The sequence below is a fragment of the Corvus moneduloides genome, chromosome 13, assembly GCF_009650955.1.
Source record: "Corvus moneduloides isolate bCorMon1 chromosome 13, bCorMon1.pri, whole genome shotgun sequence".
Lineage (NCBI taxonomy): Eukaryota > Metazoa > Chordata > Aves > Passeriformes > Corvidae > Corvus > Corvus moneduloides.
In genome coordinates this window covers 1,263,121-1,799,323 of record NC_045488.1, presented here as the reverse complement: position 1 = coordinate 1,799,323, position 536,203 = coordinate 1,263,121, and the positions used below count along the sequence as shown (strand labels likewise).

Genomic DNA, 536,203 nt, shown 5'->3' with positions numbered 1-536,203 from the left:
TTTGGGAGCCTGTTCTACACTCACACTTCCCTCAGGCAGCTGGGTGAGGGTTGCACTGGCTTCCAGCTGCCCTTCCAGCACCTCCGTGGCTCTCCTGCTCCAGTCGGAGGAGAGGCAGGAGCTGCCCTGCCGCTGCAGCCCACTTTCAGATGAGAGCACTTCAGAAACTTCTGCAAATATCAATGAGCATTTTGGGAAAGGCTAACAAGTGCTCAATGAAGCTGACAGTGGATCTTCCTCCATTTTACGAGTGAAAGAAATAAAGTCCATCTAACATTGCTTAAAGTTATACAAAATCGCATCTTTGCTATCCAATACTTGCTCTGCACCCTCGCATCCACAAAAAGGTTATTTCTTAAATGAAAATATCATATTTGTCCACCAAAAAGGAAAAATGCAACAAGAATGGTACTTTTTAGAAGAGCCTGCATCCTAAAATCTTACTGTGTCCTCAAAGAAAAAGAAAAAAGAAATTAAGTAACAGGAGTTAATGAGCAGCTGTTTTTTTCTTTCAGCAAAGGTCAGCAATCCCACAGCAGGAAATTAATCCCAATTAGTAATGATATTTTGTCTTGATATATCATGACACTTTTGATTTACTGTGTTTCCAGGATGCAGGCAGCAAATGTTAATGATTCAGTTTGCTGGGAATTTATACTCCTGCTCATTTCCCATTTGCTGATCTGTTGCAGCTCGTCAAGACTTGGCTGCTTCAACTAACGAACTGACGGCCTCGCAGGAATAATGGTGTGTTCTGCAAGCTTCATTTTTTTTTCATGCCATCTGCAAAAATGCAGGTTCCTCTCTGAAAAAAATAATCCTGGCAGCCAGAAAGGAGTCATTATGATCATATAAATGTCACTTGTAATTTGTGTTTCACTTGTTTAATAGTGTTACTACTAAATGACGGTTTCTGTAGAGAACAAAACTAATTATAGTAAATTCAGCATTTTTAGGGGAAATTCATGAAGGGAAGCATACCTAGTTTTGTTCGTTTCTACGAAATATTCTAATAGAAATGATGTATTTTTACATCATGATTTATCTGCCCAGCTGGTGTAGTTTGAATTAGAGCTATACAGAATGTTTCTCTGGAGGCTTGTGCAGGCAGTAAACATCGCTTTTCTTACAAACAGTAAATGCAAACCCCATTCAGACCTATTACAAATGTTGTACCAAATGTGTGGGGAAATCTTCAAAACTTACAGGAATAAGAGTTTTATGACATATTATTCTGTGAAATGGTTTGTTACCTAATTGCTGTTTACTGACAAAGTTTGATAAACACCTTGCTGAACCTATTAAAAGAAAGGTCATTGCAATTTTCACGTACACTCCACACCACATTATGCTTGCATTTAAGCATTGTTTAAATCAGCAAAAGCAATGAAATTTAGGCACCTACCATCCCTGAAAAACTATTTTAAGTGAAACAGAAAACCTCCAAGTACGTGATGTTACAAAAAGACCAGATTTTTTACTACCACAGAAGAACTCAGTTCTTAGAGGTCACGCCAGAACAAAATCTGCTCTGAGCTCCAGAAGTAGCTTTCAGTCTTTCTTGAAATCTAAATGGTTTATTTGGGTATTATACAGATTTCACCTCAAAGCATAGTAAGGAGGCAGTTTCCCAAATGTATTCATGACATTTCGATTTCATAAATTAAGAAGCCTTTAAACAGCTAAAACTAATTTTTTCACGTGCTGACAAATATGATGGAAACCTTGTATGGAGAGTAAGTTTAAAGTAGTATCTTTTCAAAGCTTATCTAAGGGGAGGAAGTTAAAAAAACAGCTGAAGAGCCTTTTTTTCTCCCTTCTCAAAAAAGAAAACTGTTTCCCTGAATTCAGCCAAAACAGCCAATACAGTGTTGCTGTAAACAATTAATTACAGAGCACTAATCTGCAGAGTCCGTGTCCTGAAGCTGATCAGAGCCCAAACACCAGTTTGTCTGCATTAGGCAAAGCAACTGCTGGTTAATGGAGCCCAGAGCTCCTGTGGCCCTGCTCTCAGGTTCAAGCAGAGGCAGGGAGAGGAGAGGCTCCTTACCTCCCTACCTTACCTTGCTAGCGAAGGCAGGAACTGTCAGAAACACAGCACCTGCTCCAAAGCCAACTTTAAACCTCTGTAGCACGTGTGGCACTGACACCAAGACAGTAGCAAAGGTACAAACAATAACTATAAGTAATTCAAGCCATGAAGCAGCTTGAGCTGCTGGGATCCCCCAAGCAGATGGGCCGACATGTTCAAAACGAGCATCATCCAGAGAAGAGGAAAAGCTTCAGAAAAAGGGTACCTGCAATTATAATTTTGCTGTGTAATGACTGCCTTGACCACTTGACTGAAGACTCATGTGCTGTGCAGAACAAGTCTGAAACAGATGCACGTGGTATGCCTCGGGATGATGTTTTCCAACCTCCATACAATGGCACACCTGACAAAGCCCTGCATAGCATGCGAGCCCTCCAACCAGCTGTACTCACATTAACCCGTGGAGAAGGCCGGGCTGCTGCAAATCCTGAACCAAGGTCTGCATGGAGCGAGCTTCCTCCCTTCCCACATCAGAATTTCAGGCAATGGCAGACTCCTGCAACCAGTACAGCTTCTGCTAAGGCAGCCCCTATGGATTGTTCCAAACAATGCGTTCAGCCTCAGCACAGGGCTGCAAAAAGTACTGCTGGGTGCACGTGTGTGACAAGAGTTTTAAACCATGCAGGAGAGAATGGGGGCTGATTTCTCAGTCCCACACAGAACGAGGGCAGAGGTTTGCCATTAAAAGAGAAGGAATCCAAGACACTAAGCAACATGCACACCACGCCATTCAGGAAATAGCTCCCTTGAAATTATTACTGCAAGGCCAGTCCTTCCATCAGTACAAACAGGAAGCTCAGGAAAGAGTGTACTATGGATCAAGACACACTGTATGGAATATGCTATATTGCTTATGCAGGCATTGTTAATATCTCTGCAAAGGGACCATGGGATGGCAGTAGTTAACACATTTTGAAAACATCCCCTCCTTTTTTTCCACATGCTGAAAACCAGTCTGGAGCAAGTCAAAACCAAGACCAATCACAGAACATGGTTCCCTTTCAGGACACTGCTCCCTCTACCTCTTCCCCCTTTAAAAAAAAAAAAAAAGAAAAAAAAAAAGAAAAGGGAAGCAAAGAACTATTTCTGCATGCAAGTATTCCAGGTTTCCATGTTTAGAAGCTAAACAACAACAAAAATATATAACTTTAGAAACTCCAGTTCTAAATATAAAAAACTACAAATAAAGGGACTATATAGACTTAGGTAGATACTGGATCTAAAGAGGTCATTCGTGAGAGGAAAAAAAAGCCAACACCACCCCACCACCAAAAAAAACCAAACAGGTCTTTGATGAATTTTTTTTCTTTGGAATACTAATTCAAGGAAAGAAAAAATGTCAGAACATAGAATATATTCCTTTAAACCATGTACATTATTTACCATTTAGACATCCCACAAATGTTTTTTTTAACTTGCAAAGAACTGTAAAATAAAGTGTGGGTTGTGTAATTTCTATATTGGGAAATAACAAGCTACTAATATTCCTTTTACTCTGCCTTTGAAGAGAAAATTCAATTCAATTTTCGGTGTAAAATGTTTAAAATAACCTAATGGAAATAACAACTTAGGAGTGTGAAATACCCTTTAAAACTATTTAAATTAAATATCACTGTCTTTCCTTCAAGGCATTACCTTTAATTGATTTAATCTTAAGTTGTTTCTTCCTAGCCCAGTAATTGCCATTGATTCCAATTAATATTCAGCTGGCCTTTCTCTATAAATAATTTTTGGCCAATTTATTTCTTCCAGATCAGACCTTCTAGCTGTGACCACCATTTGTGGTTCTGAGGGCTCTGTAAGTGCAGGAACAGCTGCATCCCAAAGCTGGGTAAGACTTTGGCCAAGGCAACACCTCCGAGCTTTATGGGCCCACACCGTGGTGGGACAGGAAGGTCTGAGCTGGGTGATGAGGGCAGCCCCTCTGTGCAGAGAATCCAGAGCAGAATTCCAGAGGCCCCACCCGAGCCGAGCACAGCTTCAGAGCAGACAGTGAGCTCTGAAGGGAGGAGTTGGTCTAAATCCTTCCCTCTCCGCACAAAGAGCTACAGGCCTTGGCGAGGTACTGGTGTCAAACTGGCATTCCGAGCCCTGAATCCTCTTGCCCCTCCAGCACATAAACCAGCCTGCTGAAACAGACTGAGCAGGAGTCAGGGGAGGATTTCCCTCTCCATTCAGTGGCACTGTGGTTACAGCCCTTGCCAGGACGTGGTTTCTACCTGAAGGGACTCCAGACCATGTCTATCCAAGTGGATAGGCCACGCTCTAGCTTTTGCATCTCAGTAGTCTCAGGGACCCTTCTCAGCTCTTCACACTCCATCCTGGCCAAATGTCATAAAATCTGAATAATCAGTGGATTGTGTTCTCCTTGTGTGTAAAATTACTTCCTGTGTACATCAGTCCTTTTGCCAGTCATGTACAGGAAGACACTCCAAAACCCTTCCTGCAGCATTACAAGATGCCAAGCTCATCTGGCCTGTTGGTCAGGGGAAATGGTGCTCTGCTTGCTTGGATCTTCACTATGAATATGTGTGCAAGGTTGATAAAGTATATAGAATTACAGAAATTATTACACATTTGGAACTTGAGCAGTTGGAACACGCAGGATTGAGCTGCTTCCAACACACTCTGCATTTCTACTCCGGCCCATAAAAGCTGTTTTATTGCTAACATTTCAGTGTTTTTCTCCCTTACTCTCTTCTTACTCATCCTCTGACCCCAAATTTCTTATGTATCCTGGCAGGCAGCTCTCATGTTCTAGCTATTAATTCAGTACTTTTGCCATTACCATTAAGTTTTCAACATTTTATCCAGTTCCTGCATTTCAGTAAAATTGAGTCAACTCTCTTGGTTTAGGTCATTCTGTTGTTTTTGAAACCCTCAATACAACACATTAAAGAAAACCACAAAAAATCCAAACAAAAACAACACACTTGTTTGCCCTATGAAACATTATTTTTGGACACAATATTATTTTTAAAAAAAATCTTAAAATGTGCTGCACTGATTAGTTGTGCTGTAATGTGAATACACTGGCTTTCAAGTAAGGTTACCCAGCAAAGCTCTTCTGAGTGTCTGTTCAAATTGAAGGCATAAGCATTCCCTTGTTAGTGCAAGTTATTTGCTGTGCTTACTGATGTTTATTTCATTTTTCCTAAGAAGGACTAGATCAGCATCTTTTAAAAGAGGTTATGAGTTAAAAAACCAAACCAAACCAAACCAAACCAACCTGGATAAAGTGACTTCAGCCCTACTGCTACCAACCAGTGGAATACTTGGAGCTGTTTTCTGAAATCCTGGTGCTACCAAATGATCTGAGCTTTGTCATAAAGAGCAGCAGGATTCCTTTTCCCTTGTTCCATGCAATCAAATAGACTCTGAATACACAAAGATTTAATATAATAAATGAAAAATGCCTCTTTTTCTTGTGCTCTTGCTGACTCCAGAATATTAAAATACCTCATATATCTTCTGGCAATATGTATAATAAACAGAACAGTTATAATGGCTATAGATAACTTCCTTGGTTTGAATACTGCAAGACAAAGTTCTGCTGTTGGCTGGGTTTTCATGGTGCCTGGAATGTAATGTGCCATAGTCCAGGTGCAAGGATGGTACACAGTCAGACTCTGATGTGCTGGGTGGGGTCTACATTCATAAACAGTCACGTTTCTTTACCTGAACTCAGTTCAGCTGAAGTCCTCATTAATTTTCACTCTAGGCAATCATTCTCATTCCCTCCTCAGACCGACACAGGATTCTCTTTTCTGCTTCTGGTCTGCTGTGTGGCCTTTATCACTCTTTGCCAAGCCCGTCGACATGCATGTTCTGATCCCCTTAACTGCCAGGGCCCCGCTTTCTGTCAGGTTTGCAAAGGGCAAGTGCTTTGCATGGAATTTTATGGGATATGGCATCATGGAATTGTGAGTTCCACAAATGAAGGAGGGAATACTACTTTTGAGCCCTCTAGAATTTCTGCAACAAGAAACACTTAAATGCAAGCTATCAGCAGCACTTACATCTACAGAAACTGAGCAGTCCCAACCATATTTCATAACTACAACATATCTATTATTTCAGCTCAGAATTCAGGTTGAAAGGCCATATCCAACACAAGAAATTCTAGTCTGATGACAGGTCCATCTAGCTAGAAAATGCACCTTCAAATTGACAGGTCACTTGTCACCCAAAGAAAGATAATCAGGTCAGAAAAAAAGATTCACTGCCTATAGTGATGAACTGGAGAACACATGCCCAAGGATACCTCAATTTTTAGTCATAAGGGAGAAGAGAGAAAGTCCTTTCCCAATCATGCTTTCTCATGTTATTTTCCATCTGATGTATGTAAACTCATTAAATTTTCCCAGGATTATGTTTGTGGCACGAAGGAAGGGGAGAACAGAGATCACTGTCTGAGGCAGAAGGAACAACCAGCTTCTATTTCAGTCTCGTAGCCCCTAAAACACTGATGTTGGGTTTTCTTTCAGTGTACCTTAATGAAACTGACCTACTTTTGAGATTACAGCCATAGTATGGGACAGAACCACAACTCAGAAAATAACTGGAATCGAGAGAGAGAGCAGAAGTTGAACATAGTAGAGTTGGCCCTGTGAAGAAAAAGTATCACACATGCATTTACATGTGCTTCAGCTTTCCCTCTGGAAGCTGTGACTTAGGAAGAGACAGCTGTGACATGAACTGGACACTTCTGTGCCCATGCCCACTGCAGATTATGAAGTGTTTTTCATGGTTCTGTACACTGCTTTTCCCTGAAAAATAGGAAGAATGTACATCAAATTACTAATGATTTGGGAAATTCTAAGTCTTTCATAGAGTACAACCAGCTGGGCTCAGCAAAATCCTTTTACTATATTTCTTTTCTGAACAAGATTCTAATGAAAACAAGCAACCAAAGTATCTGCAGATTGTGTACCAGAAATCCTCCATTTCCCAGCCAATTGCTCCAGCACCTGCTGAGCCTGTGGGTGGACAACCTGTTGTAATACCTGCAATTATTTGTCTGAACATTCACATCTTCATAATTTTTGATTCTCAGGAGTGCTAATTCTTAACAAAAGGCGTAAAGTGAGCTATAATGATACTTCTTGATAGCAAAAAAAATAAAACAGATGGAATTCTGGGAAACCTGAGATATCCAAGCACAATGAAAACCGATTTCAATATAGAAGGGTAGAAAGGCAACAGTGCCAGGGTCAGAACATTGCTTGCTATGAAATACATTCAAATTATTTTTATAAAACAATTTCATCCCCTCCTCTCCTACCCCCAAAATAACTGATGCAAGCAAACATGAATATGAAATAAAATGATGTGATTCTTTGGAGTCATTTCAGGAAATTGCAAATGTTTCTGAAATGAAAAATCCTTGCAAAGTCAATCAGCCGTTGCTGGGAGGTCAGCAGGGAGCTGTGCTGTGTCAGCCTATTTGCTCACTGGTGCCAGGAGATGCAGTAATGCACTGATAGACGAGGTTTAATCACAAGGATCTTTATTACAAAAAAAAGGCAAAAAAAATTAAACTCCACAAAACCCAAAACAACAATGAAAAACCAAAACATAAAAATTCCCTAAACAACAACAAAAATCATAATTATTTCAGACTTATGGCAGCTTTTTTGAGATATTTTCTCATTAGAAAATTAGGCTAAGCAATGAATTCATATCAGTCCTGTCCTCTGTTTTGTATTCCATCTTATTGCATTAAAATTCTTGCTCGTGCTCCTCTAGATCAATGGTAAATCTACCCCTGAATTCAAGGAAGCAAGAGGAGGCACCAAATCTGCCTTTTTTTCATTGTATAGAGTATAGAGTGTATTCAAACTAAACTTATTGGTTTCTAAACTTCAGAAGTTTTCAAACATTGCACACATTCATATAAATTGTGTTTGGATCTGAGTAAGAAGAGATTCATAATCTGTTTTCTTTCAGGTACACAAAAAGCTAAATAATAATTTTGGGAGGAAAAAACCCAAAAAAACTTTTCAGAAAGCAAAAGAGAACAGCAATTAAAACAACATGGATGTAGAGACAAGTATAGAAAAACAAGAGAGAAGGAAAAAAAGAAAAAAACATTACTGAAAAACAAATATATCTGAAAACAGTTAAGATCTGTTGGAAAAGTATGTCTGACTCACCACAAAAGGTAACGTGTGGAAATCTGACCACAGACTGCCTTGAGTTTAGATACAGAGTCCTTTGAAGCAACAGAGAAGCAAAGAACAGAGGGAACCTTGTCATCCAGCTTAGTCACACTTCTACAAATTCCCATTAAAAGCACTTCTGCTAGTACCTTAGACAGTGATTGAGTGACCTAAATCACTCACTCATGACAATCAGCAAACACGACTTGGACCTCATTCCATCATGCTCTGGGATGGAATAACGTGGGAACTGGGGAGAGGAAAATCAAGAAAAATATAATTTTTTTTTTAGAAGACATAAGCAAAAAGGGCATAAGAACATCTGAAAACTTGATGAAAATCTAATGGAAGAAGAAAGCTCTTCCCTCCAGTATGTGCACAGCTCTAAGTGAAACCGCAGCGTTGGAACATCCAGCTAGCACACCAAGTTCTTTCAGATATCTCCTGACAGCATTACTAAAGAGGAAAGAGTTAATTCCAAGAAAATGATCATCTAATCATTGCTTTTGGAGAAGTTACCCTAATTTCAGAGGAATATAGTTTCATGGATCTTGTAATTTATTTCCATACAACCAGGAATAATCTCTCATATGAAAAATTATTAAACAGATAAACTGACTGACTGTTCTTTTCTTTACTTGAGTTGAATAACTTTGCTTGCTTAAAAAATTTACCATAACAGGCACTTTAGGAACAGAGGTCCTTGGAAGCAAATTGAATTTTCAATCATGTTGGAAATTTGAAGAGCCAAAGTCATTCAATTCAGGCAAAAGAACACACAAATGACTAAAGCAGTTATCAAATGCACATCATTTAAGAAAATAGGTAAAAATGTGAAAATAAAAATAAAATGCAGATTAGTTTGGAAAAATAAAACCAATCAAAACTTAGAATGATATATGTATTAAAAACACAGGATAAAAATAATAGAGCTCTCTAACTCCTTTTACTGACTCCTTACTGTAAAAGCTAGGAAACAGGCATTTCTCACCACAGTTTAAGGGCTCCTTTATCAACTAAAATGAGATCAAGAATGGCCTCAACTGACTGATACAAATGTTTTACCTCTTCGGAAAAAATTTTTCTCAGATAGTTTCTACATGTAGATTCCTTTCGCTACAGCATATACAAAGCTAACAAATAAATAATTTATTTTCTTGCAGCAACGGGCAAGTTCAACAAGTACCAAGAGAGCAGACAGGTGAGAATAAACAAAACCCCGGCATTTTCCAAGTACACAAGACTAGAGCACATATTTAAGATTCAATCATAATGCTGCTGAAAGGCCTGTGAGTATCACCCATGTGTGAAAGGAAGGGAACCAGGAACTCAGCCCTGAGAGCAGTAACAGGGGTTTCTTGCCCTGTGTGACACATTTCAATCCATGGACCACCCCTCAATTAGCAAAGTCCCTTCATGCATTTGAGATGAGACTGACTTACTCTCCATGTCCTGCTCCAATTCTGAGATCTTTTCTTAATATCCTACAAAGAAATGTCATCTGTGCTCTGATTTGGAACTGGTAAATAAAGATGACTGTCACCTGTTCAAAGTTGAACTCTTAGTTGCCTCACATGGTTGCAGAGGCAGCTCTGATAGGTCCGAAACAGAAGGCAGCAGGAAAGACAGAACACACAATGCCAAGCTTGACAGAGGGCAGGAAGAGATTCCCAAGCTGTCCAAATCCTGGAAGAATTAATTCTACCTTCTTGTTCTCTGCTGAACTTTGGAAATATCACTGAGTACTAAAAATCTAGCAAAGACAAGAGACCTCACACTATTTTTCTACAGTCTAAACAGAAGAACAATATGTCATTTATTGAAAAATTACTTGAAATGTTACACCTGTGGTGGTGGGAAGAGCATGTGGGAAACAGAAAGAAAAAGGTTAGAGCCTACAATTGGACTTTCTCCTTTGCTAGAATCTTCAAAGCCCATATTCACACACCTAAGCAGCTCAATCCTCTGTTCATGTAGGTGAGGACCAGCTGCAAAATTCACCTCTGATAAGGAGATGGTGTTGTTCCCTCACTTTTACAGACAATGGTGACAAAATTAGAGCCTGAGCAAACTCCTACCCAGGAGGAGCTAAGGGGAAGGATGCCAGTGCTGCCTCCTTGCCAGAGTACCAGACCTTTCTGACAGGAGTGGCTGGGTCGCGGGGCACACTCGAAGGGAGAGCCAAGCTACGGTGAGTCTGTACACCCGGTGATTCCAAAGTCACAGGGAAGCAGCACAGGATCCCAGCATTTCACCTGGGCAAATCCAGCACTGGGTACTGGAGGGGGCTGCCTGATGCTGCCTCTTAGTCTGAGTGCTCACACTACATCTATTGAAGGCATGATTTAATCTAACTTTATTATTATTACTAAAATGATGACTTTTCAGCTTTTTACCTCTAAAGAGAATTTTCTCCTAATTTAACTCAAAAGAAGATTAAAAAAAGAAAAAGTTAGCAGTCCTGTAGAGTGCTTAGTACAGTAGTGAGGTTTCCTTGGCTTTTTTAATATCACACCCTGAGAAATCCACATGCAATTTGAAACTACAGACCCAGAGGACACTTTTGGACATGCAGAAAAAAAAAAAAAAGGAGAAAAAAATACCCTGAAATTTCTCGTGATAAAAGTCTTCCATTCCTAACAATATTAATCCATTTTAAACCTGCTGATGTAATAGGCTGCAAAGCTAATTCCTAGCAGGGCTGGTGTCAGGGTTAGGAGACTTAGGGTGCGCGGAAGGGACCTGGAAAAAAACAGACGTAAAGTGTGAAAACAGATTAGCAATGAGCATTTAGGATGAAAATTGCTGATAGATAGCATAGAAAGATGGTAAGGAAGAGTGAAGGGAACTTTCAAATTAAGAAAAAGATTTTACAGCTTGAATCTTCTCCTGCAAATATCTCCCATCCTCTCCCTTGAGAGGGCATCATTTTTAATTTCTTCAGCCAAATCCCATTACTCAGCAGTTACCATGTTTGGAGCTCTCCCCAGGAGATGGGGGAACAGGCATTTCACACTGTTGGTGCAATCCGTTTCTGGGCAGACCTGCCAGCCACTGTAGTTTCTGGGATTTGTGCCAGCAGGGATAAGTCTGCTTGTCAGTATAAATCCCATGTATACATAGGCCATAAACTCATGCCAGCTTTTTTTTTTTTTTTTGGTTTTGCCTTCCATCCCTAAGTTCAACAAAACTCCCACATTAGCTAGTTTTCTTTTCCTTTTATATTGAATTGTCCTTGGAAACCATAAGGGTTTATAAGTTCAGGGAAAGAGGGAGAAAAATACAGCATAGATTGGAACTGGTTTTGCAGACCCTGTGAGATTTGCTAATGGTTCAGGAGGTTTGAAAACGCCCAGAGTCCTGCTCAGGAGGCAAAACTGACAGAGCTGCATTTTATTGGGTGCTACCCTCACCTGGTGCAATTTTTCTTCCTCAGCGTTTTCCAGAGGACTAAGGCAGTGGTTTTTGCTGCCAGAAGCTGGGTTTTGTACTTGCTGCCCACACAGAAGAATGTGTTTGCGTATGGTATTTATGCCGTGTTGTGTGACATATGTTTGGATGTCTCACTCCCAGAATGGGAAGTCTCAGGCAGTGGGTAGGAGGAGGAACAGCAGGCCAGAGCCTTCTGCTTTTGAGGGGAAGAGTTACGAAGCTCCAAATGGTTTCATTTTTGTGTTTCTGAAGAAAAAGATAAACAAGGGCAAAGTATAGAGGGAACAGGCAGCGGTGAGTAGGAGGACTTTACGTATGTGTGCGTGTGCATACATATGCATATATATATATATATATATATATGGATACACACTCCCATCTATGAACAAGAGGCCAGTCTCAGGAACACAAGATTTCCCCACCTCCTAAATGCTACAGAGGTATGAATAAAGGAAAGATAGAAAACCCAAAAAAGCAAAAGCAATTGCACTGGAGATGGTTCAAAGCCAGAATCACTGCTGATTGCAGTAAACTCACAGAAGCAGCCCTTTGCTTTCTCAGAGCCATTTTAGTTGCACCAACTTTTATTGTTTGTATTGCAATCCAGTGGATTGTAGGGGGAAAAGAAAAAGTCTCCACAGAAAAACAAACAGCAATTTTTTTCCATGAAAACAGTTAAACAACTATTTTTGAGTTGTTTCAAATAAATGCATCTTTGGTCCTTTTATTACAGTTGTTAAAGGAAAATTTAAGTGTTACTGAAGGTGGTTTACACAATGCACAGCCCTCCTGGACCACTTCTGGCACCGGGCCCAGTGGCACAAACACATACATACACATTTAATGGTATTACTCTGAATCACTCTTCCAGCACAACTATTTATATCTGTAAGGGTTCACAGGGTGACTGGAAGATCACTTTATTCCCCACACCAACAAAATCTAAAGCAAACTCACCTGATTTACAGACCTCTCCCTTGATCTTTTTGTGCCTTACATTGCCACTTATGCTATAAATACTATGGAGTTTTGAAGATATATCAAAGATTCAAGTTTCACCAAACCTGCAGTAACAACAGCGTTTAAAGCCCTTTCATAATTGGAATTGCCCTCTGTAGGAGTTCTCCTCATATGCTAATCAAATTTTGTACAAAAAGATTTTCTCAAAATATCCATTAAGACAACAGATTATTATATTTTTAGTAAATTACATATTTTGATGTTCTTTTCACAGAAATGGAGGGGTTCATTTAAATTCACCCAAAATCACCATCAAAAGACTGAAGAATGTGAAATTGCAGCACAGGCTTTGTGGTAATATTCTTCCCACTCTTGCTATTTAACTACCAAGCAGTTGCAAAGACATGCAGGAAAGAAGAGGTGGGTAAATTACAGGTTTGAGAAGGATTACCAGAGAGAACCCAGGACTCTGTGAAACTCCTAGTAAATGGCAATTACACTCCTGTAAGGAAGGCAGGGGAAAGGGGCATTGTCATGGGTACAAGGCACAAGAACAAGCAGGGAGCAAGAGCATATAATGGAAGTTTTCAGTGGCAGGGAACACCACTGCTGAAGCTGGGAAAAACAGCTGCATTCGGTCTCTTGAGGTCAGCACTGAGACACCTGTAAGAGCAGAAAGGCTTGTGCTGCAAATCAGGCACTGGAAAAGCTTCCTGCCATTCCATCGCACACGATGAGCAAGGCAGGAGGGCAGCAGAGGAGGAGGAGAAATGATTGAGTTCTTGGTCATGATAGCTTTATTCACTGAACTTCTACCTACCATTGTCCCCACAGCTCTTTCACATAATGACCTTCTCCGTGTGAGGGGGAAAGTGGGGACTTTCAGAGCAAGGTCAGAGCACACATCTATGCATGCCTGGCATTCACAGAACTCAGAAAGATGAGGACAGCAATACCGAAGGAAAAAAGGAAGAAAAAAAAGAATGATGTTGGGAGCCATGAGACTAAACTTCAAAAGGGAGGAAGATGGAAGAGCTACACCTGGTTCCTGACACAGATGGCAAACTATGGCATCCTGGTGGAAAACCTGTTTACTAAATAAGCTTGCTCCATCACCTCTTCCCTCTATCCACCACTCTGCTTCTTAATCTCTGCAAATCCCTCTATCCTGGGATTCTCCCTCTTCCATTTAATCTCTACAATATGCTTAAAATCCTCTCTCTGTATTTCTTATCCTCTTCCTCACCTTAACCTGGACCACTTTCTACTATAGCTTCTTCACTGCAATCACAGAAAAGCAGGGGAAGATGTTATTGTTTCAAGTGTTTTGTTCATCAAAGCATCTTCCAGCCAACTGCGGTTCCCTGGACTGGCTAGTGAAGTCTGTGCACCTTGATGCAATATTTAAATATTGCATTAAATATTCTATTACTAATTATTTTTGCAAAATATTGCAAAAAATATTCTACTACTCTACAGATCATGGATAGAAGAACATCTCAGATGCTTTTTCACCATGTTTTACATCAATATATTTTCTGCTTAAAAATCTACTCAATGATTTTTACTTTTTTTCCCTTCTATCCAGCTGTAGCAAGACTGGGATTGTGCCATTATCATTCTCAGATCTGCATGCTCTCCATTTGCAAATGAGCATTTCAAATGAGTGGGAGGTATGTTAGGTAGGGTGAGGACAATATCTTCCCTTCTATTCAAGAGCTTGCCAACAGAAGCATATGTAGGCTGGGCTGATTCCAAAAGTCTCTCGAGCATATGGAACACCCGTTTACACTGCATTCAGACCTCCCGCTCGATTTGGTGTGCTGGCAGAGCTCCCACCACAGGTACCTCATTTCACAGTGAAAATCCATTCTGCCATTATGGCTATTAGTCAAAGCAGCCATAACTCACATGTGATACCAGGAGCATATTTTTGTTCTATGATGAGTGATGCAGGGAGTTATAGATATCAACGTTTAAATTACAAACTATAAGGAAGGAGTGTTGTCATTACTTTTCATTTTCTGATGATGCTGGCAACATTAAATTCAACTTTGCTGACATAAATGAAGCCAAGAGGCAAGTACGGACATGAAGATCACTCCAGGCAGGTGCTGAAAGTGAAATGCAAAGCGACCTATTTCAAAGCCTTTAATAAATGAAACTAAACTCTTCTCCTTGATACCAACCTTGGAAAAGGACAAGGCACAGTTGGCAGATTGGAGAATGTACCAATCTGCCTGAAACTGTCATCCAGCATTTTTTTCTGGAGTCTTTATGCACTGAAGCAGCCTTGAAGTCAGTATTTTCCTTAGAGTAATGGACAGGAGTGAGCCAATGCCAGTGTGTGAGGTGAGGACATTCATACCTGAAAACCACTTTTTTAATTGCCTTTTCACTCCATGATTGTTCACTCTCTTTTGATGGCTCCCAAAATGTGAAGTGTTGAAAAATATTACTCCAGGGCTGAATTTGATCCCACAACTTAATCTCAGCACAGTGAAGTTCCTATCTGCAGTTATTGCAAATGAGCATTCCAGCATGAAATCAGACTGTACTGATGTACTCCAAATGAGAATCTGCAGCAGCCTGCTTCACATGGTTCCATACACTGAAGAGTAGCCCATTAGGTTTAAAGAAATAATGTCTCTAAAAAAAATCAAGGTACCACCAATAGCACTTACGATTTTTTCCTGAAAAATTCTTAATCTTGTAGCCTGCCATGGCTCAGGAAGGGCATCAGCTCACTATACCCTGGCCTGCTGGAGTTTCTTTTTATGTTACAGAAAGCATCCTGAAGTTTGGGGGTTTTTAACAGACAGAAACTGTTTTCAAAGTGCAAGTTATAGCAAAGTATGTACAAGTAGGAAATGCTGATGAGGAACATTTCCCAAGACTTAGGACTACGTCCTCTCCATCTTCCAAAGATGTTGGATATGTTTACTATTGGTTCCTGTTTTCCTATAACCTCTGGTTTTGCAGGCTTTTCCCATGATCTTTATTTTGCCCTCTTCTGGTCCTCTAAAATCAGCAGTCCTGAGTTCCAATACATTTTCCTTTCAATAATTCCAGTGCAGAAGGTGCTAATGGCAAAGGTTATGTTTTCAGGATTGAAGGAAACTACCTGACTGCTTTGGCCTTCGCTCTCATAGCCCTAAAATCTGGTAAGGGAAAAAGATTTAAGATGAAAATCCTTCAGATAGAAATAACCTGGATTTGTGTAAGGGCAGTACTGTGGCATGCTTACCATTTTTGCTCAGCCTGGTTTCACTGTTACCCTGTAACATGAATGACTCCATGTTCCCAATATCTCTTTTCTTTCCCTAATTACATTGAAATCTTGAGATTGCAAATGTCCAACTTTGTCTTCTATTACCTTCTCTGTCTCGTTTGTGTTTTCTTTTTTTAATAAATTCAAAGTACAAAAGGTTTTAGAAGTTCATGAATAAAATAGCATTTTGTACTCTCAAAGCTCTGCTCCTAAGAGGTTTATAAGATCTTTCAGAAACACTAATGAATTAAGACTTATTATAATACTGTGAGTGGAAAAGTGTGATCCAGTCCTTCAGTTAGGAGATAAGAGCTTGGAGAAATAGCTCGCTGTATTTTCCAGTGTCTCTTTGGCAAATCATTTAGTAGCAGGCCCATAAAGATACAGAAGCAATTAATTTCCCATTGGAACATATGGTAAGTTAGACACCAAAACAGGAGCTCAGTGTGAAGTGAGGCTGCAGATCTCAGACCACTCATGCGTAAAAGGCAAAAGTCCAAAAGCTGTGGGTAATGGCAACAAATACATTAATAAGTAAGAGACACTAGGGCACACATAGGTTCCCACCACATAAAGCAAAGAAAGAAATCACCCATTCATAGAGGGCAGAAGCAATGCCAAGAGAATCAAGTGACTTGTCATTACAGTAAAGGTTTGGAGAGACTTGTTTTGGAAAAACACAGTAGTCTCCTGCTTCTTTATCAGGTGCTGATGTGTGTGATGTCTCCATAAGTAATGATCTCTTCTCTAACATTTCTTGTATAACAACCAACTGCATATATTTGCCATTTAGAAGTGACAAGAAAAAGAAGTTGAACTAGTCCTGGCAAATGGAGTACCACTACTCAAAGGCATTCCAGCCGTTCCCTATGGAATGCTAACTGTTTCTCCAGCAGGAAGTCTTCGTAGGTGAGTAAACCACAAGATAAGCATTATGTAGCCATATATGCCACCAACTCCATAATGTTTGAGTGGCTGCAGAAAGAAAGGGGAGGGGTAGAGGACCAGTAAAAGGAGAAACAATTCTAACTCAGGTGTGATTGAATAATTTGCAGAAGCTGGGGCAACTGGATAATTTTTACTACTTTTCCCTTTTTCGATATAAATGCCATTTCTGAAAATGGGCTGTACTTGCTGCTCTCCAAGCTCCTATCACAGTGAGACATCTATGAACTACGCAAAACAGGCAACACATCTGACACAAACAAAAGAAAATTAACAGAAAATTGAAATGCCAAAGCTGTGTGGGCTGCCTGTTTTGGTTGATGGTAAGATGGTTTCTTTGAAATGCTTTCTTTTGCTATGTTACAACAAGATTTGTTCCATATGTGTCCAATTGCAACTTTAACACCCCCCACCCACCATCTGCAGAAGAAAATTGGGTTATTTCTCTCGTTTTATCTCTGCTTTATTTTATGTTAAGGATGTTGCATGTGAGCACAATCGATACAGCTTGTGCCGAGGCAGTAAAAGGCATATTTAAAAGCTGTGCTTATTATTGGATTGTGTGCAGTACAGACAAGGAGAACACAGGTGACACGAGAGTGCTGCACTAGTTTGGTGCTTGTGCCAGGTTTCTCTAGATGTCTTACAGGTAAAGCACAAGGCCCCTCTGAGTCTGCAGTTGTCTTGTTTTATATCAGTCTTGCATTTTGCTCTATTAGCGACCTAGACTTTTTACTTAACACCATACAGTATGTTTTCAGAACACTGAAGTTAAAGCTTGAAGTTGTGTGAAACTCCCTAGCTCCTGCTCCTGTTCACACCTACCAGCACACAGAGCCCTGGTTGCTAGAGCAGGCGTGTTTCACCACAAGGAGAACGTGGGAATTGCCTTTTCTGTCGGCTCTACGTCCAGCTCCTGGGACACTGCAGAAATGTACAGAAATGTTAACTCCTCTGGCCTGCTGCCCCAACCAAGAGCAGCTCCTCTGTCTGAAAACATGGTTTCTTTGAGGTCACAGTGAAGCAAAATCTGGTTTTGTATTGCCAAGGTAGTATTAAAAAAACCCCTTTAGAATAAACACTGTTGTTTAAACTCCTCTGTTCTCTAGAACTAAGAAATATGAACACAAACTCACTTCATAACAGTGTGTGATAATAAGCTACAGCAATATTTGTACAGTGATTTCCAAGGTATTAAGACAAACACTTTGATTTTCCAAGTGCTAGTTACTGTGCTGTAGCTTCACGGTCTAAAGGCTTTCTGGGCCTTTTCTTGTCCCATGGCCTATAGTTTTGTTTCCATATTTCTATAGTTCTTAGCACAATGGGATCTAGTTGAGTAACAAGGGCTTGCAGGTGCTATCGCAGTACAAATAACAAGTAATGATGAAGTGTGCACACAGATTAGATTCCTTGAACCTGTAAACATAACCTGTTCTGTACCAGAGCTAACTTGGGAGTCAATATCCAAAGAACAGTCCCACTGGAGCTTCTGTATTTTATCTATTAGAGCATTTTATCCTTCAGCTGTGATCAGACCTTCATGGGAGTAAACTCCTAAATAAGTTCCAACTTCTTTTGATTTTTTTTTAAGCTCTCACATTATAATTGCCATAATGTTCCCTAGTGCCTGCCATTTTGTGCTCTAATGATACTTCTCAAGTGATCAAAGGCACAAAGCTAAGTACACCCTCTGGGGAAAGAATGTGTTTCCCAGCTTCCTGCACTGCACCTTTTAGTCCCCTGTTGTCTTTATTATTGAAATCAGCCATCAGAACTCCGTGCTGCTCTGAACATCATGTCACATGGTGGAATGGGAATTTTTTTTTATTAAGCTGTTCAAAAAAGTGAGAAAGTAATAATTTACTTATGAAAAGGCTGCAACTCCCACCTGCCTGGCAGATGTTTGTGCGGATGCATGGATTTCCACCTACCTTTAAACCACAACTGAGCCATTTTCCTACAGCTTCACGAAGCAGGCGCACGCCGCACGTGCACACGAGTGCGTGGGGGTGCGCCACGTGCGGGCGCCCATAGAAAAACAAGGAACGCAAAGCAAAACCACGCAGATGCAAAGTGTTACACTTCCCATGGTCAGTGCTGTAGGAATGGCCACTGAACCAAGGACTGCCGTCACCCCAGGACTCGGCCAAGCGACGGCTCACGGTGCCCAGATGAACCCTTGCTCTCTGCAGCTGATTCACACAGAGAAGGCAGCTCGACTCATGGAGGCTCCCAAGCCAAAGCACAGGCCCAGCTCTCAGTCTGCACAGATTTCATTCATTTTAAGTGAGACGAAGAAGTTCACTCCAGAGAAATACAAGCTGGACACTTCTCTCCTAGAATTTAACCAATAAGCCCCAGCTGAATTGGCTTATGCACTAATTTTACAGTTTAGCCTCAGCTTGATATTTCATTCTGGGAGAAACTCACACAAGAATCTCATGGAAATCCCCTACGCAGCTGCAAACATACTGGGACAGAGGTAACAGGGGAACTGTATCAAAGGGGGAGAAAAACCCATCTACACCCAAACCAAGAAAGTGCTAAAAACCACATCTGCACTTGAAAAAACAAAGAGCCTCACATCAGCATCATTCTTCACAGGTTATAAAGTACTCACTGTAGATGCTATTTTGTTCTGACTAATCCTTTGAAATATCTCAGCTGTGAAAGTAAGGCAAATATACTTTTCATAGTCCATTAAAAAAGAGCCTAAAGAGGTTAGTCTTAAAACACTAATTATCTTCTGCTGTGGAAACTGGGGAATAGCTGAATAACAGGCTATTATACAACACCCTACACTAGCAAAGGTTCACGATGAGCCTGAAAAAATTATTATTTCTTGTATGGTTTCAGTATGTCTTCATTTGTCAAACTGATCACAAAAGTCAATAAATCAGAAAAGCTGTAGAATCCCTGTAAATATAAACTAAAAGCCATAGCTCCTTTGACCCCAGGCACTTTGCATTACCAGAATTCCTGACAATAAATACAGGGCATGACAGCATCAGTGAGCTTTGTAGCTTCCCTATGGACACCAGCAGAGCAATATGCAGCATGAAGACATTATTCAGCACCTGTGAGGAGAATTATTAGCTCAAAGGAAGGAATAGAAAAAATTAGACCAAAAATGCACTTAAAGAGGATTAGGTAGGAGAGAGAACCCAGGGCACTTTGCAATCATAGGCTGGTAACCTTCATTAATCACAAGGGCAGAAATGCACAGCAGAAGATAAATTGTTAATGAAACCAAAACTTGGCCAAAATGTTAAATAATATATAACTATAGCACACTCAATACCAAACCAGCACAAGATGCATATGATTCTATAGGCCATTTGTGAGGAGATAAAAGAAAATGATGTCCCACTGGAGACTTCTGAAAATTAACGAGACTGTTGAGTATTCCCGTAGCTGAGAGGGGTTTTTTCTTTTTTTTTTTTTTTTTTATTTTACAAGATGGATTGCAAATGTGCCTGAGCAAAATGCACAGTCATTTTTATACTCTGCAATTCATTGGTGTGAGATGCTAGGAGATAAGCCAGGTTATAGCCATGAACCTCCAATCAAAATGGGACAATGTATTTGAGCACTTGTGCATTTCTACAGCATTATAAATCTCCACAGTATTTCACTGCAGGTCTTTGCTGTTGTTTTCTCTCTTGTATTTCTGTGTAATTCATTATAAAACCAATAAACCAGCCAAACAAAAAAGAAAAAATAAAAGCAATTTTCTTTAGCTTGTATTGCTGCAGCTGCTTACAACTACCATTATTTTTTTTTACCCATTTTGTCCTTTTCCTCTCAGTAACTATGCTGCATCCCCATTTTTCAGTAATACTTCCAATTAAACTGAAATCAGCTGGGCTTCTTGTTCTTCTGGTTGCTTCCTTATTTACATATCACCATTGATAACACTTCTAAAACAACTCTGGAAGGAGAGTTCCTTCGGTTTGTAAATACCTTATGTTAATGCAGTTTTTTTGAGTGATGCTTTGAGTGACTTTAGGCATAGAAACAACACATAAAATATAAGCAACAACAATGCAGCTCCCCTCTCCACCCCCATTTACCAATATTCCTCACACCTGACCCAGGAGGGTGATTCTCCACGGTACATTGAACACTTCACTAGCAGGGCCAACAGGGGTGCCAAGTGCTACATGGAAAGCAGCCCACAGGAAGATTGACTGATCCTCCAAAACCTCATTTCACTTAAACCACCCAGTAACAATCAACTGATAACAACGTTTAGTCATTACTATTCTTGTCCCAGAGTTGAATAAGCAGCTGCTTCAAATCAGACACTAAATCCACTTTCTAGTCTACAGATCAATTTGAGGTTCCCTACTGAAAGTGCACAGGATTAAAACACAGCAGACATAGTTAGCATTTGTTAGACGATATGCAAGATAATTCTGGAGAACACTGCTTTACAAGATGAAACTTTAAAACCACAATGACAAAATATTGCTATTTATGACCTGTAAAAAGTAGTTTCTACCTGGTATACCAGATCTTTATAGGAATTCTGCATAAGAAGGAATCAACTCGGCCTGAACATAGAACATTTCACAGCAACAGGCAAAATTCTTACCAAAAAGGAGCGATGGCACCAAAACCAGCATTGTTCAGAGCCTTGGGGCATGCCAGCTGCCCGACTGCCCCATTCAAAGGCACAGCCCACACAGGGCCACTCTGGGTAAATTGTAGCCATGCTGTTAATGATTCCAATTACATCAAGGATGGGCCCTATAGCAAGGAATTCTCCTTTCATATCGTTTTTTAAAGCAAGCATTCATTTTTAAAATTTTTTTTGGAACTAGGGTTTTAAACAAATTGCTTTATTATTAGGAACTTTTGAAATTCTGTTCCCATCCCAAGAGTGAAGCTACAAATTAGCCACTGCTAAAACTCCAGACTTGCCTCTGGCTACCTCCTGATGAATGTAAATTTATTACAAGACCCAGTAAATCACAGCCTCTTTGGGTATCAGTAAACAAGATCTTATTTAGTGGCCTAATTGCTCAATAAGGAGTGGAGGAAAGGGATTAACCTGTTTGCTCCTCCTCTGTGCTGGGCAGATGGAGATTGCCAAGCATCCTGCCCTGTGTGTAGACTGTGCCCCTGTACAGAATGCAAAGTGAAAATGCAGTGGGATGGCTGCAGAGCACGTGGGCTTTGAAGTCAGGGGCACAAATGATTGTAAGCACCTGTAAAAATCACAGGACTCTTACAGACAGTTGAGGGGATATTGCACCAAAACCTGCAGAACCATAAGACTTAATATTCAAGGACAAGAAACCCCTCCAACCAATAGCGTTATTTAAATGTCCTAGGGTATTCAAAACATCTGGATGTAGCTAGCAGATATGGCACAAGACCCAGAGGAAATCCACACATTGCTGGGATTAAGCTGGAGGCCAAGCACCTCCCCCTGGGCTCAGAAAACACCACTGCAAACCTATTTTTAGGCAACTGAATCTCATACAAGGAGCCTTGGAGAGACACTGTGGCTCTCCATGTAGAGACATGAGGTTTGTTTTTGTCTGCAAGCTCTGTTGTGATCTGAAGGAAGCTCTTTGTTGGACTGCACATGGAGCACAGGTGTCTGAGCTAGGAAGTCAAAGGCAGCAGCATTCCTTGTTTGCTATGGGCAGCGAAACCAGAAGCTCCTCTGTTTGCCATGGGCACATGTGTGTTTTACATGTACTGGTGGTGACCTTTTTTACCCCTTCAGTGGTCATAGAGTCAAATCTAAAGAGAAAAAGTTTGGAAGTTGGAACTGAATGATTGAATTAGAGTGGATGGGGAGGAACTGAGGAGTAAAAGTGACCTTCTTACTGACAATCCAAGAAATTGCCATATTTACTCAGCTCAGCAGAGCAAATGATGGCAAAAAGCAGAGCAGGTCCTCTGCCAGAGCATAGCAGCATCACTCCACTGACTTCAATATACTTTAACATAATGGTTGTGTAGCTGGGCTCTAATGAGTTGCAGCCACATTACACCTCTAAGGATCTTTACCTGGAGAAAAAGACTATAACACCAACCAATTTAACAGTCTTAGTTTCATTTTATCCTGATTTCGCTCCAGTGTAAAGGTCTTCAAACATCCAAAACCACTGATGAGAAGTGCAGTATCTTTTGCAGCACAGTATTAATAAACTTACACAATCTATCAGACATTGAGGGGTGAGTCTCCCCCAGCCACACCCCTGGCAAACAGGAATGACAAGCACTGCGGACTCTTCTGGATTGCTGGGAGGTATGGCACCTTCCCCCCACAGAATGGTGTCCAGTCCAGCTGATCCCATATTTTGGGGACGGGGGTGGGTGGAAGAATTGTTTGCAGTCCTTATGAAGTGTTCCATTAACCCTAATATTTTGCAGTGATTAAAGGCTTTGTTTAAACTTTGAGTTGCACTCATTTTTCAACTAAACCCCAACTTTTAAATGCCCAAATACTTCTTTTAAAACATTTCGGCTTTTCCATATGCTAATCCGTTTCTGACTTAAACTATTCTCTGAATTCAATCCAAAACTGGTAAGAGTTTGATCTCCTCAATATTCAACTATCTGTAAATTTACTATTCATCAAGAAAAATGATTACTTGGATTTTATTACCAAGAAACCTGCAGGGGAGGCATGACAGTCACAGGAATTGCATGGTGTAGGATTAAAAAGAGATTTATAAAGAAATTACTAACAAACATGGCACACGCTAGTCCCCATGGCATCAAGAAATAAAAGAGGGGAGACAAAATCCAGTATAGAGTAGGTGCAAGGTCTTATTCATTGCAGATTACAGCAAGAAAAAATACTTCACACTAAATACCAGAAGGACTTGCTAGGAAAATCAAAAGGTATGTAACACAAAGAAGAGATTCTAGATAATAGCACCGTTCTGAGAATTACTTGGTCATTTAATTTGCATGAAATCCTGAAAGATCCCAGCCTGGACTCACTGGGAGAGATGGGTCAGCAATTGCCAAGGGTATAGATGCAAAAAAATGAAATAATTGTAATTCACACTTCTTCATTCTGAGAAACATAACCAGTAGATTAATAACTTGAATTTTACCTTTGCAGACTCTGGGTTTTCCTGTTCTGCTTCAGTAGACAGTGCCAATAGTAGCAGAAGCTCATTTCTAGAAGCCAAATACTTTGTGTAAGCACCATAATATTTAGAGGTATTTGGAGCTTATGAAATGCTGAGGATGCTCAGCGTGCAGGTAGAAAGGCTGTAAACACATCCTATTCCAAAGTATTTTGTCAATGATGGCAAGCAAAATGATGACCAGAAGCAACAAAGAATTGTTTTGCTGAAGGTTTGGGTGGTTCTTGTTTCACCAAAACTCCACACCCGAAATCAAGCGCTTTAACACTGTGTCCTTGGCCCAAATCCTCCTTCCCAGTGACCCACTGCTATGGCAGGCAGGTTTAATTCATCCCTTCCCACCTGATCGGGGGGTCACCACTTTCCTGACACTGTGGGGGTCACCACATTACCCTGGTGCAGCCAAGGGCCTCTGAGAGCCTTCCAAAAGAGCGGGAGAAAAGGCTGCTGCCAGGAGCCAACTGGGGCTGTGGGCAGTGCCCTTCCCGCCTCCAGTGCAGTGTGGCGGGCAAAGCCTGCCCTTCAAACCGGGCAAAGCCTGTCCTTCACACCAGGCAAAACCTGCCCTTCAAACAGGGCAAAGCCTGCCCTTCAAACCGGGCAAAGCCTGTCCTTCACACCGGGCAAAGCCTGCCCTTCAAACCGGGCAAAGCCTGTCCTTCAAACCGGGCAAAGCCTGCCCTTCAAACCGGGCAAAGCCTGTCCTTCACACCGGGCAAAGCCTGTCCTTCAAACCGGGCAAAGCCTGTCCTTCAAACAGGGCAAAGCCTGTCCTTCACACCGGGCAAAGCCTGTCCTTCAAACCGGGCAAAGCCTGTCCTTCAAACAGGGCAAAGCCTGTCCTTCAAACCGGGCAAAGCCTGTCCTTCACACCGGGCAAAGCCTGTCCTTCAAACAGGGCAAAGCCTGTCCTTCATACCGGGCAAAGCCTGACCTTCACACCGGGCAAAGCCTGTCCTTCAAACAGGGCAAAGCCTGTCCTTCACACCAGGCAAAGCCTGTCCTTCAAACAGGGCAAAGCCTGTCCTTCACACCGGGCAAAGCCTGTCCTTCACACCGGGCAAAGCCTGACCTTCACACCGGGCAAAGCCTGTCCTTCAAACCGGGCAAAGCCTGTCCTTCACACCAGGCAAAGCCTGTCCTTCACACCAGGCAAAGCCTGTCCTTCAAACAGGGCAAAGCCTGTCCTTCATACCGGGCAAAGCCTGCCCTTCAAACTGGGCAAAGCCTGTCCTTCAAACAGGGCAAAGCCTGTCCTTCACACCAGGCAAAGCCTGTCCTTCAAACAGGGCAAAGCCTGTCCTTCACACCAGGCAAAGCCTGCCCTTCACACCAGGCAAAGCCTGCCCTTCAAACAGGGCAAAGCCTGTCCTTCAAACCGGGCAAAGCCTGTCCTTCATACCGGGCAAAGCCTGCCCTTCAAACCGGGCAAAGCCTGTCCTTCAAACCAGGCAAAGCCTGCCCTTCAAACAGGGCAAAGCCTGTCCTTCAAACCGGGCAAAGCCTGTCCTTCATACCAGGCAAAGCCTGTCCTTCATACCGGGCAAAGCCTGTCCTTCAAACTGGGCAAAGCCTGTCCTTCAAACAGGGCAAAGCCTGACCTTCACACCGGGCAAAGCCTGTCCTTCATACTGGGCAAAGCCTGTCCTTCAAACAGGGCAAAGCCTGTCCTTCACACCGGGCAAAGCCTGTCCTTCATACCGGGCAAAGCCCATCCTTCATACTGGGCAAAGCCTGCCCTTCAAACAGGGCAAAGCCTGTCCTTCATACTGGGCAAAGCCTGCCCTTCAAACAGGGCAAAGCCTGTCCTTCACACCGGGCAAAGCCTGTCCTTCACACCGGGCAAAGCCCATCCTTCATACTGGGCAAAGCCTGCCCTTCAAACCGGGCAAAGCCTGTCCTTCAAACCGGGCAAAGCCTGTCCTTCAAACAGGGCAAAGCCTGTCCTTCACACCGGGCAAAGCCTGTCCTTCAAACAGGGCAAAGCCTGTCCTTCACACCGGGCAAAGCCTGTCCTTCACACCGGGCAAAGCCTGTCCTTCATACTGGGCAAAGCCTGTCCTTCACACCGGGCAAAGCCTGTCCTTCACACCGGGCAAAGCCTGTCCTTCAAACAGGGCAAAGCCTGTCCTTCAAACAGGGCAAAGCCTGTCCTTCATACTGGGCAAAGCCCATCCTTCATACCGGGCAAAGCCTGTCCTTCACACCCAGAGTCGGGAGGCACTGACCAAACTCCACATCATGCTCGGGTAAAGGGGAGCTCTGCGGGTTGTTCGAGTCTGTCACAGAGCCTGTGTCACCTGCCAGGGCCATTCCACCTCCTGAGAATTCATCTTGCAGCTTTTTCCCCCTGCTCTTTCCAAGACCAGCTGCGGGTCTGGAGCCCTGTCCGGTGGCAGCTCTGCCTCGCAAGGCCAGCGGAGCCCGACGGGGCCGCGTGGGAGCTGCGCGGCCGCCTCCTGACCCAGCGGGCCGGAGCGAGTTACGGCTTCTCTGCTCTCTGCCCAGCAACTGCTCGAATCGGAACAGAAGCACTTCTCAGACCGTGCCTCGCGTGCCCCGATGCCCACGGGCTCGCTGAGCGGGGCAGGCAGGGAGGGGTGGCAGGGATGCGCTGCCGGGTGAGGGAAGGAGCAGCTGCCGTGCGGCTCCTGCCGTGCGCTGCCCGCCCCGATGGCGTGAGGGAGAGCAGATGCTCTGTGGCTCCGTGCGCTCCCGGGCAGGGTCACCTCTCCGATGTGCCTCTGGTCCTGGGGAGCAAAGGTGACCCCGACTGGGGCCTGTTTTACTGCTGGCAGCGTACCAGCGACTGTTTTCTGGGTCTGCTCTGTTGACTCGAGTTTCAAGCTCAGCAGCACTAATTTGCCTTGTCTCCTGAGGGTCAGTGTCATTAGTACACTGCTGCTCTTCTCTTAACTTCTGTGAGGTGTGTTTACAACACAAGGGCCCAAATCCCTTCGTGCCCCTTTTGTGTACATGTAAATACACATCTGTCCAACTAGACAGATGTTGATTTAGCATAGCTGGGAATGAAGAAGAAGAAAAGGAACTGGACTCTCAATGCAAGCTGAGTGCTTGTCTTTCTTGGGCCAGAACTCACAGAAAAGAACCAACAAAAGTCTCTGAGAGAGATCTAATCCTGTCCCTAGGCCAAATCTAAAGACCACGCCTTCTGCCGTGCCTAAGAGCCATTTGTCCATCATGATCTTGAAAGCCTCTGTTGGTTCACTCCCTGCAGCATCCCCGGGGTAACCAGCTGTAGTGCTTAAGTGTCTGTATTTTGGAAGATGTTCTCTATGTCTAAATTCACTTGCCAGAATGACACATTAGACCTTGTGCAACTCACAGGAACTGTGGAGAGGAGTTTAGTTGCTTTACTTTTACAGCTCACAGTAAAATACTTGCTGGGTCTGTGTCTGTGCTGTGTCTGTCAGAGTGCCTTGGGGGCCCAGACCCGTGGCCACAGGTACAGGCTGGCTGTGTCCTGGCTGGGTGGCTGCCCCTGGTTTCTCCACCATGGACAAGCGTGCTCAAATCCCTCTCAGTGGCAGCTCCTGCTGCTGCCACAGTACAACAGCTACAAGTACGGAACAAGCATTACCTGAGAGCCCCAGCAGCATATGACTTGCTCCAAAGGTGTCATGCAAAATGGCAAAATTTGAATCCATGGAAGTCAGTCTGTGCTATGTACTACCCAAAAATCTATGGATTAATTTCATCCTCTCAGTCTATATACAAAAGTGCATCTGTAAATATTGCCTAGCACTCTATATCCATAGTAGTAGAGATTCAGTGATTTAGTAAGACTTTCTTTAATTTTATTAATATTGAGTATAGCCCCTTTACAAAACTTATGTATGTGTACTGTGGTACTGCAAATTCCAATGATTTATGACCCCTCATTGTGCAATCATTTTAAAAATAGTTTTTAAATTGAATACAAACACTTTATCTGTATGATGGGGGTACATAAATTATGGCTACAGTCCTTTTTGCTGAAAGCTTATGGCTCAGAAAAGTCACAGGAAGGTTTAGTAACTGAAAACATGTTTAATAAAGGTAAGGTATTGCTATTAAAGCAAACAATTATTCATGCTATATTTTAATTTAAGTACTTTTTATAGGAGCACTATGAAGTAATTTATATAGATACAGCTGTTGAATGTCTGGTTTTGTTACTAATAACAAAAAATGCCCTTACATAAAAAGGCTGTTACCTGCACGAAGAGATTTCTATTAACCTACACAGAAAGCAGAGGGTCTAAGGCCACACTCCTGTGAAAGATCTTCAGCTTCAGTACAGTGTTCCTTGTCTGCTTTCATGCCATCATGTGGGAAAAGAAAGGCAGTTCCTGATGCACTCAAAGGGTGTGTTGACCTGGTATGTATTGATGAGCAGGACTTTGGAGGACTGTGTGAAAGTATCCCAATAAAAGTACATTGTTTAATGGAAAGTTACTTTAAGAACACATGTGGGAACCTTCAGATCCCATATGCCAAGGAATAATCTGCTCTCATTAAAAAAAAAAAGGTGTGTTTATTGCATGGAAATTTATGAACCATTAAAAAGTAAAGTTGACCAACCATTTTTAATTTTCCTTCTTAATTTGGCTTCCTCTAAACCCAAGAACCCCTAACCTTTCCTTAAATACTGCAACTCATCAGCCTGTGAAATATCCAGGCTGAATTTTCTGTGAATGTCAAATGCATATTTTCTCTTGAACCTCAGCAGTGACTAAGTACACATATTCATAAACATTTCTGTGCTGTGGCTTGTGGTAGCTTTTAGCATGGTCTGAGAAAAACTCTTAAAATACATGCTTAAGTACACTGCTGAAATAGCTTCAAGAAATTTTTTGAAATTACTTTTCACTTCTGTTTTGATGAAGCTCAGGTAAAACTTAAGACCCATGTGCAGCCCTTTGTTCTGTTTTGGTGCAAGCAAGACCATGCAAAGGCTGTTTTCCAGGACTGAGCAGCCCAGCAGTCCTAATGGCTGACGTAAACCCTCTAAAAATGGCTTGAAATGGGTTAGAATAGCAGATCTGTCTCTTTCTGGCTGCTGGTGAAATAGTATGATTCACTGAAAATCAAATTTAACTTTACAATTTTGAATAATTGTAAATATTACCAGCAGAAAGCCCATTCTAAGCCCACAGATTTATTTGCACGTTTCCTCTTCCCCATTTGCCCATGGGTGCATTTGACTCAAAAAAGGAATTGCAAGGAACTACAAATATCGGCCTCAGGAGCCCAGATTTAAGACCTGAACTCAACCAAACAAAGAGCACCACTATCATTTGACAGATAGTGTTGCAGACTAAATTTTGTGAATATTCTGCCAATACGCTGCCAAGAATGCTTGGTAGAAATTGCTTGTGTGTGAGTAACACTGAATGTGACATATGGGGAAATTGTACATCTTTTGCTGGGAAGCAAGATCATATTAGGCAGTTAATCACTTTCCTCTAATCACTATTGCCATGGTTTGTACCATTTCTGAGACTCTTTCAGGGCTGTAACACTCAGAAGTGCTGGACTGGAGCATGACTATTCCATGCACGGGAAACTGGTGCACAGAAAAACACAGATGTGCACACACATACACAAACCATTTCCCATTAAAATCAATATTGGATCCCCTGTTATTAAATCTGAGTACCAAAATATACCCAAGGCACATTTCTTTAATTCCAAGCAGCAAAATGGTTCACAGGGTGCAGTGGAAGCACTAGGAACATCACTAGTATTGATTAATGGAATATGACTGAGGGCAGAAATTAAGCTGGGGATAGGGGTCTCCATTAAAAATGTTTATTGCTAAGTGCTCATGTATCACTTCAGTTCCTCTGCAGATTGGATAAAAAACCACATTACAACCTTCTTCAGGGAAAAAGAAAGACATTTAGCTGACATATTCGTCAAAGAAATTTCCCTTCCTTTCTTTACTCCAATCTTATTTAGGGTGCTAAGAGTGCTAATAAAACCTGAGAAGTACCAGTTTGGGAAGAGAGTTAAGTACATCCTTAACACAAAGCAACACTTGAAGCAAAATATATGCTTTTCTATTCAGCTCTGTTCTGCATTCAGTGGCCTGAATCTCAGACTAGGAAAATCAGATCTGTTTTCATATCTGAAGATGGATACATAAAAACTGTGCCTCCCCCTGCCCCATGAAATTCATTAACTTACCCAGCAGCTCCACCAGGTTGTAATCAAGAAAACACCCTGTAATGAAGAAGAGAAAAAGTATTGATACCATCCACTCAATCTGTCACTCTCCAAGCCTGACAGCAACGTCAGAGTCCAACTGTCTAGCAAAGAGTCTTCAGGATGAGCCACTTTGGTCTGTGTTACTCTCTGGGTACCTACAGCTGCTCCAGAGTTCTTTGTTTTCACATCCAGCTCTTTTGCTTGCTGTTCCAGGCTCATCAAAATGGAAAACTCAGATCTGAGCCTAAAATTTCACAACACTTAAGCATTAGTAGAACTTAAAGAGACTCCCCTTTATAAAAACCAAAATACAATTCCTAGGGTATTGGTTTTATTTGTTTTATTTTTATGAGACCCATTGAGTTGTATCAGCTTGCTTTTTAATAAAACCTGCTATGTTTGCTTTTGCTGCAACGCAGAGTCAGAGGGATGGACAAGAACTGAGAACACCTCTGGTGAACATTTCCTGGAACCCCAGTGGACTTGGGGTTCTTACTTGTTCCTTACTCCTATGAGGTCTTTGACTCTAAACCCAGGGATTAACTTCTCTGTAGTGATTTTTACTTTCTTTTCATCTTAGTTTGGTCTAAATGTTGTTCTAAATTCCATGGAATGAAGTGATGGACCTGGGAAGAAGAGAATGGCATGTAGCTGAATCTTTAAAATCAGTCGATTTGTGGCATTGAAGGGAAACTTGCAGATAATTATCAGATAATAGAGACAGTAGGATGCTCTTGGCACAATACATATGTAAAGGACTTCCAGGAGAAGCTGCCTATGCCCTTGCCCTGATTAGCAATTACTGGTGCAGAGGCACAGTCCCTACTCCTGTCTCACCGATGGAAATCTTCCACTGTTCTGCCTCCAAGGGAAAACGGTTTCCAATTCTGTGTGGATTCCTGTCTCCATCTCTGGCAGGGCATGCCACAGTCTGCACCACCACAACAGGGACTCATAGAGAGCCCAAGAAAATAAGAGATCAGTTAAACAGGAAAGCTCAGAAACTCAGTAGTCTGCACAGTGCTGCTTACCTATCCTAATCCATGCCAGCTGAAGAGCTGCCATCTGGTAAGGGGCTCGGCTTACACACAGCAAAGGCACTTCTCCAGTCCAAAGCCAGTGACTGTTCCAGTTCACCACTGTTCCAGTTTTCCAGTTCCAACACACACATGCACACCGACACCCCCCCAAAATGGTGAATTTTATTTTTTTTAGTTCGTTTTCACATCCCTGAAACCAAAATAATCTCTTAATATGGTTTTATTTGTTGAAGTGTTAACAGAGGAAGCACGTAGGTACAAGGACACAATGAGTCTGTAGGCACCTCCTGATGCTAATGCATGAACCCCCCGTGCTTGCTGCAAGTACAGCAGAGGGAGGAACAGCTCAAGAGCTGGAAAAACAGCAAAGGAAGGAAAGCATGTGTGAGTGAGTGAGAGTGGGAGAAAAATCCACAGTCAGGCCAGAATTCTGCTTGCCAAAAAAAAAGCTAAGAGATCTCTTTCCAAAAGAAATTAGTCAAACCAGGGAAACAAAAATAATAATGCTGTGTGCAACTTAAAGCAGCAGCTGCTATCTGAGAGAAAACATGAGATGAGTTAGAAGACACAGAAGATTAGTCTTTTTTTGCTTTTCAAATTATTATGTTTGTCAAGCTTTTGGCTCAAAAATGTTTGACCTAATCACATCTGTTTTACCAACTTAAATGAGAGGCCTGGCAGCTGTAGCTGGCAAAAGAATCTCCAAATCTGCAGACAACCTTCCAATATTTGGGCTCTTGTCTGAGCAATGTAGGGATAACAAAGTCTATACCCTGAAAGTGCCTGTGCTGTGCACAACCACTTACAGACGGATGCTGCTGTAGCCACCCTGCAAACAAGCCTGCTTCTAAATTCAGCTGTTCCTTGGCTTAGCCTCTGGAAATGGAAACCCATTACTCTGATGAATGTAAATTTATTTCATATTCTTGCAAACAATCAACTGAAGCCTCTTTGTCTGCGCCCAGATACAAAGGCAAACAATGGCTGCTGAAGAGAAGGGAGGGCTGACAAGTTGGAACACAACGTAGAAGGTCTTGCAAGTAAGATGAAGCCAATCTGTCTTGAGTGAACAGAGAAAAGGTGTTTTGCAGAAATTAAATCATACACATTTCTTTTTACTACACAAATATGTGTATAGCAAGTGAAAAAAAGAGAAAAACACTATTAATATGGTTGCACAAAGATGAACTGGCTAGATGATCTAAAATAACTTTTTTTTTGAGCCCCTGTAACCTGCTGGGTTTTATGTAGTGAGAATTTCCTGTCTGTCTAATTTTCATTGGCACATCAATTTTCTTGCAGTGCCTGATTCTCTTTCAACATCTGTTGCTCAGTTTGACAGTATTAATTTTGGATTTTTCCCCAGATCCGATTAGTTGAAGATTGTAGTGAATGCTGGCAAGAGATCTAAGTTTTCTGTCTCTCTTCTTCATAATGAAAAAATGTTTTCTTGAGATTCATAATAATTACTATCACTGTGTTTGATACTGAAAATCATAAAGGTGTTTAGAAAACTCTTACACATACTAATAGAAATAGGTTTTCTTCTCTTTCCAAATATTTTCTCCACCTGTCCATACACACACACTCCCCTTATTATTTATGACTACTGTACCCATGAATTGTAAGCCCATTCTTCTAAGCATGTATGTTGAAAATGATCAATTTTTCCTGTGTGTAACTGCTGAAGTGTTATTCTAAAAACACTGGTGAAGGTCACAGAACACCAAATAGGAACATATATACAAGCACATTGTATTATTTTGGTTATAGTCAGTAGACACAAGTGGGTGCTCTATGCCATTAATCATGTCTCAGACACAGCCCTTGCCCCAGGGGGCACACAATCTGTGTTTAAGGGAAGAGCCAAGGTGCTCTCAGGCAGAGCAGAGAAGCTCAGAAGTAACATTTGTCAGTTTGATCAGTGGCAGCACCACACATGAACAACATCTATTTTTGTTCAGATGATGGCGATTTAGGTATCCAAGCAGAACGAGGAAGCAGCTCTGTGAAATCCCTCTGACAGTGTTGCTCGTGCATAACAAGAACATAGAAAAGCACATTGGTTGCTCCTTTAGGAGTACAAGGGCTCAACCACCACAGGCCAGCCTGTAGAAAGCAGAAAGAGGTGCAGGAGGAGAATCCAAACTGTCCCGGGTGGTTTAGGAGAAGGAAACAAGTCAAGTAGAGCCAAATAAAATCAAATCCTTTATTTGGTGTAAATGAGATGTAAGGGAATTCTGTGTTCCCCAAATTAAACTCCACTGTCTGCAGTTGACCTGCAAGGATATGGTTAAAACAACAAGCTACTAAAATAGTCTTGGAGTAATGTTCTAGATGGATGTGGACAGAGAAAAATGCATTTGCAATGCCAGTGAAAAGGATGTTGCAGTAATCAAGATGGGAGATGAATGGTTTCTGGATGAGCATTTCAGCTGTCTGGCAGGATTGGAGAGGCTATATCTAAGATTTAAAAAAAAAAGACCCAAACCAACCTTGCAGGATTCAGGTATAATGTGACTGTGAGGACCCAGAAAACATTACAGGACAAGTCTGATGCTCCAGTTACTGGCCTAAGTAGCAAGTGGGATTGCAGTGTTGAAGGACATGACAGGGAGGTGGCTTGGAGAGAAAGATTAAAAGCTCTGTTTTAGTCCTGTTCAGTTCAAGCTGATGGTCAGACAACAACAAGACTTGGAAGACAGACCAATTTTATTTTGAGCAGAATGAGACAGGTCTGAAATACAGAGATAAAGCTGTGAGTTCTCTACAGAATGGCAGCAAATTTAAATTAGGTTCAGGAGGGTTAAATAGTTGACATACAAATAGGTTCTAAATATCTGCAAGTGAATAAGGAGAGGCTCTTTACAGGTAAGTGTACCACGTATAAATGCAGGCACAATGAATGTACATCCCCTTCCTAGAATCTGTATAATTGTATATGCATTTTACTTCATTAATGAGATGCCCTTGTTCAAAGCAGTGTTGATTTTGCCACTTATTATACAGAGAAACAAAATCTAGCTACAGCTTGGTGTAGGTATCTGGTATCCTGATGTGAGGATCTTAAATAAAATAAATCAAGCTGATCTGAAAAATGACCTCATTCCAGACTAGGAAATCCTGATTAGCACAGAGGCTGATCTTTGCTCTCACTTGTGATCAAACAAATAATAGATATCCATCAAGCTGTTCTTCCTACAGTTCTGCAAAAGAATCATTTTGACTTTTAAATACATGGGAGGTGTTGAGATATTATTAAAGAAATCTGAGAACTATCATCTGATTGTGGGTAATTTATTGGCTGCCTTTGGGTATTAGCAAGATCTGTCATTTAGCTTTGTAGAAACCCAGATGCTTTCATGAGGCACTTGACTTTTCCAGTCTTTCCGTTTAAAAATCAGCTGCCCTCACTATTTCAGTTCTAGATCTTTTGATCCTTGTGCTTTTATGTACTGGACTGTTCAAAGTTAACAGGGAGCTGCCAACTGTACAAATGATGTTTTAGCTTAATTAGCTCTGGCTTACTCTCCTTAGCATGAACTCCACATAAATGCATGCAAGTATTATTGATTCAGAGTGGCTGATCTATAATATTGCTCTGGAGGTGAATTACCACAGACAAAAAGGCAGGAGAACAAAGTGCTCTAAGCTGCACTGTTAACAGCAAGATTTTGGAAGGCTGACTTTTTAAACTGTGGCCTCCCCAGACTGGAGGGATTAACTTCCCCATCTGCATAGGCACAGACAGGCACTCAAGCTCCCTTTTTATTTATGTGCCATTGCATGAAACATGCATTTTTTTTCTTCATGGTTGGTATTTTACACACCTGTACATACTACTGACAATGTTTAGAACATCTTCAGTCGGACCACAGTCACAGAAAACAATTTTGTATTTTGATGGCACTGCACAAGCACTCACAGCACAGGCTACATCTGCCTGTATCTTCTTAAAGGTGTAACAACTGCTTCTGTTCTACAGGCACTTTCCCAGCCACAACTCATTTGAAAACATGCATCCTTATCTCATCAAGTGCTCTGGGAATTAGCGGGTAGATGTCTTCATGTGTATGTGAGTTGTCAGTTTGATTCAGAGTTACCCTTAGACATTGGTCCTCTGCACTCTTTAACCCTGCTGCTCTTCTATTACCCCTGCTGGCCTACCCTGGAACGGGCAAAACTGGAATGGGCTAGAGCTGAGGTCCCTTTAAATAGATTTCAAAGGCAGAATTTTAACCCAGGTGGGAATGGTAGTGCCTTCTGTGCGCTGGTGTTTCACATCTTAACAGCACATTTTCAAATACCATTTTACGCTGCCAAACTTTAATCATTTGGTCTGAAATTTTATTTGCCACTTGATCTGCATCACAGAAAAGCCCATAGAAGAATTCTTACTTTTACCTCCAGAGTGGGGTCTGAAGACATTGTCAGCCACAAGGACAGAACAAAGCCCTGAACATCTAATTACATTCACTGCACTGAGAGTGGCTGGGGTCCAGTGGTAAAAATATTACAGTAAATCAAAATGCGTATTCCTGGGCAGGAAGGATACAGATTTAAAGCTGGACAGCAACACAGGCTCTGGAAAGTCTGACCACTGGAGTTTCTGTGTCTGCAATCTGATCTTGGTAACAGTATACCTGTATGTAATTAAGCATAGGAAATAATCATCTATGCTTTCTTTGCTAATAGTTGCAGCGTCATTTAGAAAGTCCCTTTTCCTGGCTGAAGCAAACATTACTGCAGGAGATGTATAACGCAGCAATATGTGGCAGGATGAACGTGAAGGGCTTGCAGCACACCATGCCACGGGAAACTCTGCCATCTGGAACATTAACCATGGCCATGGCACAGGATTTTCCTAGCAGGTACCTCGGACACAAAGGAACACGTTTCCCTGGATCTGGCCATAGCTGACTCCACATTTCTCAGTAAACGGAGTGGCCTTTGCTTGCGGCTGTGTCTGTGCCGTCATGCAAGGAACAGATTGACTCTGGCTGGCAATGCTGGATTACTCCCTGGAGTTGACAAGCGCTTCATCTTAGCCACATGTGCTTTGTTCAGTCTTTCAAAAGCCCTTTAAACTTCCACTGATTAGAGGTGGCTGAACTGAAAACAGAGCTCTGCCCTGGTTTTGATCAGCAAATAGAAGCTCAAGTGCTTCTTTGGCTTAAAGGTACGTGTATAAATCTAGCCTGGGAAATTTGCAGGACACACTTCTGTCAGGAGGCATTAAGTGCATGCTGCTTTATTTTAGGACACAATGTGATGAGTCATTTTTTGTAAATGTTCTGGCACTTCATCTTTGGGATCTGGCTTGAACCTTTCTCTGAAAAGTAAAAATAGTAACAAGACTGACTGTCTTAGCATTGTTTTCCAAGCTATTCTTTCATTTTAATATCATTAAGCTGTTAATATTTTTAAGTTACTAACATTAAAACCATGCAGGGACACATGAATGTCAATACAGGAGAAAATTAAATTTGGGAACTTTTTTCTCTGTTTGAAGCTGAGCTTCAGATTGAGGAGACTGTTCTAGCTAGCAATCTGTTAACTGAATTTCAGATCACTTTTAGTAATCTTCCGTAGTCTGAGATGCTCATGAAGAGGAACAAGAAGTTAGTTAGCAGGACTCGTCCTCATGATGGGAGATAGGAGAACAGAGGAGCATACCATGTGCTCATGCTTCTCTCTGCTGCTGCAATCCAGGACCTGTTTTGTGAGAGAGCAGACATTTCAAAGATATCCCTCCGCCAGGGTCAGACCCAGTAATTCCTCTGCAAGTGGAGTACATTTTGAGTGTGGTCATTGTTATATTTGTTGATTCACTGGTGCACATGTTTTGAAAAACGTTTCTTTAAACACTGCAGTATATATATGAAGTTGGAATGTAAATACTGAATATCTCTTGGTAAAATGACAGATTGCCAAAACACTTGTATTGACCAGCGAAGGACCTACTGGGAGGTAGGCAGACCAGGAAACACCCTACAGCTGAGAATTTCAGGGCTGAAGCCCCTTCAGGAATAGGCATTTTTGCCATTTGATTTGGGCAATGTTTTGCATTTATTCTGAAAGGAGCTAGGTTGTCACAGTATGAAGTGCTTTGCTATAATAACAAAGTTTCATACCACTTCTCTTTTTGTTGCAAAATATTTGTAAAGTGGAAGCAGAAAGGTCACTTAATTTTTAACTGTGAAAAGCTCTAAAAATCTCTGGGGTAAAGAATTCCCTCAATCTGAGTAGAATTACACCTATTTACACCTGGCTGGAATTTGGTCCCTGAATCCTTTTCATGTCATACTTAAGCAAGCAAGCAAGCGTGAACATGCACTCCCAGCAGGGATCAATCAGCTGTGTCAAAAGCAAGAACAGAATTACCTCATTTTTAGAGGTAATTTTTACCTCATTAGACACGAGCCAAAAATGTTAAGGATTTTTAAGGTTACTTCTTTTTTAGGAGTTGTTCAGTGTTCTCATGTTCTGATTTGTCTGCAGACAGCAAAAGATGAAATATGAAAGACGCACGAGTGTGTCTCGTATCTTCTGAACGACTGAAATGACAAAGTCCCAGAAATCCTTTGTTTTTGTGAGATTTTCATCATCAAGAAGTCTGGATGGATCAGATAAGCTTCCTGACTTTGGGTACTTAGCTAGACTGATGGAACAGGATTGCAGGTAGCCCTGCTTTCAGATTACAGGCATTTTAGTATTTCTCTGCCTGCTCGTGCATTGATTTTTGCACTTTGTGAGTATATAAAATGTGAGCTTTTAGTACAGGCTTGTGCTAAATTGCCACAGTTTCATACCAGAATAACAAAAGTGAAAGATTTGGCAGTAAGCCTCACAGAAAACTGTTCCCACAGCTCAAGCAATATCATGAGTTGTGAGGACTATTTTGAAGTCATTAATGCAGAATTCAGTGTGCTGTCTAATATACTGTGGTCTGCATGTGATGGAGATGTCTGACTCAAAGGATGTACAGTGTAATATAAGGATATATTGTTGAAATTTTTTCAAGACCATCACTAAGGGAGCTATGAATATTTGCAGTTGTGTCTTTTTCAAATTTCATTGTTTTTTAAAATATACTTTTATTAAGTGCCTGAGACTATTTCAGTTTGCAATAACAGCTATCTATAAAACAAAGGACTGAGTATGCTTTGCACAAATCTTTCCTAAAAGCAGCTACACTAATTGTGCAATGATACACATGCAGGAGAAAAACCTGGAAATTGCCAGCTTAGAGGAGTGACCTCTAGTCTGCAGCCTCCACAGAGGAGCAGGCTCATAAAGACCTGAACAACTCTCACTCTGTTTCCAATATTCCCCTTTTCCTGAATTAGTAAAGCTGGATACCTCCTGGAGAAATTGCATGTTCTAGACAGTGAGTGGGATGACTAAGCCTTTGCTTAACCTGATAGAGTGAAATTTAGAATCAATGAGACCATTAAAACCATTACTATCCGTAATCTCGACAAAATTCTAGCACATGTAAGAACAGAATACGGGCCCACTTTATCATCTGTCATAGAAAAGCTGTCCTGGGATTGCAGGGAAAAGCTGCAATAGTTTTACTGTTCACCTCCCCTTGGCTCTGTTCCCCTTACTGGCACATCTCTGGGGAACAGTGGAACACTATCACAGCTGCACAGACAGAACCCCACCTCTGTGTCATGGCCTCTAGCACATGAGCACAAAACTAGTGGGGAAAACAACAGATGCTTTGACATCTTCAGATGTCTCCTGAATGCTTTTACTACCTCAGGATGCCATAGTGTTCATGTTGCTGGTTCAGCTTGTTCAGCATTCAAGCAGTACTGAAATGGGAGGATACATTTTGCTCAAGACTTTAAAACACGGCTGAGTATTAGCTGTGCTATTTTTGGCAAACAAACATGTACAGACATCTTCTTTGATTGCTACTTTCTCAAAATCACTATAATTTTCAGCAGTTGCCAAGAAATTAATCCTGCTAGCAAGTCCCAACCCTCATTTCCATAGATAATTAGTGGATGGGGGGCAGCTAGTCCCTACTATCATAGCTGGAGAAATCCATTGTTCTCAATCTGCAGTTGATACCACCAAATGTTCCGTGCTAAATTTATCGCTGTAGATTACTTGCACGAATGCTCGGGGTGGCCTTTTGGGGATTTTTCTGGACTTGTGCTGGTGTGTTACTTGACAGCCTCACCACACTTAAACAAAGCTATGATTATACCACTAGTAAACAACTCCCCTTCAAAAAGGAAAAGAAAATAGGGAGACAAGGTACAGAGAAAATGCAGAAAATCCTGCAAGCCTGTTCCCAGACTCCAGACAATGCTAGAGGCAGATCCAGCTTCTTTGCCCTATTGTAATTTCGACCCAGAGTAAATGGCTCTACTCCCACACTGACACTTTTCCATCTATTTTTCACTACTGGATAAGATTCTCTGTAATTCTGGTATCCAGCACTTATCCTTCCACTACCTTCAAAATGGGGAGTACTGAAAAGGAGGGAAGGAGTTTCAAAGGTTTCCACTAAATTCTGATGTCCAAGGCCTGGTTACTGGATTTCAGTAAAAATAAGTTCCTAAATGTCCCAGTCTTCCTTAATTCTCATAGTCAGTTTTTCTTTTTCTATATTTAGTGGGCTTTCTTCTCCATATGTCGTGCATCTTAACAACTTGTCATTAAGAGAGGGAAATAAGGCAAATCAGTGGTCTCACAAGATAATCCCAAGTTCAAACTACTGTTAATGTTCACCTACTAAAGGGTTTAGCAAAACAAAACAACCTTAAAGACATCCCCTAGCTCCCATCACCCATCCTGTTGTTCCAACAGTATGTCACAGGAGAAAAGCCATATACTACCCACAACTAGATCTTGTTGCATTGATTTTCAAACTCCAAAAAACAACTTTAAGGACACTTTCAGTTCTGCCAATCAATACTGTAGAGTGAGAATCACTTTAATATTTTGATAGATGATGACTCATTCTCACATCTGAAAAATAAATGACATTACCTGTGGGATTAAGTCATTGACAAGACAGAGGTAATCATATATATGTAGCATTATGCTGGTTTTATTACCCTGAATCTTTTAAGCCTGCACGTATTCAACAAAGAAGTAACGTAAAATGGAAAATCCAATTAGCCCACGCATATGCTTCTTGAATACCACTACCACTACCAGCTCTGCATGTAGATGAACTGAACAATGCATTCATAGCTTATAAAAGAATTTTTATATACAGCTCTGTAGCCTTGCATTTAGATTTTGAAAAAAAAGATGAATTTACTTCATTTACAGATGATGAAAACATGATGTGTTACTTGGGTTAAAAAAATATCTCTTATGGAAAACTTCAGCAAATCCATCTCATTTATAAATAGGTTTTAACAGTGATAAAGTTTAGGAGTGCTAAAGCAAAAATGAGAATACTAGTTCTGAAGCAAGCAGAATCAGGAAAAAATCCTAGGAAAAAAGCTGCATAATGAAAATCAAAATATATCTGTTTAATCTATATACATTGACAGTTTATATATTTAGATTTAAACTTTGTGAGGCATACGGAAGACAGTTCTTAATTCAAGAACACACTAATATCTCTGTGAAATATTTGGCAGTGTACATGCATCTTAGAGACTTTTTTTTTTCCAATCTGTAATGAGCAAACTGCAAAATTAAGAGTTCCATAAACCAAATCTGGTCTGTAGGCTCACAGCATCTCAATGCAAAGATGTGTATACTGAATTTCATGAGAAGCCTGAGGTTCAACCCTCATGGCTGTCAGGGAGAGCAGTCTAAGCCCTTTCAGCTTTTGTTTTGCCAGTGCAAAGAAGCTTTCAGCTTGCTTTCATAAATCAGGCTTCCAAATCCCTGCAGCCATTCTTTATTCCAGGCCCCATTTTCCTGGGAAGGTTAGCAGAGAACTGAACACAGTATTTAAGGTCCAGTGGCATCAACACTTCCTCATGTGTGTGAGAATACCTCGAGCAATACTACTAAAATATAAATTTAAACTTGCCAAAATGATAATCTCAAGTCCCACAGCTGGTCAATGGTGCAGACCCCATCTTCCTCACAATGAAAACACACAAAAAACTACTCTGAGCAGATTAAGTCCAGATGTTCCAAAACACAACCACCAACAGCCCAGCCAGCCAGCACTGGACGAAATCAGATCATTAGGGGTCAGTGAACAGAGATTGCTCCTTCCTCTCCAAAGGTGAGTCCCAAGGAAGTGCCCGGCTTTCTTGCCAACTCTCCATGCATTAACACTCCCTGCAGAGGAATGGGAAATACTCCCTGGATTCTTTTACCACTCATGTGAAACATGTAGGTGTACACCCTCACACCAACAAGCAAAAATACGCAAGATTTGTGACTGGACATTGACAGAACACAAGAAAATAAATACAAGAATTGACCCATTTCTATTTGGTTGACTGGCCACTGTCAGCACAAATGTGTGCTACCTATAACTTTAACAATAACTGATTATACTGCTTCCTCTTAAATTCAGGCATATAGAATATCTTCTTTATGATTCTATCATTGATATAGAAAAGATTATGCTTTTGAAAAATCCAAAAGTTTCCATTATGGATTTTTTTATAAGTTTCTTTATTTGATTTTAGAACTTTTAAAGTGCATTAAGTGTGTGAAATTCAAATGTAGCATAACTGGGATTAGAGACTAATTTCAGAAAATGGAATCTCATTCTTTATAAGCCCTTCTTTATTTTCTTTCTATGAGTTAAAATGACAGCTACAGATATGCCCAATTTTCTCCTGCTTTGCAATTTTTACACACCTTTAGGATCCAGTATAACAAAGTACATGGACTCTGACTCGAGAGTCTGTTCCCACAGTTCCTAACATCTGTTTAAATTTAAGCCAGAGTTTGAGTGGCCTACAGGAACTAAACAACCTGGCTCATAGTATTGTCACTCAGCTGGTGAGGAACTCCTGATACTCTGTGAAATACCTGTATAGCTCAGCACATAAGGGCACATAATTAAGAAGTTTCCATGGGAAAGCTGATGGCTGAGTTTAAAGGGCACTGCCATAGATCTCAGCAAGTGTTCTTAGACACAGGATAGACAAAGAGCTCTCCTCTCATTACCCACATCAAAGATAACCAGGCCTGGGTCTCTCCAGAGCTGTCTCACCTTTTAGCTCATTTTTTTTCTTTGACTGTTGTGGCTGTGGGGTATCAGAGAACACATTCAGCAAGTTCTCAGGAAACAAGGTCAGCTTTCTGTGCAGGTACACAAACCTAAGTCTAACATACCCAAAAGCCTGTGTTGCACCCAGTGTGCACGCATCATCTGGCCTGATCTGTGATGTGATCAGTGTGCACACTGATCTCAGAGAAAACCACTGGGTTTGCTGGAAAAAGTCAATTTGTCTGCATATCATCTACTGAATGTTCTTGAATGTATTTGTTTAATAGGTAGCATGGTATTTATAGTCAGCACGTTTCAGATAATTAGGAAAATTGACACTGCTACTTTCAAACGTGCTTTTAATTTAGTCTCAAAACAAGAGAAAACCAGCCAGGAGCCAAAAGAGATGTCTAAATCCACAGCCCTGGCTGAGCTTGGCTTCAGCAGAGCACTGTTTTCACAGGAACTAAGATGGGGAATGAAAGAGCACCACAGGACAGAGACATTTTCATTCAGATTCATTCTTGCTGAAATGAAAGTGAAGTGCAATTAAAGCTTGGAGATTTTCCAAGGAGCTCTAAATAACAATACATCTTCCTTTTATTCAGATGTTTAAATAGCTTTCAAAGTAAACTTGATGAACATTTTAAATGTTATTTTTTGCTTTAAAGCCCAAGAGAAATGGCCATGGTCGTCTTTAACTTAAATCCTAAAAACCCCATGAAAATACATTCTCTTAATTTAGTCAAGATTTTGTTTATCCTAAATTAGAATGATCTAACTTTAGGCACTAAATGTTAAAGAAGTGTTTTCACCTTATTCTTCCTCTGTAGGCAGTGACGAAGGGGACTTGCATCCAGCCTGAGATTACCCTTTATTTTGGAAGGATCTGGCTCCCACCACCAAATACAGAGGAAGTACTCCCGATCCATGGTAAAATCTGACTTTAGAACTAAGCTGAACTCCTTTCACACCTCTTCTGTTCACCTGACTGCTCCTGCACTTGCCTGGACCCACTGTGGGCTGGCTTAGGTAGATAAATCTGTAGAAAATGGATCTTCCCCTCCAAAAATGAACTGCTCCCTGTCTTTAGCTCCCTGAACCAGCTCATACCACTTCAAGAATGAGCATGTCAAGCTCAGCCCAAGGCTGACAGTAAGCCTAGGAACACAGATGCAGGCAGAGGAGAGGAAAAAGGGAGTAACAGCCCCATTTAGCAGCTCAATTATGATATGAACTGGCATATCCTAAAGTGGTTTAATCCAATGATTCAAAATGACCACAGAATGAGGGACCCTACTTATATGCGTGTGTTTCTTCCATCTGTGTGTGTTTATATTTATCTCTTAGGTATCTATAAAGACAGATATTTATCTTTATGTGAATATGTTTTTAACCAGGCTTTTCAAGTTTATGGTGTGTATAACAGAAATCCTTTCTTTCAGTTTTTATGTCCTCCAAGAACCAGTGGCTCTTCCTTCTCCTTAAAGAGATGCTTTCACCTCTTCTGCTTCTCAAATTAAGTGATCACCTGCTCTCAATTGATTCTTTAATAATTCCATGAGACATTTGCTAATAGGTACACTGTGGGATCTAGCACACACAGCTGGCTGAAACAGCCTCGTGGCATATATCGTTAAAATTAATAATTGAAGATAATATTAATAAAACTTTGCACTTTTCCAAGTCCTTCCTTCAAGGATCTCAAGGCACATAGAAAATGTTAAATGATTAAGACTCCTGAGATCATTAAAGATGCAAATAAACATGCTTGTCTGCTAAGACAATGTCTGCTAATTAATTTATTTATTGTGTTTGGGGAGAACTTGTATAACTGATTTATAACCCTCCAAAAATAAAGGTTTGTAATTGACATCTTCTTATTTACAGTGCAGCCAGCAATTAATTTTGTAATTTATTTGTACAAAACATTAAAAAGCAAGAATCTTTGCCTCTTATGTATTATGTTATAGAACAAAATAGCTGAATCTAAACAACAGCAAAAAAAATCAATACCTTCATATCAATTAATTGTTCCTCAATTAGTGTATAATGAATGAATCCTAATGCATGCAGTAGAACTAGGTTCAGGTCAAACAACTCTTTGGAATTAATGATTTAATAATTGTCTGAAAGATATTATATACAGTAAATTTAAATCTCTGAAATGCCCAATTTTCTTTTTGGAATCACATATTTTAACATTCTCCTAAAACTGTCTTTCTACTTCATGGCAATCTGGAACAGAAATGTAAAGTTATGTGAATGTTTTCAGGCTGCAGCTGCCTGGGTAAAATTTCCTGAGTGGCAGAGAGTGTACCTGCATTCTCAATCTGTTTTCTGTTCACCCAACTCACTTCTCAGAGCAAGCCTATGCTACTCTTCATGAAAGCATATTTATTTCAGATGTGAGAGTCACTCCCGTAAACACTTTAAATAGATTTTTTTATTCTCATTGTCACTGGAAAAAACTAAACAGTGCCACAGTTGCAACAGGGAAGACAGACATAGCTGAATGGAGAGAGAACACTAAGATGTTTTTCGATCAAGCCCTGTGTTTTGTTTAGCTTGTAGTCTTTGCTGTGGCCCATTTAGCTTTGAAAGAGCTCTGCTTCTGATCTCTGCACCATTCCCACTATACACTCTTATCCTGCATCAACTCCTACAAGGACCTTTTATCTTACTAACAGAATCTGGGATGAAAGGAGACACAGATATGTAAAGTACCAAAGGCAGCTTCCATGTGCTCACACTCTGCTAAATGTGGCTCAGACACAGCTCTTCAGCATAAAGATATGCCAAAATAAATCAAACAAGAGTCACCTCGAAAGCTGCTAAAAGAAGGGGCAGGCAGCCCTTGGGAGCACAGGGCTCTTCAAACTCTCTTTGTACTTCTCTCTGTCTTTTCTCTTTTTCAAGACAATGAAGACAGTGCCCATGCTCTGAGTTCACTTGAACAGAGGCTCTTCATCTGTCCTTCATCTAAAAACAAAACCAAAAGAAAAAAATCTACCCCAATTTTCCCATTTTCCCATTCAGATTTGTTGGTGAAAAACAAGCAGCACACATAAACCTTGAAGTGCCTCCTCTGAGACCCTCTCTGACTAACATGAGACTTAAAGCAAGTATTCCCATGCTAGAAAGAAATCCAGCACAGTCACAGTTCCCACCCTACAGCTCTGGTAGGAAGGCTGCAAATGGACTAAGAGGAGGTGATTGAATTTCGGGTTATGTCCTCATGTAGGAGTGTGTGCTGCCTGATGGCTTTAAGCAGAAGATGAAATGCTTCTGGCTGTATGCCCTCATGCAAGGAGAGCAGTGTCTGTCCCCACGCCGCAGTCATGCTGCAGACACCCCACTTGCAGGGAATGCAGGGCACCCCCTTCTAGGGCTTGGAGTGCAAGGTCTTTGCACTGGTTTTGCTTGGACTTCTGAGAGCCCCCCAGCTCCACACGTAGCTTTGGCAACCTGCTCTCCGTAGTGATGTGCTAACATGGGAGGCTCTCAGCCGGATTTTAAGGCACCCTGCAAATCAGGAAATTTTTTAATAAAACATTCGTAAGTAATTTGATTCTTTTAAAGTACAATATCCAGATTGTCAAGTTTCCAGATCTGTCCTGAAAACCATATCAGTGTGTCAGTAAGAGATATTAGTCTAATGACATATTAATGTGGCATCAGTGGGAGACACCCAATTACAATGTTTCATACAGCTTGCTTCATCTCTTGCTGTGTATGGCTAATGAACAAAGACAAGAACTTTTGGAGAAAGGGAGGAGAAGATGATAATTTTTTGAATCTGGCCCTCAGCAATTGTGGTCATCTGTGAAATTACTTTTTCTGTAAGCAAAAAATTCTCCCTCTGGATATTTAACGGAAGAGCAATGGAAAATGGAAAATGCTTCCGTAGTGAATCAGGATAGAGGTACTTAAAATGAAATTAATAAAGGATCAATGATATATAAAGGCCCAACTTCATTCGAGAAAGCATGAATACTTTATTGACTGTTAGATTTTTAAAAGAATCCTGGTTGTACTTTGCACATCATTCACAAAACCTTTTGCTCTGTAATTTGGATGAATGCTATACAGAAGCTGGAGAATAAATCTGAATTGATTAAGAGTGTATAACGCAGGCAGATACTTTCTCCTCCAAGGTACATGCTCGTAACTACTCAGGTTAGCTGTCAATCCACTGTCAGCCCACCTCCAGTCTCAGCAGATAAAAGTCTGCAGCAGAACAAAACTGCTTTGGTGAGAACCCTCTCCAGTCTCCTGTTTGCCCTACTAAAAGAAGGCTGAGAGCTGCAAGGAGCTGTCACTGCCACTGCGACAGGCAACAGAAGTTACTACTTTCTGATTTTTTTCCTGATTCACAGAGGGGGAAAAAAAAATATTCTCCAATATTTCTTTTTTATATTAAGCATACCAGCAAACCCTGGAACGATGCAGAAAGTCTACCCATCCTGTCACTTGCAAGTACGTTCATAGTGTGCAATCAGTACTTAATATGACACTTTTTCAGACATTGGAGGAAGAGGGATTTGATTTTATGCTAGCAACTTCAGCATCTGATGGACTTCTTTGCTAGTGGGATATTTGCTAACAGAGGAAAAAGCGTCAGCCTCCAAAAAGAAATCAGCTGGTGAAGAGCCATGCATGAATTAACAGAACACATATTGATCTTCACCCTGTTCCAGGAGCAGGAGTAAAGGCAGAATGCACAGCAGTCATGTGGCTGGCCAGCCTCAGTGAGTCAGGCTCCCTTCTCGCCATAACCACTTTCACCATTTTCAATTCCTCTTGGCTACAGTGGAAGCCAGTGGAGGCTGGGACTGAAGCAGCATTTTGTTGGCATGTGGGCAGTAATCCAGCAAAATAAGAGCTTTTCTCCACTGCCATATGTGTCTGTTTTCTCTGCTAAACAGACCATCCATCCCATTAGTCCAACGGTGTAAACAATTTTCTTGAAAACAAAAAATGTATCACACATCAATCAAAAAGAAAGTCTAATGTGCCAACTACTACCTCAGTTGAATTTGCCTTTTACTTAACTTTATTTCAGCTGGTGTAACTCTGGCAAAAGTATGTAAATATCCACACAACCTGACTGATGGACAGACCTGTGCTATTGCAGTTACAGGTCCAGCAAGTTTCATCTGGACAGGAATAATTCCACACAAGCAGGAGGGATGCTCCTCTGGAAATGCAGAGCTGCTCTGCAGTCAGACACTCATCATGGCACAGCTATTCTACAGAAGCCATTTTTAGAAGTCTACAAATTAAACTTGAAGAAAGCTTACAGTGTAATTACTGAAGAGAATGACGACACAAAGGGAGGGAGGAAGGAATCTTTCTAAATGCCTGTAAACTCCTTAGGGGGCTAATCTTCAGCAAAGGGAGGCATCAGAAATCAAATTTGATGAATAATTTTTTCAGTCCAGACAGCACTGAAATATCATCCGACACAGATATCCAGTTTATATCCAGCCCCCACGTCCATTTAATGGTTAGATAATCATGGATCATAAGTTTAGTTTTACAACAGCCACAGCAGACACTTTATTAGCAGATTTTGCAGGCTACAGGGTTGTCATTTGTCATTATATCAATTATCTGGTTTAAATACTGCATCAATTTGTTTCTCCTTTTTTTTTTTTTTTTCTGAATTAATGAAGTTAGATCAATCTCTCTTCATTCTGATTCTCTAGTACTATGAGTAGCTACTTTGCCTATTTGAGAGTTTTCTGGCCTGAGAAAATCTAACACATACAGCTACTAACTCACAGGGCATCTAAGAAAAAGCAGGAGGAGTCTCTTCTTCGGAGCAACTGAAGAATTTCTCAGATTTATTCAATCTTAGGCCTTCTGTAAATCAAAACAAGTTCTCTGTCCTGATTGATAAGTAGAGTGTGTGTTGAAGAAAATCACTACCCAGAAACTGCCCAGTGTTAGTGCACACACTGCACACTAGCTCTGGAAATAAAGAGGAGACACTGCCCCAGAATGACACTGACACATGGACACCTTCCAGAGTGAGCATCAGGTGCAAGACACTCGGTGCACTTGCCCTTCCTTGCACCCCCCATGGTTCGACTGTCCTGGCCGAGTTCCATGAGACAGAGAGCCTTTCTTGACCCTACACATCAGAGCCAGGAGTGCTGCAGTGTGGATGTGCTGGCACACCCCACACAGCACAGAATTTTGCTTAAACCAAAATTGTGCGGTTTGACCAAAAGTCGTCATGGCCAGTAAGGGCACAGCAGTGAGGAGGTCAGTGATATTTAAGATATGAAATGAGGCTTTAGATAAAGTTTCACCTGGTCTAGTGGAAGGTGTCCCTGCCCATGGCAGGGAGACTGGAACTAGACAATCTTTAAGGTCCCTTCCAACCCAAACCATTCCAGGATTCCGTGATAAGGCACTGAGCTGCTCTGCAGCTCTGTTTTCTGCACAGCAGTGTGTTACTGTTTGTAAAGCACTGCAAGTGACTGATGGGTATGTTTATTACCATTGAGCCAGCACCTGCGAGGCATTATTTTAGTGGGAAAATTAGAAAGCTACTATAAATACTTAAAAAATAATTACCTCTTTTCTTTTGAAATTTCTCCTCAAACTCAGGGTCAGTTCTGCACTGTACTGTTATGTTTCTCCATCTGAAGCAGTCTGAAAGCACAGGCAACTGGTTAAATTTAACTAGCATTTTAAACAGATTAACATTCATGTGTTTTCCAGCTGTTTGTTCCCATTAGAAGAAAAGCACTGTGGGTGGATGCTGTATCAGGAAGGGAGTGAAGTAGTCACGAAACCAAGAAAAACTGCATCCTCTGAATATTTGAAAAGAAATAATCTTCATTTAAAATGCATTTTTGCAAACTATTCAGGAGCTTCAGTTCAGAATTTGCTTGTGGTTGCATTTGTGCAAGTGAAAACTACACATCTGAACATTACAAGCTAACTTGGAAGTGTCAAAAACCATTGAACATTACATACAGGCAACATCTTTAATGCTTTACAATTCTAATGTAGCTGTAGATTAGGGTCTTGTTGGTATTACAACCTTTAGCACTTTTGCCGGCAACATACCTTATTCTCAACCCCCAGAAAAGACATGAATGTTTGGTTTTGTTCTCTGTCTGGCCATAGAAAAGCCAATAGCACTGAGTTAATTGCTCCCACTAGTCCTCCTGTTGCTTTACCCTAAGTTTACAGACACTGAAACTGCTGTAGTACAAAGGCACGAAAATGAAGCCAACTAACTGAAAAGTTATCTGTTCCACAGTTCTTGCTCAAATTAAATGGAAATTATGTTCATGCACAGATAATATGTGCTGATCTGGGCCCTGAGGCAGAGATTGAAAACAATCCCTTAACTGCACATATGTATATGTGTTTTACACTAATCTCTTACTTTGGGCAAAAAAGCATAACTTGAGTAATTTGTTTGCTCAGAAAATAACATAGATGTGTTCACGCTGGCTGATTTGAATCCTGTTTTCGGTGCCTGTAGCATCCTCACCACTGGAGAACAGCACAGCCACAGGATGGTTTCTCTCTACCACCCAAAGTTCCAGACAGGCAGTGGGGAGGGGAAATAAAGCCCTGGCAGGTGGTTACTGATCCCTCTGATCCTGCCAGGCCATCAAGCTGGCAACGGGGGCACAGAGCCCTCAGTTCTGTCGGGGAGCAGAGTCGGACAGCTCAGGCACTGGCTGCCAGTGCAGCTTCAGAGCTGCACCTTTCTCCTTGAGGCAGCTACTTTTGAAAAAAGATAAACTATTTTTTGATAGAAAGAAACTTTTATTATGAAAGCTTGAAAACTCTCACCAGGTTAGGAATCCAGATGAGGAGACTTCTTATACCCTTACCCAGACATTTTAGAACAAAACAGGATAACAAATTTGTCTCGTAAAGTTCCTGTCTTCAGAAGCCTTCCAAAAAGAGGCTTCACTTTTAGATTATCCCTCTTGGAAGAAGGTGTCTGTAATTGCTTCTTCACATTTTATATGTACACATTGGAAGCGCCAGGTGCCTTTTCCAAACCAATTTTTCAGGATTAAAATGACAGTAGCTGCAAATTTATTCAATAAACAAACTACCTTTTTTTTTTTTTTTTGAGCAGTTAGAATAAAACCATCAGTATACTTGCTTAAATGTAGCTCATTTCTAACACACACAGGAGTCAAGAGCAACAGCAACTACATTAATCATTTGATTTCTTGGAAGATCTCCTGCTTTGGAATGCACTTCCTTTGGCATTCTCGGAGTGCACTGTACTTTTCTGTGTCTCTAAAGTGGGTAGTGCAGAGATGACAAAACACAGTTTTAATTTCTATAGAGAAAAACCTTTATAATGATTTCCACTCCCATATAGCACTTCCTGCAAGAGTAATTCAGAATGATTTTGGAATCTTTCCCCTTCACACTGGATGAAAATATCGGCTCTGTAGTAATGCTGATGGCCAAATGGCAGACCTACAAAGACATGATGAAGGTGTGTACAAATTAACGAGTTTGATAGCAAATCTCCAATCCATAAATAGGAGAACCCTCTGTCCTGTCCTGCTGAGGGACATGTATCTGGTTTATCTATTTATCTACATTCTGTCCCTCAGAACTGTTCAGCAATTGGGGATGTAGCTCTTGGCGCCTCCCTACCTCAGTAGCTGTGATGTCTACAGCATGAGGAGACTGAGGTGATTATCATGGGTGCACTGAACATAATTTGAAATTAAAAAAGCTTTTTTCGAAACTAGACAGAATTTGTACATGACTCAGGTGCACAAAGCTCAGGGACCAAAATCACTTCTGATTTAACTTCACTGAAGTTAGAAGGGGCAAAACCAGTGATGTATTGGCCATATTCTTATCCTTAGGGTCTCCTCAAGGTCAATGCAGGCATCTCTCCAGTGCATTACTTCATTATAGTAATTTTAGCTGCTTTCCTATTTTAGTACAGTTAGTACCAGTTACAAGGACAGTAACAGTGATCCGAGCACTTGGCAGCTGCTCTGCTCAAGCCAGCCCTGGAGTCTGACCACCAATTTAAAACACATCTTTATTATAACATAAGATGCTGATACTTGTTTAGTAACTTATTATCCCAGCAGTTAGTAAACAAGATGTCACATGAATAATTAATGGTTCCCAAAAATCTCATAATTATAATCTACTGGTACTTCTCAGTGCACTCCTCTGACTGCTGATCCAAGCATCTGCAGGTCAAATAGTTGTCAGAAATTAGTTAATTATATTCTTTCCCATGAGGGTGAAAATCTTTAAATTTAATTAAAAGACCTTAACTCCAGTCCTGTACATTAAGGTCTATTTCCCACTGGATTTTCTTGTGTGTGACTTACAGAGATAGGCTTAACACTCATATTAGCAGTGACTCTCATCTGTGGGTCAGCTTCTTGCCCAGCATTGGTTGAAAGATAATTTGATCAAATGAGTCTCTTTGTCATCAACTCATCTTGCTAGTTCATTTTCACAACAAAAAATAAAATAAAATAACATTAAATTAAACCACTAATAAACCATTTGAATGTTAAAGCTCGTTTTGTGCCAGTATGTCTCATACTCCAGGTAGCAAGCAAAAGATTCACTCACAACGTTTGGTTTGATGTATTAATCAACATAGTTGCAAAGGTCCCAAAAAATTATGAAAGGAGTGAAAATGTTAAGCAAGAGGCACAAGTAGAGTTGATTTGGCCATGTAGAGTAGGCTGAGCTAAATAGATTAGGAAACCAAAATACTCCTCCTACGTCTTCAGGAAGGTTTTCAGAGGAAGGAATAAATGAATTACCTCACCATTTCCACCAAGGTAGGGAATCCTATAAATCTATATATTCTTTGCTTTGGTATAAGCATGCATTAATTATTAAAAGTATGTTTAGCACTATTGATTCTTTGCTGAGAAGACAGATTTATTACAAAAATCTGGATATTAGCAGAAAAGACTTTAAGATGGCTCTGTTATATCCACATTTACTATAATACCTGGATTAGGAAATCTAAGAAGGAATAATTTTCCTGCAGTTCACTGTAATGACTCTGAATTGGTTATACTATTCTTACTGAGCAGAGATTCACCCAGGATTCTCAACTATCAAATTTCTCTTTTTTAGGGCTGTTAGACTGCCATAAGTTCTTTTACATTGTTCAGAACTGACAGCCAGCATTATATAATTGACAAAAATAACACAAATGCAATTTAGCCCTATCAGCTGCTTTGCTCTTCAGTCCTATACCAAGTCAGATTAAAGCAGACACTTTTGATGCAGAGGTAATAGAATGTTTCTCTTCAAACCTCTCTGTGGACAAGGAGACCTTCATAACAACTCTCTTTTATAAGGAATTTGCAATTTAAAAACAAAAACAAACCCTAAAAAATTGCTTTAAGAAACAAGATTTTTTAAAAAAATCTCAGAAAAAAAAAAGTAAAGAAAAGAAAGAAAATAGTCCTTGAAAATGTTCAAAGGAAATACTGCTTGCTAACCAAGTGCACTTAAAAGGAATCAGTGGAAATACAAATCAAGTCAGCAGAGTCTACAGCCAGGATGATCCATTCTGAATTAAAAAAACCCCTGAATCTTGCATGCCACTATCTGAAGCACTCATTGCTCACCTGAGCCTGTGTGTAGCAAGATTTCTGCAAGGTGCTGAGTCACAGAAAGGGCTCAACACAGAGAGCTAAACCCCTGCAATCCTGGCTGCTCCAAAGCAACCTGCTCTCAGGCAGGTTAGGAGGTCATTTTTCTGCTGTCTTCTGCTCTTGAAGATCAGTGAAGAACTTTTTTGATATAACAAAAGGGGACAAAGATTCCTGTCAAACAAGCCCCGCAGGACTGGGTCTACTGGCACTCTTTCAGGTGACAGGTAGGAAGAATTCAACTGTGTGTAGTCCAGCAGTGCTCCTCAAACTTCTGCTGCTGAGCTGCTTTGTAGAGAAAGCTGAGGGATATCAATTTTTTACCACAGGGCCTTCACCTTAAAGACAAAATGACACGGCATAGTGGAAAAGTTCAGAAGCACAGTGGAAAGAATGCTGAAAGAGTAAGAGCAACCACAGTAAAAAGAGATTTTCTCCAGGTAGAGGCAATACAGTGGGATTAATAATGGAAGGGGAGAAGGAGGCTCCCCACGTTCTCTAACTCACAGGATGGACACTTTGATCTGAGTCACTCCTGGTGTAATGCTGAACACTGGGGAGAAAGTCAGACCATAAATCTTAATATCCTGGCCTGTTACAATGATGACTAATTTATTCTAGATTGAAGACAAGGGGTTATAAAAACAAATTTATGGCCACTGTATTTATTATAATTAATTTTCCCCACAGTGAAAGCATAGTGATTTGGGAAAAAATTACCTTTCTAGAAGTACCTTTTTTAACAGCCCATTGCTGCATTAAGGTGCCCGCCTGCATCCAACATTTACAGAGTAAAGAGAGCAGAGTTCTTGCACTCAGGAAAGGAGTGATTTCATCAGTCACAGCAAATCCGGATGACTCAACATCCCAGAAGGTCTTTTCTTTCTTTTAAATATCCTTTTTGCCCACACACAGATAAGATTGGATATTTCTGATGTAAAAGCAAGACTGACATCCAAAACTGCTTGCTTATGTTTAAATGGATAAAATAATATTTGTTTCTTCAGCAAGTGCATGCCTGCACCAAACCAGCCTGGCACAGGAATACTCATTTCCCTGCTAAGCCCCTCTGCTCTCAGCTCCTGAATAATGCCTATATTCAAATAAATGGTGATTACTGCTGAGTCTTACTGCCATCAGTACTGGCTCTGCCTCTGATAAGGGAGAAAAGCGAGTATCTCACAGTGCTCGGGGGAGCTGAGGAGGATAAAGTTACAGAATTTTTGTGCATTGTTTTAGTTTCCAATAACCTTGATTCTGTTTCTCCCTTCTGCCCAAAAGCAGACTCCTCAAGATATGGGTGCTTTCTAATAAAGAAGACATGGACTAAAAAAAGCTGAAAAAATTTTTTAAAATATTCTTCAGACTGGCATCTCCTTCCTTCCAACAGGCAGGATTGTGCTGTAGCTCATATCTGTGTTGGAATATATTGAGATACTGATATACTGAGAAAATACACTGATATTACTTATAACTTTGTACATAAATTACTATATCTAAAAAACCCCCAAAAACAACACAGATAGAGTTAACATGTGGATTGGTGTGTAGCATTTTCTCCCCATAATCTGTAGCTTTTTTTTTCTTTTAAAATGGTAACAATTTCTGGGATGTAAATGTCATTTTAATCTAGTCCTTGCAGACACTGTCAAAGAGGTAGCTCCCTGTAATTACTTCCTCAATCACTCCCCATGAATGAAGCACTCCAGGCAATGCTAAAAGTCCTTCTGATCACTGGAAATACTATAAATTTTAAAAGAAGATTGTATTAGGCTGCCAGATTTATAACTAATTTCCCAATAATTCCATTTCCTACTAATTTTCAAATTGTGCTTACATGAAGAAACGCAAACGTATTGGCGTTTTATAAGAAGCAGAAAAGTAATGCTGCACTTCAGGAATTTTATTAAAACTTCTTCTACATTAAAGTATGTCAGTCTCCCAGCTCTACATTTTTGCAGTGGAGAGAACAGGGTTAAGGGACTTCAACAGATGTGACAGGAAGCAACCAAAACAGCAGGATCCAGACGAGTCTGAAAAATGCCCAAACCAGCAAAGACAAAACAATTTAGATCTGGTGATCACTGGCTGAAAGTAACACCTCAACTCAGAGCCCTGATCTTTCTACCACCAGCAGTCCCCCAGTGCCTGGGTCATCACAATCCAAACGATACAAACCAACCCTATGGAAGTCATACTCCAAATAGATGCCAAGCCTCAGATTTCTAGGACTCTGAAGTGTTGGTTAGAAAATAAATTCCCAGGTGTCCCAAGAAAATAAATTGAGCCAATTAATTCCATGATAAATGGAAATAATTCGGCCTCAGTAAACAATAAAGATCAGTCCTGACTGCCTTTAGCTAAATAATCAACAGTTAGCATCACAGTTTTTGGTTTGAATTTCATCTCGTAGATATGACTTCCACTCTAAACATTGTACCACAGCATTCCCAGCTTCTTTCCTTGCCCTGAACCTATGCTAACAAGTGTTCAGGAAGGAAATAAACACCAAACAGAACTTCGAGAAATTAAAAAGAACAAATAGATCCCAGCCAGTTTTCCTCTTATTACTGTAATATACTTTTTAATCAAATATAGAAAAGACTATTGGCTATGCTTAAAGGTTACTAAATACCAAAATGTTAGTTAAAAGTTCATAAGAATTTAAAAATAGGAAAAATCCACACTGCAGGTGGAAATCTGATTCTAATCTAGGTAAGAGAGAAATATTTGCTGTGCATACAGATTTGTGAGTCAGGAACTGGACTGCAAGACAGTTCTATTCTCCACCTAGTTTGATGCCAATTAATTTCCAGCTCCATTTTGCTGTTAATTAGTGCTGTTCAGAGTCCAAGTTTTCCAAGGCACAGATTGCCAGTAACCAAGTGATCATGTAAATGAGGCTCTGTTATTAATGCTGCTAGTTAGGTTGGAACAAAAATAACAGCAGTTTGCAACTTTATGTTTTTAATAAAACCTTAGTGGAAGAAAAAGTGAAATCATCTGGTCTCTAAATGGCAGGACACTGCCAGTTTTCCTACCTATAGTAACTGAGAATCTGCTTTCCCTAAAGACAAGCTTATCAGAAACCGTATTTTTTGCAGTGAGTCAATGATGCAAACAATTAATTCATCTCTTCCAAAGGTAGGTCTTTCTATAAAGAGAAAATCAGAAGTTTCATGTTCCTTACCAAGCTACTTTGTGAATGAAAAAAACCCAGAGAACTGCAATTCCAAATAAATATCTTTCTATTTGGAAACCAAACCAACCAGCAATGCACTATCCTCCAAAATACTGCATTATAATAAATAAATAAACTTTTTTTTCTGTCAAAGAACAGTGCGTTTACCTACAGACCTTTGTATTAGGAGACAGCCCTGGCTATTCTGTGCTATCTCAGGGTAAGCACTGGCCATTAACCATGAGTGCCAATTCTCTCTGAGCACAAATAAAGTTTGACTGCTATACTGTGAGAGAGAAGTATGAGGTTTGGTGCCTTTCAGAAACATGAATCCTTCAAGTGTGTCAATTTGTATCTGGATTTTTTTCCCTGTCTTTCCTGAATAAAATGCCTCAGGGTAAGACACAAGCAAGTTGTGACCAACAATCCCCTCTTTATTAATTTGATCTCAGGAGAGTCTTTTGCTGTTGGGCTTCCTTACAGTCTCCTTTGAATTCAGAGGGGGAAGGGTGAATGCTGATCATATGGACTGCAGAGGAGGCTGCACCGAATATTCAAAGTATTTGATTTATTTACCTCATCTGCTCTTTATTTAATTGTTAGCCAAGATGACACAGCTTTTAAAGTCAATACATTAAAGAGCAGTTTCAGGTACTGCTCCTCTCCCATTATGCCCTGACATTTTAAAAAGCTTTTTCTCTTCGCTGTTGCCGTGTTAAAAAGCTAACTGAATGAATTCCAATGAGGGGCACTTGTTCAAACAAATGGGAGAGAATTCAAATGTTAGATATTGTAGAACGTCTCTGAGGAGGGTCAAAGGCACTAAAAAAGTTGCAAAACTTGACAAATATTTTTCCACTGGATGATGCTCAGTTGAGACATCTTCCACAATGGTGTCTGTAACAAGCATAACATTGAAGTCAACATTTCCTTTCTTTGTGTGTATTCATTAAAAGCGTTCATGGCTTTAAAACATTTTTGTTGTTTGACCTCTAGACAAGAGGATTCAGGGGAAGATCCCTTGTCTACTCTAAGGCAATAGCTTCGTTTTTCTAGTTAGAAAGTGAAAAGAAAAACTACTGTGAACTTATGTGTCAAAAGTCACCATTTTGTCACCAAAAGGAAAATAAAAGAGAGGAAAATACATGACCAGCACCTGAAAATGTATAAACCCCATCTTCCCACCAAGGAGAGAATGGGACTTGTAAATACTCATTTTCCAAGGGCAGTATAAAATCCTGATTAACACAAGTCCAACCCAAGACACCGAGTGAGGATTTTAAAATTCTCTTTAGCAAAGCTATTGCAGGAGACCATGACAAAGCAAACTGATTCATAAGGAGATCAAATATCAGCCCTGTTTTTATGGACCCTCAAAGTTCATGTAAGATGGGAACAAATCAGCTGAATTTCAATGCAAGGGCTTTTTGTGCATTTCCCCGTATCCAGCCTCTCATAAGCCCATGGGACTGATTCTCTCTGAGCCATTCATCTACTTTTGCTTTACATCTGTCTTAATGGAAGAAAGCATCTAACGCCAAGACTTTTATAAATAGCAGCACTTAAATCCAAGATAAGCACAATTCACAGCACTGTACTCAATGGGAATATTCCTCTAAAGCTTTGTAACCTGTGTGTAAAACTGCATTTCAGGCTGAAACCTGGCATGTGTGGATTTCACGAAAATGGAAATCCGTGGTTCTTTAAGAGGACAATTAGATGAAACAAGTAGTGGGTGTCTGCTTACCCAGACAGAAACACCAGCTCTGCAAGTTGACATTTTTTTGCTAGTGATTACTGTCTAGCATGTACAATATCCATTAATAGAAATTGAGTTCATATTCTTGTGGGAGGCAATAGCTCCAGGCACACTGTTAATGAACAGAAGAACAGGGGGCTCGAGACTGGGACTAAGTAGCACTTCCACCCATGAAACAGTAGAATTACTGAAATAAAAATGTTTCAAGAGGAAATTGTCAATATCCGAATGTGGCTTGCTAAAATGAAACCACGAGGTAAACTAGAGAAGGGGCACAGTTGATCAAAATTACTGCTGATTAAAACCCCAGCATGCCATTCAGATGCTGGGAACAACTACGTATTTACTGTGCCGAAGACTATAAAGGTCTAGGGAATAAGAAAACAAAGCAGGTGTTTCTCTGAAGTTACTTTCTCTTTGGTGCAGCTGGAATAGTGCAAAGGGGTGTAACAGATCACAGCACCCAGTCCACCACCTGTCTGCAGAAGTTTTTGCCCTATTGAATGGAATAGTTCTTCTGTAACCTTATTGTATCAACATGGAAACACATGACCTTAATTCCCATCACGAGGTATACTGACCTTTTCATATTATTTTATGGTTTTATTTCTTTATGTCTTAGAAGAGGTAATAGACTAACAAGCACAGTAGATGCATCTGAGAGATGTTAAACTTCCTACTAACTGTCACAAAAGCAGAAAACTTGCATGTTAATACTAAAACCCCGAGCTATAGGCAGAATTACGCATGTAAATAACACTTTAGCAGAGAAGTGAAAGCATCATTCTCAATTTCATATCCCTTTTTTTTTATTGCACAGACAATACTGAAGAAAGGGAGATTTGTAAGTCTTTATTTTATTTCTAAGATTCTCCCCAAACCTCTTTTTTCCTGCATGCCATTTTGGATGACACTGGAATAACAAGGTACCAACAATTATAATCTCTTCATTCTGCACCTCTGGCATGCCTGGAGTCCAGTCCTTCAACTTCCAAAGAGTCCCACTGAAGGGAATACAGCTATTTAAGACTACAAGTACTATTAAGTTGCATCAACCAAAGATAGGATTGAATGTTTAGGCCTTAATTTAATTATTTAATTTCTGTTCAGGGGAGTTTTAAGAACAGAACTCCTTTGGCAAGTGCTCTCCACAGCGTGAGACATCATGCAGTGTTGATATTAGCACCTAAATGAAGAATACCTTCTTCTCCAGTGTCCATCATTTAAAAAAATGCACCATGAAACTTTATTGTCTCTTCCCAGAAAGGAAAACAGAGCGTACCTGGAGCCTGTCAGATCTGCTTCCCATGGTCTGTCACCACTACAGTTGGAGTGTTGAGTGGAAGGAGTGGGGAATGGTACCTGGAGCCTCTCAGGAAACCTCCTGTTTGCTCCCCTGAGCCACAGAACCCCTGCGTGAGCCTCGCTCCACGGCCCCGCCAGCGCAGAGCCGATCCCAGCACATCCCACACACAACTGACCACAGCCTAAAGCACCCGACCCAGCTCCCAGGAGTGTGAGCGGGGTGTCCCATCCCCCCAGCCCAAACCCCAGAGCACAGCCCCGAGGCAAAGCCTGCCGGCTGCTCTGTGTGACTGCCCTGCTCTGCACCAAACCTGCCTCTGTGTCAGGGCTCTGCCCCGGCTGCTCTTGAATCGGGATGAGACAGGATCAGAAACTGCCTGCTGAGCTCTGACACAACACTCCTCTCCTCTTGGCATCCTCCATTTCTGAAGGTTAATAAGAGAAATCCACTTGTTATTTGGTCATAATTAGTCCTTAAAAGTGCTTTGCAAACACAGCTAATTGATAAGTAGCCTGTGCGCAGAGTAAAAGGAGCCTTTTCCATCAGCTAGGCATACAAAAGAGGAGAGGAAAAGAAAAAAAAAAATACAGATTATTTCTCAGTGACCATTCTACGCTAATTATGTAGCCTTTTCCACCATCCTGTACAATTTCATACTAAAAGACCTCTCTTTTTCCCCCTAAAGTAATTTATATTAACAAAACAACGCTCTCAGTTCCAAATCTTAGTCCCACAACTCTACTACTTGTATTTCACAGAGATTCAAAATCTCTAAAAGCTGCACCTGCAGGTGCCACCTGCCCTACCCAGGGCTCTGGCATCACCGGGCATCTGCAGAAGGATCCCACGCTGGCAGGCATTTAAATCATTCTGGTTTCCAGCTTAGGCCATCCCTTTCTCTGTGTGCATCTAATCAAACCCAACAGTCTTTCCTGTTTCAGCCTCTCAAATGCCTGTGTTTGGGATTTCACAGTGGTGGTATTTCACACCCAAGGGGGTGGAGATTTTACTGTGATCTTGTTACGTGTAAGCCTGTTACATGTTTAAAGTTCTGGGCATGAAAGAAGATTTGTTAATTGTTCATCAGTGTGACTCTATCACAAAGCACAGCAGTGACCCCCTGACTCATGCTCAGGAGCTTAGAGCTTATCACCAGCAGGGCTCAGACGCCCTGTCTCAGTATCCCAGCACTGGGGAGGAGAAGAGAGAAAGACTGAGCTGCATTTGCATTTTCCAGTTGCACTCTACATGCCAGAGCAGAACGTTTTGACTTTTCAGTCCAGCTGTATGCAATTGGTATTCAAATATGGGTTTGTCTCCATGCTGTAAAAGCAAAGTACAGAGGTTGCTAGTAACAGAGTCGAGCATCTTCCAGTAGAGACATGGAAGGGATAGAAAGGATAAACAGCACAAGGATGACCTTAGGCTGACCCTGACTTCCCTGATCCACACAGGCTGTGCATTTGCCTGTCCATCTGGTATAAATTAGAGCAACCTCGAGGCTCTGGTACTGACTGAGACCCCTCTGCCCTCTCTACCTGTTCTAGTTGTACCTGGTGCTGGTAAGTCCAGCAGGGTGCACTGAATGTGGCCTGGGCAGACACAGTGAAACTCATAAAATCCACTGGATGTCAGGAAGAGTTTGCCCATTAAAATCTGCCTTGGGTACTGAGACTGCCCCACAACATGCAAATTACAATGGAGACAGACACACAAGCTGGCACCTGCTGATGAAAATTTAAACATTGGTACCATTGATTTATTTTTATATTACAGTCTAGAGAGAACACATAAAAAAATAAATACAATTTTCTATTTTCACTGTTTGCACCAGTATTTGAAAGAACATTACTGTCATTAATGCAGCACAATTCTTTTTGAAGGCAATAGTGTTCTTTCCACTTTTTCTCATGGGCAAAAGCTAAAATACTAACCTACATTGTATACCTCTCTGGAATGAAATCTTGCACACATTCCTCTGGAGATTTAAAGTGTATACATGAAGAGTTACAAATGGTAAAAGAGAAAATGTGCCTATATTTTCCTATACATGTTCAAATCTTTCCTTTAGAGACATTTAAATCCTCATAAATTGCCCCTTGCATATGAAGCTTTCTTTTTAAATCTTAAGCAAATTCCGCTGCTTTTCTACTGCATAATGGAATAGCCAATCATGCTGAGGAGGTGATGTTAAGCTTGCCTGAGCTTGCAGCAATGGTTGAGAACATTTCATAATTCAGAAATGCCATAGAATCCTTCATCACAAAAATTCAATTCTTTTATAATCTCCAGAAGTCTCTAGGATGTATCTAACGTTAAACCCCCCAAAAAAGAAACCAAGACCAGATATGTTCACCTCCCATTCTAGACTCCACCCTCATGTAGCTCTATAAAGCAAATATACTTGGTGTTTTTTTCACTGATTTTGTTTGAAATCTATCCCAGTATAAAACATACACACACACCATCTATGAAACTTACCCCTTTCTCTTCTGCAAATGAGCATTTAGTCCCAGTTTTGTCTAGGAAATAATTAATAGAAGATCAAGCTTTGTTTTCTAGTTTCTTTAGCGAAGAGCCTTTCAAGAGACAGCATGCTATTTTTTGAAACACAAGAAATAAGACTAGGTAATTCTATGTGCAGTATTCACTATGAACAGCCAACAATGAGGTTCCTCAGTTGTGGCAGTTTACTTTGGATGTGTTTACTTCGACTGGTGCACAGCAGTGCTTCCCATCACACAGCGCTCTGTTCTGACAAGTGCTGCAGACACTTGGTGCAATTCTGCTGCTTTGAGAGCCCTTGCTCAGCTCCTGGGAACATGAGGTCCTTACAGGAGCTGTAGATGTGGCACCTGGGGACATTATTTACCAGTGGGCTGGGCACCTTAATGGTTGGGCTCAACGACTTTGGAGGTATTTTCCAATCTAAACAATTCTATGATTCTATGTCCTGGTCTATACAATCATAGAGAACATGAAGGGAAGTAATGCCAACAAAGGACAGCATCAACTCCAAAGACCTGAACACAGCAAAATATTTGATTCTAAACACACATAATTTTTTTCCTGTGTCCACAGAGACTAAAATTATTTTATAAACCAAAACTGAATACAGTACTCTATTTATAGCAGTATAAAGTAATTACTGATATTTACACTGTATCTCTCAGCAAAGAGATTGTGCTCAACAATCATGGAATGTTATTTCTTAGACATTTCTCAGAGTTCAAAAATTTAGTATTTGTTGTTTTTATGTTCTTCTGCGGAGCTCATCTTGTTAAAGAACCCTCCCCCCCCAAAAAAAGAAAAATGTTTTTGCATTCTGAATACCTTCCACTCTGAGATAATATGAGCCAATAGTCCCTTGTCCAGCTCCTCTCCAATTCAGTGTGCTGTGAGTTCAAGTGAAAACCGGCTGAACGCTTGTGATCAGCTAAAGAAAGTTCAGCTGGAACCTAGACTCCCAGAGATCAATATTGTCTAACAACTTCATTAGCGACCTGCAGAGCAGACCCTCAGCAAGTTTGCCCCATATCCCGGCCGCCTTTGGAAAAGCATGGAGGGAAGCCAAGGGAGGGGATCCTTTCTCTCTGCTTGGCACTGGTGAGGCCTCGTTTGAAGGACTGCACCCAGTACTGGGCTCTTCAGCGTGATTCTGCACAATATTGCCTCTCAGTGATACCAGTCAACATTATTAGTTAACTTGGAGGGACTTTAGTCTATCTCCAAAACCCTCCAAACATTACAGCAACATAACAGGTCTATAGGAGATCCTCAAGAAAAGCCCTAACTATGTTCAAAGCGTGGCTGAACCCCAGTTCTTTCCAACACCTCTGTCAGACAGATCAAAGTAATATTTTGGTTCACTGGTTCTGCTATTGTTAAGCTCCTACTTTTTCCTGCCTTGCTTTCTTTGTCTTAATTCTCCCCATATAACTCTCTCTGCCATTCCCAAATTGTGAGTCAAACTCTAGCTCCAGCAAAACATCTCCTTGCCCACTACCATCACAGAACTTGCCTAGAACTGAAGTGTTCCTTGCCCATAAAATGGGCCTTTGCCATCCCAGGGCCACCTGAACAAGGACAAAGGGCACCAGGGATGAGCCAGAAGCAGAACCATTCCTGTTCTTGCCCTGTGCATTTACATTTTGTCAGCCGCCCTTCGCCCGTGTGTCACTGTCAGTGGTGACAGCACAGCAGCACCAGCAAAAAGATGACTGGCAAGAGGTGGCATGAGCCAGCTGCTAAGCCTGAATCCTGAGTATCAGATGTCAGCCATAGAGAGGCCATGAATAAACGATGTGCAGTCATCACTCTCTCTCTTGGGAATCACCCAGTATTTTCAAATACTTAACATAAGCACAGTGCCAAGGACGGGATCGTGGATTTTACGTTCACAGGAACCTTCTCAACTGCTCAACACTTCCTTTCTGAAAAAAGATGAATCCTCTGCCTGGAAAAGGAGAAGAAATGAAATGTGCTGTCTGAAAGGGGCATATCCTAGCAACTCGCCCTCATGGTGCTGGCCTACCTGGCTGAGTACAATAGCTCACTATAGCTTTCATCAGTGCTGGTGTAATGGTTAAGCAAAACTGACTTGGTATTTCTGGGGTTCAGTAATTGGATTTGGAGCCTTTAACCTCCAGGTCACAGGGTCAGATCCAACTCCAGTTCATAGATCCTGAAAACCATTAGTATCACAGACCTGTTCGTGGCATATATGAAATGAATGTGTGGCTTCAGCCCAGTTGCTAGTGAGAATGAGTCCCTTGTCGACCCTTCCAGCAGAAAAGCAGGGGATTAAAGGAGTCAAGAACACAACTTAGTTTTTTCTCTGGAAGGGTGGTCTCTCTGGTCAGAGTTGAGACAATTTATCTGGTGAGTTTTTACTGCCGCCTGCTCTGCAGTAGTCTTTGTGAGTATAAAATTTCAAGCGAGGTCTACATATTTCAGAATTTTTAGGGCTCCTACATTTATTTTGGATAGAATAAAAAAAAAAAAATCCACATCTGACCTTCCTTTAAAAATTTGTTCAGCTCAGCTGCATTTGATTCTAGTTTTTGAGAAATCTCAGCAGGCCAGAAGTGGCAGCAGCACTGTAGACTGGACCCATTGAGGTGCCTATATCCATGTGCCTTGCATTAAATTGTACTACTGAAAATGTCAGAGCAAAATGCACAGCCTCCTGTGAGATCTTTGGCTTATGGGAAGCAGAACATGGAAAGGGAAAAGGGAAAAGGGAAAGGGGAAAAGGGAAAAGGGAAAAGGGGTGAGTCTATAAACATTTATCTAACAGTTACAAACTCTTCCAGTCGAGCAGGATGTAACAGCCTCGTACTCAAGCAGTTCCCAACCTGTGCTGGATTCTCCAGCTCTGACTGCAGCACACACAGACAGCACTTGCCAGGAGCGAAGGTGAGTGAGGGCAGAGATGAACCTGGTTCTCTCTTGTCAGTCACAGTTGCTTTAACCGCAAAAATGTTTACAATAAACACTAAGCCCACAGAACTTGCTTTTTTTAGCAGATTTTAAAGCCAGCCCCAGTTCCCAAAAAGTCATGGGTGTATAAGCTTTTCAGAACGCATGACAAAGTCAAACCTTACTCCTCAGCACTAATGAAAACAAAATCCTCCCCCCCCCCCCCCCCCCCCCAGATTAAATTCTTAAACTTTACCACGCTTTTGTGGACATTTTGGTCTTTTGAAAACCAAAGTTTAAACAACATGGAGAAAAAGCCAGTGCAATTAAAATAAAATTAAAAACATATACAGAACTGCAAAGGAGAGGCTTCAAAAGACTTAGAAAGCACGAGAAATTATTTGCCTCTTGCTTTACAAACCATTCACTGAATCCCAGTTGTAGACAAGACATTCACAGAATCCCAAATGTAGTTCACATGCGTTTTAATACTTGTTTAGTGTGATTTTTTTTATAATCAGTTTTGAGTTTATTTGTATTGGGTTTGTTTCTCATAAAGCATCTGTTCTTCTGTTTCTTTTTACATGACTGGCACTCTCCTAGTGTAAATGACTGGACTGACATTTATTGGATTGGGCTTCACATGGAGCACCTGTGAGCAATATGTGCTGTGTGTGACTTTCTTATGCAGCCCTAGTAATTTTAATTGTTTTTGGCATGTTTTTCCTGCCATATACTGTAACTTGACCTTTGCAAATATTCATTTCATTTCGATGCTTATGAAATGAAGTAGGCTAATATTCCAGAAGAACAAAGTCCTCTGTTCAGCCACAGAAAGAGATATAGAAAATGTAGTGGCAGCACAATTTTTATTTTTCAACAAGAGGTTCCTAGAACCCTTGGGAAAGAACGTGGTCTACCTATAGAGTAATGTAAATATCTGTAGAGCATAAATGGCATGGGGGAAGAAGGTGGTCCAAAAGAAAAATGTAGGAATATAAAAAAAACTGAAAAAGAAATCCCTTTCTCAGTTATTAGGAAACACAAGGTCTGATTATATTTTTGTCCTACCTAAGCTTATAGCACTGTTGCAGATACTACTGAAGAACCTTTTGTACTTCTGTTTTCTGGCAATTTTTTTTTTAATGAGCACAGTAATTTTCGCAAAGCCTCTTGAATTCAGCTAGTTAGTTATTACTTTTTCTGAGGTAAAACTGAGGTAACTGAGTTTTTCTCAGGACACAAAATGGGCTAGGAAGACACGAGGGATTTGGAGCCGAGGGTTCTTGAGTTCTGTTCTAAGGGAAAACAACTAGACAACACTGCCTTAAAACTGGAGAAAGGTATGCAACAGAGCACTACTCCAGAATTAATGGAGAGGGTTTCTTTAAGGAACTTCATGCACCACACCAGGTTTATTAACCCTATTAACACACCTTTCAGATTGTTCGCTACAGTGTGTAGCTCTAACAAGGAGACTAGAGAAATACTTGAAAACCCGAGAGTAGGGTATTCTCAGTCAAAAACATTCCAGTTACCGGTTTTGATGATTTTACTTACCTATGACTTCAAATTATCTAAGATGGACAGATTTTTAGTTGCATGAAAATAATGATAACCTGAAGATATTGCAGTATTTTTAATTCTTGTATTTTATAAATGGCAATCAAGCTCTGGACTCCCTTTTAATTAGGAGAAGAGCAATGGAAGACACTAATTAAAAGCTGTAAGCATCTCCTCAACTAGCAGTTTAACCAATAATGTATTATTTATTAAACACCCTCGCTAGCTGGCACAGCGCTCAAAGGGGTGCGGATCTCGTGGCAACAGTGACAACCTGATGACACAGTTCCTGCTGACAGGCAGCGCTAATGAGCCTTGGCAGGGATCACTCTGCTCCGAGCCTCAGAGGCACCAGCCACAGGCCCAAGCTGAGATTTCATCACTCAGACTTCCCAAAAAGGAGACAATAGAAAGGAAAATGGGCTCGGGCTGCAAAGTGCTTATGGCGAATGAAAGCGCAGTGAGAAATGACGCGGCGCCGCTCCTCAGAGGGCACGGGCTGTGTGATGCCCGCAGTGAGGCTGCTCTATAACGCCACGGATCTAAAGGCGCCTCGCACTACATGAGGAGCTGACCCACGATGTTTAGCTCGTGAACATTCAAAGGCAGGTACTTGTTACTACTCGCTCAGCAAAGGTTCTGGGTCAGAATGCAGCGTGTGTCAGACAGCTGAGTACCCATAATAGCTAACGGCCCATCGGCACGAAATAATCAGCAGCAGGACAGAAATATTGTGAGCTGGACCCACACCTGGTGCAAACCGACAGACCAGAGGACAGCAGAAGGCAGCTGAGTCACACTGGCTAATAAGCTCATGGAATGTGATCCAAACAAATCTCTTGTAGTTTGCCGCAATTATTACATTTATATGTTTGACCCCATTTTAAATTCATAAAATAAATTGAAAAATACTAACATCAGCTTTAAATCAGTAACAGTATTAGGCCCAGGATTATGACCTTTTCTTCCAATACAGCTACATTCTGTAAAATGAGATCTATTGGTTTCATTTCCCCAGCACAGCATCCAGAAAAGCCTTCAAGTAGAATTATTACTTCTATTAAAACATGTACCATCTTCTAACTCTTCCCATTTTCTCAGTTTAATATGAAACAATTGAGAGTTATATCAATACATTAAAAAAGAATTATCTTTTTCAGCATCCTCAGAAGTCGTGATTAATGCAACAATCTCTTTCCTCTAACTGAAGATGCCACAGGAGGTACTAGTCCTTCTTGAGCAATTATGTAATTTAAGCTTTGTAGAGTACACATTTTTGCAGAGTGGTCAATAACTCCTAGTTAAGTAAAAGCATTCCTTTCAATTAATACAAGTTTCTAAGTAAACTTACACATACAACAAAAACCACAACAGACTTGGATTTTAAAGGCACCTGCTTACAACAGTATATTATGAAAATCTGATTTACTACACTAACATACTCTATTAAACCTGTACTGGTGAATACTGTGGGACCAATTCCCCCCTTCGCTAAACCAGAAGCAGGATATCCTCTATACACATGCACCCTCAGAGATGCTGCTCCTGCACCACAGCAACAGCTTCATCACTTTGAAAAGATGAGGAATTCAGGGCCAGAATAACATGAACAACAAAGCAGGTCTCCAGAGATGCTGCCTGCAGCCTATTAAGTAGCCCACATAGAAGTTTCTCACCTGAAGGGCACAGTGTGAGAGACCATTGATGCAGGATTGCCCTCACTCCTTGCATCCCAGAAGTCCTGTTCACATAATGCTGGGCTCCTAAGGGCACATTATTCCACATGACAGCTTTCACAGACTGAGAGGAAACCTTGCAGCCTTCTAACAACATCCAAAGAAGTTTAGAGCCTACTGACATCCATGCACATCAAGAGAAAAAGTTTGTAGGTAGACCTGGTGAGGCTCATTTTCAGTTTTGAAAACTGAGCCAAAATTGAGAAAATTCTTTAGTTTTTGCACTGAGCCTCTGTGAATTATACTAGTGATGTACTGTCTACATAGATACGTGTACAGAAAGAATGAGTGCACTCATATGTGTGGGAATGGCAGAGTTAAAAAGAAAATAAATAACCCTGCCCAACTGAACTTTCTTTGTATTTAGCAAGGGACGTTTTCCTCTGATATGTGCGTGAGAGGTTGGATGAAAAGTCAGTGTTATTAGATTTTATGCTTTTCTAGAGACACTGTCATCGGAGCCTAATAACTTTGTTTCTTTTCTACTCTCTTCAGGGGAATAAATGGATATTTAAAGTTTGGTTGAATTAGTGTGCTGGGGGACTTGGTTATTTGCTATAAATGCGATCCACTTCCACCCTCCCCCCTTCCCTCCTGACTCTTTTCTGTTCTGTAGGTTTTCCAATTAGGAACCCCAGTGACTGAAATCAAGCGCCAAATTACCAGCCTGAGGCTAAACTATAGCAGCAGCAAAATTCCAATTTTAAAAATCTGATTGAAGAATGTTGGGCTTTATCTATATGCCAATGTATGTGCAACAGGAAGGTTTTCTTCTTTCCTCCCTTGGCCCTGTGAGCAGAGAATCCACTAAAAATACCAACATGAGATCATATAAGCTGATAGGAAAACTCACAAAAGAAGAAACTATGAGTCTCTATAACTGCAGCAGTATCTCTGAGTCACATTTCCTGTGATGAGCCAAAAAAGGTCCCAATTCCAGAGTTCTTTCTTGTGTACAAGCAGTGGCAATGCGTCTGTGCTACTGGGAGTGCACACAATGTCTGTGTGCAAGGACTGAGGGAACGCTGCACCTGAGGCCCTTCACATTGTGCTCCTTTCACATTAGAGGCCTCTACCCGGGTTTTTCAGCAGCCTCCTGTAGTTAAAGAGTCACTGGCTCCCATTTTCCCTTATGCAATCCCAGGTGGTGTGTCCCCTTAATTTGATCTCTCTCTGGATGAAGCTGTTGTGCCTCACTTTGTTACACCGTGTTAACAGAGGAAAGTCAACTGCCTGGGACTAGAAACTGATTCAGAAATTCAAAAAACCCTTTGAAACAGGCATATCATTGTGCAAAGAAACACAGGATCTGGGAACAAGTACTTGCAATGTCCTTCTGAGTGGTCTGGCCCTGGCCCCTCCTGCCCAAACTGAGGGAAGAGCATCTCTGTCACACACACCCTGCAGAAGCCGCTGCCTCGGCTCCCCAGCCCTGCTGAGCACTCCAGCTCTCCAAGTGCTCCAGCCCTGGCTGACGCTGCATCCCCGGGGCGTGGTGGGGACTGTGAGACACCCATCCCATGCCCTGCAGCACGGCCTGCAGCAGCACATTCACCTTGGCAAGGCAGTTCCGTGCCGTGGTGCTCTTTTGAACTCAGTCTGCGGCTCCACATGAACACATCTGTCCCACAGATCGGTGACTGTCATTTCTTGGGGCGAACTCACCAAGATTGCCTGGAGACAGGCAACCGCTGAGACTTGTGCTGAGAAAGCAAAGCTTCTTGAAGAACTAGTCTGTTGTGTGATCTGAGGAGGATACTAGCAGCAAATATTCAGTTCTTATTCTCTAAACGAGCTTCTGTGCTTTGCGTTAGAGTATGTAGTGAATATTGTATCTCTTTTCATCAAGCATAACATCCAACACTATCATCTCACCTACAGTTTATCCCAAGGACACTGGTATCACCCTCAGAGTTACTTCTTTCTTTTTCATTATTCATGAGTTGTCAGCTCCCCTTTCCTAACACCACTCCTGTATTTACCTCTGTGCTGTCAGCCAAGGGAGCAGATATACCTGGGAAAATACACGGTGCCAGCAATGCAGTAGAGGCACCTCCTCTGTGCCTCACACACTAGAGACACATGCAATTCTGAGCACAGAAATGCCTCCTTTCCTCCTCTTCTGCCAACGTGCTTATAAGCTTTTTACAACTATGGATGGATTCACTGACAGGCTAAGAACCATTCTTTTACACTGTTTACTGCAGCAGACAGTGCCTCCAGCGTCTCCCTATCCTGAGTGTTGCTGAATCCTGTCCTGATTACGCGGCTGGTTTCATAAAACTTTAGAACTTTATTTTAGTCCTTATCACCAGGCTGAATAGTGCATGAAGCTTACGTGCCAGTACAAAATATTTCTTGTTAGGGATGTGTGAGCTCATTTAGGCTAAAGCTGAAAGCCTCTGTGAGTCTGTGAATTTGAAGATTTGATTTCTAAGTAAATATCCTTGGTCTGAGCTCCATTTGGAAGAGAATGCTGGGAAAGAATCAGAGAAAGGGTAAATAACACAAGGAAAACAGGTTTTTAAACCGAGTTAGAGAGAAAAGACTTGAGAAAAAACCACTACACAGCTGTTTTCACACCATACGAAAAGACTTTCTGAAAATTTTTATGGGGAACTCAACTTGCTGAGCACCATTGTGGTCTTTTAAATAGGAAATGCAGAGTCAAAAGCAGGGTTTGGGGTTTGTTATTTTGTTGGTTTTTTCCTCCAAACTGAAACACTTTGAAAAGATAGAAAGTTCCAGAAAGTGATAGAAATAGGGGAATGTCCTTAAACATTTGTGACCAAGTGCTGAGAGAATGGCCCTTTGCCCAATTGTCTTTTCAGATCTTTCTTGCTATCAGAGTGCTATTTATCAGAAGCTTTAACTGATCTTGAGACTTAAATACTTTTCTCAGAAACAATTTGGAAACTTACACCACTTACGTAAGCTAACGCAAGCCAGCGCTTACTGAATACCTTTGCAATTAGATGTAATTGTAGCCTAAAAAAAATCTGCATAGGGCGAGTCTGTTATGAATGACATTTGCATTAGAGGAAGCCATAGCTACTTAGCTGGATGCACAGAAGTACACTGTGGCATACATATAATTGATATTCAGATCATCAGTCAAGGAGCGATCAGTGATAGGAACATGACCTTCACCCCACCTGGTGAAGAACTTTGAAAAGGGAATGACTGTCACCTGCAGTCCTGAGTCTGACAAAGTATTTCTTACACATAAATTGTAACTTCACTCCCAGTATCAGCCTTACAATGACCTTCTCCCATGGCTCCTGCCTAGGGAGATTAGCTGAGGCTCCTTTTCCATGGCCATTGCCAATACACACTCCAGTGCTTGCTTTAGCACAAGCCACTCACACCCCTGGTGCAGAAGACTGCAATTTCACATTTCACTACAGGGGAGAGGGACAATGGCAGCCTGGACAGGGACCCTACAAGATCATAATGACAACCAAAGATGAGCTAGACAAGGAGCAACAGTGGAAGCCACATTACTATTCACAAGAGCCTTTTGCCTGCATTAATTTAGACATGTACAGAATCAGAAGGCTCCAGCATGACAAGGGCAGAATCAATGGAAACTACTTTTTCATTTAAAATTAAACTATTGTTGCTTTAAAAGGCCGATCTATTTTTAATCTTGTCCACTCAGTTCTATTAACAGACAACAGGATACAGAGCAGTTCCATATGGCTCAAAATGTTCAATATCAGATGGCAGATTGCAGATTCATGGATTGAGTTATTGGGGAGGGCAGGGGGTTATTTCTCTTAGTCATAATGTAAATGTAGAGAAGACAATCCAGTAGCATTTGGGGAGGGAAAGAAAAGGAGAAAAAACAAGAAGGAGTAATTGGGGTCACATCCACTGAGCACAGAGGCATTTCCAGAACAGCATCCAAGTGAGTCACAGGCAGCATGAGTGAAAAGAGGGGGGCAAGTGATAAAGTAGAACTCATGTGGCCTTTTTAAGCTTTTCTGGCAGAACAAGAAAAGTAATTACACACTGTCTCAGCAAACATCCGTGGCACCACCTGGTGTATTCTCAGAGAAATCCCAAGAAGGGATTTTTCATCTTAACCTTGATAAGTGCTGTGCTGGCACCAACTCTTTGCATTATACGCAATTTTGAGAAGGAATCAGCCTGGGAGGCCTGAGTGAAACACAGGCCCTCTGAGATGTGCAAGTGCTGGAACTCAGCTGGAGAGTGCCTGGGTAACAAGAGCTCCAAACGAGAGGGAAAGGAAAAAGACTGCTAAAACTGATTCTGACACCATGAAGTCATAAACATATAAAATCTCCTGGAGCCTGGAAAAGAGAGGGTGATGACGAATGTCTCTGGTGTCTCAGGCAGTGCCATCGTTCCTAAGGCAACGCTGGGCCTTGTTTCTGGCTCTGTGTGGCACAGCTTCCTCCTTGCTTTGCTTACCACCTTCCCCAAAACTGGCATGCCTTTTCCCACAGGGGTTCAACAACCTCCTAAGCAGGGTCCAAAAGACATTAATTGCTTTAACAAGTAACTATGGTTCCTGAATTCCTGCACCGCTGCACTACCAAAAGTAACTTACCCCTAAATAAATTCCCTGAGCTCTTTGTGCTGGGTCTTAGCCGATGAAAAAAAACTTTTGCTATCATAATTACCCTGACTGGGGCAGCCTTAGTCTAAAGACACTCCGGCTTGCTCACATCACCAAACAAGTCAGGAGCTGCTCTGTAAAGGCTGATGCCTGTGTAATTACCTTGCAGTGGTGTTTCTTTGGACTGAATGGGTGTGATGGTACCTAGAGAGTCGAAATTAGCACACAGTCCATTCCTTATATCAGAGATATCCCGATTTAAGCCTCAAGAAACTGACTGGCTTCTGTATTTGACACATGCACGTGTGCACATGCAGACATAAATACATGTGTATATAGATAAAAGTATTTCTTTAAACAAGTGTATTTGTGAACAGATGAATTTGTGAATCAGGTCACTTGGATGTTTGCCAGCTTGAATAGTTTTGGCAGGATTCTTAGGCTTGAAAACAAACAGTAGTGCCTTATTAGAACTCCAGCAGACACGGTACTGCAAACACTTGAATGAGTTTTTGCACAGACATAAGATTGAAATATCATGTTGTGTAACAAAATGCCAAATTACCAAGGAGCTATTTGAAACGAACTTACCAATTTCTGAAGTACAGCACCCATTTTTCATCCTCAAAATTTTTTTTCAGGCCCCATGCTAAAGAAAAAAATAAAAATACTGCAAGTTAGACATCGGGAAGAGATGTTACAGAAAGAATAAAAAGAGAATTTTCCTGAGGGATTCCTTAATCATGTACAAGTCACTGGTGAACAATAAAATACATTGAAGATTGCTGTAGAAATTAGGTCTTGGCCTGAGTTGTTGAAAAATAGTTCAAAGCAAATTGAAAACATAAATGGATTTGTGGGGGGGGGGTTTCCAACAATATTTCAGAATAATGAAGACAAAGTCTACGTCATACCAAAGGCTAACATTAAAATTAATGTTACCACCTCTATAAAAATAGATAAATTGTTTCACATCTAGAATGTTGTATCTAATGCATTATATAATGCCACTAGAGACTAACATACACAAAATTCCCCTCTTTTCAGCCTAAACGATGTCCAGGTCATTATGACACCTGGCAGCCAAATCAGAGAAATTCAGAGGTAAAAATTGGCTTCCTGTGCCTTATCTTTTGAGCTTGGAACCTTAAGAGTACATAGAGAAACTATGGGATGAGCTTACCTAAATGCTGCAGTACATGCTGAACATGATTTAAATCACTTTGATACTTATTTTATAGTTCTACAGATGTACCTGGCCAAAATCTCCCCTCACACTAGCATATACCTGTAATTGCTCTCCTTAGATTGCTGAATATCTCCAGTTTGAGTGGACTGAGGCCAGAATTTGATTCATAGAAGTTATCTGGATTATACTTCATTTGAAACTAAAGCATAAACAGAATTATCCACAGTCTCTGTGCTTTTAACTTGTCAGAAAACAAATCAGTATTTGTGCTTGATGAACATTGCTACTATCTCAACCAATCAGTTGGATGAATTGATAGAGGCTTTTTTGGGTGGGCTCTTTTTCTTTTTTGTTTTTTCTTCAAAAGCAGTTACTTCTAAATGAAACTAGCACTCATGGAAGGTGATAGGTTCATAGTTATGGGGTCAAAACAGCATTCAGATTTAGCTCTATGCTACAGGTAAAGAGAAGGCAGCAGCACTACCCTCCCCACAGACTCTGCTCCAAATTACATTTCAATGTGTGTTAATTTCCTGTATTTTTACACCCACATTAATGTTCATAGTGGATGAAGAATAGAAACACATTTTTAATGAGAATTATTGCAATAAATGGTATCCTGTCCATGGTCTGCAAAGGTTGAGTGCTACTGTAATACATCACTTTACATGGCAACATCATTTATGGTCCCTGGGCATGTACCAGACTCAGGCTGGCATCTAAGTCCTCAATCCACCCATCACTTACAGGTGCTACAGCCCCCAGCATCTCTTTATTTCAGTCATGAAAACACTCGTCTACAGAGCAATTGCTCATCCTTAGACTGACATTGCTGCATCAAGCAATTTATATAAGCCAATGCTGTAATGACATTTCTCAGACTTGTATTTTATGGGTATTTCTTTTTTGGAATTTGTGAGGGATAGAGAGGACTAAGCTGGGTGGTTAAATTATTAAACTGTCCTCTGAATACTCATCTTTCCAAAATGCCTTAAACAACATTTTAATCAATACAAAAGTAAGCTGGTTTCAACTGCAAGAAAACTCCCAAGGGCAGCAGCTATCCCCATGCAGAGCTTATTTTCAAAGCTGAATATGCTGGTTGCTAACAGAATAACACTCCAGAAAACATGCAATCCACCTTTGTTTATCATTCTGGTACATTTCCCTTTTTGGTACATTATCTACTTTAATAGCAAGAGATACAAAATAAAGCACCTTGGACATGTGTCCCAGATACCACATTGTGCAGCAGAGCCTAAGGGACCAAGATGTGGCCCAGTTTGCATTGGGAAGCAGAGCTGCCTGCCCTGGGTCAGTCACGGAGTGTCTCAGCACACTGTTCTATGCAGGGAATTTGGCCTTTTGCTACTCCTTTCAAAAGCCAACACCAGCCTTCCCTTAAAAACAGATTCAGGAGCCTGAACATATCACCCAGATATGGCTGGTGGCTGTCACTCTTACACCACACAGGGAGGTCACTTGGGTTTAGGCAAAGCCACTCTCACTCTTTGCCCCTTATTCCTCTTTCACACTCATTTTGTTTCATCTGCATCTTCCCTGATTTACATCGACAAATAGAAGTTGAATTAGGTTCCTTCAGTGCTACTGATGAACTGATTACTCCAGTAAAAAAATTCTGCTTGTCTCATACCCAAATGAAAAGCAAGATCATTCTCTCTTTTGAAAAAATCAGAACTGGAATAGGAAAGAAGGACTGGGCTCATAATAAAGCTTTTCAAATATGAGCTGCCTTTAAGTCCTATTGAACTGTAATTCTAAATGCCAGGGCCTTACTGCATGAAAGCAGTCTGCACCCAAAGCACAGGCAGTCAAGTAGAAAACAGGTCTTTTGTAGGCCTTTCCCTGCTGCCTCCTTGTTCTCTTACACATTTCTCTATTACTGGACATATTTCCTTCCTCTCCTCATGATTTTTTCTGTTTTATTCTTGTACTATCCTCTTCTCTTTTCATTTCTTCTACAATGCAAAGCTGTTCCTGTCCCACTAGAGACTCTGGCCCTTGTGTCCGTGAATTTCTTCCCTCTTCTAGTACAAAGAGCTGTAAATTTTAACAGGCACAACATAACCAGACTCTTTATTCCCTCTGTTTCTCTCTGCTTTTACTGAACTAGAGGCAGCAGGAAACAAAACAGAGGGCTGCATCCTTTGCATCATTCGGCCAGCCAATCCTACAAGATCCTACAAGGAGAGTCTGAAATCCCAGTTACAGACACTCTGCTCTAATTATTGAAGACAGAGCTGCTGCTGCAATACAGACTGGTCATCAAGTGGGACCCTTTTTTTTTTTGTCTGGTACATTCTATTGAACTGGGTGGACCCACAGGGACCTACCTGAGCCTTTTTTTTACATATTTCAGGCAAAGTCTAACACAACTTTTTGGGATGAATGCTTTTAAAAATGTGGATGTCTTGAGCCTTTACTCAGGCTTCCCAAAGCTCACAATACTGAATTGAAAACCACAGTGATTGCTGTGAGCATTATTTCATTGTAGCCAAGGATCAAACCTGCCCTCTATTAATAATTAACCCACTCCTGTGATCCTCAAGGTGAGGATCCAGTGGCAGGCAAGTGAGCATCGGATGGACAGAGGTATTTGTACCACTATAGTGACAGAAAGAAATCCTTCTTTGAAATACTAACTTGACATGGCTCACAGTGCAACAGATCCATACCGACTCAACCCATAGTTAACAGATTTATCCCAGCAGTAACATGTGCCAGAAGAAAAGGGAAAACATCAACCAAGTGATTTTAAAAATAAATAAGGCTTTGATTTTTAATAGTGCTAAAAGGCTTTAAATCCACACATTGCTGCCCTCCCCACCCTCAGTACTGCTGAGTTCATAGAACTACCTCAGACAAACTTTAAGCATACAATAAATATTTAAAAAAAAACTCTACAGGGAATAATGTTTGTTCTGTCAGCGCTTCACGGACTGTTTTGTGGCATCTACAAATAATGAATGATTAGAGCACAAACAAGAAAAATAATTGACTTTAAGGCATAAACAGCTGCACTTAATTCTGGAGGAGTGCCCAGAATTGCTGCTTTGAAATCCCTCTGCTTTTTCCATGATAAATATGTTACAGAATCATGAAACAAAGTCTGCAAACAAATTATTCCTACTTATCTCCTATGTGTCATTCTCTTCTGCGTGTTTATTCTGCCCTGTTAGTTTGGCGTTGTCGCCTAGGTGCAGTACTGTATCACTGTACTATGAAGTAATTACAGCTGGAAACAAGTTTTTTAAACCTGATTTACATCCTTCCAAAAACCCCATAAATTCATAACAGCCTAAGCACTTCTGATTTAGCTCTATGGCCACAGAAGGCATTTTCTATCACACTGGATTTGGACAGAAAGCCTCTAATCTGATAACCCAGATATACCAAGTTATATATTCTGTGACAATAACCCAAGTAGCCCTCAGATTCCTTGCCTCATTTGTTTAGATCCTTGAAGCTTTCATTCAGGCTGCTGTGTTGGAAGAATAACTGGTTCTGTTTTTCTTAGGCTTTTTTAAAAGCTGAAAAAGGAGAAAACTTAATATCTAATATATTGCTACAGTCTCGACTGTAAACTTTTACTAAAATTAAATTAGATGATACAAGGAAAGGTCAAAATTGAAATGGAGTCAATAAAACTCATTAGATTAACAGTGATCCTGAACTGAATCACCATCTAGCTGATTCACCAAATTAATACAGCCAGTCACCAAACAAAATGATTGTACAGCACCGTCAGTCCTTACAAACCTGCAAACACTCTCCTACAGAATTTAGGGAGGCACTGCCCATTTAAAACCTGTCCCAATGATGTCACTCTGCTTACAGCAATCAGTCCAATCAGTTGAATCTGTTTGAATTTAAAAAGAGCCCATTTTCTGCCTCAAAGGGTGCATAAAGTCCTGGTGTTCCCACATGGTTAGCAGCTAGCTAATTAGTAGTTATCTGGAAAACTGAATTTTGATACAATACCTGTCATAATCGTCTTTATTTTAATGACACTTTCTCTGCCCTCAGGAAGACCACATTATTTCTTTGAGGCTTAGGTATAAAAAAAAAGAAAAATTATCATGGCAAGTTTGAGGCAATGAGAGGAAAATGCACACTGGGCACACCCACCACACACCAAATCCCTCTCACTGAGAGAGGTGCTCACTCTGCCTTCACCTGCCATCACAAAAAGACTTGGACAAATACAGGAAAGTGTATTCATGCATCTCTCTGTAAGAGCTTTAATTGATTAGTCACCCTAACAGAGTAGTATCTTTTCAAATTGTCCCATTTCACAAGTCAATAGTCAATCTAAGCATTGTTTAGACAAAATCTACCAAGTCTCTTTATTAACAGCACACTTTGACTTCATGATTAGAGTATTTCTGTGACCAGAGCAAAGGTCAGCGTGGTGACACCAGGATAGAAATCATTGCACTTACATGAGCACTGATAATAAAACCAACAGCCTATGGTATATGCCTTCAAAAAACCTTATCAAAGATCTTGCAAACAGGGAAAATGGCAGAATGAAATAGATAAAATTGGGTAAAACATCTGCCTTGTTTCAAAGTCCAACACTATCAGTGCATTTTCTCTCTTTCTTGAAGGTCTTGGGTTTAACTCCAAGTGCCTCCATGTCTTGGACCATATGAACAACACTGAGAATTTAACTGAATTCCTCACGTGCTTAAAATTACTAAAATCCTTACACATCTTGCTGGATTGGGGTTTGATGCTCGTAGAAGCTCACACGCATCCTAACCAGTGAGCATGCAGTGGGCATCTGAAATACAGAGATCTGATCTGAAACCAGAATGAGTCAAAACCAAAACCAAACCAAACCAAACCAAACTAATATTTAACCAGTATAATCCACTGAATGCAAAATGGTTTGAACATCAGCCCAGAAGTTTTCAGTCTCATCCAGGCTTTAAACTGGATCTACCCAAATCTCACAGATGCAAAAGAACACCAACCAATTATTTCTCAAAGCACTTCACAGCACATACTGTAAATATATTTGGAGCCACAAGTCCATTGCATTGCAGATAGAGGTAGATAAAATTCTAGAAAGAAAGATCTTCCACAAAAGAGTAAATTTAAAAGTTTTGGAATTGTAGAAGGTTTTGTCATGAATCATATTGGCAGATCACTGAAACTTTTCGTTACAAGAAGTTCAGTCGTCTGATATTCAAAGAATATTAAAATATTTTGTGGGTTATGATTACTAATACAGGGTTGAAGCACTATGATTACAACTTCTTGCAACTGAATGCAGTTTAAGAAGTTGAATCAGACAGTATTGTTTGACTTTGTTTAGACTTTTTGATATGACTGAATGAAAGTATCATTTCAATTTATCCCCAAACAAAATTTCAGTTTTTGCACTACACTGTTTTTCTTTCACTTTCCTGTTCAGAACAAGAATTCTGCTTTTTGACTACCTTTATTACCCAATGGCAGGAGAGCCATTGGAAATAATGATAAATCCTCTGAAACCAGGGAAATATGGTATTAGAGGATGATTTTCACCTAAATATTCCAATTACTGCAGGTATTATGGCAAAAATTATTTTCTTTCCTGTTTTCTAGTGTGCTGTTACACTCCATTCCTTTTTTTTTTCCCATTAGGAGCTTCCAAGCTAGGATGCTGCGGGAAGGAAGGCAATGTAAAGTACAAGGGAGCAGCTGCCAAGGCAATCTTGATGAATAAATTATACCCCTTGTCCCTACAGACCTTGTCTTATGCAGGTAAAGCCCCACAGCACTCCTGCTGGAGGGGAAGGGCAGGGCTGGCACACCCAGATAAAACAGAGAGACTTCAGCCATCTCTGCTGACAGCCCTGGCACCCTGCTGGATGGGCACTCCTGTCTCGGGCAGTTTGGATCTGAGACAGGATCTGGAGCTCCTCTCCACCCAGCAGCTGTGGCCTCTCTACTCCTGTTCCCCTAAAAACACCTCCACCAGTGTCACCTCCAAGAGATGTCACCAGCAACGAGCAGTTTCAGGTGCTAAATGAGGTGCTCCCCCTTTCAGATGAAGGAGCTCTCAGCTTCCTACAAAACTAATTCCACTTTGCTTACACCATGGATGTACTTCCAGCATCTATGTGCACCAAGAGGAAAAGTTTACTTTAAAGATGTATATGCACCTAATTTTTTTAATATATAATGACTTTATAATAATGACAGTCCAGTTATGAGTTTAGTAACACTGCTTACTAAGCCATGTCTTGGAATCTGCTCTTAGCAATGGAAACACGCAGTAGCTTCTGCTTTAGCCCAAGTCATGGTTCTCAGGGAGAGTCAAAAGACCCTAAGCCACAGCTCTGTGTCAGTGGAGATGAGCACACTTTGCCTCTGGCCAGCTCTCAGCTGAGAAGCCCTGGACACTGCTGGAATCCTGCTGCATGCTCTCTTTGGCTGTGGTTCACAATCAGTCATTGAAACTTGAAGAACAGTCTGAACAAAAATGCATTTGGAAACAATGCCACCTGCAGCTATGACCCCTCTCTGTTGATTGTGGACAGGGGTTTGGTTCATGACACAACACAATATGACATAAAACCTTATGACATAAAAATCCTGTGGTTGGGGCCAACTGGAGAATCATGAGGCACCCCCAACTAAGGTATTTCTGAATGGATACTTAAATTCTATTTAAGTTCTGAAGACTCTCACAGATAGGGAAAATAGGCTGGTTATTAGCCATAGAAAAAAATCTGGGTAGGAATCTATGTAGCACATAGCTTTTCCACTGAGGGAGAATAAATTAGGTTAGTTTGCACTTTGTCTGCCTTCCAGACAATATGTTCTACAAGAAAACTGAGGATAATTCATCTAGAATATATTATTCATATACAATTACAATGTATTAAAATGATAATGTTGTTAGAGTCTAAGGATCTAAACAAAGTATGTAGGGAGATTGAATATCTTTTTATTAGACTGACATATTTAGAAGAAAACAAACAAGATTTCAGGAGCTCCATACCATCTCCAATGATCTGAGGAATTGTATGCCAAAAAAAGTCTGTCTGATCTTCCCTAACTATATCAGTTAGGCAAATAAAAGATATTAACCTGCCTCATAAACCTTGCTTCACTTAAAATACTGAAAAATTGGGCTCACATGGGTTTATGCTAAGATATGGAAATGGCAAAAACAGAGAGAAGAAATAAGGTTAAGAGCAGGGATATTTTTCAAACAATTTATGCTAATATTCCCCTAAATTCCAACATGAGCTTCCAGCAAAGCTGTATTATTTTCAGTGAAACAAAATTACTCATGTGGAGACTAAGCAAATTCAGTGACTTGGTTATTTCAAACAGGCTTTGTATTTTATGCCTATAAAAGATTTCAATTGTCTGGTAAGTAAAACCAGCTGATTTAAGGGCACAGTGTATCACCCAGCCAGCCCTGCCTATAATACTTAGGTAATTATTCAAAACTGCTACTTATTCCTGTGAAGCAATGGGGATGTACATAAATTCCTCTGGAGGAAGAAAGCAGCACAGCACTTGCCTGCTCTGCCAAGTGCAGATTCTGCTCTCCCAAGAATCACCAACATGTATCACCCCAAAGTATCTGAGTTACTGAGAAGGACAACAACTTGGATGTTAACAACACTAAATATTGGATCCCTCAGAGCACTCCTCACAATGTCTGTGCTACAAATGGAGATGAATGTATAGCAAAATATTTTTACATCAGCCTCAAATACAGAACAGTGGTGAAGCTAAAGCATCAACACGCTTCTGGAAGCAAAAAGAACTCTACAACCTAGTCAGATTTGGCATTTACAATATATACCACGTAAGCACCTTTAACAGGAACCATGAAGAAGTTGCTGTATGCTACTACTAAGTTCATTTTGTGCTTGATTTTAAAATATTAAGGGTTGGCTGACTATGGGCCAAAGTGCCACACTGCTTGGCTCTAGCAGATATTTGTTGAAGACAGAATCTATGATGCACAAAGAAATGTCATACTGTTTTTTCTGCAGTGCCTATGCATCTGGCTTAATTTGACTGATGCTTAAAAAAAATCCTGCTTTTCCTTCTTTAAATAGAGAGAATGTATCAGACCAGCAGTTTGAAGTATTTACATTAATTGAACAATTTTAAAAAGAGCTTTACTATAAATAGCATTGCCGAAATAAGCTCAGTTGTCACCCACATAATAAGGATGTTCTTATTTATATTTTTTCCAGACATTTAAATTGCTGCCAATTCTGAAAGTAATACTGGTGAAAAGAGGAAAAGGAAAGGATTGTGTTAGATGTACGTCAACGACAACATCGCTATATCCTATTAGAAAGTGATTAATTTGGAAGATTTGCAAGATTTGCAAAAGTAGGGTAGAACACAGGGGAATTCTCATTCTCCTACAGTCAAATCTTGAGGTTCACCAAGCTTGTTAAGGATTCAAATCAAGGCCACCTGACTTGGCTGCTCCTGAGCTCCTCCAGAAAGCTCCAGTCTGGTCAGTTCAGAAATCTTCCATTTAATGCCCACCTTTAGCATCTCCCTGACCAGTGGCACTTGTCTGTACAACCCTCATTATCTGGAACAGGAAGTCATTGTTTAAAGACCCTCCCCCAATTCAGCTTTAATAAAGCGCAAATTTTCAATCAGGCTTCTTAACAAGCCCCTGAAATGCTGCCAGGCCTTCTAATCCAGCAGCAAGTCTTATCAAAACATGGTGACTTTGGACCAAAAAACCCCCATCGCGCACCGGAATGGGCTCATTTGGCTGGCGAGGACGACCGAGTACTCCTAATTGACATGAACTGGGAGGCAGAGAAATCCCACAAACACAAATTACTGAAACCCACACAAGTGAAAAAATGCAAGCTGATGTGGGAGCAGGCAGCAAATGGAGCTACTGAGATGAAAGAATGGCCCCGAATGAGCTCGCGCTGGATCTGCTCGGACGCAGGAGGGCTGAGCAGGGCGTGTTCGAGCCATGCCCCGGCTGGGTGTGCGTGTCAGTGCAGGAGACCGAGAGAGCAAAGGCCACAAACCAAGCATTAAATACTGAAAAACCCTTCTTTTCTTCCTCCATCTTTCACAAATATCTGAAAATACCTGGAAATAAACCAAAAACAGGGAAAAAAAAAAAAAGCTGGGGGAAAAGGCAGAGGGATGTTGGAATTAGGCAGAAAAGCCCTGAGATGCATGCACAGACTCCACATGGCACCATGAAATTCTGGGTTTAGCTGCACAGATTATTTCTGACAGGCATAGAAATAGTCTGTACTGCAAATTGTATGGGATGGAAGGGTTTAAAGGCCCTGTCTGGGTCAGGGGACACACGCTCATGAACACTGCAGAAGCTCAGAAGGACCCTGCAGCTCCAGCAGTACAACAGCCTCCCTCAGGCTTATAAAAAAGCTCCTGTTGCTAAGTGCAGGTTTGCTGGCAGCCATCTATATGCACAATTTGCCAAAAGGTGCCTTTTCCTCTTTTGACTTATTCAAACTTCTATAAATTAACAGCTGAAAATGCCCTGCTTTTCACAGGTTTTAATTAACATTGCTTTCTCCCTGCAGGAAGAGAAATACTGAAAATAGCCTGAAAAATGGGTCCCCTTGTTGCCAGGTGAGTTTCTCCAACACACCCAGCCTTGCTAATGAAGTGAAACTCCTATCTTCACTTCAGGTGGTAGCTAATTAGTATATTTTCTTAATTAAAATGCTCTTCCTATGGAGGTATTCTTCAAAAAGGCCAAGGAGGGCATTTTGTTGCTATGACCACTTAAAATCAAAATGTCTTATTAGAGGAAGGGGACATCTGCTCTGGGTTTCAAAATCTCCTAGAAACTTGCTGGGAACACTGTGTGCAAGTCTACAACACCGACTGAATTGATTCAAACACCAAGTAAGAGCTTCAAGACCAAAAGGTTTAAACTACAGAGGGCTAAAACCTCAGCTCACAGACAGCCCACAGGAGAGGTACCACTTGAACTAAGTTGTGTGGTGTGTAACTAAGCAGTGTCTATGATTCTTTGATCCTATTGTCACATACACATCAGTTCAGGGCCATTTACTTTAATTTCTGCTTAAAAATAGATTTATGCCCTCAAAAGTTTCTGACTTCCCTTTCAAACTGATCAAACTTTCACTGATTTTAACACCTACAGATCCCTAAGTAATAACTGGTTCCAATGTGTTTTCATGGCTCTGTAATAAATGTTGTTAGCATTGCCACAGGTCTTTAAAAATCCACATGGCGTGTTTTGGCAGCTGGGCTGTTTGCTTGACCAGCCTGTTTGGCATCTCTGTTCTACTGATCATAGTTCTTGGTTAGGACTTTCAGCAGAATGCATTTAAAGGTTGGGAGAGGTGGGAAGGGATTGCATTGGAGGGCCTCTGAAATAAAGGCTGAAAGAGGATGATGTATTTGCTGTATTTTTACTTCATACATCTTCTGGATCTTCGGTGCCTATTCCCCTCCCTCCATTTCTCTCTGGAAAAACTGTGTACAGAGCTATTCTCAAACTTTCAGCTGAGCACAAAAAATAAAAATATGTGAACTCCAGCATTTTGAGTCATTTGTAGGAAGAAATGTATCAGCTTTTCCTTTTTTTTTCATTTTCCTGTCAATGGTGTTCAGATAACATAGAAACTCGAGCCTTTCAAATACTGCAAGTTGAAAGCATCTCATTCTGCTTTTACCAAGTTTGAATCTCTCTCTGATTCCTGCAGAATGGGAAGTAGGAGAATGACACTCTGCTTCCATCTGTCTCATTGTATCCGAGAGTGCAGAAAGGAGCTGTCACACCAGCAGCTCTCCATCACAGCACTGAGCTGGGGTCACAGCCGTCTTTCACCTATTAAAGATAATTCCAGGCTTTCTCTGCAGTGTGGAGTGTTTCCTTCCCCTTTCTTTTTAGGTGTAATGTATAACCTTGTCAAAGAGCTAAATATACTGCAAGTTCTCACAAGAAACAGAGACGTGTCAGGGACTGAATCTTTTCACACTGACTTTATAATAAGTTTCCGTTTTTGGGGGGGTTTTTTATAACAATTTCATGACTTGCAGAAGCAGTTAATTTTCCCCTCTTGTACAGTAGCTCAGGGTTGTGAATCAATTTGTTCTTGCACAGACATAGGTGAAATTATAGCCCTACTGAAAAATCCTACTCCACTGAGAGTTGCGACTGACATCTTGGGAGGGCAGAAGATGTGACTTCCGTTGAACATTAAAATATGAGAGGATTTGTTTAAATTCCCAATGTGTGAAAAACCTTGCTGTTCATGAAAGGTTTACTGACCCGACCCATGATGGGAAAGGACTGTTGAAAAACGGGTATCTTCAAAATAGAAATGCCAAATTTCTAGGGAGAAATTCAGTTATGTCAGAGATCAAGAAGAATTATCTATCAGAAATATTTTGGTTTTAAAAAAAGGAAATTTATTAATTTCAACAAAACAGAAATAAAGTTGTAATCAGGATCCTGAGCACCTGCCTATCTTTCACCCTCAGTCCTGGCAGAATGCTGGTGAATTTTTGCAAGAGGAATTGAGAGATAGTTAAACAGAGCCTCCCAGGCTCCCATGCCTGCACAGTTGGAAGTCTGGGAAATAACAAGAGGCCTGAGGGTCTGTCGGTCCTTCAGGCTCCCTGCAGCAGAGGTGGGAAGCTCTGTATTCCATGACAGAGATGTAGCTTGCAACCACGATGCCCAGGTCCACCATGATGATGCACCAAATTGATGGTTTTTTTCTTTAGATTACAGATTAGAAATTTGCATTTGAAGCATACAGTCAGGTGAGTCTCCTGACTCAGCAAGGAATGAGATGCTGGAAAGAGACAACATTGGAGGATATGAGGGGTCTATAAAACCTGGCTCTGCGCAGTAAAGGTGGGGGGGAAACTGCCTGTTCCAAGTATGTGTTCCAGCACCTGAGCTGGTGCACTGAGAGAAGTGAACCCTCTCAGACCCATGTTCAAAACAAAGGAAAACAGGGGTAGCAGAGAGAGTTTTTAAGGTTTCTATTTTAAGGCTTCCTATTATGAAGTCACATTTCACATTTACTATAGATGCCCTCTATTTCCTACATTCATTCCTTGCTCCTCCTCCCTTCTTCATTATCTTCTCACATAATTCTGCAATACAATCCTGCCACAGTGTTCCAAAGAATTTGCATTTGAACTATGCAGCCATACAGAAGGCACTCTGCATGATACATCTGTGCTGTATAGCAACAGGCCTCCCTAGGACCGGGTTTCAGAACTATGCTAACAGTAGCAAGGAGCTGGCTCCTCGCTGAATCCATAGGAACCGTGCAGCAGCTGAGTGAGAGCACTCGAGGATACGGCGCTGGATGAGGAGCATGTGCCTGCCTGGCACCACCTGTCGTGTCACAGCAAATGTGTCTCCTCAAGCTCTGAGCTGCTCCAAGCCCTGAGCACAGTAGGGGTGTTTCTGTTCAAGGGCAGACACCTCCTGCTCTGCATCAGTTCTGTGATCCCGCAGACACTGCTGAACGCCTTAGTGCTGTGATTGCTGTGACATCTCAGTCACTCAGCCACGGAGAAGCAGGTGGGTAGAGCCCAGGACATCCAGTCTATGGAACCAAAACTGTGCACAGAGATGCAAATCATACCGTGATCAGCTGGCTCTGTGCATTCCAGAGCCCTCTCTTGTCAGCAGGCCCCTTGGGCAAGAGGCCACGCAAACAGATACAGGCTCCCACCATGACTGGGACAGGGCCCCTGGTACTCATCTTATATTAATACATCAGTTATTGCTTACTAGGAGAGAGGTCCTTATTAATGAAAGTTGCAGAAAGCTCTCAATCTAGACCCTTTCTAGAAATTCAGGATCTGCTAGAAACAGGGAGCTGCTGCCTCTGGGACGGCCATCACACGACACTACAGCTTGTGTTCATACTGACACGACCTTGAAAGACTTCAGTGCCACATCTGCGGCATCCCTGCTGCTGCCCTGCTAGACAGGAATTACCTGGAAAAATTGTTCTGCTCTCTTTTGTTGAACACACAGAAGAAGCAAGTGTAGGCCCAGGCCTGGTCCCGCACCAGCCGTGTCCCTGAGTGACCCATGTTCCTGCAGGTCCCTGCTGGTGCCAAGGGCTACCGTGGTGAACAGACTGCTCAGAAGCTGCTCCTCACCGCCTGCAAGGCCACCAGCTCCTCTGCATTTGGCCAGCAGTCGTCTTCTTGGCTCCTGCACACAACACTGCTTAAAACATTACTCTAATACCACTTCCCATCTGCTCAGGGGAGTCTCCAACCAGTTCCGTGTCCCTCCGTAATCTCATCTCGGTTTGGGTAAATTATGGATCTTGTTTAAAACTGTGCTGATCAGAACATTTACATGCTCATTTTACATCATTCAAATATGTGTCAGGCCTTAAATTTCTGTCTGTAAGGAGAGGTTCTTCCCAAGGTGATTAAAGGGCGCTATGTAAAGCTCATTCACTAAGTGCTTTAGGACTATTTGAAACATTCTCTATCTACAGTTAGAAGTGAGAAATAGTTTTAAAAACTCCAGTGGAAGTCAGGTGCAGCAGACCCCCACCCACAAAGCCTGTACACTTAAATGTAGTTGATGCCTTTCTAAATCACTTAACAGAAATAAAAGTATCATGGAAAAACACACAAAACCCTCAAATATTTCAGGACCTTATAGTTCACATTTGTACAAAAATTGCAGGCTATTCCCTGGCATTTCTCAAATGCAGATTGAAGACTACACCGCACAACAAATACACAAAAAAAAAAGAAAAAGAGTATCATAATCTAAACTTTCCCTGTTGGAGTGTGTAATTTTAAAATTCACTACTGAAAGATTTTTCCTAGAGAAACTCCATGGAGTACACTGGTATGCTTTGACAATATCATAATCAATGTTTGTAATGAAAAACACATTATTCTGTTTTCTTCTTGAAGGAAGAGAATCATATTTGAAAGTGTGTCTTTTATCTTCATATTTGAAATTAATAAAATCAGCATTTATCAGGAATCCTAAAGGCACTTCTCTCACACAAAATCTGAAGTCACAATTTACAGATGATACATCTGTTAATTGGAAGTTCTATCTTTGACAGATGTTCGATATGTATTAATGATCTGGTGCTTTGACTAATCCAGCCAAATCAACAGCTTTAGATGGAATTCAAAGGCTATTTCAGGGATCTCTGCCAACATTTATGCCACTGGATTTAAAAAAAAAGAAAACCAAAAACACAGCAGAAGCCTGTCTCCCATCCCCATAAATTTAAGTGTACAGAAAGTAAAATACAAATTGTCACAGTCTTTGCAGTATCAAGCTGACCAGAGCTACACTGAATAAATAAATAAATGGACAAAATACAGCTAATGTTATTGCCCATGGGTTCAATATTTACCAGTTTATGTACCATCTGAGCTGTTTCCTGTAATCAGCCAGGCACATGGCACTTTCATTCTCAAGAGACATTATCACCATGACAACTTTATCAGAATAAATTATGAAACACAACACTTGGGGCACGCAGAATGTGGGCACAGGTTTGGAATATTATTTTGTTAGTTATTCTTTTAACAACACTCCAAGTGCCCACTGGAGAAGAGGAAATTAAAAAAACCCTACAAACCATGCCTATCAAAATAACAATAAAAATGTAAAAACTTTCCAAAAAGAAAAGGAATAAAGTCATTAGGCTGAAAAATGGGCAATCAAAGGAGCTATTGCGCTCGGCAGATGGAAAAGCAGCAGGTGCCATAGTGCGATGGGACCTTGCTTCCCATCATGCACACTCTACAATGATGCAGCCTGACAGGGAAGGGAATTAATGTGTCGGAGCAGGTACTTTCTGTCCATTAGCTGATTCTCAATACATCCACACAGACTGCTGCCTCTACCTGCTCTTTGAGAAAATGACTAACAAGCCATTGTTCCCAAAGTTGCATGCGAAAGGACGGCACTGTGTGACCTGCCTGTCACTGTCCCAGATTAACGCAGGAAAAGCGACCAAGTAAACATTTCTGCACCTCAGACTGGGATTAGAGATTTCAGCCTATGAATAAATTATTTGAATGCAGATGTTTGGAATACATTAAGGTAAAGCATATTGGACAGGCTCCACTGGGGGGAAATGCTGATGAATAGAATTTCCAAGCCCGTATTAACTCTGGCAAACAACAAAAGCAGTGTGCAGAGCCCGATAACACACCCACACCTATTCTTTATCTGGGAAAATCCCTTGTTACACAAAGGACAATTTATGTACTGTAAACTCCATTACTCTGGTGGCCCACGATACATCCCTGTATTCTGGCTGGTTTGCGTTCGTCATTTCCATCACAAACGACAGAAAATACGACCATAAAAATAAAAACCACATCAACACAGAGAGTCTTGAGAGGTTTCAATTTGTTCAAGTCAGTCAGCCCCCTCCATTGGCCATCTGTCCTTTTTGCTGCTGAGTTCAAGGATGTCTAGAATGATAAGTACAAGAATTACTTCTGGCAGCAACACAGTGACACACTTTGAAGTCCTTGCTTCTGACACAGCATTTCCAGAGAGGCAAAGAAGTAGCAAGCTTGCCCCAGCTGAAACAAACTGCAAATTTATTTCCACAAATAAATGGAATCTCTAGGAGGGCTCCATTAGAATTTTTCAGTGACTACAAGAATAAAAATTGAAGTATGTACTCTGTGGTATTTACTATGAATTTGGCACAATCATACACCAGGTTTCAGTTAGATACCAAGGCAGAAAATTTCCAGGATCAAAATATTTCCTTTTGTAATTTACAACAGTCTGAGTACGCTCTTCTTTGAAAATGTTTTGTTTCTCAGTATCATAAGCAAATAAAACATTAATGATGTCAGAACCCTGCTGATATTTCCAACTGGATAGATTACATTTTCCTTTGTAATGATCACAATTAAAACAAAGAAAACCCAAACCAGATAGATAGATAAAGCAAGTCACTAGTCAACAATAGAAAAGGTAGAAAATTTGTGCAGGTTAGATAATACATCTTTTGCTCTCAATCTGCTATTGTGTGAAGCATCAACAGCAGCTGCATGGAGCGTCAATTTTATTTTAATTCCTTGGATTTTTACAATGTAATTTATAAAAAAAAATTAGCTTTTTTTTCCACCCAATTTTGGTGTTGATGTTATACCATTACACCCTAGAGCTAAGAATTATCTTCTTTTAATTATTTCAGCTTCTCAAAAACTAAGAACCATTATTTTCTGAAAGCATCCTTCAGAATCCCCTTAGTTTGTTACATTCGTAATTAGAGAAAATAATGACATATCGTTCACAGATATCTTTAGAACTGAACCACCAGAAGACCCATTAGGCATGCTAAGGCCTTTCAAATAATCCACCAGACACAGGCAAAAGCCACTTTTTGAAGTCCTTGCTTAAAACTGTAACATAACCCCTTTTTAATTTAAAATTTGGTTTATCAAAATGCTACCAGAAATGGTCCATTGGTTTTGCACTGATAACACAGGATGTGACTTTAGGGAACTTTTAAATGAATAAAGCGTATGCAGCACTAGCCAAAGGCTTATTTTAGAAATTTGGGGTATAGCCAGGGCAACCTTCACACCTGGCTTATTTCAGTGGCATTTGAGATCCAATAGAATAAGAATCACCACTGAAACCGAACATATTCAGAAGGGTCATAGCAGTTCCAGGAACAAGCACACACATAATTAGAGACTGTTTCTGCCTCAAGTAAATCTATGCATCTAAAAGGAAGGCATGAAAAGGAGATGAGGCCAGAGAGAGAAGTAAATACCACAGAAATGTGAAAAACTCTTATCTGAAAGCTTAGGCACAAAGTTAAATCTCAATATGCTTCTGCAGCAGTTGTTAAAGCAAAAGATCCCTGGCTGTCCAGATCTTGGAAGCACCACCAAACGAACACTGCATCAAATTTAACCCTCGGGTGCCTCTGCTTAAGCCGATAATGTATTTTCAACTGTGCAATACGCTGCTGTACTAACATTTATGGAGTTAAACTAAAGAGCCCATGTTCTCCCAGAGCGCTAAGGGACGCACCTGAAAGCCTAAACACGATATTTCTACACAGTCTGTTTCTAGAAGCTGCCATTTAAATGGAAATTGCTGGATAAATTTCCAATCATGACCTATAAGAAATATTTCTAGTAGCATTTGGCATGATTGATTTGAGTTCTGTAGCAGTGCCTTCTCACAGGGATTATCCATTTTGCAGCCTGCTTTGCTCCACAGGAAGATGGAATGATAGAGACCAAGAGGGAAGGATGAATACAAAATGCCTGCTAACCAGCAAGGCTAATGGCACTATTTATTCCTAACCCTGTATCAGAACTCATTTTGTAGTTACATACAACAGCAGACCAAAAAGAAATTGTAAAGATCTTCTTAACTTGTGGGCTAAGAGGTTTTTGCAATTGCTTTTTTTGACCATTAAAAAGCCAGGTAAGGTGTACTCTGCGTGCAGATGCTGCATGTTAGCAAACACAGTGTCGTGTCTCTGCCAGCAGTTTGGAATGCATTTGCACTGACACATTTGTACATAGCACGGCCTCTTCTCTCTATGCTCATTTACAATCTGATCGCATGTCCACTTAAAAAATGAATAAAAAAGATCCTTCTGTGAAATGGATAAAATACTACTACTAAATGATATGCGTAATCATTCAGTACCATTACTACTGAAAGGTGATATTGCAGTGACATTGAGAAAATTGGATCTATTCTTCATACAATTATATAGCTACACTCTCACTCTAATGCCATTCTAATTGGAAAGGAGCACTGAAATGTGAAACTGGGCGCATTTCAATATCTAATTATCACTCGGTAACTCATTCTCAAAATAGTTTTCTGGAAAAGACAGTTGCCAAGAATGCTATTTTAATTCTGAAGTCTTCACTAACATTTTTACAGAGAAAATGTTTTATTCACTATTTGTCTGTATTTCAGCTACACCACTGAAAAAAAGATGGACAATAGATATATACAAATGTAAGTTGGTCTGACTCCAATGGAAAAATATTTGCATTTACCACTCTGCCAGTCAAATGACTGTGAGCAAGATATGCTTCCTGGGGCAGGAGCTCTTAAGGGTTAAGAGATAAAACCAATTAAATTAAAAAAGCAATATAAAGGCAACATTTTTTACATAAAACATTTGCTAGATAGAACAATAAAAGAAGTAATTTGAGTTATTGTAGGTAAAATCAGCAGGATGTACGTTATAGACCCATTACAGTGCTTTAACAGGGTACTTTCAAATTGGTGTTTCTCCCTCAGGACTTAACCCGATGACAATCAAATGCAATTTAATTTTGATAACAGAATACTTTGGGGGAATTTTATAATGAAAATATTCTAAAGAACCAAACAAACATGAAATATGACAGTTTTGGGGATGAATCTGGGTTTTGTTTTTGAAAGGAGTAGAAGTTTTTACACATCAACGCCCATATCCATACAATAACTTTTGCATTCACATGAACAAAAGGATACCCTGCCTGCTGATGTAAATTGGCAGCATTCGCCTGCCAAAAGCCTCCTTGCAAAAAATCCAACAGTCAGAGATAGGTGAGTCCCAAGGTGCTGAAAGACCTGAATAGCTCCAGTTCTCTATTTTCAGGATTAGGCTAAAATTCATCATTTCCCCTGCATGTTTATTCTTCTTGCCTCCACATTCTCTCCTCAAAAGCACAATTCAATCTAAAACTCAAATTATTTTTGTTGCTGACTTAAAAGGCTGTGACAGGAGGTGCTAGGAAGAACAACTTTGAGACAGCAGGTTACCAACACCAGAAATACAAACACGCTCTAAACATGCCCCTTCCTGGCTGATGCTAATCTGTAATTACACGAGCTTTTAGGACAGGGAACATTGCAAGAAGTTTCTCCAAAGATCATTGCTGTGTATCATCCTGCCCAGGAGAGAAAGGATGGAGCAGGGGGAAGGGGAATAAAACCAGTAATTTCTGCAGGTGGAATAAACATCCATATCTGCAGCCAAGCAGATCCTCATCAATAGCGTGAAACAGATCCTTCATCTGATTTTCATAAAACTGCTCTACAACTTTACATGTGGCTGCTGGAACATCAGTCACTCTCTCCAAGCTTCCACACATAACTACAAGAGGCTCCAAGATTTTCTATCTGGTACTCTAAACACCCTGGAGAAGATGTCTGCCAGCTTAAGTATCTCTAAAATATCCACTAGATAGAAGCCATGCAGATCAGGTTGGGATCATGACTCCTTTCATATTAGCTTTGATCATGTGTTTTTAAAACACGTTTTGCTGAAAACCAAGGCAAAAAGTAGATTTCACTTCTGGGCAGTGTCTGCTGCCTTCCCTGCCGAGAGAAAAATAACTGATTCCTTGTTATTGACATGCAGTGTTTTCTTCCAGTATTTTATGCTACTGGGTCATTGGTTCTTCTTAACTTTCTCCTATTTCCTCACTTAGTTTTTGTACCCTTTGACAGTCATTCTTAGCCATTTGACCTACTTTCCACTCTCCATACAATTCCTACTTGTGGCTTAAGTCCTTGAAGAGTTCATGATTTAGCTGACCTTCTCATGAGGACAGCCAGTGTCTGTGGCCTTGCTAGAAAGTCTCTTGGGAACTGCCAGTTCTTGAAAGTCTTTTCTCTTGCTCTCACACACTATCCGTATCAGTAACCCAAGGTATTCCTTTAAGTCCAGTATTTTAAATATATTCTTATCTCTGTCTACCTTTTCTGCATCAGAAATATCAATATTTCAGAAACTTTGCCATGAACCCCACCTTTTACTTTTGCAATTTCACCTGCTCACCTTTAATCACCACAATGCAATCCATGAGCCTCCCTTTAACTCTTCGTTCCTGGAATTCTGAAAACTGACTGCAAAATACCAAGCAGATATTGGGCCATCTGGATTCTTTTCCAGCAGATAGGTGGGGAGCTCATGACCCCCATGGCTGCACAACAGCATTGCCAGCACCTTTGGCTACTCTTCTTTTGATCATTAAACCTGTAAGACACTAAGACACTTAATGGAAGTTCTGTATCTATCTCTTGCCACATTCTGCTCATCAGAGCAGGGTGTTCTAAATAGCCATAAACAATTAACCAGCATTTCCATTTCTCCTCAATAGTTCATTTCCTTGCCTCATTTTTTAGTATCTCCTCTTTGATATACATGATAAAACTTCATCTTTCCTCCTGAACAATCAATGTTTATTTATGTTACTATTATGATATATGTTAAAACTTCAATTCCTCCCCTTCACTTCCATAATCCTTGCATTACAGTACCCAAGACACAAATATCTTTCACATATGACATAAGGGCTATCAGAAGCACCAAGGATTTGAAGGATATTTTAAAAATAAGAACAACAGACTCAATTTTCCCCTCTGTCCTAGCATGTAATGAAATGATAATGGTGCTTTGCTGTGGCTAGCCAGAAGGAGAATGTTACTGACAGATGGATGCCAAAAGAAAAGAGCTAAAAACAACTAACAGTCCTAAACTGATGAAAACAACTTAAGAATCACAGTCTGCTGCCTAAGTTCAGATTGCTGAGAGACTCTAATGAAGACTGTTCAACCATACTTTTGGATTATCTATAATCAGTTCTTGAAAAAGAAAATCTCCAAATCCCACTGCAACTTGATATTTTTCCTATTCTTCTTATACAATACCAGTTAAGTAATTTATGCCATTAAAAATCTTTAGCACTTTAAAGGGGCTGGCACCACAATGAAGGAAAAGCACAAATTAAATAATCACTTTTCCTAAGAGATCTGATTTTTCATGGAGAGGATTAGAATTGTGGATCTATGCAAGACAGAATAGAAAATCATCCTTTTTTGATGACAAGAATGCATTGGTAAATGAACATAACACCATATTTCTCATTTCCTTGCAGAGTTTGAAAATAAACCCTTAAAGTTAACATAATCTTAAACTTCATGGATTAACCTTTTCCAGATGTAGCAATCACCAACCAAAAGATAGAGGAGCGAAATTCATATTCTAGGAAAAGGGCAGAAATAAATCCCTGCCCTTCAATACGCCCTAGAAAGCCCATTCTGGCCACCCACACTAGGCTGAAGTTCATTTTCAGAGAGCTTCCCAGAGTAAGATAACAGAGCTATCACTTGGGCAGGAGGAAGATTTGTTTCACTTAGCATTAGACATGACCTGTGCAGGCATGGACAGCTCAGCTAATCAGAACAGGGCTCTTTACAGCTCAACTTGGAAATATCTGCACTTTTTAAAGGATCAATTCATCTCACATATTTCACACGTCCTCTCCCAAGTGAGGCAAACTCATGCCCCTAGTGACCCTATTGACTATAAATGGAATCTGGACAGCTGCTTTTGACCACATGAGTCCCACCCTGGACACGGCTGTAGTCCAGGGTTATCTCATAACCCTCAAGAAAATAAGGATATTTAAAGGCTCTGGAGGAACAAAAGTAGATTAAAAGTAAAGACAGAAATATAGAGCTATGAAAAATGCCATTATCCTCTTTCACAGAGATTTTCAAACAATTCAGGAGAAACACATCACATTCTGTGAATTCCAGAGTACAGGGATAGCTCCAGCACTCCTTTTTCAACAGTGCTTTCCCAACATTTCATTTGTTTATCTCAAGCTTTTCTTGCAGAAGGAATACCACAGCAGAGGACTTAAATCACCACACTGTACTTATTTAGTTTTTCAACGTGTTTCATAGCCCTTCTAGACATGAAAACCTTAATAAGAGGATCTCTCTTCTATTTAAAAAAAGTTTATTTTAAAAGTAATGCAACAATAACCTTGAAGCCACAGGTTTTTCAAAGGTTTGTCAAGAATATTCTGCAATTTAGTAACTAATTTTCAAACAAAGTATATATCTTTCCTGTGCTTACAATAAATATTCAATAAATAAATGGAGAAGAAGATTAACAATTTTCCCAGTCCACACTATGCATAAACACACCAGCATAACCTGAAGTCTATTTTTACCCATGGTATATGTATTAATATTGCCATTCCATATAATCTTTAGTCTGTCTATATTCCAACAAAGAAATTAAAGTGAGAACTTTTTGACAGGACTTGCTAAAGAGGCATTATATCTCTTGATAAAATATTTGTTCCTGCTAACAGAGAAGAGAAAACCTCAGGAACATGTGATAACTCACCCACTTTCAAGTTTTTGTCCTCATCTATTTCTCCCTCTTCACTCACACTAGAGCTAAAAATATTCTCTCTCAACTTCAACTGGCTGCTGAAAACCCAGTCAGTAAGATCCACAATAAAACGCTGTATTCAAGTGCAAGGGTGCAGATGAAGTGTAGATCATTCTTGTTTCATCAGAGCCACAACACAAACAGTAAAATCAACTGACTTGCAGTGTTTGTCTCTGAATTTTGTTTTAGCAAAATTACCTTGTTGCTAGAGGTGATCAATGGACTCTCACAAAGCTGGGTAAAAACCCATGGCCTACACAGCCACCAGGAGGGGAGCAAAGCGCTGCTGCCACGCTTCTCTCCCACAGCCTCAGCAGGCTGCAGCTTATGGGGACGCCCTGCCTTTATCAAGGGAGACAACTAACACGAGCGAACACGAGCTTCTCTAAAAGAGGTTTTCCTGTGAAGTTCCAGTGAACACAAACGCGAAGGGACTTCGGCTCGATAACAACCTATTGATAGCTTTATTCACCTCCTTTGTTCCACATCGCCTCTGGGCATCTCTGGAAGTATCCCCTCCCCTCAGGATTTGTACTGCCACGCTGTGAAATCCAGAGTTCCCCCATCACCTTAATAGGTCCAGACTCAACTATTAAGCATTTTAGCCCAAAGGATGACAGGGGATTTGACAACCTCATATGTTACGTGAACAAATCTGCTGAGACAGATTAACAACACTGGTACATTTCCATTTCCCACTGCCTCTTCTGACTGCAACAAGCACCTTTTTCACCAGAATGGAAAGCATCCTTCTGAATTCTATATAGATACAAACTACCTGAGCTGAAGCATCAAGGACATGAAAACATACTTAAGAAATCAGCCAGGAAAGACCAATTTGCCTCCTAGCTTAATTAATTAAGTTGCAATACGTGCCATAGTATGTTATTAATACTAAGATCATTTAGCAGAACTACAGCCTTCAAAGGATTTTCATTTATTTTATCCATCTAAACTAACTTCACCCTGATATGTTGCCGGCACAAACCAATCCCTTCAAAATTTTGGCAAATCCAGACCTGTCCAGTAAACATCAAAATAATTCCTTTTAAGAGCAACATCACAGGAGAAAATATCCACGTTTTATTCTCAGTATCAGTTAGCTCCATGCAGATGTTGACAGAAACCTTCTGAACTCTCGATATTCATATGTACTAATGACTTTCCATTAACTACCTAGAGAACACTACAAGAAATCCTGTTCAAAAGTAAAACATGAGTAACTCCATACAGTCAGAACAAAATCCTGAAAATTCTGAACCTGCATAATCAGAGAAAGGAAGCTGCATGTACAACCAGAGGCCTCATAAAAACAAAACCTCGTACACCAGTACTTAAATTTGAACATTACCTCATAATCTCATGGACAATATTTCTAAGCCTGAAGGGCTAAAAGCTGTGAGGTTATAAACATCCACGTCTTTGCAGAAACTTACTCTCATCTGCCTCAGGTGCTTAATGAGTGGCTGGAAGGGAAAGGGAATCAGCAGCTTACCATTAATCATTGCAAGAAGTAGCCCTGCAAGCTCATAAATAGCAGGTAAACCTTTTTTACTGATATAGTTAAGACAATAGTGTAGGACAGTGACTTTAGCCCTGCTTTCATCTCTTCCAGTATGCTGGGAGTGGTGACAATAACACCAACACTCCTCCAGTTTAGCTACTCTATACCAGCCCTTCCCTTGACAGTATTGTGTTTTGCTTTGCTTGCTTTGAGCTCTTCTCATGGAGATACTGCAAGGCAGACAGGCACTATATAAGAAAGGCTTAAATTATAAGACCACAGAAAAATGGCCATTATTTCACATTAAGGCAAATTTAGTATTTCAAGCCTATATTGTTAAAACAGTTTGGTTTAATCTCCTTATTTTTTAACCTATATGTGAGTGTCTTCTTTTGTGTATCCATGACTCTCAAGAGCGTTACAGACATCTCATTTCTTCCTACAGAGCTCTTGCAGCTCTCTTCTAGAGAGACAGTGACATCTGTATGCTCTGAAACCCACAGGGCAATCTATTTATAACTGAAGCGGAATGAATAATCCACAGAAACATTTCAGTTAAGGAACTTTGTGGCACTTTTTCTTTTTATAGACTATCAATAGAAGATTCTAATAATTTAATTAACAAATGATTGTATGTATTTGCCATTTGGGCAGTTTGGCGTGGTCAAGCGCTCTGGTTACTTTCTGCTCCTTGCCCCAGTAACTGCATTAGCAAAGCATTCTTTTCAAACTGTGATTGCCAGAACAGAATATTACTGAAGGGACCTGTAAAAAGCGGACATTGCAGAGGACACTTAACACAAAAAAAATACTATTTTTTGGGAAAACTTAATGTAAGAAAGGTTTAAATACAATTTAAGAAAGTTCTTATGAAAGGTTAAATTAATATTCCCTTTTCTTCCATTACCAGGGCACTATTAAGGCCATTATTCCCGTGTTCTTTGTTGATTTACTAGACTATACTAGATGTTTATTTACTGTAAATGTTTACTTACTAGAATATTTACTAGAATAGCTGTATTCCCAAAAAGTTGTGGGATTGTTCTAAAACAAGGCAGTGAATGCATTAGAGACTTATTCACAGATTTCTTTCTGTATGAGGAGAGTAAATTAACTACTTCCATATGTTTACTGGAGTCATATATTCTAGATTTTAATAGGAAAAACATCTGCTAAAATCCAGCCAGTACCAAGCACTACTGTATTACCTCTAACAAGACATATAATTTATCATTTTTTGTCCTCCTTGCTCAAATACAAAGTGACCTTGAAGACCTGTTCTTTAGTACCAAGATATTTTTCATAGTTTTACTGTGAAGCAACAAACAGCAAATTACTGTGACCTGTTGAATTTGGAATGGTTTCCCAATAGATTAAACTGTCTCCTTTCATGTAACTTGGGAATTGTTACGTGTTATCAGCCTCGGGTCAGTCATTTAAAAAAAAAAATCTGTAAGATAACAATGAGGTATTGGATAAAGCTCCTCATACTTTAGGGAACAAAACTGCAACACCAGCTTGCCTAGAACTTCAAAATTCCATCTCCTCAAGAAAGAGAACTGAAAAAAAATATATAAATCTGTGAGCTACTGAAACAAAAAATTGAGCATGTAAGAAATATTGAAGCTCATAATTCAGCATTAAGGTGGGGTGGGGAAAAGAAACAAACCCAAAAGCACAATATGGCAGTCACTTGGTCCATAATAGCAAAAAACCTCAGAAAACTAATCTGTGAAAAAGCGTTGTATAAATTGGTAAGAAAAACTTCAGCTACTTGGAACTGAGGTAATATGTGAACAATTTCATAATAATTTGCATTAGTTTTTTGAGCTGATAGTGTCCTAATGAAAAATGAATACCAATGAGCATTTGGTTTGAGGTATTTGTTTTGTTCTTAGGCTTCTAAATCCTCCTGCCAAGAAAAGGGATCTATGCCTTAGCACAGCTTCTAGAAGGATCTGTTCCGTGATCTTCCCAGGCACAGAGCTCAGTAGCCCTTTCTACCCATTTCAAAGAGGGGCAGTATTTCCCTTTTTCACCAGAGACTTGACCTGACCGCCCTGACTTTTCAAATATCATGGTGAGTGGCTTGGAAGTCACATCAGCCAATTCCCTCAGGACCTTGGGGTGCATCTCATCAGGTGCCATGGACTGATGTATGCTCAGGTTCCTCAGGAGGTCATGAACCTGATCTTCACCCACAGTGGGAAGGACTCCTCCTGTCCCTGCCCTGCGGTCCATCCACTCAAGAAGTTCAGGGAGAGGCTGTCAGTGAAGGCACAGAAGTCACCGAGTAGCTCAGGCTTCTCTTCATCCATTGTTACCTGCTTGCCAGTCTTGCTCATGGAGCAGGGGGTGGGGCCTGTGCTTTCCCTGACACTCCCTTTCTGTCTGACACACCTGTAGAAGTCCCTCTTGTCACTCCTTACTTGCCCTGTGAAGTTCATCTCCATCCCTGTGCTCTTCCCAGGACCCGTGTCCTTGCTCCCACTGCCTGTGCACCTCGTCCTTGCCCTTCAGTTTGCCCAGCAGGTCTCAGCTCAGCCGTGCCACCCGCTTCCTTCCTTGCCCGATTTCTTACCCCTGTGCATCGAGGGCTCTGGCACTCCAGTAAATCAGGGACAGTATATGGGGCTACATAAAGGCTGGCTGTACTTTTATACAAGCCAGAGGACAAGCAAGTTTAGGATAGTTTGTATCATCCTATTTCATACCTCCAGTCCGCTTTCTTTTTTTTTCTGCTTACAAATGCAATGCACTTTCTGACTTCAGGTAGCTGATGATTTTATTAACTTGACTGGACAGAAGCTGTGCACACTTAATGACAGAATCTAAATAATGTTTTATTTTGGGAATCATGTAAAGTCATACCCCTGCTTACTGGCTTCAAATTACATAATTTAAAATTCATCAGCATTTCTATCCCACCTCATACTCTAGCCATTAAGAAGTCATGGTTATGCTCTTCTAATTACATTGCTTATGTCAGGGAACAGTAAATTCATTTGTTTTGAGTAATTTATTGTTCAAACATTATCAAACTCTCCATATCAAAACTAACTGCAACAATTTGTATCTATTCAGTCCTAACACTTTTGATATTGACCAAGTTTTTATTTTTTTCAATTTCTTTGACTCTCATCCTAATAGATCTGCAAATAGAATTATGACCCTTCAATGGGACAGGATCTGCAGAGATGGTGTATGAGATTATTCTGGTTGGTTTCAGTTGTGTTTCAGTCTAGATAACTGGGAAATAAGATTTTCCACAAAGAATATGCCATAAAAACCCTTGTAGCCCATTTTTTAATGAAGAATTGCCTTCTTTGAAGCCAAGCTTTCCCAACCAGTCACTTGTTTTAAAAATAATTGTAATAAAAATATTAATTCTTGTGATTTATCAGTCCAATCTTCAGCTAGCAATCTCCACTTATCCATCGGCAACTTTATTCTTGTAAATACAAATGAGCATAATTTTGAATATCAATTCTTGCATGATAGATTTGTTATTGTGCATGTTTCATGCTCCCTTCACTAAGGAAGTCTGTTGTATTAAGGGATGTGCCAGCCACAAAACCAGTGTGCAGGCAGAGGGGTGTGAGTTCAGTTATGCTCCCACGAGCACAAGCTGGACAGAATCTTAAAGGAATTCCAGAGTAAATGAGTTACAAGAGTCTGATTTAAAACAAAATGCTCTTTTGGGGAAAGAGAGGATCTGGCTGCCTTCGCGTTGTCCTTGGACTCTGGCCTTACTCAAGAGCAGACTTCTTAGCTGGTGACTGATCTTAAGCACATGCACTCAAGGCAGTTTGCAATTGCTACTCACATAGACTGCAGAGGCAGAGGTGAACCTGCTTGACTTTGGGAGGTATCTCATTTTCCATCTCTGGCTGACGAGGGCAGAGAGCTGCCCACCCTTCCCGTACTCGCGTAGTTCTTACAGGACCCTGTGGTGTATCAGAACTCTTGGGTAAAGGTGGCAAGACAATGCTTTTACAGAGGTATTTGACTAGCTGCAAATTCTCCCACAAACCAAACTTTATCTTGATTATCAGCTTTTTAAACTCAGGAAATACAGAAGAATCAAAATTCCAAGTCCAAACCTCAGTGAGGACTCACCCTTCCCTGTACCTCTGTCCTCCTGCTTGACCTACTTGCATTTCAGTCTGCCAGACTCAAGCTGTTTGTAATGTTCCGGCCTGATTTAGCTGTCCTGAAATTCATTTTGATCATGTTACCTCTTGGATTAAGAAGCTTCATCGACCTTTTTTTTTTTTTCTTTTTTGAGATCAGGGATATAATTTAAAAGTTTTACTGTTATGTTCAAGGTACTTCAGGCTTCTCACCCATGTTATTTATAGGAACAGATCAATGCCTATGTTCCATCTTGGAGCTTGTGCTCAGTCTTAGATTACTGTCTGCCTTGATCCATTATCATTCTCTGGTAAAATTTAAGCATTTTTCATTTTGCCTCTTGTGCGTTCTAATTCTTACCAGGAACCTAAACCAGTAACCACTGTACATTAAAAAAAAAAAAAATCTTAACAGTAGACATGTACTTAACCCTTTTGCAGAACTGGGACGTGTGCAAGCCCATGACACCCCTCCATGAGCAGCTACTGCATGCCAGCAGAAGTGCTTCTCTGGAGAGGAACAGCTGTTACCAGGATTCAACATTGCACTACAGGTTTCAGAGATTTACTTTGGATTAATTAGGCTGGCCCCATGGATTTAATGCTCACCAGCATTTGGAGTGAATTAGGTACATTTCTAGATCACTTTTTCAGTCCAGTTTCACTGGAGTGAAATCAGAGTTCACTCCAAGGCCATCCTCCAATGCAAACCTAAGCACAATAAACAGGGACACTCGGGATATTCCTCTTCTGAGCCAAACTGAAACATTAATACAGATGCACTTCTGAGCTCCCCAGTGTAGGCAAGAACCATTACTATTTCCTTTTCCTGTTTTCCCAAAGTTACTCCATGCAGGTGAAGGTTTCAGAAGTGATTATTATCCTGTTAACTTCATACAGTGATTGGGCTCTTAGGCTCACGCGCTACTTTTAACATATGCAAGGCAATGCCAGAGAGACAGTGCCTCATTTACAGAGCAGTAAAACACTTAGCACAAAATGGAATTACAAGGCCTTCTCTAGGATATTCCTTCGATGGCTACTATTTATATCTAATAGACACTGCAGAATTGGCTATTTGGATCCACCATTAGAGAGAGGAACTGCAGCTCATGTAACGTGTCCTAGCTCAGGGGAAGTGAAGGAACACAGATCTGGCAGTTAATAGCAGCAATGTTAATCTTTGCAGAACTACCCAGCCATCTCTGGCCCACCAGACATTTTGAGCAGCTTGACACTGACTTTCCACTTATCCCCAAATACTTAATTACTGTTGGATATGTTCACAGTGTTGTCAAAACACATAACTCCAATTCCTCCTGCACATGCCTGGGACTGAATCTTAATCTCACAGATGTGCAAATCACAAGAAAATATAAAGATTCTTTGAATGTTGCATCTTCATCAATATCAACCAATTAACTGCCTGAAGGAGAAACATAAGCACCTGCAGTCGGAAAGGGGGAGAGAAGAGCATATTTATTTTGTTACCAGAACAAATGATGAGTAAAATAAAGCAAGACCAGAATTTAAATTTATGCTTTCTTTTTTCTTCTTTACTGAATAGCAATATATGCCATCAAGGCATCCATTTTTTCAATTGATATGTTTTGGGTTTGTCAGAAAAAAGTGAATATTACTGCTAGAGGGTTTATCTGGCAACAGCACAATGACTTTTTGCTACTTCCTAGGCTCCTGACTGCTAAAGTAATATGGGAGGCAGGATAAGGATAAATCCACTAAAGAAGGAGATGATATTTATAGATTATTCAGAGGAAACTGTGATTGTGGTCCTTCCTCTATTCTCTGAGAGATTTTGCTCATCCTGTATCCAGCACACCGAGCTGGTTCTTGTGCAGTTTCAATAGTGGATTAGCATATGCCTTTCCAAACATCCTTCCCTGTCCTTTTCCTCTTTGCTTCAGGGTTAAGCATCATTTATTACAGCCAATTTCAACTATGACAATGATTGTAAATCCCACAATTTTGGGGGTTCCAGGCTGAGACATTTCCAAAAGCCCTGATTCTCTGAAACAATTACAATTATATATATCCTCAGCTATCACAGCCTTATAAATGCCTCATAGTGCAAAGCCAAAAACTGAAACAAATCAAGTCTCTAGTCATTTTTTGAAAAGATCTTCCTGTAATTTCTTAGGCCAAATCACAAAATCATTACTCAGATAGAACTTATTGGAATTGATATAAAGACTGACTCTATAAAAATCAATAAGAGAAGAATTCACAAATCATGTGTCCAGTAAGGAGCAAGTTCTTTAAAGTGTGAAGTTTTAATTGGACCCTCAAATGATGAGTAGTAATCTTGGAAGAAGATACAGAGCTGTTGGGAATAACATGATAGCAGAAACTCACTGCAATTTCAGATGGCAGAACACCCACCCCATACTACAAGCATGAGAGAGAGAGGATGAATCACTTTAAGACTAAGACTGATGAGAAGGAAGTGACATTTCGCTGTGATTCATCCCTTATTGAATTCTGTTGCGTGGTGGGCTGCTCACTCGGAAAGTCTTCAGCTCTGAGAAGGAAAAAACATTTCAAGAGAAACATTCCACTCTCCAGTTTTTACATGAGCTCAGTACAGCAAAGTCACCCGAGACAGCTGGAAACTGGCCACACTGTTCTGTTACCTGCTGGCAGCTGGTTATGGTGAGTGCATATATAAGCACACAATTTGCATAAACACACTGTTGCCATAACTGGGTGATGTGTGTATAGAGATATGTACACACACAGATCAATAACCAAATAAAGGATTTCCAAAATGTGCAGCACAATCTGCATTGCAGAAATTGTTAAGAATTGTTCCAACTCTTCATTCTGAAATGTGAGATTTATGGTGCTCTAAATCCCATTTATTTTTTTATCTGAATCAGCCTGCTCATCCCTTGCTGCTTTGCCTTCCCAAATCAAATTCAGTCAGTTCTCCCTAGCTCTGTCTGAATGTTTCCTTTGATTGAGTGATGTTATTTCTAGAAAAAACACTCAAATCAATTTAATGCAAATTCCTTTTCACGTCCTGGTTGACCCATCAGGACATCGACAATAATAGATTGAAGTAGTTACTTCCTGAGGCAGATGACTCATTGAGTGCTTAGTAATCAATTTTCATCGGTGTGACTGCATAATCTGTCTTTGGGGTTCTGTTACATGTCGTGACTGGAATGCCACAGAATCCTGGATTGCCTGATACAGAAAATGAATGGTGAGCCAGCAGCCAGCAGCCATTTTAAACTGCACAAACCACCCCAACAGAGCCACGTCTAACACAGAAAGGCTTTAGCTGTTCTCATGCACACCACTGAAAGGCAGGAGTAAATCCAGGGGAGCCAAGGGTGGCGCACAAGTTGCAATCCACAGCAGCTCAGGTCAGAATTTGATCCTTTGGAGATTTGCCAGTAAATCATTGTTCTGAAATCAGAATCAACTCACACCATTCAGCCTTTTCTCAGATCTGCAAAAATCTCTTTCCTTGCTCCTAGACTGAGAGGGATGTAATCAAAACAAAGGGAATGGGTTTTGATCTACTGTAGAAAGGATGTGAATTCCTTTATGAAAACTTAGGGGAGTCAGGGATTTAGATCACCTAATTAAACACATTATGGCTCTACACTCGCTCACTCCATACACAATCCTGCAATGTTTCATAGCACCCCAGCTGCATCTCATACAGGACATGGCATGTGATGATACTGCATTGTAGTGACCGCATAATTTATAATCCTTCTGGAAGATCACCAGGAATGTGTGTTTCCAGCACAATGGCAAACTCCACACTCTACTGCCATAAGGCATCCTGCAAAAACATATTCCTGCAACTGGGATGCAGGACTAACTAAGCTGAATTCAAAGTTGTTCTCTCAGTGCTATAGGATAAACGATGATTCTGAGGCTCATGCTGTGGTGTTACCACTGAGTTCAGATTCCTTCATAATTAGACTGTGTAGGTAACAACACCAGGGCAGAGAATGTCTGGCAGATTCTGTGCACCATTTCCAGGCAGGAACTTTAATTCTCAAGATTCCTATCAGTTTGACAACTTGTTTTGTTTTGTTACACACTCCTCATTCTCTCTGGTGCGTCTTTGAAAAGCAACACTTGAAAGATTTAATATTTGTTGACATTGTAGCTTTCTGACAAGGAAACATTGCTCTTTCTAACAAATTCTTTGTTCATGAGGAGTACACGAGCCTATGAAGAAAGCTGAGGGGCAAGCTCCATAAAGTTTGGAGGCATGGCTTGCAGTGGAGGGGTCACCACCATCCTTCAATATATGTAACAAATTCAACCACAGAATGATGGGAAGTTCTAAGTTTAAGCTTGGTCCATAAACTGTGAAATAAGTTTGTTCCTTGGTAGGAAGAATTCTGATTTCCTGTTTTAGTTTGGATTTCCATTAGGTCCCACTGCAGTGTCAGTAACAAACACTGCAGCAGAAGTACCAGGGTGCACCCTGAGTCCTGAGAGCTACTGCTCCCCTAAGCTCCATGGCTTGTGCGGGGTTTCACATCAACCTACTGGGAATACCAGCAGCTGTTTGGTAACTAAGTACAGACTCAGCAGGGCCTCAGGGCTCATCTCTTCAGCACTAACACACAATTAGATGGCTTGGACCCGGCTCCCATTCTCACTCACAATGATTCTGTAATGACCTTAGCAACAATAACTCTTTCCAATCAGAGACAGAAACGGAGAGGGGAATTTTGGTAGCAGAACTGTAAATGAACAAAGCCACAAACAGCTGCTCCCTGTGCAGATGCTCCAAGGCCTCTCACTGCTGCCAGCCAATGCTGCTCATTCCATGTCTGTGTAGATATTCTCCCTAACATACAAAAACTTACAGTAGTCATGACCCAGTCGGTGGTAATTTAAGTGTCCAAGTGAACGTGCAGTAGCAGCAGGACCTCGGGAGTGAGCTCTGATATTTCACATCACATAACTGGATGACTGGTAATTATCAATGCAGTGACTAAGACAGAAGACAACCTTTCCTTAGGGAAAAGCACATACAGAGATTCTGGGAGGCAGAGACACATGTACACTTAACAATAGCACCTGCCTTTGCTATAAATAAAGTTCCTTTTGATCATGGTTATTATCTCTACAGGTAGTGGCTCTTTTGCCATCATGATTTTCCATACAGTCCCACTAAAATACATTCTCAAACAGGTAGGTTTTTGAGACAGTTGCTACAATAAAAGAAAGTATAAACAAAAAGCACAAATACAGGGGGGGAAGCAAATGGATTAAGGGCAGCCCTGAGGAGAAGGACTTGGGGGTGTTGGTTGACCAGAAGTTCAACATGACCTGCAGCCCAGACAGCCAAACATGTCCTGGGCTGCATCCAGAGCACTGTGGGCTGCAGGTGAGGGAGGGGATTGTGCCCCTCTGCCCTGCTCTGGTGAGACCCCACCTGCAGTGCTGCATCCAGTTCTGGGGTCCCAGGAAAGAAGGACATGGACCTGTTTGGACTGTAAGAGACAGTCAAAGTTTACTGATCATAATCCATAGGATGAGAATTGGCTGTCCAAACAAGCAAGGAAATATTAAAAAATAACAAATGCACTATCAGAAAATAAAGATCATTTACTGAAATACTTGCAAACCAGAAAGTACTCTATTCATAATAATTTATAACAAATATGTTTCCTATCTCTACTTTTAAAGTATAATAACTTATTGTAATTGATGTGAATAATTTGAGTTCTGCATTCATGTAATTCATCTCTACAGTGACACATCAGTTAAAGAGCAGCATTAAGCACCAAGTCCCATGAATGTAACCATAGCTGCAGTGGAGTAGAATATAATTAACCTTTACATAGTTCAGATGTGCAAAGGTTATACACATGCCACTTACAAAGTACTCCTGCCTGGTCTTGGGAAATTGGGTTTCCTGTAGGTACCTGGGTGATTATTCTGAACCTGTAGATGTACACACATACATCATGTCCAATATAATTTCTAGTACTCAGAGCAGTGCTTCATGAGACTGAACATTAGCTGGTGTAAGCAGCAGAACTGTTTTAAACACATTCCCCTTTTCAGCTCCCCTTTCCTCTTTCCCTTGGTACTTTGAGGAGAACACTTGTGTGCTCCAGTCCAGGGGACTGTGTGGTCCTGAACCAAGAGCTCATGGAGCAGGCAGAACCCTGGGTGTGCAAGAGCAGGGATTATCCCCCCACGAGAGCCTTCCCTGGCTCTGCCAGGAGCTGCTCTCCCAGCCCCAGCCCCAGCCCCAGTGCAGGGCGCAGGAACCTGCTGCCCTTTGAATGACTGAGGCCCAGCCACTGCTCCAGGGTGTCCGTGGTGCTGGAATCTAGGTTAGTGCAGGATCAGTCAGGACATTAATAATAGTCAAGCAACTGATACAAGAAGGTTGTGCTTAGACATAGTTTTAGATGTATTTAGGGCTTTTGAGATGAGGATAGATCTTGGTCGACCTTCAGAACACACAGGCCGAGAATGTTCTCTTGAAGTATCCCATCCAAATATTTGAAAGGATAAAGATGGATTTTTCCTTTCTTTTTTCAAATATTCCATAGAGTATCAGTGACACATCATCTCTTTAAAAGTTTTAGAACGGAGAGAAGGCTCATTAATGAGAACATCCGAAAGTAAAGTTCTTGCAAGCAGTACAGACATTGTTTAAAGGCATGATATTAGAGTCTCAGAGTAAATGTATATCTGGTGGTAAAGAGTAAAAGGACTACCAAACTAAGCTAACAGATTTTAATATCTGAGTAAGGGGCATCATTAGCAGTAAAAGAAAGTTAATCCGAAAAAGTAAAAATCTTATGTAAATGCATATGGAAAAAACCCCCTAAATTCTGGGAGGCTAAATCTAAAAATTGCCAGGACCAGAGGATACTCACCTAAAAGCCAAAAAGCAACTAAGAGGACAATTCTCTGCAGCATATGGTTACTGCCCACAGCCAAAACCTGTCCTCCTGTTCCCCAAAGAGTGGGTTCCACATGCTGGGACAAAAAGTGCATTGCTTGGCTATTTCCTAGCAAAGCAATAGGGGTGATGGGTACAGCTTACTGGGGAGATTACAACTGGCATGAAAGGAACATTTTTCACAATTAGGACAAATAGCCACTGGAATAATTTCCCTGGGGAAGGGGTAGATTCCCCAACAGCAGATACTTTTAAGATCCAGCTGAAGAGGGTGCTGGGTTATCTATCAGACCGTGGTTTTGCCAGGAAAAGTTGAACCAGATGATCCCTGACATCCCCTTCCAACACGGTATCTCTGACTCTCTAAAAGCTTCCCCTTGGCAGCACATCTGCCCTGGGAGTGGGACCTTCACACACCACTGCAGAGTGGATGGAGGGGAGCAGAACACTCTTCTACTGCTCTGGAAAAGGCTGTGCACCCGCAGAGGTGCAGCATGTACTTATCACTTTTTCACTTTTAGAATGGTGATGGTAAATTGCTATAATCAGAACAGTTGATAACAGCAATTTTCATTTATCATTAGCAGTCCAAGCAAAAGTCAAATATCAAATGGACATAGGAATCAAAAAAAACCCCCTGCCAATAGAAGAAAAGAGCTTCAATGGTGTCATGTATCACACTTTTGAATGACTCCTTCTGTGCAGTACTCAGCATAGCAATGGATTCAAGAGATTGCTGAATAGCAGCAGCTGGCAAACACTCCTGGCTATTACATCTCCTTGTTCTTACCAGTTAATCCCTCAGAATCAGACTTAAAAGGAGAGGCTTTGTTCTGGTGTTGTGGGTTTTCATGCTCTCAATCTGGTGTTTTTTGTGAAAATGAAATATTCCCTGCAAATAAAGGGAAACAAACATAATGACACTTATCTCGATGATAGGTTTGTCCAAGCTGTGACTCCATGCTGGGGTTGAAGTGACAGAGCCAAAATGCAGTACCTGCTACATGGATCCAGTAGGCAGCCCATAGCAGGAGGGTGGAAAGGGTTTGCTTTCTCATGGATAGAAATATATTCCCTTCCTAAAATCATTATAATTTTTCTCCTTTAAATCAAAAGTGAAAGAAGTAAAACAGCAGAGCACATTTGAATATAATTTAAGATATGGATCAGAACAGAGGGTAACTGCTAAAGTTTATGTCATTAACTCAATTGAAGTTCTGTGGAAGAAGGTATGCAGTGGAAGAAGTTCTCTGGAAGAAGCAGTCTGCAAAGTAAGAGTATCTGAAATAGTGTGGCTGGTTTACTAAACTCCTTGATTATTTTTATGCCAAAATTCAAACGGTGTATCAAGCTCTTTTTCATTGGTAAAGATTTAAGGAAAATTTCTAATTAAAATTTGGTGGGACAAAGTACTTGATATCCAAGCTTCTGTCCCTATCATAAGTGTCATTATATTACATGTCCTTCTATTTGTGTGCATGTCCTTCACAATCTTATATCTCACTAATGGAATTGAAAATTTAATGGTTTCTGTATTCTTTGCAGAAAATCATGAAAGATTATAAAATAAGAGATACATTTACTGCTGAATATACTTGGCTCATTTGAACATGTTTATAAACTGCTAAAAACAAGCCTCAGAGCAAGACAAAGTTATAAGTACTATGACAAATACTTGTCTCTGAAAGAGCTCACTGGTATTAGCTTGACAACAGCATGTCAGCACAGGCGTTTAGATACAGCATCAAAAACATTCCATGACATGACTGTCACCTCACCTGAGCAACACAGAGAAGAAAAAAGGTAAAGCATTTCTTTAGTTCAACTCTAAATAATATTCTGACTATCACTCACAGGAGTTAAGTTTTTATGTCTCTATGCATTGTTCTAAGTGAGCCCTTTACAATAATGAAATATCTCTGCAGTAACTGACCTGCAGTAGCACTGACACACGTTGTCAGTAGAAAGCAGAATCCCAAGCAAGATAATGGGGTTTCTCTTAATTTGATTTGCCACAGATGTAGTTAGCCTGGCAGCATTCTCCTTGCAGAGATGCTGCTCTTTATGGTTTGGTTCCTAATTAACGTAGTCACTTGGAGCTACACAGTGCTGCTGGCTCAGCTACCATTTCACACAAATCTAATTTGGCCTTGCAGAGTGGTGCTAGTTCCGTGGATCTGAGGAGCTGACACACAACAGCCTAATGCACCTGGCAAAATGTGAAGCTCTGCATCCCACTTGGCGCTGGTACAGCAGAGCAAGGAAGAACAGCCATCATTGCAGCTAACCAAGAGATGTCTTTCACAAACGTTCCTCTGGTCATGGCAATTCAGTAATAATAATAATAATAAAAAAGATTGAAGAATGTGAAGCCTATAAGTAAAAGATTTTAAATTGATTTTGAAAGTTTCTAAACTAGGCATCAAAGTGGGTATCTGGGTCGAGGCAAAGGCAAATGCATAGCCTAACTCCTAAGACTCCGTGTAGGGAGTGGCATTTCAATTTCCCTCAGCTCATGGAAGCTTGATTTTACAACTCCAGAACTGTCTTTGAGAAGCATCTTCTAGCAGTTACAATAAAGCCTTCAGAGCAAGGATATGGGGAACACCAATAAGGAGGCAATCCTTACCCTCTGTGATAAAACAATCTGAAATCAGACTCCATCCTGAAGAAGGAAATGATAGTTATACTACACATGACGAGGAAAGATCTATTTTTCAAAGAGCAATTACAAGCACAAATTTTTCTACTTGTGCACAGTATCACCAGAAAGTCATGTGACTTACAAATATTTCACAGGCAAAAAAAAAAAAGCATAAATAAAACCACAATATTAAAAAAAAGGTTAAACTGCCATTGAACAGAATTAAAGCAAAAAGTAGTTTGAGGGAGCTTCAATTCCACTGAACTACCAGATCCTATTGACAAATTGCACTAGTGTTAAAATGTTTCCTTTTTATTAGTTCCTGCATCCTTGCTTACAACTGTAACAGCACAAGGTTTGAGGGCCTCAGCAGAATTCAGCTCATAAAGTTCTATTCAAGCTCACACCAACATAATTTATGGTCACACCCTCTGCCATAAAGAACATAATGTTAATGATCTTAGAATCTGTTAGGCCTCTGGAACTACTGAGAATTACAACTCTGTCTGCACACATTGGAAACTCCCCCAAGATTAAAGTCTGAAAAATGAGTTTCTGTCATGTTTCACAATCCAATTAAATAAATCAGTGTCTCAAGGGCCAACAGTTAGGTCTCAGAGTAATAGTCAAGGATAGGCAGGGAGACACAGAAGTATCATTGTTAGAGCCTGGTTCATCCTGAAATCAGACCCTAAAGAGATGCCACTTCATCCTTCTAAACAGGGCACTAAAATGGAAAGAAACTGTGGGGAAAGGCATTTATGCAGGTAAAATCCCCTCACAGGCAACTTTCATTTTGTGGTCTGTTATAAAAATACTGGAAACCAACAGTGAGATTCACCCAGGTTCTTTTTATTGCCTGAGTACGGCCTGTGTACGCTATCAGTGCTCGTTCTAGGATTTTATCTAAAGACCCTTTATCTGTGAAGTGCCTGTCACCCATGAATAGAAAAACTGCCTGAGCATCACGGGTGCCACTCCACTTTGTAGCTACTTAAGCCCTTTGCTGTGCTCCCCCTAGGCCTTAGTGCAGTGGGTGCTTCACTTTCCCAATAGTAGGAGCTGGAGAGGGAATGTCATAGAACACAAGCATAAAATTCATTGATAAGGTGGAACATAGCACATAAAACCCAGCAGTTTGCCATAAGTAGCCGATCATTAATAACTTCTCAGTATACATGAGGTAACAGCAGATCATGGAAATGTTTCAAACAATACAAGGAGAAAACCTGAAAATACAAATATGCGGTGGCCTTAACATTATTGCCTAGGAGAAGAGACACAGACCCCGTCAGTGAGTTAAGAGGCATTACAGATCCTCAGTGAAACTGCAGGTACTGGTTAGGTAAGACAAATCCCCTGGTTCCACAGCCCATGTGGGCAATCTGATTTCCTACCCCGTATGTGTCTTTTGCCTCTGCACTGCAGAGCACTAACAGCACAAAACACCTGCTGCTGAGCAGGTAAGGACATGACATTTATAGCTGAAACAGGAGTAGTGGTACAAGTCACTGGAAGCGCCCCTCTCCCGCCCTTTCATCCATTTAGAGGTGAGAAGCCGCTTTCGCTCCTAAGTCAGCTCAGCTTTTACTGGTTTGTTTTTTGAACAGAGATGAAGGAAATTAGTAGAGCCTGGTGGTAGCTGATAAGACCCATTTGAACACAATTTCTCTTTCAAAAACAATATGTTTCACATAAGGTCATAAAAAAGGCTGTAATTTGGGGTATAACACTTTCCTTCGTGTGAAAGGAAAAAGCAGTTCACATCACAACAAAGCTTCAGGCTTTGGGTGGGTCTGTAATTTTTTCATCATCATCATTAGCCATTTTTAATTTCAGTACCACATACCAGCATCACTTCTTCAACAGAAAATGGTGCTCACTTTACGAACCCAATAAAACTTGTTTATTTATCGCTTAAGGATCCAGATACAAGTGTCTGCCTATCATCTCTGTTCTAGCATTTTAAGATCCAACAAATTTCTTCAGACCAAACTCCTGTAGCGTTGCACAGGGACCAAATCAAGCGAGCTTGTCACTCGTCAGCCTTGTCATCCGCACACGGCTTGGCAAGATCGCTGCACATGTTCAGTCCAGCTCAGAGTAGCTTTTGTGACAAAAGTACAAGAAGAGATCAAACAATTTATGTGACAAGCAGGATAATACAGGAAGATGTGGGCAGCTGATGGCAGCACAACAGGGGAACTTAAAGCACCACAATCAATAGGTAGTGACTAAAGTTCACAGATTTAAAGTACAAACAAAGATAGTGCTTCATGATCTATCTGCTCTCCCGTGTTCCAGTCCCAAAGGATTTGCATTTGTCAAAGATCTTCTTGGCATTTTCTCTGTTACTCCATATCAAACCTTTCCAACCCATAAAATCAATCCACATGCCAATCAAGGTTCTCCAGAGCTTGTGAACTTCCTAAAGAGCTCTGTGCATTGCAATTCTTCTTCAACTTGTTTTACCATTTCTGGTCTCCCACTTGCTGGTCCTTGGTATTGATATCTGACAACCAGAAAACTACATGCTTGAGGACTCCAGAAGCTGTGTAACATGCAGTAAGGACTGTCTGCAAAATCACCTAATAGATGAATGCATTCCTATCACTGAAGATTTCCCTGTGTTTGTTGTGTAAAGTTCTCACTTTAGGAAATTCTGTCAAAGAAAAAAGTTCCATGTGGCAGGATGGTGTTTTAAGAATTAAAAAAAAAATAAAATATACAAACATCTGCCATTCTGAAAGAACAGATAAACATGCCACACTCAAAATTTGAGCCAGTTAGACCAAACATCATCAAGATCTGAAACAGCTCAAAATTAAAAATACTATTAGAAAACATTCAATTATTTTGGCCACAGTCAGTCATTGAAATATCTTCAAAAAGTACTTGAAATTCTAATTCTCTTGCATTACTACCTGAAGTGATACCGGTTAAGTTTTCTCTTATGAAACTCACAGGTCAAGAAGTAGCCGATAATAATCTGAATTTTCAGATGCTCATCCTGAAAAGATTACAAAATTCACCTATATCTGCTTCTTATATTTCTCATATGATTGAATCTGTCAAGGATTTGAACTTGCACAATCAAAGTGCTCTGCTATCATAGGTCATTTTCTCCCCAAAGACAGACACTCATTTTTTTTTTCTTCTGGAGAAGAGGTCTTTAACATTTACAGTCTTTAAAGACTAGCAGTGCACTTATGAAAAGCATTAAAGCCTTATAGAACATCACTTTATGGCTGCATGTACCATCATCAACAAAAGAACACCTGTCAGAGAAAAACACAGCTCTATCTTTTCCCCTAACCATGAGAGTAATTTTCAATGTAAATGAGACCTGAATATTTTACTCTTGCCTGGCAAGAATCACACATGAAAAGCAAATGAAGCAAAAAAAGACTGACATTATTACTCACCAAAAATAGAAATGTCTCAGATGCTCAAACATTTGCTTAGGATAAACTACAAAAAGCAAGATAATTGAAAAATATCTCTCTGGCTTCTTCCTACTGGGCTAAGACAAGAATATTTCTTGACATGGAAACTGTGAAGACTTGGCCTTATGACTTAAATTCTTGAAGGCCATACAGAGCCTTTTCACCTGTATTTGGAAAATGCCCAGAACCTGGGTACGCCACCAAACCACCACCAAGGCAGCAGGAGCTGCTTGAATGAGAGAACACTTAAACTGAGCTACAAGGAAACGAAGAACACGTTTGTGGGCTCAGCTGGACATCACGAGGCAGGGCACGGGAGGGGAAGGCAGGCAGCGTTCTCAGCTCAAGGAGGCAGTGCCTGCACCATAGCTCCCCTGCTGGGAATCAGCACAACAGAACACCAACCACCACTGATAATGACTGGGGGAAGGGTGTTGCTCAGCCTCCTGGTTGCAAGAAGAAGCTACAAAAACATGACACTGAACAATACAAGAAAAGGCAATGCAAAGACCCACAAATGCATCACTTAAGAAACAGACAAGGCAAGAGATCCACAAATGCATAACTTCTCTGAAGGGCAATAATATTTAAACCATTCTATTTTTTTTTTCTGGGGCTTGACTTATGGTTTCTGAACATGGTGAGGTTGGCAGGTGGCACAGGAGTGTGTGTGTCCCAGCCCTAAGGGACTATGGTTGGCAGCACACCCAGCACACCAGTGCGCCACGAAATAACAACTGTGCTTCCCTGCACAGAAGTGTGGCAGGAAAACTGGGTTTTAAACCACAGGAAGTCTGAGAGGAGGCACGATGCTTTCAGAGACATCTGGATATGTGAGGCTTCTGCACACATAAGCACCTGCATGCACGTGTATGTATATACATGCATACATATAACACATGCTATCTGTATCAAAATAATATCATGCATGCCAAGTTGAGCAACAAGAAATTAAGAAATGAAAATAAGCAAGGATTTCCTCTGCAGCTGAAAACAAGGAAATATTTGTTTGCCAGAACTTTAAACAGTACACAAGGCCTAATATTTTTGGCAATATGGTTTATAATATCACTTACAATGACAAAGATAGAGAAAGACGTCATTATTCCATAAAAATTGCAATATTTTTTTATTCAGGTTTTTATTCTAGAGCCAGAATCAGTGGCACAACCCAATTATTTCCAGCCTGGCAGAACTGGAGAAAATACTGATTTTGAGAGGACAATATATTCAGAAATATCTTCAGTAGCACAGTGCTGCTAAGCCTCAAGCCATTGTTCTGGTGATGATTTTCTCTGTGAAGGGCACTACATAAGAATAAATTTTATGTATCCATACCCAGGAAAGCAAAGACAAAGTACAGGTTGCAGTCTCACCCAGACTCCTAATGTCTGAGGATTCTAAAAACCTGAAGGAATAGCTATAGATACCCTTCTATTTTTAAATTCACAGACTGCTATTTGGAGGCAATTATAATGTACCTAAATGGTTTATTCTTTCCAAACAGGGTAGAAGCACAGAAAATTTACAAAGATTTAAAAATGTAAATGGCAGAGCCTCACAGGGAAAACAGTTCAGGATGTTCATACTGAAACTTCAAGTTTAATCCAAAAACATTAAGAGGATTCTTGGAATGGTTCTACTTCTCAGCTTTATTTAGATGTGCAGTGTGGTTTCCCTTCCTCCCTAGTTACTATTTCAGAAATTTTCTTCTGAACTGGCCATTAGGACTGTATATCAGAGAAGAAAACTAAGCAATGCAATTGCTAAAGGCCTTTCTCGTGTTCCATTGATACACGTATGGTCCCAGTCCCTCAAGAATGACAGTGCAGGCACTGATGTCAGTGCACGCCCAACTCCCAGAGCTCAGCAGAACTGCTCCCGTGGCTGAAGGTCCATTTGCAAATAAGCATTTGCAAGCTTGCCTCGTTATTACTGAGAAACTGAGAACAGTTCATTTCACTACATTGAAAAAAGAAACAACGGGCTGAAAAGCAGAGAGATTTAAATGAAATTGTTTTGCTGCCCACTGCAGTGATTGGAAATACTCCCACAGAGTCCAGTAGATATTCATCAGGATCATATATCAAGTGCCTCAAAAATTATACAGGTTTGAAAAAAAATATAAATTACTGCCTTCTAAAGACAGATTCAACAATTTGTGTTAGGACACCAGAAAACTTTTCTATTGAGGTTATAATCCATAAAATAATTGTTTTCTCTAACAGGAAAAACCCCCAAACGTTTTGTTTATGAATATAATGAATCTTGATGCAAATTAAAATGTCCAGATTCCAAAACAAATTCTAACACTTCTTTTTAAGCTGACATCATATTTTCTCTGGCACCTCAGTCTGTAGCTATTGCTCCTTTGATGATAAATACAAACATAGGAAAAATAAAATGGAATCTATGAGGCTTCTAGAATCTCCTTAGGCAGAGAAGCATATACATGTCACCTCTATTTGTAGGAGCCCAGTTATTAAGAATTGTAGAAGGTTTTTTCTCTCCAAAGCCTGAATTTCTCAGAAAATTACAGGGGGAAAGCATTTAAACTGACACAATGCAGCAGCAATTTCAGGGCATGGGCATTGTTTTAGCAAAATAACCATATGCTTATCCATGAAAATAAGAGAATTAAGTTTTGATGTGCACACAAATTTATTGCTGCAGTGAGTCTAGGTTTGAAGTAAGTACTTTAACCCCCCTGTTCTAGAAACCTATCTGGGCATTAAGACTGACTTGCTTTCCTGAAAAAATCTCAGTTTAAACTTCATAAGTAATGAAGAGAGAAATTGTTCCATGGAGGGAATTACATGTCCTTGGCTCTCCTGCCCCAAAGACTGTTTTCCTAATAAGTAATTGGCAAAGCTAAGAAAACATACAATTGTATTTTGGGCTTGATCACTTAAACATGAATACCCATTTCAGAAACTGATACATAAAGTTGCATTTTAGAAATGGAACCACATTTTTAAAAGAAAATAACTATACCTTTTCTTCCTCACTGGAAAACAGCATTAAACACGAATTCCCCATTAGTCTTCAGTTAGCATTCTACATTGCATAAATAGGGTCAGCTCTTGGTTACAAAGCATGAGGGATAACTTTAATAAAGCAAACAGAGAGAAAAATATATACAAATTAGGTTATCAGGGCATTTTCAGAACATTGACCTGACAAATAGGTTTCCATAAAGAATAAAGGTCGGTTCAAGAGGAGCAGGCAGCTAAGTGGGCTCAGCCAGCTTTGGGCACAGGGGCTGTGGTGCTGTGATGCAGGAAGGGATGCATTTGGCTCTCAGACTGCTGATGGCTCCCTGTTCTTGTTTTATCCACCCTGGCACTGGCCTCCCAGCAGCACTGGCTGCTAGCTACACTTTCCCACTATATGGATTAAACTGATGAATGCTTCCGAGATCTGCCTCCAAGTATTTCAGCTAAAAAGAGAAGCTGAAGAGTCATAAGGTTTGGTATCTCTTGTGTATTTGGCTGTTAACTATGTTCACTGGACAAATGACTTCTATTTGTCTTAGAGCAAAAAAAATACGTTAGCAAGAAAAGCAAGTCCAAAGGGTGGAGGGTGTGGATAGGACAAATTTTGGGCCTTTAGCAGAAACAAAAGAAAACAGTAGTAACAGGAGCATTGTACTTACCTCTTTATATACCATATTTTGAGACTTTCATTGCAGAAACATCTAAACCGAGAATTTGAAGGAATGATTTCATTTGTATGAAATGAATGGTTACATTGTGCAAGGCATAAAACCTCAATGATGCCAGATTCACTTCAGGGGAAGCAGTCACTTGGATTTAATACTGCCTCTTGGAATTTTGTGACAAATAAACTGTGGCAAAGGTCCCAGGATTTATCAGAAAGGTTCCATCCTAAAAGCCTCTGCTTTGTGATGAGAAATCTGGACTTTTCCTGCAGAACCTTTCTGGGTTCTGAGCTGTGGATCAGGAGAGGAGCAGTGGGAAGGCAGATTCCCTGCCCTCACAGTGCCTGATAGAGCCCTGCAGAGAACAGGATGGAAGCAGCTGAGGGAGAAAGCAGTGGGGGGAAGCCGGCAGCGAGTGCCGTCAGAGGGAGCACTGTGAGGGACCCAGCCAGGAATGGGAGCAGTTAGCAACAAACTCGTCTGGTGCAGGTTGATGGGAATGGTGATGAGAGGCAACAAGGGACAGTGACTAATGAGAAATACCAGGCTTAGAAAGTCTGCAGAGGCCTCCTGCTATGCCTTTTACTTGGGTTTTGCTGTGCAGTCTTCCAGTATTGCACGGTCAATTAAAATCAGGTGTCTGGTCACCAACAGGAAGGCTGCTTGGTCACCTGCAACTGACTGCTGTCCCTTTGGAAAGGACAGGGAGAGGAAGGATGCACTCTGTCTTCCCAGAGAGAACTTCAGCAGGTAGAACTGCCTTGAGATCTTCTAGAGCTCAAAGCAGGTCAGGTGGTGGAGGGGCAGGGAATACAGTAAATTAGCCTGTGGTAAGAATGTACCTGGAAAAGCAGAAATGCCCAAAACTGAGAGGACCAAAACAAAGATACTTCTGCTAGAGACCCATAAGGGTCCTTGGAGAGTTTGTGGCAGTGCAGACAGACATCAAAAGGCTTGCAGTTTAGCAAAGAAAGCAGGACATCACCCCAAAAGGCCAGAGGACAGGACTCTCACTGAGAGAAGGTAGGAGGAAAGCCATTTAAGAAGCTTTTATTTTCCTCTGCCTCAGCCAAGCTGAGGTTCAGTACAGCATATCTCTCATGAAGCACCATTTTAGACCTGGCAGTCCTGTTGATTTGAGCTCCACTCTAAGCAGGAACACCAGTTAGCTCTACCTCCACGTTCCAGCTGATTCAAGGTCAGGCCCCACCTCCCTCGCCAGTCTTTGAAAGGTCACAGAAACTCCACAGCCCCCTCAGAGACAATCTGTGAGTGTGCCATCACTGCAGAGGACAGGGAGAGCAACCAGCTGCAACTGCCTTACGTGGGTATTTGGGCATTGGTGTTTGTCTTGTGGCAACTCTTCGTGGCATGTTGTCATGGTTCCAGCACTCCAAAAGAAGTTCCTTTTGCTTAAGTGCATTTGATTAACTCTTAGGAGCAAGAAACTATCACTTAGACAACACTGAGACAATTAAATGCATCTTCCCTAGTTTCTGGAGGGTGCTTGTGCCTTTGTGGGTTCTCATTTAGTAAGGACTCCAGAGGCTCCCGTGACAGCCAGTCAACACCTGGCAGAAGAGTTGGATGGTATTTATTGCCCTTGTAAAGCTCTTAGAAAGGTACAGATGGGAAGCAATATATGAGTCAAAAACCAGGTATTTCCCTGAATCAAAATAATGCTATAATAATAGCAGCTTCACTCAAACCTTTTTCACGAATGGAAGCACAGGTTCAAAACTGAAATTCCTTAGGCCAATATAAAATGATTCTTCCCTTAAGCTAGGAGATGTGGTTTTTATCCTTTAAAGAGGCCATAGCTGTACATATTGATAAAGTGTTCCTTCTCCAGCCCAAGGAAGATTTTAAACTTTCAAGGGATTACAGGATTTTATATTGTTAGTGGATAAACCTAATCTTCCCCTACCCATGTTCTGGAATCCCTAATAATGAAAAAAGAAACCAAGGATTAAAAGCTAGTGGTATTACAGCTGTCAACACATCAGCCTTAATTTTTCAAAAGCTTTCATAATGGGTACATTGATGTGTCTGGAGTCTCTTGCTGAAAGTACTTGATCAGTTTCACAGTGGTAAGATAACCAAAAGTTACTTTATTTTTATAAGCATAGCACATCATTGCACATACACCGGATTCATTTTAAATTCTTCCTTCTCTCCTGAGTCATATGTATTTGGAAAAACATGGTCACCTAGGATGGAAAGGCATTCAAAGGCATCCTGGTAAAACTTCTATTACAATACTGACCACTACTAGGTGTGTCACGGCATTCTGGCAGCTTGTGAAGAAGGGAAAATGAAAAATTGCAAGCAAATGATTACTTTTTTCCTCATAATGTTGAAGTGGTAAAATGGATCCTCAAATTAGCAATTCTCAGTGTTTCACTTCTTGTGCTTCAGAGCTCCTCCTTCTGCAGGGAAGTAGAACAGCTGTGAGCTACTGGGACTCTCCCAAACCAATATCAACATTTACACTGGATGTTATGACATGACTGTGGCCAAAAAACCCAACAGGGTGAAAGTTGATGTCTGAGGTATTGTTCTTTTTAGCCTCCTGGGAATTGTGACCATGACAGAAAAAAAATCTTTAAAGAGAGGGAGGCCAGGATACATTTTTTACTGCTTTTATTAATTTTTAAATTTCTTTTTTATTTCAAGATTCAAGTTCACATCAAGGAAAGAACTTAAAGAGATGAGAGTTGTTGAAATGTTGGGATCCCAGAGTTCTCAGATTTTTCAGGGAGCTATAACTCAGCTATGTAAGGTACATACTCCAGTCCAGATTTCTGACACCTGGGGAACCTGAACATATGTAAGTCTGTGGGACCTGAAATGCATCCCAGAGCTCTGAGGGAATTGGCTGATGTAGTTGCCAAGCCACTCTCCATATCTGAAAAGTCACAGCTGTCAGGTGAAGTCCCTGATGACTGGAAAAAGGGAAACATTGCACCTATTTTTAAAAAGGGTAGAACGGAGGACTCTGAGAACCTCTGACCTGTTAGCCCGACAGGTCCCAGGACCATCATGGAACAGATCCTCTTGGAAGCTGTGCTAAGGCACAAGGAGGACAGGGAGGTGATTTGGGATTGCCAGCACAGCTTCACCAAAGGCAAGTCCTGCCTGACCAACCCAGTGGCCTTCTATGATGGGGTGACTGCTTCAGTGGACAAGGGAAGAGTTAGAGGTGTTTTTTCTCTGGATGTGATGTGGATTGGATTTGACCCCTTCCCTGGAAACATTCAAAGTCAAGTTGGATGGGGCTCTGAGTGGCCTGGTCTAGTTGAAGACATCCCTGCCTATAGCAGAGGCATCGGACAAGTTGACCTTTAAAGGTCCCTTCCAACCCAAGCTATTTCATGTTTCTACAATATCCACCTAAAATGGGTGTGATGCCCCAGATACAAACTGTGGGCAGCTCATGCTGTACCACAGTGGAAGAAATTTGCATTCATACAAACAAATCCTATAGGATGTGGCTGAGCATTAAAGCATAACCTCCTTAATAGCCATTAAGGTCAGGGGTGGTTTAGTAAAGCCTGTTCTAAAAGTCCAGCAGGTAAGCTTGCTCATCTCAGCTGGTAGCAAATGCAACTGCACATGGAACCATTCCACGTATGAGGGAAAGGAGAGAGGAATCCAGAAAGAAGCAGTGAGGAGTGGACAGGGAAACACGCCTGTATAGGTTCCATTAGCTCCAAAATATTTGCAGAATACATCAGCAGCTAATTCAGCTCCCCATGGGAAAAAGGTTAAAAATTATGTAGAATCACTGACCCCACTGGAGGCACAACATCAAGGCACATGGGTGAAGCTGAGAAAATGCCAAACCTCTTCTCAGTGACCCTGTGTAATGAATAACCATCAACCTCCAGAGTAGAGCAGGAAAAATTTCCCCTTTACCAACCTCTAGGAAAAAGAAAACTAGGCAGCTGCTTAAATTGAGTACTGAAGTTTTCTCTCACATAGTCAGGTTATTCTTGGATAAATCAGAGGAAAGTGCTCAAATAGAGCTGTGTTGGGAGGAAAAAAAAGAAAAGAGACTTTGGAAAAATCTTCACATCTCTCTTTTACATTGATCCAAGAAGCTAACAGGCAATTAACTGCTGCAGTGGTACACTGCCACCTAGAAGAAGCACTTCAAGAGATCACAGACATCCCATCTGATTATTAAAGAGCAAAGATGCCATCACACTGGCCAGATCTTTGCAGTCTGACCTTTGAATATTAAGTTGTCGCTGATACACACACCGACCAGACAAATGCTTAGCCCAGTGAGAGACTTTATAATTGAGAAAAAGATCCAGACTGATGCCAAAAACGCAGAATGCCTTTTCTATTAAAAAGTTAACCTACATTGATTTACTGCATGTGCATATCTTGCTATTGTGATAATAAATTGACAAAAGAGCCTTTGAGGATGGCCAAAGAAAATAAACTTCCTATGGAGGTTCCTGCCTGTGAAAACCCTTTCAGAAATAAAAAAGTGCAATTAAAAAACCAAGCCAGATCAAAGAACTCAGCAGTAAAATATCATCTTATAGACAGAATTATTGCCCATTTGCTGCTCACTAAGGCTAGCCAGCATGGCTTTGTTATTGGGTTTTTCCTCCTTGATGTCACTGCTCTTAACTCTATCTAAACGAAGCATCCTGCGAAATGATCCATCTGTCTCAGCCAGGGGGAGGAGTCATGGAGCCAGGGGGACTTCAGAGTTTTAAATTTGTTGCTCTATGGAGCACATAAGGAGCACAATAGTGGGGTTTTTTTCCCATATAAGCAGCAAGAAAAAATAAAAGGAAAAAAAACTTCATCAAAAACTAACTACATAATGTTCCCCAAAATGCCCTGATCATCTCATGCATCTAAACATGAAAGGTTTAAATCAGAGATAACTGAGATGGGAAGTTTTGATTTTCACTGCTTAAGATTTTTTTTAACCAAAATCAGGACTTCCTGGGAACACACAAATCCTTAACCTCAATTCAAATACAGGCACAATGATTCTATGTTTGTCCTGCAGAGAAACAGCAAATCACTGAAAGGTCTAAACTGCCCATGCTGCAATCTAAAGCAGTTTCCTATAGGATGTAGTGGCCATACCTTAGGAGCTCCACCTCACTGCCTTGAATGCCTCCCTGTACAATTCAAAAACTTAATATTTGCATTGACTTTAATTCATTTTGTCCATTTTATTAATGAATGAATTCTCCCTGTGAAAAAACAGAAAGCTTTTGTCTAATGCTTGCAGTTGGTCACTTAATTAAAGATTAAATAAACTTTAACAAAGACCCTCAAATCATCCACAACAATGGAGAAAAAATTTTAAAGTATTTTTTATCAAACCAAGGAAAGTGGAATGTTTTCATTTCTTATTCACCATCACTTTCTACTGCTGGAGCGTTCAGTCTCTGTTTATCCCTATGAAATCTCTGCAAGACCACAATATACTCTGTGCACAGACTAGATAATGCAAAAAAACCTCCCCATGAATATTCACACCAGCACAGCAAACACATTAGTGTCACTCACACATTGAAGGAACTCCATTACAGAGTGCTGTCTAATCTGTGAATTAAGCCACAAACTGGTCTTTCATCCTAAAATAATAAATTCAAAAGAACTCTGAGATGAAATGTTTTATCAAAAACAATGGTGATTATGCTGAAGAGTGCAATGAACCCTTGGCCAGTAATTCCAGTGCTGGAATAAGGGAAACTTACATGCTTTCTGAACAATGCAGATGGTCTTAGAGAAATGGATGAGCTGCTCTGACCAAAACACTTCTTTTCACCACACCACTGCATGAAACCATAACAGCAGAGAGCTTCAGGGGGCTTGGGGTTTGCTGCACAGCACTGATGGCTGTGCTGCCCAAGGCAGGATCGATTACACTTCTGTCACTTCTAAAACATCTTCCCATCCCTTTCCTAGAGAACTCCAGCAACTGAAACTTCGAAACTCCCCAAGGAGTGCATTGTCTTTGCTTTAGAAAGCATTCCCTAAAGAATCCTGCTCTGGTTTAAGTCTATTGATTATTATGGTCACCACAAACTCCTACATAATCTTTTTCATTTTGCACTAATCCTTATGTACATAAATATTATCATGTCCCCCTCAGACGACTTTTCAGCCTTCTAAAATTTTTTTGTCTCCAAGCTGGAGAACAGCAGAAGGATTTTAGTGTGTAGTATAGCTATAGTCTCTTCTTTCACAGCTCGTGAAATGTGTGGTTTAGATATGCTCTTTTCATTCCAGAATTGTGTTTGATCTTTTTGCAAAAGTACAAGACCTCTGATTCTTGAAAATTTATAAGCCACCATAATCCCATCCCATTTAGTTTTTTCTAAACTAAACAAAAACCCCCAACCCAAACCAACAAATCCACCAAAATCAGCAGCTTCTCCTCTTCTATTTGTGTGAATTACATCTGTGTAAATGGAATAACACAGCACTATTTATCCCTGTTAAATTTCATCCTATCTTTTCAATCAGCCTTTATTCAAATAAGACAATTTTGAATTTTAATTTCGTCCTGCAAATTGTTGGCTATTCCTCCCACACTGATGTTTCTTCCCAGAAAATCTCATAATCTTAGTCCTTGCTCCATCACTCAAGTGTTTCATTACATCATTATTCATTATGTTTACTGCATAAAACCAAATCATGGCAGCATGAGATGGGATTTCGACCAATACCTCCTTAATTTTGACCATGAACTCTTCTTTGTTAGCCATGTTTTTCAACAATTTTTTTTATTTCAGATATTTATGTAACAGGAATAGAACATTGCTTATGGGCTCCTTTCCCTGTCTGCCCCTTTTATTTTCATGAGGGGTTTTACATTTCTTCTTTTCCAGTCTTCTGGTTCCAAACTCGTGCTCTGTAACCCTTCAAAGTCAGGTAATGGCCTGAGTCTGCAGCAGCTTTCCTGTTCTCAACTAGATCTCAACCCTTCTAGCTACACGAAAGGAAAAGGCATTTAAGTGTTGATAGGAGACTGAAAACTAGCAGTGGTATTCACCAGGTCTGTGCACACAGCAGGGCACGAGGAGGGGTCCTGTATTTATAGAAGGTTTCTGGATCCCTGTGATGCTGAGTTCCAGGGGGAACAGGGCACTGCAGAGTGATGTGGGAGGTGTTGAGGAGTGGAGGCAGAGAGAGACTACAAGTTGTTGCTTTTGAGAGGACATTTCTTCCTTTTTCCTCCCTCCCTCTGATTGCTTTGCCTTTGGAAGGATGCATAATAAAAAACTCCAGACATTTCATCAAGGAGTTTTTCTGTCCCTCTGCCCTTTTGCCACAGAAATCTCCATTGAAAATGACAGCATGGTCCATGTTCAGTGAGCAACAGCAGCACCAATTCAACAAAAAATATAAGCAGAGTGGTAATTAGGGTGAATTTTGCCATGTATTCTCTCTTTCTCTGTGCAAGTTACCAGCAGCCATTGAGAATTCTGGTTTGTTAAAGCTGACTAGCAAACTTCTGTCAAAGTAAAGGTATCTCCTTAATAAATGTTGTTACGTTTGGATTGTTTCTTTTTTTTTTATTTTCCTTTCAAATGGGCTAACCTTTCAGGGTTCTTAAGAGGTACTGGAGGTTGTTTACCAAGAAACTGAAGGGTGCTTTCATTTTTATGTCCAAATATTTCATGTGAACTCTGTACCACTTTCGCACTCTTTATTCTATTAAACTACCTATTAGAACACCTCAGCCTCAAACAAGCTCAACCTAGTTCTATCTATAATATAAAACCTTTGAGATTAGAGAAGTGAAACATGAGGATAACTACATCAGCAGTTCAGACACCAGCTACACAAACTCATACCTGAAGACAAGAACCATATCATTTATCTGTTACATTCTTGACAGAAAAGCAAATGAAAACCAAACACGATGCCTGCCCAGACTCCCTACCACTGCTTTGGGTTTTGGGCACGTTGTAACAGAGAATTAACCCACCAAATGGTAGAAAAATTGGGCCACAGAGTGCTCAGAAATTTAAACTGCAGAGAGGACAATAATCCACAGGCATGTTGAAAGGATGAAGTCTGAATGAGAACACTGCATTATTTATAAGCTAATTATGAACATACATATTTTTTATCACTGCACTGTGACCTGAGGATCAAGTGCTGAGGAGCCTTGAAAAGACATGATGGCTCAGAATGGAATTAACTTTAAAAAGAGCATTTTCACAGCTTCAGGTCTTTTTATGAGCATCAGCAAGTCTAAGAAAAGAACGTGAACAGAGCAAAGTCACTAGAGGAACTTTTCTTTCCAATAAAACAAAGGTTTAGAAAAGATGTGGCACCCTCAGACATTAATCCAACCTGACAATAGCAATAAATAACAATCACAAGATAATCAGTGCTCAACCTTTGAAACATAAAGGATATACAAAACATAAAGGATATACATCTTTCTCTAACATACAAACTGAAGCACACAGATGGGCTACCCAGATCTCCAGATTTTGACTCTTTGCCTCTTACTGACAACTCATCAAATCTTTTGATGAAGATTTTGTGCCACAGCACAGTTGTACCCCTTCTTCTGGCACACAGGGACTGCCTACCCTCACTTTCAGAGTGAGGCAGTCTCAGACACACACTTCAAGTCATCACATCTCATCTGAGAACAAGAAACTGCCTTGCATAAGTAACCTTTTTCTCTTTTTCATGCTCACAGAATTATTTAGGTTGCAAAAGACCTCTGAGATCATCAATTCCAACCTCTGACTGATCACCACCACTTTGTCAACTGGACCAGGGCACTAAGTGGCACATCCAGTCTCTTCTCAAACACCTCCAGATACTGTGACTCCACTACCTCCCTGGTGGGTTCATTCCCATGTTTAACAACCCTTCCCATGAAGAAATGCCTCCTCATGTCCAATGCATGCTGCTGTTAGTAACGATGCCCTGCTGAGGTGTCCAGCAAGATGAAAAAATATCTCTATTCAGAGGATGTGAGAATTTGTTGTCTACAGAAGCACAGGAAAAACCCAGTAGCGTCTATACCACATTCTAGAGACCTGCTCTGGACAGAAGCAACCTCCAGCACTGACTGATAAAGTCCTAAACACCAGATCCAGAACACATTGCTTAGATAATACCACAATATAGCCTTGGCACTCTTCTGATTCTTCTACTATGCTTCTAAATGTACACAAATCCTCTGTTCTTGAAATTTTGTGCAATTTCATAAGGAAACTGTCTGGGAAACATCTGGTCTGTCAAAGGATCTTGAAAAATACTAAAACCCCACATATGTGCTATCGTATCTTGCAGTTTCTTCAGTCAGCTGCTAAAAGCCAAACACTGCAGCCCTTTACAGGAGGAAACAGAGAAATCAGGCAAGTATTCCAACCCTCACACCTGCCTGTTTCCTGACCACATATCTTCTCCCCCACTGTAATCCTGAAGGCCGTCAGTGGGATGAACACAGTCCCAGTATTGTTGCATGTTCTTTGCATATACAGCAGCCACGGGTCACTCCTTCCCCACCAATTTGCAAGAAAAACGTACAGAACTCATGGTTATTGGCCGGCTACCAATTACAAAATTAAAAACCTGTGTGCCAAATGGGCACAGATGCATCAGCCACTGCTGAGCTACATGCAGACCTGCCAAATAAGTCACCTCACTTAGGCTGAACTGGGATGCATCAGAGCCAATGTCAAAAGCATAGTTAAGAAGTCATTTTTTTCCCAATGAATGAGTTCCTCTTCAATTACCACTTAAAAACAAATCATACAAAACATGGGGCACAACCCAGACCAAACCATACAGCCGAAGACTCGAACAATCTCTCCCTGCAGTACAGTCACACCTCAGGGAAAGCTGCTCACGGGAAAGACAAGATGCCCTCAGAGCAAGAAAGTAACTTAGACATGCATTTCTTGGTATTAATAAATTAAACAATATACCCATCCTACAGGTGCTTTCAAGCATGAGAGCATGGGTAAGATTGAAAGAAAAAATAAAGAACTTTATTTTTACCTGTACCTACTTTTTGTTAAGTTTTCCATAAAGACTGATTTCTTTCCCCTATTCTTTTCATTTTTGAGTTTTTACTTTCAAGTTGTAGAAACCAGAGACAAAAAGGCACCTTTTTATGTGAGATGTTTTCTTTTAAGAAAAAAGTATTGACATTTCTAATGGAAATAAACCCTGAATAGATCTGACTAGGCTATGTAAGAAGCAGTGAATTTATGTCTTAAGGTATTTGTCACTGGATTACACCAACTGCATGACTCCCATCAGATTTGTTGCATTTTCTTTTCAGGAAAATATTAATTTTCTGGGGTTTTTTAAAGTCAAGAGTAATTAGATTACATTATCTGCTTCAGCAGGACCGGCCTCCAGTCAAAATTTTTCTCAGAATCTTTGAGTTCTGTTTTATTTATGTTTCCACAATAGATTTGTTTTCTGAGCAACGCCCAGAACTGCTTCTTGCAATGGCAATAAGTCATCAAAATTTTTGTTTGGCCTGTGAAACAGTGAGAAGAATTACAGCTCTAATTCAAAACACCCTTGCTTCCTTAATCACAAGCAGATAAGAAGAGGCAAAAACTCATAAGAATTCTGTCTGGAATTCTGCTGTTGGCTTTTATCTCATTTCCTGTCAGTCATTTACAGGAACTTTTTTCTTCAAACACGACCTCTTTTTCCCTCTTTGATTGTAGAATTTTCAGGAAGACCTTTCATCATCTAATCCACTTTTTAACAACAACAGTTGCAACCAGCTTTCTTAAAATGTCTGCTGGGGCCATCTTTCTTCTTTACATGAAATGTGCCCTCTTAAGAAGCAGCCATTCTTCTGAAGAAGCAGTCTTCATTCCTCCAAGGAGAAGACAGCAGACCTTGTCTCAGGAGAAGGGGACAGAGTTTTCAGCCACCACCACTGCCATCCCTTTCCTGAAAGGACACAGCCAAGTCAGGCAGCGATGATGCTGTGCTTTATTTCCCCATCTGTGCTGCCTTCTTACAGATCCCAATTTATATTCACTAAAGGGTATGAAGTGAGTCTAAGTGCAGAAAACACTGCAGAAAAAGCCGGAGCTTTTTCCTCAGTCTTTAACACGTGTAGAGTACTACTGCACGGGCTATGCTCTTATGCCCCCCTCTTACCAGGCAGGACACTCTAGTTCCCAAAAGAGATTCCTGACATTATCTCAAATCCAAAAAAATTAATATTTTAATACGTCTCTGTGTTTGTTTTAATTAAACTAATGAAATCTAATATGTGTTAAGATTTGCAGTAAGAATAAGGATAGAATAACAATCCTCTTGCACAGAAGTTCCTTCAGATTTTACAATTGTTTAATGGAAAGAGCAGCAACTCCATCTATAGGGGAAACCCATCCCAACAAGGAGGCACCAATTAAGCATCATCCTCCATCTTTGTGTCTTAATCCGAAGGTGCTGTTTTTGCACCATTGATTTTTAAGCAGAAATCCCCACCGAGCTCAATGGGGATTTCTGTTCAAAAATCAATGGCACGATATAGCTCAGCGTATTTAAACTCACCCTGGACTCTGCTTTAGTCTACTTTCTTTCCTGCTTCTTTAGCATGGCAAGAAAACTGTTATTTTTATGTCTCTGTTGACTACATTTAAAGATATTAAACTAGCCAGACCTCACACAAGTACCAACAGTTATTATTTTTACTGTTTTAAAGATAAACCTTGATACGCTGGTTTTCCATAAAATGTCACAGTGGTAGACAAAGTGCAGCTCAGCTGTGTTGTGGGGGAGAAAGCAGGATGCAGCAGACTCGGAGTGAGTACTAATACACTGGGAAAACTAAGAGTCTATTGAAACCAACCTAGAAATGTGGTTTCTTTCCAACCCTGTGTCTTGCTTTTCATTTACTTTGTAGTCAGGGCACATGAGAATTTGTTTGAAGGATGTTTACTGTACTTTTGCAAGCTCCTGTGTGTGATGCACTGGCTTTCACTCAAATATAACTCTTCTGGCTGTCTATAGAGACTTTGGGACTACTGGGACACGAACACACACAGAAGCAATTGTTTCTTACTGAAGAAAATTAGAAATGCCATTTTTTAGAATATTTGAGGTTTTTTCCTACAGAAGAAAAAGGTTTCTATAAACTTGTTCAATTAACTTACGTAAGAGAGAAAACATTCCTACAGCTCCTCCAGCTGCTTCTTGTCATTCTCCTTAACAGCTTCCTCACTCCTCAGCCATGCCAAACTGTATCCCAGGTCTTGTACTGTAAGTCCAAGGTTTCAAGTAATTTTAATGGACTTCAGTCATGAATTGGTTTGCCCTGCATCATTTAGATATGATTTTACCATAGTCCCAATGAACAAACAAGGCAGAAAAGGACTGGGTTCTACATAGTCAGATACTTGTTTCTTATCGTTTTAGCTGAAGGCACCCTTCAGCTAAAGAATTAGATTAAGAATCAGGGCTTACCACCTTGCCACCTTGGAACATAAACCCTAAAATATGTTTTAGAAAACAGTACAGACTTGTTCATGGGCCAAGCCCACTGTAAATATATAGAATCGAAAGGAGTTTTGATGAATGCTGGAAAAACGTTGAGGATCCAGACACGGTTTTAAGCAGACTGCATTGCTCTAAAGGACAGAGACAGTTCTCACTTTGCAATGGTGAGAATGTAAAAAAAAAAGCCAAAAACTTACAATAGTCACCAGCAACTTTCCTGAGCTAGCTCTGCTAAATCCACTCTCCAGTTCATCTTCCACACACAAATCTAACAAATGGAGAGGCTTTGGGGCTGCAGGGACATACACGCAGGGGCAAATACACTGCTTGCTTTAGAACAACTCCTTTCAGAACCAGGATGAAACACCCTTTATAATGTGTGCCTGCTCTGATCCCGTGAAAATCAATGTTAAACACTACTGATTTCACAGGAGCTAATTGGGGAAGCCTTGTGATACTTTAAAAAGACAAACTGTGAAAGATCAAGAGTGGGCTTGTCATAATATGTATTTATGTCAACTGTAGTAGGTCTCATCATCTCTGGCTAAGGATCTCAGTGCAGCCTTGATTTCATGTCTGTCCTTTGCATTATGCCAGTTTATATGCAAAAAGAGCAGCTGGTAAACTGACTCCTTCCCCATGAGCTATTTCAGGAGCTAAGATGTCTTGAAAAGATTCTGTAACCACATCTCCTGATACTTCTTCAAAATAGGTGAGATAATTTTAACAACAAATATTTGGTCTCCTAAAAGTAACTGATACAGTGTTTAGTTACATAGATCATCAACCAAAACTGGGTTAATATAAATCACAAACCACAATTTTCTGTGCTTTCCTGTAGGACTCTGCTCAAGAGAGCTTTTTTAGATCAACCGTACTTGAGCAAGTTTGCTGTCACTTAGTGATAAAGTAGGAGCCAGTCAGCACCACATACAGTGCTCATACTGTGAATAATGCTGCAGGCACTGATGCCTTACCACCTTGTGAATTGATCACTGATGTTATTACGCTTTGTTCTAATACAGACTTTAGGGAAACAGTATAGAAGCCATTATTTCTGAGACTGAACACAGCAAGAACAGAAGGCTGAAATCGCATGATACACCCTTAAAGTCATGGGCCCTACAGAAAATCCATAATATGGCTATTGTTTCAAGCTTTCTAACAAGTAGCTGATAGAAAAGGTGCTGTTAAGAACAGGTTTTCCTTGCTAAAAAGTTTCAAAATTCAAGCAGTCCTCCATCCCACCTGCTCAGAAAAAACAAAGCCCGTATTTCAATAGGAGCTTTCACCTGAGAAGCTCAAGGTACTCGCAGAGCTTAATTTGTCACACCTAATTGCTCACTATCCTAGTAAAATATCTCACCATCCTAGTAAATGTCTCACTGTGCCAGCAAGCCAGTGAGATATCCTGATCTGGGACAGAAGGAAAGCAGGACATTAAACAGGATGCTGTAAAAGTGATAAAACTTGAAAAGAATCCAGGTCTCCTATTAAAAGGCTAGTTAAAATCTGCAATTCCCAGTACACAGAGAAACTTCAAATTTTTATTCATTTAGATAAAAATGCTAAATCCTGTCCTACTCTACTTCCCAAAAGTCTAAGAATTTTAATACATTTCATGAAATTGTACTTAAATTTTAACTTCCCTCTTTTAATAGTACTTAATTGTCTTGGTGTGATTATATGACACGCCCTCCATTTTCCATCACTTTAGGCCCACAAAAGCAGCTACCCCCTAATATATACTGAACATTTTTCTGTTGGTGGTGTAGTGAACCTCATGCTGCCAGCTACTAAACATTACTGCTATAGATATCTCAAGAAATAATTTTAAACTGTTTTAAGTAGAGAAACTCATGTTGCAGAGCTAATTACCACAATTAAACCAGACAGGCACCCAGGAGAAATGAAACTTTCAAATAAGGTGTGCGAGAGTTGGGGTTGCAAAAGCAGCCAAGGACTTCTGGAGGAAGACACCAGTGTACCAGGAAACTACACGCTCCTGGGAATGTCTCTGGGAGAAGCTGTTTGCAAACAGCCAAGCAATACCCTGTGAGAAACATCTGCTTTGCCAACAGCAAGCTAGCAGTAGGAAAGACGAGACTGCAAGGATAATTTCCCACTTTGTGTAAACATGTGTATAATAACCACTCAGAACTGTCTCTTCCTTTTTCAGTCTTTAGGAAGATGTAGCCAAAATACTCGTCTGCAGCTGACCCAAGTCACAGGGCAAAAGTCCTCTCCACATGCTTCTCCGTAAAACTTTCACATCAAAAAATGTACAGCTGCAAGTTTTTTGTTTCCCTTTTTATTCTTTATCTTGTGAATTGATCTCCTGAGAAAAGGAACACATTCAGTACAAGCCATCTCAGGTGTTCTCCCACTGGTAAATACCTAGCCCATCATTTCTAAAAAATCCCATGTGAGGTTGGGAAGGAACATCTTGTTATTGTACAAAAACCACAGCCATAAACAACTACACTTTCTCAAGCCAGCAGGATCTATCCCACTTCCAGTTCAAAATCCCTACCAGAGTGCCTGTTTTCACTTTCTACAGCATTGGGTAACGTTAAACACTACAGAGGAATTGATGACACAGGTTTTGAGATCGACATATTAACATCTATCTCTCCAAATATTTTCCTCAGTAAGTCTCGAGGAATGTTTTAGTTACTCCTCTCATTAGCCTCTGCCTCTTGTCTGAGAGACAGAACCGGACAATTCACATTACAAAGCTCAAAGTTTCAGTGTTCATCACTGTGAGCCTTTTGCAATAAGACTGAAAGAATAAGAACAATGGGAAAACCTTCTCAAGTAAAAAAAAATCCTAAAACATTTTATAAACTGGATTTTCTGTCTAACACAGCATAATGCACTATGATGAACCATATACACTAGTCTTTTGGAATGGCCTGGGCAATGATCCTCTCCCTGGAGTGGCTGCATCACTCCCAGCATACACAATAAAATATTTTTATCACATTGTGAGAGTTTCGAGGAACAGAGCAGAAACCTGTTAACTTGGATTCAAGACGCACAAATAAAGTTTTATTAATCAAATGATGGGTTTCTCAGAATTGCATCCTTTTCAGTAATGAACAATTGCATATTGTTACAGGACAGAGTCTTGTCAATGACTGGGTGCTATTAATCTTAGTGTGACTAATGAATAATTGAAATATTTTTTCAGCTATTCTGCTGCAGGAAGATTTAGAGACCCTCTTTTTCTTTCAAATTATATGGGGAAAAAGTAACTTGGACATATAATGCAATCAGTTTTATAATTGACAGGCATGATTGCAATTTTGCAATAAAATATATGCCAGTACTTCAGCAAATTATTGCCTAATGCCGTATGAATCTGGCATTAATGAAAAAATTGAAAAATAAACAACAGCAGCAGCTTTAAGTACAAAAACCATCAATGCATATTTGAGAAAAATGTGATTAAGAACAACATGATATTCGAACACAGATTGCTTCTTGGTTCAGCATTTCTCATTTTCATACAGCTTACAAGACTGCACAGGTTGCTTTTTACTGAACAGCTACCTTAGAGATGTTACGTGCCCACTCTATTTTCTAAGCAGAGCAACACTTATATTCTAGGGATTATATTCTGTTAGTGCAGGCAGATGCATTTTTAAAACTTGTTTGTTCTGGGATTAGATGAACATGAGTTCGCAATATTTTAAAGCCATCTACACATTTCGAAATTAAGTTAAAGCCTACAGAATTAGAAAAAGTTCAAAAGGAATAAAGAATTGTTCTTTTTCTTGCCAGTCAGGAAAGGATTAGACAGTGTGTGAGCAACAGCTGGATCTTCGCTGTGTTGTTTCAAAACTGGAAAATGAGGGGGCACGTGCCCCTCATAGGGAACCATCCCACACAGGTGACAATGAGGATGGTTCACATGGCTTTGAAAAAAATTATGTTCATTGAGAATATGTCCATATAATTATGATCTTTCACCAGAAGTGCACAGAATAGTGTTCTACAATTATGAAAAACATAGGTATTAATGTAAAACATTAGACTGAAATGTGAGTCTCTCAGGAATACTATGACATTGTGAAATGCCATTTCAGACAAAATTAGATTCTAACTTAATAGGCAGGTTAAAAGTCATCCTTCAAAGGCTCTATATGGTCTTAAATTACATGAATTTACTGTAAATTGAACCTGAGGGGGGAGGAGGGAAGAAGGCTTACCATGTGAATAGCAAGATTCAGCTCATGCTAGTATCCTAAGCAAGAAAAGCTGGGATGTTTTCTTGCTGTGCCTCTGCAGATCGTGGTATGTAGAACACAGGTAAGTACAGATCTGGGCATGACCATCTGCAGCTGAAAATGTGCCAACAAGTGAACTTTGAGAGACATCCCTGGTCTGACACCACTGACACTACAGAACTACTAAAATACTGTAAAAAATCTGCCAGCCAATGACCATTTTCACTTCTGGTATGATGGTATAATCTAAAAATCATAGCAAATATGAAGGTTTCATGGGGCAAGGAAGCAACATTTAACATAAAGCTTACCATTATAATTAGCAGAGGATGGGAGAAAAAATCCTACCAATATTATCCTACTACTAGAAGAGAAGAACTATGTCAGAAGCCTGTATCTTTCAACTGACAGTAGAGGGGGTCTGAATCAGATACCTTTGAGGTCTAAAGCAGCACAGGATTATCTCTCCCATCTGCACTGTGACTGGATTAGCACACTGCCTCAAGTCATCCACCTATGATTTCAAAGTGGTGGAAAGTGAAACTGGAGCTCCCTATAAATGAATCTAGGTTTTTCCTTTTTAATTTACCTTCTAATAACCTCATGTTGTTCACATAAACCTGTTTACATTTTTTTAATAAGAATAAAGGAAACAGTTTTGTTAATGGAGGCTGTGCTGCTTTTGGCTAGGGTAGAGTTTCTTTTCTCCCCAGTAGCCAGTATAGGGCTGTGTTTCGGATTTGTGCTGGGAACCGTGCTGAGGACACAGAGATGTTTTAGTTTCTGCTGAGCAGTGGTTTTATCTCAACCCACAAGTTTGTTTCATTTTCTTACCCTTCCAATTTTCTACCCCATCCCATGGGAGGGAGGAAAGGAGTGTGAGGCTTAGTTTGCGTTAAACCGCAACAGGATCCCATCTCACAACTTTGCTGATGTGTTAGTCAGGCAAAAGCAACATTTTCAAGGCTGAGAGCTGCATTTATTTCAGCTATGTCAAACCAAGGCATTGCCTTCTGCAGATCGCAACTTATGTGACATTTCCCTGGTTCACTTCCCTGGACATTCTGTCTGGAACAAAAATACGCAGCTCAAGGAAATAATTTTCAGTGTATTGTAGATTATGCCTTTCCTTTTCTTCACTATTTTTTTGTAAAGCACTGTGATGTGTCATTGGGGTATTTACTGCTTAGTTATGTATAGCTAACCTCTTTGAGGAAGAGGTTTAGCTGTCAGGCAGAACGTATCAAGGGGGCTGATAACAATCTCCTTTTAAGTAGAAATTGACAGTCTGCATTAGTGCCTGCTTTGAAACCAGCAAGTTAAAACCCACCTGCAGTCAGGAAGGAGGGCCTCTTAACAAGTTCCCAGCAGCAGGAGGCAATTTTCATTAAATCAGCATTGTTGAAATTAAAATTCTAAATACTTGCTATACAATGACGAAATTTCCATTATGTTCACTACTTCTCTTTCTTTAGGAGTAAAAAAAAAAGTTTATCTGTAAACTGGTGCTTAGCAAGTGTTCAGGTTTGACAGCTCCAAGCTCTAAGGTCCTTTAGTTATGAACAAGCAAGAGCTTATCAACAGCAGCAACAAAAGCTGCTCCATTACAACTTCTCAACTGAAATCCCACATGGGACACCCTTCCAGCTTTCAGCCACTGCTCGCAGATCACACCTCGATTTTGGGTAACATTTCAAGTTCGAATGCCCATCTCTCTATGGCAGATTGCTGCAGTTCCCATCAGCAGCCGCCTGAGTCCCAGAGCCAGCCCACGTAACCATCTACGTGAGAAGTATGTGCTAAAGAATTAATAATTTCAAATTCACTTGGACATAATTATTCACTAGATAAAAGAACACTGCTGACACACAGATGACCCCAATTACATTTCTGTTAATGAATAAAAGGACCCCAAAACTACTTCCTACTATTCTGCACTCAGACAAACACTGATGTTGGTAAGAACAGAAGTTTGATTATGAGCTTTATGCTCTGTATGCTTTGCTTGGCTAATAAAGTTATAAAGCCACGCAGCCCAACACTGCTTTTAAAACTCAATCTCGCAGACAAACAAAATGCCTGGACACAAACTCAGAACCATCTTATACTGGCATGTCTGGCACAAAGGCACACACTTTCCTGCTACAGCTCCCAGCTTGGTTCTGGAAGTCATTTTCCCTTTGCTCCTCCCTAGTACAGCCATAAGAGTCAAAGGGGCTGGAAAACAGAGGCCAAAGTGCCTGACAGGAAACCCAGAGGTGTACAGCCAGCCAGTGTAAGGAACCTCTCCCTGCACCCAAAACAACCCCAACAAGGAGGGAACAGCTGCTACTGCCTAACTTAAGACTCCTTAAAGAGGACTAAAGTAAGGACCGTGACAGCTGGAGGATGCAAAGCAAATGCAGAAGTAAATGAAGAGCCAACTTCAAATAAAGAAAAAATACACCCAGCAACTGGAATGAACAACTGGGGGACCCCCAGAACAAATGAAAGCTGTTTTTGACAGTGTGCAGTGTCTACAGCTCCCAGCATCTCAGGCTGACTAGGCAAACCTTCTTGTTGTGCAGTTATTTATTTACCCCATTAAACTCATTCATTAGTGGTCAGATTGCCTTCGTATCATTTGCTGCTCACATTTATCACTTTGCTAACATGGTGGTACTTAGAAAATCTTCTGGCTTAACACCATGGTCAATGAGTCTGCCACGCTTCTGATCACTGCTTTGCACAAATCTGGTGCAGTGCTTGTATTCCTTACTCCTTTAATACCAGGTTAATCAATAGCAGGAATAGCTAAGGGTGATCTACCTGGGCCACCTATTAAATGCGCTTTTTAGAGGATCTGTTTGAAAAGCTCAAAAGCAAGTCTAAATAATTATTAAAAGTTTTGGAATACTTTAAATTTTTGTGTGTGTGTGCGCACAATAAAGTAAAAAAATATAAAAGTAACTTATTTATCTTTACATACTTTTATCTTTTGAAGCCCAGATTTGAAACCAAATCTGTTTCAAGAAAAATCTTAATTTGTTTCAAATATTACAAACTAAATGTCATTTTTTTGTTACTTTCTTATATTTTCTATTCAATTGATCCCATTTCCACTTCGAGTTTGAATTTTAAATTGACTTTTTTCAATCTCACACTTAATTCTCCACATTAAAAACTTCAATCCCTTATACCTGTACACTTTTTATATTTCAAAGGAAGAACTCCAAGGCCTTTCAAATATGGGACACAGATTTGGGTACGTAGGGACAAAGATAACATCTGTGGGAAAGGTATCTTTTACCCTACAAATTCATTGTGTCTGATTCGACAGGCACTGACAGAAACCTGAACACAGAGTCAGTAGTATGTGTGAAAAAGAGGAATTCTGAACAGAAGATTACTGAGACATGGCAGACTGATTATTGCAGCATTCAAGAGACATATCAAGAGAAAGCTCAATGCTACTGACAGGATGGTTTAGCAGAATTTTCCCTAGACTAGTACAGCAAGAATTTGCTGGAGAACTTCTAAATTAATAATAGAGCAGGTAGCTAAATAAAACAACAAAAAAAAATTGGAATGCAAACCATGGGAGAACAGTAAGCCACAAAATGAAATGAGGTTTTTTTCCCAGAACTAAGACAGTATTCTATTTCTATAAATTTCCCACGGTATCATGCAACTCATAATAAATAGAGAAATCACCAATAAATATGACTCAATGGGAAGGTAAGGTAATCTTGATAATCCAGGAAAGAAGAAATTATTTACCCAGCACCTCGAAGGAAAAAGGAAAACAAAAAACCACACAGAATTCCTGAAAAAACTAAGTAACTATCTGGGTCAAAGCAAGTTTATAATAAAGGATTAAGGGCTTAACCTGATGCCCGCTGAAGCCCATGGAAGTTCTCAAAAGGTCTGAGACTAAGCCCTAGGAGACAAGGCACTGGGGGTAGGGTCTCAGGTTATTTATCTGGTAGCACTTTTACTTGCAGCTGCACGCCTCTTTCTCTATCTGTGTCTTTCCCACTGCCCTATTTTTTAACACTTGTCTCCTTAAAAAACACTTAGCTCTATCACAGGGAAGAAAATATAGGAAAATAGGATGTGTACCATAGATCAAGTGGCTAGGCTGGAAAATGACACAATTCATCATTAGGATGGACAAGAGAGTTCTTATGAAATAATTAGCCCAAACTCCTTTAACAGCCCAAGGCAGATGAGGCCAGGACGGGCTTTTCTCTCCCACTGAGCATCCTGGGCTCTCCAGCACATCAAACCCAGTCAAGCTGAGGAAGAGCATGGGAGCTACGGGTGCAGTGCTGCACATACGGTCCATGCTCTATGGCTTTAATTTGGTACTGAATTCTGCACAGATCCCTTTGTACTCTTGGATCATGATCCACAAATGAACTGTGTACAAATGGTTGCATGAGGACACAGTGCCCAAGCAGGCCCAAGCCAGCCCTTCCACTGGAAACATAACATCCGTGGTGCTTTCCGATGCAGTGGATCCAGAGTCCATTGATGAAAAGCTGTTAGAGAACCTGTGCTTCCCCTAGATCTTAAAAGCCACTACAAACCTGAAAAATCTTGTGAAACAAAGCATTGAGTCCCTGCCCATGGCAGGGGGTTGGAATGGGATAATCTTTAAAGCCCCTTCTAACCCAAACCTTCTATGGGTGTGAGAATCTTGTGAAACAAAGCAATGGAAATTTTCACAAAAAACATTTCTCACAAATTATGCAGTCTGACAGTCACCTGTACTTCTCCAACATTGTGTTCTATCAGAAAGGACATAAAGTGGCCTCTGTATGCATACTCTAAAGCAAACAAGACCTGACATCAGAGGAAAGGACCTAGACTACTTAATTCACAACCACATTACTCCCAATTCATAACCATGTAACTCTATTAGTTCAAAGGGAATTTATGCCAGCATAAAACTGGAGTATTATAGCAGTAAATCAAGCCCAGAATCGGATATTCGCACTGGTTCAGCTCAATTTTATTTAGTGCAGGTGTTCACTTAATTTTGATGATAGGATCTGGAGGAGGAGATAGTCTGCTGTTAATTTATTTCTGCTGCCTGGTGGACTCAAGTCAGTACAACACTGGCCCTGTATTTGTGTACTTCACAGATTGCTGAATATATGTTTTCTTCTGTCTAAAATCCACACTGCCTTCACTTAACCTTGCTTTTCCTCTTCCCTGCATTTAGACCATCTCAAAAGTGGTAGCAAAGGGCATGAATATAATAATTAAAAGACCACACGGAGGTAATATAAAAATAATATTAATAAAAAACCAGGAGAGAATCCTACAAGGATTTCACAGGAGAGAACAAAGACACAGCAACAGGCAGCAGCAGCTTTAATTTGGCTGCCAGCTTTCTATAGCGCAATCAAAGCCATTGTCTGCAAGCCACAGGTGCACAGCACATGGAACAGACAAAATGCAATGGGGAGTGATGACAGTTAACTTCTAAGCCCATGCTATATTCATCCCAACATTCATTTGTGCATCTGTTGCACTGAATTTTAGTCTTTAATTATTTTTTTTCCGCTGATATCAGAGGCATTTGAGCAGCTGAGGAAATGCACCAGAAATGCTGTATGCTAGAGAGCTTTATTCGGGAGCCTGAAATGTGAAGACACTCCCTGTGTTTATCAGCCAGATACCCCAGTGGTGGTGACTCTGGTGACAGTGCATGTTGTCAGTTCAGCTGCAAAGCAACTGCCAAGGAGGCTGATCATCAATTCAAATATCAATAGAAATGTAACAATACAAGTATGGATTTTGTGTAGAGTGCAAGAAAAGGCCACAGGGCGGAAAATCATTAGATGCATTAAAATAATGAATGGTAGTATTATTATGTTGGCTGATTTCACTGTTTATCACTGACCAGGTTGGTATGGATTACACTTGGATGATGGTCTTTTGATCTCAGATGTTTTCCCCACCAACAGGGCACTTTTTGAAATTAGATGCAGTCTGACCTGTTCTTCTTTGTTTTCATCACTCTCCAATCAGTGGGAGGAAGTTAGCCCCCTGGGAACATTTGATTCACATTGGCTCACTGTGTTATTTCAGCTGTGAAAGATGCTAATGAGCTAATATCAACTTTCCATGCAGAAAATACACTTGTCGCTTTAAAATTTTGGCCAGGAACCAGCATTTCATCATTTTCGGCAAGGTCTATCATTTCACTGCAGCAAAAGAAGAAAACCCACCAAATTAAAGACAAGTTCAATCCACCTAAAGGGCAGAATCTCATGCAGTCTCCTTCCAATATGTAATGCAGATCAGCAGACACATAATTTGCTGTGGAAATTAGTTTTCCCAGTTGGACAGAACAGGGCAGCATCCCAAGAAGCTTTGAGGATAATTGATTTCTCAAAGGAAAAAAACATCACTGAAAGTTTTCAGGTGCTCTTGAGGAACTCACCTGTGACCCTCAGACAGACAAACAAGCGCCTAATGAAGGGCAAGGGCACACAAAAGGGAGAATTTTACAGTTACGAGGTTTCAGTTTCAGGGTGAATTCTCATCTTCAACACATACAATTAGAAAAATCAGATCACCCTAAAGCAGCAAAGAAACTTGCAGGCTTTTAGAAGAAAAACAGTATCAGGTTGACCATTCAGCTGTTAGGGTTTTTTATTTTGGGGGAGAAGTTCTGAAGAGGTGTAACACAATTAAAGCCCCTGTTCTCTTTTTTCCTACAGGAGTTGTGACTTTTGAAGAAATTTAAGTCAGTTCCACTACTAAAAGATTTGTAAAATCTTTCACAAAAGTTGTAATGCTTTCAAGTTTTCCAAAATCGATCATTACATTTAGAAAAGAGGACATTCCATCCTCTACTAATTTAATTTTTAATAAGCTATCAATTTAAACCTGAATTCTTAGGTTTCAGTTACTTTTGGTTTTCCCCCAGTAAGTACAGCGATCTTCCTGAGATAAACTTTTTCATTTCAGAAGAGGTCTGTAGCACAATATTACTTGCAAAGTAAAGGAATGATGCTTTGGCATAGACTATTCTGAGACAGAAAAATTTTGAAGTTTTCAAGATCTAAAGCAAGGCTGAGGGTCTTCTAACAGCTGACTACTCATCACACATTCTGCTTCCCATAAACCCCTCTGAGAAGACTGAAATGCAAGCATGTGAAAGCTCAAAAAGCTGTTTCACCTACCAGAAGAAGAGTGACAGCCAAAAAAATTTGAGGGTGACTTTTCTCCAAGACACGAGGACAAGCTTCACTTTTTTAGCACTTAAAAGCAATAACCAGTGAAGATTAACAATCTGACCAGATCTGTCCAAAAGGTCTTTTTGAACCCACCAAAAATTAAAACTTATCTTTTTTTTCCCTCTTTTTTCCTTACTGTGCAATTTTTGAAAACATCATCTCTGAAAAGTGAGAATGACAGGCAGAGAAATGATGAACTTTCTCTAAAAGCAGTGAATTAGCTTTCAAATATTAAAGATGCAAATTAGACAAAATAGAAAAAATTGCCAACTGTAGTATAATTTTATATACTGAAAATCTGAACATTTTAAATTCATAAAATCATTGAAAGTTTAAGTTTTAAAAATTTATAGAAATCATAAATAAGTACGTCTACTTCACTGAAACAATATAAATAAATATTTTGGCTTTGCTTGGTTTGTTTTGGGGTTTTTTGTTGATTTATTTTTGTGGTTTTCTCGATGTTTTTAACAGGCATTATGTTCTAGACTGTTCTTGGTTATTTGAGCAATTACGAAGGTGGTGGAAGGTATGTTCAAATCATAATATTTGAATACAAATTTTTGTAAATTTTGAAGTAATTTGAAGCTTGGATTTTTGTGCTGGCATCTGAACTGCCAGCCTCTCCTGACGATCATGTTTTTGCCTGTTTTTAACACTAAGAAAGCCATTTTAGCACTTGGTTTATTTTTCTAGGGTGTTAATGTGTAAGAATAGTTTATACTTTCCAACAAACTAATATGAAGACTCTGAAAGGAATGAATGAGATTAGTCCATTTGGCCCAGCTCTGAAGCTGCTATATAAGACACTGATTGTCAGTGACAAATCTTTCTTTGTCTCTGAACCACTTTAGAAGCTTCCTAGAACTGTCTGTTGACTACATAAATAGCAAATACATCATCTGGCACTCGCAAACCAGCTCCGTACAATGCCGTGTGAGTCACTGCTGATCCTCCCATATGGCATTTGCTTTATTGGGTGTGAATACAGCCAGAAGGAAGAGAAAAACCCACAATACCACTTACAAATTAAGCTTAACATGTTTCAGTGCATTCTTGTTTCCAATTCCTGTTTTTCTAATATTATTTCCTTTCTCTGTGCTATTATAGCAATACTAAACTCAGATGAGATGATAGCTCAGAGTTCAATTTCCAACCTGGCTTCTGCATTATCTCTCAAAAACCAGTCAAGGGGCTGTCCAGAGGTCAGACACCTCTGTGAGTAATTTTTAAAAGTTAGAATGATATAAATCTTGTTGGTTTACATTAAGTAGCCTCTGAAAAACACCTGGGAAAAGAGAAGATTGAAGGTCTGTGTTCCATGGCGATACCTTCCTGTGCTGACAAGCAAAACCCCTTGAGTGAGCCCAGCACCAACGCTCACAGCAACAGGCACTGCCTGGCATCAGCACCCTCCAGTCCTGCACACAAAGCCCAGAGCCCTGGAAGGAACGCTGGATTTCTGACTCCAAACTGATGCTCAACACATACACAGCAAGAGCCATAGGTACAATAAATAAATATATTGATAAGATCTTCTGGATGTGTTGGGGGCAGGTGTCTGTTGTTTAGCTTTTAGAATAATTTCTGGTAAAGAGGAAAGTTTTACTAAATGAAATGTCTCCACGTTATTCAACATCCCCAAACAGCATACAACCACTTACAAACTCACTTACAAATACTGTTATTGTAAATTCTTTAACCAAGAAAAAATACTTTTTTACTGCTCCATTATTTTTTATTGACTGTTTTCAAAATAAGCATGAGCCTGCATGTATATATTACGTGATTGTTATACTGCCATATCAACTCCACTTTATTCATGAATATCAACACAAATGGCCCAGAACTTGGCACAGAGATGCTTTGCTCATAAATTACAGTGTGTTTTTACTACGATTGCAGTAAATAATGTCCTTTTTTATTTAATTTCACTTCTGATTTGAATTCTTCGCTCCCTCCCATGCACAGAAAAAGAATAATTTGTATAAGAAACAAGGATAAATTGATTAATCTTAGTAATTACTCATCTACACAATATGCACTTTTATCACACAAACACACATAAAAGCAATTGTGTCTGTGGCCTTCCTTCCACGACGACAGATGAACACCACTATCAATTTAGTGATAACAGTCTGAGGTGCTCTTCAGGACACTTTGAAATATGCAGACTGAAATCTCGGCCACCTTGAAATCACCGAGAGCTTTGACAATAAAGTCAGCCAAGTTGGAATTTCATCCTTAATCTCTGCTCTGCCAGCTATCACTAGAACATGCAATATGTATCCTTTCAAGGATTCTGTTTAGTGTCTCTAACAAAGAATGACTTCTCATTTTGATATTACAGTAACATGACCCTGACTTTTTCCAGATATGTATGAACATGTAATGGAAACAATCACTGTTCTGAAAACACTAATCATTCCCATTAATTACATATTAAAAGCCTGGATTTTACTATTTTACTTTTTTAATACATTTTTAAAATTACGTGGGGCAGAATATAAGATTAATCCAGATTTCGAGTAGCTTTTCTGATGCCTCACTGTGTCTCAGTACTCTCACCACACTTCCAGTTGGTATTTCCACCCTGGGCCATACCCTCCCTAACGCAGACACAGAATGCAACGCTTCTAATTACTTTTACAATTAATGCTGACAGAATCCTATTGCTGCTCTTCTGATTAGTGCAGATCAAAAGACGACTCCCTCACCCCCCACCTGTTTTGCCTGTGGCACAGCCCCAGCTCTTAGCCACCACGGAATGCAGGACTGAGCACAAGCTTATTTGCACCGCATCTCCATTGCTTGTCTGAGTGAAAGGTGTCTGTTTGCAGACTGAAGAGGCAGCTAAAGCTTTGTGGAGCTGTATTTATTACTTTCTCCATTGGTTCAGAAAGGTTTTAGAGCTTTTGGTAATGCTAAAACACACAGTATTCTCTCTCAAGTCTTTGCTGTGAGAGTTTATCTGCTTATCCCAGTAATAAAGTCTGATTTGCATTTTAAGAAAGGATAGAGTTTCAAAGGCTACTAAGCCAAGGGGATCGATGCACAAATATTTGAAGGCAGGCTCCAGGCCCTCAATTCTTCATCCAAATTTTGCACTGAGCTCTAAAAGCAACTGTGGGCAAGATTTCACTCAAAAAGGCACAAGAACAAACTATTCCAAACCAGCTATTTTTGCATGTGTCAAAATGGGATAAGTGCCACGTGCTACTGCTCCAAACACAGCCTTTGCCAAAGGTCTCTGCAGCACTTCCGTCATCTCCAAGGCACACTGGATCAGGCCATGAGCCACTCCAGAGGCTCCATTTTCAAAGATTTCTCTGAAATTAAAGTTCAGATTACTTCAAAGGGAACATTAATACGCTCTGTGGAGCTAACAGCAAGACTGATTAATTATCTGCAAGTCTTCTGGTCAGTTCTGAAACATTTTCTTTTTCAGCTGTACCTGAACTTTGACGTATTTGTTTTGCCAGGAGCGCAGATGTCAGTTTTGGTTCCAAACATTTTGGAGAGGAGCTATTCTTCATTTTGTATTTCAGACAGGAACGAGGAACTTTGAGAGGAACACGGCTATCTGTCTTTAGCAATAATTTTGCTCCTCATTAGTGTGAAAGGTTTCTGTCTTCTTCCAGCCAAAGAAAATAAGTGAGCTTTACCATAACTCTTAGCATAACTTGTTATGAGCAAAGCAGTTCCAAAATAAAGCAAATACTTAAAATTCATACAGAAGGAAGGAAGTGGTTTTCAAATAATTATGAACACTCTAAGTCTGCTTGGATATTTCATGAATCGAAAACGGGCTTAATTTATCAGAAAACTGATGGTTTAATAATGATTTACCTACGTCTTATAGCTAACAAGTGGCAGAATCCTAAAACATGTGATTATTTATGTACCCCAAACTACAGATTACTTAAGAATAATTTTTACTTAACATAACTGTTTGTTACTCTTCAGAGCAAATGAGAAATAAAATTTATTTCTGCAAAATTCTTCATCAAATATATTCCTTTTATAGTAGTTAATAGTCAGACAGACATACATTCATCACCCTGTGTTCTTAACTGTTGAAAGCCCACAAAACAATGTATGTTCTACTTTATCATTGTCCTGAAAATGGATGAACACTGTAACATTTGTAATGCAAGTGTAAGACACGCTGGCAGAAGACCACAATAAATATCGATCCATATGAAAACAAGAAGGTTTTAAACCCTTTATCCTAATAAGTCCTTCTGAGCATTAATAGCAATTCTAATCCCTTAGTCATTAATTTTCCTACGTTACCAGTCTGGATGCAATTAAGAGCAAAACATTGCTGCCTATTTGATGAAGAAAATGTCATGCTGACGTGATTGATTACGTTTATTTAAACTGGAGATGGCTGACGTTTTCCAGGGACACTTCATTCCATTTTTATTATTATTTTATCAAGAGAGGCTCTTAATTCCCCCTGCTGTAACCCACTTAAATAAAACTTAGGAAGAATCTGAGAAGCATTACATGAAAGATTATTGCTGTATTTTTCTGAATCTCTGGGCTACACAGGACTATGAAAAATTAAATTAGGTTTAATATTTTCACTTAATATAACACTATTGTCAAGGATTTACTTGGAAAGCCAAGTCTAAAATCTAACTATACAACATGCAAGGTATATAGAATATACTTTACAAATTGCTGACCAGATAAATAATTTGACTGAACAGAATATATACGCTATTTTATTACGTGTCCTGTCACTGCAGTAGCAGTAAACTTATTACGTTATACAATTCCTTTGTTTAAATATGAAAGACATTATGAGACAACACAGCTTGTGTGAAAGCCCAAGAAAACATTTTTCTTTCTTTCATTCCTAATCAGAGAGTAATTAAAATCATCCTCATGCAGCATTTGAAAGTATTAACTAACCCATAAATGTATAAATTTGCCAAACAACAGGGACAACAGCACAGAATTCAAACCTAACAGAAATACCTTTAAAAGTATCTTGCTGTTTTCATAAGCATTAGAGGCAAGAATACAAAGTGTTTCTGTATAATATTTCTGCTCAGAATTAGCAAACTCTCCTTTAAAATACCCAGGACTCTTGTGCAGAAGCATCCAAAGACCCAATGCCAAGCTGTGGTGTGGGTACCAAGGGATCACACAGACCAGCTGTAAAGATGAAACAGGATTTAATGACAAATCAGAGCTTAAGTCACAGCCAAAGGCTGGCAGTGGAAATAGATGGTAAAGGGTAGGAAGGAGAATATTATCTTCCCATGACAACATCATCCCAACAGCAAAGCTCAGAAAACTCATAGCAACCTGAAGTTAACCTGGAAAGAGGGAGGCATCTACTGTGAAGCCGTATCTGAAAGATGAGAGGAGGAAAAGGTTGAGAGGAGGAAATGATAGTTAACTTTGCATGAAAAAGGTGGACTTTGAATTTCAAACCACAGTTGTTCAGATGTGCACCATCTAGAGACAACACATCACCCGAAGGTGACTCCTGCCACATCCCTCAGCATGAATTATGTTCTTCAAGAGGTGAAAAAAATCAAAGTGAAAAGCATTATTTGTTTTCATTACCACAATTGTATTTATAACCACAAAAGCCCCACGAAAATGTTGGGCTAGGCCTGATTGTTCCTCTTCCTCAGGCATCCCACTCCACTCGTGAATTCTGACCTGTGTCAATTAGCTGCAAACCAGGACATGAAATCTGCTGATACAGATTACACTCTTTCCAGATATATTTTGTCATCCATCATGAATACAGTGTACCTGGCAGTAGGGTGGCCTTATGAGAAGTAAATTGAGCAAAATTAGCATTTGAATCGATGCTACGTGAAGATAACAGCCTGCAATAATCCCATTTAACAGCTGTTAATTGTCTGCTATAAACCACAGTTCAGCAAATTTTGATCACACAACTGAAAAACCTCCCTAATATACATGAAGAAAATATACCAACTGATGCACAGAAAGAAATATTCAGAGAAACACGTCTTAAATTCATTGTAAATATAGATTTCATGCAGATACCATATCTCCTAACTGCATGTTCATCATAAAACATTGTCTGTATGCAAATATTGTCATGAAACATTATACAGAAATATATATAAAATTATTTCTTTGCTTATTACAGAGAAACATTAAGCTTGTAAATCTTAATGGCAAAGAATATTCTTCAAAGTAATGAGCACCTTGCTAAGAAAATGTTCACGTTTCTGTGCGTTGCCCACACCCAGGTGGCCAAAGATGTGAGCAGTCCACCAGTTAGACCACATTTTCCTGCCACATGGAGACTTACAAAGTCATTAAAAGCCACAGTTCCAGCTGCAGGATGAAGGGATATTTCTCCATTGCTCAATCTGAAGTGCACCCTAGAAGAAAGTACTGTTCTGGAAGTCAGAGCATCCTACAGAGGGAGGTCATAGTGTTTAATTCTTAATCTGTAGCCAATCAAGAATTGATCCCTACTGGTTTGGAAAGGAAAAAAACCAAAAAAACCACAACCAACAAAATTCAGAGACTAAACATTGAGATATCCTGGCAATGAATGTGTCTATTATGAGGACTCATAATCAACACAATGAGAAAGACATTTTCTTGACATGTCTGAGATAGGACAGCAGGAACACAAAGAACCCATGGCTATCACATGATAGCAAAATAGGTATAGCTAATTTGTCTTTTTTAAGAACAAGGAGCCATAAATACTTCATCTTCCAGCTTCCTATATTTTGTCCAAGAGCTCAGCTGAAAAGGAAATAGCATCATGGGTATCTTGTGCAGATGCAGGTATTTAAGAGTACTTGCTCCAGTGCTTTGCTGGTAATAAAGATTTTACAGCACTGTTTGTTGGTTTCCAAAAAGGACAAGATGCCGAGGCATTTATCAAACTCTCTTGCTTAAAAAGCCTATAACATCTTAGCAAAAAGGTTAAAGGTTGTCCTTTACTCTTTCATCTATCAAATAGAACACAGTACAGAGGTAGAAGTGACAACCATGATGTTCCCTAATTAATCAGCACTCAGATAATTGATGGGGCACACGTTCCGCTATGGAGCTCCCAAGAAGTTAGATTTTTTTCCTTTCATTCCTCATTCAGCTCCCATTATATGAGTTTTTCAAGATCTTTTCACCCTTGTTAAAAGAATGAAATGTGGAATAGACTCATTTCAATCCCTCCTACATTCTTACAAAAGCTTCCCTGAGAGTGTTCTCTGACACTCTCAACGGTCCTGCCTCTCTCTGTTCCAAAGACTCTGCTGTTGGGATCACACCAAGTTTCCATACATATTTTTAGTCAATAGGGTGCTATAATAATGCTTTCTTTCCTTTTTTTTAGACTTTCTTCACACATTTCTTTCATTACTGCCTTAGTTGTCAAGGTTCCACTCTTGGGTTTCATTCATTCAACTTCTGATGTACTTTTTATTCAAAATTCCAACAACATAATTTCTGGCACAACATTTAACTTCAGCACTTATGTCCAATTTAAAGCTAACAACTGCCCCTTTTACATTCAGACTGGCAGTCTACTCATCACCTGCTACAAAGTGTCCATTGATTTAATGAAGGAAGAACTGAGCTAAAAATTATTATTTTTTTTTTTTTACTTTCACATTTCTCTTGAAAGAACAAATTTATGAAAAGCTGTAAATTTAACAGCAAAGGAACTCTTTTTCCAAATTTTGTTGACTGTCAGGACTTCCTTCTGTGCGGAATTAGAAGTTGTGCAAACTTACCACACACTGCTAGTTACCGCCCAGATCATCCTTAAGTTCACCTGCACTAGGAAGAAACTAAAGTTTCATTTTTCATTTATTGTGAGAATGATACAGAAAAATTTCTTATGCCAAACAAACCAAAGCTGAGAACAGTGAGGGAGTGCCCCCAAATGAAACAGCCCCCTTAAAAAAAGGGCATTTGGCAAACTCAACACAGCAACTTACAGATGGATCCAGCCACATCTCAGTTGTTGCATCACAGGCTCACAAGACAGTGCTGCGCCATTAGAAATTTCAGCAATATATATTTAAGATACAAATTCAATTGTCAGTTGCATTTCAGGGCTCATATCCTGTCAAATACATTTATTGTGTTCAGAATGCTGTTTCAGCACAGTCACACTGAAAGTTTCTCTCAGCTCAAATCACACCTGAGGTGATGATGCTGATGCTGCTTTGCATTTAAAGGATTTCAAGGCAAAGATAAAGATGCTGACTAAAGCAGGTACCCAGTAGCTGAAGGTTTCTCTGCCTTTCAGATTAAGAATGAGGTGTGAGCAACCACAGATTTCCTGTAGATGGGATGAAGACAAAATACAGATCGTTCAGGATGTAGCAGCATAGCTGACTGACAGATTGGTTTTCCTTATTTGACTTTTGGACTGCCCACACAGTGCCAGTTTGACAGACTGAGCTAATGCAAGGGAAGTGGACAGGAATCTGCAGCCAGAGATAGACGGTGGAGAGGACAGGACAGGATTTCCCATCTAACTGGCCACACAGTCTTAAATTGACTAATGCAGGAGCACAGAGGGGAGCTTTAAGGCAAGTGGCTAATGTAAAAATACGTTATTGTGCCTCTGTATTTTCCACTAATTCATGAACAAGCTGAGATTCTGCCGTAACATTTTTTTAGGCAAGGAAATACACTAAATTATATACAGAAAAAGAATGTTAGCAAAGCTACAAATTACCCAAAAATTAAGATAAAACATTTTCCTTTTAAATGAAAGCAGGCTAGGTTACGCTTTAACTATTTTGCTTCTTGGTTAGGTTTGTGTCCAAGTTTGTGGTATCCAGTTCAGATCACGCATACTTTTCTCAGAATTCCCAATGCATTCCCAATGTATTCTGCACAGGGAGAGAGTAAACACTTTCTAGAAATGATTCTATTTATAAATACCATGTGATTTCTTTTGCTTGAGTAATTTTTAAACCATCAGTAATCAATATGCACTTGCTGGTGTGGACATATGGACAAGAAACTCCAGATTAACCTGGTAATGGATGTAAAACCCATTTACTATTTCAGACCTATGAACAAGCTCTTATCCTACCAAAAAAACAATAAAAATTCAACAAAATTAAAAAGAGAGTGGTTGGGCTTACCCCTCACATAACTTTTTGTCTGAAAGGGAAGAAGGTCCTTCATGGCAAATCAGCTGATGGCTTAACACACACAGTCACGCCTTGTCTTCTCCCAAGGTCTCTTGTTTGTCCATGTGCCTTTCCTCTACCTCAGATCAAATTTATCCAGGAGAAGGCAGTGCTAAACACAAAGTCAGTCCAGTAAGGATTAATGCTGAGAGCCAGGCTCAAAAGGCAGCTACTTCGACCACCCTCCAGGGGTTTGGGACAGACCCATTAAAGCAGGGAAACGAATACAGCAAACTGTACACTCGCTGATGTGTGCAGTAAATTGCCCATGTGTTAATTACTGTTTGCCAGAATGCATTTCCAGAAAAGTTCACACAGAATCTGGAAATAAACTGCCTCCTGGCAGCACAACAGTGTTTTCAGAAACCACATTCAGATGTGATGCAGTAGCACGAGTTGCAGAAGATAACCCCAGACAGGATCATGCCCACCAAGCCCTGACAAAGCACACAAACCTGGACACATTTTCCCCTACCAGCCAATCCCCTTATTTCACAGGAGAGACGCTGCGTACCCTCACCTCCAGTGCTCAGGTGCAAGAGCAGAACTCGGTCCCTCTACACCCTGGCTACATCCCGGGGGCACACTTACTTCACTTTAGTGTCTGCCAAGAAAGGCTTTAAATTTCAGCCACTGAACAAGCACACAGAGCCTGAGGCTGCTCAAAACTAAGCTGGCTATTGCTTCTCCCATGCCAAGGATGAGAACAGTATTCATAGGTTAGGTCCTCCACCATCCAGCTTCCCTGGACGGCCAAATCCATTAGGGGGGCAGGTCTTTTGTAACCCACTTTCTGTATTCTCCCTTTTCCCAAGTTATAAATAATAAACATTCCTTTCTTCTGATGTTCAAGACAGAAACCAAACCCAGATCGATCATCTCTGAGAGGACGAAATTAATAAGACATTTATTGGGCCACAGAGAAAAGTGAAGACTTTTTGGGAGTTCAGCTGTGCTGCAGGTGAGTAGAGACATGACTCCAGAGATTATTATTCATAGAACATCAAACTGCTTCAACAGAAAAGTCTGGAATAGATAAATCTCAACATGTTTTATAGGGAGATTTTAATGACAAATTGGTACTTGTACTTTAAAAAAAAAATCTCTTTTTTAAAGTATTCATTAATTTCAACTCACATATAACTTTGAAAAAATATATATATGTATTGCAAAAGGCCCAGCACGCATGATTCCCATTTTGGGTTTACTATTTTAACAGCAAACTATTATTGCAAAATTCATAAACTGTACCTTATTCCTGTTTATTTCTTCATAATGCCTTCTAATTTTCAGCAGCTGAGTAAGATCATAATCACGGTCATTTTGCTTCAATAAAAGAGACTTAAGGAGTAGGGAATTGTTGCGGTGAGCCCTGGCTCCTGCCATGGTGTCCTGGACCCAGCTGGACAAAGAGCCCAATGGTTTGATTCCTCTGAAGTCCAGGAACCACAAAATGGCCGCCCGCCCCAGTGTGGCGCCCTCAGGCAGCTTGGCGGGAAAATCCGTTGGCCCTGGCGGGAAAGACGTGCAAACCTGAACGTCCGTAATGGCCGCCGCACTCTCCTCCCTGGCTGACATCATCGATTCCCTGCCGGCCCTCATTCACCCTCCCCACCTACCCCACTCCCCATCACTGTGCTGGACGTGTGCCCGCCTTCGTTACACCCCCCATGGGCAGTGCCATTGGTTGTGTTATGTCCGCTGCGCCCTGAGCAGAGGGGTAGAAAACCCGCTGTCAGAGGCTATTCAGGGCTCTTCTCGGCTCTCCTCAGTTCCTCTCCAATAAACCCATTCCTGCTCCCCCGAGAAGTGTCCCCTCGCCTGCTGCTTCTCTCCTCACACCTTACCCACCGCTGGCTGAGGCGAGCCCAGCTCAGACCTCGCTCAGCCTCCCGCGTCCTGTCGGTCCCCGTCCCCTGCGGCTGCTGCGGGCCAGGCGACTGCCCGGCACTGACCCCCCGAGCTGGCCACTCGGTCATTGCTGCAGCAGGGAGTAATATCCCACGGCAGCTAAAATATTCATCTACTTCAGCATTAGTGGCTTGTGAGATCTATATAAAATCTGAGAGTCCTCTAACCTAGGAAAGTACACAACCCTAATGCTCTGGAGGTTGCAATGACCTTGACAGAGAAAGGTCCCGTTATTACCTCGTAGATAACCTGCAAAGAGAGTGTGGATTGCAGAATATAAAAGAACTGACACTGCCTTCACCATTTTTGAGGACCAGTAAACAGTCTCTTGAACCACCACCATCCTGCTGCTGCATGTGTACCAAACTACAGGGACAGTCTTTGAGTCAGCAGCATTAAAGATGACTTTTAGATAAACTCTATTTGGGACTACCAGTCAGTACTAAAAACAAGAGAACCCTTCCTGAAGATTATTTCCCCACCTATATTTCGACTCCTAGATGCATTTGTGACTTTTAATACCCTTCTGTTCAAATACTGATAAGTACTTGTTGTAAAGCAATAACAATAAAAGAAGGAAATAATTAACCTATTTAACTTGATACTGCATCATGGCATAAAGTCAATTGGCCATGGAAATGTTATCTGAACGTTCCAAAGCAGCACTGGCTTTGGGAACAGCATCAAGATAGATTCAGCCATCAGCAGAGACCATCACAGCAGCACCATTACTCAAAGTTATTAAGAGAACATGCTTTCAGGATCTAACTCCGATTCTTTTGATGAAAAAACTCATTTAAAAGATCACAACCAAGCTCTCTTGAATGTTCAGTTAAATAATGTGTGCTTTTCTTCAGCTTCTGCTAAGAGAAAGGGAAAATAGGATCGTTTTGAAAGCGTAGGTCATCTGGAAGGAAATGCTGACTCTTGGAGCTGCAGACACAGCTATTTTAACCCTTCATTTTTTCCAGCAGCTCCCAAGCATCTGTCTGAAAACTCACCATGCTATTTCCAGGAGTTAACTCCTCTGTCTTTGGTTACTATTTGCTAATTATAATGACCACTACATCCTCAGTGGAAATAGCAGAGTACAGTCTACCCAGACATATTTTCTTCCAGATTTATTTAAATGAAAATCTTTTGTTTTAAAAAGGAAATCCTTGCTCAGTGCAGGTATTTCCTCCTAAAGTTTCACAGGTTTTTCCCTCAAATCAAAGTAGTTTTAAACATTAAACATTTGAGCCACAGTTGGTGGTTATGTCAAGGAGGCAGTAGAGATCCAGAGAAAGATTTAAATGAGAATTTAGATTTGAAGCATACCTGGGGCTACAGTTAATTTTGAAAATTATTTAAAAATTAAAGCAGTATCAATATTCTAAAGTTTGGTGGCATGAACCCTAATGTGGGGGTCATTGGAGGGAGTGTGGGAAGTGATCTGTCTTTGGAAAAGATATTTCAGAAGAAAGGTGGAAGGACAAACCTACACAGTCAGGTAGGACAAGTCTCTGTGGCTTCTTCATGCCCACTTGTGGGTTCACCATACCCACTGAACCACCACAGTTTAGTGGGAATGGTGGTTTTCAGTTAAAAGTTGAACTTGACAGTCTTGGAGGTTTTTTCCAGTCTTAATGATCCTATGATCCAGAATGTTTACCCTTTTGGACACTGACATTTCACCAAATCATGACTACAAAACATGGGGATGTTCCAAAATTCACATTATTTCCATAAATGTGGATATTTCCTCTTCTGAAGTTCCAGTTTTGAGCATAGGCTTTGGAGATACAGTATAGAATTTACAGAAATATCCAACTGCTCTCATGTCAAATCATCCCTCTTTTGCCTAGACTGATAACAGAATTTAGAACTCTTTCATTCCATACACACAATCATTAACTTCACCAGTTAAAAAAAATTTATGCACTTAATCTTCCCAAGGGAAAACCATATTAAAGCAAATAGACACTATTTTAACAGAAGCTGAATTATTTTCAACAAAATGTCTCACTAAAGGATAATATTCATGTCCTCAGCTCATCTGCTGCCCATTAGGTGCACTCTATTAAGTGGAATGAACAACAATGTGCAAAAGTGCACTGATTCCTTTTCTCTGTTAAATTACACCAGTTTTATGGCTTTCTCTATTACACAGTCAAAAGGGAACATTGAAATTGCTGCTCACTACTATTACAGGCATGTCTTTAGACACCTCTGGAGAATTTTGTCCAAATACACCATCTTATTACGCCTAAAGGACAGACCTGTGTGTAGGCATGTGTCTTTTGCTCACTGGGAAACTCAGTTCACACTTTCCTATTACCTAATGGGCATCTGGGTGACTTTTGATGTCAGATTCAATTTCAGTCAAAGTGGTTGGAACTCATTCAATAGATGAAACCAACTCTGCAGCCTAAGCTCAGCCTGAATTTTAGAGTACACTTTTAGGAAGTGCAGCAACTACAGCCTTCAACTACTGGTCATCAATCTTAAAGTGTTGACTGAGGGCAAGTTAAGGGTGGCTCTGCCCTTATGTCTGCAAACAGTCTGAGATATTGGTATGGTTTAGCCACAAAAAAATACACACATAAAAACAAAATAAGTATGAAGAAATGTGCAAAAAGCCAGTTTCTTTTCGGAAACGCATGGATGTGTAGGCAGCACTGTCTGTACAAGCAGCAGAAATGCACTGGTCTGCACATTTTAATTCATGTCAATCAGAGAGGAAAATTCAGCTTAAGTTGTCCAAACCAAGAGAGGCAATCTAAAACATTTTGGATGTTGTGGACAGTTTGCTCTGTCTTGTGAGGCATGTTTTCTAAAGACTACTTCAAGAGAAATGAGTGGGGGAAAGCAAAAGAGGGCATGAAGTGCAACAACTTTGAGGTCTTATTCTACATTCAGATGAAATCCCAAATGCTTACCAAAACCGCCTTGAAATATTTACTTTGATTTCAGTTGTGGCTACTTCTTATAACTCATGGTTATTTCTTTAAAAATTCAGAAATCAGCAGTCATACCAAGGCTGCTGAATTTTCAGCGTAAGGAAATAGTCCAAAGCATTCCCCATATCAGGACTAACTCCTCATTTATTTTCCTATTTAAGAGAGCATTGCTCTGCATGCAAATGGGCTGATGCTTAAAGCAGCATTTCACTGATGAAATATCAACATGTGTTATGAATACTGATGAAATTCATATTCTCTTATAATGTAGGACTGCATTTTTCCAATCCCATTGTTAGGTGCCTCTGACTCCAGCTCAGGACTAGCACATATGCCTTTTCTGCCATTCATTACAGTCTTTCCCTCTCCTAATGCTTTCAATTATATTCAGCCCTTGTTTCAAAATGGAATCCCAATATTTTCAGGCTCATTTTAAAGGGCATTTTAATAATGCTCAGGTTGTGTATAGAACAGCTAAAGGTAAAAACAAAGCAAATGAGATTTTAGATAAGATTATCATATTTTCAAAGACTCTCAGGAGATCAGGATGCTGAATTGCCCTTAGTTACAATGCAAATTGAACATCCAAATTCCTTCTGTGAGACCAAAAACATTTTACTCATGTACAAAAGAAAAAGACTTGAAATTAAAGATGACCTCCTCCATTACCTGCAGCATCTTTTGTGTCTTGGCGCTCTAAGACATTTCCAAACCTTGTCTCATCAGTGCATTGCCAAATAGATTTTCTCTGCAGCTTCTGAGACACAACACATTGGAGTTAAAAACTCCTGTGACACTCAAATACGAATCACTTGAATTTCTGGGTGTGCTTCTGAATTACAAAATTACCTATGCATATTATTTTCTGTTCAGCTTATTTCATTTTTATGATGGAAAGGCACTTGATTTGGCAATATTTCGGTTTACATTATAATGGTTTCTCAATAAATCTACACTAAAACTAGTTTTCTGCTATATTCAAACATTTTTAGATTCAGCAGAATTGCACTGAATGTACCATATTCTAGCTTTCAAAAGGTTTTAACATTGTAAATTTACTATTTTTCAAAAGGTATTGAAAGAAGATTAGAAATAGAATTAAGCCAAATTTGCAATAAATGAAAATGGTCTATACTGCTTTTGATCCCCTGTTGACATTTCCAGCAGGTGGTCACTTTTTTCCTGTATGTCCCTCAGTACCGTCTGAAAGATAATCCCACAAAAGTTATTATATCCTTGTGAGTGGAAATTCACCTCTCCTATCAGAGTTTCAGCTATCTAATTCAGGAGCTGTAAGTCTGCTTTTTTCACAAACGAACCAGTTTTAGTTCAATGTTTACCAAAACTGATGGCACTGCTGCCCTAAGTCTGAGAACTTGGAACGTTCCCTCCTTCCCTGCTAACGAGGACGCCAGATTAGCAAGTAAGAAGCAGTCTGTGTTTCACACAAGGTGAGCGTTACTGGGACTGGATACTGAGAAAATCAATGAAAATGCTGAGACTCAGGCACAAGCTCCTGAAGTCACTCCATTTTTCTGTGTGGTGTAAAGCAAGAGCTTCTCCCCTGCACAGCTCAGGGTCTGGGAGAAAGGAATAAGGGATTATTAAAAGCTCAAACACGTTCCAGCCTGGTTCCCTCATCTGCAAAAGAGCTGTGGGAACTGCAGCCAGGCCACAGTGCAGCCACTTTGCAGCTTTCCCAATCACCAAGATCTTTTTCAATTTTTACTGTTTTTTAAAAAGTTTGAATTTAAATGTTTTGATTTTTTTTTAATTTACCATTTTAGAGCTAACTGCACCCTAACATGCACACACAAAGAGGAGTATCCCAACCTTTCAGTAAGCAGATGATCCTCTGCCCATCCATGCATTTAAGGACAGAACACTACAATTTTCCATAAACCCAGTCTGTGTGTTTCCAAGTGGAGATAAGTACATTAAATGTCAGGCTTACTCTTTCCTCCCACTCACGGGAAACCTCTTTCTCCCTTTTTACTATCTATTATCCCCATTATGACCTTTTATTATACAAAGGTTCTTGAGGATTATTTTATTTTTATTCTATACCCACATGACCGGGGTAGAAAGAATATTTTCATGATCTCTCAATAGGACATGTGGGTGCTATAAAAATAAATGTTCTGTGGTTATGAGAAAGTTCAAATTATTGTTGGCTTTATAGATAATTTTTTTTAACAATTTTATTAGTATCATCTCTAGTTTTAGCACTAAGTTGAAAGCTATTCCTACAGTGCATACGCAAAGCCTCATCAATTCTGACAGTATGGCTACGCAAATATTCTCCCTTCAAGTACCTTAATGAATAATTAATATTGTGCTTAGAGATCTAGCTGAAAGCACCAATCAGAGGGTCCAAATAAATTGGACTGGTATTGAAGAAATTGTTCCCCATGCTCATCAGAAAGATTACTGTTTCTTTTAGAGAATAGCTTTAACAATATGAAATAAAGCCCTTTTGGAATAACCTGCTGATATCTGCATGAATAATCAGAGCAGCTATAAGTTATCTGTCACAGTGCTGGCTGGCATTCAAAGACATCTCCTGGAAAGGTATTGTTTTGTAATGACAGAAATCAAACCGATTTGGGGAAAGTAACAATCTCTTTTTGTCTTACTTCTCCTTCATCTTTGAAATAGATACTTCCAGCACATCAGTTTGAAATTAAAAACAAGTGACAAAAGCCATTATTTTACTGCAGGAAGGACAGAAGGTAACCTGCCAGAAGTCGTCTTATATCAAAATAACTTTGGATTTGCCGGAAGAATATTAGCTCTCTGTGTTTATACCCTTCAACAACTTGGGTTTCAGCACAGCTCATGAAATACACACTTTATAAAACTGACACATGTTGGGCATCCTGATCCTGTGGCTGTGTTTCCATGCTAAACACAGCTCTGGCTGGAAAAGGAAGCATTGAGGGGGCATATTGGGAGGGAAAACTGGGACCAAAAGACACTGGAGGCATTTTCCCTTTCCTTAACAATGACCACCAGGTACAATTACCCACACTGAGGAGCTACTCACTCCTACCTAAAGACAATGAAACCTTTATACAACCATACAACCTCTTATTTAAAAAAAAAAAAAAATACTGAAACCAATTTTACATCATTTCAGATAAATCCTGTCATTATGAGTCTGTGGCAATTTTTCTAAGTTAGTGTGTGTAATCAATCGTAGAATATTTCAAAACCAAAAAAGAGCATTTATCACTCACTGATTAAAGGTGGGGTTTTTTTTATTCTTGCGAAACGTGATCGGTGAAAAAATGTCAGGTTTTACATCCTCCCTCCCCAATGTAAAAGGTCACCAGCCTGAAAAACTGTTTAATACTTCATTTCATGCTGTATATAAGCCTGTTGCCTTCAAAAATTAGCACTTTTCTGCTCACTGTGTGTTACCATTTATTTGGATACCGGGAATTCCAGATTCAGATCCCATGTACTTGCTTTCTAAGTTTCCAGTGTAGGAAAGGTTCAGTGTTCAGAAGAGGTGCTAAAACAATACCCAAAGCATTTTAGAGTACCTGGGAGCATAGAGGCTACGCCCTTTCTGAGAAACACTAGAAACATTTAAGGAAACCAAGCTGGGATCCATTTATTTGGATGGACATCTGCATCCATGAAGCTGTTCCAAACCCATGGAAGTCTCAGCCCACTGCACTGGGTGTATAAAGCAGAGATGAGCAGAATTACCAAAGTCACTCTGGAGTGGGAGCTTCCATCTATGCCACGGACTGCTCATGGATTCAGCACCAGGGTAACTGCATTACTTGGGCTTTCCCAGCAGCATGAACAAGGAGCTGCTGTTCTGTCTTGGCTGTCTGTTTGCACAACGCTTTCAACTCAGGCATCAAAATAGAGGGTAGAAAAACAAACAAGAGAAATGAAACTTAAACTGGCACTTCTAATGTATAAAATAATTACTTTTCCCCACCTTGGTTTGCTTTTCTGTAACCCCTGCAAGACCTCCAGATTAGTGTGTCAAATGATGGATGGCCACTCCTTAGTGGCTGTGCTCACTGCAGCACATCCCCACCACACCAGCTGTGCTTGAAAACTGCACTTTTCCATTGTGGGAAAGAACTTCCATCCCCCAACTGAAAAACTGAGCTGGCTCATGAGGCAGTGACTGAATGATCCCCAAAGGATTGTAAAGACTTATATAAGGTATTTAACTTTCCTTTACTATGCTCTTTTCGACCATTCTACAATTATGTCTGTGTAGGTCATTAAAAAAGGACCCAAGGCTTTAAGGGTGCTGTTAGAACACCTGTGAGAACACACAAGACAATTACAAAAGCGTACATAAAGCTTAAAGGCAGTTGACAGCATTGCAATCACCAAAGTCCTCACAAGTGTCTAGTGACTCAATATCTGGCAGAGTTTACATCTAAAGAGACACTTGGTCTCAAATCAAAGTTTTCAGAGTCTTTAGGAGGCAAGAAGATATCAGATAAAAGAATGAAGAGCATGACCTAGCTTACTGAAAATTACAGATAAATGCAAAACTGTAGCTGATATATAAATTGGCTAGACATTAAAAAAAAAAAGAAGAAGTTGGAAAACTAAAAGCAGATTTAGCTTTGCCTGTTAGCAAATCTCTGGTGATATGGCCAATGCAGAAATTTAGATTATAAGCAAAAAAGTTAGAAACAAGCCCACAATAACTGGAACATTTTACCTTCTTTTACACCTAATATCAATGGGAGCTACCAGCAAGAGTGAACTGAAAACTAGTGAAAATAAATTAATGTAAGAAGGAATAGCCTTGATTTTGACTGTTTTCAATAGTTATTGCTATGCTTAGAGTTCACTGAATCATTTTCGCACTTTCCAGTCCTAACAAAACTTCAGAATCAATTTAGATTATAAAATGTAAAACAACCTTGATTTATGCATTCTCATCCATAATCATCACTGAAAAATGTAAATATTTTGTTGATGGCTGTCTATGTTGTTGATCAGATGAGACACTGAAAATGACATCTTATTTTCACTGTCAGATCGACATATCCTGGCAGGAGAAGCAAATAAATTGTTTTCACCTCAATGAAGCGTGACAAGAAAAACACAAAGGGGAACAAAAGTATGCAGGCATTGCTTTTATGAAATAACTATTAAACGAATTTTTTAAGGCTAAGTCTTCATGTCTGAGGAACCATACCAAGAAGATTTATATGGGATTGATACAGTAGACTGATACAAGAATAAAATATCATTCCAGGTTCAAAAGCAAAATTGCAACCATTTTGCAGTACGAGAGGCAGCAGAGGCACCCCTGCCTGGTTCTGGGGCTTTCGTCCAAGGGGACATGTAAATACATCTGATGGAGATTTTTGAGGAAGAGCAGAACTGCATAAGACTAACAGGTTCAGTAACAGAGCAACGCTGGCTCCTGACAAGTAATCAAAGCCAGGCAAGCTGAAAGCATCTTGCTCAATTTCATTCTCAGGACCACCTTCCCCCTTCACAGCTCAGCCTCCATGCAAATAAACATGGCTTTAGAAAAAAGGAGTGCAGTCAAATTTAGTGAAACACAGCCTAAAAGTTTTGCTTTGACCAAAATTAGAAGTTCAGTTTGCTTACTATGGGAGCTTTTCAAAATCCATTTTTTTCACTCCCAGCCCCCTTTAATTCAGGTCATAATACAGAAGAAACAGAGCAAATCGAGTCATTCTGAAAACGTCCAATGAGTTTTGCAAAATATCAGCAGGCAAACATTTTTTTAACGCAACAAAAATTCCCCAAACCCCTCTTCTTGTCAAGGCCCAGGTGGAGGGTCCCTTGCCCAGGCACCAGGGCCCAGTTAAGCCAGCCTGCTGCCATGGCCAGTGTCTGTGGTACAGCAGGACTGCACACACTAAGGATCACCGTGTGTGATCCTTCACACGCGCACCAGCGTCCCAGCGCTGCTCCTCACCCGAGGCCGGGCTGCACTGCTCCAGCTCCTCGAACACAGCAGCCCCAGCCAGTGCTGAGGCCCTCCAGGGTCCTCCCTTCTGCCCTCCACTCCTGCAGCTCCTGCTCTTGTTTTGCAGCCCCTGCAGTGAGGAGCTGCTCAGCTGCCTCTCACACAATTATCCAACCTCCTGGTTAAACCCCAAGGCTTACACAGGGCTTTGTATACAGGCAAGAGAGCAGCCTGAATCCATGATCCTCTTTCAAGTGTATGCATTGGTGGCACAAAGTCCCCTCAGATGATCCCCTCTGTCCCTCTGCTCAGTTACATTTTCCTTAGGGAGCACACAGGGCTTCGTTTCCCCTGGAAACTCTAGGAAGGAGTCACAGGTCTCAACTGGGTAAGTCACATGGCTAAGACCAGTGAAGTCTGCAGCTGTGAAAAACATTCTGTGAGAGATGCTATTCTGAAAGACAGCAAAGAGATTTTTCTTATTTATTTATTATGCCAGTTATGCTGGCTTTGAACCTTTTGGTGAAGATGCTTTATCTTTGCTTATCCTATCACAGAAATTTATTTAGTTATTTCACAATCAATTTATTCACATCAAGTGACCAGGAGCTGAGAATGCAGCCCTGACCTCCAGTGTAACCTGGGAGGTGTGAATGAGATCCTAAAAGATTGTGTCAGTGCACTGCCTTTTCATAGTAAATAAAAAGCAATACATCTTAGAGAAGCAAAAATGAAATAAAAAAGCCAAAACCCAGAAGCACTAGAAAACTACGTCCCCAAGCCCCTGGTGGGAATTGTTTGTTAAGAGTTCCTGTCTAGATGATATCTTGCTTCATTGAAATATCTCTACCTCTACATGCCAAATGTGTGTGTGAAACTCTCTGAATATGAAAGATCCTAATTTTGAATGACACTCATCATCATACTCTCCTTCTGCACAGAATGTGCAGCATCTTCTGCATAGCAGCTTGACAATATCAGTGCAATTATAAAGTTCTGTGCAGTGGAACTAAGGTTATTTTGCATTACATTAATTTATTTTTTAATGTGTTTTCCTCCTTTCCTTCCTCTGCAGACGTAGATCACATTCTAGTTATTTTCTGCAAAGGGTTCATTATACTGTGCTTAATAACTCAGAGAACCTGGCATTTTACGAGCAAACATCTCTGATTCTTAAGCACAGGAAAAATGAATAAATGCATTTACCAGTACGAGCAGTCCTGCAAAAAAAGTCAAAATGCGAAGCACTTGACCTGCACTTGAATGTATTTTCCCTTCCTCTCTCCCATCGTGCCTTTGCTCTCTACACAGCACAAAAGCAGAGGCAGCAACCACTGCTGGATTTCCAACACCCACATTTCCTAGCTCAGGAGGTACAAATCTGCACACTGGAGCCAGAACTGGTCTTACCACTTGCACTACAAAACACACAGAGAGAAAATTATCCCAATCCACCACAGCAGCACAGGAGTGTTCAGAGACACACACACTTACTTGCTTGGGCCCAGGAAGGTAATTCTTAAAACCACCTTATGCTTATACAGTTAATTTGATTTTAAAAGACAAATAGATGCAGCATGCAGTTAATTTTTCCTCAAAACATGCAAATCCTGACCACCTTTGTCAACAAAGGCTTCACAGGTCATCAAAAATCAAGCTGGGACTTCCAAACACGAGTTCTAAAATTTTAAACCCACAGTTCCCACTCTCCCTATGAATGTTTTTGCCTCTGGGTCCAGACTGCTCTGGGTTCTTTACTCCGAATTTTTCACATGAAACTTTCCTACTAAGGAGAACATTTTCAAAAATCCTTGAGGAAGAAAAACAATGCTACACAGGAAATACTATGAATCTCAAGGTTTTCTGAGTGCATATCACAACAACTGCTGTTTAGGATGCAGCTGATATTATATTATTATTTTACAAGAGAAGGTCAAAGTTGACTGGCTAAAGGGGAAAACCCCCACAGCATTATTTTTAGTGTCAATTCTATAGAGATATCCTTTTATCTTCACAGTTCTTTTTGCACATGGAACAAAGTTCCTGATCTCTTGCAGTTTTTCCCATCTTTTAACGATCTTTTAACTGTTTTTAACAAAAAAACCCCAAAACCCAACAAAACGGGACAAAAGTATATCCTATCTAGGTGTTCAGCCAAGGACACCTTCCACATCCAAATGTGCTTCTGCAGAGGCATTGCTGTCCAGAGACAAATAGTTCTAACTCCTATGTCTTCAAAAGTACAACAGCAGAGACAGAGAATGGCCAGAATTCTTTCTGAGGTTAATTCCATGAGATCTGGGCTGTCCGCTGCCTCACCCCAGGTGGATTACTGTGCTGTGTTCAGAAGGTCGTCCTTCTGTCAGGCTGTACTGTGCTTCCCTAAGGCTGCTTCAAGGTATCTGTGATCAACTTACTACAGCTCTTCCTTAGCTGGTGAAAACAGCACACATGAACAAGACAACAGTCACCATTTCCCATGTTTGGAAGCCACATGAAATGATCACACAAGTTATTTTGCTGCAGAAAACAATGTCTTTGTACAAACTCCCTTGTGCCTTCACACGCTGTTTCTCCTACCTTAGCTTTTGTTTGTACCAGCTGTGTCCCTGGTGGGTTTGCAGGTGACTGAATGGGCAGATGGACTGGAAGTTCACACTCTAAACATGCAGCAAAGGACAGTCCATGGGTTTGCACTGCTTCAGTTACCAGGATCTGCAGAGATGTCAAAGACATGTTATTCCCCATTTGGCAATATGCTTTGATTGCTAATTAATGCAAACAGCTTGTTGTCTACAGTAATACACAATTACTTCTCGGTGACCAAATGGCTCACAACAATTTCAACAAGCAGTTCAGGAGCCAAAAGCATTCCATAAATAAGATGCTGACACTAAGCTTGTGTACTTTTATTTAAAGACACAATATTACAGCCATCTGGAAAACCATTTATTTAATAACATCCAGCAACACAGGACTGGCCACCTGTTAACTGGGAAATTATCAGCAAAACAGGTAGCCAAAGGCATGAGGGCATCCAGCAGTCAGGGCTAGGGAGGAAGAAAGAGACAGTGACTGACCTGTAATGGCTTCTTTTTTGCACCACTCAGTTTTGAAAAGACAGACAAATTTCTCTGGCAGACCATCGTGGAACAAATCCACACACCAGGAAGTTCTTTTACTGTCACAGGAAGGAACAGAGCTCTTCTTTCCATCTTTCTTGAAGAAAGCAGAAGAGTCTTTGGTTAGAGTGTGTACCAAAGTAAATGTGCTTTCATAGTGGCAGTGTTCAAATGCATCACTTGCACAACACAGAGCAAAACCCCTGCGATTTCTATCCTTCCATGTTCCATCTGTGAGCGAGGCAATTTGAGATGCTGCTGACATGCAGGAATTCAACTCTGAACCCCTAATCCAAATAATGTCATGGATAGTTTCAAAGATGTAGCTACCTGCAATGGTTTAAAACATAAATGAGATGTACAAACACTAATTTTCGGGGCTCAGTCATGCCCAAATCTGTGTTACATACAGAGATGTAGCTTAAAAGCACCACTCATCACCGGGGGAGATGACAGCACTGCATCCTACAAAGGAGCCAATCTTCCAGTCCTAACCTGACTCCTTACCTGCTTCTCTCTACAGCCATAAATGCTTGCTCTATTTCCCATTAGCAGCCAAGTCTGAGCACCATTTTTCACCTGTTACTGATGCTTTCATCAATACCTCCCTTCTACTGCAAGTACTACATTTCCAGTCACCTTGTCAGTGGAGCTGAGCGTTTTTTCCTAGTCTACCCACCACTCTTTTGTTAAAAGCATTATTCCTTCCCTTGCTGTGTCTCATTTAAACATTCAAACTGACAGTCTATTAGGTGTTCTGGTGGCAGCTTCTCAAGAGATTGAGGCCTTTTGTGTGTCAGCCCCCTGACACACAATCTACATTTAGCAGGGAGGTGGCAGACACAAAGAATATCCTTTTAAATTAGAGAGCAAGGCAGAGATTTGCAGAGAGTGAGTGAAACTGCTCTGAAGACATGGCTCCTCTGGAAATGGGGTTACAGGGTAGGGCAGCTATTTCTGAATTGCCCACGCCATCACCGTATCAGGCAGTTCAAGAGGTGACACATCTAAAGCGGGCGTGGAGGAGTTGTAACTTTAATGGTCCTTCTCGTGTCTGAAGACATGAACATTGTGATGGGGGGTCCCTGTCATTTCCCTGTGCTGCCAGTTCTGCTGCTGCAGGTGGCAGAAATCAGGAACATCCCTGAAGTTATCAAAAGCTGGAGGAGAAAAAGTGGGAATAGTATGAAATAGATTCCTAGTTTGATCATGTGGCTCGTTCACATCCCCACTTCTGCAGGTAACAGACACAGCACAGATGGAGCCTCTGCTGAAGGAGTTTTCTCTTATTTATATTAACAGTACATAATACAAACAACTCTCAGAAAGGAATAATGCTGCCAGAATTTCCATGAAACCTGTTCTTCTTGAGGGCAATAATTTCTTGAACTTTCCAGATTTATGATCATTGTTATTATTGCCTTTTAACACCACCCAAACATATCTATTTATCTTTGTCCACATATTATCAAAAAGTCATCCTTCAGCCATTTCTATTAATAGCTTTGAGCACCTAAATAAAGCAATTAAGGAAATCAGTCAAATGTATTCTTTACCTAGCTCAGATGTCACACATCTACATGAAGCCCAGATGCTGGAAGTGATGTATGAAATTCATAGTTTCACTCCTGTAACAGATGCCACAGAAGCCAACCTCTCCCTATACAGGAAGAAAGAACACTGATTAAAATAAAATATTAAAAAAATACAATCAGATAGGACTTTAAGTCCCAAGCTCAGTCTATTTCAGTCTCAGAATACTATTGGAAAATTAGGTGCTAATGGTTCTATCTCAGAATGTAAATTATATTTTGTAACTTGCACTGGAATCCATGCTAATATTTACTATTGCTAGTATTTACTCTAAGGAAGCAGATTCTTACAAAATAAATAATGGAGGAAAGGCTGTCACTTTCATCCAGTAGGTACAAAGAAGGAAATGATGCCCTTGGCGTTGGCCCTTCCCTGCACCCCCTCCTTCCCCCCAGCTCAGTGGGAATGGGGATCACTGAGGGATTTAGGGCAGAAACCTTCTGCCTTCTCCCTTTCCTCTCTCCTTGGATTTTGCACTCTACATTCTTTCCTCATATGGCTATGGCTATTTTTCCGTTAAAGGCATTTTTTTTCTACTGCTGAAGATTCCTACTGACAGCTCTTCTCTTGTCTAAAATAAGTTATTCTGTCTTCTTTTCTGGGTAACTGTAAGGTGCACACACACAAATATCTATTTATCTATTTATCTTCCTCACTGAATTTAGTGCCATTTCAGTTCCAACACAATTTTTTTTTTGTTAACAAAAAAATTCAGTTCTAAATTTTATATGGGCCCTTACTAGTCCCTAAATTCATCTCAATACTACATTCTGGAATGGATTTGTTTTTTCTCTGACTTCTCAAGAAGTATCAAAGTCTCACATTAACATAAAGCCATAGATCAGCATCAACTTTAATATATATCTGCAGTTAAGGATTTTCCAAAAGGGATTCAGAGCTAACCAAGAGATTAAAATCAAACTCAACTGATTTGGAGAGCTGAGCTTTGATGATCCTTGTGGGTCCCTTCCAAATCAGAATATTCTGTGAATATATTCCAGCTCCTTTATTTACCTGATCTCACAAACCATTATTTTTATTGGAAGTTTCTACAGCTTTCTACAGAACTTGTTCGTATCTGTGACTGCCAACAATGTAATCCCTTGTTATCAGCTACAGCCCATTTTATAAAATCATCATTTCACTGGTTATCCACCCCATTCATCTTGCCTCTCTATTAAATTCTCTGCCATTTTGAATGCCATGTCTTCAATCCAACCAAAACATGTCCAAAAAATGTGCTGAATTTGTTCAATTTCTTCATAGATATATCCAAAAGTACAGAGTAAAATGAATCTTTCCCCTTAACTCTGCACTACTGGCAAATGAAGGGATATTGCACCCTCAAGTAACACTAGATTATTAGAACTATGAGCCACAGCTATGTTATATTAATAATCTTAATAGACACTTTAATTTCTTTCAATCCAGACTTTTCCTCTAAATACTTCCCTTTCTTGATGCTTTTAATAACCACTCATATATTATAATATCCCTACTTGCTGCTGAGCTTGCCATTTCTAGTTACTGTCACGTGGAATGGGTGAAAGTTATGAAAAATAATTTATTATGAGATAAAAGTAATTGTGTAATCAGCATTAAATAAGTTATTCCAGGATTATTTTTCAACTCCTTCCATGGCTCTGCATTTTATTATAATTTAGTCTGTTTCAGAAAAGAAGAATCAATGCTGTCAGGAAACAATTAAAAACAGACTGCAAAATCTGTTTTGAACCAATGTGTGAGTTTACCTCTCCTTAGATTCATTCATTTCAATAACTAATATTAAAGTAATTGTTGAAAGCATTACTGTTTCTTGTCTTTAAATCTGTAAGCATTGACACAAAGGCTTTAAAAATTTTAGCTCCATTGCTATGTTGAGAAAAATGTGGTTCACCACTTATTGTTCTGTACATTAAAAAAAAAGCCACACTACTTAAATTCCAGTATCCTGCACATTTCATCAAAAAAGTCAGCACTGTACTGACTAGAAAGGGACTGCATTAATGACTCCAGCCAATACTGAAAATCCTGAGATCAGTAGTCAACAGACAATATAAAATGAGATAGTACAATTTTAAAGACTCAGTAAAACTGAGTAATTCCAAAAAGCCTTGAATTATTTTCCAGACAGATATGCTACTAAAAAACCTACTAAAAACAGGCCTAAAGCTCTTTCCACAGCCAAAAGCCAAGACTTGTATTATGCAACACCTTAGTTATCTATAATGTGTATCATGCTGAGCCATTCATCCAAGAATATCCTTTGCCTCCTTTAGGGTAAGAGGTAATTTAACCTCAGTACTAGCTCATTTCTCCCAAGATTGCCAGTCTTGTGAGAAATTACAAGATTAGCTTTACGATGAGAGCAAATGTGCATTAGACAGTGAAATTTAACCCTACCTTCACCCTCGGGCTGATATACAACACTGAAGGAACAGTTTTTCTTAACCTATTGCAGTTTGATAAGGTGAAGCACCTGAGTTGCTATTAAATGGTAAAATATAAGCATTTTACATTCAGCACTGGAAGCTTAAATACCTTATTGACAATCTTTTATTCCCTTAATATACTATTTCATTATAATGGCCAAAATCATCATGAAGAAATGCAGGAATACACTCTGGGAGTCAACCTGAGTAATTCAGTATCCTTCACTACCAACATACCATTTCCAATATTCATCTAATATTGTATCTCTCTCTAACTCGTCTTTGGAGACCCTAGCTGTTCATTCATTTGGTGAGGACAAAGCAGCGCCCTACACAAGAGCCTTAGTACAGATACACACCATGGGACAGTGGATTGCTGAGTGGTTTTGAGGCACATACATGCAGTGGGACAGTGTTTGCACAGTGCTGACCAGAGCCGACAATGAGTCAAACATTCACGGGTCTGCGCCGTCGTGCACCGTCCTCGATGTGCGGCGCTGGGTGAGCCAAGTCCCCAGCGCTGCTGCTTTGGGCTTTGGGGCTGGGTTAGAGACACTGCTGTGCTTGCAAACAACTGCCTGGCTATGGCTGCCCAACAAGGATACTCGTTGGCTGGGCAAGGGACACTGGAAGGACTTTTCCTTAAAGGGCTGAATAAAGCCCCCTCTGGGCTACAACACATCAGGCTGAGACTCGCGTAAAGCGTCAGAGACCTCGTTCCCAGCAGTGACTTGAGGAGAGCCTGAAGGGACAGTTTGGGATCTCTACACATATGGGGGGAGGGGGGAAATGACTCAACTAAGTTCAGGTGTTTTTCTAACTCCAGAGACTTCAGGGAAAACTTCAGGGGTGAACAATTTTAAAATTCCCACCCATGTCTACTTCAGACTTCAGTGGGGTTTTTTTCCATCACACTTGAGTTGAGCATCCTTTTACTCAGAAATGAAAGAACACTTCGATATGAGAAACTAGCACTGAATTCAGGTAAATGGGATGATCAAAATGAGTGAATGAATCAGAGACACAGATTTATTCTCTGTTTGTTCAAGCTAAATGCAACTCAGTCCCGAGTCATTTGATGAGATTTGTTCCAGGAGTGGTTACATCCCAGCTAATTAGAAATAAAAACCACAATATACCAAATTTAACTCATCCTTTTAACTAGGTCTGCAGAGAAAAGGTAAGCAGCCCAAATGCCACATGAAACAACGTTAGGAAAGCAATGAGGAGTTTCGAAGTCAGAGGGTATCTTTTCTGCATATAAATAAACAGAAGATCAAAAACCTGACCTATTATTTTCTGATTCACAGTATTATTCAACACTTGGAATTTGATCTTATGCTATTTGAATATGAAATGGACTTTTCTGAGAATTTCAGAGACTGTAATTCTTCTCATTTCATAAACACTAGAGCTACTTGAATTTTTATTTTTGTCCTATTAGTGGTTTCCATCCCATTGGCAAAGAACACTCCCGGCCCTACAGAAAACCTTGAGAAAACCATGCAGATTTCTGACAGAAAGGCAATCAGCTTTGAGACAGAGTTTCAATACCTCTCATACACTTCTGAAAAAAATTGTTTTACTTTGATCAGTTGGTGTTTGATGGCAAAAGCATGTTTTGTCCCAAAATCCCAAATCAGAAAGGGGACCAAGCATTTGTCGTACTTCCATTATATATCAGATGTGTATTTTAAAACAGAAACCCCCCTAATTTGGCAGGGCTGTCACTAACGTCACATTACAACACACATTATGCCAGTATGGTGATAACAGTCAAGAAGGCAAGTGCACTTAAAAACAAGATAGATCAGCTTTAGACAGGCAGCACAGAACACAGGAAATGTGCCCAGCAGTCACCAGTAATTGTTTTAACGTGCAGTGACTGTTCTAAGTTAATAATACACATTTCCACACTGTGCCTGTCCTTTCAGTCCTGTACTTCTCTAACATCACCTGCTTGCCACATCAGCCTCATGGCTGGAAACCTTCTTATACACCAAAGCCGATACTGAAAAATCCCCGTTTACCTCCATCCCCCAAAACATGCAGACCTGCTTTCTCTTGGCTTCCCTTTTCCCTCAGTGCTGACATCTGGAAACCATTTCTTTCCTCTTTTCCTCTCTCTTTTTTTTTTTGGCTCAGTTACTGAAGCACACTCTAATACCTCCTACCTAACTTCTTTATTTCTGACCACCTCAATAACCATAGCACATCCCACATTGTTCCTTCTAGATTCCAAAGATCAATTTCCCTGACCGCTATTATCATGTTTCATTGATGCTGACATCGTCCAGTGGTGCAATATCAGAATTGATAGTCAAGGCTAACTGGGGTTATGGATAAACTATGAAAAATCTGACCAGAAGAACATTAGAACCAATATATGGAATTAAAGTATTTCTTCAGTTTGCTTGGTCAGTTCAGAATCGATCATCATCATCTTCTAAGATTTGACACTTTTAAAATCAGTAGCTTCCTGAATAGGGAAGAGGGATGTGGTGGTGTTGAAAAGCTGAACTGATAACTACATGGTTTTATATTCTTGATGGAATAGAAATCTGGCATGTTGTATTTCTTCAATTTGCAGCCAAATAAAACTAATCAAAACACCTGAATAATAATAAGTTTTTAAAAAATAAGAAAACCACAAAAAAAAAAAAACCCCATAAATGAACTCCCCTCCCCCAAAACAATAAAATTCACAGGAAAATAATTATTCCACACCTGCTTCCCATTTTAGAAAGCAAGATATCCCCTTCTGCACAAACTGTGCATTGGTACTGGACACAGCCACTGAGGGTAAAGTGACCAGGACTGACACTACAGCTACGAAATGATGGTATCATTCTCTCTGGAATTTTGAAAAAAACTATAGCAACTACCTGCCTCCCTTCTCAAAACAATCTTGTTTGGACATGACTTGTTCCACTTTAATTTTAACCTTTTTTAATCATCCTTTCCCTGGGTTTATGTAAAATATTATCTAATGGAGAGATTAACCACAGGGATGTGCTAATTCACCTTTGAAAGACCTCAATACACATTACTTTGCAAAAAGCTGAGTTATGACTGACATTTTCACATCTGCTTTTGACAGGACAGAGCTTATTAAAACAAGCTGAGAAAAAATTTTAAAAGAACAAAGAATTGAGGTGCTCTGGATCAGTTGCAAACCCCTGAACAATTTGTAAATAAATTCATACAGCATATAAGCTAAAATTTAGTTATGCTTACAATTTAGTTAGGCTTTCCTATTGTGTCCTTGCAACTAAACCAGATTGTTTACACATCTATAGAGATTTTGTTCTTCCAGTTTCTTCTGTCCCAAAGCAAAATACTCATTTCCCCTCTTCCTTTGCTGCCAATGGAGAATTGCATGCGAGGACTTTCCTTTTCTGTACAGGTCTGTGTGCAGAAAACCGACTAAATTTTGAGAACGAATAATCTTTCTTCATTAGTGGGAAGTGAAAGCTTCTATCCAGGAACCTCTCACTCTTCCAAGTGCACAGTAGGGGCTAATAATGAAATAATTAGGCACACAAACAAGCATTAAGCTAATACCTCGTGTTGCAGCCATTCTTTCTCCATTACTATTATATTTCCAAATACTCTTAAATCTTTCCTGTAAACAGCAGGGCAATATCTTGTGGGGGACAGCTTTTCTTTCAGACTGGAGGAACATTAGAAGGCCAATAGATTTTTTTTTTCATGAGTTCCTTGGTCTTACAAAGCACACCTGGTACTGTTGCATCAATAGAGGGCCATTGTGCTGTCTCTTATTTTGATTTAAATTAACATGGAATAGTTGGCAATGCACACAAACCCCAATAGTTTACAGAAGTGCTATCTAATCTAAAAATACCAACAGCACTGAGAACTGTGACTCTATCTTTACTTCTCATTACTATGCTTAAACCCCAGAGTTTAAATAGCATCTTGGATGTCAGGGAGAAGGCACTGCACATATCCGTGCAAGTTAAGGATGGATAGAGAGCTCCAGTGCTACATAACTGTGCTTCAACCAGTCTAAGTTACATATCTAATACACAATCCTGGAAAATGTTACATGTTTAGCAATAAACACCAACTTCCATTAAGAGGATTATTGTATTTTCCATCTCTGCAGCTACTGCTTGATTCAGCCAGGGAAAGAAAATTAGCTGTATGAGAGGAGTGCCTCTCTTCAGTTCCACAGGTAATTAAGTACAAAAGAAAAAAAAAGATAATTTTTAAGTCATTTTCAACAATTTTTTCCTGATGCGCAACAATCAGTTCTCACTGGAGAGTAATGCTTTGGCATTCCAGAAATAAACAGCAGGCAAACAGACAGGAATCAGAATTTTTCATTGTTAGTTTAACAGCTTGAAAACTGGAGGGTGATGCCAGACAGCTACAGGCAGTGTCTCACCTTTCTACACCCCCTCAGTGCCCAGCAGGTTGGAAGCAGTTGGAGAGACGCAGTTCCAGGGACATCGCACGTAATCTTCTCTTATGAGAATCTTCACGGAATGGCAGCACTTATGCTACAAGTGCCACTTTGCAGGCATAAGGTTTGCCAGAACAGACTTATATGAGCATCTCTAGCCCTCCAAGAGGTTATCAAAACCTTTAGAGAAAGAACTTTAGAGGGAAGCTGGGGAGAAGACAAGATTTCATTGAGAAGTTTCAGTCCAAAAGGAGGAAAGACTTTTAAAGTGGCTTTATTCTATTTTTATTTCCTAACGGGGGGAGGGGAGAGAAAGAGAGAAACAGCAGAAATGCATCTGTAGTCAATTAGGAGACACACTGAAGTCACACTGTATTTTGAGATGCAAACAAAACTGGAGCTACAGGGAAACATATCTAGACTCTCTGATGATGGACAGCAAAGCTTTTGTATGACTGCAATTACTACCTCCTTTCTGCAAAGTCTCCCTCACTGCTGGGACAATCACTGTTCTTTTAAACACAGCAGCACAGAGGGAGTTTCTGAAAGATCTCCTAAAGAACAAAGGAAAACATGGAATTGGGAAATTATGCAGAAAACAATCTCTTAAGAGTAATATCTTTACAACCACTAGAAATACTGAATAATCACAAAAGACAGTAACAAGTTCCTACGAACTCCCAAATGCCACATGGGTCAGGTTCACTCCCGTAGCACAGGGGTGTGCAAAAGCACAGACAAGGAGGAATTAGCACGGTGAACAACACCTCTGCCATCCCCCTCCCTCAGGGCTTCAGCTTCCAGTGGGTAACAGAGGCTCCATCACAATCTCGCTGGCAGACACTGTCTTGTGGCAGTGAAGAATCAATAAATTTTGCAGCTTCCCAGGCTAAACTCTGCCTCCAGCCCCAGATGGGTGCATCTCCAGCTCCTGCCAGCTGAGGACTACATTCACCACCATCTGAGACTACACCCTCCAGAACCTCTCCTGCTTGCTGCATATCCTACATTTCCCTGTGCTGCCCAACTCACAGCAAGGGTGACATTTCAGATTGCACAGTGCTTCTCCAGAGATTACAACCCATAATTCAACAGTCCTTGATTTAGAGCCAGAGCAACACAGAGGTCAAAATCATACCTAACTCATGTGCTCTGCATAATAAACACACCAGGCATGCGGCTGGTAGCCAGCAGTTCATAAATCTGCCTACCACCTCTGATGCCCTGGAATTTACGGCAGTTTTGGATGAGTTTTCTTCGAGCAGGCTGGAAAGCTGTGCTTAGAACCCAAATAATTTTACTTTTTGGATTATGCTAGACATAGAAATCCATATTTATTCTCTGTAATGTGTCATATCTACAGAGCCACACAACAGGCCAGAGGTCCAACAGTACCAGTGAACATAAGAAGTTTCCAAATAACTTCTAATGAGCATCCCAACATAACAGTCCTTGCCTTACTGCTGAGCTTCTCTGTAAGGTAAGGTGGTGCTTGGATACTGAATGAAACTTCTAGTGTTACTGATTTTCATCCTTACTCAATAAACATGGTTTTGGTGGTTTGTGATTTTTTGGTTTTGTTTAGGTTTTATTTTTTTGGTTGGTTCTTTGGTTGTTGTTGGGTTGGTTTTAGTTCCTAAACAGAATCTTTTCTGCAGGTAAGGGTTAGTGGTACTGGTTAGTTTTAACCAAACACTAGGCCCTTTTCCTTGGATTCTCAGACTGAATCTCTATATTTACACATATATTTTCCACCTGTGGTCACTAAATTAAGTGAACTGATTTAAGAACGTGCGGGCGGCTGTCAGTCACTCGTTATTTTGTGAAACCAGCTCATAATACCCACTGAATATTGTGTGGTCATGCAAAAAAAATAGCATCATTTCACATTTATATTGGGCTCACTTTAGCAAACCCTCAGCACCGTGCACTCTTCCCCTTTAAACCATAACTCCATTTCATATTAAAGTTAACACTTCAAAACCAGTTTTCTAATTCAGTATGAATACTTCATAATTACATTTTTCTTAAAAGCTGTAATAAACTTTATTTAGGCAAGTGCTTCCCATTTTATTGCCAATCCCAAACATTGTTCATTTGCAAGCACAAAGTGTCCTCTTGACACGATAATGAAAGTGCATTCATACATGTCAGCTGGAGCAATTATGCACTTCAGATTTATATGCAACAAGTATCATTCAGTCTTTTCTGCTGACACTTTCAAACATGACATGCATATTAAAATTAACACCTACAGCGTGAACTTAGTTCACTTCAGCTGCAGATATGCCAAATCCCCAGAAATGTGGGCAACAGGACAGAGACTAGGCAAAACCATTTCATTTACAGGCCAGCTAATTCCGTAAGAGATGCAGATGAATTCACTGTTGTTCAGTTACTCTGCAGCACCTAACACAGGAAGAAACAAAGAAAGCCTCAGAAGAGAGCCCTGGGCTGTATCGAGGTCGATGAGTGTCTCAAGCAGTCTCACAGTGCCCTGGGCACACGGGGTGAGTCCCTGTCCCTCTCCCTGGAGCAGTTCTGCATTCACTGAGCCACATGGCCCAGCGCTCCTTGCCTGGGCTTCAGCCCCACCAGGGCAGGCTTGGATGGGAACTGAGAGGTGTATCTGGGAAGGCAGATTACATCCTACTGCCTGGAGCACAGAGATTGCTGGAATAATGCTGATTTATTGAAAAGGTTTCCATTGTCACTGGAAGCAAACTTTGAAAATTGCAATTAGGATGGCAGGTGGGAAAAAAAAAAAAAAAAAAAAAAACAACAAAACCACTTAAAATTCAATGCTTAATTTCCTCTATGGGAACTCCAGAGGCAGAAGTAATGGTTCATTGGAAACAAGTCATTATGCTAAACATCTAAGGACAGAAATAATCTAAGAGCTCCTGACTTCTTATGAGCTTGTTTACAACAGGATTTGGCTTTGGAATAATTTATAGACTTTAGTGTTGTCTACAATTACTTCAGAGAGAAAAAAGTTACACCGCACATGCACACACGCAACTACCCTGCATAAAATAATTGTGCATTTGTCACAGACTATAGTTCATCTTTCTGATTCTATACATCCTAATTATTTTCAAGTATAACAGGGAGGAAGAAGGTGACTGAGAGTTTTGCTATATTTGCACATCTGTGGGTCAGACATTATGTATGCAATTAATAGAACCACATTGATAGATGTCACACAAACCAGCTTCAACACGTTAAACATCTTTATTTGTATTTAATTTGAAAAATAATTAGAACCATTGTTAAATTAGTAATAGCAGCACATAGAAAATTACATGGAATTTAGCTGCTTTGCCAGGAACTGGCCAAGTCTAAAATACATAACTGCACTCACTCAGCCACTGATGCTGCGCCACAGAACATGCCCAGCAGTGTTCAGGGTCCCAGCTGCAGGGCCATGGGGACCTACCCTTTATTGAGTAGGAAATGAAAAGGTCTTGTCCCATCTGAGAGCAGATTACTCCTATTCCAACAGTGATTCCTGGTGTCTCCATACCCCACAGAGTGCTGAACAGGGAAGGGCTCTCTCACCACAGACATGTGATGAAACAGCAGCTCCCTCCACGTGTTCATTTACATTTGCTGCAGATCATCTGTAGGTTTGCTATGACACCAAGCATATCTCACTATCACTCTCACAATTCTCAGCTGTCAGCCAGAATAACTTTTTCCAGTTGTTAGATGCACACTCAGATCTGACTTATCCACTGCATCATCAGTATATCCCATGGAAGAAAAGCTTTTAATGGAGCTTTCCAAAATAAGACAAGAAGCAAATCCCAAAGGAAATGAAAGCTCAGTTTTCATGTATTGTTTTGATTTTCACCTCTGAGTAAATATTTGTAGAACCACAGACTGGCACATCTAAGCACCAAACTCCCCTGTTTATCAACAGGTCAGCTCTGTGAGCACAGATCCACAATGCAAGGTCTCTGGGGCTGTCTCTGAAGCGACCTTAACCTGATACAAAGATGATATGAATAGAAGAGAGAAAGAATTTTATCTATTTGAGAGCTCAGAGCTTGAACACGGTTAAAAAAAAAAAGGCAACCAAAGAAAACACCACGAAACAGCTTGACAGCAGTGCCAAGCTATACTGAGTTATACATAATAGGTTTGTGATTGGAAGCATTTTTCTCCATGGACATAGATTTTTTCCTAATTTTGTTATTTTCACCATGCTACAGACTCCTGACAGTACTGTCTTTTCAATTACAGTTGTTTTTCAAACATATTCCTTTCCCTACCCAACTATAGTCAGGCTAGTAGGAAATCTTAAGTTATTGTCAATACATTGTCAAGTCATTTGATAAATTAAAACGAAATGTATGCTGATTGTTTTAAAAAATCATTTATCTGCAAGCATAAAAGAATTGTATTAGATACCCGAATTTAAATATAACAGCAAACCTGGGAAGAGTTGTCTTTTCTCCCGTACAGATTAACAATTCACAGGACCCAAGAAGTCACCGGCTTTTATAGTAAGTGAGATGGGCGCTTCAAAATACATTAGAACCTAAATTTCTTGTTTATAAAATAACTCAAGATGCCCTAGGGAAATTGATTCTCCTGCGCTGTGGGGAATATTTCAGTGCAGGGCAGAGCTGCCCTGCACACCCAGCCCAGGTACAGCCAGGATGAGCCCCCGGCACTGCAGCAGCAGCTGCTCTGCTGCACCCACACCGCGCTGGCAGCGGCTCTGCAGGGCTGCTCACAGCACCCAGCTGTGCTCCACGGACAGCAGAAGGCACCTGAGCACAAACAGACAACTCCCAGACTTCCAGACTTTCCCTGAACTACAGCCACAGAGACATGGACCACGCTGAGATTCTCAGAAATCCTGCTCAAATATTGTCTGACAGACAATAATCCCACAGCAGCAGAATTTCTCGTCAAGAAAGACAATGTGCCCAGGAAAGCTGGCACTACAGTAGCCGTGCCCAAAGCAGTCCAGGCCTGTTGTCACAACTAATTCAACATGAGACAATTGAACACACAGGACAAATAATCCAAACCAAACGTGCTGCAAGCAATTCTGCCACTAACGTAAGAAAAGCCCATGACATAATTACAGTGCCATATCATAACTAAGTACCAGCGTTTCATTATCATGCAACAGTCTAAAGATAGGAAATGCAGATGAGCTAGAGCAGACTTTCCTTCCTCCAAGAAGCCAAGTTGCAATGGACCATGCACAATAAAATTAGAACACAATCTAAATGTCTAAATATGGAGTCAGTTGTTCAGATCATTAGCAAAAGCTTCAGACTTCTCTGCTGAGATGGAACAAGTACTGATAATTATTTTGTTATGCAAACTAATTCCCCTGGGTGTCATCTGTCTGTTAAATTAACGTATTTAGGGTTTGAGCTAAGGCTGTGATGTAAAATAGAAGACAGACTACAAGGAACTGATACTTAACAATAGCATTAATACAACTTAATTCTATTAATCATGTGAAAGATTATACAAAGCTTTTCACTCCCACATTCAGAAGGGACCAAACATCCTCACCTCCCCTTAACTCTTTTGTCATCCCTATTTCATTCCAATATAATTTCTTTATGTTCCATTGAATAGCATGAAATGCAGGTAAAAGCAGAGAGGCCTTCCCATTAATTCTCTAAGATAGAGGGGTTTTTAAGATGATTTTTCCCTGAAGAAATCCATAGTTTTCCTTTCCCCCAACCTATTCTCAAAATCCTTTATTCTCAGCTCAGTAAAAAGCAAAGGATCACTGATCAGAGCAAAACTGCTGTAGTTGTATGAAAGACGCTGATGGTAAAATACGGTTCACTTGTTGAAGTATATTGAGATGGGCCAGCAGGAAATGAGAAACATTCTACCTGTCTGTTTCTTGAATCACTTGGCTTTTCACACAGCTTTCTTCATGGCTTCCTTATTATTTTGTTCTTTTTGCTTTTCTATTCCCCAGTGGAGAGACATTTCTAGGTTCATTTCAGTAATGTCAAAATAATTGAATCAAAACCAAGAACGAAGTATTACAAGAGCTGTGTCTTGACGAATTTATTATTAGAGTAAATGATAAGAGTTCTTAAATTTCCCAATAGAGCCCTCAAGTTCAAAAACCAAGCAGAAGGCATACAGAAAAACACACACAATAATATTAATACTGTCTTCACCTTTCCCAAGTGCTCACTCTTACCATATATAAATCTGCACAGAAGGGATCAGAGCAGATGCTTACTGTTTTACATTGTTACCAAGTCAATTATTCTACCTTAAAGTCTGGCTTCAACCACTGTAAATCAGAAGTGATTCCACTAAAAGCAACGGGTGCCATGCTGACATAAATCTGAAAAAGGAAAAAGTAGGGCAGGCTCCTGGCCTTGAGAAAGTTCAAGGGGAACACACCCAATGGTTCTAAAGTCAGATTCTTTTATGTCATTTCCTTTTATAAAAGTTAGTGAGAGCCCTACTGCAGATCAGCTGGAAAAAAATAACCATGCAGAACACAATTTAGAGAATAGTCCAAAATACCCCGATAAATTGTTGGTGTTACAAATGACACAAGCAAACTGATTGTCAGCTACGAGGAAACAGTCATATTTAAGGATATCCCTGTTCTTGATTATATCTACTTTTAAAGGCAATAAACCCTGGAAAATTCAAGATGGAAAAGCAGATCCCAATTCTCAATTATTCCTCAAAAATAGTAAAAGGAAAAAACAAGATTCCCTCTGAACTTTAGCGTCACACATCAGCAGCTTTGCAGAAATTTCTCTGGCATGCTCCTGGTCTGAGACAATGTAGGTTCATTGTTACATCAAATGAATTAGTTACACACAGTTAAAACAGACTTTGTCAGTGGTCTAAATTTAGGATATTGGCCTGTAGCAGATTTAGGTTGAAACAAATGTGCTATACAATTTTGCCTTTGCATGAAAATTATGGATGAAGACACCAAGACATACATAATTCAAATTCTCTTCGATGTTTTTTAGCTGCCTAGAATAGTATTTCTAAGACAGACTGAAAAACGGTGCTTAGAGGACTGGCAAAGACGTTGTGTTTTGAAACAAATATGCTCACAATATTTAAAATGAATACTTATATTTTACTTCAAACTTTGAAGAGAAGAGAGAAATTTTATTTAGTTATTTAACTATTTTTCTGCATATTGGCGTATGAATTCAGGACAGGTGCATGTAACTGCATTTATGTTACCTAGTACCTTAGCAAGGACCATGCACATTGAGACAGGACATTTGGGGAGAGTTCATACAGGGCTGCAGCAGTGCAGCCCAGCTCCTTGGCTTTAGCAGCCTCAATTGCAGCACATCCCAGGGGAAGCTCTACAGACTAATGGCAGAGTCAAAATTTAAGCCTACACACTTCTGTGTCTCTTTTTCTGAGTTCTGTGCAACATCCAGTGCTTTATAGCACACTTTAAAAGAGGAAATGAGAGTAGTAAAAGTAAATAAAGGAAAAATGGGGTAAAATGCTGGCCATATTTATGGAAATAGAGCATATGAGTGACAGGAAGTCCTAACAGATTCTGTGCTAAGGGAATGGATTCTGTGATTATGGCAGACTCCAGGCAGTGAGACATTTGAAATTCAGGCATTAGTATGGTGATATCACAAAAAGAAAAGGAAGAACAGTTCTAAAACATATTAGGAGATATAGTCACTCTATAAAGAGAAACAGATTAACATACTAAACATGAGCAAACAAGATCTGAAATCCAGCCTGCCTACAATTCCACCTACCCACATTTATGCAAGCAAAACATAATCTAGGTCTGGAACAGAGAAGGGGATCCTGGTGTTATATTGCTTGCCTTAAGAGTGGAAACTAAAATAGCTGGTTAAAAAAACCAAACAACCTTCTCTTCTTAGTTTGATGTATGTTCTTCTACATATGCAAGTACAGAGCCGTGGCTGTAATCTGAAAAAGTTTAAATTGAACACGAGAACCATTGCTTCTGATAATTGGCCTATCATAAACATGGCTCCTAAATTGTGGATTAAGTTTACAGTCCTTTGATCACTCATAATTTAAAGCTTTGTTCCTTTAATTTTAACCTAATTGTAAAATATAATTTGGAGACTGAACTCTCTGGTTTGGGGCTTACTGAATTCTGACACTTCATTTCTCACTAGAACCCAGCACTCATGGCACATCTTGACTTTACCCCTTCTCTTTAAGTATAAAATGGTATTCAGCATTGCCTTTTGCAAACCGTGATCTTTTGTACATCTCCTTCATAATTATAACCAACTTCCTAGCCCCTCAGCTGACAAGCAACATTACAGGCCTGTCAGGTTTCTGGTGATAATGTCTTATTCTACAATGCCATATGAATAGCTGTCCTTTGAGGATCAGAAATGTACAATATGCACTGCTTCAATGTGTAAAGATAAGATTAAACTACAAGGAAGGCAATTAAATGCTTAGATCACATTAATAAAAGCATTTCCTGTGTTTACCCTGGTGTTATCATTGCCTACAACATTGAGCGGTGTGTTTGTTTTGCTGACTAAAACATGAGCTGAAAACTCAAAAAGGGATTAAGGAACTGTTTTGCAAAGACAGCCCAAACTACTTTTGTTCACTTCCTTTTTATTCTGATGGATTGAAAAATTTTGCACTTCAAGGGACAGATCTCTGTGTTGAAGAAACATCAAGCTGCCTACAAACAAATCAACATGCATTAAATTCCTTTGAACTTTGATATTTCTGTTGAAAACTGTGGCTCATTTTATAGCACTAATGGTTTATTATTTTTCTTCATAAAATCATATTAACCTATTAATAAAAATGATATTTGCTTACCTTCATTTGACCACCATCTCCTGTAATTGACACGGATGGAAATCTGAGCCTCTCCAAGCTTAATAATTTTTTTTCAGTATTAAGATAAGTAACTTTATATAATATGGCACTAGAAATGGTGCTATAAGGTACCTGCTCCTGCTCAAATGTAGTGACATTTACAGCTCTTTTTATTTTTGGGTTTAAAAGATTCCTTGAATCTTTTTGATTGCTACTATCTGTGGTATTAGTCAAGTAGGTTCCAAAGCAAAAGAGGCAATAAATTAGCTGGAAATCTGTCTTTGAATTATTTAAAAGTTTGAAGATTTTTGACATAGTAGTCATGGGCATGTTACCTAGCAATATTTCAGAAGAAAACTGAGAGAGACTGGAAAAAGATAATTCAATATACTGTGGGGAAGACAATCCAACAGAGTGGGTGAAACCCAAAAGGCTGCACAGTATTGCACAGAGCTACCCAAGCACGATATTATTGTATGCAAAGGTGGTGGGGCAAGCAGAGCCATCCCTGCAGAAAGGCCTGGATGCTGCAGGGGAGGCAGAGCTTCCTCTGCACCATGGCAGGACAGAGCTGTGGCAGCTCAGCCTCGTCCCCCAGCACAGCTGAGCAGCACTCCCACCACCAAGAAAAGCTGATGCTCCACAGGCCCAGGGAAACAAAGCAGCAGCTCTGTGATGCTGCCTCAGACTGACATGCACAACAAGCCCTACCAGCTATCACAGCCCAAATAACACTCAGAATAGTTAACAAGCCACACCTGACTTGCTTACTAAATAGTTAGGCCTGTAAATTAGTCTCCGAGGGAAATGCGTCCACTGTTTGAGTTATTTAAAGGTAAGATGCATAAAAAACAAGCAAATATTCCATGGGGATAAGCCTATGCTTACAGGAACATCAACTACCTGATCTATTAAGGTTGTTTCACGTCCAGAAGATGAGTCAATTTACATGAAAGTTAAAAATGGGAAGTTACTCAAAGTGTTTTCTGTTTCTGCTGAACTGCTGATACTTCTTTACAGCAGAAATAAGATTGCGAGTGGTTTTGTTTTGTAAACACAAAAATGGAAAAAGATTAGAAAGACCACACTAAATTTCTTTTATATTTTGTGGAATGTGGTAAAGGAAAGGCCAAAACGTCCCCTTCTTGGAAGACAATTATTTAGTTTTGGCAAACACTGAAAAGTACCTGACAAATCTACTTAGCATATATATAAAAGTACAACTTTCTTCAACAGGAGAGAGAATGGAACATGATCTTGTGAAACACACAGGCATAACAACGATACATTACAGAAACATCTGCCTATTAAGATCTAGAACTTAGGTGAAAGAATTCTTGTTTGTTGTGAGGACAAACAAAATATAAACACAATATATTTTTATTTTATCACATGTTGTAATTAAATCTTCAACATGCCCCACGTAGCCATCAGCATACTTACTTGGAAGCTGTAACATTTTTAAGTTAGAGTTCTGCCTGCTTTGCTCATTTTCTATGCTTAATGCAAGCTGTAATTTTTGCCTTTTTCTTTCCTTAGAATCAGGGCAAAACATCTCCTAAGCAGTCACCTACTGACAAGTAATTACATCCAATTGTGTAATAGCAAAGAGCTGGAAGACTATTCCTCTATGAAAAGAAAGATTTTAAATTTTTGGTTTTCTTGCAAGGCTTTTAATGTGTTGCATATAAATCCATATATGCAATTACAGCCACAGTGCAGCCACATGATAACTTGATTAAAAATCTGATTAAAGGAATTAAAACAATCAAGTTTTACAGTGAGATACTGCAAGGAATGCCTTCATCAAATGTCCATTTCATGTGTCAGCAACCTCAGTTAGCGCCAGAGCTCTGCCAAGGCCATGCTGGTCTGTAACACACTGACAGCATCTCCATCAAAATTAGGAACCTCAAACTCTGTTAAGAATCAGCTTCATTTCCATATTAAGTGAGATTTCTTTGGCGAGCTTTGCACATGTGAGTATTCCTCTAGTGAAGATAATACTTTATCTTCCAGAGACCAGGATTTCTAATGTGCTTTCGGTGAGAATGGAGAGGGTAAAAAACCAAACCATCTCTGAATGGGTATTTTGTGTCTGTCCAGCTCCTGTTCAGAGTTTCTTTGCAAAAAACAGACTCTCACAGTTACCAGCAAAACAAAACAATACTTGATACCTCCTGGAGAATCATGGTGTGTTCAGCCTGCCCTGGCAGCTAAGATCATTCAGAATCATTACGTGTCTCATAGTGAACAGAGCAAAGATAATTCCTTGCTTTGCTCACAGGCAAAGAGGGGCAAAATGACCTACATCAACAGCTGGCATTGCTAGTCAATAGCTGGTACTGGCTTTAACCTGCTTTCTTACTGGTATCAGATGTAATATCTCTGTTCTTTACACAGAAAAGTGCTGGAATTTCAACATCAGTCATAAACAGAGCTAAGCCTGACCTGTGGATTATCAGAGAAGACAGAAAGCAGCCTCAGCTGCCTTCTACCACAAGCTTTGTGTAAGTTTAACCCCCTCTTCTGAAACTGAAGGAACATATTTCAGATATTTATATTTCAACTTGCATCATCACACAGTGAGGGCAAGACCTGTACCTGTAGTACCTAAATCGGTTTCAGGAGCAGAAAAATCTCACTGCCTGGGACTTTTGTTGACAGTTAGCCCATTTCCTGAAGTTTGCTCATGAAAATGAAATACTTAGGGAAGCTTAGATAGGGACAAATTAAAATCCAAACATTTATATCATGCAATGTAGTCTCTGTACTCCTACACCTCCCTTTGGAGCTCAGCTTTTTGTCCCTCAGTTTCTCAAATGCTTTTAAAACGTCATTGCTAATCCCAACTCTTTTTTTTTTTTTTTTAAAGAGAGTAATTTAGTTTCTTCTGTTTTCATTTGAAGATAAACTTCCAAGCAAAAATTGATAGCAGGGTTTGTAAAACTGCCAAGATACGTTTTCCTGAAAAATGCTGCTTATTCATGGTTTCTCTCACTCCCTGTTAACTTAGGATGCTTATTCAAGTTTGGAGGACGGAGGTTAACAAATAATCTTCAGTGGCTCTCCTAAGCATTTAAAGGTCATTTGAGAGTGTCTGATTGGAATGATTGTAACTGAGATTAGTCTTCAGCTGATGAGAAATAAAATGAAAAGGGCGAGTTGTTCAGGAATATAAAGGAGACGTGCCTTGTTTCTGCATAAAGCAGCACATACTCTCCTAGGCACTGGTGTAGTGAATGTCTGATAATTATTATAGTAAACAATAGCTTTTAGATCAAGTCTGCTCTCATTCATAATCTTCATTCAAGATCAGGGTTTGTTCTGCTCCTTTTAAAAGCACGTTCTTTAGAAATTTTAGAAATAGATGCACAGAGAGACCTCTTGAAAAGAGAAATTTCTATCAGTAATTCCAGTCACCAACTTGGAAATTTCCCCCCATGAGGATAAGAATGCACATCATGTAACACATGACTACATTTATATATTATAGAGCCTGAACAACTGACTTGTTAATTTTGCTCTTTTTTCCATTTTTGTGGGGCAGCAAATGTTCTGTCAGCCATTATCTTGAGAAAAATTGTAACTGATGGGTTCATTTTCATTTAAGCCTAAGGAATTTTCACATAATTGTAAGCTGGAAAATATTAGATAATTAACATCGGTGATAAAACTGCATTCTACTGATTACCCTGCTCCACATATATGCTTAATTGTCAACACTGCAATAGCTTTAACTGCAAATAGACATCGTCCATTAGCCAACCAGACTGCTCGATGAGCAAAACACAGACATTTTAGCTGTTATTTGGAGGATGAGAAGAGCATAATTATCATTTAAATAGGCAGTTTTACTTTTCTTTTCCGCTCAGAAACCCCCCAAAAATACTTGTCTTCAATATTTGGGGACAAGGAAACAACATTGTTTACAATAACAGTGATACTGAAGTCTCCTAATGCACTGTCCATCCAGAACCATCGCAGTGTTTTGCAGAGATAAAAAAGAAATATATTCATCTCCATTTTTGGAAAGGAGGAAACAAGCACGCAGATGAGAAACAATTCACCATGTCACTGACAATGTATACCTCGAGTTAGGGGACAAACCTTACAGCAGAGAGCTGAAACAGAGAGAGTGCAGAGTTCTTGGATCCACATGGAAAAGGAATCTTTCCTACACAGGTCCCATTCATTTAAAGCAGAACAGGGAGATGGGGGTCTCTCTAACCCACTGCTCCCTCTGCTTTGCATCCCAGCTACTAACACTAAAGGAAACACAGGATCTATAGACCTCCCTGTGACCCCACTGTGTGCAAATTTTCCAATTGGACTTGACATCCTTTTCTTCAGAAAGGTGGGTGACAGTAAAGTGAACCTTTTGGTAGAGAGGCTGACAAAAGAACTCCATTTTTGGTGCATGTTTCTATGGGCTCTCCCTTTGGTCAGTCTAACAGTGTCTGATTTTTGACAGAACTTCTTCCTTCAAATCTCAGAGGGCTGTTTTGATGCCAATGACCAGAACAGTTCCAACAGGAGCTGAAAGAGCTTCCCGAGTGCAAAGCATTTGCACCCCGGTGCATTCAGTCCTAGTCCCTTTACAGGTTCCATTTAATGACAGAATTATATTCCAAGCTATTGAGCATTTGTGTTCGCTCAGTCTAGTGTTTCAGCCTGCTCTATCTATCACCAGGGTTATTTCCCTGGATGGCTGTTTCATATTTTATTAGAAATGACAGCTCTATTATTAACAAGAAAAAAAAATATAGCATGAAAGAAAAATAGAAGTACTAGCTCTAAGATCCAGGTGCTGAAGGATGTGAAACTTTTATCTGGTGACACATAGGAAATGGCTGGATCTGTAAAATATTTTCTACTTGAATGGTTTATTAAAACAGACACCAGTACAACAATTACTACCAATTATTTTGTCAGTGTCTATTCCATTCAAAGTGAGAAAGTTAGTAGCAGTAAAAAAATACATAAAACCTTAAAGTGGCAGAAGACCATTTTACTGGGGGCCACTTCATTGCTCAAGAATTTGGTAAGGATGGAGGAAGAATTTTCTCTCCAGATTACTGGTTCAAACCAATACCTGATATAATCACAGAAATAAATCCCAGCAGGTATTTTATGGTAGCTTGTATAGGTTTCTAACTATATGATCCACTGGTTAATAAAGCCTTTGGTGCCAGAAGTTACATTTCATGCTTGGGTCAAGCCTGTTAAGTCTATTAAGGTCTCAGTTGCCTCCTGTATGGACCACCAGGGCCCAGAAGAAATTACAAAAGCTACTGGCCTGGGGCTACTCCTGTGTTCAATACACATCTTACAGATATATGAATCTGAGAGCAGTGCTGGCCCTGCAGGGGAGGGGTGAAAAAAAGCAGAGCCACTTCAACTTTGAACCAAATACAGAATAAAAAGTTACCTTATTTTGATATAGAGGAACTCAAAGTAATACATTTTTACAACTCTCATTTCCAGGATTTAAAGCCAGAAAGATCCGTAAGATCATACTGGCCTTGTGCGTTTCACAGACCATTACATTTCACCCAGTTACTCCTGCACTGGGCCAAATAACTCGTATGTGATTAAAGCATTATTTTCAGTCCTCACTTCACAGACACCAGTGGAGAATCCACCACACCCCAGAGCTTCAGTCCCATGTTCCAGTAGTTAATAGCCCCCTCTCCCATATAAACTTCATACTTAACATCCAACCTGAACCTGCCTCGCTTCAGCTCTCAAGCACCCATTGTTTCACCATCTTCTGCTGGATTAAAATGAATTTGTATTCACAAAGAAATGATACAATATAACTAAGGTATCTCAGGACTAAATCCATAATGGGAGAGCGTTTTCTCCATTCCTCCAAAGGGTTTTAACTGAGTTAAAAAAGACATGTTACAATAACAATTGCATACCAGCAAATCTGAGCACATTTTCTAACCCTGTTTAGAAAAAGTCATTCTTTTTGCCTTCCTACCTAAAAACGGTCACAATGGAACAATCTTGAATTATTTCCATTCTGGAAAAAAGTGGGCAAAGATTATATTACACACAGAGGAGCGAGGGAAATGAAACAGAAACAACCAAACCAAGGAACAGAAAGAAAAAAGCCTGAGAACCATTTTTAAAGACAGAGCTTGAGAAGGACATTAAATTAAGGCCACAATCTCATTAGCATTCAGAACTTCTGGTCGCTCTTGTGAATGTCCTCGAGACTCAAGAACAAACAGGAATTTGGAGGCACACAAAGCACAGATGCTTGCCTTGACCACAAAGCAACCACCCTGAGTGACATACTAATATTTTTAAATGCCTCTGACACCCATCGAAAATATAATTTAATGAGTCCAGATCGTACATTTATAAATATTATCATCTGAAAATTTTCATGAAAGATGATAAACAACGGGAACTTATTTCAAAGGAGGGAATCAGAACTTGAGAAATGTATTCTTATGAAATGAAACATCAACAAGAGCTCAGAATGACTGAGAAAGCCATGTGGCATTCTTGAAAAATAAACCTAAGTTCTAGGACACAGGACTGTTGGGATTGGGCTGTTGTCACAGCTAAAGCAAATAGTTTGAATTAAATGATTGTGGGAGCCTTGTTTTGATCATCCTCCCACCTCTTTAGAATCAGGACCACAAACTGGAAGTTAAGTAAAAAAGAGTAACAGCAGGTGTCAGGTAGAACATGGCAATGCAACATCTAAACATAGTTTCCGAAGAAATAAATCTACCCTTACAAAGCCAAGAACAAGTTAACAGAGCCTACCGCTTGCCCAATACATCCAAAATTTCAGAACTTGCCTAAACACATTTTTTCAACTGAATATTACACCAAAACAAGTCATTCCTACTCATCAATGCAAACCCTGGCAGGGCAGCAAACCTATCCACTTTTTAAACTCACATGGGCATTTCCTTCTTCCCTTTATTTCAAAGTCTGCATTTATACCATCAGAGCCCTTCAGTAAAGAGTTTGATGCAATACCAAGTATTGTCACTGTGCCATTCAAAGCCAGAAGCTGCCCACTCTACACCAACTGATAAATATTATCTGGGGCTGCAAACACCTATATTCACTTCACAGCAGCAGCACATTTATGTAAAGAGAAAATGATAGTTTAGGGTTGAAGGGCAGAATGACAACAAAATTGGTAAAACTATTGGAATCTTTTCTAGGTTTCTTTAATCCTGTACCATTATACATATATGACTTTATTTTAGATTTTAACTACGCTTGGAGCTCTGCCACTGTTCTGTTAAAATGAGTCTTCCAAGGCAAACGGCGATGGCAGAAGAGTTCATTGCTGATGAATCTCCGAGTACCCACTCTCCCAGCGGGTGCGGTTCGGAGCACTTCCGAGATATTCTTGTGCACATTAGGATTTCTCAGGCCTGAAAGTTCAATGCAAAAAGAAGTGGTATGTTCTCATGCCTCAACCCCTAACTTAGTTTGCATATGAATAGGAGTCGTCCTTTGGAAATTTGCAGCAACAGTCTAGTGACTAATGTATGCGGAAGAAATGGAAAGCACTGACTCCTGTAGATCAGGATTTCAATAGCATTTTTAGAAGACTTCAGCTAACAGAATCGAACCACATAGGCATTTGGTAAAAGCAGCATTAGTCCAAGTTGCTGGTGTGCATAATTCTTAGGAAATACTACGTGTGTTGTGTATGCCAGGCATCCTGGAGCAGCCTCAGCCTTTGGCAGGCCTTGCAGCCTTTCCGGAGGATACAAACCACCGAGTATTTAAAAGCATTCATTAATCTAAAGAGTCTCATTTATTAGTTGCTCCACTCAGGACATCTTATAACTAATTTCCAGAAGAGTCTTAGACCTTATCTCTTGACTGATAGTAAAGAATTGCTTGTGACAGTGATTACAAAACCTCTGATCTGCTCTGAATTCCCCCAAAGGTACTGTTCAATGCCACCTTCTCTGGGAGGTCTGAGGAAGATTTTGTCTTGGGTATTAAGGCTTGATCTACATAACTTCTTGGAGGACAAAAATCTTTCTTAGGAATACAACCCCTCAGGTTGTGAACAGAAGTGTTATTTCAAACTTGCTTTCAATTTGCAAGCAGAACAACTTTCTAATTTACTTCAGGTTAGGTCAACCAATTTATCAAACAGATTAAAGTCCCTGCATCTGCTAAATCACTTTTGTGATTCGTTATGGAGCACAAGCACAAGCACAAAGATTTGAAGGCAGTTTTGAAGAGGCAGCAGAGAGCGGTGATGATCAGCCAAGTGCAGCAACTTTCTTCTCCACATGGCTGTTTGAGTGCACCACTGAAGATGGGCTGAGCTAAAGAAACTGGCACTGATTACAGCAGATTCAGGCACTTTCCTGTTCTGTGCTGAAAACAAATATATTCAACCACTTCAGGCAGACCCAGGGAAGGATGCATGACTGCAGCCTAATTGAAGAATAATTGTACCTGCACATCCTGCCACGATGGGTCGAATTTATAACCACTGGACATTGTAACACAATTTCTGCACTGTCCCACTTTTTCTGTGGATACTCACATCTTCCTAGACAAACCTGCCAGAGGACCTTGCCAGAAATTGATTTGAATACTGTCCTGATGAGCTGGAGGAGTTGTTGATATTATTTGGAGACAAGATGATTTTCAAAACTATTTTGAAATATAAGCTTTAATAAAGAAAACAGTAATTGCATGCTTATAATTTCACTGATTACAGAACACAGCTTGCAGCTTTCTAAATTATAGTTTATAGAAATGGTATCCTGAATCTTTTAATCTGTGCTTCTTTCTAAGCATCCATTCATATGACTTGTCCCCCCACAACAGAATATGAATTTTGCAGAGCTGCTTTTATACAGCCTGTAATTCTTGAAGAAAAAAGAAACCTATTTTTCTTTAAAAGGCATATTCTCAGAGTAGATGATGCCCTACGGGAGGCTCGGCCAGTTGCAGTCCATCAGAGCCACATACTGTTCCACCATCTTTGATTTAACAAGTAGCATCCAAAAATATTTGGTGTTTGCAACAGCATAAATTTAATAACAATATTGTCTAATTATACATTAAGAAGAAAGTGGCAGAGAGGTGACTAACTGCACATTTTGCCCCTCCAATAGTGGAGTTAAAAGCACAGTCAAGGAATCCAACCCATTTCCTTATTCAAAGCACAAAGTACAGTCCTGTTCTAAGGTTATTGAATGTGTGTTGTTGGTACAAATATTGCACTTCTACAAATCGATTTGCTTTATGAAGAGACAAGGCAGCGGTATTAAAAAAAAAACAAGCCCATCTTTGTCTTTTATTTGGAACTGCAATGTACAAATCAAAGCCAACACTTGGAGTTCTGACAGTTACATTTCTGTTTGTTCTTAAAATCGCATCCCTTCTCTTGGATGGATGAAAGCCCTCTCCCTGCCTGGAATGACTTTTATCAGGAAATACAGACCATATATTCCATGCTTTACTCATCACTTGTGGTAGCCAAATAGATTACAAAATGACATCAATCCAAAGAGCTTGCAAAATATGAATGCTTTGGTAGAAATTCCCTGCCTCTTAAGGTAAAATTTATTTCTTTCTTAGTTTAAATAATTACACTAATTACAGATACTGCATTTTTCCTTCTTACAGGTCCCAAATCCTACATTTTGGTTTCAGGCAGGCAGTCAGTCATCCTCAGGCTCATCACCAACTAAAGACCTTCTGGAGATTATCAGGAGAGCTTTTACAAGGTACAGCTTGTAACTTTGTCACCATCTCCTCTTGAAGTAGCAAACCATCCCTATTCTCTTCAGCATCCCTATTCTCTTCAGCAAGACTTCCTCCTGAAATCTGGTCTACCAAAGCTCCCTGAATAACAAAGTTCAATTAAGATTCGATGCTTGTTTCAATTTTAAGGATCACTCAGTCTCTAGGCTCCATTCAATCCCCAGCCTTTCCACTAAGAATCATTTTAGAATTTTCAAATTACTTTATCATAGTCTCCTAAACACATCCCCAAAGCACACTCATTACAACATGAAAACCAAACAAGGAAAGGATTCTTAACGAAACAATCAAAAAAACCTCACATAGTGGTAAATTACTCAGTCCAAAGTAATAGCACATACCAACACCACAATCAGCACCAGCCACAGCCCTCCTACTCCCTGCCTTTCCCAGCCCTGTCTTTGTTTCCTAAGCAGAGGCAGAACCACTGCCACCACCCACCTGCTTACCAAAAACACCCTCGTTAACTCAGCATCTGTAGCTTGTTGACACAGCTCCTCCTACAACAGCAAAGCAAGTTCTTGTTCCAAACTATCCAGGATTTTAACTTTCTTATTCATTCAGTTATTGGCTCAAGCCAATGATTCAGGAAGAAGAAATATCAGCAGAGAGAAAATAAATAAAGTGTAATAAATGATAAAATACATTTTGAGAAATAAAAACAAACAATGAATGAACAAAATGAGAAAGTGTCAAGAAAGTTATATTATTAGGATTTTTTTTGCAGGATTATTTTTGGACTGAAGCACCAAAAACATTAGGATCAGCCTAAAATACATATGTGGTCATTTCTGTGATGCAGAGCAGTTATCTCATACCAGAACAATGGACTGAATGTCTTTTCACATCTTCTGTGATGCTGAAGTAATGCTGAACATTAACTTGGATTCAAGCTGCACCTCTTTCTGTTGGCACAATCTCAGAACAAAGTACAAGCACAGGCTCCATTTCTGGGGAGAAGCAGCAGCAGCACTGCTGTGCTCCTTGCTCATGTCATGGACATGGGTTCATCCAGCTCTCAGAGCCTACAGATCATTCCTGTTAGTGCTACTGAGGGTTAGAAGCACCTCTGGATGAGCAAGTAGCTCTTTCAGTTTTTTTAGTCTATGAGACTTTTTCATTAATCAAATATCTAAACAGAAATGTGCACAAATATTTTAATAGGCTGTATTATAGTTCAACATTTTTGTTAAATAATAAATAGCTCATTATGTGCTAATGCACAAAGGTAATTGTGGCTGGTAATGAATTGTATCTATGGCATTTCAAACAATATCTACTTACAAATAAATAATCAAATTAGCATAAGAAACTTAGAGCTGATACACTGAGACACTACTCAGTGCTTTGGATGAATCCTTCAGGCCATGCAATATAGTCAGAACTAGAAATACAGTACTGCCACATGCACTGCTCTGCCCCAAGCCCCACGGCTGGAACCCAGCCTGACAAGCACAGAGCAGGGGCACAGCTGCAAGCTATGGACAAACCCCTACATGGCTTTTGCCCTCAATCAGCTAGTTCTTCCCCAGAAGGCCAGAATTTCTCATTGCATTACACCAGAAGAGTTATTAACACAGAAATGTCCCCCAAAATTAGAAATGCCAAGCAGTATTTACTGGACTGACATTCCAGCTATTCAAAGTCTTCTGTTGGGAGGGCAACCCTGGACCCACTGTTAAACAGGTCTTTTGAATTTCATTCCCAGAGTACTGAGAGAAACAAGATCCCATGTGGTATCATCTGACACCACAGGTTTCATTAATTGTTTTATTCATTTTATATTCTTGGACTTCTCAACCGTGGTGTTTTTTCCATTTCCTTGTATTTAAAATTCACCTTCTTTGTAAAAAGAGCTGTGACATGCAGGCAGCTCTGTGTTTGGGGTTCTAACCAGGAATATCTGAAACCCTGACAAGAAATGTCCAGCTCATCACAGCAGCAAAATACAGCTAGAAAATTTCTGGATCAAATTAATCTCATCTTTACAATGCAATACAGTCCAGGTTTTCTGCAGGTGAGGAAACTGCAGCTGCTGAATCATATGGCCTGCAGTCCTTGCTCCAGGACTGTGCTCACCTGGCTGACTTTGGGATGACCCTGCAGGACTGAAAAGCAAAGACAGATAACAATTTCAGCAGCACCACTGCTGGCAATGAAGCACACAGGACAGAGCTACAGCCAGGACGGCAAACACAGAAAGGTGAAATGATAGGATTAGCTGTGCAGGAGTTCTGGAGTCCTGTCCCACAATGTGCAGCTATGCTGCAATGAGGTTGTGAACTGATCAGGTAGAAAAGCAGAGAATGAGTGACACAAATACATAAAGAGAAAGTGTGCAGGGATACAGCTGAGTCCATTGGTGTGAAAGGATATCCTGTTCAAACCCGGACAAGCACTTAATGATTGCTGTGAGCATACTACCTACAGTACAAACAGGGGTAAAGAGATCAGCTAATCTGATGCTCTTGAGCAGACACTGCTGTGTTTGTGCACATTCAGACCAGGATGAGCATGAACAGGATTCACACAAACAAGAAACCAACAGTGTCACGGGTTTGCCCGGAGTGCAAGCCTTTATTTTTACTATGTATACACCCATGTAGTATTACCTATATTGTTACTTTCCTACCTCCTGCCTTACATCATCACCAAGACAATTTATTTCATTACCTTCTACAGGGCTCAACAGTGTCATTTAAATGATGCAGCATTGTTGCAGTTTAGAACTGTCTATGTACTGGATTAATTGCTAACAAAAAGCTCTGTGATTGCCACTAGAATCTATTTGATGTGGTAAAATAATGAATATGTAATTCTGTAGACACTTCTTACAGTTAGATGTCTACCTCGAGCTGAATTGATCCATTCTAATGGTTTCATGCATGTTTCAGTAGAGCTTAGCCTGAAAAAACATTATTATCTTTATTAACACTTGGTAAGATTTTGTGCACAGGACAGATCTGCTGCAGCATTGGACAATGGGCTCTGAGCTGAAACTCCTCACTAATACATTTGAAGAAGCTATTAAATAAGCCATGCTGGCAGTCTGTGCATTCATCTTCATCAATTACATTTTTTCATTTATAGTATTTTTAGGCTTAGTGTAGTCAGTATGACAATACAGAACACACATATAGATGCAACATAATTAACTGAAGACATGCTGTTGTGCAAGAAGGACGTCAGCTGACCTAGCTTTAACCTCTCATGCCTTTGAAGACTAAATTAGTTCTGTGAAATTTATTGAAGGTACAGCATTGTAATCATGCTTGACTTGGAAATTAGCCAGATATCCACCACAAATTCACAGCGGTTTAGAATAAAGTGAGCCCCAGTTTCACATGACTGGACTGCCATAGAGGGATTACACATTTTGAAATCACTATTAAGGATTGTCACTGTCTTTTCCTTTAAGCAAATGACATTTACATTATCCTTTACACTAAAATGGTCTTGGCTAAACAGAAAGCTTATCTATACTCTCTATTATTATTTTTTATATATAATACATGTTATTGATTTCTTCAAGACAAAAATGGACAAGGAAAACTCAAAGACTATCATCAGCTTCTACTAATGGTTCCTGACATCCCTCTGATGTACTGACACGAAGAATATTGCTTCCATATGCATCATTAGAAATTTTTCCAATGAATTAAGAAAACAGTCTGAGTTAGCCACCATCACAGGAGCATGCCACAACACTTGCTGTCAGGAAAGAAACTTTTCAAAAATTTCAGCACAGAAATTTCCGTGTATGAAAATACTGCCAACGTGACTTTTTCCTGGCAGTATCCTTTAACTGCATTTCAAATGCACTTGCTTCGTTCACCACCTTGTGATGTGATGTTGTACCAACTGCTAAGCCAGCAGATAACCTTGCCTTCTACAACAGAAGACCTTCTGAAAAATAGATCTGTTTATTAGGGTCCAAATCTCTTGAGATCCCTGTGGAACATCTGCCTATCTGCACCAGCTGCTAGGTTACAAAACCATAACACTTGAGGCTACCATTATCTTTGCTAGTATTGTTTCATTTGGCTACTCTTGGAGTTGAGAGGTTCATTTTTATTCCCAAGAAGACATTTATGATGTGAAGGCATTAAATTGACCAGGACCTTGTGTGGACCTTTCTTTTAGCTCAAAAGAAAGAAGATCTCTTGGATATCTAGACAGCTTTACAAAAATGTACTAATTCTGAAGCTGAGAATGGTGCTTTCAGAAGGATAGTAAAGTATTCCTGGATATTTCCTCTAAAGGCATTCATAAACTAACAAAATACTTTTTAAAGACAGGTGGTGAATGAATAAACAACTGAACATCTGTTTTTGCAATAAGAAATTAAATGCTCAATACACAAGCCCAAGATGATAATCCAAGGAATCAAATTTAATTTTATAATTTTAAACCTGGAGGATGGTTGATTATTTTAGTCAGATGTTTAAAGAAAACCCAATAAAATGGATGTCTGCAATAAGAAAATAAATAATTAAAATTAAGGAAGTAAATAAAGTATTAAAAAGTGCTCAGAATGTATCACTTGCAAGGAGATTAACAGATACAGAAGCAGCAATGCCATTGTGTCTCTTGCTTTACTCTATAGAATAAAGGCACCTGTGCCCTCTCACACTATGGGCTGAGAAATCACCAGAAAGGGACAGACCCTGAGAGCAGCTGCCGAGTGACACTCAGGGACACTGGCTCCAGGACTGGCCACCTTCCCTTCAGGTTCCATTTTTATTTCTTACTCTTTTCCTTCTGCCCTTCCCAGGTTTATAAACTCATCATGTTTAGGATGAAGCAGGTACCTGGAGAAGATGGAAAGAGGGGTAAAAGTTATTGCTCAGAAATTAACTAATCTAGCAAGAAAAATCTCTTCTATCCAAACAAAATGACTGAAGTACTGGACCTCATGCTCGACTAACAAGATCCATTCCCATTTGCAGCTCTTTATAAGGATGTGTGATCCATCTCCCAAGCTCAATGTTTAATCCAAGCACTTTACTTGGCCTGCAGAGCCCCCATAAACCCATTCACACGGCGATTTTCCAGCATCCTTAATGCCTGGGTACCTATTCAACAAATGCAGTGCGAGACCTGTGCCCACCAGTGTTTCCATGAGGTACCATTACAAAAGTGCCTGCAGGTTCTATCTGTTTTCCAACCACTCAAACATACAGTTCTGCTTTCTTTAAAAGATAAAAAATACAGTTTATTCTTCTTCTCCATTCCTATTACTTGTGTTGACCATTCACCCTCTGTTTTTCTGACATTAGCTACAACATATGGGACGATAGAAGCTACACTAGACCCTCAGAATGCATTTTGGAAACATGAGGAAAGCAGTGTCCCAGGTTGTGTTCCTTATCAGAAACTGCAAAACCCTGATAAAGAAAATTGGGAAATAAATAATCTTTATATGCAGTTTCTGTTTGCACAAGAGGAAGATGTTTGTCAAGAAGCACAGCCAGAAACAACAGCCAATTTTTATATGATGGTGAAGTGATTTAAGCAAGGCCTGTTGTTTGTCAAATGCAAAGAAAATGATTTTTATATCTTAAAGTTTTTCTGCTTTCCTGGACTACATCAGTTAGTTTAATGAAAGATATCCTGAGTGAAAACCTTAGTGAACTAGACAAAGGCAAAAGAAAAGGAAAGGAAAGCTCTGGAATCCTTCTAGAAGGAAACTGGAAGCATGAAATATCTCAGGCAGCGAGTTTCCTGAGAACACAGCACAGTCAGGAGACAGCCTTAGCACAGCAGCCCTGACTGGCTCTACATGCACACATTCCAGTGGCATGCAGAGCACTGAGCGCTGGCCTAAGGCACCCAGAGCTACAAACATACTGGCCCAAAATGTTCTTAAATGTTTTTTTTTCTTTTTGTGGAATTTGGGCATTTTTTAATCTAAGAGACATAGCTGTCTTCAAAACCATAGTGTTCAAAAGATTTAAAAAGTGAGGTTTAGATTTGTTCACATCAAATCATTTTGTTATAAATCCTTTTTATAGGATCTTATGACCATCCCTCAGCCACTTCAGTGTGCATAAATTTCACTTCTGCTAGGGAAACAAGTTTTATACTGATAAAAAACTGAAGCAAAAAAATATGTGGTAACTTGCCCAGGGCAACAAGAAACCTTTGCAACCAAGCCATTCAGTGCCTTAAATACAAACATCCCCTTGATCCTGAGCATAGTTAAGAGGGGAAATGAAATGCCACTGCTCTGTTGAGGTCACATCTTCATTTTTAATTTTTAACTTATTTGTTGCAATTTACCCATACAGTACATTTAATAATATATATCAAATAAACTTTTCTAGAGTTAACAGTGCTTTTTTTCCTGTCACATCCTGTTCCTTCACTACAGAGATAAGTTGACTTGTGATACCCAATAAAGCAAAACATAGCAAGCACATGTGGTTGAATTGTGCAGATCTGAAGTCACAGAGGGCCTTAGACAGGCACATTATTAACAATTAGCCACTTACTGTAAATTCTAGCTGACACATCTCATTAAATATAGGCCAAAATAGACTTTGGTGATCGAACCTCATTTTTAATAGCTTTTCCCAGCATTCTGCCAATTGTTGTCAGGAAGCTGAAAATTACTCCTACCACTAGGATGCCCACTTTATTCTTGCTGACTGCTGAGAGATTTCAAAAGGCTGGCCTGCCTCCTCTGTGCCTGATAAAGGTAAAACCCAACCATGTGCCTATGATGGAGATAGGCTTTTAAAAACCTCTCAGCAGGCAGCATGAAGGGAAGAAAAGTAGAGGGTAAAAGGAAAAGTATTTTCTTTTGTTGTTTCTTCTACATAAGAGCCCAGAGTGACTTATAACATTGACTGCCCCCTTCTAACACAATTTTGATGTGGGACTGAACAGCTGGCCTAGTGTCCAGAACCTAAATGGCAACTTATTGTTGAAATGTCTGCAATTTCCACCCCCACAACCAATCAGAAAATAAATGAAAGTAAATTTTTCATAACTATCAAACTTAGCCAAAGATACTTTTTTAGATGAATTATTTTCTTTTTTATTTCTTTTTTCTTTCCCCCTAAGCCAGTTTCATGTAGTGAGCAGGGATTCTGTCTATGTTCAAATGGAAGAAAGAAATTGCAGGGAAATTTAACTTACTTAGCAGAGTCCTCTGTGAGTATCTTAAGATTTCATTACCCAAAGATAATTGTCTTAGCTCCAGTAATCTCTTCACTCTTAATGTTTTCCATCTTTGAACAAGTATCAGAACCAAACTTGTGTTCTCTGGCTTAGTAGTGCTGGAGTAGTTTCAGCAAATGTTTTATAGACAACATTTCAACAGATCAAATGGTGTGGCAGAGCACAACAGTTCACAAAAAAGCACTTGTTAAGCTCCCCACATAGAGAGACAAATGATGGTATCTTACTTGTCAAGATTATGGAGTTCCTTCTTTGACCCTAATTTTTTTCATGAGAAAAAAAATTCATGAGAATTTTTTTCACCACGAGAACAGGAAAAATATAGAAAGATCACACATTTGTCCAGGCTGGCAAGGAGCTCACTGAAGGGCCTGAGTCCAATCTCCTGCTGAAAGCCAGGTCAACCATAAGCTCAAACCGGGCTTCTCAGGCTTTTTAAAATTCCCAAGGAATCCCCACAATCTGGGACTATATAATCTTCCAGGCAGCCTGTCCCAATGTTTAACTGCCCTCAGAGTAAGAAGGCTTTTTCCTATCCAGTCAAAATCAATCTGTTTCAACTTCCAACTTAGGCAGGTGTGCATAGTTTATCTGAAAACAGCCTGAGGAAGGAGGTAGGTACTGAAATATAAAGGGCTATAGCCATGATTTTACACAACTTACTGAACTCTTACAGAGCTCCAATGCCCACTACCTCCCATTTTTTACAATTTGTAATTATTTCTGCGTAAGTCCCCAGCCAGGCCAACAGTGCACTGATCCCTGTCTTCCAAATGTGCTATTCTGACTCATTTGGCAAATACATTCAATGAGCACAGCTTTTTTAGCTCCAGTATTTCTCCCATTTGTCTGTTTAAGAAAACATTTTTGGCAAACACTTCTGGATCTATAAAAAAATAAATCAAAACACAAAGAAGAAGGGAAATGGATTAATAAGTATGGGGAGTTTGTTCAGTTAGGTTGCTGCCACGTTTAAAAAAACAATGATCTTGAAAGAGAATTTAGTTATCTGCCAACCAGTGCACTGAATGGAAATATTAGGAATAAAGCTTCAGAAGCCTCCCACATTTTGCTTCATAAGTATTCAGGTGTGAATGTGAAGTCACTGATCTGTGTTTCCTTAGCCTTGATTCAGCCAAGACCTTTTAATGATGTGTTTAATTTTAAAGACATAAATGTGACCTTCTCATGGGAAACTTTCTTTACAATCATTCTTCAGTGATCAAGTGAAACCATCTATCTAAATAGAAAAGATTTTCATTGGGAAATCTGCAGCAGAAATTGGCTATTACAGCATTTCCAAGTTTCCTCTGGGATACATTTCCAACAAGGGCAAGAATCCTTGTGGGAAAGGTATCCCAGAGGAAATTTTTCCCACAAGGGCTCCTGCCTTTTAATTGATGTCTTGGTGTTTCAGATCAAAGACTGTGTCTTCACTCCATTTTCTGCTTATTCTTGAGACAATCATGAGCAGTTTCTGTCAAATGATGCCCTTCTATGGGAAAAAATGAGAATAATCACAGGAAATATATACAATCATTAAATTAATTTCCTGCAATGAAACTTGAGAAAACTGCCTTTTGGATTCTCAGCTTCAGAACCAAAAGTGGTAAAACCTGCAAAGACATTTTTAGTCACTCACAAAGCATTCTAATATTCTTCCAATGCAAAATGTTCTTTTTACTTGTCCAGTATTGCTTTTTCTGTATCTGCTTCAAAATAGAAAAAGACTAAAAACCCCCTCCCTATTTCTTCTTCCACAATGTGTACTGCAGTGAAAAATGATCCTTCACTTTGCCTCTCTCACGAGGGTCTTGCACCCTGTGTGGTTCAGTCGTCGCTGCCGACAGCTCCCACCTGTGCACATGTGCCAAAATAACAGTGTAAACTCAGGTTGATTTCCTGTATTTAGTTGAATTCTTAAAAAGAAGAATCCTGAGGTGGGCCAGGAATACTTTCTTTTAATTTTTTTTTTTTTTTCAGAAAATGAAGTATTTAGAGAAAAACTGTCTAATCTTACCAGAAAACAAACCCAGACATTCTGCCATATGGAAAGATTCTCAAATTCTCTCATCTGATTCACATGGGCTATTTAGGTAATTAACTAAAGCTGCTTAAAGAAAGGTAAAAAGGGAATATTGGTAAAGGAAGCCAAGCAGCTCACAGATAGAGCAGCTACATCAATGCCTCCTGCAATCACCGAAGGAGACATTATGGTAATGATGAGCAGGGTAGAAGCTGGGCAGAGCTCAGGGGCTGAAGGAACCCAGCTATTTCACCATGATGGAAAGCTCTGGAACAGAAGAAAGGCTGCAGCACCTTCCCTGGAACAAGAGACGTCTCTCCTCACCTCTGCTATAGAGAGCTGAGGTAGCTCGCTACCACAGCCCCCCCCAAACCATCTGGAACTTGGCTGAGGCAGGATGAACCCTTGTCCACAACAGCCCATTTTTACCACTGCAAAAAGCCCCTTACTGCTTCAAAATGACTTTTTGGCCCCAGTTATGAAACAAACTACTGACACCTGCAGGCAGAAACACTTACAAGAACTGTTTGCCATCCACAGCCTATATGAAGTCTCAAAACATAAGGAGTAACAGCTCTACTGAATTTGAAAATCAGAATCTTAAGTGGCTGTATTCTTCTGGATGAGATGCTGTTTGGGGCCAGTTCAAGCTGAGCAAGCCATAAGGATCTTCAGACCAAGCACTAATTGATAGGAGTCGTGTACAATACTGTTTTCTTCAATAAAAACAGGTTTTGCTCCACCTCCCAAAGCTCTGTCAGCAGAGCTCTACATGTGGCATTGTTCTCTGAACAAGGAAGTGAACTAAGGCTCCTAATTTCTTGGCTAACTTCATTTAAAGAAAGAATGAGACTGGTGCCAAAAAGCAATCAATGGATCCCCAGTCAAACAAAACACTTAACACCATGATTTGAATCGAGTCACTCATGTATTTAAAGTTATGAATGTGTTTAAGTGCCTTGCTGGGTGAAGGTCTAATGACCTGGTTTTTTGGACTAAACTCTAGCTAAATCTAACAAATAAAGGAACATACACTTGAGAACTCAAAGTTTATTTAATGATAAGCTCCAAAATTTTGGCTTCCTCTTTCCTTGCAGCTGCACACATTGTCTTGGAAAGTGTCCTTCTTCTATAATGGTATTTGAAATAAGTGCTCCAGTCTGGGTTCACCTCTCTAAAAACGGCCCAAAATCTCATGATACTGGGAGATATGTCATCAAGAGTTCTAACAATAAGTCAGTATCCAATTAGCACTTGGGTAACATAACTAAACTTTCTACAATGTATAATAAAACGGGGAAAAACAGCTGTAGCTCAGAAATCTGGCCAAAGTGTTTTCTTTCAAATCTTGCTAAATAGATCATTAGATATTGTCAGAAAGGTGTGATGATTTTTTCTACCCCTTCTACAGCCCTGTAAGTATTTATCAACAGAACTCATTTAACTATACTGACTGAGACTTTGGAACTTTCCTTAATATTTTTCTTTCTTTTTAATTACTTTTAATAGTATCCTAAAAGTAAATTCTGTTAAGTTATATACTTGAAAATGGATTTACACCCCTCCAAGTTTCACTCCAGTGATCCTCATTAGTAATGTACATATGCATTACGTATTTTCAAAAGAATTTTTTTAATGTATGTGATTTTACTTTTTCTTCAAATAAGAGAAATGAAGAACCATGTCTTCAAATACTTTTAAGGCAACAATCCCACTGATACACACAAGAAGGACTTTTGCACCTAAAATCTCCCATTAATTATCAAAGAACTATAATCAAGCATAATTATCGCTGCATCCCGGTTGCTAAGATCAATAAATTAACACAGTCATAAACCCTTTGAAATTTTCAAGTTATTCTGGCACCTGGTGTCCTGTAGGCTCAGGTTCTTTACACTTCTGACAATGTCACCCCTTCTTTTGTGCTGAGGCTAATGTTTAATGTCAGGTCTTCAAAGAGACCACATTTTAGGGAGGAATTAATCCCTTTAGAACAAGTGACTGGTGTTAGGGATCCCCCCACCATTTATCCATAAGGAGAAATTGTGAGAACCTGCCGAGAGTACACAGAAATTTTCATATATTTTAAATAGAAAAGAGTAAGAATTCTGTTTGTACGACTTAAGAACTCCTGAAAAGGAATCCAACTTGCAGTGAGAGATGTCATTTCCAACTACAATGGGACTTGCTACCAAGGCCTCAGAAAAAAGTATTCTTTGTTATAAAATTTCATAGATATTTAAAAGATCTCCAAAATCCCAGTTCTAGCAACATTCTGGATTTATATTGTAAGATTCAGACCTGGCAAAAACTTAGTAGATCTGGATCTACAACTCCCAGTAAACCCAGAGCTGCTGTGAGTCCACGCTTCTGTGATTTGTAGGGATGACCTATGCAATTTTCCTTCCACCCTATATTCTCTTTTTAAGTTTTTCATCACATTTCTTACTCCGCTTATTCAGAGCCTACACTGATAAAACATACTGCAACCCAGTTATAATACATAAACCTGTGTTTAATTCAGACACATTCTGCCTGAAAACATTAACGACATCATCATCAACTACACTACTTTCAACTTACTTAAATACTGTAGCCTAAGTCCAGATTTTTGACAAATGTTTAGGTACATTTGCCGTGTTTTCTATCAGCCAACAGACTAAGACCAGTCAGTCCCAGCTGTTGCTGCCACCCTCTCACAGGTGGGATCTCCAATCAGCATCTCAGATCTCTGGGTACCACAGGGCACAGCACTGGGGTTTTCAAAGTATCACCACCAGCATTTTTAAAGCTAAATAGCCCATGCAAGGTTGAGAAACTATACCACATCTTGGTATTTCTATGAGGACAATTTGGCTGAACAACTGTCACAACAACGTCTGCAAATGGAGGAGATTAAAAAAAACCAAAAGGCAATGCATGCAAATTACAATTACTCAGTAGCAACTGGTAATAGTTAATGAAACAAGATACCAGCTTTTATAAAAAAGGATCCATTTCCTATGTTCACAGGGGACATAACTAAAATTCATCTCTTACTTGTGGATGGTAATTTCACTTTGCTTAGATTTTTATTTATGAACTTCTTGTTGGTACAGGCACCATATAGGACCTTTTACTGCTGTTAGATGAAAGCAGGTTCAAAGTGAGATTTGACTTTGTATCTATCTTTCAAGATCTGCTGTGTATAATACACACTAAAAGCTTCACCTAGTTTGGCCTCATTATATTCCTTAATTGAGTCTTAATAAAAAGACTGTGTTCTAGTGTGAAATTTATTAATTGGTTTTCAAGAAGAAAGGCTTGAAGCAATATAGACATCTCAATTAGGGATGCATTTCAACATAAATACAAAATTTATGCCTCCTGTGATTGCTAAAATGAGTTAGAGCTAAACATAGAGAACTGACACACCAAGTTTCTAGATATATTTTGTACCTGGGGAGGAAAGCAAAGAATTTCTATAGTAGATTGATTTACTGCTGCTGAAGACTAAAGTGGGGCTACATCTTGAGTGTGTGAAAGGCTGTCACAGAGGAAAAGCTTAATTTATCAATTTGCCAGTTTCTCAGGGGAAGCCATTAATGACAACAGTATGAGGCTGCCTTTTAGCAGGATTCATTGGACTTATTTTCCTAACTTAAAAAAAAAAAAATTATAACTTTTTCCCTCATAAAATACCAGACCTGTCAGACACACAAAAGGACAACAGGAAATGCTGCTCTAAGCACTAAGAGCACCATCTATTCACCTCACAGCTTTCTGCTTATATTCAGAACTCTGAGTGCCATAAAAACAGTATCTTTAAAAAGCAGCAAAACAAAAAAACCCCAAACATTCCAAAACTTACCAGAGCCTGCCTACCAAATGTTACACACTCCCTTTGCACCTAATAAGCATGGTTTGCTTACCCCTGTAGATGCCTAAGCCAAGGCACACTGCAACAACAGATCACAGACCAGTCAGTAACTACTTCCCATAAGTAGCATGGAGCATCCTAACAGCAACTATTCCACTCAGTTCAAGCTTTTTAAAATAAAACAATTTTTGTTGCCAACCATGGATGCCTTTTAATGAAATTACAAAAACCTGTGCAGCATGACCAGAAGAAAAATCTCACCTGTATATACAGTTCCAGGCCAGAAAAAAACATATGAAAATACATCTCAGTCTGTGTGTCCCTGGCTCCAACTGAGTTTAAAACTATCTGCAGTTCCAACAAATAGTTAGAGCTAGGAAATATGCTAAACCTATGCAGAGCATGTGTGACATTACCACTAATCACTGCTGGTTCTGCTTCATCAAAAACAAAATCTAGAAAACATTTAATAAGGAAGAGTGTCTGAGAGAATAAGTTTTATAATGATTTACACCTCTTAATCAGAGTTTGTAGTTTGCTTGGTTAGTGTAATTTTAATTAAACCCCTGCTTAGCTGCACTAGGTTTCAGCAGAGCTCCTGCTCCCAGTGAGAAGGGTTGAGAGCCGAGTCTCCTTCCAGGCACTCCGGTGCAAGCTCTCCCTTCAGCTCTGTACATCTGTGGCAGGGTCAAGTGTTCTGATTTCACCTCTGGCAGAAGGGTCACTGAGCACAGGGAAGCTCTGCTACTCTGCTGGATTTCCATTGCTGAGCTTGCACTGCAGCAGCTCTCCCATCCACTGACCCCTTCCTTTGATCTCACAACAGGTTCAGGGAAATTAAAAACTGGCAATGGCTCAGTGGAAGAAGAAAAAGCTGAGGTTTCCTTTGCTTGCAGAGCCAGAGAGCTGACAAGGACAGGAGAAAACAGTGTGCTTCCTGGCATTTCTGCCCCTGCACAGGTGACAGGATGAAATTAAGGGAGCATACCCATATTCAAATTCCTGACCTTCCAAAGGATTCACTGTGTTGTCCTAACTGTTGTTGAAAGGGGAAGAAAAAGGGTACTGTCACTTGTGAAAGTGATCCTCTTTTACCGAGAAACTGTCCTGTGGTTTTGATCACAGTTTCTGTGTTTAAGTCATGGACAGAGATGACCTAAGTATGATAGTCCCCAGTGATTCCTGTCTGCTTCTCTTGTCCCAAATAAGGGTTGTTTCACCCTGGGCAATAAGCTGATCCACACACAGAGCTGAGACATTTGATTTCATTTCACATCTGCACAGAGATGAGTGCTAAGCGGAGAAGCCACAAAACTAGCACACCTCCATCAGGCCTTGTGCTCATTTTTACACACTTGGAATAACACAAATTTGGTATTTCCCACGTATGTAACAACCTAAAGCTCTGGAGCCATTGTCTTTGCAGCCTCATCTGTTTAAAGATACAATGCACACTTATTTTGCCACTCACACTCGATGAGGAAGGGGTTTATGGGAGTAAGGGCAACCTGTGGGTGGGTACTCTCACAAAATCACAGAACAAGCTGAGTTTGAAGGGATCTTATGTTAACGAGCACAAAGTTCAAGCAAAGTTGTTCTTTGGCTTTGTAGTTTGATTTATCATATCCTCCTGTTCTTACTTCTTGGCTCATGGCTCTTGTTTCCTGCAGGTTTGGTTATTCCTCACTTTTCATAAGTTCTTTTATTTGTCCTGTACTATACTTCTTATATAGTCAGTTTTTAACCTTTCCATGGTACTTTATTTCAACACTTCCAAACTAGGCAAAAGCTCCCCTGAACAACTAAATAGTCTAAGATATTTTGAGGATTTACCAAAGGAACATCCCTGCAGGAGATCTGACTCCTTCTGAATGCAAGGTGAACATACTGAGCCTAAAGAAAAATTCAGATATTTGCATTCACGTGCCTTCTCTTTCTTAGCAGCCATGTAATCCCTCTCTTCCTTTTGCATATAATGGAAGAGAAAAAAAAAAGAGCTCTTTTGCAAGCTAGCTAGCAAATGCAAATTTAAAGCCTCTTTGCCCAGTACAGTGTCTGAATTCCATCTGTATCACACTGCTACATGCCAATTACTTTAATTAGGGTGAGATCCAAGATTCACAAGAGAAAGTTCATAGTGTAATTAAGAAATAGTTTTTCTCCTCAGTGCTCCTTTTTCATCTTCTTTGCTCATTTTCCTGCTTCCCTCCCACCCTTTCTCCATTCAGGGACTTTTTCATTCTGATGGCATTAGCATTGTTGTACTTACATCTTCAGACAGGCATGAAAGCCAAAAAGCTGGTTGCCTTTAATGCTTCCAAGATAAGGTTTAAAAAATGAAAAGCAAAGAAATGAAAGTGAAAGGTTTTATGCTATTTTCAAGTGATATTTGGCGTGGTGTGGCACAATGCTTTGAAGTGTATCTTATTAAAAGCAATGTCACATCCTGCCAAGAAATGCCACTGCTCAGCACTCGGGGAGATGGGTAATCTCACAGAAACACAAAAAATGTACTTGCCAAGGAAGGAAAGAACTGATTAGGTTGTGTAGATGTTCTGCATGACCTATAATCAGCATGATAATACTGAATGAATCAATGAAATGAGTGTTGTCTTAACAACACCAGCAAAAGACATATCTGTCAAAGTTTGTTACATCAATTTTCATTTGAAGAGCTACCCAATCTCAATCTTCTTTGCAGTTGGGATGGATTAACACCAACAGTGGGCACCTCTTAGCAATTCCTAAGTCACACAGTAGCCAAGGCTATTTGTTCCCCTCTCTTGACACTTCCAACCAGAAGGCATCAGTCATTAAGAGCTTGACATTCATGTGTCTTCTGGCAATAGGAATGTCATCATTGATTATGGAGATTAGTGTGGAAACATCTGGGTTTAGAATTCTACCAAATAATTTCTCAATAAATACTTGTTTGCTTCTGTGCTAAACCTGAATACAATTTTTTTTTTTTTTTTTACTGGAGAAAGTAGATTCATGGAATTTTACAGAGTCAGTGTTAAACAGAAAATAAGCTTATTCTTTAAACAGAAGGGGATGGATTCCTAGTCAGGATAAAATATTTAGACACAGAACTGGCCCCTGCCTCATTAAAAGAATGATTCAAGCTTCTCTCTTGTAGCAGGTGGCAATATCTCACTGACTTCATCTCAACCCAGATCAAGTTATAGATGCTGTAAAGGCAAAATGTAGCAGTGTGAGCTCAGTGCAGTTGAAGCATTGTATCTGCAGTGTGCCAAACCCTCAGTGGGACAGTCACCAGTCACCTCTGAAGGGCTCTTTTGTTTTGTTAAATTAAAACCTGCTTCCAGTTGAGTTGAGCTAAACTGAATAAAATAAGGATCTTCCACACTTGGATTTACATCAACTCACTTTTGGAAGTTTACAGTCATATCTTGGTTTGCTGGAGCATCTTTCCCACACAGGCAAAGCCTTGCCACTGCAGACAATGCAAAATCATAATGGCTGCTTTATAGCCCTTAGATATTTCCTCTGTGAACATCTTTCATACTGACCAAGTTGTGCAGGCATACAACGAATTTGCAGTTTTTCAACTCCTTTTGCATTGACATAAGTGAACATGATATGATGTTAGAGCAGAGCTACATTTGGATTGACAGCAGAAGTAATCCTGAAGCACATGCACAGGTTTTACATTTCAGGACTGCACAGGTGCACATGCATTATGAGGAGAGTCAACTTGTGATGAAATTGATCTTTGCCTGAATAAAAAAGTAACACAATAAGTGGAGTATATGAACTTCTAATTGACTAGGCAAACACGCATACGAGAGAGTAAAGGCCACATTTAGGACCAACTATGACATTATTTACATTTCCAGAATGATGTCTGTCCAAAGCCTTTTTCCACTGTACCGTAGCACAGGACTTACATCATTATGTCATTACATGGAAATAAATAAAATATGCAAGGTTTTAATGTGAATTTTTTTCAATTCTGTGAGTTTTCTTTAGTGCAAGTTATTCTCCCGATTTTACTCCAAAAATATACACATTAAAAAAAAAAAATTATGCACTGTGGAATAGAAGTACTGACTTGATACTCAGTTTCAGAGTCCCATGTGCCCTATCATTAGTGGCAGACTGATTGTTTTCTACATTTCAGCAAAACACACTGGACTAATTATAATTTCACCAACACTGGAGTTGAAGAACACAGATTAATGATCAGCAATTAAAACATCAACAACATCACAAACAATAATGCTTCATACTGTTAATTTCTGTTGCCTGAAGTCATGCTATTTCTCTTTGGGCATGAAATACATAATGCAGTCATTACCTCCAACATGAATAAAATGCTATCGCATTACATGCTGGGATTCATATACTATAGCTAATTCACAGCACCTAGACAGGAATGTGCACTTGGTGGATTGTGCACATGTAATAAGCAGCTAAATTGCTGTTAAGATCTGAAATACCAGAAGTCAGTCAGATTGCTCTATCCAAACATATGCAGCACCAAACCCAGATCTTAAACAACCATAAGCTCGATGTAAACAAAGTACGTCAGACTGGAGTCTTTACCTTCAAAAGTTTTTCTGGCAGACCAATGCTGTCAGATTCAACTGACAGAGGTACAGCCTAGACTTTTGTGCTACGTTTTCTTAGAAACCTAACATCTCTGTAATCCTTTCTGTCTGGTGCAGCATCCTATGTAATCAAGTCTCTAGCACAAAGCTCATCTGATGTCATTTCTCATTTGCGCACCAGGAAATCAATGGCTGCAGCTGCAAGTCCCTGCAGTAGGTAACTGTGGTTTGCCCTTGTCCTTGGAGCATTTGCCTGCAGAGTCTGGAGGCCATCACCCTGCAGTCAGTGTGGCTTGTGGTAGCATAACTAGAGCAGGACTTAAACCAGCCCTTTTGTCAGCACATCTGCAAGGGCATCCCATTAGCTACAGTCCAAGGGATTTGGTGAACTCACTTGCTGTAACCCTGTTTCTGTTATGCTCAATATTCTCTGTTATCTTTTTCACCCACTGAAATTTTTGTTGGGAAATGCATTCAGTAAACTGAAAAATAAGCAAATGTGCTATCTCTGTGTTGAATGTCACCACCTTTATGTGATCTGAAACACTAAAAAGCAAGGTAGGGGACAGCTTTGTTATGAAAGAATAGTGAGCACAGGCAGAAACACAGAGGGAATGAAAGCAAACACATGAATCTCACCAGTCATTTTCAGAATGGAAATATTCCATTCACTCAGATGCAGACCTATTATGGAAATTGAAATGGATAATAAACCCAGCAAAGACAGCCATTAATTAATGTTTGCTACATTTAAAATTCCCCCTATATGATTCAACAGGGTACAGCAAGATGTCAGCAGCTGATGTGTTCTTTACTAATTATTTATCAAGGAACAGCTAAGTGCTCTCTTATCAAGGGTAGAGACTCCTGATGACTACAGAAATGCTAGACTGATATGGAATAAAACAGCCCAACAAGAGGAAATATCAACACTAGTTACGTCCAAAACTGAAACAGGTGCAGAACTGCAAATGGACGTACAGATAACGAATTCACCCATCAGCTCACAGGGATGATGTGCCTGGTATAGCAAATATCAGATCATTAGGGGTGTCATGGAAGTGAAAGGGAAAGTCAGGTGTTTCCTTTATCTGCAAAAACTTTCTGATTAATTTCTAACTTCAGATGGTTCTTGCTCCTTTCTAAGCAGCTGGAATTAAAGTTGTTCATGAGTTTGCCACTCATGAACAAAGATTCTGCCACCCTGACTTTCTGCATCAATATCTCACAAGTGTCATTAAAACCAGCTGGTATATTTATGAACAAAAATGTTACACTGTGGAAAGCTTGGCAGAATTTTTCCCTAATACATTAGCAGCCCTGGAGGCATTGTCACAGAACTGCCAGAAAAAGGTTTGGTTTCACTTCCCATCTCAAATTCCCAGGAGCAGCAGGGATTACCGCAAGAAAGGTCTTTAGTGATTGAAAGAGACTTTCCTTATGCCACTTAATGGGATGCCCTCTGGTCAAATGAACATACTCTGTGGGTTCTGAATTCAGCCAGGTTGAAATTCACGGTGTTTCTTGCTATGATACAGAGAAGTAAGGATGTCTCCACCTGACACCTAACACATGGCATATGGGCAACTATTACAAGTGATAAACAGAATGTCTGTTACCATTTCTCAAACATAAGCATGGATGGCTGAAGGCCCAATCTAAGAAAATTCCCCTTTTAGATCCAAACAACAGGTGGAACAGAATTAGCATCATTTTCTTACGATACTTTATGGGCATTGTCAGATGCTCAGACAGTGGGGCTGATCTGCTTAGCTGCTCTGCTTGCAGACACAGGAGTTGGGATATGGACTTTATACACATTTAAAAACAAAGAGCTATGATTCACCAGTAACTTTGCCAGTTGGAGGATAGCCAAAGACACAGCCAAAGAGCTGTGCATGGGATTCAGATACCAACTCAGGGAAACAGTTTACTCTCTGTTGTAAAGCTTTTTCATTACCTTGTTCATTAACCTTTCCTTGAGCATTAAAATACTCATTACGCTCTCTTGTGCAGTATGCTCATGCAGCATTATTTTTCATCATTCATGTTCACAGTATGGTGGTGCCCAGTTAAGATAATCTTCTAAATGGCAAACAAAGTGAGCCATTCTGGAGCTTTGTGTTGTCATGACAGCTTCAGATGACTTTGCTTCAAATGCTTATGTGTGAAGAGAGTCAGCCTCATATTAACCTCGTATCCACCATCAGAGAAATTTTACATAACAGTAGATGTTCTTAAACATATTTTCTTCATTTTGCTTTTTTCTCTTTACACAAACTTTAATAGGCCTTAAACTCTATCCAAGGATCCTGGCAGAGGTGTTAAAATCACAGTCATTATGGTGCTGATGATTCATCACCTCATTGTGCTGCCTGCTCTGTCATAACCAACACTTTCTCCCTGAATACAACTCTAAGAGACATCCAAACCCCGCAGAAAAACCCAGACCATTCTGCAGTGCAAGACTTACCAAAAACACCTCTTCCTGGCAGCCCTAGCAATAGTATCTGGTGATACCGGTCAGAGGAGCACAGGCAAGCTCCATTCATCATGCCAGCAGTTTTTTCTTCTAAGTATTATTTTCTGCTGTATGTAATTGGAAGAAATATCCTTGTAAGAAGAAACTATTTCAGAGGAACTCTCCCGGGAGGCCTTTGTTAGAAAGGTGTAGAAGTACCTGTACAGCTTGACCTGGTATCAGTGGCATCAGCAAATGCTCAGTTCCAGACCTGGATATAATGGAGTCCAACAAAGCACTGACGACAGCCTCCCAACACACACCTCCCCCACCAGGCACTGACCTCATTTTTTTTTTGGTCTTATGATAAAGCTAGACCCCAGCTCAACAAACCCACAAAACGAAATCGCTTTCCATTGCATTATTCATTTTGGATGTAAACTTACTGTGGCAGATATCACCAAAGGATTTCAGAAATAGAGAGAGGTGTTCTTACATGGTTTTCAGCAGCAAATAATTAGGTATTTGCTCTCAGAATAATACAGTGAATCTTTTGAGAGACGTGTAAGCAAAAAGGAGGTTTTATACAGCAGTTTCACAGTTTGTAAATCAAACACATCTTATCAAAATGTGACCTATTCAAACTGCAAGTGATGTAGTGAAGAAAGATCATCCCTTAGCTGAGTACACGTTAAGTTCAGCAAAACTGTCAAAGCCCTTTAAGGCAAACAGCCCATTACAGACCATGAACGTTGTAAACTATTACCACTGCCAAGGTAATGTGGGATAATTTCTCCCGAACTGAAAAGCTGACATATTGTCATTTGACTTTTCCTCAGAACACTACAGACAGATCATCTGTGCAGATAACACGCTTAGCAGCAGGAAGGTTTTCTCCCTTCTCAGAACAGCTACCAGAAAGAGGCAAAAGGCAAGTCTGTACAGGCTACAGTAGATACAGCAGCCAGAAATAATACAGCAACAAAATCTCTTAAGAATTCCATAACTGTACACAGTTCTGTGGCACAGAGCTTGGAAGAATCAACTGGAAGGCAGGCAGAAATCAGCACGCTGATTTCTCTGTCAAGGGTAGAGAAATATTACAGCATTGACTCCCAGCAGTAGAATCCACAATCCACAAGTTTACATGATTAAGCTGCGACCATTTAACTCAGCAGGCGTTTGATCGATATCTCTGTCACACAAGAAAGGACACAAATTGCTTTGGGAAATGCTAATGGACATCCTAAGGTATAACTGCCTTCCAAAAGCATCTTCCTATGTTTGTACACTAGAGGGATCTAAAGCAGGAACTGTGCTGCAGTTGCACGGAAGAGCATACACAGGAGATATCTTCTGTATTGTTATCTCTATCTTTTAATTATTATATCCAACCATGAGGCAAAAAGGGTTTTCCAAACATATATGACATTTAAAAAGCCAATACAAACCCCTGAGGTTCTTCAATAAAAAGGGCAGCAGATTATCCAGTGTACCTATCAGAACAGGTCTTTTGGTACTCTTAACAGTGCAGAGTGTCAATGACACCTTTGGGATAATTACTGGTTTATCCTGAGGTTATAAATACATAATCTCTTTATAACAGATGTTAATGGATTATAAAAACCAAGCAGGTATCCCATAGGAAACAAATAAAACACGAGCACCTAATGGAAAACAGATATTCCTTTAGACCTTCAAATAGCAGTCGGGACACAAAATACTGCAAGAAATCAACTCATCTGGCAATTCCTACTCTCAGCGACTTTATCATGTATTATCACACCTTACTGAGCTCTCACTGATTTGGTATCACAGCAGCCCTGATGAAAAAGGATGAAAGAGAACACAGAGAGTTCACTGTGTTCAGCAGGCTGAAAACAGATGTTTTGTCCCTCTGGAGTTTTAAAATAAATAGAACTTTCAAAGAACACACACCACAAAGTTGGTTTAGATCACCTCCAGAGTACCAGGTCTGCTTTTCAAACTGAAATGCAGAGATCTGTACTATGAGTGTGAATATCAGCTATAGAAAAGCAGGACATTCTTTTTTATAACTTTTGTTGTAAGCATTATACCTGCCCCTCGTATGCCAATCAACAAAAACTGAAATCATGTTTAGCTGCTGGAACTTGAGCTGATATCATAAAGATTCATAGGTCTAGCTGTAAAATTGAGCCTCATTCAGACTTTAACCAATTTGGAAAAAAACCTCACTCACTGGACAGTGATTTGACTAAAAAAGTGTGGCCTGGCCAAAATAAAAAGAAGGAAATATCAAAACAATGCTGAACTGATTTCTAACATTTCTAAATAGAAATTTGATTTTTAAATGTATTGTTTGTTCCAAAGAAAACATCTCATATTTTATTTACATCTCGTATTTCTTTCCAGATTTGACCTTCACAAAAGAAGTTGAATTTCTTTTTATTTAAATTTAAAAATCCCCCAAAAAACCCTGCATAATATCTCTCAGCCATGTGTTTCACATCTGCTTTTCAGTATTGCCAAATAAAGAACTTCACAATTCACACTGTTCATTTCCTTCCTAATGATTTTATCTAAATGCCATATTGCTCCTAAAATACTGTTGGCCACAAAAATACCAAGGGTTTCTGCATCAAGGTGCAATTCCATTAAGCCTCACTTTGAACTTACTAGGATATCCTCTGGCTGAATTTTACACAGATCAAGTTGGCTTTGAGATTCAGATTCAACACTTATGAAAATGACTTTGTTTAAAAATACACTATTCAAAGACTTTTCTGCCCAAAGGAGCCCCTTTAACCTTCAAGCTGTACTTACTGTAGGAATTCACGTGAGCCTTGAGTAGTCCCAACTCCCTCTTTTCACAGCAATATTGTTTATGTTCATTGATACCTGTTCTCCATATCTCAGAGTTTTCCCCAACTGAACTCTGCCTCTGGAGGGTACTGATGCATCCATTTCCTGATAACCCATATGTTCTCTTTGGATTTGTAGGAGAGACAGCAAGTACTGCAAAAGGAAAAAAGTAAAAGAAAGGGGTTGAAATTTTAAATACATTTGAATTTTGTTAAATTTACTTCTTTTTTTTTTTGTGTATTTTGCTTAAATGATTATTCATTTCACTGAGTTTCATCAGCATGAAAGAACACAGAAAGTGAATTTTTAATTTCCTTCTTTTAGGTATTCATACCAGCCACTAGACAGGTTAGACATCTATGGATAATGAGGAGAAGGACAAGTTTATTACAGGAGAACTGAATAAAAAGCATGCATCCTCATGCTTCAAAGCATTACAAAAATAAATCTAGAACTGAAACCCCTTTGCTCTATAATTAGCATTTGATGGAGATTAAAGAGAAACTTTCCTTCCCATATCAGTTCCATAATTGCCTGATGGTACTATATTCTGAAGCAATTTTATCAGAGAGACAATAGACACATAAACACTTTGCTAAAGAGAAAACTAATTTGCATCACTTATTCCATGGTAACTGTGCGTGTTTTCAGCTCATAAACAGGTGAGGGTGCTTATCTCTCAGTAAAAAAAAATGCAATTTATCTTGTTTCATATATCAGGGTATGAACATGCACAAGAAAGTTTCCCACGTAGCAAACAAACTGACAATTTTCTCAGAGGCCTTGCCCATGAGCTCATAGCCCAAAATAAATTGCCTACCTGTCCTGCACAAATCAGCAGTACAAACTTCTGTGGCAATATGTAAACTCCTCATAAATACCCACTTCAGAGCAGTAAGGGAGTGCCTGTACTCAGCTCAAAGCACACAAACACTTCTTACAGAAAAAAACTTCTATTGGAGGAAGTTGCAGGTCTTAGAATACATTACACTAAGAAAATTTGCTATTCCTCAAGTAATTTATTCATTGTCATTTATCAGCAGTAACCATTAATAGATGTCTGCAAACTTGCAAATGGCTCCATTTCAACACGATTTTCAGGCAACTGCTTAGAATATCATGGCATTTAAGCAAAATGTTAAGAGGTGACATCTCGGGATGTTATTTGATATTTCATATGGATGGATAAACTCCCTTCCCCCTGCCCATCAGCTGGCAGTTCCAATCTAAAGAATCAGTCTGGAAGTTCAGAGTTACGAGTCCAGAATTAAAACTTAAGTGTGCAGAAGCAGCTCCCAGTGGAGGCAGGGGGGATGCTATCAACTTTACATGCCCCGTTTTCCACCACCAGCTATGGGAAGTCATCAATTTACATGACATTTTATCTTTTAGGCACATGCTCACTTCTAATGTAAATGATACAGAAAAAAAATACTGATTGACCACAAACATCTCCAAAAATAGTTTTTGTGAATAATGAACTTTCTCACAGATAATTCCATTTAGGGCCTTTGAAATAGTAAATGCTGCAATAAATGTTTTAATACAAGTAATTGCAAGTAAGTAATAGAAATATTTTAGGTCTTTTCGTAAGGGGTAATTCACATAGCCATCCCAGACAAGTGCTGCTACTCAGAAAAAAAATACCTACACCATAAACAAGACAGCACTGGGTGACAGACATTCCTGAATCATACCACACTTTCCCAGGAGATCTGGAAGTTGTCATCACAGGCACTTGCTATTAAAGCTCAAACAATTTAATAAAGAAAGCTGGAGCATTTTCACTGTTAGTGTCATCATGACATTAAATTATATGATGGACTGGCTCAAAATGAAAAACTTTAAATTGTGAAAAAGTTTATGATGCATACGTGCTCTCCATCCTCTGTTAACACCTTTTACCAGCTCCAGCTTCTTCCACATAGAGTAAATGTCACCAAATACCTTCAGCCCTTTAGAAAACCACACTATAAAGTTGAAAAATTATAATAGACAAAGCTACATTTTCAGTCTTTATCTTCCCTTTAAAATGGTGTTAGGGTACATTTTGATAATAGGAGAACCCAGTATACAGACAGGACAAAGCAGATCTTCCCATGATGTAACAACTAATAAAGCAGAGGAACAAGCTTTTAGTAATAATTCTGGAGGACAAAATACTTCATTTAGGTACACAGGGAGTACAGAACAGACACAGTTTGTGCATTGTCTTCAATATATAAACCAACCAGAAAGCTCAACCATATGGGCCCTATGGGGAGGTCAGTCAGCCTCCACATCCTGTCATTCCTCCATGTCTCAGTTAAACGTTGTGTCAATCAGTGCCAGGTGATCTGGTCTTCATTAGGTGGCTCCACACAAGCTGGAGACCAGAAGTATTACCAAACTCAATCACGATCAGCCCTGCCTAAGCACAAGGCTGTGTCTAGGAACAGATGCCCATGTATCCCATTGCCAAATCTTCAATCTGTACTTTTTACATGAAGGATTTTTCAGTCCTTCTTGTGCCTCCAAATTCTTTGTGCTTATGCAGTCTTTCTTGCTATTCCAAGTCCAGGGCAAGACAAATAAGGTTCTATTGACAAAAACATCAAAACTTTATAATTGGGAATTAGAAACATTGCATTTAATATCTTTGCATAAAAGTGTTTCAGATATTTCACATAGGTAGAGGAGCAGTGAATGTTCTGCACAGCCACACGTGGAAGAGCACAGGCCCTGCCAGCTCGCTGTGCTCAGTTGTGTTTATCACAGTACAAACATGCTAATTTAAACATGTGTACATACGTATTTTCAATGCAAACATACCTAGGAGTGATTTCAAGTGTTCCCAGCACGAAAACAGCAATTCTGAACCAAGGTGCTGTAAACAAACCTAAAATTCAAATCAAAAAATCTTCTCCAATATAACCTTTAACATTTTCTGAAATAGCTGATAAATAATGGTAGTCATTTGGATTTAATGAAAAACAAACAGAAAAAATTCTATCTTGAAAGAGACTGGGAAAAAAAGCAGTTCTTGGTTGTGTATCACAGTGTTCCACATCAATTTTGCTGGCTTGTAAATGTAAACAGTTTTGCACAAAGCTTGGCAATCTAACAATCAAGTTGAGCTCCTCCCACATAATAATAATTTTTACTCAAAAGGATTCTGATAACTAAGTTTCCTGTGCTGGGTTTCAAATGGAACTGAGAGCCAGACTTCACTGCAGATGTCAAGTGTTCTCATGTCACTGCTTGCTTACTGAAAGATGGAGAGAGCAACAAGCTTTAAGGAACAGGTACTGAAAGTAAAGGAATTAAGAAATAAACACCTGCAGAGAAAGACAGAAAAAGACTTTCCCTGACAGAATACAATTCAATTAAGGTTGGCACAGTGCCCCTAGTAAAGACCCTGTTCTCAATCACTGGCACCACGGAGAAAGCTAGGATCATCTGGGTGATGTGTCTCCCTTGGCCCGAATTTCCAGGACAATTTCAGTCAAAATACTGCAGCCGTTCCTGAGAAAAAGGCAACGGGAAACAGCATTTGCTTAGAATGTTAAAAGATTCTGAAGTCTTTTCTTTAAAAAGTCCCATGCTTTAGAGCAAGGACTTGCAAGTTGGCAGAGATCTTGTGCCTTTTGCACTCTCAATGAAAAGCAGCTCAAAAACGTTCAACTTCAAGCCTTGTGGTTTGTGCACAGCCAGTACTTCCTGAACTTCAGCTGCTCTACTTCCCAACCTTTCTGTCTGTACTGGACGTGCTCCAGGGGCCTGGGAAGGTCCTTCTCTGCAATTACAGCTCAGTGCCAAATCGGAGTCGAACAATCTGAACGAAGGCAAGAGGTCTTTGCTGCCATTTCAATACTCGCCTTACTAAGTCCAAGCAACACACAAGAGGCAGCTCTCAAACTCAAATATCCAGGGAGAGCACCAATCTTTTAGGGAACAGACTGGGAAGAGGAGCTTGAGGAACGGAAAAGAAACTGTGTAAGTGCAGGGAAAAGACAGACTGAGGCCCAGAAAACTTGGGCCAGAAGAAAGAAGATGGAGGCCAAACGGAGAGCAAGTAGACTTCTGGGCAGAGAGACCAGAGTAATATCCAGGAGAAGGAAGCTGCTGAAGAACAACTCCCAGCTAGGAGATAGCTGGGAATGAGGCCGGAGGAGTAAGAGGCACAGAAGTTGTGTCGCTTACAGTACCCCCCACCAAAATATCCTGCAACTTAATGTCATTATATAATGCTAAGGCTTTTGTTCTAAGGTGGCTTTTTTCTTCCTTTCTCTAATTTCCTATTAGATTCATAATCTATATAATTTTACTACTTTCCTCTGAGGCAATCAGCATTTGTATTTTCGGCTTACCTTTTAAGGAAATAGTTATTTGAATATTTTCCAAAGTCTTTTACTCTTTCCTGACAGATTTTTTACAATTTTTTAAATAAAAATACAACATTCAAATTAAAAAGTAAGCTCTCAATAAAAATTTTGACGTCCTTGAGTGTACATGAACTCAGCTCAAAGGAACTTCCAGGAACACACCATATTAACCTTTTTGGTTTTCTCCCTTATAGATCACCATTAATTTTACAGTAAATCTATTTAGCTCAAACACAGTGTTTGAACTGCTTTGGGAGAGAAGATGCAACTGCTTCTGCAGAGCCATTTGATACAGAGTTCTCTGCAAAACACTCCAATATTTCCATTCTTTTTTTATAATCGCTTATGTATCATAGCAGATATGGGTGTAAATGTATGTGATAACTACTTGACAATCTCTATTTTAATTTTTATTTTCTATAGTTTGGTTATAACTAAAACTCCCAGATTAAGAGTACCTGACCCGCCTAAGACAAATCCCACCAACGATGGTAAGTAGTATTATAGTCTGATAAAAAATAGACATTAAAAGTAATGAGGAGTGTTGCGGGCAGCTTGAATACCTATAAAAATCTTCAGAGATTTTGTTCAACATTGAACAAAAATTCCAGTACAAAATTAGCTGCAGAACCCTCATCTACCAATTCCCAGAACAAGAACTTCACTAAGACCAGGAATGGTTCACATGTCAAATGTTCTCAGCTTAATCAATGGGATTTCCTTTAGGATCATTAGAATAAAATATTCCAATAAGGAAATGTTCTTCAAACTGTAAAAGAAAACGCGCAAAGATTTCTCAAATATTTTTCATTCCATCCATTGCTTCTGGCAGTCATCAGAAGAGCTGACAGCTGCATTTCAATTTTCAGATTTCAATATTACCTTTGATAGATGTTACTCTTTGTATATATCTGGGTTATTTCTGAGCCTTATTCTTCTAAAAGTCCCTGCTCAGTTGGATTTAGTTTCCACTGTCAGTGGCCCGAACAAGATGATCACTTAATGTGAAAAGACGCAAGAAGCAGCAAGAGAGAATGACATGTAACAGTGTCAAATTCTGCAGGATTGTTCTGTATTACTTAAGTTCCTGTGACTGAATCACAGTCCGGAAAACTTAATTTTGGAACTCAGTACTAAGTTTTGAAAGACAGTTGGTAATTGAAAAGTTCATTTCTAATGAAAGTATGAGGTGATGAAAGGTTGGACTAGCAGACTAGATCATTTGAGTCTTTATTAATAATATGAGTTCATTTTAATTCAGTGAAGCACATAATTGGCATCAAGCTTTTCAAGATCAGCACTCTTTCCTGTGACTTGAATCTGTAATATTTTAAGAAATTTTTAATGTTATGGTAGATGTTTTTATTATTTGCATTTTTAAATTAGGTTACTGTTAGATAGTTCAGACTAATTATAAGCTTGTTGATTTTATTGAGCCCAATGATATCCAGTGGCTAGTGACAAATCTTTATAAGCCTAAACCTGAATTCCTTGCAATGACTCTGCAGTCATCTCGCACTGTGGGGCAGAGATGAACAGGTCCCCCTGAGATTACTCCACCTTCAACAACCAGAAAAGGGCAATGGGGTCAATTACTGTTTCAGTTTACCCCACAGCTGCTGCATATAAATCAGTTTACCAGAAGTTCTTAAAGTGCTTTAATAGCATTTATTTCAATGCCATTATCTTTGCAATTCCAGGCATTCTCGATGAATAGACAATGAAATCCAGAAATAAAAATACACAGAATGCAATGGAAATGCTCTTGGCCATTTAGACTGAGATCACCACTCGGAAAAAACCAGAAACTTTCTAACATTTGCCCTACTGATACCACACATTTTATTGGGGTACTGTCTACGAGAAAGATGTGCTTCAAACAAACCCCGTGTAATAAAAAACACTCAGTCACATCAGAGAGTCCCATTCTATTGGATATGAACTTTAACCAATAAGGTCCTCAGTGCTTTTGCCCTCTTAATGTTAGCAACATCAGGATTCACTGAACGACTGAAAGGTTTTTTTTGCAAAATCATAGTCTGATTTTTAGTTCAACTTTCCAAAAGATCCTGTGATTCACAAGTCTAAATTATATATTATTGGTCTTTGAGGTATGAAAAACTTAGCCCCAAAATGATTGACAACTAATAATCTTCAGCTAAGTGATTGCCAATGAAATTATTGTTTGGCTCCATTGGTTTTGGTTTTTTTTAGTTTACATAGACTGGTTATTTAAGTTACTGGAAACTGAGAATCTGAAAAAAAAATTGAGGCGTGAGCACAGATAAAGATAAAAGCAATCTCAAAGCACCAGTGGGTATGTTGAAATTTACCATCATGCATCTCTGCACAGGTTTACAGCCCTCATTACCTGAATCTTCTCCTTTAAACAAAAAGGAGAAAGTCTAACTAAATACTCTGTGGTCTTTGTAGGTTTTCAGAGGCATAAATGAAAACTAGCTAATCATCTAGCAATAGAAAACCACAAGTCTGAATTTTCAGAAAGCCTCAGCTTGCCATGGTTGAGCAATAAGGTGAGATTTTTCTTATTTTATCTAGGTTGATAAAGCTGGTGAAGGTAGCAAGAAGAAACAGATGTGGCGTGGCTGATGCAAACAATAACCTCTGCCTTTCAGTTGCGCCAGGACTGAACAGCAATTCACATGGCTTTACTGCATTTTCTTGGCTCCAAATACAAATTTGGTCCTCAAATATAGCAACAGAAGCTGAAGCCCGAAGAACTTGTGGAGTCAAAGTTCTTTAAAACCAAGACTCCTTTCTGGACCAGCATCTCACCAAGAGCAGGATCTGTGGATCCCTTCTCATAAACACTCTCTTTTTTGAAAAAAAGTATGAAAAAGCATCAAACAGGTGACCTGAAAGAACTTTCCTGAGATGAACATTCAGACTGAATTATTTTCCTTGCCTACATAATTATGTGTTCCTAAATAATTCAGGAATACAGAATATCATAGATTAAGCCGGTGCTCTTCAAAAGGAAGAAGACAGGAGGACAGGCAGTATCTGTCCTTCAAAAGGACAGACAGTATCTTAGCACAGAACTCCAGAGGAGTATTTAGCCAGCCTCTCAGCTCCTCAAGGTTTGAAGTCATAACCCATCACACTGCCCTAGCACACTTTCTCACCCACTCAAAGCACTGCATAAGAAATTGATTGCAAAACCAGCCCCATATTTTAACAACATTTAAACAATGGAGATAATATTTCTTTTAGCTACTCAAAGGAGTCCACTCAGAAGGAACCTGCAGAAAAAATGCTATACTGTTTTCTGCCACCCTTCTGAAAATACAATTTTAAAAGGGCTGACCCAGTGTTTTCCTTCTAATGAGCTAAAAAGCACCGTTAAAGGTTTTCTACTAAATTGTTTTATTTGATGACTTTAGTCTGAACTCTCTCTTCTCTTGCTGTGCCAGCAGCTATCACCATACTTCATGGCACTTCTTTAGAGAACATGTCTGTGGACCAGAACTCTGAAAAAAAGAACAAACTAGCTTTGCAGACTGTATTTTCCACATTAGGAGCAAATGGATGTCTGCTGAGGGCAACGCTCTCCACTGCGATAGTCAAAGCTTTGAAGCTTGGTCAAACTTCTGGGACACTGCAATCTGCTTCGAGTAGATGACAGCACAAGCTGCATCCTGGCAGAAGCAGATGAGGGACAGGATGCACTGCCACCAATTATCTGAGTTTTTGACTGCTACAGATCCAGCTTTGCTTCTTTGTACAAGAATTCCAGCCTCACCAGTACTGTTCAGTGCTCATTCGTCTCTCTAGTAAAAGCCTCTAGAATGGCTTCCTTTCAATCCTTCCTTTCAAAATCTCCCAGAATCTCAGCAGACCCCTGGGTGGCTGTTAAACAAAGAGTACAATTACGAAGCACTGTCAGCTGGTGCCACCTCCAAGGGCACAATGGCAAAGGGACCAATTCTGGCTGCCCACCAGCTCCTGAGGAGCAAAGTGGGGGATGCTGTTCTCAGAGTCCCAAGCAGAAGAGGACACACAGCCATGAAGCCCCTCATGGGATGGGAAGCTTTGTTTGAAGGCAGTGAAGGAACCATGCAAACACCACTGATGCAGTAAATTCTCAGTACGTTCTCTCTGGCCTGTCCATGCACACTAAGGGCAGCAACACACAGAATGAAGTCATTACAGTGCTCTACAACCACATTCAGTTCAAACCAGCCCCTCTGTCACTCAAGCTCAAACACACTGCAAGTGAAGCTAGTCCTGCCTAGGCAGAGGAATACACTAAGGTCAAACAGATCAGCATACTTAGAGACCATGCAAAAATAACCTGCATTATGTATTTTCTTCCCAAAAAATGAGTTACATTATGTCAAATAAGAGACAGATTAGTACAGTATATAGAAACATAATAACAGCTGGAAAGAAAGCCAATAATCCCTTTAAAGGAGAAGGAATGGTTTAAGTATGGTGAGGAAATTTGTTCTCATTTTAAATACCTCACCAAGATGAGATGTCTACCCTTGGTAAGATATCTGGCCTGTTCACCATTACTAGCCTCGTTATTAATTCTCTTATATTTATGTCATTTAAATATTGAAGGCTATAATCAAGGTTATACTTCAATACTAAATAAGCAATTAGCAATCAGACACTAATATCAAGCTGACATTTCAGAGGGATTTTAAAATCCTCTGGACCCAAAGTTCAGCCTGCATATCCATTAACTCTGTGCATTGTTTTTTAAATAGCACTATCTTTCCTGCCTAATTTGGTGATGTAAAACCACAATTTTAAAAGACTAAATATATCCTGCAGAAGACTGTCCCCATCTCCTGACAGGAACTCCACATCTCAGATTCAGTAGAACACTTTTCAAAGGACCCTTTGGAATAAAACCAGATCGGGCACTGTCTTGATGGCACCAGCCAAGTGTGCATCCCCATCATGCCTGTGTGAATGGTAGCGATGTACAATGACTCCTTCTCCGTGTTCATTCAAACTACAAAGTATCCAAAAACGTTTTTGTGAGAACGAGAGAGAGAGAGAGAGAGAGAGGGAAAGAGTGTGAAATAGGACAGAAACTTCTACGTTTTCTCTGGAAACCACCTTCCACATGGGTCCCTGGGGATAAGGAAGTTCCAGCAGCAGGAAAGAATAGATTTTTCTTTTGCTAATAGGAAAAGACATTTTGACAAACAAAAGCAGCATTACATTATTCTACTGCAGTAGTTCTACAGTACCATGCCAATAACATGTCAGGAACACAACTTATAGATATTTTAATCCCAATATTATATTGCAGATTTGCCTTAGAATGTACAAAAAAAAAAAAAACAAACCAGAGCACAAACACTTTAATGTTATGGAATTGTAGTGGAATTGTACACACACCTCTGAGGTCATCAATCTTTCAGGCAGTCACACGATGAAATGATAAAATAATAATTCCTAATGTGATAAGTCTACCCTATAACTAAGGGTCCACACGTGAAGGGATCCATCATATATTTACTGGCTCCTTCCTTTTCCTGAGTGATCAAATGCTGCACAGTAAACAGAAAATGTGAACCCCATTGTGCTGTAGCCCAAACCTGAGAGTAATGTGGAGACACAGAAATGAGAACGATATCTTAGAGCAGTTGACAGCCCTTAGATCACAACCATTTTCCCACAGGAACTGGCTCCAGTATTTCTGCCACGGCACTGGGTTTTTTGATGGAGATAATATCATATACCTTTTCAACATGGCATGGGATTTAGCCACAGGTTTTATGCAGCTAAATCTTGTTCATGCAATGCCTGGAAGATTTGAACGGGAATGATTAATTATTACCTTTTAGCACTTTCTTTTGCATAAAGAATTTAGAGTCTGGAAACAGTCCTTCAGGAAATTACCCCTTAACACTTGTCCCTCAGTACTTTATAATAAAAAGTTCATTGCAATAATTTTTCATTGATGGAAGTTTTTGGAATTTTTTCTTTTATTCTCCTTTTCTGAACATTCTTTGTCTAATCCCTTTGATTTATTTTTTTTTCCTCATGGCTTGAAGAGATCATCATCTCTACCAAATTCTTTAGGACTGATCGTAATTAACAATCACAGCCTGAGCTAAATTATTTACTTGCTGGGCATCTGGCATTTTCCCTGCAATCACTGACTGAAGGTGACATTGATGCACTGGAAAAATCTAGAAAAATCTGAGCTATCATTCAGTTTTTTACTTTTTTCTGGATGTTCAGAAATTACATTTTTAATCTGGTAGAAACTAGGCTGTTCTTGGTAAACTAACAGAAACACTCATTTTCCTATGTCTTCCCCCAACAAGGTCATAAGCAATTTCAGATTGGATCTAAGGCTTTTCCCCTGCCTGTAGTGGGATTATGTAGTGGGATTCTGGTGAAATTTAAATAAACTAACAATCTTCCTTTATGTTGACACAGTTTTTTGCAGGACATTCGCAAACCCTCACTGGATAATTATAGAATTATCTAAGAAATCCACTCACAGGCCAAAGAACTATGCTCCAAAATATACAGTAGCTTGCTCTATATTGTGTTTATAAGAGTAACATCTAGTTTGTGAAATCAAGATAAACAAATAGCGTGATCTCAGAAGAGCTTTGAGCTGAGGGAAGAAACCAAGAACAGGGAATGCAGAAACTAGATTCATAAATTGGATGGCTCTCTAAATACATGGAGCTTCTAACTTTTTTGTCCTTAGCCATACATTGTAATATTTCCAAATATTCTGAATATTGTACCCACTCTACGATGAGTAGGTAAAAGAGCTGGGAAGGAGAGGGGTAATGAACATAAAAACTTGATCTCTCCACTTTACACTCTGAGTGGTTGCAGAGGTGCAAGGGGGACACCATCAGCATGTGCTGCCCAGCCCAAAGGCAGGTTCTAGAAAACTGCCCAGCCAGATCTCAAGAGGAACCACACAAACTGAAAGCACCAAAGTGAAATAAACAAAAAATATTCTAAATCAAACCAATTATTTTTAAACAAAACAACATTCACAAATCCTCCACTCAGACCAAAAGACATGGTAGTTCTCTGGAACTATAACTTGTAATTTCCACAACAGAATTTTACTCGTGGTGGGCTCCAAGCTGCCCTGTACGAGTAGCACAGTGGATCTAACAGCAATATCAGATGAATCAGGGAAAAGCACACCATAGAAAATAAAAAAACCCTGAAGGTTTCTATAATGTTTATTTGCTGACTAACTGACTTAAAGCCTGGGCAAGTACAGGGATATGAGGGCAGGAATGCCATTGTGAAGATGCCTTGTAAATAATGCTGACAGAGCAAACTGAATATGCATTTCACTGTAAAAATAAAATAGTATGGCAGGAACTGGTTTGGGACTCTTCACAGTCTCACAGATTATTTCTATATAATATAACCGTGATCTATTTTCTTTCTTATTGTTCAAAATTCTTTTTCTAGGCTGTGTCTCCCCAGCATCTCCTGTACCACATTACCACCTTTCTCTAATGTAATAAAATAAAGGTGCACAGGAGACGCTGCTGCATTCTCAGTCACACTGACTGTGTAATGTGGTACTGCCTTCACCATCTTGTGCTGTGTCTTGAGAGGGTTCTTCCACCTTCAGTGAGGAAAATCAATCTTCCTCTACCTGCTCATCAAAGTTGAAGTAAAGCATTTTTGGCTTCATCCTTCCTTCTCTGGTGGATGAGAATCTTCATGAACACCACAGAAAACAACAATATCACTGTCTTCCTCCCAGTCCCTTCCTAAACACCTCGCCTGCTCAGAGGGCTGCAGGATGATGCAGGTGATGATGAGGCTAAGGGTGAACAGAGGACCAGCCTTGCAGAGTGGCTGCTCTCATCCCTTGTGTTTGAGGCCTTCACTCTGCTGGCTCACAAAGAACAGACCAGACTGTTTCACTCAGAAGGGACCTGCAGCCACCATCTAGTGCTGCTCTCTGGCCATATGGTTGAGGGCATTGTCCAAGTGCCTCTCAAACACTGACCAGCCCAGGGAACATTTCTGTAGAAAACCTGTTCCAGTGTTTGACCACCCTCTTGGTAAGGAAATTCTTCCCAATGTCCAATCTAAACCTCCCCCAGAGCAGATTTGAACATTTCACTGGATATCAAGAAATGCTCAGCATCTCCCTCTCTACCTTCCTCCCCAGGAAGCTGTAGAGAGCAATGAGGTCATCCCTCAGTCTTCATTTCTGCAAACTAGATAATCCCCAAGTCCCTAGCTGCTCCTCACAGGAGATTCCTGCCAGCCCTTTTGTATTTCACTGTAATGGTAAAGTCTTTCCACAAAAAAGAAGGGAGATGGTGTTTGTTTGTATGTGTCCACTGAAATTGTGTCCTGATTCAGGCTGCTTAATAACACAAAAGATTAATGATCTTTGTTGTGCTACAACAAAGCTGCAAGGATAAGACAAAAGCCAGTAAGAGTTGCAGCTTCCTTTCGTGGTAACTGCTGATCAGGAAAGCTTTAGATACTGCCTCTCATGCAGTGGGGACATTTCCACTATACATGTGATTCTTAGCTAAGTTCATTCAATAAATCTGTGTCCTCAGTTCTTGACACCCACACATTCTGCTTTCTCCCTTTTCCTCTGAATTGCCTTCACTCCTCCAGCACAGATTGAATGACTGATTAATTGTAATAATTTTGGCATTGCCTTTGTTGCTCTCATTAGAGATGTCATTCATTTGTGTGAGGAAGCAGAGATAAGCAGTGCTTAGTTCGCCTTCTGTCCTTGTACAGGGCCTAAAAAGGAGGAAGTTCTTGGTGTCTTCAGGGTAATTATGCTGGTATTTGTTACTGCGGGTAACTGAGTGCCTTGAGGTGGAAGCATCTTGTTACCACAGCACGACCACCAAGAGAAACATTCAAAATGCATGTCTTGCAGACAAAAACAAGCAGAGAATTTCCAGAAAGAACAGTTGGCAATTTTATGATAACTGGGAAATTGAACATGTTTATGCTCCGGTGGCAAAATATCTTATTTCCTGCCTATAAACAAGGCCCAGCCTTGTGGTGTCACTGTGCAGAAATGAAGGGGGGTGGGTAGAAAAGGCTTTGCAATACCTTTGTTATCATCCTGTCATCCTGTATCCTGCCCCTTGCCCCTGGCTCTGCTACATTAGCCTGTGGTCATGAATGAACAATTATAAAGATAAAATGTTTTCATTAGCAGCTTTTATTTTGCATTTTCTATTACTTCGGTGAGGGCAGATTTGTTTTAATTACATCTTGCATTTTAGTAGCATACATTCTCATCAGGCACTTTTGTCACCTGTGACCAGAGTGTATGATCTCCATGAGCACGTCTGCTCTGCACTCTGAACAGGGATGAATGCAACAGAAAACCTTACACAGAGCAGGAAGACCAAAGATTTCCTAATCCTACCACGACTTAACCACAAAGAATCTGGCTGATTTTATCCCCCTGTACCACGCAGTTCTGTCCAGATTCAGGGCTGAAAGCTAAGACACTCAGATTTGCAATCTTGTCATCTGACGCTGTGAAGTAGTGACAGATGCCCCAGAAGACTCTCAATGTCATGGCCCTCGAAACATCTTTACCTTCTGCATTACCACTCTGCTTGCCTGTCAGGAATTCAGAAACTATGCTTTGCTTCCTTTGCATCTAATTTACATCTCAGAGACAGGACTGTCATTCTAATACAAAAATGAACAATCAAGGAAAAAAAGAATGGCTGCAACATCAATGAAGTACACACCATTATTAAGATAGCTGTATTTAAATACACAAAAATTCTTGTAAGGTTTTGATGAAACCACCTCACAAACTGCCACCTCTAAAAACAACTCTATGACCCTATGCTGATTGTAGGAAGGAAGATTGAAAACCACCAGGAAACAATCCTGCAGTGTGAAATTCTGTGTGTAATGAGGGGTGCAGGTTCCCTCACCCTGGGCATGCTTTGGTCAAGCTCATCAGGCAGCGCTGCCATGGCTGAAGTACCACTGTGATTTTGGCAATAAGGAACAATTCTGTTCACAGAATTGAACAGAAGTGAAACATGCTTTGAAAACATAGAACACTGAATCATGCTGCCATTTAATGACTTTTACATCTTATGAGGATGGGGTAGAAATCTCTTACATTCTTTTCTATCTGCAGTTCTTTGATACCTTGAAAGACCCACACAGCTGCAGTTTAGCTCTTCTCCATCAAACTCTTGCCAGGCACACACTGGAGCAGCACACCAAGCCCAGCACATCAGACCAGGGGACCCCATTCCTTCTATTTAACTTCCCCAGTGCTGTTTAAGTCCAGAACAAGTACTGGTTTTGGAAATTGCCAGGAGAGGATACCACAATGTCTTTAGAAAAAATGAGATTATTTGAGCCTGCCTATAAATATTTGAAGACTGGAATTATATCAGGAAAAGACACACAGGTAGATCCTAGCATCAGAAGGGCAAGCATGTAAACATCTTTAATGCAGCAGATGAGATGTTAGATCACAAACCTAATGTTCAGTGAAGTCAAATTCTCATTTGGTGACAACTGACTCCCAAGGCTGAACAGAATTATGTCAGAACACCATCAAGGATGATGCTCGCTTCCAGCTGCACTGGCTTTGTAAAATTTAGGGCCTGATTCATTAATATTCAAAGCACTTTGCAAAGGCCATCTTTTCTGTGAGCTTTTGTGGCAGAGATAGACTGATACATCCCAGTGGGTTTGTGATTCACAGTTGTAAGGTGGATTTGTTTTGGCATTAGCACAGTCAATGATTAAATGAATTGCATTTATTAAACAAATTCTTTGTCAAGTCCTACATTGTAAATAATGTGAGGTGGCTAGAAGCTGCAAAAGTGTCAGAAAACAATCAAAATCTATGTCAAATGTTAAGAAAGCTACACAGAATGCACATTCTGTCTCTCTCCGACATGGGTGATTCTATTCTCTGTCTATCCTGTCTGCTCCTTCATTCAAGTTCTAACTTATTTCATGCTGCTACAATATTTAAAGTCATGCAATATACAACACATCAATTTATTATAGTCACTTGTTCACAAGATACAACCTAAAGAAGAAGAATTTTCTTTCACTAGAATGCCTTTAAAGTCAGATTGTGTCACGCATTCATGAGTTAAGGAAGGCATTTAAAAGACTTCATAATTTTAGAGTAATGTTAGAAGGCAGCAGCGTTAACAGCGTTAATGAATTCCCATCTCAGCAAGAAAGGAGCTAACTACTCTTTCATTTCAGATTATGATTATCTTGGTCTTCAGGCAACCACTTTGGTCATGGAAACAAATACCTATTTGCAAAAGCATTTAGAATAAGACTGCATTTAACTGTGTATCTCTTTGGTTCTTGATCAATTTAACTTTAGGAAAGAAAAAGAGCAAGGGCAGATTCTGTGGATTTAGTTTTATCTTTTAATTTGAATAAAATAAAAAAACCAAAAGCTATTAAAAGCTATCTGCCATAATGGCAGTTAAAAATAGTGCAAACGATTGCCTTATCATGAATGCATATCTACTGAAGGACAGCCCAATACTGATTCAGCAACCTCCACCCTCCAGTCTTTTCCAAAAATCAAAATAATGTCTCCTGCTCCCCTACCAGGGCCAGTCACAAAGGTTCCTAGGAACTGCACTGACTGAAGTGAAGGTCCCCATCAGCTGACCAGGCTATTGCGTGGCCAAATGTGGCAGCTCCAGCTGTGGGATAGGAGCAAGCACTGGGTCACTCCCAGCTGAAGGTCCCCAGGCCTCCCAGCTGTCTCACCAACATGAAGGGCTGTCCATGGCATCAAACAGGAAGGTTTGGTTCAGTCAATAGATCACTGGGCAGCCACAGCTGGATTTAAAGTGCTTCAATACATAAAATACAGCCCTGGATTCTTACATGGTTATCAATCTGAGGGAAACTGGAGATTTCTACAATTTAAAATACACGATAACACAGTAAAACTCACAGTTTGAAACTTAGAGGTCACCACTGAGGTGACTTAAGAATACCTTTAACATTCTGTAAACAGATTGTAGGTTTTTCTCAGCCTGGACACCTTTCAAAATAAACAGAAATCTAGTTAAAAGTCAATGGAGTTTAGTAATTCATTTCATCCTAAAGTAAACATTTAAGAGTAGCTCAGATGGAACATTCCTTCAGTGCATCTATAAACACAGAAGCTGATCAGAGTGGTAGGATTCACCTGGAATGTGAAGATTTGTGTTAAAGATTTTTAAACAAGGCAGAAATAACACGGTTTGATTCCAGAGCCTGTAAATTTGCATCCTAACTGAAAACCACTTGGTACTCTGACCTGTGACCTAACATTTCCCTCTGCTTCTCACCAACAGCTGCACTGTGCCTTTCAGACACTCTTTGGAAAAAAAAAAACAACCCTTATATTCTTATTAAAAACCTTAGTTTAAAACAAACAGCATTTTTACTGAGATTTTTGAAACATAAAAATTAATCATCTAAATATCAAGCTAGAGATCTGCTGTTACACGATATTTGTTGAGCCACAGGAAGGGAAGTCTGATTTTAGCAGTCCCAGTGTTCTTATCAGTTGAAAAATGGATATGTAAAATTAAGTAAATTCTCACAGCATTCATTTTACTGAACCAAAGCTATCTTAACAAAAAACCCCTGTATTTACTGAAATACAAAAGAATCATCACCAAATGCATCTACTTCCACTTTTCTAGTCCTTGGCCCAAAATAAATATTAGAGAACGCCCAAAAAAACCTGAAGCAAACAAAAACAACAACTCCCCCCAAAACAAAAACAACCAAGCAAAAAAACCCCAACCTGACAGCTTTTCAACTTTTGTCTCAAATTTGTGCTCACAGTGCTAAGATTCATAAGTATTGTATATAATACCATTTGAATTCACTATTCATTAAAATATGTAGCAATTTTTAAGACATTCCTAGCTTCAAATACAAAAATGACTGTTCTTTCATATGCCCCCCACAACGTACAGTGTAAAGATGAGAATCAAGTACTGTATTAGGAAAAATATCCAAAGAGAACAAATAAGAACTACAGAATGAGAGTTATGAAGCAGAAATCCAAAAGTAAATTAATAAAATTCCACTACTAAGAAAATATTAAATTTTTTCTACACTTTACAACAGTCTTCCATCACCAAAATCCTGGATTTACAGGCAATATATTGCCATTTATCACTATGAGATTTTGTGCAATCTAAGCATGTAAGCATTTCTTGGTAAATATCAGTCTTATTTTATGAGTTGCCTAGCAAATGCATGGATATGTCATAAATAAATAACATTTTAATTAATAAATTATTATGGCAATAAATAAGTAATGTTTCAAATTACCCACTAGCAAAGCACAGATACTGAGCAATTTGCTTATTTGAAATTCAGATTTCCTAATTCACTCCTTATTCCATGCTGCCACGTTAATACTATACAGATCTTATCTGCACTTTTCCAAACTCTAAAGATTATGTTAACTTTAACTGTCTCTCAAATTGACTGGATTATGAATTTATGGAATGAAGATATTTATGGAATGATCAACAACACCACCAAAAAATAAAAAAAAAGACCCCAAACAACACATAGTGATAAATCCAATGAAATTGGAATTTTAAACAATATGTACCAGAAGTCAGTGGCTGTTTACATCTCAGATATTATCCACATGTACTAGAAATTAAACTTTTTTAATTAGAAGTAGGAGCATATCATATGCAGCAATAAAATGGAAAAAATATGATGACAGTTTTGAATGATCAAGGTGAACACACTTTTGTCCGCTCAGGTGTTTACTGCATATTCCTTGTGTGGCATTATTTTGCTAGACTCACACATACAGCTCCCTTTTACTACTCTAGAAAGGAGTAAAACTCTGGAGAGCAGAGCAGCAGCATTCCTGCAGCCAGCAGTAAAAGCCAATCTACACTTCAGTGGATAATCCTCCTCTGGCTAAATACTGAGATAGCAACTCATCATCATATCAATATTCTTGGCCTGCACTGGGTGCTTTCACTTGGGAGACAGCATGTTCCTGGAATGAACCTGTCTGGAAGTGGAAAAACTGAGCCAAACCAAATACATCACGAAATAAGGAAGAGCAAGGACGACTTTAAATATCATCTAAATTGTGAAATCATTCTCTAGAAGGATTTGATTCAAACCCAAAGTGGCTTGAGTGAGGATTTTGTGCAGCTGCTTATATCTGTATGGTGGCCCAGAAGAGCCGAACTAGAAACAGGCACATTATCCTCTCTTTCATGCTCAGCTCACACAGAGCTGCTATTGAGAAACACTGACTCTTCTCTGAGTCTCCCTGGCACAGGGAAAATGGTAGGGAGTTTTGGAGCTATGAACAATTTATCCTGACACGTTTTAGGGGGCGGGGAGCATTTTATAAATGTTAATGTCAGTATATGCCATTAACAATCATCAAAGCTATTGTAGCCATAAATAATTTCCTCTCGGAGAGAAACCAACCTCAAGGGAAATAATGCCTTAGGAAGCAAAACTTGCATATCTGCAAAAAGAAATGCTTAGGGGGAAAGCCTGTCCAGTCAAAATGATCTGCTGGGCTGTGGGGAGGAAGTGACCCAGGGGACAATCTCACAGAGTATTTATGGTGCAAATATGCAGCTTGGTGTTTTTAATGCAGTGGAGTTCTGCATATTAAACAACATGCAAATCACAGGCACTGTTTTCACAGCCTCCGAATTTTCAGACCTCCATCCTTAATAATCCCAACGAAGACCAGTGCCACAACCCAGCAACAACAGGTATGTCTAAGAATGAGCAAAGCTGCTCAGCGAGACCTCACCCACGGTGAGAGCCAAGCTCAAACGTTCACCACTGTTGGTTGAGCAGCTAAAAGCACATGTCCCCTGTCAAGTGCCAGGCTGGCTCACACTGGAGCAGGGCAAAGAAACGGGCACAGAGAGCAGGAACAGGACCATCAGCTGGATTATCAGGCATTAAGCACAGAACATACCAAAAGAAATTCTCCTTCACGTGACATTCAACTGAACTGTGAAAAATTGCATCTGTGCCACAGGTGTTGCAAGGGCTAAACTATAAATGTCTTGAAAAAGGTTTAGACAAACTCCTGAAGGAGAGGTCTATCATTGGATATTTGATGTGACAGTTCGGATATAACTTTTGACTTAGAAGTCCTTAAACTATTGATTGCCATAAGCTGTAAGAATATAAAATGACCCTTTTCTCAAAAGGGTCTTCCAATACTTTTCTGTAAGAATCTGCTGCTGGACTAGATAGATCTGTGGTGTGACCTAGTGACATTTTTCTCATCTTACCCATCTTCTGTGAGAAATACTGGAATATCATTGAGAGCTTTTGATTTGCCACCTGCCATAATCACTTTAAGCTGAATTGAAGAGAATACTTACAAAGCCACAAGGTATATACATGCTCAATTACAGTACAGAAGCAGTAATTTTAAATTCTGACAAAGAAATAATTTTTGATGAAATAACTTACTAAACAATTCAGCTCGTACTGAGTTGTTTAAACTATGTCTATGCATAGACTGTTCCTACTTACATATTTTCTTATGAAAATTTTCTTCTTCTTTATTTTCTTAAGAAAATAATTATTTCAACAATACTGTCTCCATACAAAGATTAAGAATTCAAATCTAATTTTTCTAATCACAAAGCTAGGATACTGGGGCTAGGCACAATTTAATCCTGGGAATGGTTAAATTTAAAGAAATCCACAATTGTGAATTCCCAGTTCTGGACTGAACAGACGCATCCATCATCCTGCTGACTGACACTGGACAGAGCAGTCCCAAAAGAGACCACACTAAGATACCCCACTCTTTACCACATTCACCTTTTATGTCTAAATTATGCAAATCAAGAAATTAAATAAGAAATTCCATCTCTCTTAGAATGGCATCAATTTGACCATACAACTTAATAAATGAGAAATACCATTTCTGCCTTCCTTTCATACCAGCATTAAATATTAACAAGAAAAAAAATCAGTTCAATGCTAAGAATCACATTGGCATAAATCATGCCAGGAGAAACCTCTGTTAGTGTATAAATGTTTTGTGTAGGTAAAATCCTGGTTTACTTACAAAATTGCAGGAAAACAGCATTGGGTTTAATGTGACCATGGCAGCTGACACACAACAGAACCCGTATTTCTGTGGACTTTGCTCTCATAAGAAATACATAAATATTCCTCTCACCACATCCTCCTTTAAGTAGCACCATAAGATCTGGTATATGTGAAAGTTGTAAGAAAATGTCTCTCCTTCATGAATTCTTGACTGTTCAGTGAAATATCCATTCATCTCCACTACCGAGCATGGGAAAAGTATTTATTAGAGCATGACTGCTGGTGTACTACAGCTAGTGTGAGGATGTGTCAGTAAATGTGAAATGGTACCTCCAGATGGATTTTGCCTCCCACAATACAGCACTTTCCCTTCTAATAAAGGGAATTGGTGACTGGGAATCTGATCCCAGAATCACAGAATATTCTGAGCAGGAGGGGATCCACAAGGATCATTGACTCCAACTCTCACAGGAATGGCCTTACAGGGATTGAATCCACACCCTTGATGATATTAGCACCATGTTCTAATCAACTGAGCTCACACTGAAACCTCAGGAATAAAATCTACCATGGATGGAAAAACTATCCAACTTAGAGTTTCTGTGCCTCAGAGTAGGCAGAATTCAAACTGATTTCAGGTTTGGTGGGTTTCGGGTTTTTTTGAAAGTTTATTTCCAGCACATACTGAAAATTACCTAAAAGTACAAAACAATAAAACTCCATTCTTCCATTAGGAGTGATTTCAAAGCGGATATTTCAAATACCCCAAGCTTCTTCCTTATTAGCAACATTAGGGCATCTAACACAAAAGTACAAGTCAATGATCTGCTAGAGAAATACTGGTCAAGTGATTACAGTTTCCTTTATCTATATCTCATCTAAGGGAAGACAAAGGCAGAAATAAAATTCCATTTCTGACTGAGAGGTATTGCATAGCAATCTTTATCCACCTCCACTCTCTGAGCTGCTGAATTCTCCATATCCCACTGCAAAAATTGATTGCTGCCTTTGAATGCAGTTCCTTCCATGTGTATGTCCCTGTACGTGCAGAGACACGATTCCGAGTACAAAGCCTTATGCAATCTCGTCAGGGCAACATTTCCAGCCAGCCCTTTAAGTGAGCTTCCCATTGTCCACTGCTGTACTTGAGGACAGAAAGCAAAATAAAAGCACATCCATTTTGCCAGGGAAATGTTGCACTTCTACCATGTAGACACAGTGGGGTTACCGGAACATTATGAAAAAGAGTGCAAAACTGATTTACTACTTATTCTGTATTCTGAAAATTGGTAGATATTATTATATTAGAAACTGGAAGGGAAAGTTCAGTCCTTAAGCAGGTGATAACTGGGAATGGGGCTGGGGGACAGAGCAGCCTTTTACTTTGTATTAACAGAAATAAAGTATCAGAGGGAAATCTTTCCATCCCACATTTATAGTCCACATACTAAACAATACTAGTGTAAGATAACCCATCTGCAATTAACATGTAGATGTCACATATATGATACAGCTTAATGCCTTCTCAAATTCTCTAGCCTCGACATTTCAAATGCAGGGAACTGACATGAAGTGAATACTCTAGCATCCTTTCCTTTTGGGGGTGTAGGAGGTGTTATTCTGCTTTTTTTTTTTGGCTTTCCAATTTTCCTACAGGCTGAACTGGGCAAACATTTCATGAGTTAACAGTGCCTCACTACACTGTGTGGCTATTTCCACAGAGATACCCTTCCACTGATCAAACCTACTAAAGTGTTTGTTGACTGCCTCAACCTGCCAGATACACGACAGCTTCATGTGGGAGCCTAATACAAAGCAATTATCAGGTAGCAATTAAACAGCTATGTTAAATGTAAATTAAAGAAATCAGAAAACGTTCAGCACCGAGCAAGGGTGTTTGAACAGTACACTTTTCTTGGCCAATCTCTTTTGAGCCAGTGAGCCGAGCTCCTGGGACTTTTAGGGCACAAAAATGGCACGAACCCCTCAAAGCATCATCTGCAGGGGTGACACAATCCAGATGCTCAAGCAGAAGCAGCTTCAACATGAATGTGAATAATGCCATGGGAATTGCACTGAGCAGGGATACATCCCTCTGCACTACCCACATGCAGACCTTGCACAAAACAGGCCTAATAGCTGAGCATCACTCCAGCTTTAAACACTCCTTGCCCTGGGGCTCTCCGTAGTGTTTCATTCCTCGGGTATCAATAAACATTAGAGAAATAGCATGCTGAACAAAAACAGAACTCTGGTTTTGCATGCCAAAACAGTAGTTGAAAGCATAAATACATTTTGTTAAGAACATCTATTCCAAAGTTTCTTTACATGGTTTATAGATTACTATAGGGAAAAAAAAGATGACATCAGTACATCAGTAAAGGAATGTAAAATTTGACCTTCAGCTAGACAGTGATTGGCATTGACTGTAATTCTTCATGAGATTCCACATAATCAACATGCTGATGCATGCAGGGAGAGTACATAATCAGTTGCTCTTGATCACAGACCATTTTGCCTGAGAAAAAAATCCAGCACTGACTTTCAAAAGTGTAAGGTCTGTGACAATTGCAACTGGAAACTAAAGTTATGGGGAAAATATCAAAGGAAAGTTGGAAAATTATACTATTTGAGTTTGAAGAAAGCAATACAATCACACAAAGTTTATAAGCTTCAGACTGAGAAGAGATTATTGACTTCATTGGGTGGTTTGGTCTATGGATGTTTGTTGCAAATTCACTGAATAGATTTATCATCTTTGCCTTTCACCAACACAGACAGATGCAGTCCTTTCCCTACTGACTCTTTGTTTTATTCAGCAGTTCTTGGGGACCCTACAAATATGATGTCAGAGCCACAGACAGACATCAGTTCCAGATGGTAACAGTCAGGCTGGGAAACAGTCCAGTTCCTTCTCCATCAAAGACTTTAAAAACTATATCCCAGTTAAAAAGATATCTACTTACTAATCATGTTTGAGAAGGATTTTACATCCTTGCAATGATATAGTCATTTATTCTGCACTAGTTCATGCAGTCTCTCCTATGATGCACATCACCAACAAATGTTACCTACATTACCAAAAGCAGGGTATTGCCTAACTGTACAATTGCACTTGTAAATTCAGTGGTTGCATATAAGCAGTTAATAATTGACTTGGGTCATTTTTCAATATTCATGTGTATTTGCAATGACTGCACAGGCAAAGGGATACACAGAGTAGAATGAAACCTGGCCCTCAATAATAATACAGCAATCACTATGGTTAAACAGACATTTTTAGGACAGAAGAACAAGAAGTGTCACCAGGTTAAGTCAACTCCCAATACAAAAAAACTAAGTCTTACACCTTTTATGGCAACTAACAAAGTTCCAGTGTTAATAGTTAAGGAGAAACAGAATTAATTTTTTTAGTGCTGACTAGTTACAATTAAAATTTCCCCTTCAACAGATGAGAGTTTCAGGAGGAAAAAGTAGTAACACCTTAACAAATGAGGAAAGCCTGTGATTCTTCCATCTGTATAAATAAACTTCCCACTCTAAGTTTCACAAAGACTGCAGATGCTATGCCACACAGTTCAACACTCACAGGTGCAAGCTCAGAATCAGAATTATGAAAGTTTTACACTTATATACTAAATTTGGTGACTATGTTAAATGTGGAACTCAGCTGAGCTCAAGGTTCAATACAAACTGTTGACAAATTGAGAAGAATCTGTACAAATCAAAATAACTTTCCTCAGCAACAATATGTTCTTTATAAAATACTTGATATGAAGAAAGGGAAAGATGAAAATGTCTCCCTCACCACCCTGCAATGTGTTGGATTTGTAAAAGAGTTGATCAGGTCATCAAAAACTGAAGAGTAGCTGTTTGCACAGCAGTTAATCCAAAAAGGAAGGCAACTGCCAATTTAAATTCAAATAGGCTTTTTCTTCCTCTGGTCAACGAACAGGGGTTGTCAATCAAACCTCATTTACACTCGTAACGGTTTCAACCAACTCAGTCGTTGCTCTGATCTTACACGTACATAGGTGCATTTTAATAAAACTCATGTCCCTGTTTCCTCTCTAGAATAAAAAGAAATATAATTTGCCCCATGTTAAAAGAGCTCCTAATCAAATAATCTTCCTCAAAGAATTAAAAAAAAAAGTGCAAAGGTCAACAGAAACTTCCACTTTACTAACCTCAGCTTATACTTCAGTATAAACTTAAAATGACCCATTTTCCAGCCTAGATATGTAATACCTTCATGCTCCCTGAGTGGAACTCCAAAAAGAGTAGATATAACTGTATGACAAAACAGTTTGGATAACAACTTCTGTGCTGAATGTGTAAACAGAAGCAACTTAGAAAACAGTGAAATTGTGCACCTTTGCAAGGAAAAACAACATTCTTTCTTGCTTATACACACACATAGAAGGAAGGAGGGCACTTCAGCTGGCCCTTTTTTAAATTATTCATCGTTGCACACACATATTTTTAGTTCTAGAAAAGGTCAGTCTTCTTCTGATTCCACAACACTTTCTTGTGGAGTAAAGAAGAGTCCCATGAATATGCAGACGCACACCCCTGTAACACTTCAGTCACTGTGCATTAATGTGTGTTCTCTGTATATTTCAAAGTCAAACAAATAATACCTGTCATGAACATGAATTTCTAATATCTTCTATATTTCATTTTAAATGAAATGTCAAAATGATGGAAAATATTTTCTAGAAAGTTGCAAAGGGCAGTGTCTAGTAAGAAGCTGCAATATGTAATTCTGCACTAGTGCAAAACATCGTTAAAGGGACACTGCCACAAATTGAATCAGATTTTTTAAATCATTATTTTACTTACCTTTGTCAATCCTTACACAAACATTTCTGAGAACAGAAATCTGTTTCTAATCCTGATTTGTCATTCTTCAATTACAATAGCCAGCTAGATTTCCCTACAGCTGAGAAAATGGATGCCAGTATATTATTTTTCCTTTGTTATGCAGTATCATGTTGACATAATATTTACAAAACCCACTGAGCTGGAAGCCAAATTTGGATGGGTGGTGTTTGCAAAGGATTGATTTTTCTGGCTCTGTCACCTGGCATGCATAAAAATGCTTTTATACATTTATTCACCAATATTGGTTCAGCTGATTAAGCACCAAGAAAGTCTTAATCAGTTTATGTGGGTATTCCAATCACTCACATTCAAAACATAAGCTGCCTTTTACATCCACGAGCCAGGCCCAGCCGCTCTCCTCAGCTCATTGACTTGACATCTTTCTCCTGTCCTTGGCATTCCCACCTTCCCCAGAGCACTCAGGTTGCATTTTTTGTAGTCTCTCCACACCCATCTGGTTCCTCTTTCAGCTCACACACAGCACACTGCGCTCTGCCAGGGGATCCTTGTTAACCCACTAAGTTCATCTTTCACTAGATTAGCTGTGTTCATAAAAAGAGAAGAAGTCATTAAGGCAAGTGACATAATTTTATCATCAGCCAAGGAATGAGGAGAGTGGGGTTTGGTGGTTTTCCTGGGGGTAGGGTATTGGTTTTTCAATGTTGGCACAGTCTTAATTTCTTTCACCATTGTTATTTCAGACTTGTGATCCATCCAAACACAGTTCACAGAGATGAAAAGATAAATCTTAGCAAAAAGAGAAAGCATTGATTTTCAGGCAGCAAATGAATCTCTAATGTCCATAGTACCTTCACTGTGATCTCTAGCAGATAAATTATTAATGCAAGTGTATGAACATCATTTTGTTGTGATTAGATTTCACTTAAATTTTAATTTAAAAAAAGTCACAGGGGATTGAAGAAGCAGTCACATAAGATAAGCGAGTCAGTCAAAGTTTTATTTTTCATGTTTGTGTGCTGGGATTATCTGGAATCTTATCATTCATGCAGCAAATTACCAAGAACTACATTAAAAATGTGTATAGCCATTTTCATTTTTGAAAGATTCAAGACTATAAATAATTAAATGGGTGAGACATCTGTTATTTATGAGCTGAAATGACAGTTTTAATTTAGTTCTTCGTTTAGCTGCGCCTGACGTATTGAGACTAAGTAAGAGAAAACAGGAAATATTTTTAAATGACATCTCTCCGAGTTTAGAACTTCCAAGGGTGCAAATCACACACTTGGTTTTTTTGTTTGTTACATTTTCCTTCAAGACCCATCAGAAAACACTCTTCATTTATGACCTAGTATTGCATGTCCACAAGGATTCTGATGACAAGGTAGAGCAACCACAGTGGCTTCACAAAATAAATCAGCCCAGTTACTTCTCTGTAAACATTCAGGAGACAAATTGTTTATTTAACACATGGATACCAGTCAGACATGTTGCTTAAACCACACCACCATTTTGAAGCAGGTATTTCCCATGCTTTTCCCCTTTATTTCTCTCTACTACCATACTAGTAGAACATTCATTGTTGTGAATCAAAATATTCCCTGTGAGAAAACAGAGAGCTCAGAGAACTCTGTAGCAAGGTTTGCACAGAGCTGGTTGTGTCAGATAAAAGGTGCCCATCTCCCCCTTGCCAACTTTGGTCTGAGGAAGAAAGGTCAGCTTGTTCTAAAACTTGCTTTTCTCTCTCCTTTTTTTTTTTTTGCTTGTTTTTGGTTTTGCTCTTGTTTTAATAAAAAATTTACATACCATGAAATTATTCTTTAGGAACAGACCTCTAATGATTCTCCCTCATCATTGACTGTTGAAACTACTATCTCATATGTCTGCTAACTTTGAAAGAAAAGAAACTGGGCACAAATTATAGATTTACTATTCAAAGGATTTTTGCAGGCTTCAGTAAACAAAAAAAACCAAAACCAAACAATTAGAATGTAAAAGCAATTACTTTTTTAGTAAAAAATAATTGGTTTTTTGTGATTGCAACTGTTTTTGCATACCCCAGCTTCAAACAAGCCTCACGGCCCCCAAAGGACCCAGAAGTCAGAATGTGGAAAGTAAATACACTGAAAATAGATGCAACTATTTGTATAAATCTATCACTACAATTAACTTCAGCTCAAGTTTACCTGGGAAATTACTGTCCCCATTCTCTATATGGGAAAAGCAGGCTCATAGCTTGAGGGTATCACAGGGGGTGGGGAGGTGTGTGAAACTCCTCTGAGATGGAAACTTTCCAAGAGACAGGAATGTCATCATTCTTCTCAAAGCGAGGAGAATGAGCTCTGGGCTTCCATGTGATCAGTCTGGGACAGATGGGACAGAACTGCTTTTCAGAGGTGATGGACATGAAGAGTTTTCACTGAAATCCATGGGAGTCATCACCACTTTTTCTCTGAAAAACACTGCTCTGAGAGAAAGGGTTCATGACACACGTTGAATGACAGAGGTTGATGGAAAGAAATGGAAATAGGCCTAAGTCTAGAGACTTGTAATAACAAGCTATCCTTTACTACATCAGTCAGGAGAGGCTGGAAAGGAGAATATTCTAGCTGATCTCATACAAGACTTTATCTGTCCCTATGAACTCTGCAATTCTTAAATCCTAGGCCAGCACTGACACAACACCACTGCCGTGTCTAGAACCTGCAGTAACTTTCTTTTGATATCTTACTGTTCCACAGAGGAACATCTATATATTCAGAATCTCAGGGTATAACCCTCCCAATGTTACAGGACTGTATTGTTTAGTTTTGGTGAAGCAGATAGAAAACCAATGCCTCAAGGTTTTGTTTCTTCACCTGCTGCAATGCAAGGAAAAAGGTATTTCAGAAACCTGTATATTTTACATCTGATCTCTTAAACAAGAAAAGGCAAAACAAAGTAATACTAACATTTCATTCCTGCAGAAGAAAGTAAAACAGTCTTTCTCAGCATCTTATCTTATTTCTCATTGGTCATTTCCCATTTATTTACTAGGATAAAACCAGAAAGTGTTGGGTTTTTTCCACATACAGACAGGAAAGAAAAAAGAAAAAAACCAAAAACCCTGTGAAAATGAGGTGGGGAAGGAATCTATTCCTTTTCCACTGGAAGATTAGCCTGTCTATTTAAAAAATATCACAACTTTTCACATAACATAAAAACAATTATCTTACTCTCCCCTCCCCAGTACAGAGCAGTTGAGATATGTATTAAAAGGGAATCACAAGAAGGTAGCAGGTGTGGAGGAGCATTCAGGCCAAAGGCACCTGCTGTAGATGTCAAGAAAATTGAGAGAAATTAGGGACATCTAAGAGGACAAACACAGGTGAAAGCTTGATAAGTAACAGGGTGCCAGGTGAAAAAATAAACAGTGCTAATCAGACTGATGAAATTAAAAGCTTGCAGATAAGCACTGCTGAGATGCCCATCCCACGAGTATAACCATTTGTAGCCATAGAAATAAGCTTCAAAAGTTGCAGCCTGATGTAAATATCATCATATGCACCCTATAACATCCTAAACAGCTGTAGGAGTTCATTTCAAATCCAGCCTTTTTCTCGATCTTTTTAAGAGGAAACTATTATATGTCCTGAAAACAGTGACTAAAAGATAAGAACATAGGCAGGACTGCACAAAAGAGACTGTTACAAGGTACCATTTAAGAGCATCTGGAAATCAGATGTCAAGTGGGTGGCTTTGAGTGATGAGACAAACACCTGCTCCAATCCCAGCAAGTGGCAGCTCTTTCAGCAGTAATCTGTGGACTCTGATCTGCAGAAATGTACTGCATCTGGAAAACACTTTCTGTTTAGGTGTATTTGAAATGGAGATTCTTTTGAAGGTCACATATTAATAACGTACAAGTTTACTTTTGTGAGTCAAATTTTATCAGGAAACCCTAAAAGATAAAGCAAGCAGGAATCACATATGAAACTGCCAATAGCATTTCTTCTCATAGTTCTGTAGCAAAAGAAGAAACATGCAAACACTCTGAATCAGCAGAACAGTTGTTTATCTGAGCTGAAGCCCAAAGCCTAGCAGTGAGAAGGGACTGGCTCTCTTTTAAACACGAAGGGGACCAACTCCACACTTGTTTTGTGTGGGCAGGGCTCAGTGTTTGTCCGTAACACTGGGCAGGTTGATGGAGGCACTGACAAAATGTGCCTTGCCAGTCAAGCATCCAGAGGCCTTTGGGCCACTCAGGGCTGCAGCAGCACCGAGGGAGGAAAGCTCCTGCTCCCTCGGGAGTCCCAGCTGAGCCTCTGCACGTGGCCAGTACCGACTGCTTGGGCCACTGGGCAGATTTCCCCAGCGAGTTTGGGGGAAACCACTGCTGGCACTGAGGAAAGGATACAGAGCGAGTATTTGCTGTCACTTACCAGCCCAAGGACAGCAACTAATGAAAAGAGTTTTGAGAGGTTAGGGCACTGAAAATGGAAGGCAGGACCACACTCAGATTAGTAAGAAAAATTGCCATCGCAGAAGATACCAACTGACCATGACACACAGCCAAGATAGAGGCAGATGGGTGCTGAAAAGGGATGAAAAGATCCTGAAAAGGATCTGCCCTGCAAACAGGTCCAGCATTCAGCACCTGGAGAAGGTGCCTTAGCTTATTGCTGTCCTGAGCTAGGTGTATGTCACACACTACAGAGATTCACACAGCTTCCTTCACTCTTTTGACTACCAGGCCATTCCTGCAGAAAAGCTTTTGGGCACCACAGAAAACATTGCCAGCTTTAAAAACAGCTGTATTTGTTATACAGGTACACATTATATATTAAAAGCATCAAAAAAATGTTCAAGATGGACTAAAGGTTTTAATGCTTACTGCAAACTGGCTTTCTTAAAAAAACACAACATACAATAATGTAAATAGCATTAATTTTAAAGCGAATAAATTGAATACTCCACTATCATCAACACCGATCTTATATTAAAAATTAAGGGAAAACATGTCAAAAAGATCATAAAGTTAATCAAGTTTTCACTTGTCTTCCTAATGTACCACTGAAAGAGCTTAAATACTAGTGTGACCTTTGTAAAACCAGGGATTATGAATTCTGTAGTTGTATTATAGGTAAAGTAATTAAAACAAACTACAGAATACCTATTTTCTCCAGATTAGTGCTACAAAAAGAGTTCACCAAAACTTGCCAATTTTGCTTCCCCACCAAAAAAAGACAGAATTGAAAAAATTCCCAAACTAAAGTCTGGAAAAAAAAAAAAGCCATTTCCAAAATAAACTCAAAGATTAAGATAATTAAATTGATGAATGAAAATGAATTAATATGAATTAGTCTTTTCAGGAAAATTGAAAAAAACCCCAAAAGTTTTCAAAAAATTTAGAATATTATGAGCTAACACAAAGGTTTTGAAGACAGCTTAGCCTCTAGTTTAGTTTCTATTTTCCCATCAAGTGTCAAAATATCAGATTTTGTCATTACAAATACAAATGTGAGACCTTGATTTTAATTACAGGATGTTACAGTGAGTGCTAAGATGTGGATATCAGAAAAAATAAATTAAAAATACAATACCTTGTCTGTTTCTTTGTCAGGAAATATCAGCAAAAGGACATACTATACCCCAGTGCAGTATCCCAGGTACATCTTCTCCTGTGCCAATACCACTGACATGTCAGGAAATCACAGAAAACATAATGTGATCTCCTGTCCCAATAATACCAACTTAGTAGGATACCATGAAAAAATAAATTGATATACACCCGAATGCCTTTCTAATCCACCCATACAATCGAAAGAACAACACATTTCCCATTCCATAACAATGTTTCTAAAATGGGGGACAGCAGCTTGCTAGGATTTTAGGTTAGTTTAGTTTTTAATTATTGTGACAGGAAGAATGAAAATCCAACTATAAGCTTTGACAGGATGAACAGCTCTGCATGTGTAAATCCTGCTTCACCACAGTTTAAGCACGTAAGTAACTATTTCCAAGTGATTGTGTGCAAAACAAAAGTAATAGAAATTTTGTATTCTCCTCCCACTTGCATAATAGCTGACTGCATTTAATTGAAACCTTCCTTAAGACTTTTGAGCTGAGACTAATTATGGCAGTTTTGAGACAGCAGAATTTTTTAAAAATGTAGTTGGTGGAATAAAAAGAGGGCTTTAATAAAAGACTGTTTGCAACATTAACTAGGGTGTTTACTGGTGCAGAAATACCAGAAATTATCAACATACATCTTTGCTCAGGTAGGCTGCAGATAAAATTTATGTGGCAAAAAAGGAAATTCTTCACTGGATTTCCACAAGTACAAGGTATTATTATCCCAAAAGCTGAGTGTGAAAGGAAAAAAAAAACAACAACTTTGATTTCTACAAGCCACTTGCTTGAGTTCCCTGAAGCAGAGAAAAATGCCTGTAGATGTACAACAAAAAGTCAAGGGCAAATCTCGAACAAGTTAGAACTGTGTTAGCATTTCTCGTGTGAGTTGTCCCAGGCGTTGTTCAGGCATGAAATAAAGGCTTTGTTGAGCACAGTAACAAGAAGTGATACTTCATTATAGGGTACCAGAAACGAAAATTTCTGCATCATTCAGATATTTACCGTCATATCTGGCGGGAAAAAAACCCAACAGGTATTTGATGGAGAGACAACCTATCTCTGAAATAATTCAGTAGTCTCTAAGTTAAGGGAAAAGGTACTGAAAATTAAGGAATTTTCAGTATTCCCAGTGCATACAATTTACTGTTTGCAGGAGATGGAGGGCTAGATGCAGTAAAGGACATAAGCTCAGAAGCCAGATTTTAACTTAGTACATAACCCTGTAATAAATGGTCTTTCTGTTTTACTTAACGTTTTCAGCCCCAGTATCAGGGCACGTGGGACATGGACCCGCTGCCTGCATGCCTAGAAGCCCTCTGAAACACAGAAATTAAGCATCCCTTTGTCTTAGGAAGCCACCAAGTGAGCAAATTTAGGAAGCCAGAGCTCTCGTTCTGTGAAGGCTTCATGCGCTCTATTGCCAGAAGTGTGATCTCAGCATTCCTGTTACCCAGCTGCACACACAGCACAGGCTGGCACTGGCAAACCTGAGTGTGACATCCTTGGGTGGGTTCTCAAATGGGCCCAGGAGTATCCGAGCATGAGCCCTGCTGCTGGGTGGAACAGACAGAGACACCAGCCAGAAGAGGAACTTTAACACACAACCAGCCATGCTGCAGGGAATAATGTGGGTCTCAGAAACATCAGAAATGGCACCAAACAAAAATTGCCATTCTTCCCACTTTTTCTACATCCAGCTCCTTACACTGATTCTATTTCATTTTAAATAACAGTCTTCCTGACTTTGACTATATAAAGCATAAATAACTGTCTAAAAGATGAATAAAAACACCCAGGCTCTCCTTATTTTTGGAAAAGAATTAATAAAAAAAAAGGCCCATCAAAAAACACCCACCAAAACCAACCAACAACCCCATCAAAAAAAAAAAAAAACCCAAAACCCAGAACTGCTTCAGTGTCTACAAATAAACCACACAGAAAAAATATCTGTTATTGTCAAGCTCCTTCCTTTGGATTTCTAGCTCCAAGAATCCACTTTAGAGGTATATTTCTGTAGTGCAATGATGCTCATTCACCTATTAAGTTAATCAGTGGTATTTGTTCCCGCCGGATATGTTTTTGAAAAATTCTTTTAATCCAAGCTTTCTTTTCAGAATTGCAGTCAAGACTGGAGGCAAAACAAAATTAACTCTAATTGTACTTGAGCTACCAAGTTGCATGACTCAGCACTTCAGATACTAAAAATGCACCCGTGGAAAAGCACAAAGCTCTTCCAAACGCCTGACAGGACCTGCTTTTCTTACTTGACAAGCTGAGTCTGAAAAGACTCTTAATGGACTCTCAGCAGTGAGGACAGGGAGTTAAGGATACGTTTGTATGGGAGCTGATCCAAGCAGCACTTCTGCCCAGTACAGCACAGTCCCACCCTGCACAAGAACATCAGTGCAGTGCTGCACTCAGGGCAAGATGCATCACCTGCACAGCTCCCCACTGCAAGAGAAACCTGCTTCACACAGCCCACAGATACTTATCTAGCTTGGCTAAAGAGTATAAAAAAGCCATCCAAAAGTGTTGTGTCCCTGCTCTCATGGGATATGGTAACTACTGCACCCTCCAGAATTTCTGTCATCATGCCCCCTTTCCATCTTGGCACACGTGACCACAGAAGGATCAGCTTGGTTCCTTAGGGGATGGATACTCAGAAGAGTGCAGGGAAAACTGGACCTGCAGGTGCCCCCCACAGCTATGGGTTATTTAGCAGTGATTATATGCAGCTGGCAACAGACTGCTTCGTGGCATTTCAGGGAGAGCACCTACCACATCAGCTTGTCATTCTGTCCAGATAATAAACTCTTTAATGCTAATCAGCTGAGTTTTGCTTTGTGTTTATACACAATTTTGCACACTGGATTCCTGATTTCATTTAAGTCCTCAGTGCTACTATGAATAATAAAGACCAGTATTAACAGTTAAAGACACAGCAAATTTTTTAAAAAAATTTTTAAACAAGTTATGTCTTGAAGACATTTAACCTTTCCTGCTTATGAAGAAAAATTAGGAAAAAAAAAACCCAGCCTAAGACTATTGATTTCATAGCTTGTGACTAACCAGGGAAGGGGAGTGGAAAGGATGTGCATGCTATGATTCTTTAAAAAACATGATCCAGGTCATAAACCTGCCTAGCCAGAAATGGGAATATACTGCATTCCATAGCTCCAAGGAGTAGCTGCCCACATTTAAAATCTTTGAGTAACACAGCAACGTACAACAACTGAACTTCTGGAGCAGAAAGCCCCCCCAGGTCTGAGTGGCCATGATATGTGAAAACAAACAGCAAGGCATCTCCACAGAGAGGCCGAACTCCAGACTGCACAGGTCAGCCTGCTCTAGTCCCGAGTTCCACGACCTTACACAGCTTCTGTTCCATGGACAACTGCAAATCATTATAGCTTAATAGAGCTCTAACAGAAGGACCAGCTCTCTGCTCTGCTCCACGCAGCTCCGGAGAGAGTGAACTGACACCCAATAGAATGGTAATCAATACATACCTGACACGAGCAATGTACATAAATTATAGATGAAGGATCATTTAAATACATTCAAGCAGCACAGTTAGCCCTTCAGATGCACTTGAAATGTAGATCTTGTTATATGAAAATTGGTTTGTAATACATAATTGTATGGGGAACCTTTTTTCAACAGAGGCAGGTCGCATTACAAGCTCTGGGACAAGCAGAAGACCAGCTGCCTCAGAGAGAATACCATCAGCCTAAGAACACTTCCAGGTATTTCCTGCATTTCCAGCTCCTTTACATTAACTATAATTTACCTGAAGGTATTGATTGCCTTCACCAAAGTGTTTCTTGCTTAGTGATTCTACCTCATTCATTGCCCGCTTCTACTTCCATGTTTCTGCTCGTTGGATCTCTTGCACCGCCTTTCATGCCAAGGAGTGCTGAAGGCATGGCTAAGACCATTATTCATCTGTTGTCCATCCCTCTGTTCAAAGACCTGATCTAAATAAAGGCACCCATCATTTTCATCTTACTTACACCACATATGCCCCAGAATAATTCCTCCCAGAGCAGTTCCTCAGCCACATCTCTCATCTTCAGCAGCGCTATGCTGATTTACACGAGTTAAGCATCCAGTCTGTGAACTCCATATAAGCCCAAGAGACAAATCAAGGCCCCAGGAGATCTGTTCTTTCTGAGGTGCCAGTGAGAAATGAACTGAAGCAGTCCATTTGTCATAAGCAAACTTTGTTTTTCATCTTTATTCACCTCTCTCACACATTTTTCCTTCAGTCATCACTTGTTTCTCTTTTCTTCTTTAAATGCTGACTGAGGAACGTGAGAAACAGCAATCCAGTTTGATTCAGAGATACTCCCCCTCAGCTGAACAAGGATTGAGCACTCCCAAAAATAGGAAAAAATGTAAGTTCATTTTGCAACAAGTACCAGGGAGTAAGTTATTACTCCAGGGAGACAATTCAACCTAAATCCCAATAGCTGCTATTTCAAACATAGATTGGTTTATCTCTATTTCATCATATGCAAGGTGTGGACAATTTCACATGGTAACTAGAGTACTAGACAACTGGTTAGCACTAATTTGCTCACTAACCAAAAGTGTTAGATCAGTGAGGGAAACACCAAAAAAAATAGTTTCTCATATCTTTAAACTTATCTGGAATCTCTTTCCTTCTACTCCAAGTATATAATATACAATATAGTCACAGCTTGTATGAAGAAACTGCAGAAGGAGGCTGTTCCAGAGGTAATCCAGCACACTAAGGAGAAAAAACTTGCAGGAGTAACTGATACAGAAAGTTTTGCACCAGCAAACACATTTTTATCACTGAGATCATGCCCAGCTTTTCTCACAAAATTAATCCTTTTCTTGAGGAATACAACCTGATAGCCTACCTCTAATACAGCTCTTGCAGTCAAAATTACTTCATTCATACTTTAATACCCACCAGCTTTTAATACCTATTCATCCATATGCAAGAGTGAAATATCCCATTAAAAATATGATCAAGCAATTCTACTGAAAAACTTACGTCGCCCTCACAGTAAAAATCTTGTCTAGTCTGAATTTAAGCTAAGAAAAATTGCTCTGCTCACAACAATGTAACAATGAGAGCCCCTGAGAACAAGACTCAATTGGTTTCAAGAGTTTTACCCTACACAAAATGGCAAAAAGCTGATAGAAATGTGCTCGATCTTCTCAACCCTGAGCATTCCTGTAGCACAGAGGAAATCCCTGGCTGGCATAGAGCTCCTTCTACAGCCAGCACATGTGGTAGCTTGGGAGATAACTGGAGTGCAGTTCCTGCAGCTGCCCAGAGCCTCAGTGCAAGGGCAGAATTAGGGCAAGAAAATGGGCTATTACACTGGCTATGGAGCGTGTGGCCCATCCGGAGCTCTGTGCTGCCACACAGCTGTAACCGAGGTCATGCAGATGAATTAATACACACTGCAGTCACCACAGCCATACATAGACAAATTGGATCCTTTTGATCCCAAGTACCCACAAATGCATCAAATCGGGAGCTTTTTAATTGTTCAGAAGTCAGTGTAGACTAGCACATGGCATGAGCCCTTTCCAGTTCATATCTGGTCCTGTTAAGACACTCAGCACACAAGCGCAGAGGATGAGGTCTAAATAAAATAACATGGACTTCATGAAGTCTTCCAGCCCAGCATGACCTTACTCCATCTTTCCCAGAGGGAACAGGGGAGCATCTGTTCTAGCCAAGGACAGTCCACAAAATGACTTCTCTCATTGCCAACTGCCAGCCTTGGGTGCTGGGGTGGCAGCTCCTTCTGTCCAGCCATGTTGGCCACAGGAACCATTCATATTTCCCATTCTGCAGCCCTGTTCTTCACTTCCCCTCTGGGAGAGCAGAAATTGAGACTAGTAGAGGGGAAAATTGTTGCCAGGATTATTTACAGAATTACTATATAACGTGCATTTTTAAAAGGAGGTGCCTGTGGGTGCATTTCCTTTGTGCAGGATGAGAAATCAGTTACATAACAGATACTCACGGAGCAGGGAAGGCACAAAGCATCCATAAAGCACGTTGAAGTTCACTCGAATTGAGGTGATGGGTTTGCACTGCCAGCTGGCAGTCAGACAGTCTGGCAATGTCAGAGGTCTTTGTGTCTCCTGATAACAGAGACAGCAAGGGCTACATGTAACCTCACTGGAGCAGCATTTGATGTGACTGGTGGACATTTGGCTAAGTGCTCATTATGCCTTTTTAGCCAAGACTTCAAAATGCAAATGCCAGGTACTGTATCTCACAGCAGATCAAGCTGGAAATTGTATCTCTCCATGTATTAAACAGCCAAAATACCTAAGAAAATTCTAGATCAAGCTACAATGTAGATTTACATGTACAGATGAAGTACACGAAACATGAGAACACATGCAGATGCTAACTAGAATAAAACTGCCAGAGTTTAATTGGTTGGCAGTCAGTATGACTCTAGGCAGAAATAGCTGCAGATTGTTCTATATTGTGCAAGAAATGAAAGCAGCAAAACCAAATATGTAAAAGCAGGTTCACAAAATGAAAGCAGAGCCACATTCCCAGCCACAACTGTAAATCTGGATACAGTAATTGATCAGTAGCAGTAAAGAAATTAACTGAATGATAAGAATTTTAATACCAATAATGACAATGTACTGAAAATTCAGAGGAAAGCAGGTAATGCTGACATGGAACAAAACTTTGCCCCAACCTCAGTATTTTTCCCTCCCATAACACACCAGGGTAAGAGAGTGACAATGCAGTCACACCTTTACACACAACTTCCTGCCATGCATGCCAACATTTGCAGCACAGACGGGATTTTATTCCGGGTTTAGTGGAGCTGTGTGTAAGGAAAGAGAGAGATTGTGAGATCAAATGATGAGCTCAACAAGCCCTGGCATGAGGTCCTGGGCTTAAAGAAAAGCTCAGAGGTCAGAGAAGAAAAGAGAAGGCGTTCAGAGAGGCAGGGCTATCTATCTCCTGCAAGTATTACCAAGGCATTCAGGCCACTTCTGCTTCCTGGCAAAGACTACCAAATATTTAAGGAAGCACTAAGAATGCTAAAAGGGACATTTCTCCTTTACTTCCTTCCTTTCTTCCTGTTTTCCCCCAAATGATTGCTATTTCATTTTTTTTCACCTTTTGTTTTACTTTCCCTTTAAATTTACAGTAGTGCAGACTGATCCTAAAGGGAACTGCCTTGCCAAAGAGCATTTAGGCCAAGCTTGACGCTGCATGAGTCTGTCCTCTTGATGAGAAAGCTGAGTGAAACCAGAAAAAATACTCATTGCACAAAGAAAGAGAATCACTGGTAAAGGCAATTTCAAGTCAATCAAAACTATTCATGAATAGAGCAAATATTTTTCGCCAAAGAAAGAAAAACATCCTGCATGGACTAAGAATGAAAATACTATGTCAAATATTTAGATTGATTTAGTATTTTAAACAGGGTTCCAAAGTTTAATTAAAAAAAATCAAAACACTGTTGTTGACTAAAGCAATTTTAAATCTTTCAGTTTTATACTCGTCCACTATCAAAAAACCTCTACTTTCCACAAGAGAACATTGCAAGTCAATGCTGGAACATAGAACACAGAACCCAAAAAGCTGTACAACTTCTTTTATCAATCATATGAGCTGCCCACACACTGAGGGTGATGTTGTCACTAGAATTCAGTCAGCTGTTTCATACATAATACAGGGTTTTTTTCTGAAATATGTTGGCAAACACTAGCAAGAATTCAAAGAGAAAGGGATTTTGGTACTGTACACATCCTACAGCTGGACTTCAGATATTGCTGGTCTGGTGCTACACTAAAACAAATTCTTATCTTTTCCTGCCTTTCCCTCATCTTATTACAAGTTTGATTTTCACGTAATTTCTACCTAAATAGAGTTTCTTTGGCTGAGATTAATAACCAATATTTCCTACAATTACCTCAATAACATCTACATGAATATTTTGCTTTAATGTTTGAAGATCATGGTCTGGCCAACACAATCTTCAAGCTAGTGCCTAACTACTTTGAGTGAAAATAAATGCAGCCCCAAGAATCACGAGCCTCTACTTATACCTACACATGCTCTGAGCATCACTCCCATTTGCCAAAGGGTGTCACAGCAGCTCTGCCTGCACAAATAGTCACAACAGTAATCCATGGATGACAAGAGGCCTTGAGCACAGCAAGCTGTGGTCAGCAGGACCTTCTGAAAATCAAGATTATTGTTGAAGTCTTGCACTACAGTTTCTTCCCAGTTTGGTGTGTGTAGCAAACGCTAACTCACAAGTGAAATTATTATCCAGGAAAATATTTCTGAAACACTGAGAAGCATGATCTGTTAGGCCTAGTCTGAGAATATATCTTGCAATAAGCCTCAAAAGGCCCAAATGATGGCATGCCACAGTAGTAGGCACCAGACTGTTTTGCTTTATCAAGAACACTGAACTACAAACATGACCAAGGATGCCTGAGAAACATTACTGAGAAAAATTGTATTTGTCTGGGTTTCAAGCAGACTGTTCCGAGCTTGGGAAGGAAATGAGATTTTTTTTTTTTTTAAGGACCACAGTTTAGGATTGGACTCCTAAATCCTTTTATGTATCCAGATTTTTATCTTATTTTGCTCGATCCCAGCCCTCAATATGATTTTAGGAAAGCTTTCCATGTCCTCTAACAGACATCCAATACCTGCTCAGTGCTACTACACTCAGTATCAGCCAAAGCAGGCTATATCCCTGGAAAGGCCTGGAATTATCTAAACAGTTGTTATATGCAAATTCCTGGTAGAAGGGAAGCAGTGGGATATATTGCCATTTTGTATGAACAAGCAAGTTCACCTTACATAAACAAGAGCCTTACTAGAGAGCTACAGTACCCCCCAGACTCAAAAAGCAAAACATCGGCCATATTCATAAATCCCAGCGAGCCTGTGAGTCCCAAGAGCTACTCTGAAATGAGTTTCCACCTTCACAGGAACTACATTATTCAAAGGACCTTGCACTCCTAATTTGTCATTGTAATGTGTTCTTCAATACCTTGCACTGACATTGTGTAATTTGACAGTGTTACATGAATTGCTCTCCAAGGACAAGTTATCCAGTAATATTCCCAGTGCATTAGTTTCACTGCTGAACACGGCCACTTCCACAAGGAGGACAGAGGATGGAGTTATTGCGGAATAACTATTTCCATATTGGTTAATTTTGTTACAGAGAGTAAAAGCGGCCTCCATCACCCCCTCTCTCTCTGACAGTCTCTTAAAACAAAGCTGAAACTGCTGAGACAGCAGTGATCAAAATTTATCATGTTCTGCAACAGAATGTTCTATTGCTGAGAAGTCCTGGGGATGACACTACTCTTTCTCATAAAATAGCACCTAAAATGCTTCACGCGGTTGCTCCACAGACTACAACACATCCTTTAAACCTCACACTGCCAACAAATCACCAACCACCAGTAACAGCACATGGCTAAAGTGCTTCACTGAGCCAGGAGCACAGAAAAGAACCCATCTGAGGCCACTAAAGGAAGAAGAGTGATGACAAAACAATGCACCAAGTCGGGCACATCCAGGGCCTTGCTCTTCGTCTGGAACATGCTGCACTCTTCATCCACATTTCTCTTCCAATAACACACTGTTCTAACATAGCTCTGGGTTTTGGTGGTTTGGGTTTTTTACAGCTGTTATCCATAGATTACTCTGATAATGACTAGGCAAACAATGTTATCACACATATGTCCCTTAATGCATATTTTAACATAGTTTAATTAAGAATTAAGAAACAGCTATCACTGCAATCAGTGAGAAGTACAACTCATTAGACCAGACTATTATGGATGTGGAAAAAACACTTATAAAACAGGCACTTAGATATTTGATTATGTTTTTTAAAATACCAAAACTATGATATATAAAAATTACTGATAACAAATTTGGCAGAAAGATATATTGACATTTCAAAATAACAGCAGTCAGAACAAATAGGTATGTCTCCTAAGCAAAGTATTAGGAATTTTCATCGAACTAGAGGTTGCAAAATTATAGCTCCGTTCCCAATAATACAGTATACTTCTCCCTCTGCTGGAAAACCCATCCTACTACATAATCCAAGACTGTATAAAGATGAAGTACTATTATAACATACTTCTTTGACTCCTCCTGCTGGGAGAGGCAAAGACTTTAATCTAAACATAGCCTAGTGTTTTTATAATGAATGCTGCATTGCCTCGATAATTTATTTATTTGGGTAAGTGCTTCATTTTTGTGAATGACTTGCAGTCTGAAGTCAAGGCATTGTAACTGTTACTACTCAAACTCTTACTTCATGACAACTTTAAAAATTATCATGCTTGAATTTTCACGGTTACATTTTCTCCTTCCAGACAGATTTTTTTCAGAAAGAAGGGAAGGAATTATTTGAGCAAAATTCTATAAACCCAAAATGAGTTGGTATGCAGTTACTTTCTAAGAACGTCCACACATAGACACACACTAGATGAACTCACAACTCTAGCTTCTAGAGATGCTGACACTAGTGCTTAGCTACCAGCTAATGTTTGGAACAAGTAATAAGTGCAGGAAGTAACAAAATTAATTTGGAGAAAACTGTTTACTAAGATGGACGGGTGGAATTAGTTGCTCTGTGGAAATATTTCACAACTAGCATAACTCATGCCACTATTTAACAATGCAAAGAGGCTTCCCTAACTTATTAAAGTACAGAGGTTCTGGGTAAGCATGTGCAAGCAAACCTTGTGGCAGAGGAAATGCATATGCATACATTAATTTTTTAAGACACATCTATGCTGCTGGAAGTATCCGCTGCCAAAATCCAGATAGTGATGAATTTGGGTTGGATAGGCATCCAGATTTCAAACCATTCCAATGCTTCCAAAAAACAATTACAAAATTCTACTTGACTCATCAGGAGAGCAACCAGAGAAGGAAAAAACAACACGTCCAAAAGAAATTCCTTAAATGTGCATTTATTTTGTTTAATAGCTACATAACACAGTTTAGGATGACAGCCTTCAACTTAGTTATCTAAATGGCATCATGATTGAACCCATTTTCTGAAAAGAACAAACTGCAATGAGCTTCACAAAAGAGTAGCCTACTTGCAAGTCAAAAAGATAAGATCTTATTAAATGGAAGAGTAGTCCCCCATGAAATGCTGAGAATTGCTTTCAATTAGTGAGGCCCAATTCAGACACCTTCCTGTGTTATGTCTCTTGTGGGAAAAAAAAAAAAAACACTAAGAGACAAAAAATTATTATCATTCCAGCTCTCCAGTCCTTTAAATCCTTTATTAGCAGCCATGGGTCACTGGTAGGCAGCTGGCTGAGATAAAGCCCACCTTCTACCAGGTCTGTTGCTGAGAGGTTTAAAGGACAGGAGGACTTTGGCCCTAAGAGACAAACATTTTCAAATATTTTCTGCTTTTTCATAAAAAGAAAAGGGGAAAAAAAAAAAAAAAAAAACCTAGCCAGACACAAATTCCATCTGGATCAACACAAATCTTGTGACAATCTCAAGTCTCTGGTGTGGGGATAAACATGAAAAACATTTATAAGACAAAACTATCATACTTTGGGAGGCCAAACCCCTTTGTGTCCCCAAGCATTGGTCAGTCTATGAAGCACCCAGCATGTACGAGGTGCTGTGCCCTTCAGCACAGCCCAGCCCAGCCCGTGTCCCCCCTGCTGGGCTTTGTCAGTGCTGCCCACTGGGACTGGCACTCCATGGCTGCCCCTGACCAGGGATGGGTCCAGCTGCCACAGACCATGGCAACAAGCAACGAAGAGCCTGACAGGATGGACTAACTGGGGTCAGTGTGCCAGCCCGTGCTGACGGTTTCCTATTGCACGGACCATGAGGAACGACAACCAGCATTTAGTGTAGAAACCCTGTTCAACTGAAGCCTGCTAAGGTAAAACACCTCATCTCTGCTCCAGAGGCCTTAAAAAGAAAAAGCTTGTAGTCTAGCAATAACCATTAAACACTACAAAATTACATTTTAAACCTGTCTGAATCACTAATTTTCTCTTGCAAGCAGAAGATCCTCACAAGGCACACAAAGTAAGCAGTTCTGAAGACTGGCAAGCAAGCTCCACCACAACAAGCACAGGCAATGCTGTAGAAGTCCCTGAGAACATCCAAGAACGTTGGCATCTTTGCAATTCGTACTTTTGTGGTCCAGGCAACAGCTCTTAAGTACGAGTTTCAAACTGATGAATTTTATATGCGTGATAGACTGGAAACAAGAAACAACAACAAATGGGAAAGTGTTCACAGATACATTCAACTCAGAAGCAATAGGTAGAGGAACTTAAAAATTAATGAAGGAGATATGAGAACTGAGATAACATCAACAGAAATATGCAAAGTGAACCAAACCAGAGAGGAATAGGAAACAAATTACCCTGCAAGTTCCACACACAGCTGCACAATGTTAAAAACAGACACCTCTGAGCACAGGATACTTCTGCAGAGCTGTTTCAGAGCAAGTCCCAGCTCTGAAATGCAGAAATTTGGGAGTTCGAATTTTACAGAATTAATTTAAAGAATATTAGAGAATGCAGTATTTTCTGCCACTTTAAAATGTGATCACAAAAGAAGTTTCCATGGCTGCTCCTCAGGGCAGTCTCCCTTTTTCCACAGCACCTCAGATTTGCTCAAGTAAGGTATTAGACCAGGAATCAAAACTCATTAAACAATGTAGCTGCTTTGACAGCCTGCATTAAACTGCCACACGCCTTTGACCAAAATGTGAATAAACCTAAGAACAAAAAGGGTACTTAAAACAGTACCTGGGAGACAGGACTGGTCTAGGCATTGCCTACATTTCCCAATGAGTCACCATGTGCCAGCTACACTGACCTAACAATTTTCACAAGAAAAAAACCAAAACCCAACAAGCTACTCCTTCAAATGAACAACACTGATGATTTTAATTTCTTTGTCATTCCTCAGCTTGTTCCCATCGATTGCATCCAAGTTTTATCATTTTAAAAAATAAAATCAATTTTCCTTCAAACCAATCTTTTGCAGATTGCATAAATAGCACAGATGCCCACCCAAGTAATCTGAACATTTCCTGTAGACAACCCTTTCTTAAAGGGTTTTACTTTAAAGCATGGCCAGGTGACTTCCAAATTAAAAAGGGATGGTCACTTTTAACTTAGGCTCTTTTTTCCAAGGATTATTTTTTGGAGGACATAAAATAGCCATCAGTTATTAGAAGTTTAATCCATTTAGCAAGCCTATATAAGCACTCTATTGCAAGTATCATTCTTCTCAAGGGAATGTTATAGTGGCTGCCCTGCCATTCAAAGAAGTAGTAATTCAAATGTGCATTTCAGTTACAGCTTTTGTGAAACGTTTTTAGAGCTTTTAAAAATTTCTGGGGTGATGCCAGAAATTAAAGTATAAAAGAGAGTCCTATCAAATGACTAATCAATATTTTGTATTTAAGTAATCTTTGGATCAAGGTCCAATATAAAACTGCTGAGCTTTTTCCTAATGTCATTGTAAGATGTGTTAGAATGTGCCACAAAAATACATCACATTAATGGATTTTGTCCTATCCATAAGTACTTTTCAAGAGTTTCAGTAAATATTTTAAAATGCAATACAAATAAGAAAAATTATTTGCTGAATCGCTGTTATTTAATAGCAGAATATCTATAAAGGTTCCCTTAATTTCAAGTCCCATCATTTTGCTATGTTACATTTTCAAATCTGGAAATATTTTTCTCCATAAAAGTACCTGTGCACTCAGCTCCTACTCTCACGCTGGGTAAATCTGTGACTATGCACCTGTCTAAATCTCATATATTTTCTTTTCATAATGGGCACAGAATATATTCAGAACAAGCAGTAGGGCTTATTGCATAATTATTAGCTCCAGTAGGAGATTGTGTATGCATGAACAGCTTTGGAATTCTTTTTTTTTAAGGACTACTTCACATCTAAATCCTGAGGTTGATTTTTATTTTTAATCGAATTACAGCATATTTAGTTTGAAATTACTGCTGTGCCTTATAAATGCTAATATTTCTTTTTAAAATATATAAACCTGTAATTTTGTAACTTAGCATGCTGATTCACTTTGAGAAATACGTATTAAATGTAAATAAATACTTCAGAAGTCTCTAGCAGTGACTGTGATGTTTGGAAACAGTTTCTACACATCAGAAATTAGGGATACTATTATTTGTAATAAATAAATAATTTGCTAAGTTTAAACCATTCTTTTCCTGAATTGTTCATGTTAAATATTATTGAGGAACTATTAATTGTGAATAATGAACGAATATTTGAATGAATATATGTGAGCCTAAAGATTGATCAAGAATTGTGTGCTTTTCATTCTTTTCCCTTTAATATGGTGTAATTGTTATCTACCTTGCCCCTTGGCAGTAAGATTTATTATTCTGCATTCAGAATGATAATAAGAAAAATAGTTTTAAATTAAGGCAACCAATCCACATTCTGTGCATGTGTGTGTTTCTTTTTCCAAAATAAGGATTGGAATCTGGTGTACCCAAAGGTAGAAATAACAAACAGAAATGCCCTATGCAAGACCAACCAAGCAGCTGTTTAGAATTAAAATTGAAAAGACTCTGTTGTATTGGTTCCAACCCAGCAGAGCAACTCCACCCATTTGATTTACATACAACATTTCTTATATGCATTGTTTTTTTAAGCATGGGGCTGAAATTGTTCAGGCATTCTCTATATCCAAAAATGAAGTCTGCCCAAAATAAACAACCCACCTCTCTGCCTCAGCCGTTTTCTTTATTCGCCTGCTAGTGCCAAGAACCTGTAAACACTTCTCTACAGAAAGATACCACTGCTTGAAAATTGGATCCTTGGTACCAACTTCATCATCTCTGCTGGCTGGTGTCTATGCCTGATTTGGACTCCAAAAAAAGTTACAACACTTAAAAATGATGTCCTGAGTGCTCATTAGTTAAGACTTAAAATATTGGTGGAGTCTAAAAAATTCTTGAAATAACCCACAAGCTCCTCATACAAAGTTATTCAGGCCACATCACTCAGATGTGCTTCTATTTGAAACAGAAAGTGGTTGCTGCAGAGGTGCTGTTGAAGATGCCTGCTCCTCCTCACAGTTGTTCCTCTTCACACTCATGTTCCTGTATTTCTTACCATTGGCTTCTGTGAGTGCAGATTCAGTTGCCAAAAGTCTTTTACCCACATTCCATTCTTCCAAATAGCTCAAACTAGCCAAGAATTTTAAATACATCTCCTCAGCTGAAGGTTTTTCATGCGAAAGCAGTAGTTCCATTGTCAGTTTATTTAAATTTTTCTTACCAGTCATGATTTGAGAAGAGAAAGGTTCTTATTTAGAGGCATTAAAATCCAATTTAAACTTAGAAAATGCATACACAATCAGTCAGAGTAAACGTGTTATTTCATTAACAGCAATAAGTCTGTGCTGCCTGAACTGAGACCTGTGTTCTTGTCTGTCACGGGTTAGCAAACCACTACACTGTCCAAGCTCTGCCTTGCAGCTGAATTCTCTCAGCCCAAACCTGTACTCAGCCATTGGATAAGGCAGAAACATTTAATCCCACAAAACCGGTGTCCTCCACACATCCATACGCTCTTCTGGTGATGTCCAGTGATCAACAGCAGGCAGATAATTCATTTAGAAAGATCTCCCTTGAAAGATCTGGCAATCAGATGAAATTTGTACACAACCACAGCACTGACTGTCTTTTTAACACTGAGAAATGTCACACTGAGCAACAAAGTCCCGTAGCTGTCACCACAAAGCATCGTTGCTTCATTTGCTGAGGTGCACAGCCAGGTTGTTGCACTTGATCTCTCATTCCCTTATCTCTTGTCTTTAAGTCGTCTCCCACATAGCACCACCTTTTTCACTGAAATTCCTGCTGTGCATAGGAGTTGTCACATTTGTAAGCTACAGGCTGATAGCCTAAGGCCATGTCTGTGTGGAAGAAAGACTCTCCATCACACCTCTGTTATTGCTGCCAGGCTGGAACACACAGACACATCACACCTTCACAACTGCAGCTGATACTAGCTTGATTTTACATGACAGCAAAACAAAACACATTGTGCAACTATACCAAGAACTGCTAAAACACAGAATAGGCTTAAGATTTCGAGGTTTTAGAGGTTTGGAGCTGACTGACTGCGACTGTCTACCAAGTTTCATAGCCTAACTGAAGATGTGCTCTTTCAAAGCAAAAGCAGATTAAATAACTCAGTCACCTTCAGAATATTCTTAATTCCAGTCTCCCTGACGAGACTGGATCCCAGCACTGATAATATGTGAGATGTATCAGACATCAGAAATAACTATAAGTTAAAACTTTAAGTTTGTATTTCTAAATTTAGTTAATAAGAACAGATGGTGTGGCTTCTCTCTATTCATATCTCAGGTTGTGTTGTTTGGAAAGTACAGGCTATGTTTACTGCTTTGTAAGTAACTACGAATCTGACACCTTGTTTCCCAGCATTATTTTTCTTACTCCATGTTGACTGGCACTGTCAGAGCAGTGCAATCTGCAGAGCAATCTCCATGCTCATGATTAAATAGCTCCATGTGGTATTATTCATTTCTCTGGGAGATATGATAAATATATTCTGTACTTAAAGGTATGAATCTGAAAAAAACACGATATTTGAATATTTCAGCTCAAGTCTTGATAAAGCAAGACAGATATAAGAAAAATCAATCCCCAGCTGGTCTCATTTCAATTTCATGGATTCTCCTCTGCAACCATAAAGCAGAGTAGTAGCCTGAATGGAAATATTACCTTTTCTAAACTGATCAATATTATACAGAAACAGACACTAAGGGCTATAGATACTAAATGCTCGAGAGACAAACTCTGAGATCTGAGGAGCTTTCTGGTTTGTGGTCAGTGCATTTTGCTGCTGATTCCAAGACTGAAAATCACCCTCTTCTTAACAACATCATCTCTTGTGAAACAGATGCTGAAAAATGCAGCCATGGTCTCCAAGATTACCCTTAGCACCTCCTAAAAAGGGACTAGCACACCGCTAGGCAAGTCTTCCCTAAGAATAGTAGGCTTTTATCCTGAAGGAAACCAATGAAAACATATTCTCTTCCACAAAGCCACTCCTTATCCCCCATTAGTAAAAGATTTCTCAGTGAGAGAGAAGGCACAGTTTAGGTCCACCAAATCAAGCATGTGCACACTGCACTGGCCTGGCTCCCATTAAAAACCCTGTCTCTAGGCTTTAATATATTTATTCTCAAATCTGGGGAAACACTGGTATCACCACTTTACACATGACGACCACATATATTCCACAGTCCCCAAACAGTTTTTTATGGAGTTCTCTGACCTCCAGTTTTTATGAATTTTGTAAGTTTAGAATAAACTTCTTAATGTCTATTAGTCCATAACTGGATATAACCACTGGGTGTCACTAATGCTCTATTAAAAAGGCAGCGAGTTACTGCATTTCCCATGTACTTTCTGGTGGAATTATTGCCGCATTCTTTGGCAATCCCCGAGCCTTCATAAAACACCCACATATTTACGACCAGCATTAAATTTAAACAGATGACTAAGTGGGAGTACAGACTCTCAGGAGGTCTGTGTTTTCCTGAGAATCAATACTATCTGTGCCTCAGCTCTGACTGAATAGGATTCGATTTAGCGAGCAACAAAATCCTGCCATGGAACAACAATACATGAAAGTGACTGTTTCTGTGCAGTCATTCTGAGAACAGAACAACCTAATTAATTGGTGTCAAATAGAACAACAAAGCCAATGTGCTCCCAGGGTAAAAATCAACAGATCCTTTGTTATCTTTTTTTATCAACTGATACTAAAATCCAGCACTGACAAGAACTATTCATTGTGCTTTGCATGTCTGTGGGGTTGATCTGTAAGCGAGGTTTAGAGGCGAGGTTCTATAAACCAGTTCTCTTTTTTGCTGCCAGTAAATTAACTTTCCATTAGCAATGCTCTATTTTAGCCTGAATAAAGCAAATTAATTAAAACTATTTCCTTTCATCAGGTTTAGGAAAAGGGCTTTGTTGAGTGTCAGGTTGTCAGCTTTCTAACCACTTAATAAATGATAAATCACTCAGGACAAATATCAACCTTTTTAGAGCGTTTTGAAGTGTTTTCACTATAAAATAGGATATAGTTTCTGCCAGAGTAGAACTGTATTTAACATTCAGTTTTCCAAGTGCAATACTAAATAGTTCCTTTGATTCTGTATTGGAAGGATCAGCCGTGAAAACATCACTTCAAATAAAAAACTACTGAGATCAAGTTTATCGTTGCAGTTTAAGCACTTTCTTTTCTCATGAGTAATTCCGATTTTTATTCTCTTTGATCTTTTCAGTCTGTAAAAAGTAGAGCATCACCCATTCCCTCGACTCCTGAAAATTGATTATTATTTAAAAGGAATAAATTTTTTACGTCTTTTTCACAATCATTCTAGAAGCCATTAAGTGTAAGGAATAAAAAAAAGTTACACTCACAACAATACACCTCAGTGTAGTTTCATGCCATCGCCAGCAGCTCCATTTCTTTCATACATCATTCCAAAGCAATCACATCCACATGAAAGCTGCACGCTTCTGACAGAAGACAGAATGTTTCTTTCCTGTTCCTCTCCTATTCTGGGATTTAATTTTAACAGCAGATGGCTAACATTCAGCACAATAGGGTCAGAGAAACACGAATGTAAAGTATGTGTACATCAACCATTTATGTGTGTTACTGCTTGCCCTGCCACAGTGCCATGGCACTGGAACATCCACAGGTGTCACTCACTGCAAGAAACCTTGCAAGGTGACACAAACAGAAGCAGTCTGCTTGAAACACAGCACAGATAAGCTAGCAAAGTTATCCTGCAATTTCATCCATACTTACATTTTTCATTACCTGTTAAAATATGTTGGCTATGTTTCTATCAAAAAGGAAGAGATACAGATGTATGTATAAAGAAAATACAGATATGTATCTGAATGACATTTCTGTGAGACGGGGAACGATCCCAAAATTATGTAAGCAGACAGAGGTCAATCAAATACAACAAAGTGGTACCGCTGCACATCAACTAAAGTCCTAAGTATCTCTTTTGTCCAGGTTCTTTCTAAATACATTTTTCTCCATTAGAGTATGAAGAAAGATATTCTGGGATCAAAAAAAAGACTTCGTAACTGAAGGTTCTCTGGCATCAGTCCATTCCAAAAGAGCAAAAACCACATACTTCTGGAAAGAAAGAGAGCTAAAAGCTTGACTGGCACTAACAGAGAAACTCGAGGATCTTGTCTCCCTCTTAAGAATAATCAGTTCTTGACATAGGAAGCCCTATTCCTAAACAGGTGATTCAGACTATTTAAGTTGTATATTCTATGGGTTTTGTACTCTTTCAGTTTTATGGGTGGGAGGGAAAAGGGTTTGCAGCCATCTATCTCCCTAGATATTTCCTTTAACTTATAAAAGCTTATAAAATGTCTAAAAGGCTTCTGTTGTGTCTCTCTAGACATCCATCCTGTCAGTATATGTCCTTCCTGAAACATAACACATTATGTGATGCTGCCTCTGAGGATGCTTATTCATCTTCCCAAGGCAGCTACCAGAGTATTCCTTGGGAAATTATTCTGATCTATTTTGCAAGATTTTTACCTACTAATTACTAGCAAGGAGGAACAGGTAAGAGTTTTGGGACACTAAACTAGAAACTGAAGAACAAATGTTTGAGAACAGAATAACTGAGAAATAAGCATACAAAGGGGCTGGTTTGTAGGTTTTTTTGGCTAGCACAGATTGTCAGAATACCACCTTGCACATCTTGTCCCCAAAGAGTTAGCAGAGGAAAAGAATCCAGGATTTTTCCAGCCCACACTCCTTCTTTTTGATTCTACCAGACATTCCATTCCTGGGCTAATCTTCCCACTGCTCGTTCAAAAATGGGGAGGAGAGGATTTAATGAAAGTGAAATTATCCTTTGATCAGTTACTGTAATCATAAGAAAAATTTAGTGAATGCTTTGATATTTTTTAGGAGACATGTTAGGTTTTTGAAATAGAAAATGTAAGGTCTGCTGAGCCCCGAGATGGAAACACAAATGAAAAGAACTTAAATTACATCTCACTGGGCAAAGGAACCAGCCTGAAAAGCAGCATCATGAGACATTTCTTATGTCCAGCATCACATCTGGTGTCACCAGTGGTGGTTTCTACCACTGACTGGACCAATGAGTCAGAGGCTCCTCAGTTGCCATGACAAATATTTTACCAAATGAATCACAGAACTTACTCACAGCTAACGCCATCTGGCAGAGTTCTGAAACACTGGTGGTTGTATTAGCCCATGGATACAACCCTTACTAAATACAGCAGCAAAGACTATTTCCCTTCCCTCTACATCCAGGTAGTAACTGAAGAAATTTCTGAGGCACGGACAAACAACACTCCAACCACACCTGCATATTTTTGCTGCCTTTTCTGCAGTAAATGCACTGTCCTTGCAAATATAAAAAAAAAAAAAAGAAAAAAAAAAAAGCAATCAAACACACCAAAACCCAGCAAATTATTCACACTGTCTGCACTGGCTCATCATTTTTTCTCCCACTCCCATCTGCTCAGTTTCACTCAGCTGGAAAGAAGAGAAAAAGCCAGCAACATTCAGCCACTCTGTTACTTGGGAGTTGGAGCAGTCAAGAGACTAGAGTTTAAAAATGGACTCATATTGTAGATATGGTTTTTTAAATGCATTGGAAAATTACACATATATTGGATATATGTCTTTTACCACCAAAAAAAAAAATTACAAATTGTAGTGCCAGGTGAACATGACTGTAAAATGGCTGAACAAAAATGCAGATAGCAGGATCATTTCCTTAGGCCTTTGGGCTCTATAATGCAAAAATACATAAACCCATAAACATATTTTATGAATTAAAAAAATATTAGAGTTGTTTTCAGTCTCTGCAGTTGGAAGGGGAAAGGATTCCTGGGCTTTTCCAGCATCAGCTCCCAGGTTTCCTAAGTTACCCCCCATGGGGGGTGGGGAGAAACTACATTTCAGACAGTTCAGTGTCTAGTACTCAAAATGATAAAAATAATGGTTATTTCACATTTCTTTGAGTTTTTAAATTCCTTTTCAATAGTTGTTCTGGTTTATTTTTCAATAAAATGCTTCATTTTTCTTCAGAACAGAGATTCTACTCAACAACCAGCTCTATAAATTTATCTGGGTTCTTCACATTAGTACAACTGCACAGTCAGAGAATTTACACTGGTGTTAGAGGTCGAAGCACCCAAGCATCAAATTAAGCTGTATAAACCATAATAAATGGACTGCAAAGTAGATGATTTATATCTACTGCATTTCTTGGGGATGGCAAGACCAAACAATCCAATCATTTGAAATGCTGACCCAACTCTCCTAAGCATCTCTCCTTTTCAACATTGTATTCATTTATTTAGGACCAAGACATAATGGAAATACCTAATCTTTGTGCTGGAACTGGGCCCAGTACAAGAACCAAACAGAAACCACTTTGCTGCTTTTGAGCCTGTGAGCATTACTTTGACACTCTGATACAAAGCAGGCCAAATTCAAGATTTACCTAATCCACTGCTTTCAGCAACAGTCGAGTTGTACTCTGGTGCTACTGGTAAAAACTGCTGGAACAGACAGAAGTTCATCCTGGATGTCTCCTGCTCCACGGATCCCCAGAAAGAAGAGGCAGAAGGTAAGAGGTAGCAACTATCCTTCTCATCACCAGCAAAACACTGACAGACTCTAGCGAAGCGAAAGCTGATGACTCCAAAACAAATTAATAAGGCACAAAGAAGAGTTAGGATAGAGAAATTCAGAGAGCATTTGAGTACCAGGATATAATTCCTACAGAGATCATATGCTGTGCATGAGATCTTTTAGCACAGCTCAGTAGCCCAGCATGGCTGGTGCCCAAAACCTCCTTGCAATAGAGTATCTGACACTAAAGGCTTGTAGCCTGAGAGCCTCTACAAACAGTCCACCCCACAGACTCACTTGGGTTGCACAGTCAGTACTCAAAATAAAAATGTTTTAAATAGGTTATTTGCCCAAGAATAATGCCAAACACCCAGCAGAAACAAACGTGGCAGCAATTGTAATTACTCCACTTGATCTGCTTGACACCAAAGATCAAAATATAGACTGATAACGATGACTACAAGGTCATTCTGAAATGATCCCTTGCGGTTACTGCATCAGTAAGATATAAAAAATACTCTGTGATCCACATAACGGCCTGCTTGTCCTGCTGCCTTAATTACTGCAATTATGGATTTGCTGGAATTGAGGAAAAAAACCCCCAATGTTGTTGAGATATAGAAAAAAAGTATTATTTCCTTAGCTGAGGCTCCTCTACCAAAATTTGCAATATCCATGGAATTTCAAAGTATTGTGAATAAAGACACCTGATCCGAATTCAGAGATAATAAACGTCCAGAGAAAAAACAAAAGCAAGTTTTTCCACAAGTTCTAACATAAACAAAGTGATATAATTCTCTGCTTCTCTTAATGTAGCAAACCTTTGTGAACAGATGGTAGCAGATCTGTGTGATGCAGTGGGCAGCATTTCCATATCACGCTGCTGGCAAATATCACCACCATTTAACTCATTTATTCCTGTGCACACCCTCACAACACATGGAGACGTTGCTACCTGTCAGAGGTGCTCAGCACTTACACTCGAGAGTAATTAGTGCTCAGTTCTGGCTTCTCCCTGTATTGTACCCAATGAACAGCCAGCTTTTTTATCCCTCCTTCAACGACTACAAAATTAACATTGCCCTCTGCTTTTCAGGCAAAAGCAGATAACCCAAATTCAGCCATTCTAATTTAGACCAAAAAACCTGAGGTCAAAAAAACAGCTGCTCTGCGCTTTAGGCTGGTAACATGAGAGGAGCCCCTTCTGTGAGATGAGGTGTTACATGAGCAGCACACTGAATAAAGCCTGTCCATGGCTGCCACCTCCTCAGTCCCCTTCTTACTGCCCTGCCACAGCCCTTGTGACATCAACCTTGTCTTTAACAGCATCACTTTCACTAATTGAAGGTACTGACATCCATTTCTCTCCTATGCCAGACTTTCACCACAGTTTTTCCATCAGTGGGGGCCTTATTAAAGTCTCTTCTCTATGCTGTCCGGAATTTCCCAAATATGTATAAGGGGCTTCAGAATTTGTTTAAACTGAGTTAGGGAATTCAGGAGTTCAGGGAGATGGAGAGGGGAAAAGGGAAACCAATGGATGGGTGGGACACGAACTAGGCAATCACAACAAAATCTCAAAGAAATACACACAAATTAAAGAAAACCTGCACTCTTCCCAGCAACCAAGTCACTGGCAAAACTATTTGCTTACTTAGGCTCAAATTTCACCCTTTATCTTGCCATAAGGTATATGACTGGATAGCCAGAGTGCACTTTCAGTGTATTTGTTGCAGAGCATAATTAACCATGGCCAGCATCACATTCAATTCTCATATGCCATGTGCAGGGTGCAGAGAATGTCTCTGACAAGCATACATCGTTATTACAATCTCAGCATTGTCTACAAGATCAGAACACACAGTTCACATCTCAAAATAACCCTTAGAGATTCTCAGTACTATATGAGGAGTCAAGCAAATTTCACTTTAACATGTACCTGCAGCATGCTGCAGATCAGTTTGAAGAGCAGAGAAAATCCACGTTCCTCACCAATGTGTTGATACAGGAACCAGCAATCCTCAGCTGTCTCGGCATTGACAAACTCCAGTTAGAAACCTCTACAGGCCTCTCACATTCCCTGGAGAGAAGGTACAAAGAACTGAGTTGTTGCACACACAACCCTCTTGGGGAAATATTTATTGTCAACAGTTACTTGCTTTTCATTATTTATTAGAGTAATACAAATCCCAAATAATTCAGTCACCGGTTTGAAACTATCAAGTCCATAAAGCTTTGCATATCACCTGTCATGCTTAAACTTACTGCTGCCTCTTAGAAACCTTACATGATTCATTTTAGCAACTGAATGCTTAGATAGCACTTTGTTCTCGAGATACCCCCCAGAGATGCCACTTTTAGAATACTGCATATACCTTAAATATTAATGTTCTTTATGTATTACTGCAAGAAACTTTCAAAGGCTTTTCTGTGGACACAAATTATGGGCAGGTGTTAAACCAAGATCTGCTGCGAGGCAGCCAAATTGAAGTGGGGGTGTGTATGGCATTTTAAAAAGTTTTTTATCTCAGTTTTCCAGAAGATTTTGTATTTTCAATTTTTTACTCTGATTGGGAGGCGGAGGATGTGGAGGAGAATATCAGACTTTCATACAGTCCCTGTTATTATTAACTATTGTGGTCTGGCTTATATCCTCAGCTTTTTAAGAGTCAATTAGACATAAGAAACTCCCTCAATATCTTGAAATAAATTTCCACACTAAGCAGAGTTGAAGAGATGCCTCAGAGTTATGATAGTAAGATGGAATATTGATAACTACTTCACTTCATTTTTCACATTCATATCTGTCCTGACAGGATGCCTGGTAATGCATAAAGCAAATAAAATATTTGTGGTCTCAAAATTACCCACAGTAAACACTTTCATACTGCCCAAGCCACAGCCCACAGAGAGAAATTGCACTGTTGAGCTCAGCATAGGAAAATGCCATTTGGTTAATTAGCAATGGGTCAGCTTGAGGGCTTATGCAAGAGTCAGGAGTACTTTACAGTTAATGATTAGAGACTCAAAAAACCAAACTAAACCCCACAGCACATCCATTACACCCAACAGTGACATGTTGCACAGGGGAAAAATTCAGTCTTATTTTGCACACTTCTTTTCATAATGCATTCCCTGTACAGACAGGAAAACAGTGAGATATTCCAGAGGGCACTTTGGAAGACCTAGCTAGGTACACTCAGCATGAGGTGCTGCTTTCAAAGCCTCTGCTGAGCATCTAAAGAACAAAACAAATAAAGTGTGGATACTCGTTCCACTCTTCTTCCTCACCAAATGCAAATATACCTTTAGATTAAAAGACAGTGTTTATTGGGTTTTAATACTGCAAACAAAACAATATAATAAGAGGTTCACAGTGGCTTTCAGCAGCTAAATGCACACATGATTGCATATGTTACTTGCATCTGCCGTTCAAAGGAAGCAAGACTGACAGCTATAATGTTACAAGTTTGGTTGGTTTTACTTCCAGCTTAAAAACCTATACAACAATATTTGGAAGCATGGATAATATTACAACAGCCTTAAGGTAGTTATGGTATTACCAAAAGCAGGTGAGTATTAAAAATGTTGGATTAGGATGCATTCAGGTACCTGCAGAAAATGTTAGGCAAAAAGCACACAGCATGTAACAGGCAGATCTGCATGTTGTTTCAAAAACAGCCTACATAGGCGCCAGGAAAATTCAAGAACGGTACCATATGGAAAGCTAAAAGAAAATAGCACAAGAGGAAAATCACTCCATTACAGATTCTTAATGACTCCTATAAAGTGAGGATGTATGAGCAACAGGGTGCCTTGAAGTTGAAGAAATAACCAGAACAAGAGCTACCAAGAAAGCAACTCATAAGAAGATTTTTAAACACCTATGCACTGCCAAAAGTGTTCAGCATTTAGATATCCCTAGGGAAGCAAGAGTATCAGTTACCATGAACTTTTAAAAAAAGAACAAGCAAAAGTTGTGTTGTAGCAAGGTCTTTTCAGGAGTACAGAAGGGTGAATGAATGCCCTTAAAGCCTTCTAGAGAAACACACAGAGAATGAACAACAGAAATGAACAACGGTTCACAAATTGAGATCATTCTGGACACAAACTTGTTCAAACAGTAATAGCAAAGGTAGAGGAAAAAATCACATTACAGTCCAGAAATAAATAGCAGAGAACAGATGCTGCATCTTATGCATTGAAGAACATGATTTTCTCCAGGTTAACACCTGAATTTGAATTCTAGAGAAAAAGAGACAAGTAGCTTTTCTTCATGGAAAAAATACTCTTCAAGTACCCAGTGAAGATCTGAGACAACCATTAAGAATCAGGAGGAAAATATTCATAGATTCATAAAAACATGGGGCTCAGCTCTCTTTTTTTGTGGAATAGTAAATGCCTTCAGAAGCACAAAACCCAACAAAGTGGCTTAAAACAGGGGGTGTTCTTCAAATTTCAAGTTATCGAGGCTGAAGTGCAGCATTTCACCTTTAAAATAAAAGGCAGTCCAGCATACATATTTACCTGGCATAATGCCTCTTATGAGTGTTTTCTCTCTCTAGGCTGATGTCACTGTAAAACCTTTTGAATTTTCTGCCTTCCCATTAAACACACCACCTCTTGCCTAAGGCAAAACAATCCTCCTATCTCTTACCCCTAAGCAAAACTAGAAAAAAGTTAGATTTTTTTAAATACAGAATAATGGTTTCTAGATAGAAACATCATATTTACTTCTGATTATTTTGTATAATACCACTTTCTTCAGCTAAGTGAAAATTCAAGTTCCTATGGCAAATGGAACCAGTTATTTCTCCATAGCACATGTGTAGTTCAGTGTTTCTTCTCTAAATTTGGATCCCTTTCCTCTGCCTCCCTTTCTCTCTGGGAGCAGCAGAAAAGATGACTGAAGTCTCAGCCTTTGAACACCTCTGGATCTGTACCTGGAGAAGCAGAGGGCAAAGCCATCCAGTCACCCTCATACATGATGCAGCCAGCCTGGAGAGGTCACCTAACCCATCCTGCCAAACCAAGCCAGGAGCAAAGAACTCTCAGCGTTCCTAACACGTTCTTAAAACACCACCTAAGGCAGCTCCAGCTTATTAGCATACATTGAATAGAGCTTTTGATTCTATACAGCTGCAGCTCTCCTGAGGTGCTGGAAGTTCCCTTCTCACAAAGTCAAGCCAAAAGAGGGAATTCCTCAGGCACACAGACTCCAGCAGAGGGACTGCAGGAACTTCTGTTTAGAGTTAAAAAGAAAATAAAGTAATAGAATAAAGCAACAAGAATTAAAGAGGTCAAGAATTAAAGAGGAAATTAAAAGATTGAAGGCCCCTTACTTACATGTTTTTACTCTTGTTTACATTTATATATACATGAAAGAGAGAGATTGCTTCATGGTCTCAGGTATAGAAATCACAGTCACATGCACTAAAAATTACTTTAATGTGAGGTACTTAAGTCACTAATAAGGAAGAATGATTTCAGGTGGGTAAAACAATCTATCAACAAAACTCAGGTGAAAATATTTGCTTTCAGAAAGAATGTGCAGATACTTGCGATGTGATTCTTGCTCAAAGTTCTGTGCACAGAGGTACCCATGTCTGTAAGTTTCCACAGCCACAAACCCAGTATTTTACACAAGAGCTACAGTCAGTCTTACTCTCGTTAGGTGACAGAACACTGAGCTGAAACCAAAACTCTCCCTCACCTAGGCTCTACCCAGCAAGACTGAACCAATCTGCAGGTACCTGCAAAACTGCAGGTACTCTGCTGTCTCTGAAGACTTTGTGCCAGCACAACCAGGAAAACCCTTTCCTTTAGATTATGCTGTTCGTTCCCATTACAGCTACCAATCCAAAAGCCAGCTGCCCTTTTCAGGCATTAGGTGGGCTTTGTTCCACTCGTTAAAACAAACAAACAAAAACCCCAACCAAAACAAAAAAAGCCCCACCAAACTGGTTTTGCCTTTAAGTCCTGTTGCATGCTTTTTTTTTAAACAATCCTATTCAAAATAAAAATCATTTGTAAGTTATTACACATCTTATGTGGAAGAGTTTTCAATCAGAGAAGTTACAGAATAGTGATGGAAGCACACGAACATTACATCGTGCTTTCATGCGTAACCAGGTCAACTGAAGATCAAAATGGTTTTTTCCTCTTTGCCTTTCACCCCAGCTAGAGACACTGCTCCCTTTACAAAGGGATTGCTTCTAACAAGCACGGGAGTAAACAAAATCAGAAGTATTTTCATGACAATGTTTTTTCCATTCAAATGTCACTTGACTTTGTGTTTATTTACCTCTACACTTCGAGTAGCGTGCATTTGTGCAGTAAGAGATGAGCACTTCTAAGAAGCAGTACAAGGTAGGATGAATCCTGCAGTCTTGACTCAGGCAATAGCGCCACAGACATTAAAGGAGCGTGAGCTTTGCAGCTTCAGTTGTTAGCAACAGCGAGACCACTCTATCGGCCCGGGACAAGAAAACTGAGAATTTTCCTTATCTCATGACACACAGCATACAGAGTATTTTTCTGCCCCCACTCAAGAGTTTAGAATCTCTTCCAAATAATTTTCAGGATCCAGTCTTCTCTACACCTCTGAGACAGAAGGAGTGGCAAAGGCTTTAGGTTTCAAGAGTGCTTTTGTTTTTACAAAAAAAAATTTTGTTATTACAAATAAAGCAGCAAAAGCCTCTCCGTATTTTCTGTGAGGTCACTCACTGTGCGTGAAATTCAACTGAACACCTTACTCGAAGTCCCCACACTGCGGGCACTGCTGGAGCGACGCTGGTGCATTCCCGAGAGCATCCCAAGCTTTCCGGGATATGACCAAACCAGAGGACCCTTAACGGAAACAAACCAATCCTCCCTCAGAAGCACCATATATATATATATATATATACATGTACACATAGGCATATATTCATACATGTATGTCCAACTACCGAGAGAGGCACCCGTGCGAGCCGGGCGGCAGAGCACCCGCACCTGCGCGGCCGAGCACACCGCTCCCCTCAGCGCCCCGCCCGCCGCGCTCCCGGGACACGCCTCCCCGCCGGAGCGCCGCCGCCGCGGCAGCCGCGCCCCCGCAGCCGTGCTCCGGTGCCTGCCGCCCGTGAGGGGAGTGAGTCCCGCCCGTGAGGGGAGTGAGTCCCGCCCGTGAGGGGAGTCCCGCCCGTGAGGGGAGTCCCGCCCGTGAGGGGAGTGAGTCCCGCCGGCCCGCCCTGCTCACCGCACCGGCCGCGCTCCGCCGCCGCGGGGGGGCGCTCCCGCCCCCGCTCCTGCCCCCCCCCCCCCCGGCCCCGCGCGCGCCCGGTACGCTCCCCCTCCCCCCTCCGCGCCCCGCGCGCGGTCGCGCGCACGGCCGGGCCCGCCCCGCCGCTCGCGCAGAGGGCGGTGCCCGCGCGCGCCCCCCACCTGATCCCGGCGCCGCCCGGCGCGTGCGCCGCCTCGCGCGCGCCCCCCCTCCCCTCGCCCCTCGCGCGCGCGCCCGCGGAGCCATCCGGGTCCCGGTCGCGCGGCGGGGCCGGGGCCGGGGCCGGGGCCGGGGCCGGGGCCGGGGCCGCGGCCGCGATGCATCTGCACCAGGTCCTGACCGGCGCCGTGAACCCCGGCGACAACGGGTACTCCGTGGGCAGCGTGCAGGACACCCCCTTCACGGTAACGGGCGCCGCGGCCCGGGCACGGCGGCCGTAGGCCCGGGGACAGCGGAGGGAGGGGGCAGCCGGGCGGGCGGGGGGCGCTGCGGGCGGACCCGGGGGATGTGGGGGCATCCGGGGGTCGCCTGCCAGCCCTGGCCGGCGCTCCGTCCTCTGAATGGGCCGGGGAAACCCCCGGGGGTGTGTGTCCTCGGGTTTCGCTGGGTGCTCCTGTCTGTCTTTCCTTAATTTTTTTCTAAAATATATTTGTGTGTGCGTGCGTGTGTATGTCTCATCTGCAAAGCGCACACCGTCACTTGCACTGGGATTCTGACGAAGCCTGCCCGCTGTTGATGAGCGTCTGCCTTCCATTACTGAGGTTGATAAAACACAAATTTGTCAAACGCTCGTCTCAAACTGGGAAAGAAACAGAAAGAGATGATAAAGAGATACACTAAGTGAATTTCAAGGGCCCCGTAGTTTACAAGACAATCTGTTTCTCATTCACAGGCTATACTTGTTTATTGTCAATTTCTAATGGCAATTTCACTTCGTTATGTATGCTCGGTATGCTTTGATTTTAGTGAGTGATCAGCTTCTGCAGTGTTTTCCTGCTGCCGTCTGATCAGTATCTTATTCTTTGGGAATCAGTTTTCTCATTGCATTTTATATTAAAAAGATTATATCCCAGGCACAAACCAATTCCAAGCAAAATGATGCAGAGCATCCTTTTTGGTGTAAGATAAATGTCAGCAGACTCGTGAAACATTTAAAGCTTACAATGGATTCTCATAGACTTCTTATTTCAGTAATGAATGCTGGAGAGTCTTAAGAAATAAAAGGTGCCATGTTTGTCTTTATTTTCCTCATTCTGCTGCTATGCAGCCATACTGCTATTAAGGGGACCTCTGTTACTTTTGATATTTATATAAGAAGTCATTTACACATATTCAGATTCTAATGTGTTTCTTTTTACTATGACAATTTGAAAAGTCAGTCAAATGGTATTATGCAACACAACGTTATGCTAATTCTTTTCATGGTTTCGATAACATCAGTAATGAATGATAACGTATATTGTGGTTTATACAAGAATTTTCCAAGAGCAAAAGTGATGTCTTCCAAAACAATGCAGAATTGCTTGGTAGGATGTTAATTAGGGAACTACATATAATAGACCTCACTGTCTTCTCTGGCTGCTGCATCCAATTTTTTATAATACAGGAAGCAAGAAACTAAAGAGATAAGTATGTTTTAATAAGTATGTCTTCCAGACTTTCATAGCTGTAACTTTCTTCTTTGCTTTTTCTTCGTTCTCTGTCCTCGTAGTATTATTTCCTGCCATTTTAGACCTTGATCCTATAGTAAACTGTATGGTTAAGAACTGTTTAGGGTCTTATATCCAGATTCTTAGGGAATTAGTTACCTGTGTGGTTTAGTAGACTCATAGTCTACCATCGACTGCAGGTGGTTCATTAGTGCCTAACCTCAAATTCTGTCGGTCGACATCACCCGTATGGACGTAGCTTTGTGCCCCCAAACCACTGAGCTGTTTGGAGTCGTAACTTCAGCTCAGATCCTGAGGCAGGTTTTGCAGTTCAGGTGACAGTCTGACTCTGCAGACCAGAGTCAGCTCTGAAGCTCCAGCGCCTGTCAGGCACTGGCACACAGCACCAGCCAGGCAAGGGAAGAGCAGGAGAGCAAGGGAGATGTTCCCAGTGAGCTGTGAACCTATAGGTGTCTGTGTGAACCCACAGGGCTGTGGCACAGGAGCTGCTGTTTGTGTGCGCATGTGCCCACTCACGTTTTGGTTGATGTTTGGGCGTTGAAAATGCGTGAGAATAGTTCAAAATTGCTACAACTGATTCATCACAGGCACTTGAAAATACAGCTTCTTTGTGTGCAGAAATGAATCACTCGTGTTAAAAATACTCCACTTAACAGCAGAATAATGGCTTGGGTACATATATATATGTACCCACTAGTTAATAGTTTTGGAGATATTTCCCTTTTTTTTGAGGAGGAGTAGGAGAAGAAACTTCCTTTTAAGATGAATGTGCTTTAGATACCTAAGTCCAGAAAAGGACTGAGAATTCTGAGAGAAGAAACACATTTTCTTCTAACGTGATTAGGGACATTGCAATTCTCAGGCCCTTCATTCTTCCTTTCTGTGGTTTGTCCTTGGCTTGTTTGCATGACTCCTTGCTGGGGATAAAGGTAAGCTTTTAATTTCCAAGTCGGTGTAGCTAGAGCTAGGATGATAACACAGTCTGCCTCAACTTTTTTAAAGCTTTGGTAGAAGTCATCTAGTTATTCTGAGAAGAAGACAGGGAAAAGAATTTTTCCACTGTTTTTTTCTTTGCCTAATAAAAACAAGTATTAGGAACTGCATAAAACTATACAGATCCAAAGAAATAGAGAGAGTTGCTGTAGGTTGGCTACAAAGGATTTGTCAGTGTTTATTCTGAAACGTGCAGGGTTCTTTCCTCCTCTGCTCCCACATCTGCCTGCTGCAATCCTGACATCTAATCCAGCCTTTCCTAAGGAAGGGGTGAGGCGCAGAGATGTGTGGTAGCAAACTGCCTTGTGGGTGCTGTAGCTGTGTTGTGGCCAGACTGGCAGAGCGGGTGATACACAGGAAAAACTGTTTGGAAGGTGATTAGAAGCAAAATAGCTCCATAATGCTGTCTTGCACCAGACAGTCTCTTCAGCCCCCTTCGTCCGGGCTCTGAAAACAACTCTGCTTAAGCAAAGGGTTGACGTACTGAATGACAGAAGTTCTGGGAATAATTCTGTGCACCTTTCAGCTTGCTGTTAATTCACGTTCTCATTTTAGCAGATATTGTTAACTGTGTTCCACAAGTGGGTTTACAGAAAGGTTCAGAGTTGAGCTTTAAGCAGTGCCTCACAGTACACACCCTGCCTTGACAGAAGAGGTGTCTGTACATCACAGTCTAACTGGCAGCTAATAAGCTTTTAAAGGTAGAAAACGCATTTTTCAAACCACAGCTGATTTAATTTAGCTTTTGTTCTGAAAGAGCTGGTTAAGCAGCTACAACAGAGTGTAGCTGTTTCTAAGGTTAGTCTGGGTTAAAAAATAAATAGATAAAAATAGCTATGTCGTTTACCTAGAGGCTGGATTCTATAAATATAAAAATTTCAAGTGTCAGACAAACAGGAAATAATATTTACTTCTGCACTAATTGCACAAAACTATAAACATTCTTAATGAAAAATCAGAATGTCAGATTTTAGGGGTATCTAAGAACTTTATTGATGAAAGTGAGAAAAAATTTATTTTTTATTTTTGAAAAGGACAAGCTTCTTGACATGTTCCATGCCAATACTGACACTTGGCCTGGAGCTGCGTGTGGTGAATTTCAGAAGCTGTTGCAGATGAGTCTCCCACACCCATGGAAATTTTTTTTACCTCATTGAAAACAGCAAAATCTTCTTTCACACAGAGATACAGCAACTGAGAATAGGTTTTCTCTGCTCTGTAGGGTTCTCCTACTTTTTTACTACTCCATCCTTCTTAAAACACTTATTTGCAAATCCCTCTCCGTTATTTATTACTATTTACATGTATCTATATGTTCTGCACGTTTTTGTGTAAATTGGATTAGAGACGCTTAATATCTGAATCCTTACTGAGTTCTTTTATCTCTGTATGTTTAAGCATATTGTAAAGTATTTAATCATGAATTTTTCTCATGTCAATTTAGGAAAGCCTGTTCTACAGGCCACAGGCTAGTAGTAGGATAGGAGTTGTTTCTCAGTTATTTTGCTAGCTTGCATTAAGAGTATGTAATTCTAGCAGTACTTGGAAGGAGGAGGGGGAGGAAGTGTAAGTGTTGTGTCCATTGATGAGAGTTTGGAAATGGTTCAGAATTCAGGTGTCTTCATTGCTAAGCAGAAGGGGGAGGAATTTTCTGCGTCTTATGTTTACTATTCATAGCCACAAACTTAAGGACGAGTGAGTGTTGTTTTACTAGAGGAGTCCTTTAAGCCCAGCACAGACTTGAATTCAGGTTTCGGTAGAGATTTTAATTTATGTTATTTTAGAAGGTTACGAAATTATTTTTTTTTAACACCACTGTGGGCTGATTCTGTTTCTTCCACATCATTTACCATCTTGAAATGCCTCTGCATCCCTAATAGTACACACAGGAACTTGAGGACTTGTGTTTTATTACACTTATGCAAAATTTGTAAAGAGTTGCAGGTTATAGGAAGGCAATAATTTTTTCGGTTTTTTTATACAGAGTAAAATATTTGTATAAAGAAAAACCAAGATGAGAATGTGAAGGAATAATTGTTTCCCTATCTCTTAGTTCCGGAAGCAAACCGGAAAACGAGCAGCTGAAAGAAACAGATGCACGTGCTTTCATATTACCTGAAAACTGAGCATATAGCACAAACTCTTACAGTAGGACACAATGTCCTACTTCTGTGTGCTGCTCCTGCATTCAATTAAAGCTTTGTCATTGTTCATTTCAGTGGTCCCAGATCTTGACAGATAGAGCAGATATTGGCAAACTACAGCTTATTAGTTCCTTATAGATCCTGCAAGTCATCCTTGCATTCTGGTGGTTTTGCAACTCCATTTAATTTTCTCCTTGAAGTTATCAGTGACATTAGAAATGGAGGTTGGCAGATACTCCATGTGGGTGGTTCTTAGTGCACTTGTTTTGTTCAGCCACTGCTCATAATTCTGCTTATTTAAGAGCTCTATGCTGCTCTCATCCATTACAGTACCTCAGTGCCTTATTTTCCATCTTTCCTGTCTGTATGGCTTACCAACTTTCCATTCCTTTTATCAGGCCATGCAGATTGTCAGCCTGCTGCCACCAATATTGTGGCCACTGTTTCTCTGGCAGGAGAGACCTGTGGTGGCATGAATGACCTCATGCAGATGTCAGCTGAATCCTTAAGAAGGAACTACTGATGTTAAATATTATGATACTTCCCTGTTCTTTGTCAGTGTGGGGTGTTTCTGCTGCTTTACCAGCTTAAGGACTGACAGGACAGAAGAAAAGAGGATTTAACAGAAAAGTGTTCTCTTCAAGTATAAACATGTTAATATAATGAAGCCATCAGAAAAGCTGCATGAAAGTAATCAAATTAAAAACTTGTATTTAGGCATATAATGTGAAATATGAAACTATCTTTCAGTACATAAAAGTATATGGACCTTTTTCAAAGGTGCGTTCTAATGAATTGACTTCGTAAAATAATTTTAAGATCTAAGGTAAATATACTTTAATATACTTTCAAGAAGTAAGGCACATTCTCAGAATAAATGTCTACACTCAGAAAATGACCCCAGAACCAAGAGATAGCAGCACTTGCTCTAAGAACCTCGAGCTGAGGGCTGGTATCCTGCTGCTGGGAATGGGTTCTGCCTAAGCCCCTCAGCGAGGGATCCCCTCTGTTGGCACAGGACACTCAGGTCTGCTGAGTCACTTGTTGGTGCAGCAGTAAACAGGCAAAGACTAGGATGGGTACAAGTGACAGTAATAACATTTCACAAAGGAAAGAGATCTCTGTATCTTGATGATTCTTTCAGGAAAAAGAGTTTGACTGTAAACCACACTTCTAATTCAGAACCACTTTTTAACTTAACTTTGTAAAAATACGCTAAATAGTATAATTGCCTGGAAATTTAATGCTTTGTTGCTGGACAGTGCAGGTAGGGGACAGGAGAGATGAAAAACTAAAATGTTTAAAGAGAAAGACGCTAAATTCTTTTGCTTCACAGAATAAACAGACATAGCCAAGTATAAAATATTTCCTGTTTCATGCATTGTGAGCTGTACACACACATACAAATGGGCATGTTTAAGAACAGTAAGCACAAGGAAACTGAAGCTGAGAAGTCTTTTCTTTTATAATTTCTGAGACACACATACATGTCTCTTGCCAATAAAATTGCAACTAGTGTATAACGTAGTCTGAAATTTGCAACTCAAGTTATCAATACTGACAGTGAATAGGGGATTTGAAAGGTTTAAGTCCTCGTTTTAAGTGGATCAGCACTGTCGGGGTCCCACTGTAACACAACACCTCTTTTTACTTAGATAATTTAAGTCACGTCTTTTAGTAGGTTTGTATTAGTAGTTATGAGGAAGACTGTTGAAAAGAAGATGAGTCAATTCTTTTCTGTTTTAATTGCTCACCCTTTGAAGTTCAAGTAGGAGAATCAATTTCTTGTGAATATTGGGATTCTGAATAAATTATTGGAACAAGAGGGTGTGCTTTTGTTTTCCTGTCTATTTCTGGGCATTCACATCCTGGTCTCAGTCTTCTTCCTTCCTACTTGGGAGCCTTTACTGTTTTGTCCAGCATTCAACACAACTGGCGAAGTTTGTTTAGTAAAAAATCCCCCTATAAAAATAGGAAAATAACAAAACAAAAAGAGTTTCTGTTCAATGCCAGAATTTATTTCAGAATCTCGTCTTTCATTCTCTTACATTCTGGAAATAATCCTATTCAATTTTAATAATAACTTATTCCCTTCCAGACTGGGGCTAATAATCACATAGCCTAGTCATCAAGGAGCTGGGATATTCTATTACACAGATAATCTCCCTCCAACAACCTTTTAGCAATCCTGCTTACATTGTGAATCACTCCAGTATCAGTTCCTCAGAACTTCCCTGAACAGCAGTGTGGGTTTGATGTCTCAGACAGCACCGTGTCACTCTATTTTTGTGAGATGACCTTGGAAATCTTTCAGACGATCTGTCTAATCTGCAGTTTTCATTTCTGTGTGTGCAGTTGTATGGTGTGTTAATTTCTGGGGACTGATTTTCTGCTTTGCTGCTCGTATTGCTGTTCCTTTCTGTTTCATGCAGTGATGTACTTTCGCTAAATGAAGCCCTTTTTTTTCAGCCTTTCTCACTTGTTGCTCCTTCCCAGGAGGATTAGACGTAGACATAGAAAGTCATGAGGCCTAAACTGTCCATTCTAGTTCCAGTGGTGATCTTGCACCGTTATCTTAGTGTGACCACCAAGGGGCACTGGTCATGTAAATCGATACAAACACTCTTAACTCTCATACACTTACAATACAAGTAGCCTTTACACTGATTGATCTCAAAGGAGAGAGCAAGGACTGACTCAGTATTTTGGAAATTCTTGTGAAAAATCCAGTGGACAAGTTAAAATGATAAGTAATTTTGTACCATGTGGAGGACTTGCACTCTCTGCTTAACTCAGCTGTTACAAAATTTCTGCCTACTGTATTGTAATCAAAGGAAAACTTACTTTAAGGAAAGAGACTTCCAGCTCTAACTGGTTACTGTAAAAGGCTTAGTGGTAGATTGATCCTAGGGAGAGATTTCCACACCTGAATGTGGGAGCTCAGTGGGACAGATAATCTGGAGTGATTAAACTGTTTAGAACAGGTGAAAGGTTGGCAGACAGGTGTATATTTATCCTGCCAGTAAAAAGTGCTGCAAGCTATCACTGTTCTATAGCTATTTCATAAACAAATTCTTTAGGATATAGTGTGTATTGCACAACAGTATATCCAAGAGAAATCTTTCGTTTACAGTCTTACAGTAATGTGCACTTCTTAAAACTCAGAAAAGCCCAGCAATTTCATTCTTATAGAAGAGAATAATTTAACAATCTTTTTAAAAATTAAGAATAATAAAAAAGGCAGGCAGGGAGGCAGAGCACACACTTATTTAAGAAATGTACATGGAAATTCATGAATAAATGCTCCTGGCTTGGCTGCCTTCCTCTAAGAGGCAACCAGAATTGGAGGGGAGAAAAAAAAAAACCAACTAAAATCTAAAATAAACAAAAGAAAAAGTAAATACAGAGCTCAAGTTCTAGATTTAAGTTTGGGGGGTTGGTTGGGTTTTGTACTGTTTCTGTTTGCCGTGGTTTAAACCCCAGTGGAGTTATGGTCTCCTTCACTACTGTGTTTCTGCTTTTTGCTCATTGAATTAGTGAGGAGCAAACCCGCTGCTTTGTAGCTTCTTGTTTAACTGGGGTAGTCACAGCTTCCCAAACATCGGCGGTGTAACAAGCGTTCAGTTCGTTTTTAAAATAAACATTTCAATTTTTTTCTTTTAAAAATTTTTTCAGGCATATGGCTCTGGTTGTGACATTGTTATTCTGGCAAATGACTTTGAATGTGTGCAAATTATTCCCGGTGCTAAACATGGAAACATCCAGGTCAGTTGTGTGGAGTGCTCCCAACGACAAGGCAGGGTAAGGATTTTAATAAATCTGTATAGAATTTTTAAATTTTCAATACTCTGAAATAATTAAATGGCAACATAGTACTTAATGGAATGAAAGAGTTAATTTCACAACAAAGATCATGGTTTACTCATCTGGGACTTTCTGAGTAATGCCTCTTGTGTTAGTCTTATGTTACTCTAAGAATCCTTTGGGGGAGGGAAGAGTGTAAAGGAAGCAGGAGACATCTTTGTAACAATGGTTTTTATTCCTTTCCGGGACCTGCAATAAGAGGTGTCACAAACTGTGGACAGATGCATTAGTTACAGCACAATATCAGAACTGGAATGTTCCAGCTTCAGAGATGGGCCCTACAAGATCTCCACAAACCCCTGGGTGGTTCTGCATTCAGGACTCTGAACTCACAGTCTGTTCTTTACTTTGGGATTGGCTGTGTTGTCGCAACCTTCTCTCCCCCTCCCCCTACGGAAGAAACGAGATTTCGTAATAAATGTCATGAAACTTGTGGATCATTTCTCTATTGGGGAAACCAGATCCTGAATGAGAAGGACTTAAACAGTTTTTCTTTTAAAAATCTTTAAAGAAAAAGAGGAATTTTAAAGATAGTCAAAAGTACTTATAAGCATATGAGTATTAGGAACAGACCCAGATAAATACCTAATAAAGACTGTTTTGTGTTTAGAGGTTTCTGTGAAATAAGTGGCTGAAAGAAACTAAGGGATTCAATAGCATATGTACTTCAGACTTTCTATTTGCCATTTATCTCTTCTCAAAATGTATTTGAATGTTAAATATAAAATTGCATTTCTTTCTGCTTCTTGTAACTATTATTCAGTGATTTAGTGATACAAAATGGAATCTAGAGACACAGACACTAATAATTAATGCATTAGTTAGCTGTGAAGTACACAGAACATGAGCAGAAGCAGTGAAGGCATCAACTTTCCCTTACGCATTAAGAGTAGTTGCCCTAGAAGGATATACTACATCTGACTGACAGTGTTTGTGCCATTGAATGAGATGTCTGCCCTGCTTAGTGTTAAAATCTGAAAGGTGGGCTTCTTCAGGAGTTTGTTTTTCTCAAATGACCTAAGAAAATATTCCCATAACACAGTTAATTACATTTGTATTGATTTCACTCTTCAAGAACACTGGCACATAGAAGAGGTATGGGAGATTCTTTAGCTGGTTTGGAATACTGAGGAGCACTTACTCCACTGACCTCCTAACCTTACATTTTGAGTCTTCAACTTTTTTTTTCTTTTCCCAGATTGCAGCATCATATGGAAACGCTGTTTGCATTTTTGAACCGCTTGGTATAAATTCTCATAAAAGAAATTGTGTAAGTATGTGTTTCATAACTGTAATTCCATTTAGGCTGTTAGAAAAGACAGAAGTCTGTCTGCCAGTTATTTTTATTATATTATGTCAGCACAGAACAGACTGATGGATAAACCATTTCCACCATTCATAATAAAACTGGATGGGTACACTCTTCCACTGCATGAATTGAAGTGTGGACTGCCCTTTTCCTAAGTTCCCAACATCTTGTTCTTGAATCTCATACTAGATTGACATGGTGACGAGTTGGTATTTGTCCTTTGAAGAGGTTGTCAGAGATGCAGTACAGAAACACGACACAGACTTTAGTGCACCCAGACTTGTTTTAACAACAGCACAGCCATGGCCGAGGACTCGAGCATTAAGGATGTTCTCAAGCAGGTTTCACAATCTTTGTGGCATCTATACTTCCATCCCTTACGTTCCTGTAAATCTATGATTACAGTAGTACAAAATAATCTACAGATATATTTGTATGTGGGACAGGGCCAGATCTGGTTTGCAGGGCACCCTGGGATGCATTTACATTTTACAAAACACTCTAAAAGCATATTAAAACTAGATTTAGCAATCTACCACTGAATACTTTTGCAACAGGCCTCATAGCAATTTCATATAGAAGGAAATAGCAATACCTTTATATTTGGTTGTTGATGTGAAAATTAATCCTTTACTGTTTTTATACTACAGCAACTGAAGTGTCAGTGGCTAAAAACTGGGCAATTCTTCCTCAGTTCTATGACTTACAACCTGGCCTGGGATCCTCAAGGTAATGCATCATTTGTGAAGTATTTGTTCAACATTTGTAGTTAGAATGACTTGAACACAAAATATTTTTATTGTAATAAAGTGAGAGCTTGAATATGGAAAATTTAAATTACCTCTTCTCAGGCAGTGTTGCATAAAATGTGAGGCTACAGTTAACATTTGTTAAGATGCTGTGCCACGTGTTTGAGTCTCTTATGTAAGATCTTGGTTTGGGAATCCCAGTGTTAACTGACTTAATTATCACTAATAATCATTTAAATAGAACTTCAGCACAATTAAGGTCAGCAATGTACCTAGACATGGATCTTTATAAGATGACCCTGTCATATTCAAAATGGACTAAAGTTCAGCTTTCAACCTGTTCTGAATAATTCACAACGAAGTATGACAAGAGGCTTAACCTTTCAGCATGCCTTCATCATCTTGGTTCCATAGCTCTGTTATCACTCCCTTCCAGGTAACAGGTTACTGACAGCAACAGACTTCCTGCAGCTGTGGGCCCCTCCGTCCGATGACATTCTAGAGGAAGATGAAGATGAGGATGCTAACAATCAGATCAAGGATGATAAAGTTCTCCCGGTTCTAAATGACTGGAAATGTGTCTGGCAGTGCAAGTGAGATAGTTTTTGTTTTAAGAGAAATTGCAATGCTACCTCACCTGTATTTTAAAATATGCTTTTAAATACCATAAAATTCAAACAATGTAAGTTATTCCAAATGAAAAATCCTCACTCCTGTTGGATCTAACCTAGGCTTGCTGTACTTAAACCAATTTTTAATTTTTTTTCATAGAAGTGTGAAAATACTATTTTGTTTCATTGTAGCAAATATTTTTATGCTTCTGCTATTCATAAAGTATGGTTAAAGCAACAACTATAAAATACTTAATCTAATTCTTACTTAATTTTATATTTAATTTAAATAATGAACGCTAACACTGAATCAACTGAATACCGGTGCAATAATATTTTAGAGTAAATAGCCCTTACTTAACTTGCTCTTGTATTCTGTAGGACTGCAACATCAGTGCATTTGATGTCATGGTCTCCTGATGGTGAATATTTCGCGACAGCCGGGAAGGTAAGGACAAAAAAAATACTTGAGTTTTTGCAGTATTTTTCATTTGTTTAACAAAAGTGATATGTTTAGTCCTGGACCATACACTCTATTGTAGTCTTAGCAAAGGTAAATTATGATCTTGTGTAATGCTGTATTTTTGTGTAATTCCATGAATTTCAGCAACAAGAAACTGGATTTAGCGACGTACTCTTACTGGATACTTGAATGACAGTGATGCAGACTTGTATGTTTTTATGTGTGTATATATATTTGATTTTTTTTTTTAGATGAAGTATACTTAGATGAATTTTCAGAAGAATATAAACAATTTTTTCTACTTCTGTTCAGAGTAATGAGATCATTATGATAGAACACATACACATTTAAACTGGTATAATATGCATATGTCTGGATAAGTTAGAGAAGGTTTTTATTTAGTGAATTCTGGCTTCAATTACCAGGTGTATTTCAGACTGCAATACTTTTTGTCTAATCACTATTCAAGCTAAATTTTCAATTAATAATTCTCTTTAATGTCACCCTCTCATTTGAACGATTCCTTTTGGTTTACAAATCCCAGTAAGTAAGCATTTTTTGCTTGCACTTACTGTGAGTTAAATGTGAGATGAATTTTAGTTCTGGGCCAAGTTGTCATGAACAATACCAGAACAGCAGTTTCCTTATTACTTGGGATTTTCTTTTAGTTACATTTTTAATTACAGCTACCTAACCCCCTGGTTTTTTGTTGCTTCACCTAGGATGACTGCCTCTTAAAGGTTTGGTATCCTATGACTGGTTGGAAGTCATCTCTTCTGCCCCAGGAGAATGAAGAAAAGAAGAAGTGCTCAGAGGAGGTGCAGTTTTCCTTTGTTTATTTGGCGCATCCCCGAGCAGTGACAGGATTTTCCTGGCGGAACATCAGCAAGTACATGCCCAGGTTCGAAAGCTGCCTTTATAAAAAAGCAAGCAAGCCTTTGATCAAGTGGGTTTTTTAACACTCTGCTTAATGTTTTGCCATCAAGAACGTGAGATTTCTCTTCTTTCAAGAAACGAAGGGTACCAACATCTTCCCATAAACTTCTCTATCACCGAATTTAATAACGATGGTCAGGTTAACCTTCAGTTAGGGGAGAAGCAGAAATTTAGATAAAACAATAACTACTAAATACTTGTACACTCCCCTAATTTCTGCTGTGTCTATACTGAGCTAGCCAGGCAGTAATTTTGCTGTGTCTGCCATCAGGGGGTTGGTCTGTAACGTGTTACTCACGTCATGCCTCGATGGCATCTGCCGGCTGTGGGCAGAGACGCTGTTACCCGAAGATACTCTCCTGGGGGAGCAGATCTGTGAAACCACCACTTCCAGCATCGGCAGCACCATCTCACAGTCTGGAAAGCAAAAGGACACAATACAGCATGCCCTAGAGGTACAAGTAAATACTTAATTTGTCCAATTTTTTATTTCACGATTCTTAAAACTTTAAGGATATAAAGCTCTAAGAATGTATATTATGTAGGCCCTATATGCATTACAGAATAGTCTGAATTATTTCATAATTTTGAAGTCTGTTACTAAACACTGAAAAAGTCAGAGACTCTGCATCCAAGCACCGTGTTTTTAAAACCCAATTTACTTTTTCTATAGTTAACTGACAGTGATGGGAAGAGAAAATGTTTAATGTGGAATAGTAATAATGGTTTCATTCTGATTGGGTCTGAAAGTCTGCAACTATAAAGACAATGAAAGGAGTAAATAAATGCTTTTAATTTTTAGTTACTTCATTTGATAATTTTGTTTCAGTGACAGTCCTATAGTCTTAGGAAGTCTATTAACTTTACAATAAGAGAAAACCAATCTGTAGAAGTGGCTGCTCCTGGTCGACCTCAACAGGCAGCTTTTTTCCCTGAGAAGGTGCATACCAAAGATCATCTGCAGCCACAAATACCTACGTGAGAATGCTTCAGCTAAGGCTGTGTGGGATGTGTGAGGGTGCCTGAGATAAAAGAGCAAGAAACATCTGCTCTGCCATTTAGTTGTGTGATTGGTTAGTCTCCTAATCACTGGCTGCGTAGCTGATCCTAAAACTTGTACACAGAAGAAGCATATAAATCCTTGAGTGTTTTTAATAAAGTCACCCTGCTAGATGACAAAGTGGTGGTCCATTACCCTCAGTCTCTATGCTATCAGTATAAAACCAAGAAAAGATAAGAAAGCAAAAGAACACCCCATCACTCATTTGTAGACTATTACAATCAGACCAGGTTTTTACTTCTTAAATATCATGGCCATCAACAAATAGGGAGCTTGGGACCAATTACACTTTGGGCTGTTAAATCATTTGTGCTCTCTACATGCTCTTGGAAATTTTCAGTCATACAAAAATAATTCATTATAAAATTATACCACAGAAGCTGCTGCTTTTAGATTGTTCTAATCTTGTTCATGAATGTTGTGAAAAATGCTGTGTATTTTTGTGGTGGTGTTGAGTAGATATTAAAGGAACTTTCAGAAGACTGTTAGAAGAACTTTGCTTTTGGGCAGATCTGCTGTACATAAGCGTACTACTCTGTGTTGAAATCCATTTAAAATAATCCTTTTGAAATTAGCCTTCATTTCTTTGGTAGAAAGAAGCTTTAGGCCTTGTATAAGCATGACTTTTTACCTTACAGTGGTTTTAGCATTTACTAATTTATTTTTTGTAACTACAACAGACAATTCATCATTTGAAAAATATGAGAAAAGGACAAAGGAGATCTTCAGTTCTTGTTACCCACACAGATGTCCTGCCAGATCAGCAGGGTACTCACGAGGTTCAGCGTCACATTTCCCATCAAGCAAATGCACTTGGTCACTTCCACATAGCAGCAAGCATCAACCCTAATACAGGTGAAATACAACCATTTATTAGACTGCAATCATGTATTTTCACAACATGAAAAGAGTAAAGGTGGCTGAGATGCACATTCTTTGCTTTGCCTAATCAAATAAAGGGAACTTGTAGGAAGTCTGTTAGTTGGCATAGAGTTTTTAAGACAAATGAAGCTGAATTTATTCTGAATGCCTTCAGCACCTTTATGAGCAAATTAAATTCATCTTTGCAGATCAGAAGTCAAAAGAAGCATAAATTTCCAGTCTGCTTGGTGTTTGATTCTTGGGTTTGGGGGGCCATGGTGTGTGATGAATAGAGTAATTGTATCCTACAGAATATGTAGTGATTGAAAAAAAAGCTGGACCACTGGTTTTTTTTGTAGGAAACCAGCTGCATTTTATAGAACAATACAGAACATTTTTAAAGAAAAATACTAAAGAGCAGTGACATACTTAATGTAAAGTCTGTACATGAAAGTCAACACGGCAATATATGGCACTGAGCAATTAGAACCATTGAGTATCATTTACCATTCACAGAAGAATAAGTTTTCATGTAAATTCATTGACCTTAAAATATCTTTGCTGTTTTTATTACAATTGGATGTAAAAACTTGATCTGCATCTTACCTTTTCTAATCTTGCAGGCACAAATTATGTTATACCTAAAATAAGTGAAAGGTGTGTGTACATACATATATGAATAAAAAGATGAGTGGTTAATATATAGCTTAATGTATAGCTGTATATATTTTTATATAGTTCAATATATAGCTTTTTTATTTGTTCAAAAATGCCCACAGATATTCCATCAGTGTTGGCTGGAACAGCTTTTAATACAGACGAAGGAAGTGGAGGCTTCGTTGTCCACTGGCTGAATAATAAAGAATTTCATTTTACGTCCTCTATTGAAGTATTCATGCAGCATCTAAGAAAAATTTCTGAACAACAACTAGAACAAGATTTTGATGTTGAAGCTGAAGAGGAAGAAGAAATGGAAGAAAAAGAGAAAGGCTTACATATGAAGTTAGATCATGGTTAGTAATCTGGGTAGTTCTGATCGGACAGTGCTACTAGCAGCTTGTGTTTTGAAAGGAAACTGATAGGGAGATCTTTGCAATGGATAAAATGGCACATTGCTTTTCTGTTGCAGATTTGTCTATAGACAGAGAATCAGAGACAGGGACCGGTACAGGCTCTTCAGAACATGAAGATGGAGAGAGAGAGGGAAGCCCCAAAGCATCTCTGCTAGCAGGCCCACGCCTGCCTCTTCCGACAGTTTTGTTAGACCGGAAAATTGACTTGCTCCTAACTGAATGGAACAGGAATCCAGATATGCTTTTTACTATCCACCCTGTCGATGGTACCTTTCTGGTGTGGCATGTGAAGTATTTAGATGAATACACTCCAGGCATCTTTCGACAAGTTCAGGTATGGTTTACTTGAAATGGTTTTATTATTTTTGGTATTAACAAACATTGTGTCCTCTGCTGTAGAGCTGAACATCGGTAGGAATTTCATTTTAAGTACTTCCTGTAAAACACCTAGCATTTATTCAGGCTGAAGCTGAGTTCATGTATTCTAAATTTTTTTTTTTTTTTTTTTTTTTTCCTTTTTAGGTTTCATTTTCTTCTAGGATTCCTGTCGCATTTCCATCTGGAGATGCTAGTTCCCTTAGCAAAAATATTATGATGTATGCCTGCCCTGTCTTTGTAAAAGACAACAGCAGTGCCGCACAGCAGAGGACGATGGACTTTCCAGATAAAACTCTAGCAAATAGAGGACCAAGCTTTGCCCAGGACAGTGAAAGTGTGAATATAATTTCTCCTGTGGTAATGATGATTTCCAAACATATAGATGGCTCTCTCAATCAGTGGGCAGTTACTTTTGCTGATAAATCAGCTTTCACTACTGTGCTAACTGTATCCCATAAGTTTAGGTACTGTGGACACCGCTTTCACCTCAATGATCTGGCCTGCCATTCTGTTTTACCACTGCTGCTGACATCTTCCCATCACAATGCCCTGTTAACTCCTGAGTCAGGCACTTCCTGGGACTCCGACAGGATAAACAGGATGATGGATCCTATGAAGCAAAAGAAAGGTTCTGCTAAGCAGCAACTTAAAAATGCAGCAACCCGTACATTCCATGACCCAAATGCAATCTATAGTGAGCTGATTCTGTGGCGAGTAGACCCCATAGGACCTTTATCCTACACTGGAGGAGTGTCTGAGTTGGCTCGAATTAACTCTCTTCACACCTCTGCTTTCTCTAATGTAGCCTGGCTTCCAACACTAATTCCCAGCTATTGCCTTGGTGAGTATACCTGGCATGTTTCCATACAGACTTAACACTGTGAGTTGTAGAACTAACTTGTTAAAATAAATTACTGTTTTATATGGAGTATATTTACATTAACTTTTCAAAGATTTCCTTACATTATGCAAATCAAGCAGTTTTACTTCATTTGTGGCTAAGCTCCTGCAAAACACTTGCTGTAGTCTGAGTGTGTCTGCAGTCCCTGTGGATGAGCTGACACCCAAGAACTCCTTTGTGTGAGCAAGCACTCCTTGCTCCCACAAGGTGATGCCTTTCCCCAGCGCTTCAGGCAGCTTCCTTGAGTGCTCTCTGCATTGATGTGGTGTTGCAAATGCAGGTGTGCTGATGGCTTAGGGGTGCTAGCCACATGCAGCTGCAGGGCCAGTGGGTTGAACAGAACTAGCATTTGGACCACTTGAGCATCAGAATTATTGGGGAAGATTTCCAGCAAAAATTGGCATTAACAGATTCCTTTGACATGCTGGCTAAAAACTGCTTAGAAGATCAAGAAACAATACTGAAATTCTTCAGACCACCAGAGGCTTACAAAAGCCCAGTTGGAACTCAGGATGTTTGTAAATACATAGACTACATTAAGTTTACAGAACTACAGGCAACACTTTCTCAGAGGTCAGACAGTACAAGATCTGATGTGTGATGTCCTTGGCCAGTTCTTCAGTTTTTGTTTTTAATTTTAGAGCTTCCCATTGCAGTTAAGAAAACTACTTCTACAATAGTTACTCAATCAGCCACACAGATACTTATTTTTTAATTATCACAAAGATGCTGTTATAGTAGCTGTCATCTTTGTGTACAGTACTGAATGCCATCTGTGCTGTGGGCGTAACATGAAATTTTATACAAATACCAGGTTATAAATACTTAGTATCTTTGATTTAAAGTAAAACAAATCCATTTTCTCTGCTTACATAGTCACATTCTGGGCTGTCTGTATCCCAACAAAGTGTTCTAAACAGAAATAATGAGCTGCATTCTTGTAGTTTAGAGGAAAATGTATATCAGAATAGAAAAATCTCCTGTCAAGCCTGCTGTATATACTGTTGAGAAGGAAAAAAAGACACTCTTACAATTTTTCGTATTTTATTCAGTACAGATCTATTTCTCCCTCCGCTTTTATATCTGCACTTTTAACTTCAGGGCAGAAGGGAATATTCTTAGAGGTTAATTTTATGCAAAGAGCCTAGAGACAGTAAACAAGGAAGAAAGCTATGGCTGAACAGTTTCCTCTTAGACTCCTGCTCTGAATTGTCTCTGACAACCTCAGAAATCTGGAGTTGGCTCTTCCAAGCAGTGCCCCAGAGGTGAGAGTGAATCAAACATCACCAGAGTATGGAATGGCAGCGTTCCCTTAGGTGTACTGCAGACTGGGGTTGGCATGTGTGAATCGTGTTGGAATTCAGCATAGATTATTGAACTTTTTTGAGGAGTTTTGGTTACATTCATGAACCAAATTCAGAAAGGGAATTATTTCAGAGTTCAAATGATGGTGTATTAAGGCACACATTTGCTTAGTTTTTTTGCTTCAGTGCTTTATGAAAATTATGTTTGAAGCATGTTCTTATACTGAGGATTGTAACAGACTACCTGATGCCATTGAATGCCATTTTTTTCTCCATGATTTTTTTGTGTCTTCTGTTAGGTACCTATTGCAACTCTGCTAGTGCTTGCTTTGTTGCATCAGATGGCAAAAACCTGAGGCTCTATCAAGCTGTTGTAGATGCACGAAAACTTCTGGATGAATTATCTGACCCTGAATCATCTGTAAGTTTTATGTAGCAATGGTTTGGTTTGAAACTATTAAAATAAAACTAACATAACTCACCTTTTCCCCCTTCCAGTGGTTTGTCTTCCTTTAGTTCTGTGTGATTTTTGTGCAATTCCGTGTATAGGATCTTATGCATTAGATCTTGCATAATTGTACGTTTTGCAGCTGTCTGTAAGCATTAGCAGAAAAAATGCAGCTATTATTACTAAAAGTGTCTGCACTGAACCAAAATTTCCCATACAAGTTTCCCTAACCTGCGGCAGGTGGGAAAAGGAAAAATAGCATTTCTTACTTAGTTTGTCCTCTCAGAAGAGGGGAGTCAAGAGTAAGAGGAAAGGTGAAAGCAGAAGAGCAAGACTGAGGTGTATCCACCTGAGTTACATCTATGTATGAGGAAGGGCAGAGATGGTGGGATATGAGGGAATCAGCTAAGGGACATATTAGCTTTTTTTTACAATGACCGATTTTTTCATTCTTTTTATCTTTCGTTTCTCTGGCATTAAGAAAAGTAAAGCCTGACTTTGTACTGTTATTGTATAAAGAAACACATCTTCCCTTTTTTCCCATTCTCCTGTTATTTTATAAACCATCCTGCAAGACAGGGCCTGTCAGTGTTCAGATCAGTCTGAGGAATCTGTTCTAGGAGCAATGACTGTGAACATTCCAGCAAAAATCAATAAAGCTTTCAGCTTGTATGTCAGCTGTACTGATTTTTTTTCCTACATGTTGTGACAAAACCTGAAGCTTGAAAAAGAAGTGAAACAGTATATTGTTTCTCATTGCACAGATACATTATGTGGTGTTATGCAAGGATAAATCTTTAAATTAGCAATATTTAGATTCCATAAAAACTGGTGTATCATCCCCACGAAGAGCTGCCGACTCACAGCAGTGCACATGGTTTGATAAACACATTATTCAGGAGTGCCAAAGTGACAACTGCAAGAACTCTGTTGCAGTTTGTGCCAACAAGAAAAATTGAAGCATCAGTTTATCATAAGCAACTGCAATTTTCTTCTGTCCAAAGGAAAAATATATTAATTCTACTCATTTTTCTCTGTTTCAGAAACTCATTGGGGAGGTGTTTAATATTGTGAGCCAGCAATCTACTGCTCGACCAGGATGCATCATTGAGCTCGATGCAATAACTAACAAAGTAAATAAGTGGTTAACTCTTTAAGGGTATCACATAAAGAAAGGTGTTTAATAACTTTGTTAATTAGCCTAATCTGTTGAAAAGAGGTAAAAGAGGTGACATTTCTCTATGGTGACAATGACTGCCTTGAATCTTTGTGAATATTGAGATACCTTGAGCATTTCACTAAGCCAGCTTTCTGTTAGCTGCTAAGAGCTCAAAGCTCGTTTTTAGAGTATATCTATGTTTTCTAAGCATAACTCATGATGAAAACAAAACTTTACTAAAGAATGGCTTCCAAGGTATCATAATTTAAAGGGAAATAAATCACAATCCCTTCAAACCCAACCAAACAAAAATAACATTAAAAGCCCAAACCTAACAAGTAGATCTAACTAGTAAGAATGATAGCCAAAATGTAAGAATGATAGCCAGGTACAACTTGAAGGTTTTTGTGCCTGTATTGAAAAAAAAAAATTGTATCTGTTAATTAACACAGCTGTACGTTTCAATCAATGAGCAGGTAGGATAATTAAACCTGTTCTTACTCAATTATTTTTTTTCATACATGTTCCAGTGCTGTTTTCTGTTAGCAGCCTGTGAAAACAGCGAGTTTTACCACTCTGAATTAGAAAACTGGGGTGGTTTGACATGTATAAATGAGTATTTCTCTATTGTCAATAAATTTCTGTGTCTTTTAAGTATCAATAGCATAGAATCTTCAAATTTAAGTTCAGATCTACAAAACATTTTCCTAGAATTTTTATAAATGAGTACAGGGAATAGTGTCTTACCTTGCTTCTCTGGGAAAAAGGTGTTTTGCAGCATGATAGCTTTGCCATCACTGTTATTTGGGGGACGTCTTTTTCCTTACCAGCAGGGAAGGATTTCACCATGAGCAGCCTTCTCTGTAGCAAGGTAGAGTTACCACAAAGAAATACGTTGCTGTCAGAAAAGACAGATGTTAAGATATCTGAGAGAAGGAAAATCTGTGATTTGTTCCCTTTTTTAGATTTCCCAAGCAATTAACTGCAGATATGTCTTCCCACTGAAGAGGGATAAAAGTCTGACAGTTTTTGCCACTGTCATTTATTCAACACCAAAGAAATAAAAATGAATCAGATACTAATTCATCTGCCAATAACTGCAGCAAAAGTGTTATTACAGAATTTGTCTATCCTGGTAGGCCTCGGTGAAATTATTGCAATATACAAATGATGAGTTCTAGAACAGGCTGTTCTTAATATGAAAGAAAAATATTGGGGTTTTCTGATGATAGTATTAAACTTAATAAAAGAAAGTGTTCTTCATTGGTAGCTAGATTGCACAGAGGAAATAATTGCATTAGTACCAAATTTTGCTATACTGTTCTGGAAGCATAACGACTGCTCAATGTTTCAGTGTGGCTCAAACACACAGTTGCTTCATGTCTTCCAAGAAGACTTCATTTTGGGATACAAACCACATAAGGAAGATGTGGAAGGGAAGGAAACTGAGATATTTTTCCAGCCATCACAAGGTATAGCATAAACTGTAACTAATATGAATTAAATAGGTACCAAAAAATGTTCTTAAGGAATACTAAAATCTATCTGGCATATGGTAATGTACTTTCAAATGAGAATCTGTGGAATTCAGTGAAATGGCTGTTGTGTATTGCTCATATGAATTGTTGCTAAATGGTGTTAAACAAAGACATTCTGGTTGCTTAGAGTGAAACAACTCAAATAACAAAGTGCATTTTTCGAAGTGCTTACGTTATATATCAAAATGTGAACAGAACAGAAGCACGTTTTCTGCATCAACAGGTAGTTCCAGGTGATGATGTCACTACGTCTGGCTTTCAGGTTAATGCAATGGAAAGTCACTGGGGAATTCAGTAGTAGACTTGAAACTTCAACAGAAAAAGGAAGAAAGCAGGCAGTTAGAAGAACCTTTATAATCTGGCAAAATAATTCAAACTGAATGGGAAGGCAAATATCTAATAAATTAGATTTGCCATTAATACTCAGATTTTCTGTAAGTCAGTATCTATTTTGTAGTTCTGTTGTCACGAGCAAACAAAATGTCAATTAAAGCATGCTACTAATGGTACTGTTTCAATATTTTGGTTTATAATCTTAACAATTTATTTTGAAGATGAAAATGGGGGTTTTATTGTCGATAGTTTTTAGAGAATCTTTTGTTACGGAAAAATTATTTAGGTTGAATATAAATTTCATTACCCTATGTGAATATATATGTTTATATGTATAATATATTTAAATTACAGGGTATCGTCCACCACCTTTCTCAGAGAAGTTCTTCCTGGTAGTAATTGAAAAAGATGGTAGTGGCTGTTCTGTTCTTCAAATGTGGCATCTTCATCTCAAATCTGTGCAAGCCTGTTTAGGTGAGTGAGTGATTGTAACTTTCTTAGAGAGACACATTTCTATCATATTACTTAAGATAAAACAAATTTTGGTGGTTTATTACAGAACAAATTGTGTCACCTTTGTCAAGCAGAAGCCTAAAAATCAAGAATCTTCAGAATAATACATGAATGCAATAGAAGCAGTAAAATTCTTACAAACATTGGTTGCATTCTATACCAATGACAATATAAAAATGTGTTGATAGAGTAATGCACTTAAGCAGTGGCTTCTTTATTTCAAACTATCAGTATTTCAGAATATTGTGGATGCCTTAAATGAATAGTCACAGTATGCAATAAAACTGACACAGCCTGCACACATCATATAATTATTTTCTGTGCAACTTGAGCTCTTGTAAAAACAAATAAATTTGATTATCAGATATTCATGCCTTGCCCTTATAAACAATATTTTAACGTTGTTGGCAAATTTTTTTACATAGCAAAACCAACTGAAGCATCTTTAGTAGATAATAAACTCAGTGTACCTGAGCAGAAGACTGTGGATTCTTCTCCAGATGTATCACCTGGCATAAGTCCCATTCCACGATCTTCATCGATTGCTAACCTTCAGACTGCTAGTAAACTCATTCTGAGCTCCAGACTTGTGTATAGCCAACCCCTGGATCTTCCTGTTGGTGTAGAAGTAGTAAGAGCAACTCCTTCAGCAGGTAACTTTAACATTTTTTTCTATACAGTTGGTCCACTGATTTATTTCCTAGTTTATAGGATTGTATCTCCCCAGCCTATAAGATTCTGATTTACTGATACAGGAAACACAGGACTGAAAAGGTGCTTTCAAATCATCATGCCCATGTCCTATTACTCTTCCATAAATATATGGAGTCCCCACAGGAAAGCTGTTCCTGAAACTTACTCCTCTAATAGTTGGAAATGTGACTTTTAGTCTTATTTATTAATGAACAGTTTACACTCACTTGCTCATTTGTCAGCATTCCTGTGTTTGGTATAGTGGGATTTTTTACCTGATGCACTTACACCTTCTTCTGATTGTCTTTCTGTCTCTCCTGTTATTTTTTTCCCTTTGCCTCTTAGATTTCCTTTTGGTAGGCTATATAAACCTAATCTTAACTTCCTTAATCTCATCTGGTTAGGGCTTTGAATTCCTGTCATTGTACTAACAGCCCTTCTCTGAATTAGTTCAGTTCCAGTTTATCTTCTTTGACTAGTGACCAGAAGTGCAGATGATAGATAATGTTCAAGCTGCAAGACTGTTACCAGCCCTAATATTATTTGCCCTTATCCAACTCCAAATCAAAAAAATAACACCAGGTTGTAAAGTTCTCTCGCAGTAGGTAGGCAGTGTTATGTCTGCCTTAATCATATAGGCATCCTACTGCCTATTACTAAAAGTAAATGTGTTTGTTCTGACTTCAGGTCACTTGAGTTCCTCATCAATCTACCCGGTCTGCCTCGCACCGTATTTGATAGTAACGTCCTGTTCGGACAACAGAGTGCGCTTCTGGAGATGCACTGTAGAGACAGACCTGAGCAGCAAAACTGAAGAGAAGGAAACGTACCACTGGAGAAAATGGCCTCTAATGAACGATGAAGGGGAAGACAACAGCAGTACAGTGAGCATAGTAGGAAGGCCAGTTGCTGTTAGCTGCTCTTACACAGGACGTCTTGCAGTAGCATACAAGCAACCCATACAGCATAATGGGTTTGTTTCCAAAGAATTTTCCATGCATGTTTGTATACTTGAGTGTGAGTCTACTGGAGGATCAGAGTGGGTTTTGGAACAGACAATTCATCTGGATGATTTAGTTAAGGTTGGAAGTGTACTTGACTCAAGGGTCAGTGTGGATAGTAATTTATTTGTTTACAGTAAGTCAGACGGTTTTTTGAATAAAGACAAGTACCTGGTGCCCAGTATCAAGCATTTGGTGCATTTGGACTGGGTTTCAAAAGAAGATGGCTCACATATACTGACAGTTGGAGTGGGTGCCAACATCTTCATGTACGGAAGGCTTTCGGGGATTGTAACAGATCAATCCAGCAGCAAGGAGGGAGTAGCTGTCATCACCTTGCCTCTAGGAGGGAGCATAAAACAAGGTGTGAAGTCAAAGTGGGTGTTGCTCAGGTCCATTGATTTGGTATCGTCTGTGGATGGCACTCCTTCCCTGCCTGTCTCTCTGTCCTGGGTGAGAGATGGAATACTGGTGGTGGGAATGGACTGTGAAATGCACGTTTATGCCCAGTGGAAACACGCCGTCAAGTTTGGTAATGGAGAAAGTGATGTTTTTACTTCTGAAGACTCAACAACACAAGATCCATTTAAAACAAGCGCAGTAGTGAAGAAGACCAGTGTAATTGATGGGGCAGGTATTGTGGATGATGTTTTTGGCACTCCAACTGTAATTCAGGATGGGGGCCTCTTTGAAGCTGCTCATGTTCTTTCACCTACTCTACCCCAGTATCATCCAACCCAGTTATTAGAACTGATGGACCTGGGTAAAGTTCGCCGAGCCAAAGCGATTCTGTCACATTTAGTTAAATGCATTGCAGGAGAAGTTGCAATAGTCAAAGACACAGAAGCTGGAGAAGGGACTGGTCCTAAGCGCCACCTTTCTCGCACCATCAGTGTGAGTGGCAGTACTGCCAAGGATACCATCACTGCAGGGAAAGATGGTACCCGAGACTACACAGAGATAGACTCAATTCCCCCACTGCCCCTCTATGCACTGCTTGCTGCAGATCAGGATGCCACCTATGTTTCTGACGAAGCTTCTAAAATACCTCAGGGCTCTGAAGACCATGCAAAGAGGAAAACAGAGGATCAGTACTCGGATCTGTTCCAGATTCAACCTGTTACAACCGAAGACTTTATAGATTTTGAGCCTGAAAAGAGGGAGAGTAAATCCAAAGTTATTAATCTGTCACAGTATGGGCCAACTTACTTTGGCCGAGAACACGCCAGTGTCCTTTCAAGCCACCTGATGCACTCAAGTCTGCCAGGCCTCACTCGACTGGAGCAGATGTTCCTTGTAGCTTTGGCAGACACTGTGGCCACGACAAGCACTGAGCTGGATGAGAACAGAGATAAGAATTACTCGGGTTAGTAACTGGCTTATTCTTGAATTGACATTCTTGTTCTTCTCAGCAAAGGTAAACTTAGTCCTTGGGTATTTTGGGATAACAAAGCTGAAAGCTAGCATCAGTTATTCAGGTTAGATACAGTAAAAAAGAAAAACAAATACAAGTGTCTGTGGGGTATGCCCAGCCACTGCCCTGGAGGGATGTCTGCTGAGATTGCATAATCGCCCAGCAGGACTCCCTGGAAAGGCAACCACTTCTTTAGTCACGGCGAGAAAAGTCAGACCCAGAATCCTCTAGGAGACCCTATGCAGATCCCTTGTAACCCATTGGCCTTTACCCCCTGTATCCCTATAAAAGCTAGCCCTCTGCCCCTGCAAGACGGAGATGCTCGCCCGTAGCTCCCCTTCGCCGGAGTATCTACTTGTAATTCATATGTAATAAATAACTTGTAGTTCAGGTTCTCAGCAAGCTTAGAAACATCCATTCCTCACACACTGTATATGATAACTTGTACATAGATCTACTGTGGTCAGCTGCCTGTTCAGAAGTGTACTTTATATTGCACAGGAAGAGATACCTTGGATGAATGTGGCCTGCGGTACTTGCTGGCCATGCGCTTGCACACCTGCCTGCTGACATCGCTGCCTCCCCTGTACCGTGTCCAGCTGCTTCACCAAGGTAACCCTCAGGGCAAGGATGGCTTCACTCACAGCATCTGCTTACCTTCGATTTATAACGTCATGTTTCTATTAGCTGCATGTTGATTGTCTATTCCATTAAGGCCATTATCTTGCAAAGGCTTGGTGTAGGCTTCCCTACATGCACTGTAAATAGCAAAAAAAGTATAGCTCAGAAGATTCTGACCTATCCAGTTTGAGGCATGAATAAATTCCCCAACCAGATAAAACACAGATTGTAATTCATTGTTTCTGCTGGGAGAATTAAGACATTTCCTTACATAAGCATGGATTTATCTTATCTTGAAGAATACTTTATTATTCACAGCAGGTTTTCTTTTTTTGCTCAATCTGAGTAAATGCTGTTGTGAAATACTGAAAATAAAAGAAGCTACCACCTAAGGAGTAGAGAGAAAGGTTTCTGACCCAGAATGGGTCTGTTTCTGTGATAACAGAATATTTTACCTTCATTTTTTCAACATATAGTTCTTGTGCATTTATGGATGGGGTACTGGAAAATGATGAAAGTACTGAGGAGAGGACCTCCGTAACAAGCAAAAAGATATTTCAGCTGTTCCTTCAACAGCCCTACTTCCTGTTGAGAGGATCGGTCTCTCTCAGATGTACCCAGCTCTTGGGCTGGAGATCCCACTTGGCATCCCTGACATACTGCATTTGCTTATTAACAACTCTTAGTCTTCTGGATTATGTTGGTTTATGTTATTGTTTAGGCCTGTCAACTTGCCATTTTGCATGGGCCTTCCATTCTGAGGCTGAGGAGGAGTTGATCAATATGATTCCTGCTATCCAGAAGGGAGACCCACAGTGGTCTGAACTGAGAGCTATGGGTATTGGTTGGTGGGTCAGGAATATCAACACTCTCCGAAGGTGCATCGAGAAGGTACATTTTACCAGTTACAGATTCTAGCTCCGTGCTCTTAGGTGTGCCTACTGTACAAAATTTCCAAGTCATTTAATGTAAGAATACATTTTTAAAACTTACAGCTTAATCAAAGAATCCAGGAGCAGTACAATTATCCTAGTACTCCAAATCAAATACAATTACATCAGAGTCCTATATAAAACCCAAACAGTGTTCATTCAAGAAATACTGTTGTTAGCTTAAGTATTTTTAAATAATGAATTGCCAGAGGAATTTCACCTAATAGTATGAGTTACTGTAGCAATTTTAAAGAAAATATTTTTATTTGCACACTCCTAATGTCCCACGGTGCTTGAGAGGGGTTGCTATTTGCAATAGTGCTGTTTTTCTGACTCTTAAAAGCATTTACAGTGTAGAGCTCTGTTACACAGGAATAAAACATCTTCTCAGAATTACTTTGCTGCTTTGTAGGGCTGATACAGTCTACCTGGCCATCCTCTGTGACAAAGAACACAGGTTATTTAGCTAAAAGCAGCTTTTATATTTTCATTGATAATAGTAGGCTTTGTTCACTACAGGTTGCAAAAGCTTCGTTCCAGAGGAACAATGATGCCTTAGATGCTGCACTTTTTTACCTTGCTATGAAGAAAAAGGCAGTGGTGTGGGGTCTGTTCAGGTGAGTTCTGCTAACTTTGATTAAATCTTAATTGAACCAGGAATGCAAAGCAGAACTCATTCAAGAGTAGAGTTTAATTTCAAGTAATGTTGTTCAAGTGACTGTATGCTAAGGTTACATAATAAATAGCTCTATACATTGCATTTCTTTATGCAGGTCCCAGCATGATGAAAAGATGACTGCCTTTTTCAGCCACAACTTCAATGAAGACCGATGGCGTAAAGCTGCTTTAAAAAATGCTTTTGCTTTGTTGGGAAAACAACGTTTTGAGCAGTCAGCTGCATTTTTCTTGCTAGCAGGTTCACTAAAAGATGCTATAGAGGTATCCGCTTTTGAGAAATTCAGTTTCAGATTCTCATTTGACCTGTGTTACTGCATCCTCACAGGCTGTTCTCTGATGAAGTTTCCACAAATTGTGGCAGCACAAATGGGATGGTATGTCCACACAGGACCCCCTTGTGCCCTGCAGACATACCATTTACCTCCACACTACTGTGAAAAGCAGCTTGGAAGCTGATTTGAAGGCCAGAATAATTGTTCAGATACACCATTCCTCAGTGGAAGCTCTCTTGGGAGTACTAGCTGTGACCCTTCTGGCCTCCAGCTATCCTGTGTGACCTACTGATACAACATTAAGTAAAAAAAGAAGTCAGAGTTCTCTTCTAAAGCAGCCCTGGGATCCCTTTTTAGTGGAGGCTACGATGCTGCTTGCCACAAGGGAGGTGGGAGCAGGATCATAAGCTAAGCAGTGTCTCTCAGGAGAGGATGGGAGTTAGGGAACCTTTAGTAGTCCTGCCTATTTGTTTACAGTATGTTTGTCTTCACTTGAAAATGTATTTTCCCTCAGAGGTGTAATTCTGCACATGATGATATGAAAAATACCTTACCAGTGATGTAATAACATTAAAGTGGAGGGTGCAATTATTCTACTAGATTAAAATAGGCATCTTTATCTTCTGCCATATTAACTTTTTAATGCTATGTACTGCTATGCATATTAAAATCCCTAAAATAGAGAAAAGTACACCTCTTTCCAAACAGAAGAAAATGTTACTCACATACCACATTTTTGACCCGAAAATTAATTTATAGTTCAAAGAACAGATATGATGAGAAAAAAAATTATATGTTCTGTAAACATATATTGCTATTCACTTTATTTTATAGAACTCCCTTTCCCTCATAAAACAACCTTTTCCCTCTGCTTATCATAGGTGTGCCTTGAGAAGATGGAAGACATCCAGTTGGCTATGGTCATTGCTCGTCTGTATGAGTCAGAGTTTGAAACCTCTGTCACGTACACCTCCATTCTCTATGAAAAGATCTTGGGTTGCCAGAAGGATGGAACTGGATTCAGCTGTACTAAGTTGCATTCTGATCCATTTCTGAGAAGCATTGCATACTGGATAATGAAAGATTACACACGAGCACTGGATACGTTATTGGAACAAACACCTAAAGAGGATGATGAAAACCCAGGTAAGGGAAAAAATATTAATCTGATGGGGCAAACTTATTAAGAAAAAGAAGAGTGGGAGCAATGCTTTAAAACAATATAAATATCTGTTTCCAATTTTTTCCAAGGGTTGTCTCCAACCCTCTAAGACCAAACTTAGTTCCTGCTCTCAGCTAAGCTCAGGAGAGCTGTCTTTGTTTGGCACTCCTTACAATACTTCTCTAGTAATGAGTGCTGGTTGGTCTTTTTTCCAGTGCACTTAAATTCTCATTCTTGCTTCTTGGAATTAGCAGTATTGTAGCAGGATTTCCTATCCCATCTCTTCAAGATTAGTGTTAAGTGACAGGTGCCTACGTAGGTTTCATATTCCCTATGGGAGTTTCCTTGGGAAAATCTCTACCTGGATGATCATCTCAGCTGCTTTTTAGCTTAGCTGACTGCAATGTAACTGCGAGGCAAATGAGAGAATTTGGTATCTTTCTACTCATCCAGCTCATACCTTTATTCTTTTTGTGATGAATAAGTAATTCTTTCATTTTATTTTCGTAACTAGACCCAAAATTGTCTTTGTTTTTGTGTTTTGGTAAATCTCTAGTGCAGGAAATAACTGCAAAACAGAGTAATACCATCTAAAAGGCATTTTCAATACATGTCATGTCTGTTTATTTCCTCAGTTATTGTCAAATCATGCAATCCTGTCGTGTTCAGTTTTTACAACTATCTTCGGACCCACCCTTTGCTCATCCGAAGATACTTCAGCTCACCAGAAGGAACTCTGGCCACCTTAGGTCTAAAAACTGAGAAAAGCTTTGTTGATAAAATTAATCTTATAGAAAGAAAATTATTCTTCACTACTGCAAATGCTCATTTTAAAGTGGGCTGCCCTGTACTAGCTCTTGAAGTCCTTTCCAAAATTCCAAAAATAAGAAAAAAGTCCACTGTAGCTGGAGAAAAGGATTCATCCAGTCCTTCAATCCAGGCTGATGCTTCAGATTCCAAAGCCCTACAGGATGGTGCTGGAAGTGGTGATATAGACTGGTCAAAACCCGTTTCAGCTTCCTTTGGTTTGGAGAGTACTGTTGAATCTTCAGCACAATTTGACTGGAGTCAACCAGCAGTAAAATTTGACGATGAGCCTCTTACTCTTGATTGGGGTGAAGACAAAAATGGGTCAGATGAAGAAGACAAGGATGTTGGGATAATGATGAAAAAGTCCGATTTTAAGAGTGAAGATGAGAGGACCTCAGACACCAGCATGGCTCAAACACCACATGGGGAGGTTCCTGAGGCAGGAGACACTGAGGTTGATGTTATTGCTGAGCAACTGAAGTTCAGAGCTTGTTTGAAAATCCTAATGACTGAACTGAGGACTTTGGCTACCGGTTATGAAGTGGATGGAGGAAAGCTCAGATTTCAGCTGTACAACTGGCTGGAAAAAGAGATTGCTGCTATGCATGAAATCTGCAACCACGACGCAGGGGACAAAGACTACTGTAAAACATATACCAAAGTAAATGGGGATCTGCTTGACCCCGAAGATATTATGGATAAGCCAGACATTGGCTCCTATGAACGGCACCAGATCGAAAGGAGGAGGTTGCAGGCAAAGCGAGAACACGCTGAGAGGAGGAAGTGGTGGCTGCAGAAGAACCAAGCACTTCTCCGAGTTTTTCTCAGTTACTGTAGTCTTCATGGGGCACAAGGTGGAGGTTTAGCATCTGTGAGAATGGAGCTGAAGTTCTTGCTGCAGGAGTCACAGCAGGTAAAGCAAGTTCAACTCCTTTCTGTTGATGAATGTGAACAGTTCTAGATGTCAGTTATGTCAAATGCCTAAGTTTGTGTCTAGATAGATGCTGCTAATGTTCTGCAAGTCTCATGGTCACAATCACTTTAATGTTCTTGGAGAAAGAATTTGGTATTTAAGCACACTGCTTTTCCCAGTATGGATTATTTGGTTCTGAAGAATCTGCTATGTGGCACTGAGGATCAGGCTACTTATGACTATGGAATATAAATGTTGCTGTTTATACTATAGCTGCAGCATTGTATGTGTACTACTATGATGTAATTTTGGTCACAATATTCTAGGTACCTATGGAATAAATAAAATTCACACTTACTGAAATAAAACAAAATCTCATTCCTAGACCTCTACAAGGAATGGGGTCTTAGCTTCAAGGCTCAACAAATAATATCAGGTCTGACAGGGTACTGCTCTCTTTTACTCTGTTATGGCATTTTCTACATTTCATACAAAAAGCGGTATTTTACAGCAATTGTTAATTACTACACTGAGCTACAGCAGATAATCTGATACTGGGCAAGTCTTTTAACACGCTCTAGTCGTAGATTTCTCCTGTTTCAAATAGGGGCAACAGACTGCTGTTGGTGGTACTTGGCTTAGAATGTATGTTTAAGAATTTTAAAAAGTTCTGTTTGTTTCCCCTTGAGAAACTCAGAGGAGTACAAATTTGGCTTTGTTACTAAACTCAGACCAGTGACTGTTGTATCAACTTGTGCTACTGCAAGTACACTTTTAGTTAGTGTTTCTTAATAGACAATCTCCACACTTCCTAGCGAGCTACATGAAAATATTCTTCCTGTACGAAATCAAAACGTGCTCCAGCAAACTTGGCTGTTGGGTCTGAACCTTATTATAGTAAATAATAACTTGCTTTTGACAGTAAAATCTTGTCTATACTGAGTAGACAGCAGTAGAAGAGGATAAATGGCCTGGGAAATACATTTAAAATGTAAAACTATCTCTATCTTTTTCTCAAAGCAGTAATTTTAAATACAATCTTTTCTTTTAAACAGGAAACTACTGTAAAGCAACTTCAGTCTCCTCTTCCATTACCCACAACACTACCATTGCTTTCTGCAAGCATAGCATCCACAAAAACTGTGATAGCTAATCCTGTGCTGTACTTAAACAACCACATCCATGATATACTTTACACTATTGTGCAGATGAAATCGCCACCACATCCTAATATTGAAGATGTCAAGGTAATTCATAGCTTTAATCTAAGGCCTAATGTTTGATGAAATGGAAAGATAGTAGGAAAATATAGGAATGAGCACAGGGTGGGTTTAAGTAAGTTTGCTTTTTTAACAGTTTGAAAGTACCATTTTCTTCACTGCAGATTTCACTGAACTTTCCAAGAAATCCTTGCATTTCCTCTTTTTTAAGAACTGGGCTGGTTTTGCTGCATTGTGGGGCAGAACCAGTTATTTTGTTATCTGGAGGCTAACGGAGTTTATAAGCACATAACTGCAGTAAAAAAAAGAGATTTTAGATAAAACTATTATATAATGACTACAAAAACTTTTTGTATTTTATGCATATTGAGTAGCTACTACTACGTTGAACTGCAGTGTTATATAGTACAATTTCCAGGAACCATTCCATCAAATTCATTACCATAACAGGACATGCTTAATCACTGCTTCAGTATGCTCATTTACTGTGGCTGTTCTGTATTAGAATCAAGTTAATTATCTTGACATAATATTAGAAGGTGTTGACTGCCATCAAATTATCTTGAACAAAACAGTTGTGATTTTCTAAGCACTCTATTGTAAACTTAGAGTAACATTCAGTTACTACTTGCACTTGGTTTAAAGCTAAAAGCTAGGACAGTCCTGCAGAACACATTTCCAATATTCTTTAGAAAGAAATGTATTTTATTCACCTTTTGTATAAAACATGTAGCTTATTGGTTCTCTTTATTTTAGGTGTACACACTTCATTCTTTAGCAGCTTCACTTTCTGCATCCATTTATCAAGCACTATGTGACAGCCACAGCTACAGGTAAAGAGGGAAGTTTTCATTTGCAGTATACTTTGTGTATCCTGAATGGAAATTCTTTCTAAATGGAAATTCTTTCTAAATGGAAATTCTTCCTGCATGTGACTTGAAAAGGGATTAAATGTTTGCATATGGGTAAAGATACATATCACACATAGCTAACTTTGATATGTCCGATCCATTTTACGCAGATAAAATAACACCAACCATTCAGGGTTTTTCAATAAACAGTAGGAAAACATGCTGTCACTCTCACTTGGGACACTCACTTTCTCATCAGAAAAGAATTTTTTTGTATGTAGCAGTCAAACAGAAGCGAATCAGTTTACTGGGATGGTTTATCAAGGACTGCTTTTGAGTGATCGACGCAGACTGAGGACAGAAAGCATTGAAGAGCACGCAACTCCAAACTCATCTCCTGCTCAGTGGCCTGGTGAGACTAAAATAAGGTTACTTTTAGCTCCATTGGACCAGCTCCATGTGCCAGAATTATTTCACTGTCCTGCATGAGGGAGGAAATAGCGGATAGGAAATCAGTGATAGATGTTTCTAACTTAGTTCTCAAAATAGTAACAGCCTTTCACTTTTTCATGTATTAAAACAAATAAAAATAAATTTTCTACATGGCAAACATCTTGCTTGAAGAAGAGACCCATGATCTTAAGGATAAACTTAATGACAATTTGTCATCCCAGAATGTTTTCCTCCAGTCTGCCTAACCCCCTAGCAATGCTACTTCTATTAATTGTCTCCACAGTGCTGTCCTACGTGTATGCTGTACTTGGTGTAGCTATCGAAGCAGCTAATTCTGATGTACTAGCATAAACCATGGAACTGGTGCAGGAATTTCATATGCATGCTGACCTGCCCTTAGTATTTGCAGGGAAGTGCAGTGCAAAAGTCCCAGACCCAACAAGGCTTTTTTGTAATTCTGATCTTACGATGATTTTAAGAAAACTGTTAATAATGTGTTTTGTCTGAATAAAAGCATCATGTGTCTACTTGTGTTTACCATAAAGTGTAGAGGTAAAACATCTTCTCTTTGTCCATTTAATCCCAGAATTTTTCCTCTTTGCAGGCGTGAGTTCACTTATCAACCTCTTAAGTTCAGCTCAGGACGAAGACCAGCCGAAGTTAAACATCCTGCTGTGTGAAGCTGTGGTAGCCGTGTACCTGAGCCTCCTGATCCACGCCCTCGCCACCAACTCGTGCAACGAGCTGTTCCGGCTGGCGGCGCACCCCCTCAACAGCCGCATGTGGGCCGCTGTCTTCGGCGGCGGCGTGAAGCTGCTCGTGAAGCCGCGGCGGCAGTCGGAGAACATCCCGGGTACGCTGCTCCCCAAAGGCCACGCTGCTGCTCTGCACTGCATGCCTTCTAGTAACCTAGCAGGAGAGGCTTCCTTCCTTTTAAAGACCGAAACCAAGCAAGCAGAGTTTCAAAATTCTGGCAAGAAAATTGTTATGTTAACTAAGGAAGCGGAAACAAGTAATAGCCTTGCAGATGTCCTCTGTTAGGAAACCCAGCACGTTTTGAATTTGTCATAAAAGCTGTATAGTTATTATATTAATAATAGAAATATTAGGTGCTTACTTATAACATTTTTCAGAAGTTTCAGCCATTTAAAAAAACAGGTGGTGTAAATGAGTGTTAATACCTATGGGGTTTTGTATGTGCAGTAAGTATTGTTGTTTAACGACTGCATTAACCTGGAAACAGCATTTCTGAAATCAGTTTCAATTGCAAGGTAGGATTTCACCTAGCACAAGTCCACAGAGAAGAAATACCAGCTTTGTCTGGCAGAAAAACAGCTCATGCATATGTTAGCTCCAGATAAACCCCAGATTTTTACAAAGACAGATGAGTAAGTGCTAATAATCTGCATGAGGAAAAGCAAAAGTGAGAGATTGGATTCAACTCTGAAGACAAAGACAGATACAACCATTTCTGATAAGATTCAGCAATACCAAAAATTACGTCCCGCAGACTTTTAAATCACCAATTTATGCAAAACTTATGCAAAAATCAGACATTCCCTCTCCAGAATATAAAACAAAACAGTGACAAGGCATTGGACCATTACAAGTATGCACAACAGGTATCAGTCATTCACAGAATAACTTAAACTCACTTATGGCAGTTCTTTTCATAAGGTGACAGTATGAATAACTTACATAAGTCATGTTCATTTGAGATGTATTCTGTTTTCCTTTAACCTTCAAGCTGCTACAGCTTCTGATGTTTCAGAGGATGGTAACGAAGGTTTGTAAAGACTTGCAGTGTAGATGAGTGTTGGTAGTGGCTTTTCTGGATGAAAAGAATAGTTGTTAAATACCTAGCTCCCTTGTTATAAAGTAAGTGTGATCTTCAGTGTTGCCTGGCCAATAACACTTTGAAAAACAAATTCCACGTTAATATTTTGATTACTATTAAGGCATTTTAAATCATAACACTTTAAAGTAGACTTCAGTTCTCAAAATACCTGCCTTTCTATTCAGATTTTCTTCGCTATCCTAAGAATTCCTTGACTTATATTTGAGTAACTGCTAGTTGTACTGTTTAGTGATATTCTACATTAGTTTATTTCTCAACAAAGCTTCTGAGTTTCTTTTTTTTTCTTGAGAAATTTTTCAGCTAAAAGACTTTTTAAAAGCTACATCTCCTGAGAACTTAATCCAGTATGTAAATGTATGTAAAGTAAATATTTTTCATAATATATCCAATGTCTGAAAGTCACAGTTATTGAATTTATCATAAAGGCACTTTTTTGTGATTACACTTACTTTATTTAGGCTGGCTTTGATTCTAAACCAGTAGAAATTAGTACCAATAAGAGTGGTTGTTAGTTGCTTCATTTATAAAATAGAGACACTTTAAAGATGCAATATTAATATCAGCTTTTTTAATTACCTGAATTTAGCACCTCCTCTTCCATCAGAAGAGATGGATAAACACCGCCGTCGGTTTAATATGAGAATGCTGGTGCCAGGAAGGCCAGTAAAAGACAGCAATGTGCCACCACCTGTACCTGCAGAAAGACCCTCTTACAAAGAAAAGTTTATTCCTCCAGAACTCAGCATGTGGGACTATTTTATGGCCAAGGTAATTTAAGACGGAAAATGAAAGTTACAGTTCATAAAAGCTTGTTTCTTCTGTTAATTTTTAAAGGACAAAAATAAAGTGAAAATTTTGAGTGCTCTTAGTAGTAAGATGCAGAATATTATCATCATGATGAAAGACAAAGAGCCTAAAAGTCTATTATTCACTTTCAAAATATGCCTCCTGTCAATAATAGTGATGAATGCTTTTCCCCTTGGTAATTCCTTATATTTTAGGGAAATGGATTCATAGCTTAAATTGCTGTTATTTAAATTCTGTGAGAGTCGTAAGTGAAGTAAGAGAATATGAAGAGATGAGAAGATTGTTTTTATAGCAGACTTTTACTTTGCATTGCAGCCCTTTCTCCCTTTATCAGACAGTGGTGTTATATACGACTCTGATGAAAGCATTCACAGTGATGAGGAAGAGGACGACGCTTTCCTCTCTGATGTGCAGATCCAGGAGCACACAGATGCCAATTCTTACAGGTCAGCAGAAATTGTCACTGTTTTGGAATAATTATGTCATATGCTTACCTTTGCTTCCAAATTTAAAAAAAAATGCGGATCTTCTGCCCCATCCAATGTAAGTCAAATAATTTTAATACTGTGGGTAGATTTATCTGTGGCCACGGAAGTGACAAATTCTCATCGCAGCAACAGTTCCCCATTTACTTGCCAAAAAAAAGGGATTAGGAAGTCAAAGCTGTGTAGTTTGCAGATTTTTGGGGAGTGGAAAACAAATAAGAAACACCCATCCTCATTTTTAAGACTCAACATAAGGTACCACAATGCCAGCTCTAAAATTCTGGCTTAGACTGCTGATTCAAGCATGTAGTTTTTAAATGAGGTGCAGATGAAATAGAACCCTTCTACAGTGTTTTTCTAACCTGGGAATTTGCTTGAAGAAGAAAAATACTCTGTAGATAACTCTTAATATTTATTTATCACAACTAAATCTATTCTTTTCATACAGCTGGGCTCTTCTACATCTGACAATGGTAAAATTAGTTCTGCACAACATTAAGAACTTCTTTCCCATTGCTGGTCTGGAATTCACTGGTACGTTAAATCCTGCTTTATATTTTATTTGTCTGTATGTGTGGCTTTCTGTCAGACTTTGCTTTTTAATTCTAACTTTAAAATTTAAATAATTAACTACCTTATTTATTACAATTGCTAATATGTGCATTTCCTTTCAAGAGTTTTTTTGGATGGTTATGTTATTATGGGGTTTTTATACTCACTGTAACTTCAGTAATTTTTTTTTCTTAAAGCCTTACTTTATTAATATTTCTGTTTAGATCTGCCTGTAACATCTCCATTGGGCATTGCTGTAATAAAAAATTTAGAACACTGGGAACAGATTCTTCAAGATAGAATGGACCAGTTTGAAGGCCCACCACCAAACTACATCAATACTTACCCCAGTGAGATTGGTGTAGGGGCAGGACCAGCGATTCTCCGCAATAAAGCAATGATTGAACCTGAAAACACGCCCTTCAAGTAAGTATTTTTTTTCCTAGCAAAAACACATTCTCTGATCACAGAAATTCTAAAGAGTATTTCCTCCTCATGTTAAATAGCCAAACAAGGTTGTCTAGCTCTTGGTCTAGTAGCCAATGTTGTACAGAAGCCTTTCTTGCACATCCCTTTGTTCATTCTTATGCAGCTGCCTGTCTCCTGCAGCAGCCTTTACTTACTCTGCTGCACTTTCACAGCTGCAGCAAGAAAGGAAAATGAGGGAAGAGCAGAGGTTGGAGGAATCGAGGGCAGTGGCTGCTGCTGGGAACACCCTATTCAACCTGTTTTACTATTCCTTCAGTAGCAGTTTTCTCTTACCCTATCTCAGCAAGAAAAGAGTTGTATAATACTTGCAGATGTCTGGGGGAGGAGAAAGACAGTTGTACTAAGGTCCTTTTAAGGCTAATCCTTCTGTGTTTAGACAGTGTCATGCCTGGAGGTGTCTGTAAATGCAGATAGTGAGCTGTGTTTTCAACTCAAAAATAGCTTGCTTTTCTCAATATATTAAAATACAACTGAGTCAACAGCACAAAATGACTCAGCAGTGCCCTGGCAGCCAGGAGGGCCAAACACGTCCTGGAGGTCATCACGGCCAGCATCGCCAACCGGGCAAGGGAGGGGATTGTCCCACTCTGCTCTGCACTGGGGCAGCCTCACCTCGAGTGCTGGGGCAGCCTGGGGCACCACAGTATCATAAAGATATAAAGCTATTAGAGAGATCCAGAGGAGGGCAGTGAAGATGGTGCAGGGTGTGGAGGTGAAGCCATGTGAGAAGCAGCTGAGAGTGCTTGGTCTGTTCAGCCTGGAGGAGACTGAGAGGAGACCTCACTGCAGTTACAACTTCCCCGTGAGGAACACTGATCTCTGCTCTGTGTCACCAGTGACAGGACACGAGGGAATGGCCTGAAGCTGTGTCAAGAGGAGTTAGGTTGGTAATGAGAAAAAGGTTCTTCCCCCAAAAGGTGGTTGGGCACTGGAACAGGCTCCCTGGGGACGTGGGCACAGCACCACCAACAAAGTTCCAGAAGTGTTTGGTCAACACTCTCAGACACACGGTGGAATTCTTGGACTTGAGCTGGACTTCATTGATCCTTGTGGGTTCCTTCCAACTCAGGATATTTTGTGTTTCTTTCCTTCTTCTGCTTTATCCAGATCAAAGGATTACTCAGCTCTTCCAGCAAAAAGGCTCTGGCATTTTCTTGTGAAGCAAGAACTTCTTCAGGAGACTTTCATAAGATATATATTCACAAAGAAAAGAAAGCAGAGTGAGGTAAACAAAGGATGTAACTTTTTTTTAAAAAGAAAGCTCAGTTATAACTGTTCCTCAGTCTCCTCAGTATTTAATTTTTCTTCCCATTTTTCATTGACATTTCAGTTTCTCTCATTTAACAGTGTTTGGATTTTTTTCAAAATCAACATGACTATCATGTTGTTGATTGGGATATCAATTGAACCAAATGTTTTTAAACAAGACGTATCTCATCTTCATGTATTTGAATACTGTCCTAATAAACAGAACATTTGCAGTAACAGTAATAAGCAAAGAAATTTGAGTATTCTTTTTTTTTTTTGGTGTGTCATACTGAAAAAGAAATTTAAATGTGCTATTCATTTGTGTATATGTATATATGCATGAGTAATATATACATATAAAAGTAATATTATATAGTAATATATAATATGGGGCTTTACAAATTGTACCGGTTACAACTGCTCTGTTCTAACTGAAAATTTAAGCCAACACATAAATATCGTGGGAAATAAGTAGATTATTTAATATCTTTTAGAATTCCTGTAAGTATGGAGTTTGTGTGTGTATTACTCCTCCATTTATTTACTATATCATACATTTTGTGTTCATCTAGGAGGCATTACATTTTAAGTGAGTTTGTTTAGATTCCTGTCTTAGTTTCTGTGCCTTTTATAAAAAGTTAAAAATACATTTGTCATCATTTACTGACAGAGTGGCCTTTAAAATCTAGTTTGGAATGTTTCATTCTTTTTTTATATTTGTTTGTGCATGTGTTTTGTGTTTGTGACTGTGTGATGTTATGTAGTCTGTAGAAGATCGTGTGGAGCAGGTCAAACAAAACTGCGTAGCAGAAGATCACAAAAACAAGGTAGTATCCCTTCTCCCAAACTTCTAGCACATTCTCAAAAGTTCTGTGGAACTGGCTTTTCTTTTCTAATGTGACTAACAGAAGCTGTGTGTTCTGTGTAGTCTGTGTGACAGGCTTTTAATCCGTGGACTAACTTCGGATGTCCTGATAATTGGGATGAGTGAACACCTTGTAAATAGTGTTGCACACACAACTTCGTGTTTCTTACACTCAAATACCACTTTTGGCTTCTATAGAACACCAAAGAGTATCAGAAGTCTAAAGTTTAGCTACTGAAACAATGCTAAGGCCACTGAATTTTTCTTGCATGAATTTTGTATAGATTTTTGCACTCTGAATGTACCGCTACAAAATGGATGTTCACGCTAATTGAAGTCTTTTATAAATGTTTTGTAGGTTGAAGCAGATCTTGGCTACCCTGGAGGAAAAGCAAAAATCATTCACAAAGAATCAGATATGATAATGGCATTCGCAGTTAACAAGGTAAGCCTCAAATGCTACAAGAAATATAATAAAAGATCTTAATTATAGTTAGTATAAATTTTGTCTTTGTGCTGCATAGGCAAACAGCAATGAAATTGTTTTGGCATCTACACATGACGTTCAAGAACTTGATATTTCAGCTCTACTGGCTGCTCAGTCATTTATATGGATTGGGGAAGAATATGACAGAGAGTCTAAAAGGTAGGATTGTTTCTTTGTGGTTATATTAATGAGAGTTTGATTTTCTGCGAGGCTGCATCTATAGTACCTGTGTAAGCACAAATGGAGCATACAAAAAATGTTAATTACTCTCCTTCAGTAGGTTTCAGGTTGGTTTGAAAGTGAGGGAAAGCAAGAGAATAATTACTGCCTTTAGGCACGTTTGCACTGCACGGCAAAGTAGAATCCTATGTGGTGCATAAGGTAATGAAGGAAGTGCTGCCTTGGACAGCCTGCAGTTCCCTTGCACCAGTGCAGTGTGGAGGCAGCCGTGGTAGCTGGTGCTGGGTGTTCCTGTCCCTGCATTACTGTGCTGAGAGCTGTGAATGCATCAGCTGCAGCAAGCACTCCTCTGGACTGGCTCCCTGCACGCTGCACACACAGGTCAGGAGCAGCCCAACAATATTCTTCTCAAGGACGCTTACATTCTTATGTTGGGATCATCTCTTGAGGTTAAACATGGGTAGATTTGGGCCACGTGGAAAGGATTTGTACTGCATAAGTGCAGGAATTACCAGTTTATAGTCTCGTTATTGTCACTTCCTCTACCCACTGCTGTTAGACTCGTGACAAGTAAGCAAAGGTCATTAGGAGCACAGAAGCCTTTGTTTGAAGCAGAGCTGTTCCTTTACAGTTCCGATGATGTTGACTTCCGTGGTTCTACCACAACGCTGGCTCCTTCAACTGCACCATCGTTTGGAGTGAGTCAGATACAGCCATCTCCATCCATGCCCTGGTTAGGCACTGGGCAAACCAGCACTGGAGCTGGTGTGGTGAGTACTTCTGTGTGTGCAGCTCAGGAGAGCATGACTTTCATCGTGTGTTATTTAGTAGAGACACCTAGTGTGCATTAGTCATCATACTGTCAATCCAGTACTGACATAAAAGGCCAACAGGGACCAAGACCTGACCACAAAGAAGGCCAAATTAAGCATTTTCTCATCTACTGTGGCACAGAATTATTGTGATAGAGAAAATAATGGGACAATCTGGGTGTTCTTTCTTATGGGAACTTTGATTGTAGGACCATACAAATAATGTTAGCTCAATAAATTTTTTTAATATTTCTTTGTTTCATATAAAGCTGATTAAAAGAAATCTGAATAACGTCAAGAGAATGGCTTCACATCCAGTCCATCAGTATTGTAAGTGAATCACTAGTATGGAATTGATCATTTTCTACAAAATACTGCACTATTAATGATCATCTTTTAATGTTAGATCTTACAGGAGCACAAGATGGAAGTGTCCGAATGTTCGAATGGACAAGACCACAGCAGCTGGTGTGCTTCCGGCAGGCTGGGAATGCCAGGGTGACCAGGATGTATTTCAATGCCCAGGGAAACAAGGTGAGTACAACACGTAGGGTTTTGGAGGGGTTGAGGTTTTTATTCATAAGGAATCATTTGGTCGTGCTGCGACCTCTAAAGCAATTTTAACCAGTGCCATGCAGAACTGGTAGGATGCCCTAGAATGGTGGTATTGTATTGTGCATTTTGGCTGCATGTGGGAGCTTTGTAATAAACCCTGACCCTTATTCTCCTTTCTCTTCTCTCAGCTTCACACTGCTATCCCATATCCTAATTGCTGCATTTTCACGCTTTTTATTCTCCCTCTTCGGAAATCTGTGTTCCCATGTGGTGACCTTTTCAAATTACTACAGTGGAGAGCAGCAAGAGTACAAAAAGACAGATGCTTTGGCCAGAAGTGACTCTGTGAGGGATATGAGATACAGCAAAAAGAGTGGAGAAAGAAAGAAAGAAATTGGAAGGAATACCCACCTCTTCAGTTTTTTGCCTATTCTATTATTTTAGCAGGTCTTGTCTGCATTTTTATTGACAAAGTATTTAACTTCATTATAGTTAAAAGTCATAAAAAGTGAATTAAAGGAGTTTGGACATGACTGTACATAGCTATAAAACAGCAAAGGTGAAATAGCTGGAAATATAAAGTATTTCTCAGCATATCTCTTTTCAGGTGGCATAGTCTGTAATTTAAACTTATTCTAAAAACGTGTTTTGATTATGTTTTGAGATATTGCAGTCTTACCATTATGTGGGACTCAAGATTGAGTCAGAAATTAAGATGTACTCGTTGTTGCTGTGCTTCACATGAAGGTCACTCAGGCAGGACTTGTGAAACTCAACTAAAAAGAGAAAATACAAAAAATAATTCTAAATATTTCTAAAAATATTTTGTGAAATACTTACAGAACATGCTGCATGGACTATACAATATGGATTGTTACTCATTTTGGTTAATAAATATAGCTCAGTCATTTTACCATTTATGATAGAATACAGTCTTTCCACAATTGCTCTCATCATGCTTTGATGCATCTTCCTTTTTTAAGCATTTTCAAGGAGAGTCATGGAGTAATGATGCCTTTGTTAGCATCTAACACTGGGATTTGAAAGATAAGCTTCCACGCTTTCTCCATCTCCAGAAAAGAACTGAGTATGCAGGAGACCATCAATCATTAAATAATCATTAAACAATTAGCACTGAATTCACTTGGCTTCCAAACCAATTTTTTTTTTTACTTGACCATCATTTTTATTGCTGTTCAATTTGCAGGCAAAGGTTTGGTGGTTCAGGTGGGTTTTTCCTGAAGTCAGCAGTTTATGATCATGCACTAAGCATCCAGTCACCACTATGTATGCTAATAAATGCAGTTTGTTCTTTGCAGTGTGGTGTTGCTGATGGTGAAGGTTTCCTAAGTATTTGGCAAGTAAACCAAACCACCTCGAATCCTAAGCCCTACCTGGTAAGTAAACAGAATATTATTATTATTATTATTATTATTATTATTATTATCAAAGTCTTTGAAACTTGAGACAGGCCCAGAGCATACAACTTTACTGAGACATATTTGATTTTGCTTGGCATACTTTATCAAAACAACTGACGAGTTTCAGTGATACATCTTTGGAAAACTAATTGCACAATAACAATAAGCTACAGTAATTACAAATACTACTTCAGCATTGCCCTTGTTTAAATTAAAAATCAGAGTCACAAGTAATGACTTTACAACCCCAAAACTTAGTAAAAATACATTCTTCAATACATTTCACTGCTTTTTAACAGTACATGAAGACCGTGGTTAATTTAAAATTCAACTGTTGTCATACACTATACTGTGGACTTGTTCTTTGTCACTTACTGTGTATCTTTTCATTTTATACTGGATTTTAATCCATTGTTCCATTCTCAGTTTCAAACTGTCAGTTTTTAAGCTTTGTTTCAAAGACTCTTTGTGTTTTGCTATCACTGACATCAGACTGACAGTCGTTACTTTTGATGCAAACAATAACTGGTAAGATTGCACTTTTCTGTTTGTTTTGTTTTTAATAGAGTTGGCAGTGCCACAGTAAAACCACAAGTGACTTTGCATTTATAACCTCTTCAAGTTTAGTTGCTACATCGGGACAATCCAATGATAACAGGTGTGTTTAAAGAAACAATGAAGAATTTCAAAACTAGTTACTCATCTCCCTTAACTTGCTAAGCTCTGTGGCTGACATTTTAAGGCTCAGTGTTCTAAGTGTTGTTACAGCTTGAACTTGCCAGGTAATCTCTTTGAATATCATTTCTTCAGTTGCTTGTTTCCCAAGTTTCATTTGTGAGGAGAAGTCAATAGTTAATCAGTTTTTTCAAGTTGTATTCTAAATGCAGCTACTTTGACAGCATGCAGTTGCTGGGGGTAGAAATGTGTTCAGCAAAGCAGGATAGTTCTTTTTCTCTGAAAAGAATAACTTCTATAATTTCTTGACACAACCTGTGATTATTACGTATTTTAAAGGTGGAAGGTATAGTTCCACTAAGAAGCATAAAAGAGCAAAGAATTAAAACTCTTTGTTCTTTGCAGATGCTCTCCACTGACTAGAGAGTGTCAAGGGCTCCTTGTTCAGTTCTACCTTGTAGACTGACATAAAATGTGAGCACTTTTGGAGTCATGCCACCCCATGGATCTCTTAGCAATAACTCATAATGATTTCTGGCTTTTTCTCCCTTAGAAATGTGTGCCTCTGGGACACCTTGGTTTCATCTGGTAACAGTCTTATACATGGTAAGTACTGTGGTGAAAATTAAACCTCTGCTTCTTACTGACTAAGAAAATAGAGCTTGTGTGTGCATTTGGGGCAAGGGGACATCCTTATACTGGGGAGCAGGTCTAAGTACATGTTGCACACTAATACATGCACCAGCCTGGTTCTGTATATTCTCTAGCATGATGTTATCTGCTCTATATAGAAAAATACGAAGAAAGAACATCATAGAATGGTTTGGGTTGGAAGGGGCCTTAAAAATCATCTCTTTCCACTCCCCTTGCCATGGGCAGGGACACCTTTCACTAGACCAGGTTGCTCAAGATCAGCTATACTTTTTTTAAATGAGGAATTTACCTGAACTTCATATTTTATGCAAATTTCGGACATATATAAAATACATACATAAAATTTATGTGAATTTTATGTTTTCTCAAATTTTAAATTCAGGTATGACCCTGTACTCTAAAGTAACTCAGACTGCATATCATGCTTTCTTATGCATTAGATCTAGATATCTCTTATGAGAGCAATAAGCTGTCAGCTGACATTACCCATATGAAGGAATGTGTCTGCAAAGTTAGAAAATATTCAGATAGCAATTTATAGAAGAAATGCATTTTAAGATTGAGAGCTACTTACAGTTTCAAATCTGTTAAATTCTGACATCCTTCTTCTTCAGCCTTCACTTGTCATGACCACGGTGCCACAGTACTACAGTATGCACCCAAGCATCAACTGCTCATTTCTGGAGGTAGGAAGGGATATATCTGCATCTTTGACATCAGACAGAGGCAGATCCTTTTCACCTTCCAAGCACACGAGTCAGCTGTTAAGGCCCTTGCACTGGATCCTTCTGAGGATTATTTTGTTACGGGCTCGGCCGAAGGCAACATGAAGGTAAGGGATGGAGGAGCTGGGTTCTGCACGAGGGTGTTTGGCTGAAGCAGTGTATTGTCATAGGTAAATAGCCAGATGAATGCAATAACAAAACAAAACCAAACCCCAAACGTACTCTTGATGTACAGCCTGCTTGCTTTACGGTTATAATGTCAACTGAAACACACTGGGACGCTTCTAAAGCAAGTAGGTTTTTCCTCCACTAAAGATGAGTCTTTTTAAGGTTGTGAGATGGAATTTAAGTGGATAAAGCAAAGTGCACGGTTCTGAAATCTTACCTTTGTTTTTCTCTCTCTTAAAAATGTTCTGGCTTTGCCGTTGGACATTACTTTGTAACACAGGGGGCGCTCAGCAACTTCAACACTGTGTACAGTTTCTGTATCACCAAGTTCTGGTTTTTCTCCTGATGCTGTAGCTCCAGACAGCTACTGAGATGTCAGAGTAGCAAGAAACAAACACCAACATGAAAACAAACAAAACCAAAAAAAGAAACCAAACCAGAAATGCAGTCCCTGTTTTAAGGGGCTTTTTACCTGTAATCTAAAGGAAGGAAATATAACATGGTAAAGGGAAGGTGAATACAGTTTTTTTTCCTTTTAGCTGGAGGATTGTTTAATAAGGGCTTTCATGGCCTGGCCTTGATGAGGCTCCTGCTACTTAGGACACAACAGGCAGCTGTGCCTCCTACCACTCTGCATGCTTATTAACTGTGCAGCTTACTCTCTGCAGCATTCCTTAGCAGGAAAGCATTTCCAGCTGCTGGAAAGCTGACAGTAGTCATCTTGGATGAAAATGCCACCTGTCCATTTCTGCAGCTTTCACGGGGGAAGCTGGGAGGAGGACTCTGATCAGGTAACACAGGGAAGCTTCACCCTGCCCAGTACCCAGCTGGTCCACAGTAAGGTAGCCTTACACTGCATCAGGAGCCTCTCGAGACTCTTGGACTTGTAGTAATTGTTGTAATGAGGCAACAAAAAATATCCTTTATCTTTGCTGAATAGGGTTTAGAGCAGCCAGGAATCTTAAACTTCAGTCATGAAAATACAAATCTTTAATATTCATCTCCTTTTGTCATTCTTTTGATACAGGTGTGGAGACTGACTGGCTACAATTTAATTCATTCATTTAAAAACGAACATGCTAAGCAATCCCTTTTCAGGAATATTGGTGCTGGTGTCACCCAGATTGAGACTGTGCAAGGCAATCGTATCTTCTCCTGTGGAGCAGATGGCACACTGAAAATGAGGGTCCTTCCCAATGCTTTCAATGTACCTTCAGGCATTTTTGACATTCTGTAGTGTTCTGTGAGCTAATCCTGGTTTCTAGAATGTCCCTTCAAGTAGCTAAAACCACAGTGAGATGCACTGTGGAAAGAAAACATTGTGTTTCCTTTCAAAGCGGTTACTGCAGCATTATTATGGGGAGAAAACCAACACTTTTACAACAGGTGTATTTTGAATATGCCCATAAGGATCCCTGGGGTTGAAATGCATGTACTGGATTGTAAAAATGAGGAATTTAACCCGGTGTTGGTGGTGGTGGGGGGGTTATTGCTCAGTGACCCACAAGCTGCATTTACGGAGTGTTGTAAAGATGCTGGCAGTTGTCAGTCGCTTCACAAGCACTGTGGCTCTACAAGTCAGTAAGCATTTCTGACGTGATTCTGATGACTTTTATTCCAGATTTTCCCACTAAATGAAGCATGTGTACAACTTCTCATTGTAAAATAGTTTAGTTTTAATTAAGGGTACTCAAGTGTATTTGATTTCTGCAGAAAGTGTAATGGACGCAAGCGCCGTGGAACGTGCAATCAAGGACGTACTGTGAGAGATGTATCATTTTATGCTGAGATTTTTCCCCAGTTAGTATTATTGCACAGTTGATACTGTAACTTGCACACCAACACATTTTTAAATGCGGTGGGGTTTAATTTGCACACTATTTTCCTTTCTTTCTGAGCTATGTTTTCTATTGGACACCTGCCTTTACTTTAGGAATGTATTGTAAGAATTAAATGTTTGTAGTGAAGACATCCATCTTTCTAGTCAGCTTTTAGTTTTGAAAATCATTTGTCCAGAAAATACTTCATTAAATGAAGCTGTTAAGAGAATACCAATGGAACATATAATGCCACATTTCAGATGAATGTCAGGCTTTATGTGGCCAGCTAGTAAATAGTGGATAAAACTGGTAATTACGTTATTACCAGAGTATATTGTATAAACTATGCAGAGTTCAATATTGTTTGCTTGTAACATAACTAGCTACTGTTGTCAGATGTATTTTTCTGTTGTAAACAAAAAACATGTTCTTCAAGGACTGGAATGGATGTCTGTGTATTTAAATGTTAACAAATTGTCTTATTCCTCCAATGAAAATTTTGATGTCTGTGCTGTATTGTAAGATATACTAGAATAAAAAGCACCTTTCTCCAAAGGTGATTTTAAATTGCAGCCTGTGAAGTAGGAGAAGTATGAAAAGAAGGAAGGGTAAATGTCACTGTTTGGTTTTTCCTTTGTAAGTTAAATAAATTACTTTTATTTCATGGAACAGCCCATTCTAGAACTCTTGCTTATATTTAAACAGATTTATCTAAATCTCCAGTACATTGACTGGGTATTTCCTGAGTTAGTTTTAACTTGACCTCGGACTGTACTGATATAAAAAAGATTAGCTGTTTACATTTTATTTTCAGCTGTTCTAGAAAAGCCCAAGGTTAACAGAATGAAGTTCCCCAGCTGCAAGAAGAAAAGAGGTAGAATTTCCTCGTCTTCCTGCTCCAAGAGGTTGATCCAAGTGTTTCAACAATGTTATGCAGAAGTTTACCATGCTTTGAGATAGGTACATTATCTAGAAAATATCACACCTGATTTGAACAGTGTTTGCCCGAGTATATTGCTGACTTGTTAGCTGAAAATGTTTACTTTATTAGTACCACAATTCAATTTTTGAAACAACACCACAGTCAAACAAACATGAAAACAACTACCAGCCAAAACCCCCACACCCCCCACAAAAGTGAAAAGCAGCCCACAGAACTGTAGCTCTGGAGTGTGGAGTGTCACACCCTTTATACAGGCATAGGTAGAATCATTAGTCTAGGAGTTTTGATGTGTATACAAGTTCAAGGTGTTAATTATGATTTTTTGTTCCCTTCTGCATTTCTCTCTAGCATGCAAGGCCTTAGTGATAACAGCAAGTATCCTGAGAAGAGCCCAGCCATCCCTGTATCACACACTGGAGCTTAGCTGCAGCAGAGGAATTCTTCCAGCACATTTGCTAGACCAGGTTTTGCAGGCACAGACATTCCCAAATTCATTAGTCCCTTTGATAGTGCCTGGATCACACAGATATTAAACAGCTCAGTGCAGTTCAGGATTTAAGTAACACTTTGCTTCTAAATATTTGGGTGTGCTCCATGAACTTTAGCAATATGCACAGGCAGCTTAGAAAGTCAGGTGGGGATTTTCCAAGAGCATGATTTTGAATCTAGATACAAAAAACAACAGTAGAGAGTTTTGTTCCAATGTTAAATTTAGAAATCTGAAATACCAGAACAAAATTAAAATCAAAAAGTTCCTATGATTTCTCACCTCTAGCTCTCAAAAATTTGAGTGTGAATTGGCAGTCTCTGACTTATGGTTAATAACAGATTAGGTCATTAAGCAGTGTGATGATTCTAAAAATAGCAAGAAAGTATACCCTTCATTTTATGATTTCAGTTGTATGGATAAATATGGGGACTTTTTATTTTAGAAATATGCCTTATTCTAATTAAATAGTTATAAGCAAGTTACACTGGTATACTTTGCGTGGCAGTAAGGGGCAAGGAAGAGTCTGCAGCAACACAAGAAACTCAAATATTGTTAAAAATGGAATTTGATATATAAAGGTTATGTCTTTAATTTTAAACCTTGCTACTTTTCATCCAGCTCTCCATTTAAGAAGTACAATTCATGTGTATTCAGTATTTAATGTCATTTATTCCCATTTTCCTTGTACTTGAGCTGGATTTTGCTTTTGATTATTAGCACTTGATTTGACTTGTCAAATTTTAAGCTTTCTGCTTTTTTTTCCATTTAAACAAGTATTTCCATCCCCATTATTTTTAACAGATTTGTCCAGAAAAAATGTTCACAGAGAATCCATGGAAATTAAATGAAAGTAACAAAGGTATTTGTACACAAAAGTTCATTATTTAGATGTTTGTATTAGACCATAATCACTGACTAGGAAATGAGTGAGGAGAAGATGATCGTAAATAAAAGTTACAAATAGTCTCTGCTGAGCACATGACTGTGGAATAATCAATGTACATTAGACAATTATCAGCTGAATAACGGGAAAAACAAAAGTATGTCTATGCTGTGTGCCAGCTGCAATAGTGAACAACCATTTTTTAAAAAGATGAGGATGGCCTATGTGATTGAAGTGTGTTTGCACAAAGGCTCCTGCCCTCCCTCTTACACACACTCACAAACCTCCATCAGCAAACAGAAAATGTTACCAAGCGAAGAGACCCCCATGCTTGCGTCATAGAGCTTTAAATAGATCCTTTAGTCAAAGGTGGCATGTGAAAATACATTCATCTGCCAAAATGTACAGGGTACACCATCAAGCTCCCATTCTCCCACGTGTACAGGTTCTTGTCCCGCAGACTGTATGAAAGCATAGCAAGAACAGACTGGGAAGACCGTAACTCAAACCTTGCATCAATCTGCTTCTCTTTCAGTAAATCAAAAGCAAAACTTACTGTCATGTCCTTGGTGTCAGTAACATACAGAATGCCACATGCTATGAATGCATTACCAGCCTTGGACTTAGGGTAGGTGGTATTGATGATCCGAATGACTGAAAACCTTTCTTCATCAATGTGTGCTACCATTATAGTTTCATCAGTGCTTGAGGCATATATAATCCAGAGACCCTTCTCATCCACTGCTATGTTGAAATACGTCTTGGAGTTAGAGAAGAGGTAGTTCCGGCCATGGTGTAAGGCATTTTTCATGGGCAGGGTGCCCATCGAGGCCTTATCAAGCCCGAATCTGAAATGAGATACAGCAGGGATTCAGTAGGAGTGATCAGAGCTCATCCCCACACACATGGGGTGGGGAATCACTGATAGAGGTGCTGTTGAAAATACTGGTTCAAGGGACCATTCTGATGTCTTTTAAGATTAAAATCTCAAAGAACCTTCCAAAACATCAGGAGAAAATTCCAAATAATAACAGTCTGAAAGGTGCACAAGAGCATGGATTTGCTTTGGTAGGTTTCACTTTATTTAGTCTATGAGCTTTATTATCACTAGGATGAAAGAAGCAACTAAAAGGAATGGGTATGAAGAAGAATGGGATACCAGGTGAAGGCCCAAAATTGGCAAGTGGAATCTGTACAAAGTTTGGTTTTGACTAGGTGGGAACTAAAGGGAGAAAATGTGATTGACCAAAGCAGCATGAATTCTGGGCAGCTTCACCTAGTCTTAGTGTTCCTCTGATGAAAACAGTTAAGATAATGCAGTGATTTACTCAAGCTGACATCAAAGGAATAAAAATTCTACTTTTGCAGAGCCAAAACTGTGACCTTATGCTGGCCTCAATGGGACAGCCTGCATACTTCCATCTCTGATGTATAAAATTGTTTTTATTCCTTGAAATTCCATAGTGGGTTGATAATCTGAGGGCAGGAGCAGTGAGCAGCTAAATCATGTTCCTCTACTGGTTTAGGAGGGTAATCAGCTCCTCCTGAGACACATCTGCTGTCAGCACTTAATCACCCAATAACACTGCTGCAGCAAAGGCAGGGAGAGCGTGGCTTCATCTTTTTAAATAATGCCCTCTGCAAAGAAGCACATTTCAGTGTCTGACTTCTCTCTCACTCTATATCTCCATCCTTCAAATAGAGGAAGGAAAAATACTGCTCAATAAAGGAATCTGCTACACTTACAAGACAGGCTTAATCACAGGCACAGTTCAGATCCAGGAACATAGAATGCTGAAAGGTCAGTTTTTCTGTTCAAGCTGCATTGATGCATCTATTGGAAAAATCATTCTAAGAAAAGTCAGGAATAACCAATTTAGATTGTTCCCCTCAGCTTTTATAAAACTCACATCTGCAGCAACTCCATATTCCAGCAGCATGTTTGTGCAGTAAAAAAAACAGTTAAAGCCTGGAGAAGATTTGAGAAATGCACGTGTCAATCCTGTTAATCTTGTTAATTGCTTCACATCTATAAATAACCTCATGCAAGGGGTAGAAGGACAGCCCTTAACAGGACTAGCTGCTCAGAAATGCAGACTTTTCTTCAGGATTCTTTTCTATAAAGAGCCAACAAGATAGAAAGCATCTCAAGACTCATTAGAAATCCACAAATTCTGAAGCACACAACACCCTATCTTTTCCTGTTTTATGTGAAAATCCTGAAGGGAGCAAAGAAGTGAGGCTTCATTCCCAGGTTCTCTTGGGCTCCCCCAGTTAAGGATAGCCCAGCCTGGAACTCCAGATGGTTCCAAAATTCTTTAATCTTCTGATGTCTTGGGGTAAATAACAAATACAGTGTAATAGTTTCATCAACCACCAGAACTCGAGCTACAGACACTTTCCTGATCACTAATATCAATGAAGTCAATCAAAAATAACAGATAGTAAAGCATGTTATGAAACAAAGTGAAAAGAATGAAACAATCACAGTGTTGGGGGTCTGACCATCATGAGAAAACCTGCCAAAGGTCAGACCTAGTCTACCAGCTTCTAAATGTGTGACAAGAAACTCGTTTTGAATGTTTTTTTTCAACATTTGCAAAATGGACTAACCAGATCCTCACCTATAATTTCCACTAGAACAATACAGAAACTTCCAGAAGCTTTTATGGAGCCCAAAATCAAGGATTTCACTGTCACAGAATCCATAGTGCCTCATACTGTCTGTGCTGAAGAACAGAGTGAAGAACAGAACAAAAATGCCATTCCATAGCAGCTCCTTGAGACAATTTGAAAATTCCACTAATAGTTTGTGTTCATCTGGAGGTGAAGCATTTCCCAATTAACAGTATCCAAGCAAAGGTGAGGAGCCTCTGCCCTATCACTGTGTATTGCTTAGACAGTGATGGTCTTTTACAGACCACCAGAGAAAACGCTGGAAAATATTAAAAGGAGGCTGCCAGAAAGTGAGCTTGTGCTTGGCAGGATAAATATTATAGAATCCTTGCAGCTTGCTCACATTCCTTGGCATCCACATGAATATAGGAAGGCAGCACTCACACCTGCTTGGGAACAGACATCAAAGTATAGTAAATGTTCTTGGCTCAGACATCAGAGTTGTGTAAGAACTTGAAAGCACAAGCAATCTTTCACTTGCCCTTGGACTCTTTGGCTCTTCCCACAAGGTGAGATTTTGGGGTTGATTTGTATTGTTTGTCTCTGTCCTCGGTAGAAACTGAAACAAGAGATGTAATTCCCAGTTCCAGTTCAGGGAGATACATCAGGAAAGTAGCAGAAACTTCTTCCTATGAGGAAATCAATCACTGGAGCCACTCGTCCCCGTGGAACGTGTAGTTCTCCAGGTCGCCCTGTCCTCAGCAGGTGCCTCAGTGCATCCCTCTGTGCCAGCAGCATTCCCTGCTGCCTCCAGCCAGAGCAGAGCACAGCACAGCAAGGGCTCTGCACAGCTGAGTTTCATGAGCAGGCCACAGTCACAAAACCACCCACCTATGCCTCCCACACTGCAGCTGAACCACTTCTGACTCAGATGCAGGTAGATGCACAGCTTACTCTTCTAAATCTAATCCCTTCTTCTGGTACTCAAATTCCTTAGTCAGTTCTCACTTCTTTCTTGTGATTATGAACACAGCAAAGAATCCAAGCTGAAGGACACCCACAGCAATGTAATGTACAGTAGAACTGATGGATGCCAGGATAGCCAAGAGGAGAATCTGGTGTCCTCTGTGCACGTGGCACATTGCTCATCCTGAGGCCCCTCTCTGACATGGTAACTGCAGAGGTGAACCCGAGACAGAGCTGAACAATGCCTAAAGAACTGTCACAGCAGAGTAGTGGTCCAGGGCTACTCCCCCAGCTTCCCTCCTCCCACATCTGCATGCACAAGTGCGAGGCTGGTACTGTACTTTAGTTACAGGCTGGAAAGAATGAGTTGTTCTGTTCTGGGAAGAGCTCTGAACCATTTCTCCATTCTTCCCATTTAGGCAGGGCCAAAAAGAAACACAAAATGCTACAAGAATGGTCTGCTTTCTGAGGTTCACCTCTGGCATTAACCCATCGCTCCTTCTCCCACAGCATCACTTGTCTTAGGCCAGCTATCTTTGACTTACTTCAGAATGTCATTGGTTCCTCCCTTCTGATAGTAGAGATGATTGTTTTGTACTGCATGACCACATCCATAGAAGAATCCTGTGATGTTAATGATCCTGTAGCTGTCATTCAGCAAGGCATTGGAATTTTCATATTCTTTTATATAGTTTCCTAAAAAAAGGGGAAAACTTGTTTAAAAAAAGGATTATCATTTGGTTCATCTAATTTTGAAATCTCTATCCTAAAGTTCAGTCTCTACTGAAAGTCTGTTTCAATCAACTATCTGACAGATAGCAATTGTGTTTGCATTTTCAATAGTGATTCTACTTGCTGGAATGTGAGAAAAGAATCCAGAGACACCCAAAAAAATCTAGAGAGGAGATGTTAAAGAGCCTGCTTTCCACAGACCTAACAGGCCCTCATTCTCAACGCAGTTGTTGGGTATGCAGAAATATTTCCTTTTCCCACTTAGGTCCTGGACATTTTCCGGCTCTAAATGTAGCTTATGCAGCATCTGACTCATTTTCATGCCTAGCTAAATGAAAAGGCAAAACTCCCAGCTATAATTTAGGGAAGTAAAGCCATAGGAAACAGAAACTCTTGAAAGAAAAGGATAAAAAGCCATGAACAATAGGCATTTACACTTGGATTAGTTAAAAAAAAACTATTTTCAAATTCTGATGTTGACTCTGAAAATGTCTAAAGATACTACAAATGCCTGCAGCTGTATGTATAGTCAAGTATTATACAGGTAATATGGAAAATATTCTTGAAAAGATGTGGGTAAAAACTCATCATACTTAGGAGTTTAGGTTGAAGGGATTAAGGAAGCAATGTCAGGGTAACGATGGATTTTTGGTCAGTGACTACGACTAAAAATACCTGAAAAATGCATGGTGAGCCAAATCCTTTCATCACTTATGTTTGCAGGTTCCCGCATCCAGGTTCCAAACGTTTGCTGTACACTGACAAAGTGCACAGGACTTCCTACAGATGTTATGACACATTCTAGTGGAGGAAAAAAGGCACATGTCCATGATCTGTGACACTGAGAGGGAAAGCAGCACTTAGGTCACACTTTGTAGCAGGTTACCAGCTTTTTTTGAAGGACTGGGGGTTCTGTCTTCAGCTTTTCCAGCCAGGGTATCATCGTTTGGTACAGCACATGTCTCACCTAGAGTCGAGGGAGAAAGAAAAATGGCATGTTTTAGCTTATTTGACATGACAGATGGGCACATCAGTGACTCCACAAAAATGAAGGAATGACTACTGGGATTTTGCTTCATCTGGGGAAAAAAAAAATGCTTAGGTTGGTCTGGTCAAAAAATGAGATAAGAAAAGACTTGCTCTCACTTCTGCCAAGGAGATGGAGTGTTCAGGCTGACAGTCAACTTTGAGGAGTAACTAATTAAAACAACAGTTTTAATTCCTTAGCTGTGAATTTCTGAGTAGCCACATAGGAAGACAGAGTTGCCCCTTTTATGAGATAACTTCAGACAGCTGAGGTAGCTGGCAAATAGCTGATTTAGCAGTAAGACCAAAAGCATTTTCTTGGGAAGGGGTGGTGGTTAAACTCTAAAACTTCATGCCCAAATCCCCACACACCAGCAGAGAGGGTGGATGCTCATGCTGCTGATGCCCCAGACAGCAATAAAGCACTAACACATGCACTGAGTGCATAGTGCACGAGGTTGGCATCCACACCACAAAAGAAGCAGGGTGAAATACTAAGGGAGATGACACATTGTATTATTTACACACACAGAAATAGTTCACATTAGAATCAAATGCCTAGAAATATCTTTCCTCACCCTGCAACAATTTAAGGACTAACTGGTTGGATTTTCTCTTAGTATTTACTGTTAATGCCTGAATTAAATTATTTATGGACCCTTTTCTATAAAGCCAGGTATCTCTTCTGCTCTTAAAACAATGTGCCACATTTCAGTTTGCTTAGAATGAATAACCACATAGAACAGTTCTCAGCTTTTGGCTGAGGGTTTTCCTGATTTCATTGCAGCCTTGTTTTCTAATTCCGTTCTTAACTTTTATCTCCAGCATTTCACACTGCTTGACACACAGGCTGCAAATTTTTTTAGACTTGGATTTGGATTGTTGCCTTCTAATATGTTTCTAGGATTTACAGATCTGTGATGAAAGTAAGTGACAAAGATAGTTAAAAATAGGAAAAAACTATAAAGTAAAGCTGCAAGGCTACCATGACATTCAGGAAAGAAAGGACAGATAATACTGCATTGTTGTTTTCTCCTTTAGGTCATATCCTCCTTTTGTTCATGCAGAAGAAAATTACTCCAAGATAGAGCAAGAACAACATGTATTTCTCCCATCCATTATCTAGGGCGTTTGGTGAGATGGCGCTGGAAGTTTGCAAGTGATCACAGTGTTTCTCCAAGTAAGGCACAAACAGTCCACCCAACCATGGTAAGCTGAATGCCTACAGCTAGAATTACCAATCCCTCAAGATCCCCTTCCAGCTTCTGATCCCGAAATATTGCCAGAATATTTCAAAAAACAAAATCACCCAGCAAAAATTATAAATTGCAACGCACAAGTTGATTTTCTTGGGCTGAGTCTAATGGCTGCAGCTGACTGAAGGAGCAGTTCCCTGTACAGTAGTTTATCTAAAACTATAGAGTAGTCAAGGGCCAGGTCAGTGTTTGTAGCAAAGCTGAGTGCACTATTTGCCTTTGAGAATATTTGCAACACTTTCACAGCTGCATGGATTAGAAAACAACTCAAATTAAAGAGACAGTTTTCAATCAGAGATTCTTATGGGAAATTTTCACTACTTTCTTTCCATCAAAAACCAAGATAAATATCCTGCTGATTCCTATCATAAAATATTCTGGTTGAGAGTTAATGGAGTTTACAAGACATTAAGACTATTCATTCGGTCTGTTGGGGGAAGGTGGGGAGGATGGAGCAGAGATGTTTTGTTTCTTTCAGAATTCACTAACAGTACCATAGAGAAAAAATATACCTGCACTTCCAACTAATTATTCTCTTCTCTTGAAGAAATTAAGTTTTAACAGATTAAAAGTTTAATTTGAAAAAGCCAGGCTTGTATTCTTATGCAATAAGTTAATTACAGTTGTAAATCAGCATATATATTCTCTTTCCTTGAAAGAGAGATGAATATTTAATTACAAAATCTGGATTATTCATTGAATTTTGGTAATAAGATCTCATGGTTTGCTGAGTCATGAAACATAAAACTCATTGAGAAAGGTCTCATCTTTATTTGAGTGTAACTCCCATTTTCACACTGTGATTTAAAATCCATCAGAAATCCATCAGATAGCTTATCCTCCAAAGCATTTCATTTTGCTTCAACACTCGAAAAGAGCCCACCTGAGCAAATGGCCCTGTTATCTCCTACAACAGTTCATGCGTTTCTGAATTTCAAATAAGATGAGATTTCTGCTCCAGCTCTCTCCTGTCCATTGTAAGGAGCCTCTCTGGGCTCTGTTCTGACACTTCAATATCCAGAATCAGGGGTTTATATTTATAGCTAAAATTAAAAATTCATTATTTAAAAGCCAAAAATTTCAACTGCATTGCTCTTACTTTCCAAATTTATCCCATCTAATAGAAAACACCATTTGTAAATGCTCTGCCTGAGCATGAGCACAACACGATTTAAAGACCAATATTGTACTGAAGGTAAGGGTAACCTGCTGCCTTATTCAAACTCTATTTCAGCAAAGCACCTGAGCACACGTTCAGCTTTAAGCAGTTCTATCAATGCCAGCAAAATGAAACACATGCTTACTGATCTGTGAGCCTTGAAGCAATGGTTTAATCTTGAACCTGTTCATGACACAGGAAAGAACACTGGGAAGCACCAACCTGTGCATTTGCTGCTGTAGATGTTCTCCTGAAGCTCTGCTTTGGCTTTACCTTTACGTTTACCTGGAGGCCCTGGGGGTCCAGGAGGCCCAGGGAGCCCAGGTGGTCCAGGCTCACCTTTTGCACCTGTGTACAAAACACAGTGTCAGGACACAGGAAAGCAGGAACCCTGCAGAGAGCTGTGCATGTCCACAGGACATCCACAGAACAGCCTCTCTTAAGAGGTTTCTGAGTACAGAAGATGGTGCCATAAACTCTCTGAAACGCTGGTTGTTAGAAGGTGAACCAGCCAGAACTTCACAAGGTGTGGGACATCAATGCATTTTATCTGTCTGGATTACAGGCCCATTAGAGAGTTACAAAGTATTGTTGCCTTTTACTTACTGTATTCTAAGACCTCAATTTCAGATGCTACACTGCTGTAATTTTACACAGCTGCTTCACGTATTCCTGAGTGGGAATCTGCCCCTCATTTTCTAATAGAAAAATAAAACTAAGCTGAAATAAAGAGCAGGAGGAGGTTGACTGTATGAAAGCATTTTGGAAAGGGTGAAATTCACATACACCTCAACCCAAAGGCCAAGCAGAAAGGTTTTTGTGAAGACTTGCCTTGCAAAGAGAGCAATCTCCTGGGCACAGCAATACTCAGGCTTCCCTATGGATATAGCCCACATTTATACAGGTTGCTCCTGCCCTTGCAGCTCACATTCATGCTTCAGAAGTGGAGCATATCTCTTCCTGCCAAGTACACTGTTGTGAGAGACCTCCCAAGAGCACTCCTCCATACCTTCTAATATCACATCATTGTTGGCATCCCCCTTTTGTCCCTTGGCTCCTCTTGCACCTTTTCCTCCTGGCATACCATCCTTGCCAGGTAAACCCATTTCTCCTGGTTCTCCTTTCTGTCCTTGATCACCTTTTGGTCCTGGCAAACCTAGAAATAAAAAACATTTCAGTATCAAGGGCACTGTCCAGTGTTAAGCACCAATTAATACATATTTTTACTACAAACCAAATTCACTCTAGTTATTTTTTTCACCTGTATTTAGCTGGATAGCTGTAATTTGTTTGGATTTCAAAGCAGCATTGTAAACTAATATGAAGGGAAACTGTACCTATTTTCCCTCTTTTTCCATTTATTCCTGGTTCTCCCTTTTGTCCTGGTGTGCCTGGGACTCCATCTGATCCATTGTAGCCAGGCAGTCCATGAAGTCCAGGAGGCCCTGATCAAAGCAAACAGCACAACTGAATTCTCACTGCTGAATGCAGTTTATCCCTGTATCTGCTACATTTACATGCAGTATGTTTATATCTATAGTTGAACCCCAGCAAAACATAACTCATATTTTTCTGATACAGAGAATTACTCCAAGGAGACCCACAGGATAAACAGCACAGAAAGAAAACAAGTAACCATTCATAATACAGCCTTGCAACCACCTGAGTGAGAACTGAGACAGAATTAAATAAGAAGGGAGGAAAAGTTATGGGGGAGGTGGGAGGGTGTAATCAGTAACCAATATTTTTTAAAAATATGGTTTTTGTGTTAAATTATAATATCTGCTTCCCTGGGGGTTTAATGTATAGACTCATCTCCTCATCTAGATGTTACTTAAACATCTGAATTTGGTTTTGATCAAGTGTTCTACTCCCTCTACTAGAAAACTAAAATGTCTAAAACCTCCCCTCTCTCAGAAGGGGCATGAGCTGACTTAAATACAAGCATTATAAAGGCAGGCAAACATTCAACCCTACCTTAATCTAATTAGCAAAGGAAGACAATTTTGGGAGAGATGCATTTCTATATTTCAATATTTTGTACCAGCAACTGTTTCAATTAGCCCCAAATGTTACTGCAATTGTCCTAGTGTCTTACCTGGGGGGCCTGGGGGGCCTACAACAAGAGAAAAAAAAACAAGAAAGAAGAAATGGTGAGTTTAACCTAACAAGAAAATGAAACAATTCCAAACTGAACTGATTAGAACTAGATCAGAATAGTAAAAGGGGAAGAAAACACCTTAAATTTCAAAATTAACATCTATCTATTTAACTGCTTTGTGTTATAAATAACTACCTGAGCGTTAGCAGTAACTCCGACTTACCAAAAGAGTAACACATTGACATGTAAATGTTTTGCTTTTTTCAAATTTCAGTTGAAAAAGGTTTGACAACAACACCTGCAATGTACCCTCACTGTCAGGGGCTTTGGTGCCTTCACACAGCCTTGGATACAAGATACCTCACAGTCAGTACATTTCCTCTATGTAAGTGTTCTCCAAAAACTTGTTCCAGTAGAAGAATACTGGCTTTGCAATACTGATGAATGTCACAGTTAAAAATCCTGGTGAAAATACACATTAAAAATTCATGCCACACTTCTCTGTGTTTTACAGATATTTCATTGCAGTTCAGGATTCAGGCTATTTAAATAGGAGAAAAAAAAGACACCAGACCAAAGGCTACCAGACACTCTTCACCAAACCCCATAAAACTTTTCACACCTTCTCCTGTCTCAGCCATCAGCAGCTCCAGGTCATCACTGGTGACATGTGAGACATCCTGCAGCTGAGGAAAAGGAGTGTTCACTAAGCTCCACTGCAGTTGTAATAATGGGAGCAAGTTTCTACCCTCTCCATGTTCCTCCCATGTTAGGCCTGAAGTGTGACACACACAAAAATATCATGACTAGACCTCAACTACTATTTTAAACAGCCAAAGATTTGCTTGTGAAAATTACATGAGAGAGAAATGGCTCCAAGTAGAATCAACTGAGTTCCTTAAATTCTAGCATTTATATTACGAGGGTACAGATAAGTTCCAAAGTGGTACCTATTAATCTTTTTTTTAAATTCTGATAAATAGCAGTTTTTTGACATAGTTATCACCGTCAGTTTTTTTGAAAACACTGGGTCTGTGTTCCTGGAGGTAACACGGGTGTAATGCTTGAGGCAACAAACATACCTGTTAAGCATATTCCTTTGGTGCTGTTACACAGCTCCACCATCACTCGGACCTAATATTGCAGAGAAAGTGAAGTTGAAAACAGGTTTGCTTTACCTACAGAAATAATTCCAAAACCAAAGATACAACTGTCCCTCTGTGCTTGTTAGAATGAGCTATTTAGAATTACTTTAATACTGTGACACCATCCATCTCTTCAGGCAGTGTTCCTCTCCTAGGAATCTGTCAATAGACCTAATTTTGATCCTTACTGAAAATATGAATAGAATGTTGGGCTATCACCTAGTCATTAAATTTCACACATTACTGTAACAGGTGTGCTTGTCCATGTGTGGACTCTATCAGTGGAAGGTATTAAAAGCCAACACCAGCCAATAAAAATTACATTCAATTTTATTTCCTATTTGTATTAATGGATGGAAGCTTTTCTAATGCAGCATATGAAGGGAGAAAGATGACCTGTGTTCCAAGTAAGTAATTTCTTACCTTTGAATAACCAAGATCTGTAAATTTGACATGGACCTTCATCCACTCAAAATAATTCAAGCAAAAAGACAAGACTTTATTAAACCGACTGGAAGACACATTCATAAAGATGCTTTTAATCTAGAGTAGACTAAAATTTATCAATAGAGAAGTCATCTTTGCAAAATACACAGTTCCTGGCTGGGCAAACATTCACATTACATGTCCTGCATAATGAGAGTCAACACTAAAACATTTTGCAACTTATCAAAACAAACAGCAGAAATAAAAATATTATGACCATGAACTCTGGAAGTCCCTCAACTCTCTATGGGAAAGTCTGATTTTTGTAGCCAGAAAATAAAGGGTCACTATTTCAGGGCTGTGCAATATGTGATAATTTATAAACCATTTACCCAGAGCTGCACATCTATTCATCTCTGTACAATTACTCTGTTTACTATTAATGGAATGCACTAGTCCCAAAAGACAGAAGAAACAAGTGCAAGGCAATCTGAAAGGCAGATTGAAGTTTAATCCCAGCAAGGTTATTTGCCACTGTCAATCATTATTTTTAAAATTAATGCATCATTGTTTTCAACTGCCAAATCTAACAGACTCAAATAGAGGACAATTAGTTTGATGGAAAGTATCCTTTTGCTGCAAAACCAAACCCTATTTGACAATGAGCTCCTGTTCTGTCTGATACATACTGAGAATGTACTGATTCCAGACTGTACTGGAACAATATATTTAAAATTTTAGTGTCAATTTAAATTGGCTGAGAAGTGCTAACTGGTTTTGAATATCAGAATATGCTTGTTTTCTTCCCCTCACACTCCTCAAAAACACTTGGCTCCTACCCTGCAATTTGTAAAATACACATTGTCCACGTGCACTCTAATTCTTACTGCATTTTAATCTAAATAGGTCTGTTGAGGTTGTTGAAGTGATTACAGCTCGCTTTGGTGCCCTTCAATTATCTCAGCAGCACTACTTTCACCAGTCAGTGCAACTCAGGTGACAATTAAAAACCATGGCACTCAAGAAGTGCAAATAGCCTGTGACAGAACCTCCAGCTTAGCTATGAAAGATGAGCAGACCATTTTCAGCCAGCATCATCACTAAGAAAAGCTACAGATAAAAATATATTATTTAAATGCTAAAATCATAGTTTTCTCATGGAGAAATGGTGGGGGGGAAAAGAAAAAAGATAACCTAAAATATGAAACAACAACTCAGATAATTGGTAGCCACCAAAAGCCACCACCTCTTGCACGGTCTTAAATCACACTTTGAACCTTTCTGGCCTGTTACCCTCCCATCAGTCTTTCTGCAGCAGCAGATTTGCCAATTTCCTGTTTTTACTCTCTTACAAAATAAATATATGTACACACAAACACATAAACAGGCCCTGAACAAAAAATATACTCCTGTTATTAAAGCTAACATAGGATTTTTGGTGCCTGTGGTTATGGTTATCTCAAAGTTTCATGAACAGTGGCCACAACAGATGTGTCCTGGGCAGGGGCTGTGCAGAGCAGAGGGACACTGATACCTGCAGTGCCCCTGCAGAAATGCCCCCCTGCCAGAGAGAACCTGCTCAGGCCAAGCCTCCATTCAGGCCCACATTCAGCAGGGCTGGAGTGTCATTCCAAGGCCCACCAGTGTAGCAGGGGTCATCTCACCAGCTCTAAGGAGCTTTGTCTGACACTACAAAAGTAGCCAAGTCTTCAAATTACATTAGTGGGAGTTCGATTCAAAATACAGAAATGCAGGAGTGGGAGGAGGGGGTGCTTAAATATTTTTAAGGATTTTTTTTTTCCCCTTGAGCAAGTGATTCTGCGCACAGTTACACACTCTTCTGAGCAGCAGCCAGAATGAAAAATGTTTGATGGGAGTTTTGTAAGAACAAAAAGGCATCAAACCCTCTCAGGCAAGTCCCTGCAGGATGCACAGATTTGAATGAAGCCCATCACACACAGCAGTAATCACAGTGGACGTTTAGAGGCACAAGGGCACAGTCTGGCCACACGCTGTTAAAATACACAGCACGTGCTCAGTGCCATTGGGAGAGGGCAGCAAAATTCATGTAATCCATCCGTGGTACCTGCTGACAGCAGAGCAGCACTTTTAATGGCCCCTGTCAAAATTATCCAGACACCCAACTGCAACTAATGACTGCAGTCTGAGCACCTAGCAGTAACTGGCATTGGCACTCTCCAAGCCCTGTCAGGATCAGAATCCTTTCCCCAATGATTTTGTTTGTGGATCCTTTGAACTCAGAGAAGCAATTCATATCAGACAGAGCAAAACAAACTGTGGCTGCTAAACTCGGGGATGACTTCTTAAAATAAGTTATTTTAAAGACAGTTTTGAGTACACAAACATGTGATTTCACAGATTTTTACTTTTTGCAAAGTCTTGTACTGCAAATTCTAAACTCAAAGCACAAGGACTTAAAGGGCCGAGCTAAAAAAAAATATTATTCTAAAACCCAAACAATATCATTATCAAAACTCTATGCTTTGAATACCTGTGCTTGACACACTCATTAGCCCTAATATTAATAGAGATGTTATCACTGTAAAATGAGGACTGTAATAGTTTGTTAACAAAAATGCCGTCAGAGCATTACTGAAGAAGAATTTTCTGTAAATAATTTTTTAAACCAGCAATATTAACACATGAGTAAGAGCCTGACTGACACTTTCCTGCTTTTTCGTGGGCCTAAGACCTGCAATCTTTACTGGGACACAGTTTCCACTAAGGTTCCCTCAACAGTAATATTTTTCTTGCATTTCTTCTAGCTCAAAACTTAAAAGCTCTTCAATCTATTCAACTACATGACTTAGTTCAATTACATGACATAGTTCCTACTGAGCAAGATCATCTTTTCACTGATGTGCAAAAAACTGTACTGTTTAGCCAGAGAAAGGACATACAGTTCTCCTGATCCATCAAAAACCACCTTAAATTTAGCACTTACTGGAAGGGCATTATCAGTTTCAAAGAGATGCGAGCTGAAGTGATGTCCAGCGCCTCATGCTGAGATGCTGAACAGCAGAAAACGCACGGGGGGTCTGTTAGTGGTGTTAGTTTTAAAAACCGCAAGACTTGGAACCTGGCAGTCTGGTTATTGCACCGAAATTCTGGAGTTTCGCCAAACCCGCCCCTTCCCTCCCTTTGTTGGTGTAACTGTCGTTCGTAAAGTTTGATGCCACCCTGCGAGCTCAGCGGTACCGCAGCAGCTCTGAGCCCGCAGCGTTCACCGAGCAGGGGAGGAGCGGCAGCGCTTGGGCTGCGTGCGCTCGCTCCAGGAGCGCCCTGCCGGGCCCAGCGCCGGCCCTCCCCGCGGCGGGGCCGTACCGGCACCATGGAGTAGGTCAGCATCATCAGCATCTCGTCGCTCTCGGCGCGCACGTGGCCGCGGGCGCGCTCCCCGCGGCGGCTGCGCTTGGTGCGGGCGGCGGGCGCGGGCGGCAGCCCCCGCACGGAGCCGTTCCCCGCCGCCTCCAGCTCCCGCAGCGCCGCGCCGAGCTCCCGCCACTGCGCCAGCAGGAACAGCGTGCCCGCGGCGCTGAGCGCCGACAGCAGCCCCACGGCGGCCAGCAGCGCCCGCCCGCCCGCCGCCTGCATCGCCGCCGCCGCGCCCGCGCCGCCGCGCTTTTATCGCCCGCCGGGGCAGCGCCGGGGGCCGGGCCGGGCAGGGCAAGGGCAGGGCAAGGGCAGGGCAAGGGCAGGGCAAGGGCAGCGGGGCCGCCGCCGACCCCTCCCGCACCCGCGCTGGACGCCGTCCCCGAAAAGCAGGGCGGGACGCGGGAGCTGCTCTCGGTCGCTTCCAGAGGGGGATGCGCCTGGGACAGCCTGTGACCAGGCGTGATGTCAACCGCCTGACACGGTACATGGCTTTTTCCAGGTGTCAGGCAATGAGACTGCATAACAAAAAACCCTCCTGTCATCGCACAGGTCCGCGACACAGATCCTGCAGCTCATACCATCACTCTCTTAAGAATTTCATACATCATTCATTGATAACAATTGACCTGTTGCTTTAGATGTTCAGGCAAGACCTTTCCCCAATTACTCCTGCTAAACCTTCTGTGACGTGGGATATCTTTAATATAACAAATTTTGTTACCAGTTAATTCATAGCCAACATAAGGAAATTAATTACAGCATGTAGCAGAATCTGACTGAATACCAAGACTTCATGAAGCACAGGGAAGCTATTGAACTCAAAACACTTCTCAAAAAAGTTATTTTTAAGGCTGACATTTCAAGTCAAAGCCATGCACTTTCTTACACTGATACCCCTTCAAATCGACCTCAAGAAATTCCCAGCTTTTAAATGCCAAGTTTCCTACAAGAGAGAGCTTTGATCCTTTGTCAAAGTGACAGTTCTCTGCTGCAACTGATCACATCCATTTTGTCCCCATTCTAACTATGCCACTGACCTGTAATTCATGCTAATGCCACAGTACATTGACAGATGGACTATTAGGTCAAACCAAATCTGAATGTAATACACTCCGTTCTGCTACAGCTGCCCAAGCACAGTAGAGAAGCAGACACAGGAAAACAACTCCATCATATTAAATTTCTCATCTCTCTGAAATAAAAAAAATTACTGCAAAAAGTGCTGGTGTCCTCAGGCATTGCACTGGAGACTCCTTCCTTATGAAACTGCCATGATAGGTATAGGTAGGACAAGATGAAAGAAGAGGGAACAATCATTCTATCTCATCCCATGATGGCAGATGAGGCAGAAGAAAATCCCCATGCACCCAAAGGCGTAAGGCTTACCAGCACGGAAACAAAGAATAGTTTGGGCTGAAAGGAACCTTTATAAGTCACCTAATCCAACCCTTCTGCAGTGACCAGGTTGCTCAGAGTCCCATCTAACCTGGCTTTGAATGTTTCCAGGGATGAAGCACCTGTCACCTCTCTGGACAACCCGTGTCAGTGTTTCACCACACTTACTGTAAAATATTTCTTCCTTATATCTAGTCTAAACCTGCTCTAAGATAGTCTAAGGAATAATTACAAAACCAAATATACAAAATCTTCCTGAAAAATCATTTGAGGCTTCAGGCCTTGCCAAACTGTTCTGAAGGTATCACAAAGTCCTCCCCATACGCCGATAGCCTTCCTGATGTCAGCGAAGGCTCCAAGAATAATTACATCCCACAATATACACCAAGCAGAACATTCCTGGGTGTGGAAAATCCCCTTGGCCAGGTCGGGTCAGCTGTCCTGGCTGTGCTCCCTCTCAGCTCCTTGTGCACCTGCTCACTGCCAGAGCAGGAGGATCCCACACGTCCCTGGCTCCAGGGAAGCGCTGCTCAGCCCCGGCCAGGGCGTCGCTGTGGTGGCAGCGTTCTTCTCATCACTCCAAAATGCAGCCCTGCACCAGCTACTAGGGAAACAAGTAACTTTATCCCAGCCAAAACCAGGAGACTTCGCAGCTGAGGTCCTAGCTTAGCACAGAAGTGCATATTTGAGTTTTGCTTACAGTATTACTCTTGTGTAGGAGAAAGAAGAGAAAGAAGTAAGACCTTGCACAGAAATTCCCAGAAGACAGTAAGCAGGCTTAGTTTATAATTCATAGACATAACAAAATGAGTAAGAATCTATCACACCAGCAAACTAAAACTTTCTGTCCAAGAACAAATAGAACTGCACCCCAGAGACCATGCAGCACAACAAACAGCAATTCTTCATCTTTATTGTCCATTTCAGAGCATAATGATTGAGAAACAAAAGAGTATAATAATTATGAGCTACAATTTGGAGAATAACAAAAGCAATACAGCACTCTTAGCACTCTTGCTTCCCCATCTGCCTAATCTTGCAAGGTTTTCTCTGCATTACAATCAAAAAGCAATTGAATATTGTTCATTAAAAAAATGGGCCACTGGATCACTACAGACATCCTAGCCAAGGCTGCAGTCTGTCTAGAACCTGCTCAGATGGCAGAGTAGCAGAATTCTTTCCCAGGCCTCTACCTATACCACAGCTTTCTGCCAGTGTGTGCAGTACTGCACTTGGCTTGCTCAGACACCTCTGGCAATAAATTGCCCAGTTTTTGAAAGTCAGGGATCAGTTGACAGCACAGTTTTGTGGCAAAGAGGTTCCCAAGCCTGCACTGGAAGTCCTATTAGCTGCTCCAGTGGCAGGAGTAGCTGACTGATGGGGCTGTGGACATTCCTGTCCCTGCTTTCTGTCCCCCATCCCATATGAACAGCAGTTCATTCAAGTGTCTCCATGTTATCTCATCCTCTGCTACCGCCTGATAATCCTGTGTCTCCTTCTGGATCTCTTGTCCCTCTGTAACACAGCTCAGATTTTGGTTCATCAGCTGCAATGTACTTCCTGCTCAGTGCTGCTGTTCCTTCTCCATGGCAAAAATCAGTGGTCCTAAAGGTGATCAGCAAAGCAGAATGGAGGCTTGGGAATGTTGTTGGTAAATTCTAGAAACCTTACTGCTGTTTTTTACCAAAAAACCAGAAAAATTTGCTCAGGAGCAATCTAAACCCACGTGAGAAAAGCGTTATCCCCCTAGATCCATCATTTTCTCAGTTAAGTAGAATGCCAGCAAGCAGCACTTCAGTTATTTCCTGGCATTTCACAATGTGTGTCTCTAAAGCACGTCCTAACTGTGCATCACCACTGACAGGGCATACAAAGGTCATGTCAATCTGTCCAAGTAATACTGGAACCAGAAGGAAACCAGCAATATGCAACCTGCAGATGCAACACAGGTTTGTGCTTTTTAGAATTCCAGCTTTGAAGAGCTAAAACAAATTTTTAGGAAATAAAACACAGCCCTACCACAAGGGATATTTTTGTATCCAAATTACTCACTATGTGTATAATAAAAAATAGTCCTTGATTATTCTCAAGCTGACAATGTATTCAGATAGTGTCACACTTAACTAATGCTCCCACTGATGTTTTACTTTGTAGAAGTTGTTATTACTGAAATCTCATCTATTTTGGCAGCTGTCCCCGTGATAAAGCACACAGGGGATTGGAACACTATTTTCACTTGGGTGGCTAATGCTGGAAGATGGACCAAGCTGCTGAGCATGATGCTCTCATGAGACAGTGAACCAACCTGCCTCTGATCATGCCACGAAAAGATTAGACATAGTCTTTATGAATGCTATTAAAAAGAAGATAATCTCTTTTCCTCAATGAGTTAAAGTGAAAAAAAGGGCTTTTAAAGCTTTCATAACCTGCCATGATAAATGACATTTTATTGGATCTCCCTTCTCCTTGAGAAATACACCAGAGATTTAATACATTCATTTTACAATTCCAAAGCTACTAGACTCTCCAAACCTACAAAGTAGAAGGGGAAGATCATTCTTTGGCCTGTCAAACTGATGAACAGTAAAAGCTTTTCAGTAAATTTCTCACGCTCTCCTTTGCAGCAGCTGATGCTGGTAACTTCTGCAGCTGCATGTTCAGCATGGAGGTACTCAGGGAGGAAGTCCCAGTCAGAGCTGCAGATGCCCTTCCTCCTCATCCCTGCTCCCATTGCTCAAACCAGCAGCTGAGCAGCTGCAGAGTTGCTGCATCCAAATCACGGCTGCACTTTAATATTGGCACTGAAACCAACATTGTTTCTGCAGCAAAGACTTAGCTATTAAAATATTAAAAGGATTCTGACTACATGCAAAAAGAGAGGCTTGATTTTGAAATTCATATTAGGTCCTGGCATATTCATGTTCAGAAAAACTGGAACACGTAGGTTTGAAATGCCTTTGCAGTCGTTGCAGGTCAGCCACAACAGCAGATTTAGTGATTCAGACCACACTAAGCTGTGTGATCAACCTCACCCCACAGAATTAATTCAGGCTTCTATCAGTGACACACACCAGAACACCTCCTACTCCATTTCTGCACATACATTCCACACAGATTATGGCATATTGGATACAGGCTTGCTTTTCAAGGAAAAAAGTTATTGGAGAAAGAGAAAAATAAACAGAAAATACTATAATTCTTGCGGTTTTATATCAGAGGAGGTGTGGAAAAGCTGGAGTTACACCCCGAATCCTTAAAGCTTGTATTCTGCTTTCAGTGGCACAAGGATGTAAAACTCCTCAAGGAATCAATAACAAACACCTTAAAAATTACTTCTGATTTCAGGAAATTCCTGCTTACTACAGACCTGCAAGAATAAGCAAATTTATGCAGAGGAAAGGATATGCCAGCTGTTACTTTGGAATATCCGGTCTTAAGATAAATCATAAATTAGGACCCAGTGAAAAAGTGTTTCTTACTAGGTAGGCCAAGTTGGTGTTTGAAGTTCAAAATAAAACCCATAAATATCTGCAAGTGCTGCAGCACAAAGAGCACTATTCAATGGCATCAGCAGAATGTCTCATTGTCTTTGAATGAACATTCAATAAATTGGAGGAAGATGCCTGAGAGATGCATCATCAGGGCACTGGCAGCTAAAGACTGTTTTCCCAGAAAACTGCTCAGAATTCCTCCAACACAACTTAGAAAAAGAAATCAAATGACTTAAGGAGCAAAGAAAGAGAACAATTCAGACACCACAGCTACAACAACCCATTCATAACCTCAACTATGGCAATCAAAGCAACTGATCAAAACACGTGACAAATAGTAAGTGGCTTAAAAGATCTATCACATCTTTGTACTGCCATCAAAACCAGAAAACAACGAGAAGAACTGGAGAAACCCAGATAGCTACCCTTGAAAAATAGTCCCTGCTTTTTGCAGAGGATCCTGCAGTTCAGTAAGGAAGGAAAGGAAGAGGACACTCCTCAACTGCCCTGAAACACAGCCAGGAATGAAATACTAAATACTCAGCATCAAACAAATCATCAAACTTAGATTGTCTCCGTATTGAGATACAAAACAGCAAAGAACATTATTTGGTAAAGGTATTCCGACAACACAGAATAAATTTGGAGTCTCTGTGCTATGGAAACTCTTTTACGCCATCCACTTTTAAGAAGTCTGTCCAAGGAGCAAGAGTGGATGTCTCTGTAGCCCAGGTACAACAGACTGGGAGAAATGAAGCAGCTGGATATAAAGTAGAGCAGAGTTAAGATTGCCTCTCTACTTCAAAAACTTCTTTCCACATCGTATCACCGTACATGGCATCCACCCCCTTAACAGCTACTAATTCTACTACAGCTAATAATTATGAGCATTTCAGGTACTAAAATTGACTAAATTCCACCAAACACTGAAGAGGATTTTGCACCATTTCCATGATGCTGCTCTCTCAGACATAAGCACACAGTTGTAATCAGCTCTTTGTTAGAATCCACTCTCAGTAGCTCTTGGTAATTTTCAATCAGGAAGCATTGAACACAAGCAGTATTCCAGCTTTTTTCCCCCTCAACTTTTTGTCATTCATATTTACCACTGTGATTCACAGAGGATTAAACATAGCTTTGCCTTTTTGAGCACTTTTAACTTATTTGATATATAACTATACACACCATAAATATACATTGTAAGACTGTTCATGAAGCCAAGAGAAAGAAATAGCACCATATGATAGCACTGTTTAATATGTCATAGAGAAGAAATGTCAAATAATGAATTTACTACCCGTATCTTTGACTTTCAGAAAACTGCACACAGTGATAGCCACAAGCAGCTGAAAAACAAAGGCACCAACTGCACTGGGATAAATGGAGAAACAGCAGTGGGATCTCAGAACACTCACAAGACAACTGCTGGCTGTATTAGGTAGATTATTACAGGCACTAGATGCCAACTCATATGAAAACCACAGGATGTATTCTTTGAGGTCCTGATAGGAAAACCCACTGCAATTTTAAAGACACAGAGAGGTAGCAAAGACAATTAAACAGTAAAGCCATGAATTAGAATGACATTAAAAACAGCTATATTAAAGCAATTAAAACCAATCTGCCATTTTCATCTTTAAAATCTACCAATAATCTAGAATTGGATCTTCTTCAGCTAGAAGAGCTAAAGCTTCCAGCAGTAACCAACTGCCTATTCACCCAAAATCAGGAGAAAAATCACATACACTGGGTTAACTAAGGAGGAACCTTTAACGAGTTTATCCATGACCTGCCAGTGCCTCTTACAGGCAGATACAGGAACTCGGTGAGCACAGAGACCTGAGAACAAGGGCAGTCACATCCTAAAAATGACTGCTTTTCCTCTACCCCTAACGAAGCAAGACCAGGACATAGGTTTAAAGATATGGGTCTAGAATTAAGGAAAATGAATCATATTCATAGATGTATTACCACTCAGGGAAAGTCTGATACTAAAACAAACCTTATTCAGACACATTTCCTAAAAGGCTCTCTCTATTCCAGTGATTTTATCATCTCAAGGCAAGAAACAGGAGATAATATATGTTAAATTTTTATTATTACATTAGACTTTAGATATGGTTTTCTAAATATAAATTATCTGCAAGCACAATTTTCAGAAAAGCTGCACATCCAATAACAGAATGTACAGACATAAAACTGTATTTTGAGTATTTTGCCCTATTTAGGGAGAAGGTATGGAAGGCACTCTGGTTTTCCCAGGTGAAGGAAGGGGTACATTCCCTTCCCTGAAGCACCCTTGTTTCAGAGCTGTGTGTGCCTTGATTTGCAGAGCAGAAAATGTGCAAGTCTGTGCAGATCTCGAAATGGCACATGGCTGTGCCACAGCATTCAGATTGTTCTGGGAATACAGGATGGAGGGGGCACTCTGGCAGAATACTCAGTTCCTTTGCAGGCATTGTTGCTGCAGCCCACGTCAGCCAGCAATTTGGCACATTCCATGTCTGGGAAGAAGCCTCTCAGATTGCTCTATCTGAATCTGTGTTTCTTGTCTCCGCAGTGAAAGAGCTGAAGACACGACAAGAGGAGGGGAAATGCCACAGCTTGTAACTCAAAAAACCAGTCATTTTCTAAACAAGTAGATCAAGTCAGAAAGACTTTTGGGAAAAGAATCATTCTACCAGATTTGTGGATGTGAATGACAGACCGGAGGCTACGGCACTGCATTCTCAGAGGTGCTGAGCACCTGCACTTTCGGGGGGGGCAGAGGTCCTCCTTTAAGGAGCAGGTGGGATGTAACCATGGCATAGATGAGCACAACATTTAGTGTATGCAAAGTATTTATTATCTGTGTGTAGAGTTTGTAACTAATGTTAGGATGGGCTTAATGTCGATGTAATTAAATATAATTGTACAGTTCCTTCAGGTGGGAAAGCTGGAAATCAGTGCTTAAGCTACGAGGTAAGGGAAGCGCAGCAGTGAGGAAGAACTGCAGCATTTCCCCAGCCACATCAGCTACTAAGGAAAAAAACCCCACCCAACAGAAAAATTTACCATTCTAGAGTGATTCACCACAATGTATTACTCTTCAGCAGAAATGAGATGCACCTGATTGTGGGCTAATCATAGATTTTTTTTTTTTTTTTTTTTTTAAATATTCTACTTTTGACGCAATTTGGATGCTGGTAAGTGTCCTTGCATAGCTAAGTGACTACTCAACGCCACCTCACTTGTCTGTTTAGATACTAACTTTAAAATGCATGCATGAGGGATTGTCATTTTTGCAATACAGAATTAGATCAGGGTTTATTACAGGTATGTACAGAGTCTGTCAAGTAGAGATGAGGATTATTTAATATATAAATATTTATGTGAAGCAAAGCCACAATGATGGGTTTGGTTATTCATTAAAAAAAAGAATATTCATAATCTAAAACACTCTAACCTGATTTTTACTGCTTATCACTCAAGCGTTAGATCAATTATTTGTTTAGTTTTTATGGAAGATCTGTTGGACCTGGCCTCTCCTGAGCCTAGAAATACAAAGGAAAATACAGACCTGAAGATTTCCTCTCAATTACATTCACCAGCCAGTGGTTTCATTTACCCAACCACAGCTGAGAAACGTCCATCTGAGAACATTTACTAAGAAGCAGAGAGAATTATCACAGGCAGAGACTGAACTAACACAACCATTCTGCTGCCAAGGTGTTTTCTCCAGAGTTAGCTTAGCTATTACTGTGGAGTACTGCCCTGTGCAGTGCTATTTTGAGACTATTTACAAAAGCTTAATTCAGAACTGCCAATAATTCTGAGCATTTCAGGTATTAAAACTGACTGGATTCCACCAAACACTGAAGAGGATTTTGCTCCATTTCCATTATGCTGCTGTCTTAGCCATAATCTTCAGCAAATATATGTCTTCAGGTGAATAAATTTCAGTACTGCTGCTTCAATTTGAGTTTCTCTGGTTACAAGGAGGTTTTCAGAAAATACATGGTGTTTAACTTGTGTACACACACCAGTAACTATGAGCAAACATTTCATTGTATGACTGGCTGATAAACAAAATTACAGATAATTCTTACCTGTGCAGGTTATGACACATTCAGCTTTGTTTGTGTTTCTGAGCTTATCAGAAATGGCCTGGACTAAGCATACTTACACACAGCTTTAAAGGAAAAGATAATTTTTTTACAGATCATGGCATTTGCCATACATTCTGGGCCATGAATTCTGAGCTCACAACCAAGGAGCAATTCTGGTTGTTCTGCTACATAGCCACAGGTAGCTATTTTGGTTTTGCCAACAGCTTCTTCTGCAGATGATTACAATTATCACAATGTGTTGTGTAGCATGAAAATACAATATTCTGTCAAACACATAAGAGAGCCTAAACCTACAGCATGTATTTCTACAGAACTGACTTGCAGCTTTTACAAGGTGGAGCCATAATAATGCAGGAGGTTAAAAGAATATTTTTCAACACAGAGGGAATTATTTTAAAGGAGCACTTTCAACGTGAAATTCTCTATACTTTTAAGTTGGACTCATTCATTGTTACGGTATTTTTTTTCTCCATAGAACATTTCAAAACATTTGTTACTTGTATTTGCCATAACAGCATAAATTAAAAACGCAGCATTCTATCAGAATCTGATGAGCCCCAAAATACTTCATTATTTGGTCTGATATACAGGCAAAATTCTGCAGTCCTAAAAAAATCACTGAAAAACCCTCTTGTACCAACCAGAAGCCCAGTGCACAGAAAATGCTTTTGCAAACCTGCTGTGCCTACTCTGGACGGTCCAAAGCAGGCGCAGAGAGGCTTCTCTGAAGCCTCTTCTCTTCAGAGATTGTGCAGCCAAGGCTGTCTGAACTGAGAAATTGATATCACTAACAGCACTTGAAGGAGCAGATTAGAGGATTCAGGAAAACTAGAAGTGGTTAGCAGCATTTTCACATGATGGCCACATACCTTCTTTCCAAGCTGAACTTTAGAATGGCATTCAGTGCTTTAATTCTACTGAGAAAACGCCTGCAGCACCTTCAGCACTGCAAATGCTCTTGCTCTGCAAGCACTCTTGGCAGGGCTGCTTTGACTGGCTGGGAGGTTTGGTTATACTTTCATTTCAGCAAAAGTTTCACAAGTTTGCTTAGAACTTTCCATGGAAAGTATCCCCACTCGCTAAAAAAATGTTGCCTGAATCATCCCACAGTGTATCCAAGTGACCATTAAAAAGAATTCCATGTGATACAATGAGAGAGCAGTGGATTCATGTTCCTGCTATAACTCCCAAATAACAGAAATTTGCTTAGAAAAAACTGAGTGGATACTGGGGCATTCTTCTAAATGTGGCACCAGTAGACAGCAAATGGGGGAAAAAGAGGGGAAGTAGTTTGAAGGTTTACATTTTTGATATCGCCTTTATTTCAGACATCACATAAAAGAACACTGCATGAGACTTGCAGAGACATCACTGTGGCAGCAGAGCCTACTCAAAAAAAAAAAAAAAAAAAAAGGAGGAAAAAGACAGTATTTAACTGAGAAAGAATCCAATAACAATTTGAAGACTCATCCTAAACTACTCTGAACAGCTTACACATTTTCCCATGACAAGGGAACAGATTGCCTGTCAATGCACCTGTCTCCACTCCCCAAAGTGTTGCTCTCAAATCAGTCTAATGCCCACAGACAAGGACAGAAAATCTGAGACAGTCCTCACTAGTTCTTGCACGTCAAGGACAAAAATCTTCACACACCTCTTTCTTTTTCTCACCAGCTGAAATGCCAGCTCTGGAGAAGGAGTTAAATGAAAACAAGTTGACCATCTAAGAAGCTGAAAGCGTGGATGCTCAGGCACTTAATAGAGAGTCAGTTTAGACAGTGCATCCGTGACCTGTTCCCGTAACACCCCATTACAGCTGCTTCTGCCTGTGACAAGAACACACTGTCCCCTTCTTCAAAAGAGGTAGTACTTCTTGAATTAGCAAGTGTGGTCTACAAGAGTCTGAGGATTTGAACTTCTGTAGGCAGATTAATAGAAGAAAAATATCTATACTGTTAACTCTTTCCACTTTGGCTTTCGTTAGGAGTTTTTAATGCTGTCCTATCGATCTGATATGGACAAAACAAGAAGAGTGATTTTTGGGGGGAAATGCAAGAGGTGCACTTGACTGCTTAAGAAAATGAAGTGTTTGGTTATTGGCTCCAAAGGAGGTAAAGGCCTGACCCACAGCTGGGCCAGAAACTCCTTCAGGAAGCCCAGAGAGGAGGAGCGTGCGCCGGTGAGCAGCAACGCGTCGGAGTCCCCTGCGCGCCTTTCGATCGTCTGTCGTTTTACTGTGAGCCAAACATTTTATTCCATAGCTATGGAAGCCTGCATGAGCTGCCTTTGAGCCCTCCCTGCTGGGCTGCAGGACAGTGATCTCCCCATGAGCCTCCCAAGGTGGCTCCTCAAGACAGAGACCTTCTACTAATGACAGATCTTTGGATGAGTCCAACTCAAGCTTTGTCTGACTTGCCACTGGACTGCATTCCAGGTGACTCTCCCCTTGAGCTGGGACACATCTCAGGGTTTGAGCTTCCTTACCTAAGACTAGGAGATTCTTCCTTAGAGATCTGGTGTGAAGATGACCCTCAAAAACCAGCTGAACCAACCCACTGGCTCCTGTGCACCTCCTCACACACGGATTATTCGGGGGAAGAATGGGTGTCATAAAGCCCAGAGCACACAAACATCACGTGAGACCTGTTTCTAAGAAAATCAAAACACACGTACACAAATTAAGGAGCTGCCTTTGGTCACCTCACTAACACTTTTGCCTGCATTTGTTCCAGATAAGAGAAACCACTGAAGAGATCTTTTTGAGTGTTTAAACCCACATGGAGCACCTTTTACAAAGCTCCTTCCATCAACAACACTTGCAAGCAAAAAGAAAACCCACCAAAAACATAAACACCAAAGCCCAAGTACCCAAAGGTGATGTCTGAAGACTGGTACCTGTCTCCAGGCAGTTTAGGCAGAAAGATTTCAAGAGGCACTTATGGACTGTTTTGTACCTGACAATATGATGAGCTTCTCCTAAAGCTTTTCTTTCCTTCCAGAATAAGAGCTAATGTTCTTTACTGAAACTTTGTGACACCCTAGATGTTAAGCACCCACACTTCCCAACACCCTCTAAAGTTTGGGGGTTTGGGCAATAAGCTAGAAAGAGAATGGTGAAGAATTGTGATACGGAATTGCCAAATCTGCCTGGTGTTAGAACTGCAAGCAGTGTAGACCTTCTGAAGCTGGGCACGAAAGAAAAAATGTGGGCAGTATAAATGGGTTCAATCAACTACACTGATACAGGAGCACTTAGGTGATCTTTTTAAAATGGCATTACCTAGGGAAGCCAAACTCTAGTTTGCATGAAGAAAATTCTTCTGGGGAGGCCAAAAAAGTTCATCTCTGCACTGAATGTTACGGTAGAAAGGCCAAAGGCAGCTCCTTACAAGACACTGCACAAGAAAAATTGACGTACAAAATGTGAAATTAGTGATTTCCAATATTGTGTGTTACTAACTCCCTCAAAACACACCTGCCTATGTACACCCTGTTCCTTGAAAGGGTCCATTTATGACAATGAATAGATCTATTCCTGTAAATGGATGAAAGAATAACTCAGAGAAACAGTCATGCAGGGAATATGAACAGGTTTCAGAGAGCAGTGGATGCTGCCAAATGAAGGAGATGGTTAGAGGCAGCACCCAGGCACTGCCCAAGGAAGCACTGGAAGTGTGGCTGGAAATGAAGACAATGGCTAAAAGCTGGTTTGTGCTTTGTTAGTTCTTATTACTTTAACAGTGGACTGAAACCAACTCAAAATCTGCAAGCAGTTCACTGACACGATTTTAAGGAATTGCTAAGTTTTTACACACACAGCAGATGTTTTGTTGGACAATTTTGCTCACCAGTGAGAGAACCTGGCAGGCTGAACATCACCTGTTCCCCTGGCTGATACACACCTTAATTATAAAGTAGTACTGGAAGTATTTGAAGACAGATAATTGCAGTAGTCTCAGCTCTCTCAGTACTTGATAACTGCCTTGTTAAGGGTAACAGGAAAAGAGCATATATAGGAAGCTAAAAGAAAAAGTAGGAATAAAATAGCCAGTTAAATTACTCCAGTGTCTTTCTTCAAGTTCCTAGGACAGACAGGTAGCCATTATTGCAAACATAGGGATGGCTAACAGTGCCCCTTTGGGTTCCTTTATATTTATACAGAGAAGGAAAGGCACAGAGAGGAAAGTATACACATCTGTCCCATGCTTAAACTCCCCACCTGGCATCTGATTTTGGCCAATATCAGAGATGGAACAGCAAGCTCCATGGGTCTCCAGCACGACTTTGTGCTGACAGTCCATGTTCACACTGATGTCTCTGCTTCCTCTTTCCTTCCTTTGCTCACACAACATGGAGTACATTAGGGACAGATTCACCAGTGGCTAGCCATCCTCAGGGTAAAGCAAGCATTTCCCTCCTACCCTTGAGATTGCACTGAAACCATCAGAACATAAAAAGAATTCAGATCTGAGCCTGACCCCTTCCTACCAATTTCATAATAGTGATTCTTACACTGGTGATTTCATTGCCACTGAGTCAATGTAAGCTATTTTCTTCCTACAGTTACTGGGGGAGATTCAAGTCCTTATGACTAGAGCAGAACTCTAATCAATGTTATCATAGGAGCCACAGGGCCCCTAGAAGGTTACATACCCTTCTGCTCAACTATGAAGAGCATTTTGCATCCTTTTCCCTGAACAGCCTACTGTGAAATATTTAGAACAAAAAAAAACCTGCCTTATTTTTGTTTAATGGTATAAAACCCAACTTTGTTAATTCAGTGAATGCCTACTCAGGCTCTAAAGAATTCATAGTGTTCAACCACAGACCTTTGTAGTGAACAACAAGTCCAATCATTCTGGTTGAATTATGCAAAGTTCCAGGCATTCTTTGGCATGAGAGAAAGATACATTTTCTCTGGTATATGGAAATATTATTTGATTTAAAGCTGTATCCCACAGAAGTCAATCTTGACAAAAACATAGTTTAAATATAAACAACCATTTTTGTGCCATTGAACTCCTTTTGAGACTGCTTCATGACCAGATTAATCAGCTTCCTGCTCCTGAATTCATGCACAAATTCCTTGTATTAGTAAGTAGATACATAGCACTGTCAGAAGAAGGAACTCCAACAAAAACTTTAACAGGTTTTTCCTTTTTAGACATGCATGTTTGGTTAAATAAATTATCATAGAGCAAGGAATAAAAATGTGTTTGTGTGAGAAGTTGGCCATTCCTGGTCTCCCCTAAACCTCGAGAAACACTTGCTGACAAAGAAAGAAAATGAATTTGTTTCACATTCCTTACATTAACTTCTTATTTTGCTAAACTCATCATTCTGATGAGCTTTTAAAAAGGAGTACTTTAGTAGTCTATTTTGTGCATGTATAGTAAAGAATATCTAAGGATTCAGGTGCTTCCAAACAAAACTAATATTTGTTTTAATTTCAATTTAGCACTAAGGAAAGCAATGCCTCTGAGAGCTCTTTTACCAACAGCCAAGTTACTCTCTAATGCCAGTGCCTGACCCATCACCAATAAAACAAACCATCAGTGAGGGGTGGCTGCAACCACATGAGCATTTGGAATATCGGGACTTCCCTTTGCATCCTTCCCCAACAGAACACAAAAGCAATGGTGTGCTTGCAGTGGCAACAAGGACCAAGTTTGGCTTCTGAAAACACATGTGGGGAGCACGAAGGAAAAACACAACCAGAAAACCAGCACAGAAAATCCAACACAGGCTGTTGTTCTCAGCAGCTGAAACCACAACTACACAAAATGCCATAAGCCAGTTCCAAGTCATGGGAAGGAGCTGGAAACTTTCTGTGACAGCTTTCTCACACAAGGCTTTCTTAATTTGGTCTCTCTGAAACAATTATCCATCTGCTTCAGAACTGACCACTTATTTAGCTTGGCCACATGAACAATCTATAAGAAATACATCATGCAATGGACCAAAACCAACCCCAAACCCCAGCTCCTCCTTAGTCTACAAGCAGTAAGAAAACACAGTTGGCTTGTAAAAGCAAAACAACAAAAATACTAATGCATTACTTCCCCCTAAACTTTTAGGTAGGCTCAAAAGTCACAACCAGCTATCACCTCTTCTTGAAATAAAACAAAGTCATTTTAACACTTCCAGAATATAAGATACTATGCCACAGCTTGTAACCATTACTGTGTCCAGCACTAAGCACAGAACACAACAGAACTGAACTTCTGCCCATTTTTGCTTGTACTGTAAACGAGTCTCTGCTTAATAAATAGAAATGGAAGAGTGTGTCCACATGGAAAAAGAACAAGAGTTCAGCTCTCAGATTGAAATTATGTTGGCTTCTGGTTGTGTAAGCTGGAGTCTCTTCCACGGGGTTGCAGTAATGCCACAAGAATTTGTGCATGAATTCAGTCCTTATTCTCCCCAAACTGTCTGCATTATTTATTTACTTAAAGAAAGGCTTCTCAAAAGAGATTTTACAGTCAACAAAATTCTAGGTCTCTTTCATCCTTCCCTGAGTTAAAAATATTCTATCACTGGAACTATTGTGCATAACACTAAAATACCTTCTGTTTCAAGTGAGATCACAGTCCTTTAAGTGTAAGACCCTTTTCCCCATTAGATGAGTTCTCTTACTAAGGGAATGCTAATGCTAAAGCCTTGAGTGAATTCAGAAAAAGAAGAATGAAAACATTTTATGAGAATCTTTTACGTTTGTGGCCTGACAGTGAAAGACAAGGATGCACAGTGTCTTACTGCCACAGGATAGAACACAGCCTTGCTGAAAAGAGAATTGAGTCACTGAATTTTCTAAACTTGAGAGTACTAAGCAAAAGAAGATGATTTTGACCTATTTCCCAAAGCAGGCTGTTCGGACTCCTAGGGGTAACCTACAGAAGAGGCAGCTGAGCCAGCTAAGGACTGCCCATAGCAGACATTGAGACAATTTGGACTTCTCTTGCTTCGAACCAGTAACAGGCACGAGTACCTTATTCATGCCTCTGTGTTAGTCTCCTCTTTTAACAACAGTCTCCTCTTTTAAAAGCATCAACAACTTTTCCTGTAGATCTTTGGACATCACTTTAACATTTCCTGTAATCACATAATGCAATTCTTCAAAACAATTGGAAGTTAAGTTTGAGTCACCCAAAACTACGGCAAAAAGGGAGAAGCATCACAAAGCAGAGAAACCAGCCTTTCATTTGTGTAGCCATTCTGACAAGCTATCAGACCAACAGGGACCATGAAGCAAGCAGCTTTCTGTATACAGCAAAAGTACAGAGGATAGCCAGTTAGTCCTCTCCAGTGCCAGTGAAGGATTGTATCCTGCAGAATGTTACTGACAACTTTATACGTTTTTATCTAAGAATAAAACCTTTGGACTTCCTTGTTGTTGGAAATTGAAAATACCTTTAGATACACTTGGCGAAGAGTTAACATAATTTCCGCTAGTTGTATCTCCTCTTTCCTTGTTCAGAGCCACCAAACACAAATTATAAACTTGGTTTACTTCTCTGTTTTACTCTCCAGTCACAATTCTAATCAGCACTAGGCATGTGTATCTCTGTCACTGGCTGTTTTGCAGCAGATACACTGAGCTGGAGAGGTAAAATTACAAAATTTTCTTTTCAAAGCAACAGCCCCTGATCTATTACAATAAACAAACTTCCATCTCTAAGCAACTGATCTCTTAGCAACAAGAAGCACCTGCATAAAAGATGCTACAGAGAGTGATCACCAGAAAACCTATCCAGACCTTTAAGAGGAGCACATCAGGAGCCAGGATAGCACTCTCCACCGGCAAAAATCCAGAAGTAACAAGAACACACAGGTAAATTTTCAATTCATATTCTAGCAATTTTCTTCAAACAGCATGGGTAGGACATTACATAAATGGGATTTATTTTTGTTTTGAGTGGGAAGCATGTCTTCCGGAGCTGCTTTGATCTGCTACTGTAATTATCTTTGTGTAAATTATATGCTGTCACTATCTAAACACAGAAATCTTTTTTAGTAGAAAATATGCAGGTCTTTGGCCAAATTCCTGGTATTAAAACAACAGTAATATGCTATATATTTTGCAAGTGTTCTACAAAGTTTCTTTTTAAAAAAAATGGCATAACGTTCTTGCAGGATAGCTATCCTAAGAAAGTGTATTCACTTTGTCCAACCTTTCAAGCTCTTTACATTACATCCAAAAATATTAAATAATCTCAGTTTTTATAGCTACAGGCTCCCCAGATTAAATAACTAAACCTGTTCAGTGTTTCTGTGGTATCTGATATAGTTCTTTAGACTCTCAAGTGGATTTTTGTTCATGTGTACCATGACACAGTTAAGGTAGAATACATGGCATGGGACAGACACTGCCAGCTGTTGCTGCACAGCAATGTAGAATTAGTTGGGAAGTCTGTGAATTTTGGACAAACTGACATTTCCAAGCATCACTGACACAGCAGGGAAAAACTGATTGTGAGTGAGGCTAAAAAAGTGAGAATAAAAATTGGGTATAACAAGTCTGGAACTGACCCAGAGAATTTTTTATTCTACCATAGCTAGATCTCTCTCAGTTGGTGCTTACTGTGGAAAAGTGCTGTCTTTCTTCTAGCTGCTCTATATCAGTTAGTTATTATATCTGATTAATAAAGTCATTTGCAAAAAGAATGGTTTGAGAATTGTCATGCGTTCTTAGTCTCATTTTTTCAACCACCAAGATAAACTTTACTTCAGGATTAATTTACATACTTTGATAAAATACTTGATGTTTATAGCCAGAGAAAAAAAAGCCAAAAATTTAATTCGTGTTTCTTAGATAGTTGTCCTCTCTGTGTCAAGTAACTTGTTGCTTAAATTGATCAAGGTATTTGCTAGCAGTAAAAGTACAACAGCAGAAACACAACTATGGTAGAGAGAGCAGCTTTTTATCTGAAAAATTAGAAACAAAACACCTACCCAGTAGTAATAGAAACCAATAGCAGCTACCTACAGAAAACCCTCCTCATACACGGCTGCTTTGCCATAGTCACCAAAAGGAGTCTGATAAAAAGCACTTTAGAGAGATTCCAGTTGTCTACCCATGACTCATTTTCTGGTTAGTTTTGAGTTAATTAGAGCTCATGGTGTTCTAATGAAACTTTGAGGCAGACAGGCAGTAAATTCCAGTCCTGACACCACTGCAGAAGTTTGTACAACCCCACAGCTCTTTCTGATGGCTTACAAGCACTGACACACCTCTTCTGCTTCAGGAGATGGTTTGTTTCACATGAAACCCTTGTACTGTCCTGTGTGGATGGTACCTCTCATGGACGTCGTGGTGGTTCACAGGCAACAAGACCTTTTGTGAAACGTCCTAAAACTGGCAAGTTATTTTTCCAAACCACACACCAGCCACCATACAAAGGCACAAAAAAGAGGCACTGCTCTTACTACAGTAATCCAAACAAATAGTAACATTCAAATGCAGTCCTACATTTATAGAATATATTTTTAATGTATTTCCTTCCCTGGCCATGGGTTCAGTCCGCACTGGTAATTCCCAGTCACATGCCAGTACTGGGTGGTGCTAACAAAACTGATTGACCAAACCGACCCCAGACAGCAGGAATGTCAACATTTACAACAGTAACTGGAAGTTTGCAGCTCCAAACTTCTCTGCACCTTGGAACTCACGGTACACTTTGAGTAGAAGGGGTGACAAGAAGTCGAGTTCAGTGGACGCTGGAGCTGTGGCCACCACCAGCACTGCAATGCTGCAGCAGCATCTTACAAGTGCTGTCAAAGGCAGCTGACAGAACTTAAAATCTCAGAGAAGCAGGCTCTAGGGATAGATCCCATTCAGCTGCGAAACAAGGCAACCCTGTCATAAGAAAACTCACCAAAATTGAAAAGCAGAATTCCAAATAATAGCAGATGCATCAAATGTAACAATCTTTCTTATCCCATGGTACAGACATTTTTTCAACACACAGAATGGTGGCTATGTTCTGCATTTCTGTTTCACTTGCCCTCTGACACAACGGGAGGCTCCTACCTCCTCATTTACTTGTCAAGAGCCCCTTTAGATTGCCAGGATGATCATTACTAAATTCCCACTTTCAAGCTTCTGTTGAAAGCTGTCATCTCTTCCTTCTCTCTTCCTCCTCCTCCTCTAACCTAAAAAACAGATGAAGTTGTAAGTGCTATTTAGATTAGATTTCATAGTAATCAAGTGGTACAGGATTATTCTACAAGGCTATAATAATCATTCAACACTGCTAGAATACATTTCCATAGTAATTAGATGTGATAGACCTCTTCAGCTACACAAATTCCAGCCCACTGACTCAAACTCTAGAAATGACTGGAAAAGGGGTTTATTCCCTCATTTTCACATTTTACCATATTTATCTTCCTTTTGAGATGCAGAGGATTGAGTAAGAAGTATAAACTAGTCCTAAAAAAGGCTGAGTGCTTCAGAAGCAGAGTAATGAAATCACCTAACTGCACATTGGGATTGCAAACCCATCTATAATGAGAGATGTCTGACAGATGCAAAGGATCAGATCACTAAAACACAGCGAAAAATAAGTGATAGAAATAATTAAGTAATAAAACAAGTGAAAAGTAATTAAGAAAAAAGTACTGTGAATTAAAGGCAAAAAAGGTCACAAGAGGGGTGCAACATGAGATCACCACCAAATTGTGATGGAAAACTCTCAGTGACATCCCCATTGCATGCTGAGAGAATTACAGCATTAGAAGAGACCACAGAAACCAGGGTGGCACTAAATAAATGTGTCATCTGAAGCTTACAGAGTAATTTACCTCTCCCCTTACAAGGAATGATAAACACTCTCAAGTTTAGAAGTCTTCTGATGTGTCCTCAGCTTTAAACCCCACAGCCTTTCAAGAAAACAAGATAATCTCTCTGTCAAGGATGTGACATATGCTGGACACCTGGTGCTAATTATCCACTTCAAATCAATTAAGACCTACTATTTTATTTTCCAGAGGTACTGTGTTCCCTCAGTCTGTATCAACGTTGGCAAACACTGTGGTACAATGGGAGCAGATCTGTAGAACAAAATGGTTTATGTGTAAAATAAGCCTATTTATTTTTCCAAACTGTTTAAACCTAGATAAGCTGCTTCAGATGCTGGTAGTACTGGTCACTAATGCTTGGGAATTTATAATAAGTAGCAGATTTTCTTCTCCCCTGACAGATGAACCAATCCAAAGGAAACAACTCCAGGACACAAGAATGGCTCTTCAAGAGTTTTCAGGCAGCTTTATGAGCTCCTCCTTCTCAAAATTAAGAGAGATTTTCAGCTCCAATTCTATAATATGATTTTATGTATTTGCTCTTTTACTGACAGAGTCAGTAAGTACAAAGCTCTAACTGGAATAAGAGATGTCGATACAGCCGTCCTTTAGATACATGGGCTTGTCTCGTTACTGTGGACCTTGTCATCATCCCTCATATTACCTTTGGCAAGAAAATGTTAACAGCACCTAGAATTTTCTTCTAGAGCTTTGTAGCCAAGACTCAAAAATCAGTAATCTAAGGGGCCCTCTGCTGGCAGCTCCTTCCCCAGGTGTTGAGATCCATAATTGCTGTCAGGTCAGACAGCCTGGGCACATCCATCTATTCTGTCACAAAAGCACTTTCTTATAGTAAAGTCTCTTTTCCCCCACTAGATAGTGGGATTTTAAAAGCTTTTTTTGCCCCATCCTTCCTCCTCCACGTAAGTAACAATCAGAACCCACAAACCCCTCTGATCTGAGGCACCCCTCAAGCAGCTGCAAGGAAAGGAAAACTGCTTACAGCAGACATGACAAACGAGCAGGACCAGTGACCCCTTCCTTCACGCACAGTGGGCACTCTAACCTGCTTCCACCTCTACCTTTCTCAGTCCGTTCAGCGGCTGCTCGCCGTCCAAACGGGGCTGCCTGAGTTTCTGTGAGGAGCGACTTCACTTGTGGGCAGTGCTTAAAAAAATGCAGTGGGTAAAAGTAGGATAAGCAGTTCAGCTGAAATATTTCTGAGGTGAATTTTTCATGGCCCAGCTGGCTTTTGCAATGAAAAAAAAGTGGCTCAAAATGCAAGCCCTGCAAGTCTGCTTTGATCATCCTCACTGAAATAAAGCAAAGAACTTCTCGATACATGAAATGTCAACTGTTTAAGAAGCCACTTTGACTAAAAATGAGACTGTTTTAGATCAGTTCTAGAGTATAAAAATGACTCAAACTTAATGCTTTGCCTTTAATACTTTTATCTACCTGATAGCACGATCCAGGATATCAAAATTATAGATTTAACAGTAAGGTGCACACTGAGGTGTTGGACATATGACAAAAAAAGAAAAATTTTCTCTTACTAGAGATTATAAAATTATAAAAGCTGGGGCAATCAAGAATCTAAAACCCAGTCTATTGCTATCTGTATATTTTGAAAAAACAGAAACCTGCCTCCATTCCTCTGTCAAACAAAGATAAGCTTTAGCTGTGAGTATTTGAGAGCTGAACAAGATCAAAACTCGGGGTTGATTTTTAGAAAATAAAAGGGGGAGACTCATACTTGCAAAGTACACTGTGCAAACATATCAGCACCTTGAACTCTGCCAGGGCTCGCCCTGCAGATATAATATTCATAGATACATGTTGGGAGGTACAAAATTGGTTCATTTCACAGCACCCAGATGCATAACCAGCTCCACGCTTCTATTCAAGGGGAATATGAGGCAGTGAAACTACTGCATACAGACCAGAATGTCTTGGAGATAAAAAATACCCAGAAAAAACAATGCACATCAGAGCCTATCTGTGGCAATGGGGTACAAAGATGAAGCTTATGCAGATCAAGAGAGAAAGCAACAAAAAAGTGGAACTATACACCAAGTGTGGCTCTTTCCCTCTCTAATGCCCTAAACTCACATTAGTAAAAGGGACTGAAGCTGATAAAATATTTACATATACACAGGGATGCTTTGGTTGTGGCAGTGAACAGCACTCAAGGAAATGTAAACCAATAAATACCATTACATGATAACAATTCTTGTGGTTCCTAAACTTTTTTTCACTACATGCAAGACAAGACACCAGCTGGATGTGTCCAGGATGTGACGTGTCCCTGGACTCTCAGAAGAGGTGGGCTGCTCTCTATTGCAGGAGCAGGCATGTTTCTAAAAGGTCACCCAGCAGATTGGTCATTTTGGGTCACAAAAACCCCAGAGGCCTGGCACAGAAAACATCCAAAAGAGAGCATTGCATGCACCTGCAAGGTTTTAAACCACTGCTTACTCCCTTTGCCCTTATTCCCTTCCTACACTCCATACATCTCCTCCTTTGACCACAAACACCAGGATTCTCACAATCTAGAAAGCATCTGCCCCATTCTTGGCTCGGTCTAACATAATTTTAGCACTGAGGGTCACTACGAAGCAAGCTCTCATTATTTCTGCAATGAGACCGAAGCACAAGACAAACAAGAAGCACTTGCTGAAAGCAAACTGTATCAAAAAGCTTACTGCTAAGTAAATATATCCTTCAGCTTTGAAATATTGTTGCAGGAAGAAACAAAGCAAATCTATTCTTAGTTATTGCCAGAGCAGAATTCAGGTGTTTTATTAAGAAAATACTGTGCAGGTTCAAGCAGTAGCTTTCTGTGGTTAAATGAATTCTCACTCATATTCCTTCTCAGGTACAACAACTTCTTATATTTTATGACTTAATTGAAAAACATGCAAAAAAACTTGGAATGAATCCTTCTATTCCCTTTAAGAAACCTGTTGAGTGTCTTTGGGGTTTCCTTCCTGCGCTGAGTGCCGGTTACAGCCTGAGTGAAAATATGGCAACAGACAATCTATGATCCTGTTTGTTATGGCATATGTTACATTTTTCTAAGTACTTAGCAGCAGACCCATAAAGGAATGCGATACATTATAGTACTTTATGTTACACTCAAAGCTTGGCAGTAAAAAAGAGCCATGTTTCAAACAAAAACTGGGGTCCTTTATCTGTATCATTGAAAACAACCATAGTTATTCTGGAAGTTCAGGAACTCTGGAACTACAGGCATGCAGGAAGGGCACAGCTAAGTAAGAGAGAAAAAAGCTGGCAAGTGAACTTATTCAATGCTTCCACACATACTGCAAGTTTAATTTCTTGTGTTTTGATTAGGGATTTGCAAGGAGTAAACCTCAGTGTTGGCCAGCCAAGTCAATATCAGAGATAAAAGGCCTGTCAGCCAAAATATCCAAAACTATGCCTCAACATCAAGGTCAGAAAACCTCTGTTATTCCCAAGCAAAAAGAGTGTTTGCTTCATGTCTCTTTTGACTTGTGATGAAGCCTGTCCTGGCAAGCACTCCAGGAGTCACCCTCGTTATAAAGCTACATCCTGAGCTGGTTTGCTCATTTGTAGGAACTACGAAGGGGGTGAGAGGTACTGAGCAAAGCTGAACACATCTGAGCTTTAACGGCCTCTGCCTCTCTCCCCCTTTCTCTCTCTCTCTCTGTCTCTGAAGCAAAGCAGAATCTCCTGGAAAAGATGGTCCTGGAAACTCTGAATCTGATGCACTACAACATCACCAGCCTGGTACCGGACACGATGCCAGTGGCCACAGTGCCCATACTCATCCTCATGTGCTTTCTTTTTCTAATATGGAATCATGAAGAAGCTTCATCAATACCAGGTAAATTAACTTTCACTATAGTGCCACATAAAAGTTTTCAGAGTAATTTTTGTTTGTTTCTCAAATTTAAGTGAGAAAGTAATGCTGAATAATTATTGTATGACAACAAAATTCATCATGAATCAGCTTAAATAATATGGATTTTTAAAAATTCCTGATAAAGGAAATCAGGCTTATTCTAACTTCAGAACTTCCATAACAATCGTGGGTTGGCCGTATGACATTTAGTTTTCATCTTTATTATGTGTGTGCTAGAAAGACATAATACTACTTTGCAAACTCTAGATGTTCACATTTTCATGTGCATTATGAACTACTTTCACACGTTTTAGAGTTTAAGTCTTTCTAAATTGCCTTTACTCTAAACAACTGTCTAAGAAGCTATTCAGATCTTAGTAGATTATCAATTTTTTTCTCCATCTTTAGCACTGAAGACTCTCCAGAACAGAAAGACATCGAATTCCCTTCCCCTTCTGTCATGTTTTGGGGGCTTGTTTAGATGTTACTGACTCAACTCCTTTTCCACCAGATGCAATGCCCTGCTGCATGAAGGAGAGCAGTGCACGCATCTCTCACAGGAGCTGGAGAGGAGTAACCCTAAACCAGTACAGTGACTCCTGAAATTCTGAGAAAAGACCCTTGCCCAAAAGATCATTTCCTCTCTCTAGGACATAGCTGCTGTCCCTCCACGTGTGAGCAGCAGCTGGGAGCTGCACAGAGCAGCAATGGGCATCGTTTGGTGTAGGTACCACTGAGAGCACTCCAGGCTTCCTCAGCTACTGAGACCTCACCAACACAGCTGCAGCTTCTGAGACAGTTTCAGAGCAGGATTGTTTGTGTGAACTGCCCAGCTCAGACTGTGACTGTCGTGGTAAAAAGCTCCTTGCAAAAGGGAGATGCTCCAAGGTGTTTTCTTGTCCGTGAGCACTGCTGAGACCAAACCTCTCTTACCCTGTTTCTTAGGGCCAGGATACTGTATGGGAATCGGTCCCCTCATTTCACATGGGAGATTCCTCTGGATGGGAGTAGGGAAGGCCTGCAACTACTACAATAAGACATATGGAGAATTTGTGAGAGTTTGGATCAGCGGTGAAGAAACATTTATAATTAGCAAGTAAATCCTTATTTTCTATGCTTAATAACTTGAAAAGCCTTATCATATCTTTACAACCTCTTTGCTACTTTTTTCTAAAGTAGAATCGAAGTTACCATTTTCAAAAATTTTCCTAACAAAACCTTTTACTTTCTGCTATTCACAGACCTTTTTCTAATCTTGTGTTTGTTTAAGGACTCTGCTATTGAAGTTTTAGTGAATTCTCTCAATATTTTTTTGTGGAAAGGAAAGTACTGTGGCTCAATCCTAAAAATAATTTACCATCTATTTTACTATTCCATTTCATATTAGGATTACATTCAGTTCAGGGATCTAGACTGACTGCAATGTGGGATTAAGTCAAATTTTCACTTTCTATGTTCTTAAATTTCTGCTTAAAGCAGAAGTGAATGCTTGAAGGTTATGGCTCCAATTCAGCAATTTAATTAAGTAAATACAGCATTATAGTATTATGAGTAACTCCACTCCAATTAATGGGATTATTCATAGGCTTCAATTATACACAGTATTAAACATAATGCTAAACTTCAGTCTATCATTTCATTAGCTCCAGTGGATGATTGCTTTCTTCTTACACTAGATTATTATAAGTCATGCCATGAAAAAGAAAAGAAAATAGAGTAGTAACATATTTGCCACATGTAATTGATAAAGAATCAGAACCTTTTTAGTAACAATGTCAATCAATTCATACTTTCATTAAGTAAAAGCTTCTGAGAGGCAGCACAGCAAAGAGAGTTACCACAGAGTTTGCCATGTGGTGCAAGGCAGCTTCATCTCTATTTTAACCTCTGTAGAAAGAGGTAATCATGACAGGAAAACTGTTTACATTCCTACTCTACACAGGTGCTGCAAATATCAACTAATGCAGTCAAATGTTCTGATAATGCCATGAATGCTTTGAAAATGTTACAAACTCTTATTCCTGTCTTTCCCTGAGCTACCAATTCATCAGAAACAAACCAGGACTGCTGCTAAACGATGCCAGATTTATACTCAGTACATTGCTCTTCTTCAGGCATTTTTTGCTTTAAATCATTGACTGTACACAGAATATAAGTATTTAACTTTTTTTGGAAGCAAGAATGTAGAATAAAATTTTCAGTGGATCCTAAATTCACAGCAAAACTAAGCACAACCTGGCTTCTGTATAAGAAAACCAGTGTCATCCTTTTTTCGCCAATGTCATCTGAACTTTTAGCATCAAATCTAATACTGTGGTGCTACTGTGCAGAGAGTGGGACTTGCAGTCTTGGTTACAACAGCTGAAGTCTTTTGGAGGGCTTCATTAAATCATTTCATAGGAAAACCTGCTTATGCAAGGTCCCTTGACAAAACCCTTCCTTAAAGCACTATGCTGTGTCTCCTGCATAGAGACACGTGGGATGGGAGGAATTAAAATGAGCCTGCTGCACCTTTTCCTTTCTGGGGACAGCTGTCAGAATTCAACACCATCTTTTCACTTTCAGGGAAATACAGATGGTGTGCCCTGACATGGGAAAAAAACTTCATTGTTAACTTTACCTCAGGTAAAAGCTAAACTATAAAAACCAGAAAACTATAAAACCCAGAATATTTGCAGTCAATAGCAAAAATCACATTTATATTGCCTGACTGAAAAATGAATTAAACCCATGTAACAAGCCTGAGGTTTGGCCCACAGACTATAGTACATGGTAAAGAAAGAAGCATAGTGCTTCATTTCCATCTTTGTTCTGATTTTCTCTCTTTTGGTTGAATTCTGTTTGATCAGGTTTTTATCACATCCACATTTCTGAAATGCTGGCTCCCTCTAAAGGAAATGATATCTTAAAGCAAGAATGCTGCCTGCCAGCACCTGGAAATCAACCTTACTGAGTGTAAAAAGAATTATGCATAGCATGGATTTCCCTCACTTGTCTATTTAAGAATGTTTATTATTTATCCCACTCATACTATCATATCATGATGATGCATATTTAAGTGATGGACGTGTATTTATGCTTTCAGTATGTGTCTGGGAATGACCAAAGAGCTACAAAAGTATAAATACTATTGACTATACAAAAATAAAACTAATTAAACACACATCAAATATTTTACCTCATCCTCTGAAATGTCTGACATCAGTCACTGACAGAGTATATCATATATATCTACACATTTCCATGTATACACACTAATCAGTTCAAAATCCTTTGTTAACCATTTGCATTTTAAATGAAAAATAGTTTAAATCTGAACAGAAGAAACTATTGCTCTAATATAAATTCTGAAGGCATTGATCATCAAGATTTTTAATTATGTAAAAGGAACAACATTTCATGCTAAGCATTGTACTTCCTGCTAAATAAAGAATGCAAGTCAGCACTTGGGAGCAACTGCAGAATGTCAGAATACAAATGCTGTATTCAGTCCTTGAAACAGTTTTTTATTTGGGGCTTTTTCCTCCTTCCTTTCCCAGATCCTCAAGTGTGTTCCACGTAATGAAGCACTGGCATTACGTGTCTCGGTTTGGGAGCAAGCTGGGACTGCAGTGCATTGGCATGTATGAGAATGGGATCATATTTAACAACAACCCAGCACACTGGAAGGAAATCCGGCCCTTTTTCACCAAAGGTAACTCCGTGTGCACTGACACCCTGCACCACTGTGACACACACACCCCCAAATCTTCTCTGAAATGCTGCTGGGTTTGTCTGAACCCCTATACTTTCCTTTCAAAGGATGATAAACCAGTTCAGCTCCAGGATGGTTTTATCCCAGGTACTGACACAGTCACGTTTGCCCTTTTATGGCACTGTTATCACCAGCTGCAGCGTTACAGGAGGTACCAAACTAACGGAGCTCTCGTTCCTTTTGCACAAATGTTGCAGCCCTGTCGGGCCCCGGGCTGGTGCGGATGATCGCCATCTGTGTGGAGTCCACCATCGCCCACCTGGACACGCTCCAGGAAGTGAGGACGGAGCTGGGGAACATCAACGTGCTCAACCTCATGAGGCGGATCATGCTCGACACATCCAACAAGCTCTTCCTTGGGGTCCCTCTGGATGGTACTGACACCTTCTGTTTTCTGCCTTGGGATGGGTCTGAAGCACATATCCAAGGAAAATTCATTGATGCCACTCAGCGGTTTTGTCTCAAAAACCAGAGCAAGAACAGACTCTTGTGTCGCCATATAATGAATTAAAATCTATTTATTATCATGTTAGTTATGAAAAAGAGTTTTATATGACCAAGAGTATACTTTAGCTTGTCACCCACCTTAATGAATTGTACCTTTTAAAGAGATTTTTATGCACCAATTTGGTACAATTCTGATATTATATTATATTCATGCAAGAATCTGAAATCTTTCTACCAAACTAGATGATTGCTCCAAAAAATTAACTTAAAAATTTATGTCTTCTTCAATTTCTTCAGCCTCAAACCCTATGACAGAAATAATATTATCAGGGTGTCTAAACTGCCCCATTTCAGTGTTCTGCAAGTGTTCTGCTCTCCTGTGGCAGACCCTTTGGCTCTGGCTGACACACCTCTGTGCCCTTGTAGCAAGTTACCAGGAGTTTCTACAGAGATGGAGACCCTTTTTACAGTGTGCTACAAATGCTACCTACCAGTTGCTCATCAGATTCCCACTAACTTAGCCGAGTAGGGAACACGACCTTTTTCTGAAGGATTTTTGTCACTTGACTATTGACTTTTTTTTTTCTTTTCAGAAAATGCCATTGTGCTTAAGATTCAAAACTACTTTGATGCCTGGCAAGCACTGTTATTAAAGCCTGACATATTTTTTAAGATCTCTTGGCTGTGCAAGAAGTACGAAGACGCGGTGTGAGTACCAACCGCTCTCCAAAGCGTTTGCGTGGGATTCTTCCTTTCTGAGGAGGAGCCTTTCCCTTGATGCTTCCCTTCTCCTTTTCAAACTGAGCTGTGACCCTTGCAAAGGTGGCTGCTGAAGTCCCCTGTCCACAGGGCCAGGACAGGACCAGATTTGTCTCTGGTGGTACAAGTAGCTGAATTCCTGGGCCACTTTAAGGCTTTGTCTGTGCACCCCCAATTTATTCACCAAAGTAGCAGTTTGTGCACACTCAAATGTGAAACCAAACTGAGATTGCTGGTTCATTTGCTTTGTAGTTTTATTATGGCACTGATTACTGCTTTATCCTGTGATGCTAATAAACTACTCTGGCCCAGTTATTACCAGAAAGCCCCTGCAGGCAAATATTGATATTTCAAAAGCAGCCCCATAAAAAAGGACTTAATAATAAATTTTTACTGCAAAGAGAAAAAGAAAAAATTATGGACTTAAAGCAATGCAAAGAACGACCACAGGATATGAAGGCATCTAATATTCTTCTGATAAAACTTGCAAAAAAAGACCACTTGCTATTTCTAATACATAAAATATTTATAAATACTGAGATCTTTATGGGGATTGAAGTTTTAAATGCATTTACCCTACAAACACAGTCAAATTATCAATCTCAACAGTAAAAAAACCCGCATTTGAAAAACCTGAAGATTTAATTCAAAAGCTTTTCAAAATACCTTTTTAAAAGAATTGCCTTCAAATCTGTAATTAACTGAAAATCCCCCCAAAATTTATAACAACATTTGAAAGTTGCTGTTTCCACCACTGAAACACAAACTGTTAACACAGTATTATTATTTAAATATGAAAAATTTAGATCAGCTCTACCTCAAGAAACAATTTTTCTAACACTTGTCTACATTTTTCTAAAAATCATCCCTTATATTCTCTAAATTCATTTTACTCATTAATAAAATACAAGGAAAAAACCAAATTTTTTGGAAATGGTAACAAATCTTTTAAAACTCTATTCTTTAATAGTGTATATAGACACCTTTTTTTCCTCTTCAGTCTATTCTATAAAAAGAGAACAAGATTTCATCCCAGACTGACTAGCAATTAGTTAAGAATAATAAGAAAATATACCTTGCCTTAATATTACGACTTTTGCAGAGAACCATACAACCATTCTTAGGAATACTTAATTTCTGCCATTCTTAGATGCTTTTCTTGGTGTAACTTGTACTTCTAGCCATACCCAAGTGCAGATTTTTATCAATATGTTGGATTTCATCTTTTTCAGCAAGGATCTTAAAGGAGCAATGGAAACCTTAATAGAACAGAAACGACAGAAGCTTTCCACCGTTGAAAAGCTGGACGAACACATGGATTTTGCAACCCAGCTGATTTTTGCACAGGTATAGGGAATTTACTCAAAATATGGCTAATTCTGCTTTTTCTGACATTCTGCTGAACACAGGCTTTGCAATTTAAACTTCACATGCCTCTGTAAGTCATGTCATCATAAAGGGATGCTGATGTTGGTGCTGTGGAGTCCCTGGTAGTGGCTCAAATAGGAATACTCATATTTCAGGGTCAGGTGCTTTTCATATTTATTTCATGGCTTAAACAACATCCCTAAAATTCTTGCATCTATCCCTGAGTGTCCTTCAGTCTTTCCCTAATCTCTGTATTTCATTTAACACACTGCCTTTTGTTTGCAAAGGTTTCAAATGCTATATAAATCCTATCCTGTGGAATATCTGACAGCTCAAAAACTCCGTGAGGAAGTGCAGGAAGCTAACAAGAATCCGAGCTAAGAGCACACATTCCTGCTTCTCTGTAAGACAATACACACCCACCAGAACATGAGCTTTCTATTCTTCTCTGAAAGACAAAAAATAAATGCTATTTAGCCTAAGATAGACTGTCAAGAACTGGTGCAGTCCATTTCGTTGGCATCAGAGGTCAGCAGCCAATATTTTCTCCAAAATTTCCAATTTTTCATTTTCAGAACAGGGGGGATCTGACTGCTGAGAACGTGAACCAGTGTGTGCTGGAGATGATGATTGCAGCTCCCGACACCCTGTCTGTGACTCTCTTCTTTATGCTAATCCTGATTGCAGAGCACCCCACAGTGGAAGAGGACATGATGAGAGAAATTGAAACAGTTGTGGGTAAGCAGGAGCTGCAAAGTCAGCAATGTGGGAATATGATGTTGCTTCAGCAGAGATCTAATTTCATTTATGCAAACCTGAAAATTTTAAGCAATTTCTCCAGAAAATGTTTGCTGTAAAACATATGAACTATTATTATATGTAAAAATCATATTCAAGAGCAAATTTAAAAAAAAAAAAAAGATGGGCAATTTGCAAACTAAAACAGGAATCATCAGAATTGATAATCTATTAGAAAGAATGTGGTATATTCTCTCCTCGGCAACCACAGTGCAAATCAGCATTCACCTCAAGTTTCATTGAAATTATTTTCCATTTACCTTGAAATAGCAAAAGGGGGCACTTGTTTCAAATACTTCTAATCACCAACATTTCTCTGTGACAAAATAGAGAACTTCTCTAAGTTTCACTATGACTGTAGGGGGGGAAAGACTAGACAAAATTAAAATTATGTTCTACTGTCATCCATTTTGATCTCAAATTGGCCTCCTCTAAGTACTAATTACTAACTATTCAAAGCACAATCAAGATGTTCCAAATTTGTATTCTTCCCCTTCTCTAGACTTCATCCAAAGCCTGACACTGAACCAATATAGAATCTAATTTCATCCACTCTTATTTAAGATTTACTTCTGGTCTGTTAAACACTGGAAAATGTATCACAAGTCTTTCACTCTTTATGTAAGGTACTTTTAACAATCCTTATTTTACTGTCCTCATGAAAGTACTCACTTGTTCATTTTCCCTATTTCTTTCTGAAGCCTTACCCTCCAAGGCAGTAGAACGTTGTCTTTTCCTTAAGGAAATGCCCAGCCAGGGTGGCAAACTGCCTTTTGCCTGGCAAACCTGCCACAGCAGCAGGGAGCCTGCAGCCCCTGAACTCTCTGGGGCTTGAAAGCAGCAGAGAGGCTCCCACTGGCAGCACAGCACAGCACTGGCACTGCTGCTGGAAGCTCCTCATCCCAGCTGGAAGAGTCAGACCCCAGCAGGGCCGGGAGGGACACAAAGCCAAACCCAACCTCATGGGGAAAATTTGAGGTCCCTGCAGAGTTATCTCCTCCCTGCAGCCCGTCCCCAGATTCCGTTTGCTGTCAGCTCTTGGAAGATTTATTTGTTGTGCCTTTTGCTGACAAGAACAGACTCGGTGTATTAAGAAAAAGGTGGGAAGACTGTTAATTAACAAACTAGGGTTTATGCTGATGAACAACATACCAGATTTCCTCAGTAAGATAGGCTACATAAAATTCCTTAGAAGCTCTTGGATCCTTCCTATAACTTCAGAACCTGAACATCTTCCCAAAATGTTCTGATATTTGTATAACGAAGCTATTAAATTCCTAATCAACTAATGTCTTCACCATCTGCTTTACTCCACAAGGGGACAGAGACATTCAAAGTGATGACATGCCACACTTAAAGGTCGTGGAGAATTTTATTTATGAGAGCATGAGATACCAGCCAGTCGTGGACCTGATCATGAGGAAAGCGCTGCAGGACGATGTCATTGACGGCTACCCCGTGAAAAAGGGCACAAATATTATCCTCAATATCGGCCGCATGCATAAGCTCGAATTCTTCCCAAAGCCAAACGAGTTTTCTCTTGAAAATTTTGAGAAAAATGTAAGTTTTCCATCTTATTTCTTATGGAAATTTGGATATTATTTGTTGCTAATGTCTTTTCCTCTGACTTTGCTCAAGAACTCTGTGACCATAGGACTGTTTTCCCTTTGTCTAAGTGCCTAGTTAGCTATACAACCTGCTTATTACTGTTATTATTATTATTAGAGCTGGGCAGATATTTTCCTGTCAAGCTGCCTTTTAAATAAAAAAATAATTATAATATAGAAAACAGTTTTCCCAGACATAATAATTTTGATGAAAAATCTCTGATTAAATTTGTCAGATACACATGGTTGCCATTATATCCCCTGACACTGGACAAAAAAAAAGAGGCTTTAGGGGGTAGAGTCACAAGAGCAGCCAACACCGAGCTGAGGCTGCCTGAGGGTTCTCTGGAGAGGTGAAGCAGTGCAGTAACTTCCAATAGAATGAGGATCTAGTACCCACGTTATTTTTAATTTTTTAAAATTATTATTCCTAAATAAAAATATTTTATAGATCACAATGAAAGCTTTAAGTTCTAACTAACTTAACACTGGAGATGTTGAGTAACTAAGTTCCTGTTCAGCTCTGAATTTCAATTGAAGTTACATTCTAACTACCAGAAGAACTATAATCCAAAGCAATATGTGAACTTTCTTTTCCTGCTTGTAATCCCCTACTACTCAAATCATCCTTCAGATCATTTACTTAGACCTCTGCCCTTCTGAATTCTGAGGAAACAATTGGTTTTGTGAAACTGTATTTGCTCAGCAGTAATAATCTGGAGAGATTAAAACTGAACTGATATGTTAGCAGCTGCACACATAAACATCCACAGCAGCAACTTCAGCTTTGAAGAATTAAACAGCCTAATTGCTACACCAACAATGGACTCATCAGAAAAACACCTGAAGAAACAGCTAAGGAAAAAAAACCAACAACCCAGAGATAGGAGTGTTCAAGCCAGAAAAACACCTTTAAGGTTTACCTACTTCTTCTGAAAAAAGCTAAGGGCACACCATGTATGCCACACACAAAAATGAGCATTCATCCATCTGGTTAATATTTCTAAACTGCTGTTTGGTCACCCAGAGCAAACTCTGCACACAGCATTAAAAACAACAGCTCAAAAAAAAGTCTTAGGAGAAAACTCAAGAAGAGAGCAAGCAATTATCAGAATTACGATTCTCTGTGAACAGATTCCATTTTGCCACCCGTTATTTACATTCCAAGCATTTCTACCAAAAATGGATATCTCACTTAATTTATGAGTACATTTTGCTACTAAAAATATTTCCCCTTGACCAAATATTTAACCACACATTTTCTATCTGACCTGATGCATTCTGTTTGCCACATAATTATTCTGGCAGGCACAATTTTCCTCCATTTCTCTAAGAGAATAGCAATCCACAGCATTATTTATGATAAGATGCCATTGTTAGAATCTAAACATTTTTCCATTTTCCCAGGCTGTGCATTTGCCATTGTGCTGTACTGCCAGCTGCTGTACTTGCTCTGTGTTATAAACACTTGTATTTACATACCATTTTTCAAAAACAGCTCAGTTTATTTGAAAAAAAAATTAGACAGAAAATACTTCTCTTCCTCTGAAAATAAGAAAAAAGGGACACTTTTTTCCAAATGATTTGATATAAAGCAACATTTTCTGCCTATTCTTGTTAAATAGAAACTCAGAACACAGTTAATATCCTGCTTTTTAAAAGGAAGTTACGCAGATGAAGAAAAATAATTTATTTATAACCAGACTTTCTTTTTAACTGATCTATTCAATGGTAATAAAAGTAGCAGAAACTGGCTGTTCATTCTTCAGTAGTTCTGGGAGTCCTGCACTTGGTATTTCAGCTGACAGGACAGAATGCAATGATTTTTTAAGTGTTATCTCTCAATTAAGTATCAAAATTTTTAACATATAATTTTATGACAAATTAGCTCTCAGAAAGATTAGCTTTATCATTACAAATGGAGCAGGTGTACAGCTTAGTGATTACCTTTAGACAAGGCATCAGCCTGCATTTCAGGTATTTATGAGCTTTATAATAAACTTTTTCTGAAAAACTTTTTAAATGGACTTTAACGCATTTGATGAGCAGAAGCTTCTCTCCATTTCACTGCTTGTGGTAAAATCCCTGTAGTTCCCAGGACAAACAGACAAATAAACAGAATTCAACTGCTTGACTGAACAATCCCTGCTGCCTCAGTCCATGCTTCTGTCAGTGGCTGTGGCTGGGCCTGACTCGGGTGGGATTTCCAGCGTGAAATGAGTAATTGCTCCTAAAAGATTATTTCCACCGGTTTTTCAGAATATATCTACTACCCATTTCCATCACAATTTTCACTACTTTTATGGAGAAAAATCTGTCTCTGAGTTTATCCCTCACGTTGTTCTCTGCAGGTTCCTTCACGCTATTTCCAACCATTTGGCTTCGGCCCCCGGAGCTGTGTGGGGAAGTTTATTGCCATGGTAATGATGAAGGCAATCCTAGTGACTCTTCTGAGGCGGTGCAGAGTACAGACAATGAAAGGAAGAGGCCTGAACAACATCCAGAAGAACAATGACTTATCCATGCACCCCATAGAAAGGCAGCCTCTGCTGGAGATGGTTTTTACACCCAGAAGAAACGTGAACAAGAATCAGGGTGATAGAATGGATCAGCACTAAAGTTACAGGGTTTTCTCAGCCACTAAGAAATACTCATCATTCCCAGTTAGACATGTAAAGTTAAACATTTTGCTGCCCCTAAATGACTACAGCTTCAGGTGACAACTTGTTCTGCCTGTACAGCAGAGCCTCAGGCCACAGCTGGAAAGACTGAAAGCGCAGAATAGTCCGGTTGTAGGTGATGCCATGCTCCACAATTCCCGATTACTTTTTAAAACCACAGATTTCAGACAAAGTGATGTCTTGCCTTTCAAACACTGCCAGTTCAGGGGTTTGAGGGTCAACAAAAGAACATACCTGATGTATATTTAGTTCCAGGACTACACGAGTCCCTTTTCCCCCCACCTACCCAAAGATGGACCAAGGAGCTTTTGACTACTGCAAAAGCTCCAATTACTTGTTTTCAAAACAGCTGAACGAATAACATTAGTTCAAGACTAAGAAACAATTTAAAATATTTCAGACATCTATAAGTTGTAAAGAAATGTTTGAACAAGAAGTCATTCAAACATTTCTCTTTACCACGTTTTGCTGTCCTACTGAACAGATACCAAAGATTTACGGTGTCCCATAGATTTTACCAATAGCAGTAATTTTCAGAGTACAAGGTAATAATGGCCACTGAGACAACTGTTCTATGTTTAACCCAGTGTCCTGCTGCAGGGGATCTGTAAACACCTCAGCAAAGGCCAGGTGAGAATGAGGGAATGAACATGAAACACTGCCCCCAGTATTACGTGGGTGGGGTAACTCTCAGCCTGCCCCACCTCCTCACCTCATTGACTGTAGAAATTTCCCACCTCACCTCCGTTTGGTGAAGAAGGTCAAATTCCCTCTAAGCTGCCTAAGATGTGCCAAATCTTTTTTTGACCTGGTTTTAGTTGCTCAAGCCTCCTTCAGAGAGCAAGATTTGGAGTTGCTGCCCATGTTCCCACACCACAGCAGGAGAGAGTGTCCCTCCCTAATTATCCAAACAACTCTTGCTGCTTCTCCTGTAAGAGCTCTGGGGCTGTGTCCCACTCTCAAGCATCTTGCCTCATGCCCACTGATGGAGAGGGTTCTGTAGCTTGAGAAACATTGCCACAAGAGGCAGATTTCACTGGATAAATGCTCAGAGCTTTGCAGTGACAAAGAGGAGTTGTGCAGTAACAAGGAGATTTCTAGAAAATGTTTTTCAAAGTATTTTGCAACACAGGTTTTTATTTTAACTGTAAACCAGGCTGAGGTTTATACTTAATCCTTAGCAGGAAAAAGTGACAACTACCCAGCATTTCTGTTCAGAATTGACCCATCTTGAAATCTGTACAATCTGGACGTTGATATCTCTACTAGCCTAATGAGGAGTTACTAGCTTGGTCAAGAAGAAAAAGATCTTCCTGGCTTAATGACAACATTCCTTGACAGAGACTTTCCATTTTCATTAAGCTTGAGTTTTCATACTGTGTAACACAAAGAAAGGGATTTTCCGGATAAAGTGCCTTGATAAAGACAACCAACCAATGTACAGTGGGCTTTATGTTAACCTTTTCCTTCCAAGCCATTTAAACTATAATAGAAGGCAAGAAAAAAAGGCGGGGAAAAAAGAGAAAAATTGTCTTTACTTGGAAAATATAATTTTAATTAATTAATATCTATTCCTTCAGACCACTGATCTCAGGCACAAGTCCAGCAGCAAAAGAGCTATCCAGTAGCACAGAAAAACTGCAGAAACCCAAAAAATAATCATGTGCCCCACCCAAAGGTAATGAATTATCCTGGGAATAGTGACAAAGAAGAGGAGCTGCATATTTAGGGTAATTCTCAGAACAACATAATTTTCTGCAGTAATTAAAGGGGGGAAAAAATCAAACTTGAAAGCAGAAGAATTTATTGCAGGTAGGTTACTTATAAAACTTTCTCCATAACATTTACATTATACCAAAAATTACATTAGTGAAGTGCAATCCTGCACCACCTGTACATACATACAGATAGAAATAGGATTTAATGGTAAGACTCAATGGTCTTTTCCAAACTGAAGGATTCCATGTTTCAAGAACTTCTATTTTTTAAGTCATGAAGTGACACAGTGGTATGAATCTGTGGAATATCTAATGTAACCTCTGCTTCTACATTCTTTGTACCCTTTAAAATAGGAAATTGTTAGAGCAGTTGGGAGAAGCAAAAACAAGAAACAAACCCAACCATGTTTAAAGCCTTTTTACTCATTCTGTATCATAAAACACATCGGGGTACTTCAGTGGGCAAGCATCTCTTATTTGCATAAGAACTCTGAAAAGAAATCCCCAGAGGGTTTTTTTCCTAGGGAATAAATTACTATTTTATACACAGGATACATATCTTTGCTTATTTCACACACAAAACCAATTTTGTAGTGATAATTCACTCTCTGATTTTCCCACCTCAGAATTATAGGCCTCCTCCAAGTAAAATTTTTCACAGACTTGAAATTAATAAATTATCACTCAAATTTTGAAGTAATTTTATGAAATCAAACACACGAAAAATGCATGCTGCTCTGATTTCTTGAATGTATTATATATTGTTGAATTTGTAGGCTGGAACTTCAGAAACATGATTACCATAATTATTCTATGGACAAAATAAAGCAGTATCATTTTTTACTCTTTGTCAGCAAGGCAACGGAGTGACTTCCCATTGTGTTTGAAGTGCATTCTTTCTGATATGTTTTGAACACAGCATTTCTGGTCCTCTGGTTTCTACAGGATTTCGTTTTGTCCACGTTTGGACAGCAGAGCTGTAATTAATCCGAGCTCTCAGCTCATCTGAGTCCCGTTCTCCCTGACTTTATTCCGGCTGTTCCTCAGTGGTCTATTTGCATGAATATCTGCACTGCCAGGTCCATTTCCCCATCCCATAATCTCCCATGTGCTTGAGAGCTGCAGCTGGGGAAGCAGCATTTCCACACTTGCCATGTGGATAGGAACAGTTTCAACCTCTCCACTGTACAGAACAGAGCTCTGATTTCAAGCAGTGTTTTACTACTGGGTGCTGTAAAAACTCACGTGGCTTTTCAAACCCCAGCAAGCCCACGGCCATCAGGTGGCTGCTCCATTAATGCTCCATGCATGGATACACCACAAACCTGACTGTGTTTTATACATCACTGTGATTATGGGCTGCTCACAGCACATGGATGTGGATGTTGCTAGAAAATAAAATGAACGCCAAATAAAAGCTGTATGCAAAAGAGTTTAAAGTCACGTTTCATCATGTTTTCCCAATCTGAGAGTCACAAGAGAGTATTAAAAGGTGTATGAGTGTGTCTGCATGCGTGAACTGATTATTAATGAAATCTGGGATGTTCTAAAATCAAAATTACCACTGATTTTAGAGGATATATTATTGCCAAGCTATTTTTATAGTACTAAGAAAGCATAATTAAAATAATTTAAATTCATACAAGACTATTTGCCTAGGAATGCCCTTTATGAAAGCTTTAAAAGAAGGGAGAAGAGGTAGGTTTTGATGGTTCTTAAGATAACAGATATTTGTGAATACAACCAAAAAGGTTGGCTTAATGATACAGATAAAGGACTCACCTATCAGTGAGGAAAGTATCTAAAGTAATTAAAAAAAATGAAACAAAGAAAATAATTAAGCTGACTTTACAGTTCAAAGTAAATTTCATCTCAGTTTCTACTCATAGCAAGATGGCATGACAAATTCCATTTGTATCCAATGCCTAATTTATTTCACTCTCAACTAAAAGCTTTCAGAATGAAGAACCTTACATCTGGCCAAGTGACAGAGAACTGGAAGGTAGTAAATGGCACGCTAAAAAAAATTTTTTAAAAATCCCAGGAAGTCTTTAACATAGCTGCAAATAAATTTTTCAGGCAGTAACATGATCTTGAGATGGTCCCAGTGAAAATATTTATCCTAGATTTTTAAAAGCTTTATTAGTAATTTTTAAGTATTAATAAACAATTTTCATTTTATATATTGTTCATTTTCTATATGCTCCAATACAATCCAGCGTTATAGCCTCAGTTAAATTCAATTCTAAGCTCAAAAAAAATTCCAGCTGACAGTTTCCAGCAGAAAGGAATACATTACTGTTTGATAGAGGAAAATCGTTCAGAATTTGGGCCAAATCTGCTTGAAATAAATTCTTCTGTAATTTAAAACTGGAATTTGCTCCTGACATACAACTTTAAACAGGCAGTTAGCCAGGGCTTAAGAGGTTAGGGCTGTGAGGTGATGTTGTGCTGAGCCCTACCTGCTGGTATTGTAAGCCTTAAACTTTATGATGTCTATTTATAAAAGCACTGGGTTGGCATGTTGTTATAATTGTGCCTTTCTCAAAAGCAGATCTTGAATTTTACAGTCTAGGCAAGCAGTGGATTCCACAAATCTGCTCTCCTGTAGCACTCCTTCCCTTCAGATACACCAATGAATTAAAAAGGAGCCGCAGTCACTCCCAAAACCCCCACTGCTTCCATAAACGGAGATGATGTTACCCTCTCCACGGTTTTGCTACCACCTCTTTGGTTGCAGATAACTTTATTTAGGTACAGCTACTGCCGAGGATCTCGGAATGAACCTCCGACAGGGCCCAGCAGATGGCGAATTTCTCCTGCCACAAGCCCAGCTCAGGTTTGGCCAGGTCCATGCTGATGGACGAGAGCTAAAAGCCAAGAGATTCCTGGTCTCTCTCAGTCATTAAACACTGCTTTAGGTGGATGTGGAGTCATTCTGGAGTCATTCAAAGTGTAGAAATGGAGAGAAAACCAGCCCACGGACAGAATTTACGGGCAATAAATTATTCCACTTATTTATTGCTCCATTTTTTTATTATTCCAATTAGCGCTGGCATAGAACAGTTTCCAATATCACCTTTTGCTAAAAGTATTCTCCCAGTCAAGTCGAGTGGAATCTTTATGTGTCACTTGGCATCAAGACCAGCAGAGCCTTACTTGGTAGGGCTCAAAATTATTTCTGAGGAACTGTAGGGCTTTGCTGGTATTTTAAGTATAATTCAACCTAACAATTAATTTGATGTATTGATACTAACGCACACTCTCAACATGATATCTTAATACAATATTTTCCCTGTTGCTGGCTTAATTTAATTTAGTGCCTCTGTGGCATTTATGCCATAGTCCACAGAAGAACAGCAATCACCAAGGAAACATTCTGGTCCTTGAAGTTAGATTTTTATGAGTAATGCAGGTTCCAACACCTCACGCAGCCTCAACACACTTCTACAGAAGGTACCAACTTATGAGCCCGAGAATTGAGCAGATCTTCATAATAACTCTTTGTTCTTTAAATAATCGCTGGTCAAAATCAAGTCAGAAGCAAAACAGGATGCATTTGGCACAGTGTGCACAACTCCATTAAACTACCTGATTAGAGCTGAAATACCTCCCATCGGATTTCAATCATTTAATTCCTCTTTAATTTTAGAAGGGCTGATTAGCATTTCACTCAATGCCTTATAAACTCACCCTTACCTTGTAATGATATGTAGATGGAGTTGAATTTCATTCTCCATTTAGCAGCCATTGAAAGACTCTCGGCAAGTAATTATAGATCAAAACAACTGTATTCAGAAACTGCTCCTTCTAACATCGATATGCATATTTGTATTTATATTCGTCCTTTTTTAATTCCAACAAATTTCGGAAGATATTTATCAGTGTTAAACAATAGTTCAAGAGAGACATGAGAAGAGTATGAATCAGTATTTTTATAATATTAAGTATGGTGCTTAACTGCATTAAGAAAATTGCCACTTACTGCCATTTCAGAAAGCACATAATTAAATTTTGCAAAAGAATTCAGTCCAGCTACTGAATGAATACTAAAGCAGCTGCAAACGGATCCTTGTCTGTCTGATAATGTTTTCAAATGGAATATCACCAGCTCAGATGTATAAATACAAGTGAAACTGTATACATTGTCTTCCTTCTAATGTGAAGGACAACGCAAAGAAGATAAATTCATTCTACAGAAACATTTTCAGTCCATTATACCACTTCACGTAAAGTTTTCAAAGCACATTACGAGTATCAATTAAGCCTCTGAAATGAGGCTGATTTGATAAACTCCTGCCTCGAGAAAAGGTTACATTAAAAAAGAAAATGTAACTGTGTAGCTCTGGACCTAATTGTTTGTGGCCCCCTTCACTGGGGCAAGGTTTGGTAAAAACCCCAAGGCATTGGGGCCATAACCCATTTTAAATGCCTTTGCTCAGATGCCAGGATATATTTGAGTCTGCACCTATGAGGATGGCGTGAGTAAATAAGGTCATGTACACAGTAAATATTTGCCTACACAAATCATGTGATTGCCAGTTTAACCACAGACTGTAGAGCAGGAACTACCACGGACAGTACTTTGGCTCCCACCTCCAGTAAAACTCAGGGACAGCAGAAGGTTTCAGACTAAAGGGAAATGGGAAGGTGAGCCAGCTGTTACTGTAAATGTGGCTCCAGGGAACCTACAGGTGAAGATGATGACATCCCCACCAGGAATAACACCTCCCTGCCAGACCTGGGCACACCATGTCTTGTTGTGACACCCCACCTAGGAAGGAACAGCCTTGGGACCCTACACATAATCAAGACGCAAGAACACTTCAAGAAGGATCTATACATCTCGTTAAAACGTGCCAGTTATGGTTTATTATTGCTTCCTTATTGTTAGTAACTGGGTTATCAGCAAATTATTGGCCCTGTGCTGTGTGTTTCCCTTTGCTGCAGGCAAATATCCCACTTAAAATAACAAGTGCAGGAACCTGGAATTTTGGTTGGCTGTTTTTTTAACAGCTACTTAAAATTATATCACAGAGTGACAGCTCCCCATTTTCCATTCCAGCTACGCACTTCAGCTCTTTGTCACAATAGCAGCATGTCACCTGGCAAATACCAGAGTCTGTTGAAATGCTCTTAAATTAGTCTCTTACCACTAATCATTTCTGAAAATGCCATGGAAACTGTGACACGACTCCACAAAGGATAAATTATTTTGGAGAACTGCATCCTAGAGGGTTAAAGCTTTTCATGCAGCACTCTAGTACAAAACTGGCACGAGCTGGTGAGGTTTGTGATTGACAGGATGAGGAAGTTTTTGCAGATGACACAACAAAGTTGTACCCTCTAGTGAGCGTTCTCTCCTGGGCTCTCGGTACTGTGCTCTTTGGGTACTGTGCTCAAAAAGCCCTGTGGAAGAACTCAAGTTTCAGACAGCCAAGGCTCTGAAATTTGCTAAAACTGCCAACAGGAGAAACCAAGTACAGGTATTCGTAAAAAAAAATAAAACCCAAACCTGCCACCGTACCAACCCACAACCCACTCATCTCCTGAAAGAGGGGCGGTGCTGCAGCGTGCAGCATCCACAGGCAGGAAAAGTGCCCAAACCTATAAACTGCTGAAAACCCAGTCATGCCATCTCCTTTGAAGTTGTCAAGTTATGGATCATATATTTTTGAGCAGATTCAAGCATAATATTGGACCTACTTAAATTTCAAAATACTTATGAAATTTTCTGTTTAAGCCTGCTAACATGTATCTGTTTCCACATGGATTTTTTTATAACTAAATTATTAAATTCCCAAATCTCCTCCGAGAATTCAAGGAGTTCTCCGCAGAACAGAGAGTAGGAGCAGAACATGAATAGAGCAATAGGAGATTAAAGCAGTCCAAAACATCACTTCAGTATTTGGCTTCTGAAGAGGCTGATTAATCAGCATGGTGTTTCTGTGACACCATAGTCTTTCAAACAAAATACCACAGACTGGACTTGGATCAGAGTAAAAACCCTCAATGAATATTACTGCAGTGGAGCTTTTGCAAATCCAGTGACTATTTATATATTGGTCCACAGTTTGAAAAGTTAAAAAATAAACCAAAGTGTGACATTTATTCACCGAGCCTTTAGAGAACTTACAATGTGTGGTTTACAGGGGTTCATTTCATATTCTGAGCAAGTCTAATGAAATGTCATGTAAAGTCAGTGGGATTTAGAAATGCAAGTGTTATGATTGCTCCTAAAAGCAAGGAAAATTTAATCCTAAACACATTTTAAAATTAATAGCAAAGATCTCACATTCTTCTACTTGATTAGCAATAAACAGCAGTACCCACATACAACATAAATCCTAGACTGACTTCCTTCAGCCTGTCCTCTGAGATACTCCACAGTTTACCTCATCTGCAGAGCTTTGCCACTATTATTTTTCATAGTATTTTAATTCTGAAATATTAAGGTTGCACTCTGTGCCACAACCTGGTTTTGTGCGTGCAAAATGTGTTCAGATTCTGAATTGCCTTGGAGAAGAAAAGCACTCCTACTTGATACTGTCTTCAAATCTGTTTCCAGTGGATAGAAAAAAATATTTAAACCTTTTCAACTCTTGGAGATTCAACTTCAGGTTACATTCAGTGACAAATTTTCACAGGTTCTTACAGTCGCCAGACATCTGTGTTAATTTTGGTATAAAAGTTAGAACATGTGTGTAGGAAAACTAAAGATTCACTTAACACCTCTTGAGAGCCATCTCTAAAATCACCATATGACCACAAGTATTTCCTAACCCTTCAGTATGATTTTGGGTGTTGGTGTCACAGAACATGCAGGAATGGAGATGCATTAACTCTGCAGGACTACAGAGCATGTGTTCTCCTGAGTACTTTGAAAGAAGCACTGAGAATTTAACAAAGAGAAATAATTGCCCTCCCCTTGCTGATGATGACTCTGCTGGGTTATTAAAAGACATTTTATCCATCACATCTTTTATATGAAACCTAGTATGGAAATGGAGGAAACAAGGATGGTTTCACCTACTGCAAGCAGAGATACACGCAGAAATCAAAGAATAACCTGTACACTGATAATCCCATCTGCTCAAAAATAAGGATTATACAGTGGTGCATTCTTTTTGTGTGCTCTCATCCCAAAAACTTTTGCACATAATGTAATTAAAAGAGGAAGGGCAGAAAACTTTAAAAATATTTTCAATCCCACCAGTGTTCTAAAACATGCAGCAATATAAAAAAACACTGTATCTGAGGGGGGAAAGCCCCACACTCCTGATTTACTGGGTGTGATGGAGCCTTCTTACAAAGACACAAAGTTTGTGCTCACAGTTCATTAAACAAAAGTAGGGTCAAGAAATAAATTGGACTTTCCTAATCCTGGTTGCACAGAACTTTCTGTTCATATTCACCAAAGAGAACACTTTGCCTTCCTCCCAGCTCTTGGGGAATCGTGTACCAGGGAGAGAAATGCCTTTGTAAACCACAAACCACAAGGACTGAAATAGGATCACTGGATCTAAACCACTGAACTCCTTGAGCAGAAGAAATTCCTTCTGTTGAGAACAAACTGGATGAACACTTGAACTCAGCTCTTACCCCTTAGAAGATGACAGAGTGCCATGTGGATGAAGTATAGACATCAAGAGTCATGCTTAGACAATACACTTGCCAAACAATTTTCATTTTAATTATCTCTCAGGAGTAAAAATATCAGTTAATAAATCTGGACTGTAAAGTCAAGTCTATTGTGCTTTCAAAATTAAATGCTCAAAAGAAGTTACATCAAGACTTTTTAAAATTAATTAGGGAATAAGTTGCCTCCAATACCTCTTTAGAATTCAGTATCTTTTGAAGACAAACAACAAGAATTAAACACTCATTGCAAACTGGCTTAAATCATTTTTCAGGTGCCATATACTAATAGCAATATGTTTCTGCCAAGTGGGCATATCATCTTCGGGCCTAGAGCAATGACTCACAGAAATAATTATCTTTTACTAGACTGATTCTTGTGCACAAGATAAACAACTGATAAGTGAGAGTTGTCCATCACAACTATACTGTCAGGCTGTTAACAAAGAGTGTCAGAGGGCTGATTGCTCTGGGGGTGATTATGTCATGTACATGTATATAAAATGTTGAACACTTTTAATTTATTCATTGGCAAAACCCCATCACTGGTCAGGACACTCAACAAAAACACTTTTTGGAAAAAAAAATTCCCATTAAATTTTGCACAAAAACACAGGTAAAGAAATCAAAAGGCCTCAGAACATTTATTAAAAGATGTAATATTTTTGCCTCACATAAGGCAGACTATCTAAGACATCTTGGCTGTATCTAATACTAAAATAATAGGAGGCAATAGAAAGCCTAACCAGACTTTACCCTGCTCCTATTTTAACCAAGAGATGTTGTCAGTACCTTTATTAAGGATATGCTACATTTACTCTTTTGCAACAAGAAAGCCTTTTGTTCTGTCAACTCTGCTGCAATATTTTCTCACAATACCCATGATAGAGAAGTACATCATCCTACAGACCTCTCCTTCAAACCAGTGAAGTGTCTTTTTGATATTTTTATACTCAGAATTTAAGTCAAATGCAACTCCCCACTTATTTCCTCTAATTCTGCAGTTTTCAGCCTTTGGAAGAAGGTACTGAAGAAACTCTAGCTGTACCTGAACCAAAGGAGGCCTTACTCATGCAAACCCCAAATCGAATTCAAGTGTTTAATCATAATTGCTCATGCCTTTCTTTTATTCATCACCAGTTTTCTAACTTCAAAATTTTGGCTTGCTGTCTAGAGTTGTGCACGTAAGAAAGATTGCCAACAGCATTTTAAAAGCACATCCAAACAAACAAAACAAAACTAAAACGTCCACAACACTCAAATCCAGGTTTTTACTCTTCCTCAGAAATCCAATTGAAATACAAGCCAGGTGGATAGAGACAACTCAACTCAAATATGAAGTTTAAAATGTTTTTATGACTAATATGTGAGAGGGAAGAGAAAGAAAACAGAACAAGATGGATTTTGCAATGCCCAAATAGGGAAATATTGCATGCTGTATCTCAGGGTTTTTGGTTGTTTGGAGGTTTGTCTGGCTCTTTTTTCTTTCTGTGCAGCAGGAGTGCCACTAGCCTATGCACGAGACAAGATTTATTGTTGTCAATACAGCTACACAAACCCAAACCCATGAATCTAACCATCAGGAGAACATACTTTGAGTTGTGTGTTGAGATGGATTTTGAAGGAAAAAAGGCACATTCATTTTAAAGAGAAAAAGTAACATTAGATGACAGTATTTACCACAAGTGCACAAGAAAACACGTGGGATTCTTTTTCAGCCTGTAAGGATGAAAATTTAGATGAATCTGCATTTCTTTTTTGGTACACAGTGTCTAGTATTGCTGGCTATGTTAAGTTCAATAATTTAATCCTAAATCACTGTTGCTAGTGGTTATGAAAAAAAAATCCTCAGGATTATCCAACCCTGCTCATAGAGGTCTGAGTGAAAGATGAAGATTTAAGATCAAGGCTGGAAAAAAAAGGGAAATCACAGTAGGGGTTTCACACAGCCCACTGAAGGCACAGGAAGATTTCCCTTTTGCAAACTTTAGCTCGAGCTCTGTGTGTTTTATAAAAATAAGAAGACTGATGAGTGACAGGGTGAAGGAACAGTGGAGAAACATCATCTCAGATTGCAGACATTTGCTACACCGCCAAATGCTGCTTAGAAAGGCTGAGCAGGGTTCCACCACGACTGCCATGCTGCTTGCAGGAGCAGATAACAGCACAGCTCATTCCAGGAACTCTGCTGCTGCTCATCTGTTAGCTTTGACAGCCAGCAGTCGAACTCTCATCTCCTCTCTGCCTGTTCACTTCTCCAAGGTAGCCTTTATTAAGATTTATTGCATGGTCATGCATTGCTCTCTGGATCCCTAGGACACACAGGCCCTCCTCACAAGCCAGCCCAATGCCAAACCAATAAAGCCTCAATAATATGCTTTAGAAAGAGTTATAGCAGCTTAGAAAGAATTTTAGCAGCTTCACCATGCTTGTCAATAGTAAAAACGAAGCAGAAATGCTATCTCAACCAAATGAGATTGATTCTTCAGCTGTCCACTGTGATGGAACCAATTAGTAGTTTACACTTTTTGCTATGAAAAAGTCTTACAAGAGTGTCCTGGCCTTTCTACATGAAAGTCTGAGGCTGCCCCAGAAATCAGGACCTTTTCCTATTTAACACATATTGACACAGAAATCCAAGGGTCTCTAGCTGGGACTTAATGTGTTACTGAGCTTGGTGCAGGTCAGGCAGACAATGCCTGGCTCTCAGCAGTACCAGGAAATCTCTCTCTCCTCTCATCCAAGTTCTCCCTTTTCCTGCTTGGACAGTTCTGAGACCTAGGTATTATGTAGGACATGTAGTACAGATCTCAAAGTCATCGGGCACTCAGACACACTATGTCACCACAGCAACTGTGAAAGGTTATTTTATCAAATTAAAGAGAACCTTTATGAGTCCCATTGAAACGATGTTGAAAAAACCCAAAAAATCCCTTCTGACTGCCTTGCTCTGGTCTGTCTCCTCATGAGTTTGCACAAACTACTCCTTCCTCCTGCTTTTCAACAAAGCTGCTGTTTGACAGCTCAAAAATCTTTTGTCTCACATCAAACCTCAGACACTTGTCCCACCACAGCAGCACGTGAGATAAATTATATTTCACATAAATCTCAGGTGCAGTTTGCTCAAACTGGATGTAGAATTCTATACAACCTTGTTGTCAAGACCAGTAAAATACACAAAAATAATTGATTAGACTACAGAAAATCTCACTGAAACACATGTCTAGACAGCAAGAGTTTCTCTCTATCACCTGTCCACGTATTTCTGTCATGATATCAAAGTATTTTGCCCTGAAGTCAAAGAGAGCTTCAATAATGGGGAATGGTTTCTTCCCAAGCAAATTTTCTAAAGTGCTGAAAAGGTAAAATTGGAAACTTCTTTGTGACAACGTAAAACATGCAAAACGATGCTGACGTAGCTCCACAATCTCTGCATGGCTGCAGTGAAGGGTCAAACTGAAAGCTCTGAAGTACTCAGGATGATTACATGCAGGAGAAAGCCTAATTAACACAACTGCTATAAAAGAGTAGTGCATCTTTTGATAATTGAGTTTTATCAGAAATGGAGAAGCAGAGGCATAGAATTAAATTGATTGATTAAATGGATCCATTGTTTTCTGGATCAAAACGAACAATAGCTAATTCATGGCACTCATGAAAAGAATGAATTTTTGAGAGACTGAAGGGTAAAACTAACAAACCTTGTTAAAAAAACCAAAATCTTTCTAAAATACATTAAAAAAAAAAAAAAGGTAGTAAAAGCTGTATTTTCTGTTCTGAATAATCCTAATGCTTTGCTGGTCAGTCATCATGATACAGTTAACACAGCACCTGCCCATCTCCCAAACCTAGTGGAAAAGCTTCTCAGACTAACACACCCTAAACTGTGAATCAAAGTATAAAATCCTGATATCCTGGACTGTCAAATGTAAGTATGTTTCCTAATCACCCTTTCTTGGCACCAAGTTTTGAAAAGCAATGATATTCAACAATCATTCTGATAAAGAAACTAAAAATAATAATTCAACTGTCAGTCCTTACTGGGCAGCAAAATGCTTGCTGAGTTGGGAATATTTCACCAATATATATTTGCTTCATTCATGTGATTAAATAACATCTGTGTGAGACAGTTTTCTTGCATTTCAAAGACAGCCCTCACCTGTGAGTGGCCGCTGGCTCATTGCCTCTTCAGAATAATATACAGTATAAAAACACGAAACAAAACAAAACCACCTCAACAAGTTATCAAAGATCTCCACATAAAAATGGGTTGATTCTGGCACCTTCTCTTCAGCATTGTCCTGGGATATTGTTGACCCAAGGGTTCAAAATCAAATAAGGAAGATGAGATTTGGCTATTAAATGTGTATCTGGATTTCTGAACTGTGAGGAAGGCAAAAAAAACCCTGTAAATTTACAAAGCTACCACATATAAAATTCACATAAAATTTTTGAGAAACTGGATGCTGTGAGCTTTATTCACAGTATTTCTTTATCTCCACTTGAAACATGACAAGTCAAACCTGAAATCATTTATCTAGACACCTTAAATTTCCAAGTTTATTGAATTCAAACAGCTTCATATGGGCAAAAATTTCATGACATAATGGCTCAGGAGAAGATCAATGTTCTGGAACTGGGATAAAGTTGCATGCCTTTTATAGACAGAATTTATGTAATTAAGAATTATGCTTCAGAGATTAAAGGTGAGCTCAATTCATTGGCAATTATGCAAAGAAAATGGATCAGCAAATGAAATTCTGCTACAGGGCAAAAATGAATGCATTGATTGAGCTTTTTTTATCAGTTTCTATTTTTGCTGTGTTCCTATTTTCCTCTTTGTTCAGTAATGAAGGGGAGGGGTTGTAGGCATCCAAGCTTGAGCCCCCATATGCAGAACAAAGTTTGCATTGCTGTGCCTTATCAAGCTGGGTGTTAATTTCTTCCAATTTTATCTCAACTTTGCCATGGGACATCTGTTCTCGTGTACTGTGTTACATTATTAGCACTTTCTACACTCCGTTACAAGAACGTGGACAACAATTTTACAAGGATGATCCCGCTTTAATTTGAGAATTCTAGAATGTGCTTTTTAAAAATTAGAGTGCCAGCACAGCTCTCTCATTATGGTAACAGCTGAACATCCGTTTCCAAGTTGAGGATGTAAGAAGAAACCAGATGTGGTGTGATCTGTACTGCATGACAAACTCTGGTACTTCATGGTCTGTGCTACACCGTACAAAGAGGAGACACCTTCTCCTGCTAAGTCCTTGGAATTTGTGAACAATGCAGCTCCAAATCACTCCAGTTTCTTTTTAGGAGAGAAAATCCAACTGCAGTACACTTTTCTACAGTAAAATGAGCCCCATTTGTTGTCAGTTTTTAGTGGAAGGGAGGTTTCTCAAGGGGAGAATCAATTATCCAGATTCCTTTTCCACTGCAATGCAAATGAACTTCAGTTTATAAAATTAAGACTAAGCCCAAATTCGTCTGAATCTTCAAAATTAGCAGTGCAAAGAAAACCTTATTGTTTAATCCATCATACAGCATTAAGTTAGAGCTGGATGTCAACTTTTAATAAAGTTACTTTTTATCAAAAAAAGTCATTTGCCTAAACTGAGCATGCTCAGGACTGCAGCGTTATTTGAGAAAAGCTAAACACAAATGCCAGAATACTGTTTATTTAAAGCTGTTCTCTCTGTTGCCAAAAGTTTAAAGTCTTCAGCCTAATGAGCATTTTCATGTAGGTTTCATAGCTAAAAAAAGGACAGTGTGGAAAGGCTTCCAGACCAACACGCGTTGCTTTAAAACATAAATCTGGGAAAACAATCAAAAAACACTTGGACAAGATTCCTAAATGTAATCGTAAAATTACAAATGATTTTCACTGATGAGATCTGGAATAATTGCATTGGTAGCTGAAGCAGCATGCACAGCTCTCTTGTGGCACACACGCAGCAGGCATTCCTTACTCTAATACTTACAGTATTGTCAACTTCAGCTGACAAAGTTGGTAAGAGCCTAACTCAATTTCATTTACTTTATCAGTGAACATTTCTGTATCACTTCTTACTGAAAGAGTTTGACTTTAGTGGTTGCCACTTAAAAGCCTGGGAGGTTTTAGAAGACTTCTTTTACGCTAAAACAAAAACCAAACCCCAACGCTATGAGATAAATACACAGTGCAAAGAGTTAACATTTCCACTCAGAGACCCGCATCCTGACAAGAAACTACTCAGATAGATATGCCTTTAATTTTGCTAGCCAGCCAATAATCCAGCTGTGTTATAATGGCAGACACAATGGTAGGGGAGTGGCATCTCCACCATAATAAACAGCTAAAACAGAGACAATTTCATTACAAACCAAAACGAACATTTTGTCAGCTGTTAATATAATACCCAACTGCTGAAAATAGGGTATCACAAATAATGATAAATATTCATTAGGACATCATTACAAGGCTATGAGACACAGGGCTCAAGCAGAGCTACCATCGCTGCCTTTACAAGTCACCATCCCTTCTCTCGAGATGCTGAACTCTCTGAACTGATGGCGAGCAATGATTTTTCCTAAACATCAGTAGGAAACACGAATGTTTAGGATTTCATGGCAGACTCTCAGTGCCTCACAGGAGCGAGCTTTTAAAGAGAAACAAAAGGAGAAGAGAGTCTACAGGCAGATGGTAGGCAGCCAGAGAAAAGTCATGCTGTGTTGGCTGCCCAGCTAAAAAGAAACAGAGGGAGATGGTCCAGCAAACCCATTGTGGAATAGACAAGGGGAAAACTTGGAGGGGATCACAAACAGCTTGCTTCTGTTGCTGGTGCCCCTATCCCCTGAAGTGCAGGGGATCAGAACGAAGTAGAACTTGGCAAAGAATATGTGACACCATACCAAGACCCCTTGGCACAAGTGCCTCTTTCCTTTCTGCTCTTGTGACTCCCTAGGCTGTCACAGCTTCCACCAGGTTTGGTAGTGAAACAGCTTTAGCCACTCAAGGAGTAAGCAGATAATGAAATAAAGATGCGAGAGAAAATCTCAGGTTGAACGTGCCCTAAAAAAAGGGATTACTGTATCAACAATACTGCATCCATTTGACCAGGTGCTACAAGGTTCTTGAGAAGTTCCACAACAACATCTGACTCAACAATCATAGGAGAACTGCAACTGCTGTGTATATTTATGTACTTAACACTGCTCCTGCAGCCTCATAACCTATCATGAACACACCATTGCAAGATACCAAGACTGGCAGGTCTGTTTCTGTTATGGACCTTTGAGTTGCATTCAACACCCCCCCACCCCCAAACTCACGCATATATGTATTTATGTCCTGGCTTTGTAATGATCACCTGATTTCTACATGCCATCACCGTCCACAAAGGTTTAAAAGTCACAAATTGAGCAAAGCGTAGCTGTGAGGAAAAGATAGTTCAAATAATTATATAGGGTCCATCTTCTGAAGCACGGGTTCTTGCTTTGTGAGAAACACGAAGCACCGAAAGCGCAGCAGCTTTTCCCAGTCCGAGTGTGCCGGGCAGGCGCAGCCGGGCGAGCAGGGCTGGGAGCAGCTGGTCCAGCCCCGCCTCCATCTGCCGGCTGCGCCCAGGGCGAGCGGCTCCCGAGGCACCGCCACGAGCCCGGAGCGCGACTGCCGCACCTTAGCCCTGCTACAAGACAAAACACCCTTTTCACACTTTATTCAAGGAGATTTTATCACCTGATAGATTATGCAAATTACAGAACCTAATATTTATACGGATACAAAATCTCATTTAAAAACAAAACAAACAAACAACCCCCACGACGCTGGAAAGTTGAACAGACTATTTCATCTCTTTACCAACCAAGACCTAAATCACCACCAAAAGTTTCTTTCCCTGATTTTTGCATAAACATTCTTCATTGTATTCTAACTGATCACTGCTTATCAAATAGTCTGGCAAGACAACAAAATGAGAATGATTACTTTGAGAATAGGAAATGCATAAAAGTCATATTTCTCTTAAAAATCTTTACCCACAAAACCACTTCAGCAATAGCATATAAAGTCCAACAGAGAAGAGGGTAGGTGAAATTCCTCCGTTAACTCCAGTGGATCACAAAGAAAGGGACTGAAGAAATGAGGGCCAAAAATCCAGATCACTGCCTGGGAGAGGAGATTGAATTTTTAACAAATATCCGAGACATAAAAATCTCAGGATTGTTCCAGGAAATGAACACATTACATTCCTCACTGAGCCCTTGAACTGCACCCATCTAAGTGCACAGGAAAGAAGAGAATTTCTTCATAAATCAGAAATAAGAGAAAGAGTGAATAAAGGCTGAGTCATCACAACCAAAACTTCAGCTTCCACCTACACCTCTTACACATGCACACACACACAGAAGATGAACAGCATTGTTTATGAACACTGACACATCTTAATATCAGATGAGTCATAACACAAGGTATTTCAGGATTCATTTTATCGCAGCATGTTAGAGGGATACAAAAAATGGACTGCTTAAATCCAACCCACACATGCTTTGTCCAGGGCTGTGTAAGATTGCCTTTTCATATAGTGTTTTTCAAAATCAACAGCATCTCCCTCTAAACAATTAAAGTCCATTTCTGAAACTGAGGCAGTTATCCCAAAGCAGGTTTGGGTAGTGGTCCGTGTGATACTCTATGCTTTGTAGTGATAATTGCAGATATCCTTGTACTTCTTGTATTTATTTCCATTTCTACCTCTTCAATGTATGCCTAACTTAAAAAATTGTACAAGTTACATAAGCAATCAACTACGGATTTCCTCACCTAACAGTTCCCGTAGTTCATATCAAAATTTAGCTGCAAGTGTACCCCAGCTGTGGATACTAATTCTGTCATCATTCCTCTCGTATGATGCTCTGAGATGACAGCAACAGCACACACTCCTTGCCTCCTTCAGTGCTAAACTTTGCTTATTGGACCTCTTAAACTCCCAGAACTCATTGGAACAAAGAACGCTGTCCTTCAGTAAAAACATGAGTAGCCAGGCTATTTTACCCCAGATGAGGTATTTTTTCTCCAGAATGACATCAGCTACTGGTTTTAGGTTCTTCTCTAAATTCTCAGTAGACTTACAACTTCGTGGTACGTGGGTGACTCTAAGGAGGCTCTGAAAGTTCTGTTGGGGTTATGTGGTCTCATTTAATAAGACTGGTGTTTGCTGGGCATGATTTCTTGTCAGTTACCGGGATTCAATCAGGGTTTCTTGTCCTTCACAATGGTGGGAAACGTATTTGTTTAATCTAAGGAAGGAGCACGCTTGCTTCAGTACCCTGATGATCTCCCGCAGCATTGCAGTTCACTGACTTTGGGATGACTTTCCGTGCCTCTTCAGACTCTTATTATAACACCTGCTGCAGCCACTGATCTGCCCTTGGGCTTGTGCTCTCCTAATGAGTCTCTGCAGCGACTGAGCTGCTCCCTGGAACTGTTGAGGGGAGCCGAGCGCTGTGACACAGCCCAGCCCCAGACACCGCCACAAATCTGTTCCTTTGCTTTGCCTCCCAGCGAGGAACTGGGCCTCCCAGCCATGCACAGAGAGGGTTTGGATCCTCACATTCCACAGCACCTAGTGCTGTCTCCTCCTCAGGTTCAGCACCCCGTGCTGCTGATCTGATTGTCCCACCCCAGCACCCTTCACACCCGCACTCAGTTTCCCTGTCAGCCTCCAGCCCTTTGTGGTGCTCAGTGCTTCCTGGGACGTGCTGAGCTTCCACTTCCACCTGCTTGTCTGAAAATGGGAAATGCTCGGCCTCGTCCATGACTCAATCTTTACTTGCCATTCTTTTCAAATACACCAGACACTGCAATTTTAATGTGACAAAAGCCTTGGTAGAAACAGTTGTTATAGTAATGTCTGGGTTATCATCTTTGGCTCTAAATTACATTCAGATAATGGATCTGATTCTCTCCTACCGACAATTTCTGGTTTAATTTTTTAATTTTTATATGTATTTTACAGGTTCATAACAAACCAGGAGAGAACATGCCCTGCTGACAGGTGGTGTACCCTCTGAGGTCTGACTGGTTAACACCCTGAGATGCCTTCCAACCTGGACTATCCTACGATCCCGGGTACTTTTTATACAGCCTGATTTGCAGCCATACACACTACACTAGTTAAATGCAGCACCGCTGCATTATGCATTGCATAACCTTGTTTCTTCCAGCTCCTTTTCTCTGCACATCTTTCACAAATAAAGCACTGGAAGAGCAAAGAGAGTCCATCATGCAGTGAAAGCAATTTGAGATTTCAAGCATTGCAATGTTAAGTCTCCCCACAGCAGCTCTGTCCCAAACTCCCACTCTCTATTCTAGGTCCTTGACATGGAGCAGTGATGAAAGTCAGAAATTCAAAGTATTTTTTCCTTCCTTCAGGGAGCAGATTAGTATTTGTTTTTCTTGAGGGAGCACAAACTGTAACCCTGATCCCTCATACAAACAGTTGTAGCAGCAGGCAACAGCTGGGCATGGCCCTTGAGTGCTGAGGTTTAGTTGTAAGGCGGTGCTTGGCCAAAGCTTGGACTCTATCTTGGAAGTCTTTGCCAGCCTTAATGATTCTGTGATTCTGTGCTGGAAACAGGTAGAATTCACATGAAATATTTGAGAAGACGTTATTGGGAAGACACATCCCACAGTACTGACCCCTGCAACTCTTTGCCAGCCTTAATGATTCTGTGATTCTGTGCTGGAAACAGGTAGAATTCACATGAAATATTTGAGAAGACATTATTGGGAAGACACATCCCACAGTACTGACCCCTGCAACTTTAAAAGAAGATGGTCTTTCATCTTAGCTGCAAAAAGGACCCAATATATACAACCCAAAAATTCAGTTATGCAAAATAAAGGCTTGGATCTTATCTAAAGACAAATTTGCATTGTCCAAGTTGAATTCAAGTCCCTCATATATTGTATTTATGGGTACTCTGAGCCCCTCAGTGTGTGTAAGAGAAATAATTCACCTGAAAGTGGCCTGGACAGCAAGTTCTGAAATAATTTCATTCCCTTTAGTGGGATCATTGTAGGACTACATGTAATCTAATTGCCTATGTTACATGCTCCCAAGACTACCCATAAAATGCAATTTTATTCCTGGGTTGATGATATTTAGTTATTTATAGATAGGTGGGCAGCAGAGTGCTTTCTGCCATGCTATTAGAAATGGTCATGAAGTAATGCCCACACACTGTCAGATGAAGATGATGTTCCCATGCTGTTCCAAAAATCACATCAAGCTCTACAGAAACCACAAATGAGGGTATTAACATTCTGCCATTTGAGCATTCTGATCCATTTGTGGATGTTAGTGAATTGCTCCACAAACTATTGATTCCTGCCTCTGTGATTGCCTCTCAGAGATCACGATTCCCTCTAGTCCAAAGGACACCTCTTAGCAGAAACTCCACCCCGAGACCAATCCCAGCTGCTGCATCACTCTATCAGTCACAGCTGTACCACTCCTGGGCTGAAATCCACACCACTGCTTCTGTCATCTTGCCAATGCACAGGCACCTCTTACAGCTGTGAAGTCACAGCACCGAATGTAAAGAGGCATCCAGACCCAGTCAGCTGCAAAACACCGAATGCTTGAAGGCTTTCCCCGATAATATCCAATTTATTAAATTTCTACCCAAGACGTGCAGCTCTGTGGATCTCGGCATTTGTCTTTTGTGAGAAAGTGTGACCGACCTGTTCTAGCAGATCAGGATGCATAGGCATCATTATGGTGTGAATAAATAACAGCTTTCCAAACACAAGCCAATTTGAAATGCTAGGGAGGTTGGGTTTTGTGTGTTGAAGAATAAAGCTGTACAGAAATAACCACCCAGAGAACGCATTTTCTAGGATACAGAAGCGTGTAACAAACATCATGACTATAAAAAAAGTGGATGTTTGCATAAAGAACAGGATTAGAGAAGTTATTTAATTAACTGATGCTACCTATAAACATTCTGGAAAGACACTACAGTATAGGTCCTCCATGGTTTCCTAGCAACAAAATTTTCTCTGCTTTCTCAGAGTATGGTGAAGTTGTGGAATCCTCCTACACACAATTTGAAATCAGGGATGAAAACAAGGATGACCCATCTTCCAGACTAGAAGCAGAAAACTGCCTCAAAGCATCCTGAAACACAGCTCAGTAACAAGCACTGCTGCCTTAACTGTGTTTAATTTGCATATTAGGCACGGTCAAAGGCTTAAACGTAGCCATCAGGTAATCAACCCTTGTATTGAAGGGCATAACTCAGTAACACATGGAAAGAAAGGGATGTGGCATATTTTAAAATAACTTCAGCGACCACCACAAGAATTAAAAATTATTCCCAAAGAAAATGGCAGAATGGAAAAGGTTTACTTTGGCAGCTGTCCCCTTACTTTCCCTAGACAGCATCAGAATAAGAATAAAACAGAAGAAAATGCCCTGTTTTATCCTATATTTCACAGTGATTCCCTCGAGAAAAAATTTTTAATGTTTATTTTCCCATCCCCAGAACAGAAAAAGCAAAAAATTTATCTCAGCTAATCATTTTTAGCCTTTAATATTATTATTATCCCATCTGTAATGAAACCTAAAATTGCATGTAAAATTATTTTAAAGCCCTGATTATAAAGTTACTTAAATGCCTTAATTCTTCCTCATTAAAAAAAAATGAGGGTCATGGTTTAAGCAATAAAATTTCCATGCAGAAATTCCTCAAAAGAAATTTCCCACCAACAGAATTAACAGGTGCTTTTTCAATTTGGGAAAGTAGCTTTCATTTCTTTAATCACTTAGGAAGCAGGGTTATGAATTCAAGAGTTTCACAGTCTACAGGTAATTGCATCTATAACTTACAAGATTCATATCTTTCTAAGCACAGGATAAATCATCGTCTCACACAAAGGAATGGTAAAGCATCTTTAAGAAAATAAAACCCAGTATCGCTAAAGTAGTAAGAAATGATGAAATGCCCAGGAAATCCAATTTAAAGTTTAATACAGAAAGCCTTATTTCTACAGGCAAAATCCTACTAAAACTGAACAGAAAAATTACAACATCCTCATGGCCAAAAATGTACATGAACATTTTTGCTGTTCAATTCTCATGGGAGTCTTGTTTCTACAAGCTCAGAGGAAATGGGACAAGTCACTACTTTTTCACTTTGTTTCACTTGGAATTAAAATCTCCTAAAAGCAGCTTACAAAGCATTGAGGTGATAGGACTGAAACTCAGCTTCAATCTTTAAACGTGGTATTGCAAACATCACAGCACAGGTTCACACCAGCACCAGGCTGCAGTCTCAGCCTGTGGCTGCTTCCTCAGCTCTTCTTTAAGAAGTCAGCACCAAAGGCAGAACATAATTCAGCAAGATCAATGGCTAAAAATATGTCCATGCTATGGTAGGTATTCAGAACTGATGCTCTCCATGTCTTACAGTTACTTAAAAAAAAAAGGGAAGGAACAGAAAATACTGAACTCTTCCATATTTATCTTCCCAACACAGGATGTACAAGCACCGCCTAACATCACGTGTTACAAGAATCTAGATCTTTGAATATCTGCTGGCACATGAGGAAGAATTCAAGTAACTCAGATATCTCGTGCATTATTTAAACTCTAAACCAAAGAAGACTGTTTGCAGATCACAGTAGATGCATTATTGCAACTAAAATCTCCTAGCAATGCACACTAAATGTATACATGCAATGCATGCTGAGAGATTCTTGCTGGTGTCTGGAAGCCAAAGTTGCCAGCATGACAAAATTGTTGCCAGAGAATCTACTGACACCAATTACTGCAGTACATTTCATGAGTGTGTCAGCCTGTGGGAAATGCTTCTCTGTTTAATACATTCAGTAGCAATGGTGCTTGGGTATTGTTAGGGAAGAGTGTGACTGCCAGGGAGTCTCATAAATGGTCAGCCTTGGAAGTTTCCTTAACAAGTATGAAAGATATAATGAAATAAATAGTGAAACAAAATATCAAGCAACAAGTTTAGAAACAGTACATCCTAGGGTAGACTAATTTAAATGATGTTAAGAAATAATTTGTGAGGAAAAAAACCCTCACATTTTTACATTTAGAGCCTCACATTTTTACACTTAGAACTGAGAGGAAGATAAAATCCTACCCACCTGCCTGCACAGTCTAAAAGAGACAAGTCAAGCACAAAGATGGCAGTGGGGGTTCTATCAGATGTAACAATGGAAAGAAGAGAGAGACTCTTTCCTATTATAGGTTTGAAGGCTCAGTTTGAAGGAGGGAAGTTTGAGAGCAAACCAGAGGCAGCTCCCCAGCCTTTTATTCAGCAGAAATGGAAAACTGAACAGTTCAGGTACAGCTCATGGGATTCAGGTGAAAGTCTGTGCTCCACATTTGACTTTAACTCATGGCTTCTCTGTTCCCTCCGTCTGAACAAGAATACTACTGTCTTGATTTTACATCAGGCCTGTAAGGACAAATGTAAGACATAGATAGAATGGTAGCTGGGCTACTTAAGCATTTAGAATGCAATGAAATTGTATTTGCGTGGACATGCAAGCGTGGTTTGCCAATAGAACAGTGCAAAAGCATGAGTCCTAAAAGCTGGCATAGGCAGACCTCCAGCACACACACAATGAGTGGGCAGAGGAGGATTTCAGTCACGTTCCATATGGAATGCAGATCAAGACCAGATGCAGCCGAAATGTGAATGGAGGAACCACACAGTGATGTGGCATCATATAACTGGGAATACCTGGGGCAGTTCCAACGTTACCAGCTCCCCTGCTACCTCATATTGGTAGAGATTTACAGACAAATGTATTAACTGAGCCTTGAGAAAAAACATTCCAGATTCTAAACATGCCAATCTTTAGGAAGGAATAAAAGAAATGGTTGCAGAGCTACAGTCACAGAGATTTAGCTTAAAACAATGAATATGTAATTGCATTATTTGTACCAAATGCAAGAAATAAATCATGAAATGCCAGCTTTCTCCATGTAGAGTTTCATTTGACAGGCATCTAGATAAGTGCATATATTGCTGTTAATAAACTTTTTGTGCTTTTCTCTGCACTGTAACGAGTGGAAACTATGAAGTTCAGAGCTCCAAGCATATGGAATTTTCCAGGTCACATGTTAAACCAAGTGCGGGACTGCGCTGGGCAGAGAACATTGAGAGGAAAAAAAGCCTGAATTCTAACCATATGCTTTGAAATGAAACAGTATGCCCATTCTGTTACAGCTGAAAACTTTTATAACTGCTTTACGGTTAGCAGCAATAAAAAGGGAAAGTAATCTTGAGGCAGCATTTACTGTCAAGCAGCAAGTAATTACAGCAGAGTAATGAGAATCCCCAGTGTATGTATCACAAGCATAACACAATACAACATTGATTAGGTTATACCATTTCAATCATTGTATTTATTAGCGTGGTTATACAAGGATAAAAAAACTGACAAGAAGTAAAATAAGTGGGGCTTGGATTTTCTTTTTAACCATTCCATGCTAGGACTTTCATCTTTCAGAGGATTATGAACAATAACTTTTCCTGCTACTAACTGCACTACGATCAGTAGCAAAGTAGGACTATTCAAGAGTTTAATGTTTAACTCCAATTATAGCAAAGGCTATACACACAGAAAAGAAAAAAATCCCACACAGAAAATAGGGTAATGCCAGTGCCCTGACCACACCTTGGAAAGGCATCCACAGCTGCATTGTGTCAGCTCAGTCCATGACCCAAAATTCACTGTAGAGGCAACCCCCTCTGCCACCGAGGGAGCTGGAAGGGTTCTACTGGGCATGTCCTTTCAAAAAACCACTGCGTCCCTTTGCTTATCTGATTACAGCCAGTGCCTTTAAAAAGTCAGAATCTGTCCAGGTTAGAAATTATCATTAGTTTCAAGCAATTAAAGACAGACCATAAAATTAATTAATTGCACTCAAATACAAACTTGCGTTCCTACTAAACTGTGCTCATATTAAGGAGGTGGTTTAGGTTGCATTTGTGCTTGCCAAAAGCAAAAACAACAACAACAAGAGCCTAAAATCCTTCCAGTTCTCGAATTCTGTGCTTGGTGTTATATCTGGGACTATTTCTGTAACTTAATATCGGGACTTGTCTGTTGCTACGTTTTTTACATCATGACTGTAGATTTTCCACACATTCTGTAGTCAAATGTTGCAGTGGCTTTTCACAGCAGAATCCTAGAATCGCTTCAGTTTAGAGGTTTTTCCTTACATGATACTAATTTATGAATGAGATTATAATCAGCAATATTTGAACGTAATTTTAAATTTAACGAAAACATCTACAAACAAAAGTCAGAATTTGTTTTCATGGAATAAAACCCGTAAGTGTCTTAACAGTACAGGCTCAGGTTATGTCAGCAATGTTCCAAGTTACTTAACAACTAACTTCTAACTTCAGAGGCTGAAGGTTTTTGTGCCTAAATTGACCATAGTAATGGTGCATTCCAAGGTCAGAAAACTTGAGGTCTTTCTCTCTTCAGGCTCAACCTGGTTTGAAGGCAGGGAAGCAACCTTAGAACATAAGCCAAACTGGCTTCATTTTTAGTATTGTAGCATTGCATAGGCTAAGCCATCACTGGAAAGAATTTGACAGGGCCTTTTGAGTTTAATAAAAGACTTTTTTTTTTTTTTTTTAATCTCATGCTCTATGTTAAGAAAAATTGTTCACACTTGTCAAGAGTGTCAGGCTTAATCTGATGCAATAGATAATTTGCTATATGCAGTCTGAAAGCAGCATCCAGACTTTGGTTTTTCCAGCAACAAGGGTGTATGGTTTTGGGGGAGAGAGTTCCAGAATAAAGCTATCTGTGGTCCAGAGGCATAAACCTCTGGCTGGAGACAGCAGTATGCTGCAAGTAAGTCTTGAAGGCCCTGGCTGGCTTTCAGGATATGACATATCCATGGATCAGGTAGAGCTCCAAGGCCTGTTTTAAGATGGCATTTGGTTCCCAGTTAGAAAAGCACTTTTTGTTACACCCTTCTGAGATTTTTGTGCTAGAGTTCAAGTCAGCTTTGGTCTATAACAGCAAGAAAAATTAGAAAGGATCAAAAGCAAAGGGAAAGACCTGTCTAACCTCAGAGCTGAACAAGTGAGCTCAGCCATCTGAATTAAGGGATGGCTCATGACTGCAGTAGCTTGTAGGACAGAAGCAAAGCCTGCAGAACCCAACTTATAAATTTTTCAGTTCAAAACAATCTAATGACATGGCCATTTACCAGATATTGCACTGTCTCCCTCAGAAGAACATACGAACAGGAAGCAACAGTATCCAGACCTTCATTATTCTTCTGGGCACTAATGCCCAACATGAACTGGCACTTCCCCACCGGCCTCCTCTGTTCTAACTTTTGAGGACACTTATCATTAAGGGGACAGAGCCCGTGACAAGAGACAAGGCAACTGAAGCTCGAGGGAGATGCCCACGAGAAGAGTGATGGAAAAGCCAGACGGGAGATGCGATGGCAGCGTGCAGGACTGTCATTTCGCTATTTCTGCGCTCAGCAGCCGCTCCCCGGCAGCGGCCCCGAGCCGTGCGGGGCGGCGGGGGCCGGGCAGCGCAACTCGCGTAAGAGCGCGGGGCAGGAGCCGCTCCCCGCCGCGCCCCCGCTGCCTCCGCCCTCGGCGCGCCCGCCCGGCCCCGCTCCGCCCGCAGCCAATGGCACTCGGCGAGGTGGCCGCATGTGGTGGCGCGGACCCAGCGCCCGGCTGCGAGCGCAGGAGAAGGCAGCGGGCTGCGCTCCGCCGCTCCGGGCACTCCTCCTGCCAGCGGCGGCCCGAGCTGCCCCCCGGCCCCGCCGGTGCCTGCAGCATGGACTCGGACTCCGCGGAGCTCAGCGAAGGCGAGCTGGTCTCGCCCGCAGGTCAGCGGGGGCTGCGCGGCGGGCGCCGGGTGCGGGGTCGGGGTCGGGTCCCCGTGGCTGCGAGGCAGCTGCGGGCAGCGCTGCGAGGCGCAGGGCAGCGCCAGCCCCGCTCCCGCGGCCCCGCACACGGCGGGCACCGGCCCGGCCGCTCCTCCGGCGGCTCTCGGGGACGGAACCCGCGGGCCGGGGGTGCGGCCCCGCTCCGCCGCTGCCCGGGGTGCGGGAGAGCTGCCCTCAAGGGCTGGGACGTGACAGCTGCTTCAGTCGCGGTGCTGGCGCAAGCTGCTGCTTTATATCCAGAGGCTGCAAAGTTTTCGGGGGTTCGGTCATGGCTATTCCGCTGTCGCTCCAGGACCACCGCGCCTGGCGCACGTACAGAAGGACAGACCTCCCTCCGGGGCGGGCACGCTGGGCTTTTGTTTTCAAGTCTTAACTTGTCACCAAGAACCATGCTGTCTGGTTGCTGCAACCCACATAGTTCTTAGATGAGACAGAAGCAAAAGGGGGAAAAAAAAAAAAAAAAAAAGAATCTCTCCTGCCCTTTCCGAACCTTCACGTTCTTGTGTCTTATGCGAAACAAATGATGGTTGATGTGCCGTAGTCAAAGAGCCTCCTGCACACATGGTAAAAACGGGGACGACAAACTTGTGTGAAACACACAGCGGTAGGTTTGCTCTACCAGCACAGCACGTGGGCCAGAGATGCGCTGTCACCTCACGGCTACACCTCCGGCTGTCCGACCCTTGGGTCAGCGGTGGTGTCACACACACACACACACACGCAGACAGGGCTGGGCTGCAGGGGTGTCACACACACACACAAACACAGAGGAGCGGGCTGTAGGGGTATCACACACACACACAGAGACAGGGCTGGGCTGCAGGGGTGTCACACACACAGACACAGAGGAGCGGGCTGCAGGGGTGTCACACACACAAACACAGAGGAGCGGGCTGCAGGGGTGTCACACACACACACAGACACAGAGGAGCGGGCTGCAGGGGTGTCACACACACACACAGACACAGAGGAGAGGGCTGCAGGGGTGTCACACACACACAAACACAGAGGAGAGGGCTGCAGGGGTGTCACACACACACACACAAACAGAGGAGCGGGCTGTAGGGGTGTCACACACACACACAGAGGAGGGGGCAGCAGGGGTGTCACACACACACACAGAGGAGAGGGCTGCAGGGGTGTCACACACACACACACAAACAGAGGAGCGGGCTGTAGGGGTGTCACACACACACACAGAGGAGGGGGCAGCAGGGGTGTCACACACACACACAGACACAGAGGAGAGGGCTGCAGGGGTGTCACACACACACACAAACACAGAGGAGCGGGCTGCAGGGGTGTCACACACACACAAACACAGAGGAGAGGGCTGCAGGGGTGTCACACACACACAAACACAGAGGAGAGGGCTGCAGGGGTGTCACACACACACACAGACACAGAGGAGAGGGCTGCGGGGGTGTCACACACACAGACACACAAACAGAGGAGGGGGCTGTAGGGGTGTCACACACACAAACACAGAGGAGAGGGCTGTAGGGGTGTCACACACACAAACACAGAGGAGAGGGCTGCAGGGGTGTCACACACACACACACACACACAGAGGAGTGGGCTGCAGGGGTGTCACACACACACAGACACAAACAGAGGAGGGGGCTGCAGGGGTGTCACACACACAGACACAGAGGAGGGGGCTGCAGGGGTGTCACACACACACACAGACACAGAGGAGAGGCCTGCAGGGGTGTCACACACACACAAACACAGAGGAGAGGCCTGCAGGGGTGTCACACACACACACAGACACAGAGGAGAGGGCTGCAGGGGTGTCACACACACACAAACACAGAGGAGAGGGCTGCAGGGGTGTCACACACACACACAGACACAGAGGAGCGGGCTGCAGGGGTGTCACACAAACACAGAGGAGAGGGCTGCAGGGGTGTCACACACACACACAGACACAGAGGAGAGGGCTGCAGGGGTGTCACACACGGCTGGCACACAACAGATGCTGGGCTGTCACTGACACCAGGTGCAGAAGGGACCTGTTTGACCTCCAGCTTCCCATGGTGGAAGTCATAGACATCTTTCTCTGAAGCCATTTAACTGGCATCAGATGTAAGTAAGTGCAATTGGAATGAAGCCTGAAGTAGTCCTAGTGATCGTACTAAATCCAAATAGAAAGTTGCCATGTTATGTTATTAGATCTTTGAGAAAAATCTTTTCACCGTGACCAGTCCAGTTTGGACATGTGCTTCATCCCAGCTCACAGCCTCCTGCATCCCCAGAAAGAAAGATTTGAACATCAAACAATGTTCTAACTACAAAGGCAGAAAAGCAACATATGTTTTGTGGAATAGTTCACCTGTCCTATTAATACAGCAGTGATAAACAACCGTAGGAAGTCATAAGATAAATATGTGTTTTATCTTGTCTAGTCTCCCAGCAGAACATTTTATAGCATAATCTTACATCTAAATCAGTTTTAAAGGCTAGGAGTGTCTACTCTTGATATCTTGCTTTGTATTTTCTTACTTGAGATCTAGAGAATTAAAGAAGACCAGCAACAGGTCACAGAGCTCCTTATATTCTCAGAGCTCTGTTAGGCTGAGCTTACTTGCAAAGACCACCAACAGCTATAATTTTTCATCCAAACAAATCTTCCAAGCCATGCATGAAGAGCAAGTTACAAACATAACATTTATAGACAAATTAATATAACAGAGCTCCTGCCAACAACTTACTCCTGTTCTGAATAGGATTTTCTTTTAAATAAATTAAAAATAACCATGCTTAGTGATTGCCATAAGTGCTTTTCATGTCATCACTTGCTAGCTGCCAAGAGTTGATGTTCATCAGTCTCCCCTCCTCTTTTTTATTCCTTCTTTGTACAATTTAAGAGAAGAAAAATCTGGTATTTTGGTCATACATGGCAAATGCCTATGCAGTAGAATAAAACTGGAATAGAGAGAAAATGTGGACATTTTTTCTTGACCAGCTGCAATCTTTTTTTTCTGCACTAAAGAATTACTTGTTGTTTGTATCCCCCATCCTCATCTGAAAAATAGATTTTTTTGCTAGATTTCCTTTGGTCTTTTTTTCTGTACTCTGCCATATGTACAGTGCAGCCTCTCTCTGTACGTGGGTGTTCAGTAGTCAGGCTGTCAGTCACTGCTGCAGGCACAGCAGCTGAGGGGCTGCAGTGTGGGATTCAGTCACCACCTTGTTCACAGCCCACACATCCCAGTGACCAGGGCCATGCTCACAGCTCGCAAGGCAGGCACAGTGTCTTGGAGAATTTGGGATGAAGTCCTGGAAACGGTTTGATTTTGTTGGCCGCTGATTTTAGAACAGCTAGAATTTTGCACTGAAAGTGACAGCAGCCCGAATGTTGCGCTTGCTCGCCTCATTACCAGTCCTCACACTTCTCAGGGCTTCAGCTGGCACGGTTCAAACTCCCTGTGGCCACTGCCCACTGCTTGGGCTGTCCGATTGTTCCAGCCCAGTGTGATGCAGTTTGATTCTCCTCCAGGGCTCCACGATGCTGATGCAAGCCAGATGTTTAAAGCACAGCCCATTTCAGGGTTTGCACTACTCGGGCAATAGTCTCCCCAGCCTTTTGCTCTGTCCCAGTGGAGCAGCACCCCTGCCATGCCTGGGACTCTCACGGGTGTGCAGGAGCACACCTAGTGCACCCCCACCATCTGCCATACACACGTGGCTTCCAAAAACCAGCTGGAATCTTGCTCCAAGATCCCAGCAGCCTCATTTCCTTTAATAGCCCACTTGAAACTTGAGTCTCAAAGGAGGCAGAAAGGTTTTCTCTGTATTTATTCCGAACTTGTTGTCACAATAGCATCTCCATATTCCTTTGGTGCAAACAAAAAGCTCCTTATGTGTGAGCAGTGCAAGATGTTAGCTGTACTTTAAAGCAAACAAACAGCAAAAAGCACCACACCTCTAAGAACATTCAGCTCTACAGCCTTGGCTCCCACACATCTCCCACACCCATCTATTACTGCTTTGCACTTGAGTTGCCTATAGGGTCAAAAAGCTTTGGTTTTCAAAAAAGGTTACTCATGAGACAGACTCCTATTAAGAACATTAAACAAGTCCTTGTGATTCTGAAAAAATTACATATTGGGGTGCAAAAGAAGAAAAGTTACATGCTTACTAGCTAGTGAAATTTCTGGTTTTACTGTAGAGGTGACTAGTCACATTCTTTTTCTTGTCCTACAGAAGAGCTTTTGAGAACTGAACAGGTAATCTTAAAATAGAACTTTGTTCTCATTTTTTAATGTCCACCTATTGAGAGGTTGGGTTTTCAAAAAGCCCTTTTCAATGGAGTAATGGTCTCCTTTTCCTCAGCTCTTTCATAGTCATCCTGCCTCATGAAAGAATCATCCTCCATGTCATCTTTCAGAGTAACAGTTCACAAAATTCGGGTCATCACCAACAGAAATGATTTTGCAGTGGGTTTGGAAATTCTGCAGATAGGAGAAAAAAGGTGTCAGACCTTCATTTGGTGTGCCTTGTCCCAGGTTCCCTGGCTGAAACAGGCAGGAATTTGGCCATACAGCTTTTATGTGATACTGATTTAAGCCTTTGTACAAGCCACTGAGTCACAACATGGATTTTCATGTTTGTTTTAATGGAACCATTATGTTACGCTAGAAACATGTGATAACCAGAGGCTAAACTGCCTGTATGGTCTTTGAAACAATACAGATTATCCTCATGAAGTTTGACATACTGTGGACAACAAACTGTTGCTGGTCCCTTCTCTGGGTTTCCTTCCACAGAAGTCAGAAGACATTGGGCCTAGGAAAGAGAGCAGCTTGTACTCCAAGCAGAGCTCTCCTCTGGTGAGAGGGGTTTTGTTTTCTGGGGCGTTTTTTAAGAATTGGACAGTGTGAAGCCTACAACTCTGTATAGTGGCAAGGATAACAAAATGAAGACAACCTTATCACCAGGCTTGTATCCATAAGTGCAGTGGGAGCCTGATCATGACTTCAGTACATCTTCAACAGAGCCAAGACTGACCCTGGAACTCTTAGCTCAAAAATGTTAAAGCATTTAAAATTATCTGAGCTCTACCCCAGACAATCAATATATACTCAGTAAAAAACATTATTTACTGGTGTAAATCAACCTCTGCAGACATGAATAATTTTTCTAGAGCTGTAATATTATTTGATTTGCAATGCTTAGCAAGTAATTTTTTCTGCAGATTATTTATCATGCTATGTGAACTGCCTGTAGTTTTGTGATGTTAATCTTTGAAGCCTGTTACATATTTTAATCACTGTTTTACAGAGTTAAATACCATTCAAGAGCTAGTATATTCTTGTAAATACAAAATGAATTTGAAAGTGTAATGAAGATATTTAACAATTATTATTTGAGGCATCAGTAATGTGCTTATGTGATATATAGTGCAAGCAGGCATTGTTTAAAGTTTTGCAGTATCACACCAGCCATTTGAAAAATATTTATCACAATAAAAGGTATACTTTGCCCTAAGGAATACTTGTGTGAACAAGGAAGGGTTTGGTTTATCAAAGCCTTATTTTGATTCTACATAGAAAGTTCCAAATCAGACATACAATAATATTTATTAGCCTTCAGACAGGCCAGAAGAAGTGGTAGATAACATTCTAGGTATGAAAACGAGAAAAAAAAACTTAAAAAGCAAAACATTTTTATGAAGTTCTTTCTAGCAACTGTCTGACAAAGGGCTCTCCCTTCCCCTTTTTGCCAGAAACCAAAGGAAAAACAAAGCTAACTGAGAAAAAGATGGATAGACAACAGACATGAACTAACATGCCATGGGACCCCGTGCACCAAGCTGTTCCAGGGCTTTCTGGATCACACTGCAGACTGAGGCAAGCACACGTCCAGGTCTCTGCCAAGAGATGCTTTGGGATGAGCAGGCAGCAGCAAGGATGTGAGCCAAGAGCCTGGTTGGGTGAATTTTTTCTTTAATCTTTAGTGTTCCCTCCAGGAAACACCTGGGCTGCTGGTTTACATACAGACCCTTCATTAGCACAGTGGCTGTCACTTCCAGCAGGAAGGAAGGAAAAAAAAAAAAGTAAAAACTTTGAAAGGGAAAATTTCTAATCACACTGTGATCATAGTAAAGACCATAAATAATCCCACTTCCATCAAGCTGACTAGACCCCTTGGACAAATAATAAATAACTTAGTTGAACAAGTCCATTTGCTCAGGCTTCTGTTCTTAAAATCAAGTGGAAATACGAACTTCTTGAAGCACTGGATGGAAGCCCAAGCTCACCTGCTTGTGCAAGATCATGACCAAGCTGCTCCCCAACCTGAAATTTTGACACTGCCAGCAGTCAGTGTGCAAAGAGCCTCTGCTTTTCCTAATATGTGGATATGGACAAGGAATTTATGATGGTAGATTAAGTTCATAAGTAGGAATAGGAAGTAATTTCTGCCCCACAGCAATTATTGGCCATTCCTGTCTGCCTTGCTAAGGGTCTGGGATGGGACTGAGTTCTATTTAATGTGATATTTTGTGAATGACCTGTACAAGGCAATGGGTGCACTGCCTCAAAAAAAAAAAAAAAAAAAAAAAACAACCCAACAAAAAAAAATCACACTTCCCCTTTGAAGAAATAAATCTTTTAGCCTTTCATCTCCTCTGCAGCAAAGACTAAAACGTCATGGTGGGAAGAATAAGTCACCTTATTTTGCTGGTAACAGAGCAATCAAGCTGTAAATCCCAGGCCAAAAGGACAACAGTAAGCCAGACAGGTGAGAAAGTTTTCCTGAAGACCTGGCATGTCTGAGAAGCCTTTGGTACTTGCATTCTACCCACAGCATCAGCCTGAGGGTGACAGGCCCTCCCAGGAAGGCAGGAGAACCCTGTAACTTTGGAAGAGACCTCGCTGTTTTATCTGGTAAACTAAGCAGGAGCTGGCTGCGAGCCCGAGCAGTGGTACACAATCCTGTGAACTGCTTATCTGTTAATACCCTTCCTGGCACTGCTTCAGCCCATGCCAGATAGCCTCCCACTGAATGTCCTGGCATGAGACAGGGGATGGCAGTGGCCAGTATGAATTAAACAACATTTGGAGTGTGGGAAAGAATTCAGCCTGTATCCAGATGGCAGCACAATGCACAGACAACAGGTTCTGTCCTGGTTTATCTGCAGGCAGACCCTGTGGGCAGAGCAGGGTGCAGAGGTTCTTCACTGTCACTGGTGCCCTGCTCAAGGCTGTCCAGGCTGTTGGACTGCTTGGGGACCCTGCTCAGGGCAGCTTCCCTGGGCTGAGACCTGGCTTTGGAGCCTTGCCCAATTAGAAGTGTGTTATTTGCTGTTTGCCTGCAGAAATCTCTCTGCCCATTACATAGTGGGAGGTCATTTCATAGGCTGACAAGTGCAGCTGGAGAAGACTTCTGGGAGGCTGAGACTAACTTCCTGCAATAACTACAATTTTATACCCAAGCCTCAGACATCATCTTGAGGAGCCAAGCTGAGCTCAGACCCTGGCTGGTAGCCAGTGAGTTTTTCTGCTCTTTAAGGCAAACATCTTTAACAAAAAAGGCTGAGAAAGAACAAGAGTCACTTTGATTTCTTTTCCAGTGGTCACTAATCCCTCCTTGGTACAGATGCTGGTTTATGTCAGGTTTTAGCAGTTGGCTCTGTTCAGCCTTCCTGCAGAGGAACAGACTGACCAGTCCCTCTGTATGGGTGTAGATTTTGGCTGACGTCTGTTGATAGAACAACACAAAATAGAGCAGGAAGATTATGCCCTGTGTGATATGAAACAAACCCTTCACCATGGAGACATTCTCCTAGGTCTTCTTACTAGTGCTAGTTTAATATGAAAGGCAATCTTCTGAAACACCAGTAGTAAAAATTAGCAGAATACTTCACTTATCACCATCTCATTTCTGGCATTAACTTTGTTTATCCAAGCAGTTTGTGTTGCAGGAAAAACTAAATTATGTCTTTCTTTCTCGTTGGAGAAATGTATTAACACTGTTATGGTGTTAGTGTTTTCTTTCCAAATAGTTTTCCATTTACTGTTAGAGCATATAGTTCACATGGTCAAATCACTGACAGATGCAGATCAAACAAATACAAGTTTTCAAAGTCGGGGGTGTTTTTATTTCTTTAAATTAAGATAACCATCTTTCAGATGATTTTTCCACCAAAAAGCTCTGTGCCATATTGTGTTAGGCCAGGTGAACATCTGTAGCTTTTGTTTACTTGCATTTAATTTTAGCTTTGTGTTTTTGTGCATCGCTTCCCTCTAACTCCCAGAAGTGAGAAGGAAGTGGGGTGAAGGTATCAAGAGTGACCTTCATGTTCACTTCAAAGCAAGTTATAGTTGGTGCCTCACTATTTTTATACATTATTAATCATCTCCACTCTTAGGAGAAGTGTTTACTAGTAGATACAAAAGTAATCAGTACAGTCATTATGATGCACAGCTACTGGATTCATTAGAAAGTGATAAAGAACTGGTGAGGAAGAATATTGACTGGAATTACAGGTTTAAGAATGGGATAAAAAGTTCAAACCTAAGTACGTGTAAAGACCGCTTGCACAAACTTTGTACAGTGCCAGTGTGTCCCCTTCTTACCCACTGGGACTAACTGGTGCCCTTTAAATATCCCAGGGTCTGTGTAACTAAGAGAGGAAGTTTCTGTTCAGTGATTAAACCTCACTGGTGTCAGAAACTAGCTTCTATTGTGTAAATCTAGCCTGGCCTCAGCTGAGGTTTCTCTGGCTTCTCTCTTGCCTGCAGTTGTTTTTAAGAGTCTATTTCTATACCAGTTCTTAAAGGTCAGTATCAGATTATCCTGCATAAGAAGGAAGGATGTAACACTTTGCATCCTCAGGGCAGATATAGCCAGGAGTTTACTCTTGCCTGCAGTCCTGTCCACTCCTCTCCGCCAAAACAGAACAAACCCACAACCGAATGCAAAAGCAACAACAAGAAAAGAAAACAACCACCGAAAACCCCCGGTCCTGTACACTCATCCAGAACAGTCACCACTGGCATTTCTCTGCAGAACACTTCCCCTTACAGAAATCACACAGAACTGATGGAAAGCCAAGAACAAATTGTCTTAAGGACAGATGAGTACCAGTGTTTTCCACAGTTCCATGATTTACCTTCATCGTTTGGATTAAATCGGATGCCGGAGGGCTTAGAGCAGTCCCAATACTTAGCTGTTAATCAGCTGGCATCTGTTTATCCTCCGGACCAGGAGATCTCCTCCAGTTTTGAAGCCAAACTGTGAGCTAGGGCTCTTAACTAGTTGGTATCGTTCACTTCTGCACAACCGTCTCTTGAACTCGTTGGTTTTACTCTGTGCTAGGTGTTTGAAAGCCTAGTTAGGAAGAGGCAGAAAATAGCCACTTTCAGGGTGAGGTTGCCACATACTTGGGCTGGAATAAATGGATGTTTCCACTCCATCAGGAGCAGTGTCACTGTGCCCTGGGAGCACACACAGAAACTCCTCCTGCTTTGAGGCAAGGCACGTGCAGAGGGCACGGAAGGTCTGAAGTCTCCTGGCACCCTCGCTTTGACTGGCCCTGCCACCAAAGAGGCTGAGGCCCTTGCAGGAAGGCAGGTGCCAAGATTTTGGCTATATTCTCCATCTTCTGACCTCTAGAATACTTTTAAATCCTCTGTTTCCATTTCTGTCCTCATATCTTACACTAACAATTTGTGTTCCTTCTCCAGATAGCCACATCTTTCTGGCATTTAACTGATCTCTCATTTCTCTGTGCCCCAGCCAATATGCTGTTCTCCTCAAGCCTCAGTTCTTCCAGTATTGATCTGATTCTTCTTTCTTAACTCATTTCTTCTCAAATGCTCTTGGGTTTATGATTTCTACCACTACAAAAGGGAGTAAATACTGTCAGGTTATATTTCAAGAAAGGGGAAACTGATGGAAGTAAGATATCAACTTGTCTTTGTAATTAAAGGTTCTAGAAGCAGGAAATAACCTGCCTCCTCTGGCAAGCAAAAAACGCAGTGGGCTTGCAAGTGGGATCAGGAAAGTTAATTTGGTTTTGAAATACTGAAACAGGTAGATGCAATATTTGCCAGAAGGTGAGAATACAACAGCATCTTCACAGATAACAAGAGCTTCCCAGCTGTTTCCAGAATGCATTCCTGAACAAACAACTCCTTGAAGAAACAGTATAGCCTCACCCCTATAAGTTCAAATTATTGGGCTTGAATAGCAGATCGAGGGGAGAATTGCATCTGTCACCAGACACAGCAGTCTGTGACTGTCACCGATCAAACGAGGTCAGAGGAGGACACTGTTTCCTAGTGACAAAGCTTAATTACAAGGAATAAAGGAAACCAGAGCCTTGCCATTTTGCAGAGTGTTGTGTTGAACCACAGCACGCAGATCTCCCTCACCCAAGGTTACAAATAGATATTTCTTAAAAAGTGACAATATACTTCCATTAGAATATACTTGAAGAGAATTCACAGAGGTTGCCTCCAGAAAGCAATCAGAAGCTTTAAACAGCTGTGAAAAGGCAATGAAGGCAAAAGATGCTTCTGTAAACTAAACTCGTGTTCACCTGGGACAAGAATGTCTCTCAGTTTTCTTGTGCCAATGAGGCAAAGATGAGAGCACAGAAATGCACAAAAGGAGGCTTTGGGGAAAGGTCTGAAGCACAGGAATTGCCAAGTACGTACAGACTCACCAGAAGCATCTACATCCACCTTTCCACTCTGCTACTGACCTGCCTGAGCTGAATCAAACTAAAATTGGGCCAGGTCTGCCCTTTGGAGGGTCAGCAGCCACCCTGACACTCAGGTTTCATCTTCCATCACTGGGGAAGAGAAACAGAGTTCCCAGAAACGGCCCCCATTTTCCACCCCAGCACATCTGTGCGGATCACAGACTCTGTCAGACCCACCTGAGGTGTCCTTGGTCAGCAGCACCTCGTGTGTGACCAGCCAGGACAGGAGGGGGCACAGCAGGCAGGGAGAGCACAGCTCTGCCCTTCCCCAGTTGCAGGTACAGTGCAGCAGGACAATCTCACACCCATGATTTTGCAGCCAGAATATCTGTGCAGCTTTCAGGTTCCCAAGAGCTGTGCCTGCACCTGCCTGTCCGTGTGGGGAGGATGAGTAGCAGCTGCTCCTGCACTGCTCAGAGCTCTGTGTATTTACCTTCCAGAGCTTCGCAGGGGAAGCCGTGCCTTAGCAACAGCCAGGTGGTATTAAAAAAGAGCCAAGTGACATGTAGGAAGAGAATTCAGGGTGATGGTGGGGGAGAGATTATTCAATGTTTTCCATATTTTCATCTAACAGAATTTAATTTCCTTGAAGTTACTGCAGTCAATGACAAGCAGAAGGGTGCACGTGAAATACCTCTGAGCACGGAAATAAAGCATGACTAGACACACCAAATAACCCATGCAGACTGCAAGAGGTTGTTTAAAAAATAATTATATACTTGTCACTGAAGAAGCTTTTCTATATTCATAAATCCTTTTTCCTCATAGCCTTTTCTGGTGGAATTCAGATAGCACACGTGCCATTATGCTAAACAACCAGTTCTGGAATACCTCACTTCTCTCCTCTCTTTTACAGGCATTAAAGCAGTAGTTACACTTCTTAATAGGGATCATTTTAGGGACAGTTAAGGCCTGTGCTTAGTCACTTCATCATTGACTAAAATACAAACTCTGCTCATATGCTATTAAAGAGATTGGAAACAAAGCTTTAAATAAGTACTTAGCTTGCCTTTAAAGCACTGTGGTTTCTTTACCATGATAAAGTATAAAAATACATATGAGATCATAAAGCTCACAGTAATTTTGTTGCTGAAGAAGTTTTACAGATCTACTTGAATTTATTTGGTCTGAAGCTTGCCTTGGTCTAGCATTTTTTTGAGTTGAAAACATTTTTTATACAAACAGCATATGATTGAATACAACTAAGCTTTTTTTATACATGTGTAAAGTGGACAAAAATGATTTTCCCTAAGTAAGGAAATGCTATATATAGAAGAAAAGCTAAAGACTTTCAAGTCACAGACTTCGGTAGGTTTGTTAACACCATCCCCAGGGAGGCAGAAAGACAATAAAAAAGCAATTTCCTTCACAAGAATATACAGAACATCAGAAACAGCAAGTACAGAGAGCAGTGTTGTGCAGAGTGGAAGTCATTTATCCTGTTGGCTCATATTTTGCACTCTACTGATCATCATTCCCTGTTACCATGAACGGGAGGTGCACACACATCAGTAGGTAACACTGAGTTTTAAAATTTTTTTTGACAAATGTCACAACCTGAATAAGCCAGGGAAAATGTGGACTCCACAACTCTTGAGATGTATGGTGTGGAATAACAGCTCTGGGGCAGAAGGAATGCTGCAGGGCATTGCAGACCTCTTGGGGATAAAGCAGTCTCTGTGCTCCAGAGTTGTCCCAGGGAGCACCATGGCCAGGAAACTGCATCCCTCAGGGGACCTGCACACAGTGCTGCTGCTAAGGGGGAGAAACCTGCATCTTGACCTTCTGCAACTTCTTCTCAGACCTCGAGGGTAGCAGACCTGGGTTGTGGTAGAAGTTGGACTAGATGCTCTTATTTGGTTTTTTCCTTCCCTCTCTTTTTTTAGCAGATATACCAAAAAAGATTTCATACTAATGCATACACACAAAATTGTTATTTAAAGTTACTACCGCTCGGGCTCAAAGACACACAGCTTCCACAATGACAAGGGCAAACCAGAAGCTTCTCTGTAGCAAATAAAAATTAATCTGGGGATAGTGCTGAGCCATTGGAAGCAGGGGGACTGATTCTGCAGGAGCACAGTTACTGAGGTAGACCAGACATCACAGAGGAAATGCTAGATGGCTGCACTGAAAGGGTTTAGGAAGGAGACTGGGATGTGCACGGATGTGTCAGATTTCAACAGATGGAATGCTGATCTGGGGTTTATGTAATTCAGAGCTCTTCTGACAGAGTACTCAGGGACAGACGTGCAGAGTGACAGAGAAAGCAGTATTTAAGGAGCTTTGCCATGTTTTCCCATGCTCACTTGGAAAAAGATGGAAAGAAAAGACCCAAATAAGTTTTTCCATCATTTAAAAAAAACCCCAGCATGTACACAAAAAAACCCCCAAAACAACAGAAAAAAAACCCCAAAAGTGACAGTGGCAGGAATCCTTTCTTTGTGTGACCTCCCAGTTAGGTTTGTGCACCAATAACACTGTATTTATATTAAACCTGGAGCTCCATATTGACAGTTTTTCCACCAATTCAGTACATTGTAAAAGGTATCTGTAAATCATTCAAAATACACTTTGCCACTCCAGATTTCTGTTAAGTAACACCTTCCTGAACTTCAAAGCAAATAAAACTGGAAATGTAAGGACATTGTAAAGATACTGGGCTAATTTCTTTGTGCAACCTCCCATATGATAACTTTCCAAAACCTGATGGATAAAGGACTGGGCTGACAGCAGGATCTTAATGACAGCCTTAAGCAAGTTTTTCAGTTGTATCTATTTCTCCTCCCATTCCTGGCCTTCTTTGTCTGTTTTTACCTTTACTATTTTTAGGTCAGGAATGTTTCATTACATTTGTGCAGTAAGAGCCCTGAGATGTTTTATGTAGATACTAGTATTGATGCAGAGCATGGTCACTGATGGTACTTTTATAGGTATATTATGAGAGGACTTCCCTACCAGAGAAAAAATCTGCTCTTCTGCAGTTCACACATCATCTTAAATGTGAAAGATACATATGCATTCAGTAAGGTCTTTCAGAAGTTTTTTATGAAAAAGAATGAAGTTTGTTCACTACTTTACCTTAACCAGACTTGACTTTTTGTCACATTAAACAGATGACTGTAATTATTTTTTTCAATCAGCAGTGCTACTGCATATCATCAGACAAAGGGATGTTACCAGCAAAAGTGGAAAATTCACATTTTTAGCAATTGAGCTAAAGAGGACACACTTATGTTTTTGTCCTCCGTTTTTCTATTTGCTTCTGATTCCAACTGTTTAGCTTTCTGGCAGTGAAAATACATTTGGAACCAAAACAGACCCCACAATTTGAAGTTACCGTGTGTTGACTTGTTCTGCTTTGCCCTTCAGTATATTCTTACTGAAATGAAGAAAGCCATTCACCCAAAGAGAATTTACCAGAAAGAGTTTGGCAGAATTAACCTGCTGATGACCACTGGTGTATTCTTTGATACAAGTCTTTGCAGGGTGGGACCAAGCACAAAAAAAAAAAAAAAAGATCCTGGCCAACTGATAGGACACGGGCTTTCCTCTGTGACCTTCATACACACACCTTGGTGTGACACCACATCATCCCTCAGAACCCTGCTGGTAAGCCAGAGGGGAAAGTGTTCCCACAGCATGCAGGGCCACTACTTTCTTTATAGCCCAAGTTTCAGTTCTTGCACATAAAAGAGTTTGTGTGGACTTCCCATACATAACCCACCTACACAATAATCTTCTCAAGAGGTTGCTTGCTGCCAAGCTCGCTTGTGTGCGGGCCAAGGAATATGGACATTTTCCAGTCCTGTCTGTTAAGACTTCCCTGCAGGAAGCTGGCTTCCTAGGGTGTGAATTTGTGCTTTAAAACCATCTGCCCTATGCTGCTTCATCTCAGGCAATGCCTTAGTGGAAGAAATAATGAATTATATTCAAAGGTGACAAGGTCTGGTAACCAGGCACTAACCCTCAAATTCTGCAAAGCCAGGTGAAACCTGGCCTGAAATACAACAAACTCCAAAATCAGGTCCAGCCAAAGCATAGCTTTTCATTAATAGAGCTCTGACAGTCACCTTGCCTGTAGAAACACAGGTTGAAGAGTTCCTAGTAAACAGCTGTAGTGGATAATGTTATTTCCATTCTCTCACTTCTCAAGATCAGTTTATTTAATCTAGAAATGAAACCATGGCACGACAATACACACATACTGGAAGAATGCTGAACCCTGTTCATGCACACCGGGATCGATGGCTGCTGGACACACCACAAGAGGCACTCAGCATATTTGCAGCCAGGGAGGTTTAGCCTGGCATTAGGAAAATCTTTCTGTCAGAGTTGCAAGCACTGAGCAGGAATGTTGGTCTTTAGGAACAGATCAGATATCTCTTCTAGCTGCTAGTCTTATCTCAGAGAAAGAAATGGATTAGATGATTGATAAGAAGTTTTTTTCCTTCAACCCCAGGTTTCTATGGCACTGAAGCAATGCACAGCAATTCATAGCTTAGCTGGGCGATGTAAACAACCATTTGTTATGCCAAACCTGACTCATTTTCCATGTGAACAGACAGAATAATCTTTGCTAAAACTCAGTCCTTAATTCCATCTCATTTTAACACTGATAAGCTTTTAGATAAAGCCTCCAATCTCTCTGGAGGCTGTCATTCCTTCAGCTAATACCTGTGGAAATTGCCCCAGCCTTACATCAGCCAACAGCCCTTTGCAGCTGCACCTCGTTCACTGATCAGCTACCTAATCACCAAGTTGCAGGTGGCCTTTAACAAAAACATTGCTTTCCAAAGTGTAAATGCAGACAGTTCAGTTGCAGAGACTCATAAAGACAGCTGAAAAAAACCTTTAAAAACCGCACTTGAATATTCTTATCCTCCAATCTGCAGCAAGCCCAAAACCCATAGGTTGCAGTATGCCATGAGATCAGGTGCACCACTTGTGCGTATCCCATGCTGTCAGATCACTTTCACAATCCATTCTCATTCCCCAGATTCACCTCAGACTGATTCCTCCCAGCACTGCCTCGGGTGCTGCTGATCCTTAATTGCTACAGCAGGCACTGCCCTGGAGACTCGGGATCGGCCTCACCTGTCTGGAAGCCACTGTTCCTCCAAGAGCCAGGTGCAGCCACCTACTGTGCCAGCTGGCTTTGAAAGCAGAAAAAGAGCCAGTCCAAATCATCAGCAGATTACACCTGGCAGTCTGTCAATAATATTTACACTGCCACACCCTATAGCCACTATTGACACCTAATGGCAAACTTCCCCCTCCTAATTAATGCTAAAATATATCTCCTGTAGATAGTTGTAGATGCAACTTGACTAATGCCTACTAGAAGCACTTTGTGGGTATAAATTACACCTGGAAAAAAAGGAAGGTGGATTTTAATTAAAAATATACCATCTACTGCCAGCCTACAGACAGATTCTACATTGATTTACAGCTCAGCAGTGCAGTGAGGCCAGGAGACAAATTAATACCAAGTGCTGAGGAGCAGACACACTTTCCGTCGAGCTGGACAATGTAATTTTATACATCAAACATCTGGGGGGTTTTATTTTAATCTTGTTATAACAAAGCCATATATAGCAGGAAAAAAAGTCTTACTAAAGTAGAACTGTTCCTAAGGCGACTTAAGATAGACTAAACAGACCATCTGCCTTAGGAATCTGAATTTTAACCAGAAATAAAAAGGAATGTTAGAACCTATGAGTTATAGTTAGCCTTAGTCCTTTTTTCATAGAGCTCTAACTTTGCCCTGGAAAAATGTAAACAGACTGAAAGAGGGGGGGAAAAGTTTTCTAAAGTTTTATTGCCTAGAGGGGAAAACAAGGGGGAAAGTCATTTTCCTCTCAAGGAAGGAGCTACAAAGTCACTCTGAGCTATGCAAGGAAAGCCCATCAGAGCAAAGTTACTGAAGTGCAATGCATGAACAAGACTACCATAACAAAGTGATCAGCATCATGTTCAGCTATGCTGCTGCCAGAAATAAACTTATCAAGCCTTGATAATATTCATTTGAATATTAAAGAAACTACACAGTCATTGCTCTTTTAGATGAAAATAAAATACCTCAACAGAAAGCAGCTAAAGTTATAATAGAACAGTATTCCCAAGGACCACATGAACTTGCACTACAAGAAAATACCCTTTCTGTGAACCCCTCTTGAGCATGGAGAGTGTACTTATTTATACTGATTAATCCAATAGTTTCCTCTCATTCTTTCAGACTACTAATGAATATCTCTTCATTAAAAAAAGCAACAAACCAACCAACAACAACAAAAAAAAAAGCCAAAACCAAACACAACAGAAAAGAAAACCACACAACCTAAAAAAAGCAAAAATCCAAACGTTGCCAAACTAACCTTACTTCTAAGGTCACAGAGTGAAGAGCTGTCCTCTAAACCCAAAGTCAGACGGGCTAGTGGAGGTGTTAGCATACATAGTGCAAGTGGAGTTGACTCCTTGGTTCATGCAGGACTTTGCCAAATGCCCTGCCAGACACCATTATAGATGCACGATTAAGAATTATAATGTCAGATTTTTAGGTTTAGGTTCTTCCAACAAAAACAATGAAAAACTTATACAAATGGCTGGATCCATTCTCAGTTCCATGAGATAATGAAACACAACTACAGCAACCATGCAGACAACCCCGGGGTGCATCTGTGCCTGCTGCCAGAGCAACAAAAAAGGTCCCCAAACCCCCTGCCCTCTGCAGAGCTGGTGGCACTGTGACAGAGCCACCATCTCGCACAGAGATTTTGCCTGCAGACCCCAAGTACTGCGTGCAGAACAGTCCCCAGGTGGGACCAGGGCTCCTTCCAGCCCAGCACACAATGTCTCACAGCAGCAAAGCCCCAGACAACAACTGAGCACATTGTAATACCAGCAGAGCAACTTCTCACAACAAGCAGCCCCGAGCAGGAAGACCAAGAACCAGCAGCAGCCAGGAGCTGCACACTCACCTCACAAGCTGCGTGCCCCACACTCCAGCCTCCGTCACCCACCGTGCCCTCCCGCCTTCCCTGCAGGAATAGCCCCCTCCCCTGCCCTCCCATTCAAGGCCAGGTGCAGCTGGTCAGTGCAGCCCTGGCTCTGCTGATGGGGAGCACCTGGTGCCATGGGGACACAGCACCAACGGGCCTGGCCAGGGCTCTCTGCTGGCAAGGTGCCCCTGCAGAAAGGCTGCCAGATGCCCACGTCGCCTCCTGGCAGCCCTGTTCTGCCCTCTGTGCCAGGTGAGGTGCAGACATTGAAGTTTTGCGTCCTGGGAGGGGTTGTGACCCTCAGGTGACCCATGAGAGCCCGTCCCTTCCAGCTGGAGCTTTCCCAGCTGCCAGGAGCGCTGGTAGCACCCGTGTCTGCCGTGACTGCGCCTTCTGCGTGCCTCGGATGTATAACCCAAAATGTGCCTGCATGGCTCATCTTATTTTGAGCCATCAATTTTTGTCCTCACTGTGGTACTTCAAAGTCTGCTTTTTGGTTTCCTGCTTCAGTCATTCCTCTGTTCAAAAGCAGAATATAAATAGGATCACAGAAACCAATCTTCCATTTCTGCGAGAATAAAAATTAAATCTGCACTATTGACATCATCAAATGCAAGTAGCAATCACAGAGTAGAACTACATAGCAAGTCATAAAAAGATTCATCACTTATTAAAGGAATTTGATTTTTAATTGGACTTTTAGTGGTCAGACTTTTTTTAATTCTGTCAGTATTTTTGAAAAGCTTTGACAGAATTGTTTTACTTGCAATGTAAATTTGGTTAATATATAAAATAATTATCTTCAGATCAGAGTAAGGCAATTGAAATGCTCAAAATACCTTATTAGGATTATGAGGAAAAAACATAATTACCAATTTGCTACTAATAAAATAGATTTTTGCTTATTGTGTAACATTGAAGCAAGGCCTAACCTTGCTGCTTTACTTTGGTAGAACTCCCATCAAGTGAGGAATTACTGCTAGACATAAGTCATTACGTGGGAAGAATGCAGGAAAATATTTTTCTAATTAAATCTTAAAAGTTTTTTGGAGTAGCTAGCAGGTATCATCAGCTCTGGGGAAGTTAAATGCTTGAGTGCCATCATGGACTCTAAAAATCACACTGTTAAGAGCCTGCAAGGGACGTAGCACTGAAGTAGGCAAATAGAAATTTGAAATTAATTTACTGTCCCACTTGTAGGTTAGTCTAGGTGGAAGTTCTCAATCTGGAAATGATGTTATTTGGGTCTCTGTCTCACATCCCTTACCATATCTTTCATGGTTGCTAAGAAACAGCAGCATTACAGCGAGCAATCATTCCTACTTCAGTGTAAATTGTAGTTAATTAGCCGATGTGTGAAGTGGGATCCCTACCATGAGAAGAAAGAGATACCGTTTATGTGTAAAAGCACAAACCAACACAACTGACAAGCTGAGGATTCGTTCTAAATCAAAATGTTCAAATGGTAAAAAGCTTTGGAAAGTTTGCATTTGCTGGAGTGGTTTGTAATACACGGGTAGAATAAAGGAATCGTGATTAGCTGGGTCCCAAAATCTGTCCTTCTGCAGACCTTAATGAAAATTCTCAGCTTGAGTGTGAAATCTGATGGGTACAAAATCAAAGATGATGTGATTGGATAAATTAAAACCAGAGGGATTTGTTTTCTGACATGGATAACATGTACAGCAGACAAGGTTTACAGCTTAGGAGAAGGTGGGGAGTAAAAGATGCTGCTGGGATTTTCTAAAAGATTTGAAGTTATAATTTTACATGGAAATTAGAATAATAGAACCAGGTACAAGTTATTTGGACTAAAAACATTTAGGATACACAAAAATAGCTGATTATCCTTGTCTTCTGTATTTCTCATTTACCCAAACAGGGGTAAACATCTTGAACAGAAAGAGTCTTGGCTGTGTCATTTGCCAGGGAAGTTTCTAATTAGTGCCTTTGTTGTACACAGCTGTAGTCAAACGATTTTGTCATTTGATTTCCAAACAGGAGTGAAAATTTGGTCTTTCATTAGGAAAGAACAATGAACAAGTGCTTGATATTTGAAGCTCAGGACAGATCTGTCATTCTCTTCGTAGCAAATTTGAGGTAGCAGTGATACTGTTTTTTAACTAAGGCAAGTAAGAGAATTTTAAATACCTCAGGAACTGATTGCAGTGGAAGCATTTTTTTTTCTTTGTACAATTTTAGATAATACCCAATTTTGTTGAGTTCTGCTCGGAGAGGGAAAGAATAATTTGTTTCAGCGTCCTTTCATATTTCTTTTCCAAGTATGGATGTTATGGAGAGACATTTCTAAGACAAGTGCAAAGAACTTCTCAGTTGTTACTGAGCAGAGACTGACAGACTATCTAGGTGCTGAGTGTTAACATTAATAACCATCTCGATCTGTGCTCTGTTAGACAGCCTTCATTTTAGTAGCTATTTATAAGAGCCAAAATGCTTTGTGTCATGGTTTATTAGGCAGGACACACTCTGCAAACAAAAAGATGTTTGTGTTCGTTATGCTTTGAGAATTATATGCTTTATATTATATGCTTTCAAATTATAAAAATGTAGAAAAATACATTTTAGATTTTTATATGTGAAAAATATGTCTATTTTTGTGTGTGTTGCTATTTCCAGACTGGGATTCAAAAGTTATTACTCTGATTGTCTCTAAAGCCTCTATTTTCCTTCCTCTCCCTCACGGTAGAAAGATTCATATATCTTGTAAGAAATCAATGTTTATTTCATTTTACTACTGATTGGGATGTATTGTAAATACATCTAAATAAATTTGAGATGTATTGTAAATAGATAGTTTGGCTGAGGCCACGCTGGCTGTGCCCCAGAGGAGAAGCTATGGTCGTTTCTGGAGCAGCCCAGCACTATTTTGGACATGAGCTGAACAACTCACAGGGACAGAAAGAGGTTAAAGCAGGGTGGATGCAGCCTGACCCAGGAGAGGAGGATACACTGTGCAGCCAGGAGCACATAATGAAATGAATGAACTGAGCAGAAGTGGGGGTGAAAGTGGGATAAAACTTCCCTTTCTCCCACTCCTTCATCTGTCGATCCCAGCTCAGACTGTGAAATTCATATGGGTAAAAAGGATACCCATAAGATACACTTCAATAAGGACCTAAAGAATGTATATTGCTGAAGGCTTGTGTTGGTCTTAAGCAATCTGAAGAGTTCTCCAGGGATTCTTTATACATCCTATTCCCCCAAGATAATACAGTATTAAGAAAATCTTCAATTCTAGCCATGAAAGATTGTCCAGGGTTGATCATGGCTGGTAAGAGTTTCACAGAAGCTTGCTGGCTTGTGAGAATAGTTTTCAGAAGCACGGTGGACATTCCACAGAAATCTGTTTAAGGCTATTGTGTTTGAAGTACATAAATAAGTACTTTAGTGTTTGGTTACTCGTTGAATGGCATTGTGAAAATGTAGCGAGGTGTGTAATTCAATGGGATGGTGAGTTTTGTTGCCGATTCCCAAATCTAAAGCATCATTTGATTGTGAGGGATGTTACTTGAGGGACTGACAGCCCTACCTGGGCCTAGCAGAGTGGCTTTACATTGTTATAATGGGATTAGTCTGTGAGTGAAACCAACCATGAGTTGGAGTGGCTCAACTTTGATAATGACAAACTCATCCACAGTCCTGTGAGTGCTCTTCGGCTGGTGCCTCACAGACCATCTCTCTTCTGGCTTGCTCCTCAGGGCTACATTCCCCAGCAGTCCCAGTGCACTGGCTGTGCAAGGTAAAAGAAATGCAGGGGTATTCTGCACGTGGTCAGGAACCCTACCCAGGGCACATCACTCACTGCCTGAATTCTGTCAGCAGGAGATGTTCTCAGCACGAGCTGCTGTTGTATTGTCTCCCACGCAGAGATGGTTGCAGCGCCAATACAGGTGGTGTTTCTGTGCCCAGAAAACTTGAGCTCCTGAAACCAACCCAAAGAAATCTTTATTGAAAACCACAGACAGGTGTGTAAGTGCCAATCCCTTAACAGAGGGGTAGCGTGGCAGGGTAATTCCGCTCTGTGGGAAGGAGAGTGTGCTCTACCTGCAGGACTGCTGCACATCGTTTCTGGGATGCTCTTGGAAAGGCTAGTGGAGATGCAGACATGTGACAAACGGATTTGGCTTCCCAAATTCTCTGGCTGAAACTCCTGTGTGTGGCATGGGCAGCGATAGCCACTACTGCAGCATCTGAATTGTCACAGCAGAAAGGGAGGAGCTGGCAGGACCTAGAGACACTGGGCAAGGACTGCATTCCTGCATTCCCAGTGGCAGGCTCTGGCAGAGCTCTGTGCTCCAGTGTTTCAGCTTTCAAAGGAAGCTTTTGGAAAAAGGCTATGGAACAGCCACTCAGTTTCCACTTGACAGAAAGCAGCAGTTCAGCCCCAGTAACTGTAGATTCTTTTTGGAGAACAAGCCTAGAAATGAATCAGAAAAAGGCACAGCACAAAATAGGCTGCTGTTTCAACTGGCAACTGCAGAATGCACTTGTGTTGGGCTATTTCTGTCTGCCTTGCACAAGAGTAATTTCCATAATTTTAAATCATTTTTCCAAGTTATACAAGCTGGTTTCATTTTCCAGCACTAATCGAGGAGAAACCTTTGTTTAAATCTTGTAAACGGTCATGGGTGAGTAGATGAACCTGTAACAGAGCTAAATAAATATGCCAGATACCCAAACGAGCTTGTTATCTACTCCAGAGTGCTGGAAAAAATAAACAATTCTGATTAGATCTCGGAGTGGCAAACTTCCAATCCCAGCAATAAAGGCAGGTCCTATGTACTCTGGAGCTGACATATTTCTTCAGCACAGAACAAAGTGAACTCTGCAGCAGCAATGACTGTAGCCAGCTATGGAAGGGAGCAGGCACTCCCAAGGAGTCAGCACTCAATAGTCTGCTGCAGTGTTTTCAATGTTCTGTTTAATTTTGCAGATTACATAACATTTTTTCGGTTCAGAGTGCTTCCAGTAAATTTAGGCTTCTAAAGACTTCACTAGGTTTTCATAATTACCTTTCTCACAGACATCTTGGAAAAAGTTCCTGGGTTTCTCTGGTCTGGGTAAGTCCTCCAGGTCTACAGTCCAGGACTCAGCCTAGATACGTAACTTTCTGTAACATGCTTCACCCAGGAAATAAACCTGTGGAGAGCTGTGGAATTTTTTCTCTGTCAAGGGCTGGTACCAGCACGATACCACATGTGAGTAGTGGTGCATGATCTCCCTGTAAGCATCTGAGCTTCATCCAGTACAAGGAGGAAAGGGAGTACTTTAGGGCTTAGTGATTTTTTTTTTTTTTTTAAATTCAGCATTTTTCTTTTTAATTAATTTGTCTTTATTTCCCTGCTAATAAATTAGACATCGTGGACTTTCATCTGTCTCTTTGTATAACCTGAACTGCACAGGCACTGCCATGGAAGTCAATGCTTTCAGCTCTGCACACTTTACTCAGGTTTTTTAACACAGCCGTTATCAAAGATTGAACATCACAAATATAAATAAGCTATCAGAAGTTACAGGCTTTGAAGCTTTGTATAACAACTGGTTCTAAATAAAAGCCAGGACTGAAGCACCAGCAGCAGCACTTGTATGGACAAGAAAGACACCTTTCATGTGGTGGGTACCTACAGAGAGACTCGTACTGCTCAGCAGCACATGAAAGGATGCTGGAGAGGAGACGTGTGAGACTTCACCTGCACGAGGTTAATGCTTCGCCTGTTTGAACCATGAAAAAACAGGAGCAAGAACACAGGACGCTGAGAAGTTAAAAAAAAAATCAACTCAGCCTGATTTAATTGGAAAGCATCACTTGGCTGGCTTCTTTAGTAATTGCTGGAAGCCATCCCAACTCTTTATGTGTTTAGAAGTGATACAATTCAACTCATAAATAATTTTTTAATAAGCGACAGTGCTCCCAAAGTATGTGAGTTAACCCTTCGAGTATGAGAAATAGGGTTGTTCCCTCCATGCTTTGTACATTTAGAACATTTTATGACAACAATAATTCTTCTGTTGTATATTTTAGAAGTAGGGTGTCACAATAAATGTATGTGCTGTCCAATGAAATGACAAAGGCTTTGGACAGTAGGTAATAATAAATGCTGAAACAATTAGTGTTGTCAGTCCTATGGTGTCACAGAGATGAAATTATCATTAGGGAAATCTACATAAGTGTATGCAAGATTAGACTTGATTAAGAGGCAGTCCTTGCACTGCAGAATCTAGTAGTGGTGCTGTGTTGGCATTGAGAATAAAAAATCTCCTGAAAAAAATGTATATGTGTGTAACATATCCATGCATAAATTTATTTATACATTTGTTGGTGGTTTTGGTTTGTTTTGATGGTTTTGTCTGGGATTTTTTTCCAAAAGGACACCAAGTGTACATGACCAAGGTCAGTTCAGCTCTGTTAGTCTGAAGAGGAGCACTGAGCTGGATTCCCTATTGCACGGGGGAACAATTCACTTTTTCAGCCAAAATCTGTGCAGCAAAGCTAACTCAAACAGCAGACACAAGGAGAAAGGGCTGACAGCCTGGGAGATTTACAGGAAATCACAAGGAATTTTAGAAAAAATACATGCACTTCCAACAATATTTCAACCAGCCAACGTTTTCTGTCAAAATAGATTAATAATTCCAGCTTATAGCAATGCTAGAGACAGCCCAGAACTTGTGATTTTCCCTGTTCTCAACTGCATGAGTAGATACAGCCATAGCATTTGTCCAGTCTTAAGTCTCATTAGGTGCAGAGTGGTTATTGTTCTTCAGTCAACCTATTCAAAACAAATCTGATGAGGGGAGTGCTCCCCCACGGGGTGTAGAACTGGACGAGTTTGTCAGTGCAGGTGGAACTGTGCTGGTGTACACCAGAGGATTTAGCTCCTTATTTTTAAGAAAAGCAAATGGTTTCAGAGGCTGGTTCTGTACCTTGGGACAGAAATATAGGAAAGACCACAGATTCTCTTTCATTCAGGGGTTATGTTTTTCTATGACTTCAGTGCAAATTTCAGCCATGCTCTGACTCACCTTTGGGATATTATTCAATATAGCTATTAAACATTAAGTTGCATGAACAGGGTCACCTTAGAACTGGCAAAAATTTAGGACATATTTGGAAAGATATGAGGAAGGGGGGAAATCAATATTTTTTTAATTCAATTTCCCAGTAAGGTCTGTTCATTTAACTCAGAGCATACCCTATAAAATGACAAAGCTATTTACATTAGTAAGTTTAAGCAGCCTTGGCTGCGAAGTCCCTGGCTGTTAAAGAAGCGTGTTTTCATTAGTTTCAACTGGCTGTGGGTTTAAAAAAAGTAACAAATAGTGCTGAAAATCAGCAAGGTGCCAAGGCTGGCAACAGGGAGTCCCCTGAGCCTGCAGCCATTCTAATCAGGGTACTGCTGAAAAGCGCTGTTCCGAGAGCTGTTCTCTGGCAATGGAGAGTGAAACGTCTTTTCATTCACTTCTTCCCACTCCAGTGGGGTAGTCAGGACTAACCGAGGAGAAAAGGCTCGTTATGGCAGCTGTTCAAAGGATAAGGATTTTATATTTTTATGTGGAGGTGGCTTTGGTGTTACCAACCCCTGGCAGTTTGTTACAGGAGCTCCAGAGGGTTACTTTGCTCCACTTACTCTTAGGTACCTCAGTTCATTTCTGCACATCTCAGCTAGGGAAAGCAGACCCAGCAGCTTTACTCTCTGGGACTCATTCATGAGAGTGCTGCATTGTGATGTTGCAAACTCTGCAAGGAATTGGAGGAAACTTTTTTCACAGAATCTTTTAAAAGACCCACATAAACCTTTGAAGATGAAAGTCCATTTTCCTTGTACAACAAAGAAAGGGGAAAAGATTGCACAAGCAGGGCTTGAAGAACGGAGTGTGATTATAGTTGCCCATATTTAACCAAAGTACATTAACCAGCCTATGTCATAAAAATGACAGCCAAGAAATAACATGGAACTAAGAGTTTCAGAGATCTTATAAATCAGGAGAGTTTGGCAGAATTAGCCTATTATATTTCAAAACTTCTGGGGTTTTTAAACATCCACTGCACATGTTTCTCCATTCTTATCTCTGAAGCTGTTTTTTTCATTTACTGCTTTGCTGACCTATGCCTGTGGTCTCTTCACTTCTGAAGCAATGTAAAGATAATGCTGTTAAAAGTCACTCCTAAATCTAGCCATTGGCACAAATAATTTATATCCCCGTACTCCAGATGATTTCTATTCTTTTGTGGTGAGAAAAAAAAAAAAACAAAGGGGGAATGAGGCAAGAGCAGACACTGTAAGATTTCAGCTTGTTCCCTGTGAAGTTGTCATAGTGAAAAATAAACACAACTAAAAGAAATCAGAAAATAGTCCTTCTCTTCATTTGCTGGTTCACTCCCCAGTGAGGAAGATGAGAGCCTGAGACAGACATACTTTGTGAATTCAGGAGGCTAATGCAGACTGTAGCCAGTGTGCAGTGCAGAGTTATTCTCTGGTAGCCGTGGGAATTCAGAACGATAACACCCAGAGTCCCGTACAGAGACAAAGCATTCTGAGAAACGGGATGAAGTGCATCCAAAACACAGATGGCTGGTTGGGATACAGCCCCTTTAAATAGTGAGTTCCCTCTAAAAGAATTGGGAGAGAGGACCTGCTGGAGGTTAAGTCAGTTTTGGATGAGAAATGTTTGGAGTCAAACCTAAGTACATCATGGAAAAACAAGCTCTGTGTCATCATACACAACATCATAAATTTACTTGGCCAATTCAGGCCATTATCATTGAGATCAGTAAAAACTTTCTTTCATGAAACTCTGAATATAGCAAAAGAATTCTTATCTGTGCAACAGGAAGCAGAATGGAATCCTAAATCTTGTTCATATGCAACCTTAGGATCTGCAGCTATTTCAGAGGCAGAGCCCCATACAGCAAATGCTCCTCCACAAGGCAGTATTTTCTCCACCTTTGTGAAGAAAAAAAGGGCAAGTATTTCCTTTAAACATTTTGTTTTCTGTAGTTTATCCGAGCAGATTTCTAGATAACTTTTTCTTACCACACCATCTTGGCCATACATTTCAATTTTTGTAAATTTCTTTGGAAAGACAATGAAGGGGAAAGCTGCCTCCAAAAGCATATAGTTTCATTAGTTGTAAAACAAAGGTCTTTTATGGGTAAGTGTAAAATAAGAAGGCAATTAAATGATACTGGAAGAAGCCCTTAGAGGAATATCCAGAGTAAGACATCCAAGTGTACACTTCTAGAATATTGAAATATGCTACATTCCTTTTGTAGTGTTGGACCGAGTTTTATTCTGGATTAAAGCAGATTGCTGTACAATTGTCAAGCATCTCTAGAATTTTACAAACCAGACCCATCAGATTGTAAAGGAGATTCATCAGGCTCCATGTGAGCAGTTTACAAAGCAGTGTGGTTGTTACGACCATCTCAATTAAGAAACTCAATGCTGCCCTGAATGAATCGTGGCGTATCATCACATTGATAGATTTGTGTTCAGAGCATTGATGGCCTCACTTAACCAAAAGTTACTGGATACAAATCTCTCTTCAGCTGCTGTCTCAGGATGCATCCTTTGTGTGAGTTCCAAGAAGAAGATGCATCAGCCAGCCAGGAGCATGAACATGGGACCAGAACACACAACAGCAGCTGACTTCCTCATTTTTACCCCACTCTTTCCATTGGTCAGAAATCTTGCAACCTCCAACGTGCTGCTTGGATTTATAGGCTGTCTCTCACTAGATAAGAGGCAGAGTTCTGGTATCTGGAGTTTTATTTCTTTGATAGAAGCTTTCCACAAGCAATTTCTTTGTATATTAAAGTCAGACAAATGTCCACTGAAGCAACATTATGTTACCACCACTGGGCTGCACTTAATGCGGGTTCACACAGTGGGAATGAGTCTGAGAGGCTCACTGGGGAGCCCATTTGCCATAAGAAAATGCAATTTTATCACAGGCATATTTTGCATTGGTTGTTAAGCAAGCCAGAAGGGTAAAGCTGCTGCGTGTGCTTTCTCTGTAAGCATGAGAGTATTTAGTATTTGGGGAGAAAATACTGAAAAGGGGCAAGTGGCAAACCATCTTCTGGCTTTAGGCTTGAAGAAAGGCAGACAGTTGACTGATGGGGAAGTGCTGCTCCTGAAACAAACCTTGAGAGATCTGTGGGCAGGGAGGGACCAGTGCTGCCAGAAGCTGAGGAAATGCAGATGAGCACAGGCAGGCCTGAATAGCACCATGCCAAGGGGACCTCAGCAGGCCCAGAGGAAGAGAACAGATTGCTGCAAAAGAAACTATTTGAATAGACTTGGGTGGGGAAAAGGGAAAAAAAAGTACTAAAAAAGAAAAGCGGGCCAGCTCTCTCTGGCAGCAAACCCAGCTTCTCTAAGGTGAGACCCACTGGGTTAAATTGCTGCTCAGTTATTTGCCAAGGGAGGCTTCAGCTATATGGAAGTGTAGGGTTTAACAGCATGAGACTAGCAGCTCAGATTAGCACTGGTTAAAAGGAAATAAGAATAAACAAAAGGGCTCCTCTTCCAGACCTTTCCTGTTGAATATGTAATGTGTGATGTCTCTGTGCAGAGGACTGCAAACATTCTCTCTTTTGGCTTAAAGCATCCTGGGAAACTTCATCAAATTAATAATGACTGTTAGTAAAGGTTAAATAATTATTTTAGAGTATCATTCAGCTTGATGATAGAGTTTATTGAAGTGTTCCTGCCAGCAGTTTGTTCCCTGTGAGCAATACCTATATTCAGAGCACAAACACTGCATTATCACTCTCTAGGCTTTCTGGTGCAAACCCACAGGAATCTCGAGATTATTTGGGTTTATGAAATAATAGCAATGAATGACACATACACAGTCATTCCTTTTTAAGGCTCCTGTCTCCCGTTAAAAGCACAGAAATGTCTCATTTGATCAAAGGCTCTCTGCTTTCTGCTCATTCCTTGTGTGTACTTAGATGTGAATGTCCCTGGCTTATGCTATGGCAATGGCAGGAGCACGAGCAGGAACGACAGACAGACCTCGTTGCAGGGAAACCTGAGCCCTGCAAAAGCAGGAGCATGGGAATCCCAGTTCTCTAGACAAGTCTGTGATAGGGCTTGTTAGACCTCCCTCTCTCCAGCCCATCCCTGCCTGGCAAAGTCCTCTCTGGGCATTGCCTGTCTGCAGCAGAATGTGCCAGAACTGCTCAAATCCCTCTTCAAGAAAGGAATTAACACTTTTCCTCATTGTATAAAAAGTTGAATGGGAAACATAAGATTGGGCAAAATCCAGTTTTTTCTTACAGAACTGATGAGAGCTGGGCAAGAAGTGGATTTTGTCACATTTCTTCGGGCAGAAAGAGCACTGAACCCAGTAGAGCCCTCGAGCAGGACTAAGAAATGCAGGATTAATTCTCTAGGAAAGAAGGACACACCAAGTCTTGCAAAGCAGCAAGAGGAAAGTAAGCAGTATTCTCCCTCAGGTGGCTGCTGGTCTATCTGAGAACGTTCCACAGGGTGTTCAGTCTTGGAATACCATGTCAATTCCAGGAGAGATAAGATGGGTCTAAACTCACCTTTGGAAGCTTTCTAGGTCAGCCTCAAGAAGCTGCCTATGCTTAGAATGGCTCCAGAAGGAGAAGTAACAGGCCAGTGCCTCTGCCTTCAGCAGGTACCACAGATACTCTAAAAACCCATGCTGGAGATCAAGGAAGGGCTGCATTGCCCAAGCTCCCTTCAGCAGTGCCAGGTGTGTGGCTGGAGCGGGTTTCTGTTGCCGGGCTCGGCGTTCCTCAGAGCCGTGGCACTGCCGGCAGCCGGAGCCGAGGGCAGCAGCTCTGCTGGCAGCTGGAGCAGCACGATGGCGACGGCGTGTGGGCTGTGCTGCCTTCCTCTCTCTGGGAACCAGCCTGGGCCACATTCGGGCCTTGTGGAGCCTCTCTGCAGAGACCGACGTTGCTGCTGCGTTCCGGGGTTTGGTTTCTGCTTGCCCCGCTGGCTGCTCTGGGCGCCCGCGCATCGGCCCCGTGCGCCCCCGGAACCGCGAGCACGGCGCCTTCTGTCTGTCTGTGCTCTTTGCTGAGGTTTGTCCTGCCAGGCTTTTCTTCAGGTAATGCAAAGGCAGTGATTTTTGGTTTTTTCCTATGCAAATTCAGTCCTGACTCCTTGGAGCTGCAATGTTATATAATGAGGGTACATGTGCATACATACATCCGTATATATATATATATATATATATATAAACCCCCACACAACACATTGCTGTTACTCACATGCCTCAGAATAATGAAACAGACCTTCTAAGAACTGTCCTGACCATTTCAGTACTTTCCCAGCATCTTTTCCATTTCTGCTTTCCTGAAATAAAGAGTTGTACTCAGAGTGACTTCAGCACCACGGGTGGTTACAGCCACTGCTGTTACAGTGTTATTAGAGACTGATGACAGCAAAAGCATCCCTGTTATCAGTGTTTTCCTCCTGGCATGATGTGTTTTGCAGTATGCATACACACAGCGAACAAGGTAAAAGTACAAAACCAGATTATCTCCATTAGTGTTTATCCTCTGCAGGAGCTGTGACTGTCAGCTGCTTTTGGTGCTGCTTGGGTCAGTCACCTCACTGTGAAGATATTGATGCCATGCTTAGCAGTTTAGTTTAAACCCATAACAAGGAAACTATCATTTGTAGTCAGGTTTCTCCTGCTTTTTTTTTTCCCCACCATAAATTCAGGACTTTTTCTTTCATTGGTGTAAGACACTAAGACACTGTAAGTTTTGGCAGATATTATTTGTGCAGATTTTGAACCGAGGAGGAACAGAATTGACCTGCAGTTCTACCTTCCCAGGTGTTCTGTCCTTCCAAAGGAAATAACCTTTTGCTTGTACTGTAAGGCTCAGCTTCATTAGCCTAGACTAAGGTTTCCACAGTGGTCATTTTTTATGGCAGGATTGCAGAGGACAAGTATGGAGAATACAGCAGGTGGTCTGGTTCATGTGGAATAGATAGATATTTTAGCCTGTGTCTTGTTTTTCCACAGGGGTGGAAGTCATCACATATTCATTCCTGCTACTTTGTGCAGCTTGATCAGATGCTTGACCTGACACTGTAGACAAGCAGTGCGGAGCAGATCACCCAAAGGATATATTAAAGTCCAAATCAGACTTCATTTTCAAGGAAAACAGGGTTATAGATCATATCTGAGGCATAAGGCAACACGTTCCTACCAATAAATCCCAAATCAGATGCTCAAAAACTTGTGAGAGATGGAGAGTGTGATGAATCCCAGCTGCACTGACCAGCATTAATTTTTTCCTTTGGTCAGGAGTTTTCCATTCAGAATCTGGGTTGGCCATCTCCCCAGCAGCTAATCCTTCTCTAGGGACAGGGGAAAGGAAAAAAAAATGGGGAAAAAAAGTTACTCAAGGATTCTACACAGCCTAACATTCTGCAACTGTAAAAATGTCTTTTCTTTTGAATAACCAGGCAAACAGTAAAGCATTGTTTAAAGCAATAAGTACATGGAGACTCTTCTAGTTTTGTTGTCCTCTTTGGGGAACAACACTAAACAGTGAACTCCTTTCTAAATATTCATGTCTTCTGTCTTTTCGGTTTCATCTTTGCTGTTGTTGACAAATACTTTCCTAGTGCTTTCAGACAGAAAACAAGGCCCTGGTTTCCCCCTGCATGGAGGATATTGACACACTGAGGTTCGATTTTCCTGTAGAGCTCTGCAGAGCTCCAGTGCTCATATGTGGGCAGCTATTTCAGTATAGCTCAGGCTTAATCTCCTCTCTGTTGAAGAAGGGGAAAAACCCCTAAACTGCAAGGAAAAGGAACTTACTGGTCTCTGCTTGCCAGCAAGAAGCCAATGACATTTAAAAATAATTTTTCTCTTTTAAACTTGTAACACCACTAGTTCATTTACAGCTATACCCCTGAACTAAACTCGCTGTAGGTGGATTCTGCAGTATCAGTCCTGGTGGTTATAATCAAACAGCACGCAGGGTTTGTTTCAGCAAGGCCACGATGGGATTGTCTGTTAGAAGTCTGTAAGGAAATGGTGGAAAAAAACAACAAAAAAACCTTCAAATGAGTTAAAAGAAACCAGAGCAGGCATAATTCGGAAACTGATATTATCAGCAGCTCTTGCTCAGAAAGGAAGGACGGTCTTAGGTCTTTTATGAACTTGCACAAGCAGCATTCCCATCTGGTTTTGTGCTGGGCTCGTAAAGCTGCAGCACAATCAACAGCTAATTGGGGCTGGGTGAGACAAAACTGCTTCAAGCAGCCACAAAACCCTCACTGCCACAGTGGAGCTTGGATCTGCACCTGAAACCTGCTGTAACAGTTCAACACCTGGCTCAGAAATGCTGGTGCTGTCTCCACCCTGCAATGGGACACAGCACTGGGGCAGAGGGAACAAGGGATGCTTGCTCTGGAAGGCACAAGGAGGGCCACTGGCAGTGGGAGCCATGAATTAATGCAGAGCATTTGCTTTACCCCAAAAGACTTCACAAGTTGCAGCAACTCTTCTGGATCTGTTTAAGTCCTTTTTTACCTCCTGCACATTCTCAGGATAGGAGCTAAAATCTTGGACTGCAGTCAGTGATAAATTAGATGCCTTTACAAATCCAGGCCTTTGCATTCACGGAGGGAGTGAAAGCTGTGATAAATACACAGAGACAAGCAGCACCCACATACCTTGTAAGTAATGATTCTGTGACACAGACAATATAACTAAGCATGACTCAAGGGGAGGGTTCAGGAAACCATTTCTTTACTAATAGACTTACACACCTGCAGAGCCACTTCCAGCAATAGTTTTGGGTTGGGGTTTTTAGTGGGACTTTCTGTTTGGTTAGGGAGTTTTGTTTGTTTTGTTGAGGGTTTTTTGAGGGGGAGGATTGGGGTTTGGGGTTTTTGTTGGGTTTTTTTTGTAGTTTAATCTGTTAAGGAACATCAATCCATCACAGGATAAGCCTCACTGGAAGCTCCCTTATGCTCCTACCAGGCTCTTATGCTGGAGCAGGTTTGACATCTTTTGTTTGCTTAGTGACACATCCCAGTCCTACCCTTCCAGCTGTAAGACAGCCACAGCTGTGCCTCTCTGTGCACTGTCAAACAGCTGCTCCAAACGGGCTATAACCTGTAAGCCCTCCCCTTCCAGAGTTGTGAGCACTGATCAGCATCTTCAAAATACTTTTTTAATTTAGCTGACTCCCCCAAAACACATGCACAGAGAATAAAAATTAGACAATAAACAGTCTATGCAAAAGGCCAAGGAAACCTTGTTTCATTAATAGTGTTAAACATGTTGTGATCAGTCTGCAGCGTCTGCTCCTGACTTAGCAAAGTGCGCTGCTGTCAGACATTTCTTGCCATTATTGTCCTCTTCACCTTCCCCTCGTTTGAATTTGTTCTCTGGTATAAACAGAGTTGGGAAGCCTGGCTGGAATTAAGTGTGGGAATTAACATCTCCTCTGGGGTTTTTATTTAGGGACCAACAGTATGTTTTTCCAGTTGTACCTGATATCTGGCATTGGTTTATTCCCCCTCCACCCATCACCTTCTTAGTTCAAAACCAAGTGGTCAAGCAACCAAGTACCAAATTAGGAAACCAGCAGCACACTCTGTCCATAAAACAGTATCTCCCTCATTTGCCAGATACACGGATGCCATTAACTGAAATCAAGCTTCAAGAGCCTGTCTTCCCCTCCACCCCCCTTCCCTTGGCCTCTCCCCACTCCCACACACCCTGTCAGGTGTTACCCAGCCCACCCAGCCCTCTCACTGTGTCAGGGCACTCAATGCAAGCAGAGCAGATCCAGTGCTGTTGTCAGGGCTTTTGCCTGTGTTTAAAAGCCAAGCCAAAAGCCCCACGAGCAGAGTGAAGGACAGTTGTGCTGCTCACACTGCAGAGAGCCTCGTCCCACGGAGGGGAGCATCCGAGCAGCGTGGCTGGGACAGCTCTGCAGGGGTGGAGCTGCTGACCCCTCCTCAGAGCTCAGCTCACACAGCCATGACCACTTGGTCAGCAGCAGCTGGACACCTGCTGCAGCTGCGTCCTGGTGTGGGTTCTCTGGAGTTTGTTCACCCTGGCCTGGTGTAGCAGAATTGCTTCCCCCTTCCCATTTTCTGTCGGCTATTTCAGTTTCAGGGCATCTTCAGACCAGCTACCCTTAGGGTCCCGATTGCTTGCTTTCTCATGGAATTTTGTACATCCCCAGAGCATAGACGTGGTTATTTTTCATGCCATTCTTAATATATTGGAGCCAAAAATAGAATTATTCTATGTAAAAGGCAAGGACGTTTTATCTCTGGAGAAAGAGCAGTGTAGTGCAACAGCAAGCAATTTGAAGGCACAAAAATAAACCCTCAAAATTTTCTTCCTGAGAGGATGAGAAATGGGTGGGGGAAAAAATAGAAATTGGTGAAGCAGTACCCAATAGCCTGTTCATAGCTGCACTTTAACTATTTAAAGCACACAGATTGCACCGAGGCCTTGTTTAATACTTAGGGCTGATGTTGCCGGGCCTTGCTTTACTAACAGCATATTATTTTGTTCCTACTGGGAACAACCAGCTCCTGCATGCTAAAGAGACTTCTTTGGAAGGGATAGAAAGCTTTTGAGCTGCAGAAGCCCAGGGAAATCTGACCCTCCCGTTAACCAGGAGTGGTGCCTGTGGTAACTGCCAAGCACCAAGCCCACAAAAGCACAGATGCCTCCACAGCCTTCCTCTCTCCCTCAGCCTGCCAGAGGAGGGGATAAAAGAATACATGAAAACCATATACATCCTGATCAAGAATTCAAATCATTTGAGAAACTGGACTGAAAGCCCCCAAGACCTGTGCAAGTGTCACAATGTTCAAACAGCTTTTCAAAGTTTTTGTTCAGAACAAATCTGCCTCTTTGGAACCACTGCAAGCAAGTTCTACAGATCGTTGACAGAGAGAAGCTGCTGCGACGATTGCATCTGGATGAAGCAGGACAGCTGCAAGAGCTTGAAAGGTTTCACATGGCTTTTAAACAATACTTTGGCAAGAGAAGCCTTTCTTTCCTGGGTAATTGTTACTTTAGTGTGGAAGAACGTGGTGGTTGAATCCTTTCAAAGAAGCCTGCGAGCCTTCATTCCTTAACAAGATAATTGTTTATCATTCGTTATATGCCTGATGCTCCCCAAGAGCCTCTGTCCCTTCTAAGCAATAAACAACCCCTTAGCACATATCAAAGAACTCGTTACTCTCCTGTTGTGAAAATTACATGGCTGGACATTAAAACAAGCATAATTTTCCTATAGAGATAATAATTATTTGACTAATTGGGTATTTTTGCCACATAGTCCCCATGATAGCTTCTTTTTTCCATGCTGTGTCTTCTTGAAAGGACAATGTAAGAAATGTGGTAATTGTGGAGAAGGCAACGGACCTTCAACACAAAGTGTTTCAGACACTGAAGTTAAATTCTTCAGTAGTTCCTGCCCAGGATTTTCTATAGAGCCTGTACTGAGGGAAAAAAAAAACCTCACAGACAATCTGAAGGCAAAAAACTCCCAGCCAATTAAAGATGTCCCCAAGTGCCACCAAGGTGTGGGCTGCTGGGGTTTGTGAGCTACCCATGCTAAAGTAAGATCCAGCTGTAGTGTTTTGGGCATGCCTCCAGGCCTCTTTGGTCAAAAGAAGTCTTGTAGAGTAAAACTAGCATTTAAAAAACCCCCACACTAATGTAGTCATAAACACCTGTCTCAAAATACAGGAACAGGATCAATAGGTCATTGCAAGGGGTAGTAACCAATCTTCCCTTGCCAAAACTCTGCTGTCAGTGGGGAAGCTTTTCCTCTGGCAGTGTCAGGCAGAGCTGAACGAGCTTTTTCTGGGACAGGGATGGTCACTCTTTTCAACGAATTTTGCCATGAGCTTAATGAACTGACATCAAAAGACTTTGAACCTGTTTATAAAATACAGTGGTCAGTTTAACAGAACCTCTTTTAGTTGTATAGTAAAGCTTAGAAACCCAAACACCACAGCATTTTACTCTCACTCCTGGCAGACAGACTTTACCTCCCGAGCAGTTTCAGGTAATAGCAAAGCCTTGCTCACACCCTGGGCGTGCCTCAGGGTGCTGTGCAGGCTCTGCATCACTTACACTCCCTGCCAGCTGCCAGGAGCTAACCAGATGTGTTAGGTACAGCCCTTTGGTTTGTGGGACGCAGTGCACAGAGGGGATCCTCCCTGAGCCCCTTTGGCAGGGAGTGCTTTCCTCTGCCACCGGCTGGATGCGAGTTTGCAGGATATGGCCAAGCTTAATGTCTCATTTGTAATGTCAAACAGCAGCCATACAGAATCCCAGCGTGCTGTCAGCTGTGCCATATATTCCAGGGAGTGCCTGGGAGGGTTTCCACCCTGTGAGCCAGGCTCAGCCCCGGGACAGTGCTGTCATCCACACACCTCTTGCCAGCCACTGCTTTCAGACACAGGAGAGGAACACAGCCGTGCAGTTCAGTTCCCAGCCAGCTACCAGGGGCAGAGCTCAGCCAGACCCTCCTTGGCAGCTCCATCAGAGCTGATGAAAACTGCAGCTGAGCTCCTGTCCCCTGGACAGGCTCCTGGAGGCATCACCCAGAGGACAGCAGTTTATCTGCTCACGCTGCACTGCTCCTGTTCTCTTTACAGAAGGGGCCCCCCAGCCTTCCACCACCTCCTCCAGGTATTGAAAGGCAACTCCAGTATAGTGCTAGAAAAGTGAATGCCAGATACAAATCAGCAGCAGAAATAAGACTATCCTTTGGAATCTCCAGTCCCCAGGTTCCCAGACAGTGCCTTTTCTTGTGGCACAGTTGCTGCTCATCTAAAGCACTGAAAGGAAAAATGGTCTTTTTTCCATTCAGTCATATTTCCTCTGTACAGGGCTGTCGCTGCCATTTCCAGCAGGTCCAGCTTTTGCTTTCAGACGTTTGGGTACTGGTACATTCTCCCAGGATGATATAATTATCAGTCTGTAATCTCCTGTTCCAGTGCGGATATGAGCAACCCTTTTATGCTCACAGTAACAATTTAGAAGTGTTAAAGTTTGAGCACTGGGCCCCTGGTGCTTACACATGTTTAAGTTGGCCCTCCCTGAAAGCTGATGTATTCCATCTGGTCTATTGGATTTCTTGGCTTAAAGTTACTGGAAACACTGAATGTTTCTTCTGCAGTGATCCTGTAGCTGTCCAAGAGTAATACACACACTCAGAGCTCGTGCCCGGGCTGCTCAGGATTAAAACACTACAGGACAAGTGGTTTTAGTGGACTTTTTTTCCTGTCTGCTTTTAGAGCTATTTTGAAATCCTAAGTCCTGCGGTTCACATTTCTGATCAATCTTATAACGTGTAAGTGAGACTTGATGGAGAAATAAAACACACACGTTTGCAGCTCATTTCCTCTAATATTTTGCCTGAATTATGCAAATTAAGCAACTAGATTTTTTTTTTTGGTATTTCTGTCAAGAAAAGGAGCCACTACAGGCAACTCTTTAGGTTATAAAGAAGCAAGCTGCAACACAGTAAATTATCAACACAAGAAGCAATGCTGGATTCACCATTCAGATATCCACTACAAGGGCTTTACAACCCAGCTGCCTCATTGCCATTCCCAGACTCCCCCGGCTCAAGGGCAGGTATATCACTAAGTTAAAATACACAGGTGCATTCAAACTGGGTCACACAAGTCATTAAAACAGCACATTCCTACAACAATTTTCACAACCCATCTATCTCACACTGCAGCAGACTCTGAGAGCATGCCTGGCCCTTGGCTTGGTCCATCTCCCACAAGCCCGAGCAACTGCTAGCAGCTGGAGGGATGCCCACGTTTCCAGCAGCACTGCTGACTCTTAAAGCCTGTCTTTTGCTGCAGAAGCTGTGCTGCATTTTAAAAGTGAAGATTCAGGAGTATTAAAAATATTTCAGCCTCTTCATCATCTTTACTTTCTTATGCATTTCCATCTTGTTCAGTTAAGATTCAGCCCTTTGCTCACTTCCAGTACAGCTGGAGCACAGATGCAGGGAACCATTTCTGGTGCCCATCACCTCCCATTCCTGCCAAGCTGCTTCAGACCTGCAGCCTCTTCATGACTTTAGCTCAGACCTTTAATTTAAAACAGCTCAACTCACCTCTTCAGGATGCTCTCAAGACTACTCAGTACCCTACTCCATGCACTCCCTGGCTGGAAAACACAGCCACCCCGACTGCTGGGAGCTGGGGCCACGCTCAGCGTGGTGGGAAACGAAGCAGAGGCTCCACGTGTGTCTCACTTGAGAGCAGGTGAAGCCAATGAGGTAACTGATTACCCAGGACAAGCTGCAGCAGGCACTGGGGTAGCAGCTCCCAGTGTCAGGTGAAATTCCTTTCTCCAAGCCAGCCTGCTGATACAATTAAAAATGCACTGGACAACCTCCACAGAAACCCTTCAGGTCAACTCCTCCTCTCTCCTCTTTTGTGGTGAAGCCACACTCCCTCCAGAGTTCACTTCAACTCAACTTTCAGCCATTAGCCAGGGGAGAAAATATCCTGGCTGCAAAATGGTATTACGGCTTTGAGTAAGTGGCTGACTGGGAGGGAAATGGATTCATGTGCTCAGGAGGCTGGTTTCCATATCCTCATAATTGCTTCCAGCAAATGTTGATCATTCTCCCTCCTCGGCATGGTGGGAGCATCTTCTGGTTGACTGGATTTGCCGTGTGTTTTGTACAGAGAGGCTGAATGGGGATTTACATAAAAATAGTATTGCTGAGCATTTAGTTCTGACCATTTTGTATTTGGTACAGCCATCTGCAATCAAAATACTTGGAGAATATTACAGATGTTCTTGCACTTCAGTCTCAAAAACTCCTAAAATGTAAAACTCTTACTAGAGTTGCCAAACTTTTTCTGCACTTCTGTTATTAAGCAACTCTGTTATTAAGCAATCGTGTTATTAAGTTTAGTGGATGTGAGACCTCTTTGCCACGTTCAGCACCGCCTGCCAGGAGCTGGGCGGCCACTGGTGGGGAGTGGTGGCCTGCCCTGGCCGTGGGACTCCCTGGGCACAGGGAGCCTCTGCCCACCCTCCTGCCCACAGCTGGGCACTCGCCATCCCCCCGTGGGAGACGGGGCTGAAGAGCTGCAGCTCCTGAGGGATGGAGGATTGCTGTGGGATCAATACCGTCACGAGGGCCTTTTTAAACAGCTTTTATCATACACAGCTCTCGAGGTGACAGAGAGAGGCTGAGAGCAGATCTGAGGCAGAACTGGCCCTTTCTTTAGTAAAAACTAAGATGTCAGATTTTCTATAATGGAAGCTAATCACTACCCAACAAAGCAGTGTGCTTGGAGGGTCGTTTTTCATTTTTAGCCTTGGTGTAATGTTCCTGAAAGCTAATAGCATCTATGATGTTGTTGCTGATTTGTTTTGCTGTGTGGAGGAAAGCAGAAAATAGAATTGCTGTATGTAGGAGGTGAAGATGTATTTTGTAGTGAGCAATGTGCTGCAGTAAGAAAAGGCTGCCACGGTAAACATGCTGTCCCCACGAAAGCCTGCACGTAATCATGTGGCTAACCACCTGTGATCTTTGAAAGGCAGGGCGTCACCTGGGTGTCTGAGCACAATGTGGTTTTGGAGGCAGGAATCCAATCTATCCAAACAGCCTGTCTGGCTCTCCAGCACACGCACAGCCTGAATTCGAGCAGAGCCCCTTGTGAACAGCCCCGCGCCGCTGTCGGGATGCACGAGCGGGCTGCTGGCTGCCTTCTTCCCCTCCCACACGCGCTGTCTGCCCCCGGCAGCAGCGGCTCGGGCAGCGGAGCCACGGCCGAGGCTCTGCAGAGTGCCCAGCCCAGTGTCCAGGCAGGCAGCTTGCTGGGGCAGGTGGAACGCTGCCCTTCACCTCCTCCCGAGCTCGTCAGCAGCTTCCTGACACGGTGGAGGGCCCGGGGCAGCAGCTTCTGTATCTAACAGACACCACAGTGCACAACAACCTGTGTCCCCCCAGGCTCTGCCCCTGCCCGCTGGAACCTCTGTGCCTGGTACAGCCGGCTGGGATAAGGCACATGGCAGCCACGGTGGAGAAAGTAATTCCCAGCTCCTACAGCCCGTGCAGTGCAGAGAGCAGCACCCTGGAGCCAGGGGAGCAGAGCGTGCACAGAGGATTTGGATGTGCCTGGTTTCTGAGGGCTGGCATGCCTGGGGAATGCACATGCCATGGGAGCATGGGATGGAGAGACAGGAGCACAGAGTGGGGAGGGAGCCACAGCAGCAAAACAACAATACATCTTTATTTTAGTTTTAGAAAGATGAGCAGGAGCTCAGACTCATGCTGTTAAATAGCAGATCCCACACTTGGGACTCGCCATGGAAAAACATCCCAGCCTTAACATTCAGTTAAACTTGGCCTGATGCTTTCCAGCTGTGCTGCCCCTTTCACAGCCTGCACCTTTCCCTGGGAGCTGTGGTACCGTTGCCTGAGCTGCCAAACCCAGGGATGTCCCGGGAAAGAGACCCACGTTTGAAGGTCCCACTGCTCAGTTTTGTGGATAAGACACAGGACTTTGGGTACACGAACATATATCATACTTTTTTTTTCTGTGCAGGACATCCCTCCCTTCTTAAAAGTTCATCAGAAGCTTTTATGTGCTAATTCAGCATCCAGCTGTGTCTCAGAGATCACATAGGTGGGAGGGCAGCTGGATGTGTCTGTGTTTAAGGTGCTGGTGGCTCTGCTGGTCCCAGCTCCCCCCTGGGCTGTGTGATGGGGACGGGATGTTTCGCTCACCCCAACTGCTGGCTTTGTGTCGAGCCACAGAATTGCAGCAGCTCTGCAGAGCTCTCCCTGCAGCAGAGCTGGGCAGGGCACGAGCCAGCTGGGCTCTCACCTGGGCAAAGGGACACGAGGCTGAAGTGTTGTGAACTTCAGTAAAATTAATATTCTAAAAATCTACTGCAATTATTTCCAGGTTTTGATCACACCAGATACTGAACAACTGCATCCACTTGATTAATAGCAAACACTTACTACAGAAACAGACACTAACAATCTACCATTTCAGTGTGTCAAATGCACATAATTACTCATCACGGATACTATTTATATACTCACGTACTGCTAAGTGAAAGAATGCTTTCATCCTGGTTTTATCATTTCTAGATTAAATCACAGTTTTTCTATTTCCTCCAGACAGCAGCTCAGCCCCACAATTTTCTCTCCAAATGACAGGCAATTCTTTTAAGCACATTGAATTATTTTTTCCAGGTGGTGGTTCAGTTGAAATTAAATGTTACTCTTTAACATTGCTCAGCAGCACACAAAGATGACAACTTCAATGTTCCAGCCAACTTGAAAGTCAGAATTTAACCAGAGGACTTTGGATTCAGAGTGTTACTTACTCCAAGTGAGCACTGGCAGCCAGCACCCCTTTGTCCTGGCATGAGGGTGTAGGGAGCACGGGGACGAGTGACAACACTCGTGTGCTGAAGGCTGGAGAGGGCCTCAGAGCCCACCCCACCAACTTAAAGACTCACTGAGGCTCCACAATCAAATAAGCACTGGAAGATTTGATTTTTATTGTCATTTTTAATCTCTTAGTGGTTTGATTTCCCAGCAGCTGGTGAAGGACGTGGATAACTCCATCCCCCTTGGAGCAGCCAAGGCTGTGGTGTGGTGGTGAGCAGAGTGAGGTCCCAGCTGGCAGGGAGACATGGGCACCTCCTTTGCAGGAGCAGAGACTGAGAGCAGATGACAGGGAAAGGCAAGGAAGGTGTCTTGGAACAAAGACCAAGAACAAGGAACCTTGGAACAAGGCCACTCTGCCATCACTCAGAGCTCACTGGCTGCCCTCCCCAGATACACACACTCATCACCACCTGGCTGCAATGATAAAGTGCCCTCTGAGCCAACAGAGGCTTTGCTGCCCCTGTATTAACTTGGATAATTCTTTCATATCCATATTTCCTTTACTTTGTCCACAGAGGGTCAGTTAGAAGCAAACATTAATGTGAAGAACAGAGGAAGGTCAGATTAATCTCTACCAAGAATTACAGAAGCTCATGGGATAAAGCCCAGCAGGAGTGTGCTCAGGTGCTCTGCTGAGTGAAAGGTGCAGATATGAGTAAAAAAATCAAAAATCCCTAATATTTATTTGATAACTGTAGAGCAAATAGCTCAGATGTTTTTGTCTGGCAGGAACCGCGTGCACTGAAGCACCAACATTTTATAAAAATCATATTCTGTAATTTTACAAACTGGTAACAAAAGAGGAAGGCATTGATACTACAGATCAAGGCAAAATAAACCCATGCTCGTGAAGCTGCTTAGCCTAGCCGTGGAACAACAGTGCCTCCCAATGACCAGAGTGTAACTCTGAAGGTTCATGCATTGCTTGCCACTATCTCACTTTGCTTGTCTCTAGTATTTTATGTATTATTTCAACCACAGCATCTCAGTGGATCTCTCTGCCAAGAAAGCTTTCCTATTGAACTACAAAATTAAAAGGCTATCAAAGAATCAGCATATATATCCCCTGCCAGAATATTCTGTTCTTTATTTTCAAGCAAAAGCCCTCAGTGACAGCAAGACCTGAAACATGCATGTGTGAAACCCCAAGGATACCTACCTGGCTAGAGGGTGTTGGGAGTGTTCCTGCAGCCGTGGCTGCTCTGGTCAGTGCCACAGGCCAGGTCTCAGTTAAGCATATCGGTTCTACTTTTCTTAAATCATTGCAAAAATAATTCACCAAATAAAATTAACATTTCCCCTTTTTTTCTATCCCAAACCAGGTCCCGATTATTTCAGCTCCAAGAATCTCGCACTGCAAGCCCAGAAAAAGATCCTGAGTAAAATGGCAACCAAAACCATGGCTAACATGCTCATCGATGACACAAGCAGTGAAATCTTCGATGAGCTGTACAAAGTAACAAAGGAACACACCAGAAACAAAAAGGAAGCCCATAAAATTATGAAAGACCTGATCAAAGTGGCAATAAAAATCGGGATCCTCTATCGAAATAATCAGTTCAACCAGGAAGAGCTGGAGATTGTAGACAAGTTCAGGAAGAAGCTGAACCAAACTGCCATGACAATCGTCAGCTTCTACGAGGTCGAATACACTTTTGACAGGAACGTGCTCGCAGAACTGCTGAACGAGTGCAAAGACCTCGTGCATGAACTCGTAGGGCGACACCTGACCGCGCGCTCCCACGGGCGCATCAACCACGTCTTCAACCACTTTGCAGATGTGGAGTTTCTGTCTGCCCTGTACAGCCTGGACGGGGATTGTCGGCCATACCTCAAAAAGATCTGCAATGGCATCAACAAACTACTTGATGAGAAGGTTCTTTGAAACTGCGCTCAAAGGCAAGAAACCAACCAAAAACTTCTCTCTAGAACTGGCCACCCTTCATAAGCCATGGTAGGCAAGCAAGCTTCCTCCCCATCAGTCTTACTGCAGTCCCCAGCAGGGCCCAGAATGTGCTCACCAGGCTCATGATGAAGTGGAAAACTTAAATCAGAAAGCTATCGATTTTACTGTTTTGTTCAGATCATTCAGTCTTTTCCAAGGAGCAGAGTGAACAAGGCTGCTGATGTATATCGTTCAGAAACAGATTGCTACTCACCATGATCTCGCTAGCTTTGTGTTCAAGGCTGAACATGCAAACAGAAAGTAAACTCAGATGCATGGCTGTGTAAAAACACACAGATAAAGGCAAGAGCAATGCATGGAATTTACCCCCAAGGCCCTTGGTGCATATATTTTTTATTATTTCCACGCCAAATGAAAAAGCTTTGACAGAAAGTAGGGCTGTAATGGATTAAGTTCACTCCTTTCAAAAGGATCAGGAATCAATATGAGAAAACATCTCTGATTTTACATGGTATATAAATCTAATAGGAGAACAACACATCATACAAACTGAAGTGGGAGAAAATCTAAAGAACTGCTCAATGAAGCAACAGTTTCATCAGTTTTGTTTTATACCTGCTAACAACAGAGAGAAGGTTTGATTTTAACTTGAAAAGCAGCTCAGTGGTTCGAGCTCAAAGGTAAATAAAGTAGTACAGCAGTTCCCCAGCTCCCAGGGCTTGTGTACTGGGTGACATCAGGTGAGGTCAGGCTGAAGGCTGTGCTGCTCTTACTGTTCTGCCTGACAGAACAAAATACTCTTTGTGAAGATTTTGAAATTGCCCTTGTGAGGAGCAGCATGACCAAGACACCAACATTTACATCCCTGATCCTCAAAGTACTCAGCCTAGGTACAACTCTTGGTTTAATGTGCCCATGACATTTGTGCCTACAGTAATCAGAGGTGGGATACAAAGGAACCCATCCACTATTCTTGCAGTGCCTCCGAGTGTAGCATATCCACAAGTCAAAAGAGAACAGCCTTAGTGACTCTGGCGAGTTTCTGGAGTGAGTTTTTGTTCAGAATGTTTTCAGTGACTTTTCCTTTTTTTTTTTTCTTTGAAATAAAATACACTGATGTCTTCAAACTGAAAACATTTTGCAAAGAAAGAGTGGGTTCTGCAGTCGTGGTTGGACACAGGGAGTGGGGGAGCAGAGCAGATGCTCCAGCTGCCACTTGCAGAACCTGGGTAAGTGCCAACTGACCCAGAGTAAAAAACATATTCAGAAATCTCTCCTTGTCCTCTCCATTTTATCCTCCAGACTCATCTCTATCTCTGATACTGCAGTATCAGGAGCCCTCTCCATTCAGCTGACACAGAGAGCAGCCAGTGCCATCATCTGGGGGTAACACCTTCCATATCATGTATACTGTAATAGAAAGATGCATGCATCTGAACATTGACAAAGACCAGAAAATGTATTTGAAAGCCATTCCTCTCTAGGGGAAGCTTACAGGGTTGATCACTCATTACTTTAGGATAAGACAAAACCCATGTTTTTCATTTAAATAAATTGTCACATACTATGGTATAAGAGAAAACTGTTCAAAATTCTTATTCTCCTTCTGTCTTTCCTCACCCCAGAATAACTATCCTTTATCTCTTGCAACAACAGTTTTTACTGTCATACTTTATACAGTTGCAAATACACACACCCAGGTCATGTACTCACTTGGGTTGTCCTAGATGGATTTTTACCTGTTCCCAGGAGAACTCATTTGAAGCACAGTAAAAGTGAAAGACATTGGCAGAACAGTTTTTAACGGTGTAAATTTCCCCCACATAGTTCCTTTAACCATTAAAAGTAGACGTAGTAGCAATGAAGACGGACAACTCCTTTGCAACACAGAAATGAAACAGCAACACTTGGGGTTGCAAGTTCAGCCAGTTGCAGAGCCATATTTACATGCCTCATTACCTGCATTTCTTCCAAGCATGTACTTGTCAGCTGATGCTTTTGAACAGTATTTCTTGTATCCAATGCTCCTGTCCCAGTGCACATGTCAGATTTTGTGTGTTTCATTCGTGGCAAACAAACCTGGGTTCTTCTTTTAAAGCCAGAAAAAGAGATTATTCAAGATGTCTAAAGGAAAGGGATATCCTGTATTTGTGACTTTTTGTGTGTTGCAAGTATCAATATTCAGATTCTGGTATTTTAAACACACCAGCTGAACATCTGTTGTTTTATTTAAAAGTAATCTGAGTAGCCTTAAGGAAAAGTATGTTTTCAAGTATTTCTCATACTTGCATATCCTGTGTATTCATTGCTTACTTTTGTACTTGTAGCTTGGTATGTAACAACATTGCTAAAATATGGGCAATGTTCAGGTCACCTTAAATATATTATGTATTATCACATTTGTGGATTAAAAATGTGTGATTACTGCCCTTTTTGTTTCCTTTTGATTTATTTATCCTACCACCTCTGTTGTATCACAAGCACATCAGCAGCAAAGGAGCAGACACCACAAGCCCAAATCTCACTCTTCCAAAGTCCTTCTTGCAAGTTTCCCATTGTATGTTCAGCCCAGTTTAGCACGACGTGATTTAAGGTGGATGGAAGACACAGCCCTGACAGACCTCAAAGCCCTGCCCTACACATGGAGATGCTGGAACCTACCAGAGCATTTTTGCAGCAAGCATTTATTCTCCTGTCCTTATTCCCAGAAAAGGCAAACTGTTTTGGCTGAAAGAGCTCAGGATTTGCAAACAACTCACATGGCAATTATACTGAAAGCAATGAAATACTGGCACAAAGAGAAAACTGACAACTGCCTTAAAATCAAAGTTTAAAGCAATCTTCTTAAGTGGTGCTTTGAGCCTTCCTGCTGGTAAAACATTGCTGTCAGGTTAATTTTATGAATCACATCATGGCAGGACACAATATTCTTTGCTTCATCACTGACAACTTTATATAATAAAGACAAAAAGGTTAATGTTCAAGAAACTCTCATGGGAGTGACCACTTCTGACATCTTAATGAAATGGTGCCCGTACCACAGAGCATCACACTGAACATGTGACCTGATTTGTGCTAGAGAAACATTCTCACAGACAAGCACATAAATAGCTGGCCCTGAAGAGAACCAAGCAGCAAAGCACAATTAACTTTCACCACAGCAACAGAAATGCAAAAGCAAATTTTAACTGGATGACTTAAGCAGGTCTATTTTCATTTTTACATAAATCAATGCCAGAAAAAGACCACGCACAGTCTTACCCACACAGAAAAAGAGAATACAGCTTTTTATGCTGAAAAACTACTTGTGGGACTCTACAGGAGAGACACACTTTTCCGACATTCAGAAAGCACCAGTGTCATTTATGAGCTACTTGCACGTACAGGAAAACCTCCAGGTAGTGCCATCCATCATACAAATTTACAGGATGAGGAGGGTTTGGGAATACTTAGCAGAAAGTAATATAATCCACTAGATTTAGTCTGTACCTGGGAAAACACCCTGCATCATACTGCCATGTTGCACTTCCTCCCATTTTCCTGCCAAAGTGTTGGTTTCAATCAAAATACCTGAAAATACTTGGGGTGAGGAGGTAGAAGCTGACAAAACAGTTGCAATATGGGTCCAATACAATCACTTTGCTGCTGACTCCCAGATGTCCAGAACTCCCGGGGCACACAGCAGTAGAACAGTGAGGCCTGCTGGTAGCTAAGGGTTTGCTCCAGTCTCTGCTAACCTGCCAGTTCAGCAAGGTCCCTATAGACTGACGGGCCTCTGGTTGCCTCTTGGACAAACTCCTTCATGCAAACTGCTCCTGTGCTCTCTTCCTTCTAGCCTGCTTCTGTGCACCCTATTTCCCTTCCTGGAAAACAGGTTCATCCTTCAGGATCGACCAAGTCACAAAGAGAAGTCATTACACCACTATGGAAGATGAGGATACTCATGACAGAATTTTCAATACAGAACTAGGTGGAATAATACTCCTTTGTAGAGTTACCTCTGCAGCTCTACTTCCAAGACAACCGGATGACGGACTAAGATCAAGATTCCCAGCAGGGAAATGCTGAGGTTCCCCAGGGCCTGAGCTCCCCACCTCAGCCAGGACTCCTGCCCCACAGCAGCAGCTTTGTTACCCCAAACAGCCTCGTGGCTCAGCTCAGGGCTGCAGCCACCTTCGGTTCAGCCAAAGTCACACTGCCCAAGCTCCCAACTCCATAGCAAGGGCTTCTTATGTTCACACTGCACTTACAAATACCCTCTTCCTGTCAGCTATGACCAACAAGAGATACTGAAATCTCCTGTGATGCCTAAAAACAAAATCACAATCTGGCAGTATTCCCAAAAAAAGGACTGGATAATGTGAGCTGGCACACAGAATGCTGTTTAAAAAGTATAGTCCTTCCCTGTTCTGATATCTATCTCCAACTGAGACACATGACATTTAAATTATTAATGGATTCAAGACTTCTGTGATGTTACAGTCTTAATCACTGTTCAGATGCAAAGAAAAACAAAATAGAAACTAGTTCTTGATATGCAGAAACACTGCTACATATGGTGGAAGAGAACATTTAACAAGTATCAAACTGATTTTTTTAAAATAAAACTGAGTTTTATTAAACTGCAAGAAATGCAAATATGGTGATAGATTCAGAACAGTATTTGTTGGGCAATCCAAAAATAAAGACTGACATAGGTACAATTCCCTGCAAACTCCTTTAAGTGATGTTACCATAAAGCAATTAGAATCAGAATACTGACACCCTAACACACACTATTCATACAGTGAAAACAGTTACAGAGAACATTACATGAACAACAGAAGGCATTGTTGTCTTTGCTGTTCTTTAAACACCAGGACATTGAACATCTCCTTGCTGAAATGGTTTAAATGCATAGGCCACAAACAGATACTTGTATTAGAGTTCCTATGATTACAGAAGTCCAGTTGCATAACACAAGTCTGATTTACCAGCAGGGAAATCATCTGCTGGAAATTATTCCACTATAAATCCGTTTTCATTTATATAAACTGTCTTGAAGTGCCAAGTAAACATTGAAGTATGCAGAACATTAAATATATTTACAGGTTCAGTGCACTTCAAATTCCTCAGTAAGAGGGTACTGAAACAATAAAAAAGGAGCTTTGCTTGGATCATTATACTTGTGATAACAAAAGTAGCTGGACTTAAAAAAAAAATAGCTATCAGCACATTAACATTCTTACAACGATTCCATGAACGTTTACCAAATGTCAGCAAAGTAAAAGAATATTTTCCTTTACAACCAGTACTTAACAGCAAGAATCAGTAATGCTGAAATACAAGTTTGCTTATCAAACACACGGAGGAGAGAATTCCACTACAGAATCCCTTCAGACCGTGTCTGAACTGTGTGTACCACCTCAGATGCTTAAACAGAAAACATGACCAGCTATAAATAATAATAACCAGTACTACTTTTCATTTAACATCTAAATAAATTAAGATTGCTGGATTTTCAAGGCTGTGAGGTTACTTCAGGAAGAGGAGAATCTGTTCAGACACATTTTCCACGTTTGCTGCTCTGATTTAATCTCTCATGCTTTGCTGCAGTTCCCAGGCATGCACACACAACACAGCCACATCTCTGCAAGTCAGACATTTGATGAGTCATACTGAGGCTATAAATAATTAGAAATAAAAATAAATTGAAGTTTTTCCCTTGTGAATTTTCATGCACAGGGATTTTGGCCAGATTAAATTTATAGGATGGACTGGAAAAGCAATGAACATGTTCACTACCCAACAATCAAGGAGTCAACATGTCCACAGCCAAGTGCCCCCAGCTCATCTGAGACTTGATCCACATGGAACTTCATTTTAGACATGCACAAATACTCACAGACCCCTTTGGAAAGGGAATGAGACTGAAACATGGGGCAGGAAGAACTGCAGACAGGAACTAACCTGAAGGGCCTCAGATAATCCCCCAGGAGGTGCTTCCATACAATTTCACATGCCTGACTCCTATCAAAAACCTGTTTAGATGTTATCACTTCCATGGTAAATATCAAAGATCATGGGAAGTGTTTTGCTCCCTAGAATATTTTAACTGTTTTAAAACCATGCATTTGCTGCTACATAATTTATTTTATATAACCACCAATATGGGTCTTGTTGCCAGCAGTACTTAAAAATAGCTTTAGAAAAATTATCAAAATAAAATTAAACTGATAAAACTGATCAAGTCTGACCTCATAATGGAAATACGTTTTCTTCAAAATCATATTGAAGTAGTTGCCATGAGGAATAAGTGTTGGCATCTATAAAAGCTGCGTAATAAAAATAAATACTTTCAGTCATTTACAACAAAATTAATATACATTTCACACAGGTAACAATACTTTAACATACTGTACAGTCCTGAGCATGTTTTTGCAGGGGTAATTTAGGTCATCATTCTTTCCCCACAAGTCCACTTGGACATTGCCAGCTGGAAGAAAACTTTTAATACTTCAAGAAGCAGTATCTTAGTTTAGCTTTGGTAATTATCTGTGCAACTGTATAAATCTTTGATTTGCTTTCACACACCAAATAGATTAAGGCAGGCAGTATTGTTCTCAGGATTCCTCCATCACCTTCTGACACTGATAGAGCAAACCATCTGGAAGAGCAGCACAAGGGGATCTGAACCACAGGGCCAGCATCCCTGAGTGAGTACGGCAGTGCAGCAGGCAGGGCACAGATGGCAGGAGCTGGCAGGCCAGTATTCCCTCATTACCTGAGAGACCACAGAAAAAAATGAGGTAACAATTAACTAACAATTGCTACAGTAGACTTCATAGAAAACACATCTTTCACACTCCACGTCTGCTGTTTTCCCCTACCCTTACCTCTAACTCATGGAACACATCACCACAAACCACGCCAAAATCCCAGCTTCTATTTGTCATACAGCTTCATTCCCTTTTTGTCCTATCCAAAACTCTTGCCAGTGCAAGTTTTCTCCCTTGCAAAATCCACTGTTTGCTGAACACTTGTACCTTTACATCACCTCCCCACAGACCCCTGAGCGAGGCAAACAAAGTCCCTGGGACACCAGTCCTGCGTTTACCATGCTCCCAAACATTCTCTGCCTTAACCTGTAAGATACTCACTCCCATGCACTTGTTTTCCTGGGACAAATTATCCTGTGAGCAACCCTACAGCATACTTTCACTTACCTATAATGTCAACTCTGTGGAGTTTCAGCTTCTGTTGCAGTGTATCCAGGGCTGCTGAAAGGGAGCCTTGGCAAGATGACATGTTTATATTCTGTTTCACATCATTGGAAAGGGATAACCATAGCTTCCCAAAGTCTTCTGTAGTCATTTCCATTGGCCTAAAAGGAAGTTCACCACATTTCTTAGCCAAATAATATATGTAAGTCAGGATATAGTTGGTCTCAAATAAACCCCTGTACCCAGAAGCAACTGGACAATAGAGCACACAAGCAGTAAACATGTATTAGTCTAAACAAACCCCTCCTTTTTCCTCCTTAACATTTAAAAAATGTTTCTACTCCTTGCTTTAGATTTCTAAATTTAAAAAAAAATTAATTTACATATTTCACTTCAAAAGAGAAGTCTGCTGGACAAAGGATATTTGTTTTTTCCTGCTCCTAAAATAAATGCAGTGTTCAAAAATGAAAAGAATAAGCTTTCTTCCTCTGCAAAAGTTGTCAGCCTTCTGATACAATGTTCTGGTCTCTGCACTCAAACCACTTGTTTCCTCTTGACACGTTTACATTTTGCCATATTTTAAAGCAGCAGGTCCTTCTGTTCTCTGTTCTGTTAGCCTCCTCAAAAACAGCTACTGTCAATATTCTCCCTGCATTTGTACTTCTTGCTGGAACTTTGCCCCTTTTTTGCAGGTGTAAAATAACCCTTTATTATCCTGAACAGCCATCTCAGATTTGAATTAGCTGCTCAAGGTGAAGCCTTGTATTTTCATAGTCAATACCCAAATCATCCTACCTTGTCTAATATTGAGTTGAATACAAGTGTTTTTAAAAACTGCAGCTTGTTTTATTTACCTGATGAAGTCCATCAATGATAAAGTTACTGAAAATTCAAGGGGAGTTTCCATCTCTGACTGGTAATTAACAGAGCCAGAAAGAATTCCCTGTGTACAGACTTTGCTCATCCTCACACACTTCTGGCAACGTTCCACACTTTGAGCTTCAATTACAGGAAACTGGGAGGTGGCACTCTCCAAAATCTATATAATGTCATAGAAGGAATAGAGAATATAAGTCTTGCTGTCAAGTTGTGCAAGTGATTCAGATACAGCTATAAAACTGTAAGTGCCATTTATTTCTGTTGATTTTTCTTGGAGTATTTGACAAGTGAACAGAGCTACCATTTCTCAGCCCTCATGAAGGATAAATCAATCATTTACACCTACAAACATGCTATGAGATGCATAACACCAGTGAAATGGATCTCTTTCTGACAACTGGATTCTCCCAGCTCCAAAGAACTGCACCAAGGACCTGAATTCTGTAGCTCAGTCCCAAAATAATCTAATATACAAGCAAACAGCATTGCAACATAGCTCAAACTATATGCTAAAAGCAAGAAGTTGAGATAACATCCCGAATAAAAAGGAGGATTTCTAGATTACTCAGCAGTCTCTGGCTCTCAAAACAAACTGGTAAGAGATTCTATCCATGGTGGTGGTCTGGGTGGGAAGTTAAGTGAATTACAAGAAAAATCTAGACATGAGATACCCGCTTTCTATCAATGCCAAGACAAGTTTGATTCAAGTCAGAAATGGAAAGGGAAGGAACTCCATAACCAATTAGCAGTTCCTTGATTAAGTCAATTCTAAAAGAAACAATGCACTTAATTCTTTTTATCCAGTTATCACTTGCTGAGTTGATTAATTATTCCATGCTTCTTTTAGCAAAATCTGTGGATAGTCATGCCAACTGGCAATTCCTAAATATCTTTCCAAATATTTAAATAAAGTTTTAATTTGACTGTAACATGCTTTTATCAATCATACTTAAATCCCTAATGTAGCCAATGTAAAAAAACAAACTAACCAATTCCTCTGTACCATCAACTAAATGCATGAGAATGAACCATGCCTTTGGAAAAAAAAAAAAACTGAAGGAAGCTTACACAAATTTGGTGCCAGGAAAGCATCACGTTTGCCTGTCAGGTAAATACAAATGAATGCACAAGCACAACAGTCACACAGGCAAAAGCAACAAGTGAGGTGAACTCAAGTCATACCACTCCAAGCAGGACGAGTTAGGCTGGCACTTGGTTTAGTCTTTGCATTCAGAATGGAAAAATCACACATATTTGTTATACAGAGGCAAACAAAATCAAGGTCAATTGAAAAGTGAGCCTCTCACTTTTATAGCCAATGACACTAAATTTATAGTGCAGTTTCTTTCACCACCCTTTAAAAATGTGTGTAATAGCTGTACCACAAGGTTTTAAGGAAATACTTTGGAAAAAGGTATGGCTATTAAACCAGACCCTGCACAGTTTAATGCAAGCAAAAAGCAAGAAGTTCCAAGTGAATTTAAAATACAATGGAAACAAAGTTTCTTACCTGAAAATGTTCTGTTTCTTCAAACACTAAGTTCACAGCAGTAAGTGCAGAAGTGGTTTTATTTGAAACAAAAACAATGAGCAACAGAGAGTCATCTGTCCACACCTTACATAAATGCAGAGCTAAGGCATCACTCTGACAAAGTCCCACTACCTCAGAGTGAGGAAGCTCTTCAAGTTCTTCTGGTAAGGAAGGGACCAATGGTGTTTCCCTGGCACTTCCACATTGAGCACTTGGAGAAGGCTGAAGAATTTCAATGTTGCTGGCAGCAAACAAAGATGACTGTGACAGCCTGTTAGCTGAAAGTCTGTCATCCAGCACAAATTTTCTGAGGGACTGAGGTGTTTCAAATGCTAAATTATCTTCTACAATATCTGAAGAACAAGGGGAGGCTTTCCTTAACCTTGTGTGTGTACTTCCCTCACAGTCTTCCACGTTAGTAGGTACTGTATCAAGTAAGGGACCAAAATCTGAAGCAGCACTGTTTTGGAAGTCTGATGCCTCCTCACTCTGTTGAGTTTCATTTATCTTTGATTTCCTTTTGAACTTCTGAGTAGCTGTGTCTGCTTTCCCCATCTGAAAAAGGAAAGAGAAAAAAAAAAAAAAAAAGGGTGGAAAAGTTTGTAGCAACCAGTTGTGTTACTGCTAATACCATGAAACAGTGAGGAGGTACTAAGGAATCAAAACAGATGACAAATACAAATAGATTCCAGAGATTTTAATGGAACCAGGCTTTTGCTGGATCTCTTAGAGAGTACTGAATTAGCTTATAATGCAAAATGACTCTAGATTCTCTTAAACTCAAAGCTCTTATTAAAAGCTAAGCACAGGTAAAGTTACTGGTTAACTGCTGCTAAGTGCCAAGATTTGAGCTGGCTAATATGATGCCCAGTCTTAAAAATATTACCTAATCGTGAATTCTTCTGTGTTCCACATATTACCATGCATAAATTAAAAATGGCCTTGACATAGGGTGTCAAATTCCAGCCTCACATCCAAATGAACGGTGACAGCTCTGCAAAGCTGGGTCAAGGAGCAGTTGTTCAGGAAAACTGACACTAAAACTTGGAGCACAACATGTAAACAAAGAAAAGTTCTAGTTACCAAATCAGACCTGCTCCAGAGATTGCTTCATCAAGCTGTTTCAGGTTTCAATAAATTATCACACTGCGAAAGTACTTCTCAGTAGTTTTTCAATGACTTGGGGGGGGTTTCTTACCACTAATTTGATCTCCATTTGCATACAGGTATCTATAATTTTAAGTAAGACTATATGTACAACTTTAAACTGTTAAATCTCAAAAAAATCACTTACCAGGCTGACACCAGCACTTGATCCCAGCCCAATGAACAAAGTTGATGCTAACTGCTGCTTCTCTTTGTCTTCCTCAGAGAGGCTGGCACCTTGACCAGGCTGCAGTGCAGGAGGCTCCCCGACCTGCCCTGCTAATAAACTGCCACAAGGCACTGTTTGTGGCTCATCTCCTTTCCCTACTTTGTTCTCTTTCTTTGGAAGGTAGCCTTCTTTCCCCCACAGCTTGCGTACTCCCTCAAGTTTCAGTGTATTTGTCCTAAAAAGGCAAACAAAACAAAGCAGGATCAGCCATATGAACAACATGTTCCTAAAAACATGCCAACACTCAAACCCATTCACTACTTTGGTACTTTGACAGACAAGAGTGAGCAGTAAAATATAAAGATTCTGGAAAGGTTTGCTGTATACCAGTTTATGAGAGTATAAATGAAGTTAATAATTTGTATGAAACTATGGACATGGAATTGATGTGTAGTGCACTAAAAATAAAAGGAGCATCTTACACTGCAAGTCATAGCCTCACTTTTACCTAAAAACAGTATCCTAAAGGGACTTTATTGTAATGCCATTAAAAGTAAGTGTACCCTGTAAGAAAAAGAAAGAAGGCAGAAAAAATAGTTAACAATGTAATAATTAGGCAATCCTGTCCCAATTTTACTGCATTAACTATCACCTAAGCTGTAGTCTGTGAAGAAAGTGGAGAAAAGTCTGACCACATCAGCCGTTTCCCTAGTTATTCCTGCCCCCACCTGATTTTCTTCGTATGTGATAGGGGTTTCCAAGTTCAACTGCATTCCTTCTAGTTCCATGCAATGAAGCAACAAAGACACGATACTGACAAGAACAGAAGCTTCAAAGTACTTCACTTCATACACAAATTAACTCACTCTTTGTGCCCCGTCTCAGCACTATTTGCAGATGTATCAGAGCCAAAAGATAAACCAGTGGGGGACTGTCTGCCAGTGACACCGGATGAGGACACACTTGAAGCAAAGGACAATCCATAAGGTTCAAAATTCAGAGCTGCAAGACAGACAATCTTAAATTACAAGGAGGCGTAAAAAAAAGTAAGAACGAAATCTATTTTCTGAAAATAGATATCCCTGTACTGCTGGACTTCGCAGGCTCTCACTTTGATAATCCCCATAAATTTGAAATCTATAGACCAGCAAGGATTACAATAAGACTTTCTCACCTGCAGAACAATCTATATACATCAGCTAGATAGAGGTGGAACTAAAATTTAAGTCGAACTTAGCTTTTGACTACACATAAGAGCTGCATTAAGACACTATTATTTTAAGAAGATAAATTAACTGTACACTTAAATCGTTAATACTTATCAGGTAATTTACCAGTATTAAATAAATGCAGTAAACTGTCACCTTTTTCCTGAGAAAGTTTCTCCTCTTGTCTCTGGTGATGAGGCTTATATGGTGCTGCACCACGAGCAAGTCCCTCAGCCACAAACCCATCCAGAAAAGATAAGGAAGCATCTACCTACACAGAATTAAAAGGAATGAAAAGGCAATGAAAATATTTGCTTCATGTGAGCCTGACGTTACCAGAAGAATATCGTGTCTTATCAGCAGATCAGGATCTTCATCTCACATCTCCCATATCTACCAGTAAAGATGGTGTATGGACAGAATCTTTTCCATCATTTACTGTGGAAATGTCATGGTCAAAATAAGTCATTTTCCAATAGGAGGCAAACCCTTTGAATTCAAAAGTACTGTATCACTAAAGCAGGCCTACCTCATCTTTGAAAAAACAAAAGACGACTAAAAGACAAAAAAGACAACTAAAAATAAACCAGTGTATGAGATGATAGTTTTGCTAAAAGCTACTCCAGCTTACTTAACTAAAACACCATGGCTCTTTATCTTTCTGTACAGAGCACCATGATACATCACACATGCCTGAAAAAGTACTTCTGAAAGCTCACTTTAAGCAGACTTGCACCCAGTGAGAACTGCAAACACCATTCATTTTGGAAACACCTTTTTACCAAAATCTGAACTACAAAGAGGTTCATGAAAAACACCCATGGTAAGTGTCTTACCACCAGGTCATTGCAGCTAGCATCAAATGGAAGCAAGCTCTTCATCAGTGCTTTGTCTTCACACAGATGCTTCAATTCAAAGGCATATTGTCTCAGGCATGTATCCAGAGAGCTGCTGAGTTCTTGGATTAGTTCATCCACTGTTTTTGAGCAGGAGGTGCGTGAGGCTATCTTGGTGACTGCAGCCATTATCCACGCTTTAGTTTCAGAAGTAACAAAAGTCTTCTTCAGCAGACTGTGCAGCTTTGTCAAAATAACTTCTGGATCAACATCTGTAACAAGACTGAAATATTCTCCCAACACCTATTTACAAAGAACACACAGAATATGCATTTAGTTACACACAGCAGTGCTTTCAGTTTTGAAATCAGAATATAGTACTAACTAACACAATAAAATCCACCTCACATTCAAGAAACTATTATTTAAGCATGTTTCAAGTTATTTCTTTACCATTTTGTGTTTTAAATGTCAAAGGGTTGAAGTGATCTTTGTGTTTACCTCAACAGATTCCAACTTTTAGCTTTTTAAAAATCAAGTAACTGTCTTGAAAAGAAAGCTAAACATAACTAGGCCCTGATAAAACACCATTTCCTCAAACTGCAGCCTGTCCCTGGGCTGGAAGCTGAAGCTTCCCCAAGTGTCAGGTAACACCAGCATAGCACTTGGCCAGTCATTTGCAAGGCTGCAAGTGCATCTCACAACCACATCTGGCTCATTTGGATGAAGACAGAAAGGCTCTCAGTATGCAGTCAGATTCAGGTGGCTGCTAAACCATTCCAACAATCACCTGCCTTAAAGGGAGCAAGTCAGCTTTTCCACAAACCACAAGTGAACAGTCCTCAGTCACTGAGGATCCTGGTCACTAAAAGAGACTTCAGCATGTCAGCTTGAATTCAAGTAAAAATGACTAAAAACAAATGTTTAATAAACAGTTATTAAAAACATTATCACCTTTGACAGCTTCCTCAAATCTGTGTATGGAATTCTGACCATGTGTCTACCTTACCCAGCTCATAACTTGAAGGAATTTCTGTGGATACAATTTATCCTCCTCTTCAAGTAATGCTAAATAAGACTGGACTGCATACATCCGTAGCTGATGATCTTCCTTTCCATCATCAAATCCTAGACAGAAAACAACACAGTTTCCCTGAAACACAAATAACACGTCCTACCAAATATTTCAAAGTACATTTTAAGAGGAAAAAAACCAAAACAAACCAAACAGATTATTAAGGAAGGTGTCTAATTCTTCAGGGCATGCAGGGAGTTACCTTCAGCCAAGAGCCTCAGAAAGTTGTTTGGGATATCAGAATGCACAACATCACCTCCAACTGAGAACACAGCATTCATTGTCTGGATGAACCACTCGTTGTTAGGGGCATACGTGTCCAGATGTTAAGGAATGAAATGCTAAGGCATAACTTTTTCTTTCTTATTTAGTGTATTTCCTAAGGAATGCCCAATTGTGATCTCCCCAGTAAGCTGGGGATCTGATGGGCAAATATCAGCTCCATCTAAGTAAAGAGGAAATATTCCTGTATCTTTTAGCAAGTATTTCCTGTAAATGTCATGATAACTGGTGCTAAGTTAGAAAAGTCTTAAGTTACTGCTCTGTTGAAAAAGTTAAGTTTATGCAGGCCTCACACACTATGAACAGATATGTTCACATCTGTCCTACTCTATTTTAAGCTCACACTTATCCTGTGCTAGGCTTCCAGATAATCTTTTGTTTACCCAGCATCACTTGATCAATGACAAAAAAACTGCTCTTTTCAGCAGTGCTTTGCTAATGATTTACCAAATTTTACAAAAACATTCTGAAGCACTCCACAGAAATCACCACTGCTTTTTTTAATATATTTAACATTTGATCAGCCTTTGCCAACTTTGTAAGTTGGCTTCTGCCTTCTCTCAGACAAGTCCTGAAAACCCACAGTTAATGAATGGAAATTTTTAACAGTACAGAATTTTCAGTGTTATTGCATTATTTTTGCATACTGCAGGACAACAGAGCTTTTTTTGGTACACTGCTCCATGCCAAGCAGTGTACAAACAGGATGACAAGGCAGCTCCGTTATAAAGAGCTTATAACTCAAGTTATCAAATAAAAAAACAAACAGAAAATCAGGCAGTGGCAGATCTAACAGTAATGCCCATCATAAGCCAAATCCCTAATCATCACTTCCATCTTTTTTGGCATTTTTAAAAAATCTTTTCTTCATTTCCATCGAAGTGTGCTATTGCTAAAATCCATACACCGATGAAGAGCTCGATCAGGGAAGATCAGTCCCACAACTACAGAACAGCACTTCAGGTAGCACTGAGATATCTCTATACAGTGGTATAAGGTTTCAAAGTCCAAATTTAAAACCACAAGGTTTCAATGGTAAGCTCCAAAGCCAAAAGCTGAGTGCAATTAGTTTATCCCAGTGAAATACAAGAAACACTGTAGTCATTTTTGCATGTGCTTTCTTTTGCATTTGAAAGGATGGAAGGCACAGCTCTAACACTTCCTACTTCACAAGATCATGACAGATGCTTTGATAGGTATCAGTGCTACATGTGCCTGAGTTCAGACTGCAAAGTTTCAGAAAAATAAAAGGATATTTCTCAGCTAGTTCAGAAAAATAAAAGGATATTTCTCAGCTAGTTCAGAAAAATAAAAGGATATTTCTCAGCTAGTTCTGCCACTTTGCCAACTAAGTTGATGACAGCATATTCTTCTTTGCTTTCTTTTAAGTAGTCAAGCATCTTCTGAACTATGACAACTACATTCTGTCCATTTGTAATCCTATAGAGAAGCTCTAAAGTCTGAAAGAGAAAGCAAAAGAAAAAAAATGGTTCTGATGACTCAAAAAAGGAAGCAGGCAAACATCAGCTTTAGTACACTGCCAAACTAAGTAACTATTCTTCAATGAAATACACTGCTTATCTACACAGCTTGTCACATTAATACTGTTTGTAACTGCTCTCTCACAGTTATGGAAACATAACAGTTTTACCCTGCTCATTTTACAAAACTTATCACCCATCTTAACAATTAACTGCATTTTTGACATTTAGAAATTCACTGACCTCCCTTTTAATAATGGGATCCGGATGGTCCAGACATTCAATTATTGTCATCTGGTGCTGAAGTGCCAGATTTGGATCCTGCTGGATAACATAGGTCAGAGCCTTTAAACCTGGAATGGAAGTGATTGCAAGTGATACAAGGCAATGCTACCACTACGGCCAAATTAAAGACAGCATAATGAAATCAGGCATCCTTACCTAAGTATTTCAAATTAATTTTGGGTGACAAAACAAATTTTCCAATGCACTTGGCAGCCTTTTCAAGTAATTCAGATTTGGGATAAATGGTATAAATTGTTTGGACACATTCAAACAAGATGGCTGCAGGAGGAAAAGACACATAATTAATGTGTATTGAATACTTCTATAATCCAAAAACTTTTAACAAACAAACAAGCTCAGTGACTGCCTCAAAGGACTACAGTGCTGTCCCACTCCCACCAAATGTAACCAGAGAGTACCATCTGACACAAGGAAAAGCAGGGTGAAAGTCTAGTACATACATATTTTAATTAGCCCTTGCCACTGTGCATACAACTTTCTGTCCTTAAAGTTCTTCCAACCCAGAAGTCTCCTACAGCTGCTCAAGGCACTGGACTGGGACAGTCTTCAGAAAGCCAATAAGCAACTATAAAGGATTTGAGACAAATTAGTTTTGATAACTCATACCATTTCTTAGCTACTACCAACAGCCAAAATCATCCCAAGAATATTCCTGTTAAAAAAAAAACCCAATGAAAAATCAAAACACAAAACCAGGAAAAAACCCAGCAGCTTTGTACAGTTGTTTGAGAAAAATCTAGAAGTAAACTGAACAACACACAAAAAGTAATTAATCCTTTGTGGCAACAATTTGGGCAAAGGTTCAGACAGTGTTAGTCTCCCAAGTTAATTAAGTCTTAAAATCGTGATGCAATTTTCAGTTGTTCTTCAGTCACTAACTGAACTGTCCAAAAGACAACCTCCTCTCTTCCTTAGGCATTACAAACTAAATCTGAGAAAGACTAGCACACAACAAAACTGCCTACAAGAAACATGCCAGAACCAAAGACTTTTTATAAGAACGAGCAATCACGCAGAATTACATTTTTCTTTTGTCTGGGATTATCAACTGTAAGTTTATAAAATGCTTGCCATAGGTGAACAAGAACTACATACCTAAATTCTATGTCCTTGTACAAACCATAATGAACTGCCTACTTTGTCCCTTTAAGTGCTCAAAACAAATTTAATGTTTAACTCTTGGCAAGTGCAAACAGTCTGTATTACAAGGCAACACACCTCCCAATAACTTATATGTTCTTGCCTAAAAGAACAGAAGCAATCAGCTGAATACTCTGAATGTCTGACAGATGCTTCCTCATTTATTATTTACTAAGAGAATGCTTCCCCAAAGCTCCCCTTTTTATGGCAGTGAAGCTTACACAATGCTTTACAACATATGTATGATGTAGGTGTTAGACATCTACAGCTTTCAGCCATGTTCCCTTTTTTTTTTTACCCCTCACTCTGTTTTAAGAAAGTCTCAATTTTCTTTCCATTCCATTAGCACAGGGACTTTGGCACATCTGCAAGGCTTTCTTTAGCAATAAAAAAATTGGAGGGGCAGGTTTTTCTAGTAGTGAAATAGCTCTTAAACGAGGGTTCTAGAGCATCAGAACTAGGGTTCTGGGGAGGTATTAGAACCTGGGGAGGAGAAGACAAAGAAAAAAAGACAAATAAATTGCTCAACTTTCTAGTAGGAAAAATTTAACAATGCAATTATTCCTTTTGCTTTAGTCTAGCAACAAAACCAGTTTTCTCTACTACAAAGATAATGAACCTCTACCAAAATGAACCTTCTGCTATGATTTAGAAGTTTTCAATTGAGGCATGTGCCAAAGACATCCTTTCACAGGCAGCACTGTCACTGAACTCTGGAGGTGTAACGTTTATGAACTGTGCCCAGAGAAGCCCCACACAGCTGCAAAGAACTGACACTGTCCTTCTTGCACACCATCTGGTGCCTTTCCTGGGGCAGTGAAAAGATCTAAGCATTTCTAACACACAGAGATGCATCAGTAGGATTTTCTTCTGTTCCTTATTTCAACTTAAGCAATGTCCAATAAGAACTTTCAAGAAGGAGCTGACTTTCTGTGTTTAAGGGCAAGGTTAATGCAAACACAGGATAAAGGCTTTTGAGCCAAACTGAATTCCCTGTATATAGATGTGTTTTATTTCAATGATAAAATATTTGTGCTGTACAGCAATGCATCATTTGTGGTACTATATACTAGTTGGACACTTCAGAATACACTTAATGTTAAGACTATAATTAGATTTCTCAAAAGTACTGTGTAAGTATTTTAGTACAATCACCTACTCATCTTCTACCTTTTCAAATATTGATAATTACATAAAATAACCTTACCCACCATATGTAATATTATGATTAATCTCGGCTCTTCTTAACGATTCATCGAGAACATCATACATCAATTCACTTGTCCTGTTTGAGAAAATATTTACAATTAATTGCAGCACTAATAAGCATGTAGTCTTATTTTGCCAAACAGTTCAAACACTATTACTGAAACCTGTAACACTTTATTCACATCCACAAATTTGCTTTAACACAGCAGAGCTCTATACCATGATCCTAAATGGCATTTAACAAGATGTTTGCAGCTTTCAAAAGAAACATTTACTAAATTATAAGAATAAGAACACTTCCCTCAGTGCTTGTATAAATAAAAAGATCAATAGAAAAAAGGGTGACAGACAACTAGGACCTCACTAAATGGTGACAATTTAAAAATAACTGCGAAAATCTGGAGTAAAGCTATTTGGTAACATTGTAATACAAGTCACAGTAAAATTACATTTTAAGCATATTCCATAACAATCAATTGTTTAGACAATCCAGAAGCTAAAAAACCATTTTTTGCAGAAACTAATATGCTGTCTTGGTTAAAAACAAATCTGCAAGAATTTCAACACTGAAAGCCTCTTACAGTCTATGAGGTGCAGGCTGTGACTGTACCTTCAAACTATTAATTACAGAGAAAAATGTGGTTACCTTGGATCATCTTTTCCCAGCAGCCCCAATATTCTTAAAAGCTGAATTTGTAACCATGGTGCTGGCACACTGTGATAGTTGAAGTCAGCAGAGAGCTTTCCTCCCACCACCTGCTTCAGGATGGTTACAAAACTCCCAGTCAAGTCCTTGTATCCAGATGAGTTTTCCTACATAATGAAAATTAAATACAATTCAAATATTTCGATACAGCAACTCAAAAGTAAAAATAATCCTTACAATAATACTTACAACTCAAGTAAGATCAAAATAGCTACACTGATGGCTTCATTTCTCTAAATCAGACTTCTACTCTCAACCCTCAGCACCCATGAGCTCTTCACTTTAAGCCTATGCTCTTTTCTCACATGTTTGCAAAGGGAGCAGGTATAACATTTACAAGGAAATTTCCCTTTAATCACTGTAGGACTTAGACCCTCTGGCTAAGGACCCAGCGATGCTGAGCACTCAGATCCTGCCAGAAGTGGATCTGTCCAGCTAAATGGAGAGCTAGCAGAAACAACCATAACACACGATCCCATAAATTAACTTTTCTAACTACCACAAGTGAGATTTTTCTGCAAAACTCTTGTAGAGCACACTGTGTATTTAAAATAAAAAATAAATAAAAATATCTCCCAAATTCGGTTGTGCTTCTAATTGTTTGCCTACCTTAATCATTTGAAGATAAATATGCAAAGAAGCAGCCATGACTCCAACATCCCTGTCACACAAGGCTTTCCGGAACTTATCATGGATGTGCTGAACTTGGTTAGGAGCAATGAGATAGAATTTATATAAAGCTTGAACAGCTTTTCTTCGGATAATTTCCCTGAAATGAGAGTTACACTTAATAAAATGAAGCTGCTTAGGTACTTCAAGTACTTGACTCTAGAAAAAAACTTGCCAGACCCCAGAACATTATGACCTGTAGAGATGAGAACCCACGTTTTACATATTGGTAGCAAATAACTTTGCAAATACCACCTAAGAGAGGAAGGGACAAAGCCAACTTTAAAGCTTAGTAGGGCTTGATGTCAGATTGATGATTTAAAACAATGTCCACCAAATAAACAATGAAATAGGCCATGACTAATCTGCTGTGGTCATATATGCAGCTCCAAAAAATACATGTCTAAAAGTTACTGAGTCAATTCATTCTGCAATTCCCTTTCTAACCAACACAACCATTATAGTATTTTCCTCTGCTTATGGGATACTGTAAACTACCAGTGAAACAAATCAAGGGTATGCACAGATAAACCTTTATCACAGTTTTTATAAAGAGCTTTATGAAAAAAGTATCAGTGAAGTTCAAGGATCCTGATCTGTTTCTCCTCCTACTCCACAAACACTTCTTCATGCACATTTGTTAAAAGGACTCCAGCAAATAAAGTCTGTTACATTTACCTATCAAAACTGGCTATGAAAAAAAAATGCTACCTATTCAATACTCATTCAAGCTGCAAATAAATGAGACAAGAATCCAAGAGAAATACAAGGACAGGATTAATTTCTAAAGGTGATGATTAGAAAAGACCACTAAGAGAAGAAACATCAGTTTACCAAAAGTACCTACAAAATTAAGTTATTCAGCTCTACAAGGCCATTTGAAATCCTGTAATGAATACATACTTAGAATGCTGAAGCTTGTCTTCTATTAGGGGCAGAACAGCTGGAATCATCTCCCGTGGAAAGATCTGGCTGACAACAGTTAATGCCATGCACACCTCTACTAGATTAGTGCTCTGTAAGTCCTGTTACAATCATAGGAGACAGTACATTTTTTCTTAGACTTTTAAACTCTGCACAGACATCCCCCAAATCTTTCACAAGCAGGCTGGACCTACCCCCCCCCCCCCCCAGAGCCCACCCACAGCCAGCATCCTGTTTGTGTTTGAGAGGTGCCAGCTCTCACTGAGCTCATCAGGCTCTTCTCTTCCACAGGAAGAGGGCACAGGCAGCTCCTCACATTCATCATAGAGAACTACATTCATATTTTAAATATATGTGAGATTAACACATAGAGCTACAATCAATTTTTGTTTACTGAAATGATTGTAAAAAAATGTTGAGTCGCTGTTTGGATCAGGGAGATGAGTCACTTCCCACAGAATTCAATAGTACTCTCTCTACTGCCTTTGATCTAGCCAAAAGAATTTAAAAAGAGCAAGCTCAATAGTACTGCCAAGTACATATCTGTACCCTAAAATATTACTTACTTCCTAAGAAGCAAATGCAAATTACAAGTAACATTCTACAAAACTAAGAATAAAATCTCAGTCTGTCCCAAATACAATTAAAGTATAGCTCACTGTAACCTTAAACCGAAGAAGGATGGATGAATTTATTAATACAAGACTACAATCATTTTTCAAAACAAATTAAGTGTGTAAGATTTCCAGCTGATATAGCTTGCTTTGTTCATCTCTCCCAGATCAGTTTCAGTACTTATTTTGGTTTAGTTCTTTTTGAGTTTCAAGTCATATTTTTAAATATTATAGAACAGTTTTCAATCACAGCAACAAAATAAACATCACTTTCAATCTATAATTTCTGTGACTTTGGCCTACCACAATATAAAAGTAAACATTACAGAGGAAGAGTTATATTAAGTCCTAATTGCTCCATGTAGGAGACAGTAGTAACAGATTTTCGGTGGCACTCCAAAATGTATTTCCATTTTCTGTCAAAGTAATCAGATGAACTCAGAGAAGGCAACAGATACTTGCCATCAGCTAAAAGCCAAAGCTGACATTGCAAGATGCATGCGTGGTTCCTCCTGGAGTTGAGAACATATACAGTTGGTACACTTATAAAGAAAAGTTTATTGCACACCTCCTTTGAGAAAACTTAAAATATGGCTTCAAGAGCAAGAACATAAAGACTAAATTAAAAAGGAAATGGAAGAGAAAGCCATCTCAGATTTTCTTTGCTAATCAAAGAAACAGCAACTTTAAGACAGGAAGACAAGTAATTAAATGTTGTGTGACAAAACAGGAAGAACTGGTCCAAGTTTAGTTTAGTTTAGGGGCTCCTCATCAGACTTGTGCTTCAGACCACTTCCATCAGTCCCTCAGTGCCCTTGGGTGGATCCCACCCAGCCCCATGGACGTGTGCATGTCTATGTGGTGTAGCAGGTTGCTGACATCTCCTCTGGGCAGGAAATTCTGCTCCTGTCCTCCAGCTGGGTACCACAGAACAACTGGTCTTACTATTAATGACCAAGACAAAGAAGGCATTGAGTATCTCAGCCTTTTACTCATCCTTTGCCTCTACGTTTCCCCCTGCACTCAACAGAGGATGGAGATTCTCCTGAGCCTGCCTTTTACTGCCAAAGTATTTATAAAAACATTTTTTATTGTCTTTTACAGCAGTAGCCAGATTAAGTTGTAGTTGGGCTTTGGCCCTTCTAATTTTCTCCCTGCACCACCCCACAACGTCCTTGTAGTTCTCCTGAGCTGCCTGCCCCTTCTTCCGGAGGTCATAAACTCTTTTTTACACCACACCTGTCACCACGCCCCAAGTTCCAGGCAAAGCTCTCTGTTCAGACAGGTCTTCTTCCCCACTGGCTCATCTTTTGGCACATGAGAATAGCCCCTCTGACACCTGTAAGATTTTCCTATTTTTGGTTTTTTCTCCCCCCCTCCCCAAAAACACTGTACCTTCACAACTGTGTTCACAAGTAGAAGTAGCAGCTCATGATTTTCATGTAGAAACAGAGAAACTGCCAAGTAACCTATAAAAGAAAGCAGCCTTCATTACTATTTTCAAGCAGTAAGAAACTTTAAGACAGAAACCTTAAGACTTTCTGTAACACAAGAAGAGTTAACCCAAACAATTACAGAAACCCAACAAAAAACTGTTGGATAACAGTTGCTCATGTTTTAAATGTCAAGACTCCCTTATTTCCAGGCAAATCAGTTATATTTAAGCTGCAATAAAGTGCAAAAAATAACAGCTAAGAATTCATAAGTTGTGAGAAATAAAGAGATATTACAATACTTTTATAGCTACAGAGCAGTCAAGAGCACCATTATATTATAAATCACTTCCTGGAAAACTAATATTTTCTCTGCACAGAGAAGAGTACATTACTTCTAGACTACACAACACAAGTGCACTTCCTTATATCTGTTTCTTTTTTTGTTTTCAAGTAATAAAACATCTCTCCAAAGAAATTTTATATTCAACTTGGAATATAGAAAAGTATATTCACCATCCTAAGCCAAAAACTCCTTTGTTATTTCTTAACAATGAGGAAACCATTCCAGAACCCAGGAGAAGAAACACTTTTTCTTCAAGACCCCTCTCTCCTTTTAAACTATGGGACTTAAATGGGGGGTAGGGAGAGTGTGCTACCAGTTACAGCAAGAACTGTACTTCAGACAGATTTGAGAGAATTTTGGTTCATTCAGGGCTCGGGGATCAAAATGAACAACTTGAAAATGAATAACTGTATTGGCTGGGCTATCAGATTGATCTATCTGCTTATGATCATGGCCATGATCAGCTCAGCACAAAGACAGAGGTCACTCTCCTGAACTGAGGCTCACACTGGGTAAAGGAGTCATTCATTTTGATCAGCTCAACTGACAGTTCCTCAATACAAACTCTGGTATATTGCACCAAGAACTGACAAGATTATCCTCATGTACCATATATAATTGCAGAACAACAACAAAGAAAGAAACCAAAACTCTTGATAACACTCTTTTATCAGATCAAAGCTTATGGGCACTTTGTGTCTGGAGAACTTTAGGCAACCTTCATTCAAAATTAAAAAAGGATGCTGCTTCACCAAACCTTTCTCAAAAAGAGCCCTAGTATGGAAGGTCTTAATCTGATTAATAACAAGACACACTGGCTCTTGACACTTACAGAAGTAACCAAGTTTTCTTCAAAACAGCTTATCACCTGCCTTCCCAGGTTTGGTAAAGACAAAATTTCTTAATCCCTACCAGAGCATCTGTACACTGGCTTTCATTACTCAGGGAAAAGCAAATTTAATTCATCACTTGTAATGGATTCTCTCAGAAACTCCAATACTTGAGTGGATGATCCAGATGAAACTCAAACAAAGGATATCAAACAAGCATATCCCGCAAGACACTGCCTTCCTTCTGTGCATGCAGACATGGTATTGCTTGGAGTTAAACCATTTTCTCTGCAAACAAGAAGAAATGTCTTCACTAGGCAGTTGAATCAGCAACTGCAAGGAAATTCTCCAGATGAGACAGGCTGACAAATACTTCAAACCACATCTACTGGAAACAAGTTAACAGCCACACTGGCAGGAAAAGAAATCAATCCCATGAAATTTCAAAGAAATCTGAACCAACCTTTAAGATTTCATCAGGAACTTCTGCCTCTATGCTGTAAGGGCCTCCCTATTTGCCTCATTCCCTACAACTCTTTCTAAAATAAAGAAAAAAATCCTACAAGCACCAAACCAGAAAATATTTGCCGGACAGAACCATCTTTGTCTAATCTTGTACTAGTACTTGGAAAAGAAACCAGATCCTGACAAAAACTGTTTTTCTGCTTGATGTGTTTAATAAATATCCTCTCAAATTATTTGTTACTGGTGCCTCAATTGAAAACAATGAAACTACTGGTGACTCAAATTTCGTTTCCCCTACCTTCTGTGCTGCAAGCACACACAGAGCATCTCACAAGCTAAGGATTCAGGTAATTTCAAAAAGTAACAGACCATGAAATAAGACCAAAAAAGCAGAGGAACATTTTAAGTAGGTCGTATTTTGACACGAACTATAAATCCTGAGAAACTTTAAAACTCAAGAGTTTGAGAACATTAAAAGGGCTACAGCTCCATACACGTACCAACTCTCTTCTCCAGCAGATTCCCTTGCTGGGCAAGCTTGATTGCGTGGATGTATCCAAAGGAAGACTCGTAGCCCAGCATTTCACAATAGATGAGTCTCACCATGCATTCTTTCATCAGTCTCTGAAATACCAGAAACAAATTATTGAAAATTTTAAGTCGGCCACGTTTTATGCTCTTCTTCACTGCTCTGCTGAAACAGAGAACTTTATCACTTTATCTCATAGAAACGCATCCACTCATGTGTTTTCTAAAATCTGGGTATTAGTAATTTTTTCTTTTGCCATGAACCTCTTCTGCAAAGCAATATTAAATTTCTGCTACAAAGGCAGAACACCCCCTATAGTACCCCTAAAATAGTTCTTATTTTGATTAGCATGCATGTGATCAACAGTAGATTAACTATGACCAACATAAAAAATATGAATTAGCTGAAGTATTATGATGATCACACTGTTAATACAATTTATTTTTAATCAGTTACTACCCTGACCTAGGATGGTTTCTTACTACATGCGACATAAAACTTTATTTTTCCCTTCAAAGATCCTCACTCATGGGACTGAGATATGCATTAACTAACTCAAACCAGAATACATCAGCTCCTGAAACTCAGACATGACAACAGTCCATACAACAAAGCACAGCTCCTTAAAGAGCAGAAACTAATTGTAAGCGCAATGTCAGCCTGCAAAGAGCATGATTTGATGGAAGCAGTTCATCAGCCAGCTTTGCTGTCTGCCTTACTTCAGAAACTACACGATGACAGGCCCTGGGTGCCATATTGTTACAATTTATGCACATCAAACAGAACCACAGTCTTCTCACTATTTTAACCAGGCTGCAAAACCACATGTATTGGTGCTTTTTAATACTCATGATTAAATATCTATAATGCAAATAACCTGCACATCCACCTGTCAAAAAGAGTGAGAACACTGCTGTCCTTCACCTTCGGTGTGCTGTTCCACAGCCTTACAGAACTTACAAGTGTTGTGGTGGGGGCTGAAACTGTTGCTTTCAAACTGGTTAGTTCCTGCTGGATTAATTTTTCTTCTTCCTAGAAAAATTAAACTTGTTTTAATCTCGCAGAGATTTCACAGGCAGAACGTGAAAGAAGCGTCAGAGGAGACACGGCAATCCAGCAGTGCCCCACGCTCTCCTCAAGGCAGTGTGTACCTCACTCCGGGGCCGCTGGCTTCCAGCACGGCGCCCGTGCTGGCCCAGCCCGTGCCCCAGAGCAGCAGAACGCGGCCACTCACAAACACCGGGGCTTTATCGGGGCATTTATCGCGGGCTCCTGAGCTCAGCCCAACCCAGCCCCGCGACCGAGGGGAGACGCCGCGCCCGGGGCCCCCAGCCCAGCCCCGCGCCGGCTCCCCGGGGGCGGGAAGGGAGAGGAGCCCGGCCCCGCAGCCCGTACGTGCTTGGAGGTGAGCGCCGTGATGCTCCGAATGAGGCTCCCGAGCCGGGACGAGGCCGACACCCTGCCGGGGCCGCCCGGGCCAGCGCCCGGGTCGTGCTGGCCCAGCAGCCCGGGCAGGGCGCTCAGCGTCCGCTCCACCACGTCGCTCATGCCGGACCCGCGGCCCCCGGAAGAGACGGGCCCGGGCGGCGCCTTCCGGGGCGGGGCGGGAGGCGGTGCCGGCCGTGAGGGGCGGCAGAGCCGCGGTGGCGGAGCCGCCCCCGGGCCCCGCCCGCCGCTCCGGCTGGGCCGGGAGATGGAGCTGGAGCCCCGCGTGCCGAGCGGGGCTGTCTGTGGGGGAGCCGCGGGTGTGCGGGGCACGGAGCCATCGTCTCCGGCGCTGCCCTGAGGGAGCACGGCCGGGCCCGGCTGCGGCAGCAGGGCGGCCCGAGCGCCGGCCCGCCCGCGGGGGCTCCTGTTGTCAGCATCACGGAACAAAGACATTTCAGGGTGGGTTTCGAAAGAGCAGCGCCTGGCAGGCAGCTTATCACAGAATCAGTTGAGTTCAGACCTCAGAGACCACTGAGCCCAACCTGTGACCAAACACCGCCGTGTCAACTGGACCATGGCACTGAGTTTTCCTTAAACACCTCCGGGGACGGTGACTCCACCCCCTCCCTGGGCAGCCCATTCCAATATCTAATCACCCTTTCCGTGAGGAAATCCTGACAAATGTCCAATCCAAACCGCCCAGTTATGAAAAATATTATTCTTAAAGTGTAGGTGGGAACATCGAGAGGTCTGTCGTGGCTGAGAGGCTCCCAGAGGGCTGATCCTGACATGATTACTGCACCCCTGGCAGAGGTTTGTCCTCTTGGGAAGGTTTTCACCAGGGAGCTTGTATTTCAGTTAAAGGTAATTTGGGTTTTTTTTTTTTTAGAAAGGGTGGGGAAGAGACTGAAATAATCCCTTCCAAGCTATGTATTTCCAATGAAAAGGTATCCCTCCATCTCCTACATACATCTGGACAGAAAATCATTCTGAATTTCAAAGCTATAAATTGATTTATTATCAGAAAAAAAGAAAAGCCCAATAGGAACAAACTGAGGTCACTATTTTTAAAAGTATTAAACGTGGGCATTTCCTTGAAGCTAAGGTGAAAGATACGGGCCAGTATTTTTTGAAGTCCACTTTACAAAATGAGTTGATTAAGAATATCTCAGTTAAAAACTGGTCATGTAAAAACATCACATTCCATTGTAGAAGCATGAAAAACTCGTAAGCTTTGCAGACCAAAAATGTAAGCTGAAAAAGCACGGGAAAAGCTGCTGATAAAGTTGATGGAACTTGGATAAATGCTCTAAATGCACTAGCTTTGACTTTTTTCTTTTACTTTCAGAGGTTCTAGAGTCTTAAGTCCTTGTCTTTGATTTATGTGGTGTATAAATAAATGCTGTGTGTAAAATGATTCATAGAGCACAAACCCTCAGCCTTGTGCATGGTTAATTGTTGATGATTGCATTGAAATCAAGAGGACTATTCATAGTGCACACATATGTGCAAAATACATGACTTATTGTCAGATGATTATAGATGCACCTAATGCCTTGCATAAAGATCACCAGTAACTCTTCCAACAGTTTTTTTTTCCTTTTAAGCACTGGGTTATTTAGTATATCATTTGCATGATATGAGATAAAGTAGAAAAAGCAAATCCACAGAAGCAAGGAATGTCTACCATCTAGGCATAAACTTGGCAAGGTGGGTTGTTGTGCTTTTTTCCTGCTTTCATCTGCCTTCTTTTTTCATCAGCTAGAGGAAAAACTTTGAAGTGTGGTTATAAAACAACTGCAAAAATAACACTGAAAGCCTGCATTTCAGTTATTTCTCTAGGCTTCATATCAACTGCTCTCACCACAGCAAGAAACATTCTAATTGTCATTCCCTTAAGTTCTCCTTGGCATCTGATAGGCAAGTGGTATTCTTTCTGGCTCATTTCACATGACTGGAAATAAATAGTTCCAGAATAGAAAATGGATTGACTGTGCATGAGCCAAAACAGAATCCAAACTAGAAGAGCTTATGCTCTTCACTGTGTTGTCTGCACTGGGCAGGGGAGTGTGTAGTAGTAGATGATGTAAATGATGCCAAATGAAACAGGTGTAATGAGAAACAAATACAGCACTCTTACCCAGTCGTTTTTCTATGAGGATGAAACCTATTTTGTCATAATTAGCAGAGACTGTATTATCTGTCACGTGTCCCACAGGCTCACCAGGGCACCCCCGAGGAGCAGGGGGCCCAGTGTGCCAAAGCAGGGGGGGGCAGTGCCAGTGTGCTCTGTGCTCGCAGCTGCAGCACGGGGCTGGCAGTGCCAGGAACACGGAAAGGGTTTGTGTCCCAAGTTTTAGTGATGGCAGGTTTTGAATTGTCTTCTCTCCCCACCATCAGTCCCAGCCCCTGCACTGTTCTTCTCATCAGTCCTTGTAAGAGAGGCTTGCCAAAGCAGGAGATGCTTTAGCACTAAGGAAATGAACCGTATGGATCTGGGAAATAGTATAGAAAAGATTTCACAGAAATAGAAACATTTATCGCATAAACAGAAGGATACCCTATAAAATAAACACATTTGAACACCATTAGAGGTATCATTACACACAAAAAGCCATATGTAGACATATCACATAAACAGGCATATTTTTGACCTGCACCTTCTTCATGCCGTTGTCTCTAATTAGAGCTCCCTTTCTGGTCTCACTGCTTTACAGATACCTTCCATTCAGCAAGTTCAAAATACATTCACTGCTTTTGTATTGTTCAGTACTTCTGACTGAATGACAAATGTGTAAAGCTGTAGCAATGGATGCACGTTTACAATGCGTTGTGGGAAATGTTTGAGTGGAATGGAAGGAAATATCAGGAAGGGTACCTGGAGAGAAAGTACACATTTTTGTAACATTGAAAACATTACACAGGCAATGAACTGTTGAATTAATACCAGACTGGGATGAAATATAAAGCCACACTGAAGTAAGAATTGATCTTTCCATTTTTCTTTACCAGCAATATTCTGTAGTTTTGAGGTTCCTACATACACATCTGCTGAAGATGGCAGCGGAGGAGGTTACTCTATGCTCCCTAGTGGAAGCTACTTGTCTTCTGTGCTTCTAAAATGAGGGAAGGATCTGTTTATTATAATAGTTTTCCTTGTAGATTACCAAGCAATGTGTAAATAAAGCTGTTTATTCTTACATACAACTATGCTGAAAAGGTTTTTATCCAAAATATACTTTGATTCCTAACGCTGGCTGAGCTCCAAGAATAGGAGCCTGGTGATAAGTGAGGATGCTGGGGTTATCAGTACATTTCTGGAAGTTATTTTCATTGCTCTGGATGTGGAAGACTAATTTATAGAAGTGAATCTGATGTAAAATAGAGCATCATTTTATCTAAATTATATGCAAAGGCTTGACTATGATACACAGTGGCTGCTAATGGGAAAAAAATTGCAATTGTTTTAGCGCTTGTGGCTCAGTTAATTATCATTCCCTTACTTTTTTGTGTGTTCTTCCCAGTTTATGCTATCATACTGTGTATGTATTCATTGACAAAGGAATGAACATTTCAGCTGTGTTCCTGGTTTTCAGTTGTGAAAGCACTGGTCCTTTTCATCTTTTCAAATAGGTTTTAGCCATTTTTAGCAGTCAACAAGCACTGACATTTCTAATGTTAAAGTGTTTTCATTTGCTCCCTGAGTGTATGCATTTGCGACTACAAATGATGAGGTCTTTTTTGAAGAAAGAACACTGTGATTTATTTTGGAAGCAGCTTCTGTAGTTCTGGAACGGGCTACCACTGCAATCCTTTGTTCTGCCGCGAACCTGTGAAAATGTCTTCCTCTGATCCCTAGGGATTCGTTGGTGTTCTGTGTCTACAAGTGCTACGTTTCGATATTGAAAACGCTCAGAAACAGCTTACATGCTTATTGTCATTTTTGCTACTGCTTTTTTAAATCCTAAATTTTAAAGAGCAGGATGTGCTGTAATTAAACTTTCCATGTCCTCTCTTTGTCGTAAAGAGAGTCACTGACGACTGTGCCTTTGCTGCGTAATTCAGCGCCGCGGAAAGGCTTTAAGCAGACGGCAGTGAATCACCGGCCTCCCGTGCGGGACCGAGTCTGCCCTCACACCCAGCCCGCGTGTGCAGGCAGGCTCCCGGCCCGGTGTGCGCCGCCAGGGCCGCGCGGCTGCCCCGGGGCCGTCCCACAGCCGCCGTCCCACAGCCGCCGTCCCGGGGCCGTCCCACAGCCGCCGTCCCACAGCCGCCGTCCCACAGCCGCCCCCGCAGCCCCGCCGCTGCCCCCCGCCGCCGAGCGAGGGGCCCGCGCATGCTCCGGGCCCGGCCCGCCCCCGGCTCCTCCCCGTGCCCGGGGCCGCCGGCGGGGCCGGGCTCGACCATTTCTGCGGGCGCGGGGACGAGGGGCCGAGCCCCGGGCGGCGGCGGCGGCTTCCCCGAGCTTCAGCACCGCGGGCCGGACAGCGCCGTCCGGGCCGGCGGCTCCCGCGGGCGGCGGTGCCTGGCAGGCCCCGGCGCGGGGCTGCGCGGCCGCACCATGTTCCTCGGGCTGGCGGTCGCGCTGCAGCTGCTGGCGCTGCTGGCGAGCCGGGGGCACGGCTTCCCCAGACCCGCGGGCACAGGTAAGCGCCCGCCCCGGAGCCTGCTCGCCGTTTGCTGCGGATGGGGAAAGTTCTGCAGGGTAGAGACAGAGGATGGGAAAAACTTTCCTTCCACTTGGCTAAAAGCAAGGAGATCCTAAAGCAACAATATTCGTGGTGCAAGACACCGATCACTGAAGTTGCAATCTAATATTAAAGTGAAGGGATAGGTGCTGGTAGAGGGAAAAGCTCTGAATTTTGTGAATCTTTTCCAAGCAATGTTTTCATCCAATCTACAGCAGTGTCTGCACAAGTCTTTCTTGCTCCCTGTCTCCTGCGGTATTCTGGATGAAAGAGATTTTTAATCTCTTGGTTGTGCCAATCCGATTATTGCTATTTTAGTCAATCTCCTCCAGCACTTTTTCCCCTGATTCGTGAGTTTTCTGATCAGAAAGAGATTGCTGAGCCTATATCTGTATTTCTGTCTTCTGCAGAATCTCTCTTTCTGCCCCAGTCATGCTTTGTTTAAAGGTTTGACTTTTTTTATTGTGTTGTCATTCTTCTAGGAACACTGACTTTTTTTTTTTTTGCAAGAACTAACAGTTGGCATCCCATTTAAGACATCATGTTTTATGGGAGAAAACTATAAATTAAGAAAAAAATGTGCTGTCTCTTTGTAGTTGCATGTATCATATAACTGAGCATATATATATATGTGTGTGTGTGTGTGTGTTTATTCTAGATAAAGCTATACACAACAGACAATTAAGCGTAGAAAGACCTTTGGAGGAACAGGTGAGTGAAATAAAAAATATTTAAATGGGTTTTTTTTTTTATGAAGCTCCTATAAATATTTTTAGCCTTTCAGGTAGTGGATCCATGAATATCATGAACGGCTAATGAATGGGTGAAAAATAGATTTGTCAGTAAAGCCCATTATTGATGGGGTTAGATACAAAATAGGATTTCAATCATTTTTAAGGACTGGCATATAGAGTTTCACTGTCCAGTATTCTAAAAGCAGATTTTTAGCTCCAACAGCTCACAGATATGGCACCCCTTTCTATTGACATCCTATGGGAATATAGCATGAGCTTGGAATGAAGAAGGAAAATGTAACTGGTATTTATCTTAAAATGGAAAGTGTATTGCAGCTTCTCATAATGTCTGATTCTGATCAGAGGATGGGTGGTGCTGACAAAAGTGCCAAGCGCTTATTCCTGTTCTACTTATTCAGTCAAACTTCTTACTAAGAGTGAAAAGCAGGCACTAAGCCTTCTGCTGATACTGGTGAATTAAGAGGTCATGCATTTTGTTCCTTCTGCCTGTTTGCTGTTTTGTTTGCTTTATTTTTCTGTATTAGATTGCTGAAGCTGAGGCAGACAAGAATAGGAAAATAGCTCCCACAGGTAAAATATTTTTTCTGGTTTTATAGCAATATTCATCATGGTATTCAAAGAGGTATAAGATTTTATGTTATGTGTGCATTGATATATTTTCCAGAAAATAAGCCAGAGTTCAGGAATTATTCCTTTGTTGATGACCTGAACCTGCTAAAATCAGTAGCAGAAAGAGAGAGGAATGAAAAGGAGAGGGAGTCAATTAGAAGCTCTTTGTATGAACAGCAGCTGGCCATTGATGATGCAGACTCCACCAAGAACCGCAGGCTTGTGGATGACTATGACTCCACTAAAAGCGGCCTGGATTATAAATTCCAAGGTATCCCATAATCATCTTTCAGTGACTTCTAGGTTAGATTTCTCTTGCAAACTGATTGCCTTCATGAATGTTGTATTCACCACTGAACATGAGCTCTATTTGTTACTGGAGTGCAGTTTCAATTCTTTCCAGTTGTGGAAGCTTGTTGTATTACAGTTAGGTTTTGAAACACAGTACAAAAGAATTGCTCTTGATTTTAACAGTCTTCCATGGAGGGAAATCTGATTGTGTAATTTGTAATGCTTTTTAGCAATTTAGACTTGGCAGAAGGAAAATAGGACATAGTTTTGAATGAAAATATATTTATTCTCTTTTGTGAGGAAGAAGCACTACTACAGCTAAACCACATATATTGATTCCAAATATTATGTGCAGGTTTAGATAATTCTTATCATCACAAAGCTAAAAGAAATTACCAAAGGCTGAAGAATACTTGCCTTTGCTACAGGAGTAGTTAATTGATTTGTAGTTTAGGTGAGTCCTCTGAGAATTGTAAGCAGCATTTAGCTCAGGATATTTTTAATTATATCAAAGTATGCTGATCACAGACCAAAGCTCACTCATCATATTCCCATTGTCATGATGATGTTATTTGCCATAGGTAACAATTACATAATTAAAAGTTAATTTGCTGAAATTCAAACGAGATCGTGTGCCATTTGTCATGAACTGTTTTGATCTAAGTGGCCATACAATGAAAGTAGATACCAGGAAGACACAAATAAATGGATATGGGAGCAGTGCTCTCTCATTCTACTAATTTTTTCTATAAACAGGAGAGTAAGCTCCTAATGTTCATCTCTGCTCTTTCAGGAGAGCCCGTCAGAATGACATTTTTCAGATGTGGAAAACAAACACAAAGAACTTTTCCTTGTGAATGATTTAATAGCTTGCAAAGTGTGTATCAAAATATATTCCTAATGTGTCTAAAAATGCAGTTTCGTTCTGAAGAGAAAAAGATGTGGGCAGATATTTTTTACGAGATGCTCAATCCAAATGAGTTAGGACAGTCAGCACACAGTGAAACTGTAATCCTTTCAGATGATCCAGATGGCCTCCATCAATTAGATGGCACTCCTTTGACTGCTGAAGACATTGTTCAAAAAATTGCTGCAAGAATTTATGAGGAAAATGACAGAGGAGTCTTTGACAAGATTGTTTCAAAACTTCTAAATCTGGGGCTAGTAAGTATCTCAGTAATTGTCATTCAGCTGTTTTGCGGATTGGTTTAATGCTCTTTCAGAAAACAATTTGGATGCAAACTTTGTCTGAAGCGAGTGGGACTCAGGCTCTAAGCAAATTTCTAGAGCTGTTTGGGCAGGCTGGTTAAGCTCTGCAATAACGTTGTTGTTTCTGTGATGTCTTTGCAACAAAATAGGCCAAACTGCAGAATGTTTCTGATGTTAAAAAATCATTCACTGATTGTACTCCTCCCATGTCTGTCCTCACTTTTCCTTTAATTTCTCTTCTGATTTTCACTGAGTGCTTTTCTATTATTAATTTCTTTTCTATACTTAAGGAGGAAAGGTCTGAGCTCATTCCTATCCACCTAATGCTAGTTAGTGTCATCAGCAAACACATAATGTTCCTGGCTAGTTGAGGATATATTATGTTCCAGATTTTTAGGAAGACTGGATTTATCTCTGACCTCTGGATGTCTCAATGGCATTAGCCATTGCCATTTGGGATCCTTATATTTTAAAATACTAACCTTATCTTTTGAGCACTAGATTTTGCAGTTGGGTATTGCACCCCGCTGGTCACAGAGGGAGCTGTGGGACAGCTGCATGGGAGAGTTCTTGTTCAAGTGACAGCTGTTATGAAGCAAAGAGAAAACATTTTGATGATACCATGGAAAGCTATTTGCTTTTTTTCCCTTTCTATATTACTATATACTGTAGTAATTATTCCACTTCCCATAGATGTGTTGCAGAGCATATGTATTTCTATATACACACCATGGACACACATACAGGGAGGTGCCACGCTTGCAGCTCCATCTTTCAAGCTACACTCCACTGTGTTAAGCCCTAAAGAGGTTTGGTTTGGAGGCTGTATGTGTGAATGGGTGGGGTTTATGTATACACACACATTTGAAGTGTATTTCTTTGTGTATATATATGTGTGTTATAAATGTAGATGTGTTTACATGTGTATATGTACACATGTATGCACACACACAGGTATTACACCTCATTAGGCTGTGCTCAGCTTTGAAGCAAACCTATTTTCATATTGATATCAGGTTTCATACTGATGTTTGAGCTAGAAAAAGCACAGTATCCTGTAAATACTCTGCACAAATATTTTAACAGATCACAGAGAGTCAGGCCTATACCCTGGAAGATGAAGTGGCAGAGGTTTTACAACAGCTAATTGCAAATGAAGCAAAGGATCGTGAGAAGGAGTCTGAAGATTTTGATTACCCTGCAAGCAGAGCAGACAGTGATACAAAAGAAAAGCAACAGGAAAGAATGGTAATTTCTTAGCTAATAATTTTGTCTTGCTTGCCAAATGGTACTAGTACTGCTTTCTTTAGGGAATAGTTTTTCAATCTGGAAACAAGAGGTGTTCTTAAAGAAATTCTGTCCAATAGAAAAAAGAATCATGAGTTACTTTAAAGTTTAAGCCAGATGTCAATTGAAATAACTTTGAGAAAATAATATAGTGTTAACCTTGCAATTAGGACAATGTTGGTTGTGCTTGAGGTTGTGATAGAAGGTTGTGATAGAATTTTTTGCTCTATTAACTCTATCACCAAAAGCAATGTGCTTATAGATATCTTTTTTTTATTATGTCGTATGTGGAGACACCAAGCAAATCTGATCAGGATAGTTTCATTAATGAAGAAGTTGATGATACGCTGGATAACACATGGTCATCATCTAATGTGTTGGAAAGAAGAAATGAGCTGCCTTCTGAAGATAATTTTGAAGACCTCCAATATTTTCCAAATTTTTACGCATTATTAAAAAGTCTTAACTCAGGTGAGCTTGTCAGGTGTTCACAGAAATATTTAGGAAAAACTTTTAAAATTAAGATTCTCTGTTTTCTCCTGCTCTTTTCTCTTCCCCACAACTTCCCTAGTTGCAAGAGACCATGTACTTTGAAAATGTTCTGTAAGATGTATAGCAGAAACTAATTTGATTAGTGATTTTGATGGCAAAACACTGGGAGGAACAGCACTCAGAATGGCAAAGAGTGTGACCTAGACAGCCCTTGCCATCTTGTGCTGTGTGATCCAGGAGTCCTGAATTCTTTTCTTTCCCGTAAGGACACGATGAAAAACTGGCAAATGGTTTTCTCCAGAGATCCTTCCAGTAACATCCGTGTCTTCTAAGCCGACAGAGATACGAGTAAGCCACAGTAGAATCCTCACAGTGATGGTACCAGTAAATGAGTCTGAGCCTCCCAGCCTTTCCACAAACCACAGGGTTGCTGTTTATTGCAGTGAAAGCCCTGCACGTCTCTTCCTATTCCGGTGCTGGACATCACTGCCTTCCAGTTATTGCAGGCAAGATTGTGGCTCCTTGCCACAGCCCTGTGTCAGCACCCTCTACACACACCACATTCTGCAGCCACACACACTCTCTTAACTTTTGGCAGGGGGGTTCTTCTGTAGATCCCTCGTCCTACAAGAACCTTAATATTGCTTCAAATTGTCCCCATAAACTCCTGAGTGGAGAGCTAAAATGAAAAACCTGAGGGCATATTTTGCTCAAGTCCAATCTACAAACTTTATATTTTTCTTCCTGTTCTTTTTAATTTTCTCATGGCAATTTTGCATGCTAGTTCTTCTCCTTTTTCTACTCACAATGCAGGAAGGTATGTTGGGGTCCACTGTCTGCACATCTCCTGCTTTATGTGTTTGCCTGTCAGGTTGTATCAAGCTGGAGGAGAGGGATTCAGTTGCATCCTACAGCTGTGTGTTAAATTGCAGGCAGCAGTAAAAAGCCTGTTCAGCAGCTCTCCAGAGCAGCTGGCCCTCTGCCAAGGCTGGGAATATGTTTCTGACTGTCCCTGACTGACAGTGCCCCTGGCTCTGTTGGGTCCTTCAGTGACAGCCTGGGGAGTGGGGAGAGCTTGTGTGACTGTGTGATGGGGGAGTTTCACACTGCTAATGCAGAAAGAGCAGAAATATTGTTCAGCACATAAGCACAGTGGGAACAGAAAAGCTAAGAAGCAGGTAAGTGTGGGCAAAAATTGATGATTTTTATAAAAATAAATTTTTGTATCCTATTCTGAAGTCATGATCCTCCCAGCCATGTAATGTTTTGTTGTCCCAGTATGTGAGTCATGGACTTGTGCACAGTAACAATCTCGTTTGGGACACTTTATATTTTTGTCACTGAACCCATGGATCTTGTAGGAGAAAGGATCTCTTTTTCATACAGAGCCAGACTGATCTACTAAATAGTTCAGCAACAAATAAAAGAAAAATGACAGAGACTCTGGAAAACTCTACCTATATCTGCTCCCTGACCATAAATTTGAACTGTCAGGTCACTCCATCTTTGTGTGCTTAGTGTTCTTAGCTGTAAAATGGAATTAATACCATTGGCCTTCCATAACACAGCCCTGCAAGACAAAAAGCTGTAAAGAACCAGCCCCTGATGTTTTAAAGTATATTCAGCTGTACTTTGCAGGAACAGTTTTAAAAGAAACATATATGTAAGTTCTCTTTGCTAATCCAGCACAGCATTTTCTCTTTCAATGAGTAGGTCATTCTTTATGCATGAGGTTTGTGCAGTTTGCAGAACAGTTTTCCCAAGTTGCCTCAAGTCTGACTAGTTTTGCTTCATCCCCTCACACAGAGACAGAGACAAAAGAGAAAGAGACCTTGATAACTATCATGAAAACCCTGATTGATTTTGTGAAGATGATGGTTAAATATGGAACAATCACACCAGAAGAAGGAGTTTCCTATCTGGGTGAGAGTACATACTTCATACAAGTGTTATTAGTGTTATATTCTTCCTCTACCAGTGATAATTATCTTCTCATCTCCCTTGCTCTTATGGAACCTGTTTCAGATTTGTTCGTTGAAAATGCTAAAGCTGCACTTCTAAATGATTGATCATTCCCTATAGCAATGTTCAATTCCATACTGCTTTAATATTTCCATCTAATGAAGAAAAGGTAATTTATCATATACACATTTGGAGTATTATTACACTTTCACATCTGTGAAGCACAATTGATTTCAATGACTTTATGTCAGAGGAAGATTAGGGTTTTCTCTGTTCTATTAAAGTGGATTAGGTACCTGCATTTCCCCAAAATAATGCAGCACTTCAGCTCCTTTAATCTGTCATAGTAGGTAGCTGGAATAGATGAGACCTAATGCTAAAGTTGTCTACCTAGTAAAACTCCTTCCATCTGTGAAAAGTGTTACATCTTGGCACAGGAGTAGATTTTGAAGCACTCTTTCCTGGATCCATTTTAAAGTCTGTGGCTATGCAAGTTTTGTAAAATCGTTACCATTTCCTGAAGAGGGAATTTGGACTGGCCTGGTTTGTCTCTCACACACCTTTCCTGGCTTTGACAAACTCTGTTCCATTCACTGTTGCCAGCCTGTCTAGTTAAACAAGCTGACCTACAGAAGAAGGGCTCATCTGTACAGACGCTGCACAATCCTTTCATTTTTCTGAAGTATTCCTGGTCTGGATTAGTCTGAAATTTTTTGTTTGCATCAGGGCAATTTCTCAGCTTCATAAATCATCCTGTCACAGAGAGAAGACTGGCAATGATCTTTCTACGTTGCAGACACCTGACTGATTGATTGATTGATTGATTGATGCAACTGTAACTGTACAGATTGATTATCAATTACTTGGCTACAAAAGATCCAGTGAATCATGACTCACATTCAGTGCATGATTGCACCTCCTCTCTAAAGAATTCGTGATATATCTGACCAAGGCTATCCCTTTATTTGCTGTAAGAAGTTTCCTTGAATTTTGGAATATTTGGACAACTTATGCCCCAATTCAGCTTTTTATTTCTCTGTCTGCCAGTACATTTAAAGAAAGATGCACATAAAGAAATGGTTGATTTTAAGCACAGTGGTTTCACTGTCATTCTACAAATGAAGATAGTGTGGCTTGATCAGATATTGCCAAAACTCAATAGGCTAAATTATCCCTGATACAAGACCATGCAGATAATGGAATTACACTAGGAATGCATTTTTCCTGCTAAAATTCAGGGCAGTTGTTCATATTGGCTTTCCTTTGAGCAAATAGATACTGTAACCCTGGAAACAAATTGCCATAATGACATAGTACAGAAGGCAAGGATTAGGTTAAGAGTTTCAGAGGTCTGATTTAGTCTGGATGTAAAGTAAGACTATCAACTGATGTATCCAGACTCTGCATAAATCACTCATTTGCAAGGCAGAGATGGATTTTGTGCTCCATCAAAGCAACTTACTGTAGTGGAAAAAGCTTTCTCATAGATTCTCAAGTTGCTTCTGTGGTATTCTTTTCTTAGACTTGCTGTTGAGAAATTGCTTTAAAGCTGACCTTCATTTATTGAGCTAATACTCTCAAATACTGAAGAAGAGCACCCACAGGAGCATGTTAGCTTCTTGCACTACCCTTAAGTGTGGCAGAAGTTTTTATTGCCACTCTTATTCAACTAAAAGTTATATAGTTGGTAATAGTTGGATAGGTACTGTGTATCTTGGTGCAGTTTGGATTAGGGGATTGATACCCAGGTGTGCTTATTTATAGCAGATAAAGGAATTAGTATGAATATCTGTCAGAGAGAAGAATCAGTGTAAAAAATTGACAGCTTTTTGTTGTTTCCTCAATCCAAGATCAGTGAGCAGATTCTATGCTAGTCAGTGGAAAATACCTACAGGGTCTGTGCAGATGGATTACATCCTCTCTCCATTTTATTACAGTAGAAAACAGTCTAAATTAATTTTCCCGACTCTGTGACTGCAGCCATGCGTAAGCTATGCCTCTGAATTATACATTCAAAATAATAAATCATTTACTGAATCAAGTCACAAGCTTTTTTTGCCTGTCACAAGGGTGCAGAGACAGTGAATTTGAATTCATATACCAGTAACAGCTGGCTTGGGATTTGGAAACCACAGCATTATGTCATCATCATTGTATCTTACTGTAGGGGAAAGTATTTTGCTGCAGCAGTGACTGATGTTATTGGGTTTAGCTTTAAGTTACAAAGGGTCTAGCTGCAGTGTGGTGCAAGAAAAACACAGATGCACGTACATGGAAACACAAGGAATAAGTTTATTTTTTAATACATATATTCAATATTATGTAATACATATTTAAAAGCTTTCCATGTGCTAAATGTAACCTGTAACAGAATGCAGAAGGCCCAAACCAATGTATTCATATATATGGAAGAGGAGAAAAAGTAGTGCCTACCTTTTACAGTATGTGTTCAGAAAGTATAGCTCTGGAAGCATTAAAGAGAGCCTGTAACAAACTGATGGAAAATGTGTGTTCAGCTGAGGTGCATCTTCTTTGATAATTATCCTGCTGTGGCAAAATGCCACCATCTTCTATCACTCTTTACTTTCTTAGCTATGAATGCTGTTACAGGGAGCAAATTCTTCTGTGGAGTGAAAGCCTCATGATACATTTCTAGCCTGTTCAAAGGCTTTCAGAAATCTTTCTAGAAAGACCATCTGCTCTCAAGATTCAAAGCTGCTTTGAAATCATTTTTGCAGCTAAAAGAATGGACAAATAATGTTGGTCCAGAAAGCATAAGGTAATAAATTATGACACAGGATCTCAGGAACACAGGTGCTTGTGAATTAGATCCAACTGTGGTATCAACTTATCCACCTTTGGGTTTGTTGGCGGCATCCAGCAAATGCTGCCCAAACAGCTGAGCTCCCCTTGCTTGCCCCAGCCTGCCAGAGGCACAGGCTGCTATCCCTGAACGGGCTGGCTTTTGGGAAGGACTTGGGACAGTTACTGAAATGATGCTGCTGTTGGCAAGGGTGCAGTGACAGAGGGGAATGGAAGTGTTGGAACACTTCCATGTAGCGACTAGAGGAAAGCAGCAAGAGGCTTTTGGATAAGTTATGACTGATTCAGCATAAAATATTTTATTATTCGTGGCATTCATAACATTTATATTGCATAAGTAAATAGCTGATGCTCCATGCACAACTGAAAGGACAATATCCTTCCCAGTGCTGAGTGCTTCAAGAGAAAAAGAACTGTTTGAGCCAATAGCAAAACTGACTTTGATTTCAGCAGAGCAGAACAAGGCATGCATTGCACAGATGCTTGCACTGTTTAAATATTAGTTCGTGAGTAATATCATACTTTCCTTCATTTTCCTTCTGTCTGTTGAGTAACGTGATGGAGGAGACTCACTGTGATAGCTTTTTCACCAAGCCATCTATCACAGACCAGATAAATATTCAGGAAAAGCTTCATCTACACCACACAAAAGATTTTTTGTATGACAAGTGACTTTTCCTGCATATGCCAGGCTATTTAGCTACTTCTAAAATGAAAGCCTATCAGTCCACTACCATCTCGGTAAAAGCTCTATTTATAGTAATTATTTAAAGTAAACTATAGTTTAGTAATAGATTTATTTTAATAATATTGTTGTCAGCTTAGAAACAGGAACAAATGATTTCTGCCAGTTTGTTCAGATACATTTGTAAATCATCTCCCACTAATAAGACCAAAATAATGAGTGATTTTCAGAATCATTCTAGGAAATATGTGCAATTAGAGGCTTGGGGCCATAAAAAAATAGAGCTTTCAGAGAGGATAGGCAAATTCATAAGAGGCACCAGTGTGTATATATGAATTCTTTTTACACATTAGATTAATTATATCCTCCTGCTGTGTGCTGCTTACAAGAGTAGATTTGTAGCAAATTTATCCATTGCCACCCCAACCAAGCGAAAGATATGTTACCCAATAAACTATTACCCTAAAAATGCAAATTAGTTCTGTGCACATTGTAGTCTTGTGTGGAGTTCTCATTTATAGACTGGCACATGTAGCACAAACTTTTGCCATCAGTACTTCTCTATCTCACAGATACATAGAAGCTCCACCATGATACTGCATATAATGCATATTTTATTGCATCTTATAATTGAGGATGGTCATCTTGTTTTCACTTTCTAAAGGGCTTCTGTATCTTCCACAACTGGAGAAGAGAAAGCAGCAAAGGACTGGAAAGAAAATTAAGAACTCTGTAGCTTTGTCCTCTCTCAAAAGGGGATGCCGCTTTTTACCTCCTTGTAGTAAAGCATTTAGAGTACTGCAGCCACAGTGTAGAACACACAGCCCACAGCAGACTGGTTGGGAAGCAAACCCCCCTTCGTTTAGGAGGGAAATAGAGAAATCATTCCAGCTGATCAGTGTGCAGTGTTTGAGTCACAGCTGCCTCCCTCCGTAGACCAAACCAGAGCCACCTCTCACACCTCCTCCCTTTGGCTCTGACTCACTGTCAGAATCCACACTGTCCCCCGTGACTGAGTAGGAGATCGTGTTAGTTAGAAATGGGCATGAACAGATGTCTCTGTTTACCTTTTCCACTCCCATATCGTTTGTTCTTCATGGACAACAGGAAAGAAGAGCAAGCTGCAGGACGCAGGAGCAATAGGAGGTGGAACTGGGAACTATTGCCGAGGAATACGAACACTCGTTAGTTTGGTCCTTTCCTAAAGAACTGTTGGGACATTGTTTTACTGTACTACTGTCTTCTAGGCAGACTGAGGCTGCATGAAAAAGTCAGGGGAAGGAGAAGAGGCAGAAAGTCTCCTGTGCTGATTTTTGACATGTGCCTGCCTCCCCATGCTAAGGAATATGAAATAGCTGTTGTGCATCTTATATTCATTCTTGGTACCTCCACAGCTCCACTTCTGACGAAGGCAAAGCTCTGTGATTTCCCCATTGTAGGCCAGTGCACAGTAGACACAATCTGGCCTTTTTCTGGGAGAGGAGAACTTGTTTGAATAATGTGATTAATGCCTAAAGTTCTCATCAGCACAGATGCTGCGGGTCAAAGATCTGATCCTGCTATTTATTTAGGTAGCCAAGAACAGGCAGAGAGCCAAGAGTGTGAGGCAAAGTGCAGATCACAGCCCACACTGGCATTGTCTTTCCTCGCCGTGACCATAAGCTGATGCTTCCTGATGCAGGCTGTGATTTCAGAGGGGTGAGGGAAGGTGTGGCTAAAGCAGAGCCAGAGGCTGCAGGTGGAATATGGGCAGTGTCATGTGGGCCTTTTCTTCATTTTGACCTGGGCGATGAAGGGCACTGACAGTATTTCATACAGGGAACCATTCATGCATAATACCATCTTTTTTCTTTTTAAAATCCTTTTTTCCAAAGGTCTCTTTGTAGCTACTGTAGATTTTCTTCATAAACATTATTTAACGAATTTTTCCCTATCTTAATTTTCCTTTTGGTGATTTTCCTTACCCAGTATTTATCATGTGAATGATGCATACAGTGGGAGTTATTTAATTTCAGGCAGCTCTTTCCTCTGGTATTTATTTTGTATCTGATGAACTAAGGTCACACAGATGCTACTGTACTGTGCTATATCTGAAAAGGAGAAATCAGGGACACCTTAGATAATAAGAGTAGAGTGAATACTGAGGAGCAGCAGTGATTATGTAAAGTATATGCAAATAGTTAAACCCAAGATGAATTTGCATGGAGGTAAGATAAGAGGATATGGGGACAGAGAGTGTGCAAAGACAGGCAAGACTGGAATCGAGGAAGTATATTGGTTGCAGACCCCACTGCACCTTTATAGCTTTTCTTTCTGTAACCTCCTCCATGTCTGTCCCCTGCTACTTCTGCATTTGCACAAACACATGAATGTGGTTTTTTCCTCTGCTACTTAGATCTTATCTCGTATTTTCCCCCATTCAGACTCTCACTGCATAATAAAACAAATGGGTGGCTATGGTGTGAAAAGTGTATGACAGCTGACCTCACATTTCTCGAGAACCAGGACCACTACACTCTACAGGAAACTGCACATCACCTGAGGGTGGCATTGTGTGAAGGCGTAGTATTTTCAGTAGCCACAGGATTGAAATCTTCTCAGATATGTTTTGGGAGAGATCCAGTAGTTTTAGTATCACTAATTGCTTTTCTCACTACATTACATGACTATCAAATCATGTGTTAAAGAACCCAAACAAATACAGTTTGTTCCTTTGCTTATGACTATCTACCATTTAAATTTGCACTTATTTCTTGCAAATATGTTGCCTCTTCTTCCACTTCCCTTCTCTACCTCTTCTATGCTTTCCCAACTGGATGGAAATCTCCATCTTCTTATAGTGTATTATTTGACAAATGTATTCCTTGGTTTTGCATCCTACCAAGTGGTTTGCATTTCTAGAGGAGGGTAATGCTTTTATTTTTTCTCACTGTATTTAGTAGCTCCATAACCCCCCCTACTTTCTGAATTCAGTGTCTCTCTGTTGACAGTTGAGCACTGAGACGGTAAGTTGTGATTTGAGATGATTACGTGGGTGTGGGTTAAGAAGGTGTCACTGAACATTCAAAATTGAGCTCCATCCCACTCCTGCAGGAGAGGCAGCTCTGTGCTGCTCCAGTCCCAAACCATCACGCTTGTAAAGGGCATGCTGTGAAAGCACATAAAATGTGTGCACAGGCCATGGAGCAGCTCCAGGATGGGAAAGGATTAGCAAAGGACTGCACCACACAGCTCTAAGAGACCTGGACTAATGCAAAAGAAATGCCTGTAGAATATTAAAAGGATAAATCTGAGAAATTGCCTGTGAGGTAGGGAATTTAATAAGGGTAATAAAGGAGACTTGGTCAGAGCTATTTTTACCTCAAAGCACATCTGTTTAATTGTGTTTTACTTGTGGAGTTGCTTTTAACCTGATTGCCAAGTGATACTGCTTCTGTCTTAATTTCAAATCACTCTGACCGTCTTGCCTGTAATCCCTTTACAAGTGATGCCATGACCTGGGATTCGTCACCTGACATGTCACTCCTCATGGCAGCATTAGGCTTCAGACACACATCACAACAAATCAGTCAAACAGGGAGATTCAGAAAGAAAATGCTTTATCTTGACATATGAGGCAGGGAGTTAGAGAGGAGCAGGAGATTTGCAAGGGTGAGACCCATCTGTAATTCCACAATGGAGGGATTTCTCTTGTTCGTCACAGTTTTAGCAGTTTATGTGACATATGCTTGATACATCTATAGCTGACCAAAGGTCAGACTCTGCTTTTGGCTACTTTGGGGAAAATCCTGTGGATATTGACAGTTCTTGGACATGCACTTAGCCAAAGAATTAATCAGATATGCTCTTCCCACAGAATAGTCCCAAGCAAATGCTGAGATGTCCAGAGATTTTTCACAGATGGAAAACACCCTTGCAAACTCTTAAGGATCATAAGGAGACTGAAAAGCCCTGGGAGAACTGTGTTTTTTTAATATCTGAAATATGTGCATCTCACACAAGAAGTCATCAGCACAAAGCTTTCCAGCTGAAGCAGTTGGAGTGTATGAACTCATTAAGTAAACTAATGTTTTAGTTAGTGTTAAAAGTGATGTCAGGTACCTTGATGATCCCTTTCCTCCTTTAATAAACACAGTCTTTTTATGCTGTATGAAAACAGAACAGCAAAGCAGGTCTTTCTGTGGAAGTTTAATGACATAGAATCTCAGCTTCAGTCAATTTGATGAGGATAGAATGTGAAGCTGCCTCCCAGGTACAGGACAATTATGCAGAAGAAAAACCCTTTGCAGGAAAATTTGCGAGAGTCTGGAAAACACCATGAATCAGTATATTGAGAAAGGTCCATTTCAGGCTTCCATTACAAGTTCCATTAAATACTCAGATGGATACGTTAGTTTCTGCCTCTCTAATAAGAACAAAGTAATTTAATTTGTAATAGTTATTCACGTAGTATCTTTTTCCATTAATTTAGAGGGTGTTACCGCAGTGCATCCTCCCAGACTAAAGATAAGCATTCTGGGTTTATGCAGATCAGATTTTTGGATGCCCAACTTGAAGGACTTCAGAGTTTCAAAAGTGCTGGGAATTTGCATTTTCAGGTGGAATTAGGAGGATCTATCAGTGTGTAGGAACTGGGCCTAGGATGTCTCAGGATGCCTACTCAAAACAGAAGCCCTCCTGCAGCATGAATGCTTCAGTGAGTCATCCCAGATCAAAGAGCAGGTTAGAAAGTGAGGCAAGGCAGAAACCAGATCTTGTGACTCCGGCTGTCTGGTTGGATGATGCGATTATCCTGCTCTGCGGAAAGCCGCCGCCGGGGCACTGACCTATTTACCAACGTAGGTCACTTCCATTAGCTCAGTAGTTATTGTTCTGTTGTTTTAATTAGTGCCATTTCAAATAAGTGGCCAGCTCTGTGGAAAGGTCAGTACCTTTCTAAGGTCTTCCTCTGTGCAAATTAGGTTGCTAAGGAAACGACACCGGAAAAGTAATCAATCCTTGTTAGACCTGCGCTAGGACATGCGGTTGCTTAGCTGCTGGCCAGGCACGGCTCACTCGAGAAGATGACTCACTCCATCAGTGTCACTGAGAGCAAACCCTGGCCAGCCCGGGCCTGGCCACACATGGCGAGTACAAACATGTTTTGAAACAATACCAGCTGTTAAAGCATTAATTTTGAAGTGGAGCAAGGGCAATAAAACCTGTTCAGGAAGAACTGGGATTATCTGGTAATATTCTCTCCAGGGTACAAGTGTAGGTGCATCAGACAAGCCCCATAAACGTGGACTCTGTCACTCAGGAAATACGGCTGATTATAAATGTTCAGATCCGTGTTGATGGGCTATCCAGCCGGCAAGGTAACTCCACCACTTCTCCCGTCAAATGTAGTGCTTGTTAGAAGGCCTGTCTTGGGAGTTTGTCCATATCCTTACTGACAAAACAAAGCTTTGAAAGTGAACACAGCACTTACCATATTCAATCTAGCTGTAGTGGCAAAGCTCAGGGCATCAGTGGTCAGCATTGCCTTGTTACACTTCATGGGGCTGGAAGGCAATTCTGTACTCACAAAGGAGTGATAGTGCATGAAATTGTTACCCAAATCAAAGGACTCAGAGGAACTGTACAGTTCCTGATGCTATTTATAGAAGTTAATAAATAATGGAAGAATATAAATCCTGTTGCCTTCAGTAGCACATGCTGTGTGTGGATATGTGTACAACTTTTAAACACTACAATTTATCAACAGAACAAAAACTTTTGGAAATATCAGTATGCAGACATTTAAATCTAAAGATGTCCTGGCAGGTTGTAAATCTATCTTGTGGTGGAGTCTTTTTGTTTCCTGCTAATAGAACCTTACTGCCTAGATGCAGACACTTTTAAGGAAGAACATGAAAGGCACTTATGAATCAATGCACTTACAAATGTGTGATATTTGAAATTTTTAAATACTTTTCTTTTTTAAAATACTATGTTGAGACTTAAAATTAAGCCTAATTTAATAGAATATGCTGGATTAAGCTCCAGAATCAGTGACATTTTTGCATTTGCATGAATTAGTGAAGGAGAATAATCTATTCACTTGAGTTTACAAAGGTTTTTTAAGTTTTTGATTGTGTAATCTTATCCTGAAAACTGTACCTCTTGCAACAGAGAAATCCTTATACTCCTCTTGAAATACTAGTATGGTACTGATTCAGGATAAAAACCAGAATCTTAAGATCAACTGAAAGACATGTTTACAGTCCTTTCAATAAGCTTTGGATCAAGTGATTAGTGATACCACCACTCTTAATTCTAGCTTGTTTTTTATTTCACCAGGATGTCTGATCCACTTGTAACACAGCCCAGACCTGTTTTGTTTAGGGCATATGGGGCAAGGTCAGAAATCACATTAAAGGGATATGTACCGAATGAAAATATTCACAAAAAAACCATGATGTGATGTAGAACTGAGAGGGTGCAGTCAGGCAGGGTGCCAAAAACTACTGCTTACATTTTAATTTTATGTAAATAACAAAATACAGAGGATGCAGGCAGACAGGATTATGTGATTTCTCATCAGATGGGAAGCACAATTGCTTCTGGTGATCTGCCACAAAGAGAAATATGCTTGCTAAAAAACTACCCCTTAGGTTGCAGTGCTCAGTATCTTTCTGATGGAAAAAAATTCTCCCAGCTGATGGATAGACTACTGGCCTTATGCAGAAAATACGAATTAAAATATTATTAGCCTTATTATATCTATTCTGCCACAGTTGCCACATCTCATGCTGAAAATTTCAGCTGTTAATAGAAAAGGAATTTTCACAAATTTTGAAACTTAAGTCTCTCAAAAATACCCACCAACAAGAGAATGTGTATGAAATTTTGAATCCATATTTAACTGACCCTTTAAAAAGCTGATAAAGGGAAGGAAAATTCTACACCATGTCCATAATATGACTGAGGAAATATGGCAGATTGTATGGGGATCCGTATTTTGAATATCTACCAAGTGTGGTATCAAAAGGACTTTCTTTCCCACGTAAGCATACAATGTTTATATCTGAGACATCCATCTTTATGGAGAGGTGCTTTTACTTTCAAATTAGATGAATTCAGCCCTGAAATTTGCATAGAAATACATTTTCTGGTCTTCTAGAGCTATATACATGGCCACAGCTGTCTAGTTGGTTTTCAGGTAAATGCTTGACTTTAGTGACTTTAGAAAGTATTTGTTTTAATCTCTTCAATTTACATGTTTATTTCATCTAAATATAATTTAAAACCTTTTACTAGACTTCTTTTCTAATGAAACCATATAAAATCCAGACACATAGGCAGTTTGGGATAGTGTTTTCCCACCAGGATGAAGCACATATTTCATAGTCTTGTATTCTTTGTGAAGTTAATTAAAGCCTTTCATTGCTTTCATCAGAATAAATTGCTACAGATAGTTATCTGTATTTTGTGACTTACGTGACTGAAATATGGAGTATAGATGCACACTTTCACTGTCTTTATGCATGTTGGCTCTATTTGGTGCTCTTACTGTCATGACTCAGTTGTTAATTTTTTTAAATAAGATTGATCAATATTCCATAGAGTTGTTTGTTCTTTTATAATTGGCTCTGCATTAATTGTTCAGAGGCAAGGATGAAGGCTGTTCTTTTAGTTTTCTACTTACCAGTCAGACTGGTGTTGGGGACAATATAGTATAGATTCTGCATCTTATCCATTGAAGAATAACTGGGGTTTGGTTTTGTTTTGCCTTGATTTCTAGAAAACTTAGATACAATGATAGCTGAGCAGACAAAGAAGAAGCTTGAAAACCCTTCCACTAAAACCAGGACAAAACTAACAGCAGGTACTTATTCTCCAATTTTCTCTCCTGGAATAACACTTTTTTTTAACCTATTCAGTTAAAAGTTGCTTTAGCAAATTGCTGTAGCAGCCAGACTGCTTGTTAAAGCCACAGTCCCTCAAGGACCTGTAGCCACAGCTTGGTTATCTAAACACACAACAAGGGAGAAATTTTCACTTAATTGTCCAGTCTTTGAGAAGTCTTTTCCTTCACTGGAGTGCAGACATTACACATATACAAAAGCAAGCTGTATCAGTGCTTTTTAATACTTAAATAATAATGAAAACCCATTATTTGTCAACTTGGGATCTAGCGAATGCCAATTTCATATAACTTTTCTCTGCACAAAGAAATGTGCCTTTGCATTGCAGTCACCTGTATTCAGCTATTGTTTGTAGGAGCAGAAACAGGCATTCCTCTTTCCAGAGGTCTGGAGTAGAGGTGACCTTTAGAAACCTCTTTGAGACAGGCTCCAATGAGGCTCCTCCTCAACCATCATTCAGAATGCTTTACTTGCCAAAGATTGTATTGATGTGATTGAGAAATGTTCTTGGTACATTTGATACAAACTTGTTTGCTCTTGTTATTTCTTTAGACAAGAGTAGTGAAGAAGCAGACAGTACAAAGCAAGAAGCAGCTAAAATGGAAAAGGAATATGAAGTTTCGAAGGATTCTACAAAAGATGAAGGACAAAATGCAGCAGGAAACAGTGAAGAATCTGGAGGTACAGAATAGCCATTTCTTTTCCTACTATGTGTGCTCCAAGTGATTGGAGTCTTTTCCTCTCTTTGGTATTGATTTTCCATTGTGTTAGCATAAATATCTTCAGTCTATAGTCACTGGGAGTCAGCACACAACAGCTTGATTCAGAAGTGTACTTACCTACCAAGTTTTAAACATATGACACTATAGCCCTTGCTGAGCAGATATTCACAGAATTCATAGACCCCTTTAGAACAATATGAAATGCAGTTTGACACAGTGCAGAGAGATTTTGCTGCTTTGCATCTGTGGCTTTTCAGTGAAATCAGATGGCCAGAATATTCAACAATCAGAGCAGGCCCATTGAAAGCTGGTGCTGAAAGGCAGTGACACAATTTACATTGCCTACTGCCAGAGGTTAAAGGTTATCAGTAATTAATCTGTTTTAAATAACTTTGAAAACATTACAGTAAGTTAGTGTCTCCCTAAGGAAACGTAGCACAGTAGTGCAGTTACTTTTGTCATGCCTCAGCGTGACAAATAATGCCATGTGCTAAGTTAGACTGTGCTGGCTGAAATCACCTGGGTGCAAATCAGCTACTCTATCTCAAAACAAATCTGCAGGGGACACTGTGCCTTCCTATTGTGCTGAACTCTTGGAAGAGAATGCTTGTTGGTGCAGAAACCTTTCAGTGAGTTCTTATGGCTAAGGGTCCAGCATAAGTTTTGTGTTTTGTAATCAGATGGTTAAACGAAATTGCTTCTTGTGCACCAGTGCTGTCTGATGCTCAAAAGTTTTGGAATGCAATGTTTTCACTCAGCCTGCTGAGTAGTGAATTGCAGAAGTCAGGACTGCAGTAGATTGTAGTCTGTCCATCAGCTGGTTCAGCCCTGTGGGCAGTGCAGCCACTCACAGATGGAAGGTGGCTTTTTTTCCAGCAGCATAATTATTTGAACATGGAAGAGGGAGACAGCTCAAGATGGCTGTCTGATTTCACAGTAAAGAAAAGTTATCTCAATACCCGTGGGAAGTGATAAATAACACATTTTGCTCGTCTCTTGAAGATTTGTCTTTTCAGTTTGCTTCAGGTTATTTTCCTTTATCTTCAGCCCAATAGCTTTTTAGAAATTTAAATTGGATCAGTATTTAGTTCTTTGTCTCATCATGCAATGCCCTTGCTCCTCCACAGACTAACTTATTATAAAGTTACTGCACTCCCAGCTCAAAAATGAGGGTAATATCTAATACTGTGTCTAATACTTACTAACAGGAGCAGACATGCATAGTTGGCAGTAGTAAGCTTCTACACACTAATCACACTAGGTTTTTATTCCTGACAAATGTAAGAACATTACATCAATAAAGCTCCAGCCAAGTTAAGAATTCAAAATCCATTAGCTGGAATATTTCCTTAGGGGCCTTATTAGGTAATCCTTGAACTAATTCTGTCCTGTGTGCTTTCTGGTCCAAAAATAGTCATCACTTTAAAATTTCAGTTGTAACAAGGACTTATCATGGTAATTTTAATACATCCTTTTTCTCAGTAAAATACTAACTATATTTCAAGTTGCCTTTCCAAAATACCACAATTTTAGGTTTGCTGTATGCTGCTAGTCCTACTATATGGAGGAGTTTTGACACTGAAAGCTCTCAGTCCTAATTAAGTCATTCCTTGCTCTCTCAACAGCTTCTTCTTTGCTGAACAATTGTGATGATCAAAAAGCTACAGGTTGTTTTTAATCCACATATGCAGTTTCTAAGATCAAAAAAAGCCATGATCCTAAGTTTGTGTATGACTAATCTTGCACAGGCAACAGCTGCTAGCCATCTGTGGGAATTTTGCCTGACTAAGTTTGACAGGACTCAGGTTTTAAACAGAAACTAAGAATAGTTTTAATCTGCCTTCGCTGTGACCAACTTCACCCAGTTAAGCAAGCTGCATCAATCATTGATGTAAGTGCCTGATTTCTCTCTCATCCTTTCCTCCAGGGAAATCTGAGGCATACTTGGAAGCAATCAGGAAGAACATAGAATGGCTGAAAAAACACAATAAACAAGGTAACAAAGAAGGTATGAAGTAAAAGGCCTTGACATTGGGGTGGGCACCATATGCATTAAAAAGCAAGTAATTTATACTGTGTTGTATAACTTAATATTGTGTCATAACTTAAATAATAGTAATATGAAACTAACTGTGCTTGTCTAGATTACAGTGATCATTAGTGGTTTTAGAGTTAAATAATACAGGTCATGTAAAAGTTAAGCCAATGACCAGAAATAGTGAACAAAGGTAGATTAATGTAAACTGGGTCGAATGGCCACTGGCCACAAAACCCACAGAGACTGACCAGGGGGGAGTTAGTCATGGGCTGTCCACACAGTCATGGTGGTCTGCCTGTCACTAGGTAGGTGTCAGCTTTGCCTAGTGCTTCATTTCTCAGCTCATCATGTTGTTTAATTATGACTTTGTATGTGAGATGGATGCATTTGAAATGTCTGGGTGTGTCTAGAGAAGCTCGGTGCATATGGCCAGCGTGCCTGCCCCAATAGCAACGAGTCTTGTCTCATAACCAGGAATAGTTGAGATACAAACTCATGTCAGTAGCACTGGAATACGTTGGATTGCAGCCCAAATCAACTCGAATGACTTGTAGCTCTCACATGCAAAGCTGTGTAGAAGGGAGCAGTGACTGAAGCAGCTGCACAGGGTTTGCTCACCAGCTGTCCCACCATTTGCCTCTTCCTTGGAGGCAGGGCTGTGTGAGAGCCGGCGGCAGCAGGATTTCTCGTTTATTTTCCAAAGATCTTTATTTATTCATACTGTTTTTTCCCTCAAGTTCTTACATAAAACCAGCTTACTATCCCTATTCTCTGCCATGGCTGTGTGTTCTGCCACCACCCTCTCTGGAAGTGAAGGTTCCTAGCCAGGGGATCCACCCCTGGGCTATGACTGGCGCCTGGCGAGAAGAATCCTTCTTGCACCAGCCAAGCAGAGGCTGATGTGAGATGAGATTAGCCCTGGGTAAATCTATCCATCCTCTCTGTCAGCTGAAGTGTGTATGAATTACATTTCAGAGATGAGCGCATGCCCACAGCCCAACACATTCATTTTCCTGTACAGAAACTGTAATAGGAAAGACTATAAAAAAAATTCCCATCTCTCAAATCGTTTGCACACAATGGCAGCCATGGCAGTTAGCAGCAGGCGTGCATATTTGCTCGAGAGTTTTCCTGCCAATTCTAATTAATGGTTCTGTTTAGCAATGTACTCATTATAGTAATTAGATCTCCATCATGTGTGATTATATCTCTGTATCACGCATACTGCCTGGGCAGCCCCTCGCTCCTCTTTGTAGTAATCTTTCTTCTGCACTGCTGCAGTCTGAAAATGGCTGGGACTGCAGATCAATAGCATTTTATCTGCCTGTGAATGCATTAAGATATACATTTCTGTGGAGATGGATTTTCATTTGTACTAAAATATCTTTATTGTCCTCTGGCAATGGAAACAGGCCTTAAAGTGAGTGTAAGTTATGACAAAATTAGAATAGTATTCTTACTGTTCTGATACATCATCTTTATTGTGCCTTTTCATACCCTTTATTTTTGTAAAATGCTAATTCAGTTCCCCTGGGATGATGTTAAAAGAAGTACAGTCAGGGTAAGCTTATCTAACCGTGAATGCATTGCAGTGTTTCTTCAGTGCAAGATTAGGTGGTGCTGGTGTTCTCATCAATCATTTCTCCACTTCCAGCTGGCACCTGGGAGCTGGCAGAAAAGCCATTCTCAAAGTAATTCATGTATTAAAATAGCCAGACTTTCCCAGCCCTACTCATGGATTGGTTTACTCACCAAATATCCTTGAAGAGGTTTAGATTTTCTTCAGGCAAATGTTTGTGGGTCCTCAACTTTGTATGAATTTCAGTAGATATTATTATTCATTCAATGACTAATAACCCTGGAAATGTTGATTTGCATTTCTGCAGTTTAAAAGTATCACTTGCCTATTAAGGAGGCTGGTAAGCTTGAGTGGCTGGGATGATTTAAAGATAAAAGCCTGGATTTTGGGCTGACTGCCTTTTGTGCCCTAAGTTTGTTTTGCCTATTTACAATCTACAGGCTCTGTGGGCCTGTCCTTGATATCTCCCAGACCTGGCTTGAGGTTTGGAACCACTGCAGAACTGAGCATTTAACTGATACGTGCAGAGAGCACGTGTGTGGATTGTTCAGCAAGTACTTAGGTAGTTCAGACCTTTGTAACACTAACAGCAGCCATTTAGAAATGAAAGTCAATTCTGTCATTAATTTCAATGGCAAATGGCTTGATCTGAATATGCAAATAAGAGCTCACTTCATTTACTAGAGCTCTTTCACAGCTCCATGTAATGCTGCAGCTGTTGCAATGAATATAAACCCAAAGCTGATTTTCCTAATTGCAATAGATTAGAAGTAAGTATTAGAAATTGGCAGTTATCAATTTCTAGAAGAAAAATCAATTTAAATTGCTGTGAGATACACAAATTAGCCCGAATTGGATAATATCATAATGGTTGAAATCCCATACAGAATGTTTAGTAATTAAACCTTCATATCTCCACATAATAATCTCAGAGTTAGAAACAGTATTCTAGAAGTAAAATAAGAACAGAGATTTTAATGTGAAAAGTGGATATGAAATTAATTTAGTATTTGTTCTTCATTCATTTCCATTCTTTGGTATCTTTCCCTGGACACCCCCATTCTGTCAACATGAATGAAATCTCACATCCCAATTACGAAATTGCTCAGCGCTATTTGTCCCTATTACTCACACAGGATGGAGAGACAAGCAGGTTACATTCTATTAAGTAATGACAGTAACAGACCAGACAAGAAATCCTGGCCTCAGTACAGCAAATGGCAAAACTCCTGCTAACTCAGATATGAAGAGGACACCTCTGCAGGAGTGGGGAGTGTTGAATATCAGTTTTCTGTATTACTCATTTGAAATTGCCTTATACTCTTATAAAAATGATTGCAAACATGAATTTGCTTCTTAATATCTTTCTGTTTCTCTCCCGTTTTGGTTAATTTTTGAACCCTAAAAAACCACAAATTCATTATTGTCTATTTTGTTAAGAATGCACAGTTTGAAAGAAGGTTCTTCCATGCATTGCTGTGTGATGTTATACACTGGACATTGCAAAATCAGTTTTAATGTATTCTGAAGGCTCTGTCTGTGGAATAAGTAATTCATACTGAAAAATTCAGAATGTATTCATTCTTGTGAAAGATACTGATCACTTAACTTAGTATGAGCCCTTAAAACATTGATATTCTTCTTCTGATTCTAACAAATTAAGCTTTGCATTTATGCAGCAAATTATGTAACTGAAACTTTATTGTGCTTATGTGTGAATATACTGAACCTGTTGCCAGAGTTATACAATAGGTTACCTTTTTATGTTATTTGAAAAATTGCTTTGCAGCAGAATTCTTGTCATGTAAAATAGTGATGTTTTTGAGCATAGGAAAAGTCTATTTAATGCATATGGTGTGAATCAGGCTGCATAGGTGCACTCCTCTACTGGAAAAGGAGGAAGGAGCTTTCAGATCTTTCAGATCTGTTGCAGGTTGACAGAGGAAGATTGTCAAAAACTGCCACTAACACAGAGTGCTCACTGCAGTATTTTTCAAAGAGAATATTATGTTCTGTATCAAGGTAAATAATTGTATTATTTTGATCTATTTTCAGGGAGGGGCATTAATGAATTTTCACTACAGTGTTTGTAGTAGGTGGGAGTTTTACTGGAATTTCAATAGGAAATAGTACATTTAACACTTTCTTTTGATTCCATGACAGTTGTGAAAATAATAGGGCACAACAGCTTTTGCTGTGCAGACTAGAACACAAATCTCTGGACCAGAAAATATTCTTGCCTTGGCATTTGACAGCAATCAATCAAGAGCAAGAGATGATTATTCCTCTTGGATAATAAAAGCACCGTGATGTGTAAAAAGACTTCGTGCAGCTGTTTTGGGGTTTTTAATGTTTTCACAAGTTGCACTTAGAGAGAATTCTCTTCATGTTTGCTAAAGTGCTTTGGTTGGATAAACTTCACAATGACACTGTTTCTTAGGTGAAGCAGTATAATGGCAATGACTCATTGTGCAAATGAATTCTTGTTTTTCAGACTATGATCTTTCAAAGCTGAGAGATTTCATTGACCAGCAGGCTGATGCTTACGTGGGCAAGGGCATCCTGGACAAGGAAGAGGCTGATGTAATTAAACGCATCTATGGCAGCCTGTAAAAAGTTAGTGACTGCCAAACATGTAGAAAGCTAGTCTAGTTTCCCCTGCTCCTGGCTCAGTGACTTATGATCTGTTAATTTGAGGATATTGTTAGAAATGCTCTGTTTACATGGTACTGACAGCTCCAGACAGAAATGAAGAGCTGTAGTGCTCCATTCACTTTCTGCATACTGTAATTTCCTATATTCACAAATCAACCCTAAACACCAAATTCTGACACTGAATTTCTATTTGATAAGGTAAATATTTCTGTAATGCTCTCTTTGATTTATTGTTTGTGCTTGGTTTACTTTTGTAGCTAAACCAATCATTTCTGATGGAAAATTCTTTTAATGCTACATTTTTTTGCTCTCACTCAACAAGCTTTCTATAGATGCAACTATGTAAAGGGCATTATTAGAAAATAGTTCATAGTTCTCTAAATAAACTATTTGAAAATAATTTACCTATTAAGGTTTTCATTAATCTTAATATTATTTTATATTCATTAACTTTGGGTTTAAATACTAATACTTTTTTTTTGATCCTTTTTTATTTCTCTGTGTAGTTGTCTGTAACTTGGACTGTAGTGTCCTTAGCTAACTGATAAATCTTTGACATTACAATTGCCTTTCATAGTACAGAGCTGTATTCTCTTCTTCAGCATGTGTGAACATTCTCTTTGGTGCACCATTTGATGGTTGTGCATGCATAATTAGTTGAATTCCTGATGTGAATATCCTGATAGCAAGTGTAAATAGCCATTGGTTTCTCTAAAGAAAAAAAAAAGAAAGCAATTCAAGTCGTTTTGTATGGAAAGGGAAGCTTGCAGCTAGAGACATTTTTAGGAACATGAGCCCTGCTTTTCAGAAAGACTTAAAGAATGTGTTGTATCTTAGTATCTCTGAATATCAAGGCTGTGGTCTGATTACTGACCTCTGTTCTGTGCTGAGCAGTATTATCTTGGAGAACTACTTTTTTTTGGCCTACATATGCCAGCATTAGCCAAGAATTTGGCACTTCCCAAAGAATGGAAAAGGAAAACAAAAATGTCATCCTCATTCTTCTTCCTCAACTAACAGAGTTTTGGAAGAATGTTCTATCTTTAAGTGAGTGGATAATTTTATGTATGAAGAACTCATGAAGTAAGATCAAAGGTAAAGAAACCTTTACAAAGGTAAATTTCAAAGAGTCCCAGAAGATACAAGGCCTTAGACCTATCACCTGCAGCAGTCAGTTGTGTAGAGGAACTCCAGAAAGCCCTGTACTCTTTACTTACAGATTCTTCATTCATAATTGAGGTTATCCCTTCTCTGATTTAAAAAAAAACCCCTCATGATATCTCTAAGATTGATACAGTTAAAAAGTGTTACCTGATGCAGAGGTTGGAATTTGCCTGCCAGGAATGGAGATACTGACTTACAGCACTGCCTGCACAGCACAGAGTTCTCTAAGTGTTAAATCACTCCGTGGGTCATTTCCTTCCTCACAGCTGGAGATTTGAGCAATGTTTCTCAGCCAACTGAAGTAAACTCTGGAATCCCTGCAAAGTGTAAATTGCCAACTGAGCATTATTGATAATCAGTCTTAAGTGAATGTGATAGCACTGAGGTGTAACAACACAACTCCTTGCAAACTGATGAAACATAAGCCAGTGAATGTTTTCTAGCCTCCACAAAATACATCACAGCCTGCTCATACACATCCTGATGTGAATCATTGAATTGCAGTATCAGTCACTAATGGTGATTTTTTTTTTAAGGTAAAAACTGTATCCAAAAATGTAATCAATCTAAGCTTCCTCTTTGAAACATAGTCCCTTAGAAACTCTACAGAAAAAAAAAATTAGGAAAAATGAATCCGTGTTATTTTAAATCAGTGTATTTGTTCTCATCTAAACCCTCTCATTTGTTTATTATTATTTGCTGATGCTCCCAAAGATCTGAATTTCTTTATATCCCTATAGATCTCAGTTGCATTCTGCAACAGCTTGTGACTTCCTTTCTTATGTGACCATCACACAGGAAAAGGAAACTCCCAAGTTTGGATTTATGACAGAAATCAGGAGGATGGTAACTATAACCGTGGACCTTTACAGCTGGGGAAGTGGTAGTGACCTAGGGTCTGCACTTGAAAAAACAAAAAAGGACAAATTTTCCTTCCCCAATGGTTTAAGAAAGACCCCAAATTTTCTTCTCCTGTCAAAATGATGGGTTGTATAATACTAATTCCAGTTTTCATTGGAAGTTAGTTTCTTGCTTTGGCCTCTCATGAGTCTGGTACTTAAGGGAAGATGTCATCAACTAGTGACCTGTGATTATGAACAGTACATGTCCACAAAAAGGCTGGTGGGATATTTGTTAACCTCTCAGTTTTGCAAATTTTATAGCCTGAACAGAGAGTATCAGTAACATAATTTAGGGGGGAAAAAAAAGTCCCAACAAGGGGTATGACGGGATTGTATTTCAGAGTATGCACATTCTTGGACCCATTCTGTGCTTACCCTGCTGCTGTGCATCCCTGGGGATACCCATGGAGATCATCAGAGCAGCCTGATGAGTAGCTGAGAACAGAGCAAGCCTCTGACAGATAGACCAGAAATCACAGCTACGGTTCCTCAAACTGAATTCACTTTCCATCCTGCCCAAGCCCACTAAACTTGTTATTTGAATGATTCAAAGACTGGTTCCATTGCTGGAACATGGAATGAACATCTCTCAGTACATCACACCTTTCAGAACCAGCCAGCAGAGCACAGCCAGCCTGATGAATCACCCTGCATTCCTGAAGGGCTGTGACTTACTCGAAATAAAATCAAACTGAATGACACAAGTTTCAACCTGTGCTACAGATCACTCCTTATTTTGCAGGGAACACTTGGAGCACATTAGGACTGGACATGCACTGCTGTGTGTTTAGCCATAACTAATAAATCATAATCTCAGTGCTTGCCTTCTTCCTGGCGAGAAAGGTATTTTCAACAACTGCACATCTCTGTTTCAAAACTGACAAAAATAGGTTTCTGTGTTGTTTCTATCTCTGCTGGATCCTTTGGAAATCCTTCACTCCTAAATTATCACTGAAAATGTAACAAGTACAATATATATGGTATTCACCTTTTGAGCTTTTCTAATAGACTATTGTTTCTGATACTGTACTTTATTAAACACTTTACTACAAGCTATATTAGTGTGCTGCTTTTGGCTAGGGTAGAGTTTGTTTTCTCCACAGTAGCCAGTATAGGTCTATGTTTTGGATCTGTGCTGGAAACACAAACGTGTTGATAACACAGAGACGTTTTAGTTTCTGGTGAGCAGAGCTTGCACAGAGCCAGCGCCTTTCCTGCTCCTCACCCCAGCCCTGCGGAGGCTGGGGGTGCACAAGAAGCTGGGAGAGGACACAGGCAGGCCAGCTGATCCCAACTGAGCCAAGGGATGTCCCAGACCTTGGGGTGCCATGCTCGGTGTATAAAGCTGGGGAAGAAGGAGGAAGGGGGCGGGATGTTCAGAGGGACCATGTTTGTTTTCCCAAATAACCATTACTTATGATGGAGCCCTGCTGTCTTGGAGATGGCTGAGCACCTGCCTGCCCGTGGGAAGCGGTGAATGAATTCCTTGCTTTCGTTTCCTTTGCTTGCATGCTGAGCTTTTGCATTACCTATTAAACTGGCTTTATCTCAACCTGTGAGGCTTCTGGCTTTCAGCCTTGATGCTCTGCCCCATCCCTCTGTGGGAAGAGTGAGTGGCTGTGGGGCTGAGTTGGCAGCTGGGGTTAAACCACAAGAAGCAGTACAAGGCTGCTGTTGTGTGTCGAAGAGAATGCATCTTTTCTCTCCACTGCCCAGCTTTTTGAGGCTATCCTGCTCCACGGAGCAGCAGCAGCTCACCACGATGCAGGAAGGGGTGGTGTGCCACAGGGATGCCCTTCTGAGAATGGTAAATGCAGCTACAGCACCTGGTGGCTGACTTAGCTGGATTCACAGGGCTTTAGTAGCCTCCAGCCACATTGCAGCTGAGTCCCAAAGGTAAACTTTTTATCAGGTATGTCCCACATACTTCATTTAAAAAGATCCTTGCACAAGCCTGCCCAGGTTTTGACTTTTCAAGCTTTGACTGAAGAAATATATTAAAACAAAACTTCAAACATGCAGGTTCCTCACTACAAAATAGCTGCAAAACATGGAATTTTATCTGCTTCGCTTCAGCCCGACATGGCCCTATTCCAGCCCTAAACCACACCTTGCAGAATTGGTAAAAATACATAAACAAAGAATGAAACTACAAGTGTATGAAGAATAAAAGCAGAGTGGGAAGCAAAATATACATGGTAATGTATAAAAATACCACGAAGAGTGTCTGTGTGGCAGGAGAGGAGCAGGGACGGGCTCTGGGACAGCGGTGCGAGGCAGGGCTCTGGCAGGTGGCCTTTGTGCTGGGCAGTGGCAGCCCTGTGGGAGGACGCTTGTGTGGCACAGGTGGCTTGGGTGTCTCTGTGGGTTGTACACTCAGTGCCACGTTGTGTGCAGCTGTGGAGGGGTTTCCAGCGAGGGGAGCTCCCGGGGGTTATCAGGGGCCGGTATCTGCGTTGTTATCGGGTGTTACCCGCACTGTGCCCGCTGCTGCTGCCTCAGGGGACGGGTGGGCAGCCATGGGCTCTGGTGTGTTCAGGCTGCCAGAGCTGCTTCCTCCCCTGTGCTTCTGCATGGCTTTCTGTCAAGGAAAACAGGTGCAAATGCTGCTTGTCCTGCAGGTCCTGCAGCCCACAGGCACAGCCCCGCTCTCGGGAAGGCCTGAGTGAAAGGTGGCCAGCCCAGTGCGGGAGGCAGAGCTGCAGTGCTCCTGTGCCACGGGTGCTTCTGACCTGCTCAGCAAAGCACCTTGGGCCTGGGTGTGCTGGAGCAACGGGGGTATCACAACAGCATGCCTTTGGTAGAAAAGGATTACATTTTTCTGTGGAATAATAAAATACAACTGGGCTTGAAGCTAGGGTTGCCTTTGGAAAAGTAGTTTGTTCTGGCTTTGTAATGTCCTACTGAAATTAAATGACAACAAGAGAAGTAATAATCGTGTAAGGAATAGATACACTCCCAATTTAAGAAGGAGACAAGACCTAAAACTAATTCACTAGTCCCTTCACGAGAAATCAGTGCTTCCTGTTCTTCACTCTAAGCTTTTTCTGTTCTTGTTAATTTGTGTGCCACTGCAGACCTCTTTAGGACAAGCTAGAGTTGATTTCAATGAGCCTGCTGGCTCTGAGTTCCTGCTAGCTCTAGGGAAATTGCAATTCCTGCTGAGCTGTGAATTTTTACTTCTGGTTTGAGTAAATTAATGAAACTTCCCATACTGTTTCCCTCTTAACATACTGCAGAAAGGTTTTGCTTCGAGGGAGTGATACTGATGAGCTAAAAGATAGGAAACTGTATCTGCTGCAGTGGGGATCCAGCAAATCTTTAATGATGAGAGTTTTGTGAAGTTTATGGAATACCTGAGGAAAAAAATATAGGATATTTACCAAGAAGTTGCCAACACACTAACTTCAGGGCAAACAGTGACTGCAGGCTCCCTGAGCTTCAGACGGGGTCCACTTGCAGACCTGAATACTGGCACCTCTTCTCAGAACAGGGAAGGCTTGCAGGTCTGGCTCTTACTCATCTTAACAGACTGCACAACCAGGGCAGATAGCTCTTACAGGTCTCACTTAGGAGGGTGACTTATATGGTAAGGGTAAAGACATCATTTACCCTGAAATTAGCATCTAACAGCTCATGAAACTAGACAAACTGTTCTTCCCAAAAAACAGGCTAGAACCAAGCTGACCTCATTATGAACAGACACATCAGTATTTTTTGTATTTTATTAAATTAAAACCACACAAAATATAACTGCACACAAGAACACACATCTGATATTCCAATGTCGTACCTCACAAAAAAACTCTCTTGCTGTAACTCATCCCTTTTATTAGTAGAAATCCAATATGCAAACAGTTCTTTAACCATAAAGACTTTAACTAATCAAAACAAGCTGCATTCCCCTTTCTAGGAATACATCATACCACGCACAGACACACACAAGGTTCACAGGCAAGTTCTGCAGCCCTGAAGTAGACAAAACTTTCACAGCAAACTTGCCTATGTTTGCAGAATAAGTAAATTTCTATTACTTTCACCGTTTGTCATTTACAAGCAAACTTATTTAATATTTTTAAATACTTAAAACAAATTTCACTTTAACAAGTATTTACAAAATCTTTACTAAAGATCAACAAACATCCTGCATAAAGGTGACCTCAGGGATATATAGTTGCTACCATGCTACAGTTTGCACAGAAGGGGTAAAAAGGCCATTGCTAGTTTTGGAAGGCTTAAACCTTTTATTGATATAGCATAAGGACATCAACCTATGGAAGGCAGAAGAGGTCATAATTTCAGTGCAATTACCCATTCATGACTTCTTTTAAGTACATCAAGAGGATGAGTCCAAAAGACTTGGGTTTTGAATTATTGACTGTTTAGTTCTGTAAGAACTGATTTCATGGAAAGTTTCCAGGCCATCGCATCCGTCTTCTACTGGTGATAGGAAGAAGTTGCATAGGGACCTTCCTCATCCTCCTCATCTCTAAAAAGAAAATAATCATGATCATCAGGTCAGGAACACACCATGTCTCAGCAGTAAAACTGCAATGAAAATGCAAGTGACCAGTTTTCCTAATGGATCAAACTAGGCAATGCCAGCCTTGCCTAACAGGAATACTTGGAGTATAATACTGTAATTACACATCTCTGGAGTTCCTGAGATGTTGAGAACATCTGAAATGTTGAAAATGCTGAAAGCAAGTAAAGCTGTGTAGGTTCCACAACATCAGAATGTATTTAAAGAACTATTTTTGATAAAATCAAAGAAAAACTTAAAGGATGGGCATACTGCAGTTCCTGTACTGTTGCTTTTAATTTCTGCTTTCAAAAAGTAAAGCTGAGTTAGAGGTTTGTTTCAGCATTTTGAATGGCAGGGGGGACAGGCAGACCAATGAAGCAAGAGCAAGAGCAGTCCATCGCAGCTGTTGGTGGATCTGGGTCTTGATGCTGCAAGGATACCCCTGATGTGTACTTCCCTTGCACCAATCACCATTGAGGCTGACCACTTGGATTTTCTTAGGAAAAAGCAATTGCTCCCAAGTGCTGCTGTTAATGCAGTAACTGGATAAAGCAAAGTGATGTTGCTTTTAAAACATCCTCAGGAAAATCAGTCTGCCTGCTGGCAATACTGCCTTTCAAAAACACAGGGGTTATGTAAACCTATTGCAGTGCAGTATCCAGTACTAAATCAAGGATTCCAAGTTCCCCCAAGGTCATTGCTTTGTACTACTGTAGCTTCAAAGTTTTCTTCTTGAGAGTCCAGCCTTAAAGATGCTGCCAAGTTCAGTGTTTTGGTAAGAACAGAAGGACTTTACAGTTACTACACTGTGAAAGGATTACTTTAAATACTGTATGTACCTTCATACAAAGGTACAGTTATTCAAAGAGTCTAATAATGGTATAAGGTAAAAATTAAATATTTCAGTATCAAAACCATGAAGACTTTTCCCTAATAAACATGATTATCTATCTATCTATCTATCTAAGTATCTATCTATCTATCTATCTATCTTCCCCCAAAGCAGAATTGAAGAACCCTACAAACAAACCAAACAGTGGAGTAACTTGCACTTGTCTTCCCAGCAAAATTATCATCTTAAGACAAAGGTATAATATTTCTTTTGCCTTGAAATAATCTTGCCAAAAAAAGAAACCTCAAAAAATCAAGTTTACTTTGTTTTGCTTAGGTTTTTTTTTTATTTCCCCTTCTAGGAGAATAAAATGTGGCAGAGATACAGCAAGGAGACCTTCCTTCTCATCAAAGGCTGCAGAATCAGACTTTCAGTCATTCTTCCTGAAAGCCGTAATACAGGAATAACATCCATCCTGACATGGCAACAGCCAAACACTGGACTGAAATGAGTTGGTTATGGGTGAATATAGACAACTGAAGAGCTGAAATGATGATGTTATATTGGCAGGTCTTCAGACATGCAAGGAACAAAGCCATTGTCTGGGCTGCTTGTCCCCAGCTCCCCTGTGCAGGGTGCACTCGGATGCGGGTGGCAGCACAGGGCAGGAGGCCAGCACTGGGGTTATGGCCAGCCTTGAGGGGCTTCTCCACAGGGCAGCGACCTAAGAACCATAAAGCAGCTTGTTTTGCTGGAACTGAAGCAAGGCAGTGACAGGTGTCATGTGCAAAGTACATTCCTGACCAAGGCCTGGAACTGCTCAGCAAGAACAGCTTCTGCTCCTCTGTCCCAGGCTGCAGTGCCACCCTCTGTGATGTCTGCAACACTGCCCCAAACCAGGGTAACAACCAGGAAATAATACTAATGTAGATCTTAGAACCACACATAGCAATACAAGTCTGTTCTGATGGCTTAAAAACAAGCTGAGCTTTGTATGAAATAAAATGATACAGTAGCAGCCCTAGTCCATGGCCAACAAGCACCAGCATGGCAGTGTGTGTATGTTTAATGACCAAACAATTCACTTCACTTTTAAGATGCTTAAAATAGCAAAGTGGTAAGGCATTGCAACATTCTCCCTCAGGGGATGGAAAAGGAACAGCACAGCATTACAACACTCTGTAGTGCTGTCTCTTCCCATTTGCTGTCCCACTCTGCCCAGTGGCTTACAGGAACTGAAAGAAGTCTCCTGCAAGCTATGGTGTGCACCAGGCCACAAATAACCACTTCTGTAAGAGCAAGGACACCTGACTGTGAGCAAGTACACTCAAATGCTTGGGTGCTTCTAGAATCCACAATCAAACAAGGCAGCAATCTGAGTTGTTAGTTTTGGGATGTCTGAAAGGATTCTCCACAGACAGCCTCCTTTATTGAGGCATCTCTTTTCTCAGCTGATAGCCAATGAGGATGAAAAATTACTGGGCAAATTACCTAATTAGTTATCAGTTCTGAAGGCTTCAAGACCATACTCTTTCCTAGGTTCAGATGAAGTCAAGTGAGCAGATGACAATATGAAGTTCTGTTCTTGTGCTGACACCAGTCATACTGGCTTGTATCACCATCAGTGACTGAAAGGCTCTATTCGGTTACAAGGTTTTCAAAATTAGGTGCTAAAAGGCAAATGCAGAAAGATGTGACCTGTTCCAGAAGCACAGTATATGGCCTAGGTATATCTTAAGGGCTCTATAAAGAGCTTGCATTAGACATCTCGTGTTCAACTATCTGATACAAGAAGCATCACTAAAGTTATTTTCAGTTTCGGCATAACACCATTTTGGGCCAGGTGAAGCACTACTATATCTTCTCAAATTATCACAATTGCTTTTATTCCATGTGTGGATAAAACTAATACTGAGTATTCTTCCCTAATATGCAAACACACGGGTTAATAACATATGCTACAGACAACTGTATTAATCTTTCTGCATTTCTTTTGGCCTACTATAAAAACATTGCTCAAAACAAAAAGGTCTTACTGCCTTGAGCTGCATCTTGGGTGAACATGCATGATTAATGATTCATTAAGGCATGATTTCTTGCTCAATGAAACTCTAGTAAAAGTATCATTACATGTAGATCTAGCTATGTGCTTATATAAACTCTAATAGTGAAAGGCAGCTGGCAGAGTGGATCACATTCTATAACCTTTAATGCTCATCTGCTTGCACAGCTAGTATAGTTTAATATTTAGTCTAAATATGCAACTATGTGCTCCCCAATTTTTCTAGCTAAACTTTATTCCTTTAAGAGCACTTAAAGGAGTGACTCCAAGAGTTCTGATTAAACAATATAATTCACTCTAAGCTGCCTTTGTAGCACAGGGCATTTCCTGACTATGAAACTGCCATGTGTGGTTTAATCCAGATCAGGGCAGCATGTGTGCACATGCATCCTTGGCAACTTAAAGGAGGCTATAAAGAGCAATTTACTAGATGTGGTTCTCACCATCTGTCAAATCAGGCTCATGCTATGGTGAGAAGTTATGGCTCTTTAAGTTCATGAACTGATAGCCTGCTTCTGCTTGCAGTTTTGTGAGTTCCAAGGTCCCTTTTGGTGTAGTGGATTAACTCCAGGTGCTCCTTTGTTACTCTCAAGCAGGCACGGAAGTACTCAGCAGCGTTGGCACATCACATTCTAAACAGCCTTTGACAAGGCAACCTGAACGCAGGCCAGAGCAGCTGGAAACAGCACTCTCATTTCATAAATGGTTTTCACTCTAAGAATAGAAAACTTGCATATTCATGAGGCTGGTTTATTATCATGGCTGTCCAATTTCCAAAGGCTTCCTGCTTCAAGCAAGGGACACGAAAGGTCAGGGTGGGAAGGAGAACAGGTGCCTTCTGGGGAGCTGCTGGAGCACAGTAAGGAATGTTGCCACCTTCCAGTCTGGACCCAGATACAGCATTGATGGTACACAGCTGGAAAGTATCCCTGAGGGTTTTGGCAATGGTCTCTCTCTACTCCTGTTTTCTGCAGAGTAAACATTGACTTTGGTTCTTTGCCCCTTCCTGCCAGACTGTAAAGGGGTCTGTCCTTTCCAACTGTGTTGGAGGGGACAAGGCAAGGATGGCTTTTGTGAGCCATGGCTGAAAGCCAAGGGCAGTGATGCAGAAGGGAACGTTATGAAGGCTATCAGATGCACAGGAAGCTATTTCTCTTCAAAAGCTTTAGGTAACTCCTGCTCAGCAGACTGACTGCAGCTCTGTACTTCATGCTTCCAGTAGCATCCTGACCAATAAAGCTCTGTTGTATTCATAATTAACAGAATTACCTGCTAAATCTGAACAGGAGCTGGGAAAGTAACTCATCCTCCTGTGTACATTATTTCTGGGGAGGAAACTCGGTACCAAGTCCTCATTTCCCAATTTGTAACTGAAGCAGTATAGGAAATTGGTATTAGTGGCAGCAGTGTACTATTTGTGCAGTGTCACTTCTGCTGTATTGGCTCTGCTCAAGGTGCAGCAAGGTCTAAGTGAACTTCCTTCTGTAAATTAGCACGTTATTTTGTTGAAGGGGCGTTAAAATAATTGCCTTCCTCTGGCAGGGACTGTGGTTTCCTGTTATGCAGTTTAACTGCTGGGTCAACATCTACTCTAATCTGTGTTAGGTACATACATCTAACGATCTGAAAGTCAGCAGCAGCACATTTTGATAGATGCCCTACATTGCCTCAAATACAACAGTGGAAGTGGATGAGTGGATGAGCTTGCACAGAGAAGGTTCTGAGTTCCAACAGCCATTTTTCCTTTCATGCAATCAATGCAAAAGAAAGTAACTGACAAGTGTGTTAACAAGATGTGAAAGCATTTAAGCCTTCCCTGAGACTCTAAACCAGCGTCCTGGCAATGGAGAGTTGTTTGTGGAGATATTTCTCCAAAGGAGGCTTGTCCAACTGCTAAATGCAATATACTGCTGTCCTTCAAACTTTTGTCTGCTGAACAAAGTTTTAGTTGCTGAAATAATCCCTTAATTTAAACAAATTATGGGACTCTCGACTCAATAAATTTGGTCCTGAAAGGTTACTTTCTGCTTAGCATGAAAAGTATGTTGCTTGCCCTCAAAATCAGAGTATGTGAAGTGAACCAAGACGGTGGACTAAGTTTTGCATTGAACAAATTTGCGAAAGCAAAGCATCTATCTGCAGGTGTAACTTCTCTCCAGCTCTCTGGTGAGAGAAGCAGTACCAGTCCCCTGCAGTCATACCTTTCACTGTTGTGAGAAAGGCCACCTCAGCATCCCCCACTGAGGTATTTCTGCAGGGAATAAACAGGCAGAGCCAGCCCAAGAGACTGACTGTGAACAAGCTGAGGAAGCTTGTGCCAAGGACATGGAAAACAAACACTACTGAAGTCCACTCTTAGAGCTTTGAGTCTTTCTGTGCTCTCCATGGGATACCTACGTATGTGAGGGGATGACTACTGTGGCACAGAGGTCAGAAAGTACTGCTTTTTCTTTAAGTAAATATGTGGGAGTTCCTGGCTTTGGAAATACTGAAGAAAAGATGAAGTCTGCATAGGTGGATCCACAAAGGGGGGAACTGCATAGGGAAAGGAGATAGGAAAGCTTAACTGAAACTGCATCACGGAGAAAATTTACACAATGGGGCAATTTGGGACAGAAGAAAAATAGAGTAATGCCTTGCTGTACACAATCAGCTTCCTCATAGGCCTTGGCTTAGCACTCTAGCAAAAACTATGCTTTTGCTTAAATACTTGCCTACTTACACAGCAAGACATCTCGGAGAATCCTGGCTGCCTGGCTCTTTTGAAATAGTATTCATATTCTCTAAACACAATATTGTGAGGCAGCCTTTCTAACTGCCATAGCAAGGCACCTGCTAATGCTGTGCTCTGAATGTATCTGGTGCATGAGAATAGCAAGCACACAAATCAAAGCTACAGATGCTGTCTGAGACCCCACAAAGAGGGGTCAGCTTAGACTAAAACAGCTTCAGGCTGAGATTAAGATGCTTAACACCAAAAGCGGCATTTACCTGACATTGTCATCTTTTAGTTTTCTGGCTGCTTGTTTGGATAACTTAATCTGCAAGTCCAGTCTCTGTAGGAAATCTTTGGCAGATAATTCTTCTGGTGCAGTGGGCTGATTGTCAGGCTCTTGAGGACTGGGGGAAGAACTACTTTCTTCCTGAACTGCCACTAGTCCTTCATCACAAGAAGGGGAGCTGTCAACAGTTTCGTTCTCAGGAGACTCCAGTGAATTAAGTCCATTGAACAGCAATGGTTTCTCTGATATAACAGGAATATTCAGGGTTTTCCGCAGAAATATACAGTCATTAGTGAACAGTTTATTTGCCCTCTTTATTTGTTCCATCTGAAAAAGATAGGAAAATACAAGTTATTATGTTTTGGTGAAGTATAAAGCACTAGATTTCTGAAGTAGTACACAACCTTTAGTTAAAATAAATTTATACTTTCTTTGCAGCAGCAATTATTTCAGAAAAGAATTTGTTTGCATTCAAAGTGATTTCAGAGTGCATGTTCTGTTTTAGCCTTGCTAACATCCCAGGTTTTATGTACACTTGACTCCACAATATAGCTTTCTCCAGTGTTGCACTACTTAAAGATGCTTTCCTTGAGCAGTCTTCCAGTCTCTGTGCAGGCTCACAGGAAGAGCCTGCCAAAGAACAAATCTTCAATCACAAAAGTACTGTTGGTTTGATTCATATCAGAATAAGGCTCAGAACTGCTAGCAGCTCCTATAGGTGAACTCTCTGGTAAAAATCATGCAGAATCCAAACAAGGGGGATAAAGTTACCGTGAGGATTCAACCTGTTGATGCAGATGGCTAAGGTGGTGAAATGCTTAGATTTAATAATCCCATTTAAAAACTGAATAGCTAATATCCAGTGGCACAAGTAAGAGAAGATCACTACTCTTCCAGCTCCTAAGGGCTGGAAACCATTTGCAGTAAGGCTCAAAGAGGATAAGGGTGCAAGTTCTCTCCCAAGCTGAGCACCATCTGAAGGGCAGCAAGGAAGCTCTACCTGACTTAGTCATGAGACTTCTAATGGCCCTAGTGTAAATGTTGATTGTTAAAATCTCTAGAAGTTGTCTGTCTTGATGGGTATAATAAAATGTTTAGAATACTAGCTGGAGCTTTTCTGTAAAAATACAATACAGAAGCTGAAAACTGAGATCCTACTGCAGAAGAGTTGGAAGGTGATGCTTCAGTAGCTGATAAATAATGCACTGCACTGCTATTCTCTCTCCTATTTCACTGTAACTCTACCTCTGGTTATTTCTTCCTAAAATACCAGCTCACAGCATTTGGAAGTCTGTATCTCTGCACTGAGCAATAATGAAAAGGAAAGTACTTGGTTCTAAAAAGAACATCTCTCAGCCCTGAGCAGGTTACTTCGTGTGTGCAATGTAACTCCTACAACTCAGTGTGACTCTGTACATTCAGAGGTGTATGGAGAGCAGGATTTAACACAAGTTTTCTTTTTTTAGTGTTGGGAAGACTGAAGTAATGCCCGTTAGCTACAGATCTATCATAGAGGAAGAGCAAAAGCTTCAGCACACGCTTAAGATTTTAACTGAAGCTGCACTAACACATAAACTGGTGCTGAACTAATTAATCAAAACTACTTCTACTGACAATGAAATATAGTCTTCATCCTTCTCCCCTCAAAAGGGATACAGCACTTGCACTGAAGCATAAATTGGCTGAACCATAAATGTGAATTCCCAGTGCTAATTTACTCAAAAGGAAGATATAACAAATGCAAGTTGTAAAGATTAATAGAGTATCCGGGGGAGGAAGTGAAGGGCAGAGGATGAGGCCAAACAAAGCACACTGATCCCTCCCCCCAGCACAGTATTTTTATCTATCTTGAACTGTCTATGCCAAGTCATGCAAAGGCAGGCACTGGACAGGATGTCTCTGGCTACAAAGTAATTCCCAGTGAGGAAAACCACAGGGGAAACTTCTAAAACCAGTAATACTGGAGGCAATGGCAGCCAAAGATAATTCTGATGTTTCCATTACAACTCTCACTTCCAGCCAAGAATACCTGGTGCAGGAAGCAAACAGAAGCACTCGTTAGAGGAAGTCAGTCCTTGTCATTGTGTGAACACACAAGAGTCTTCACTTTGCTAAAAGCAAACGTGTTTGCACACAGTCCTACCCTGGGCTGAAACCCATTAAAAGAAACACAATGGCTGATTCCGCTGGACTTGTCATTGCTCTTAGGAGCATTTCATGTCAGTTTAACCTCTCTCAGCTGAAGTCTCTAATGATGCAGCTCTGGCTTCTTAAGCAGAACACTTATTAAATCAAATAACCAGTAAGATGTTGGGGAAAAACCTCAATGTATGTATTTTACATCATTAGCACAGCAAATGCTTATTAAACTCATATTCTAAACAAGGTTTATGGTTCATAACTTAGAGCTGTTCGTACAGGTTTGATTCACAGCTTCACTTGAGATGAAAGAGAGTTGTAAATTGCTTAGAAATGCCTTTTTTTTCTAGAAAACTACTATTTTAGTGATCTCTTTGTATTTTTCACTAATTGCAGTGAGCAAACACACTTCTGAAGAAGAGTAAAACAGCTAAAACATTTAGGCCAGAGACTTTGTCCATTATGGAAAGTGCAGCAAAAAACAAACAAAAAAAAATCTAACATCCAATGAGCTGCTTTGCCCTCTTAGTGAGCAAAAGTCTACTTTAATGTGAACCAGTGTCATTAACCCTGCTGCCAACAAGAATCGGTCAAAAGTGGTGTAATCTTTCAGAAGAGAAGAGAAACAGACTTTCAACCCTTTTCACAATAAAAGCAGAATGCTGTTGAAGGTGATGGAAGGCTTTATTAGATCTTGCAGACCAAGAGAAGCAAAAGAAAACACTCCAGTCAGAACCTAATAGTTTGGGCCTACACTGTAGCTCTTCTAGAAAGTGCTGTTTGCAGCTGATGTCAAAGTGCCACCGACCCTACCAGTGCCACGCTCATCAGCTGCTTGGCCCCAAGCAATTTTGTGTGTTGGGACTGCTGAAGCTGCATATTGGAATACGGGCCCCAAATAAGTGGGAATGAGGCAGGGTAGCCGAGTTCTGCTCTGCCCGGAATGGCAGTAGAAGGGCCTGCTGGTAGACTTTATTGGACTCTGCATGTCCTAAGCTGGCATAAACTTTCGGCATTTTTCACAGAAATAAACTTTCTTTTTCCACAGAAAGTGAGCAGAAAAGCAGCCACACTTTCCAATCAGCGGTGTGTGTGCCTCGCCTCTGGGCAGCAGGCAGATGACAACGGAAGAATGTTTAGCCCTGAAGCTACAGGGAGAAATTCCTTCTTCTTGCAACGGCCTGTGTGTCAAGCTCAAAATAACGCTTTTTTTACAGGGTAAGTTTAATCCCACCGGTTTTCTTTTTTAACCTGAAGCGCGTGTCGCGGTGAGCAGCTGTGTGGGTTTCCCGGGCGGGAGCAGCCGTGTGTCCTCCCGCCAGGCCCCAGCTCGCCGGCGGTCCGCCAGACCCCTCCGCCAGGCCCTAAGTTCTGCTGTCAGCATTTTAAATACTGAAACTAAAACTAGCGCCGTACCCACACCGTTTTCTGCCCGCTGTGTTTAGGAAATGCTCTATAGGACAACTTGTTGCTGTCATCTCTCGGCTCTGGGCCCAACAACGGCCCCGCTGTCCGGGGAGCCGGGCCATGCAGGCGCTGACTGCCCACGGAAGCTGTGGCTCCCCCATCCCTGGAGGTGTCCAAGGCCAGGCTGGATGGAGCTCTGAGCACCCTTGGTCTAGCGCAAGGCGTCCCTGCCCACGGCAGGGGGTTTGGAACGGGATGATGATCTTTAAGGTCTCTTCCAACCCAGGCCATTCTCCGGCTCTAAGCGCCGCTCCCGGCCCCGCCGGCGGTGCTCCCTTACCGTGACGCCGTACTTGAGGGCGATGCCCTGCAGCGTGTCCCCGGCGCTCAGCCGGTGCTCCACGTAGCGCTCGGCCAGCGGCGCGGCCACGCTCGCCGTGCTGCCGTACGAGCGGGCCTTGGTGCGGGCGAGCCGCTGCGACAGCTCGGCCTCCGACTCGGGCCCGCCCGGCGGCTCCTGGCGCAGCGCCTCGGCCATGCTCCCGCCGCGCTCAGCGCCCGCGGCCCCGCGCCGCCGCCCCGGGCCCCGCTCCGGGCATCGCCCCGGCCCCGGCCCCGGCGCGCCGGACACGGGCCCGGCCCCGGCGGAAGCCCCGGCTCGGCCCGGCAGCCCCGCCCGCCCGGAGAGGCCGCATGCGCGGGGAGCGCCCGCCCCGGCGGCGCCCGGCCGGGCCTGGGATGGGGCTGTGCGGTGCCTCGGGCCTGGGACGGGGCTGTGCGGTGGGACGGGGCCGGGACGGGGCTGTGCGGTGGGACGGGGCTGTGCGGTGCCTCGGGCCTGGGACGGGGCTGTGCGGTGGGACGGGGCTGTGCGGTGCCCCGGGCCTGGGACGGGGCTGTGCGGTGCCTCGGGCCTGGGACGGGGCTGTGCGGTGGGACGGGGCCGGGACGGGGCTGTGCGGTGGGACGGGGCTGTGCGGGGCTGTGCGGTGCCCCGCGCCGGCCGCAGCGCTCCCCGGAACGCAGGGCTGCCCGGTAACCGCTGCTGAGGGAGCCGGCACAGAGCAGCGCCCTGGCCTCTGGGGTTCCAGCCCGTTTGCCGGCTGGAGGCTCGGGAGTGCGGCCCATCGAAGAGAGTGTAAAAAAGGGTGACTTCCGGCGTAAGTGCACAAATGTGGAAGTGTCATTATGCCAGATTTATTGAAACAGTAACACGTTGGGAGATTCATTCGAGGAAAACAACTTGTGTCTTAGAATCACAGAATCCCTAGACTGGTTTGGGTTGGAGAGGACCTCGAAGATCGTCTAGTTCCAGCTTCTGCCGTGGGCAGGGACACTTTCCACTAGACCACGTTGATCAAAGCCCCGTCCAACCTGGCCTTGAACAAATCCCCTCCAGGGATTGAGCACCCAGAATTTACCTGCGAATCTGTTCCAATGCCTCACTACCCTTACAGTAAAAAAAATCTTCTCTAATATCGAATCTAAACCTACTGTCTTAGAGCTTGAACCCATTCCCCAACCCATTCCCCATTGTCCTGTCACTACATGCTCTTGCAGGTAGTCTTGCCCCATCTTCCCTGTAAGTTCCCTTCAGGTACTCGAATACCATGTTATATTAAAATTAATTGTAGTGACAGCATTCTAAGTGAGTACTTCTCACCAAGAAATCTGTCTATGGGCTTGGAAAACTGATCCATTATTGCTGAACTGGAGCTTTCTAACAAAAACTGTACGTCACGTATAGATGGTGCACATGCGTGCATCCTGTACAGACACAATACGTACCAAAATACCAAGAAGTGTCCAGAGCAGCCTGCCTTAGGTGCCTGTGCTGGAGCAGGGCTGTTGGAAAAGATGCCCCTCAAAGGTCACTTCCAACCTCAGCTGGCTGGGCTTCTAGGAAGTGTGTGTGTGTAACACCCATGTGGTGCATTTATTTTTTCTGGGAGGTCCTAGAGAGATAGATCTGTATCTTAAACCAAAGCAAAAAAAGCATGCACGTCATAACCTCAACATTCTTCAGCCCAGTATGTATTCACACAAGTATTTGCAAAAATACATAATACCTACCTGTAGTTTTCAGATTGTGTTCAGTGGTGATCATGGAGTCTCTTTAAGGAGTACAGTACAAAAATCAAGGTAGATCTCCCAAACATTGTTAATCTGGCCACAAGTTTCCAGATCTAAGTTAGGAAAATACAAAAGTTGCCCTGCAAAATGTACAAGTTGCTGATGAGGAATGACACATCAGCACCTCACCATCACATGAGAATCCAGTGTGACAATCCTGAGCAGAGGAACTGTAGGCAGTACACAGACAGACCAGAGCAGTACAAGAGACTATAAATTGTAGGCAAGAAAAGGTTCAATTTAATTTTTCTGCAGTCTATATACACAATATATTTGGGAAGTTGGAGGCTCCCCTAGGGATGCCCAATTGAGTTTATACCAGCTATAGAAAGTGAGCACCAGATTGTGACATCTCAGTGCTTTCAATTCTTCATGAAACAATTTGATCTGCAGAACTGCATCAGCACTTCAGCCATGACCCACCTAGAAAAAGAGCTGAACTGCAGGTCAGCATTTATTAAAAATGTCTACTGTGTGTGCAGTGTGGAGCCATAGATCAGCTTCAGCCTCTTAAGGATGATTAATGAAAGTTGCAAACATCTGGATGCCTGCCTAGAGCTGGAATTACTCAGACCAGTTACTTCAGCTGAAATGGCTTTTAGTAAAGGGGAGCTGCAGTTCAAGAACATGGAAATGTTGTTTAACATTAGTGCTCCAATGAGCTGAACATGCAATATCAATTAGTTTGGAAATGTGCTTGACAGGTACACTAATATTAGACAGTATTATTCCCTCTAATGTTATCTTAAACTCTATTTGTATGGAAAGTGTGTGCAATACACTTTAAATCAGCTGTCACGACTCTGAGAACAGCAGAAGCATCCCTTGCAGTAGTATAAAGTTACTACAGATATTTTAATATTGAAAGCTTTATTTTAGTAATAAACCATTTCAAAGATAGATGAGGTTTTTTTCTTCTGGACTTGCTGGATTGTCCTTTCTTTGTGTCATCAATTTGTGGAAATGTTTGTTTCTTATCTCAAAATCCGTATTATAGCCAGAGGAACATTTGAATCTGGGATGTTGCCAAGATACTTGATCTGGTTAGCTGACTGCCTTTTTTTCTACATGAACTGAATAGCCTCTAAACCAAAAATTAAGTTAGAAATTTGAATAAGAGCTTCAATTAGGCAACCCATTTTTACCTGTATCTTTTAATTTGCATTCAAACCGAGTTACAGCAGAAACTAGAAGTGTCTTGCTAATGACACTTCATTCTTAAAAATCATGTAAGCAGTGAAAATGTGGTGTTTGTGCTAGTGAAATATCTTTGTGGATTGGTCTTTGATCCTGTGAAAGCAAAGGGAGATATTAGCTTCCCCAGGGTGTGTGGGCCCTGAGAGGTTGTTTGTTGGCAGCCCCCAGTGTGATCTCGGCAGGAGTTGGAGCTCACCTGCTCCACACCGTCCTGCTGCCCATGGCTGGGTCAGCCCTGCCGTGCAGACTGGCTCTGTGCTGGCCCTGCTGGTCGTTGCTTACCCCGTGTCTGACTCCAGGTAAGGGCAGCTCCTCTGGCAGGCCGAAAGAGGGAAGGGTTTCCACTGCTTACCTGCTCCTCAAGGTGTGAGCATTCAGTGTCAGGACACCAAACTTGCCACATTAGGAAGAGTCCCTGCTGTAGCCTTGGGATTCTCAGTTCTCCAGTTCCTCCTCCTGATCTCTGAATCGGCAGCTTATTGATGCCCATGGGTATTTGCTGATGGGCAGGGACTGCATGGCAATTAGAATTTATTGGTTTAGTGTCTGATCATGACCTTCTCTGTTCAGGGGGAGCCTCGTGGCACTACCAACTCCAGTTCCTTTCCCTCGTTCCATTCTGTCTTTGCTGTTTCCTTATTACTGCATCTGTGATCTCTTCCCCCACAGCAGCTCCCAGTTTCAAGGAGCTGTACTTGTCCAAACCCACTTCTTGCTCACTGAAGTCACATCTCTGAGGATTGGACTTGGCACTCATCAGACTAACCTGGGACAGAGGAGTTCACTCTTCAGAGTCCTTGTCCCAAGGGTGGCCGCAGACATTGTTACATCTGTTCCTCATTTCACCTTTGGGAGGCTATGGCTGCACCTAGAGCAGCTAGAAACACACTTTTAGAGATGAAAGTTTTAATTTCAGAAAGCTCAGCCAAGAAGAGTGGAGTGTCTTCCTGACCTAAGGCTCTACTTAGAGCTGAGTCTGAAAAAGGTAAAGTCCCTTTCAGCATTTATTTCTCAGGGACGTGTTCAGACCTAGTTAATACTGGTTTTGTATTCTTACATAAAATCTTTGTACGTGAATTGGGTAAGGCCAGAAAAGATATGTTTCAATATTTACTCATGCAGCAGTAGTTAATGGTAATTGTAGTGAATCATTAAGTCTAGGAACTCTTGCTGCCTCTTCTGTCTTTCTGAATTTCTGAGGATGAGGGTTTTCTTTTTAGCAATGCTTCATGATGAATCTTCTAAATAACCAATGGTATTTAAGTCTGTGTTACTTCCACTTAGTATTGGATACCTAGCTTCCATTTTGTTGCTGAAAATCATTCATATCTAGATCAGTAACAGCACAATGATCTTGATTTATTTTAAATATTATATGGGTCAGCAGACTACAGTCAGCAATCTTCTAAAATAGAGATCAGTATCAACTCAGTCTAGTTAAGGTTGCCATATAATTTAATGGCAAAGTAAGTAGAGGAGAGAATGCCTTCTGGCTGATTAATCATTCACTCTGTTAGTGGTCAGCAATTCATCACCTACTTTGCCACTAAAGAAACTCAAGCTTGCTTAGTAAAGGATAAAAGGAAACTGAGCATTTCCTAACTTTGATGTTTATGATGATGCGAGCCAGGGACATTACCATTTATAATGGTTGCACTGATGTAGGACAGAGGACAATAAAAAACCCCTATCCTTGTGGGCTGTTTGTGTGGGCAGATTCGCACTAATTAGGACAGTGTGGAGGAAAAGAAGGCTGCCCTCTGGTAATGAGTCGTGGATCAAGCTAAACCATCCACCTCTGCTCATGTTGCAACCTCTGACAAAAAAAAAGATGTAGGACAAAGATCAGAGACAAATCTTGCCTTTTAAGAATAATAGCCCTGGGTTCTTCAATTAATTGCATCAAGGAGAGGGTCTTGCATGAATTTCAAAAGGAAAGTAGGATCATCTGAACTGATGCACATTACTTAAGCTGTGCACATCTACCTCATCAAAATAAGCCCATTATGTAGCAGTAGCAGCTGGGAGCCATTATTAATATTTAACACTCTTAGCAGGGGTTACTGTGGGTTTCTGTATTAAGGTTACAAGACAATGTTGCAATATCATATGCTGTGGGTTTGCATTCTTTCAGCTTTTTGGGCTTTATATAAAGTTCTAGTGAAGTTTTATTAATTCCCCTTCCTTACCATTTGCAGGGGCTGAATATTTTCTATACTGGATTGTGGTGCGTGATTATTGATTCTTCATTGCCTCCAGCTTTACTAGTCCATCACCTGCTGCTTGGTAATGTGAGCATTGCAAGTCCCACTCTGGTAGGAGCAATCTTGCACAGGAAAGGATGAAACCAGTTTGGGTCCCATGGTGAAGGCTGGCTTCTGCTATCACAGGTATGTTCTGTTTCCTCCAGCTGTGTGGTTTTTGGTGTGAGCTCCTGGAGAGTGATGACACCACTCAGCCTCTCCTTCCTGACTACATCTTTTGACCAATATTTGTTTTTTACCTGTGCGTGTTGAAAGGGCAGGCAGTTCTTGTAGATGTCACAGTTGTTTTCACTGGAAATAGGTGGGCTGAATATGTAAGATGGAATCACCACGTCCTGCTCATCTCCATCTAAGAGGACACCATCCATGGCTGTATTAGCCCTTGGCACATGGGGCCAGCAGGCAGCACCCAGTATAGCGTGAGGGACTTGGCAGGCAGGGAGTTTCTGCTGACAGTGCTTTGGAGAAATGTGGGACAGGCTCTCCAGAGACTCTTCAGCGACAGTCTCTGGCCTTCAGGCTTTCTTTTTGCTCATATTTTGTTTTTACCCTCTTTATGGTTTATCAACTTTTTCCATTAAGTCATAAAATCCTTCAAATCAGATTGTTTAAAGCTTTTTCTGGTTAATAAGTTATCAGGCAGTGAAGTCAACCAGTACAGAAGGAGGAAACGTGGAGCATCATCATCATCATCTAATCCTTTACCATCATAAACTGCATAAAACACTGTTCTACATCAGGAAGCAATTGTTAGGAAGGTGCCCTGGGACAGTATCTGCTCTTCTTCAATGACTGCTGGATTAAATGTTCTCAATTTAGAGCTAAAATGTCAGGCTAGAGCCTTCTTTAAATTCATGCCTCGCTGGTGACGTGCAACCTGAGATTATGTGTAGCAGATGGCTCGATGTTGACTAACTTCATAATGCCTCAATAGCACGTTTCCTGTTGCACTGTGTTCCCATTAGTGACATAAGCTAGCTGATGTCCCCAGCTAAGACATGTAAACTAAAGTGCCTGTTAGTGACAGGAGACAGTGGCAATGCACCTTTTACCTCCCAGGCTGGCTGAGAGATTTGCAGGGGGAATTGCCTTATGTTACTAATCTGTTGCTGTCCGTGTAAACCCTGCTGCAGGATGATGGCAGCACATCATGCTCATTTTGGAAGGGCAGGAGGGCAAAAATAGTGCTGAAAACATGGAGGTAAGCATGTGTGAGGAACAGTGAACCTTCTGAGTCATTCCTTTATCATTGGACTCCATGATGGGATATTTGATTTCAGTTTCTGAAGTGAAATGAATGTCAAATTGCCAATTAGCCATTGCAGAATACTTCTGAGTTTCACCATGTTTTTAATTTAGCTTCTGTGTGTTTCTGTTCACATTGCCTGAGCTGTCCATGCTGACAGCTGCTTCCCATAAGCTTCCTCTGTTCACATGCACCTACAACACAGCTACAGCTGGATGTGCAGGATCTTCACCATTATCCCACTCTGCCATCACTGCTGAGCCTGCTGGTGCCAAGTTAACAATAGTGTCTTCCTCTTCCTGCTGAATTAAAATTCAGTGCAATTAAGCCCTACTTTAGCCTCTTCTAATTAAAAAACAACGAACACAGTAAATCTGGATGTAATATGGATATTAATGGCACCTTCACTGATGTGCTGTGCGTCACTTCTGAAATCACCTGTCTTTACTGAGTGCAGAGGATGCCTCAGACTACAGCACCCCAAGCCTGAGGGTGGTGGCCCTTGTGACACTCCTCTGAGAGCAGCCTGTCCATGTATGAAGGAAAGCTTCTCTGGAATAAGAAGGCAAAACAATGACATGAGTGCACTTGAAGCTGTGTAGCAAGTTTCTATTCCAAGAGTTCCCTTTGCCTTCCAGACAAAGTTTACCAGTGTTTATTTTCTTTCTGTTGGTATGTTTTAATTTGACCTAATTGGCCTTGTAGCCCATGTTGTCACTCAGTGTCCAAAACTGGAGGATGTTTTTGGCCTGTGACTATTTTTAGCTGGTGTAAGTAGAGCACTAAACCAGCAGCATACATGCCTTTTTTTACAGGCTTCTCACTTTGGGCAGCAGCCTTCAAAGTGCCATGATGTTATTGAAGTGAGATGGTGATGATGGTCCAAGTGGGTCATTGTTTTGTGTCCTGACACTTACTGGGTGCTGCTCCTTAGCTTTTAAAGTCACTGTTGTACACGAACTGAGATCTGGTAGAAGAGAGTTAGCTGCTTTGAGTAAAAACTTTTTCCCTTTCTCGGGTAAATTGTTTCTGTTGGAGGAGGGTGGGAGACTCGGATGTGGGTGCATCCATTTTTCTTTTAGGCAGCTAAGACATATGTAAACTAAAGTGCCTGTACAGTCTCTGCTCAGATTTATCTGGTATTGACCTCATATTCCTTCACTGCTTACACTTCAGGTACTCTGCTCATATAGCCACCCTGTTTAAAGAGCTACAGAAAGCTTGGAGATCAGCCTGCAAACAAAATCCTCGTGGTGAGCTCACACAGTCCAGCAGTTTGGTGTCCCTCCTTTTTGTTCCTATGTCTTTTTTATTTTACTGAAATGCTGCCCTCGAGTGGCGACCAGCTTATTGATCCCAACTGGAGATGGAGCTGTTCCTCCTGCCTGGCCGGTGCCCTGCTGCCCCTTTGGGACGTAAATGTTCCCGAGCACAGCGGGGCTCCAGAGTCAGCATCCAGCTGAAGCAGCTGCTCAGCCTGGTCTGTGCAGGAACCGGCTGGAAGTTTCCAAGCAATGCTATGGCACAGCAGCTTGAACTCCCTGGCACCAACAGTGTCCTCAGCTTTTACAAGAAGATGGAGAACTGTAGTTCTGAAGGAAATGTAATGTTTTGATATTTTTATCTGATCACAAGCCCTCTAAATTTAACTTATATGATTATTTCTTCCGATCTGTTGTACTGTTTCTGTACATGAGTTCAAGGCTTTAATGTAGAAACTGTTTGTAGAAGAGTGTTTTTCTGTGGCAGGGTAAAGATCTCTGAGCTTTTCTAAGCAGTACCTCCGCTGTGCTCTCTGGGTCTTAGGAGGGAATGTCATGTAGCAAAGGTCCTGTATGCAGGTCCTGAATGAGCTCCAGAGCCCCCCAACAGTGTGTTAAGTTGGAATACAGCATGAGGAGTTAATAAAAGGATAAAAGTGGCTTGTTGTAAAGCAACTTGAGGCATTAGTGCTTTGAGCTTTATTCTGTGTCTCTGTGCCAGAGGTTCCAGCCTTTGTGGCAGTGTTGCTGGAAGCATGAGAACACTGGCTCCTCAGCCAGTAAGTCATGGCTTAGTGTACTGGTTTTACTCAGATGGTTGTTTTTCTGGGCCACTGAAACCTGTGTCAGCATGTGACTTGTTTTACCTGCAAGGTAAAAAACAAAATTGAGGCAAGGTTTTTATGTGAAGGGAGCGGTGTCTTTTGGGAGGACTTTGTTCCTAGCGTTCCCAGGGTATTTGAAGAGCACTCCATGTTTCTGTGCTTCACTGAAGCCAGTTGTCCAAAGGGATATATAATCCTACCTGTGTGTAATTAACTCTTCTGGCAAGTACCTAGTGTGTCCTATTGGGAATATTCTCATGTTCTCATCTTTTCATAAAGACAGAAGATAGTGCTTTTCTTATGTACTGTAAACTTCTATCATCCTGCACCATATGCAAATACCATAATTTCTTCCTGCATTAACACACCTAATTAGGAGGAGGCTTGTTTGTTCAAGCATCACTATGGTTTGTGGACTCAGATAAACTGAAGACATAAAGTCAGATAATTTCAGATGCAGAGTCCCTCCTAGGGAGTCCTTCAGGACTGGTTATTTAGGTGCTTGCTGCAATGACCAGCTAATTCTTGCTCACCACCCTGTGGGTGATTGTTCTTGGCAATAGCTGTGCCTATGTGTGGATGGATATATGGCATGTATGAGTATAGGAAGGCCTTTGAGAGGCTTTGTGTGAAATATCTATGTCAAATATTGTCAGTAAAATAATTTCCTTGATGATTTGTCTCAATTAAAGACTTCTTGTACTGAAAAGCTCTCTCAAAAATTATTTACATTTCTATTTCTAGTTGCTGAGAGCTCCTTAATTAAGATGCTGATGCTAGCCATAAAATGTGTTTTTTTCAAATGATGATATTAGCACCTCATCTTTTTTTACCCAGCACTTCTAAATCCCATCAAAACACAGTAAATTATGGGAAGACTGTCTGGGGCATTATTACCACAGGGAAGAATACAGAAAGGAAATGCCCAGAATATTGCAGTAGAAACCAGGTTCATACTAGTTCATGCTCTGAATTTTCAAACATGAGTTCCAGACTTGCAAGCAATGTTGCAGGCAGCTCATTCTAGAGTGGAAATCAGTTACTTGGAGTGCTTGAAGCAGTGGTTATGTCTAATATTAAACCAGAGATAGGTGAGATGCTAATGTCAGTGCCTGTATGTATAGAGAGGTCTGGACAATGGTAGTTGCTGGTAATTACTTTTCACTGGACTTGCCAATGAAAGTATTTAACTGGCCAGAGCTGCAGCATAAGGAGGCAGACTCTCTCTTTCACCTAGACTGTACTGGTTACATTATATTTCACATTTGTTTATAATAGACATGAATACATTTTGATACATTTAATCCATTCAGGTGAAACCTGAATTGAATAGGGACCCATTGATTTGCTTGCTGCGTACATCAAATCCTCTTCACTTCCCTTGAATTTTAAATTTTGTCTTGTGTCCTTAAAAACATAATGAAAGAAATTTAAGGGAGGAAAACGGAGAACATCAGTAAAATAGGAATGTTTGCTCCCTGCAATTCAGTGCAGAAAAGCATTTTTTCTTCCTTTTCTGGCTGAAATACTCCATACACTTTTGGCTTTCGTTTCCAAGCTCAGTCCAACATCCATTTGTTGCTGTGCAGTGAATCTCTATATGATACTAACTAGACATGGCAGCTCTTTTTTAAAATAGACCATTCCAATCTGCCACTTTATTCTTTGGCACCAGGATTTTCACTTTCCTGAGATGAACTCTGCTGCTGGCCATCAACCAGGTGGAGTGGAAGAATTGCAGAACAAACTGCTGCCATCAGCTAATTCACCTGAACAGAGCTGTGTGTGAGACCTCCCTTGTCCTGTGAGAGTTCTGTCAGTTGTAGCAGCTGAACAAATACTTTCAAGGTGGCAAGGGAGCCAATTACCTGAAAGAGCCCACACATTTTATGCGAATACCTGTGCTGTTCTTAGTCACACAGATTTGCTAGAACTTGCCTCACATCTTCTTTGCTCTTAAGCAATTATTTCAAGATGCTCTGAATCATTTCCTAACTCCATGCATGTGAAGAGCCTTAAAAGGTATCTTCAGTTTCTCAGGATCAGTCTTCTGCTACTTCCTGGTGAGAATCCCAAGTAGGTTTTTCATTAGGAAGCAATCATGGAATTAATTAGCATTTAGTTTCAAGGTTGACTATGTTGTAAAATCATATAAAACCCTGAAGCTTATTTGTTTGTTACACTGGTTACAGCTGCCAAGATGCATTTCTCCAGCACAAAGTGCAGTGTGATCACCAGCCTGGCACCACTAAGTGATGCCTTTGTTTGTTACATATTGCTCAGTACCTTGCTTCTAGAGAAGCATGACACATAAAAAAAAGGAAAGAAAAGGTGAAGGGCACAAAAGAAGGGGTAAAGAAATCCCATCAGAAGAGCAAAGGTATTGAGCTGTGTCCTGACCTTGTATGTACAAATCGTGGAGCTCACTCACCTGCACAGCTCCATAGCTGAGAACAGAACCTCAAGGACTCCAGGCACACGTCAGGAGTAGAGTCAGAGCCAGGGGCTCTGTAAAAAAGCTATGAAGCTATGTCTGTGCCTCTCCAATGACTTTGTAAAGAAAAAAATTGTCAAGATTTGGGCCTCATTGTGCATGGGTGCACAGGGATTAGGATGGCACTCTGGGATGGGTATTCAGACCCTTTTGTTGCCTCTGTCCCCTTCAGCATCATGTGAGATAATGTGAAGCTGCAAAAAGAGCTGGCTAGGCCTCTTTCCTCCTCATGCCACTTCCATGTATTTGGTGGTACAGATTAAACTCGGCAAGCTGACCAGCAGTATTTAATGCATGAATTGAGAAACGAGAAGTACTGAATATATCACTCTCTTAAGTGGTGTGACATAGTTGCTGTCTGCTTTCATTAATTACTGGTTTAATTGTCTGTCAGGGTAAGACATTAATTTTCCTCCATTAAAAGTAGCATTTCATACTATCAGTATATTTCTGCTCACTCATGCAATGCCTTAGAATGAAATGTAAAGTAAAAGATATGCAAGAAAGAAAGAACTTCTTTGGAGCAGAGTATTACATATTGATTGCTCTTTTGCTTGATGGAGATGTCTGTTCATGTCCAAGTTAGTGCTGAGAAGTACATGAAAGCTAAGAAGAAACAAGAGAAGTCTGCTAAAACCATGTTTGTTACAGAAAGATATAACTATGGATATCAAGGGGCTCTGAGGGCATAATTTTTGGGAAGTTGCAGGCTTTTCATGTATCAAGTGCAGTTACTCATCACAGTGAATATTTGTACAAATGGCTCGACCAGCAGGGGAACTCTCATAGTAAACAATTATCTGCCTCCTAGGGCAATAATGAATGCTTGAAATTAGCAGGATAATGTTCAGCAGTACTTCTGAGATGCTGGCTCTGAAGTAAATAATAAAATTTGAATCTTATTTCACAGTTTTGAGTAGGAAAAAATCTGAGTTTGAGAAAGAACTAGGTTTTTTTTTTCTTTTAACTGGCACCTTGAATGATAAGGTGGTGTGAACTACACTTCAGCTAGCTTGGTGATACAAAGACTCCTCAGCCTGTTTTACTGAAAGAAATTAATAGGTGTTTAATCATCCTGTGAATTGGGATCATTATTTTAGTGTAGTCATAACTGAAAGGGAAAATGTTAATCACTGAGATTGGATTATGCAGTGACCTTTTAAATCTATGGTTGTTTGCAGCTATAAGACTTGTTTCAAAGTAGGAGTCAAAAAGCACTTTTAGTTGTGGACCTCTTGGAAATGGTTGAAATGCGTCTGTCCAAAAAAATAACTACTTTTCCCCAAAAAAGCTGATTTCTAGTTACTGATTTTTTAATTCTTTGTATAATCCACACCACGAATACATACAATGTTCTCCAGTGTCCTGAAAAAACAGCAGTTTCCAGCTTTTGTTTAAAAACTCATAAACCTACTTTCTTTCTTCTTGATTAAAGGGACTTGGTGTTTTTCTTTGCTATTTACATTCAATCTGAAAGTGGAAACAAGAAACTCAAGTTCTTCTGGGCAGATTTTTCTCCCCAGTAGGACTGCAGCTGCTTATGAGTTGTAGTTCAGTGGCTGTGCTGGTGGTATTGGTGACCTATAAGGGATTTCTGTGGGGAAAACACTTGCAAACAAAGAGGAGTTTCTGTGCAGAGCAGAGGGTGGAGGCCTGGGAGGTGAGGAGTCCTTGCTCTGCTGCGGAGAATGAGTGGGGTCCCTGGGCACTCAGTCCTGCCTGGGCTGGTCCCGTCTGCCTTTCAGAGGGACCTTGGCTTGAGGTCACTGGGGAGACCAGAATACATGAAGTTAAATGCAGCTGGGTTTCTAGACATTAGGTGCAGTGGAGCCAGATGCGTGCTTGTAATTTTGAGCTCCAAAATAGAAATACTAATCCTGCTGGTTTCGTTTCTAATCTTTTTGCAGTAGTAACTATGTGTTTGCTAGATGTGTGATGTGTTTATGGCACACTGGGTCCTCCCACTCAGCTGAGGCTGCTAAGCTCTGTAAATTTCACATAGCTGTTACAAATGCACATGCATCTTTAAGTGCTAGTTTTGTAGCTTTTAATTGACCCAAGTGATTACCTAAGCTACAGAGTGAGAGCACTACATCAGCTGTTCCGGTGCAGGGCTTAGACTCATCTCCTTAAAAGCCTTTTTATGAATCATAACTCTGTCCTTGAATAACTTAAAATCTAACAGCATTGCAAATCTTAAGATTAACAGTCCAAATGTCTTAATGATGGTTGGTTTTGACGCACATCTGAAGAAGCAGGTATCATTACTCATCCTCACTTGGATTATATCCCTAGGTCCCTTTTGCAACATCCTGTAGTCCTGTGACCAGCTCCTGACCTGGTTCTGTAAACAGGCAGGCTTCTGTTGTTGAATGTTAAATCTAGCACATAGGTAAGCCAAGTAGATTGTGTACTCAGAGATGACATTTCAAAGGTGAGGCCTATGAGGATTTGCTCAGGAGTGAACTTATTTTTCCATAACTGATTACACCAAAACCTATTTCCAGTGGACAACATTGTGCCATCCTGGTGATTTAGTCCCTTTCCTAGCTGCGATCACTGATTGGGAATTCTCTTAGCAAATGTTTTTGCTTGCAAGGATTTCTCCTCATCATCCCTATTGCCAGCATATCATCTGAGCACAAAACCTACCTTAGCTTCACTGACAGCCTGTAAAGTTTCATTTTAGGGTATCAGCTGTTACATCAGTATATCCATGTTGGTCTTTTGTGTTGTCTGTATTCTCAGGCTCTCTATTCCTCATAAACCCAGATCTTGGCAGAGTAGCAGCATTTCCTTACAGAGACCTCAGTCTTCCCTGCATGTGGGTTTGTTTTGGGGGTTTGGGGGTGAGGCTGCTGTTATTTCAGCTGTGCCATCCCTCTGAGTAGCATAGATGCTCCTGGATGACAATTACTGTTTCACACTGAGTTTCAGGAGACCCAGGTCTGTCTGTGAACACAAACAGCATCAGTTTATACCTATTGTACTATTTCATCCCTTGACAGGAGCATGAACCCTGATTAGTCTTTGGTGTGACACATAAATCTTTCAAGTCAGTCTGAAGTGTGTTCAAATTAAAACCATTATTCTTCTCCCTGTTTCCATATGTAAATGGGATTAGGTCAAAACAGCAAAAGATGTTCTTTATTACAACTGGACTGGTCATTTTGAAATGCAGGTTTGCTCTTCCCTGTGTCATCCTGGGAACAATCCCTCTAAATAGGTTAGTTCTACCTTGTTAGCATCAAACCCCTCTGTGTCTCAGGCATGAAGTGCAGGACAAGAAATTTTCCTCTAATTGGAGAGAAGGCTTTGTTAGTCATGCATCTCCTCTGTACTTGAACAGGTTTTTCTCTAGAGTTAATTAAAGAGAAAATGATGTTCTAGAGAAAAAATGTGTCCTGCTTCTCCCTGAGCCAAAATAAGTCCTCAGCTCTTTAAACCTCTTATCCTCAGGAATTTTTTCTGGGTAGTTGAGTCATTTTTCCCTTGTAAGGCAAGTTCATCAGGAACCCCGAACCCTGGGTGTCTTCTGAGAGTCAGTGGCATCTGAGGAGTGGGGTAGGGGGAGAAGCAGTTCAAAAGTGTTGATGCTAAAAATTACAAGCATGCATGTTAACCTTCCTATTGTCTTTGATTTTGAACCTTTTTCCTGAATGATTGCTAGTATAGACTTTCACCTAATACTGAAACAACAAAAACCCTCAACATTTCCAACTGTGTCTTCAGTTCTGAACTGATTTCTAGCCTATGGGCTTTGGATAGCCTATGGGCTTTGGATTCTTAAAGGTCACTGGCCTGCTATCCATCTACCAGAAGACATAAACCTCTCTGTGGTGGGTCTCAGTCATGCCATTCTGAGGAGAGGGAACAAACCTTGACCTCTTCTTCCCATGACTAGCATGAGAGCATGTTTGGGAGCTTCTAATTCCAAGGATATGTTTTGCTTCCTTGCTCTGATGCTGAAGGGGCTTTCTCAGTGTTAAGGCTGACAGGTGCTGGCAGTGAATCTCAGTTCTTCTAGTGATGAGCACATGGGCTCCAGGCAGATCCAGCTGGTGTCCCTTGCCTTGGTACTGCCCTTCCTTGAGGCAGCCAGCAGCTGTACCCAGCCTTGATTCATCAAGGAGCTTGGGGCTTTCTCCCAATCCTGTTTGGACCAGCTGTAGTCTCTGCTCTTTGCTGTCTGTTTGGAGTATTCCTGTGGCTTACCTAGGGAGTGCAGTAAATATTACAAGTGTGGGAGAAAGGAGGGAGCGAGAATCAAGCCATTAATTAAAGGCTGCCTGGTCTGAGTAGCCCAGTGGTTAAAGCACAGTTGCCACGGCATCACTGCCCCTGGATGCTGCAGCCTGAGTCATGCTCCTCGTGGTCCCTCCTGCTGTGCTGGGGTGCCTGGCTGTCCCTGAGCAGAGAGGGTGACACTGCTCCCCAGTGGCTCCAGTGACTCACAGAGCAGAGGGCAAGAAGCATTGCTGCAGCCCAGTGAGCTCCACTGGAAAACAAATGCATGGCCAGCAGATAAATCTTCACTGACAGGCCCCTAGTGCATCAATCAGGATCTGCAGGAACTCCTACGACGAATGTCAAGGGGACATCTATTTTTAACATTTTTTTGGGTGAATGAGAAAAGAAGCATTGAACATATCTGTGACTCAGTTTCCACCCCTGTAGTGTGTGAAGGATATGTGCAGTAGTCTCTGTTTGAGTACTTTTTAATGTTTACACCAAAACTGCTTGGCAAAATTCAGCAAACTATGATTTATTAATGACTTGAAGATGGTGCAGAAACTGAAATGTCATCTCTACCAGTTACAGGGCAAGTGCCATTGATAGCCACCCCTTCTACCTACCCTTGTGGAATCTAAACCTTTTGGGGGCAAATTTTTCTTTAATTCAGGGCAGCTTTATCCAGGAGAAGGAGATTCAAAGGGTCATCCAGAGGGCTGATTAGCTTGGCACGGGTTTAAACATTTTCAAGTAAATTAGCCTGGTGAGATTTCTTTGTCAGGTTCCAAGCAGAGCAAATGATTGGGCTCAATGTGAACATCCGGAAAAGGATGCAGAATGTTGGTGCCAATGCTTTTTTAGTATCTCTGGCAGATCTTGTGTGCCAAACTGCTCATGTGTCCAGAGGTAAACTTAATCACCAGCTCTGAGCTGATTCTCTCCACCCATCTGAGCTGATGGAGACATCAGGCTTTTCACTTCATCTGTAGCAGGTGGCTTTTACCTTCAGCACATGAAAATATTTGCACATGTCACACCTAATTCACTCCTGCCATCGCATCACTTACTCTCTAGAGCACAGTTCTTATGTCAACATTTTTGTTTTATTCTATATAATGCAAGTATTTGACCTGATTAACTCATAGGCTGGGTACTGGCATGCAGTTTAAGGATGTCAGATACACAAGAGGCCAGGCTAGGTGGCCCCATAGTCCCTCTCATGGAAAAATGAGACCCAATGGAATCCTTACAAAGCACCAAGCAGTTTCAAAGCAGCAGGTGCTGACAGCAACTCATGGGCAAAGCTGTGAGCTGTTCCACCAGGTGATTTAAGGACCTACCTGGCCTTTGACTTACGTGACAAAGTGAGTGGCTGTGAGTGGCACAGCTGGGTGCTGCAATGACTGCGTGCACCAGTGGACAGACAGTAAGCAAAACCTTGTGCAGGGCTCCTCCTGAGCGCCCAGATCTCCTTGGACATTCTTGCAGTGATTCATTCTGACTCCAAGCTATCCAGACAGCCCAGTGAGTCCTTCACAGGAGCAGCCTGAGGTGCCTCAGCCAGTGTCTCTGGAGATGGCTGCCCTTCCAGAGCTGGCTGTGTGCAGGCTGGAGTCCCTGCTGACTTCCCAGCATCCAGGATCATGCTGCTTCTCCTTGGAAACAGTGGTTTCCATTGGGCAAATATTAAAAGTAACTTGTTATGACTTGTTCATTTAATTATGGAGTCAGCTTGAAAGCTTCAAAAGAGTGAAGGGAAATAATATTTTAATTGGATTTTCTCATTGGCACAGAAATAGAATAGGAAATATCTAGAAAATATTAAGTTCAGCTGTCTCATTTTAATGAAAAATGTATATGAAATGAAAGCAAATGCATTTTTATTTAAATGTCATCACATATCTTTGTTTAAACCTTCCGTCTTTCTCATCATGGAAATGATCTTTCAAGCCCTATGAATCTCTACTGCTGGAAGGGACCCCAGCTCTTGGCAGGTGGCATAACCACTTATGTTCCTGCTGGCTGGGTTTGTCACAGCTGCTGAGCGCTTCTGTCCGCTCCTGACAATCAAACTTCCATTTCCCTTCTGTCAGGCACTCCACTTTTTTCCACAAATGGATATCAGATCAATACTCTGCAGAAAAGGAGGGCAACTTAAACGTGAGGTAACCAGGTCCAGCTGCAGTAAAAGTGCTCATGACTTTATTCCAGGCTCAGAAGAGATGCCATGAACTTCCTTGTGGTGCATTTCAGATGTCCCTGTAGTTCACCTGGATCAACCAGCACATTTGGAGTGTGAAGGCAGAGAGAGCTTTAATCAGCAGCCACAGAGCAATTGGTTCTGCAGAACAAAATTTTAAGGAGACTCTTTTGAGGGTTTATTCTTATTTTCAAGTGAGTTGACAAATTTAATGACTTCTTTTTTTTTCTTTTTCTTCCTTTTTTCCCCCTCCCAAGCAGCCTGCATGGGAGGAAAAGCATGCAGGAAAAAGCACAGGGATGGAATAGAGTGACTGTGCTGCCTGGTGCTGCCCACCAGCCACAGGGTGGGGGGAGCCTCTGTTTTTCCTGCTCCTGAATGCAGTGTCCTGTGAGCTGTTATAACACGAAAACCCATTAGATCTCTAAGCAATCTGGTTAATGAGGGTGATGAACACCAGCGTGTGCAGGGTGCCAGCATTGCTGAGTACAAACTAACCATGAATGCCAGTGCCCCAGTTCACCAGACATTGTACACTGTCACCTCTTTCTCCACCATCATCATCTGAAAGCTTTTAAAGCCCATTTAGATGAATGATGAGTATACCACCTTTTCATGGACAAGTGGCAGAATTAATGCAAGATTCCCAGGCCTGGGGAATTCTTCAGTGTTCACCAACACAGATTGAGGTCTAAGCAGCTTTTAGGTGACATGCATCTTTGGTGACAGCTGTGAAATAAACAATTCTGTTACTTCCAGATTCTCTTCAATTTACTACCAATGCAGTCATTATCAACAAAGATTGAGTGTGAAACAATACATGCAATTGCTTTCTCTGTCTTGTTTTCTCCTCCCTTGCTCATTGAATGGGTCTACCTAATGTCAGACTCCATAAAGTCAGGCAGCTGGCTGTAAGAAGCAAACAGACCCTCATTAAGGGAGGCCCCTTGTGCTGCTTTTGTTTGTGCTCATCTGCGTTATGGGAATGGACAAGAAAAGCATGAATATTTAAAGCACTTTGCTGTGGCTGGGAACCAGCTGAACACAATTCTGCTGGTGTTCTGGCCCTCTGCCACTTCCTCCAAAAGGGAGCCTTAAAGGCCATTGACCACTCTGCTCCATTCAGAGAGAAGTACATTT

The 536,203-nt window shown here is 40.4% G+C and overlaps 7 protein-coding genes and 4 long non-coding RNA genes across 20 annotated transcripts; 5 read left to right on the top strand and 6 right to left on the bottom strand.

Moving 5' to 3' along the window:
• Window positions 1-73,192: 73,192 nt before the first annotated feature.
• Window positions 73,193-275,072, bottom strand: LOC116450744. The gene is made up of 8 exons (XR_004242959.1): window positions 274,360-275,072; window positions 269,995-270,135; window positions 267,925-268,015; window positions 215,364-215,555; window positions 166,944-167,047; window positions 165,346-165,484; window positions 164,846-164,980; window positions 73,193-73,251 (listed from the first exon to the last, which is right to left on the bottom strand). It is a non-coding gene; the product is annotated as an uncharacterized LOC116450744 (long non-coding RNA).
• A 506-nt stretch (window positions 275,073-275,578) lies between these two features.
• Window positions 275,579-323,016, top strand: DMXL2 (Dmx like 2). Of its 5 annotated transcripts, XM_032122336.1 has the most exons (45): window positions 275,579-275,720; window positions 283,799-283,924; window positions 285,186-285,257; window positions 285,947-286,025; window positions 286,482-286,638; window positions 287,038-287,104; window positions 287,842-288,020; window positions 288,327-288,510; window positions 289,796-289,970; window positions 290,756-290,989; window positions 291,106-291,383; window positions 291,572-292,268; window positions 293,932-294,053; window positions 295,124-295,213; window positions 296,594-296,711; window positions 297,465-297,584; window positions 298,049-298,276; window positions 299,004-300,683; window positions 301,233-301,343; window positions 302,074-302,243; window positions 302,804-302,901; window positions 303,058-303,223; window positions 304,116-304,380; window positions 305,032-306,119; window positions 307,175-307,366; window positions 308,096-308,172; window positions 308,472-308,602; window positions 309,248-309,496; window positions 310,391-310,429; window positions 311,088-311,269; window positions 311,624-311,754; window positions 312,242-312,327; window positions 312,570-312,771; window positions 313,942-314,059; window positions 314,847-314,909; window positions 315,306-315,392; window positions 315,472-315,593; window positions 316,246-316,384; window positions 316,696-316,756; window positions 316,833-316,960; window positions 318,301-318,378; window positions 318,969-319,060; window positions 319,631-319,683; window positions 320,346-320,563; window positions 321,652-323,016. In XM_032122336.1, the coding sequence occupies exons 1-45, from the start codon at window positions 275,634-275,636 to the stop codon at window positions 321,859-321,861; spliced, it is 9,249 nt and encodes a 3,082-aa protein (XP_031978227.1). In that variant the 5' UTR covers window positions 275,579-275,633; the 3' UTR covers window positions 321,862-323,016. The 5 variants fall into 5 exon arrangements, with proteins under 5 accessions (XP_031978227.1, XP_031978228.1, XP_031978229.1 ...); XM_032122337.1 differs by lacking the exon at window positions 310,391-310,429 and having other exon boundaries at window positions 275,634-275,720; XM_032122338.1 differs by lacking the exon at window positions 314,847-314,909 and having other exon boundaries at window positions 275,634-275,720.
• Window positions 280,420-286,508, bottom strand: LOC116450215. The gene is made up of 2 exons (XR_004242712.1): window positions 286,426-286,508; window positions 280,420-284,377 (listed from the first exon to the last, which is right to left on the bottom strand). It is a non-coding gene; the product is annotated as an uncharacterized LOC116450215 (long non-coding RNA).
• On the bottom strand, window positions 294,120-297,114 carry LOC116450214. The gene is made up of 3 exons (XR_004242711.1): window positions 296,950-297,114; window positions 295,987-296,137; window positions 294,120-294,226 (listed from the first exon to the last, which is right to left on the bottom strand). It is a non-coding gene; the product is annotated as an uncharacterized LOC116450214 (long non-coding RNA).
• A 450-nt stretch (window positions 323,017-323,466) lies between the features above and the next one.
• On the bottom strand, window positions 323,467-339,785 carry GLDN (gliomedin). The gene is made up of 10 exons (XM_032122341.1): window positions 339,533-339,785; window positions 335,699-335,750; window positions 334,614-334,631; window positions 333,853-333,960; window positions 333,525-333,671; window positions 332,738-332,863; window positions 329,961-330,041; window positions 329,750-329,875; window positions 328,888-329,038; window positions 323,467-325,608 (listed from the first exon to the last, which is right to left on the bottom strand). Exons 1-10 carry the CDS (start codon window positions 339,563-339,565, stop codon window positions 325,149-325,151), a joined length of 1,302 nt encoding a protein of 433 aa, XP_031978232.1. The 5' UTR covers window positions 339,566-339,785; the 3' UTR covers window positions 323,467-325,148.
• On the top strand, window positions 329,038-336,597 carry LOC116450213. The gene is made up of 3 exons (XR_004242710.1): window positions 329,038-329,308; window positions 331,142-331,309; window positions 334,891-336,597. It is a non-coding gene; the product is annotated as an uncharacterized LOC116450213 (long non-coding RNA).
• Window positions 339,786-356,112: 16,327 nt separating the features above from the next.
• LOC116450649 (aromatase) lies at window positions 356,113-377,831 on the top strand. Its single transcript, XM_032123341.1, has 10 exons — window positions 356,113-356,409; window positions 363,082-363,249; window positions 364,213-364,363; window positions 366,807-366,961; window positions 367,219-367,395; window positions 368,062-368,176; window positions 369,460-369,574; window positions 370,171-370,333; window positions 371,712-371,953; window positions 374,352-377,831. Exons 2-10 carry the CDS (start codon window positions 363,105-363,107, stop codon window positions 374,616-374,618), a joined length of 1,530 nt encoding a protein of 509 aa, XP_031979232.1. The 5' UTR covers window positions 356,113-356,409; window positions 363,082-363,104; the 3' UTR covers window positions 374,619-377,831.
• Window positions 377,832-401,509: 23,678 nt separating this feature from the next.
• On the top strand, window positions 401,510-447,514 carry TNFAIP8L3 (TNF alpha induced protein 8 like 3). The gene is given in 3 exon segments (XM_032122393.1): window positions 401,510-401,851; window positions 401,853-401,931; window positions 444,502-447,514. Coding segments are annotated over 3 exon segments (969 nt in total). The 5' UTR covers window positions 401,510-401,524; the 3' UTR covers window positions 445,065-447,514.
• A 3,724-nt stretch (window positions 447,515-451,238) lies between these two features.
• AP4E1 (adaptor related protein complex 4 subunit epsilon 1) lies at window positions 451,239-471,648 on the bottom strand. 3 transcript variants are annotated; one of them, XM_032122390.1, is made up of 21 exons: window positions 471,461-471,648; window positions 471,026-471,097; window positions 470,037-470,160; window positions 467,858-467,931; window positions 465,828-465,949; window positions 464,865-465,024; window positions 464,196-464,362; window positions 463,552-463,625; window positions 461,336-461,458; window positions 461,138-461,247; window positions 460,734-460,873; window positions 459,334-459,446; window positions 459,066-459,184; window positions 458,057-458,359; window positions 457,377-457,491; window positions 456,879-457,014; window positions 455,992-456,247; window positions 454,677-455,252; window positions 453,142-453,326; window positions 452,291-452,448; window positions 451,239-451,848 (listed from the first exon to the last, which is right to left on the bottom strand). In XM_032122390.1, exons 1-21 carry the CDS (start codon window positions 471,611-471,613, stop codon window positions 451,688-451,690), a joined length of 3,441 nt encoding a protein of 1,146 aa, XP_031978281.1. In that variant the 5' UTR covers window positions 471,614-471,648; the 3' UTR covers window positions 451,239-451,687. The 3 variants fall into 3 exon arrangements, with proteins under 3 accessions (XP_031978281.1, XP_031978283.1, XP_031978282.1); XM_032122392.1 differs by having other exon boundaries at window positions 471,465-471,539; XM_032122391.1 differs by lacking the exon at window positions 471,461-471,648 and adding an exon at window positions 471,217-471,420.
• A 4,259-nt stretch (window positions 471,649-475,907) lies between these two features.
• Window positions 475,908-504,299, top strand: SCG3 (secretogranin III). Of its 4 annotated transcripts, none has more exons than XM_032122414.1 (12): window positions 475,912-476,139; window positions 476,840-476,892; window positions 477,461-477,506; window positions 477,601-477,816; window positions 478,858-479,000; window positions 480,132-480,293; window positions 480,626-480,803; window positions 482,631-482,747; window positions 494,060-494,143; window positions 494,736-494,864; window positions 496,833-496,901; window positions 501,017-504,299. In XM_032122414.1, exons 1-12 carry the CDS (start codon window positions 476,055-476,057, stop codon window positions 501,133-501,135), a joined length of 1,401 nt encoding a protein of 466 aa, XP_031978305.1. In that variant the 5' UTR covers window positions 475,912-476,054; the 3' UTR covers window positions 501,136-504,299. The 4 variants fall into 4 exon arrangements, with proteins under 4 accessions (XP_031978306.1, XP_031978307.1, XP_031978305.1 ...); XM_032122413.1 differs by having other exon boundaries at window positions 475,913-476,139; window positions 496,833-496,913; XM_032122415.1 differs by lacking the exon at window positions 494,060-494,143 and having other exon boundaries at window positions 475,908-476,139; window positions 496,833-496,913.
• A 2,651-nt stretch (window positions 504,300-506,950) lies between these two features.
• On the bottom strand, window positions 506,951-517,897 carry LYSMD2 (LysM domain containing 2). The gene is made up of 3 exons (XM_032122417.1): window positions 517,551-517,897; window positions 513,654-513,991; window positions 506,951-507,732 (listed from the first exon to the last, which is right to left on the bottom strand). The coding sequence occupies exons 1-3, from the start codon at window positions 517,746-517,748 to the stop codon at window positions 507,681-507,683; spliced, it is 588 nt and encodes a 195-aa protein (XP_031978308.1). The 5' UTR covers window positions 517,749-517,897; the 3' UTR covers window positions 506,951-507,680.
• Between the last annotated feature and the right edge of the window lie 18,306 nt (window positions 517,898-536,203).

Bases quoted from the DNA above. Each gene is read 5' to 3' on its own strand.
- DMXL2 (XM_032122336.1), top strand. From the start codon at position 275,634: ATGCATCTGCACCAGGTCCTGACCGGCGCCGTGAACCCCGGCGACAAC. The intron at 288,021-288,326 runs GTTCGAAAGCTG...GTCTGCCATCAG, and splicing joins ATCAGCAAGTACATGCCCAG to GGGGTTGGTCTGTAACGTGT. The intron at 315,594-316,245 runs GTAGGATTGTTT...GTTCCTTTACAG, and splicing joins TATGACAGAGAGTCTAAAAG to TTCCGATGATGTTGACTTCC.
- GLDN (XM_032122341.1), bottom strand. From the start codon at position 339,565: ATGCTGATGATGCTGACCTACTCCATGGTGCCG. The intron at 335,751-339,532 runs GTACGGCCCCGC...CTGCAATATTAG, and splicing joins TGACCTACTCCATGGTGCCG to GTCCGAGTGATGGTGGAGCT. The intron at 329,039-329,749 runs GTATTTTTAGTC...CCCTTTTTTTAG, and splicing joins GCTCACCATGCATTTTTCAG to GAAACTATATAAAAGAATAT.
- LOC116450649 (XM_032123341.1), top strand. From the start codon at position 363,105: ATGGTCCTGGAAACTCTGAATCTGATGCACTACAACATCACCAGCCTG. The intron at 363,250-364,212 runs GTAAATTAACTT...CCTGTTTCTTAG, and splicing joins AGAAGCTTCATCAATACCAG to GGCCAGGATACTGTATGGGA. The intron at 367,396-368,061 runs GTACTGACACCT...TTTTCTTTTCAG, and splicing joins CCTTGGGGTCCCTCTGGATG to AAAATGCCATTGTGCTTAAG.
- AP4E1 (XM_032122390.1), bottom strand. From the start codon at position 471,613: ATGAGCGACGTGGTGGAGCGGACGCTGAGCGCCCTGCCCGGGCTGCTG. The intron at 465,025-465,827 runs GTATGTATTCAT...CTCTCATTTCAG, and splicing joins GACAAGCTTCAGCATTCTAA to GGAAATTATCCGAAGAAAAG. The intron at 463,626-464,195 runs GTAACCACATTT...TTTCTCAAACAG, and splicing joins CTGGGAAAAGATGATCCAAG to GACAAGTGAATTGATGTATG.
- SCG3 (XM_032122413.1), top strand. From the start codon at position 476,055: ATGTTCCTCGGGCTGGCGGTCGCGCTGCAGCTGCTGGCGCTGCTGGCG. The intron at 477,817-478,857 runs GTATCCCATAAT...TAATCCTTTCAG, and splicing joins CCTGGATTATAAATTCCAAG to ATGATCCAGATGGCCTCCAT. The intron at 494,144-494,735 runs GTACTTATTCTC...TTATTTCTTTAG, and splicing joins CAGGACAAAACTAACAGCAG to ACAAGAGTAGTGAAGAAGCA.
- LYSMD2 (XM_032122417.1), bottom strand. From the start codon at position 517,748: ATGGCCGAGGCGCTGCGCCAGGAGCCGCCGGGCGGGCCCGAGTCGGAG. The intron at 513,992-517,550 runs GTAAGGGAGCAC...TATCTTTTTCAG, and splicing joins CCCTCAAGTACGGCGTCACG to ATGGAACAAATAAAGAGGGC. The intron at 507,733-513,653 runs GTAAATGCCGCT...TTTTCTTTTTAG, and splicing joins CTAAAAGATGACAATGTCAG to AGATGAGGAGGATGAGGAAG.